At 41.1% G+C, this 576,716-nt stretch overlaps 4 protein-coding genes, 2 long non-coding RNA genes and 1 pseudogene across 24 annotated transcripts; 4 read left to right on the top strand and 3 right to left on the bottom strand.

Moving 5' to 3' along the window:
* The first annotated feature begins 59,361 nt into the window (after positions 1 to 59,361).
* Positions 59,362 to 70,336, top strand: LOC140843646 (uncharacterized). The gene is made up of 4 exons (XR_012121605.1): positions 59,362 to 59,670; positions 60,240 to 60,363; positions 63,781 to 63,953; positions 68,180 to 70,336. It is a non-coding gene; the product is annotated as an uncharacterized lncRNA (long non-coding RNA).
* Positions 70,337 to 90,047: 19,711 nt separating this feature from the next.
* LOC118967012 (uncharacterized) lies at positions 90,048 to 112,370 on the top strand. Its single transcript, XR_005053784.2, has 3 exons — positions 90,048 to 90,297; positions 97,790 to 97,939; positions 106,218 to 112,370. It is a non-coding gene; the product is annotated as an uncharacterized lncRNA (long non-coding RNA).
* Positions 112,371 to 126,865: 14,495 nt separating this feature from the next.
* On the bottom strand, positions 126,866 to 131,111 carry ZFP36L2 (ZFP36 ring finger protein like 2). The gene is made up of 2 exons (XM_017657272.3): positions 130,744 to 131,111; positions 126,866 to 130,232 (listed from the first exon to the last, which is right to left on the bottom strand). Exons 1-2 carry the CDS (start codon positions 130,792 to 130,794, stop codon positions 128,811 to 128,813), a joined length of 1,473 nt encoding a protein of 490 aa, XP_017512761.2. The 5' UTR covers positions 130,795 to 131,111; the 3' UTR covers positions 126,866 to 128,810.
* Positions 131,112 to 134,371: 3,260 nt separating this feature from the next.
* Positions 134,372 to 454,029, bottom strand: THADA (THADA armadillo repeat containing). Of its 13 annotated transcripts, none has more exons than XM_017657268.3 (38): positions 453,898 to 454,029; positions 451,509 to 451,608; positions 451,132 to 451,226; positions 450,305 to 450,435; positions 447,864 to 448,012; positions 447,703 to 447,735; positions 447,407 to 447,455; positions 444,450 to 444,637; positions 442,591 to 442,685; positions 441,495 to 441,715; positions 439,634 to 440,325; positions 438,092 to 438,243; positions 437,050 to 437,205; positions 436,214 to 436,336; positions 434,220 to 434,343; positions 429,550 to 429,701; positions 425,965 to 426,178; positions 422,188 to 422,323; positions 421,793 to 421,929; positions 418,515 to 418,676; positions 417,025 to 417,182; positions 409,191 to 409,300; positions 384,429 to 384,561; positions 379,961 to 380,074; positions 375,103 to 375,225; positions 362,394 to 362,485; positions 311,947 to 312,036; positions 310,690 to 310,821; positions 282,026 to 282,194; positions 231,832 to 231,947; positions 210,914 to 211,008; positions 192,142 to 192,521; positions 191,429 to 191,547; positions 191,021 to 191,093; positions 188,126 to 188,279; positions 185,166 to 185,297; positions 142,645 to 142,814; positions 134,372 to 135,491 (listed from the first exon to the last, which is right to left on the bottom strand). In XM_017657268.3, exons 2-38 carry the CDS (start codon positions 451,582 to 451,584, stop codon positions 135,096 to 135,098), a joined length of 5,841 nt encoding a protein of 1,946 aa, XP_017512757.3. In that variant the 5' UTR covers positions 451,585 to 451,608; positions 453,898 to 454,029; the 3' UTR covers positions 134,372 to 135,095. The 13 variants fall into 13 exon arrangements, 11 of the variants coding, with proteins under 11 accessions (XP_017512757.3, XP_017512759.3, XP_036846718.2 ...); XM_017657270.3 differs by having other exon boundaries at positions 418,518 to 418,676; XM_036990823.2 differs by having other exon boundaries at positions 421,793 to 421,926.
* Positions 212,925 to 217,321, top strand: LOC140843645 (small integral membrane protein 29-like; annotated as a pseudogene).
* Positions 454,030 to 478,771: 24,742 nt separating the features above from the next.
* Positions 478,772 to 571,569, top strand: PLEKHH2 (pleckstrin homology, MyTH4 and FERM domain containing H2). Of its 7 annotated transcripts, none has more exons than XM_073213807.1 (30): positions 478,772 to 478,883; positions 484,789 to 484,918; positions 495,924 to 495,986; positions 504,242 to 504,391; positions 505,575 to 505,658; positions 506,256 to 506,337; positions 509,391 to 509,576; positions 511,316 to 512,277; positions 515,023 to 515,098; positions 516,383 to 516,477; positions 517,247 to 517,391; positions 519,611 to 519,747; positions 519,849 to 519,959; positions 520,108 to 520,194; positions 521,509 to 521,667; positions 529,558 to 529,638; positions 532,615 to 532,794; positions 535,783 to 535,891; positions 536,829 to 536,941; positions 542,473 to 542,652; positions 545,047 to 545,144; positions 546,954 to 547,131; positions 548,238 to 548,393; positions 550,214 to 550,311; positions 556,293 to 556,434; positions 561,395 to 561,540; positions 563,548 to 563,677; positions 566,359 to 566,445; positions 567,917 to 568,054; positions 569,066 to 571,569. In XM_073213807.1, exons 2-30 carry the CDS (start codon positions 484,796 to 484,798, stop codon positions 569,249 to 569,251), a joined length of 4,482 nt encoding a protein of 1,493 aa, XP_073069908.1. In that variant the 5' UTR covers positions 478,772 to 478,883; positions 484,789 to 484,795; the 3' UTR covers positions 569,252 to 571,569. The 7 variants fall into 7 exon arrangements, 2 of the variants coding, with proteins under 2 accessions (XP_073069908.1, XP_073069899.1); XM_073213798.1 differs by lacking the exon at positions 478,772 to 478,883 and adding an exon at positions 478,904 to 479,969; XR_012121573.1 differs by lacking the exons at positions 478,772 to 478,883; positions 569,066 to 571,569 and adding an exon at positions 478,902 to 479,969 and having other exon boundaries at positions 563,548 to 565,538; positions 567,917 to 567,939.
* On the bottom strand, positions 492,347 to 495,303 carry C1GALT1C1L (C1GALT1 specific chaperone 1 like). Its single transcript, XM_036990803.2, is given in 5 exon segments — positions 492,347 to 494,904; positions 494,906 to 494,954; positions 494,956 to 495,057; positions 495,059 to 495,189; positions 495,238 to 495,303. Coding segments are annotated over 5 exon segments (600 nt in total). The 3' UTR covers positions 492,347 to 494,652.
* Positions 571,570 to 576,716: the final 5,147 nt, after the last annotated feature.

Genomic DNA, 576,716 nt, shown 5'->3' with positions numbered 1-576,716 from the left:
CAGACTTGCCTCAGCCAATTTTCCTGCATTCCTGCCTGGGAAGTACAAGATCCCTGTCTCCAGGTGAGCACATGGAGGTCCAAGGAACAGGTAATGAAAGAGTAAAAGAGCAGCAGAACCAGAGCCAGACCCCAGACCAAATGCCCTCCTTGTTGAACAGAGGCCTCTCACCAGAGGTTACAGACTTGTGCTGCCCCTGGAATCTCATGCTGGTGTGCTCATGTGGCATGTGCTTAAGTGGGTGTTTGGGGAGTGAGTCCACAAGCATCATGGCGTCTCAAAGGCAAGCAATCTAAACATGATTTTGGCCCTCACCTGATTATTCTCACAGACATGTCACTGACCAAGCAGTGTGACAGGGATTCTGGGCTCAGGAAAAGCTTGGGGAAGCCAAGAGAGGTTCCACACAGCCTATCATTCTGTCCTCCCCTCCTGAGTTTGGCAAGGGCTGCTGGGCTGGCTTAGAGGCTGGGAAGTGAATTTGCTTCCTCTCCTCATCTTGGGGTGGGACTGGACTGGAACCCTACAAGTTTCCAGAAGGCAGTACCCAGGCCACTTACAATACTTTTGTGCCGATTAGATAAAGACACCCTCACCAGAAGAGACAAAAAATGCCCCCTCTAAGCCAGTGAATTTCAGAAACAGTCCCCTTTTCAGGGTGGGCATCCCCAGGCCCTCCCCGTGGCTGTCCCTGCACCCCCTCCACCACACATACGCCTGGCTCTGCAGGGCTTCTCCTGCCCCAACCAGCCCTGGGGACAAGCCCACCATCATCCCTGGGTCCCCAGGGACTGAGACCTATTTCCAGGGGTGAGAGGGAGCAGGAAAAGGCTGGGGTGGGTGGCTGAAGGCTCTGAAATCCTGAACTAGGGCAAAACTGGGGTAGCATCTCAATGAAGCTGCCGGACAGATTCTGGGCCTCCAGCCAGCTACATACCAGAACTGAGAGGGAGACACAGGCCATGCCAGGCTGGCAGGGCTGCTGCAAAGAGAGCCCAGAAGCACATGGCAGCTGCCTGGCCACCATGGCCATGGGAGTGTCCCAAAGGCAGTAGAGGCTGAAGGAAATGAGGCACCTGGGATGCAGAGCACCTGAACCTTCACTCAATGCAGTGATACCCTGAGCCCTGCCAGGGGCTGGTGACAGCTAGATGTGCATCCGAGCATGTGGGCGTCTGTTCCCTCCCTGCAACAACAGTCTGCCTGTGGGGACCGGGAGGGGCACAAATGGAGGAGTGTGCCTTCAAGTCCAGTTCCATGGACCTCAATCCCTCCATTCTGACTGCTCATTACAATCACCTGGGCCTTAAAGCAACACAGCTTCTGGGCCCCACCAGGATTCCATCACTCTGGAATAGAGTCAAGCATCACTTACTCATTTATTTTAAGGCTCCAGGGTATTCTGTGCAGCCAGCTAGGGTGGAGAACCACTGAATTGATTCATTAGCTCCAAATGAGACTCCTCTTTCCAGAAAGGGCTCTGAGATCAATTAAGTTTGGGAGATGCTTCCTATTCTAGTTCCTCTTGGTGATTTACAGGACACATTGACCTTTGCCAGGGTAGAAAGAGCTTTGCCCTGGAAACTAGTGGTGGTGACAGTGCGTGGATGTGCTATATTGTCCCTATTTTATAAATGGGACTGCAAGTGACTAAGGAATTTGCCAGATGTCATCATCTTGGGCAGTGCCAGAGTGCCAGTTCAGGCCCAGGGCTCTCTCACACATTGCCCCCACTCAACAAGCACCCTGATCACCTCCAGAAACAGCGCTCTCAACAAATTCTCCGGGCGGCCAGGTGGCCCCAGGTGGGGCTACAGCTAACTGCTTGACCCAGCCCCCTCTCCCAGCCAGACTCCTGTCTCTCCATGCACTCAGGCCCCAGTCCTGTTTCCTGTCCAGCCCCTCATGAGTAGAGCTCCAGAACCCACCCTCCTTCAGGGTTGCCCTGTGGCCCCCATGTGCCCAGACCCTCTGGGTCTGGTACAGGCTCTCAATCCTCCCTGCCCTCCACCTGCTGAGGGCATGGAGGGAGGGGTGCAGTTTCCATTCTATTCCTGCAGGTGGGGACCCACGTAGCCAGGCAAGAATAATCTTAGAGAACAGGCCCTCCAAGGTTGGCCCAGCTGTCTAGAATTCCAGATCCCAGCAGGCCTGGCACCTTGGCTTGGCCTCATTATTTTGCACATGCCAGATTTTCTTTGTGCTTTATGCTTATTGGCTTATTTAATTTTCCAACAATTCTATAACATCTATTATTATTCCATTTTACAGATGAAGTGACTGAGGTACAGAGAGAGTACATGGCTTGCCTTGAGTCACACACAGTTGGTAGAGGCAGGATTTGAGCCCAGGCCATCTGGCTCCAAACTCTATGCACTAAATCAGCACACCACAACTCACATGCAAGGCAGAGGATTCACGTATTGGATATTCAGGTTACTATGGCTGCACAACCCCAAAAGATCATCAGTCATCCATTCAGTCTGAGCCTGCAGTCCAGGCAGGACATGGTGCAAGAGGTTTGGTTCTGCCTCGCAAGACAGTAGCTCGGGCAGCTCATCTGAGGACAGGAGGGTCCACGGGCAAGATGACTCACTCGCATGGTTAGCAAGTGAGAACTGGTTGCTGGCTGGAAGCTCAGCCAGGACGGACGGCAGGGGTGCGCCTGTGTTCCTCTCCACAGGGGCCTTTCCACGAGCTGCTCAGGCTTCCTCACAGCATGGTGGCTAGGTTCCAAGAGTGAGAGTCCAAGAGGCCGTAAGTGAAAACTGACAGTTTCTTAAAGCCTGGCCCCAGAAACTGGCATGGGGTCACTTTCACCATATTCTATCAGTTGAAGCAATGATATATCCCAGGTTCAAGGGGAGGGGATATAATCCTCATCTCCAAATGGAAGCAGTGTCAGAATGTGGGGACCATGTGTTAAAGTGCCCATGGGGCCTAGTATCCAGAGGAAGGACTGGATCCCAGTAGTGAAGGGGAAGCAACTGTTAGCTCTTGCTCCGGGCAGAGGAAAGGGCACATGGATCAAGCAAGTCTCCAGTGTATGCAGGTCTTGGCCCTCATCAACATTATCTGATTTCCCTTTGCAACAACCCTCAGACAGGAGTTTTCTTACCGCTCTTTATAGATGAGCACTCTAAGGTTCAGAGAAGTCATCAGCCTTATCCAAGGTCACACAGCTGGTAAGTGTTGGAGCTTTTCTGGTTCCAGAGCTGAACTCAACTAACTACTCTAGAGGGCTGCCCCCAGATGGGAGCAGGGCTGGCCCAGAGGAATGACTAGGTCGGCTGGGAAGAAGTAGGAAGACAAGGAGCCAGGCTATCACTCCCCACCCTCTTGCCTCCTCCAGAAGCTCTCCCAGATCAGGGAAGGGCTCCAAAACACCCTTTCCCAAGGTATCCTTTCCCTGAGGGGTGCCTCCTCCCAGGCTGGGGCATGCACAGACCTTCCTTCTCAGCCCCGCCTCCCAAGCCAGGTTTCTCAACCCTGAGCAGTTCCCGAAATCTTCTCTACTTCCTTGAAGCCTTCCCAGAGGCAGTCTCCCCAGTCCGTCTGTGCCAGCCACAAGCTGTGAATAGTTACCAGTCTAAGGCCTTAAATTTTTTAAATATAACTTTTATTTGAGAATAGCTTTAGATTTACAGAAAAACTATGAAGACAGTACGAAGCTCCCACATTCTGTACTCCCAGTTTCCTGCTCTCATCACCTTATGTCAAGATGGTATGTTTGTCACAATGAATAAACCAATATTGATACATTATTATTAGCCCTACAATAACATTAATACTATTATCCAAGCATGAGTCCATACTTGCTTCAGACTTCCTTAGTTTTTTTACGTAAATTCCTTTTTCTTTTCCAGGATACCAATGACATTTAGTTGTCACGTGTCCTTAGCCTCCTCTTGTCTGTGACAGTTTCTCAGACTTCCCTTTTGTTTGATCATCCTGATTAGCTTTGAGGACTACTGGTCAGGTATTTTGTAGAATGCCCCTCAGCTGGAACTTGTCTGATGTTTTTCTGCTGGTTAGACTAGGGTTATGGGTGTGGGGAAGGAAGACCACTGAGGTGAAGGGCCATTTTCATCACATCAAGGGATACATCCTACCAACATGACATCACTCGTGTTGACCTTGATCAGGTACCTGGCTGAGGTGGTGTGTGTCAGCTTTCTCTTCTTTCCCTTTTCCAGACCACACTGTCTGGAAGTCAGTCGCTCTGCATGGCCCACAGCCACTTAAGGAGCTACTGGGGAGCAATTCTCTTGGAGGATGACGTGTCTACGTAAATCGCTTGAAATTCCCACACACCAGCGTTTTGTCTCTTCTGCCCCATTTATTTATTTATTTAATCATGTATTTATGTAAGCATGGATCATGAATATTTATTTTCCACTTTGGGTAATAGTCCAATACCACTATATTTATTTTACTGCTCAAATTGTTCCTGTTTTGGTCACTGGAGCTCTTTCAATTGGTTCCTGTGTCCTTTTGACATTCTTCCATATTTTTTTTAGTACTACCTTACTTTCTGGCACCACAAGACGCTCCAGATGCACTTTGTATGTTTCCTGTTGGGGTTCATCAGCCATTCCTCCAAGGAGCCCTGGTTCTTTTTATTTGGCAAATGGTATTGAAAACCAAGATGTGGGCTGTAAGTGTGCTAGTTGCTATTGGGGTATCATTGCTTCTAGGCCCTCTCAGCTCATAAAACAAGGAAATATATATGTGTATACAAACCTGTATGTCTATCAACCTAACCATATGCACAAATCTATAAATATTTCTGTGTGTAACCAGCTGTGTCTATATTAAGGTAAATCTAAGTCCATACCAATGTCTACAGCTCTAATCCTTTACCACAAGGATCATCCAGCCTTCTCCCTTTGCTTGTCTATAACCTTCCACCTCCCTCTCTCACAGTGAGAAACCTGACTCCCACCATTCATTGTCCATTTACTTATTTGTCCAATTCCAATACACTTGCACTGTGATTTGGGAATTGCTAGCCCCTACTCCATGGGAAACAGCTTCATCAGCTGGAATATAGTGTTTATAGTTTCTTTTGCTTTTGGTCTTACAGACTCTACTCATTTCATTACTTAAATCAGAACCTTTCCCCCACCCACTTCAGTGAGATGGTTTCATACATTTGTAATACAGATAGGTTTGTCATAGTCCACATTTCATCCTGGAATTCCCCAACCTCCTAAATTATTTTTTAATTTGCGTACATTAAGGTTCTCTCTTTGTGCTGTAAGGCTCTATGTGTTTTGACAGATATAGCATCATGTATCCAACATTGAAATACCATACAGAATAACTTAACCCTTCAGAAAAACCGCTGTGCTTCACCTTTCAACCTTTCTCTCACCCTCAAGAAGCTTTCGCTTTTAAAGTATATTTAAATGTTTTTTCAAACTTCATTTTATGCCCATTACTTCATTTAGTCTGCAAAGCAACCCTGTGGATTGGGAAGAGTGGAAGCATCATAAGCATCATTCCCACTTTATGAGGAGGAGACAGAGGCTTGGAAGTATTAAAGCCCCTGGCGACATGGCTGGTGTGCACAGCTCCAGACGGACCCTGCTGCTTTCTTCCTACTCTAACTCAGGCCATGGGTTGTTCCCAGACCCCATACATGGAAGCGGGAGGTTCTGGGTTTCAGACAGACTGTGCTGTAAGTAAAAACAAGCCTTGGGTTGGCAGTGGGACACCTGAGCTCAAGTTCTGAATCTGCCACCTATTCACTGGGTGGCTCGACTAGTCACTTTCCTTGACTGGGCCTCAGTTTCCTCTTCTATAGTAAGGAATGAGGTGACCCCTAGATCCCATTCAAGTCTAACAGGCTGTGTCTGGTCTTTGGCCTGAGGCTGGCTGCAGTCAGCAGGGAGGATTTGGGGAGCTCAAGGCTCAAGTCAACTATAAAGAAGCAGTAGTGTGCCGCGCTGGGGTTAGGGTGGGTAGGCCCAGGCTGGCAGTTCCCCAAGCCACCCTGTTCTCCCCAAAGCAAGTTCTCCAGGTGGTGAAGCCACAAAGGCTGTTGTTAACCTTCCCATGGTTGATGGCAGTGTTTTTCAAACTGTAGTTCAAGACCCAATGGGTCATGAAGCAGCAATTTTATAAAAATTAGAATGAAATAAAATAGGATTGAACAGATCAACCTATTCAACATAATAGTATGTATAAGCTTTTTTGTTTTGATTAGATGTGTGAGAAATGGGTCAAATGTAAAATATATTGCTCAGAAAAATCTGGAAGTCACTGGCTGTCATCATGTTTTGCGTTTTTATCTCATTTTATCTTTACTAGAACCCTGACAAGAGGGATTATTATTATTATCCCTATTATCCAAGTGAGGAAAGTGAGGCTGATAGGTCCAATGGTACCCTCACAGTCTCCCAGCTAGTGAGAAGCAGTTTATGAAGAATATCTCCCAGATCCCACACCCAGATGGGTTTTCCTACATTTGATCGCAAACAGAATTGTGGCACCTTGTTTACTTCACTAAGTCGCAAGCAGTGCAACCCATGGGAAGAAGATACAGGTTGGAAGGCATCTGGGCCTCAAAACCTGGCTGGCCCCAGGTTTGGCAAGAATGGGGGGCTTGGCAGAATGAGGAGCTGCTTGCTGTCCACCCACCATTGTCCCCCTAGAGTCCGACTCAGTGGGAGTTCAGCCAAGACCAGGCTCTGCCATGGTAGGCAATCAGGGTCAGGGAGAGAGCTGGTGGGAGTGGCTAGGAAAGGTCACGTGGGCCACCTCCTTCCACCCAGATGCCACACATGCCCGCACAGCAAACACATTTACAAAAGTGAGCTCTGACTGGGGCTCCAGACTCTCTGAGGGCCAAAATCCCAGCCCTGAGCAACTGAGGGTCCTACAGTCTGTCCATCTGTCCTGCCTCTATTCCCTGGGTTCTCTGCTTTGCTTGAGACCAACATGACCCCATTGGAGGCCTGTTTCTCCCTTTTTCTTCTTTCTTGTCCCCCTGAGCTGAACACCTAGAGCAACACTGTGTGGTCTTGGGATTTATGAGCTCACAAAACTCATTAATCCTTTTCCTCAATTACCTTGATGTAAAGAAGCCCTTGGTTTCTCTGTAGACAGGAGGGCCCTACTTCTCTCTTGGGCACAGACCACCAGGCCCTGGCTAGGACCCCTCCCACAGGCTGGGTGGGTCTATTTGCAGTCTATTCATTCGAAGGTTACCATTGGGCAATCCCTGAGAGTGATGAGGAAAAGGCAAGAAAAATGAGGGACAGGAAGAATCTCCTACAGCACCAGCCTTCTGGCCAACCCCTTCTTGGCCACTGTCCCTTGGAAAGCCAAGTACCTCCCCAGGCCGCGGTGGGTCTCAGCATCTCCCAGTGACTAGGGCCTGAAGGCACGGGAAGCCTCCCCCGGCAGCAGCGGTGGGAACTTGGCAGCCAGCCCCGCCACCCCCATGGAGTGAAAGCACACTGACGGCACTCCAGGTCTCTGCTCAAGTATCACCGGCTCAGAGAGGCCTCCTTTGACCCGCTCCTCACCTAACCTCCCAACACCTCTTCATGGTTTTGCATTTTTCCACAGTCCTTTCTGACCATCTGACAGCTACCTGTTTCCCTTATCTGTTTACCTCCAGCCTCCCCAGTAGAATGTGTCACAGGATCTTTGGCCTGGAATAGTTTCTGGCACATACTAAAGACTCAGTAAATATTTGTTGAATGAATGAATGAATGAGTAAATGAATGAATTTCTTGGACCTTACAGTGACCAAAAGAACTCATTGCCCAGAACACTATGGACTTGAATTCCCAAGAATTCTAGAAGAGCAGTCATCCAAACTCACTGGTGGCTGGCCCAGACCCACACCAAGGACAACCTAGACCCTCTCCTTGGCCAACCACATTGGGGCTGGTGGCTGTCCCCAGGACTGGAACTGCTTCAGAGTTGCTTCCCTTTGTGGCCTGGCCACAGGGCTCTATGAGCTAACTGTCCCAGATCCACCCAGCCCCTCCGGCCATAGACTGCTGTAGGAGCCCCACACACCTTTCCTGGCCCAGCACTGGACATTTTGGGCATTTTTCACTGTCTTGGAGCTGCCCCTTACCACAGAGACCCCAGAGCTTCCCCCAAAACCATGCTAGAGACATAGCTTGGGCTAGAGCATCCTTGGTTTCCTTACACCTAGGAAGAGCCAGGACCCTGGGGCCCCAGGAAGGAGAAAAGGGAGGGCCTAAGGCTCGCTGTGTCCCCACATGGGCCCACGGTGAGCAGGTCAGTTGAATGGGGGCCAAGGGAGAGAGACAGGGGACAGAGAGACAAAGACAGAAAACCCCAGAGTAGACAGAGACGCAGGAAGACAGAGGGATGGACACACACACACACACCAAAGAAGACAGAAAAAGAAATCGGAGAGAAACCGTCAGGAGACAGCCCCTGGAGACCCAATGGCAGAGAGAGAGAGAGAGAGAGACAGGCGACCGGAGAGCAGAAGAGCCGCAGAGAAGGGGCAGCTGAGGGGCTCGCAGGGCGGGCAAGCGCGGCTGAATCACCGCTCTGTTCTCGCGCCGCACTGAGGGGCTTTCTTCGCGGCCGTGGGAAAGTGGTGGGCGCGCGCGCCCCGACCGCCCTGTGGACGGTAATTAGCCGGATTAGGGCGGGAGCTGCACGGCCAGGCGGTGGACCTGGAACAAAAGACCCCTCTTTGCCAGCGCAAACCGGCGGGTCGTGATGTCACCGGGCAGAGTCCCCCAGGAGCGCGCGAGGAGACGCCCCTGGAGAATGGGGCCTCTGTGCACCTGGCTGGGGCCTGGCTTTGGGGTGCAGATTTGGAGGTGCGGAATGAAAGCAGGGGATAAAAAGAGAGAGCAGAGGCAGAGACGGGAAGCTAAAGGCAGCAAGACACCGCAGAGGGCAGAGATCTGAACGGTCTTAGGAATAATATTGGCGCCATGAACAATATTTAGTGAGCACTTGCTGTGTATGTCCTATCTCTATGCCAAGGACATGCATCATCTCATTTAATCTTCATAACAGCCTTTGAGGCAGATCCTGTAATGCCTCAGTTTTACAGATCAGAGAGGTGGGTGCAGAGATTGTGACTCAGTCAAGGTCACAGAATAGGAAGTGGCACCTCACACATTCACTGGCCCAGAGTAGGCACTCAACAATTATTTGTTGAGTGAATGAGTGACTGACAAGGTTAGCCCTGGACTCATCCCTGTGGTCATTCTCAACCTGGGAGGTTTGGGATATGGGGGTTCCCAGCTTGATACAGAGGTCCATTCTCTTCAGGGAAGCTGTCCTGGGGGATGGGTACAGGGCTGTGTCATTACTGACACCCCCACCTTCCCCAGCTGTGCGGGGGACTCCAGTCACTAGTGTCAGGGGTTTGAGGGGTGGGAAATGTGACCATTTGGTTTCCTTCCTAGCAACACCAGCAGAACTGTACTGCCCTCAGGGTCCTACTCCTGAAGTCCTGGGCCCCTTCAATGCACAGATCAACATGAAGAGCTGATGGTGACCCATGGGGCAGGAAGGGGAAGGCCTGAAACCTTATCCTCCCACCCAGCTCTCACCAGTTACTCCAGGAGGTCCAAAATGCTCCAATTTTAAGTGAAGAACATTTTCTGGGCTGTGGGTGTCATGCCCCAGCTAAGCATACATCCCTCCCCACAGGAGAAATAGAGAGCACACACTTCTGCCCACAGAAACCAGCAGGTGATGGGAATGGGAAAAGTGGATGGGGGACCCTGACATGAGGCATTGGGGGGAGTGGGGACTGTGGCAAAGTCTCTTGTGCACACGGCAGTGACTGCTCACTCTGGCCCACTAGTCCTTATGGGCCAAACTGGCTAGGCCTGAGCTTCTCAAGAGAAATAAGAAATTCAGCTTCTGAGGTGGGATTTCCAAATTTTAAAGTATTCCATGGACACACTAACACAGGCAGGGTCCAGATTTAGCATGAAATTTGGCAGTTTGCAATTCCCTTCCTAGGTGTAGCATTACAAATGCTCTTGGTACTCTGAGCCTCTGGAAGAAGGGACAGCCCATCCCTTCCCCAAGCCCCTCTCCCTCCAGCTTCTCCAGAGTCAGTGAGGAAGGTCTTAGGGCTGAATGTTGGAGGATGCCCAGCCCCTGCCCAGTTCCCTGTGCCCTGCATCAGGCTGTCCCCATGATGACAGGGTTTAGGCAGGAAAGTCTCCAGGCCATTGAGGTCTGGGTGCCTAGGTGCATGGCCAGGAGATGAGGCTGTCACACCCAGGCTGGCCAGGGAAAGCCCAGCAAACTATTAGGTGAGAGTTTTCTCCTGGGACAGAAGCAACCAACCAGTGTGAAAACTGCCAGCACAGGAGGAGGAAATAACTGCTTCTGCTCAGCTCTTCCTCACATCCCACCTCCAATCACCCTCATAAGCTTCTCCTCAAGGGCTGGATTACTGTTATCTCACTGCTCAGATGAAGAAATCGAGGCACAGAGGGCTGGGGTACTTGTCTGAAAGAAGCACAGAATGAGCTCTGGGCATAGCTTGAAGGGGCTTCAAGTTCGAAATATTTTTGAAAAAAATTTTTAAATTTATATGACTTTTGCTGCCTACCTCATAATAACCTGTACATGGCTTTTTCAATATAATATTGAACCTAGTTTTTCCTCCCATAATCTGGTAAACTTGACCTTGGCAGGAGGAGCCACGTTTATCTTGTGGCATCTTAAACACTTCATCTTGTGACACTTCACTGTGAAGCCAAAGTAGTCCACATCCCAAAGAGAGAGAAGCCTGGGTTGGGGCACCAGTCCCCCTAAGTTAGCTTATGACCAAGTAGACCTAAACCCTGGGACCCCACTTTCTTGGGGGGGCATGATAGGCATGAAGGAGGTTTGGCTGCTGTTTGTGTCTCTCCTCAGTTCCCTATTTCCACCTCCTGGAAAACTGGGGAAGGGGTGTCTCCTGCCTCCAGGGGGCAGGCACAGCCATGGCTCAGAGCTGAGTCCCTGAGGGGCCACTTGCTCAGCTGCAGATCCCAACACCTGCAAAGCCAGCAACAGTCTCCTCTTTCCGCACCCCGACCCTTGACTACCTCCACGGTGTCTCCTTTCACAGATCCAAACTTCTACTGCAGCAGCTGCTGCTTTGGGCTCCGGAGAAGGCCAGGCCTGGGGGGCCCAGTGCTCCCACTGCCTGACCGTGGGCTGGTGGGGGAGTTGGTGGGGGGCGCTGAGTCCCAGATAATGGTTCAGAGGCCATCGTGGGAGTGAGGGGCCTCTCCTGCCCCTAAAAAGACTATGAATCAGGGAGCTGGAAGTTCCAGAGGTGGGCAGCCAGAGAAGAGAGGTGCTAGTTCTGGCACAACTGCGCTCAGGAAGAATGGGACAATTCCACAGGGATGAAGGAGTTTCAGAAGCAGAGAAGCAGGAAGAATTTTCTCCTTTGCAAGGAATACCCGTCGCTGGACCTCACCAGCACAGTGAAGTGCTCTGGGGGGTCCTGGGTATTGGGGTCTACTACCTCTTCTCCAATACTTGCCCACTTTTCCCTTCCAGCAGCTGATGGCGGTTTCAGAGACATCCAGGCCATAATACCAGAAACATGGTAGATACTGGCCTCCTGAGCCCACCCAACCCATGAGAGTAGGGCACATGCTTTGCGGGAAGGATTACTCGAAAGAAACCCAAGTTCTGATGAGAAAGCCCCACAAGCAATGTGGGAAATGCCTAGAGCTGCTGTCGTCCCTGATCAGATTTCCAAGCTCTGTGTTCCCAGTCAGGCCCAGAACCCTAAAGTCTCAGAGTCCCTCTCTTTGCCTCTTTCCCCACTTTGCACGTAGCCAACTCAGGGGCTCAAGTTCCCTCTCAGGAAGCACAAGGCAGCAGCTCATCCCTTTCCACCAGTGGAAAAGGAGAAATTTCATTCCAAGGCTGATGGCTAATTACATTGACTATTTATTCAAGCCTCCATCCTTGAGGAAAACCAAATTCCCACAAGCGGGTCCCTCCCCCCCCAGGTCTCTGCTTCCTCCCCCCAACTCATCTTCTGTGTCACAAACATGACATAGGTCTCTCAGCCTGGAGCACTCAAATGGTCAACTACAGCGTGGATGCCCAGGCAAGCCTGGGCCTCAGGAGCAGGCACAGAGAGAAACCTGCTCTACCTATTGGTGAACTTGACATCATGCTCCAGATGTGCACCATGGAAAGACGAGTTTGCATGTTCAAAAGGCAGTAAGCAGGAAGCTCAGGGCCTGCTCCAGGTGGCTCCTGCGTCCTGCTGAGGGGATGAGGGAGGGCACATGGATGCGCTGGGCTCCAGCCAACCTCTCAGAGCATCCTTCACGATGGGGACCTGGAAGGTGGAGTGGACCATGTCCAAGGGCTGTGAGTCAGGGGACGGGCCTCGGTTTGTGCCCGCACCAGGAGAGCTTCTGTCTGGTCCTGGCCCTGGCCCCTCAACGTGTTTGTCAGAGGCTTGGATGAACATGTGGTAGAATTCTTTAATTTGCCGACTGTCAAAGCTGAGATGAGTAGGAAATACACTGAATAATAAAATCTAAAAGGTTTGGTCGTGGATAGGCTGCATTTAAGAGGTGAGTCTGAAGAGAGTTCAATGTCAGGATCTGTTTGTGGGGCTCAAGAACTCAACTGCCCTGCCTCAGTCCATGGAAATAGGATGTGGGGTTTTCAGCTTGTGGGGCCCATCAGCTATGTGATTAGTCTGAACAAAACAATGGGGTGATCTTTAGGTGCATTAAGGAAGGCCTTATTTTATGGGATTTCTCTGTCCTGTAAATTCCTTTAGGGAGCTCTTATTAGTCCACTAATCACTCACATCAAAAACTTCTGGGGCTTGTTAAAAATTCAGATTTCCAGGCCTACCCCAGATTGCTCAGTCAGGCTTTAGAGGTATAGGGCTCTGAAATAAGAATTTTCAACCACCTCCCAGGTGATTTTGGAGAACATTTTTTCAGTTCTACCTCCCTCTTTAGCCCATGCTGGGCCCCCTTGCCAGGACTGTCCTAACCCTTAGCAAAGTAAGAGGGTCCCCACCCAACAAGATCTCGCTCTTCAATAGAAATTCCACTAGTAGAGCTTTGATCCTTTGGGTTAGGACCCTGCCCCTACAAATGGCCTTGTCCACAAAGGGTTGAAATGATAAAGACAGCTGGTTTACAGCAAAATTTTGGTGGGGGCATTGGGTGGGGACACAGGCTGAACTTCGCAGACAAAGAACAAGGCTTAATCATACTGCTGGAGGGCCAAGATCCAGCTCAGCCTCAAGCTGTGGAGAGAGTGAGAAATAAGCCATTTGTTCCTCGCTGGCGTGGGAAGTGCTCCAACTTCGGAGCAGCAGCCTGACCTGAGTGTAAATCCCACTCAGGCCTTTAGCAGCTGTGTGACCCTGAGCATTGACTTCAACTTCTCTGAGGTTCAGATTCCTCTCTGACATAATGATACATTCCTCCCCCAGCTGTTCTGAGGAATAGATGAATAACATCTCTTACGGTATTTATGGAAAGCCCCCTGAGGCTTTGGCACCCAGTAGGTCCTCAGTGTTGCTTATTGAATGCATGAATGGAAATAAATAGTGAATGGGTAGGTGGTTGGATGGGTGGGTGATGAATGGACGGACAGATGGCTGCTGTGAATTTTTCTGTCGTACTTGCAGACAATAGCATCTGCCTTGAACTGATTACCCAAATTTCCCTACCCCAGTGTAATTCTCTGACATCTCACACATGTCTTGATTTGGAGTCCAAGCCATGCCTCTTAGGAAAACCCCTCTTGTTTTTCCACTCCTTTCCCCAAGTGCCCTTCTCCCAGGCCCTGTTCTACTACCAAGGCCTTGCTGCCTGACATTGGGTCTCAGATTAAGTGCAGGGGTAAGTCTCAGGGCACAGCCTTTCACAGGATCCCCTGATACAGGCTGGTAGCATGCTATAGAATCCAGTTGATTTCACCTTTCTGGCCACCCATCTTCAGGCTGGCTGGGACTTTAGTGGAAAATCAGCTCCATGAGGTACAAATTCTGCCCTCCTAGAACTTGGTCTCGAGGAGGAAAAGAAGTTGACAGTTAGAAGGTGGTAACCGCTGTGCATAAGAAAGCTATCCCAACTGGCAGAATTGGGAAGAATTCAAGTAGGGGGTGACATTTGGATCTTAAAGGATTAATAAATTTGGACATGCAGAGTTAGGGGAAGAGCAAAATAAGGAGAGGGAGAAAGAAGTGAAAGAAGGTGAAAAGAAGGCAGAGGTGAAAGAAGGCAGGATCCTAGATGAAGGGGAGTGGGACAGACTGAAGCAGCAAAGCTGACTGGAAGAAAGCATTGTGGGAGGTGGTGAATGCCAAGGTGAGGCATATACTTGACTCCCTGGATGTGAATCCAGGCAGAAGCAGGAGCTGTGGTCTGGGTATAGCCCCTTGCCCTCTCCCCTCAAGACTCCAACCACGCTTCTCTCTGTATCTCACAATGTGCTCTCCCAGAGGCATCTGGGAGCTCTGGCCTGGGGGCCTTCAGAGGCAGCCTGGTAAGCTGCCCCTCCTAGGTCATCTGCTTTCACAAAGCTGCACCGACTCCGCCTGTCCCCACTCCCAAAGGGATGAATGGAGGAAGGTCAGGCCTGTGCAGGCTGCTGGGGGGTCTGCTGATGCCCATGTAAGAGCAAGGGGCTTCTCAGCCCCAGGCACATGCAGCTGCTCCTTTGGTGGTAGGTCATCCCCTGTCCTCCCACCACTCAGGCCTGCAAGTGGCAGATCTTGCCCCTGCACTTTCCCCAGTGAATCCAAGCCACACAGATAGCAGCCAGGCCGCCAGCGGGTCTTGTTTCACTGGAATGTTGGCATCAAACTTGAGATCGGAAATGAACTCATTATCTGATTGTTTGTATTTATGAAAATGTACTGTTCTGGGAGAGGTCTTCTTGAACAGTCTTCTGAGTAGATGAGTAATTCTCTCCCCTTTATATGCACATGCTCAGACACATATGTTGAGGCTCACACATACATACGGAGACTCAGATATTCAGGCTCCCCCACCAACACACACACACACAGCGGCAGCCACATGTTCAGACAGATACATATTTTCAGGTACGCATACAATCAATGGAGGTACATGTTCTGGGTCTAAAAAGCTCCTTTGAGGGAAGGGGACTTGCTTCTTTGCTCACTGCAGAACTCCTTAGTGGCACATAATAGGCAATCAGTAAATATCTCTAGAATGAATGGTTAAGTGGTAGTTGCTCACATGTTACTATATTACAGAGACACACACAGACATGCAGATAGACGTGCCCGGCCCCTCTCCTTTCCTGGAGAACAGCAAAGTCAGAGAATCCCTCATTTCACAGCCTGAAGTCTTCACTCCCTGAACCACTCCTGGTATTAGTTGAGAACACACCATCTAGAACCTTCCAGTGGAGATGTCCTAGAGGCCAAGGCAACCCTTCTGATGACCCATTAAGGCCTCACTAGATAATCAAAGGTGCCCCACCAGTCTTGCACACTGAGACCTGATGTGATGGTCTGGCTAAGAACACCTGAGGTAGTTACGTAGGGTAAACTGTTTTCCAGGAATGTTCTCCAGGGACTGCCCCTGCTCACCCACGCTGCCCCAGCAGCAGGTCCCAGCACAGGATCTTGGGCAATGTCAGACCCCGGGCTCTATCTCTGTCTGTCTCCTCCAGCCCATGGCTATGACTCAGGCTGTCCAAGGCCCCTGGGAGGGCACTAGGCCAGAGGTAGAACTGCTGGGTAGGCAGGGGTGGAGAGCCCAAGAAAGGGTTGCCTGGAGTCAGATCCCAGGGTGGAGCACTTAGCAGGACCATAACTGTCTGTAAATACCTCCTCATAAAGAGAGCAGCCTGCTGTGGCTCTGAGCTGGAGTGAGGCTCACCTGAGTTGATAACCCTGCTGGCCACATACTGGCCATGTGACTTTAGACAGGTCATTGATTCTGGAACTTCATTTCCACCAGCTTCTCGGGCAATTGTATCCTTCCTGCCTCACTGCCCTAGGCCCCACCCTCTCCTGATTTCCCTTCTGGTCCCCCAGGGGCCAGCCCACAACTCCCCCTGGAGTATTTCAGGCCTCTTCAAATAACTCTTTAAAGGTGCAGAGCACCCTGGTAGATCATCCAGTTCCTCACACGTGGCAGGGTGTAACAGCTGCATGACCTTCCCAAGACACAGTACCCAGGAGGTGGGAGGGCACTGACAGAGGGGAAGACTTGTTTTGCACACATTGCTGTGTCCCAAGGCCTAGCCAGTGAGAAGGAAGGACTGTGATCTCTTAAAACTCCAAGTCACCCAGCAAGTCCACTTTTAGTTATATGCCCAGGAGAGTCAAGCGCATGTGTCAATGAATGGGGATGCACATAAAAGCTTGATTCATAGTATCTCAAACTGTAGCAACCCAAATATCCATCAATAGGAGAAGGGTTAAATAAATTATAGTGTCCTCATAAGGGAATACTTTTGCAGTGTTAAAACACTACAAAATAGCTTCTGCTATACACACAGCGTAGATGAATCTCCCAGGCACGTCATTGAATAAAGTAGGCTAGACACAAAAAGACTATATGATACCATTTTTAAAAGGTCAAGAACAGGCAAAATAAATCCATGGTTATAGAAGTTAGACAGCCAGTCACCTCTCGGAGTGGTATTTACTGGGGAGAGGCACTGGAGAATTTCTGTGGAGTTGAAATGTTCAATATCTTGATGTGGTAGTTACAGCCCATCCAGTTGTACACTTCAGCTCTGTTAACTCTATTGTATGTGAGTTATACCAGGAGAGTGACCCAAGTCCAGAGGTTCTAACCCATGCAGAAATGAAGAGTTCTGGAGGCAATTCACAGATCTGGGGGCAGAAAACCAAGAAACATGAAAAGGTAGTGCAAAAGTGAAGGCCTAGAGCATTCTTCCTGTAGATACTGAGTGACTTGACCAAGGAAGGGTTGCCATGAAGGAAGGGGTAAAGACCTGACCCCACATATGCCTGACCAGGTGAGTTTGCCTTTCAGTGGGTCTCCTGCACAGGGCTGGTGCATTTGAGTGGGGCCCCAAGGCAGAGGCCAATCTCAGACCATCTGTTCCCCATCTTTCTTCTTGGCCCACAGCTTTGGAGCAAAGAAGGGACTGAGCCCCAGGCCTCTTTTAGCCCAGGTTAACAACATGGATGAATATCCAAAATGTGGTTAAATAGAAGATATAAAGGAAAAGAGCCAATTCATGGTCCCTTACTTTATCTTAAGCTAAGCTCCTGGGCAGAATCTCTCATAAGAAAAAGCAAGCTGCTTTTTCTGAAACATGCAAGCTGGCCTGCCATTCTCCATGCCTCTCAGTGCTGGTCTGTGGAGTTGTGAGTGGACACGGAGGTATGTCTGGGTGTGTTTGCCTCTACAGATTGAGTTTCCTTATAATGCGGTCCTCTGATTTTATCTTCATATACCCCAGACCCTCCTCATTCTGCCCTCCTACCCCAGCTCAACACTCCAGCCCCTCCTCCACAGGCACCCCCCGTTCTTCCTGCCCTGACAGTGGGTCTATCTCTTCACAACGATGTGGAGAGGCAAAGTCCTCATTGGTCTTGGACTTTTTTCTAAGGAATCCAGAGAAGGCAAAACTTTATCTTAAGGCATTGCTTCCAAGTACCGTGACAGGCAACTGAAAAATCTCTCATCACCCTGTGGGACTTACAGGCTGATCATGGGTAGCTGGTGGTATTTTCAGGATCTGGGAGTCGAAGGGCATGGCAACCCCCTACCCTTTGGAGGCCCAGCAGCTGTGTGAATGACTAGGCAAGTTCAGTGGAGAGAGGCTGCCAAGCCTTGGGCAACTGTGGACACATCTGCCATATCTGTGTCTCTGGAATGATGGATGACAGCAGCCCGGGAGCTCCCTCCCCTCAGGCCTGCCTTGTCCTCTTGCTCCCTGGCCATTCCCTGCTCCGGTCAGGCTGGCCTCACAAAGCCCACAGCAGGCTGTGCTCCTTCCTCCTCCCTCAGTCCCCACCCAATGGTGGAGGTGTATTGTACATTTACTATAGAGCCCGGCGGGCACAGGGCAAAGTGAGTCAGGTACTTGAAACCTCAGCTGGGAAATGGAGTGGGTGCCCTGAAGTCAAACAGCTGGTAATGGGTGGAACCAGGATTTGAACCCAGGCAGCTGGACTTTAGAGCCTAGCCTCACTAACCTGTGATAACTCCCCCCCGGAACCCAGTCCATCTTGTCCACCTCGAGGGCAAGAGGCTGTAGGGGGTGGTCAAGGGGACAGACCAAGGAGCCAGCATGCCCAGTTCATGTCCCAGCTCCTCCTCTTCCTGGGTGAACTCTGGTGCCTATTATGTAGCCCCCCTGAACCTCAACTTCATCTGGATGGGAGCAGATGGAAGCAGACGTTGTTCCTGCCCATTCGGAGCTCCCATGTCCAGTCACCTCTCTGGAGGCTCTTTGGCTGTGGTCCCACACTCAGTCCAATCTATCCAGGCCAAGAGCAGGTCAAGGGTGCAATACAAGGTAACCATTTGTAGAGGCTGCTTCAAAGAGGACCATGGGGCCCCAGGCTGATTAAGAAAATCCAGCTCTCTGGATGTCACAGACCCCTCTCCAACGCAGTGGTGAACACGTACAAAGCCCTGTGCAGGGGACCCTGGGGCTCCCTGCCTGTGCTCCTCCAGCCCACTTTGAGCTCCCACCTCTGACCCCAGCACCCACCTGCTGCATCTACTGCACACTTGAGTGTATTCTGTTTAATACTTTTCCCTGGATCTGATCTACGAATTTTATTTCCCCAGCTAGGCCAAGAACACCCCAAGAGTAAGGACTCTTTTCCCCACCCTCCATCTCCCTGACAGCCTGGATACAGGCTGGTGTAGACACCAGGTCCTCAAAACACATCTGAAATGGATGGAATTGGGCAAGGGGCTTAGATATTACATCTTTGGAGTTGCTGGTTAAATATTTAGTCTTAATGGAGGTGGAAGGAGGAACAGTATGGGGTGGGGTGGACATGGACTTGGATGCAAATGAATGCAAATCCCTATGCAATGATATGCTGATGTGCATCCTGGATTTGTGGGAAGGAGTCCCATGACTTCAGAAACCATGCTCTGGTAGACTCTGACCTCTAAGGGACTCTACGTCTGCTGGAGATCCTGTGTGGCAATGCTTGGAGTGGGCCCTGTGTGGCTCTCCAGCACCAGGGGGAACATCTGGGGAGCTGCACCCACCCACCAGGACAAGCTGGCTGACAGGAGGTGTGCAGAGCCAGAGGCCTGCTCTGGGAAAGAGATCAGGTTGTAGCCAGAGCTGGGGACCCCTGGCTTTTGGGGACACAGCTCTGAGAGAGCACAGAGTGCTGGATCAGGAAGGAAAGACCACACCTGATGCCATTTCCAGGTTTTCAGATTCTGTCCCAGCTCTCTGCTGTGAGCACCACTGGGAAGCCTCTGGCTGCCTGCCACCTGCCATTACCATTCCCACCCCTATGCTGTGCTGCCAGCCTACCCTCAGCCCATAACCCAAACGGGCTGGCAGGCCGCAGTGACTGGGGGGATCTAGGAGCTCCACGACACTGATGGACACCCTCTTTGGCCAAGTACTGTGACTGTGACTGCCATAGTCCAGGACACAAGGCCCAGAGAAGTTGTGAGTTGCTCAAACCACACAGCCTATCAGAGCAGAACCAGATCAGAGCCCAGGTCTCCAGGATCGGGAGGCAGGTGTGAGAACAGTCTGAGCCGGTGGGGTCCCTCATGGCAACCAGCAGCAGAGGGCCCTTCTCCTTCAGATGAGTCAGACAGGGAGGCTAAAGGAAGGAGAGAGTAAAGACAGAGCCAGAGAGGTGGTCTGAAGAGAGCCTGGTTGGACCAGCAAGGCCGAGAACCCCCACATCTGGGAATCTCCAGAGGGTTTACAAGGCAGGCCAAGCCAGGGTTCCCACAGCAGCAGGTGGGCATCCAGCAGGCCAGGCCGAATAGGCCTGGCACCAGCTCGAGCAAGTTGGAGATGCCAGCTCTCACCCGCCAGCCGGCCTGCCAGCTGGGGAAGCTTAATTAGAATTCCTCAGCCCTCCAACCCATTTCCTTCCTGGTGAACAGGACATCTAATGGTCCCTAGTGCCTGCTGCCAGGGCAAGGTGGGCCAAGCTGGCAGCTTCCAGGATGGGCTGCGGGTGGGGGTGACCTAACACTCTCAGGAAGCCTGCCTCTCCCCTGCCTGGAGTAGGGAGCAGCCTCCAATGTGACCCTAAATTTCCCCAAGTCAGAGACCATCTGCCTGTCTGTCTGTCTATCCATTCCCCCAGGGCCTGGGGGCCGATGAGTGTGGACAGACAGACACAGGCTGTGGGAAGCTTTGGTGATTAACGGGTGATGAAAAGCAGACTCTGTCAGGTTGGGGGTGGGGAGAGAGAGGAGGAGAGAGAGGCTGTTTTATGCTTGGCTCAGCTTTGAGCCTGCAGCCCAGAGGAGGAGGGCGAGGCAGCTGAGTGCAGTGCCCTCAACAGCCCTGCCCAGGCAGCAGGCCCCACTTCACAGATGCCTGCCTGGCATCCCCTGCGGCCTCTATGTCCCAGAATGCAGCGAAGGACCAGCTTTGCTCCCAACTTCCAGGGACTTGCACAGGCCTTAAATACCCCACCTCTCAGCAGGGAAGAATAAACACAGTCACTCCTCTTCCATCCCTTCATCTTCCTCCTTGCCAGGGGGCCAACTGGGCCAAAGGCCAGACCCCTAAATTCTTCTCACCCCACACACTCTGTGCTCAGGACCTGCTCAGTTCGACCCTTACCATGGAAAGTTTGAAAAGGTTAAATTGAGCAGATTTTCCCCCCGAGATTCCTTGTTAGCCAAACCTACATCAAAGGGGATTTAGAGCAAATCTATAAGCCTCCACCCTTCCGACACGGTTAGGAGACACGAAGCAGGAGAGAGCCCAGCACAACCACTTCCCGGAGTCTGCACCAGAAACCTGGGGGGACCTTGTGACACCCTCCCCCCCCAACCCGAAAATATCCCCTGCTGGCCTTTCTGCCCCATGCCTAGGATTCCACCGCTCCAACCCCAGGATGAAGCATTGCCCTCTCTCACAAATCTGAACTGTGAAAGTCTTTCGGAGGCTGCTGAGCACGTCCACCCCAAGGCCCTGGGCTCTGGCCAGGCAGGGCCTGAAAGAAGGAAATGGAACACAGGTAGAGGAAGTGGCTTTGAGAAAGTAGAATACAAAAGCAAACTTTGCTGATCAAAGACTTGCTGCTGGCTGACCAGGCCTGCCTGTCATCAGAATAAAAATTATTTTCTGGTTGTCAAAAAAATATTTCCCAGGTAGCTGTTGTGTTGTGGTAGGGCAGGCAGATGAGGGGAGCAATAGTTATTCCTTTCTTCTTGCCTATCAGGCACCTTGTGTGCATTTGGTGGCTCGTTCGTTTCAGAAACTGTCCATCTGAGAAGCTGAGGGTCAGGAGGTTGCCCGACCCCCAACCTTCCCTCAGTGGGTAAGTGACAAGCTGAGATCCAGGTCTGTCAGATACGAAACCCTCCTATTTTCTAAAGCCCCACCCTGCCAGGGGCTGTGGAGAGAGAGCTGGACGCCATCTGGGAAGAATCAGAAATTTTTAGAAAAGGCCTCATGTAGGAATGAGAAAACCTTCATTAGGACTTTTTAATCGATAAAGCAGAAACATAACCTTCTTCACTGCAAATATTTCTGGACTCCCAGGGGTACCCAACTATGGGTCCAACAAATTATTAAGGAAGCAAATATAAAATTTTAAATTCCCCATCCCAACCAGTCCAAGAACGTTGTTTGGAGGGGTGGGGAAGGGCGCAGCCGAACTTTATTGCTCTTTGCATCCAAGCTCCTGTCTCTCGCCTTGACGCCTTGACAGAGCCCAGACTTGTCATCTGAGAAGAAGGGGGAGGACGAGGTCACTGCCCTTCTCTTGTTTCCGCCCAGAGCTCTGCTCTGCTGCAGGGAATGCAGGGTGGGGACAGCTTTGCTGCCTGCAGGCTGTGGCGGAGGAGCTGCTGGTGGTTTTATCAGGGAAGAGGGGGGGGGTAAGATGCAGCCCTTCTGTCCCCCTGAGTGGGAAGGCAAAACACCCTTGGCTAAGGCCGAGTGCCTGTGGTTTCATTTGCAGCGTTCAGCTGGGCTCCGGCCTGAGCTGCAGCCTGGACTCACGCAAGCTGAGCGCCTGACCTGGCCTGCCCCATCTGCCAAAGGGGACTCACTGGACTCCCCTCACAGACCTTCTCAGGTGCCACCAGAAAGTGAGAGTGTATTTGTTCTCTGTGGCTGTGTAACAAACTGTTATAAAGTTGGCACCTTAAAACAACACCCATTTATTTCTCAGAGTTGCGTAGGTCAGAAGCCCAGGTGGGCTCAACTGAATTCTCAGCTCAGGGTCTCACAAAGCCAAAATCAAGGTGTGAGCCAACTGGGCTTGTGTCTAGAAGCTCTGAGAAAGGACCTGGCCCCAAGCGGCTTTGGGCCATTGCAGAACTAAGCTCCTGCAGCTGTAGGACTGAGGTGCTGTTTCCCTGCTGGTGGTCAGCTAGGCTCCTTCAGTGCCTAGAAGCTGCTCTTTCTCAGGTCCCTTCCCTTCCATGCGGTCCCCTCCATCTTCAAGTTATCAAAGGTACATGGAATCTCCCCTAATGCTTAAAATCTATGACTTCCTTTCCTGCCACCAGCCAGAGAAAATTCTCTGCTTTTAAGGGGCTTGTGTGATTAGATGAGGTAGGTAGACCTACCAGATAATCTCCCTTTTGTTTAACTCAAAGTCAATGATTCATAAACTTAATCAGATTTTTTAAGTTCCTTTGCCATTTAATGTTACAGAATCAAGGGCTTGATATCTCATTATATTCAGGGATTAGGGTGGCAAATCTTAGGGGGGCCATAAAATTCTGCCTACCACTGGGAGCAAAGCACTTTGGCATTTTAATCTAAGTCCTGGACTAGCTGAGAGTTTCCTTCCTCTGCCCCAGGTACTCGGGGGAAACTCGGGAAAGGGTGACACTAGGCTGGATGGCTGCTTGGGCCCCCCTGGCCCTTCTCTCCTCCTCTTCTTAGGCCAGCCTCTGGGACTTTTCAAGACCTGAGGAGGGAGTCCTGCTTTGGACCACCCGGAACCTTGTCTCTGTGCATCACCTTCTCTGTTTAGAGCTTCAGCCACCCCATCCCACCAAGCCCCTGCCTGGGCTCTGCTCTTCCCTCACACTGTGCACACTGCACCGTCTACATGATCTATGGCAGCTCTCTACACTCACCTACTCTGCCCACCAGAATCTGGTGTCTACCAGTCCCCATTTCCTTAATCTGCTCTCTCCCCCTTACCCCAGTGGACACTTTCCAGACCTTATTTTCTGGGCCTCACCGTGAGGACAGGGATGGAGTCTGTCTTATACCCTCCTGTATTTCCAACACCCAGCCCAGTGCCAGGAGCACAGCAGATGTTCAACAGATATTTCTTGAGGTTTCTCTGGGTTCATGTATCTGTGGAGTCCATTTGCTAAAGTGTTTCCCTCTCTGCCTCAAACCCAAACTTGTCACCACCCACCCCCACCCCTACAAGCAAGTGAAGCCCCATGTCTCACCCTCCCTCAACCCAAGGGCAGTGACCAAAGGGAGGGGCTGATTATGTGGGTCCCTCAGAATGAAATGCAACCACTAACTCAGTTCTGTCCCACACATTACACACACACACACACTCCCCCAAGAGACTCTGTGTCCGCCTTGGCCCCTGGCCTACAGCTGGGGAGGGCAACAGTTACCACCCACAGGCCTCCACCCCTCGCCAAACCTGGGCTTCGGCTCAGTGATCTCTCTAGGAGTTGACTTGTGCTGGCCTTACTCTTTTTTCCATTCTGTCCCTGAATTTGGGCCTGTGTTCTCATCCCCCAGGGACCCACCCACTTCCTCTTGGGAGTCCAGCCGAGGACAGTGTGGTTTGAAGAACGTTCTAATCCCAGCCCCAATGCTCTGAGAGAAAAATGACTAAAAGCCCTGGAATGTGGAGCCTGCTGCTTCCTGCAAAGCATTTTGAATGAAACACGTAACCAACAGCTGCAGCATAGATAATGGAAACTCTGAGAGACGTCATAGCTCCGGGTCCTCAAAGAGCAGGGCTGTGAGAGAACAAGCTCTTTATTTCAGCACATTCTGATGCCCTCAGTGCCCACCCTGCTCCTGCCTCTCCTTCCAGGAACCAGAGCCCATGGTGCCAAAGATGTGCTCCTGTTCCTCACTTATTCCAAACATCCTGTGGCCCCCCCAAAAGCCCCAGATTCTTTGTAGGAGGTGATGAGACCCCTTCCCACTAATCAGCCCCCAGTGGCATCTGGGACCCCAAGGCCCAGCTGCTTTGCCCTCTCAGGAGTGGAAGGTTAGCCCAGCCCCCAGCATGGGTGCCATCCTGGAATCAGCCCCCAGTGAAACATGGCAGTGTGAGCCAGCTCATGCAAAGCGCCAGGACAGCGTCACCCAAGGGTGTTGTCAGGATGGACTCAGGGCGGGGAGGGGAGGATGGACAGTCCCCAGCGGCACAAAAGCCCCGGGAGTTAGGGAATTCCTGACAATCACTCCTGCATGAAGGGAAGCATACCAACATTTTTCAACTTCTTTCCTGAGATGTAATAGACATGCATCAAAGCGCATTAATCTTACCAGTACAGTCAATGAAATTTTATATATGTATATACCACCGAAAGTATAGAACATTTCAAACATCCCAGAAGGTTCCTTAGAGCCCCTTCCCAGTCAACATCCATCCCCCTCAGAGGTAACCACTCTTAGAAATTTCTGTCACCTAATGTTGCCCATTTTTAGACTTCATTTAAATCACAAATAAGAATCACAAATAGGACATGCTCTTGCCACCTGTATTTTGCTCGGAATCATGTCTGGGAGTTTCATCCATATTGTAGACATACTAACAACCCTACTGCACCTACCCATGCTCTGAGCACTCTACAGAGGATGGCATGTTGACTTTTTGCACTTGAGCCTTGTTCCTGAGCCTGTTTTGCAGATAAAAACGTCAGTTAAACCAGTAGTTCACTGCCTCACAGATCATGGTGGAGCTGGAATTCAAGCTCAGGGTAAGTGGACTCCAGAGCCATCTCTTCTCTTTCCTCTTTACAAACATAAGGAGATCTACTTCTATTACCCCAAGAAGTGGGAAAATATTGCCTTAGAGATCCATAGCCTGGAATTTCTTCACAAAGGAGACCCATTTCAGGCTTTTGCACACTTACGAGTCCAACAGAAGTCCCATTTTACTTTAGTCCCCCTCGTCTGTGGGGGTGTAGGTAAGGCAGAGGGGTGCGCAGTGGGAGGAGAGGGCATCTCAGAGCACCAGCCCCAAAAGGAGAAGGTTTGGGAGGAAAAGAATGAAGAGGCTCCTTCATTTAGTCAGCCAATATTTACTGAGTACCTATAATTGATATCTCATTATATTCAGGGATTAGGGCAGGAAATCTTAAGGGGGCCATAAAATTCTGCCTACCACTGGGAGCAAAGCACTTCGGCATTTTTGTCTAAGTCCTGGACTAGACTCTTAGCTGAGAGTTTCCTTCCTCATCTAATCACACAAGCCCCTTAACAGCAGAGAATTTTCTCTGGCTGGTGGCAGGAAAGGAAGTCATAGATTTTAAGCATTAGGGGAGATTCCATGTACCTTTGATAACTTGAAGATGGAGGGGACCGCATGGAAAGGAAGGGACCTGAGAAAGAGCAGCTTCTAGGCACTGAAGGAGCCTAGCTGACCACCAGCAGGGTAACAGCACCTCAGTCCTACAAGTAACTCAGCTGAGCAGCTCTGGCTTAGGATCTCATGCAGTTGTAGTCAGACTGTGACTGAGGTTGTGATCATCTTAAAGGCTTCTTCACTCACATATCTGTCACCTGGGCTGGAACAGCTGGGGTTCCTCAGGCATCTCCATCTCTATATGGCCTCTCCACATGAGCCCTCCAGTATGGCAGCTTATAATGCCAGGCACTGTCCTGGGGACTTCTTTTCGGTTATCTTCTGCTGTGTAATAAATCACCTTAAAACATGGTAGCCTAAAATGAACAACAAACACTTCCCATCTCTCGTCATGTTATAAACTGACTGGGGAGTCCTACCGCTCTCACTGGGCACTCCCGTGCTGCTACAGACAGACGGCAGCTGAGACCACCATCACCTGGAAGCTTGATGGGTTGGCTGAGTCATGGCGGCAGAGTCCCATGTCTGGCACCCAGGCAAGGACCTTAGAGACTGGGCTTAGCTGGGACTCTAGAATTGCTGGGATTCCGCCTCAGAGCCTCCCCCTCTTCATGACTCCTCCCCATTTGGATCCCTCCACTAGGGTTTCCAGGCTTCTGACACGACAACTCATAACTCACGACTCCCATAAGTGCAAACGCGGAAGCCCCGGAGTCTTACTGAAGCTTCGGCCTGCACTGACACAGCATCACGCTGGCCATGGTCTATTGGTTAAGGTGAGTTACAGTCCCAGACCCAATTCAGTGAGGGCAGAAGTCCTACAAGGGAATAAATATCAGGAGGCATGGTTTACCAGCACCACCTTTGCAGACTAGCTCCCATCAAAAAAAGTTCTTGTTTTCTTTGTCATTTATTCAACACATATTCACTGCTCATTTAGTCAACAAATAAATACTCACTGTGAAGCACACAGTTTGTTCTTAATAGAGCATACTTAAACTAAATGTCACTTTTGTTTCATTCACAGCTGTCATTCAAGATAACAGCCACTGAGAAGCTCTGCAAAGGATAAGTAACATTCACTGTGGGTTAACTACAAATCAGACCCCAAGTTTTGTGCTTTACTTTTAACTCATTTATTCCTTACTCATTTACCATCCTCTAGTAGGTATTTTCATTAGGTTCTTTATAGATGAGGAAAAAGTTGCTTAAAGAGGTTATCTATTGTTGAATAACAAACCACCCAAACTTAGTGGCTTAAAAAAACAACGAGTTATTACCATTCACAGGTTCTCTGGGTCAGGAAACAAGTAACTCACCTGAGCAGCTCTGGCTTAGGATCTCATGTGGTTGTAGTCAGACTGTGACTGAGGCTGTGATCATTTTAAAGGCTTCTTCACTCACATATCTGTCACCTGGGCTGGAACAGCTGGGGTTCCTTAGGCATCTCCATCTCTATATGGCCTCTCCACATGAGCCCTCCAATATGGCAGCTTACAAATAGCTAGACTTCTTCCCTGGCAACCCAGGGATCTGAGAGAGAGGTAAACAAAAGCTGTGTCACTTTTTCAAACCTAGCCTTGGAAGACATGCAATGTCATTTCTACCACATTCTGTTTGTTAAGGCAGTTACAAAGGCTTGCCTAGGTATGAGGAAGGGGACATCAATTCGATATCTTGATAGTAAATGTGTCAACAAATTTGAGCCATGTTTAAAACCAGCACAGTCTATCCTCTGGGCATAATTATTTACATTCCTCTCACACACAAAACACACAGTCTCCAAAATTTCAACAGTCTCCAAAAGTCTCATCTATATGGTATCAGGCTTAAGCTAGAGGTCTGGGATCCCATCATCTAAACCATCCGGGTGTGGAGGAGGTTCCTCAGATGCAGTGCCAGGCACAGCTCCTTGAATACTATTTCTCTTTATCTAAAGACTTGTGAACTAAAGAGAAAAGTTATCTGCTTCATGCATACCCAACAACCCAAAGTATAATAGTGAGACAGGTATGAGATAATCATTATATAAACACTCCCTTTCAAAAGGTGGATGGAGGGAGGCACACAGCAGTCACTGGTCCCTAGCAATTTTGAAATCCAGACAGACATTACCAGTTTCTTAATTAAGGCTCAGTCTTACTGCCTGAAAGTGTTTCTCCATGGCTCTTGCCTCTGTTCTCTGGGCTCTTGGTTATGCCTTCTGAATTGTCTGCCTTTACTATAAAAAATGGCTGGTGTTTGTAACTGAGGAGCTTTCTCAGCTTGCTTGCTTCCTTCTTTGGAGCCCGAAGTCCAAAGAACTGAGGAGCATTTTTTCATTTTCTTCTGCTCTGTCTCTTTTTGTTCAAGCTGGTCATGCTTTTAAACTTTGTGGATTTCCTGTAGATCCCATTGAGTTTCACTCCATTAATCAAAAGCATATATATTAGTGAAAAATCTCATCAGGATCACCTCTTCTCTATCTTGAGCTTTTTGTGAGGCTATTGAGGGGCAATCCCCTTAAGGTTTTTAGAAGCCCTATTATTTAATAAAGAGAATCTGTGAGGTATACTCTTGAAATACTTTGAGGATCTTTGTCTTGCTGAAAGATTTTAGGAAGCATTAGATCTTTCTGAGGTTTTAACAAAGGTTCATATAGTCTCACTCTGGATTTTATCTTTGTTCTGAAATCTTTTCAGACTTGGAGAATCTTTTGCCATCTGGGGAGGCTAAGAATGAGAAACAAGATTTACTTTCAAACCCAACAAATCCCTGGCTTTTTAGTATTTTCTATAAATTTTGCTCAAAAATTAAACTTTCCATTTTAACTCATCTTTCACTCTCTTAATCATACATAGCTAAATAATTCAGTTGGCACTTCACTTTAAACATTCTGCTTTAAAATCTCCTTAGCCCAACCCATTAGGCCATTAGATACATTCCTTCCTTGTCTTCCACATCACTTCAAGTGACAATGTTGCTAAATGTTCCTCAACTTCCTATTAAGGGTCCCCTTTGCTCCTGCTTACAGGAACATTTTCTTTACTTTTCTTTAAGCCTTTACCAGCAGCCTCCTTGAGGCCCATAGGCTTCTACTAACAATATCTTCAAAACTCCTATAATTTCGGCACATCTCCCAGTCCTAAGCTGCAGATTCAGGTTTTGTTATGGTGACTCTCCACTGCCAGGTGACAAAAAGACTGTATCAGCTATAATTTGCATTAAAACAAACCATCCCAAAACAATGGCCTTAAAACAATAACAATCATTTCTTTTGCTCACCAATTTGGGGGATGACTGGGAAAGAGCCAGTGGGATGTTACCTAGGATCCCTCTAATGAGTTTTCAGTCAGTTGGTGGCTGGAGCTGAGGTCAGCTCAAATGCTTCTGCATCCACATATCTGGGGGCTAGGCTAGGAAGACCCAACCAGCTTGGAGCCAGATGTCTGGGGCTCCTCCGGCATCTCTCTGTGACTGTGGTCTCTCTACAGAGCAGCCTTAGGGTGGCTGGATTTCTTTTATGGTCACTGAAGGCTCCCAGCATGAGTGGCCCAAAAGGAACCATCAGAAGCTGCACAGTCCTTTCTAACCTAAGCTTGGAAATGACACAGTGTCACTTTTGCCACTTTTTATTTGTCTAGGCACTCCCAAATCCCAACTCAGGCTCAAGGGGTGTGGATAGAGACTCCAGTTCTTGATGGGAGGAGAGTCAGAGGATTGTGGACATGTTTTAAAACCACCACAGGTGGTTAAGTAGCATGTCCATGGTCACACAGCTGGAAAGAGACAGAGATGAGGTCTGAACCCTGGCATTCTGATTCTAGACGCACATCCTTCATTGCTAGTCTGCACTGCCTCCTCTGTCTGTAGACATGGAGGGAAGGGGTACATGATGCAGGAATGGGTGGGCCCTCTGTCTGGGGCAAGTTCCTGACTTGCTATCCTGTACTCAGCTTTCTCTCAGAAAGGTAGTGGGACTCCACTCCTGCAGGGGCTGCCTGATGTCAAATGAGGGAATGAACCATGGCTCCAGCAGCCTCCTCTGAAGGCATTTTCTCCTCCCTGAGATCACTTTCTTCCCCATGGCCATCAGTGCCTTGGCTGTGGTTTCCATGTCACTGTCACCACAGAGAGTGGTGAGACACCTGCTTGTCAGCTTGCCTCTGTGTCCTTACTTTCACCTTCTCACTAGGTGGGTTCACTTGGCAGGAGGAGGAGTGTCCCTTAACAGTACAGTCATGTCTGCAGGACTGTTTGGTGGAAAGCTCCCCCCAAAGCTGGAAGATAGTTCATCAGAAGGAGATGAGGCTCTGGACTTCCCCAGGCCATGGAGTTTTCCTAAATGTCCTTTATGGCTTGACTCTCTATAGATTTCAGCACACAAAGATTAAAAATTACATCTTTGTCATGAACATTCAAGTCCTAAATAGGGCTTGCATGATAGACAGATATTTCCAGTAATGGAAATTGGAATAATCCTTCCTATTCGGAGGACAAATCAGCCAAGAAACAAATGGTGAGCAGGCAGGGCCTCTGTGAATGGTTATGTAGTCTGTGCACTGCACAAAGGGGCCTGGCCAAGGAAATGAGTGAAATGGGGCCTGAAATCCACCCCCACATTCCACTGTCCAAACCATTCACCCTGGTGGGGGCCTGTATCTGCCTGAAAGAAAGAACAGCTTTTTCTCATTTGTCTGCCCAGAGGGGCACCTTTTCCTAACTCAACATAGATACCATATGTATTAGCAGCAGCACTAGGAAAAGGCTGGAAGATATAATAAAATATTATATTAACCTACTCCACAAGACAAGTAAGAGAAATTACCCCTGGAAAATAATAATAATAAATTTATTACATTTCAAGGAAGGGTTGAACAACTGGGCCTCAGGAGAGGCCAGAGCTAGGGCAGTTTCCAGGGCCTAAGCAACTAGAGTCAATGAACCTCCTCCTTAGAATACTTGCAGTAAAGCAGCCGCATTCCAACAGCTCCCAGCTGCTGCCTCTCAGTTCAAAATTCCAGAAGCTTGAAAGAATCTGGTTGGCCCATCTTAGTTTAGCGATTCCCGCCTCTCTACCAGCTATGGGAAGCATCATCTGGCATCAAGTCTGTGCCAGAGACTCGGTGGCTGAGCTCCTCATTCCCAGAGCCCAGGCCCTCAGTGTCAGCCGAACAGTCCTTCAAGAGTTGCCGGCAGCAGTTCTGCCCAGTTCTCTTGGATCTGTCACCCCTGGGAAGGCCAATAGCTAACGAATGATCTTCCCACAAAGTTGTGAGAAGCTGATCTGAGCCCCCAGCCAGAAGATCTTACTTATGAGTTCTTTCAGCATCAACGGAAAGTCAGTTCCTCATAGTCTTCTTACTGGTACTTGTGTCACAGACCAGACTGGAGCAGTCACTCAGCTCTATGAAACTATTCAGAGACCAACTGATGATCCAAGGTGAATTCTGGTAAAAAGTCACAGAATTAGTTTGTAGTGTCTTGTTTGGCAACCTCTTATTTTTTACAATTATGGTGCATTTAAAAATGATCTAACAGAAACTGACATAGCCACTCCCCAGAGCTGGCTGTTTTGCTTCAGATTTCCTTATCTTTTAAAAGAAAACATTACAGCTACAGCTAAGTCCCTGACCCATATCCCTTCTCCCTCCTGCCCACACAGATACGAGTGTTGTCCTGAAGTTGGTAGTATCATTTCCAAAAGTAATTTTCATTTTACTTTGCTTTCTGTCTGTCTCAGATGCAAAAGTTGAGTCAATCATACTCCTCAATGGCACATTCTCATCACCTATTCCTTGTGCACAAAAGCCCTCTCTTGTTTTATTTATTTATTCCTTTGATCCTTGTCCACTACTCCAGTCCCCCAGCCCCTAAAGGCAACCACATTAATGTACTTGACATTGCATCTTCGTTCGTATTTGTCCCTCTAAAACATATATTGCCATTCTGTGTACATGAATTTATAGTTAACATAAAATGATACAGTGCTATAGATTTTATTCTGTGTCTTGCCTTCTTCTATGAGCACTATATTTTTAAGGTCCATCCACACTGTTGGGTGTATATCCATCTATCACATTTGACTTATCCTGTTCTGAGCCATTCCTCCAGTGAGGTGGGGCAGAGAGTAGATGTTGAGGAGCTGCTTAGGAATAGGCTTGTCCTCAAGACTCTATCCCAGGAAAGAGATGTGCCAATGCCCCCTCCATGACCACATATGTGTGCACACATGTGCACACACACACACACATCTTCAGCTGGGGCCCTGGCAAGTGGAGGTGAGGGAAAGCAAGCTGGGAAGTCTATCAAAGTAGGACTTGTCCTAGAGCTCTGTTTCTTTGAAATCCAAATCCTTTCCTCCTCTAGGAAGCCTGCTCTGACCACCCCATTCCATGCAGGTTTCTCCCACTTCTGGGGACTGAATCTCACTTAATCATATACTACTATATTCTATTTACTACTAGTCTATTCTTTCTGTTACTACCTCCCTAATTAGACTGGAACCCTCCTGAAGGAAAGGACTATCTCTTGTCCTTTCTGTCTCTCTTGTGTAAGGCCTGGCCCAGAGGAAATGAGGGCAGATAGTGGGCAATTGAACAGTGATTTTGCTTAATTCAGGCCCTGCTCCCTTTTGCTTAATTCAGGCCATGCCATCTTTCAACCAATACTTATGTGCCAGGTTCTTAGAAGTCCAGAGAGGAAACATAACTGTTCCAGCTCTCCAGGAGCCCTTTTATGGGATAGAAACATCCAAACATGAAGTAGGACAACATGGAAAATGCAGAGTTGAGTAGATACCTGGGGTGTAGAGGAGGAAAAAACTCCAGCTCTGCACAGAGGGATGCTGGGGTGCTTCTAGAGGAGGTGACAGCCAAGCTATATCTGAAAAAGGAGAGCTGACTTTAGAACTGGGAGTAGGGCAAGGGGATTGCAAAATAAGATTGAGAGGATACAAGAAACATCAGTATTGTGTGCATTCCAGTTATTATGGCTGTGTAACTAATGACTGTAATGTTGGCATCAAACAACCATTTATGATGTTTGCAGATTCTTTGGGTCAGGAATCCAAACAAGGCATAAGAGGAAGGGCTTGCCTCTGCTCTATGTTGTTGGGGTCTCAACTGGAAGCATCCAAGGCTGGATTTTGGAATCACCTGAAGGCTCATTCATTCACAAAGCTAGAGGTTGGTGCTGACTGTGGGTCAGGAGCCTCAGTTCCTCTCCATGTGAGTCTTTCTATTGTTCTTTTCAGTCAGCCTAATTTGGGCTTCTTTGCGGCATAATGACTAGGTTCCTAGAATAAGCATCCCAAAAAAGAGAGAGAACCAGGTAGAAGAAATATCCTTGAACTGACCTAGCATCCCAAATCATCACTTCCTCCATACTCTGTTGGCCAGAGCAGGCACAAACCCCTGGTCTGATTCACTGAGAGAAAAGACCCCACCTCTCAGTGGGTGGAGGGTCAGGCACAGTGCAAGAAGAGCATGTGGGTTGGGATATATATTTTGGTACAGCCATCTTTGGAGAATACCGTCTCCATGATACATATTGACAGGATGGAGGGACAACAGAAGATGGACAGGCACCCAATATTGCTGAAGTACAATATGCAAAACAGAGGCAGTCAGATACAGGGCTACAAGGATAGCTCAAGCCAGGTTCTGGAGGGTCTTAAAAACCACCCTTAGGAGAATGCTTATATACAAGGGAGAACTTTGGAAGTCCAGGAATCCTGCCTTCTTATTCCCATCACCAGCACCTCCTCCTCCATGCTTGATCAGAAAATATGTAAGACTGTCTATGGAGGGGCTAAAGCAAAAGGAGTCTCAACTTGATCTGTGCCCTTGGAGTAAGAGTCAGAGGTAGCCAGCCACCATTCCCGACAATTGTCCCTCTGTGTCCATGTGTCCACACCTACATGGTCAAGCTCAGTCTCTTAGCCCGAGAGTCCCTTGGGTGCTGCCTGGGTGGCAGGTAGGGACTCTTCAGAAATGCCTTTCCAGATCCATGCTCAATGGTCCTGGGCAAAGCAAGACCTATGTTGATACAACACACAGGCCCATAAGGTGTAGGCCAAAGGGGCAGCCTCCTATCAAGGAGAAAGCTCTTGTTTGGTAGTCAGGAGTCCTTTGTTCTCATCTTGTCTGTGCCCGGTGAGTTATGGGCCTTGGGGAGGTTATTTACCCTGCTGGACCTCACAGGCAAATGCGAGAATTGCACTAGACAAGAGGTTTGTTTCTCCAAGTATAGTCACTGAAGCTCAGCAATTAAAATCACCTGGCTTGAAAACTACAGTGAAATACCACCTCACACTCACTAGAATGGCTTAAATAAAAAAGATTGACAACACCAAGTGCTTACAAGGATGTAGAGCAACAGGAATTCTCATACTTTGTCAGTGGGGATACAAAATTGTATACCCAACTTTAGAAAACAGCCTGGCAGTATCCATTAAAAGCTGAACACCTTCTCTATGACCCAGCAATTCCACTCCTAGATATATACCCAAAATACATAAAAACATGTCCACAAAAAAAGATTTGTTCAAAATGATCACAGCAGCTTCATTTATAACAGCCAAAAATTGGAAACAGTTCAAATGTCCATCAACAGGTAAACAGATAAATCAATAAAAAGAAACAAACTACTGATACACACAACTTGGGTGGATCTCAAAAACATTGTGTTGAATTGGATACGTTAGCATCAAAAGAGTGCATACTGTATAACTCCATTTATCACGAACACCAAAAACAGGTGACACACAACAGACAATGAGAGCAGTTGGAGGAATGGTTGCCTGGTGGGTGGGGAGTGGGGAAACTGGAAAGAGGGCCAATGAAACATTCTTTTTTTATCCAGAAGGCACAGACCCATACACTTAAAGATCCGTGCATTCCACCATTATTATTTAATTTCTTAAAAACAAAATCATCTGGACTTCCTGTTAAAAGGCAGCTTCCTAGGCGCCCCAGACCTACTGAGCTAAGGAGGTCTCTGGAGCGGGGCCTAGGAATCTGCATTCTCAACAGGCTCCAGCTTTGGCGAGAGCCTTAGATTTGAGGCCCGTGTTCCCAGGGGTCTCACCCACATGCGATCCCACCCGGCACGGGGCGCCTCCCACTCTCCCCAAGCCCCCGGTTCCCTGCCCAGTCTCCCCTGGTAACCAAGACAGGGCTTGAAAACCCTCAAATGCAGCCGCCCGGGGAGGGGCCGTCCACAGTGTCAGCGAGACAAGGGCAGATACAAAATGCGGTGTAATTGGCGGTTTTCTAATGCGCGGCCCTTTGTGCGGCGGCGCGGAGCCGGCGGCCGCGCTCCCAAGCCCGGGCCTTTCAGCCGCCGCGCTCCCCGCGTTCCGCGACGCATAATTAATCGGGCTTCACAGGGCCCCGGACAAAGGCGCCCATTCACCCCACCGCTCCTCCCCCCGGGGATATTGTTATTTCTAAAAACTTCAGCCAGCTGGGCCACAGAGAAACGTCAGCTCTGTGGGAGAATGAGCGGCCAGGCCGCCGAGGAGAGAGGGAGCTCTGTCTCCGCGCTCCGCGGGCTTAGAGCGGGCCAGGGCGCCCGGGTGGGCGGGGGGCCCAGGGGCTTTTCTTAAGTCGGCACGACTCCTCGGAAAGCCTCGTGATTTCCATGGGGCCCTGGAGGACAGCACCATGGAAATGGTAATGGGGGCATTGAGGCTGGTTCTTAGGGAAGGAGAAGGGGGTGCATTCACGCTGGCCGACCATGGCACATCTCCCGGTGGGAGGGGCCGGTGAATGGCCAACCGGGAGCGGGGGCCGGGGTGCCCCCACCTGTACCAGGCCCTCCCAGACACCAGGAAACATGCAACGTGGAATAAAAGGCCTGGGTCTGGGTCTGTGAAACCTGCAGTAAAGTCAGGGGCTGGGGATGTAAAGACCCCCTAGTCACCAGGGAATCGGGATCCCAGAGTGTGGGATGGGGCACAGGCCTATGTATCTCCAGTACCTCTGAAGCACCCGCGACAGACAGACAGACAGACAGAGAGACACACACACACACACAAACTGGATTACCTCCCAGCACTGACCCAGAGACATGATGGCTCAAGTACCTCACCTCCCACTTCACAGAAAAGGAAACAGGCCCAAGGATGTAAACCGACTTGCCCACAGCAACAGGCCAAAGCCGCAACTGGACCTTGGGTGTGCTGGCTGAGTACAGGAGCAGAACAGGAGGGAGAGCCTGCTGAACAGGGAGGTTTCATCTCTTCCCCAGAGCAGGTCTTGACTGCTCAGGCCTGCTCTAGCTCTGCCTTCCCTGACGTCTCCTTGCAGGAGACTGATCTGCTCAGTTAAATACTTCCACAACGTTCTGTCTCATGGGGTCACTGGGTCTTCTCCTCCCCTCTCCATCAGAGGCACCCTTGAGTGTGGGCCCAGAGATCACACTGGTTTGTGTCCAGGCCAGTGCCAGTAGAAGAGCTTCAGCCAAGGCTCATCGCATGTGAATGGCATCTCATCACCCCGGGGTCCAGTCTTCTAGGCTGCATCCCCCTTCAAAGCCCAGTGCTCTCTCTAGGCCCAGCAGAGGGCCTGATTCCACATAAGCAATCAGTGCTAGGCTTCCCCTTTACCACTGAACCCTAGGGAATGGGCACCCATTCATTCTTCCTCCCAAAGCTGAGAGCTGTCATGAACACCCACCACAGATTTCCAAAACCTCAGCGTCCTGAACACCTCCCAGAACAAGCGGGGCCTTTCCAAAACCCTGCCCAGCCCAGCCCATCTTGTAGAGACGTTCTGTCCCTCAGCTGTACTATGGAAAATGTTCCCTCAGCCTAAGACTGCCAGTCCTAAGCAGGACCACAGGCCTCAGAGCCAGAGCACACCATAGAGCCTTGCTCCTCCTGCAAGTCAAGGAAAGGAAGCCTCTTGTATTTTCATAGGAGCTCAGGCTGGCCTCCAAGACCCAGAGTGGGTGCCCAACTAAGCTCACTTTGCTTCCACCAGGCCATGCTGGACGCTGGAAAACCAACAGCATGTGACATTTATATCTGTGGGTGGGAGAATATGCAGAAAACTCAAGAACAACGTGGAGGGAAAGAGAGCAGAGAGTTCAGCCAAGGCCTGGCCAGGCCTCTAAGGAGGCAGATCAGCTGTCCAGTAACAAGCCAATTCAGGCACTGAAGCCAGTGGACTTTCCCAGAGGGACTCAGTGACCTAGACGGCCCCCAGTGGCCAGGCCACCAGCATGGCATCAAGCAGAAAAACAAGCTAGCTGTCTCCCATTAAATAAGTTTTATTTAGGATACAGAGTGATCTGATACTGTCTAGAAATGAGAGAAAGAAGGGTCAGCTCTTAGGAAACCAGACTATGTAAAACAATGTCCTTAAACTACACACTGAAGTGTTTGGGGATAAAGGAATAAAATATCTCTTAACTTGTTCTTAAACGATTCCATAAAAAGTAAATAATTGGTGAAAATAATTGGTGAATCTTGGAAAATGGCTTACAGAAATTACCTGTGAATACTCTTATAATTTTTCTGAAGTTTGAGATTAAAAAGCAACAAACTGGAGGAAACACACACACACACACACATACACACACACACACCAACAGAACATCAGTATTCCAAATCCTATATCCAGAGATGGGACTCAGTTCTCCTGCTGTCCCTCTCCCCCATACATGCACTCTCACAAGCAGTTTTCACTATCTTCTATCAGAGCAGTTGGAACCCCAGTCGGTTTGAAGGTCCTTAAGGGTAAGGCCTGTGTTATTATCTCTATAATCCTATTCCAGCTAACACTGTGCTTTGTAAACAGTAGGCATTCAACCAGACCTGGCATCCAAACACTTGCCATGGAAGGTTTCCAGCTCTTGAGTGACATGGAAGGAGGAAGAGAAGGATTCCCATGGGTTTCCTCCCCTCTCCATCAGAGGCACCCTTGAGCGTGGGTCAGTGAGAAAAAGGAACCAAGAAAGATGGTAGAGTTCATAAAAATTTTCCAGTTCAATTTCTTCCTGTCAGAACTACTGATCTTTTCTCAAGGTTAGTAGTCAGACTCACCTCATCAGATCCTTCCATCCTTCCACAAAGCTTGGAAAGTAAATCAGCCCCAGTGAAGCTGCCCCATAGGGTCCCCCCAGAGCACTTACAGACATACACAGCCTGAACCTGACCATGTGCACTTCAACATGTGGTTACCAAAGTCAATAATGTATTTATTTAAACACGGTCTGGTTCTCTGTTTCATGTAAATCTTGTCTCCCCAGTGAGACCACAGGGCTAAGGGCCTTGCTTCCTCCTGCTCCTCTGCATGGCCACCCTCATGGGCTTAGCAGAGACACAGACCCGCAATGAGCCCGCAAGGGCTTCCACTAGGGAACACATCTGGTTTGCTCTCTTCTGTATCCCCAGCACTTAGCACAGTGGTGGGCACACATTTGGTGCTCAGTAAAGATTCCCTGAGTAACAGTGAGCGGGGGGCTTTCTGAGTCGAGTTGCCTTCTTCGCCGAGGGCACATGCACAGTCTCTCGGAGAGTTGTAATTTGCAGTTAGATGCTCACCAAGGAGGCAGAACCAGTGCACCCTCTTGCCCATCCTCAGAGCGGGTTCCTCTGGCTGCTGATTCTACCATGTCCCTGAGAAAGACCGTGACACTGTCTGGCTAGTGTGACATGGTCAGCAGTGGGACAGATGGACTCTGCCTCTGAGTGCTCCTCTTGCAATCCTCTGGGGTGGGGACAAGTAGCTGTGCTCAGCACATTGCTGGGGGGCTGGACCTTCTTTGAGAGAACTCTGAGTCAAAGTTACGGTGCTCCCCATCCCCACCCATCACTCTGTCGTCACATACACATGAATAAGGCTGAGCACAGGGGGTGGCAGAGTGCAGCACCCTGCACATGCCAGAGGCTGAGTCTGTGTGCAGGAAGGTGTGGAGGTCACCAGGAGCTCCATTTGCTCATACTTGGAGCCAGGGTACTTGTTATGGGGTAGCAGGACTACTGGCAGAAATAGGAAACTAAGGCATGGAAATCTTCAATCTGGCCCTCAGAACCAACTCCAGGGCTAGGAGACTTGTGCAGTATTCTTCCTGCTGCTACCACGGGTCCTGAGCCCAGGTCAGCACAGGCAGGAGCTAAACAGTCCAGGAGTTGAACGATCAGGTCCAAGATGGTCCTGGCTGTAGGGACAGGGTATTGCAGGCTGCCCAAAGACATCTCTGCACATCTTGGGGGAGCAGCAGTTCCTCCCTTAACATCCCCCACCATGGGGCTGGGCCTTCTTGACAAAGCTGCTTCCTCTTTCTTGGCACCTCTCTCCATTTCCCCGTGCCCCTTTAGAAGAAGCCACTTGCTGAGCCCTTGGGGCAGGAGTGAGCAGGTTCCCAGCACACTCTGTGTTTGCTTCCAATCCAAGGAAAAGCCAGGCTCCCTGGCTGGGGAACTCATTCTCCCTCCTCCTCTCCCTTTCTTTTCTTTTTCCCTCCCCTTCACCTTCCCCCAGCCCCAATGGCCCAACTCTAAGAACTTCCAAAGTGACAACATGTGGGCCCAAATCAAACCCTTGTCCTTAGGCCCCTGCTGGCATGTCTCCCAGACTGCCCACCTTCCTCCTCCAGCTCTGTAGCCACCCTCCTCACCCCCACCCCCGCCATTCCTCTTTGTGGACAACTTTCTAAATGCAGCCAAACTTCCCCTTTCGGTCCACAGGCCCCATTAAAACAGCTGCAAAACATCAGCAGCTCTGCAGAAGTTCTCTCGCAAAGCTGAGCTGACAGCAACACCCTCTGGCTCTTTCCCTGCTTCCCCGCTCCCAGGCTCTGGAAGGCCAGGTTCCTCTGCCAGTAAAAAGTGGGGAGACCCCCTCCGGTACTTGTTCCCAGAGACACCATCTCCCCAACAATCTAATCTAGAGAGGACTCTCCGAGGGGCCCAGCTAAGTGCAGTCAGTGCAAGGAGACTGCGCAAAGACTGGCCTGGTTTCCTGACTCTGCTGGTCTGTGGGACCCTGGGCCATTCCCTTACCCCAGCCCAACACAGTCCTCTTGTTTGTAGAATGAAGGGACAGACTTGTTGATTTTCCAGGTCCGTTCCGAGTCTACAATTCCAGAGATCTGTACTTTCTCCCTGGGGTTATCTGACTCAAACCCAGGACTCCTAAACTGCATCCCGTGTTCTCTCTGTGACGTTTGGCCCTCAGTTAAATAGTAGCTTTTACTCCTGGCCACACATCAGAATTACCTGGAGAGATTTTACAATATATCCATCCTGGGCCACACTCCAGACCAATGAAATTAATATCTCAGGTTGGGGTCTGGTAATTAGTCTGTATTAAAAGTTATCCAGGTGATTCTGAATGAGCACCCTTGTGGAACCCTTGTGGAAAAGGCTTCCAGAAACTAAAGATGATCCTATACACCAGAGGTGCCTGCCTGCTCCCTACCATGCCCCTGAGAACACCCCATGCACCTCCAGGGCAGACAGCCCCAGGACTGAAGTCCAGGAACTGGAAACCAACCTCAGCAAGAGGCAGGAGGCCCCGGACAGTTCCCTGAGTGCTTTTGTGTGGATTGAGGAAAGGAAAATAGAGAAGGGAAACTGAAGCAAGGCCAGATGCAGTGAAGGAGAAAAAGACCAGAGAAAGGGGAAGGGCCCAGAGGTCAGAGAGTCATGTGAATGGCAATTAGGGAACAAAGCCCCCTCCATTGTGCCCCCCTGCTTCCCCCTCATCAATCCTCGCTGGGCCTGGTATGAAGCCCTCTGCAGCCAGCACCCAGGGCGGAGTGGCATGGCTGCCCTTGAGGCCCAGGACGGAAAGTCTAAATCCAGAAATGTGCCAGGTGGAAATCTGTGAGCCCTGTATAGCCACACCCTCCCTAGGCAGAGGCAGCAAGCCTCCTCACATCCCCCCTCCTCTCTACTCACCAGAGCCAGGGGCTCCTACTGCACATTTAAGAAAAGGCACTTGGCCATTCCTAGACCAGAGTAAAGACTGAGTCCCACTCCCAAGACACTTGACATCACATCGAGGTGACCCAGGTGATGCTGTGACCTTGAGCAAGCCGCCTCCCTCCCCTCTCTGGGCCTTAGTGCCTGGTCTCATCTGCCTTCCTGTGGAGGCAATTTTGGAAGGAAGGGATGTTGTTGTAGTGTGGGAGTCAAGATCTGGGCTCTGCGGACAGAGGCCTGGCCTTATGTCCTGGCTCCAGCACTGAAGAGCATTGCGAGCCCTGCGTCCTCACCCGCAGGACCTGAGTTAACAGACTGATGAGGGAGAGGGAGAGGGAGAAGACACCACCAGTCTAAACGAATGTGGGAATGATATCTAAAACAAAAAGGGACCGGCCTTTGCAAAGCAAAAGACGGCAACCTCAAGAGAAAACCGGGCAAAGGATGTGAGTGGGTCACTGACGGTGGCGGGAATAAGCACACACTGGGTACCAGGGAACGCAGCCGCAGGTTTCTGTCAGGGGAGGAGATGCAGGTGAAGAATGGGACAAAAGGGATGGTAAAACCTGGGGGCAATTTTGCACCTCCCCCCTCAGGGTACATTTGGCAACATGCGGAGAGATGTTCTGGGTTGTCACAGGATGGGGCTGGGGGTGTGGGGGGTGTCCTGCTGCCACCTGATGAGCAGGAGCCAGGGGCGCTGCAAGGCACCCTGCAGTGCATGGGAGAGGCCCCCACACTGAAGACGTGTGTTGCCCGAAATACCAGCAGTGCTGAACTTGAGAAACCCTGGATAGATAGATAGAGAAACAGGTGATGAGGGCGCCTTGCTAGAAAATGGCTGAAAATGTACCAGGAGCTGCTGAGGCATAGGATTCTTTAAAATAAATCCATTAAATGGCTGTAATAATGGTTCTCACATGTCTGGCACACAAAAGAGTGGTCAATTCATGTTTGCTGCTCTTTCCTTGAGGGATCTGAACTCTGTGTGCTCAGCAGCACAGCTGCGGGTCTCCAGCCAGAGGGACTCCCATGTCCCCCAGAGGCGGTAGAGCAGCCCCGGGGGGGGGCAGCCCGGCTCTGGCCGCTGTGCCCCTGTGGTGGGGTGGAGGGAAGCATAGTTGTAGAAGGGCAAGGAAGGAAAAGGGAAAGACGGGTGGGAGTGCCTGGGGAGCGGGGCTGCGGGCAGGGAAGCGAAGAGGAAGAGAAAGGAGACACTGCAAGTTTCTGTGTTTCACAACATCACAACAATACCCATGAAGCCAGGGCCACAGGGAGAAGTTCGCATTGAGCAATGGCTGCGGTTCTCTCCTCAGATTCATGGAAAACCCTCTCTTCACACCCTTTGGTTCAGTGAAGCCAGTCCCTCCACCATCTCCACACTGGCCCACGCAGCCTCCACGCCTTGAGCCTTCCCCGCCCTGCGGCCTCCTCTGCACTCCTCTCCCCCACCGCCTGGCCAATCCTCCAACGTTTGTTTTCCAGGTGGGAACTCCTGCTCTGCTCCCACCAGGGCCCCAAAGCGACTGACAAGACACATCCCAAATCACCAACGGCAGCAGCATTCCAGCTGTCAGAACCAGCATCTGGAAGGAAATAATCTCCCTTACGTAACAGGCCAAGAGAGTCTCTAAGGTTCTTAAAGCCCTTAAAGTCTCTAGGGTTTTTGGAGCCCCAACTTTGTCTCTGAGCTTCCTGGAAGCCCAAGTAAAATGAGATTTGAGGTCAATTTTGTGAGTCACATTGCCCTTAAGTCAGAAGCCCACCGATTTCTCCAAGGATGCAGAGCTTTGTCAGGAACTGGAGCCTAAAATATATTCCACTTGTAGGTCTGACAGAGGGCACTGGCTGAGGCAGTGAATACTAGCAACAGCAGTGTCCCGAAATAAACACAACAGCCGACACCCCCACCCCCCAGCCATTTTCCATAAAATCCAATTCTAAGGGAAGGACAAGAAAGATTTGTGGGGGCTAAATCATGTGGTCCAAGAGCGACTCAGCTTCATGAGCATCCAACTTAGTCCAGGGATAAGTCTCATCTGGAAGAATGGATGGAATGCGTGGCCTTTAAATAACCCCCATGAACTTTATTTCTCTCAACTGAGCTTTTGATAAAACTCGGGCAGCAGGAGGCAGCTGTTGGCTGTAACCTCTGACAAGGGTCTGGCAGACAGCGCTCTGGTGCTGGGTGAGGGTGGGGCTCTGGGGCCCTGGCACCTGCAGGAGCATCATTCATGGATTCAGCTATTCACAGCCTGTCCCCAAGGCCCAGCACATGCAGGCCTTTCTCATTTTGTTGCCTGAAGTGGAACTGGACTGGGAGGCTGGCGGAAGCAGGAGCAGGGTCCAGAGCTTGTAGGGATGCCGGACAGCCCTGAGAGCCCGGTCTCACTTTGAGCCATTATTAATATCCCAAAATAAATGAGTGTAATAATAGCTCTCCTTTATTGTGGGTTTAGGTGTTATGTCACTACCTCAATTAATGTTTACAACTAAGCTCCTCAGTAGATACTACAAATGTCCTCATTTTATAGATGAATAAACTGGGGCTCTGCAGGCCAAAATAACACAACTAGTCAGAGTAGAAGCTATGATGCCCACTCAAATCTGTCTGCTTCCAGAGTTCACATGCCGTTAGCCGCTGCACCATGATACCCCGCCACACACACTGCGAGATAAAACCTGTGGGAAGAGCGAAAAGGCAGTTAACTTGTGGCATGAGAGCACAGGAAACACATGACTCTCAGAATGCGATTCTGGAGAGAGCCGGAAGCCTGCAGCAACGTTCTGACTGTGGGGCTTCTCAAACCCTCAAACATCCAGAGCCTGCTGGGCTGTAAACACAGTTGCACACAAGTTTCTGTAAAAGTCGGGGGGCGAGGAGTGTTGCAGGGCAGGGCCCAGCTCAAACAGAGCCTGCAGGGCTGCGGGTAAAGGACACCCCAGACCAAGCTCAAGATGCCTCCAGAAGCTGCTGGGGATTCCTCTGCACGCTGATGAATGAGCAACGCAGAGTCCAACCCTCTGGGCTGGAGGGTAGGGCCATGCCAGTTTGGGCCAGGGATCCCTGCTGGGCACTGCCAGGAGGGCATCCTGTCATTTCCTGGAGAACCAGCAGGTGGGACAAAATAGAACCTGTGAAGTTGTCTTCCCAGCAGGTATCTCTGTGACTCTCTCCTAGCTCATGATGCCAAGGCTCCATCCCCTTTGACTGGATACGTGGACCTTCCTTAGGAGGTCTCTTTAGAATCAGGACCTAGTGTCCGGATCCATGAAAGCCTTCCTCATCAGATAGCAATATGCTGACAAGCGTGGCCTGGGCTCAGCCCCCTGAAATCGGATGACTCAGAATGATGTGCCTTCTCTCCGTGGATGTGCTTACCCAGCACTGGCAAGGGAAGCCCTGTGTTAGGTGTTAGGATAAGGAGAGGAGTCAGGCCCAGCCCTTGCCCTCATGGGGTTTACAGTCTAGGAAAGGGTGCAGAAGTGGGAATGCATTGGGGCATCTTCATAAACTGCTTCTAAAACACTGAGAAAGCAAGAAGTGAGGGGAGGAGGGATATACCTACAAACTAGATCCAGAATCTAACCACGTCTCACCTCGCCCCCACTCCCTGGTACCATGGGCTCTGGCCTAGAAATTACTGTGGGTCCTGCACACAGCAGGCCTGCACCTACCACAGGGCCTTTGCTCTTGCTGTTCCTTTTGCCCTTCTGCAGGTATCCTCATGAGTCAGCATCTTCAAGTCTGGGCTCAGATGCCCTTCTCTATGAGGCTTTTCCTTTGCCAATTAAAGTTAACAGCAATGCCCCTCTCTGCCGGTCCACGACTGTTTCAGTTGGTCTGATGTAAGGGGGCTTTGCTCACTAACTCCTCATAGCCCACTCTCTCAATAACTCAGGACAGGTTTCCACTGGACTTGACCAGAGACTCTGTCCCTGGCCCATAACAGTACACCCAGCAGTGACCCTCTGTGCCAACCATCAGCTGGCAAGGCTGGCTCCTTCAACTTGCCTACCTTAGGGCTGGTCCTCTCCCATGCTGGAGAAATTCCAGCAGAGCCTGGGCAGCCTTCACCCCATCCTCCGGACCAAACTGTAGCTCTGACCTGTTGTAGCAAGACTGAGTAGCTAGTCACCAGACTCACTCTCTGTTCTTCCTGGGCACCCATCTGGACTACATTTCCAGCTGCTGTGCCATCGAGGGTGGCCGATGCAGGGTGAGCAAAAGCCGAGTGTCTCTCTTCTGGGCTGAGGACATCAAGAGGCAGGGGTATCTCATCCATCTCTCTTTTCCCTTCTGCCTGATCTCGTGGCCTAGGAGATGGCAGAGCCACAAGACATAAGGAGCCTGGGTGCTTGAATCTCTGCTCGTAGGAAGCCTGCCTGCCAGTCAGAGCCCACTTGGACTTATGTGAGTAAAAAATGAACATTGTGAACATCCTACATTTTGGAAGTTGACTACTGTACGAATTTGGTGTTTAACTTTCTGCCTCTCTAGGGACTCTGTCTGGGCCTGTCCTCCCTCCAGTGATCCTCTGTCCCCTCCCCCAGTTGCATTCCCCACCTGAACTTTTTCTCTTCTTCCACAGTCTAGACCAGGCCTCCAGTGATGACTGAGCAGCTCATGAATGAATCCTTCCTACTCTTGGGAATCCGTGAGTTGATGTTTTAAGGCAGCTTGGCGAAGAGGGAAGGCTCTTCCCACTACCTCTCTATAAGCCTGGTTCCAATGGTGTGTGGCTTTGGGTGAGACTCCAACCTTACAGAGACTCAGCTTCCTCATCCTTAAAATGGGAACAATAGCATCTGCTCATGCCTCTTCATAGAGGAAAAGATGGGGGGCCTTGATATGTGGGAGCAGCTGCTCTGAGCTGGACTCCCTGCTAACATCACCTCACTTAGAGCACTTACCTCAGATACAGACGCTGAGGCATACTGAGGTTTAAAGTAGCCTGCCCAAGCTCACCCAGTGAGTAAGTAGCTGCTCCCACCCCTGACTGGTCCTCCCCATCTCCTCTCCCTCACTGAATGGCACCACTACCCACCGAACAGCTCAACAAAGAGACTTCAGGTCATCCCTGATTCCTCCCTCACCCTCATCTCCCATAGACACTTCAGCACCAGAGCCCAGTTGCTTTACTGTAATAAACAGCTCTCCAATCTAGCCTTTTGCTCCATCTCTGCTGCTACCAGACTGGTCCAAGGCCCCCATGTCTTTCCTGGACTGCTGCACTAGCCTTCTCAGTGGTCTCCACACAGCTCTTCCTCCATGCAGCAGCCACGGGCATCTTTTGGAAATGCGTATCTGACCATGCCGACTCTCAGGTCAAGACAGCTCAATGGCTTCCTCCTGCTCTTATGGCAAAGCCTCGTCATGGTCTGCCCGGCTTGAGAGACCAGCCTCTTCTAGAACCACATCCCCGTGTCCCTCCTCTCTCCATTCCAGTCAGGGCAGCCTTCCTCCAGCCCTATGAACCCTCACTAGTCCCTTACTTGGTGGGACCATCCTTTGTACACACTCTTCCTTCTGCATGGAACACCCTTCCTTCCCCTCTTCACCTGGTTTACTCCAATCACCCTTCATATCTCATGTCTGGTATCATTTCCTCAAGAACTTTTTCCTGACCTTTTTGACTATGTGGCATCCCCCAATAGCACTCATCACTGCTATTATTTTTATGCCTATCTGAGTAATTATTTGATTAGGGTGCATCTCCCTTACATGAGTTTTAAGCTCCGTGAGGACAGGAACTGTAAGCATTTCATTCACCATTGAAACCCAGAGTCTAACACAGTGTCTAACACATAGTTGAACTTCACTATTGGCTGAATGACTGAATCACTGACAGCTAGAATTGAAATCCAAGTTCACGATTCCTCACTCATCACTCACTATGAGGAACTATATTAGTCTGCTTAGGCGGCCATAACAAAACGCCACAGACTGGGTGGCTACAACTGAAATTCATTTTCTCCTAGTTCTAGAGGCTGGAAGTTCAAGATAAGATGCCAGCTGATTGAGTTTCTGGTGAAACTTATCTCCTTAGCTTGCAGATGCCCCTTCTAGCTGTGTCCTCCCATGGCCTTTTCTCTGTGCACATGAGGATAGAGAGTCTCTTCTTATAAAGACACCAGTCCTATAGGATTAGGGCCCCACCCCTACAACCTCATTAACTGTAATTACCTCCTTAAAGGCCCCATCTCAAATACTGCCACACCTGGGCTTAGGGGTGTTGTGTCCACAAAGCAATCTGGGGGAACACAACTCATGCCATAACATTCTGTCATCTAGGTCCCCAAATTCATATCATTCTCCATGCCAGATATATTCATCCTATTCCAATAGTTCCAAAAGTTGTAACCCATCCCAGCATCAATTCCAAGTCCAAAGTCTCACAAAATGTCATCTAAAATCAGGTATAGGTGAGACTCTCAAGGTATGGTTCATCCTGTGGCAAAATTCTCCTCCAGCTGTGAACCTATAAACTAGACAAATCATATGCTTCCAAAACATGATGGTGGGACATCATAGGACAGACATTCCCGTCCATCCAAATGGAAGAAGCTGGGAAAAAGAAAGGGATAACAGGTCTGGTGCAAGTCCAAAACTAGTCAGGTAAATTCTGTTAGATCTTAAGGCTCCAGGTTAATCTTCTTTAACTCAGCGTTCTGCCCTCTGTGCACACTGGCACGGCCGTGACACCCTCACAGCCTTAGGCAGTGCCCTGCCTGCTTGGCTTTTCTGGGTGGCCTAGTCCCTAAGGCACCAGGCTGGCATCCTGGTCCTCTGAAACCAGGAGGTAACAGCCTGTCCCCTGATGATCTCTGAATCACCTTTAGGATCTTTTTCCCTTCTCTTGAAGGATAACCTTGTTTGAAGCTGACTCGCTCTGTTGTCCTGTCCTGTACATCCCAGAAATCCAACAGCCTTCCTTCATTCTATTTTCTCTATCTCTTTTAGTCCCAGCTGGCAGTGCCTCTCTGGTATAATCCCATCTCCATTTCTGGCTTCAGCTGAGATGGCTGATTAAATTTGTGGGTGATTCTCTGTGGCATGATCATCCAGCCACAACCCTGGTGTTTTCTCCAAAACACACTTTCTCATTTTTTGCAACAAGGATAGGCTGAGGATCTTCCAAATCTTCAAGTTCTGATTTCTTTTTGCTTAACAATTCCTTCAATTGATCTCTCTTCTCTCATACTTTTTTACATTTTATAAGCAGTAAGGAGGAGCCAGGCCTCAATTTCAACACTTGGAAATTTCTGCTAAATATCCCAGGCTGTAAGGGGAGGGGTGTGGGAAGGCGGGTCGGGAGGGAGGGAGAAGGGGACTGAGGGGTATTATGTTTAGTACACATGGTGTGGGGGATCATGGGGAGAACAGTGTATCACAGAGAAGGGACATAGTGGATCTCTGGCAACTTGCTGCACTGATGGACAGTGACTGCATTGGGGTATGGGTGGGGACTTGATAATATGGGTAAATGTAGTAACATTGTTTTTTCATATGAAACCTTCATAAGAGTGTATATCAATCAACCTTAATAAAAAATTTAAAAATATATATATGTCGCAGACTGTCACTCACAAATTCTACATTCCACAAAACACTAGAATACAAGTCAGCCAAGTTCGTTGCTACTTTGTAACAAGGACTGCCTTTCCTTCAGCTTCAGATAACATGTTGCTCATTTGCACAGTAAGAGATCCTACCAGAAGCACCTCTGCTATTCATAGTCTCCTAACATTCTGTTCACAATATTCTCTACAGCTCTCCTGTTTTCTTGCTAAGTCATCACCAGAATCACCTTTAATGTTCATATTTCTACCAATGGTCCCTTCAAAGCCATCTAGGATTTTTCTAGCAAGCACCTCAAAACTTCCAGCCTCTACTCATTATCCAATTCCAAATCCACTTTCACATTTTTAGGTTTTGTTATAGCAACGCCCTATTCTCAGTACCATAATCTGTATTATTCAGGGTTCTCCGAAGAAACAGAATCAATAGGATATATCTATGTATCTGTATCTACAGATAAAGAAATTTATTATAAGGAATTGGGTTAGGCAGTTATAGAGGCTGACATGTCCAAAATCTGAAGACCTGATATTCCAGTTCAAGTCTGAAGGTCGACAGGCTGCGGTGGAAGCAGAAATAGCCAATGTCCCAGTCTGAAAGTTATCAGGTAGGAGAAATCTCTCTTACCTCAGGGGAAGTTCAGCCTTTTGTTATATTCAGGCCTTCAACTGATTGAATGAGGCCCATTTACATTATGGAGGGCAATTTACTGGTCTACGTATCGGGTCACGTCCCGCCCAGGGCTCTGGTCGGTGGTGACAGTGATAAAGACACAGACCTGGTTCGTTCTCCAATCTTTATTCTTGAGTCTTCAGTACATGCCAAGCTAATGGTGGGGAGAGCTCTCTCTTTATGCTTCAGTACATCACTTATATAGGGTAGCTAAGCCTATTGGGTGAGCGATCACGGGTGACCTTTAAGCTGATAGGTAGCATGTGCTATACTAACCTGAGAGCACGAGCTTAGCACGAGCATGGAACTACTTATATGGTCTGGGAGGGGGATTTTCCTACTCGGCAGGGCGGATACGTGGGATGTTCCACTGCCGGATGTGAGCGCCATCTTAGAAGGGCTGGGGTCCGACCTTGGCCACGGTTCGGACCTCCACAGTCTACCAATTTAAATGTTAATCTCATTCAAAAGTATCTTCACAGAAACACCCAGAATAATGTTTGACCAACTATCTGGGCACTGTGTAGCCCAGTCAAGTTGACACAAAATTAACCATTACAGGAATCACACTAGAAAGTACATGTGATCAAGGCTTAATGGGTATCCAGGACCAGTGCAAGGGGTTAGCATCAGAGCTGGAATTGCGATTTGCCACTCTCTCATTCCATGCACATGTATCATACACCTACTAGAAGTGTCTCAGTGATCGACTGCTGTGTAACAAACTGCTCCAAAACTCAGTGGCTTAACACATCAATGACTTATTATTTCTCATGATTTTGTGGGTCAGGAAACTGGGCAGGGCTCAGCTGAGTGGTTCTTTTCTGGGTGGCATCAGCTCATGTCATTCATTCAACAGGGCTAGACTGGAAAGTCCCAGAAAACCTCTCTGAAGTGTCTGATTCCTCAGCTCCTCTATGTGGCCTCTCTCTCTCTCCAGATGCATCTCGTCATCCACTAGCCTACTCATGCTTCTTTACAGCTCCATGACTGTCTTCCCTGAGAGCGTCCCAAGAGAACTAAGCCCCAAGAAGAGAAGCAAGCACTTGTCAGATCTACACTTGCATCATATTTCTAATGTCACATTAACCAAAACAGGTCAGATGCCCTAGTCCACGTATGGGAGAGAACTATACAAGGGCATGTACACCAGAACATGTTTCCTTGGGGGCCCCCAATGTAACAGTCCACCAACATATTAGGGGCCATCTGTTCTGAGTCTTGCCCTCAAGGATCTCACAGTCCATCACAGTATTTTCGAGCGTTTTGGATCACAGCATCTCAACATCATTCCTGCAGTGAGGAAACCCCAGTATGAATTCCTGGCATCTTTGGATAGAGCATCCCATTTTGTAAAGGTGGATTATTGTATGATGATAAATGTATTCACACATTTATCACTTTTCGTATGCACATTTTAAAAAACAAATGTTAAAAGAAAACATTGCTAGTTTTGCATATTTGTGGGAGGACACTCCTACATTCCATGGCATATTGACATTGCTCAGAAGATGGTTTTGGAAATGCTGGCCTGGTGACTCCTAGTAAGAATCTAAGCCTTGGCCACAAAGGCCTTTTGGCTTCTAGGACCACAGATGCAGCTGGCCCAAGGTGGATGAGAGGTGGCTTTCCCAGAGTGCTGGAAGGTCTGGACTTTCTATAGGACTGTCTATTTTGTCTCCATGGCCATGAATGATGGGAAGTCAGGGACATCATTCCTATGCCACTCAAGTAGGGGCTGGGGCAACACATGTCAGGTGGCCCCAACACACCATACTGTGTCACCCTGTGCCCTGTCTGACCTGGTGGGCCCCAGAGTTTCACACACTGAACACTCATCCCACTGTATCTGACATCATTTCAGAATGCCTGAAACATCAAGTGGCAGTTCTAAAGAGCTTGCAAGTCCCATGGCAAAGCCCTGTCTCTGAAGCACTGTGTAAGGAAGAGGCCCCAGCACCAACCAGAGCAAGCAGGCTGCCAGCCGGCAGACCAAGGTTGCTCAGAGTACACTTGTCCCGGTGGTCTCAGCAGAATGTGCAGAGGCTCGTAGATTCCAGTGCGCTTGGCTTGAAGGAGGCCCAGAATCTGCATTCTTAGCCTCCACCATGGGTCACAGAGTGCGAGTCCCTTCCCAGATTTAGGATTTCCATGAGTCTATTTCTGAAAAGTTCCCATGGGCTGGGGACAGGGGAGAGACACTAACCCTGAGGTGTGGCCCTCAGTCACGTCTACTGCAGGCAGGACACAGGTGGCCAGCAGCCAGAGATCAAGTCACTTCATGTGCCAAATGGACTTTTTATTTTCAGACTCTTGATATATAAATATATTTATCTTAAAGGCTCGCAGACAACTTGCCTCTACAGGTTTCCTTCACAGAACAAGCTCCACAGAATAGATCTGTTCTGAGCTGTATTTTGAAAAAAGAGGAAATTGGATCCTGGTTCTGGGTGGGACGGTGGGTGAGGGGAAGCTTAGAAAGGAGTCAAAGGGCACAGATTTCCAGAAACTTCCTCATGCTTTCCTCTCCCCCCTCCCTCTGCAGTTTATCCTGCACATTCCCAACAAGCCAAAACGAGCTCTGACTCGGACACCCTCCCTCGTCCTTGCCTTCCTCTGCCTCACCCCAGAGGTGCCGCAGCTCCTCTCAGAACAAGGCCCTAACGAAAAAAGTCAGCCAGACAAACACTGGGTAATCTCACTTACATACTGAATCTAAAGAAACAGAACTCACGGAAACAACAGATTGGTGGTTACTGGAGGTGGGGGTAGGAGGGGGAGGAATATAGGGTGAAAGGGGTCAAAAGGCATCACCTTCCAGTTATAAAATATGTCCTGGGAATCTAATATACTACATGGTAACTATAGTCAACAATACCTTTTTGTGTATTTTAAAGTTACTAAAAGAGTAAATCTCAAAAGTTCTCATCACACAAAAAATTTTTTTAACTATGTGAGGTGATGGATGTTAACAAAATTTACTGTGGTAGTCATTTCATTGCATATACATAGATGATATAAATATATATAAAACTATGTAATTATAAAAATACATTATATATGTAAATTTATATATATTTATATATCAAATCATTATTGTACACCCACACTTATACAATTATATCTCAATAAACCTGGAAAAAATAAAAATAAAATCATAGAAGGCATTGATCCACAGGGAGCTGAAGATTCATTCCAGTGTCAAATATCTGGAATGCAGTTGTCTGGATTCATTCAACCTTATGCTTTACCAATCAGTCAGACTGAGGATAGAATTGATATCCTATAAAAGGACATTATCAATGAATTCCAAATGTCCTCTTTACAGTGTCCTAATTCCTGTGGCATAGGCTTATCAACTTGCTTTTGAACTTTCACATCTGCCTTTGTGTCATACTGTGTGAGTCCTTCCTACAGTTAAAAAAGACAAAAACAAAAAAGCAGAAGCAGGGCCTCCCTCTCACCAGGCTGTTAGCTCTGCCTGAGGCCCTCTCCCCAGGACCTCCTCCCCAGAAGCCCCAGACCCAGGTCCCTGATGCCCTGGGGCTGGACACACACTCCACACAGGGGGGAATGACGTCAGACAGCAATGCTTAACCCAAGAGCTACGAGGCCAGCTCGGACAGTGTGGGTGGGAGCATACGTGGGGTCTCCCCAGGGGTCCTGTGGGCAGGCACAGTCTGCCTACACACTGACCTCTGACCTCCCCCCTGGGGTTGCCTGTCACATTTCCATGTGATTGCTTCTCATTTCTGAGTATGGCAACTCTTGCCTGTCCTCCATCCTAAATCCCTCTGGAATTTCCCTCCAGAGCAGGATTCCCAGACACCCGCCCCCACCCTCCCACCACTGGTGTGTGGAGAGAATTCAGGAACTATGACTTTGGATTGGAAATAGTGTATATATATATATATATATATATATATATATATAATTTCAAACAAATAACAAGATATATATATATCTTTATTTTCATGATCTTCCAACTGAAATTTAGCATCTCCTTTCATTGTAAATGTAAGGAACATGCTACAGTAGTATTTGCAAAAACTGAGTTTGTCGCCAACAGAAAATCACATTTTTAGATCACATTAGAGTTTTGCAAACCTTGTATTATATCATTTATACCCAAGTACTTTAAAATGGTCACCACTAAAGTGTCAATAAAGAAGCACATATATTACTATATCATAAAGCTGTTTTCTCAGTGTTTTGATATCTGTATTTTCATACCATTGGTTTCATTTGCAGTTCTGTGGATTTGATTTTACACATTTGAAAACATTATTCCAAGAAGGGTCCATAGGCTTTACCAGATGCCCACTGGGTCCACGGTACATGAAAGGTCAAGTCCTAGAGTCCTTAGTCCTAGTAGTCCTCAGAGTTTTCCAGTAGGAAAAACCCAGAAATGTCCTCTTCCCCAGTAATTACACTTCTGGTATTCTTTTGAGAAAGAGCTTTAATAGCCAAAAGCTGTTATATAATGCTTGCCTTTAAACAAATGTGCATTTTATTCATCACAATAGTATCTCTTGACTTTTGGAAAGCAGGGGCCACATCTGTAAGGAGAGGTCTCATTGACCGGTCTGGTTTCCAGACCCCATGCAGTAACTCTGATCCCACAATCAGACCCTCTGAGAAATACCAGGCATGTAGATCTACCAGGCTGAGGCCATGGGTTTCAAACCATGTCACCCCTATCGCTTCTGGCAGAAGCCGACCCCAGAAAACACCCAAAAAGTACAAGCTGACTTGGATTGATCAAGTTGGCTCCCCTTGGGTGGAACATGGTGGAGCCTCTCCACTTCTCCACTAGGCCCCATTGGTCTTGAAGTAGAGCTGCCAGTTAGCCAATAAAAATATAGCATGCCCAGTTAAATTAAATTTCAAACAAATAACAAATTGTTTTTTAGTATCAGTATGTCCCATACATATAGTTATACTAAAAAATTATCTGTTGTTTATTGGGGGAGCCCTACTCCCAAGGAGCCTGTTCCTGGAGAAGTTCCAACTCAGACCCAGATGAAAGCTGTGCCTGAGCCCAAGTCTCTGCTGAAACTCCTGCCTCAGCCTGAGGTCTGGCCCAGAAAGGGACCATTCAGGACAGGGAGTGGGGCCAGGAGACTCCTGACAGCAGCCCCTCGCCATGCAGTCCATGCCTCAAGCCGTTGCTGGTCACTGGCTAGGTCTCAGACCCTTCCCCCATGCCCCTCTGTAAAATGAGATAACTGGTCTAGGCCGGAACTCTAAACCCCCTCTTTGATCAAAGTTGGATTTAATAAGTACTATTTGCTGTGGGAAAGAAGAATCTTTAACCTCTTCTTGCATGAAAAGTGTGTTTCCAAACCGAGCACGGCTTCCAATCCCAGCCCTTCCTAGGAAGCAGCCTGTGTCCCCTCCATTCACCTCAGCCCTGGAAAGCCTCAGACGACTGCAGGTCCCACAAATCAGAGCTGCAAGAACACCAGGAGAAAGGACCTAATGACTGTGTGCCCAGAAAACACACAGCAGCAAATGCCGTCAAACTGACACATCACTTCGGGAGCAGTGAGGCAGAGAAACCCAAAGGGGGCAGACACACAGAGAAACCTCATATGCACAGGACAGGAAACGTTCCACTTAGCACACACCTAGCACCTCCACCGGCACCAGGAGAGCACCCACATGCCCCCAAACGCAAACGGCACAAATCACACACACTCGCTGAGATCGGCAGGGACTCAGCCCACTGCAGCTGCATCCCCAGCCATCCCACATCTGGGTTCTTATCCTGAGCCCCAAATGTCCAAGGCAGTGCTAGGGCTAATGCCTCTCCCAGCTGTGCCTCCTCAAGCTGCCAAAAGAAGAACCCCCAGAGGTGCTTCCAAAGACCTGTTTTTCATATCAGACTATAGCAATGGATTACCTAAAAGCTGGATTCTGGAAAGATGTCACCCAAAATGGTGAGGAGGAGGAGGATGAAGATGATAACAATCCAGCGTTTATGGAGTGCAAGCTATACCTCAGGAGCTACGCTAAAGCGTACACACGCTACTTCATCCTTTGCAGCAACGAGGCAGAAACTGTTAATAAGCCCATTTACAGAAGAGGAAACTGAGGCTCAGAGGAGTTAAACGATTGTCTCCATAGAGATTCCAGCATCTTGTCTCAGGGCTGTCCAACTCAAAATACACCCTTATCGCCAAGGCCGCAGTGGGAGACCTGCAGATGTCCCAGCTTGATCTCCACGCAGTGTATGCTTGCACACCCCCCATCCTGCAGGAGCTGGTTGGGCAGTATTTTGTTGTGGAAAGGGTCACTGATGGAGGGTTTCCAAGGTAGTTCTGCCTCCTGTCTGTTCTCCGCAAAGACCACTCCCTTTCCCACATAGGTTTGGATCCTGGTGAGGCAGATCTGTGAGCTCTGGGGAGAGACTTGCCCAGGGCTCCCCTGCTAACCAGAGACCCAGGGACCCTGTGGGGTTAAGGGGAATAGGAGGGCTGGCTTCCCCCTGTTCCCCTGGTGGACCCCGCCTCAGGGATTTGGAGCCAGGCCCCTCAATGAAAGAGCTCTTCAGAAGAGGGGAAAGCTGCCCTGCCTCATCTGCCAGGAGCCATGGGTCACTGGAGCCCACCCAGGGGGTGCGCAGAGAAGCACCCTGAGGAGCCCCTAGGGAGGGCTGTCTCAGGGTGCCCGGCCTCTGGGACATTCTTAACCCCAACCAAAGGGAGGGCCCCCTTCGCAGCCTCCACCTCTGCACTGGGGCCTGGCTAACAGCTGTTTCTGGCTGGAGACTCCTTATGCCCCCCACCCAGTTGGTCCCCAGGGGACACAGAGGCAGCTTTGATGAAGCCTATCAAAGCATTCCTGTTCTTCCAGCTGTTTCCTGGGAGGGCAATTGGAGCCACAATAACCCCCACATCTGTTTAAGGGGCTGGTAGCTGGTACTCCCCCGACTCAGCCCTTTAGGAGGGCTCCGGCCCACTGGCAGAAGGGAAAATACCTGTGCACATCCAAAAGGCACAGTTTAGGGCCTTTGACCCTTAGAACTGGAAGGGAATGCCCCTCCCCTTTTACAGATGACTAAACTGAGGCCAAGACATCCCAGTTCCCAAGAGTTCCCCATACAGAGCCCATTAGTCCAAAGACTCTCTAGACAGGTGCGGGCTCCTCCTCTCGCTCAGGCCAGCCGCCCCTTAGGCAAGACATGCCCTGGCCCAGAGGCGGGTGTGGGAGGTACAGGAGTGTAAAGGCCATGTGGAGGGGATGCTGGTGTCTGCTCTGAGATGCCTCTTCTGTCTTCTTCTGCATGAGCCTGTGCCCCCTCCTTGACCACTATCTTAATACCCAATCTGTAGATTCATTTAAATCAGGGTTTCTCAGCCTCAACATCACAGACATTTTAGGCTGGACATTTCTGTGTTGGGGGCTGTTCTGTGCATGTAGGATTTTAGCAGCATCCCTGGCCTCTGCCCACTAGATGCCAGGAGCACCTCTCCCACTTATGGCAACCAAAATCATCTCCAGACATGACCAAATCATTCCCAAATGAGAACCACTGACTTAAATGGATTTCAAGGAGCATTTATGGACTGTCCCCTGTATCTTGAAAGGTATATGGGTAAGGAGGTGACATTCCCTCCTGAGGCCTGGAGCTCCTATGAGACAGATAGGATAATAAATGTCCCCAGGACAAAGCAGTGTGTGCCAGGAGATCCTGTAAAAAGCCTGAAGTCAGAAAAATCACTGAAGCTGGGATCTATCCCAGGTGGCTTCCTGGAGAAGGAGGAATGTGCTCTGAGCCTTATATAGGCAGTCCAGGAAGGGTGCAGTTTGAGGTAAAAGTCTCAAACACGGTGAGCAGAGCACAGGGAGGGGGCAGGAGAGTGGCCACCACTGGCAGGATTTTAATCTGGAGGCTGGCTGCCTGCCTGCAGAGCGGCCCTGAGCCCAGAGCAGGAAAGGTGTGAGGGATGGATGGAGAGTGGAGAACTGGGGGTAGTGGTGGCGTGTCTGAACTCCTGGGGGGTCCGTTAGGGACTTGTTTCTCCCTGATTCCACAGCACCCAACACAGAATCAGCCTAAGGAAATTCCGAGATGATGAAGCTGCTGCTGAGGAGGAGAACTGACCTGGGCCCCGGAGGGCTGCAAGGCCTGCCACTGGTGGTGAGGGCCCTGATTCCTTAGGGTCTGCCATGGGTGGGGGCAGGTAGCAGGAGGTAACCCTCATCACCAGGTAGCTGCTGGGCTGGGAGCAGACCTTTCTCTCCAGAAGAGATTTCAGAGGGTTCAGGACCAGAGAATGGCGAATTCCTTGGCCTGTGAAAGTCTCTTCTCAGACAAAAGTGCTGCTCCGCCACCCCAGCCTGAGTGGTACCTTAGGGAAGTGCAAAGAGTCGGGCTGGTGCTGCCCACAGGGAGCTTCTGGGGAAGCTCGCCAGCAGGGGGCGCTGTGGATCCAGGCACACGGCCTGGGCGGTTGGAAGGGTGGAAACCCAACTGGCCTCCCTCACCTCCAGTTATATCCTGTTATGTTCCCAAGCCCCGTGGGGCTCGCCTGCCTAGTGCACAGCAGGGACTCCACGACCTCACAGCTTTCCCGGCTAACTCTGTTCTGCTCCCTCCTCTGGACGAGGAGGAGGAGGAGGAGAAGGAATTATTATGCCCGTGTTGCAGACAAGGAGACTGAGTGACACAGATGCAAAGCCTAGAAGGACAGTGTCCCGGCTTTGGAGCCCGAAGACGGGTGCTCTAGTGTGCCAGTGCAGCGTAGCCCTCCCGCACGGCTGGGGCAAGCTGCGAGGCCTTTCTGAGTGGTGGAGAGAAAAGATAAAGGCCCCATCTATGGCCAGGGTCAGGTCTGAGTCTATAGCTGGGGAAGCACCACAGGGCGGTGCATGCTCAGTGTGGAATAGTCAGAGTAGAGCTAAGCATCAAGGGATATATATATATGTATGTATGTATATATATCTCCAGTCCAGGAGGCCTCCTGGAGGAGAAGGGTACTCTCTAGGCTGACATCCCAGCAGCCTGAGCAAACGAGGAAGCAGTTGCAGCCAAGCCATTCCCAGCATGTCCATGGCCTGCAGCGCGAAGACAGAAGGCCAGAGAGGCAGACAGGAGCCACCAGGAAGGGAGAGTGGCATCGCATCAGTAGAGAACACCCTGCAGCTGCGTGAAGGACAGCCCAGGAGGTCTAATTGGTTCTGCTGGCTGTTCTTAAGGAAAGAAATGAGGATCTACACTATTACAAAAACCGGGGAGTGGAGATATGGGGAAGAGATGATGAAGATTCAAGATACCAAAGTGTTAGACTCCACTAGATGAGATGGTGAGTCAGATGTGGTGGACAGAAAGCAGTGGTTAAGGATGACTCAGCCTCTGGCTTCAATGATGGGGAATCTTACTATGAACTAAGTAAGATCTAGCACCCAAGTGGAAGAAGGCACTGGTGAGAGAAAGAAAGTTCAGCCTGGGATAAATGAATTTGAGGTATGTGTGGGCTGGGTAAGTGCAGTGAGCTTTGGGTTTAGGGACAAGGGGGGATAAGGGCTCACACTACAGAAAAAAACAGGCTATACTCTCCAAATGAGGAAACCAGTCAGGGCTGACTAGAACTTGAGCTGGGTCTGTGGCCAAGGAGGGAAGTACTACAGCAGAACACCCACTAGATTAAACCAAGGACTCTGTGTTCTCGAATTTGAAAAATGATCTAAGGGTCTGAGCAGACCACAGGCTGAGTTCAGCAATGGTGCCCATCATTCTCACTGTGTGCACATCATTGACAGCATTAATAACTCAATTCAGGAATAAAGGGGACCTAAATGATTCAAGAAAAGATGTAGTCGACTGATTTGATGTCCTTAAATCATTGAGGTGTGGCCTCCTCTCTGAAAATCTCCCTGATTCCCCTTTGGCCTCTCTACCAGCCCCTTGGCTGGTTAGTGAACACTGCTAAGCATCTTCACATTTATTATCTCATTGGTTCCTCAATGGCTTCCTCCATTTGACAGATGGAGAAACAGAGGCCCAGTGAAACTGGGGTGCGTGGGTCTGAGTCCAGGCTGGCTCCTCCATGGCTGTCTCAGAGCCCAGCATTACTTCGAACAGTATTCTACAACGTCCTGGATACCGGGCAGCTGCCTGTGTTCGGGTGCAGAGGGGCCAGGCAGAACTCTGCAGGCTTCCTTGCAGTGGTGGGGAGAACTAGCTGGGGCTCAGGTATGCTCTCTGCTCTTGACATCTGCTCATCAGCTGCTGGATAATAGGAGTGACCTCAGGGGTGGGTTTTTGGGGGTTTTTTGTTTGTTTTTTCCTTCTAAGAACAATTCATTTTGATCAAATAACTAGAGTAGAAGCAACTGGGGTTGAGAAATCTCCCCCTCCTCCCCCCACCCCCCTGCTTCCCTGGCACAGGTGGTGACATTTGAGGAGCTGCCTCCTGGGACCACAGAGGGTGCTGCTGGGGCTCAAAGGGTTGGCCCCTCTCTCTGCCCAACCCCACCCACTTCCCCTATTGCCTGCCTCTTGGACCTGTCAAGCTTGGGCAGCCTCTCATCATGGACTGAGAGCCGGCCTCTGAGGCTGAGATCAGCCTCACCTGCTCTGCTGTCCCTCTCACATGGTGGGGAGGTGGCAGAGTAGGACAGTGCGGGGGAGCAGAGCTAAAGCCTTCCCTTCTCATCCCACTGGTCTGCAGAGGAGGAGACCAGGGTGAGGCTGAAATAAAACAGCATGTGTATCTAGTCAGCCCTGTCATCATCTACTGACCCCCTGGCAATTTTCATATGCCACTGATCACAGGGCAGCATTGAGAAGGCTGACAGGTAAGGCGGAGGTAAGAGGGAACGCCTGCCTACAGAGGGCAAGGGCTGGCTTAGGCTCCCAGGAGGCTGCCCAAGGGGGCGGAAGCACAGGAAGGAATTGGGAGCCTTGAGGGAGCAAGGTCCTGGGGCAGAGTGGCTGGATGGAGGTGGGCAGAAGGCCAGCACAGCAGCCCAGCCTGAGCTTGGAAAAGCCTGTGACTCCAAAGGGCCCTCACAAAGGCTTGGAGGCAGCTAGGCCTACACAAGGAGGACTCTAGGAACAAATGTCTGAGCCAGCAGACGACTGGACCTGGGGGCTGCTCTCCAAGAATACAGCTGGACTCACAGAAGGGCAAGCAGCTTGGCCCACATCTGAACTAGGAGAGGGAGAATAAGTGTGCAGGAGGAGTGGGGAAGTGGGTCTCAGGCCCTGACTTGACAGCATTGCTTAGGAGATAAACCGAGGCCCCTATGCAGCAAAGCAAGAAACTAGGCCCAGGGCCTGGAGGCTAAAGGCCAAGCAACTGAGGGTCCCAGTTTACCTGCCCTGATAGTTTCTGGCAGGAGACCTGTACCACCTTCCCTTCCAGGATGTACCAGGCTGCGGGCTGCAGTGCCGAGAAGGAGAAGACGGAGGTGGTGGTGATGTCAACCAAGGAATCAAGCAAGCCAAGGAACTGATAACATCACCCAGCAAGGCTCGCTGTGGGCAAGGTGACTCATCGAAGAGGGGCCCCACAGTCACAGGGTGATTGTTGTTGTGCCTAGCCTGTGGGGCTGGGGAGGAAGAAGGGGCCCAGGCAGGTTCCTCATCCAGTCCTCTGCTCAGCATAGAGACCTCAGAACACAGTGTCCTTCGCCTCCAGGTCTCACAGCTGGCCCAGGAAACAGCCCTCCCTCCCTGCTGTTGTGATTATCTGCGTCCACAGTGTTTGGGGTGTGGGTTTGTGGGGTGTGTCAGGGTGATCTCCCCACCTGTCTACTGCTGGGCGCTCCAGGTACTGGAGATTGCTAACAGCAGAACAGTTGCTCCCCCTGGTTAGACACTGTCTGTGGAGACAACGCCACTGGATGGCAAACTGCTAACCACAACCATGTGGCGCTCTGGTGGAGGTACAGCTTGTTCCTCCTGCTACAGGCACCTATAGAGCTGCCTCCACTCACCACTCACTCTCTCCCTCAGGCCTGCTGAAGGGACCAAAACTGTTGTGTTCTTCTCCATCCTCAGGGGTGCCATGTACAGTTGTTCAGGTTGAGAACTATACAACTAGAGGGAGCACCATTCACTTTAGTCTATGGGCCAGACCTCATGGCTGTACATAGAGGTCCTGCTCCTTTCCTTTTCTAAATGACTTCTCTCTCTCCTTCTCCATCTAGAAATATTTATTTAGCTTGCCCTTAATAAGTTTTCCTTGACAGCAACTTTCCCCTATTAGGATAAACTTCATCCTTTCCCACCTGACTCCTTTCTTTCATTCATTCTTTCCACCAAAAATTGAGTTTGTGCCAGGTACTATTCTAGGCAAGGAAATAAGATAGACCCTTCCTGAGATCATGAAATTCACAATCTAGTTGGTGGGGTGGAGGGGAGAACAATAAATAAATAATTTGATACATAAAACTGCAAGTGACAGTGAGTGCCATGAAGAAAAATAAGGGCAGGCCAAGAAGTGGCAGATGATATGCCTTACTTCAGCTAAGACTGTCCACAAAGGCTTCTCTCTGACAGGGTGGCTTCCGAGTGGCGACATGCAGGAGTGAAGGAAGGAGCCTTCCCAGCAGAGCCCTCCTGCCAGGCATCCAATGCCAAAAGAAAGTTCTCTAATCCTGCCTGGGTCTGCCAGGAGCATGTGGCATGTGGCATGGCCTGGGGCACTCACTTCCCAGTGCTGGGTGTCCATTTCCTCCTTGACAAATAAGAGGCCTAGGTTCACTGGCTCTCTGAGGGTTCCTCCAACACAAATTCATTCACCCACAGGCATGAGGAACTTCATGGCAAGAGCCTGGGTTAGAAGGCCAACTCAGGGCGCCTACAAGCTGTGTGACCTCAGGCAGGTCACTTAGCTTCTCTGAGCTGGCTTCCTGATCTGCAAAATGCCTCCCTCAGGGTATTGTGAAGGATTAAATGAGTTTGTGGATATGGAACCACCTGGTATGTAACAGGTACTTAATAGATACCTAGGGCCACACTGGGAGAGGCAAGGCAATGGGCTGGGGTAAAGAGGTACTGTTACTAGTTGCCTTTCATTAAACCAGCTGGAGAGGGCGATCTCACCTAGAGACTCAAAGCTCTGCTGGTTGCCCAGATGTGCAGACAATAGCCCAGGGAGTCCCCAGGCTGGGACCCTGCCTCACACATCCAGGGCAGGGGAATGGGGAAGTTGGGGGACTGCAGCAGGGGCAGGCCAGGGTCATGCACTCCCCACTGATGTCAGCAATGAGGGTGGGGTGGAGAACTGTGGTGCAGGTCCTTGAACTGTCACAGCATGGCCCAGCTCTCCACTTCCTCTGTGCTCAGCTCATCCTCTTCCTTCCTCCTTCATTCAGGCTGCTCTGGGCGAGCACCCCAGCCCACCCCCAAGGTCCAGTCTTCCTGCTCCCTTCTCAACTCCCAAAGCCCAAGGCAGGGAGGTGGCAAGTCCCTTCGGGCGCCCCCTGGTCAGTAGGCCTCTCCCAAGTCTGTGCTCCTGGGCCCCATGGGGAGCCCTAGGACAGCAAGCAGGACCTGCTGGGCCTGCGGGGTGGGCAATGACCATAGTCAGCCCCAACTGGCTGCCACAGCCAGGCACTTTCCATCCACAACTTCATGTGACTTTAATCCTACAATGCGATAGTTTTTACCCCCTTTCATACTTGAGGAAACTGAGGCTCCAGGAAGCAGGGACTATGGGCACTCGGGCAGCACAGTGGACAGGCATTCTTCCTGTAGGAGAAGGCAGGGAGAGGGGCTTTGAGGGATTTCTGGCCCACAGATGGCTTCCAGCCAAGGTGTGAGTCTCCCTCCTCCAGCCTGCCTCCTGCATTAGGATCCCCGGAGGTGGCCTGGAAGCTGCTGGCTCAGGCTGGGAGGCCGGAGCTGGGCTACAAGCCCTAACTGAGGCCTTTTCTCAGGCTCCTCCTGGTTCTGAGGCAGGAAACAATAATAGTGACAGTGAACATTTACTGACAACTTTCCTGCACAGCAGGTGCTGTGCTAAACACTTTGCATATATGAACCTATTTAATTCTTGCAACAGTTCTGCCAGGGAGGAAACTGGGCACAGAGAAGTTAAGTGACTTTCCTAAGGTCATGCCGAGCCAACATTCAACCCAAGAGGCCCAGTTCCGGAGGCCACACTGCCCTCAAAGCAGGGATTCCCAGAGTAGAGAAAGCTCTGGGCCAGAGGCTTGGGACTGGAGGTGGCAGACACCTGGGAAGCTGTGGCAGGAACCAGCCAGCCAGGCAGCCAGCCAGTGAGTACACGAGGGACCACAAGGGCAGACAAGCTCTACCCCACCTCAGGCTGTAGGACCCCATCTACAGGGATGTGGGTATGATGGGAGAAGGCAAAAGAGGACAATACTACCCTCAAAGGAAAGAACTGGCCACCATGCCAGGTGGCAGGAAGCCCTTGAGGAGGAGGCTCAGGCTCAGGGAGGGAGCCCCGAGCTGCTTCCGCTGTCCCCCTCCACAGCACAGCCTGGTACAGATGGGTGCCCAGTTCCTGTGCTGAGGCCTACAAGCAGTCAGCCTGGCTGACTGGCTCTCCATCTGTCTGTGTGTACATGGGTGTGCATGTGTGAAGAGGAGAAGGGGCCTCTGCGATGTGCCTGCTTGCAGCGGATCCTGTCCCCAACCCCCACCTGCCACAGCCACAGAGAACAGGACACACTGACTCTAATCTGCACCTCTGGAGCTTGTAAACCACAGCCACGTCAGCAGAGCGTGCACAGGGGCCGGGTGGGTGGCGGGGCCATGGTGCAGGGTGCGCAAGTGTACGCCAACATGCGTGTGTAGGGCCAGCAAGGGGGTGCAGCCCCTGCCGCCAGGAGCCCTCCAAGGGGAGGCACAGGGCCCAGGCCCTCTGACCACAGGCCCAGTGGTCCAGCCCCTCCGAGGGCAGTTCTTCCTCAGGTTCTCTCTTCTTTCAGCACTAATCCCTACAACCAGTAAACACCTGCTGAGCAACTGAACCGGCCCCACACAGCTCAGACGCTTGGGAAACATCAGGGAACAAAACAAAGATGCCTGCCCTTGTGGGGCCAACGTTTTTGTTGGAGACACACAACAGGAAGAACAAATACCTTTCAGAGTATCTGAGCAGGTGATGGGCGCTATGAGGAAAAGAGGAGACAGAGCAGGGTGGGGAGGTGAAGAGAGCTGGGTGGGCAAGCAGGTATGCGAGGGGTGGGCATGCACACGGGCTGCAGCAGTAAACCCAGAGGTCCAAACAGGCCCCACTGATAAGGTAGCATTTCAACAAACACTTGGAAAGGGAGGAGCCAAACAGGGTTTGGGGAAGAACACTCCAGACAGAGGAAACTGCTAGAACAAAGGCCCCAAGGCAGGAGCATGCCAGGTCAGGACTGAGGGAAGGGCAGGTTGGCCTGGCGGATGGACTGAAGTGGCCCCCACACCCCCTGGCATCTGCTCACCTTGCTGAAAGCAAAGGCCTGCTTTCCAATGGGTTAAAGAAAAAGGACCCTCCAATACCTGTAGGAGAGGCCAAAGGGCTGTCAGGAGAAGAAGGGGGCAGAGAGCGAAAAGGGGTAGAGACCAGAGGGGGCCCGCACTGCTCTGATGCCTGAGCTCATGGAGGAGGCCCTAGGCCTGGGGTAGGAAGAGAAGGAGGAGGAAGAGAAGGAGGGGACTGGCCAGGCCTGAGGCACACAGGCCTCTCTAAGTGGGGCAAGTCTCTAGGGTCCCAGGACTCCAGCAAGCCAGCCCCTGGGTGCTCACTGAGAGAGTGCGGTGTGTTCCGTCCTGCTGCCTGAAGGGTCAGCTGGCCACCCACGTGGGGAAGGGAACCTGGGGGTGCACCCACCTGCCTCACCTGTCTCTGCCTGCTGGAGGCGACCAGACCAGCCTGCAGACCCTCTGAAGTCACTGCCTCTGCCCCATTAAAGCAACCCACAGGGGATGAGGGGGTGCCCACAGACCTCAGGAGACCAAGCAGACAGCAACCAGGGGTGGAGGTGTGCATGCTGGCCTGCCCTGCCCCACAGCCTGTGGGCATGCGCATTCCCTAAACCAGCCAGACACAGCCAAAGGACTGGGGGCTAATGAGGGGCTGGTTCCCACTGATGGGACAGTGTGAGGTCAGGAACTAGAAAAGGGAGGAGGCAGACTTGACCCAGGCCTTTCAGGACGGAGCAAACCTGAATGCGTCCAGGGGAGAGAGGACTACCCACAAATTTACACACACTCAGTCTCTCAAGCGCCCACTCATGCACATTCTCACAACCAGGTACACCTCACACACAGCCACAGTCACACGCAGACCCACATACACTCACATAAGGACATTCACACTCACAGAAGGCAAGCCGACAGGACAAGGGTCACACACGTACTCCCACAGTCTCATAGGCATGGACTGGTCCCCTGGGCCCCAGAAGCACATAGGCTCCTTGGAAACGCCTGGGAGAAGACAGAAATGTGTCTGCAAAGCACAAGAAGAATGGAAGATGGAAGGTGGTGGTGGCAGACAAATGGAGATGGGATAACAAATAAGACGACCCAGAGGAAGGCCCGTCAGAGACGCACCCACATGCAGACCACACAGCCTGTTACTAGTCAGCCTCAGACAGACCCCCAGTCTTTCTGCCTGTCAAGGGACACCACTCAGCAATTACATGACATTTTGCAAGTCACTCAGCCTCTGCAAGGTTTGATTTTTCTCTTTTATAAAATGAGAATTTGCTAACACCTGCTTTCCATGCCAAATTGATTTACAATTTGTTGTAATTTCCATGCCAAATTGATTTACAATTTGTTGTTTACAATTTACCTGTGAGTTAACAGGTAAATCCTGTCTGTTCCACCTCCAGAACCTGTTCAGGATCTGGCCACTTCTGCATCCCTGCAACCACCCTGGCCAGGCCACCCCGCTGGTCTCCCCGCTACAGTCTGCTCCACAATGCGGCCCCCGTCCCTCTCCTCTGAACCTGCCACTGTGTTTTCATCTCATCCATACCAGGTCCTACAGGGAGTTGCCCCACCCTTCCCTTATCTTTCCCCTCGATCTCAAATCCAGCCATCCTGGGCCCCTCACTTTTCTGCAAACACCCTAGATGTCCCCTCTCAGGGCTTCTGTGCTGGCTCTTCCCTCTGCCTGGGACATCCTCATGGCTATTTACTCAAAGGACATCCTCTCACAGAAGCCTTCCTGAGGACACTAGCTCCTGCCACTGCACTCTCTAGGCCCCTCTCCTGCTTTTTTCTTCTTGGCATCCTTTACCACCCAAAATGCCACATACTTGATCACATTTTTGTCTCTCTTATCAAAATGTACAAACTCCACAGGGGCAGGGACTTTGGTCTATTTTGTTCCCTGCTATGATCCCCAGCTTCTAGAACAGTACCTGCGGCATGGGACCCAATAGATATTGAATGAATGAAATAAGAGAGCAAATAGGTAAGCATTTATAAAGCAAGATTTAAAAGGGGAGGGATCAACCCTGAATGAGCCACCTCCATGGTGGCCAATAAAGGAGAACAATACTCCTTTATTCTCAAACAACCCTGGGAAGTAGATAAAATTATTCCCATTATACAAATGAGACACCTGAGGATCAGGAAGGTTATGACCTCTTGTTGTATATTGTCCCAAAAATGGCCACCAACAATCCTCCCATCTCTGTAATCAAATACTCCCTTAAAGACCTGGAGTCTATTTGCCTCCCCTTGCTTCCCCCAACCCTTGACTCTGGGCTGGCCTTGTGACTCGCCTGGACCAACAGAATGAGGCAAAAGTGATACTATGTCAGTTTTGGCCTAGGCCTTGAGAGATCTGGCCCCTGGGTCAGCTACATAATTTGCAGAGTCCAAAGAAAATGAAAATGTGGGCCTCCTTGTTCAAAAAACAAGAAACAAAATGTTCTTAGAGGTACTAAAGTATAAAGCTGTCCTTTCTTCCATAGTCTTTCTCAAGGCATCATGGTGATTTTTATTTGAATGTTGGTCCAAGAAAAAATTAAGATTTGTAAATATTAGCATAAATTTTACTGTTCAATCTAACATTATTCAATGCCAGTTTTCAATGCAAATTTAAGAGCATTTAACTCATATGTCGAATCATCAAAAGTATGCAATTCATATTCTGTAGCTCATACATGCTTACGCATTTCATTCTTACCATAACAGTGGAAACCCTGCATAAAACTAACTCAACTTTCTTTTCTTTTTTTTTCTGCTTTCATTTTTATTTGCATTTATTTTAGGTTGAATTTATTCCAGGCCATAAGTTTTTGTTTCTTCACTGATGTCATTTTCTTCTGTGCAGCTTCCTCTTCTGGTTTAGGAACAACCTGCTCATTTTCAGTGAGGGTCAGCTCAGTGAGGCAGGGGAACTGATGTAGGGGTTCATCCAACTTTAAGCCCTGTAGGCTTGGTGGCACATCAAACTGGTTCACCTAGATGTGCTCAATGACCAAAGAATCTATATCTAAACCATTAAGGTCAGCATTACTCTGCATTTTCAAACAAAACTTCAGCACTCTTTCTAGGCCACTGACCCTGCATCCAGCCCCTGTTTGGCTTGGGCACATCTACCAATTCCTTTATTGTAACAATGAATAACACATATTTGCTTCTATAAAGTGACATCCTCCAGATTCTTAGTGACTTCTTGATAGTCACATTCTACCAACACTCTCTACCTTCAGCTTGCTGATGAGTAAGGAAGGAATGAAAGAAAAAGGATCTATATAGGGATAGAGAAGCGAGTACAGGGGGGACACACATATTGTACATCTCTCCTCTGCTCATGCACATGCTCCATTGTCCCATCTGGCTTCACTTACAAAACACAACACTGTGGAGAACAAATGAGCTGTCCCACCAAGCCCTGCCCAAAGTTTAGAATGGTGAGCAAATAAACAGTTACTGTTTTGAGCCACTGAGTTTTGTGGTGCCTGTTACACAGCAGCTGATGACTGATACAATGTTTGAGGTCACATGGCTGGTATGGTACCAGGCTGTGGTTGAACCCAAATTGATCTGCTTCTCAAGTCCACATTCCTCTCGGCCCCACCTGGGCTTCCTTATAAATATTTCATAAAATAACTCTTATTCTTCACTTTGGAGAGCTGGTAAGTTAGGGTTGAGCTGAGGGCAGAGGTTACTTAGCCGCAACAAATCAAAATTATTATTAGAGCTTGAAAGACACATCTGGACTCAATGTGGGGAACAGGAGGTTAGTGGGCAGGTCAGGGCTGAGAACAGTCCCAGCCTCTGTCCAGGGTGAGCCTGGACCCAGCAGGGTGTTTGGACATCTGTTTTCCATCCTGATTCAGTAAATAAAGCTGCTTTCCTCTGCTGACCCTACAGGAAATAGGAGTCAGAAGTTTGGCTGGCAAGGCGTGGACCTCTCCTCTGATAGGATCCCTCCCACATGCCTGGACAAGATGCAGAGTGCAGAGCCCCGAGCTAACTTGCTCTTTCCCCTATGAACCAGTAGAGAAAGGAATGCTTAGGGCCTCCCTTGGTCAAGGAATCAGGTCTTCCTCATTTAACCAAAGGCTAATGTCCCTGCTGTCAGCTATTAGCATATCACATTAGTATGTTGGGTGTTTATTCTTTTGATCCCATGGCTTATGCATCAATAAAGATGTTTGTGGTGGCCAAAAATAGAGAACTTCTATTCAGTTGGCTTAGACAATAAGGAATGTGTATTATCTCACAGAACAAAAAGTCCAGAGGAAGAGTAGCTTCAGCAGAGGTTAATCCTGCAGTTAAACATAATCATTAAGGACCCAGGTTATTTCCTCTTTTCCTTCCCCTCTGCCTTGCTCAGCAAGTTGCCTTGTCCTTGGCTAGCTTGCCTCATGGTCACAAGATGGCTGCCACCACCAGACATCACACTGTTACACAACACTGTCAATAAAAGGACAATGAAAAACAAAAAACAGGAAACATTTCATCCTTGTGCCCCATTTTAAGATCAAGGAAATTTTTTGAAGAAGCCTCCAGGACACTGTCCCTCACTACTCATTGGCCAGAATTGGGCCATATCTAATGCCTGAATCTATCCCACACAAGGGGGAAACTTGCCACTATTATGGCCTCAGTACTAACCCTGAGCCCAGAAGAAGAACAAACTCCTGGAACAGACCTGGGCTCAGCAAGTATTGAGGGGAAGGGAGGGCAGGGAGAAGGGCAACCGAGTGTGCTGTAGCTCATCTGTTTAGACCTGGCTTTTTTACAGGTGGGGGAAGAGGGGAGGATAGGTATACAAAGAGAGCCAGGCCCCAGATTTTATTACTCAACTAAATTGCCTCACAAAGTACTAACAGGAAATATATTTTACTTAAAGTTCTCACTGGAAGCATATAAAAACTCAGGGATTGATGCAGTTGATCCCTAATCTGGGCATCTGTTCAGGTTCTTAAGAGCATCGTTGTTGAAGTCAGACAGACCAAGGTTTGAATTTTGGCCCTGCCCCTTTCTGTTTTTCTAATCTTGAACAAGTTACTTCATCTCTCTGCACCACTCTTTCTTTATACATAAAATGAGGACAACAGTATCCATTTCTAGACTATTTTATTAACCAATAAACTGCCTGACATACAGAAAAGTAAAATAAAGAGAAATATCTGGGGCAGATGGAACCATGTGACCCAGTTTGGCTGTCTCTTCCTACACAGACACCCCCTCCATCCTTCCTTGAGCTCATCTTTCTTCCCCCAGGGCCATCCTTAGTCTCCAGGCCCTCTCCTCTTGCACCCCTCCTACCCCTCACCCACAGTGCTTCCTGTCTGGGCTACCCCACCAAGCACCTAGACAGGGTATCCCATCCACATTCCAAAATAAGAAAACCAGGTTCCTCTGTAGCTGCTCACCCCGGAGAGTCTCTGCTCACCAGGTCCCAGTGTCTACACTCCAGGCTGCAGCTCTTCTTCACTCCCATGATACTGACTTCTCTGTACTTACTGGTCGGGATTCTTGGTTGCAAGCAAAGCGCACAGACTCCTGGGCCGGCTGAAGAGCCAGGCTCATAAAACAGGGGGGACTGCACCACGGCCGGAATACCCCCAAACCACACCCCAGGGCCAGCCGAGGGAGGGCAACAATACAGTTGGCCCTGGAGTTCCACCGCCTCTGAAAAGTTTCCTGCCACTGCCGCTCCGATTCTCCCAGATGCATCCCATCTCTGCTTCCTTGTATCACCTGTTCAGATTCAGAGTTCATGGGTGGGTGTGTTTGATTGGCTGATCCAGATCACATGCCTGTAGTGCAGCTGCAAAGGAGGCTGGGAAAGTGAGGTCTGGTTTCTAGAGTGGCAGAAGGACTCTGCCTCCCCATGAGACTCAAAAAATAGGGATGCACCAAAGAGATGCTGGAGTGCCAGAGAAAAGATAAAAGTGCACTGTGCTGTGGAGAGAATATTCGGAGGGCCAGGGTCTGTGGCTGCCTATCTCATCCCACTCGGAGCATTAGGAGCAGCTGGGCTGTCAGAGGGGCTTCAGGAAGTCTCCCGTGATCTGACTCATCTGGAATCAGAGAACACTGGCCCTCTGCGGGGGGGTGGGGGGTCGGGGGGGGGTACCATCTTGGGGTCCTCGCAAAGAAGTTTAAGGACTACGATAGGATTGCCCGCTTTTTATTTTCCGAGTACAAATATCAAAAGGAGATAACAAACCATTTTATATTCTCACTGTTGTTTCATAGAAGAGGGGACATCTTCAACACCAATAAAAATGAAAGGACAGGGGAAGTTTGATTTTAGAATTAAGCACAATTTTTAAGCTAAATATATATTAGCCTTAAGAAAAACTCGTCTGGAGTTTTCTACTTTCGCTGGAAACCTATGAAAAGTTCGTGACACAGTTAACTTTGAACATGCACTGTGGACTAGATAATATTGTTAATGCTAAGTTTCCTGATTTTGGTCATTGCAGGGCTTGTATAAGTCTTACATTTAAGAGAATGTCCTTGTTCTTAGGAAATACACCCTGAAGCATTTAGAAGTAAAAGGGCACGATGTCTGCAACTTTTCTCAAAGTTTGGGAAGAAATTGTACATACACATTCACACTCCACAGGTACACACATGTCCAAAGAGAGAAAGAGAAATAAAGAAAAAAGGGACAAGTAAACAGCTGATAAATCCGAATAACAGGTATCCCAGATCTGTACTATACCAGCAACTTTTTTGTAAATTCAAAATTATATCAGAATTGAAAGATACCAAAACAAAGTTAGCCACGATTCCCAGTAAGGGTTGGTTTCTTTTGGTACATTACCTAAATATGTGCTAAATATGGTACATTTCATAAATATGTGCTGTTTGTAATAAGAAAGAATAAAGCAAAACTTACAGAAATTAAAGAGAAAACGAACAAGCTGTGACCGACTCAGGCTAGCATTTGACACTCACTGAGCTGACTGATCAGGACACAGTGCTACTGATCAGGAAAGCGTCAGGGTCAGGACTTGGTAGGGCTCCTGCTCCCCACATAGGCTCCTCCCATTCCAGGATGTTGCCCCCAAGCTAAGTCAGGGCCTGGAGGCACGGAGAGGGCAGAACTGGACGGGATGTGGGACTTGTCCCCTCTGAGAATGCCATACCCCATAAGGATGCTTCCTTCAAACTTTCATCCTCATGAGGTTCCTGCAAGCCAAGGAGAGTCATCAAGAATTGCTCCCTACACATTTACTCTTTTCTTAGCTGGGGAAACCAAGTCCCATTGAGGTCCTGGGATGTGTCCAAGATCATACAGCAATTTCCAGACTGTCCTGTCAAGGGACAGAGTAATTGGCCAGATTTGGCTAAGTCACCTCAAGCCCAAATTAGAGAGGAACAAAGGAAGGAAGAGGCCTTAGGAATTGGAGGGGAAGAGGGTGGGAGAAGCCTGCAGCGACTGAATGGAGCTTCCCCTTCCCTCCCCATCTTACTCTCAATGTGGTTTTGGTTCCCCTGAGCTTGGAAGAAGAAAAACAGTATTTCACAGATACACCATGTCCTACAACTTCAGGTGCCATCACCCGCATGCCAGTCTATGAACATGGCACTGCCTGGAGTTGTGCAGTGGGTAGCTTGCACACTGTACCAAAGCCCTGAGGAGTCCTTTGTTGTTGTTGGGTGGTGGGGAGGTGTTTGGGGAAGGGACAGGAGTGACTAAGATTGTAGCCTGGATTACCCAGTGACTGATTCCATGCATTCAGTCAACCACTATTTACTGCCACAGATTATATGCTAGGCATCATGCTAGGGGCTGGGACTTTCCAGGCTTGAAATAGATGTATACTCTCGAGAGGAGCCCAGGGTAGGGACATTGGCAGAGAAACAGCCCTCCCAGGACAAAGCCCCACAAACCTTCCCCCACCACTCCTTTCCCTCTGCCCAGCCTTCTCCATCCTTCAGGCCCTCCTGGAGAAAGCCTCCAGACTCCTTCCCTCCCTCACTCCCACAGTCAAACTGTTGGACTTTCTGCTTTTTTCTGTGGGTCTCTTTCACTGAGTGGCAGGAGCCCCTTGGACTCCAGGCTGCCTAGTAATTCCTTCCTCCATGTGGCACCTAGAATTCATGCATTCATTCATTTATTTGCTCTATTTCTTTTATTCCACAGGCATTTATCTGTTTGTTATAACTATATTGTTTTGAGTGAAAACAGAGATATGTACTGCTGGTTTAAAAAATTAAATACAGCAAAAGTGAAAAGCAATTCTCCCTCAGTCCTCCCAGTTTCCCTCTCAGAGACAACCATTCGGCCCAGTGTTTAAGTCTCCTTCAAATTATTTCTAGGCACTTCCTAATTCATAAATATAAATACATGTATGTACCCATATATTATTTGCCTTTTATCACAAAAGAAAAAATGCATTACACATTGTTCTGCATTTTGATTTTTTTTTCATTTAACACTATTTGTTCCAACACATGCACCATTCTTCCATGACTATGTACTATTCCAGCGGGGATGTCGCACCATTTGTATGTCAGCCTTCTGTTCTTCAACTTCTAGTCTATTTCCAGTTTTCATGGCCATGAAAGTCTTTTTCCAAGCATTGTTGTATTTTTGTAGGAACCTAGATTCCTTGAAGTATGGAACAAAGGGAACGTGCAGTTTGCACTTTCATAAATATTACAAATAGCCCTCCAAAAAATTGCACTAAATCGTACCAAGAGCCACTCTTTGATCTTTGCCAATCTGAACGATAAAAATAGTATCTCATTTTAATTTGCAGTCTTTATTACAAGGGATGTTAGCATTGTTCTCATGTTTCCAAACCATTGTATTTCATTTTCTTACCTCTCATCAACAGTATTTGAGGAATCACTGTGTGCCAGGCTGTTCACTCTTTCAGTCACAAAGGCAGAGTGTCTGGGACCAATGAAATGTTCAAGGCTCCAAATTATTTTGAAAAGACTAGAGAGCTGAAACTAAAATGATGTAGTTTAATGTGTGAGCCGAACATAATCTTATGGGAAGTTTATTTACTGGAAAACTTGGAATTCATGACTATTCCATGATACTGGAAAACAATTTGCTGGTTGAGATGTCCTCATTCCAAAGAATTCCCAAGTATATATGATGCCTTTCAATAAATTAAAGTCAATTTTAAATTAAATGCCTTAACTATAATTAGATAATTTCACAATCATAATTATCTGAAAACTCTTTTTTGAAATCTACCACAAAATGACGTTCAACATGGGACCAGAGCGCCTTTTAGTAGGTTCCGTGGGATTTGGATGGAGCCTCCGAAAGTAAATGTATCAGGGGCCAGTGGTGGTTTTTATTTTGAAAGCTTGTGAGCTTCTGAACCAGATGGACAAATCTCTGTCCTCTCGGAGCTGATGCTACAAGAACAAGCTGAACTTGTCAGCTCGAGTCAGAGACAATAAAGGCGACCGGATCTGAGGCTTGGGCTAGCCAAGAACCCCTGGCTTCTCTCCTAACCCCCTGATTGTCACAGAGAAGAAACCTGTCTGCTGTAGCCCCACCCCTCACCGCCATGCCCCCCACAATCTCCCAGCCTAGCAACTTAGCCCTGGACACAGGATGTTGGGAAGCCCAAAAGTGGACCAGTGTGGGGAAGGGTAGGGTGGAGCTGATGATGCTATCTGTGGTCTCAGGACCAGCCTGGCGTGGAGTGGGGGAATGGCAGGACAGAGATAGGGAGGAAAAGAGACAAACTGTCCCCAAGTGACATCTTGAGACATCAGAACAAAATGTGTTTTTCTCTTTCCTACTATCGTCATCTTTTAAAGGGAAATAGAGCCCATTCCTTAAAAGGGACCATCTGGGGGTCTAAGTCACAAGTATGAAGGTTTTAAGGCTGCAAAGTGAGCAATTCAGCACCTCCCCTCCTCCTTGTCTGCCTTCCCTCCCCATCTGAAACTGAGAGGGCAAAGGGAAGAGAGGACCCATGGAAGTGGCACGTGTGTGCGTGCCTGCATGCGTGCCGTATGTGTGCACCCCTCCCCAAGCTGCCTCAATCCCCACTTGCAGGCCTAGGATTTGGCACTGTTGCAGTCAACAAAGATCTATTAAATCCAATTGAATTGAATGGCACTGTGGAGTCAGACAAGTAGTTTTGAATCCCACTGGTGCTCTTCATCAGCTGTGTGGCCTTGAATAAACTGCTGCCCTCCTCCCAGCTCAGTTTCCTCATTTGTACAAACACAGGAAAACCTAGCTTGTAGGAACATTATGCAGATTAAATGAAACGCAGTCAGAAGGCGCTTGGCCCTGGGCATGGCCTTTTTATCCTTACCCTCTAGCTCCACTGGAGGGAAAGCAACATCTCAGAGGCCAGTGTCAGCAGCACAGGAGCAAATGTTCACCTGCTTGAGAGGGTGTCATCAGGGAGGAGGAGATGGTGATAGTGCCAGAGAGTCTGCATGCTAGCCAGAAAGGACTTTGAGCTTGTCCTGGTAAATGCCTGTAGGAGCCATTGAAGGTTCTGTAGCAGGATGAGGAGCCTCAGCATGGGAGATGGCTGGCTCCCCCTGCACCATCTTCCATGGCCACTACCTGGATCCCAAATGTGTCTGCCATTCTCTCCTCCTTCTGTGCCCCCATCCACAGCCCAGTGGGGGTCTCCTGGGCCACAGCTGAGGCCCTACTGAGACAAGACCATGTCCTGGAGAATGCGGAGAGTGAGCCCAAAGACAAAGTGTAACTAAGGACATGTTGAGCCTGGGCTTGAGCCCCTACCCTGCGTCCTCCTCTCTGGGTGATTCGGATCCTTCTGAGCCTTGGCTTTCTTCCTGTAAAGTGGGATGACAGCAGCAACCTCACAGGGTCATTGTGATGGTTAACTGAGATAATATATGAAATACTTTGCACTGTGCCTGCTGTATACTGGAGCTCAGGGCACATTATTGTTAACTCTTAGAAAGGTGATGAGGGGAAGGAAGATAAGGCCAACAGGATACAAAGGGAAGAGAAGGAGGATGGATCAGAGGCAGGGGACAGTGACACACAGGCACCCAGCTTCTTCTGCCTCTCTGGATGGTCTACCTGCAGCCAGGAAGGAAGCCCCTTGGAAGGAGGGGATGATGGAGGGGTCCACCTATGCGGTAAGAGAGTAGATTGTCCTTAACCCACTTACCTCTTCTTCTCCCACCTCCTGCCTGGCCTGGTCCACCCCTCAGGGTAACCAGGCTGGGCACGGTGGACCAGCAGCATCCTAGAAAGTTCTAGAGATGGACCTCCTGCAAAGGGAGGTGGTGTATTACTGGGAGATAGAAGGTGGGGCTGCAGGTGTGGGAGCTTGGATTCCCCATCAATCATGCATCATCATGGGCCCCAGGCACAGCCCACCCTGCTTAACTAGAGGCCAGGGGCTGCTCAGCGTGGGCCTGCATGGCAGAGAGCCTATGGTGCTGGCTGAGACAGGTTCACTCCCCCCAGGAGGCCAGCTGGGCCCTCCCCAGAGGCTGGGCACCTAAGCAGGTATGTGGGGGAATCTACAGGCTTGCACTTCTAAAAATAGAGCCTTACAGCCTGGGAGTCAGCCAGGTGTGGCTGCCACAAAGCCTCCCAAACTGGCTGATATGCATGTACACACCAGCTCTAGGCCTGCACAGACACACACCAACTGCCCAGCACAAACCCCAGGGACCCACATATACCCCCACAGACACACATTGAAGTTTGCATGCACACATCCTTGCTTAGGCCTGACCCTGTCCCCACCCTCCTTCCTGACACTCACACACTTGCACACACATGCTGACACAGCAGCAGCACCTGAGGTCCCTGCTAGAATGCCAGCCTCCTGGGGGTTGCAACCCATTGGCTTTGTCTGCTACTGTTTCTTCAGTGCCTGTAACAATACCTAGCACATACCAGATGCTCAGGAAATGTTTGCTCTAAAAATGAACGCACGTACACACACACACACACACACACACACACACACACACACATTCTATAAGCAATCGCTCGCTCCCATCCTCACCCTGGTGTTCTAGTTCTGAGAGACCAGCCCTGTCCTCTGGCCTGGCCAATCCCCCACATCCAGAGTCCAAGCTAGGCTGAGGACATGAGGGATGGGGTCCCAAGGAAGCAGAGCCTTTGAGCCCCTGTTTGGGAGGGTGTGGCAATCCCTATTTTCTATGGGGAAAGCTTCCCTGGGGGAGCCCCAGTGCTGTGCTGGAGTTCTGGGTGGGGCAAGCCACATCTGGGAAGACCCTTGGAGGGGAGCTTGTGACCTGCCCCATGGTCCTCCCCTCCTTGCCCCCACTCTGAGAGTGCACCTTGTTTTAAGAGCCCCCTCCCCACCTAGGACGGCTTACCTGGCTCTGCTCCCACAAGGCTTCAGCTGGGCTTCTTCCCACAGCCTGCACACAGCTGCCACAGAGTGAGGCCCGAGGACACAAGAGCAGAGCAGGGTGGTTAGGGAGGACTCCTTGGAGGAGAGGAGGCTTGTTCTGTGAGAGACTTAAGAGGGGTAGGAAGGAGCATCTCTGCATCTTTGATTCCACAACTGGCAAGGGAGTGCCATGTCTATTCTAAGACCTCATGTCACCTGCAGAATGAAGTATAAGTGGACGGAGTAGCCTGAGTACCAGGACTGAAGAGGGTGTGGTATGACCCTGGGAGCTAGCAAAGGTCAGGGTGAGACTTATGATCATAGCCTGCATCAGCAGACTCACGAATGATGCACCTGAGGGGGCAGGCTCATGGATGGGAGGACCAGGGGTGGGCAGGTAGCCAGTGAATGGACAAATGGGCAGACTAGCAGATGGACTGAAAGACACAGGAATGTACAGACAAATAGAAAGACAGAAATGCGTGGATAGCCACTGGACATCTCCCCCCCAGTCATTCTCTGAAGCCCCACAAGGGTGTGAAGTCCCATCTACTCCCATCCCAGCCTCTCCTCCTCACTGCCCCATTCCCTGTCTCCTCCCCAGGCCAGGTTCCCAGAGAAGCCAACACCTGCTTGGCCTGATGCCCAGAGACACCCCTTCAGCCAGGTACAAACCCAGATGTGGAATCACCTCCAGGTGTTCTCACCTGAGCAGGTGTGCATAGAATGGGGTGGGGGTAGGGACCATGTCTATAGGCTAACACCTCTAAAAATAGCCCCTAAGCAGATGGGGAATCTTCCAGTCACAGTGACACTCACTCAGACACACATACGCACTGGCTGAATCACAGCCTCACACACACTGGCTGACACACAGAGATGAGCACCCATTCAGTCACACCCAAACTTCAGGACCCCAGATGCCACAGGGCCACCACATCATACAACTCCAGAATGAGCCCATCATTTGGTCTACCATGTATGGGGCAACCTTCAGATACACCCTGATGCTATTCAGTCTGTAGACTGCACAGGTTCGAACAGCTCCTAGACCCAACCTTGGGAGCTGTCAGGAACATCTCCTCACCCTCTAGATATTTGAAGGCTTACCTTCAATGTTCCTTCCAGAGAAAGCTGGACCTACTAGGCCCTTCCTGATTTCACCCCCTCAGCCCTACCTCATCACATTTGCCCTCCCTCCAGCCACAGTTCACACCTTGGGTGGGCTCTCTCTTTCTAATATACCTTGGTCCACATTACTCCTACAACTAGGAGCCCCTTTCCCATCTCAGTTCTGGACCCCACATACTGGTCCTAACAAGACAGAGATCGCTGTATACCTAAAGTTTAATAGTGTGACACGTAATAGGGCCTTGATAATGTTGACTAACTGACCAACCATCTAGCTGGATGACATCAGTAGAAACATAAATCAGCTAAGAATTAATGCCAGATAGATGGTATGGCCTAGCTGTTATGGAATTCTAATCAGAGCAGGAAAACACCCATGTACTGTAGGACTTTGAGCCCCCAAAGGCACACACTCATCACTACAGCCCCATGGAGTGAGTCCCGTACCTTTGTACCTTCCACTTTCCATAGAACAGTTGTACATCTGACCAGTCAGCCAGGCCCAGCCCTATAGCAAGGGCAGAAGAGGCTAGTAGGTCATGGAAGGAGTCATTCAGCAAGGCTGGGGTATCCAGTCCCCTGTTACCTCCACCCACTGACACCTTGGGAAGCCCAGGCACCATTCTAGAGCTTTCATCAGAGCTAAGGAGTGCCAGGGAAGTCCTTTACCAACTCAGGAGGTCTGGGGACTTGGATATGCTGACTCTAGCAATGCTGCCATGCCCCATGTGGGCTCAGCCCTGGCCTAGGTCTGGGCCTAGCATTGATTGATTGATTGACATGGAGTTTCATCCCTTCAGCAAGGACCAGTCACACCTATATAATGTTCACTCTGTGTAAGGCCCATTTTTAAGCACTTTATTTATATTTACTCATTTAATCCTTGCAATGACCCTACTAGATAAGGTACTGTTCTGATGCCCATTTTACAGTTGTGGAAAGTGAGACATAGAGACAGATAAACCAAATTCCCTGAAGTCACAGCAGCTAAGAGTGGGTGGGCAGTCCAGATTCAAACCAGGCTCCAGGCTACACTTTTAACCACTACACTATAATATGTCTTTTTTTTTTACTTATTTTTAAAAAATAAATAAAAAGGGAGATTGCTTGGTACAGGCTGCCTTTGGCATTAGGGGCAGGACATGTGACATTCCAGGTCATTCCCAGCCCTATGTCACACACACACACACACACACACACACACACACACACACACACACACACACACACAGAGCCTGCCTCATGCTGTGCTGCCAGGTGCATCCCTGTGACCTGCTGGTTCCTGCACAGCCAGGCACCAGGCCCGCAGGAACACTGTGCTCTTGCGTTTGGGTCCAAGTCTCTTCTGGAACATACCACCCCCACAGCCCTCCCCTCCACAGCCACCCTGGTTCCGCCCTAGGCCAGCATTCCTGGAAAGCTCAAAGGTGGCTTCTCTGAGGGGAGAGTTTTCCAAGGGTCGTCAGTGGCTGGGACTGGGATAACCTGAGAAGGACCCTGCCCACAGCCCGACAGAGGCTGCTTCTTGGGGCCAGAAATTTTGGAGTGGCATGGGGTGGCACGGGCCGTGGCAGATGAGACCCACAGAGTGCCCATCCTCATCCTGATGTGCCTACTGGGGTTGCTTCTGGACTCTTAGAGGAGTGCAGACTCCAGCACTTTTTCTTCTCCAGCTTTACTCAGTCCCACCTCATTACCAGAGCGTGTGTTCTTGTGTGCCCAGCCCTGTGCGGCAGCTGTGCAGCCTGCCCTGATGGCTCTCCACAACCTTCCTGGAAGCTGTAGGCAAACCCCCTAAAGGCCTTCCTGGGCCTGTGCTTGGCCATCAGCCTTGGCTTTGCCTCTGGGACCTCCACCTACTGCTCAGGGGCCCTGTCTTGCTTGCATCCTGTCCCCTGACCCTGACCCTGCCTGTTGTTTTGGTGGCAGGGAAGCCCCAGTAACACTGTCCCTCCACCGGGGGCAAAACGTGGGCCTGCCGCTCAGGAGATGACTAAACAGGCTCCTCCCTGGCCTAGACACTCCAGCCCCTCCCCCTTGCCCAGCCTGAGTCAGAGGCCTGTCAGCTCGCACTGCCCCCAGGACTCAGCAGGTTTGGTTGGAAAGGAGCTGTCCTCATGCCAGGGCCTGAGGATATGGGCCAGGCCCTCACTTCTCACTGACCTGACCTTTAGCAGGACCTTCTGAGCATTCTTTGATCTAGAAATGCCATGTACACATGCACACACTCCCATTCGCACCCAGCCATGCTCTGACCAGAGATGAAACAGCCCACAAGTAGGCTGAGGCAGGCCCGAGGGAGATGGGCAGTGCTGGGTTGAGCCAGAGCAGCAGAGGCCCAGCATCTCCCATGCTGGACAGCAGAGCTGACCCAGCCTGGGAAAGAAGCCCCTGCTTTTTGTTTCCTCCCCAGAATGAGCATGAATTCTGGCTGCCCAGGGAGCCCTGCTCCTTGGCATATGCCCTCAACCCTGCAGTTCTCTCTCTCTTCACGCACACACACTCTCCTAGACTCCTCCTCTGCAACCCCTCAATGTGTCCTGCCCCCACGCTAGCCTCATTGAAAAAGCAGCCAAGCCCCAGGAAGCCTTGAGCCCCTGACTCAGCCCCTGGCAGCTGAGATCAGGCCTTGGAGGTCCAGTCTCTGGGGATTTTCTCCCCACTCTGCTCTGCTAGGCCCTGCTCCTCTGTGGCTGGACTCAGTGATTGCTGCAGTGGCGGCCCACACCTTCACCGTGTGGGCTCCTGTCGGCACACAGAGGCCCACGCCATGGCTCCACGCTGCTGCCCAGAATGCCCGCCCTCCTTACTTCCCAACCATGAAGTAGGCACTCAGCACTGGAGCTCTTCCTAGTAGCCAGCCCTGTACTCAGAGCTTTACATATATTCATCCATTTGGTCCTCACAAGAAGCCTAGGAAGAAAGTAGCATTAATTACACCCATTGTTCAGATGAGAAGACCAAAGTTGAGAGAGAAGTTAAGAAATGATGCATTTTTACTCATCTGTCAAGAGTCCCTTTGAGCACCACCTTCCTGGGACTCTCCCTTCTTCTCCTCACTGCTGCCCTGCCCCCTTCCCTAGGCAAAAAAACTGCCCCCAGCCTAGTGCCACTACCCCTTGTAGTGACTTCTGTTGAGACTGCTACTTCTTGGTTGTAGGCCCTGTGAGAGCTGTTGGTTGGGCCTGGGTCTGAGTCACGGCCCTGCCTCACTGCCTCGAACTGGGCCTGGCAAGCTGGCAGTGCAGGTAACTCTGGCTGCCTGAAGAAGTAACCAGAGGAATTATGGTCAGGACCCTCCTCCCTCTGACCTCCCTCCCATTCCCCAGCCCACTTTCCTGCCCTTCTCCTCACCAGCCCTGTCCACACCTTCCCTATCAGTTCCCAAGACAGTGGCAGGCCCCTGCTCTGCTCTCAGGTTGGGCCTTGCTGTTAGGAAGTAGAATCTGTGCTGGGCTGAAAATGACAGAGGGGTGGGGGCTGGTCTCCCCAGTAGCTCCACCAGCTCAAGGGGGTCCAGCCTGGACCTGAACACCGGGAACACTGGCTCAGGATCCCGGGTCACCTCTGGGTGGCCACTGAAGTGTGTGTGTGCACTTACACTGTGGGGAGGGGTAATGGGATGAACATGAGCCATCGGTCCCAATGCCACATTTATTTAAGGGGCACTGAGTTAAAAATAGTCTCCGAGTGCCCCAAGAGCGGGCAGCAGGCATGTTGACCTCTGGCTCAGATAGGGAGAGGGATTCCAGGGGCCCTGAGAACTGTCTGCACCTCAGAGCTTCCACACACCTTCCTCCCCTGCAGACAGATTTGGGATTCTGTCAAGTATCACACACACCCCAGTGTTGCGGGGTGGCACCACTGACATGTTCTGTGCACTCCGTAGATTGCAGTGTTTTGTAGCAGAAGAGCATGAACTTTAGACCTAGACAGGACCCCAGCAGAGGATTACTGTGTAAGTGCCCTATTTCCACCCCCACTCCCCATGTTGCAAAGTTACAAGAGAAATGACTGGCTCAAGGCTGTGCAGAACAAGGCTAGAAGCAGGTCTCTTGGGCCCCAGGTCAGGACTCTTTCCACTGTTACATCATGCTAATCATGTCATATTGCACAATGTTGGAATATATTTTGTTTTTTCATGTTATGTTATGTAATATCATGTAGACAGAGGTACGGGTGGGGTGGGGGTGGGGAAGTCACTGGAAGGACGAGGTGTCTAAACATACCAGGGCTAAGGTGTTAGCAGTGAGCCTATATCCTGCCTGACCCAGATGAAGCCCCAGCTCCCCCATCTGGGGTTTCTCCCCATGTCAGGTGTAGTGGGTGTGGCTCAACACCCAGTGCCCTAATTAGCGCCTGTTGACAGTTTCTGGTTTATGTGTTATCACCTTGGGTCCACTTATCTTTATCAGAGTCAAAGGTTGATTGGAGCATTCTGGCTAAGGCTTAAAGCAACTACATTCTGATTCCATGAAGCGTTTATGACCACTATGAATAACAGCCCTCTTTCCTCAAGATAGCAGCCTGACTTGTGGACTTGTCTGAGAGCTGCCCTATGGAGTCTTTGGTTTGATCCTCACCATGACTGCCAGGAAGATAGTGCGAAGTCCTCCCCTCAGCCCAGGGAGGAAAGTGATGCCCAGAAAAGGTGGGCTGGTCAGGACCCAAGCCTCCTGAGCCCCAGCCTCAGGCCCGGCAGCAACGCCCCAGGCACCTGAAGCTGCCAGAACCCCCTGCCAGGGGCCACAGCCCCTAGTCCTCCAGCCTCTCCTGATGGGACAAAGGTTCCTAGGCCTTATCAGCCCAAGAGGTGGAATATTAATCTGGCCATCTATGCCCGGCCCTGCCTGCTAACAGCCAGACTCCCTTCTCCAGGTGGGTGGGGTATGTGCCCGTCTGGATACAGAAGGCCCTGCATGTGGCATATACAGCCACCAATGGGCTCATGCCTGATCTCTTTCCAATATTAGCCTCAGAGCCAGGCCTATAGGTCCTAGCCCCAGGGGAGGCATCTTCTCTGAAAAGTGACCCATATCTTTCCTGACAGCTGACAGCCTCAGCTGGACCCCTCAGTCTGGTGATGTCAGAGAGGACCTAGGCCCTACTTCCAGTTCAGCTGCTGTTTCCTTCCTCGGGACTGTGGCCAAGTCACTGAACCCATACCTCAACTGCATTACCTTTAAAATGGGAATGGACTTTGACCTGCCCTAGAATAACCTCCTTCCCACTGAGGCTTGGTACCTGAGTCAGGGTCACCACCCCAACCCCTCTGCATAAACCCGCCTGGAATAGGATCCAGGGCCCTGGATGTAGCTCTTCTGTGTCTTGAATCTCACTGGGTTCTGCTTACAGACACAAAGCACCCATAGCTCCCGGGCCTAGTCTCCAGGTACCACCCACGGGAGGTGGACATGCCTTATGAGGATGTCTTCAGAGACCTCAGGCAGAACCAAGTCCTTGCCCAGCAAGTATGAGTGTGTGTATGTGTGGGTGTGTCCCAGGGCATTGTCTGGAGGGGGCATTGTCCAGAGAGCTGGGTGGTTGCCTTTATGGCCAGGCATAAAAGGTAATCATTGACCACATCAATGCCGCCTGCGCGTCAGTGCCGCCCAGGCTCAGCCCTGCCAGGCCCTGGATTACTTTACAGTCACATAAAAGGAGCCTCCAGAATGGCCCTTGAGGACTTTGGCCCTCAAGTGGGAGGGAGCCATTCCCTGGAGACAGCCTTCTCTATAATATTTACTTGGCCCGAGAAGAGCCTCTGCCTTTTCTCACACACCCCTGGGATTGTCTCAGCCCAGCCTGCCTAAGCCACAGGATCCCCATTAACAGAGAGCACCCTACTTCCCATCCTTCTTGCACATCTCCTATCAGGACTCACCAGCAGCATGACCATACCTGACAAGTCCCCTCCCCAGGCTGAGACTCAGCATACATTCAGGAGGCCTTATTTCTTTTGCAAGTTTTATTTCATGGAGCCTTCACTAACCCCCATGGGGTAGGAACTGAGATAATTCCCACTTACAGACAGGAAAACTTGGGCTCAGAGAGTCGCACAGGCAATGTGTGGTAAATCTAACAACTTCTCATAGACTTTATGGCAGTGGTCTCTAGACTTGATTGTGTATGGCTATCAGTAAAAAATAATTAGTATACACCTTTGATATATTTATACATATCCATAGATCATATATATGTACTTTTGAAAATCTGTAAATATTAGTAAATATCTGAACCCCAGTGGAACAACCTTTTCTTGTCCTATCATTCAAACCAGATCAAATCAACTCAACAGACACTCCCCATGGCTCAATTCCAGCAGGGCTGCCTGGGGCAGAGAGAAAGCGAGTACTGGGCTGAACTCTGGAGGAAAGTTACGCTTCAGGCAGGTGAATATATTGGCAAAGGGCATTGCCTGAACAAAACCCAAGAGGCAGAAAATGGCAATAAACATTTAGGGCAGATAAGAACCCTGAATCTTGGGAGCAGGAATAGGTACAGCCAGAGACAATGTTGGAAAGGTTGGGAGGGGCTCAAAGTAGCTGGCCAGACTGACAGACCTTGTCTAGAACGCAGTGGGGAGCCACAGTGGGTTGGTAAGCAGCAATGTAAATTTATCAGAGGCATGTTTTGGAAACGTCACCCTGGCCACAGAGTGGAGCATAGATTAAATTCTTAGACTGATGTCCCTCGAGTTATGTAATGCCACCCTTTGGGAAGTGTTAGACTGAAGGCCAGTTAGGAGTCACCACACCTCTGTATCTTTACACATACTCTGCCATTTACCAGCTGCCCAACCTTAATCAAGTTCAGCAACTTCATTGGCCTCAGTTTTCTCATCTATAAAACGGAGATAACAATACTATGACATCATTGATATTGTCACTGACAGTAGGGGAAAATCAGCTGAAGTGCCTGATTCAGTGTCTGGCACATAACAGATGCTCAATAAATGGCAGTTGCTCTCACTAGCAGAGCACACCATTCCTTTTGCTCTACTACAGAAACCAAACCAACCCCTAGATACTCTAGTTCAGACTTCACTTCAAGAGGGTTGGGAAGTACAATCCTGACAAGCCTGTGTTCCCAGCTCTGTGTCAAGAAGGCCATACAAGATGGGTTGGGTCCATCCCCAGCTGTGCTAACAGCCACTCCCAACTGGGTCACTAGAAGTCCCCTTGTGGCAAAAAGCCACCCCTCCCCCCCAATCCAAAAACTATCTATCTACCCCCTCCTCTGGAAACCACCCCCTATAACATCAACACACAAGAATCTGGGTCAGTCTTTATCTTCCAGGGAAACTGAACTCATCAAAGAATCAGCTTTGACTTTGGTTGGCATGAAAATCACAACCATATTTCATGTCCAACACTGAAACATTGTGGGTCTGGCAAGGAGTACATGAGAGAGGAAGAAAAACCAGGAACAGCTGGCTTGGGGTTGGAATGCAATTTATTACCAAATAATTACATGCTATTTGTGAGCTGGGATCACACGCTTGAGTTTGTGCCACAAGAAGAGTCTACCCCAAGCGTTTCCCAGAGCCCTTTACCTATTTTTTCCATTACCATTTGCAATGGGGATTGTGTAGGTTCTAAACACAAGTCCACCAAGGTATGTGTGTGTGTATTTGTGAGAATGTGTGAGACAGTGAGCCAGAAAGAGAGCTTACAAGCAACGGAGGAGCATCTCTTGGATGCACAATCCCTCCTGGTGCTAGGCAGAGAGAAGGACAGATCTCTATCTAGCTTTGGGTCCAGATTTAAGAAGAGCCTTCCACATTCAAAAGCGTGTGCTAAGCCTGGCTCCCTGTGAAAAACAGCAAACAAAATGCCCCAAACACAGGTAGACTTCATCTGCCTTAGGGGCAGGTTACAGGAGAACAGGCAGGCAAAGAGGTAGGAACATGGTAGGGAGGATAGGAACACAAATAGGCAGTTTCAGGCAGATGAAGCAGAGCAAAAGTACAAGGTCAGAAACTAGAGAAATTCAGAGGACGACCTGAGGACAGAGGGACTGCTGAGGGACACAGTATGGGGAGAGCAGAATCAGGGCTATTTACCTGGGGAATTTCCCAGTCTCTTGACACCTGTTTCCTCAAGGGTAAACTGAGGCTACTGAGAACCCCCATGTCATAGGGTGCCAGTCCTGGCACCAAGTAGATATGCAGTAGATGAGGCCCTGCCTAGCTCTCTCGGCGCTGGCGTTGGGTGGTTCCTGGTGAGAAATCCTCCCTCATGGTCGCAGCCTGTGTGAACTATGGAATGGAGAGGGGCCCTGTCTGCAAGAAGCAAGTCCAGAGGGGAACCAGTTACCTAATGGGGGGCCCAAGAAGAGCTCTCCTTCACTTTTCAGACCTTCTTCCATCCCTTATTGTCCATCCTTCCAGACCTGGCTGGGTACTTGCTGGTTTCCAGGGCTCTGCTGGAAGAGAGGGTGGAGGCAGTGTTCCGGAGGCAGAAGAAGAAATTCTAAAGTTTGTCTTTTAGGAGCTCATCGTCTGTCAGGAGGGCAGTGGCTCACTACCCAGAAAAAAGGCATAGAAACTAGGGTTTGGGGCTGAAAGAGCTCAGGGCCAGGAGGCAGCATCAGAGAAGGAACTGGAGCCTGAAGGTGGAGAGGGTGAGTATGGGGGTGGGGGGGTGGCACTGTAGGCAGTGGGCACAGCTGGAGGAAAAGCCGGAGAGTTTGATGGACAGCAGTCGGGTGGAGAATGCGGAAGCCTAGAGACAGGAGCAATAGGCTGGGTTCTGAGCGTTGGGGATGTCTGACCTCAGGAATTACAGTGAGGATAAACAGAAGGCTCTGGGGTTTTTGTTTGATCAGGGATGGGAAGTGCAGCCAAAGCACCTAGAGACAGTTCCCTGGAAACAGGACAGGTGTTGGGGATGTGGGGTGCTGAGTTCACACTCCCCAGGGAAGGGCAACTCTCTCTGGATAGGGTCCCCACCTCCTCGGTCCAAAAGGACCTCACTTGACCAGGCCCTGGCAGTGTTGACAAATAGGTCCCCCCCACTGGCCAGACAGCTGAGATGTGGCATTGTTAAGCTGGAAGTGAGTCACACAGCTTTTCCTCTCTTCCCTTCCTCTGCACTTGGCTGGTCTGAAAGACACCTTTTGCACTCTCTCTCTCTTTCACAAACACACACACACCTTTCAAAATCCATTAACTATAAATAAGTGGTCTATGAGCATAAGCACCTCAGTCCCGCACTGGGGGAGGCGAGGGGCTTGGCTCAGGGCTCTGGAGCATGTGTGCATCTGCAAACTGTGTCTATGTGCACGTGCCATAGAGTCTCTGACATTCCGGTGTCTGAATTTCTGAGCTCGTCTGTGTGGTTGAGGTCAGGAGGAGTATCTGGGAAGAGAGCTGTGACATACATGTGTCTGTGAGGTTGCAGCTGGAGGAAAGTTTCCATGGGGGTAGGGCTGTGCTTTTGCCAGCTGGGGGTCAGGGCACAGATGTATATGTTGTATGTCTGTGCTACTGAGGGGCAGGGCATGGGGGGTGAGGGCGTATTTGGGCCCCAGGTGTGTCCACATGGAGACCCGTGTTGTGGAGGAGGTGGGCACTGGGCATGGAGGAAGTGCTGTCTCCTTGTGTGCCTGGATGGCCAGCCTTCCCTCTGACTCTGCAGGATGAGAAAGGCCTTGGGTTTGTGACTGAGGCCAGTGTCACACCCTCCAGTTACATTTCTCTCAGCCACACCGGGTCAGAGATGAAACCAGTCAGCACTGGTGGCTGTGGTGTCCCATTCGGAAGGGGTCTCCAGTGGGAGGGAAGCTCATCAGACTGAGTGCCTCGCCTAGGAAAGAAGAGAAGGCAGGGCCTTGTTCCCTCTCTCCCTCCTGCTCTCCCTCCCCAGGGTCTACCCCCCACCCCCCTCACTCCCAGAGGCAGAGCCCAGCCAGGCAGAAGGGGCAGCTGGAGCACAGGCCACCACCAGGCAGGACTCAGCTCTGCAGCCCAGAGAGGACGTGACTCCACCAGCGTGCAGGAGGCCACAGGGAGCAGAGCTCAGCGGCCGTGTTCCCTTCCTTCCTCCTCACTTGTCCTGACTCCTGAGGACCACTTTCAGTCAGGGCCTCCCTGGCAGGGGAGGGGACATGTGCAGGGCCCTGGGCCATCTCTAGGGGGCACCAAGAGGCAGCCATCATGTGCCTACACCTGCCAATGGATTAAATGGGCAAAAGAAGCAGGGTAGGCCTTGGGGAGGGGAAGAGAGACTTGAGGCTGTGTGTCAGTGGGGGATGGAAGTTCAGTGGGGCCTGACAAGAGGGTCTGTCTGTGGGATGTGTGCCTTCTGTCCCCCACTGGCCATAGGATGAGCACCAGCAGCCCCCTCTGAGAATTCAGTCCCAGACTTACATGAACTGGGCTCCATGGCGGGATGGTTGGGGTGTCCCTGGATGCTTGATTTAGGCCCTACTCCTCTTGGGATGGTGGAAGGAGGGCAATGAGGGATAACTGGGGTCTGCCTGTTTTTCCTCTTCTCTTCAGGTCTCTACACCTTCCCCATAGAGCCCCTGAAGGAGATAAAAATTCGTCACCTCAGTGCCAGGAAGTGCCAGCAGACAGGGTGATGGGACCATCCTCCAGCATGGGCCCTGGAGGGAGGGGTCACTTGGGAGACTGCAAATCTCCTCGGATAGCCTGCTGTGACCCGGGGCTGTGGGGGCAAAGCCATGCCCCTCCACGCCGTGTGACCAGGCTCCCTCCACACCTGCATTACCCAGAGGGAGGCAGCTCCAGGGTCCAGTCCGAATTCTGGGGGGTGGTCCCAGTCCAAGGAGGTGCTGCTTTCCTCCAGCACTGCCCATCCATAAAAGCCATTTGTGTCCAGGAGACACCGCCCACCTGGGGCTGGGGGCAGGGGCTGCCGCAAACACAGCACCACAGTGAAAGCAGGACAGACGCGCCTGTGTGTGCGCAGGCTGAGGTGCCGCAGGAAGCATGGTCAGGGCCACGGTGTTAATGGGCCTCCTTCCTGCCCTGCCCTTGCCAGCTCCTCAGTGCTCATCCCCTCTCCCCCGAAATGCCCTCCCGTTTCCGCTGAGTCCCAGTGACACACCCTCCGTGTTTCTGGCCACAGATCTGTCCTGCTTTGACAAACCTTCCTCTCAGGCTTTGGGTTTATGGCTTTTCCGTGTGCCTTCCTTCATGTGGTTGGGAACCAACAGGCTGGGCCTCTCTCTGGTGGAGGCGGCTGGGGCTGGGCATGGGGGCCAGGCCTGGCCAAGCAATGTAAAAGGAGATCAGGCCCAGCAGGGAACAACACAGCAGGGATGGGCTCTGTCCTAGGAGGACAGGCAGCGGAGGCCAGGGCGAATGCAGGAGCCAAGAGGGGCCCCCAGAGAGGACAAGAAGACCATCCTAGAAGGGGGTAATACCAGCCCAAAGAGCAGCTGCAAGAAGGCAAGCAGGGGTACTTGCCAGTTTGTTTTTATTTTTGTTTTTAAATGAAACATTTACTAAGCATTGATTGGCCTGTGCTAAGAAAATCCCATTAATTCATTATCTCATCCCAGTATCATCATCTCTATATTTAGGATGACAAAACTGGGGCCCAGAAAGGTTAAGCAATGTATACCCAGTTCACAGAGCGGATTAGCGACAGGGTGAGGGATTCAAGCCCAGGCAGTATCTGCGTGCTGAAGAAAAGCCACTACCCTACTTGCCTTCTTGTTGGTCACGGTTGGGCTTTTGTATCTGGGCCCGGGTCCCTGAGCCTCTGGGTCAACTCCAGGAGGGCCAAGGAGGAATCACTCAATACCAGGGTTATCTGTGCCTCAGAGACAAGGGCATCCTGGGAGCCTCATGCCCCCTTAGGTACCAGCATCATCTACAGTTGATATTTCTCATATAAGGAGACATATTTTCAAATGTATGTAGAAGCTGTCAAATAAAATGCACACTCACTTACAAGTGCTATAGAATGTATACGTGTTAACAGTCATTTGTATTTTTTCTCAGTCAAAGGATTTTAAAAGTAGGATGGCTATCATGGGGAGCAGGGAGCTGGTCTGCAAAATGTTTTGGTTCTATAAAAGAGTATACTCAAAAAGTTAAGAAATCACTTTACAGACTGACACCGACACTGATGCCCTGAGAGGTAGCATGTCCTGGCCAAATTTTGGAGCAAGCTGGGGCCCCAGTAGGGTACTCAGAGCAGGGTAGGGCCCCATTTCTGTCTCGTCAGGGCAGGCCCCATATCTCAGCAAAGGAGGGTCTGCCCCGGGGCTGCAGGAACTTGAGGGACTAAGAGACCAACAGAAGTTCAGGCCCCTGCTTGTCTTCCAGCAATGCAGGCACAATTCCAGAAACCAAGAAAGGACCCCAGCCTTGCCTGTCATTTACTTCCTGCTGCTCTTCCTAAGGCTGGCATTTGTAGGACCGGCTGGGGAAGAAGCCAGCTATGTATGGACAAGCAGGAAGGTCCCCCTACTCCACACAACCGGGCTAGAGGGACAGACAGCCCCCGACACACACACAATGGAAGGAAGCAAAGGAAAGACATTTCTGGAGCACTTACTACATTTTTACAGGTTAGTATTTTTCTGTTGTTTTTAACCTCAACAATCTGTAAGGCAGATCTGACAACTCCCATTTTTACAGAACCACTTCAGAGAGATCAAAAACTGTTAAAAGGCAGAGCCAGCACCTAACCTTGACACCACCCAGTCGGGCCTGATATGTGTTCTGGGGGTGCAGAGCTGCTGGAGGGAGGCCTGAGAGAGGTGAGGCCCAGCCCCCACAGTCCCTGCCTCATGAACATCCTCTGCCTGTCTTTGTTCACAAAACTGAAAAAGTGATGATGGCTTTCCTTCCTCTCTTTAAGAAAACAACAGAACCAAAACAAACAGAGAAGGGGAAGTCCCCTCCTACAGCTTTTGCTGGATATAAAAGGAAGAAATAGTTCCAGTCATGCCATGGGCCACCCTGCTGCTGCAACAGGGTCTGGGAGGGGAAGAGAGAGCACCCCTCACGAAAACTCAAAACTTCAGCAGCTCCCACTTCCTGGTCCTGCTCTGAGCTCCTTGGTCTCACCCTCAGCTACTTCTTCTGCCATCAGTGACCTCACCACCCCAGATCGAACACACACACACACACACACACACACACACACACACACACACACACACACACACACAGCTGAACCAGCTGAAACTTCCCAGAGGGCTTTAGTAAATCCTAAGAAAGAGGAAATAAAAACATTCATGCCCAAAAAATAAAAACAGCCCCCAAACTGCACACCAGCACTGTCAACCTCTCATGGCCAGTTCCCTTCAAGGTTTCTAAGCCCTGCCCCATTTCTCTCTTCTGAGCTATCTGCATTCAAAGCCTCTAGAGCAGTGCTAGTCTACAGGGCATCCTCCTTCCTGAAGTCAGGCTTGTCTGTACCTTAGCAGCTGCAACAGTCAAAATCTGTAGTAGCCTTGGGTTCAGGATACTGTAGAATACCCACCTCCACCCTGACCAGGACCCTCACATTCATCTCCAGTTCAGCTTTCAGTTCCAGATGCTGACTGGCTCATTTAGAGTGATTGACAGCTTCAGAGATCTGCCCCCTGCATTAAGGATAGTGGCCTTAAAGGCTCAGCACTGTCATCCTCACTGAGCCTGCAATAACAGAACTTAGTTTCACAGAACTGGATCATCAGTCAGCCGTGCTCTTTGACAGGGACTCTGGGGTCAGCAGCACCTTTTGAAAACTGTCTGGATAGATTAAGGAATTTGTGGTGGGAGTTCAAGGTCAGACTGTAGCTGGAGAATAGATTTTTCCCCACTGAGACTAATTAGTCTCAGCAAATACTAAATGAGTACTTAGTTATGTATCTGGCACTACTCCTGTGATGTGGGAAATGTAAGAAGACAGATTAGTCTGAGTCTCCCAGGGACCTGAGAGAGATGATGGTGGGGAGAGGATTGTGCTTAAACAATTAAAGAGTCTATATGGAAACTCTACTCTTCTTGGAGCTATGGGAAGTTAGAGGGAGAAAGAGCAAGGGTGATTGCTAACTATTTGAGGATTACTGCACCACAGGACTCTAAGCTTCCGGTTGTACCCAAGGCTAACAGGTCCTGCCTGCACTTAGTAGCTTCTCAGGTGGTGTCTGTTGGACAGAAAACCACTGTCTGGGCTTTCCTGGCAGCAGAGGGTCAGAGGAGGTCAAGCAACGACTACTCTCCTGAGGATGAGGCCAGGGCAGGGCTGAGGCCAGACCTGCCACCTCTGAGCAATTCCATCTCCTCAGCAACACTTAGCCTTTATCCTTTTTCATCTGAGCATTAAGGCAGCCCTCCTGCCTTTTTGCTTTGTGCCTTTATTACATCCTCTAATTGACCTCTGGAGCTATTGTGTGAAAACACAGGTCAGATTGTGTCATGCTCTCCTTCAAAAGCCTTTGCTGTCCATTTCCCACCAAATAAAGTCTATGACAGTGCCTCTCTCCCCACAGCTGGAGTGAGCACAGTGATTAGCGGCTCAGGCTCCACACTCTACCTCTTACCAGTTTGTGACCCAGGACAAGTTACCAATACTTCCCAAGCCCCAATTTCCTTTCTGTAAAAAGATGCTAAGAGTGTGCACTTATAGAGTTCTGGTGAGGGTTAAGTGAGATGTATCCTGCATAGGGATACACAGTGGAGCTCTAGAGCCCTCAACACTCATTGGCTTTACTCAGCATTATGAAGATGATAGATTTGTCTTCCCACTGACCCAGGAAGCTTCTTGAGAGCAGGCACCACATGATAGTTGCCCTGTACCCTCTCCCAGGTCTCAGCTCAGTCTTGTGCCAGCTCAGCATTGTAGGAGCTCAGTAATGCTTGTAGACCAGGGAGTAGAGTTTGGAAAGGGGACTTGCAAGTGGTGGATTTATTTCTCCCAGCTCACAACACCCTCCTCTGCCATCCCAGCCCCTACACACTCCTACTCAGTCTTTAAGACTGCTCTGTCTGCCTTGTACAGAAAGCCTTCCCTGTTGCTCTGGCTGGGCCAGGCTCCTCGGTGTCCCCACTGCACGAATGGCAGATAAGTCTTGATCAATGCACTATTACATACTAGTTCTTGATTTAGGCAGCTGGCTCCCCAGAGGCTGTGCATCCCTCTTACTCCTCTGCATAGTCTGGCTCAGCAGCTGACCAGAGGGGTTTCAATTAATGAATTAATGAATTTACTCTGTGACCTTTAGCAAATTCCCTCTGTCTCTTTCTAACAGAGGGAAGAACTCTCTTTCTTGGATAAATTAGAGGAAGGGGCCCAGAGATAGAGGGCCAGGAAAGAAAAGGAGTGGCTTGTGAAACCCACTATGGCCAGATGCATCCATCAGGGGTGGGCACGTTGGCCCACCCAGTGAAAGAGCCGGGGGAGAGACTTATCCCCTGATATGCCCCTTGGTTCTCCTCATGTGGGGAAGGAAGGACAAGGACCATGGGGAAGTCTGTTTCCAGGTTCTTCCCATCCAGTAACTTGGTCCCCAAGACCTCCCCACAGGATCTGCCCTACCCTCCTGGCCATCAGCACTATCTGTGACCTTGAACCAGTTACCACTCACCCTCAGACCTCCAAGTTCTCCTCTCTACCGACCTGGGCTTAATGCGCCAGAGCCTGGCAAGGAGCCCAGGGGTGGAATCCTGGCTGCCTGATCTCCCCTCACTGGGGTGTTGGCCCAGGCAGGCAGGTTTCAGGTTTCAGGTTTCAGAGTGTTTTCCTGTCTAGGGCACTTTCTATTTTTCAATACTTTTCCTATCACAGCCAAACAACAAAAAAGGAAATTGGTGAGCCTTCTAAGGGCTGGGAAGGTTTGGATGCGCAGAATCCACCATGGGAAAGGCCTGGAGGCAGGGCTGCAGGGGAAGAGGCCCCCCTTCTACCTTCATTCCCCAACACCCCCCCTCCCTTCGGGGCTGACTCATTGTTTTGCAACAAACTGCAGGCAGCCAGGGTCTGGCAGTTTCTTAAGTCCAGCCCCAAAGCAGTTGGGTTCACTCCCAGCCCTCCCAACCGCCCAGCCAGGCCCAGACCGATTGGGTTATCTCCACCCGCATCCCCTTTGTTTGGGGCGGTCACTTGTCCACCCGAGGTAAACAAACTCTGGGAGAGTGACAGAAGCAGCCTGCTATCTCCGAGGCCAGAGGCCTGGCTGGGGAGGAAGCAGGAGTTTCAGAGAGAGATTCCCTGGCGGGGAGGAGGGATTTCAGAACGCAGCATCCAGCGGCGAGTACCTCCGTTCAAACCCCAGGTCTGCCACTTACTGCTGGTGACCTTGGGCAAGTCACTGACCCTGTCTGCTTCAGCTTTCCCATCTACAAATGCCAGGGTAATAGCACCTTCCTTCTAGAGTTGTTCTGTACATTGAGAGTCACATATTTGTGAAGGGTTATATTAATGATGTTAGTTTTTTTAAAGAGCTATATATATAATGGTTTTAAACTTTGCGGGGAGGAAAGAAGGTCTATAAATAATGTTAAATAAACTCAGCACCCAAGGCCAGGCTCTGAGGGACTTCCCTGGTGTCCCATTCCTCCCCCACCCCCCCACCCTCATCACTCCCTACAGCGATCCGATCTGGGCTCCAGTCTGCATCCCTGAGATGGGGGCATTGATGAGCCCCAGCAGGACAGGGACTGAGGCCCCAAGCTCCTTTTCAAATGGAAGTTGTTCAGGGAAATTCTCCAGGGAGGCAGGCCCCAGCCTGGGAGGGTCTGGTTGCCTGCGGGGTTGCACAGAGAGGCTCCTGGGTTTCCTGCAAGAGCTTTTGGAATTTCAAAAGGATATTCCCAGGGAGGGACAACCTGCAGGGGTAAAGTGACAGAAGCAGGGTGGCCTTGCTGCAAGCTCTCCCTGCAGCCCATCCGTGGGACCTGTCCTGCAGTTTTCTTCTCTGTCCTGATTTTGCTAAATAGCTGATTTCTTAGGCTCAAGTTCCAGATTCAAATCCTGATTCTGACACTTACTAACTGAAAGACATTGGGCAAGTTACTTTCTCTGAAGCTCCATTTCCTTGTCTGTAACAAGAGACAATAACCCCGCCATGCATGTCGGGAAGGCCAGAGGCAACACAGGCAAAGTTCTTAGTTCCATGCTGTGTGTGGAACCAGGGCTACATCGGTGGGTGTCCTCTAACCCATCCCTTGGGACCTGGGAATCTCCTTACCTCCAGCCTAACTCTATTTGACAGTAGCTTGGTTTCCCTTCGACCCACCCTGCTTCCTGCATCCTTTCCGATGAAGCGAAGGGCCTGCAACAGGCTTCTTGGCCTCTTCCTTCCTGGTTCCCCAACGGTGCCAGTATTGCACAGAAGTTAACAGAGGGCACTTTGGAGTCCGAGACATCCAGGCTCCTCCATCAGTGGGATCCTGGATCACAAGGCATGGGTCCTCTCCAAGCCTCTGTACTCAGTCATTCATTCAGCAAATATTTCTGAGCACCTGCTCTGCACCTGACCTTGTGCAGGCTACTGAAGGTTCTATGCTGAAAAGACAGACGTACCCTCAGACAGTCATGTCTAAGAAGGGAGACACTATTAGAATAATGTCTTTCCAGACATGTAATTACTGAGTGCTACAGAGAGTAAAGGGTTCTATGGGATAGTATTTCCTGATGGCCTCAATAGAAGGTATTCCTGAGGTATTTAAGCCAGGACCTGAAAAATATTTGAGAACAGTAAGAGTTGGGGAGGAAGATGGGGAGGACACTGGGCACACAGCAGTAATAGCATGCTCAAAGGCCCTGAGGTTAGAGGAGTTTGGTACTCATACTAAAAGGAGTTCATAATGAGTGAGCAAATGAGAAACTCAACATGAGTTTCAAGAGTAGAAAGGGCCAGATGTGGTGGAACCACATAGACCTTGGGAAAGACTTTGGCCTAGAACCATGGAGTAGTTTTAAGGAGTAAAGGGATGTGGTTAGAGCTCTTTCAAAACTGTCTTCAACAGCTGAATGGATAATGGCTTGGAATGGATTTCAGGAGACCAAGGAGGGGACTATCTTTCAAGGGAGAAGAGATGTAGTTAGAAGAGGATGCAGAGCTGGAGAGAAGGGTGCAGAACCAAGACATGCTTAGGAGGAGGTTTAACAGAGATTAGTGGTAGGGTAGGTATGGAGGTTGAAGGTCAAATACAACTCTCAGGTTTCTGATGAAACCTGGGCAGAGGGCAGGGCCAGTTACTGAGAGAGGAACCCCCAGGGGAGGGGCAGGTTTGATGGGAGGGAAGACAGCAGGAGTTTAGTTTTAGAGATCTATGTTTGAACTATCTATACCAAGTAAGCAGCTGGATTCAGCAGTCTTGAGTTTAAAACAGAGGGTCTAGATTGAGAATTGGAAATTGTAGATATAGAATTAACATAAGAATAGACAAGATTATCTGGGAGAAAATAATCTCTGCTAGTCAAAGAGACTGGGGCTCAAGGCTGGAGGAGCACCCCATTGAAGTGTCAGGTAACATGGGAGCCTCAGTTTTATCATCTCTAAATGGGAAATAGTAGCACCCATAGCTCACAGCATAATTGAAGATTATATTAAATAAGGGGTGTAAGGCACTTACTCAGTGCCTAGGACAGAGACAATGTACAAGAAATGATGGGAAGGAAAGTGGTGATGATGCATTTGGTCAGCAGTTTTCTTCATTTGCAAGTGCCAGAAACTCAAATTAGTTTTAGGAAAAAAAGGAGTTATTCCAAGGATTCAGGATATCTCCTACAATCAGAGGAAGAACTGAATCACCAAGTCACAAACTCTGTTCTACAAGGGACTCTCACTAAGCCTCTCATCTTTGCTTCCTGTTGGAATCAACTTCTTTCTCACATTCTCTGACTGGCTCAACATAGCAAGGGACCAGCTGCAGGCCAGGTCTGCATTTCACATCTTGATGCTACCTCCACCAGAGAGACTTACTCATATTCTCTCTGATCCCAAGTCCACAAAATCTCAGGGGACTGTGAATGGCTCAGCTTTGTTTGGGAACCTATCCCAGAAACACTCAGTACAGGGGAGCAAAGAGCCTGGTGGCTTCAGTAAGATGGCATTGCCATATTGGAGGGGGAGAAAGGCGGGCTGCTATGTCAGCAAAACAATAAGCAGCCCCCTCAAAATTATTAATCTGCAAATGTCCTGGCAGTCAAGAAAGGGGGCTAATCAGCCCTGCAGGTGATTTTAAACAAAGCACAATACTTGGCTGTGTTGCCCTCTATTGATCCTGACACTCCCTTGATAACCATCCCCACACCCGCCCAGCTCCCCGTCACCTGGACTCACCAACAGCCTCACCACACAGCTCCCAAACTCAATTCCCCCACCTGCTCCCATTCCAGGAAGTCCTAGAAGCTGGACCTCCCCTTGGTCTTACTTTTGAGGAGTACCTTCTTCAGAGGCTTTGATGGCCATCCCAGTCCCTAGGACTGAAGCCAGTTTCCTGAGCTTTTTCTCAACCTCTCCCCTCCTATCACTGCACCTCTCATATCAGTCAGGGCCCAGCTTACCCCAGACCAGACCTTCTCCAAGACGACCCTCTGACCTCTCCAGCCTCATGCTCCCTCCCACTGACCTCCGGACAGCCGGCTGCAATGTTCAGTGCTCACATTTACAGAGTGCCTTTCGCATGCCACTGAAGTTAGTAAGTGCTTTTACATCCTTCATCTCACTTACTCCCTGAGTGACAGATACCACCACCCCTTTTGACAGAGAGGAAACAGGCTCAGCAAGGTTCAGTAACTTGCCCCAAATGACACCATTGGTCAGTGAAATAACCAGAACTTGAATCCAAGACTGACAACCAACCTCAAAACCTTTGCTCTAAATCAAGGGCCAGCAAACTTAAGCCCTGTGGGTCATTCTGTCCACTACCTGCTTCTGTGCCGCCCTGGGGCTAGAATGATTTGTTCATGGTTGGAAAAAAAATCAAATGAAACAAAATTTTGGTACACATGACTTACTTATCATTCACTTACTGTCTCTGGCTGTGTGACATTACAATGGCAGGGCTGAGTAGTTGTGACAGAGGCCTGCCTAAATTTTTTTACTATTTGGCCCTCCACAGAAGAAGTTTGATGACCCTGGCTCTAAAAGGTACCACCAGCCTACCTCAACTCCACAGCCCCACAGGGTTCTAAACACTCTGCCTGCCTGTGAGGAGTTGCTCTATTTCTCTGAATGCTGAGCCTGCTGGAAGATCTTGGAAGGAAAGCAGGTGGGTTTTAGTCCTCTTTGTACCTTCAGGTACTCACGACTTGCCTTGGATGGGAGAGAAGGTTCTAAACCCGAGAACATCCTGAACCAACCCCTACTGGCATCCCCCTGCTGAGCCAGGCTATCCATACGGGAGTGGATGGTGGGGAACCTTTGAACCCACAGGATCTGACTCATCTGAGGTGCACGCTGGGTCTTGTTTGGTTTTCAAGGAACCAGTTTCAAGTAAAGAAGCAAAAGGAATGGGTCTTATCCAGGAGAATGATTCAGAAAATTGTCCTGTGGACTAAGTGGGGTCATGACAATGCTAAGCCTAAAGGCTGACAAGTAGTAGGTGCTTTATGATCAGCAGTGAGGAGGAGGAGGAGGAGGAGGAGGGAAATGGGGGATTTGGGAGCTGCCAGCTTTTGCTTGCCTGTATTGGGCTTTTGTGTAAGTTAGAAAGAGGCTCCCCTTCCTCCAATACCCAGAGCCCTGACCACACAGGACCCACTTGGTGAGCTGCTCTTCAGCCCCACTCCCTGCTCCACAGCTGTGGCAGCCCTGCTAGACCTGAGACTAGGGAGGCACTGAATGGGGTCCCCCCAACTCAGCCACGAACTCGGTCCATAAACACTCCTGGGCTTCAGATTCCTCCTCTGTGCAATGGGGACACCTGTCTGGTCTCCCTCAGGCAGTACCAATGATGAAATGAGGGAGCAGATGTGGAATCAAGGGTGGAGGGTTTTGATATGAACCAAATGACCAAAGCCTGCCATTTCCAGAAAGGATTTTGTTAATGATATTTTTAGAAATTATCTCCTATAGAAAGTTTGGAAACAGAGGGCTATATTGCCCCAAATGTACCAGGCCAGTATCATCTCTACACTTTATTTTGCTCCGGGGGAGGAGGCAGGGACAGAGGAAGACCCTGGAGCAGTACTTCTCAGCCTCCCAGATGGGGGTGGAGGAGGCGGTGGGTGTAAAAAAGCAAATTTTGATCCAGTAGGTCTGGGCCTGAGAGTCAGCATTTCTAATAGGGTCCCAGATGATGTGCATCTGAGGACTATACTCTGTTGCTAGGCCCTAGAACACCCTAGAGCAGCCCGAGGAGGTGAGGCCAGACTCTCTTTGCCCCATGGGGACAGTAGGAGCACTGAACATTTCCACCAACCCAGCAGACTTGCTTCTTGAATTCAGAGCGTGAGGTCAGTCTGGCTGGACCCAGATCTGGAAACCGTGGGAGTGAAGGCCGAGGACCCCACACCCCCCAGTGTGGGGACCGAAGCTGGGAAGGCAGGGAAGGGCTGGGTTTCCCCAGATCAAAGCAGGTTCCCCAGTCTTTGATTCACCAACAAGCAGCCTCTTCGGAGGCTGACTGGAGTTTGGAGCTGGCTGGCCTTGGGGCCTGGGGTGAGTGGTCAGAGGCCCCAGTCCCCTCTCTTTTTGCATAATAGCCGGGCTGCCTAACAAAAGGGCGGTCATTGAAAAGGCCGTATGGGGCTGTTAAAGCTTCCGGCAATGGTTTAATTGGGGGCGATTAAAGTGTCCTCCCCGGGAAGGCCTGCCCTTCAAAGGACAACCAGGCCCGACTCCCCCGCCCTCAGCACCTCGCCCCTTGGCCACGCCCCATGTGGTAGCCCTGCCCCCAGCCTCTCCCCTCCACCACCTTGCCCCCCACTTCTCTGCGGCTCCCCGCAGACCTGGGAAGTGGGCGGCTAGACCCTTTGGCCAGCCTGTCTAGGGGGGTTCCGTCCCAGCCCCAGGACCATCAGCACCATTTGTTCACACAGTTTGGTCTCGTGGCTGAGGCAGGTAAGACTGAGTCAAAGACATACTGCCCCGGAATCGGCCCATCCGGACCACTCTCACTGTCTGTCCCCCAAGGCAACTATACTGGCCTCTGGGCCCCTCCTTGAGCTCCCTTCCCAGCCCCTCTTCCCTGGGCCCTCGACTCTCTGGAACTTCATGGTCACTGCTGGGAGTCCATGGCCTACCAAACATTAATCTTCCACACATCTGCTGAGCACACTACCTGGGAGGTAGTGGTGGTTCACCGGACAGGGCCAGCAGTGGGGAGACCCTGGATAGGTGGATGGCAAAAGCAATAAGGCATACAAAGCTAAAACGAGGTGAGCTATAGGCTGACACCTCTTTCTGGTGGGGCTGGGGGAGCAGAGGGACAAGGAAGACTCTCTGGGAGTGACAGAGTCTATAGGTTGAACACCGGCAGCTTGATTGGGCCCATTTGCCAACCTTGATATTATTAGCAAGGCCACAGCTGGCTTCACTAACACACTTTACCCATCCAACCAATGTGGGATCTTTGGCCAGGCAAGTGGGATAGAACTTCCATCAAGTCTAGAAATAGTTGCTCTGGGGGTATCTGGTTCATATACTTGCTCAGAACCCAGTGGGATCTCTCAAATCCCTTCTCTGGCTGAACAAACCTACAGGGAGACGTCTTCAGGGTTGCTCCGGGAGCCATTTTCCTCGAGGCCCTCCTCCCACCAAGAGATCCAAGCCTTTCCCTTCAGGGTGCCCTGTTTTATCCCTAGGTTTCTCCCCATGTTGACTGGCCAGTGCCCCTCTGGGGATGGCCAAGGGTCTCTGGGATTTGCATATCTCAGGTAAGGAAAGTCCCTCATTTTTCCCAGGCGAGTGTGGGATAAAATGAAGCCCAGAGCCTGGGAGGTAGGGAGGCCTAGGCCTCACCTGCAGGCTGCAGAAAGCCTCCATCATGACGTCCCTATTCTCAGTCCTCTGTAAGGAGGTGTCTGTCCCTGGCTATCCCCCTGCCCACCCAACAGCTTTCCTGTCCTGTCCCTGCAACCTGCTTTGGCTCTCAGAAGCCTGTGCAGAGCAGGGCCAAGTAAACTGGGGCACTGGGACGGGGAAAGGGCAGAGGCTCTGAGCAGTCTTCTGACTGCACCCCAAAAGCCAGGCAGGTGCCCTGACTTTGATTTTCTGCAATTTCGGATCTCAAGAGCTGCGCTGCTGCTGGAGCAGCTCACTAAGCGGAGCAGCTAGTTGTGAGGTACAGGATCCATCCTGGCCCTGCTCTACCTCTGAAGGCTCCTGGAGGGCAGACAGCAGACATCAAAGGTTTCCTCACCAGCCTCAGCCCCTCAAAGAAGTCCCCTGGTGAAGCAGCTCTGGACTTCTGGTTCCCTGGACTGGACACCTGAGTGGTGCCCTCTACAGGGTGCATGCTGCGGACAAGCAGACATGGTGGAATCAGGGCTATACAAACTTGGGAAGGAGCTGACTGCTCCCCTCCGTCCCAGTCACCCTGCCCCCCAGACTGTCCTTTACTCCTAGGGTGACCAACTGGTCCAGTTGCCCTGGGACTGAGGGAGTTCCTGGGATAAGGGACTTTCAGTTTTAAAACCTAGACAGTTTCTGGCAAACTAATCCCAATTTGCTCAGGACTAAAGGTTTTCCAGGACAGGCTTTCAGTGTTTAACTGGGAAGGCTCCGGGCAGATTGGGACAAGCTGTTCACCATACTTTCCCCATAGCATGGCCTTTGCTCCCATTGGTCCCCTGAAACAGTGTACAAAGGCCACCACCAACCTTCAAAGGCCAGTTCCAATGGCCTCTTCTGCCTCTTCCGGCCCCATGGAGGGGTAGGAATGGCGGAGGGCTGGAGCTATACCCAGCCGGCCTGGAGGGTGCAGCAGGGTGGGGCGAGGGGGCAGGGCAGTGACAGCCTTGCCTGTCGCACCCTCTCTGGGCTGGCTGCTGGGGCTGCAGCCTTTATCCCTCCCTCACACTATCTGGCCGCTGAAGGAGTATCTCCTCCTTGCCCACCCCAGCCCTGCCCTGGCTCAGATAAGAAGAGGGGCCACCCTGGGAAGACAGAGGTGAAGCTGTGGCCTGGGGCCTCCCCTGCCCTGGACCTCCCTGCCCGACTCTTGGCCCACCATGGCCAGAAAATCAGCAGGCATCCTCTTGGGGCCCATCCCTGCCAGGGCAGCTGGAAATTTCCTGTGTTCATGTGTTCATGTAACAATGAGAAAATGGGGCAGGAGAAATGAAAGGACCTACCCAAGGTCACAGGGCCAGACCCACAGGACTTAGGGGCAGGCAGCTGCCTCAGAGGGCAAGCCCAGAGGCACTTGCACTGAGCTCTGTGGCAGGTATGTTTAGAGGGAGGAAGACCCACAAATGAAGATTCAGCGCTACCTCCCTGCCTCCTGGCCAGCCTCCCAGACCACCCAAGCCCCGAGCCTTGGGGTCCACTTTCTACAGGGTTCAGGACCCTTGTTCTGCCTGGGCTTCTCCCTCCAAAAGAGTCAGCTCTTCGCTGCCAACGCCCAGCCCTAGTGCTGTCAGGGTCCTGCTTACGAGCCTCCCTGGGTTCCTACAGCTCCAGGGCAGCGAGACACCCCACTCTTTCCCTGAGCACTCTCCATCCCAACCACCACCCCACTTCCATCCTTCAGGCCCTGGCTGTGGCCACGGAATTCCTTGTGGTCCCCAAACATGCCATATCTTCTCTTGCATCTGCTCAGCCTGGTCTCTTCACAGGGAAGGGATATCTTTCCTTCACCTGGAGCTGTGGTAATCCTGCTGGTCTTTCAAAGGCCTTCTTACATGTTTCCGCCTCCAGGAAGCTTCCCTGAACATTCAGAAACACATTCTTTCTTTAAATAGCTTTAGCACTTACCATGTGCCAGGCACTGTGTTTCATTTAATCCTCACCATAACCACAAGCAGCAAGTACTTCAATATTACTATCCCTATGGTATAGACAAGAAACTGAGGCACAGAGAGGTTAGGTAAAGGCTCAAAGTCACACAGCTCTAAAGGGACAGAGGCAAGATTTAGTCTCTGGCAGTTTGGATACAGAGTCTGAGCTCTACACAACCAATGGCCTGCCCCTAGTGGTGTTTGTACCTCCATTAGCGCCCCTCCACACACCCCCCGGGTGGTATGTGAATCTTTCATATACTATCCTGGCTATATTTGACTAGACGGTCCTCAAGAAAGGAGCCACTGGTTTTGGACCATCTATCTTCCTGCAGGAGTTTTAGTATTTGTTTAGAGAGCTCCGAGGAGGACCCTTGCGCCAGGCCCCTGCACAGCCCTAGAGGCCCTTCTGAGAGGGAGCACGGGGAAGGACAGAATTTTCTTTCTATTAACCCTCAGCCCGGTTTCTCAGGAGTCTCTGTCTGGTTTCTTTTCGGCTCTCAGGGCCTGAGAACCACTGGAGCATGAGATGTGTGCAGGGCAGCACAGGTCTGGGATCTTGGCTCCTGGGGGCTCTAGTGGCCCCCTAGGACCTCTCTCTGCCCCTCTAATCCCTCCCTCCCAAAGGCCAGATCCATGTCCACCTCTTCTAAGAAGCCATGCCTGCTCCCAAGCCTGCCCGGGCCTGTTCTCTCCATCCCCTTCCTGCCTGTCTCCTGCACTATCTGGGGGATGTATGGATGTTTCTGGATCCTCATGCCTACTCTAAGCTCTCTGCCTGCAGCACCCCTCCCAGCCACACTCCCACACACCCCTGCACAGGGCTCTGGCTGCACTCCAGTGAAGGAGGGGACAGAGGAAAAGTAACTTTGCTTTGGAGTGACCCCACGGCTTCTTGATGCACCCTGAAGATTTCAGTCCTCTGGTGAGGGTCAGCCAGGCTCAGACTCGCTGACTTACCCAGGTCTCAGGGTTGGGGCTGGGAGAGGAGGTGCATGCATGCCCAGGGGTGCACATGCGTGTGTGTCCTTGCACCCATGGGTGACTGTGCACCATGGGTGAATGTGTGTCAGTGTGATTCATATACTTCTTTGCACAGTTTGCTTCTATGCTTGTACACCCCTGGGTACGTGCAGAAATCAGCGCAGGAGTCCCCTCCCCCTGTACACCTAACTCTTACTCATCTCTTGGGATGCTCCCCTGCCTGCCACATCCCGAAAACCTGTTCTGACCTCCAGCTCACAGTCCTTCCTCAACCCCCTCTCCACTGACCCTGCGGCCCTGACCTGCTGACCTGCACCACAAACACTACCTGTCTTGTTCTGGTTCAGGCCTAGAGTTTAGTCATCCCTTCTCCCTGAGGGTGAGGCTAACTCCTTTTCAAATTACCTCCAGAGCCCAATTTAGGACAAGGGACAAAACCTTGCCAATACACACTCACTGACCTGAATCAAAATCAACTCCATTGAAAGGGACTGCATTTGAATGAATGGAAACCCAAGCTTTCCTCTTTCATCTTTGAATTCTTTTTTGCTCTCTGTATCTTTCTGTCTGTACTTTCTCTAACTTGTTTGCTATCCCAGTCTTCAGCTTACAAAGTATTTCCTTGTACACCCATATCTTATTCAAACCTCATGACAATCCTTCAAGATAAGGATACTTATCCTCATTGAACAGATGAGGAAACTGAGGCTCAGGGAGGCTATGTGACCCACCCAAGGTCACAAAGCCTGGAAGCAGGGCCTGGAATTCTCATGCCTGAATGGACACCATCCCCCACCTCTCCCCACCAGTAAGCACTTCAGGGGTTAGAGAGCAAACCAGGGCCTAGAGGGGGTTCTTCCTGACCTCCTCACACTCTTCTCATGTCCTGAGGGCACCAAGGGAAGGAGACGAAGCAGGGCCTACAGAGCCAGGGGTGACCCCACCCAGCCAGCACTCCCAGCAGCCTGAGAAGCAGCAAGATCTATGGACATTGTTCCCAGCCTGTGGTTACTGATTTGACCACCGTCCTGTTTCCCCTCAGCCAGGGAGTTAATGATTAAGGAAGGGATTAAATATTAACCACCTGTCGGGCCATGGCGTAATGTCTCAGTCTGCACCTGAGCCTACCTAAAAATACCTCCCACCTGCCGTGGGCCAGCCCCATGCATGACCTCTAAGCCCCTTGCCTCTGGTCTCCACCTCCTTGTGCACCCACCCTGGCCCTGGCCCTAGCCCACCTTCTTCCCACCCATGCCCACTGCATCACATTCTCCCATTCCCACAGCACAGATACAAGAAGTTTTCCTGTAGCTTGGCAGCTGCAAGCCACATCACAGGAAGCACTCCTGGCTGACTTCTGGAGGAGGGGGGGGGAGGGGAGGGGAGGAGGAGGGGGAGGAGGAAGAGGAGGAGGAGGATTCGCCTGCAGCTAACTGCTGAGTGTTCGTAGGACAGCCTGGGTCAGTAGGCTGCATTCCTCTGTGTGATCTCGTTTATCAGTGCTCTTATCTCCTCTCCCAAGTCCTTCCTCTACAAGACCTCTGAGTCTACACATACCAGGCCCCAACACCCTGGGCAATAGGGATTTATTTCACTAAAGGAGCACAAAACAGCGGCACACCCCAACTAAGCCATTCTTTTCTTTCTTCCATCAGTGAGCTCTGGGGGCCACCTCCAGGAAGCCTTTCAGACTAACCTGGCCCTCAGCATTCTCTGGCCCATGCTCCCCCAGTTTACCAGCCCTGGGTGATTGAGGCTGGTGCCGGCCGTTGCACAGCTGCAGGAAACTGGCTGCATCTGTTAGAACGGTCCTTTGAAGTTCAATGTGCAGCCCATGTAGCCCTCGGGAGGCTGGGGGCAGGGACAGCTCTATCTCACCCAAACCTGAGGCCTGCCCTCTGGTGAGCAAGCCTGTGGTCAGCTTCCCCACTGCAGGAACCACAGACAGTATGACACAAAGCTCACTCAGTCTTTTCTAGAAAAACGTGAATTCTTTATTCAAGTTAACAACTCTACTGAAAAGCTCTCAGTTTCTGCTCATGGGGAAGCCCCCGAGGTTGCCTGCCAAGCATCCACACAGGCTTGTACTACCCTCCCTATATATCCTGAGGAACTACAAACCCACTGCAAGCCTGGTCACAGGCATTATCATCCCTGTTTTACAGATGGGGAAACTGAGGCTATGTGAGGTTAAGAGACTTGCCCAGGCTCAGACAGCCAGAATGTGGCAGAGGCTGGCCTGCCTAACCCAAAAGCCAGACAAAATTTAAAAGAAACTAGCACTCTTCTTCCCAGAGCCTCAACCCCAAACTCAGCCCTTCTCCAAACCAGTTACTAGTGACTGTGTCTTCACATTCTCCTTTAAATTTTCTCTCACCTATATTGATGCTTGTACTCTTAATCCTATATCGACTCCCTGCATGGGACTCTTTCCAAGCCGAGGTGTTCCTGGTCTCCTAAGTATCAAGGAGGTGACTCAAGGAGCTTTCACATGGAGATTCAGAAGCTCTGAATGGGGATTTCCGAGTCCCTCCTAAAACAGGGCTCATCACTTTCAGATGTTTTGTTAATGCTTCTTGCAGAGACTTCTAGAAGGATCTATCACCTTCCTTCTTTCTGCAGATCGTAAATCATCTTACCAGACCTGGACTGCTTAAAATCAGCATTGCACAACGGCTTCCTCACACCACCGCCTGTGTTTACAGATGAGGAAGCCAAGGAAGCCGAGTGCCCTGCAGGCCGAGCGGCTCCCGCAGGAGCTCCTCAGGGTGGCAGTGGGGCTGAGGCTTCCAGGCTGACACCAAGGGGGCTTCCTTTGGCGGCTATAGCCCCCATCTCAGATGCAGAGTAGAACCCCCACCCCCAGAGCATGCAGCCTCACCCACACCCCTCCCTAGGCCACTGCTCCCCAGAGTCTGCCATCCCCCAATCCCTGACGATGACCCTGAGGTTCGCCAAAGAGCACTCAGAAGCCCAGGAAACTCACACGTCTTAGCCATAAACAACGTACCCATCTCCCACTCCTGCACACATCCTTCAACTCAGGCCTCCCTGTGGGCAGGGGAGTGCAGCCCAGGCCCTGTACCTTCTCTCAGGCTCTCAGAAGCTCAGATCTCCACGTAGGACCTAGGCTGGGCCCTCCACCCTGTCTTTTTGTTCTGATTTCTGTTTCTGACTTTTCTCTCTCACAGAGAAATATATACACAGTCACTGACACACTCATATGGAGATGAATCAGGCCAAGCAGGAGAAGGGCTGCAACACCAGTGGCCAGGCAGGGTTTGAATGGTGCGGGATGCTCAAGTTCTTTATTTGTACCTCTTTTACATATATTTGCATGGGCTGCTTTGAAAGCTCTCCATTTTCCCAGAGAACACAGAGAAGTAACGGGTTTGTGGGCAGAGGGGGCGCTGAGGTCTCTGTGAGGTTTCCAGATGCCTTGGGTGGGTCTCAGGATTCAGGTCCTGGAGTGCAGTGGGGAGAGGAGATGAATGTGGGGGAGCAGGTTAGAGGGAGTAGTAGGGAAGCAGCAGCTCCTGGCTGCGGCCTGAAGGACCTCACAGGTCCTGGCTGCTTTCCTGAGGCAGGCGCCACTTGCTGCACCCTTCCATCGCAGGTCAGACTGGGTCAGAGGGCATGAGTTTTCCAAAGGTCCAGGTGCATAGTGAGGCATGCTCCTGGGGCTAAGTACGGAAGGTAGTAGAGCAGCAAGAGGATGGGCACCAGCAGAAGGGGAACATAGCAGACTCTGAGGCAGGGCTAGAGGATAAGGGCACCCAGGAGAGAACTGCCCAGGACTGAGGGTGCCAGAGAAGGTAGGTCCTGCTCGGTAGGTTGACCAGACATTGAGGCCCAACACTATCTACCTCCCACCCTGCTCCTTAGTTCTCAATTTATTCTACACAGAACCTAAGACAAGATTCCAGGCAGCCACAGCTCTGGCCTGGCTGTGCACCCCTGGCTGGGTGACATTGGGCAAGTCTCTGTCCCTCTCTGAGCCTTAGTTTCCTCTTCAGTAAATCATCTTTGAGCAGATGTTTGCCATGGGCCCACCAAGTTCTAATATTCTGTTCCATCTTGGCCCATCCTTTCCTGGTTCCCCGGGCTCAGGGAACTTCAGAGTCTACCTCTAGAATCAAGTTCAAATTGGAGTGTTCAGGTCCAATTGGATCCCGTACCTTTCAACCTAATCAGCCTTATCTTTCCCTGTTTGTCAACAGTTTAACAGGCCCAGTTCCTCTCCGGCCCTGGGGTCCTTGCTCCAGCCTCCTTTCCTTTCCCCAAAAAGTGGCCCCCCTTCTGGAAAACCTGCCCCCTCCTGGAGCTCTGGCTTCATGGACACATGACCTGAGCAGTTGCACAAGTCCCTACACTTAGAAGGGTCCTGTGCTTGGTTTAATGCTCTGTTGATGCCTCTCTGAAATTTAAATATTTGAACAAGAGGCTCTGAATTTTCATTTTGTGCTGGGCTCCCCAGATTGTGCACCCGGTCCTGCCTTCCGCTCCTCCCATCAGCACCCCCTCAGCTCTGCCTCCCCATGGAACCCTCACTGACCCGGAGAGGGTCCAGCCTGGGATGGCCAGAACTACTGGTCCCCGGGGGAGGGGAGTGGAGAGACCCTTTGCGCATCATAGGCCTTAAACCTTATGTCATCTGGGGAAAGTAGCTTAGAAACTGCCAGGGGATGTGGAGAAACAGAAAGGGGCAGAGCCTTTGGCTCTGTCCTAGAAGGAAACCTGGCTTCCGCTCCAGAAGTCCCTAGTCCACGGAAGAGGCCATGCACCCTGCCCAGAAAGGCCCTAATCGCATGAGGGGGGCAGTTCTCTGTTGGGCACCGTGGGGCTGGGGACAAGCCCACACTTTGAATCCCACTTTCCTCCTGCCTGTGATCTTCGCTGGGTACAGTGAGAAGAGATGTGGCCTGCTTGTGGGGCTGTAGAAGAAGTGGGGCACCACCTCTGCCCCACTCCCTACCCTCCTGGCTCTCACTCCAAAAGCATCTCTCCAAGCCTCTCCAAAGAGAAGCCTCTCTACCTACACACCCCACTGAGGGTCATGAGGCAAAGCCTTTTTTGTTTGCCAACAGCCTCACTGAGTGGGGTGGGCATGCCCCTCAGGCTGCAGCCCCGCATGCCCTGCTCTGCAAGGGCCTGGATGAGGCGTCCTTCCTGTCACCACCTCCCTGGCCCCACGGTGTGTGGTTTGTCCTCCCCAGGACCTTGTGAGGCAGACCCCACCCCCATCCTAGAGCCACAAGGTGGGGTCTGAGAGCCTCTGCTCACCTGCAGGAGCCTGATTATCAGTATTCAGAGGTGGGGCAAAGCCTGGACTGCAGGGTTTGTGATCCTGCTGAGACCCCAGGGCCTACAGAGTCTTTGGGCCAGTAGGGGACCAGAGGAAGGGAGGGGATAAGTGGGCTGGACTGTCCCGACCAGCCTCTGGCTTCTTCTCCCAGCACCTTCTTTAACCATAGCACTGCCCACACCAGGTAACTGCTGGCCCCTGGGCCTCTGTTATTGAACACCTCCCCACCTTTCAGCTGCCTGCCTAGCCCCACTCATCCTTGAACATCTGACTTGAGAGTCTCTTTCCCCAGGAAGCCTCCCTTGAGCCTCAGGGCTGCCTAAGTGTCTCTCTGGCCTTGCCCACGCTGCTCCCTCAGAAAGTACTTTCCTGTGTGTGCTTCTAGTCTGACTAGTTCAGGCCTTCCTTCAGGCAGGCCTGTGTCACCTGCCCTTCATGACCTCTGGCAGGTCTGCTGTGGGGGTCAAGCTCTCAGGTGTGGTGGGCCAGCCAAGCTGGAGCAGAAGGGGAGGGGCAGGTTGGGGGTGGATGAGGCAGGATCTCTTCCCTCGCACATGTGCAAAATGTGTGTCCCATCAGCTATAAGAAGGGCTGCCACTCAGGAACCTACACACCTACAGAGAAGCATTCACAGGTGGTGAAGATGGGGCTCATCTAACAAAAGTGGCCTGCTTGTGTCACACAGGCCAGCAAGCAGGTCTGCCTGCATGGGCTGTTGGGGGCCTGAGCGCTGTTGGAGGCCTCGGTTGTCTGGCCCAGATGCATACTGCATGGAGGCAGGGGGTTGAACTAACTGGCCTCTCAAGGGCCTCCAGGTCAAGATTTGAGCATCCAGGTGTCCACAAGGAGAGGCGCCAGCTGACCAGCAGCCCCTTGCCTCAAATCTGGAGCTCCCTGACTCACTCCCTGGCAAGGCAAGTTTCCTCCCTCCCACCAGCCTAATCGGCTCCTGGTTCAGCTGCAGAAACGGCCAAACGTCTCTCTGGAACCCAAACAGGAAGCTGGGGAGAAGAGGGCCAACGGCTGAGGACCTCTGAGGCTCCTCCAGGCAACATGCGGGGAGGTGGGAGGGGCCGGGCCAGGCCCGCTCACCCCACAACGTGGCCTGGGAGGGCACCACAGGCGCGGGCACCGCAGCCACCTCGCCGAGGCAGGGCCCTTGAAGGGTCCTGGGGAAACAGTGGCCTCCTAGGGGAGACACTGTGCAGGGGGTCTTTTGGAACCCTTACTCCTGGGTCACTTTTGTTTTTCCTTTTTATGTAGACTTTATTTTTTAGAGCAGTTTTAGGTTCACAGAAAAATTGAATACAGAGAGTTTCCACATACCCTCTGCACCTACCACATACAGGCTCCTCCATCATCAGCCCCCACCAGGGTGGTACACTTGTTACAATGGATGAACCTACATTCACACATCATTATCACCCAAAGTCCATAGTTACCATTGGAGTTCCCCCTTGGGGGTGTACACTCTGTGGGTTTGGACAAATGTACAGGGACATGAATCCACTACTGTGGTACCACACAGGGTAGTTTTACTGCCCCAAAATATCCTCTATGCTCTGCCTATTCATCCTTCTCTCCTCCTTAACCCCAAGCAACCACTTATCTTCTTACTATCATCATAGTTAAGCTTTTTCCAGAATGTCATGCAGTTGGAATCACACAATATACAACCTTTTCAGACTGGTTTCTTTCACTTAGTAATATGCACTTAAGTTTTTTCCATGTCTTTTCATAGCCTGATAGCTCTTTTCCTTTTAGTGTTAAATATTTCTGTCTGGATATATCACAGTTTATTTACCCACTCATCTACTGAAGGACATCTTGGTTCCTTCCAACTTGTGGCAATTATGAATAAAGTTGCTCTAAACATCTGTGTGCTGGTTTTTGTGTGGATGTAACTTTTCAACACATTTGGGTAAATACCAGAAAGCATGATTGCTAGATCATAAAGTGCATGTTTAGTTTTGTAAAAAACTGCTTAACTCCCTTCCTAAGTGGCTGTGCCATTTTGCATTCCACCAGCTATGAATGAGAGTTCCTGTTTTTCTACATCCTTACCAGCATTTGGTGTTGTCATGATTTTGGATTTTGGTCATTCTAACAGGTGAGCAGGGATATCTTGCTTTAACTCACACTTCCTGGATGACACTAGGTGTTGAGCTGGATCACTTTTAAGGCAGATCATTTATTTTCTTAAAATAATTAATAATTAACTAAGATTTTGTTAACTTACTTCTTATCATCCCATGCTCGAGTGTCAAGTACCCAGGATGGAGAAATGCCTAAATCTCAGCCTCTGTTCAGTCATTGGCTCCCCACTAGCCTTGGTAAGTCACTTACCAACCTCAGACTCAGTTTCTCAGCCTATGAAATGGAACTCACAGCACTCTTTCCATTTGAGGGGTGTGTGTGTGGGGGGTCTCAGTCCACTAGGACCAGGTCCTGGCTTGGCATGGCGGGCAGTGGTGAGTGAAGCCAGGCTGCCCTGCCTAGTAGTGGGCCTGCAAATGAGGGAGCCCCACAGCCAGGCCTGAGGAGGGAGTCAAGGCCGTGCCCTGCAGCACAGCCCCAGGCCCTCCAGGGCTGGCGAGTGCGTTGTGGCACCTGTCTGGGCATCTGCTGCAGGGAGGTAGGGGGCTCCACATGAGAGGATGGGAGGGCAGGGCTCAGCAGAGAGCACCTGCCACTGAGCATGTTCTGCTGCAATCCCCCCAACACTGGGGCCAGAGGCTCTGAAAACAGGACAGGCGGGTCGGGGGACATGCGAACTGTAGGCAAACCTCAAGCAAACAGACAGAAGTTCTGGTTCTTCTCCCCATAGGAAAGGAGCCTGTGGTCTGGGAGCCTTGTCCCCATTGGAAAGGACAGGCTCTGGGAGCCTAGTTCACATGGGAGAGAGGGTTCAAAGCCTTGACAGCGGCCTAGGCTCCTCCAAGGCCTCCTCAGCCAGTTGGTGGTGGATGGCAGGGGGAATCAGCGAGCCAGGAGACCCCCTCCTGCCATCGCTTTTCAGGGTCCATGGGCCCTTTACACTCTTGCTCCCAGCTGGGCCTGCCCCAAGACCCAACAAAACTGTACTCCCTCTCCCCCAGCTTTCATTACGTCTTTCTTTTTTGACACTACAGGAAAAGAACAGAATGGCTCATAATCCCAAGTGCTCTGTTAACATCTGTTGACATAAAAAAAAAACAAACACCAATAATATACACACATGGTAGGAAAGTCAAGCAAAATACAAAGGTTTAAAACAAAAGTAAAATGCTTGCTCCCTTCACCCTTTCCCACCTCCATCTGAAGGCAGCCACTTCACAGGTCTTACAGAGCCTGCCAGGGGAAAATGTCATGCTCACACTAGCACATCTGTGTGCTTGTGTATCTGTTAACAAGTATGCGCAGGAAAGGAGACTGTGCTGGCACCTGGCCCCTTCAGCTTAACCTCACAGCTCAGGTACCCCTCTGCTCACATGCAGACCTGGCCCGTGCTTGTCGACCATTTCCCGGACAAGCTGTGGGGGGGCTGCTCCCCTGTGGTGTCTGGTCTTTTGTTGGGGAATTTTAAATGCATATTCCCCTCTTTCCTAAGCGCCCCTGGCCACCCTGGGTCATAATCATTTTGGTCCATCTTAGAACCCAGAAATCAGAGGTGCAATTAACCCAATGCATGCAGAGAGAGCTCCTGGAGGCAGGGAGGCCCCATGCCTTTGGGCAAGGCATGCATTTTTCTCTGAGCCTTAGTTTCTGCCTCTAGAACATGGGGTAACTCTCTCTTAAAGTGGAGGCAGAGCTTTTTAAAAGACAGTGTGGTCTAATGAATGGGCTTCCTATCCCCTTCCAGAACCTGGAGGTTATTTGATAACCTTGGACCTCTAGGTAACAGGGGAATATTAGATGAGGAAATGGAGGCACAGAGAGATTAAGGGATTTACCCAAGATCACACAGCTGGTAAATGGGGAACCTGGGCTGGAACGAGTCAGTCTGACTCCAGGGGTCGTGCTCCGGGTTGCCAGGTGGACAGTGGCTGCTTCAGGAAGGCATGACCGTGTGGAATGCCCAGGGACTACAGGGCTGGGTGGAGGAGGAGCAGGAGGTATGTAAGGGCTAAGGGGGACAAAGGATCCTCCAAAAGGGACAGGGTGTGTGAGCTCACCCAGCCCCCAGCCCAGGGCAGGGCAAAGGGGTCTCAAGCCCCTCAAGCTTCCTCCTCCAACGAGCCCAGTGCCAGCATGGTACTCTACAGACTCCAACCTCACTGGAAGGAGTGACCACAGAAAGGTTTGCAGGGATGGTGTCCCAGGAGGGGAGGGAGGAGGCCATGACATCATTCAGTGTCACTGTGTGCCAGGGGTGGTATATTTTATGTCATTTAATCCTTGTACAACAGGTAATTTTACTGCTGTGGGAGGCTAGCCACTTCAGTTCATGGACCATGCCCTTCCCGCTAAGGGTGGGTGACTACTTGGGCCCTGTGTGTGAGGAGAGCAGAGATGTTGTGACCCTGGGCCCTCAACGCCTCAAGGCCAGTGTGAGCAGGCAGGGTGCACCCTCTGTAGGGGCTTGAGGGGAGCCAGCAGGGTGTGACCACAGTGCTAGCCAAAGGCCTCCTCTCCCTCCCCTGGGCTTCCCCTTCCTTCCTGCCCTGCCCTGTCTTTAACTCCACAGCTGTCTCCTGAGTCATCTTTGCTTTCTAACTTTCCGGTTTTTAGTCACCTGTCTCCCTGGTTTTAGTTTGGATTTCCACCTTGATGAAGAAAATTAGATTCTCTTTCTCTCTCTCTCCTGTACACTCATGAGGACATAGCCTGCTTGGTGACAACCTCTCCAAAGGATCCTCAGGGCAGAAGCCAAAGGTCAAGGGAACCCTGAACCCACTAGCCCACTTGCATTTCCCAGGGTGAGCCTTGGCTGCAGGGTCTCTGGGTCAGAGCTCAGCTTTCTGGGTCTGAGCACCCCACTAGGTTATAAGACATCTCCTGCTTCAACTGTGTGCTCCACTGCCACAGGCCTGGCTGGGTTGAACTTGGAGGAAAAGGCCCTGATGGTCAGAAGAGGAAAGTATAGGCCGTATCTCCTACCACTGGGCAAAGCTGGTAGGTATCAGAAACCCCAGCCTCCAAGCCTTGGACTATGTACCCTTGCTCCCTGCCCTTGCCCACCTTCCTTCTCTGAAATCAGCCTGAGTTTGCAGAAGGGGAGAACAGCTTGGCTGGGCACAATATGCACTGTGATGAGGTCAAATAGGGGTGGCTGTGCCATAGGCAGGTGCAATCCTAGAAGCCTTTCTGCAAGAGGTGGTGTGATACAGCTAGACAGAGGCACTGGGAGGGACCAACAGGGAAGGAGTGAAGACATCTGGTCTGAGTGTGCAATGGGCAGGAGGGTGGAGAAGATGCGTTCATTCCTCCAAGTATTTGTTAAGTACCTACTATGTGCCAGACTCTGTTATAAGCACTGGGTACACATTAAACAGACCAAAGAAACAAACAAAAAAATCCTTGGAGCTGACATTTAGTGGGAAAGGCACCCTGAGGGGTCAGGCTCAGCATCCCCCAAAGCATCTGAGGCTCAGCTGAGTCAGGAAGAGAGAGAGGACCTGTGCCAGTGGCCCTCAACCTGAGAGAGTCAGGCCTCAGGCCCTGTCTCTGCCACCAGAGGGGAAACTCAGCCCGGATGGGGCACATGGAGGCCCAGGCCAAACCTACTTCTAAGAATTGCACCATGTGCCACAGGTGTCCCTCTGCTTTAAGAGTCAGAGTTGGCCTGATGCCCACCTCTTCCTGGAAACCTGTCTCCCGCATAAACTCCTACTCTCACTGGGGTGAAAAGATGAGGATGCCCATCTTTCTTATTAGAGGACACTGCCTTTGAGTTGATCAGAAATTTTTTAAAATGTAGAAAGATATCCTCCTTCAACTGACCCTAACACCTCTACCTGGATGAAAAATGCTGGCCTGTCTTATTAAATTTGCAGTTGCAGTCCAGACCCTGCAAGATCTCAGGAGAGCTGTTCCTGTGGGTCTCAGTTTCTTTATCTTTAAAATGGGCAGAGAGGCTTGCCCCTGCAAAACCACTGGAAGGGGAGCAGCAGCGGGCAGTTATTGACCAGTAAATGCATGCCAGCACTGAGCCAAGCCCGTCATCTGCACAGACTTGTATGCAATCCTCTCAGGAGCCTTGTGAGGAAGATACAGTGGACATTCCCATTTTACAGATGAAGAAACTGAGGCTCAGAGGGGATCAGGAGTTGCCTAAAGTCAATGGTTGTGTGATTCCTGAAACCCTGCTTATAATACACCACTCTATTTTTCTTAGTAAGACTACCTTCCATTCTGTTCAACCACTTTTAGTCAACTAACAGTTAAAAGGCACAAGCTATACAGCAGTCACTGACTAACTCACAGCTTTTATTTGAGCATCTAGTGAGCACCAAGCTGGCTCTCAGTCTGGGTAGGAGGGAGACAAAACCAGTTCTTGTCCCCCAAGAGTCTAGAGGTGTGTGGGGACTTGGGGCTTAGCCACAGAGGTGATGAACATAGTCTCGGCCACCAGACACTTCTGGGTGTAGCTGTGTATAATTGGATAATTCAGTTCACTTCTCTCTGCTTAGGTTCTCGGCCCTGTACTGATGGTAAGAATGTCACCTTCCAGGGCTGGTGCAAGGATGACATGTGATAAAGAGGGTCCCTCAAGGATGGGGTTTGGCAAAAAATGTGCTGCATAAACTGTGGCCATTATCATTACAGTGAACAACCAGAGAACAAGGGATGATTGTGCATGCCCAGATGTCAGGCTGTGGGTCCAGAGGTGCCTCAGGAGCACAGGGCAGGAAGAGGGACTCTGGCCGGGAGCAGGCAGGGGAGCGTTCCTGGAAGACAGCCTCAGATGTGGTTCTGAAGGCTGAGCAGCTGGCAGCAGGAGTCAGGCTGGGGATGAGGTGTGCACCTCTGTGTGCATATGAGAGAGACAGAGGCAGAGGCAGCCAGCCCTGAGACCACTGCAAGGATGTGAGCAGGTGAGCAGTGAGTCTGCGGTGGCTCACTGCAGGGAACTGTGCTCCACTGCTAGGCAGACACCTCTGGGACCCGGAGCCCCAAGGGCTTTAGAGAGAGGGCAGCTCTGGGGGCGAGAAAGGTGTCATGCCTCATTTGCGGGGTATGCATGGCCTGTGGCCATCTCAGCAGGAACCCAGGTTCTCCTCTGGGTTCTCCTCTAGGTGCTGTCCCTTGGGCCAGGATTGAGAGTTGTAGATGTTTACTCCCTGTAGAGTTTTTGTGGACCCTGACCTCAGTCTTCTCAGGCTCCATTATTGCCCCCTCCCAAGCCAACAAACAGGGCTTAAGATGGCAAGAACGGAGGACCGGAAGAGCTACACTGTCCAGGACCTGACTGTGGCAGGAGAGGGAGAGGCCCAGAATGGTGTTTACATTTTCCCTCCTTTCCTTCTGGTGGCCTGGCTGGCCAGCAGTTACACCACTGCGGTTTGTTGGCCCTAGGGAGTGCCTCCATTACATAACGCCTCTCACAACCGCCCCTAAAACACACACACACTGGCACACACTCAGACTCACATTCTTCTGCACACATATACACTTACCCACACATTCTCATGGAGATGCGCATTTATTGTATCACACTCTGAATCGGTAAAACTATTGTCTCAGGAAGACTTCTGCTGCCCCCACCAACAGTCACAGCCTCTCCCCTCACCCTGGTTTCAGCAGGAGGGTCTTCCCACTTCCTTGCCCTCAAGCCCTAGGTGCTCTGAGCCCACTGGGACTAAGCCAGCCCTGCCTGGCGCTCCCAGGTAACAGCCCCAGTCTCTGGCACCAGCCCAGGCAGTGGACACCCACAGGCTGCCCTCGAAGAGCTAAGTGTTGGGACTTAGCCATGGGAGGATTTGAGAACAGGACAGGGAGAGAAAGAAAGAGCAGACCCCAGGGGGCAGCCCCTGTGGACTCCAGAAACTCCAAACAGGCTTACAAGGAAGGGACAGGGGTGGATATGGGGGTGGGAGGCATACAGGGCAACATTTCTGAAGCATTATTATGACAGCAGGTTTCAAGGTTTAAATGCATGTGACCCTCCACAGAAACACGTGAGCCGCCCTGCAACTCAGCAATGCCTCCTCTAGGGTTCATCTCATGGAAATGCTCACTCAAGGGTCAGTGTATAAGGATGTTCGTGATGTGTTGCACATAAAAGTGAAACAGTGCAGAGCGTTGGTGGCCATCAGGAGGGCCCGCATGCTGCGGAATACTGTGCCACCATTAAAAGAAGGTGCAGGCATGCTGAGGGGCATGGGCCAATGGATAGGAGTTACAGCCTGACCCCATTCTGTGAACTAAAATGATATATGAACATGTGTGTGTAAACATTTATAGGTAAGCTGCATGAATCAAATCTCTGGAACTCCTCACACACAGTGGCTACCACGTATCCAGCTTTGCTGAGTGGGACTGGGGAGGAAGGCTAGGAGGGAGTTTTCCATTAGGACACACTAGAATTCAGTGTCTGCTGTTTGGATATTCAGCACAGGCCTGCACGAGCTTAAAATTGTTGGAAAGATTCATTGCAAGGCCATATCTATGAAGGAGCAGGACATTTCTCCCCCTCCTGAGGGGCTGGGGCAATCTGCCCTTGAATGGAGTGGAGTAAGGGTGTCAGGACAGCCCCACCCTTCACGAACTGGGAAACCCCGGGCAAATGCCTTCATTTCACATAGCGTCATTTTCCTCATCTGCCAAACGCGAGAGAACAATACCACTCTCAGAGAGGGGCCTGGTTTGGCTGCACTGAGTCCCTTCTTAGAGCCAGGCTGGGGTGTACAAGGAGGAACATGACGTTCTTGCTTTGAAGGAACTTACAAGCCGGAGAGGAAGACAAAGCCTGGTGTAGGACAATGTGCTCTGTGCTCCTACAGAGGCCTGCACGGGAGCCCTGGGGGATGGTGGCAAGATGGAGGTTGAGATGCAGCTGCGCAGAGGAAGCGGAGGGACATGATGGTGCACCTCAAGCAGGGGCATGGGTCGAGTGGAAGCCCAGGGTGCGAAGAGCATCAGGGATCATCAACCATCAACACTCCAGGCAGGAGCCATGAGGCAGAGCCTCAAAGAGCATGTTTGGAAGCTTGAACTGGGGGTGAGGGCACCCTTCAGGGTCTTAGAGCATGAGGGACACTTAGATTGCCTAAGTGTTTCGGAAGCTGGCTCTGAAGCATGGTGGTGGCAGGAGGAGCAGCCGGGTCTCCCGGCTCACCTGCTGTCCAGGGGGAGGGGCGCCTGAGCGGCTGAGGCAGTAAAGAAAGGGAGAGGAGACAGTGTCCAGGCAGGGTTAGAAAGAAGAGTGGTCACGTTCAGGCAGCCTGTGAGGGAAGGGTAGAGGGGGGTCAGAGAAACTGCAGAAGGACCCCAGGCTCTGGCGTGGGCGACTGAGGGACGTGGTCTCGCAGCTGTGGAGACAGGGACAGCAGGAGGGGTTGGTGTACGGACCTCTGTCTCTGGGGCATCTGAGAGGAGAGGGGTCCCAGGCTGGGGGGTGGAGCTTTGAGGTGCCACCATGTGGTGGGAGTCCCTTCATTTTTCCTTCACAGGTACTTACAGTCTACTGGACAGAAGGGTAGTTTTGGAATATTTGGGATTCTCATGGCTCATGGAGGGAGGGAGAGCCTTCAAATCATCGGTGTATCCTAGGACCTGCTTTGGAAAAGGACTGCCCTTCAAGGGTTAGATGATAGAAGCTTCCTTCTTTATAGCTATTTGTGTTTTAATAGAATACTCTAGAACAGTCATGCTGTCCAGCAGAACCTTCTGATGATGGAAATGTTCTGGGCTGTTCAGTGCAGTAGCCCCTAGCTACATTGGCTATTGAGTACTTAAAATGTGGCTAGTATGGCTGAGGAAGTGAGTTTTACATTTTGTCTACTTAAAATTAAAATTAAAATTAAATAGCCACCTTTGGCTAGTGCCTACCATATTGGACATTGCAGATCTAGATAGAATTTCCTAAGGAAAGCAGTGGGCATTCTCGTCTTAAGGCTCATATGGTTAGGGGAATTTGGTGCAGGCAGACAAGGGAGCCTTGCTGACCCCGCCACCCCAACCCCAGTTTGGGTGCCTACTGACGAAGTATAAAAAAAATAAGGAAGCAATAATAAACTGTTACATCATATTTTCCGTGTGTAGGGTTCAATTCTTCCTACATGGATTGACTCCCTTGAGCTTCCTGATAGTCCTAGGAGATAGGCAAGACATTTTGTAGATGAGGACAGCAAACCACGGAGTGTTAGCGGCTGGCTCACCGTCTCACGGCTGGCAGAAGCAAGGCTAGGCTTTGAACTGGCTGCCTGCTCTGCTAACCATTCTGCTAGCCTGCACATAGATACTCTCATCTGTGGGACTCTGAGCTAGACCCTTCACCAACACACCTCCCACATGGCATCATATCTTGACCCTTATGGGGGCTTTGTGTAGCAGAAATGGCATCATCATCTCACTTTATAGATAAGGAAACTGAGGCTCAGAGATTGGCTCTGGATTGTACTGGTAGGGAATAGCAGCCGGAGTCACCTCGGAACCCAGGTCTCTAGGAGCCCCTGAGTGTAACTCCTGTGTGACCAGCCCCCTCGTACAGTGGTGGTGACCTGCTGGGAGCCCTCCCAGGCCCCAGCCCCTGGAGCAGCTCTGGGCTCACAGGACTGTGCTTTGTAAGCTTATGATCATGTCCACCCCACAGCCCCTCCAGGCTCTTTGTAAGAGGCTGATGGACAAGATATCCTGAGGCCTATTACTCTGAGCCTCTCAGCCCAGAGGGATTTACATCTGCTTTGGTGAGAGTGGACATTACAGCATTTTCACCAACAGCCCTGCCAGCACAACTCACCCCAGGGAGGACAGTGTCAAAGGGGGTCTCTTCTCCAGGGCTCAGACTGAAACCCAGAAATTGGGAAATCTCCAGAGGGGTCTTTCTACCCTCTCTGATCTTTAGTTCTATCATTTGTGGAATGAAAGGCTAATACTAGGTCATGGGTTTTTTAGGCCTTTTTTAGCATTAACATTGTTTATATAAGGAATCATTTTTTCCGGTCTACTCTCCACACAGCTGAAATCATTTAAAAATGTGAATGTGCTTATCTTATCCTCAGGCTTAAAATGCCTCAGCAGCTTCCCCTGCTCTAGAGATAGTATGCTTGCTCTCATAAAGCTTAGAATCTAAGAAGGAAGGTCCATATACACATAAAGGCATCTCAAATATGTCCGAGGATGACAAATGCTAGGGAAAAAATAAACCAGGATGAGAGAAGGAATGTCAAATGGGGCTGTTGTTTTAGAGAGTATGGTCTGAGTAGCCCCCTGAAAAGAAGACAGTAGCAGGTTTTGAAGGAAATGGGCTATGTGGAAGAGCGCAGCAGAAAGAATAGCAAGTGCAAAGGCCCTAAGACAGAGAACAGGCCCAGCATGATTAAGGATCAACAAGGGGGTCTGTGCAGCCCAGGATAAAGGAAGGGAGAGTCAAGGTCAGAAAGGAGGGCAGGTGGGGAAGGACAGATAATGTAGGACCTTGCAGGCCTTGCAAAGATTTTAAATTTTATTCTGAGTGAGGCAGGACACAGTCTACCTGGAATGAAAATCTGGAGGGATCCTTGGAAATCTGGGTTTACAGGCAGTGTGGGAGTGAGACAGGTAGAGAGGAGTCAGAGAGGTAACCTGGGGCAATTTGAAGGAAGAATGAACTTAAGATTCCTTTGGATTCTGCTTCAGCCTTTTCCTAACTGCTGGATCTCAGGCATATGACAACTTCTCTGAGCCCAGTTTCCTCATCTTTGAAATGGGGATAGTAATATACCTCAATCTTGGGTAGATATTAGGACTGTCATTAACATATATAAAGCTTTTAGTACACAGTTAGAGCTCCATAAATAGTAGCTGTTAGAATCTTTAAGGCTTTCGGACTAGGAAACCTGTGGGCATGAATTGGGGGCATAGAGGAAGCAGAAAATGAAGCATAATGGTAATAACAGCAAGGTATTCCTGCAGAATACTTACCCTGTCTAGATGCTGGGCAAAGCAGTCCCCACCTCTGACTCCAGAGGCCCAGTGGTTTCCACCGATGGTAACCTTCTGGGCTTTGGGGTGAAAGGTCCAAACAGGTTTCCCTCTGTACATTTTGAAGGGATGGGTTCTGAGGAGAGGTTTTTTAGATCGAAAAAGTTAACCAAAAATATTTAACTGAAACATAGAAAAGGTCAAAGTATAATAAAAGAAAACAACATGTAGGAGTAACTAAACCCAAACTAGGATGCTCTAATAGAAAATTGGTAGGGGTCAAAGGGTAGGCAAGAGCTCCCTGAGGGCTGAGTGTACCATCCCAGCCCCATCCCATGCTCCTTTGCTCTGTTCAGCACCCCCAGGCACCATTTCCTTTTTTCCTTTCCTTTCTGGAATCACGCTGCCTCTGACCACAGGGCCTTTGAAATAGCTGTTCCTTTGACTTGGAGAGCTCTTTCACTGGCCCCTTTGTCTTAGTAAAGTGTTACTGACCCTTCTTACTTCTTAAGGGTCTCAGACCCTAACTGAGGTCAGTTTCCCTGACAAAGGCTCCCTCACTTCCTTGTCCTTCCCTTTCATGCCTGTATTTCAGCTGGTAAGTATACATTTTTAAAAAATTAAGATATAATTCACATATAATAAAATTCACCAGATTAAAGCATACCAATGTACAAATTTTCATATATTCAGGGTGTGCAACCATTACCACTAATTCCAGAATATTTTCATTAACCCAAAAATAAACAATGTATGTATCAGCAGTCATTTCCCATTCATGGTCCAACCCTGGTAACCACTAATCTATTTTTTGTCTCTATGGATTTGCCTTATTCTGGGCATTTCATGTAAGTGGAATCATATAATATGTGGTCTTTAGTGTGTGACTTCTTTCACTTAACATAATTTTTCCAGGGTTCATACATTTGTCATTACTTCATTCCTTTCTACGACTATATAGTATTCCATTGTATGGATATACCACCTTTTACTTATTTATTCATCTGTTGATGGACATTTGGGTGGTTTCCATTTTTTGGGTTTTGTGAACAAATGTACCAGTATTTTATGGGGACGTCATGGAACACGCCTCAGACCAAGTAGGGGAAACAGACATTAACAGTTTTAAAAACCAGTACATCATTTTAGAAAATAATCTGGCAGTTCATCAAAAAGATAAACATAGAATTACTTCTAGGTATATAGTCAAAAGAAATGAAAACATATGTTCATATAAAAAAGTTGTATACAGATGTTCATAGCAGCATTATTCAACAATAGTCAAAAGGTGGAAACAACTCATGTGTCTATCGACTGATGAATGAATAAAGAGAAGGTGGTATGTCCATACAATGGAATATTATCCTGCATATGGCTGATTTATACTGCATCATGAATGAACCTTGGAAACATTACGTATACTCCATGAAGCCAGTGTCGATGTCTGTCACCTCATGTCTGTTCCGTACTATGGGTATTTCCTAGACAGTCAAGAACTGTCTGTGGGATGAATGAAAAACACCCTTTTGATGTCTGGACTGAGTCCCAGGGCAGTGAGGGGGAAGTCCTGCCAGCATGTCTGAAGTGTACCAGGTCTGGCTCTCAGTACCCTGCTACATCTCTGATTTCCATCTTTACAATGTGTCACCTTAGGAGTCTGGGCATCCCTTTGGTGCTCAATAAAGTCCCATCACATTGGCTTGACTGGACCTCTTCACATAGCAAGGCCAGGGAGAGACAACCAGGAAGCACAGGATCACTGCCACATACCTCAGCCAAGTTCCTCTCCCCTCTGCTCAGTGGTGCAGAGAAACAAATAGCAGCTTGCTAATGGCCACACAGCCCCTTCTCAAGTGGTCCAGGGCTCAGAAACTGCCCTGTAAGCAGCCCCTCACCCCTGTCACCATAGGGTGATGGGATTTGGTAAGACAAGTCTCTGGGACTGCATTTCAAATGATCCCTCCTCCCCATAAAACCAGCTTGGTGACCAGGGGAGGGGGGTCGCAGGCCACTCCACAGCCAGACCTCCTACAGAGGCATCACCAGGGATTCTGTATTTCATCAAATGTTGCTGGACCACAAAATTTCATTTGAAAGTGATTTTAATTAGCCAGAAACTAGGAATTTAATACATGAAAAACAAAGAATGTTCCAAGGCTATGGCTGGGAAACACTTAAAAAAAAATTCTGCCTGACTCCCCAGGCCAGCTAAGCACCCTGACACAAGGGCCTGATTGCCAGAGGAATCCACAAGGAAAACAAAGCTTATTTTTACAGAAATATTTTAAACTTGGTTTCAGTGAGCTCAGGAGTTCTCTTGTCTGTCTGAAATTTTTAGTATCTTTCCTTCTATTTCAGAGCTGCCTCTCACCCCAGAGGGCACAAGAGCTCCTATCTGACAAGAGCTATTTCTGTATGTAGGAAAATAAAAGAGCCCTTTCCCCTCCAACCAGAGAATTGTTTCTAACTATGTCCCTGCAGTCAAGCCCAGGAGGCCTGTCCTTGGCAGGTGTGCTCAGCAATAAGGTGGATCTGGGGTCCTTGCAGACCTGAAGGCCTGTCTGCCACCCCTCAGCTCAGTCCTGTTCTGCCTACTGCCCTGTAGGAAGCCGATGACAGCTTGGTTACCATTTCCGGGTTTTGAAAGCAGTTTTTAACTTGAAAGAGGCCTGCTAAAACGGGCTGCTTTTCCTCTGTAGGTGTTGTTAACACCCCCATGCCCACAGAGACAACCCCCCCCAACAGATACATCTAGACCCAAACATACAACACTTACAGATCTTTGCTCGAATTCTACAGACCCCCACACCTACCAGACAGCAACAGCAACAGCTACACGGACACACCTGCTCACAGCAGTGGGCGTACCCGTACCCATGCACCCACACACAGGCACCCTCAACCCACACTCCCACTCACAGAGTTCCACACACACCTACAGACTCTCACATTCTACAGGCCTACATACCCCACATATGTATCGACAGCCACATAGATCCACACAACCCACAGACACAGCCTCATACACCAGCACCCCCCTATAACACCATACACAGAGACCCCTGAACCCCGCACACAGAGCAATGCCCACAAACATGTGCACACCCACCTAGGCAGACAAGGATATGGACACATGCACAGACACCCTTCACATGGACACACCCACACAGACCTTCTTACACATACACATAGACACCCCACATGTATTTGCTTTCTAGGTGTAGCAAAAACTATGAGGAGAGAATGGAGAACCCACCTAGGAGGGTGGGCCCTGCAGGCGCTGTGGCTTCCCCCACCCCCATTCCGGCAGGGCTCCTCCTGGGCAGGCCTACCCAGCTGCCAGGCCCTGACTCCTCCCAGGTCTCCCCTGTCTTCCTTCCCACTCCTTGGCCTTGCCAGTGGCGGATACTGGAACTGCTCTGGATGGCCACAAGTCTGCACATACCCTAGAGCGTGAAGAAGAAAAAGAAACACAATTAAGTGAGGTAACAGCAATGGAGAGTGGCTACAGAGCCCTGAGGGAGGTAAGCCTGGCCAAGGCTCAGCCTCCACGGGCTGCGTCGGCTCCCCCCATCTCACAAGGCAGGGAAGGCACAGAGACCCAACTCCTGCTTTCAAGAAGGCAGTCACATCTGCCCTCCCTTGCATTATAACAAGCAACACTGAAGGAGAGCAGGTGCCTGGGGATGGTTCGCTTCCAGGGTCAAAGGCTCTCTTGTAGGCTTTCCCTGCACACATCTAGCCTGGAGGTTTTCTGAGACCCCAGGCAGATCTTAGCACTGAGCGTTTCAGTGCTGGGCCAGACCTGCAGCCAAGAGCTATGCCTGCCTGTCCCTCCTGCATTGGGCCATCTTGGGCCTGGCCCTTTCATTCGGGCTCCTGAGCCGCTGCAGGGTTCACAGTCCTCCATCTCCTCCCATGGGTGGGTTCAGAGCTTTGGCCTTCTCAATAGCTTTTTGTGTGTGTCTTTTTTTCCTTTTTATACACTCAGCAGTAGATTCAGACAGAGTGAGGGGTGGAAAATATGGACATGCATGCATCCCTTCTCTGAAATAATTTAGGGAGTGGCACATCTAATTGGGTGCCTTAAAAAACACCTTAGTTTTCAAACAGCCAGTGGAAATTATTAAGACACTGTGAACACCATTACATTCTGGGCCCATTTTTACAGCTGACTACAAAGAATTTCATCTTGAGTGTAAGGCAGTAATGGGGCCAGTTTTAGTTCTGTTCCTCAGCCTATGATAGGAATCCAGGCTTGTTCTTACTTGCAATTTTTACTTCTAGTTCCCTTAATTTACAAGACAACTTTCCTAAGGGTGATCAAGCAATAGCAGAGAGTTTTGTTTGCTGTTAATTCCAGCTGATGCAGAAAGATAATGACCTACATACCCTTCATTGATCTGCAGCATGAGGAAATTTCTGAATGATCCCCCAGCTTTCCACGCTCCACTGGATCTTAAAATACAAAACATCAGATCCTAGCAGTTGGGCTTTCAAACAAACCAGTTAAAAAAAAATGAATGTGGCTTACCCCAAAAAGAAGTCCAACATTCCAGCTGATCAAAAGTGCTTGTTTAGAAAAGCAAGTTTTGGAATGAAGTGGAAACAAGGCCTTTCAATGCAGCTTGGCCTAAATAGCACCACATTTTAGACTTTTCCTCCCTGTTGCACATTCTTTATGGGGAAGAGGCCAGGGAGCCTGCAGGGTCTTCAGAGGGCTGAGCCCTTCTTGGCCTCAGGCTTCCCCTCCCCCACCGCTGAGGCCATCAGCGAGTAGGCATCTGGGAGAATTTAGAAACTGTTCTCCATCCCCTTTGGCAGCGTGCTCCAAGGCCCCAAACGCTCCAGTTAACGCCAGCCCGATCATCGTTAACGTGAAACAGCTGCCGGAGGCCTGGTCCACAGACTGCCCCCCACCCACCCTGCTCAGCTGTGACACAGGAGACCCTGGCAGAGAAGGGATTGCAAGTATTGGTTGATAGAGCCCAGCTGTTGTAGATAAGAAAACAAACTATTGCTAAATCTCTTGCCTACTTTGGGAGAAGTATTTGAACTGTGGTGGGGGGCTGGGGTTGGGTAGGACAGAGAAGAAAAAACATGAATTGATTTATGAACCTGATTTTTAAGTTTTTTAAATGATGGCAGGAAAAAAAAATACTTGTTTTATTTAATTGTGTGAGAATCAGCAAATTGGTTTTTTTTTTTACTTCCTTTTTCTACAGACCTGGGTTGAATTTGCTTTCTGGCCACTTAGTCGTCTAAAGCAGACGCTAATCCTTTCACATAAATAACTGTGTGCTCACTCCCAGAGGAAGCTGTCCGCATAAACAAACATTACCCAGATATAAGTTTAACCTGTTTAATCTTCCCTTTCCCTTCTCTCAAGGACACAGCCAGACTTTCCAAAGTCCAAGCAAAACTCTGGTTCACCCGTCCAAGGAAGGGCCTAATCCCCCCACCCCTCAACATATCTAGATCATCACCTTAATGGCCTGCAGGCCACGGGCTGACATCCTCCACCCTTCTCCACTCAAGCCGTTCTATTCCCTGGGTATCCCAAAGAAAAAAATCCGGGACCTTCAGCTGCCACTGCAGACATGTGACCAACTTGGTGACTCACAGGCGGGCCACACCCCTTCAGGCCTCCCAGCCAAGCCCTGCCACCGGCCAGTCAGCCAACACTGGGATGCATCTTATTACCAAGGGAAACAACTAATGCCCTTGACAGTCCAAATTACTTTCCCTCAGCTAAAAGAACTTGCTATAAAATACATAGGGGCGGGCTCTTCTGAACTGTGGCTCTGCCAGCTAAATCCAAGCCCCCAATCCCTCCAAGACCTGGGCAATGCCTGACAAAGCCATGGGAAGAGGCTGGCTACTAATATTTTTTAAAAAAGAAAGTGATCTTACCCATTAATACCTTTTTTCCCAAAAGTTTTATTGGGGGGAAAACTACAAAACATTTACAGTACAATGTTTACAGTCACAATTTGTAGTGAACTGATTCCCCAAAATATATTACAACTCAAGTTGACTTATCTTGTTACATTCAAAAACCTACTTTTCTGTCAAAGTAGTCCAGAGTACATACATACATACATAGTGCTCCAACTGTACCTACGTACAAACTAAAGCTACTGCTCATTCATCCACTGTCCAGGAAACCATTCCTGCCTTTCTACACGGAAAAAAAAAAAAAAGTACAAGTTTTGGAATTTTCTGTAATTAAAGGCGGCATATTCATGTACTACATACCATTTAGCCCTAAGAGGTGTGGCCTCTTCACTTTATATCTATAAAAAAAAGTGGTAAATATCTTTTCCTTTTGTGCAGTTGAACCCATCCTACATTCAAATTCTCTCAAGCACTAATAGATAAAATACTTATTTGGTTGAGGAAGCTTTAAGGCAAGTTCTGGCCCTTCCAAAGGCACTGTGAAGACTACCCCCCCCACCCCCCCTTATTGCTACATGTCTTTTGAAGAGTATGTCACAGTAGAACTGGTGGAATAAGCAAACAAAAACATTTTTTGCTAATTTATGAAGCTGGAATGAGAAAAGCATGCCACATTTATGCCTGATTCCAAGTATGTGGTCACTTTTTTTCTTTAAAAGTTGGATGGGCTACAACCATTATACATTCTAAGAAAACTCAAAAGATATTCCTCAAACTACTTCCACAGCATCAAGATAGATTTCTGTAAAGAAATCATGCAATCTTTCAAAATTTACGTAAACAAGGAAAGAAATTAATGAAATAAATATTACATACAATCTCTTAAATTAAGATTTTTTACTCATTTACAATAAAATAACCAAGTGAAGTTACAAAAGGCATATATTACTGTGAAAAGAACATACACTCCACATTTTGCCGATTAATAATGGCAATCATAATTTAACATAATAAAAGAATATATATCTATTGCTTTTCATCATACTTGATAAATACAGTATGAACAAAATTTTCAATGTATACTTTTCACAAGATAATAAATAAGTTAAATAGTTTTTTCATATTGAGTTGTGGTGCAGTGGTGCGAATCAACTCAAAACAGCTAAAAATTCAGCAGTTATTCCCCAACAATTACAAACTAAGGTCTGCCCAAGGCTTCCAGAAAGAGCAGACAAAATGGTTCTAAATTAAACATCCACAAAGTGGTGGCAATGAAACCAGTAACCAGTATGAAACTTTGGAATGCAAGGGTGTTTTTCCAGACACTTGTAACTTAAAAAAACAAAACAAAAACATAAAACCCAACAACCTATGGAGCTGAGGGCTACTATCAAGGCATATTCTTGGTAGAATACTGGATTCTAAAAGCTTATTAGGTTTAGCAAGGTGGTGTCCGGCTGGTCTGTGACAAACGACAATTAGGAACTTCTCTGGAGATCGCGTTCCCACATCTGGACTGGAACTAATGCTTTTCAAGTGAAGACATGGAATGGTGGTCGGTAGCTGCTGGTGCTGGTTGATTTCTCCTAAAGTCCCAAACTCATCGGAGACCTAAAAAAGTTTGTGTTTGTTTTTTTGTTCTGTTCGCATCACAACTGCCCTGTTGTGAATGAATATTTTGTTCATCAATACAAAAAAGTTCATCGGCTTTCTTTTTTGCTCAACAAGAAACTTTGTAATAAAAATAATAAAAAAACAAAAGAAGAAACCGAAAGGGGAGAGGTGGGGGCCCCTCCTGCACACAAGTTCGAGTCCAAGTGCTCGGCGCCGCCAGCAGTCTGCTTGGGGCCTGTCACCCCCACTCCCGCGCCCCCCTAACCTCTAGCAAGGGCAAGATGGCAGAGGCGCCCTCCAACACCCCCAGAAAGGCCTTCCCTTCCTCCTTTCCTCACTGGCGCCCTCTTGCCTCAGTCGTCGGAGATGGAGAGGCGGCTGAAGATGGGCAGGCGGCGGCCAGGGTCGAGGCTGGGAGACTCGGAGCCACTGAGGCTGCCCGAGCTCAAAGAGCCACTCAAGTAGCTGTCGCGGTCCGACAGCGAGTCCGGAGGGCTCGGGGGTGCGTCGAACACGGGCGACTCGGATAGGCGGCGTGGCAGCTGGAAGTTGAACGGCGGCGAGGGCGGCCCGGCGGCACTGGCAGGGAGGGGCGCGCTGGGCGGCGCCGGGGGCTGCGCAGGGGGCACCAGGCCCTGCTGTTGCTGGCTGCGATAGTAGGCGGCGGCGGCCACGGCAGCGAAGTTGTGGGTCTGGATGGCAAGCGGCGTGATGAGGTTGCTCAGCTCCGGGCCAAAGGCGAAGGCGTTATTAGCGCACGAGGCCGACGAACAGGCGGCGCACGGAGCACCAGACGCCAGCAGGTCTTCGGAGCCACCGGTGCCGTACAGTAGCGCGGCTGCGGCTGCGGCCGCCGCGGAGGCACAGCACGTCGCGGTACCGGAGGGTGTGGAGGCAGCGGAAGCCGACGAGCAGGAGGAAGCGGACGAGGAGCAGGAGGAGGCCGAAGAGCAGGAGGGTGGTGGCGGTGTACGCGACGTGGGGCTGTCGAGCAGCAGTGGCGACTCGAGTCCCCCCGGGGGCTGGTGGTGGCCCGACGGGAAGCCGGAGAAGCTGAGGCTGTGGTGTAGCTTGGGCCTTGGCTCCCGTGGGAAGCCCAGGTGCAGCGCATCGCGCGCAGTTAAGGTGCGCAGGTCTCCGGAGGCGCCCCCAGACGGCGCGGGCCGCCGCTCGTCGGCGTTGTGGATGAAGTGGCAGCGCGGCCCGTAGGGGCAGAAGCCGATGGTGTGGAAGGTGCGGCACAGCTCCGTCTTGTATTTCGGGTGCCGCGTCAGGCTGCGCAGCTCGTGGAAGCCGTGCGCGAATTGGCACTTCTCGCCATACTTGCACGTGCCGCTCTCCTCGAAGGGCCGGCACAGCTCAGTCTTGTAGCGCGTCGAGTTGATTTGGGAGCCGCCGCCCCCCTTCTGCTGCTGCAGGTGCAGGAGGTGTTGGCTGCGCTCGCCGTTCTCGCTGAACGAGCGGTCCCGGAACTTGTTCTCCTTGTTCAGCAGGGCCGTGCCGCCGCCCCCTGACGGCTCCTTGAGGGTGCCGTAGGAGACCGCGCCACCCGCCGCCCCGCCGCCGCAGCTGCTGCCGTTAGTCGCGCCCGGGAACTTGGGCGAGCAGCTGCCGGGACTGGGCGTGGGGTGGGCGAGCGCGTGCAGGTTGCTGGCCGAATGCCGTCGGAGGAAGGCCGGGGTGAAGCCCGAGCTGGGAGCGGCGGCCACAGGCGTCCCCACCGCCTTCTTGTCCAGCATATTGTTCAGATTGAGATTGGCCAGGGATTTCTCTGTCTGCCAAAAGGAGGGGAGCGAGGAAGAGATTAAAAAAAGAAAGGGGAGAGAAGGAAGAGTTGGGGCGAGTTGCAGAGTTAACTTCCGGCCTTCTGATTTCTTTTCGTTTTCGCGGATTTCGACTCGGCCCCCAACTTCTACCCAAACACCCGCAAAGGAATCAAATTCGTGTTGGGAGGAGCCAGATTCCCACCCTAGGCCGCGCTCGGTTTCAACATGTGATCCTCATCCCGTGGGCCGCCGGCCTGGGCGGCGCAAAGCCTGTCCGGGAAGCCCTGGGCAGCGTGGCCGCAGTCGGCTACGGGAAAACAGCTACGGTGTCTCCCTCCAGCCCTTCCCTCCATTGGACTCCTTCTCCCCGCCCACACGACACGAGCACACACTACTGCAAAACTCTTAGGATTCGGGAAGGGGTTCCCCCTCCCCAAAAGCCGAGGGCACAATGCAAAATCTCAAAATTCTAAGGGAGTCCTGACTGCCCTCCTTCCAGCCTCCCTGCTTCCCTGCGTACCTTGCACAAGAAGTCGATATCGTAGAAGGCGGACAGAAGTGTGGTCGACATGTTTCTGGTTCCTGTAATGGTCGGAATTGCAAGCAGGGAGGTCCGGAGGAGCCCTCGGGGTGGCGCAGCTGGGCTCGAGCCACGACGAATAACGGGTGAGGTAGGGGAGAGACCGAAAGTTTGCTGGGGGACGATAAAAGAGGGAGAGGGAAGCAGCGTGGTCTGGCTTGAGAGTGCCCAGGAGTGCGGAGTGGGGGGAAAAGAGAGCAAAGAGCGCTCCTCCGCGCCCCAGGGTGCCCTGCCGGCCCCCCCCCCGCGCGGAGCCGACGGCAGCTCGCGAACTGCTGGAACTCGGCGGGCCGCGAGCGCGCGCCCTATATAGAGCCCGGGAGCGCGGCAGCGCTGGGCAGGCGTGCCGGGGGAGGGGAGAGAACGCTGACCTGGCTGGGGTCTCCAGGCAACGCCGCCCGCGGCTCGCGGACGTCAGGGGCCTTTCTGGCCTCCCATTGGCCGCCGCCAATTTTTTTCATCTGGGGGTGGGGGCGGAGAGGCCTAGGGGCGGGGCAGGCTGCCTGGGCGCCCGGGGCGACGTGGAGAGTTCGGCGCAGATGAGTGCTGTTGGGTGGTGGCGGGAAGATACGGTTCCCCAGCACGTTTAACGTGATCGGCGTTCTGCAGCACTGGACGTGTCTTCCCCGCCCGATCCTGCTGGGCGAAGTTGTAGAGCTCTTACTTCCCACCCTTGGTTTTACACTGGGCGCGGGAATTGCAAAATGCAAGAATTCGCAACATTCAGTGTGGCTCGGCTCGTTTGCAAAAGGTGCTCCGGCCGGAGGGCGGGGTCCCGGGCCTGAGTCCTGTGGGTGGGGCGAATGCACGTGGAGGCGCGGTGGGGGTGGGAGCGGCCACGCGGACCGCTGCCTTAGCAGTCTCGACCGGAGGAGCCCGGGCCCGTTTCTCCGCCCCCCTCCCCGCCCAGGCTGCTGTAAACAGGGCTTGAGCGCCGGGGCCTGCAGGGCAGGGCTGAGTGTCTGAGGACAAGGCGCTGGCTTTGCTAATCACATCACAAGACCTTGAGCCACAGCCAAAGGCGCGGAGTGGCGCGGGGCGTCCCGGGCGGAGGCGGAGGCTTGGAGGACCGGAGGAAAGACCAGGAGAGGCGCGCAAGCACGGAGGCGACTGACCGCCACCCCGTCAGTCTGCTGCTCGGCCCGGCCTTCCCAGCCCTCCCAGGAGTGCAGTTGCCAGCGGAGGCTCTCCGCTCGCCCGCCGCAGCCTTGGCTTAGCGCGTCCTCTAAGGTCCTTCTCTATCCGGCCGTTGGGGGCGGCGCCGCGCTCCGCCTTAGTTCAGTGTGGGCCGCCGGGTCTGACTAAGGCAGACCCGCGGCCAGGCGGAGCTGGGCACTGAGGACGCCCAAGGTGGGCTCTCCCCCGTTTCTTCCTCTCGCCAGCCGGACACCCCAAAAGCCTGCTCTGGGAAATGCTCTTTGCCAATAGGCACCCTCCGCTTATGGGACAGACACCACCCTCTAGCGCCCAGTGAAGCTAAAGCCGCTGATGGCCCCATTAGGGCCGATTTGGAGTCTGGTCCAGCACACTTCTCACTCATCATCCTATGCATGTGCTGCCAAAAATCTGGAGCCGGGCCTATTATTTTGCACATCTGGTAGTCTAGGCTGCAACAGGGCCTAGGTTGGAAAGTCTAGTGCCCGAGCGGGAAGCTAGTTAAGCGACCCATGCCTCCCTCCCAAATTGAACTTATTTCTCGCCGTTTCCTTGTGTCCATTTTCTTGCCGTGTTCATCCTCTTTCTGAATTAACCTAGAAGGTAATGAGCCAGGCCTGTGACTCATGGAATCGAACTTGCCTGCAGTTCTCAATGCTTTACTCCCCTCCCACCCACACTGGGAGCTGGAGTTGTGGTAGGGCCCCAAGACCTTTAGGATCAGAAACCCAGAGCTGGAGTCAAGGCCCTGCCCCTTATAAGCCATATGATTTTAGACAAATCACATGATCTCTTTGGTACTTGGGTTTCCTTGTAAAACTATGACAATTCCTGCTTTACTCATCTCTTGTCTTTGTCAAGGCACAAGTGTGAGTTATCTGTTAAGGTGTTTAGAAGATAAACAAGTATAATCCATCTTATTAAATTGACAAAGCATAAAAACGAGGAAAGCCAGGTCTTTGGACTACGGGCAGTTGGGTGGAGGGCCAGAACTGAGGTGGGGGTGGGGGGCACCAAATCTACAGTTTGGAGCCAATGACAGTGACTTCAGAAGAAGTTACTCTTACACTTAGCCTACACTGGCTCCTAGTCAGGGCTGAGCAACTATGGCTGACACTCATAGCCCAGAGTGCCCAAGAACCCTGGCTGTTCTGTTTTGTTGTTGAAATATCCCAAACCACAAGAGTTTGAGGGTGGCCCTGACAGGGTATTCTGAGTTTCCCCTGGGAATGTACCTGCAAAGTGTGAGACAGCCAGCTCCCCAGCTACTGCTATTGGAGGTCAGTAACAAGAGTTCAGATTCAAAACCAGTGGAAACATCTGTCTCTCCTGTCTTCCCAGGCAAGCCACAGCCAGCCAGAATCAAAATCTGGTAATGCCCAGTCAATAGCTATAAGAACACCCACTCTGCAGACCTGGTGAGGATTCTGGAGATAACATGTAAACATGCTATGGTACATGTTTTGGTACTGAGTACCTGCTGGTATAAAATATTTTTATTATTATGCAACTTTTTATTTCATTTTAAATGGAGAAAAAGCAAGGCTGGACTTCTACAATGAGCTAGACTTTGCTGGGGCCAATTTCATTATTCTGTCATGGTTATCACCACACTACACCAATAATTACCTGATTTCTCACTGGCCAGGTCTTTTCAGAACAAAAAGAAAGAAATGTTAGCCTGGCAGTTTTCCATCAAGTGTGTGCTACACAGATGCCTAACCAGGTAATCAGGATCACAAAAAACCACATTTTGAGCTGAATGATGCAAAACCACCCAGGGAATTTCCTGTTCTCTTTAGGACACAGTTTTGGATACTAAGTTAAACGTCCTGCTCTTCCTACAGAGCCCTTTATGCTTGCAATACTGCTGTGTTTTTAGTGTTGGGTGGTTTTCTTTCAAAGAGAAACAAATTATATTTGAAATATGTCTTTCTGCAGAAAGAAATGACCATATAAAACGCTCTCTCTTCTAAACTGCCCCTAAAGACCCTCAAACATCAATAAAATAAGTCTGAGTGACTGCATACCTGAGTATTTAAAAATACTTATAGACCCTAAAAGCTAGACCAAGTTTATATATTACTGCTGAAATGGCTTTTTCAGATAACTAGGATGATAAATGTGGATGAGGCTACAAGCTATGAATTTCAAGATAATTGTGTGTGGGTATTAACTCTGAAATTATAAATAAAAAATAGCAAGTCAATGAGAAACAGGACCGGCAGCAAAATGTATGCAAGAGTGACACCTGCTGGGTGTCTGAGGAAGAGGGCTGGGCTGGGCTTAGAAAGGCAGAGGGCCCTCAAGGTTTCCAGATTAAATCACTGAAATGGATAAATGTGCTTTCTGGTATCTTAACTCAGAATCTTCTTGTTATTGCCACCAAGAAAATGATAGTAAACAGTGGAGGTATCAAATAAATCATTTATTCTGGCTCTTGTTGCCCCAGTTTCCTTCTAACAGCCAAGAGTTGATGCTTCACTGGGTAACAAAAATCAGATTTCCTAGCATTAGCGCAAATACTTTTTTAAGAGATAGGACCCTTCAATGGCTTCTTAATAATTAGAATGGCATGTGTAGGACACTTCAGGACTTAACAAGAAGATAGTAAAAACAAAACTATTTGTGTGAAGTTGATCCTTAATTCTCCCAGGATCCAACATTTGGAACATTTCTGCCTTAGCTAAAATGGAATTAAATTTGGAATTCTGACCAAATGGGCTGCTTGCCAACTACTCCAGCTCCTACATCCAGCCAAAAAAAGTGGGGGGAAATCACGTGTTCAAACACTATTCTGTATAGTCGATTCACAGAAAGTGCAGGCCAGCTATGCCTGGGTATTAGAGATCCTGCGGGAAGAAAATGGCTCATTCAGACCCACAGGTGGCCTGCACCTGGAAACAGAGTGAATATTCAGTGTGGTAGCCTCACTTCCTACAGTAGCTGCAATAAACCGGGCTGCTTTGCATGAGTGAGCTGAAGAAAAATTCCTCTGTAAGAAGGGACAGAAGACTAGACTCACAGAAAACCAAACTCATGAACGGGAGAAAATATTTCAACTTATGTCCAACGTTTCCCGTAGATTTAGTTGGGGAATAACCCACCCCTACTCTATCCCCAAAAGTTGTCTTTCTTCAAAATGCCGCTTCTGTTCTCTGAAGAGTTAACTGATTGACTTCTGTAGGAGAGTCGGAAGCACTGAGAACTAGGATGTCTGCCCCTTCCTTTCCTTCCAGAAAGGCCAGCAGCCTCAGGCAAGCCAAAGTCCTTTCCTCTTGAATGCGCAGTCTCATGAAATCCACTGTCTTCAAAAACTCAGCAGGTGGGGGCAGCTCTCTGAAGAGCTGAGAAAGGAGATGGTACTGCTCTGACGCTGTCCTTTGAAAATGACGGAGCCTCTCAGGGCTGAGGGGATGCCAGCTGGACTTGGAGAGGAGACCGAGAATGTGCTTGTTGAGGTATTTCACGAAGATTAGGGTCTCAGCCCAAAAGTTGACTTCTGCTTTTTCAAACAGGTAGTCTTCTTCCACCTAAATCAAATGAAAAAGCCCAAAGTCAGCCTTACAGGTAATAGTGACAAGCCAGTCTAGACCAGAGTCCTGCCAGATGCAGAAGAGGTATGTCCTCTCCCCGACCTGGCAGAAGGCCCACTCTCGCCAGCTAACATCCACATGTACACACCACTTGGAACCTGAAGGTCACCTCTATTTTTAGTTGGTATACTTCTCCACCAAAGAGGAATTTTCTTCCCCAGACTTAACATGACCTTTGATAAAGATATGTTTGCGGTTCCAAGCCAAGACATTTAGGGGGCCTGGTGCTGAAAAGGGGACCAAAACATGGGAATGGGCCCTAGACCTAATGATGCAGCCAGAAATCAGAGAGAAGGGAGGAAGGGGAATCTCAGCAGCAGTACAAAGAACAAAGAATTACCAAATACGAGACACTACTCTCTGCGTATGAAATCAAATTTCTATAATGCTGGGGATGTTCAAGGTCATTTTATCACAGACACTTTATCTTGTCTCCAAATTTCCCATAAACAGGCTGCTTTTTGAACTCTTGGCCTGCTCGGGATGCCAAGAAGGCCAGCTGAGTCATACACTGGTGGATATGGCTTTCCTTTCTCAAGATACTTTTGCTACTTGTCTTGGTCCTCGATATCCCTATCTCATTTGCCTCCCCTACATGAGGAGGCTAATAGTTTTCTTTTAGCAGTAAATAACCTTGGAAGGACCCTGATTCTCTGTAAATGTTTCACCTTCAGTCCTAACTGTGGGGGCTCCTAGCTACTCCAATGCTGACCAATAAGCAGTCACCATAATTGAACTCTCAACTTTCAAAGGGTCTCTTTCTATTTTTATAAATTGAGGTAAAACTGACATATTTAGTTTCAGGCGCACAACACAGTGAAGCAACATCTGTATACACTGCAAAATGATTACCAAAATAAGTCTAGTTACAATCTGTCACCCTATAAAGTTAATACAATACAATTGACTGTATTCTCCATGCTGGGCATTAATCTCCATGACATTTATTATATAAGGGAAGTTTTACTTCTTGATCCCTTTCACCCATTTTGTACCCCCTCAGTCCCCCTCCCCTCTGGCAACCACCAACTGTTCTCTGTATCCGTTAGTCCAGATTTTGTTTTGTTTTGTTTTGTTCTTGTTTTTTGAAGATTCCACATGTAAGTGAAATTGTGGGATTTGTCTTTCTCTGTCTGCCTTGCTTTTATTTACTATAATACACTAAGGTCCATCCATGTTGTTGCAAATGGCAAGATTTTACTCTTTTTTATGGCTGAGTAGCAGTCTATTGAGATTTGTGTGTGTGTGTGTGTGTGTGTGTGTGTGTGTGTGTGTTCAGACACACACACACACCTCTCACATCTTTATCCATATACCTACTGATAGGCACTTAAACTCACTTCCGTATCTTAGCTATTGCAAGTAATGCTGCAATGAACATAGGGGTGTATATGTCTTTTTGAATTAGTGTTTTTGTTTTCTTTAGGTAAGATACCCAGTAGTGGAATTGCTTGATCATTTGGTAGTTCTATTTTTAATTTTTTGAGGAACCTCTATACTGTTTTCCATAGTGTCTGCACCAATTTACATTCCCACCAACAGTGTACAAGGGTTGCCTTTTCTCCACATCCTCACCAACACTTGCTATTTCTTGTCTTTTTGATAATAATCATTCTGATAGGCATTAGGTGATGTCTCATTGTGGTATTTCCCTGATGATTAGTGATGTTGAGCATCTTTTCATATGCCTGTTGCCATCTGTATGTCTTCTTTGGAATAATGTCTCATGTGCAAATCAGACTTTATACTTTTCTGTTATTGAGTTGTATGAGTTCCTTGTATATTTTGGATATTAGCACCTCATTCGATATGTGAGTTGCAAATTTCTCCCATTCAGTAGGTTTTTGTTTTGTTGATGGCTTCCTTAACTATGTGGAAGCTTTTTAGTTTGATGTGGTCCCACTTGTTGATTTTTTGCTTTTTGTTTCTCTTGCCTTTGGAGTCAGATTCACAAAAATATCACTAAGACCAATGTCAAGGGATGTACTGCCTATGTTTTCTTCTAGGAGTTTTATGGTTTTGCGTCTTACATTTAACTCTTTAATCCATTTTGAGTTAATTTTTGTATATGGTGTCAAACAGTGATCCAGTTTCATTCTTTTGCCTGTAGCTGTCCAGTTTTCCTAACACCATTGAAAAGACTGTCCCTTTTCCCTTGTATATTCTTGCATCCTCTGTTGAAAATTAACTGCCCATGTATATACATGGGTTTATTTCTGGGTTCTTTATTCTGTTCCATTCATCTGTTTTTGTGCCAAACCCATACTCTTTTGATTACTAATGCTTTATAGTATAGTTTGAAATCAGGGAGTGTGATACCTCTGGGTTTGTTCTTCTTTCTCAAGATTGTTTTGGCTATTTGGAATCTTTTGGGATTCCATATGTATTTTAGAGTCATTTATTTTAGTTCTGTGAAAAATGATACTGGAGTTTTAATAGGGATTGAACTGAATCTGTAGATTGGACATACTACAGAATATAGCTGGACATTTTAACAATATTAATTTTTCTAATCTATGAGTACAGAATATCATTCCATTTATTTGTACCTTCTTCAGTTTTTTTCATCAGTGTTTTATAATTTTTAGTGTACAGCTCTTTCATCTCCTTGGTTAAATTTATTTGTAGGAATTTTATTCTTTTTGATGGATTGTCAATGGGACTGTTTTCTTGATTTCTCTTTTTGTTCATTATTAGTATATAGAAACTCAACATATTTTTGTATATTAATTTTGTATCCTGCAATCTTACTGAACTTATTAGTTCTAACAGTTTTTTGGTGGAGTTTTTAGGGTTTTTCTATATAAAGTGTCATGCCATCTGCAAATAATGAGTTTTACTTCTTCCTTTCCAATTTGTATGCCTTTTACTTCTTTTTCTTGCCTAATTGCTGTGGCTAGGACTTCCAATACTATGTTGAATAAAGGTGGGTGGAGTGGCCATCCTTGCATGCTGTTGAAAGTTTTTATTGTAAATGGATGTTGAATTTTGTTAAATGCTTTTTTTTTCATCTATTGAGATGAACATATCATTTTTATCTTTCACTTTGTTAATGTGGTATATCACAGATTGATTTGCAGATGCTGAAGCATCCTTATATCTCTTGAATAAATCCCAATTGATCATGGTATATGACCCTTTTAATGTATTGTTGAATTTGGTTTGCTGTGTTGAGGATTTTTACATCTATGTTCATCAGAAATACTGGCCTGCAATTTAATTTTTTTTTGTGGTGTCCTTGTCTGGTTTTGGTATTAGGGTAATGCTGGCCTTATCAAAAGCATTTGGAAGCATTTCCTCCTCTTCAATTTTTGGAAGAATTTGAAAAAGACAGGTATTACATCTTCCTTTAATGTTTGGTAGAATTCACCAGTGAAGCTACATGGTCCTGGAATTTTGTTTGTTGGAAGGGTTTTGTTTCTGATTCAATTTCCTTATTAATAATTAGTTTATTTAAAATTTCTGTTTCTTCATACTTGGTCTTGGAAATCTGTAAATTTTAGGCATTTATCCATTTCTTCTAGGTTGTCCACTTTGTTCATGTATTATTGTTCGCAGTAGACTCATGATCCTTTGTATTTCTGTGCTATTGGTTGTAATTTCTCTTTCATTTCTAATTTTATTTATTTGAGCTCACTTTTTTTCTTGGTGAGTCTCGCTAAAGGTTTGTCTATTTTGCTTATTTTTTCAAAGAAACTGCTCTTAATTTCATTGACGTTTTTTCTATTGTCCATTTAAAATCTATTTATTTTCACTCTGATCTTTATTATTTCCTTCCTTTTACTAAATTTGGCTTTCATTTGTCCTTCTTCTAGTTCCTTTAGGAATAGAGTTAAAATTGTTTATTTCAGATTGCTCATGTTTCTTGATGTAGGCCTGTATTGCTATTAACTTTCCTCTTAGAACCATTTTTGCTACATCCCATAGATTTCAGTATGTTTTATTTCTGTTTTCATTTGTCTCTGGGAAATTTTTTATTTCTTCTATGACCCAGTAGTTGTTCAGTAACATGTTTAATCTCCATATATGTGTAGTTTTTCCAGCTTTTTTCTTGTAATTGATTTCTAGTTTCATACCATGTGGTTGGAAAAGATGCTTGATTTCAATCTTGAATTTATTGAGACTTGTTTTTTGGCCTAACATGATCTATTGTGGGGAATGTTCCATGTGCTCTTGAGAAGAATGTGTATTCTGCTGCTTTTGGATGGAATGTTCTGTTTATTAAGTCCATCTGGTCTTAATGTGTTAAGGCTGATGTTTCCTTATTGATTTTCTGTCTGGATGATTTATCCATTGATATAATTGGGGTGTTAAATTCCCCCACTATTATTGTATTGCTGTCAATTTTTCCCTTTGTGTCTGTTAATATATGCTTTATAAATCTTGGTACTTCTATGTTGGGTGCATATATATTTATAAATGTTATATCATCTTGCTGGATTGACCTCTTTATCATTATGCAGTACCATTCTTTGTCCTTTATAGTCTTTGTTTTATAGTCTATTTTGTCTGATAGGTATAAAGCTGCTTTTTCACTTCCAATTGCATGGAACACTTTTTTCCTCTCTGTATTTTCAGTCTGTGTGTGTTCTTATTTCTGAAGTGAATCTCTTGTAGGCAGTATATAGATGAGTCTTGTTTTTTTATCCAATAAAGCCTCTCTATATATGTTTTGATGGAGAATTTAGTTCATTTACATTTAAAATAATGTTTATAGGTATTTTTTTAATTGTGTTCTGATTGTTTTTGTAGTTTTTCTCTGTTACTTTCTTCTCTTTCTTTCCTCCTTTCTGGTTTGATGACTTTCTTTAGTGTTGTGTTTAGATTCCTGTCTCATTTTCTTTTGTGTTTTTACTATGAATTTTTGGTTTGTGGTTATTGTGAAGTCCACATATATACATCCTATGTATATTATGGCCTATTTTAAGTTGTTAGCATCTTAAGTTTGAACACATTCTAAAACTATTCTTCCTATTCCCAACCAGTGTTTTGTTTTTCATGTTACATTTTTCATCTTTTTATTTATACCTTAACTAATTATTGTAGTTTTAATTTTACTATTATTTCCTTTTAACCTTCATACTAGCTTTATAAGTGATTAATCCACTACCTTTACTTACCTTTTCCAGTGAGATTTTTACTTTCATATGTTTACATGTAATTAATGAGTGCATTAATTAATTACATGTAATTAATGATTTTTTTTTTCAGATTAAAGAAGTACCTTAACATTTCTTGTAAGGCTGATTTAGTAGTGATGAATTCCTTTAGATCCTGCTTGTCTGAAAAATTCTTCATCTCTCCTTCAATTCGGAATGATAATCTTGCCAGGTACAATATTCTTAGTTGGAACTTTTTTCTTTTCAACACTTTTAATATGTCATGCCAGTCCCTTCTGGTCTACGAGGTTTCTGCTGCAAAATCTACCTATAGTCTTATGTAGTTTCCCTTGTTTGGAACAATTGTTTTTCTCTTGTTGCTGTTGAGATTCTTTTTTTTTTTACTTTGTTGTGAGATTTTATTTCTTACTAAATTTTCTGAATCTTTATATATATATATATATATATATATATATATATATATATATATATATATATATATATATATATATTTAAGATTCTTCTATCTTTAACTTTTGACATTTTAATTATAATGTGTCTTGGTGTAGATTTCTTTGGGTTCACCTTAGTTGGAACTACTTGGGTGTCTGTTTTCTTCCCTAGGTCAGGGAATTTTTCAGCCATTATTTCTGCACCTAAGTTTTCTGCTCCTTTCTCTTTCTTCTTCTGGGACCCTATAATAATGTGAAAGCTATTCCACTTATCTTTTTTTAATTCTTCTTTTCTTTTTGCTTCTCTGTCTGGGTGAGTTTTATTGATTTGTCTTCCAGCTCACACTGATTTGTTCTTCTGCTTCATCCAGTCTACTGCTGAACCCCTCTAGTGTATTTTCAGTTAGTTATTTGTCAGCTCTGTGACTTCCATTTGGTACTTATATTTTCTGTCTCTGTTGACATTCTCACTGTGTTCATCCATTCTTTTACTGAACTCAGTGAACATCTCTATGACCATTATTTTGAATTATTCATCAGGTAGATCACTTATCTCTCTATCATTAAGGTCTTTTACTCTGAGGTTTTGTGTTCTTTTGTTTGGAACATATTTCTTTGTTTCCTCCTTTTGCTTGACTGTGTTTGTTTCTGTGTACTAGGCAAAGCAGCTACCTCTCTCAGTCTTGAAGGAGTGGCCTTGTGTATATGATGAACCTTCTCTAACCTTGCCCTAGTTCTAGCTAGTCTCTCAAACCTTTGTGATTGCCTAAACTATCTGATTTTTTCTTAATATGTCCCCATTGTTGTGGGTATGTTAAGACTTGTCAGTGGTTCCACAGGAAAGAATCTCATTTAGTACCTACTTTCAGGCTGATTGGAAGCCAGAGCTTTTAAAGTATGCAAATATATAGTCCTGCGGGGCTGCAACTGTAATCCCTTCTGGCCTCCAGGAGATCTGGAGGAGTCCCCTGGGCGACAGTTGCAAAAATCAGGGCTCTAGATGAACCTATAAGCTCCTTTCTGGGAGGCCACATCTAGCTGTAGCAAGGTCAAGCAGGTGTACAATTCAGTCTGCTGTCTGTGCAGTGGCCTGGCAGCAGTGACCTGCTGAGAACTGTCTTACCAACTGTTACCTTCATTTGGAGCTCAGGAACACCAGCCTGCTTGGCCACGAGGGCCAGGCAATCAAGGGGCATTCCCTGTGTGGATTGCATGCACCTGTTGGATTTAGTTAGGCATCTGGAGAGTGTAGGGGGCAGGCCATATTCACCAGCTTCGGAAACAAAGGGGTCTCTTTCATAGTCTTCTCCCCCACTGATCTGAAGACTTACCACTGGAACTCTAAAAGCTGCCCCAGCACTCCCAGCAGGCTGCCATGGTCATGTGGAGACTTTGCCAATCAGTTACTTCTCTGTATTTGAGCATTCAGAAGCACACTTTCAGAAGGTACATTAGGCACAAGTAAGCCTGTAAGAGCTACAACCAGTGGGTTTAGGACACTCTAACCCTGCCTCTACTGCCCTGAAACCCTAGGATTACCTGATGTGTGCTCTCCGCATGGGCTGTGAGGTCATCATCCTCTCCCAACAGCCATCCCAGCAGGACTGGGAGTCCAGGTTCAAGCTGGTCCCACTGCTTGAGCAGGTCACAGAGCACAGCCAGGGCCAGAGTTAGCGCGATCGAGGCATCTACCTGGCAGAAGGCAAATTCTGTGGAAACAAGAGAGAGGCAAACAATGAATGTGCTGCTTGGGGCCAGCCCAGGGATGCTCTGCAGAACTCTGGGAATGTGAAGGGCCTCAGGTAAAATCACTGCCACCAGCCTGGCAGGGAAGCTGGGAGGAGAGGCTCACTAAAGGTTATTAATACACTCCTGAGGCCTGCTGTCTACACAGCTAGAATGAGTCATAGGCCTGAACACCACCATTTCCATGCCTCCTATTCCAGTGTGGACAGACGCAAACTCACTTACAGGACTAGACATTTATCTCCCCTCAGTCTGTCTAGTGTAACTGGAAGGATATCAGGAAAGCTATTTCCTTTGAAGGCTTGCCACAATGCCCAAATTCCATTGGTTTGTCCCATTTCTCTGAAAGTACATTTTGTTGGCCACATAATATATTAAGTCCCTAATATTTCAGAACAGAGCATCAGCAAACTTTTTACTAAAGGGAAAGAGAGTATATATTTTAGATTTTGCAGGTCTTCAGGCCTCTGTCACAACTATTCAACTCTGATGAAAGCAGCCATGACCATATGTAAACAAATGGTTGTGGCTGTGTTCCAATAAAACTTTATGTATGTTCCAATAAAATTTGAACCTCACATAATTTTCTCATGTCACAAAATAATCTTCATGTGTTTTTCCCCCAAATATTTAAAAATGTAAAAACACGCCACACAACAACAGGTGGTGGGTTGGATTTGGCTGTTTTGCTGCCCTCTGTCTTAGAGTTCACTTTTTAGACACTTGTCCTCCTAGCTGGCTGGGGGAGGAGCTGAAAGAATAGAACGGGGTGCAGAAAGAGGAAGTAGGTGGCTTGGAGAAACCATCACTTACTTCACCTTTTTGCCTCAGACATCCTAAATATGGGTTTGAAAGGGGGCTCGGGAGTTGACACTTCTGCTAACAACCCTGCCCCTCCTACCCACAACCTGGAGGAGACCTGAAACATGGGACTAAACTCCCCCAACAAAGACAGTGAACCTCTCTGGAGATCTATCTGTGCACCAAGTCAGTCTTTCAATGACCCAATTCTGTTGAGACCTCATCTTTCCCAAGTCCACATCTCCAATTCTAGCACACAGACATGGCCCTCATCATTTGGACCCAAAAGAGGTGTGCTCAGCAGACTAGGAAAAGCCTCAGAGTCCAGACTGGAAGGCTGAGTACCCCAGGATTTTGAACCAGGCTTAGTGGGATGGTGCCACTGGAGGCCTATTATGTGCCAGGCCTTAACTAAGTATTTTTTCTCCAGTCCTCCAACATCCTCCAACATGCCCAACATGGTTGGATATTACCATCCCACAGATGAGGAATTTAAGGCTCAGATAGAGTAACCCACTTGTATAGTCATAGAACTTCAAGTGGCGACAAAGAAATCAGATTTGCAACAAGTTTCATCGTGCATGAAGAGCACAGACTTGGAGAATTAGCACCAACATTCCAGACCCATAGGTCTATATAGTGAGATAAGCAGGATTGGTGACCCTTAAGCAGGTGCAGGGCTACCCACAGAGCATAGCCTTGACTCATGGATGCAGCCAAAGGACACATGTTGCCATCCTCAGAGCCCAAATCAACACCCAGGAGACTGGCCCCACAGTGCCCCTACTCCCCATGCTGTTGGCTCTGCAACCTGGCGCCAGGATTTAAACTGGGAAACAGAAAAAGAGGATGGAGGTGGGGAAGGAGGAGGGGGTGAAGATGCATTTGGCTATAGGTCTCAGCCATATGTTGGTCCTGCCTTTACAGTAAAAGTCTGTATTTTTATCTCTACTTGACTCTCCAAATTTCTCAACTGGTTTAGAATTTAACTGGCATCTTTTGAACCTCAAAGAATTGAAAATACATATGAAAATCAGCAAAGGATTAGACACATAGCACATGCTCAAAACACTCCAGTTTATGGCTCTGGAGATCATGACATTTTTTCCTTTACCTCACTTGATTTAATTTAAACATAACATGGGGACTGCCATAAAGAAAGCATTGAATAAATGCTTAATGGATATTATTGTTGGTAATAATGAACTCTTTCCTTCTATTGAACCCTTTTGCTCCTGTCACCATGAGGGAGGTTATCTTTATTTAATAAACGAGGAAGCTGTGCTCATTGAGGTTGGATAACAAGTCCACATTCCCGTATTTGGCACTGAGTAGGTCTACCTCAATGCATAAGCTGCTCTCCACCCTGCAGGGAGGCAATGGACAGACACTCCCAACACCCCAGTTTTATTACTTTTATTCATTAAAAATGTACCCAGCTGGGGGACATATTTTGAAAAAAGGTCAAAGCTCTGAGCCCTTGGTATTGTGGCACCAGCAGCAGATCAGCTTATCTTGAAGCATTTCAGAAAAATCTACCTTCTTTTTGTATCTTTTTCTTTTTTTTTTCAGGAAAATCTACCTACATTTTCTCGTCTCCCCACCCCACCCCTTTTTGGTCTCCTTAAGGCAAGAACTGAAAGCTCCACAGGGCAAAACATTTCATCCACTAGCAAAATCAGTGTCTGCAGTTCAGGTAACACTCCTGTTAGGTCCAAAAAGAACACAGGGAGGGACCAGAGAGGCCAGACTGCCTCACCTGCCCACCTGACAGGATAGATATCCCCTATCCCACACCATTTTGCCATGAATCATGCTTAGGATAGGCACCAGAGTGACAGGGAATGACAGAGGACATGAGAGGAGAGATGGTGTGATTTGGTTAGAAGTGGATCTAGAGAGAATTATAACCATCCAAACCACTGACCCTGAAGAGGAGGAGGTAAGGGGAAGGAAAACTGATGGTGGTGGGGTTCTCAGGGGAAGATTAGTTGGATTTAGATCTTATGCTTGAGGGGCCAGATGCACCCCACCAAGTTCCCTCTTTTACTACTTTTGACCTGGACTAAGACAGCTCAAGCAGAATGATCTCTTGGCCAAATGCCTTTTGAAGGGGAGTCTGAAGAGTAGGGGGAGGAATTTTTCACCTAACCTTGAAGGCCAGCCTGGCTCACACAAGCTTGCTAGCCATCAAGGAAACAGGAAAGCAAGTGACCAGGCAACAAGTGTGTCTTGAGAATATGTTGTTTGCAATGGAATATTATTCCACTATAAGAAGAAAACAAATCCTATCATTTGCAACAACATGGATGGAGCTAGAGGGTATTAGCTCAGTGAAATAAGCCAGGTGGAGAAGGACAAGTACCAAGTGATTTCCCTCATTTGTGGAGTATAACAAAGCAAAACTGAAGGAACAAAGCAGCAGCGGACTCACAGACATGGAGAAGGGACTAGCAGTTATCAAAGGGAAGGAGTAGGGGAGTGTAGGTGGGGAGGGAGGGAGAAGGGGATTAAAGGGCATTATGATCAGCACACATAACGCAGGCAGCTCTCGGGAAGGCGGTATAGCACAGAAGAGACAAGTAGTGACTCTATAATGTCTTACTATGATGGACAGGGACTGCAGTGGGGTGTGGGGGGGGACTTCATAATATGGGTGAATGTTGTAATCACATGTTGCTCATGTGAAACCTTTGTAAGATTGTGTATCAATGATACCTTAATTAAAAAAAAAAGAGTATGTTGTTTGTCCAGAATAGCCAAAACAATCTGGAAAAATACAATAAAGTGGGAGGACTCACACTTGCTGATTTCAAAACTCATGGCAAAGCTACAGCAATCAAGACAGTGTGGTATTGGCATAAGGATAGACACAGATCAGTGGAACAGAACTGAGAGTCAGAAATAATAAACCTTTGCACTTAGATTTAATTGATTTTTGACAAGAGTGACAAAACAATTTCAGGGAAAGAAGTCTTTCCAACCATGAAGCTGAGACAACAAGATATACACATGCCAAAGTTGGATCCCTAATTCATACTATATAAAAAAATTAACTCAAAATGTTTCAAAGACTTAAAATTTAAGAGCTAAAACTCATAGAAGAAAACATAGGAGGGAGTAAAGCTTTGTGACCATGGATTAGGCTATGGTTTCTTAAATATGACATCATAAGGACAAGCAACAAAAGTTAGATTTCACCAAAACTGAAAAATAGAAAATGAAAAGACAATTCACATAATTGGAGAAAATATTTGCAAATCCTGTATCTGAGAAGGGGCTTGTATCTAGAATACATAAAGAACTCTTAAAATGAAATAATAAAAAGACAACTCAATTAAAACATGTACATAGAATCTGAATAGATATTTCTCCAGAGAAGATACACAAATGAATAAAAAGCACATGAAGATATTTAGCATCATTAACCATCAGGAAAATGTAAACCAAAACCACAGTAAGATTCCACTTCACACCCACTAGGAAAACTATAATAAAAAAGATAATAAGTTTAGGTGAACAGGTGAAGAAACAGAAACTCTCATACACTGTTGGTGAGAACTCAAAATGATGCAGCCACTCTGGCAAGCAATCTTGAAGTTTCTCCCACTCCTATGCATATACAGAGAAATAAAAGACATATGCCCACACAAAAACTTGTACATGAATATTCATAGCAGAATCATTAATAATATCCAATAAGTGGAAATAACCAAGATGTCCATCAACCAATGAATGGATTAAAAAATGTGGTATAGCCATACAATGGAATATTATTCAGTCACAGAGGGGAATGAAATAGTGATCATGCTACAACACAAAAGAACCTTGAAACCATTATGCTAAGTAAAAGAAGCCAGACACAAAATACCACATATTGTATAATTCACTTACATCAATGTCTGGAATAATCATACCATAAAGACTAAAAGTAGATTAGTGGTTTACAGGGATTAGATAATGGGGAGTTTGGGAATCAATCTCCTTGACAGATTACAGGGTTTCTTTTTGGGGTGATGCAAATGTTCTGGAATTAGATTGTGCTCACGGTTGCACAACCTTCTGAATATACTAAGCCTTGTATATTTGCACACTTTCATTTGGTGAATTTTGTGGTATATGAATTATATCTGGTCTAGGAAGCATGGGGAGTGAGGCAGGCTGAAAAATGGCTTCCCAAAACATACCTGTGGCAATTCCTGGGAACCTATGAGTGTTACCTTACTTGGAAACAGGGTCTTTGCAGGTGTGATTAAGTTAATGATACTCTGATGAGGAAATAATCTTGGGTGATCTGGACAGACCCTAAATGCCATCACAGATGACCTAATAAGGGAAAGAGGGATATTCAACGCCAAATACACATAGGAGAAGACACACAGAGAAGGTGATGTGAAGACAAAAGCAGAGACTGGAGTGATTCAAGCTAAAGATTGACAGCTCCAGAGGCTGGAAGATGCCAGGAACTGATTCTTTCCTAGAGCCTCCAGAGGTCGTGTGGCCCTGCTGACACCTTAATTTTGGACTTCTGGCTTTTAGAACTGTGAGACAGTAAAATTGCTGTTGTTTTAAGTTATCAGGTTGGTGTTAGTTTGTTATAGCAGCCACAGGAAACTCATACAGGGAGAATGAAGGATGCTAAAGAGTGTGGGGTTTCTCTTTGGAGTGACAAAAATGTTCTAAAATTGATTGTGTTGCTGGTTGCATAACTATCAATACAGGAAAAGCCAGTACATTGTACCCTTTAAATGGTGTGTATGGGTGTATGGTATATGGTGTATCTCAGTAAAACTGTTACATTAAAAAATTCTGCCAGGTGCCCAATTCAGTGCCAACTGCTGGAAGGAAGCCTGACTATGGTGCCTGCATTGAAAGAGCTCACGGAATACCTGAGGAGCCTGGACAAACAGGAGAGCCCTCATGCTGGCCCTAGGGCCCAGGCCTCAGGTGCAGGAGGACACTGCGAAGGTGGATGACTGGTCCAGAGGTGGCGGGTGTAGGGGGAGCATCCAAGAAGGCTTTGTGGAAGAGCTGGGACTCTGCCTGGCCCTTCATCACAGTCGGGAAGTAGTGGAGAGGGTCTTCCACGTGGTAAGTACTGTAGGAGGGCAAGGCAAGTGGCTGACATGTCCTGCTCTCAAGAAGCTGGTGGTGTGGGTGGGAAGGAAAGGCCCAAACTCAGGTGATAATGAGGACCTCAAGTGCTCAGCAGAGTGGTCTGGGTCCTGAGAGTTGCAGGAGTCAGGGGAGGGAAGAGGTCAGGTGAGGGGCCAGATCATCATCTCTGGGACTCTGCCTCCCCATGGCTACACAGCTGAGCAAGAGTGAGATACACACCCTAGACTCTTCTTGGTTGGGCTTCAGATGGGTGGTGTGTGCTGGTACAGTCTTGTCTGGGGGACGCCTACACAAGGGGGATTAACATTCACTAAGTTGGAACCAAAAAATCAGCATTTAGAACTAGTTAATCCTGTGCATTTGTTCCTTGTGAATGGATGGGAGGGGAGGGGGGCAAACCGGAGGCTCCAGGGCTGCTGCAGTCCCGGCTCCTCTTGCTGCTGCCTTGGCCACATCAGGGCTCTTCTGCCAAGGCAGATGCCTGCCCATTGGACATCCTTCTTGTTGATACCCTTGTGTTGAGCACAGGAGTCTCACTGCTCCCCATGCTCACCTTCTTTGCCGCCACTGTGAAGAGGCCCTTCCTGGGGCTGGACACTGAAGACCCAGGCTTCACACAGTTCCAGTCTGTGTCCCCCCAACTAAGAGAAATGATCAGTCACTTCCAGGCAGGTAGATAGGCAAGTTGCAGGCCTTGAAGACATCTTTAACTATACTGGTTAAAATGCAAATGCCAGTGTCAATTTTTTCCAGATGCCAATCTTGAAAAGCTTTTCAGATCATGGATTTAAAGTGCACAGTCTGGTTCTAAGGTATGTAGACTAAGGCCACTGGTCAAATCTCCTTCCGAAGAGAGGTCAAGTCAGCAGAGTAAATGCTGAGTAAATGGTGATGGGTTGAATGTTCCCTGCGGCTAACATGGAGAATCCTGTTATAGGCATTTGTGGAAATGCCCTTAACCCACCATCTAACCAACTCCCACCCATTCACCCATCAATCCAAGCTTTTATCTATTCACAGTATTAACTGGTCACCTGCTGTGTGGGGAGCCTTGTGAAAAACATGAGGAAAATCCTAGTCCCTCTCTCAGAGAGCAAATAGGTTAATCAGAGGCAAGCTGACACATATGAAGTGTCAGGAAATAGTCCAAGATGAGGTATGATGGGGTCTAATAATACCACTGGTCAAGAAATGAAAGAGCAGAAAAGGAAAAAAGAAATGTAGGGAGTGACAGGAGGGAGAGCCTCGTGGAAGGGCAATGTGGGAGGCAGAGGGTAAGAGGCTGGTGGCAGTGGGACAAAAGGGAGGAGCTGGATGATTAAACCTGTCTGGGAAGAGGGGTGTTTTTGAGAGGAACTGGAGGTGAAGCTGGAAGGGCAGACGGGCTGGAACAGGCCCTGGGAGGCAAAGCCAGTGTTTGAGTATTTCTGTGCCTTTTTTCTGAGTGAAAATATTTTAAGGTTTCACTAGACTGTTTCCAGATGTCATTATTTCCAGTCTTTTCCAAGGACTTCTTCACTTCCCCTCAGCAGGGCAAGGGCCTGTATTTTAATTAGTCATGAGAAACAAGTGTGGAACCGAGAAGCCTGGTTCAGCGGCTGACTCTGCCATCAGCCCCTGTGTGCCCTGCCTCCGTCCTGACCCTCTACCCCTAGAGCTCAGGGCTCTGCTCGTCAGGGCCATCAGAGCTGGGGCTCAGAGGTGGCATTTCCAGGCACGGTAATGAGAGAGAGCCCCCAGGTGACCCCTGAGACAAATGCCAGAGGAAGGTCAATGTTCTAAGGAATGGGAAGGGATGGCACCTTCGGCTTTGAAGTCTGGGTCGGGGAACAAGGGTATTAGTCTCTGTTCTTTATCTGAATATTTAAAAAATGTCATCAAAGAAGAACCAAATGTGCCGGCCAGTGTTCCCAAGGGCAGCCCCAGTATGCACGGGGCCGCGGCAGGCCATGGGCGCGTGAGTCCCTGAGACTACCACCTCCCACTCATTGCTGTCACCCAGTGCCCCTCCCCCAACTGGCAACCTGGCCAAGGTGTCCAATCTGGAGGGGAACTCAGACCTCACCTGGCCCAGGTGGACGCCTCTTCCTCTGACTTCTTGTTTTGTTTTTTAAGCTCTGGAAACCACTGTGCAAAAGACAGTACACACGGAGGCAGACCCAAGCAGGCACACACAGCTCAGAGGTTCTAAGGCCCCAAGGGGCGCATCAGAAGCATCTGCACAGGGGTGCAAACGGACTCTTTGGCCTTCACTCAAGTCTGGTAGAGCTCATGTGGTTTTCTAAAAATCAGGAGATTTCTCATAAAAATCCCAAGTATCTAGTAGCCTTTGAAGATCCATCAGAAAATTAGAACCTGGTGTCTCTAGGTCTGCATTTTAATGTTTTAATGACTGTCTGGAACAGTGCAGTGGCCATGCTCTAGAGGAGGTGGTGCATCCAGGCTGGGACCACCCTACTGCCTCCCACCTCACCCCTGTAGGTATGTGAGTTTATGACTCCTACACACCAAACTGAAGAAGGCAGATGGTCCCAAGCCAGCCCCTTACCGTCACAGATGAGAACACTGGACCAAAGCTTGCCTCTCCGCAGTCTCTCCCACTGCTCTCTGGGCCTCCCTGTCCCTCCAGCTCTCATGACTTTGGTTTGCTCACCATTCCCCATCTCTGATAGGTCTTCTTCCTCTATTTGACTTAGGTCAGGCCTATTCACCCCTCAGGACCCAACTTCTCCAGCCCACTGTGACCTTTCTCTCCTCATATCTGCATAGCAAACAGTGTGTTCACAGCTGGTGGGGGAGGGCATCCCATGGCTGAACCCCACGTCTTTGCTTTTCCCAGGATCATCCATAAAATGGCACTGGGCACACAGCAGATAACACTCACTTGGTCCTTGATTAGAGTCTTGTACTAAGCAATTTACTTAGGACTTGTCTTTCCCCAAGATAAGATTTCCCCAAAATCCAAGACTGCCAAAATTGGATCACATATATAGACAGAATTATTGTTGCCATTTTACATTCAAGTTTATTGAGGTTTAGAGAAGTAACTCATTCAAGATCACACAGGTTGTAAGTGGTAGGGCCAGATACAAACCCAGGCTTGTCTGACTGCACAGCCTGTATTCCTGACCACTTTGCTAAGCTGCCTCTAAATGCTGAATGAACAGATGGGTGGATGAATAGACTGATTATTTTCTCTTTGCCCCTGCCAGAGCCATTCTTTGTTCTCCTCCAGCCTGCTCAGTGCTCCAGGAGTGACCTCTATGGACACCTTGCCACCTGGCTTCTAGCTGGATTCATCCAGTGGGAAGGAAACACCGAGATTAATGAGGGTAAGAAGAAAGAAATGTTGATTTTTTCTTTCCTGCACCCTCCCCTGCAAGTCACCATGGCTTTGGCGGTGGCTGCATCCTCCCTTCGGCTCTCTCCAGGTTTGGGGAGCCCCATTCCCTCTGCTCTCAGCTGTGGGAAGGTAACAGCTTCCTACCCTTGCTAGTCCCTGGGTGCCTCAACCTCACTTATGGCTTCCCTTCATCTAGTGGTTCTCAACCTCAACCAGTGACGATGTTGCCCTGTAGGGAATATTTGTCAATGTGTGGGGACATTTTTGGTTGTCAGAGTTCAGAGGTGGTGCTATGGGCATATAGTAGGTAGAGGCCAGGGATGCTGCTAAACATCCTACATGCACAGGACGGCCCCCCTCCCCAAAATGTCAACAGAGCTGAGGCTGAGCCCTGCCTTAACCCTACCCAGAGCCCTGCACAACCATGAACAGTCCCTTCAGTGAAGTCTCTTAAAGGCAATAGTCTAGTAGGTGGATGGAACTCAGTTCACTGTTTATTGGGAAATAGAGGCCTAAGTTTCCATTCCAGGCAGAGGAGTAGGAGCTCATCTCCTCAGCTCCTTTTTTCCTGGAAGGGGGCTCCCTAGCTTAGACCTCCTCCCCAGCTTTCTGCATAGAGAGGTGGCCACAGATGAGAAGCGGCCACTTGAGATGAATAGCATGCTACAGAGCTTTCCCTTTCTGTCTGAAGGTGGAAACAATTTCCAGGTCTGAAGGGAAAGGATTAAGGCACCATCATTTGAAATTCTAAAAGTACTTGGGCAAAAACCTATCAAATATTAGTCATTTGCTTTTTCTTAATTTTTTAGCTATTTTAATATGGAACAAATGGCCTGGCTTCCCAAATTTGCCTGTAGCCCCAGCTCCCACAGATGCAATCATATGACAGATGTAAACATTTTCCTGGTGACCTGTCACAAAGCCAGAAATACTCCAGCAAAATCTTTGTTTTTATTAATAAAAAAGATATTTTTTAAAAATAAAAAAGCTTTTATTTTTAAAGTAAAAAAATCCCTGTAATTAAAGATATGCACAACCACCTCAAATCACTGGGTGTATATACATATATGTATTTTTTCCCCCCTTGATTTTAAAAATGGATACATCCAGCATGAATGAAAACAAATAAGCATTTCATAAGAGTTAAAAGCGTGCACTTCTTATTCAGTAGGACCACACATCACTGAAAAGGGGTTAAATTAAATTATAGCTCGTTAATAGCACATTCAGCTCAAAGCTTATAAAAATACTCACACTTGTTCACTTCCAACCATACCAAAGAATAAAGAATGTATTCAAACAAATAACACCCCAAGGCAACAAGGCCTGTGAAAACGACCTGGTCCTCGGAGGGGCTTTCAGCCCCTAGGGCAGGAGGGGAAGGGCACCTCCCAGCCTCTAAACCTTTCTGGGCTTTGCAGTTAGACTCAGTTTTGTGTGCACCTTGCTGTCCTGTTTCTTGGGGCTACCTCCTGAGCTCAGGGGGAAAGAGGAAGGCAGATGTGAGCTTTGCCGTGGCTGTTCCAGGGCAGAATAATGAAGTCTGTCCCTGGGGCCTTGATGTGTAAAGGGGCCTCAGGGTATGAAGGAGCAGGGTCTAGGCCAGAGATGCTCTGGGTACTAGTGTCTGGCCCAAACTTGGCATTCCTTCATTCAGCGAGCATTCCTCTGGCCTGAACAGGGTCAGGCCTTTCTGTGCAAGGGGCAAAGCCAGCCCCTCCTCCCCGGCAAGCCCCGCCCTCTCCAGTACCGACCCTGCACTCTGCCTGCTCCTTGGTGATATCACTCTGCAGAGCCTCCCAAAGTGTTCAATCACCTCTGCCTCTTGTGGAAGGTAAGAGCCATGTGCTTTTATTCTTTTCTGTGTGGTGACTCACCCCAAAGCACCCGTCCTGGAAGGGGCAGTCTGACTCTTCCCCCCATCTTCCTGACTGGTCCAATTAGACAGTGAGGACAGGCAGGAGAGCCTTTGACGGAGGAGGGTACAATGAGGATACCTACAGACTGAGAAGCCCTCTTCAGTGGAGGTGCTGGGCAACTTGAGATCCCCTTTTTCCATCAGCCTCCTTGTCCTCTGCCTGGGCAGAGTTCAACAGCTCTGCAGACACATACCACATTCTTTAGTCACCAGCTTGGATCTTGCAATTTTTCTTTTCCCTTTCCATGAGGTCACTCCAGTTTTCTTTAGTTTATTTCACTACTGGAACTTCTTTCTCTTGCAAGGAATTTCTTCTCAGTCTGAGCTCTGAAGACTGACTAGCTCCTTCTGAGTTCTTCCTGATGCTTCTCAGGCCCTCAATGCCACCATCTCCATACTCCTCCTTGGTCTACCAGTCCCATCCTCAACCCTTTCAGCTTATTCAGGTGGCAGAGAGGAAGAAACCAAATGACTGGCTCATTTCAGCAAAGCTATCATGAACACAAGACACTGTGCTAGCCAAGGGCCAGAACTCGCCAACAGATACATCCAGTCTAGGCATGGGACACACAGCACAGAGCTGGCTGCTCAGCAACCCCAGCACTCTGGTGGGATATGTAAGATACTGGATGCAGACAGTCCTGAAGCATAACCAAAACTAGAAATTTAAAATCAGAAACATTCAGAAAGATAATTTTTCTCTCCTGAGGGCTTTACTTACCACTACCATTTCCCAACCTTATCCAGAATTCAGAAAGCTCCCTTACAGGTACCCCCTTTTACAGATCTAAACAGAACAAAAATAGTCCATAGTAATATAATAAGCAAATCAAGGTAGAAATGATTCCTAAACTCAGAAAATGATTTTAAGGTTTATCAACAGTACCCAAAATATTAAGTGTCTGTGATTTCAAAGTTTCTAGGAATTTTATACCTTGACATTACACTCACTTCCAGATTTCCCAAGGCCTTTCCCTATCTCCCTTGTGGCCAACAGCCTCCCTGGAAGCACCCCCACCTCCCAAAGGCCTGAGTTGCCTGCTGTAATGCTCTAGCCTGGGCTGATGGAAGTGGTGTGGCTGAGGCTGGAGAAGCCAGAGGTGGGGAAGGGAGAGGCCCCAGGAAACCTCTCTTCTGGACCAAGCCAAGGAAGAGATAATGAGTAGGAGAATATAGGGCAGCGAGGCTCTGGGTTTCTAGCCAAATGAAAAGGAGAAAAGATGAAGCTGTTGCAGGATTGCTTTAAGTTAAGGATTCTGAGACTGGAGTCCATTGCCCAGAAAAGCTCCTTTCCTTTTAGTACCAGCCTTTTGTGGGCGGGGGAGGGGGAGGGAATAGGAGAAAGAGGAGCTCTGGGAAGAAGCAGGCTGTTTTTGACCTTGAGAATGTTTTCATCTGCCATGAATGTTGGTGGTAAAAATAATCAACATAGAGCTAAACTGACAATGGCTAAATAGCACATGATGAAATTCACAATAAGTGACTAAAAAAGTCCTTCTGCTAGTAACATGGAAACCTGCAAATAACAACAAGCAGGGGGTGTAGGTGACTTGGTGGAAACACACATAAAAGTGACAAAGTCTAAAACCAGGTACGGTAAAGTTCTTCTTGACTCAAGTTTTTGACCAAAAATCTTCATTCTTAAATCTACAGTAGAAGAGTTGATACTTAAGAAGGGAGAAAATCAGAATGGTTTAACTGCTCTATAGAAAATTGGTCAAGGACTTAAACTGGCTTGATGGAGTCATACTAGAAAATAATTTCTTGATGAAAATCAATGTTAGTGTAATTCACATTAAAAATTTGTAGTTACACAGAATTTCTGGATTTAGTCCTCACTCAGAAGGAGCAGTCTGGCCTGCTTCCACAACCACCATGTGCCGAAACTCAGTGCCTCTCACCGTGTGTCTCTGATGGTGTGCGCACTGCCCTGGGGCTCCCTGGATCTCTCTGAACCTCTTCTCAGTGGTATCTTATCCTCACCTCTGACCTCTGCACCCACAGTTAGCCATCCTGGTAACTGTGCCCGGCCTCTTCATCCCCACTGCCACTCCTGGGTCCGTCCTCACTGGTCCTCCTTTAAGAACAAAGGTAACCTTCTAACCAGCCCCTTTTGCTTCCAGTCTTGTCTTTCTTGCCTCCAAGCTGCCCTCTACCCTGGTCAGGGTGATCTTTCTAAAGCGTCCTGTTAAAAGCCTTCAGTGGCTCCTCAAAGCCCGAAGGCCCTAGCTCTGCAGCCGAAAGGCTCCCCTGCCCCCACTGTTAGGGCCATAAACCAGTCCCTGGCTTATTTACACTCCTCTCTCACTAGTGACTTGGCTGGACCAGCCATGGGTGGTTAGGTCCACATGTTTCTTTATTCTGTGCAATTGAGTTCCTTTCTCAATAAATTCTTCCCGTCTTAGCCCAATCTTTTCTAGTGGCCCCAAATCCTCTCAGCACCCTATTCCCTCTCCACTCCTACCCAGACTGTTTCTTTTGGTTGCCAGCATCTCTTCGGCGACCTCATTCCCTTCTGGGGAGCCTCCTGGTTCCTCAGCCTTATGCCTTGCGTTGCTTTCTGATCTAGCAGAGTGAGGTCATCATGTCTGGGAGGGTTGGTATACGCCTACTATTTCTTGTCAGAGCAGACTTAGGAGAATGTCCATGAAGAAAGGGCATAAAGTTTCACAGAAAGTTAAAGACAGAATAATCGAGCCATATAATTGAGCAATTCCACTCCTAGGCATATACCCAGAGGTATTAAACAACTTGTACATGCATGTTTATAGCAGCACTCTTCACAACAGCAAAAGGTGGACAAACCAAATAAGGCAGATCCATACAATAGAATATTATTCAGTCACTAAAAAAAAAAAAAAAAAGAAGTACTTATACATGCTACAACCTGGATGAACCTTGTAAACATTAGGCCTAGTGAAAAAAGCCAGGCACAAAAGGTCATGTATTACATGATTCCCCTTACATGAAATGCCCAGAATAGGAAAATTCATAGGGATAGAAAACAGACTGGTGGTTGCCAGGGGCTGGGAGGGGTGGGGAGGATAGGGAGTGGCTGCTTAATGGATATAGGGTTTTTTTGTGGATTGATGAGAATGCTCTAGAACCAGCTATTGGTTATAGTTGCACAATATTATGAATGTACTAAATGCCACTCAATTACATGCTTTAAAATGAATAATTTGATGTTATATGAATTTTACCTCAATATAAAATAAAAATACAAAAAAAGAAAGGACCTCCTTGGGGATGGAGCCAGAGAGTGTGCCAAGAGCAGTGGGTAATTCAATTCTGTGCCCCGGCAGCTTTAAAGAAAAGGGGATGGGTAAGAAAGGGCCTCGTCAATGAGCATCACACCCCAGGACACAGCAGCCTAAGACTGAGCAGGGCTCCGAGGGGAGAAGAGATGAAGGCGAGGGGAGAAGAGATGAAGGCGTACGCGGGCAGTAACCAAGGGGTGCATGGGGCTCTCCCTCCTTCCCACCGCTGTGGCTGGGCACACACGAGAGCAGGAGGTTTAGGACCTGGAGGACTGGAAAGGCTGCAAGCCTGGGAGGGTGGGCTGAGTCACCAAGGAGGGAACACTTGCTTTCTTGCACATTTGGCAATAAAGCAAGACATTTTATGTCTGAAAGCACCTGCAAGGTAAGACCTCTTATGTAAGTGGATCCCAGAAATGGAGTTTCATGCAGAGAGCAGAGAGCAGATCACAAAACTGTAAGGAGAAATCCCTTTACCCGAATTACACAGACCAACTCGTCTGGTTTCCATTTCATTGCCTGAGTCTGTTTTATAGATGTGCTTTTTCATGAAAGCTTTCAAGGAAGGTTATTCCCTGACGTCATGCAAGAAAAATGTCCAAATGCAATTACATTACAGAGCAGTGCTTTTGGAAGAGAAGGCAGCCACAAAGCTTCTGGTGTCCGGTCTCCTTCCCTGCAAAGCTATTTGTCATTTTCTAAAAGCAGAAGCCCTCAATCCCAGTTCTTCCAGTCCCTCTGTCTGCAGTGACAATGACCTGGGAAATGCACTGTGTGTCCCCCAGAGGAGGGGGTGTGGGCAGGCCAGCAGGGAGTGGCGTCCCGCTGGGGCACGCCCAGCACCAGTGCACAGTCCTGAGCCAGCCTGTCTCATGTCACACATCTTATCAAGGTGAGGAAACAGAGCCTCCTTCTGCGGGCTTCCTCAGGAATTTTCTCTAAAACCTCCGTTCTGCTTCCTCCCCTACCCTCATGACTTACTCAGACTTGCCCCCAGGCTTGGAGAATGGTTTTTCTTAAAAGTTATTATTAAAAGCAGCTCTTCTCAATCAAAAGATGTTTTACTGTGAGCGAGTTCTCCAACTTTTTCATCCTTTCCATGTTTCTTCCTCCTGGCAGAAGCTGCCATGCTCCTAGCTTTCCAGTAGAGGCTGTCCCTTCTTCCCTTCGGTCTCTCTCCCGGACAGATCTGCATACTCCTTCTGCCACTTCTAGACAACTCTCTCCCCCTTCTCACTCAACAACTCCTTTTATTTCCAAGTCCATACTAACCACCTCCCATTCCTGTTATCATTAGCTAGAGACCCGGCCTTTCTCAGGGATGCAGTCACTTCCACCCCACTGGGGACCTCAACATTCATAAAGATGTCCCTCCCAGTATTTGGTGTAACCGATCTTCTACTGCCTCAATTCCAGTACTGCATCTCCAAGTTCACTCTACTCCCAATAATCAGGATGTCATTACTTAGGACTGTTTCAACTTCAAGATCTCAAATTCTAAGCTTTTCCATTATTTTAAAAATGAACATCACCACTTCTAACATTTATCGAGCACTTATGTGCAAGCACTATCACAAGTCCTTCATATGTATCAGTTACAATGCCCGTTTGAAGGTTGTATGAGTGCCATTTTATAAATGAGATAAGCAGAGACACAGGTTAGAATATGGGATTTAAGCCACATAGTATACATACTATGGTTCCACCATCACATGGCCTCTCTAAAGCCCTAACACAACTGTCTACCTGTCTGCTTCTTCCACTGAAACAACCTTATCACTCTAAATCCTGACCCTGTTCTTGACCCTGTCCCTTCTCACAAGCCATTATTTGCCTCTCTGTACATATCCTGGACTCACTGTCTCTGATGCTCTTTCTAGTCCCCAGTGTGCTTATCAACTTGACGTGCTCCCAGTGCTTCATACATAACCACTTCTCAAATCCAGGCTACTGCTTCACTTTGATTCCTGATGAAGAAAGGCAGTATACTGATTAGGCTCTCTCTAAATTCATGCTACTTAATCCCAACAGGCCTCTCACTTCCCCCTGAGGGGCAAAAATTCCCCTCCTCCCAGGGAAAAAAATCTTTCATTCATTTTTTTGGTGACTTCTAACTGAACCCCGATATAAACTGTTCCAACCTTCTCCCTGACCCTATATCCTACTCCCTGACCACTCATTCTTATAGATAATCTTGTCTTCTACAAAGGACATTCCATATAAGCTCAAACTTCTGTCCTCCCCAGCTCTAAAATTTCTCTAATGATTCTTTTGAAACATTAGCTTAAAGGCAGGGCAGCATCTAGGAAATGTAGTTTTTAGGACAAGGGAGTTATGTCAATATTTATATGAGAGATAGCCCCAGAGGGGAAGGAGGGGAACCTAAAGACACATGGGAGAAAAGGCCATTGTGGCTGGATAAGTCATCGAGATGGCCTAAGGTGCTGTGTGAAGAATGTGTGGAGGTGAAGGAGCATTATTTTTGCTGAGTTCGAAGTGGGGAGGATGTGAAGGCAGATGGACATTACAGTGCAGCCTCCTACTTACTTCTAAACTCCTTGATGTTGGCTTCTGACCTCTCACTACTGCACCTTCTCTCTGAACTCTCACCTATAACATTTTCTCAATCCTTACCCTCCTCAACCTGACCTTCCAACAGAGGCTGGCATGGCTGACCAACCTGGTCCTCTTGTCGGTGTCTCTGTATGCGGGCTTCCTGACAATTGGCCCTCTTGGCTTTCTTGACAGGTCTTTTTTACTTCCTTGGGTAGCTTCCCTCCCAAATAGTTACAAAAGCCTCCTAAAATGCTCCCTTTAATTGCTCTCTCTCCCCACTCTCAATCCACCCATCTCTCTCTCTCATTCAATATATATGTATCCAGCCCCTACCATGTACCAAGCATATGGCAGCTATTAAGCTATAGCTGAATTAATCTTAATGTGTAGGTCTGATCATGTTACTTGTTCAAAAATCTTCACTGATTCTCTGGTGCAAATGATATCCAGACTCTTTAGCCCAGCACTCCAGGTTTTAGTGGACTTCTGTTGTTTTTGTGGCCTAGCTTCCATTCACCTTCTCTGAATTGCTGTACTCCAATCTCCCCCTAGAGAGCCAGCCCTTCCATACCTTCTAGTTGGTATGGTTTGGGAGGGGCTAACCCTACCCCGACTCCAGGCCTGGGCACCTGCCCCAGGTCTAAGCCAATCAGGGCATCATGTTTCCTGCCTCTGAGATTACTTCCAGGATGGGCCTGGAGCCCAACTGCAGCTATTAAAGAAGCGTTTGAAAGTAAAGGGACTTTACTGACATAGGCCTTGAATGAACAAAGACGTAAAAGCTAGAGCTACTGCAACCATCTCTAACTCCTAAGGAAGTGAGAGCCTATCTGAAAACAGAACCAGCCTCAGAGCAGAGAGGAGAAATGGCAAGAAGCCAGGTCTTTGGGACACTGAGTCCTTGAACTATGCCCTATCTGAAACCAGCCCTAGCTCCAGAATTCTCAGTTACATGCCCCAATATGCCCTTCTGTGCTGAAGTGGGTTGGGTTAGACTTTCTGCCCTTTGCATGTGAAAGAAGTCCTGCTTGATCCCAACTTCATCTCACCCCTCTCTCCTCATGTTCTTGAGATTTGTACCATACTCCTTTACTCCTTTACTGAACAGGCCTCACACTTGGCTATCCTTGTCTTTCTGGAATATGCTCCTCTTATTTCCTCACTGAAGTTATACCCATCCTTCAAGGTTCAGTTCTAGTGACTTTCCTCCAAGCAGCCATGCTTCTCCAATTTCCCCCAATGGCAAATATCTTTTTGAATAAACAACCAACTAAACATTGACACAGAGAAACAGGGTTCCAGGGGGGTGGGCTGTTCTCCAAACTGATGAACAGCCTTGGTATTCAGCAATCATCCTCATCACCCCTCAGGGCTTGAGGCTTGTTTTCGCCATCCTCCCACCCATCTAAATCCTTGCCCTTCCTACCTTCCTTGGCCATCATTTCCCAAAAAGTTTCCCTTGGGACACTGGCTTTTTAGAATGTTAGTAGACATTTAAAACAAAACAAAAAAAAATCCAAACCCCAAAACCAACCAAAGGGGGAAAAAGAGATTTGGCTATTAAATAAGTTTGGAAAATTCTGGGTTAAGCAGAGGTTTTGTTTGCTTTAAATGCAGGGAGGTGAGGATGTGGGCAAGGTATGCAGCTTTTCTCTAACTCGCTCATAAAAAAGGTACCAGTGTGGAGGTAAGTGCCCCATTCTTCGTTGCAGACACACTTCAGTTTAAGGTAGAGGGGGTTATTTTATAAACACATATAAATATCCAACACTTTGTTCAAGGTGCCTATTTGCTCTGCACAGTGACTATTATGAACACAGAAAACTGTTCATTGTTAAATATGGCATGTTAAGTGGTTTTGCTTTCTGGCACATCTCCAAACCATAATTATTAAGGGACTCAAGCTGCTGAGGAATTCTTGGGTTACAAGAGGCTTTGATCCCAGTCCTGCCTTCTTTCCCTGACAGGAATTTCCATGGGTGTGGCTGGTTTTCATTGTTTTTCACTGCTGTGGGGCCCCTTCGAAGGTGAGGACTGAACAGAAAGCACTTCAAGGTGAGGAGGGGCGCGGGTCCCTCAGCAGCTGCTGAGACAAGGCTCTGGCTGAATATCCGGCCTCGCGGAGCCTCCCAGGGCTGTGACCAAGGGAGTGCCCAGGCTCTGTCCGAGTGTCGGAGCTGGAACGCTGTGGCCTGATACGCAGTTTCCCACACATTCTGGGAAGCCCAGATTCTTAGGCCTTACTCCTTATTGGGTTCCCAGCTGGGGTAAAGCCTCTGTACTTGACGGCTGGCAAGACTTTGCTCAGCAAAAGACTATCCCTTCAGGCTTTGGGTGGGTGGGTCTTTGTCATTATATTCCCATCAAAGTTCAGAGACCTCATCCAAAATTCTTTGGGTAGCTACAGCGATGCGGCATTTGTTGACCTCAGACTCACGTAGCTGCCTCCACTACAGAGTGAAGATGCCTCAACTTGGTCACAAACCATCAGGTCAAACTTTTGGAAGAGCTAAACTCTTTAGTGACTATCCCTTCAGGCTCTTTTAAGTTCTCTCCTGCCTGAGAGGAGAGAGAGGAAAGGACACCCAGATGTCCATGAATCCATGACAGAATCAATCAAAAGATGCCTCCAAAATAAAGTGGTGAGGTTCTCTAACAGTGATTCTATAACAAATAGCAAGTTCCTAGCTTTCTAGTATTAAGAAAGTTTCATTTAGCATTTGGAATGGGAATGGAACCTTGTTTACTTTTTGATGTTTTCTTTTTTTAATTCAAAAAGATTTATGCTTTATTAGAGCATTATTTACAGTAGCCAAGATATGGAAGCAACTGAAGCATCCATCAATAAATGAATGGACAAAGAAGAAGCGGCACACACACGACACGCAACGGAATACCACTCAGTGACAAAAAAGAAAGAAATCCTGCCACCTGAGAAAATATGGAAGGACCCAGAGGGCACTATGTTGAATGAAATAAGTCAAAGAAAAGTTTCATCCATATGTGGAACCTGAAAAACAAAACAAACAGAACAGAAATAGACTGATAAACACAAGAGAACACAGGGTTGGTTACCACAGGGTTGGGGGGTGGAATGGGTGAAATAGGTGAAGGAGATGTCACAGAGATGGAAACACAGCATAGAGAATATAGCTCATAACATTGTAATTATCTTTGTATGGTGATAGATGATAACTGCACTTAACATGATGAGCTTTTGATGACATATAATGATTGATGAATCACTAAATTAATCTGAGACTGTATATAATATTACATATAATAGTGTGACATTTGTTTTTAATCATATTTTAATATAGCTATTATGTGAGAGATGTGATCATACCCATTTTACAGATGATGAAACTGAGACCAAGAGAGTAGAACCAACTACTTCAGGATAAAGGCAGCTCCCTAATTCCCAGATCGCTTGTTCTCTCGCCAAGATGGCACTGCCTTTGAAGGTCTCTTTCCCAGCTGGAAAGCGCTTCCTTGGTTGTGGAGAAAGGACCCTCTGTTGGTGAGTGGAGAGTGGGATGGAGGAACAAAAGCAAGGAGAGAATCGGGGAGAAGACAAGAAATCAGGGCCCCTCAGGGCAGCAACTAGAAGGTTCTATTGCAGGAGGAGCTCAGAGAACCCAGACCCTACCTGTTTGGGGAGGGAGCCAGAATGGAATTCTCTTCAAGTGTCGGCTCCCATCAAGAGAGGCAGAGACTGGAAGCAGAAGGCCATTGGGGCCCTAGTCATTAGCCCCAAACCACACTCTTCACTGTCCAGTAGAGGTGGCTTCTCACAGGGAAGAAGTCAGGTGATGAATCACAAGGCGGAGAGAGGTATACTCCACCTTGGGCAGCTGGGCTGGATTCTAAAAGGCTAGGCCTCGGGATAGAAAAGAAAGCTCTTCCCTGAATGGGTCAACTTAGCGCAAACTCACCCTTGTCCCCCAACCTCGATCTAATCCAGCCCCACCTTCCTCGCTGGCATGCATCTTAGCAAGATGCATATAAATTCATTCTGGAAATGTGAGACCTTTCTTCCCTCAAGGTGAAGGTCAATGATTCACATAGCTAAGTATGAACTTAAGGCTACCTATCAAGAGGAAAATGAAACACACACACAAAGTTAAATTCCCCTTCTATTTAAATTACAACAAGGAACATAGAACCTTATTTAGTAATTATAACCAACACTCAAATGTGCAAATTTTAATTACATGTTATCGACTAGTGAGGAAAAAAGGAGGATGAAAGAAGAGGTGCAAGTAGAGGAAAGCCACAGACTAAGAGAGAAAGCCCAGAGGCAGGGACAGAGGTAAGCAAGTAAGATGAAAGAGGCACAAAAAGGGGGTTATTTGGTAGGTTCTGGGGGGTGCGGTGACCTGTAGTGCCCTGGCTTATTAGTGGGTAACTATTATTTACAACTCCTACTGATCTTTACCTTAAACTTTCAGATGCCTCCTCCTTGGAATGGAGGAGCTACAAGAGCCCACTGGAGAAGAGCTGCTGTATTAAACAGAAGATCCCAGTTAAATCTGAATTTTAGATAAACAACGAAAAGCTTTTTAGCATAAGTATGTCCCAAATATTGCATGGGCACACTTATACAAAAAAAATTATTCATGGTTTATCTGAAATTCAAATTTAACTGGGTCTCCTGTATTTTTATTTGCTAAATCTGGCAAACCTTCACTGGAGGCCAAACCATTCTTTGGACCGGAGCCTCAACAACTAGATCAATATTTACACTGAGGTCAGTGGTGGATAGCAGGGAATCAAGTTGCAAGTCACTTCTGGAAATGAGTGTAGCAGCACAGATTTTGCTGAACAGGATAGAAATCAGCAACTGAGGGACATCAAACCCTAGGCTTTCTCCTTGCACTGTTTATTTCTTGCTCTTCTCCTCCAATACATCTGAGACTGTGTTGGCCCCTCTCCTTGCCAAGGGTTATAGAAACTAAAAAAGAGTAACTCTACCCACGTTATGTTGGGATTGTGGGTAACTTGGCCTGCATGGGGGTTCCTGAAGATTTTGCAAGATTCTGAAGGTTGTGAGGCAGATTACAAGTTTATAGACATGAAGGAACAAGAAAAAACAAAATATAGGCCATAAGTACTAGATGCTAAAAAAAAATCTTAAACTGACTTTTAATCACTAACTTTCTTAGTGACATGACCGAGCCCATGCCACCATCCTGAGAGAGAGGAGCAATGAGGGTTCCCTAACCAGAAGATTCAGGTTCACCGCACTTGGTGAAGAGGACCCAAAGTGATGTCGGCAGGGGCCACTGCTGCTACCCTTGCTAAGGAGCCAAGAGGTCCTCTGAGGGCTGCACTGAAAGAGCTGCTACTGCTCTGGAGTCCTGCTCCATGGGCTCTGGGGAACCTGGCAGTGTCATATAGGGCAACAACTGCCTGCAACTGAGACCTTTGTAGGACTTCTGTTTAGGGCCCCTATTATTTACTCTGACTGCACCCCTGCAGTTCCCACATTTATGCTCCTTGCCAGGTCCCTGTAGGCACCAGAGACTGTGATTCATAATGTATGACCTTCTAGATTTTAAGAAATTATGTATCTAATTGCAATAATAACTCTTACTATTATAGCTTAAAATGGGGTCATTCCATATATTCTATACCAGAACTTGCTTTTTTCAGGTTAACGACAGAGCATGGATACCTTTGCATGTCGTTCACATAGATTTATTCCATTATTTTTAACTGCCTCATGGTATGTGGATGTTATCATGGTAAAGTGTATTTAATCCTCTGATGGAAATTTAAGTTGCTCTTTCTTTTCTTGTTATAAAAATGTTGAAAGGATAACCTTGTACATATATCTTTGCACGTGTGCACAGATTTCTACATGATAAACTGTGGAAGTATTGGGTCAATTGGTATATCCATTTAACATTTCCATAGACAGCATTAAACTCTCTCTAAAAAGTACCAATTTACAGTCCCACCAGCATGGTCATGCTCTCCTTCACAGCCTTAGCAATCCTGGGTGACAGCAACTTTTACTTTTTTTTTTTGGCCGTAAGATATGGGGAAAATGAGGCACTTTTGTTTTAGTTGGCATTTCTTTTTTTTTAAATTAAAGTATCTTTGATATACAATCTTACGAAGGTTTCACATAAACAACACAGTGGTTTCAACATTCACCCATATTATCATGTCCCCCCTCCACCACCTTGCAGTCACTGTCCATCAGCGTCGTAAAGATGCCAGATTCACTACTTGTCTTCTCCATGGTATACTGCCTTCCCTGTAATCTACCTATACTGTGAGTGCTAATTATAGTGCCCCTTAATCCCCTTCTCCCCTCACCCCCACCCTCCCCAATCCCTCCCCTCTGGTAACTGCTAGTCCCTTCTTGGAGTTTGTGAGTCTGCTGCTGTTTAGTTCCTTCAGTTTTGCTTTGTTTTTATACTCTACAAGTGAGTGATGTCATTTGGTGCTTGTCTTTCTCCCTAGTTGGAATTTGTTTATCATGTCAGGCTGAGCTTTTTTTTTTCATATAGATACTGTTTATGACTGTTTTTACCTCCACAAAATGCTTGGTTTTTATATTTTGCCTTTTTTTCTATTTCCTTCATTTATTGATTTTTAAAGAAGTCTTTGTATATTATGGATAAAAATTCAATTGCCTAATATACTGCAATTATTTCCTCTGAGGACAGGCTCATGTACTTAACTCTTGATAGTGTTTTCATCCATTTGGGCCTTAAGGGAGTCTTTAATTTTTGTTTTTGTCATCGGCATAACTCTTTTAGAAGACTGTGTACAAATATCCAAGTGGTATTTTATTGTTATATTTTTATTTTAAATTTCCAAGTTTGCTTGCAATTAGGTCAGAATGTGGCATAGGAAGATCCCTACTTTATGGAATTGCAATTTTCTCAGTGACCTAAAATATAATCAATTTTTGTGAATGTTATGTAGCTATTTGAAATGGATGCCCATTTTCCCTCTGCAGAGCACTAGGTTTATACATATCCAGGCTTTTAAATATGGCATTCAAGTCCTTTATAACCTTATTTATGTTTGGTCTGCTTGACCTTATGAATTCTGAGAAAGGTAGGTTAAAGTATTCTACTATAGTTGTAATTTTAATAATTTTCTTCCTAGTATTTCTTATAGTGTTTAGGGGTGGGTGGTATATTTTGATGCTATTTTGGCTGATGTAGAAAGGTTCATGCCTGGTGCATCTTTGTCCCAGGTGGCTGGTTAATACCTTTTTTCATTCTCCAATGCTTCCCTTCCTGTCCATCTTCCTACTTTTTGTCTGAAATTTTAGTTTGCCTAACCTTACTATTGCTACCCCTTTCTTTTCGTTGCCATTTGCCTGAAATGATTTTGTTCATCCCTTTACTTTCAACCACTCCATGTCATTTTAGGTGTATCTCTTGTACCAGTACAACATACAGCTAGATGTGTTCCCTTCCTCCTTAGTAAGAGAATACTAGGTGATGTACCCAGGCCAAAAGAACACAGTTCTTTGCACATCTTAAAGCTAAAGATGGTCATGTTATTCAGTTAGTCAATGAGAGGTACGCAGAAGTGTGTTAGGGACTTTGGGAGGGCTCCTTAAAAGGGAGAGGGCTCGGGCTCTTTACTGCTCTCCTTTCTTCCCTTTCTTCTCATCTGCACTGAGGACAGGATGGCTGATGCTTCTAGCAGCCATCTGGGACCAAGAGTGACCTTGACAATAGAAGCCACATGCCAGGATACTGAAACAGAAAGACAGGAGGGGTCTGGGGCCTGGGTCCCTCATGACTGAGAGCTGTTCATCAGTGAGACTCTTCCTTACAGACTGCTTTCGCTTGAGAGAGAAACCTCACCTTGTTTAAATCACACTTTGTTTGGCTTTTCTGTTACATGTAAACGTTAGAAGTCCCAAAAGATAAATCAGATTTTGCCTTTTTAAAAAAAACTCGATTGAAGCATTATTGTCTATAATCCTTTAAAACCTGAATCTTAATTCCTATTTCAGTTATATTAGTAGTTACATAAAAATGCTTAATAAACACATTTGGTCATTTATTTCCCAATAGGTGTGCTTTAGGATTGGCTGCATCATCACCACCTGGGAGTCTGCAAGCAATGCGGCATCTCATGCCCTCCCTACACCAGCTGAATCAGAAGCTCATTTTTACAAGATCCTCAGGTGATCTATGTACACATTGAAGTGTGAAAACCGTGTTTTAGAGGGCACTACTGTCCTCTCTCCTCTTCTGGATAACGTGTTATGATCTCCTGGATTTCCTACTTAGAACCTGGGAAGGCTCCCATAGACAGCCAAGCCATGAGCAGCGCATCCCTGGCCTTTGAAGAGGTGGCCCTCACCTCTCTAGTTTTAGCCCCTGTCCTTCCCCCATCCCACCCCCATCTCCACTCCTCATGCTAGACTAGTTCGCATGTGTCACGGTGCTCCCTGGGTACACACTAAGCCCTCTCCTATTAATTGTAAATATTACCCATCTCCCCAAATGGCCCACCCAATAGCCAGTCCCCTCTTTCTGATCTGCAGAAGCCCAGGTCTGTTCTGGAAGGTGATATACCCAGAAACAGGTGATATATCTAGCACCTTCTCATTCTCCTTGACATGCCAGTTCCTCTCTCAGCCTCCCTTTGTAGCTAAGATGGCCACGTACCCAGACTTGGCCAAAGAGACATATAGAGATATCTGCTGGGAGCTTTGGGGGACATTTTTTTTTCCCGCATAAAAAGAATCTTGTGCTAAAAAAAGTGTATATCCTTCCTTCCTACCTAGAATGTTGGGTTGCTATCTGAAGGTACATCTATCTTGGAACCATGAGAACAAGCCTGAGGTCAAAAGCCAACATGCTGAGGATGATAAAGCAGAAAGACAGGAGTCAGGTCCTTGGTTGGGAATCTGTTCCTCTGCCCCTGCCCCCCTCTTCCCACCTGTTCCAAATTCACTCTCCCTTCATATCTCCTTTAGCCAGTATAATATGGAATTGAAGTATATTCCTGCCCATTAGTTATCTTATATCATATTCCTTATTTTTAATTTATGGTAACAGCAAAGTTAAGCCTTTCATTATAAATGTTACCCATCTCCCCAAATCTCTCCACCCACCAAATCCACCACTCTAAAATGAGAACAGTGGGTTTTTAGCTGAGTCTCTGAAATTATTTTTCCCCATTAGAGGCAGCCAGCTCTAATCCAAGCAAACCTATCCTTACTCTCCCCCCTCATCCTCCACCCCCAGGTGGCTGGTCCTGGTTCTTAGCAGGCCACGTGAGGGGGCACCTTGCCTACTGGGGCTGATTTTTTTTTTATTTCTGTGGTTTCTGGGGAGTGGATGTTTTTAAGTGGAGTGAAAAGAAATTGAAGTTTGAAATTTGGTGAACTTTTCCCTGCCCTTTACATGTGAATAATGACTTGGTGATAGAAACAGCCTTTTCAAAGATGAATAACAATCTAAGATTTATGGACAAGCCTATTCAAAAAGACCCACCACTGCTTGTAGCCAAGGTGGAAACAATGTCAGGAGATTCCTAAGATCTATTCTGGTTGGAGGAAGGGCAGGGCAGGGAGGAGCCTGGGGAGAAAGAGAAGGCAAGAGGATGGCTGGGGGGGGTGGGGTTTGACTGGCTGGAGAAGACATGGGAAGGTCAGTAACAGGACGGTGACAGTCATTCCCAGAAAACGGTGGTGAAGGAAACCAACAAGCTTGCTTTACTGCCACGGCTTTCACCTGAGTGCCATCAGGCATGCACCTTCTGCTCGGTGGTGGGGGAGGGTGGGGGCCAGGGGAAATGTACACATGAAGGCAAATAAACCTTTTACTGAAACTGGGAATTCTGCTTCGAAGGGTTCTGAGCCCTCACTGTGCACTTGGGAAGCCACCAGAAAAATATTCTCAGAGTTAAATCTGAAATACTTGGCCAGAATTCCACTCACGGTTGGACCAGTCTCTTACAGCAACCACAGTGCCCCCCATCCGTTCCCTCCTTGAAAGGCCAGGGGTGGGGCAGGGGCACTGCTGGGAGCAGCCCTGACACTGAGCATCTGGACAGCCTCCTGTGGCTTGTGGGTGCAGAGCCAACGTTTTTGAGTGTATATTTTACAACCACAGCTTCAAAGTATAAAAATAGAGTGTGAAAAATAAAAATAGGACTCACAATCAGAGCTTCGACTGCCCTGATGGTTAGAGAGATTAGAGAAATAATAAAATTAGAGTAACCCAGTTGAAAACTTGAAGAGGGCTCACCTGCCTTGGCAAGGAGAATTCCAGGGCCAGACTTGCGCAGAGCCCTTCCTAAGGCTTAAGGCAGCTCGGCTCCCACTTGAAACATCTGTTATCACTCCTGTCTCCCCCAGGGAGTTATTTATGAAGGAAGATTTCCCAGCCGGCCTGCCAAGCAAGGCTTCTTTAACAGGGACCGGCCCAGGCAGGAGGAGCTGAATGAAAAGCCCACAAAAGCTGTGGGTTGAAGTGCTGCTCAGTTCTGCTTCGGCAAACATGCCCAGGCTGTAACTCAAAACCTGACAACAACCCGGATCTTTCTTTAAACACAAACCGAACCTCTTATGTCAGGTTCATGCATTTTCCTAACTCCATTCCCCACCCCAACCCTACTCCACAGCAGAAACCAATTTGCTTACAAGAGCGTTCTGGGGAGTTTTCCTCCTCAAAGCGCTCATTTGGAACAGATTAAGGAGGAGGAGGAGGCAGCAGGAATGGTTTTTTTCTTTCTCTTTTGGAAAAAATTAACACACTTGTGACTTTGAAGCAGAACCACTATGTTCTATGACTGGCTTTAAAAAAAAAAGAGGCAAACTTCATTTTCTGGTATAAGGGGGCTGGATTGCTTGGGGAGCCCCTGGAACCCATCCCAATCTAACCTGACCCTAAAGGCCTAGCATCGGACCCCCGGGAGTCCCTGAGCTTGCTGTGAGGCTGGGCAGGGGATTCCAGCCCAAGGGGAGCAGCCCACTGCAAACCCCATGTTTACATCCATGTCCACTAAGAACGCGTGCGGCAGGAGCACACTGGCCTGCCAAGAGCTGCCCGGGAATTTACCACGCTCAGCTCCACTGTTAAGGCTCCTGTCCTTAAAATGCTTACAGCATGGGGGTGGGGAGGATTATAACCAAGAAACAGTGTGAGAGCTAAAGAGTTTGGTCTGATGAGGGGAAAGAGAATACAAAAGCCTGGAAGGCTTCATGGGAAAGGAGAGCTTGGGGCGAGGTCTTACAGAACCCATGACATTTATATTATATGGTATTCCTTATAGATAGATGAGGACACACTAGGCACAAGGCCAATAGGGGCGAAGCAGAGAGGAAGTGGGCAGGTGCTACAGAAAGAGACAACCTCTGGACTTGCCTCCATTTCCCCATTCTGGGTCTCTTCTAAGTGTGGGCTCCCCACTTCCCCATTAAAGAGAGATCCTTCTAGTAAATTCTAGCTATGGGTAATGCAACCACAAGGCTTGCAGTCTTGTTTCCTGATAAAGCTGGGTTTTTCTTTTTTGCATTTTGGGTGATGTGTATAGTGCTAAGAAATGTAATAGGGATAAGCAACTAAACTTATCAAGTTAGTGAAAGATTTTTGATCAAAATTCTTATTGTTGCTTATTGATTACTTCCTTTTCTTATAAAATTGGTCATGTGAGTTGCTAAAAAAAATACCTTGGATGCAAACAAAGGGAAACCTATTGAATCTAGATAGAATAACAACACCTGAGAAGATAGACTCCCAACAGTTTAAGGCCAGAAGACCTGTCTTATTTGTCTCTGTGTCCCCAGCTGTTAGCATGCAGCTGGAATTTTCCAGGAACTCAGTAATTAGTACCTGTGTGAAAATAAGATGGGAAATGGTATGAAATAAAGGTCCTATTTCCCTAAATATGCTCTTCCCTCCTTTTTAGCTGCTCATGTCTCCACTTAGCTCAGAACCACATTTCTGAGCCTCCTTTGCTGAGCCATGTGGCACATGACTAAGTCCTGGCCAATAAAGACACCCCAGAAAGTGGTGTACGTAACTTCCAGGTGGGCTTTTCCCTGCCTTCCTTCCTGCTCACTGGATTGTGGATGTGGAGTGGGAGCCAGAACTGCCACCTTGGACCGTGGAAAGCATGGTGCCTACTGAAAATGGCAGGGTGCCAAGAAAGAAGCTATGGGTCCCTGATTGCAGACCACCCAGCAGTCCAGAGCCTTTCATGTGTGCGTGTGGTGGGGGAAGGGGAGCTGGGGGAGGGGAGAAATATGCCACTAACCTTTTTAAGCCACTTTCAACTCGGGTCTGTCCACTACGGGTGCCAAATCTACCCCTGACTAAAACATCCACTGTTTCATGCTTGAAAGCCCGAGAAAACACTTCAGAAAGTCCATTTCAAGATATGCCCAAAACTAAGATCCTTGGTTGTAGTCCAGTAACTTGAGTACTTCAACTGGAGGTGCAGGGAGGGTGGAGAGGGAAAAAGGAGAGGAAGGAGGCAGGCTGCTGCCAAAGCCAGTCTTTGTCTCTTGATTCTCACTTGATGCTCTCCACCTTTGCTTCTGCAGACCAGCCCTCACAAGAAATCACTTTGAAAAGCTGAATTACTGAACTACAGTGAGGATTTCCTGCTCATTTAGACATTGGGGAGAACATTTCTTACTTTCACTAATTGTGATAACATAAGGGAACTGGCCAGAGCATTATTTCCTAAAATCCCATTTTCCTCCTAACACCCATATAACCATTCACATCCACACTCTTCTATGTACTTGTTACAAAGAGCAACCCTGAAGGGCACACAGATTTACAACATGCCAACCTACATGTTTATCTAAACGCACACACACACACACTCCATGCACACAGATAAAAACACCCCCTGTGTTGCCCTGACACCAGCAGAGCCACCTCCCATTCTGGTCTCCAGCCTCTAAGTGCTCCTGCTATGTAGTCAAAAATAAGCAGTAGGAATGAGGAAGCCCAGGCTATCACTCTGAGAGGCTTGAGAACAGATCTGGAAGGGTTTTGCGGGCAGGCTGAGGGCTTCCCAGGTCTCTGACATCACCCTTCACACTTCCTGGGATAACAGCTGGATGGTGAAGAATGAGGGGCTACCACGGTGGCCAGATCTACTTTCTCAGGCAGTAGTGACATCGTGATAACCCAGGTCTGGCATCATTTGGTTGAGGGAGTGGAGGAAGATCAGCCCTCTGGCAGTCTGCAGGTGAATGGACTTGGGTGGGATCAGGACACAGGTGAGCACCTGAAGACAGGCAGGGATAGAGCACTTGGAAGGGTACTCTCTGCAGCTACGGCGGGGCGGGGGTGCTGCTGGCCAGCATGGCTCCTCATTCATCCTAACTAGCCCAGGGGCTGAACCAGGATGACACTGGACAGAGGTGACCCTAATTCTTGAAAGTGGTTTAGGTTTGAAAAGGAAGACTGCTGAGGAATGTAAAAGCTCCTGAGGTCGGAAAAAGAAGGCCCAGAAAGCAGAGTTGAGGCCACGAGCAGGGGAATGGGGATGGCCGGCCACTGGGCTTGCTCTGACTCGGAGGGAAGACAAGATCCTGTCAGCCAAGTCAGTGCTGGATGGCCTAAGCCCCAGACTGTGGACTTAGCATCACCCACAGGGGTCAGTCACCTTGGACCCAAGAAGTTTGGCTTTCAGAAGTAGCAACAGTGGAGGCAAAATGATGCAAAAATGACCCTCATTTCCTTGAGAGGAGACTGTTGCTGTCTCTCTGGGGCTTAGTCATAGGAAGCCGTGGAAACAATCCCATCACCCTAGCAACCAGGCCCAGCCAGGGCACTCAGGGGGCAGTGGCAACCTGCTCCCTCCCAGAGTTAAGGCGGGAGCATCAGTTTGCATCTGCTTTTGCAAATCATGGGGGCTGGCTGCCAGTGACGCAGGCACTGGGACGTAGGTAAACGTCAGGGGCCAGGCTTCCTGGACCCAACTGATGTGAAAGGCAACTGGGTACATGGTAGTGGTGGGGGCTCCTCTGAGACAGCCCGCTGTAGCTAGGGCTGGGGGACCGTGGCTTCTGCCTTGATTAGGCATCTTTGTTTTGAAGGAATACAAGAGAAAACAGAACCAGCTCCCACACAGCTACCTTCCTTCCACAGCCACTTCCCCTCATCCTCCGTCTGGGAAATGCCAGAGGTCCACTTGGGAGTCAGGACTGCAATTCCCAACTTCTTGCGTTTCCTCCCCTGAAGCCCCTGAAGCCCCACAGTCAATACAGATGAACACTCAGGCCCCCGGGAGAGAGGCCCAGGAGGAGCAAGGCTGGTGAGTCTCAGGGCAACTGCAGGGTGTGGTTTTACTGCTGGGAGATGCCTGCTCTCCTAGAATGAATACGCTGTTCTTCCCACCCGTGATGCTGAAATTCCTCCAGCATCTCTTCAAGGCTCTTCAAGGCTGTGTTGCTCCCTTTCTTCTGGCCTCATCCCCCAGCACCTCTCCCACCCCAAATGGGTTCTCTCCAACCCAAGAGTCCGGGTATTCTCACTGGGCACTCCGAGATTCCTGTCCCTTCTGTGAGGCCGGGGGAGTAGAGAGAAGTGCTGTCGTGTGTGTCAGTGTCTCTGTTTTAGACTTCATTTCCCATGAATTATGTGACACTGGGAAAAATCATTTACCTTTCCTGGGCTCAAGTCATGTGAGACCCTTCCTTTATGAAGGGGATTGGAAAACAGGGACACGATCAGTCTTGCTGTAGAACCTTCTGCCATCTCTCATTGCAATTGCCCTCACCACAACTCCTACTCCCTTCCCTGGTACAAGCTCCACTTATCTGAGCTCTTGGGTCCCCAACCATTTTCTTGGGGTGCGATTCCAGTGTCTTCCTTCCAAACACAGCTTTTCTACTAACTCGTAGGTTCCAAACCGAGAGGGCTGGGTTTAGAGGACTCTTCCTGTCTTAGAAGAGGTCCAAAGGGCAAGGCCTTTGTCTTTATAGGGGCCTGAGCTCCAGATCTGGCTTGACCCTTACCTTCCACAGGACCTTGGGTCCATTACTTCAACATTCTGAACTCCAGCTTATTAATTTAAAAATGGAGGAAAAAGTCAAATCTCTCAGAGTGGTTGGGAGAATTAAAAGAGGTTAAACAAAGCAGGAGCCTGTGGGGGGTAATGTTCCCCCACACCCACTGACCTACTCACAGGAGCCCCAGGAGGAAGGGCCCCCCATTCCCAGAGCTGCTGCCACCAACTTTAGGCTTTCTGGATGGATTCATTTGGCACTACCCCCCTCTCCCCGCCATCCCAGGATTGGGCCTGATGACCGACTGAAAGTCTCCCCTGCTGGTCAGCACCACACTAGCCCTGTGGGGCCCTATGAATCAAACTCTTGCTCAAGAAACTCCATCAGAAAGAGACAGGATGGACTGGCAAGGGAGAGGTGGTGTCAGGCCAGGCTCTGTCACAGTAACCTAGCCTTAGCCAATGCTCTATCATCCCTCTGTAGGATTAATGTGTCTGGGAAGAGATGGGCCTAAAGTAGCTCATTCAATCTCCATTATAAGGATCCAGCACCTTAGGGCAATTTCACAACAGAGAATCCAAACCAGCTCTACCTCCCCAGCCTGAGGTTGATTCTGAAAACACTGATCTTTCTGTTGTGTTTAACTGCTGTGATTGATCCATTCTTCTACTCCTTCATTCAACTGATGATCCAACAGTAATTTCTGTTGGGCTTCTATCCAGTGCCAGGGTCCAGGAATATGGCAGTAAGCAAATCAGACAAAAATTTACCCTCTTTGAATTTTTATTCTGGTGGAGGGAGACAAATAACAAAGTAAATAAACAGTAAACATAGTGAAAGGAATTAAACCAGCAGGGTGAAGTAATAGCAAACAATTGGGTGGCTGCTGTAAACTGGCTGGTCAGAGCAGGCTCCCGGGAGCTGACACTGAGGCTGAAACTGAGACGCCAAGGAGTCAGCCTCGGGAGGCTGGGGAGGACAGAAGAACCCCAGAGAAGGCTGGAGTGGCTGCGGCAGAGAAAGGGAGGGAGAGAGCTTACTAGGAGATCAGGCAGGAGGTCAGATAGGGCTCTGAATGTTACCTTTAGGGGTTGGGTTTTATTCTGAGAACGAAGGGAAACCAAGAGAGAGATCTAAATAGGACAGCCATCTGACCTGCTCCCTAAGAAGAGCCCTTTAACTGCCATACAGACAATGAATTTCAGGCAGACAAAAGCAGAAGCAGGAAGACCAAGCTGGAGGTTTTTGCAGAAATCCATGTGAGGGGTGATGGTGGCCTGGACTAGCACATGAAACAAGCATGGTGGACAGGCACTTTGTACATATTTGTTGAATGAATGAATGGATGGATGAGTATCCTTGATGTCACCACTTTTTGCCTCATCCTTAAATAGAGCAAAAGCTGTGGACCATGTAGGCAGAACTGAAAGGAGGGGTGAGAAAACTATTTACAATTCAAAATAGGCACAAAGAAATGATAGAGGCAGGTCCAGCCTTAGAGACGGATATGAGGGTACGTTCTAGTGTAGTGGTTCTAAATTTTTTTGGGTCACTCTTTCCCAGAAAAAGGTATATTCATATAAGATTACACTCAAGGAGCTTAAAGGTGTGTAAAATTGAATCTGGGGTCAGAGAACAGAGAACAGAAAAGACAGTCTGGAGACCGTGCATCTGAGTAGATTAGAAAGAGCTCTGGAAAGCAGAGCAAGGAGGTAGGCCATACTTGGAAAGCACTTCTTCCAGGACCTGACCCTGTGAACTGGAAAAATGCCCAGGGCCTCCCACCACGCCTGTGGCTGTCTGGGTAGGAGGATTTGGTGGGCAGCTCTAGAGGTTCTGGGGGTAGAATCATCTGTGACTCAGCACAAAGCCACACAGGCCTGCTTTACTGACTGGGCATCACTACAGGGCCGCTGTGTAATGTCACAGTGACCTGACCTCCCTCCCTGCTTGCTCAAGAGTCAGAGCATGTGAGATGTGTTCACACTCTCATGCTGTCTCTCAAACTCTGCGTGGGTGATGACAGTGCACATGCATGTGTGTGAGAAGGTAGAGGTGTGTGTGTGTTTGTGTGGATACATTTTGGAGGGAATTGAAAAAGCATTAGTCTTTTTCTTCTTCACTTGCCCCGGGCTGCAGGACTCTTTCAACTTAGTGCCACCATGCCTGCTGCCTACTACCCCATTCTCTAACCTCTGAGTCTTGATTTTTCTACCTCCCTGCTAAGCTCCATCGTTACTCCAGAGTCTCCAGGCACAGGTCCACATGGCACATACAGAGGTCTCTTGCAGAATCCCCCTGCAGCATGGTCCCCGAAGCCCCAGGCTGGCTCCCCAGCCTGGCAGTCAGAGACCCAGATCTGGTAAAAAGGAAGAAGGGCCAAATATTAAAAGGTGGCCAACCTTGAGCCTCAAGACTGAGAGAGTGAGTCACTGAGGCGGCCGTTCCACTTTGAGGGAAACAGTGAAAACAGTGGTCCCTTAAGCTGGTCCTAGCGGGGTCAGTTTGTCTGTTTTACAGCTCTTTCTTGGTTCTAAGGGCACTCCAATCTCCCCATGGAACTCGGGGCTGACCGAGACATCACTGGACTGTGGTGAGAGATCGGTCCTCAACACCGTGCGCTTAGCAGAAGAGTCTCTAGGCTTATGGCTCGTTGGGAAGATAAAACGACATAAAGCACATGAAAGAGAAAACAAAAGGGTAGAAAAATCAAGGGCTATGGGGTAATAATAAACCCAAAACTGCAGGGTTCAGAGAAGGAGAGATCCTGAAGGGCTGGGGTGCTGAAGAGAAGGTGGAATTTAATTAATCACCATAGACATTTATATGTCTATTATGGGATTTTTTGTGGGTAGGAGGCCGGGTGTGGGAGAGGGCCCAGAACTACTGGAAGCCAGTACCCAAGGAAATGGGCACTAGAAGGGTTTGTGCAAATGGCCTGCTCACTTGCTTCCCTCTTCCCCCTTCCCTCCCTGTGTGTGTGTGTGTGTGTGTGTGTGTGTGTGTGTGTGTGTGTCTCTCTCTCTTAAAAGTCTGACATTTTTTGCATGAGAAAGTTTCTGCCAAGAAGTGATCCTTCTTAACACAGACAATGGATTTAAAGTCCACAGTCCCTTAAAAGTCCTTGTTAACTGGCTTGTCTTTCTTTTTTTTTTTGAGAGGGCATCTCTCATATTTATTGATCACATGGTTGTTAACAACAATAAAATTCAGTATAGGGGGGTCAATGCTCAATGTACAATCATTGATCCATCTCAAGCCTAATTCTCGTCAGTCTCCAATCTTCTGAAGCATAATGAACAAGTTCTTAAATGGTGAACGAATTCTTACATAGTGAATAAATTCTTACATAGTGAACAGTACAAGGGCATTCATCACAGAAACTTTCGGTTTTGATCACGCATTATGAACTATAAACAATCAGGTCAAATATGAATATTTGTTTGATTTTTATACTTGATTTATATGTTGATCCCACATTTCTCCCTTTATTATTATTATTATTTTTATTTTTAATAAAATGCTGAAGTGGTAGGTAGATGCAAGATAAAGGTAGAAAACATAGTTTAGTGCTGTAAGAGGGCAAATGTAGATGATCAGGTGTGTGCCTATGGACTAAGTATTAATCCAAGCTAGACAAGGGCAGCAAAACATCCACGGATGCAGAAGATTTCTCTCAAAGCAGGGGGGGTGAGGTTCTGAGCCTCACCTCTGTTGATCTCCAATTTCTCACCTGATGGCCCCCCTGCGACTGTGCCTGTCTTAGGTTGTTCCTCCCTTGAGGAATCTTACCCATCTCTGGCTAACCAGTCATCTTCCGGGGCCATACAGGGAAATGTAAAGTTGGTAAGTGAGAGAGAAGCCATATTGTTTGAAAAGGTTAGTTTTTTACTTCTTTGCAGATTTATGCCCTGTGGCTTCTATGCCCAGCACTTGTCTCAAGGTATCTTTACCACCTGGAGGAATTATGATACTCGGTAAATTCGATATGAGGCACGAATTCTATTTAAGGGTTGTAATTAGGAAGGAAGAAGAAAAGCTATAGAGGTAGCATATGGAAGAAAACATGGGAGGATTGATTATTTCTTTGACGTATCTTCTTGTAGAGTACCTTAAGTATGTATAGGTTTTAAACTACTAACTAATTTGCACACACATATTAACATAATAGGAATACGGTGACATAACCAAAGCAAATCTATAATTACCATCCATCTCCAGTGAAGCCAAGAAAACCATTTAGGCACCCTAGGCATTTGTGAAAATTTGTCTATGATATGATGGATATTGTCCTACTGTACTTGAACAGTCTGAGAAAAATCAGACAAATTAACTGGCTTGTCTTTCTTATCTTGTATCAACTAAGCCCACTGTTAGTCATCAGAAACTTTTTTCTGACTCTGGGAAATGGAACTGGGGGAAAGGGAGGTGGCCACCTGAATTAGGTGGCAAACCCTGGCTGAAGCTGGACCGAGAGATCCTATGCTGGGAAGGGCAAGGGGCCCAAGGAGGGGGGTTCAGAAAGCCAATTAGTTAACCCTCGACTCTAAGCCAAGTTAAACCCACCAGAGCCCCCACATCCAAGTCAAAGGGCCCCCCAAACAGGGAAGGCTGTGGGATAACTGAACTGCTGCATTCTGGCTACCTCCCAGTCCTCTAGGGGTTTTACTTTCTTCTCTTCTTCCCTTCTTTCCTTCCTTTTTTGGTGTTTCTTCTCTGTTCCTCTACAGGTGGCCTGAGAAAGGTTTGTGCATTCACGGGCTCCTCCACTGCTGGTTTCATGCAGAACTCTGCCTGCCTGACTGGGGAACCATCCAAACCCAGTGACTTGCACTGCACGTTGTCCAGCCTGGTTTTCTCCCCCAACGGGAAGCCCTTGTTCAGATGGAATCTGACATGAAATCCTGATACAGCACGTGAGACAGACATGAGTAAGCAGCTCGGGTGGAAGGGGGGCCCAGAAGTGGGAGCTGCAGAGCTGGTGACCAGAGTGTCTCCTGTTCTTGATACTAGAGCTCTTTCCAGAGCATTTCAAGGCTTGAAGTAAAGCCAGAGCTAGGAAAGGAGAAAGATAGAGCCCTACCTGGAGTCCTGCCCATACGCTTCCTTATGCTAGCTGCAAATTTCCATTTGAGTCCTAGAAATGCCATCTCTCTGTCCCTCTTTGTGTGCTCAATGGCTGCTATAGAGGAGTGGGAAGTGAGGGGCGCAGGGGGTCCCCGCTGCTGGGGCTTCCTTAAGTCCAAAGCAGAGGGACCCTCAGGTTGTGCTCAGAGAGTGGTTAATGGGCTGTGAATTTCACCTTCCAGATGACCCTGTGGGGTGAAGCATTCAGGACAGCAGGTGAATTCAGGAGGTGAAAAGGTGAACAACAAATCCATCCTCATGAGGGCTTTCTAAACATGGAGTTATTTTCTCCAAGCCTTCCAGAATCATTAACTACTTCACCCCACAAATCCATATCTAAAGCCAACTGTGTGCTGAGTGACACGCTAGGGTGCTAAAGTCTGAACAACTGATTTAATGCTTTGATACTTTTAACCAGAGCCTCCTAGGACAATAACTGGCCCTCTTCAGGAGGACTGTGCCGTGTGCTGGGAGGGGCAGGACAGTGCCAGACAGTTCATTCTGTTCCGACAGCAGACAAGGTCCCCTTCTGCCCTCTCAGTTTCCACTGCCTGTCTCTCCAAGGCCAAAGGAATACTCTGTCCCAGATCACAATGACTTGTGGTTTCTAAGTGCTTTCCTGATTCCTGGTAGTTTCACTTCCTGGAACTGTAGCCCAGTGGCTACCTCACTGCCAGAGGACGTCTAGGTATTTCCCCTGGATAGCCAGCTTAGAGTTTTGAAACCTTAAAGCCACCTCCGCTTTCCCTTCTCCCTTACCTCCCATAAGCACCAGGCCCCAATCCTGCTGAGCCTACCCACATGCCCTCTCCATCCCATCACCGCCGATGCCGGCTCATGAGGACTCTCGCTTCCAGCTCCCAGTCGGTCTCCCTGCCTCGACATTTCGCTCACTCATGCCAGCCCTGATCATCTCACACACTGCAGCCAGAAAGAACTCCCCAAACACACATCTCTGACAACACTACTCCCCAGTTTGAAACCCTCTCCACTCTCCTGCCACCTGCAGGGGGTCCTCGGCTCTCAGTCAGTCATCCCAAGACCCAACCTAGAAAGGTGGCCCTGCCTTCCTAGCTTTACCCCCTGCTCTGCTTCCCTGGCCATGGCCTACGTTCTGGCCATACAAGCTCACTTGCTGCTCCCCATTCAATTCCCAAGTTCCCCCCAGCTCCCAGGTTTGGCTTCAGCTATTCCTTCTGTGTTGAATGCTCTCATCTGTGTCCCATTTATCCCCTCCTTTGGGCCAGCTCCACTCTCAGGAACCCGACTAGACCCCACAATCAAAATGCCCCTCACACTTCCCCATGTCCCCAGCAGGCTGTTAGATAGGATGAATGTAAAGCTCTTTCTGTCTGTGTCCAGCCTGCATTTACAGGATGAGATCTCAGAGGCATGTTTTATTTTTTTCTTTTGAAGAAGAGTGAAAATTAATTATATATACATGTGTATATATATTTATAATATTTAGCCTTCCTAAAGAAGACATTAAATAGTAACATAATTTAATAATATTATTTTACTGTGGCATTTATTAATGCCACTGATATGGGGATAAAATTCATGACATGCATTTTTAATGTATTCAAGACTGAAGAGTGATAATTCACTTGGAACACCAAAGAGTAAATCATCAGTAGTGTATTCTACAAAATCCCCGTATGCTGAAGGAACGTCAAAAGTTACCATCAGTTGCCTGATGCCCTTTAGAGATGTTCAGTACAACAATAAGGCAATATTGTTCTGATGAATCAGCTGGCTAAACTTCTGACTAAAAAGTTCAAAAAGTGAAAAAATGGGGTGATCCTCAGTCCTCAGCTACTTTTCAGTCTAAAGTAGAAAGATGTGTACTTTTTACCTAAGAAAATCAAGCTGTATTATGGAGAGTCTGTCCAAGCGTTGTTATCAGGCAGCACAGAAAACATGAAGTGCTAAACTAGTGTCCCCCTCAGTGATGCTATCTTGCTGAGAGCTTTGAATCTGAGGAATCTGGCTTGAGTTTGATTTTTCTTTTTATTATACAATCTTATGAAGGTTTCACATGAGCAACATGTGATTACTACATTCACCCATATTATCAGGTCCCCCCCACCACTCCCACTGCAGTCACTGTCCACCCGTGCAGTAAGATGCTATAGAGTCACTACTTGTCTTCTCTGTGCTGTACTGCCTTCCCCATGAGCCCCTACATTATGTGTGTTAATAATACTCCTTAATCCTCTTCTCCCTCTTCCCCATTCACTCTCTCCTACCCCTCCCCTTTGGTAACCGCTAGTCCCTTCTTGGAGTCTGTGAGTCTGCTGCTGTTTTGTTCCTTCAGTTTTGCTTTGTTGTTATACTCCACAGATGAGTGAAATTATTTGGTACTTGTCTTTCTCCGCCTGGCTTATTTCACTGACCATAATACCCTCTAGCTCCATCCATGTTATTGTAAATGGTAGGATTTGTTTCTTCTTATGGCTGAATAATATTCCATTGTGTATATGTACCACCTCTTCTTTATCCATTCATCTACTGATGGACACTTAGGTTGCTTCCAAATCTTGGTTATTGTAAATAGTGCTGCAATAAACATAGGGGTGCATATGTCTTTTTGAATCTGGAATCTTGTTTTCTTTGGGTAAATTCCTAGGAGTGCAATTCTTGGGTCAAATGGTATTTCTATTTTTAGTTTTTTGAGGAACCTCCATATTATTTCCACAATGGGTGAACTAATTTACGTTCCCACCAGTAGTGTAGGAGGGTTCCCCTTTCTCTGCATCCTCACCAGCATTTGTTGTTCCTTGTCTTTTGGATGTTGGCCATCCTAACTGGTGTGAGGTGGTATCTCTTTTTGGCTTTAATTTGCATTTCCCTGATAATTGAGTTTGATTTTTTTTAGATGCAAAAATTCACTCAAAAAGAGTTAAAAAGGGAGAAGCAGGATGTTTTCATATAATTTAGGGGAAAGGAGTCATGGGGGCTGAATTGTCAATAAACCAGTCAGATGGGTCTATCAATATAGACTGTGTTGGTGTTTTCAGATGTAGAAGTGGATTTTTTAAAAAACAGCTTAAATAATTTCAAACATACAGAAAAAAAGCAAGTATAGCATCTCCATATCTGTGCTTACTGTTTATATGCACATACAGTTTTCTTCTGGAACCGGCTGAGACTACATTGCAGGTTTTGTGCCTCTTTAGCCCCTAATATTTCAGTTGTTTATTAGTAAGAACAAAGATATTCTCTTACAAAACCTCAATACAGTTATCAAATGCAGGGAATTTAACACTGATTTTAATCTACAGCAATATTTCAATCTTGTCAGTTGTTCTAATGACTTCCCATATGACTTTTTACTCCTCCAGTAAAGGATCTGGTCCAGGTAACATGCTACATTAGGTGTTATAGAATTTTTGCCCTTATTACACCTCAAATCCTTTTTTATAGACCAACACGAGGAATACAAAGGTAAATAAGGAGGATTTTATGTGTATTATCCCTCAGAGGCTTTCACACATGGAGTTTCACATGTCAAAGGCACTCAATATATAATTAATGATTTCTATTTCTTCAGAAACAATTTGAACTATAAGGATGAGAACATGGTAATATAGTTTTACTATAAATGAATTTGGAAAAAATTCTGAAAGAAATAAAAGTAGGAGGGCAAAGATTATCAAGATTAGGAGGAAGAAGTCCACGGATGAATTCCACTATGAAATGATCTTCTACATCTTTGGTGGAGAAGGTCCTAGAGAAATCTAGTGAATATTATATTCCACCACATATTTACTGAGCCTTTGCTGAGTGCTCTGTGTGTCCTTCTAAGGAAAATGCACAACTGGAAAAAGGGACAAGGGACAAATGGTGGAACTGAGATATCTAGGCACTCTGACAGGGTGGGATGAGAGTGGGCAGTTGGCTGCTTACACATCACTCACAGTGCCAACCTGAATATTTTGCCATTGAGAGGCACAGCTGATCCTGGCTAAATGTGCTCGGGAGTGGTACCCTGAGAGATTATTAAAAAGCTACCTCTGCCAGACAAGTAGTGACTCTATAGCATCTTACTATGCTGATGGACATGACTACAATGGGGGGATGGGAGGACTTGATAATATGGGTGAATGTAGTAACCACAATGTTGCTCATGTGAAGCCTTCATAAGATTGTATATCAATGATACCTTACTAAAAACAAACAAAAACTACCTTCTTCCATACATGCAGACCATTATAATGGAGGACGTGAGTATGGGGAAGTTCACACATTCCTAGGGAAGCTTCCAGAATCCGTAGCCATGGGGACGAGGGGCCCTGAATCAGTTACAGACCCCGTATGGCTATTTCCCCTCCCATTCTGCTTCCCATTAAGGCAAACTTCTTTGCTCAGCCTACGATCCCTTGCCTCCAAATGGTGTCCTGGTTTTTCTTTAGGACAGCTGAACCAGGCTCTTTGCTGACACCCAGCCCTAGGCGCAGGCAATCCAAGTCTACAAGGGCAGTCACCCTCCAGATGGCCACTTGTCCAGAGGTGTGTCCTGTTTCTCCTCCACTTGCCCACCCCTTCCATCCAGCAGCCCAGCAGTTCCCTTTTACGTCCATAGCATTTGCCACCATATACAGATAACAGTGCCCAGGGCTGTAAGAGCTCACCATGTGGACTGAGTGGCTATAAGCCCAGAACGACCCATCTAGGCTGCTTCTCTTCCTACTCCCATCCTGCCTCCAGTACTAGCACTGCCACTAAACAAGGAGCCCAAGCACAAAGCGCAGAAACTTAATTCACACTCACCTCTTTCTGTCACGTGTAGAAACTCATGGAGGAACAAAATGATGGGTCTATGATTCCTGGGTTATGTAACCACACAGATAATTAAGACTTGGCTTTATTTTAAAAGGATGACAAAGTAACTAACAAAAGGCATTGTTTATTAGATTTCTATTTTCAAAAACAATTTTTCTGTAGGATGTCCTACAGAAAAATTAGGGATTAGCAAACTGTGGCTAGCAGATCAAATCTGGGCAGCTGCTTATTTCTTTAAATAAAGTTTTATTGGAACACAGTCACACCCACTTACTTACCTACTGTTTGTAGCTACTGCCCCCACTAAAATGGCAGAGTTGAGAACAGAGACTGAATGGCTGACAAAGACAAAAATATTGATTTTCTGGTCCTTTACAGACAAAGCATGCCAACTTTGGTCCAAGAGCAATAAGACACTATGGAAAAATAAGAATTAGGTACCTGTTGACTGGCAAGTGTTTTCTTGTGACATGGTGGTCATCACAGTTTCTGTGGCTGCATCTCTAACAGCTTGCTCCTCACTCTGAAGGAGAGTGAGGACACATCTCCAGAGAGCAAGTGTATCCTGCAGTCCTAAGAAGACCAAAAGGAATCTGAATCACCCACAATGCAATTTACAAGCAGGTATAAATACCTCTACCGCTTCAAATCCATGGTGGAGGAGAGCAATCGTAATGAGCAACAGCCATTCCTTTTTTTCTGGGTATTGCAAGAAAGGAAGATCCAAGAGTCAGATAAACACTGGAAGAGAGAGGGCCCTAAGGGGGCAGGTTTGGAAGTGTCTTTTTTTTTTCAAGGAGGGAAAGCTTAAGAAAGGCAACCAGTCGCAGGCAAGGTCACCAGAAGGTGCGGCCTGGCTGACTAAGGCTCTGGGCCCAGCTATCCACAATGACTCACGAGTCTCAGGAATGAAACTTCATATATCAAGAGTGCTTTGGGGAAACTAGCCCAGTGTTGATTTGAGTGACTGTGTGAGCTTAGAAATTCTGAAAACAAAGTTTCAATCAAGATTTGGGGAACAAGAATCGAAAACGGGCAAGGACCCATGCTAAAGGCACCAGTCTGCCATGTCCATGTGGGACCCACCCTCAGACCGCCATCACCCTGGGGCAGGAACTCTGTGGAGACCCTGTGCTGGGGGCTCTGTGGAGGATGGAACAGGAAGAAACAGTATCTGCCCTGAGCAACTAGAAGGAACATCGTCAAGAACACGAGGCAGGAAGAAGTCAGGGATGGATGTGTGTGGCTGTGACTCACGACAGGGAAAGATCACAGTAGACTGTGTAATGGAGGTTGACTTCTGGAGGGAGGTGAGGGGTGGGAAGGGCCTTATGGAAAGGACACATGCACCTGTGGGAGGCCCAGGCTTGTGGACAGCTGCAGTGGAGGGGCACAGAAGACTGCCACTCATCATCCCTAGCCTTTCGGCAGGGAACCCACCCTGTCCTGAGTCCTCTCCTTAGGCCACTCCCTCCCTTTTTTTCCGTGGAGAATGTGTTAGTAGAGTCACCAATGCTTTAGTCAAACCAAGAATGGTAATGGCTCCCGCTGGGGTTTCATTCTCTCTTTTCTGTTTTAAGTCTGGCTTTAAATTTTACTCTGTCAGAATCTATCCATTCTTATTGTTCTCTAGGGTTTAAAGATTTTCCTCTTTAACACAGTGATTTATATATGCATACTTTTATGTCTTGTTTCTCTCAGTCCTACATCTGTTTCATGTTCTCATAGGCTATCAGCCACGACTGACCTACTTTCTCATTGCCTATAATGCTATAATCGGCTCCAACAATTAATTATGACCAGGATTCAATTTCATTCAGAAATTCCAGGTTTTCCATACACATTTTGCCTGATATGAACTAGAGCTAGAGTACAAAGAAAGTGTGGTGCAAAATGGTATTACCTCCACTGGAGAAACTTTACCAAAGTTTATAAATATTTGCTTTTATTCCTCTGGATCCAGTGATTAAATCACAATCAGAGATGGTCCCCTTTCCATCTCCCTTTGGGTATAAGAAAAAATGTCTGGAAGCCACTTAGAAGAAGTAATTAAAAGGATATCAAAGGCAACTTTGTTTCCCAGAGAGATCCAGGGACATGAGACACTTTATTGGGCTGAACTGTGATTAACACTTAAAATCTGAATCTCACCATCTAAAAAAGCAATTCTTTCCTTTATCCTGTAAGTTCTTTCTCCACATCTACACTGAAAGCTCTTTGTACACAGGGGCCATGGCATATTCTGCAGGCCTCGGTATGGCAGATGTGAGCAAAAACAGGATTCCAATAAGGGATGGAAGAGAATCACAGCACAATATCATGGGGATAAGACAGCAGGAGAGGACAAGGTCAGGACTAAGGCATGGCTTTAAGTCCAGGGTTTTCCTTTTATTAAACCCTTATGCTTAAAAATAAACAAAACACCACAGTATTTTTTCAAATTTAAAAATGAAAACCAAACCAAACCAAAAACCTCTAAGCTTTTTCAATTCCTTAGATTTCCTAAAGCTTAGTTTTCTCAACACCATGACATAATGCTTTTTTCCTAATTACTTAAGGACAGGACATGGCAGTGAGGAAAGAGACATGAAAGTGGAAAACAGTTGGAAACCAGCCAAGATCCCTACTTGATTTCAAAATAGCTCTCCCTTTATGTCCCAAAGATGCCTTACTTAAAACTAGTTTCAGTGAAAGTAACCAGTGGTAGTCTTCCCAGTCACTTAAGTTAAAAGCCTGTAGTTCATCTGTGAGTCTTCCTTTTACATTAAACTCAACACCAAGTACTGTTGAGTCTACTTCCTAATGCCTTTTGAGCCTGTCCTTTCTTCTTCCTCAGTGCCACAGCCTCACACTGACCCAGTCATTTCACCAAGATCACTTTAACAGGCTTCCTGGAAGAGGTGACAGGCCAAGTCTTGAAATACAAACGAAAGTCAGTTGAGCAGCAGTTTGTTTTAGAGAACTGTTACCTGTTGATGACACAGAGGGCCCATGTTGGGGAGTGGTGGCTGATGAGGCGGGAGGGCTGGGCAGCACGCAGAACAGGAAGGGCCTTATAAGCTGTGTTAAAGGGTGTTTGGATTTCATCCTGAAGGTTCCTGAAGGAACCCACTCAAAGGCTTTAATCAGTGGAGTGAAATAATCAGATGTATTTCAGGAAGACCACAGAGGCTTTTGGAAACAAAAGGAGAATGGCTTGGGAAACATGATTGAAAAGAAAAGAGGCAGTTGCTGGTGAAAAATGATTAGAGTAGGAACTAAGAGGGTTTTAATATATTTGAAAGCTGTAATGGTATGGTGCATGCTGTCATTTTTATCTTCTCTCTTTTTTAACCTAGAGTGCCTATTCACACCTTGAGGGCTCTTGAGGCAAGGGCCTTCTCCCCACCCAGTGCACTTACCAAGAATGGGGTGGACGTTGGTGAGGAAACATGGCGCAGTGCTGGTGAGGACTTCAGCAGCGGCCAGCCTAGACTCTGGGGGACGGTTATCTCCGCAGGATGCGATGACCAGCTGAACCCACTGCTGCAGTTTGGGGGCCACAGAGTCCCTGGTCTGAAAGCACAAAATGGATGGCAGTTCAGAAGATGTGACTGAGGACTGCCAAGGATTTAGGGATGAGCTACACACAACAAACGGATCTACAAATCAGAGCTTACTGTAGCGAGAGAAAGCATTCCAGTTGGTTTTCCTTCCATCCCAAGTAGGGAAAAATAAATAAGCTCAGGGAAGAACATCTGACTTGTCTTTCAATAATACTGAGTCACTACAACTTGCAAGTTCCTAGAGCCTTTTCTGATGCAAATCAGGTTATCAGAACAGATTCGATAGCTTCAGTAAGGACAAAATTTAGGGGAAAGACTGTGGTAGCAAATAATACTTGTTTTCCCAAATAATCAGATACTCCTTTTGTCTTCAGTAACAGAACTCTAGATTTTTGGTGGGGCATGTGGGCACCCAGCTAAAGACTACATTTCCCAGGTTCCCTTGCATTTGGGAGTAACGTGATTGAGTTCTGACTAATGGGATGTCATTAAAGTGGTATCTGTGCCACTTTTAGGTCATACCTTCCTGTTAGCTGAGCAAGGACAAGATGGTAGGCGCTGGAGCGACCATCTGGGATTGCAAGATGGAAGCCACGCTGAGGACAGGAGAGCAACAAGGTAGAAGGGCCTGGGGGTCCAACACTGTCAGGGCACATATCTACTTTGGACTGCTTCGCTCTGCTTTAAGCCATTCTATTTATGAGTTTCTATTACAAAATTTAAAGCAGCATCCTAACTAACATTATTGAAACAAAGCTCTATTATTATTTTTTTATACTAAGAGCTTTACTGAGGTATAATTCACATTCCATGTAATCCACCCATTCAAAGCATACAATTCAATGGTTTTTAGTATATTCACAGATATGTGCAACCATCACCACAGTCAATTTTAGAGCATTTCATCACCAACAAGGGAAACCCTGTACCTTTGGTTAACAAGCCCCATTTGTCATCTGTGCCTTCTCCCAGCCCTAAAACGCTAATTTCTGTCTTTAGGATTTGCCTATATTGGATGTTTCACATAAATTAAATCACAAAATATGCAGTCTTTTGTGATTGGCTTCTTTTGCTTAGCATGTTTTCAAGGTTCATCTGTGATGTAGGATATTTCAGTACTTCATGACTTTTTGTGGCTGAATAATATTCCATGGCACAGGTTATACCATTTATCAGTTGGACATTTGGGTTGTTTCCATCTTTTAAACCCTGGGTTTTTACTTTTTCTAGAAAGGGGATTATTGTTCCAAATGTATTTTACTTCTCCTATCAACTAAGCCTCTTAAAATGTTCAGTATGAGACCACTGGCTCCTCTGATCATCTGTGGGTATCTATGGAGCTAAACTGATGAGCACCTCAGAGCTTCAGGGCGAAGCTGACCCCCAGTGCACAGAGAGACCCAGGTGTTCCCAGGAACTTCTTTTATGTGCTTCTCTACAGTTCTGTTAGTTCTTCTCTCCTTGGAAAAGTCTCAATTTTCATCAAATATTCAAGTACAAAACAGTGCCTTTTAGATGCACATGACAACTGATTAAAACACAAATTTAGATGAAAATGATAGCATTTGGCAGACTTGGTAGGCTTCTCTGTGATTATTTTCTTAGAACTTGTTTTTTTCCCCTCTAGGCTATGATTTTTTAGCAAATCCTTTTCCTTTCTACAAACCTCCTCTTCTCCCACCCAAACACACACGGTTGACGTTTTCTGGGCTTTTTGTGTATCCTGGTGACCAGCTTACCTTTGGTCCCCTGGCCTGCCTTTGGGTGGCAGACCCCAGGAGACTGTGGATCTGCTTAACTCTCACCCTCGGGGTCTCTCTCTGCCCAGCCCCAGGCTCTCTGAAGTACCAGTCTCCTCTGTGAAGTCTTCCTCAGCTCCCCCCCGTGCTCCGCCCTCCTCCGGATTCCCGCAGCCTCCTCTGCACTGGAGCATTTCTGTCTCCATCCAATGCTCCTTTTCCTCATCATACCGCCCATCCACTCTTTGCTCATTTTTGCATCCCTGGGGCCTCTCTCTGAGTGCTGCTTTGTTGGAAGGAACTGGAATCTGCAACATTATGCCACCACTATCATGGTGTGGTGATGAGTAATATTGATCTCTTCAGGTAATTTTAGTGTACTATTAACTGCCTTCCACATACAATAATTCTGTGATGGTGGCATCTTTCCTTATACCTCCAGGTATGCATGCATTTGTCTTAAGGCATCTCTCCAGGAAGCTGTTTTGATTACTTTAGTTCCACCTCACCCTCAAGATATGTTAAGACAGGTGGGGCACATCTGGGCTTACATGAAGAGCCATCTGGGCTATGTTCCAGGGGAACGTTCAAGCCTTAGCGACATGTACTTAACCTTAGTTGACTAGGATGCAATCCTGGTGACTTGTAATCCTTAGAACTGACTTGTTCACTCTCTCTTTAAATAAAGAGTCTGGCTCAAAAAATTAAAAACAAGGGGATTTGGCCATATGTGTGTGTGTGTGTGGTGAGGGCAAAGAGATTGGGTTACTCTCATGGATTCTAATCAAATGTGCCCAGAACAAGAGAAAAAAAATGCCAAAGGTGGTGCTTGGAAAATTCTTCACAAATTATATCCACAGTGGATAACAGACATAAACAATATCTTTGTAGAGGCTGTGCACACACACCACAGTAATTCTGCCTGCTGAAACAGTTCACTTTTACTGATACCTTCCAGGTAAATAGGAGCACAACAACCTAGACCCCAGAACAAGGGGCAGAATCTACCTACCTCCTCACACATTTGCATGTGGTGGGCAATCATTTTGGAAGCAAGTCTCAGAGCTATACTTTGAATTTCAGACCTAGAAAAAGTAAGCAAAAAGCACAAGAAATTTAAAATTAAACTTATTTTATATACAGATGGTTTTTGCAGATAGTCTAAAATCCATATGGATGTGAATGCTGGAAATTTCCACCTCATGGCTATATAAACAGCTTCAGAAGTGATTACCTTTTGGTTATTAATGTGATACTCTGACATCATTCTTTTGCTTGAGCAGAGAACATGCTCCTAGGCTGAGGTTTACAAAGAAATACAGGACCTGAGTCATTGGGCCAGGACTGGGCTCAAGTTCATTACTAACTGATTGATGGGCCCACACGATATAGAGTTTTCACAGAGAGCACTGGGGCAAACCTTTCATTTGAAGCAATATCCATTGTCCAGATCAAGAATTCCTTTGGGGTTAGCTGGATATATTGCTCCGTCTGTGGAAGCCACTCACTGGAGTCCATGCAATGGAGAATTTTCAGTATCTGTGTGAGCCAGATCCATGAAAAACAAACAAACATAACTCAGGAAAAAGCCTCTAGAAGCTAAATAATAATCACTTGTACTGACAAGGAGGTCTGTCTTTCAAAAAGCTCCCACTGACTTCTTATTTCCCCCTTAATACCTTTAGGGGACCAAGACACAGTGGAGCAGGGACACACATGAAGGTCTCTAGTGACCTAGGATCAAAGCCTAGATGCCCAGATTCCTAGGGCAGTGCCTTTTCCTGTTGATTATGCTTTCTAGCAGGGCATCTGCCCCCAAATGGCATTAGCAAAGACTACCTTCTACACATTCTACACCCAACTGTCAATGCTGTTTCCTAGAGCACTGAGTGGTTTACCTTCAACCTCTGTGATCAATAGCATTATCATAAAATACTTTTCTTAGTGCCCTTCCATGCATGAAGCCATGCCAAGCACCATACAGAAGGTCTTTGTCCAATGGATGCTGACTCTCCTCCTACTGATCCTGGAAAAGTCAGACCAAACCCTGCCTTCTTGATTTTTATCAATCTGGTGAGCTTGCCAAAGAGCATGGGGAGTGGTAGGGCATGGTCAGCACACCAGGGACTTTACCTTGCAGAAGCATTCTGGGTGATTTTCCTTCATAGCCAACATCAAGAATGTCCCTCCCATATTCTGCAGCAAGGGTGGCAGTCCCTTCTCTCCTAATCCAGGGGCTGCTGCTGAGAACCTTTCCAACAGGGATTCCAGTGTCAGGAGGCGCACTTCTGGGAAGGAGGACTCTAACAGCTGAGAGAGGGAGATGGGAACATCCCTTCTCTGCCCTCCATCCTTGGCTGCCACTGCCAACACTGTGGTGATGGCTAGTTTGGTGAGGCTCTGGAGGTACTGGGGCAGGCCAGGCACCGTGAAGGTATAGGGGAATCCCGTTATCAGCTCTGATCCTGAGATGATCCCTCTGACTTCCTCCCAGAGGCCAAGATGCTCCAGAACTAAAAAAAGCAAAAAAGCAAAGGGAAAGAGGCAAACACTTTAGTCAAAGTTCCACAAAAGGACATGGGAGAATGAAAGGCTCTAGATACACTGTGCGGGTCTATTAGATGTCTTTTCTGAGTACATTTCACATGAATGATGTAATAAGTGACTAGTCCACTAAGGTTCAGACTTCTTGTCCAGAGGCAATTTCTGTTTAGGTAATTCAGTCTTTCCCCTAGAGGGACAAAGGCATTCCTATCATAAGATGTGCTCCTGACACCCCCCAACCCTCAACATTCAGTGAATATGAACTCAGTGACCTCTTACATCACCAAGCCTCCAAATGAACAGGACAGAAGGACATCTAGTCCAAACTTCCTTCAAGGGCTCAGATCCCCTCCACAGGCCCTCTTCTCAGAGGCTTCTGGATGAACTCTACGGTGACTTGGAGACCACAAGGCAAAGTATTTCACTCTTAGAAAATCTAATTGTAGTTTTCACTTACTGGCCTAGTTCTGCACTTTAAGGTTACCAGTGAGCCCTTTTGGCACTTGAATACAGTTATTAAGGCCCCTCCAACTTCTCCAGCTGAAATCCCCTACTTCCTTCAACTATTCCCCATGAAAGGGTTTACCTCTCACTATTCTAGCTGCCTTCCTTTGGACATGCTTCCCTCCCTCTTAAGGTACAGCCCCTAAGATGGAACATGACTCTCGTGAATGGTATGACCAGGAGGACTGCTATTTCCCCTGTTCTGACCCTAGGTTCCTGGAGGTGCATCACACTGTTGACTCATGTAGAGCATAAGGCCACCTGAAACCACAGCCTTTCTTCATTTACATGGTCTTCTGATGGTGATGAGTCATCTTTTCCCACCTTGTACTCAGTACTTAGATCAAGGCTTGTTTCCGTTGTTTGTTTTAAAGCCAACTATATCCCTGTTAAATCTGATGTCCCTGTTAAGTTTTACGGTCTACCTTTTAGACTGCAGACCTTTTTGTATTCTCTGTTCTGACCAAAAACACTTATTGCCTGGCCTACGATGTACTGGGTGCTAAATAAAATAGGAACACTGCCCTTAAGGAGTTACAGTCTAGTTTGAGAAAGACAAATCAATAACTAGGTTCTAATGGGATAAATGATAATCTGAGTCCTAAAGGGGAAGAGAGGGAAGAATGTATTGGAACAATCAAAGGCAGAGCACAGGTTCAAAAGACCTGGCCCATGGGGAACCACAGTCAGTCTGATATCACTACAACACAGAATCCAAGATGGGGGAATAATGGGAAAGGCTAGACAGGTACAGTAGCCAGGACATGGAGGACCTCCTAGGCCATGTAAAGGAGAATGGACATTCTTCTGGAGGCCAGGGAATGTCACTGAGTGGTTATTTTAAGAAACAAAGTCAGGTGAACATGTTCACTGCAGTGGTCTTACTGCTGAGAGAGCAATATTAGCACAGGGAAACCAGTTAAAAGATTACTGCAGTGTCTAGGACAGAAATGATGAAAGCCTGAAGTAAGGGAGGATGGGAAGAAGATGGGTTTGAGAAACACTGAAAGAATAAAATCGCCTGCACTGGGTAACAAACTGGGGCAGGGCATGGGGTAAATGCCAGAATGAATTCTTCATACAACACAGCCACCACCCAATACCAGTTGGGAAATTCAATTTGACAGGTATGCCCTAACTGCCCACAACCAAATAATTGCTAAAAATGTGGATTAGGCCAGTGTGGAGGACAGAGGTCTTCAGCAAGTGTTACAGTCGCTCCCTGCCTGCCCTGTTCCCCACCCCCTCCAAGCTCTCACCAGTTCATTAACCAGCTATCACTGGGTCTAGTCATTCTCCAGTTATGTGTCCGTCTAACTTTACCATTCTGTCCATAGACTTTTATCTAAAGAACATCAGGATAGACTTCCTCCAACGCCTTGCTGAAATTTAGGTATCTCATAACTCAGTGAATACCACTGACTTTTAGAAAACTACCATTAACAAAACAGAAACATAAAAAATTAAGGTAACAGTTGGAGAGAACTTACATGAAATTGAAGATTAACATGGGTTTGGAATAAACCAGGAATTAAAAATACAGAATGTTCATGTTACACATCAAATTGTTTCAAAATGAAGTTTGTCCCAAGAGGCAAAGTGGGGGCTCAGGCTCCAGTATGACTGTGTCCCACGGAGGCCGTCATCTGCCATCTGCCAGCTTCAGTTGTGGACACACTTCTGCTTTCAACTCAGACTGTGCAGAAGTTCAAGTTCAAGCAAGAACGCAGCCATCTTTACATCAGGGAAACCCCAGGCAGTCAGGATCCTCAACCTTTGGGTCATCATCTCTATTTTCAATGCCTAAAAACCTAATCCCATTGCAATTTAATAATAAGAAGACCACCCTACTGCATCTCCAGGTACTACTTCCCTATCCTTCCCATCCACTGCTGCCCAAGGGCAACACTGCATTAAAAAGGAATTTCAATTATTTGCCTGAAACATGGCTCAGAAATCTGCTCTTTAAAATATCATTAAAAGCAGGAAGAATTGTCTAGGCCATCCTAGATAATGAGGAACCTGTTATTTGAAAGAGCTATTCCAGGTACAGTGTATAGTTTTTGCTGGACTTAAGAGCTGGGCATCTAGATCCACCTGCTTCCTCTGGGGACTTGAGGAAGGACGGCTTCAAGAAGCCAGGGACTGAAGACATTAGCCCAAAGAAAGGGGAGATGGGGACATGCTCAGGAAGGGCTCCTCTGGGACTTCTTGGCCTACATTGCCCATGGAGTCCAGTATGATTCCATAAGCATTTATTGAGCATGTATTAGATACTTTCGTTGATACAGTGATTCAGAGCTGAGAAAGAAATGAGCTTTCAAACTAATGGGATGATAAAGACTACTACAAAAATTGCAAAATGCTTAAGTGCCCTAAAACTGTTAGTGAAAAAAGCTGACATTCACTGAGTATATGGCCCCACACTACAGAGCATTACATACCCATTATTTAATGCTATCAATAATAATCACTTTTAGAACTGACACTTCTTGAATGTTATTCTAAGCACTTCAAGTTTTAACTCATTTAATGAAGTAGACACTGTTATTGTTCCCATTTTACAGATGAAGAAATAGCTTACTTGCCCGAGGTCACACAGGAAAAGGTAGATAGAATTACAAAAGCCATAAGGATGACTAAAATGAATGCAACAGGCACTTATGTTCTACAGGAAGAAGTAAAAAAAGGGCTTTCAGGCCAGAATAAAATTTAAGATGGACTCTGAAGGCTGAGTGCAGAGGAAAGAGCAAATGCTCCAGGCAGAGTCAGGAGAAAACGGAAACCAGTGGATAGGTTTGCTGAGTTAATGTGTCAGCAGAGGAGCAAATGGAGAGGTTAGGTCCAGGCCACAAGTTAGAAAATCATCACATGACCTTCATTTAGGCACTTTCCCCAGAAAATTAGGCACTTCCTGTTGCTCAGAAAAAATACTCTCTGTTGTGCAGTTAGACCCAAGGAGCTGTCTACCGCAGAGTGTCTCAGCCTTAGGGGAGTGTCAGAATCACTTTACCGGTTTGTTCCAGCACAGACTGCCTCGCCCCACCCCCACGTTTCTGATTCAGGAGGTCTAGCTAGAGTGGGGCTGAGAACCTGCTTTTCTAACAAGGTCCCAGGTGCTAAACCCTCCGCTGCTGCCAGGTATTTTGAAAACCACTGTCCTCAAATGATGTTTCTTAACCAGATGTGATGAGAACCACACAAGCCTGAATCCTCCTCTTGCAGATTCTGATTCAGGTGGCTTTGAGTTAGGCACAGACATCTGCAGTCTTAGGAAGTCGATGAGTAATTCTGCTATGTACCCAGCTGAGAATCACATTCCCAAGATAACTCACAGGGGTTCATAGCCTTTATGGGAGGGAAGGCAGGGGTTGCAGGTCCAAGCAGAGCACAGCTGATTCCAGCCTGGTACACCATCATAGTGAAGAACTAGAAAATTCACACCATATTTTCTCTTACACATAAAAGCATCAAAGGAGGGTAATCACCAAGAATTCAAAAGAATGAAAAAGCATCATAACAGCCCCTAACAGGCAGTCCTTCAACATTGGTTCAGTACGTACAGGTTCTGTTCTAGGTCTAGGATGTAGCAGTGAATTAGAAAGACCAGGCTCTGCTCTCAGGGAGCCCCCATTTAGTGGGATCACACAATGCCCTCTCCCCCACTGCCTAGAGTGAGGGGGGTCTCAAGATGGAACAGGCGGTTGGTGTTACACGTGCCCAATACTTTTACATAAGTAGCTGCAGTGACTAAAATGGACGAATGGCCTTCCTCTCTAGCACAGTGGTTCCTCAGCCCAGGAAGTACATTAAATTCATCTAGAGAGCTTTAGAAAAATACTTATGTCAAGGGACACTTGGACCACACCCCTGGAGTAAGCCTGGTTTTAAGGCGACCAAGGTGATTCTAGTGTACAGCTGGGGTTGACAGCTACCAGCTCTGTACCCCACAGAAGTTCACCAAATGTTTTTCACAACCTCAATTTCTCCCTGGTGAAGCACTGTTTTATGTCCTGCCCTACCAAGTGCACTTCAAAGTCTAGATCAGCTTAGGGGAACATATTTCCATTTCTATGAGTACCTGTGGTCCGTAGGGCACAAAAAACTACTGTTAGTTTTTAGATGGGGTTCCTCAGTCTGAGGTTTGCAACCCTCTTCTCTAGAAGATAACTTTTCTATGTGCAATTTCAGGCTTGACTGGTCAAAATAAAAGGGGCTTTGGGTTTTGTCCTTCCTGTCCTTCCTGGAAATTCAAGTGTTCCAATGGAAGAATTGAGTCTTTCCTTTACTGATCCCATCTTATTTTTCATATATTAGATGATTTTTGCAAATGCTTGTCAATTGGAGATTTTTCTAGCCCTCTTTGTTGGGGAAGTCTTTGTATTTTCCCATTTCTACAATCATTTTAGTCACCCAAGTATGTGTGACTGATTCTAAGCATCCAATTTGATTTCATTTTTGAAACCAACTTTTCTTTCTTCTTTAGTAAGGATATTTCTAGCCTTCAAAGGAACAGCCACATGGTTGGATCCACTTGGAAGGACAATACCTACTGCTTGACTAAGTCCTGGTTCAATGGAGAAATATAATCCCTAAGTTTGGAATTTAAGGACCTATAAAATGACTAAAACAATGTGACAGACTAGTATAAGCTTCCAGCTTTTTATTTTGTAAAGTAAGGATGTTAAAAACTTACCATCTATTATCATTTCATGGAAGAAAGGCTATCTTACCAAAAAAGTAGTAAATTTGTACTGTCATCATAAAAGACAATTTTTAAAATAAATCTGGCCTTAAGAAAAATTTGCTATAGTTTTTTTGTGAAAATGTCACCAGGGACCAACATTACAGAACTGCAGCTTTGGAGAAGTTGATACAAGTTTCCTGAGGTTGATCTGTTTGTATAGCAGGACTACCCTGAACAGAAATTTTGTAGGGTGGAACCGAAGGGACTTTGCCCCTGGGGACAACGAGCCCGAGTGTCTGTGTGAAGGAGTACAGTGGCCTATTCACACAATTCCCTCTGGTAATCTCGGATGCGTTATTTTAGCAGGTCTTGATTCTTTGGCAAATTGCAGATTTCGGTGTTATATCTGTAACCTGAACAGTAATGGCTGAATTAACTGGATTTCAAAACTGCCACTCCCTAGCAAACCAAGGTAGGGCGCTAATATCAAGCACGTGCTGAAAAAGTATTTAAAAGCAGCACATAACTTGAACAGGGACAGCATCATATTTCACAAATGCTGTTTGACTATTTAGGGAAGTCTGTCTCCTTTCCAGAGGAGGGGCAGTGCTCCAGAGGGCAGGACTATAGGTCATTCGTCTTGATTTTCTGAGCTACTCATACAGGTTTGTTAAGATTTCTTTTTACAAAAATCAACATAATCTTAAAAGATGCATATTAATCTGAATAGCTTTAACAAGGGCACCCTGGAAAAAAAATATGGGTGCTATCATTACCACATAATTATGGATACAGTGGAGTTTCGTCATAAGAAAAGTTAAGTTAGGTGAATTTAACTCTCGGTATGTGCTCAGCAAAGGGAGAAAGCAAGAGATTAAAAGAAGAGGGCAGTTTCACCTGGTGTGGGTAAAATTGTAGTATTTCCAGAATATCTCACCTGGCTTTAGTACATCTGCATATCAATAGGCATTCAGAGGTGGAGAGAAGTATGGCTTTAGCGCATTTGCATCATTCCTCAGGGGTGGAGAGAAGTTCATCTCCATATCAATGGGTAATTACGTGAGCAAGAAAGGCTTATCTCTACCTGAGAGGGAAGGGAGGGCCGGTTTTGCTTCTGCTGGAGCAGGAAAGAAACAAGGCCCTGGACTGTAGTTTGTAAGCAATGAACGGATTTTAAACTTTATTTCTCCCTTTGACTGATTTCGGTTTTTACTAGTATTTTGCGCCTGGATTTCCTTTCCCGGACTTACACCTGGCCTTCTAGTCACTGTGCCTATTCCCAGAGGGGTGGCTGCTGTTACCCCAGACCAGTGGCTCTCAGACTTCAGTATGCTCTCCCCCAGATGTAGTACATCTGGGGCCAGGCCTCAAAATCACATTGATGCTGCTGGTGCCACTGATGCTTGCCTCATACTTTAAGAACCACTACTTCAGACCATCCGAGATCATCCATGCTTCTCACAGTGTAAACACCTTGCCATGCTGAATATGTGTAATTCTAGTGTTTAATGTTATTAGTGTTTTATATACCATGGCTCCTAATCATAAGTCAACCCCTTCATCTAGTGCTTAACGAAAGAGCTCCGGAATACTATACAGTTCCTGGCCTTTGCTGTTATGTCATAAATCAAGATGGCCTGATTGTTTTGTGCTGAACTGGTCAAAATAAAAGGGGCAAAAGGGAATAAGTGTATGGGCCCCAGATTACAGCATTTTCTGAGCCCCAGCACAGATGGCGTGGAGGAAGTGAAGCCCAATTGATTACAGCAAACTTGTTCTACTTATAAGCAGTAATCAGGACCCATGCAGCAGGAAGTATCCTGCTCAGGACTGAAAAGGCCAACCAAACAGAAAAAACATGGCTTCACTGCTGGGGACTAAGGCACTTATCGGGGATACTGCATAAATGGCAAAAACACAGATTGTGCCACTATGCGGGTCACTTGCCACTGAGCTTCAGTTGGTTCTTTATTCTTCTTGACCCTGCACATGCTGTTCCCTCTGCCTCAAATGAATGAATCAGTGGATGAACAAATGAATGTATTTTTCTTTCATATGTGGTAAAGGCTATGAATTCACTGATACCACTGGATCAAGAAAACTTTGCAGATGTAGCTGTTTGAGTTTCCACTATCCTTCCCCTCTCTCCCAGAATCTCTACACTCTTTAAAAAAGTAGGGGGTGAGAAAATATGAAGCAGATTTCACTTTTAATGCATGGTGAGATGGCCAGCTTTTTCTATTTCAAAGTACTGTAGCTCTAGTCAGTGAGATCTGTAATCAAATCCGACAAAAGTTCTTATCTAAAAGTTGATTAATTGGTTCTAAAAATAATCACAAATGATAATTTGCACATTTGTACACCCTATGAATGTTACTGTCCTGTTACACAATTCTTCTGCAAAAAAAATTATTTTGGGGACAAAAGGAAACCATAGGAACTACAACAAAATCAACTGATTTAATAAATCTTGGCTTCTCCTATGGAAGGGAAATTCCATTCTTCTATTTAATCCCCTGCTCTTCCTTATAAATTGCAATCCTGACCCTAGGGGCCCCTGTAGTTATAAACATGTGGAATGACCCAGTGGAGGATCTGGAGACTAACTTTGTCTTGAGAAGCACCATGAACTGAGTGGTGACTTACTTCTTGCCTATTTTGGTTTCCAGGTCTGTGAGCCCCTCATGCCCTGCTTACAGAGGTGTTTTCCCCTACATGTGTCCCTTTGAAAACATCACTTCCTTCCCTTGCCCCCAGCATATCATCAAAGGCATGTACTTCTTAAGCACAGAAACTGTTTATCTGCCACTGAGGAACTTAAGATGAGCATCTGAGAATACTATTTGAACACTATTTTGTCGACCTATAAAATAAAAGTGCACACAGTCCCTGAGGCTTGGGAGACAACGAATCAGAAGAGCTCTGAGAGAATTGGGTAGGCTAAAAATTGAGCTCACCAGGCCCTGGGTGCAGCCAACAGCTTTTACTTCTTGCCTCCACCCACCATTCCATCTCTGCCTCTGCCCAACACAGGGAGGAAGTCAGGAAATGCTTGGGGATAAACCATGACAACCCAAAGATACAAACAGTTAATTATTTCTAAGCATACACTGCTTCTGGTTCTTTGTCAGGGAACTGTTCCTAAGACAAGACTGAAAATTTCCCTATCATCACACCTTAAATATTCCCATTTAATTTAACCTTTGCCCCATAGAGGACCTGGGGCTTCTCTTCCACTCTTAGGCAATGAGATACAGTGTAAAACCAATCTGAGAATGGGGAGCTGGCTGGGAAGATTCCTTTGAATAACTAGGGCTTACCTCTGTTGTCCCACCTGTAGTAAGAGAAAGGCTAAGACTACCTATTTCAGTCTCTTGCCAGAGCTTTAGTTTACAATTCTGGGGCAAATAAACTCTGAGATTGAAGAGGTTCCTGGAACTGCTGGACTATAGACCAGCAACTATAGGACTGAGTGATGCAGCAAGATGCAGTTTACAGCTGGCAAATCTGAGAGAATCTGGTCGGACTGGGAACCCTATTTAATGTTTAGAGAGGAGTTAAGTAAATTCTGCCATATGAGCAATGGAGGTGAGCCTGGGAGTAAAATGTAACCCGGCCATGAGACTAGCAGCAGCTCTGCTTCCTAGTCTGGGTGTGGTGACCTTTCATTTCTTTGTTCTTGCTATTAATTTTACCTCTTGATAGCTGCTTTTCTTCCTACGTTGGATTTTTTTCCTTTCTCATAATGTGACTTTTCAAGGAGCTTTCAAGATTTTTTCCTATGACCCTTACCCCAATTTTCTGAGGGTATTATCACCTTTTTTGTAGTTGAGGAACCAGGATGTTTCAAAACCAAGTGATGGAAGTGCAAATGTTTGCTTCAGCCCAAGAAAGTGTAACTGCTACAGGAATTGCCCTTCTGCCATAAACAACTAGAATACTACACAAAATGTATGAAATTATTATTTTTAAACATTAGACATGGACAGTGCAGAACTGCTGACCCCTGAAAAAAGGAAACAAAGTGAGCCTTACAAGTATGTCAGACTACTACCTAGAGGCAACTGCCATGCTTAGCACAGAAAGGGGGAACCAGAGCTCAAGGTCTTGCTGAATTGAAAAGATGAAAATTCCAGGAGTCCACAAAAACAACCCATTTAGCTAATAAATGGGTTCAGTGTGGTTGCAGGATAAAAGATTAATATACAAATATCATTGCAGTTCTGTAAATAGCAATGAACAATCAAAAATTGAAATTAAAAAAATGATTCCATTTATAACATCAATAAGAATAAAATAGGAATAACTTGTTTAACACAAGACATTCATGATATATATGCTAAAATCTACAAAGTATCACTGAAAGAAAGAGAAGATCTAAATACATGGAAGGACACCCTGTGTTCTGATCTGAATATCTGAAGACATAATATTGTTAAAATGGCAATACTCCTAAAATTGACCTACAGATTTAATGTAGTATTTACTGAAGTCCTAACTGATTTTTCTTTTTTTCCTACAGAAATTGACAAGCTGGACCTAAGCTTTGTATGATAATGTGAAGAGATTCAGCTGAAACAATGTTGAAAAATAATAATCTTGAAGAACTCACAATTTGAAAGTTACCACGTGATGACAATCAGGACAGTGTAGTCCTGGCCTGAAGAAAGACAAATAGATCATTGGAGTATAACTGTCAGTCCAGAAATAAATCCATATATTTATGGTCAGTTGGTTTTTTTGATCAGGATGCCAAGTTCAATGTTGGAAAGAGTAAGTCTTCCACACGTACTGCTGAATAAATGGATAGCCACATGCAAAAGGATGATGTTAGTACTGTACTTCACACCAAATACAAAAATGAACTCAAAATGGATCAGAAACCTAAATCTTAAGAAAACATGGGTATAAATCTTTGTGACCTTGGATTAGGCAATGGTTTCTTAGATATGACATCAAAAGCACAAGCAACAAAAGAAAAAAATAGATAAATTGGACTTCATCAAAACTTTTGTACATCAAAGGGCATTACCAAGAAAGTGAGGAGACAACCTAAAGAATGGGAGAAAATAATCGCAAATCATATATCTGATAAGAGATTAATATCCAGAATATATAAGGAACTCTTACAACTGAAGACTAAAAAGACAAATAACCCAATTTAAAAATGGGCAAAGTATCTGAACAGACATTTCTCTAAAGAAGATATACAAATGGACAATTATCACTGGAAAAGATGCTCAACATCATTAACCATTAGGGAAATGCAAATTAAGAGCACAAAGAATTACCACTTCATATCCACTAGGTGTGAATAAAAGAAGAAAAAGGACAATAATAAGTGTTGCTGAGACCGTGGAGAAGCTGGAAACCTCCTACATTGCTGGTGGGAATATAAAATGGTACAGTCTCCTTGGAAACAGTTTGGTAATTCCTCAAAAAGTTAAATTTAGAGTTGGCATACAGCCTAGCAACTGTACTCCTAGGTAAAAACCCAAGAGAACTGAAAACATATGTCCCCTCAAAAATTTGTCCATGAATCTTCATAGCAGCATTATTCTTAATAGCCAAAAAAGTGGCAACAGCTCAAATGGCTATCAACTGATGAACTGATAAACAAATATGCTCTCTATACAATGGAATATTATTCAGCTACAAAAAGTACAGAGTGTTGATTCATGCTATAACATGGATGAGCCTTAAAAACATTATGTTGAGTGAAAGAGTCCAGACACAAAAGGGCATGTGTTGTATAATTCCATTTATATGAAGTGTCTAGAATAAGCTTTCAAAACCAACTTGCTTATAGCCAATTTAATTGACATGGGCAACTCGTTTCAGATTATCTGTGATGAGGGGAGCTGGAGTGGGGCAGGATGGGAACCCATAGCAAAACTGAAGTCACAGATGTTCAAAGACTGCTCATTTGGACAATATCTTCCTCCTGGGGTGAGAGCCCAATTCTCACACTGTTATGAGGCCCTTACTTAATTTTGGTCATGGAAATGGGCAGTGGATCAAGAACCAGGAAAGCTTGACTATTTCCCTAACCAGCTACGTGACCTTGAGCAAGTCACTGAATTGATAGTTTCTACTCCACCTACTGATTAAACAGTATCTAAATTCTAAAATTCTAAGAATTGTGGGGCTATGTACTTGGCACCAGGCTTGGAATTCATGAGGGGGAACTGCCATACGAACACAGCAGTCTAAGGACACATCCTGTATTCTGACTTTCAAAAGGCAGCTAGGAGGCATCTGCTTATTTCAGGAGCTGTTCCCTGGCAAAGATGCCTTGGCCAAAGCATCAGTTCAGGAGACAGTCTCAGTGTTTTGGACAAAATCAACAAATTTATTGACAACAAAGCCTGTGATTTTTTTCCTTCAAATTTCATAGCTGTGGGCCCAGAAATGCGAAGTTCCCAGAAGACTCTAAAGATACCTTCTCACTTCCCTTGTATCTCCCAGGCTAAGAGAATAGCACCAAGTGTGTCACATTCAACACATCTGCATCCAACACTGATCAAAGTGCATGACCGAGGAACAGATAAGAATTGTTCTCAATTTGTTCAGGTGGAATTGGTTAAATTTAACCTAATTAGACCCAATAATCAAAGCAGGTGTTTGTAAGTTGCCAGTGTTTTTATTCTGTGTGATTGTTTGGCTGTATTTCCCAGCAACTTAGGTAAAGGAAGTTACTATGTCATAAAAATCATTGACCTTATATGTATTCATGTCATACACATATTATTCATGTTCTAGGCAGTATAAACATAAAGCATTGTTGAATACTTCTCACAGATTTTACCATTTAACCATCATCAACATCTAAGCTGGCCTTTGGGAGAGCTTACATTACCTAACTTCCATCAAATAAATACCAGCAGTAATAAATGAGAGCCTGTCTTCTAATCTTACACTGGTCTTCAAAGCACAGTGACTTGGCGTTTAGACTATTAGGAATTCTGACTTCACATTCACAAGCTGTTCACTTTGAAGGCATTTAGAAGAAAAATAATAACAATAATAAAAGTTGCATTCCAGTAAAACAAAATGTTTATTGCACTTAGCAGAATGATGAGCTCTCAACTATAAATCCCAACGAACAAAGAAACCACAAAGCGCAGCCACCAGCAGCCTGGCCCTGGGAAATGTTTGGTACAGGGGCTTTGGTCCACTTTCAAAGGGAAAAATGGCAGGTGGCTGCCGAGGAACGGTCAAGACTTCTCTTTCCAGCAACTGCTCCAGTCCCGGGTATGCTCTCTTGTTCTGCCACACCCCCTCTGGATGGAAGACAGAAATGCAGGCAAGAAAATCCCCATAGCATGTGATCTGGAAGTTGCCATAAAGGAGATCCTTCTCTGAGGCCTGGGGGTTCTACAGGAGGAGCAGAAGCCTGGGAAGCTGAATCAGCAAAGTGGGTTCTAGGGCAGACCTCCCTGAGATAGTGGTGGTTTTCCTGAGCTGGTCTTGACTGTGCTGTGGGGCCATGGTATAGGTGGCTGGAGAGCTCAGGCTTTGCTATCTTATGACCCATATGACAATGGGCAAGTCTCTCTGTGCCTCAGTTTCCTCATGTCTGAAATGAAGGGCCACCCACCAGTACCTCCTTCATTAATACACACAAAATGCTTGGTATAGAGTTAAGTGCTCAATAAATGTTGGTCATAATTACTATGACCCGTACAAGGAAGATGATATTGAAAATATTTCCTGAAAAATGAGAGTATGTTGGGCATCCTATATACACTTCACAGGTAGAGACCTATTCTTCTGAGATCACTTATGTGACGGAGTAGCACAGATAAATCCTCCTTCACCGTGAACATTTCTATGAAATTGTTATGATGTTATTTCTTTGGGATTAACTAACCCTCTTGAAGATTAGTACTTCAGTATATTATACACACATATAATTATAAAAGGAAGAACCAGGTTGCATAAAATTGGTAAAATGAGGCTAGAAAAGGAAAAAGCCCACCAAGAGATCTTAAACTGAAAATCATGAAGTACAAATAGGTAAGATATTTGTTTAAATATTTGGTAAAAGAAAATGTTCAACTCAATAGCTGTGAAAAACACAAATTTAAGGGGTGTGGGCATAAGAGAGAAATAGAAAGTCCATCTCTCAGAATAAAGGGGGTAAATATTTAGTTAAGCCTCAGATAGCATTTCAGTAAATACATATTTCAATGGAAAATTTCCAGTCGAAGAGCAAATAAGTGAAGATGGTTTAAAAAGAGGAGGAAAGCTCTCGGCTTGCATGTCCCTGCCCAGGCCTGTACCCCAGTCTCTGCGTCCTTGTGGTAGTTGGGTTTTTTCTTCCTCATCCTCCCAGTTCCAACTGGAGACTGTAATTTTCTTTCCAGCAGGAAACTGATATATACTAATGATGACAGCTGGATTCAGAAGGAGAAAAAGAATACAGGGGACAGAGAGTCCTTGTGGGTTTAAATCACTTTAAAACTCAAAACAAAACCCCCAGATTTGGAATTTTTAAAACCTAGTTAATGGCTGAGGAAACCTCAAATGATTGGGAAGTACTAAGATAAAAGTTTGAATTACACAAAACACATCATTACTTTAAGCTTTCCTAATCATCTTCTCTGCGTTTCCCCTTTGCTGTTCACATTGTTTATGCCCCCCATCCTTCAATGTGGTTCTGAGACATTTTAGAGGTAGGAAGGGCCTTCCAATTTCACTTACTGAATAAAAAGTATTTGAAAGGAGATGGGTGGATCCTTCTCCATTCAAAAAAGTTTTCCTGAAATTTTGATATTTACTTCCTTTCTTTTGAAATAACGAATTTGATACATTTATTGTTGAAAGTCATGTACATACAAACATATGAATAAAACAGAGTTATGTTGTGTAAAATGGAAAATAAGAGGGAGAAACCCTCCTACAATGGTACCAGTCTAATACAACCATTTTTAGCATTATGCAGCCTTCAACTTCAGTCTGGTCCTCCACTCCTACCCAACCCCTAAACCTCCAGTACTGATTATCACAATGCCTGGACAAATCTCTTTGACATTCTAGGAATGAATTTTCTATTTTTCAGTGACAATAGGGACTTAGCTTCATAAGGGTCTTAATAATCCTATGAGGATATGGGCACAGAAAGAAATGTCACCTTGTCTTAAAACCCACGTGACTCCATTCTCGGTCTTCTATCCTCCAGTCATTTCCTTGTCTGCAGGGTCAAGTCCAAGCACCTTAGACTTTGGCCTATGAGGCCTTCCTGGATTGAGTCCCTGCCTTCCCAGCCTCACTTCTAGTCACAACTGACTGGCCTTGAACCCAACACTCCAGTCACACTGTCCTGGCTTTTGAAGGCTGTGCTGACTTGTGCCTCTGTGACTTTGGTTCTGACTACAGTATACCTCTCCACATTACCCATCTGGTAATCTCTACTCACCCTCAAAACTCTGCTCAACCATCTCCTCCTATAAGAAATACTTCCTGCCCTCACAACAGACATAGCCTTTCACTCTTCAGTGCCTCAAATGTATCCCATACATGCTTCCTTTATAGTATCTGTAATTCCTTACTGCACCTACTTATCAGCCAGGACATTATGCATGTGTATCTCTAAATGTAGGTGCTCAACACATCTGATGCTAGCATGCCATGTCTGATGAATGAAAAAATAAATAAGCAATGACAAAAAGTATCCTTCTCTGGATCTGTCAGAGGGGCAGAAGCATCTCCAGTCAAGTGGATTCCAAAGTGGATTACTGACATTCTATGCCAGGTATGCATGCTACGCTTCATTGTTTTCCTAGGAAAACAGGCATTTCTTCCTTTCTAAAGATGTTTAAGAATATGAGAATTGTGAGCGTGAGAGGTAGGGCATAACTTGCCAGGCTATAGGAGACTAGATCAGATGCTTCCAGCTAATGATAATGATAATGATTTAATAATAATATTAATGGAGCTTCTCAACTATAGTGTTGGAATACAAGGCCTCTTGAAAAAGACTGACCCTGTGTTTTCCTGAGAAGGTGAAATAGTTCTGGTTGAATCAGTAGCAAGGCTACTTTGAAACCTGAGGACTGTCCAGAGTTGAAAAGCTTGTGCCCATTCTGCATAATCAAGGATTATTACTAAACTTTGGTAAAATTAAAAAAATATATATTAATGGTATTCAGTATTTATTGAGCACTTATTCTATGCCATGTAAAACACATTCTTCACATGAGACTTTCCATGTTATCAGGTGACAACCACTTTTAGATGTAGATCCTATTATTATCCCCATTTATAATAGAGAAAAAGTGTCTCACAGGAGGTTAAAATGACTAGCTTAAGGCCACAAAGGTAGTAAACAGCAGACCTAAGATTCAAGCCTTCGGATCTGGCTTCAGGGCCTGTGGTACAGCTCCTACTCAGCTTTCTGACCTAATAATGGAGGTAGATATGGATGTGTATTTATAATCATATACACATGATATAAACACCTGATTTGATTCTCAGAAAATGAATTTACATCTGATTGATGCATGAGTTTAAATAATACTTTTATCCAGATGACAACTATTACTACTATGAAAACTGAGGAAAACTCTGTATTACAGTCAGTTAATAACAAAACCATTTAATGAAGGCCTGCTATGTGCTTAGCTGGGGGACAAAGAATCTAAGATATGGTACATTCTTTCAAGGTACTTCCAAGGTAAAACTATAACGTCACGAGATTACTTTGAAATATTGGAACCCACACATATTGAAATCTACATATCCAAATAAGTTATCACCTTGTTTGGTGATATACTTAGCTATTGCTCAAACTGCCTTTGGAAACAATTTATGAAACACATCTGAAACATTTCATTCCTTTAAAGCTCACAGTTTATTTTTATTCTTAACAGTGCTATCCAACTTAATTGCCATTTTATTTGACATCTGGTTAGTTCTGAAAATCTAGAGGAAAAAATTGTTACCACAGTTTGTGTGGATGTATTATACAAATACATACCTTCATATAGGTAGACATAGATACATACGCACATATTATATCATTTGATTTATGAGGGCAATTCTCAAGGACTGCGCAAAATCAGTACCTCCCCAATAGGAACATAATATGAGCCATATATGCAATTTTTTATTTTCTGGCAGCTACATTTTTAAAAGTAAAAAGAAACAGGTGAAATTAATTTCAATAATACATTTTATTTAATCAAATATATAAAAATATTATCATTCTAGCATGTCATTATAAAACTTAATGAGAAATTTTACATTTTTGTTTTCATACTAAGTCTTTGAAATTTGTGTATTTTGTTCTTACAGAACATCTCAGGTTGGATCAGCTACTTCTCAAGTGCTCAAGAGCGACATGAGGCTACGGACTGCCGCATTAGACAGTGCAAGATAAAACACTTAGAGCTATAACCATCATATTAAAAGAGGAATAAAAGTGCCCATCTCCTTTATATCTTACTTGGCAAAGTAATGACTTAAAGAGGAATAATTCATCAATGCAAGTGAAGTACTGTTGAGTAATACCTGACAACCATAATCACATTTAATTGGGGTATAAACTCTAAATAATCTAAGAGTTTGGAAGAAAAGATGATTCAAAAACTCCAAAGTCACCTTCACAGAGGAACCCAACTCATCAGTAAAGGACAGGCAGCTGGAGAAGACAGAAGGGTATTTTATAACATCCAAGGGCTAACCTTTCCAGAAAAGGAATAGTGGTACTAACATGCCAAAAAAATATGCAGTTCAAATGAACTGATGATTATAGTCAAGCACACAACTCCAACAGGATCCCAAAGAGTGGACTTCCAAGTAGCGAGGAACTCCTTCATGGCCAAGGCCCTTTACAGGCTAAGCAGAGAAGCACTATGTAGCTAGGCGGCATTTGGAACTGAAATAAAGTGGTGGAAACCCAAAACAGCTTCCTGGTAACATCTGATTTATAATCTCTGGACCCCCGTTAGCTCAAGTTTAAAATAAAGTGGACGCAGCCCTGAAATCCCTTATGGGGTGACCTATAATTTATTGTGTAAACCTGGATACTTTCAAAAGTAAAAGGGGACACTATTAGTAATTATGCTGGGACAAGAGGCATAAACTAGGGCTGCTTTATAGCTATAAAACTATATGATCCTATTCTACTAAGCGGATACAACTGCTACCTCTGTGCAGGGATGTGGAGTGGAGGAAAGTGTAAGCATATTCTCAGTACCTCCTCATGGCCACAGGGGCTTTGTGGGCTAATACACATAGATCTGGGTGAGGCGATTTCACACCTCCCCCTCAAAGCATTTTAAATTGGTTTGAATTTGGAAACAGGGTTCCATATGGATAGAGCTGGACTCTGACAGCCTGAATATATTTACTGAAGACAACAAATCATTGACAGACTAAATGTAACAGAGGAAAGGCCTGGCCTGCATGTACTCAGAATCTGACTTTGTAATTGTAGCCTCTTTTAGACAGGCCTAATCAATTAGAAGGGGCTGATTTTAACCAGTTGCAGGCTCATTACCCTGCATTCCAGTTTGTGTTGATGAAAATCAGTTTCAGTATGTGGCCTGGAACTCATGTACAGCACTTCCTGCGGCCTCTTATGTAAACACATCAAAAAATTTTTTTATTTGGAGTTGCCCTTCTCCCTTTTAAGAAAACCACTTTGTGAATAGTGATTAAAATAGAACACTTGTATGTGGACCTGGAGCCCATACCGGGAAATATATATGGACACATATAAAGGAATGCATATAAAGTCAGAGCCTAAGGTAGGAAGGGATGGATTTCAGACAGTCAAAACAGGCTCCAGTGTCAGATGGGTCCCACTCAGTTATCTACACAGAATGGAACAGAATGAACTCTGAGTTATTGATGATTGTTCAAAGAAAATAAATGAAACAGGAAAGAGCCAAAGTCTTAGAAATACAGAGGCTATCTGAGTAGAGTCCACAGCCTTCCCTGAATGACCAAATATAAAGTAAATAGCAAACTTCCAACTAAACAGGACAAGTTTCCTTGAGAAGCTTCTATGAGGGAACAATATGGCAGTCTGTTTAATGTTGATGTGTGGTTAGACTTATGAAAGTAGAAGCTAGGGGAGTGTGTGGTAGAGCCACTCAAAGCCCCACCTATATTTCAAAGACCTGTAATCATTCCAAAATATGATATAACTATGAGTCATACCTGGCTGGCTGCCTTTTGCAGCTTTGTCAAGGCAGCGAGTCAACAGGAAGAGAACATCAATATACACAGCTCTGGTCACCAAACATGGATTTTGCCTAGAAAGGTAAAGAACAGAATATCAATTGGCATTTTCTTTCTCTGAGGCCTGGGTCACAGAAAGGAGATAATGGAAATTTCTACCAGGCACATTATGAGGCTTAGGGAGTTACAGCAAATGCCAAAAAAGAGAGAGTCACCAATGACAAGAACATACCAGTAAGGCAAGTGAGAAAGTGAAATGCCTGAGAGCCTACGGCGGAGGCAGAGTCTATGTGTCTACAAAGCAGATAAAATTCTATGCTACAGCTCTAAGTAAAATAAACTGAAAACAAAAACAAAAAAAATCAATATGCTATCCCAGTGATTTGAAAACAAGGAGATGGGGGTGAGGGGACTATATTCTTTCATTTTCCTTTTAAGTGGACAAATTTAGGGGAAAGATAATCAGTCATGAGTATCACTGATGTAGCATTTTAGAGGAGAATTGTATTCCCACGTGATAAACCACATCTATGGGCTTAAAATAACCAGCTGAAAACCAAACACGGAAGCAGTAACACAGGCCGGCACAGACATTCCTCTCCCAGTAAATGGAATTTTTTCTTCTTTCAATAAATGGGGCAGTTCATTTTACTCTTTGAACCAACACTGGAAAAAGTAAGTGGGCTCAGGGTTAGGGGGCTAGATAAAAAAGGAAGAATGAAGACTTTCTTTTGAGAACAGCACTGAAGGGCCCTAGCTCTTGAGCTTGAGTTTGTACTGACCATGAAAAAGGCCCAAACCTCCCTAGTGTGTTATAATTCAGCACAAGCTGTAAAAATCGCAGGGACAGATGTGGGTTTGAATACTGGCTTTGCCATCTACTTATTATCTGTGTGACCTGAATCAGATTCCTGACCTCTCCAGTGGGAACCTCAATCACCTCACTGTGAGTCACTGTAAGCATCTGATGAGGCAGAGCAAACCAGAATGCCACCTCGGTGCCTGGCAGGGCTAGATGCTCCCTAAGTGTTCGTTCCTTGCCTTCTCTGCCTCCAACATAAGAGCAAGGAGTGTCCTAAGTATTCTGACTAGTGGATTTCCACTTACTTGATCCCCAAATCCATTCTTCTCATTGCCTATAAATGAACAGTTTTACTATTTCCCTAAAGTTTATTCTCACTCTTTCCTGAACTGCCCATATTCTAGGGCTGGCATATGCTGTAGCATGCAAAGCAAATCAGATACTCTTGATTTAAAACAAAACTCTCTTGTTTCAAGGTCTCTCTGTTGCTGACCCACCTCATTTCTGTCCCACTGACTTGCTTCACCTACAGTATCTGCTTGCTGCCTGACTCCTACCCTGTGATAACTCTTTGTTTATATGTATATTTGTTTATACGTATACCTCATGTTTGGTCTAATTTCATACCTGCACCTATTTCTTTAAAACGTTTTACAAAATAGGTAACACCATGCACATGATATAAAAATAATTCAAAGAGTACAAAAGGGTAGGCAGTTAAAACTAAGTTCCTTTTCTAAGCCTCCCACCTCTACGCATATTGCTTGCCTGAGCAACCACTAATAATTTTTAGGATATCCTCCCAGACACATTCTATTCATTTACAAGCATCTATCTATAGCTACCCACTTGTTTGTCTTTACATAAATAGTGGGTTACTATATACTAAGTTCTGAGCATTACTTTCTTTCACTAATATATTTTGGATATCATTTTTTTAAAAACATAGAAATTGCCTCATTTTTAAATTGCGTTGTAAACTGCTCCATTTCATGGATGCATCAAATTCTTATTGAAATAATTTAGATTGTTTAGTATAACAATTTAGATTATTATATAACAATTTAGTAGGTGTTCAGCAAAGTTGCTGAAAACAATGCTGAAATTATATTTATTTATATATTATATACATACCAAATATATATAACATGTATATAAATACATATATAATTATTTTTGTATGTTCCTCAGTTTTGTGCATATGAATGCACACTCAGAAGAGAAATTCCTAGAAGTTAAATTACTGGATCAAGATATTTGTACACTTAAATTTTTGACTGATTTTGATAAGACACTCTACAGACTACCAATTTACACTCTCACCTGGAGTGTGTAAGAATTCCAACTCCTGACACTTGTCGGCTCTTCCAGGGCCTGGGAGCCAATGGAAGGTGTTCCTGTTCAGGCCAGAGAGGCAGGAGGGAGCCCATCGGAGGCACCTCCCCAGGCACTGCTGCCCTTGCTGACTACCCAACCCTCTGGCTGCCCATGTCATGAGTGACACCACAGTGCCAATGCCCCCAGGCCAACAGTGACTCCACGGTGGGCTATGTGTTGGGGCTTTTCTTCGTTATCACCCTAGTTAGGGTGGTAGTGGCTGTGGTAATGTGTGCTCAGAAGAAAAAGCAGGTTGACTGGCTTCACCATCACTTGCTCCCCATGTACAGCTGCAACCATGCTGAGGAGCTACATGAGGCTGAGCAGAGCTATTCCCTGATGAAGAAGACCCCAGGGTGGCACATGGCTGGCAGAATAGCTACCAGCACAAGCAGATGGCTTTGCTGGATGCCAAGACATGATCTGACCCCTTGCCCTCATCTTCAGAGCCACGGGGTCCTGGGATGTCCAGGGCCCTGTGGCTTGCTCTTTCCCCCTCCTTCTTGCACTCATGCAGCTCCCCTCTGCTGGGTACTGGGTTTCCTTTCTTCCTCCCATCCACCCCCAGAAGCTCCCATTTTCTAAGTCCCTATATAGCAGCAAGCCCCCAGCATCACCTCCCCACTAGGCCTTCATCCTCTGTGGGCTGAGCCTACCCACTCCCAGACGCTAATGGGTTTTTCCTTTTGGGGTGGAAGGGTGGCTGGGAGATAGAGCTTTGCCCTTTCTGCAGGCACTACCTTTCTCCTAGCCCCTCCTGACTTGGCTTTAGAGTTGTTTCCACGGTGACAGGCCCGATGTATATATAGCATTTAGTGTACACACACACACACACACACACACACACACACACACACACACACACACACATCTTGTAAATAAAATGTTTTGTGGTTAAAAAATAATTCCAGTTTCCTCATAACCTGGCCAGCACAGTGTACTACTAAACCTCTTAACCCTTGCCAAGATAACAAGTGAAAAATATTTCATTGTTTTAAACTGTAATTATTTTACATATGTGAGGTTGACCATCACTTCACATGCTTTTCAAAAAAGATAAATGAATCTCCTTTTCTGTGAACTGTATTCAAATCCCCTATCCATTACATTGTTAGTCTTTTCCTTATTGATTTGTAGGAGCTCTTTGTATATTGAGGAAATCTGCTCTTTGTCTCATGTGTTTCAAGTATATTTTTGCAGTTTACATTTTTCTTTTAACTCCTTTTTTTTTTGCAATTTAAAAATGTTTAGTTTTATGCTGTCAAATATATTAATATTTTTATTTCTGTCTCCTGGGTTTTCTGTCTCCTAGTTACAAAGTCTAACCCTTCTCTGGGATTTTTCCTATGTTTTCTTCTAGTGATTCACAGTTCCATTTTTTTGTTGTAGTTGTTTAAACTTTTTACCTGTTTGGATTTTTTCCTCCCAATCCTTCTCCTATCTTTTGTCTCCAACCAGTTTTCCCCAGGTCTCGCAATCATAACTTCCTGTCCTTACTCTTTTACCCACTATGAAAAGCCCACAGTTTATGAAAATGTATTTAATATTATTTGTAATTTTAGCCCTTCTGTTGTTTAGCAGGTAGGACTCCCCAACCCCCACCAACAAGGAAAGGAAAAACCCATTAGCGTCTGGGAATGGGTAGGCTCAGCCCACAGAGGATGAAGGCCTAGTGGGGAGGTGATGCTGGGGGCTTGCTGTCTTGTCAAGACAGAAAGCAAAAAAAACCAATGCAGGGGTTAACAAATCATCAGATATCCACCACAGGGTTGAGTAAATGGCCTGCAGATAGCAAATGACGTGCTTCCTGAGCATCCAGCTAGGTTCTGGGAGGAGACACATTTGAGAAGATTTTTCATCTCACAGAATTTTGTCTATAGTTATGGAGACAAAAATAACGACAAACTTTGGGACAGGATATAAGGAGTTAGGAGAAAGAACATATTCAGGTGGACTGGAGAAATGGAAAAGGTTTATAAAGAGGTAATTCCAACTGGGCTGTGAAACAAAATTTAGGTAGACAAAGTTGATAAAGAAGGGTATTTTGAGAAGGAGCACTAGATGTGGGAAGGAATTAGTCTGGCTCGTCCAGGGACCTGGGGAGACCAGCTTGGGAAGATTAGAGAACGTGCTGAGCAGGTAGGAACAAGAGCGAGGCAAGCCAGGCTTTCAGGAGATGGAATGCATGGTGCAAACTGGTACTTCTTGGTGTGACAATGCACTGTCTACTCCCACATGGCCTCATAGAGGCATTGCACGCACCCTGAACGTTTTTCTGTCAGTGGAACCATATAGAACTACAAAGGGAAGTTTTTGGGAAACTGGTTTGACTTTCAGGTTTGATGGGGAGCCTAGTTTCCATAAGTTAATATATATTTTTTAATTTCTAAATGAATAGAGGAAAGGCTGGCAATCCTTAGAGCCTTGCCAGGCTGAAGTGTTCTGTATTTTCTCTTATCTAGCATAGGCTAGCAACCTTGCTGGCCTCCTAGGACACTTCAGGGACCTCTCTGACTTTTCCCATAAATATGAGGCTCTGGGCCAAGTCTGATGTAGTCAACAAGCTAATGGAAGGCTCCCTCAAATGCTGCAGCTTCTGATTCCAGGAAACAGAGAGGATCTGGGGCCACAAAGGAGTCCATCTACGGCTTTTCCTTCGAGACTCACTCAGAGAGAAATGTCTGGCCTGGAGCCCACTGTTCATGGCTCCACCCTTGAGGACAGCCACAGCCACATAACATCCCCGTCTGGAGTCAGAGTTGGGCTTCACTCCGAACTGGCTTCTAAGTCAGGAAAATATTTTTTTTCTCTTTCTTTTTCCTCTCACTATTACTTGGTGTTTGTTCTGACTTGGAAATGGTACACTGTGAGTTCAGGGTGAGCCAGAGGTTTGTTCTCAGTCTGTCAAGCCACTTTGATGATGGGAATAAAATCCTGGGGAGGAGCAAGCCAGCTGGACAGGAAACCAAGCCACAGGGTTTTGGTGGGCTTGGGGACTTTTTTTCTACCCCCAAGTGGAAAAATCCTGGCATGGGGCATGGTATAATGAAGATTTAGTGTTTGAAAAAAATCAGAAGTGGTCAGGGTCTAACAGATGGGTTGAAAAACAGCATATTAGTGGCTTTAGAAGGAGTAGCAAGAATCAGGTACCATGAGGACTAAGTTTACATATATAAAATTAAACGAAGGGCTTGTTAAGTTGCTTTCTTCCATTCTTTTTATCATTTGTCCCTTGACAAATATCTGCCCAAGAACCTGATTAATATGTTTCTGCTTGGGAAATCTCTGAACTTCATTAAACCTCCTGCCCTCTCTCCTGGAAGGTTGGGGAGACAGGAGGCAGAGAGAGGAGGGCTTCCCAGACACGTCCACAATGGCTCCAGTGTCTAGAGGACAGCAGGAGCTCTTGGGAAATCTGTGATAAATTATTCACTTTTCCTGTCCCTTCCGGAATCACAGTAGCTGCAGAGATTTTTTAACTGAGGCCCATTCATTCAGAAAACATTTACTAGGAGGATACTGAGAGCCAGGGATAGTGCCAGGGATTGGAAATATGAAGATGAAATGATTCAATGACACAGTCAGTGCCCTCAAGGAACTTAAGAGTCCTGAATAATGTTTTTTTCAAACTGTAGGTGATGACCCATTTTATTGGTTATGAAATCAACTAGTGGGTGGTGACCAGCATAACAGAAAGAAAGTAAGGGAGGGAGGGAAGTAAGCAGGGAAGGAGGGAGGAAGGAAGGGAAGGAGGGGAAAGGAGAAAGGAAGGAGGACTATATAATCAGAGTGGAACAAAGTAGTAAAGGTAAGCGTTGTTTCCTTAACTTGTTTCTATAAGGTCCTTGCCCAGAATGAATCTGTAATAAATTATCTCTGATACAAGATGTGAATAATTTATGCAATACAGTAATTTTATATAAAAATATTGATTGACTTGTTCTAACTCCTTTTTCTTTTCCAGGTACTAACCACCCCCTACATTATACTGAATGGTATCAACAGGGTTATGTGTGGTATCCAAAATGATGGTGGATATGTTGAAAGCAAACATTCCTGAAATTAAATATGTGAAATCTTAAGTAAATTCCCTCTGTTGCATTTTTTTAGACTGTTTCATATCTTCTATACACATTATTAAAATTTCAAACTATGTAAGCTTTCACAGGTGTGTGTGTGTGAAACACACTGGTGAAATGTATTTCTTGCTCTGGGTGGCTGTCAAGACAACTTGAAAGCCACTAATGCAGTGGGAGAAACACACAGCCAGTCATACTAGAGAATGGTGGGTGCCCCCAAAGAGGGGGCTGACAGAGTGAAAATGAAGGATTGTGGAAGTGGGAAGTAGTTGGTCTGCCTGGGTGTGTTAGGCAGTCACTGGGCAGAGCTGCAGAATGCAGAATACAGACCATGGACAGAGCGACCTCCGCAGAGGAAGCAGCATGTTCAAAGACTAGGGCACACGACAAGTTCAGAGAGTAAGAAATGCAAAAGGGGACCTGGGAGGAGATAGCAAGAAATGACAGAAGGCTGGTGACATGCCCCCAATGGGAGACTTAGGGGTGACCTTTAACAGCCACAGAGGCTCCACGGAGCCAGTAGTGGAGTTAATGAAGCAATATACTGGGTCTACCACCAGGCCCAAAATAGGCTGGAAAGAAGAATGCCAAAAAAAAGAGAGAGGGTGGGGAGGAAGGGAAGAGAAGACAGGGAGAAGTGGGGGCAGGGGAGAAGAGAATAAGGAGAGAGAGCAAGCAGTAGCAGACAGAGAGGGGAAAATAGTCTAGAACATGCTCCCACATCCTGCCATGATCCTCACTTGACCATGTCAAACCACACCATGTTCTTTATTTAAAACTCATTTCAAAGCCTGTCCTCCAGGAAACCTTCCCTGTCTAACCGTTGGAAAGCAGCCTCCCAGGACAATCTAAATGGCTGATTTGACAGGTTATTTTAGTGACTTTCATTTGGTCTCCCAGAGAGGCCATCTTTGTAGTCCTAGGCAGTTCACAGGCTCTACCATGCTAGCTGTCCCCGGACTAGAGCTGCCTCTCCTTACATTTGGCTGTAAAAGGAAGAGCTGCTGCAGTTAGAAACCAGGAGGTACTTCTTTGATGCAGGCCACATGAAGTCCTGTTCATGTGGAAGTGTAAATTAAATAAAAGAACCTCTCTTTTCCTTCTGATTTCCATTTTTACCACAGGCCCCAGCCAGGCAACCATCATATGGCCTTCCTGGAGAAACAATAGGGGATTTGTTTAAATCAAGATGCCAAACGGTCATGAATTGCAGAATATGTATTTTTAAACAAGTTACTTTCCCCCACTGTAACATCCAGAATTGAGATCTGTGCTTGGGGCCAGCTGGCAGCAGCATGCAAGGGCCTGGCTGGTACCCAGGCCTGCTCGTTTACCTTGCCCTCCCCGAGGGGGATGTGACAGCAGAGGTGCATTTTTACGGTATGCTCCCACTGCCATCCAAGCCTTTCTTGGTCTAAAGCTTTCCTAGTGTTTATACTCACACCCACACGTACAATCTGCCCCGACGCCCTCCTACTTGGATTTTCCTTGTAAAGTGAAGCCATCTTCCTGCCCTGCTCTGGTGGTTGACCAATTCACAGAGAATTCTTACTGAGTTGCAATGCATTTAAAGCAAGAGGCCATGAGCTGTGAGTCTGTCCTGAAAAGGGACCAAAATGTCCCAGCCATGCACTAAAGAGCACAGGGGGCTCCCCTGGGAAAAGCAGCTTTTGTTTCTGGGGGATGTGAAAACAGAGGGCCTTAGCCACTTTACCAGGGTGCTGTGCAGGCACCAGGCAAGCCCCAGGCAGCCTGCAGATGGCACAGGGGCACCTCTTCTGTCAGGACAGAAGCCACAGCCTCTTCTGCTTCCCTGGGAATGCCACTGCCCCAGAGGAAGCCCGCACCCTCAGTGGCAAGGCTTTGCCTTTTCCCTCCACTAAGGCTCACCTGCTTTTTCAGAGGACCCCCAGGGAGAGTCCTATACCCCCAGAAGACCTCATATTTTTCTGTCTTTCTATTAGGCATCTTTTTCTTATTAATGTACTAATACTTAAGTTATGTGCAGAGAATGAGGAAAAAGAGACCCTGTGTGGGGCTTGGGATTTATTCAAAGCCTGGGGAAACTGTTTTAGAGGGTGCATGTTTTTTATTCCTTTTATGAGTGATGCATGTTGCCCCACTCTGTGACTTGTTTAAAAGTAAAGTTTAATACGCTGCCAGAGAAATTGTTGGTTAATAACTTAATAAGTTATATGCTTAGAATTATGGGGGAAAAATAGTATCTAAGAAAACTTTTATTGTACAGTTTGTGGCTGGGAGGATATATAGCTTCAGTTATTATATAAAATGCTAACAGAGTCCCCTTTCTTTTCAAACCTTACTTTCTCCCCAGGATTATAAAAAAGAATAAGTAAGTGTGGTGAATGCTAGAAGCTGCGTGAGAAGTCTGTATGTAGATTGCAAGGTGAGAATTTCCAACAGCACAGCCAACAGAACTGTGCTAATGTGAACCTGGCGAAGCACACACTTGGAAATTTGCTCTGGCCATAACAGTAATAATGATAATAATAGCAACTGCATTTTATTACAAGTTTTATTTTCAAAAAACATTCCTATTTTATCTTTATAAAACTCTTAGGAAGGAAGAAAAATAGGCATTATTACTCCCATTTTTACAAACCAACAAAGTAGCTCATATAGCTCAAGTGACCTACTCCAGATGAGGGCAAAAACCAAGAACAGAATCAAGGTTTCCAGACAAACTGAATCGATGTGTCCTAGACACAATCAGATGAAAAGTGAGATTCTGTGCCAAACATCAGAGCACCTCGCTTTGCAGCTCCATGCTCTAGCGGCGTGTGCTGGTGGCCAGTCCGCAGAAGAGCAAGGCTCCAAGAACAGCTGTTTCTGTGAGGGCCAACACAGAGGCCTATTTTCAACATGGCTGATTATGTTGACAAAGACTTAATTATCAAACAATAGATATCTCCTACATTTGCAAAGCTCTTTTATACTTTCACACCCATCATCTCCAAGTCCTTCCCTGCCCTCATCTATTCACACTATCATTTTACAGATAAAAAATGAGGCCCAAAGACGTTGTGGGCCACATGTCATTGGTTAGTAGCAAGGCAGGGACCAGAACCCAGACTGCTAACCTCAGGTGTATTTGGCTTCTCTTCAACTTCAGCAAGGTACATACATAGGAGAGCAGCTTTTCCATTCACCAAGTGCCTCTTGAAGCAGCCCTTCCTATTCCTATTGTCATCCAGGCACACAGGGCCTTCAGGCTGGTGAGGGCCCCTTGTTCCTGAAGTTGTGTGGGAAGGTGTTCTTTCCAGAGGCCTGCAGGCCCCTCCAATTCAGCTGGGAAGCCTGGGCTTCAGTGGCAACTGAGGGGGTCAAAGGATGGTGAGGCTTTGGAGCATTTCTCTCTAAGCTGCTCCCTCAGTCCATTCATGAAATACCAGCCCATGTGCCCCAAAAGCTCTCTCAGAGGCAACCTGAGGCCTGACCATACAGGACAAATGCACCAGGGCTGAGCCAGGCCAGTATGAGGGCTCAGAAATAGGAGGCCAAGTGACACCTAAAGAGGCGCTCCTGTCAGGGCTGAACATTGCTTGAAAACCTGTCCTTGAGGTTACTAACTTTGATTGAAGGTACTATCTCCAAAAGATCACTACTGAAAAACAGTTGTATGATCCAAGAAAATAAACTTATTTACATATTAGAGCTTAGTAACATGTTAGCATGATTCGTTGGTCAGATCAAGTGGCAGTTAGCCAGCTGAGATTAGATTTCTGAGGAAAGGGAGACCTAGAATAGCTAAGATTTGATGGCAAGAAGGTCTAGAGCATGGAGCCCTGCCCGATGATGGCAGTTCCTGAGACAGGGCTTTAGGCAGCCCAAGGGCATGGGTTTGCAGTATTTTCTGTACGGCTGATCAGGCTGCAGCAGAAGGAAGAAGTGGGTCAAGAGGCAAAAAGTAAATTTGCTATTTACATCCCTGGTCATCTTCAGAGCCAGCCACATCTGTCAAGTAGGAAGTAATCACCTGCCCCCTTGTGTCTACTTTCTTATCTACAAATACTGGTTTGGATTAGGTCTCTGTTTTGAAATAGCGGGTCAGGGTGCTCCTCTTAGTCCCTTTTGGTGGTGCCTGATGGATGAGAGGCCATGTGGGGGGCCTCCAGGTCCCCAACCCAGCTTGTACCATATTTGCCATCTCTACTATCTTCAACATCTTGAGCTTCCACTTAAACTTCTGTTTGAAGGAAGGATTCCATGGGATTAGATGACCTCTAAGTTCTCTTTCCTGCTATAAATTCTGTTTCTATGGTCCTCTTAGCAATGTTGAGAAGACAACAGCCATGTAGTCTAAAATGCACACAAGCAGCATCTCTATTCCCACTCGTAGCTGCCCAGGCAGGCAAGAGGAGCTTCCAGGTGACGGACATAGAGCTCGTGGACTGCTCCTAGGGAGCTTCTGTTAACCACCAGGAAGAGCTGGAAACTTTGTTCATCACTGGAAGAGGCTAGGAAGATTTAATATGCCCCTCAGTGTATCTCATGTGTATGGAGATAGCAGCCTATTTACCAATGTGAGCCTGAGCTGACTTGCTCTCAACTCTTGGATCAAATTCAAATTCCTTTGGCTGACATTTAAGGCCTGCCACAAACGGCCTCTTATCAAATCTTGTACTGCTCTCCAAAACACACCAAGTTTTCTTCAGCTCTACCCTTTCACTGGCCCACAGTGTATCACATGTGTTCTTACAGTTCGCCATTGTACATTGTCCACCATCTTGACATGTTGTCTTCCCAACACCTTCGGTGTTTCCGAATCACACCCATGCTCTCAGATCCATCTCAAATACCTAACTCCCCTAGAAAGCTTTCCCTGACCATCCCAGTCCATATTCTGTTCTTTTCTACTATATGTACTACAGAATTAGAACTCCTCTATGAATGTTACTGTTGGTTGCTTCACATGGACAAATTCTCCTTTCAACTAGATTGAACCATAACTAAACTCTGACAATAAAGACTCCATTAGATATGCCTAAAATGGTTCCCACAATGCTGAGCAACATACTAAGATTCTTTCCTTTGTTCTTGGGCAATGAGACATTCACAATTACTTAGTAACATAGGCTCTATACCATTATAACCTCATTTCCGATGGAAGAATATAAACCTTATCTAACAGTTCAATCTCACCTAACCTTTAAAGACTTCTCCCTCCTCTTGGAAGACTTCTTTGACATCCTGATCTCTACAAGCTAGTTCCTATAACACACCTTCACCTCATTCTAGCCTTTACCAAATTCTTACTTGTTTAACAGTTAATTAAATCCAAACCCTCCTTATTCACTTGGTTTCTGAAACAGGAACAATATCATTATCTATATTACCCACTATGCCTCGTACATTGCTTTGTACTGTTTGTGAATCTGAATTGGCTTGAATTCACTGGGAATGGCTCATTGAGAGCAAGCAAGGTGTTGATTATCCAAAAGATGGAACATATTGCGTGTTAAAAAAAATAGCCCACTATACTAGAGTTTCACACAGCATTATGAAAATGTGTTGTATTCCTTAAAGCCTTCACTCATTGCCAGGCTGGGCAATGACAGCATCGCCCAGGCCTTCCAACAGTAATACCACAATATGGTTTTAGGTTCTGCCACAAGTAGAGCAAGACAGGTATTTCTGAGTCCTTTATCAAATCAGTTATTATCTCCAGGTTTGGTTTGCAGATTTCTATATTTAAAAAGTAGAAAGCATTAGAAGGTGGGGGTTGAATTTTGACATACGGTTGCATAAAAGAATTAGTTGCATTTCTCAATGCAATATGAAGAAGCTTTGATCTTGTGCAACTTGCTCAAAAGCTCAGTTTAATGTACTGATCATTTCTGACTGCTTTTATCTAACTTGTTTCCATACACTCAGCCTCTCAACAAGATACACTTCAAATATTCTCCAGCTTTACTTCTTCTCAAACAGCTTATTCCTTCCAGACTTGACATATATTTTTAAAAGGAGTAAGACAATGTTTTGCACCTTGTCCATTGGTTTGGGTTGCAATGTGCTATCTTACTTTTTCTCTCTGTTTTTAAAAAATACAAACAGGATCTCATCCTGAGATATCATGACCTTAAACATTCCTGAGAAGTCTGAAAGGGAAGGGAAAAAATGTCAACAAGTTTGGGTGTAAATACACCAAATTCATTTCTCTCATCATTCAAATATGTGTGAGGCTCAAGCAGACTTCAAATAAATTAAAGAGGGTCCTAATGAGAATCTTCCTCCCCAATAAAATCTGGAAGTTGAAAGAAAAGCAATTTGAAAAGGGAGGGAAAAAGGAAGTACTGGGAAAACTTTCGCTTTGAGAAAAAGAAACAGTGCAGAACAAACAACCAAAAGCAAAACACAATGACCAGCAATGCCTGGAAACTTGCTGTGTAACTCATCATCCCTGTTAAGACTTGCTTCCCTTAAAGTTTTGGCAAGGACCACAAATGACAGCCTTTAAATGCCACATGATCATTGGAATATTTTAACAATCCTTTTTGCCTGGATTCATTTCAATGGCATGGCAGAGACAGCAACCTGCAGCTGGGGCGAAGGGCTGAGGCCTCTCTTTATTTCCAGTAGTTGCGAAAGAAGGATCTCTTCCGTGGGAAGGAGACCCAGTCCAGGAGGCATGAGGGATTTGGGATGGGCTAAGGGACAGTGGGAAGATGGAATAAGACCTAAACCTCAGTTTTTCTGCCTGGGAAGTGTAATCTTTTGTGTGAATAAATTTGGTGGTTAGAAAATAAATGCTGTCTTCAGCTGTAAAGTAAAACAGAATCCTCAACCAGAACTTTTGCAGCTGGCTACAGACCCCCTGGGGCCAAACTGGGATTGCTACACAAAAGCAAGCCCTAGCTTTGTCTCTACAAGCATATTTTCCTTACACATTAAATGCACAGGCCTTCAAGAAGCATACCACCCAGCTTAGTGGAGACCAGTAAGAAAGAGAGAAAATGGGGAGAAAAGATGAGAGTCTGGATAAGGGGGTGGACAGGGAAGGAGATGCAGAAGTGACTGGAAGTACTGACAGGAAGCTGTATAGGGAAGTGGATGGATCATACACCTATTAATTTTGCAAATAAGAATTAACTTGGGTAACAAGTCATTAGGTCTAGCAAAAAGAGGAGTTCTTCAAAAAATAATAGCTCCCTCTATCATCTCTTTCCCCATCAGCACTGTTTCACTTAAAATTTTATTTCCCAAGGCTGCTTTCCTAGTAACCTTGGGAACTGTTCTTGTATTCCTGAGAGCCTGTTTTTCTCACCAGAATATGAGACTGTTGTTTTTTCAAAATGATAAATATTCACTGCAGGCCAACAAAGCACTGGTCCTGCCCCAGGCACTGAGGCCACTGGGATGGCTGCCCAGACAAGGCAATGAGGACTACCCGTAGAGAGCACTGGGGCCATGCAGCCCCTCAGTCAGGTCAGCCCAGGCGGATGGTGAGAATTCTGGGCTGACCCTTTCGGTAGCCTCAGTGCTCCCCTGTGGCTCCAAGCTCCAGTCATAAGCCCTTGAGTATGAGGGCGTGAGGTGGGAGTATTTCAAAGGGCAGTGGCCTGGACGACCACAGTAGCTGGTTCTCTGGCTCTTGGTCCTCAAAATACGTACTGTGTCCTGGAACTAGTAGCGTCAGAATTGCCTGGGAGCTTGCCAGAAATGCAGGATCACAGGCTCCACCCCAGATCTACTGAAAGAGAGTCTTTATTTTAAGGCGATCCCCAGGTGATTCACGTGCACATTAAAGCCTGAGAAGCATTGTTCGAGATAATGCTTAAGTTTCTGCCATTCAAAGCCTTGAGGTAAAAACACAGTCTGAACAGATGGAGGCAATGTGGTCCAATAGACAGAGCCTGACGAGGAACAGGGAGCTACGTCTTCAACAAATGTTAATTGTTGTCAGAAAGGTTGTTAAAACCCCATGCCGGGCTGTACTTTCCCATATGCATGGGGATGGTAGTGGACTACAAGAAACTTCATGATTCTTTTCAGTTCTAAAGTTCTAAGTCTATGATTCTATTTGACAAGACTGTCTTGTTGCCCTTTGTACACTGAGTAGTGGTTTTAATAAATAGTTGCAGCATTCGATATAGCCTGGCAAACAGCAGAGCTCAATAAATATTTGTTGAATAAAGTGATACAGGTGTTGTCTATTATATTTAATCCCTACCTCAAAAACTGAAATTGTGCCATGAGTTTCAAGGACAACTGACCACCCCAAAGTATCAGTTTTAAGTGGCACCTTTAAGGGCAACTGACATAACTTAAAATATTTTGCTAAGATAGCCTTTAAGTAACCAGCCTCAGAAATTCACTCATATATGAAACTACACAATGGGGTGGCTCCTCACACCAGTACACATCTGTGGAAATAAAGTTTTAATGGTTTTATCTCCTGGATAGTAGGGTAGAGGGACAGTCATTACATTTTTCTAGAACGAATCTTTGGTCTCAGAAGAAAAATACAAGTGCCTCTAGCATGACTGCTACTTTACTCAATGGTCATCCTTTACCCTCCTTTCAAGGAGATGGTAGAAACGAGAACTCAGTAGTTCTCAATCTGATTGCATTTTAGAATCTCCTGGAGAGTTTTAAAACTACCAGTACTTGAGCCACACCTTAAGCCAAAAAAAAATCAGAAATTCTAGAGGTGGGACCTTTTAAACCTTTCCAGAAGATTCTAACATGCAGCCATACTCATTAGGAACTACTGCCTAGACTGAAAACTCACCAACAGCCAATCTGCTTCTTAATAAATGCCAATACCAAGAGTTACAACCTCCTTATTCTGTGGGAGCTTGGCAGGTAACTTAATTGGAGAAGTGGCTGGGAGGGGAGAGTGGTGAAGTCCAGAGAGCAGGCTCTATTAAGAGAAGATGGCCAACACTAGCTCTGGCCCACTGCAGCCCCCTGAGATGTTGGGCCTGCTGTTGCCAGATCTTGTTTTTCAAAAGAAGCTGAAATCCTGATTTACTGTGAAATTTCCTGATTTTGAATTGCTGGCAACTAACTTAAAATATGTACGCATGTATGTATGTATGTATATTAAAGATATAAACATATATATTTAAACCCTGCTCAAGTCAAACAAAACCCACCTATGGCCAATTTGATCCCAATGCATTATCAGTTTGATCTGGCTGAGAGTACACAGTAGACTCAGGCCTGAACAGGACCCTGTGGGACAGCTTAGGGGGAAGACTTTATAAAGCTGCTACAATAAAACCCTAAAGTATGGCAGCTTCTGTGTCGAAATGTAGGAACTACAAGTGGAAAAAAATATCTATACTCTTTTGACTTATCTGTTGACTCATGCCAAGATTAAATGCTAACTAAACTGGGTGTCTTATACATGGGGTTTATCTCTTCAATTGCTTTCACTGTAGAAAAATAGGTTTTCTTATATGAAGGGAGATTTGAGAATATCTAATGACATAATATTTACAAATCTTCTAATACAGAGCTTGAATATACAGAAGGCACCCAAAAAGCAAAACTTTCCTTAATTTCTAAAACCTTAAGTTAAAATTTTGGTGGAGGTTTCCCATGCACTGTTGGTGGGAAGATGACCGACATATCTCTTCTGGAAATCAATCTGGCCGCATATACCAATACCCTTAAAATCTTTCATATCCTCTTGATCAATTTATTCTACTTCTGGATATCAAACCTAAGGCAACAACCCACAACCTCACACACACACACACACACACACACACAGAGTCATGCACAAAAACTTTCACTAGAATGTTATGACATTAAAAAGTGAGAAACAAACTGAATGGCCAACAATGGAAAAATGGTTAGGTAAACTTAATGACTGATTATTCAGGTAACAAAAGTATGCTACCATAAACAAATGATGTTATTTAAGATTTTTATCCTTAATTCAAAGCATCAAAAGGTATTTTATTTTTAAAGGTGCACTAGTGGTTAAAACTAGGAAGAAAAGCAAAGAAATAATTATCATAAAAAGTCAGGACAATGATAGCCTCAGAGGAATAAGAGGGTACAGACAGTTTTTTTTTCAATTTTGTCATCAAATTTCTTTGAAAATTGCGATAAAATATACATAATATAAAATTTACCATTTTGATAATTTTAAGTATAAGTTCAGCAGTGTCAAACATTTTCACACTGTTCACCAATCCCCAGAACTCTTTTCATCATGTAAAACTAAAATCCATTAAACAGTAACTCCTCATTCTCTCCTCCCAAAAGCCATGGCAACCACCATTCTACCTTCTGCCTCCAAGGGTTTGACGACTCCAGGTTCCTCATATAAATGGAATCATAGTATTTGTCCTTTTTGTGACTGGCTTGTTTCACTTGGCATAATGTCATGAAGGTTGATCCATGTTGTGGCATGTGTTAGTTTCCTTCCTTTTTAAGGCTGAATCATATTCTATTGTCCATATATACCACATTGGCTTACCCATTCATCCGTCAACGGAAACTTGGGTTACTTCTACCTTTTGGCTATTGTGAATAATGCAGATATGAACATGAATGTACAAATACCTCTTTGAGACTCTGTTTTCAATCCATTTGGGTATATACCCAGAAGTGGAATGGCTGGATCATATAGTAATTCTATTTTTAATTTTTGAGCAGTTATACCATACAGAATTTCTAATAATAGCAAATGCTTTCATGATACCATTAAGTGAAAAAAGTAGGTTCTAAATACATACAGTATAACCTTAACTACACTTAGAAGAAAGCATAGGAAAACTGTCAAAGAGTAATAGTGGTTTCTAGTGGATGTTGGTAAAAGTAGACTTATATTCTCTTCTTTCCAAAGTTTATACTTGAATAATTTTCTATGATAACCATATGCTACACTGACAAGCAAGAAAAAAAGTTAAAAAAATTAAGTAGGACACATTTTTCTCCTGATCATCACATTATCCACTGCACTTAGTCTGATAGTCCATTTGGTTCACCACATTTACTAAAGGGAACACACACACACATACACACACACACACCACAGAGTTCCTTGTACAGCCAAAGCAGATACTAGATAACCAAAGTGAGTGATGAAAAAATTCAAGCCCAATATAACAGTAATTCCAGCTCTCAATCAAGGGAATAAATCTTTCCTCCTCTTAGTCCTACTTGACAGGGCTTTTAAGAAGTCCTTCTGATTTAGGCAGGGCCTATGATCCAGGTGGGATGGCAGGGCTGGGGTCTGCAGGGAGCAAAGGTGGGAGACAGGGCCATGATCAGGGACTACACTGACTCCTCTTCCATGGCAGCCACTGCCAGCCTCTCCAGGCCAGCAGCTGACCCTGTTCTCCTGCAGCTTCCAGCATGGGTCAGTGTAGTGTTTCTCCCGTAGTTGGAAATTGCCTTCGCACCATGAGCAAGACGGCAAATTGGATTGAGGAGGGAGGGAATGGAGGAAGAATGGGAAGGAAGGGGCTTGCAGGATTAATGAGCTGATTTCCATATGGGCTTTGACATCTGGGAATGAAAAGTGGCCTGTAAGAGTAGAAGCCTAGTCCTCTACTCAGGCCACGTTGCCAGCTGGCCATTCATCACCAAAAATTCCCCAACCCCATGGCTATTGCTTAATCATTTCACATAAATCCCTATTAATCTTGCAAAGTCAAAATATAAATATATGAGAAAAATCTTTATTTTATGTGCCCTCAATTTCAGGGTCAAAAATTTAAAAATTCAACCAGTTATCCAATGGCTCCAATGAACTTTTCAAAAAGAAAAAAAAACCTTCTTTGGGAATAAAAGGACAAATAAATGACACCCTCACTAATGTTTTTGTACTTGTTGGACTAAATGAGTTCAGGGCAATGATCAAATAAACTGCAGAATGGAAAAAGGGTGCTAAGATTTAAACCTTTTTTTTTTCAATAACATTAATGTTTCATAGCTGATAAAGAAAATCCTTAGTAGGCACAAAGGAACATTTTATTCTTCTTTCATGTGTAAATTACTAGAGGCATAAAGGAGCCTCTTAAGCAGTGGAACTGGGAACACTCCACACTGTAAGGACTTACACGGCGAACGAATGAAAGGCAGTTAAGAATTCGAAGGTAGGGGTCAGCTTTGAGAAGGGCTCCCTAGGACCCAGAATGGGCTGTGTGGGCATGGGAGCTATTAGTACAGACACTCTCAGAGGGCTTCAGGGACAGGGCGGCATATGACGGCCTGAAGCTTCATCACTTACATGTGATTTTATACTTTACTTCAGGGTTATGGTGTCAATGCTGTGGATAATAGAGAAAAACTGATAAATGGCTTCAGAATGGATTCCATTCTGGCAGTGTGTAACTTTATTTCAGGCTCTGAACACAACTTGATTAATATGGTAAATGTGTGTTGGGCAGCAGGAGAAAGCCTGTTGTTAGGAGCCATCTACAGACCCACCCATGATGTATAAAGTTCACACTTGAATAATACAGAGTTGACTTTACTGGAAAAATACAAGTGGCTTTCCTGGACGCTCAGCAAGGAAAGTGGGAACCCAGCGAATTGCAGTGATTCATGCCTTTGTTTTCTAGGGTGGGTAAATCCTGGAGAAAAATCAGAGATGGGTTGGGGGCAGGGTGTGATGATGATGAAAAGCCTGATTAGAAAATTGCAATAGGGGCTGTAAGGAAGGTTAAAAAGGCCAGGAGGACTTCTCCAGTGGAAGAGGAGACTGACGGCAGGGCTGCCATCCATTGTCGGGCACTGCACAACCTGAAGGTCCATTTAGATGGCTGGCCTGTTACTCCATCTCCTATGCCTCCAACAAGAAATGAGTTCAGGAAGCCAGTGGATGATTAACTTCTATGAGGCCCAGGCAGGGGTAGGAAGCTATGGGTGCAAACTCCCTTACAGCACTTTAATAACAGGACAGTTAGGGTTCTGCCTTGGGGCAGTCCTGGTTGGAAGCAGGAGTTTCAGTAGCGTAGCTACTGGAGGGCCATGACTTCCTGATCTCCAGATATAACAGCTAGGAGGACCTGGCCTAGTAATTGGTAAACAGATAAGGGCACAAATGTGATCATAATTCCCTGTCACCCGAAAAAGGTATCTTGGAGAAGTTGTCTAAACACCACCCAGGAGGCAAATGATAGCAGGCTTGGAGAAGTCAATCAACTCCTACTTTCTAAATAAAAGAGAAAAAACAAAAAATTGGACTAAAAATGAGAGGTAACTATCACTTTATTGGCATTTCAGACACTGGAGAATTTCCCCATCAATATCCCTGTCCAAAGCTATGGGTGCTCAGACAAACACAAAGGCTCACATATCCACACACTGGGAAATCCTTCACCAGCTCCCTTTCACCTAACGGTTTCCTTTAGGAGCTTCCACTGTGTAACCTCCATGTATTTCCTCAGCCTCATTCTCTGCCACATGTACCTTATACTTTCGGCTCCAGATGAGCTAAGTTCCTTATAGTTCTCCATACACAACATGCCACTTCACACCGTCATGTCTTTGCCTACGATATTACCTAAGTCTGGGGTGCCCCTCCCTGCCTGGCCACTTGGAAATTTCCAGTCTTGAAGGCTGAAGGCTAGTTCAGTGCTGACACCCTGCCCCTCCTCTGAGCTGCTCTTGCACCTGCTACACAGATTTGCTATTACACGTACCCTATTGGATAAAACTATTCACTTACATATCTTTGGCATTTCATGGGTGTGAGCTCCTTGAAGCCAGGACTAGTTCTTCTGTATCTTTGCAACACTGGATCTCCTATCACAGAGGCTAGTGCATAGCCTGTGCTCCAAAAGACTTTGTTGAATCTGCGGGCCCACACTGATCTGCAGGCCTCATTCTGTCCATTGCTTGCCTTGCATAGGAGGTGGGGAGCCCAAAAAAAGTGAACAGAAGTATATTTTTTGAAAAATACAAAAGAGGATGCTATTTTAGACCACCAATATATGGATTTTTAAGTGAATGCCAGACACTACAGCAAGGGGGCCCTTGCAGTAACACTGTCCTGCCAATATCAGAGTCCTGCAACATGGAATTTTGAACACAGTGCTACACACAGGACTCCCTGTGTTTTAAGTGAGAGAATCTTTTTACTCCATCTTTCACAGAGTAAATGTTTTAAGTTCTAGAATAAACTAACCGTGGAGAGGATAAAAAAATATAGGTACCCACACTCTTTCGCCTTGCTTATTCAAGCTACTCTACTACCTATCTAAAACAGGCAACTTCCACATCTTTTTCTTATTCACACTATATTGGTTCCTCTGTGCCAGCTTAAGTCTTAGACTAATCTCTCTAATCTCTGAGTTGCCATGGCACTTAAGAGTATGTACCACATGATTTAGTCAATTACTGCGTTTCACTGTCACAATATCTAACACAGGGCTGGACGCATAGCAGGTATTAATAAAAACAAACTGATGGGTGGACAGATAAAAAGCCATTATTACATGGCCCCCAGCCACATAGCTGTTTTAGAGAAATTATCAAGAAAATATTTTTCTTTTCTTTACCACAACCCAAAGTTCTAAAAAGATAAATACTCCAATAAGTTTAAAAAACTCATGCCAATGACTTTTAAAACTCCCACAACTAGGAACAGCAATTCTTCAATGTGTTCCTAACCCCTGATAACTCCTTGCTCCTGTGGGGTTTTAACATACCTCTTGGCCAGCCAGAGTTTGGCTTTGGTACAAACAGCAATGTCAGCCAGCTCCTGCTGCAAGTATGTATTCATTCTGTATTTGGAGTCTGAGAAGGCTTGTAATAAATGAAAAACCTAAACCAGAAAAGAGAAAAAGCAATATCCTGCTGTGAATATATATTTTTCCTAAATGCTCAGTTCCTCCCTTTTAGGTTTCCTCAAAATATTCCCCTCAAGGAAAACAGACACCTGCGGAATATGGCTCTAGTCTTTGCAGAAAAGCATGTTAGTTTTGGAGGGTGCAATAGGGGCGAGAAACCCACATTCCTTAATTGGTACCTGTGTTCTGGGTTCCCTGCACAATCTCCAAAAATGGGGATTGTGACTACTGTATGACCAATCATTTGATGCAAGAGCTTATGAGTTACAAACAACCTAGAAATTGATTTTGGCAAAGAAACGCCAACACCTTTCTCTAAGTTAGTTGTCTTATATGAAAAAAAAGTACCTTTTAAAGTCAAAGTCTTACTTTGTAGGAAAAATCAGTTGTCTGAGTCTAAACTGGTTTACATATCCGGGTTTATCAGAACAGGCTTGGCTAAAGCAGCTGGCCATAATGACGCCTGCCTTTGCAAATACTGGATAGTGACATCTGTAAACTGTCTAGATTTTTTTGGCAGATCTTCACTGAGATGTCAGGAGCAGAAGCAGTGAAGCAGACACGTCCTATTCTTGCTCTTATATGACATTACATATTGGAATTAAGCAGAGAAAGACAAATCCTGTTGTATCTCTAGCTGCCTCCATTTGGAATGAAGGCCGCAATTCTAGCAGACACATGGCATAGGCTGTATGCATGTCTATGTGTGCACACGCTCATAGATGTACGTCTTGGATTCATACTCTGTGATGACATCAACAAGGCCTCTGTAAGGAGTGTAAACCTGCTGTTGAGAAAGGAAGAGGACAAATGCAGAGGTGAGATCCTCTTACCTTAGCTAGTGGCAAGGAGAAAGATGCCTGAGAAATCCTTCAGTCCCCCTTATAAAAATCAAAGGGAGGGGGTGGGCGGAGCAAAGAAAGTACAGATAACACACATCAAACTTTGGGAGACTATTTTTTTTCCTATTGTATCCTTCACCAGAGCTGCAGATTCTTTCTAAGCAACAAGATTCAACTTTTTCTTTTCTTTTTCTCTTGTCAATGAGGCACATAACTGAGAGCTAAATATGGAAGGGACAAATGAGAAAGAGCAGGAGACCAAGATAAAAGAGATCCAGAATCATGAGACTCTGAGCAAGTATGAGCCAGCAGGTTTTCTGGGTCAGGTATCTGCAATGACTAACAACAAATACATGCTGAGTACCTTTTGTTTAGCAAGTCAAAATACATTTTTGATTACTGTATATAACTGCTATTTTTTTTTTAACAGAAGTAATTGTACAGGAGAATGCACACAAGTCCCAATGTGGAGACTGAAAATGCTTTCTCTAATAATGGATCTGTTATTGCAGAAGCAACAGATCAAATATCACTACTTCACCACACCCCCTGCAGGGACCCAAACCACCCATCGTGAAGTCTGGAGAAATGGTTCTGGCTGGGGCTTCTGTTCTTACGTGGTGACTGCCAGAGTGAAAAACAAAAAACCTCCCTCTGCCTGAATCCCCACTACACTGAGAGAGCTGGCAAAGTCACTGGGTCTTGCTTTACTTTCCTCCCCAGCTGCACAAAACCAAAGCACCCGGCTTTTCGTGGCATCACAGGACCGTCATTCATCAGCAGACACCAGCAAAATACACCACCTTGGAATTTACTTGTAAAGAAAGCTGTGAGATTTTCAAATCCTTCTCATTTAGAAGCAATCACTTCAAAAATAACTCCTGATGGATGTTTAAACTTAGTCCTATATTTGCTCACCTTACTTGGCAAAAACAAGGCTGTTTTTGAAACGCTTGGTAGCTCTGGTTTATGAAAATTAGCCTACAGGCCCATCAGTTCTGTCACATTGGGCACAAACCAGACAACAATTGTGATCCTGGTTATTCACCAGGAACGAAGAGCAATCTATTTACCTGGGATGACTGGAGAGGGAGGTAACATTAAGAAGAAACCTGGTGGAAATAAGCATGTAGGAGTGACAGTGCAATATAAGTGAAAGACAGGGTCAGAGAAGTCAAGGGGAAAATGGGGCAGGGCAGGGGCGGGAGAAGAGAAGACAGGGAGGGGACAGGAAAGAAAAGTTTTGTAAACAAAAGTCTGTAACAGGTTACTGTGTTTTGAGATAATTTTTTTTTCAAGAAAATTAATGAAAATATTTGAACACATGACTACCTTCACATGACATTTTACAGCATCAGGTTTAGTCTGCTCAGAAAAATGAGGGTATCTTTTGGTGTGAAGTACAGAAGACAGACCAGGCATCTGGAAGGGGCCAAGGTCACATCCAGGAGCTCTAGGCAGCTCCAAGGAAGGGTCATCTGTCTATCATCTCTGAAAGGACAGCAGGCGCAAAGCAACTCCCCCTCCTTCCCCTCTTCCTAAAGTTCTGGCCCAGAAGAACTTCTGGGCTAAGAGTGTGGTCAACCCCAAGCCGGCAACAATTTGGAAAAAGCCTCTAAATAGGACTTCACTGAACCAAACACAGAGAAACCAAAGCTGCCAGAACTGAGGATAACGACTAACTAAACGCACACAAGAACTCTCAGACATTTAGTGCCATTTTAGGTGTCCCAAACTCAAGACAGGATCCAAACATTCAGTCCACAAATATTTATTCAACAACTATTACCACTGGGCACAGCCCTAGGAGCTGCAGCAGAGAACAAATAAGAGACCCTGCTCTCCTAACGCTTACCCTCGAGTGATGGATAAACAATCAATCACTTCCGTGACTCTGGCTGGGACTTAGAACCTGTACAGTAGCATTGCCAGCACCTTCCTCCTACACTTGATCTCACCCTCCACCAAGCCAGGGCATAGCAGGGATTCGGCAAGCATTTGCTGAACTGATGTCCATATTTAGCGCCTCTTCCTATTAATTCTCTTTGGGACGCATGCCCGCCAACCCCATGTTAGGAGTGGAGACACAGAGTTGAGTAACACAGAACGCCCACCACACTCCGGTGTATTTCTAATCCAGGGGAGAAAACCGGGAGGCTAGAATAGTAAAAAGAATGTAGCCCTCTGGGATAGAGTGGGAGGAGCATGGACTTTGCAGCCAGTTACTGGGGGTTGGGGGATGGGGGTGAGTGGCTTTGGGCAACTTACCTAAGCTCTGTTTCCTCAATGTGAACAGCTTATAACAGTATCTATCTGTCTTGTGGGATTGTAGAGGGATTATATAGTACACTGCATACATTAGGCACCTGATAAAGATGTTAATTTTCTTCCTTCTCTGTCTGCTGCCTCCCGTCAAGCCCCCATTCCAAAATAAACAGTCAGAGAAGGCTTTGCAGAAAGAGTGATATTCGTACTTCGCTTTGAATAGAATCTTTTTTTTGAAAGAATCTTGCCAGAATCCAGGCAAGAATATGGAAGCAGAGGAAACTGAACCACAAAAAATTTGTAAAGGGCATTAAAATATTGGTATTGCCAACAAAAAGGGAATCTTAATGTAAACTATGGATTTTAATTAATAATAATGTATCAATACTGGTTCATTAATTGTAAAAAATGAACCACTCTAATGCAAGGTATCGATGATAGGAGAAAACTGGGAAGAGGGAGGCAGTAGAGGAATATATGGGAGCTCTCTGTACTACCTGCTCCATTTATTTGGAAATATACTACTGTTTTAAAAGAAACCTACTAATTACAAGAAAATATTGGGACTGCTCAGGGGACAGCCAAGTAGCTGCGTGTGACAGCACACAGCCAGGATGTATGTGGGTGGTAGCAGCCGCAGTTGGTGAGAGGGGTCAGGGCAGACGGAGAAGGATCTTAAATGCAACATCAATGAATGTGTACTCCGTTAAGGCAGCAAAGACCTCTGCAGAGAACTCTGATGTGATCAGACCTGTAATTTGGGAGAAAAAGGCAGCGGCAGTGTGGAGGCTGGATTAGAAGTGGCTGGATGACCAAGATGACTGCCAGTCGAGATGGGATGCTGAGGGTTGAAATCCAAAGCTGAAAAGCAAGAACAGCCTGTGGGCCAAAACTAGCTGCAGATGATTTCACATCAAGACCATTCAGATTTCCAACTTTTGAAAAGTTAGGAGATCTGGCAGTTGTGGGCCCGTACACCCACAGGGCAATAGTCACCAGGCCAGGACTGGCCCATTAGACCAGAAAAGCAGATTCTGGCTCACTGCCTTCCCTCTACCGTCTAGCACTCACAGGCACTAAGGTGGAGTGTCAATGTCATTTAGCACTGATCTCATGTTTTTCTTTTTTTTTTTTTACCTTTTGGAGAATCAAAAGGAAAATGAAACATTTAATGAACCCAAATCTCTACCACAAGTTTGAAAGCAAAGGATGGACTCAGGGGGCTGCATGCTTTTACCCATTCCCCTTCGCTCACTCACTGCCTGGCACAGGCAGGACTCTGATTCTGTGACACCCTCACTCCGCCCCGATCTCAATGATGGCAGCAGTGGAATGGAGAGGGAAGAACACATTTGAGAGACATGATGGAGGCTGAAGAAGTGGGAATTGGCAACTGCTTTAGAAATGGACTTGAAGGTCAGGGAAGAGCTCAACTTAGGCAGCTCGTGACTCAGGGCCATCTTTCAAGAGACTATGTAGCAGGTTTGGGAATGAGGGAGGGGGGTTTGGTGAGCTTGGTTAGGAGTATCCATCTGAGGGCTACTCCAGTTGGGGTAATTTATCTTGCAAAGCAGGAATTCTGTTGAGAGTGAAAAGGAGATCTATTACTGATCACATCAAGACAAACTGGGACAGCTGGTTACCTCTAGCTATAGGCGGCCCCTTGGGGAAAGATCAGAGTGGACTTATAGGTGTCATCAGCAAAAGAAACAGGAGAAAGCTTCATTGACTTAAGATAGTTGTGATCCAGTCAGAGATAGAAAGGAGGCACACACACAAAACCAAGTGCAAACCAACAGCACTGCCCTTGACCATCACAGGCCTGGACTGCTGAGACGTGAGGTGGTAGTGCCTGCCCTGAAGATGGGTGGTCAGGAAGCAGCTGAGAGGGGCCTTGCGTTCTGGCCCCTGAGATGCAAGCCCTAATGAAACTCTGTGTGGATCTAAATAAAGTCTGGAGAACCTGGAAACAGTTACCCTCTGCCCACCCCCGTCCCCACTATAAACACAGTGAGACTCAGGGGATCCCCCAAGCATCTGTGTAAAGCATGGGGTCTATTTTGGCAGCTTTGAATCTTAAAAGTAACTCCACAGAGCAAATGTGATGCTCTTTGAATAAATGACACAGGCCTAAAAGAGTCATGAGGCAGAGCCCTGAAAAAACGCGCACTGCACGAGTAAAATATGTCTGGTTTATGCGGCTGGACTAAAATAGTGACTTGTGTTAGACAAGATCAAAATGATATATGGTTGTTTGGGAATGCAACGCTGAGATGGGTTTTCCTCTTCACCAAGCATGGCTTCCAGGCAATTTTCCCCCTTATAAAATCAACAGCAGCTGAGCTCCAGAAACCAGCAGGTTCCAGCAATAACAGGACCAGGTTAGGCAGGCCATGAAAAAGGACAGCCTCCAATGAAAAAAGAGAAGTTCACTTCAGAAGTCTGATATAAATGGGGTGAATGTATTGTTATCATTAACAATCCTGAACTCTGAAGATCAACAAATCTACTCACTTCTACAACTGTGTTTTCTTAAAGACAAATTGTATTCTTCTTCTGCAGCATGCAGACTGTGGGAGAACTCTTTTACCCCGATCACATTCAGCCAAATATAGAATTTCTCTATCTGCCATTTTGCAGACTTCTCCCGTGCTGCTCCAACCCCCATAGCTAAGTCAGAGCCACATTTTTCCAAGCCCAGTGTTTACACAGGGTTTTATTTCGGCTGGTAAAACATCTGTATTTTTTCAGGGACTTAAATAAATGATCTATGCCGGGAATGTACAGTATAGGGTGATGTCAGGCCCCCTTTTTTTCTCAACTCACTGGGCAGAACAGGCAAACATTGTTTCAGCCTGTAGATGGGAATGTGAATATTTATCCTGTCGATTTAATTCATACAAACAGAACTAAAGGCAGGCAGGCAGAGGTATTTTATGGCTTTAAGTAAGACTGAAAAGGGTGGGGTAGGTTATGAGGAGGGGGATGGCTGAGGGAGGAATCAAATTTTTGAATCCACAGAAACATGCTGAACCATATAACTGCCAGGAAATGGATATAGAAAAACTTATTTAAAAAGTAGGCAGATGATGTTTGCATGTGTGTGTGGCAGTGGGGAGGAGATGGGAAAGCAAGAGAAGAGTTCTCTAACTTACATGACATTTATAATCGTTATAACAATGTGGTTTAGGATTTGTTTTCTGCTTCAGGCACATTAATCTTATCCCCCAGCTACCACAGGCTTCTCAGGGCATCCACAGAGCAGGGCACTGTGCTGTTGGGTATCTGCACATACCTCGTTACCTATACAGACAGCTCAACACACCATACTTCTTTACCGACAGCCCAAGCATTACCAGCCTTGGAGGGTTAGTGTGGAGGACAGGCATGGTCTGGGGATACTTGAGCTGCTCAACCTGGTCATTCCCACAAAAAAGGGCTTTGTGGGCATGTACCACCCACAGGTGCCACCCAGCTGACCCAATGCTAGAGGCAGGCCAGGATGCATTTCAGTGGTAATCCCCTACACCTGCCAACTTCGACCTATTTATCACATGAGAACACATCCTAGGAAGGTCTTGCTAAGTTCCCAAAAGGTGACACTTGGCTGTGTTGTGTTGCTGCTTCAGGAAAAGGACACTATTATAAAATGTAAATATTTCCTAGCGGACTCTGGCCCGGTGAAGAGAATCACAGGAAATAGGCCATGAATATGCTTAAGGACTAAAATGTACAAAACACAAAGTTTGTAGGGACCTGGAAATTCACTTTGTGTCTAAATGCATTCCCTCTTTTATTAAAAGTCCCACTTTTCAAGTTCAGGAACCAAAAGACCTTACTTATACCTAGATGCTGAAAAAAACAAACAACTTGGCTGACTGGCCTCTAAACTTATTTTACACATGGCTGCAGAGAATCTTCTTAAGAGACCTTACTGCACCACTCCCAAGTTCAAAATCCTTTGATGGCTTCCAGCCTCTTAAAGAATTTGGTGGGAAAGAAAAGCTTAACCGACCTTTTTAGTTTCACCTCCTACTTCCTCCACTTCATATACTTATTCTGTGGCCCTATGGGACGATTTCCCATTCCTGACAACTTACACATACTTTTCTGTCCAGGATGTTTCTTCCATTTCTCTCCCCTCCTTCTCCACTCTGCCTTTTGAAATTCCATTCATACAGCAAGGCCCAGCTGAAACACCACCTCCCCCATAAAGCCTCCCTCAGCTTTCATCAACTGCCACTTCCCCCACCCCAACTGAGACTACTCTTTTCCTGTTCAGTATATTTCACTTGATTTTTTTTTTAACTTTTAAAATCCTGTCAACATGCTTATCAATCCACAATTTCCTTTCCTGGGGTATATAGCTCTTTGAAGGAAAGAACTGTGTCCTGTTCTTCATAGCTCCTGGGGCCCCAAGGATATGTAGCGGTGGAGAGGGGGTCAATAAATAGAGCATTTATTGATCTAGAATCCCACCACACCCCCTTACCAGGGGTGGCAGGAGCAGAACCGATATCCACAGCAGCAGCTGGGGCACTAAAAGCTACCTTCTAAACTCTCCCCATACAATGGGGTGGGGGGAAATGTTCAGTATTACCAAGAGAGTGAGTATACATTTGTCTCGGATCATCTCTGGAGTGGGGCTCCAAATGTTACACTGCTTTTAGGGATCCTGTCACCCAGGAGAAGTGTCAAGAGCCCTGAGCTCTTGAGTAAGAGAGGTTTGGGAAGTGATGTCAAAGGTATTCAACCGTAACTCAACATACAAACAAAAGCTTGCATACAAAGAATTAACAATTTGCTAAACATTGACACACTATCTTTTCTAACTAAAGAGTTCCTAACTTCAGAGCACAGACAACATTTCTGAAAATCTATGCATAAAATGTTTTAAGTTAGAAATTATTTAATTGTAAAATAAACCAGCTTAAATTCTTTAGGAGAAGCTTTAATTATACTTGATAATTTATCTTTTCTATATATCTGGATCTTCAACTACTGAGTTTCCTTAAAGACAAAACTGAGATCAGTAAGGTATTCTCTGATGTAGCAAAACTGATTAATGAAGAATAATACAGATTATTTGTTCAGTCAAGACAGTTAACTTTAAAGCAATACATAAGCAGCGAAGTTGGTGGAATAAATGTAACAAAATTAGTCATGAGTCAATAATTGTTGAAGCTGAGTGATGGGTAAATGGGATTCATTATATTATTCTTTTTACAATTGTGTATATTTAAATTTTTCTATAACAAAAGTTTCATAAAAAGATTCAGAGAGGGAGAGATGAAAGGAAAGAGAAAACAGTTGTAGGACATAGAAATAAAATCAGTATAAAAAGAGTTTATGATCTAGTGCAAGAAATAAGATCTGTATATAACTAACTAAAATTCAAGGTGGAAAACAATAAATAAGAGAGATAGAGAATGGATGGTACAGAATTAAATCCACTGGAAACTCAATAGAAGATACAAGTGACATTTTCTTGTCTGAAAAAGTATTTAAAGAATAGTGAAAATCTGATTTACTCAACAAGTGGTATTAAGACAATCAACCAGGTCTTTCGGAAACAATATGGTTGGATTCCTACCCAAAACCTTGCAGTGAAATAAACACCGGATGGAGAAACTAACCAAATGTAAAGGAAAAAAAAAAAAAGGAACTATAAAAATGTGAGAAGAAAACAGGAAAATGTTTCATAATCTTCAGGTAAAAATGGGCTTTCTAAGAATGAACACAAAACCATGAATATAAAAATGGTGTAAATATGTCAACATAAAAACTGAGAACTTTTGTATTGCAAAAACTACTAGTAATATTCAAAAGAAAAGACAAATCAAGGACAAAATATTTGCTAATTCCTCTAAGGAACAAAGTGGAAATCAGTAACAAAACTTAAAGTAATTCAATAAAATATGGAATGAATTACAAACTTTCTCCATTCATAGCACCCGTACACCTCAATAATTTTTTCATGGTGCCTCTAGGCCAAAAGAAATATAGAATAGTTCTATTTATTATGTAGTTAGATCCAAACAACCTAGTAAGTATTTATGCCCTAACAACTTAGGAACTGTTTGAAAAAATAATACACCTAAGTTGAAAGAAAAAGTATTTTGATTTTATTCTGCAATAAGCACAAATTACTAAAGGGATGTGTGCGCCTGTTGAATACTTCATAACTTCCCAAGCCTTGGAATCATTGGACTCTACCACCCTCATTCCTGTTTCACATTGACTTCCTTACAGTATTTGCTTTTTATCACAGCAATGATCAAAGACTCAACTTTGCAAAGATATACAAAGGAATATTCAAAAGGAATGTAGTGTCAGCTAATGTTTAATAACTGTAAATTACTTGAAGCCAGTGGTTCACATAATATCTCACAGATGTCAAGTGTCTTCTCCCAAAATTTAAAATTATCCCACAGTGCTTTGGCATACACTTTGGGAACTGCAAATATTTAGCAAAGAATATAAACAAGCAATTCAGAAATGAAATACTAATAGCTAATAAACATATGAAGAAATGTTTAATTTCATTAATGCTTAAGATAGTGCAATTAAAATAGTTAATTTAAAAAATTGATTTGCACAAAATTTTTAACAAATGGGTAGGACCCATCATTAGATGGGTAAGTAAACAGACACATTCATCACTGGTGGGAGTATAAATTGTCAACAATCATTCTGGGGGGTAACCAGCAGGGCCATGTTGTTGTACATACGATGTATTCTATACAAATGTTATCAAAATGGAAAACATGCACATTCTTCATTCTAGGAATTTATTTCATAGGAACACTTAGAGATATGGGCAAAGATGTCCAAGGATGATCTTCAGCAGCACTAATTATACTAAGAAACTTTAGAAATAACCATCTTGACAAACAGGTCAAGAAATGAAAAGTTGAAAAAATTATGGGATATTCCTCCAAATATCCCATCATATACAGTCATTAAAAGGGTGTTACAAATTTATATGGACTGACATGAAAATATCTCCAAGAATACTGGGAAGTGAAAAAGTAAGCTGCAAAAATTAGTATGATTCTATTTTTATTGATGCCTAATTATTAACAGTGGGGGCAGGGAGTTTTACACTCAATGTTGCCTATTTCTGTAATTCAGAAAGGTTTACAGTAAGAATGCATTACTTCTTTAACTTTTTATTTTGAAATTATAGCCTTATAACAAGCTGAAAAATAGTAGAGGTGGTATATGCTTAGCTTCCCCCAACTGTGATATTTTATGTAACTGTAGTACTGTATCAAAACCAGAAAACGGACACAGGCACATTACTGTTAACTAAACTATATGTTTATTCAGTTTTTGCCATTTTTTACAAGTATTCATTATTGTGTGTGTATGTGCAAGGGCAAAAGACTGTGAATCTTTGTAAGTCAAAAAAGTGACAACTGTTTATAAAGCAACTGTTTATATTTTCACATGGAGGAAGGAAAAAAATGATTCCTCTAAACCCCTAGGAATGGACATTTGGGTGGTCGCCCCTCCCCCTCACAGCTTGTTTGTTCCTTTGCCATTCAATATTATTTTTTATATGCCATTATTTACATGGATTTGTATAACCACCACAAGATACAAAATTGTCTTATCACCACAAAGGAAAAATGCAGTATTTGTGGAATCACAAAAAACAAAAGCTAAATAAATAATACTCTTTTTATCATGTGTTGTCTAACTCCATACTCAATATGAAAATTCACATTGGGAAAGGTGGCTATGTGGCAATTTTCACTAAGACACAGAAATTAAAGAAAAGGAACTTTTCAGAAGACAAAAGTGAAGATGTTACTACTCTTCCAAGGCTCCTCTAGACCCCTCCCCTGTGACTTTTCAGATTTGTGCCCAATGTGGGTGGAAGACCAGGTCAGAGAAGGGATCCACTGAGGGTAGAGAGGGCTGGCGGCAGGAGAGCTGAGAAACATTCTTGAGAGCTGCAGCAGTATCTCCAGTTTGTCTCTTCAACAAACAAGGCCAAAGGAACTGTAAAGTTATATTAATTTGCATTACCCAGATTTTAGAGCAGCTGTAAAATTTGTCTTTAAGGAGTCTGACTCACAGAAAATGATTTGGCTTTCAGCACCTGGTCTTCAGGCTGGTAATGCACATTACTCCGAGCTGCCCAGTGAGGGAATTGGGGACAAAATATTCCACAGACCTGGCACTGGGCTGGAGCCCGCATCAGGAGTCTGCGGGCTTCCCGCATGCTGCGTCACAGAGGCTCCTCTTTGTGAAAACTGAAGATGGAAAAAATTTTTTTTACTCTTTGGGTTGCAGCTTATTTCAAAGGTCATCAAAGTAAACAAAAGGAAAAGACTGTGAATCTTTGTAAGTCAAAAAAGTGACAACTGTTTATAAAGCAACTGTTTATATTTTCACATGGAGGAAGGAAAAAAATGACTCCTCTAAACCCCTAGGAATGGAGATTTGGGTGGTTGCCCCTCTCCCCCTCCCCAGTTTGTTTGTTCCTTTGCCATTCAACACCTCCAGCAGTGAGGAACATCTGTTGCACCCATTTTATGCAGAATTATAAAAGCCTACTGAATGGTTGGGGTTTGTGGAATAAACCAGACACTGTCTTCAGAAGCAAAAGCTTCTGTAGCCTTTATTGATAACTGTGCCTCCCACAATCCTGATGAGGGTGTGTGATGTCTAGAGTCACAGAGGCAGGCCATAGTAGGGTCTCTCCAAATCTTGAGCCCAGCTTCCAGTGAGGTCACGTTTGTTCAGAGAGAGGTCTAACCAATGCCAAGGATCAGTGGAAACAATCCTTATTAACCTCTAATCCCTGAGACTGACCAAAAAACCCCTTCGCTTATGAGTTATGAATATATATATTTAAAATGAGACTAATGGCATTCAAATCATCATCTAAAAGGTACTTTATTACATGGGATGCCATGTGAGTTAATCAAGGTGTGATCCCTCGTTTTATAGAGAGTTCATATTATTACTACTTATCCATTAAGGCTCAGTTCATCAGTGCCCTCTGTGAAGTTCTCTCTGACAATTCTAGGTCGCCGCAATCTCTCCATCCTCTCATCCCATAGTATTTATTATCTGAACCACTCATTCGGCACCTAAGATATGTTGCCATGATTGCTATTTATCTTTTTATGTAAACCATGTCGTTTTATCTCCTACAGAGCCTTACTGGAATGCAAAAGTTTGTTGATTTGATTTTAAATTTAAGGCAATTACCATGTGGGCTGAGATAAACAGTACTTCCAAGGCAACAGTTAACTCAATAGTGAAAGTAAACACTGAGACTGCTTGCAAATGGGTCGGCTTCCAAAGTACAATGCCCAATGAATCCAAGTCCTGGAGGTTGGAATATGTCTGTGGCGTGGGCCCTCAGCCTGCTACAGCCTACTAACATGTCATGTAATCTACATGACTTCATCATCCCCTAAATTAATCTTGAGGAAACTCATAATCTTCTTTCTAAACCTACTCCATCTTAAACATTGGTACCTCTGTGAAACCTTTCTCCCAGGAGCCATTATGTTTATTTGTTGAATAAACGGCTGAATGAAACGACTCTAAGTAATCATCCATAATCCATTTCAGCCTGTCTCCTTTCACTAAATTGCTGGAAGCCTATGAGAATCAGGTACAGGAAACTTCAAAGAGAAGTTCTCATGGATTTTTCCCATAAACAAGCCCACCCAGCCAGGTCTGGTACTGACTGTAACTATACAGCAGGACATGCCTCTCGGTGCCCACTAGGTTCATATTGAAAAACTTAGGACTTCAGACAAGTGGTTCTAAATCTGGGCTGAGTTTGCTCCCAGGATACATTAAGCAATGTCTAGAAACATTTCTGGTTGTCACATCTGGAAGGTGGTACTACTGGCTTCTAGTGGGTAGAGGCCAGCCATGCACAGCCGTCAGCACACAGGGCAGCCCCTCACAATGATTATCCTGCCTAAAATATCAATAGTGCTGAGGCAGAAAGACCCTGGCCTACCATAAGAGCACTGGCTTTGCTGTCAAGACCCAGCTGGTGACCTTGAGAAAATTATTTAACCTCTCTGAGCCTTAATTCATCTATAAAATGGAGCTAATGATATAACTAATTTCATGAGTGTACTGTGAAGTCTAAAACATACTTGATAGGAAGAGTACTTTGTAATTACTCTTTAAAAAGATCCATCATCCTTCCTAATGGAAGGCATGCCCCATGTGTGATTTTAATTTTGCTGTGTACTTCAGGCATCTCTCTGTATTGCCATAGCAAGCACACTCACCTCGCCCCTGTCCATCACCTGAGGCACCTATGTTCTCCTGGTTCTGCATTATTAAGGACTTTTTCCTCCTTTGTGGTACCTGCTTATGTTCTGTTTTTGGCAGTTGTTTTTGCCCGGCCACTGGACTTCTGCCTGTTGCCATGTTGTTCCTTAGCAATACTTTCCTCAGTGGTCTCTGATGACTTTCTCAGAAACTGTGCTTTCTGACTTATCATCTTACTACAGCTCATAACAATGACCAAGTGTACAGCAAGGATAAATTAATGATTATCCCTCAGGTGCCTTGAGAAGCAGAAGTATAGTACTTGTTATCAAGTTTGCCCTTTTTGTCATAAGCTAAATTTCCTACATTTGTGATTTACATTGATTAGTTATGACTCTCAAGAGGTTTATCCTTGATACTATTTCCAACAGAGCACGCTCCACAAATCCACTGATCCAGAGATAAAATTTCCGGCTCCTTAGTCCTGCCCCAGAGAGGCAAGCACTTTAAAATAAGTTAAGTAAGCACATTCTTATTTCCTGAATGGCCCAAATCAGGTAAGTCTTTAAAAAATACTTTAGCTTTCACCCAGATCACTTCATGGGTGAATCTGGCCAGTCTGCTTTCATTTAATTCAAGCGAAACAAAGCATCCTTCCTGTGTACATTAGTCTCACATCATGGATGTCTGGTTATTAATATAATGAAGCCTTATGGTCTTACACTGTAGTCTTATTTGAAAGGTATATGCATATGTTTGCATGTGTTTAAAATTCCACAGATTCCTGATTTTTAAAGAAGGCAACTGGGTTGTTCCTATCTTCTTGAAATTAATGGTAAACTCTTAGCAGACTTAATCACGTCTCCATAACAGGCAGAATCTTAGCCATCACAAAAAGGAATTTACTCAGAAACCTTTGAAGTGGCAGAGGAGGAAGAGGGAAATTTCTTACCTGATCCAGGGACATACCTTCAATTTTGGAAATTAGTAGTCACTTTATCATTGGAGGAACAAATAGAAAGGCTGAGTTCATCTTAGCATTATAAGGAAGTGAGCAAGAATCTCACCAATAGGGGAATGTTCGTTCATAAGTTTGTGGAGTAGGGATGGAAGATGGGACATCCCTGAGGACAGGAGACAAGTCTTTAATCAAGATTCACTTTCCTAGTATTATTTAAATAGGCTTTTTATGTAATGTGATAGACTTGAAGGCCCAGCAGAGCTATTAAAACTGACTTCTCCTAATGTAAATGTTATTAGTCTTAAGGAAGGTTTTTCAACCTCAGCACTATTGATGTTTGAGATCAGGTAATTCTTTGTTGTGGGTCCTGTCTTGTGCATTACAGGATGTTAACCAGCATCCCTGGCCTGTGCCCATTAGATGCTGATGACATGCTGTAAATTATGACAGCCAGTAGTATCTTCAAACACTACCAAATGTCCCCTGTGGGGGTAAATGGCCCCAGGTTGAGAACCACTGCACTAGCCATTTTCATAAATTTCTAATACCATGTTCCACAATCTAAGTCCTTAGGAAGCTCCTGACTTATTCAGTCACTCAGCAAATATAACATTTGTTGAACCCATCCAGGCAGAGGTAAAGTAGAGAGAATGTACCAGGGCCCTAGGGCAGGACAAGGCCTTGGAATTAGAGGAAGGTTCATGGGGTTAGGGTTCAATGAAAGGGAAAGCAGCATGAGGTGAAGAAGTAGAGGCAGGCTGGTCTGGTCATTTTGGTGCTTATAAACTACTTTAAGAATTTGCTCACCATGTAAGAACTTGTTCGTTATGCTTCAGAAGATTGGAGACTGTTGAGAACTAGGCTTGGGGTTGATTAATGATTGTGCATTGAGTCCCCTATACAGAATTTTATTGTTGTTAACAACCATTTGATCAATAAATACGAGAGATGCCCTCTCAAAAAAAACCAAAAAAACAAAAAACAAAAAAAAAAAGCCATAGTGGAAAAAAAAAACTACTTTAAGAAGTCTGGAGTTGTTTTAAGTGTGATGGAAAATGACTAACAGGCTTTAGGCAGGGAATTAAGTTAATCTCATCTGTGTTTTAAAAAGGTCATTCTGCCCTACAGAGAGAATAGACTGAAGGCAAGAGTTATGGTGGAGATGAGAATGCAAAAGATGAGGGTGGTTTGGACAAGGGGAGTGGCACAGAGATTAACAGTAGAGAAGCAGATGATACTGGTGGACCTCCATGACCACATGGGGTCTTTTTATTTCTCAGATCTCCAATTTCAATGAAAAACATATGAGATTTAACCGTTTCAGTAGGATTGGAGTATGCAGGTGGGTAGAGAGCAGAGACATCGAGAACCAAGCTGAAGAAAAGATAGGAATTAAAACCTTACTGCAGGTTTCATCTTGAAAAACTGGAAGACTGGTAGTGCCATTTACTGAGACTGCAAATCAGTGGGAGCCCAGGTTTGTGGCTTGGCTAAAAGGTGGAATAAAGAGTTTTCATTTGCTCAGAAAGGAATGGATTGTCTCCTGGTCCAATGGGGATGCAAGGAATGCTAATCTCTGCTTCCAGGAGTTTATGATTTATGTGAAGAGACAGCATACAAGTACAATACAGTAACATACTCTGTGAGAGGGAGGTCTAAAGCCAGTGGCTAAGGTGGGCATCGTACACAGTAAAAATTACTTTGAATGGTATTCAGCACAGCCAGAGACACTGAAGAGACAGTACATTCCCAATTCACATTTCACTGTTCACTCCAGGATACATGCTCACTGAGAGAAAAGGCGATCTTTAGTAGGCAGTTTGTAGATAGATTCTCTCTCTCTTTTATGTCTTAAGATGGTACAGATTCAACAAGTTAAATCAGTTCTGTGCCATTTTACTAAATAAGATATAAAATCAGTTCCACTTAAAAAGTAAAATATCAACAAGTGAAAATTACCATCTAGAAAACTATACACAAATGAATAGGGTTTCAGTTAATGAAAGATCTAAGAAAGGTGGGGTGAAGGAAAAGCTCATTTTGTGAAGAACGTGGAGTTTAATTAGGAAAAAGTCACAGATAAAGAGTCAAGTGGATTTGGAGTTATGTCCATGTAACTGGCAGCTACCCTCCATGACCGCAAGGGGTCTTCTTATTTCTCAGATCTCCAATTTCAATGAAAAACGTATGAGATTTAACAGTTTCAGTAGGATTGGGGTATGCAGGTGGGTAGAGAGCGGAGACATCCATAACACAGTGGAGGAATACAAATGAGAAAGGGTAAGTTTATGTACAATACTTAATATTAAAGGAAAATGAGGCCAAGAAACAAACATCAAGGTTCCCTTTGAAGTAACTTGTTGTCTGACTAAAACAAGAAATTAAGATTCCCTACATTTCTACTGAAAAAAAAGTACTGTAGTTCCTCAAAATAAAAACAAAACTACCATATGATCCAGCAATTCCACTTCTGGGTATACATTTAAAAGAATTAGAAGGAGGGCCTCCAAGAGGTATTTGTACACCCTGTTCATAGCAACATTATTCAGAGTAGCCAGAGGTGGTAGCAAACCAAATGTTCACTGACAGATGGATAAATAAACATATGTAGTAAATACATATAATGGAGTGTTACTCAGCCTTAAAAAGGAAGGAAATTCTTACACAGGTTAAAACATGGATGAACTTTAAGGATATTATGCAAAGAGAAATAAGCCAGTCACAAAAGGACAGATATTATATTATTTCACTTATATAGGTATCAAGAAAAGTCAGACTCATAGAAACAGAATACAATGGTAGTTGCCAGGGACTGTGGGAAGGAAAAAGTAAGGAGTTGTTTAATGGGTAAGAAGTTTCAATTTGGCAAGATGAAAAAGTTCTGGAAATGGGTTGCCCAACAATGTAAATACAACAATAGTGTTAAGAACACTACCGAACTGAACACCTATAAATAGTAAAGATGCTAAACTTTATGTGCATTTTATCACAATTAAAATTTAAAAAAATATTTTTAAGATGCCCTACAATCCAGTCAACGATATCTAATATTATAATTTTATACTGGGTATTATTTCTGGGATGTGTTTTAAATTCTCCGATTACAGAGTTCCTCGTCTATTGGGAACTACACATTTACTTTAGAGTACCAACTGATACTGTGAGCCTGCATTAATTAGAAGCCCCCAGAGCCCCATTTTGATTTCTCCTAATCCTTAAAAAAGTTAGCATCAGATGCTAATTAAAAATAGCCATACCTACTATTAGAGAAAAGCTGTAAGGCTGTATTAACTGTAGGCAAAGGAACAATTATCAAGTGACACTGAGATACTAGAATGTATGAGCACATAGTAAAGATCTGTTTTATTGATTTTCTAGTGCCCACTGCTTTTCCCATCTCTCTGCTACTGTGGAGGGGAAAAAAACCAACCACCACAGACTAAGTTCTTAGACAAAGTTTAATTTTTTAAAAACTTTCTCCACTGCAAGCTATTTAAAAAAGTATTATGCTTACCAGAGAAAATGTGGTTGAGACTACTGTTATGATCAGTATGGCATTTGTAAGTCATCTAAAGGAGGTACAGAAGTTTTATATTTATATACTTGTGCTAAACCACCAACTCTAGATCCCATACAATATCTACTTTCTCTTTGCTCAAAGCTAAAAACCCTCTCAACATTTTCAGTCCCTTTTCTCATCCCCACTCCACACTACTTTTTTAACCTGTTGGTAACTTTTTTTTCATTTACCTGTGCTAAAATTTGTTCAAAATTTCAAACTCAAGATCAAGACAGTCCTTTTCTGCTCTTTATCCTCCCGACTCTTATCTCAGCCTAACACTGGTCAAGAAAACCTATTGGCTCTAATTCTTACGTCTTTCTCTAGTTCACTATCTGTAACAGACTCCTCTTCCAACAGCTATAAAACTGAAATAATGTAACAACCTCCCCTCTAACTCTCTGGGTGAGGATATCATGAGGACCAAGAGCTAAGGTGTACTGCTGACCTCTTGATCTTTATAAAATGTGTCATGCACAATTATTATTGTTGTCTATGCCCTGGTTTCCCACAACTCTTACTTCATGCCCCTTTATCTTGACTAAAATATATTGTGTTACTAAACAGCTCACTCAGTCTCCTGCTTCCTCCACTGCTGCCTTTGGGCGGTCTTGCCAGCTGCCCTTTAAACTTGGAAGAGTCTTCCCCTCTCATCTGCCAAGCTACTATTTCAAATGCTTCCTCTTCCTCTTGTCTGCTTTCCTGCTCTCCAGATGAATGACCAGGAGAACCCTTCCTAGAGCAGAACAGGTTTGGGGTAGAAAATAAGTGATAAATGAAATCCAGAATGCTTTTTGCCCATTAAATAGCTGAGCTTAGAAATTTCAAGATTTTCTTACTGCTCTTCATAGTCTTTAACCTCAAGGGCAAATTACCTCGTGATATATAATACCCATCACTGGGGGTGTAAATCTGTGCTATCTCCTAGACCTGACACAAGAATTACTTTGTCTTTCATTTTAACTCAATTTGGTACATTGAATCCCTCTCTTCTACTTTTAACCCAATGCTTTCCAAACTTGCCTGATCACAATAATAACCTGTGTTGCACATTCAAAAGGCAGTTTCTAGGGTCCTACCTCAGATCTACACACAAAGCTTTCAGGACAGGAGCTTGAGAACCTGTATTCTGAACAGTGCCTGAGGTCACTCTTGTGTCAGCTAAGTTTGGGAAACGTATGACAGCTTATCAAACCTTACTGTTTTTGTCAGTGTCCTAATCATCAGTGGTCTGACAACATACAGCGGATCGCCTAAATTATTTAGGGTTTAGTTATGAAGAGTCTACCTATTCCACCCATGCTGGTAATTTGACTTAAAATTAATATATTCTGTGATTCTGTATAATTTTCTGCTTCAGATTTGTTGGTTGTATCTTGGTAATTTATACTGCAAGATTCTGGTGAAGATTTTATACTGCTTTAGATCCACCCAGTACTTAATTAGCACAGTATTGAGCATTTAATTGGAACCCAATTAAAACCTTACTGACTGATGGATAAAACACCATCCAACTAAAAAAAGAAAAAAAAACAAACCCCTAAAACTCCATGTCTTGAAGCCTACCAAGAGTAGCACTCAATCCTTCCCTCAGCATAAAATGAATGAGAATGAGAATGCAAACTAGGGTTTGTCTCTTGGCCTGAAAGAGGAAGACAGTTATTCAGTAATTTGGCCAGATTTCTAGTAACTTGTTTTGCCTTGTCTGACTGCTTAGAGTTCTTATAGTGAACTTCCTTTCATCTCTCAAGGATTACTGCTTTGACCCTGTGTTCTTTCCACCATCACGCTGGGGAGACCTCTGAGTTAATAATTTGCATGTGATAGTGCATCATAAAAATTCAAGTAGCAGGCTTCCTTTCAGCCAAGGACATACTGGAACACTCGTCAGACATGAACAGAAGTCTCATGTTGAACGCTGCACGTGTTTAAGGATGCTTATTTAGAACACACTCAGTCAAAACATGAAGAGCATTTTAGATTAAAATATAAGTGAATTACATCAAATAGAAAGGAATTTAGGACCCTTTCTAGAGGTGAAAGATTTCCACTAACATAATATCCAGAAAAATAAAGCTAAGTAAATAATACAAAGCCAATTTATTCAAAAAGTTAACATAAAGCAAAAGTTTCAATGGAGGTGTACAACAGCTATGTTCAATATCACATTTTTCAAAAGGGCGAACCCATCCTCTGTTAAATAAAAGCTTCAAATGTAAACAATGAATGGTTTGTATGATGAGATTCATCCCTGAAACTGAACAGGTTTCTAAATCAATGCATAGACCAGGCTATTTATAAACTCTACTTCCCATAAACCTCAGCACAATGTCAACTAACAATAACAAGTTAATGTTTTCCAGTAATCTTCACTCTGCCATTTAATTGCCAGCACTCAGGCCAAGGTAAACTCAACAGTAACAAAAGAGCTAACATCACAATCAAAGAACAAGATTAATGAATACTACATTTCTGCTTTGAAGTGAATGCTGAAAATCATGCACATAAGATACTCTTTTTCAAGCTGTTGAACCTTAATTGTGCCAAACAGTCTATGTAAGTGATTTGAAGGTAGAGTTTAAAAATATTCTCCCTGTTTTTAATTAACCACAAGCTTCAATCTTTGGGGAAACAGTTAAGAAAAGAACATCCTCTCCATAGTAATAAAGTATACAACTCCCCCAGTTATCAAACACAATTCTTAAACCCTGACCACGATTTTAATTAAAGGGTATTTTAAAATCAAAATACAACTTAAATTGCCAAACATGAAGTGTACAGCTAACAGAATTTTTATATTTGCATAATTATATAGTTTTTACTTGTAATAATATAACTCAACAAATGATTCCACTACAAAAGATTATCACGTTTTTTCTGAAAAGTACATTATAACATTTTTTTGCATTATAACATTTTTGCATTTTTTTGCACATGGTAGAATTCTCACCTCCCGCATTAACTTAAATATTAACAGTAGTTACTAATTGTTCATAATCTACAAATAACAGTATTCACTTTTTGTGGGTGGAAGGGACGAACCTTCAGAAGTAAATAATTTGCCTCTTTATGTTAAAGAATATTCAGTAAGAATATGCTCTTATAAAAGTGAAGAAAAAAGAAGAAAAATCAGAATGTGCACCTTTTGCTACAAGGACTCTTATTTTCAAACTCTTTGATTCTTTTTTTTAACTTAACCCTGAACACACCAACTCCTTAGTGAAAGAAATGAATTAAACCTTTACAGTTTTTCCACCGAAAACTGTTTTACTAACTATGGACCAAATCACTTTGGTCTGTTTACTAAGCCTCTATATACAATTTGGCCACTTAATTGTTAAGAAGGTCCACTATCTTTTTCCCTTTTCTGGTGTGCTAAGGAATCACTTGTTATTTTAGCTGCTATATTTATGTGCTAACATTTTCCACTGTTTAAATATCTACTACCCAAGCCAGTGATGGATTATAAAACCCAGGCCCTAGGATATACAACTCATCTTGGATTTCTGATGGTTGTGGGAACTTGTCCTTAGGTGTTGGTTTTTTATCACCACTGGACAAACACATTCTCTCATCTTCTAAATGCCTGTTGTCACCTCCTCCTTGGTAGGCTTTGATGCTGATGAGCTCAGCTAAACAAATGTGTCCATACCAGTGGTAAATACCTAAGAAAAAGTAACACTTCTTGAATAAAAAATAATTGGGAAAAGACCAATCTGAATGTACAAGAAATCTTCTTAAACAAAAACAAATTTTAAAGAACTGCTGGTTTATTATTTAAATATGTTCAGCAATATGAACTACCCTAAAATAAAGAAATGACTGTCAAGTAGTATTTCTGTTAAGATGACTGAATAATTCAAAATACTAGTTTGTGATGAACAATCATGGCAGAAAGTAAACTTGAGGAGTGCAATCTTAACGTGAGAATTACAAAAAACAAACTCTAAGACTGTAAAGTTCAAATGAATGACAATTTCTCTTCAATTTAGAAAAATCTCACTTTTTTAAATGAACAAAGTGAGAATTGATACGGCCGTTAAACTGGAGTTATAAGGCCAGGAGTTTCTAACCACTCTGAGAACTTTGTATTGCAGGGTGTGCAGGTCCTCGAATCTCCACCAAATCAATATAGTTGACAGAAGGGAGTTTTCTACAACGTGAGTTTTCTTGTTCTGCTGTGAAGCATTCCTATGTTTCATGTCACCAAAAGGAAGTCAGCTATCCAAACATTATCTCAAAGTGGTAGAAAGTTCAGCTTCCAATGTGACAGAAGTAGAGCATTAGTCTAAGTATTTAAAATCTTCATTAGATTATTTCTAATGTAACCAAAAGGAAAACATAGAGGAAAAGAAAATATTATCATACCCTTCGAATCATTAAAACACAGCATTAATTTAGTTCATTTATTCAACAAATCTTTACTGAGGGTTTAAGGTCAAATGCTATGAGGTGTACAAAATAATCATGACATGTTTATGTGATTCAAGTATTATATACAATACATAGTTTAAATCACAAATGGTGATTCAAAAATGAAAACAAAAAGCCTAACATTTTCAGTGTTTCTATGAAAAACAGTACTAATAGAACCTTTATGATATATTAACTTTCATATATACAAGGGTTTGTTTCTGGTTTCTTCGTTTTGTCCTCTGATCATTCTTTCTAATGATGAATTAGTACCAAACTTTTTATTTAGAACGATTATAAATATTAATGTGCCTTTACATCATGCTTGAGGATTTGATATGGGAAGTTCTATAATTACTGATCTTCTTTTTCAAGGAAAACCTTTCTAGAAACAAAGACATTTAATAAAATGTTAGCAAATCTAATTCAGTAATTAATAAACAGGATAATATATCAAGAAGAAATGGGGTTTACCTTAACAATGCAAAGCTGGTTCAGTATTTGAAAATCAATATAATTCACCAATCAATACATTAAAAAAAGAAAAACATCTGAATATCTCAATAGATGCGGTCAAAGCATTTGACAAAACTCAGCATCTGTTCGTGATAAAAATTTTCAATTAACTAGAAAGAAAAGAGAAATTCCTCAACTTGAGAAAGTGCATTTAGGAAAAACCTACAGCTAATATATGGTATCAATGAAAGGTTTAATGATTTCCCCCTGTGGCTGGGAAAAAGTAAGAATGTCCATTCTCACTACTCCTATTCAACATTATACTGGAGGTCCTACCCAGCACAATAAGATGAGGAAATAAAAGACAAATCAATTGGAAAGAGAAAGAAAACTGCCTTATTCACAGAAAACATGGTATCTATCTATGTGTAAAATCTTAAAGAATCTGTATTTAAGATACAAAAACTAATGTTTTAGCAAGAATATGAGGTTAATATATGAAAACCATACTTCCTAAAGACTAGCAACAAACAACTGTAATTAAAAAATTTTTAAACATTGAGGGATTCTGCGAAGGTGGAGTAGAGAGAGCCTGTATCCATCTACTCCCATCTACATGCCAAATCTACACCTACACACAGAGCATTTCATCCTGAAGAACAGATACCAAAGTCAACATCTTCTATACAATAAGGGACAGAAAAATCACACACACACACACACACACACACACACACACCCTACCACCACCACCACCACCACCACCACCACCACCACCCCCACCACCACCACCACCCCCAAACTGCCACCACCACCACCACCACCACCACCCCCAAACTGCAAAATGGCAGGAGAGACAGAGACATGGTAATTGCAGGTAACCAGCACAGAGTGGAGGGGAGGGGTATGCATGAGAGAGCCAGGTTGTTGTCCCTGCCCTGAGGCACAGGAAAAAAGCCTTGCAGTTTAAAGTGCAACAAACGATAGTGAAATAATCTAAGTTTCAGAACTAAACATCTACCGGTTGGCAAGGAAACACTGGAGGTAACCCGAGATCAGAGGAGCCGACCAGTGCCACTGTTTGTGCTCGTTCTGCACATCTTAGTGCAGCCAAGAGTAGGATCTAGGTGTACACACCAACCTCAGACTTGGTCTAGGCAGTCCCCTGCCCCGCACCACCCTACAGCCAGGCATGACTGCTGTATATCCAGCAGTTGTGCCTTATTGCCTGCTATTATCCACCGGTCTTCCTTCATCAGCAGGACCAGAAAGTTACCTGGCTCACAGGGAGGATTCACCAATCTGTGAGCTGATGCCACCAAGGCAACTACCCAGAGTACTACAGGGAATGCATGTGTGGGTCTGACCTCTGACCACCAGTGGGACCAGCAGATGCCAATGCAGGAATCCCCCACAGCAGCCCAGAGTGTGCAGGGGTCAAGGAGAAACATGTGTGCACACGGTGCCTGATTTCATCCACCAGAACAACTCTGGGTGCTGATGAAGGAATTCCTGGAAGTATCCCAGAGTGCACAGGGGCTGATGGGAATGTGCACAGAGTCTGACTCCATATCACTGGTGGGACAGTGGGCGCCTGATGTGGGAATTCTCTGGAGTGGCCCCAAGATCCCAAGGTGTGCCCAGGCATATGGGTGAGGAGACACAGGGGACTCAGCTAGCACTAATCCGGGAGTTAAACAGATTGCACCCCCGACTGGCTGCTGGCCCACCATCTCCGCCTCCAGTGCACCAGAACAAACAGATGTCCACCCAGGATCCCTTACAACAGGCCACCAATATTGTGCCCACAGGACTATGCCCTGCAAGCCCCAGCACTGGGAAAAATCTTACTTGGCTTCCAGTTTTCCAAAACCACAAGGCACATACAGTCTACATAGGGGACTCTCCCACACAAGGGCTTCAAGACTGGGAGAGCACGCCCTTTCAACTAATTCACAGAATAGGGCACAGAAAGTCTGAGGAGACAGAGAAATATGTTCCAAACAATAGAACAAGGGAGAAAAAAAGGAAAAACTGAAAGAAACAGAGTTAACTGATCTACCTGATAGTTTAAAGCAATGGTCATAAAGATACCCACTACACTTGAGAAAACAACTGTGGTACTCAAAGTGGACCTCAACAAACAGGTAGAAAGCCTAATAAAGAACCAATCAAAGATAAAGAGTTCAATAAAAAATAAAAAATACACTGGAGAATGAACAGCAGACTTTAGCACCCCCACTTATATCAATGGATAGATAGATCATCCAGTCAGAAAATAAAAAAGGAAATAGAGGCACTGAATCACACATTAGACCAGATGGACTTAACAGATACCTACAGAACATTCTATCCAAAAGGAAGAGAAATACATATTTTTCTCCAAAATAGATGCCATATTAGGACACAAAACAAGTCCTAACAAATTTAAGACTGAAATTGTATCAAGCATCTTCTCAGACCACTGTGGTATGAAACTAGAAATCAATTACAAGAAAAAACTAGGAAAAACACAAACACATGCTTCTAAATAACCAGTGGATCAAGGAACAGATCAAAAAGGACATCAAACAGTACATGGGCACAAGTGTAAATAGAAACACAACAGTTCAAATATATGTGGGATGCAGCAAAAGGGGTTCTAAGAGAGAAGAGTTTGTAGCTATACAGGCCTACCTCAAGAAACAAGAACCATCTCAAATAAACAATCTAACCCTACAACTAACAGAACTAGAAAAAGGACAAACAAAGCCCAAAATTGGTAGGTGGGACATAATAAAGATCAGAACAGAAATAAATAAAATAGAGAATAAGAAAACAAGAGCTGGTTTGAGAAGATACACAAAATAGACAAACCATTAGCTAGACTTACCAAGAAAAAAAGAGAGGATACAAATAAACAAAATCAGAAATGAAAATGAAGGACAATTAATAGCAGAAATTCAAAGAATTATAAGAGAAGTTTTGAAAACTTACATACTAATAAATCAGACAACCTAGAAGAAATGGATAAATTCCTAGAAACATACAATCTTCCAAAACTGACCCAGGAAGAAATAGAAAATATGAACAGACTAATTACTAGTAGTGAAAATGAATGGGTAATCAAAAAATACCAATAAACAGAAGTCCAGGGTCAGATGGCTTCCAAGCTGAATTCTAACAAACATTCAAAGATGAGCTAATAACTATCCTTCTTAAAGTATTCCAAAAATGGCAGAGGAAGGATACTTTCAAACCCATTCACTGAGGCCAGTATTACTCTAATACCAAAACTAGACAAAGATAGTACAGAAAATGAAAGCTATAGACCAATATTCCTGATGGACATAGATGTAAAAGTTCTCAACAAAATATTAGCAAATCGAATTAAAAAATACATCAAAAGGATCATTCATCATGACCAACTGGGGTTTATTCCAGGGACGCAAGGATGGCACAGTATCTACAAATCAATCAATGTGATTTCACCACATTAACAAAAGGAAGGATAAACATCACATGATCTTCTCAACAGATGCTGAAAAAGCATTTGATAAAATTCAACATCAATTCATGATAAAAACTCTTAACAAAGTGGGCAGAGAGGGATCATACCTCAACATAATAAAGGCCATATATGAGAAACCCACAGGAATGGCAAAAAGCTGAAAGCTTTTCCTGTAAGATCAGAAACAAGACAAGGATGTCCACTCTCACCACTATTATTCAACATAGCACTGGAAGTACTAGAAAGAGATAAAAGACAGATGACATGATACCATACATAGAAAATCCTAAAGACTCCACCAAAAAACTATTAAAACTTATAACTGGATTCAGCAAAGTCATAGGATATAACATCAATATACAAAAATCTGTTGCATTGCCATATACAAACAATGAATTAGCAGACAGAGAAATCAAGAAAACATTTCCATTTACAACTGCATCAAAAAGAGTAAAATATCCAGGGATAAACCTAACCAACAAAGTGAAAGACATGTACTCTGAAAACCATAAGACACTAAAGAAAGAAATCAACAAAGACAAATAAATGGAAATTTATCCCATGCTCATGAGTAGGAAGAATTAATATTGTTAAAATGGCCATCCGGCTCAAAGCAATTTACAAATTCAATGGAATCCCTATAAAATATGCCAGTGGCATTTTTTCAATGAACTAGAGTAAGTAATCCTAAAATTTATATGGAACCACAAAAGACCCCAAATAACCAAAGTAATCTTGAGAAAGAAGAACAAAGCTGGGGGTATCACACTCCCTGATTTCAAGCTACACTACAAAGCTACAGTAATCAAACAGTATGGTACTGGCACAAGAACAGACCCATGGACCAATGGAACAGAATAGAGAGGTCAGAGATAAACCCACACATATATGGTCAATTAATATATAACAAAGGAGCCATGAATATACAAGGGGGAAAAGATGATCTTTTCAATAAACAGTATTGGGAAAACTGGACAGCTACAAGCAAAAGAATGAAACTAGATCACTACATTACACCATACACAAAAGTAAACTCTAAGTGGATTAAAGTCCTAAATGTAAGACACAAAACCATAAACTATTAGAAGAAAACATAGGCAAGAATCTCATGTGCATCAACATGTGAAATTTCTTTACAGATACTTCTCCATGGGGAAGGGAAACAAAAGCAAAGATAAACAGTGGAGCTATATCAAACTAAAATCTTCTGCATAGCAAAGGAAACCCTCAACAAAACAAAAAGGCAACCTACCATGTGGGAGAATATATTTGTAAATGATATATCTAATAACTGGCTAATATCCAAAATACATAGAGAACTCACACAACTCAACACGAAAAATAACCCAATTTAAAAATGGGCAGATGACCTGAATAGAAATTTTTCCAAAGAAGACATTAAATGGCCAACAGACACATGAAGATACTCAGTATCACTAATCATCAGGGAAATGTAAATCAAAATCACAATTATGTACCACTTCATACCAGTCAGAATAGCCATCCAAAACACAAGAAATAACAAGAGTTGGTGAGGATGTGGAGAAAAGGAAGCCCTCCTATACTGTTGGCAGGAATGTGACTTGGTCCAGCCACTGTGGAAGACAAAATGGAGATGACTCAAAAAACTAAAAATAGAAATACCATGCAACCCACCAATTCCACTTTTGGGAATTTACCCAAAGAAACCAAAATAACTAATTCAAAAAGATACATGCACACCTCTGTTCACTGAAGCATTATTTACAATAGCAAAGATATGGAAGTAACCCACATGTCCATCGGTAGATGAATAAAGACGAGGTACATATACACAATGGAATATTATTCAGCCATAAAAAGAGGGAAAGCTTGCCATTTGTTACAACATAGATGGACCTAGAGGTATTATGCTAAGTGAAATAAGTCAGACAGAAGAAGACAAATACCATATGATTTCACTTATATGTGGAACCCAAATAACAAGACAAATTAACAGACAAAAAAGAAGTAGACTCATAAGCATGGACAACAGACTGCTGGTTACCATACAGAGGAGGGTAGGAGTATGCAAGAAGTAGGTAAGGAGAATAAAGAGGTACAAACTGCAAATTATAATAGAAGTTAGTAATGGGAATGGAAATCCATTCGTGGGAATGGAAAACCAAAAATGGAATTCCAAGACTTTTCTAATGATTTGTTTCCTATAAGCAGCTGAGCCAACTGAGCCAACTTTTTTTTTTTTTAATTAAAAATCACCTCCTCTTATAATATCTTGGTATGGAAACAAGGGAAACTACACTTACTGTGGCAAGCATCTAGTGATGTATATAATTATCAAGTCACTATGTTGTACACCTGTAACAACATAATATTGTATATCAACTGTATTCCAATAATAAACAAAAATTTTTAAACAATTATTTTTAATAGTATCAAAAAGATGAAATATTTTGGAATAAATGTAACAAAATATATGTAAGACATATATAATACCTCATCCAAGTATTGTGTAGGCCTGCATTCAGCAAACTTTTTCTGTAAAGGGCCAGAGAGTAAATATAATAGGCTTTGTGGGTCAGATCATATCTGTTGTCCAACTCTGGCATTATATTGTAAAAGCAGCCACAGAAAATATATAAACAAACGGGTATAACTGTGTTCCACTAAAACTTTATTTACAAAATAGGGGGCAGGATGGGTTGGGCCCATGGATCATTGTTTACCAATTACTAGTTGAGGAATAAACTTAGTACATCTTCTTGTCTACTACTGATTAAAGATCCCATACTTAGTAAAGGTACTTGTGAACTTGTAGGAGTAGAGACCCAAATAATTTCTATTCAGTGGAACAGATAACCCCCAAGATTTATGATCTGCTGTCTTACATATAATTAAACTGTCTTACATATAATTCAGCAATCTTATACTAATACTCTGTTAAATTGCCTATAAATACCCTAGTTTTTTAGATGATCTTTGAGCTGATCATAACATCTTACTGGTTCCCTTATTAGCAGTTAATGAGTTAATATCTTTTACATATGTCCATTTTATATTTGTCTGAAAATAATGACTTTACCTTATGAAAATTATACATTAACAATGTTGATTCTCCTCCAAATAGGTCTACAGAGTCAATGTAATCCTAATCAAGAAACATTTTGTCTCTTACTATTTATTCTTTCATATAAATATAGTTGTATTGTCAAGTGAAATTTATTTTAAAAAATACTAAAAATTTTATTGGAATTACTAAATCCATGTTTAAATCTGGAGAAAACTGACATCTCTAGAATATTCAGCCCTATCAAAAACATGCACTACTATGAGGAAAACCCAAGAGAATCAACAGAAAACATCTTACAAAGGATCTTTACAAATGATACTATTACGAGTTAGGTGACTGAGTATAGTGTATTACAGAACTCAGGGGCACAGGCTCTAAAACCCTGGATCTCCACTTTCTACAAGTTATGCAACCTCCCTGAGCTATAGTTTTCTTGTTGTAAAACAGTACTCTGTCTAGGACTGTTATGAGGATTTAATGAATAAATATATGTAAGTGCATAGAACAGTGTTTGACAGAATAAGTGTAATGATCAGCAGTATTATTACAAAGTAAATATATAGAAACTAATCATTTTCCAAAGTAAAAACAGCAGAAGTCAGATGATAAATAAGAAAAGTACTTATGACAACAGTAATAAGAAATATAAAAATAGAAATATGAAGGAAGCTTTAAAACCTAATGCTACTGAGGAACATAAAAGATGAATGAATAGAAGGCATACCATGTTCTTGAATAGGACAACATCATAATAAAGATGTTATTTAGAGTCAGTAGTTTAATATATAAATTTAATGTGATCCCATTAAAATATAATAATATCAACAGAATGGAGGATGGGTGGATAGACAATTTGAAGTTCAGAGGGTACTGGAAAAGAAAAGTAACGAAAGGGAAGTAGTCCCCACCAAACCGTAAGACATGATATAAAGCTACTGTGACTACTGGCATATACACAGACAAACTTCTCAGTGGAATAGACTACAAGTGTAGAAAATAAGAGCAACTGCATATTAAAATTTAGTATATAACAAAGATAGCCTTTCTGTCAGAGAGATAAGATATATTTTTCAATAAATGAGTTTGGGACAAAAAAAATAACAGTGGTTCAGTATTTATTTATTTTATTCCCCTTCCTAATGTTAAGTAACTTATGTAATAGTATTTTAAAGCTTATAATAATAATTTTTAGTGATAGTTACCATTAAGAGACTATACTATGATAGCCACTATAGTGGGAATTTGTACCTATAACATCTCTACTTCTATCAACCTTGCAAATTAGGTGTTACTGTTTTATAGATGGTTAAGCTTCAGTTGTGACTTTAAGTAGCTTTGCTGTAGGCCAAATATCTAGGAAGCGGGGAAAGAATCTAGCAAGCTTAGGTCTGCATAGATCTAAAACTTCTTTCCATATACCATCCTCTTTGCCCAAAATAATCTAGTTTGCCCATGAAACTGTAAACAATTAAAACAGTGCAAGATCATAAATTGTGCATACCAAGTAGGAATGGAGTAACCACAATAAAACACAGTGTCTTCTCTTTTTGCTTTTTAATTTTAAAATGGTAAATACAATGGGGTCCACATCTTATTTATACTCTATCATAGAGTATTTCAGTCACTGGATGACATCCAAGGTCAATCTACTTTATACTAAATTCTTTCCAATAAAAAATCGTGTTAAAGGGAAGCCAGAGTGAGTTTCAACATAATTTTACACTGATGAAAATTTTGTAACTGTTTTCATTTTTGGTGTACAAAGTCCCAATGTGGGAAACTGAAAATCTGTATGCCAAAAGAATATAACGCTGGTTATTTTGACTTCCCTCTGCTGGGCAGTAAACCTCTTGAACTTCTATTTTTGGAAATTGAGGTATCCCTTTAATCCTGTTACAGAACTGCTGACAGTGGTAAGACAGCAAAGGAAAATTGGCACAGGGCCTGTACCAGTAAGGTCTCCAAGAACACGAATAAAACAAAGCACAAGCAAGCAAAAGCATTTTGCAAGAGAATTTTGTGAAATCGGTGTCAGTGTTCACAATGTGATACAAGAAACTCCACCAGGCTGCAAGCCGTTTCAGATTAAAAGGGGTCCCTGATGCTGGGTCAACACTATGAAATTCCCAGAGCCAATATTTACAGCATGGGTAACATTGTACTTGAGGAAACAGAACAGCTGTTCTCCATGTCTGTCCTCTCCACGTATTCTACACACAACCAGTAATACTCTCTTCTGCTTTATTTGGAGTGTATAAAGATATAGATCAGAAAGTGCAGGCCTTCTTCTGTTTATACTGTCAGATACAAAGACTGTTGCCTACACTCCTAAGACCCTTCATTTTTGTCCCAAGACTCTTCTGATGATTTGTTTCCTATAAGCAGCTAAGACAACTGAGCCAACTTTTTTTTTTTAATGAAAATCACCTCCTCTTTAAAAATAGTCTCCATTTAGCTCTATTTTCAAAGTTCTCTTTGATTCTAAAGCTGAAAACACACAGAACTAATTCCCTTTCCAACAATGAATGTGGTGTTAGGGATTGACTAGGATGCCTCCAGACAGTGATAAACAGCCATATTCTAAACATTCAGTCTCAGTTACTGGAGGCTATGTATTAAATGAATGAAGCCCAATTCTGTCCCACTTAGAAGCAAAGCAACCAACACCTGCTTGGGGTCAACAGCAGGACTCTGTTGCTCCTTTTCAGATCAAGACCCAAATACCACACTCAAATGAAGGCAGATGTCAGGATGTCCTGACATTCAGAAGAGCCCTGTCAAGAGGCTTTGCTGATCCACATACATGCAGCAGATTAACTCTAGCCATCGCCACTCTACGAGAAAGAAAATCTGTTCTCCTGAGAGGACTAGAACCTCAAGTGGGCCAGAGTAAGTTTTAGATGTTTCAGAAAGTTGCAAAGATGGTACAGAAAGGTTCTATACATCCCTCACCCAGTTCTCACACTGTTACTGTCTTAACATTACTATGGTACATTTGTTATAACTAAGGAAGTAATTGGTACATTACTGCTAACTAAACTCCACATACTTTATTCAGGCTTCACTACTTTTCCTCTAACGTCTTTTTCCATCCCCGGATCCCATCCAGACTACCACAGTACATTTAGTTATCATATCTCCTTAGGTTCCCCTGTTCCATGGCAGTTTCTCATACTTTTTCCTTGCTTTTGATGACCTTAACAGTTTTGAGGAGTAGTGGTCATATTTTGTGACAAGTCCCTCAATGTAAGCTTATTTTTTTTAATTTTTTATTAGATTAGGATTACAGGTTTGGGGGAGGAAGACCATGGAGGTGACAAGCCATCTTCCTCCTGTCATAACAGGGGTACATGCTGTCAACATGACTTACACACTGCTGATGTGAGCCTTGACCACAGCTTACAGGCAGTGTTGGCTAGATTTCTCCACTGCAGTTACTCTCCTCTCCCCACTGCCCATACTCGCTGGAGGCAAGTCACTGCGCACAGCCCACCACTCTCAAGGGATGAGGGAAGGGAAAGTTAAGCTTCCCTTTCTGGAGGAGAGAGGATGTATCTATATAAATCATTAGGAATTCTTCTGTGTGGGAGACTGTCTCTTCTTTGCCACTTATTTATTTGTTCAATCATTTATTTATTTACATCAATATGGATATTTATTTTATACCTTTGGTTCTAGGTCCACTAGAACACCCTGGAAACAGGCTTATTTGGACAACTACTTCTTCAAGTTTAATGAGCATATGAGTTTAACTGAACATCTTGTGAAAATGCACATTCTGATTCAGCAGGTCTGGGCGGCGGCCCGAGAAGTCTGCATTTCTAGCCAGCTACGGCCAGTGCTGCTGGTCTGTGCTACACTGAGTGACAAGGCTCTAGGGACTGAGCTTGACCTCCTCTAGTACTAAGTGCTCACTACACCCCCAAGCAGCCTATTCCCCCCCGGAAGGCTCAATCAGGGAAGATAAAATAGAACAAACATGTCTTCAATCCTCAAATCTATACCAAAATACCAAAAAAATAGTCACTTGAATATAAACTCTGAGGCAGCCTTTTGGTGTTATTTCATATTCTTAAATTGTAGATGTTTTTAGGTCTCCACCATCACTTACAGCCCAACCTTGAACAACGTACAGGCCACCTCTACCTTCTTACATGAATCTAAAAATGACTAAACTCATTGTGATTGTTGTGGTGATAGCTAAGGTTTAACTTCTCAAATGGACAGACAGCTGGGAATTGTGCATCTCTACTCATTTTATGCTCCCCTTCACCTTTCTCCTTCAGGGGAGGGGGAAAGAGTAAAAATTAGAGAAGCAACCAAGAAGGAAAGGCTAGGACAAAGGAAGTGTAACAAAGTAGAACAGATGATGATGTTGAAGACAAATGCAAAACAATAAGGTACTTCTTTAAAAAAATTTTTTTATTAAAGCATAATTGATATGCAGTATTATATTGGCTTCAAGTATGGCCCTCCTCCTTTAATGAGTCCACAGAGGTCTTGGAGAGGAGTGGGGCACAGAAGCAGAAGCCTCACCACCACTTTGGGATTATAAACAAAAGGGCACTGGTCTTGATTTTCTTCAGAAATCTACCTACCACCTCGTTCCCTTTGATTTGGTGACCAAGGATTATATTACATCTCTAATTCACTATCAGAGTTTCTTTGATGAACATGTACTCGGATTTCTAGCACCTAATTCCAAATGCGTACACACATACTATATACGAGAATTTGTTCAATCATTAATTTTAATGAATTACTTCCTTGGATTCCTGGTTTCTAAATACACACCTGAAAAATCAAACCTAATGACTCAAATTTCTTTCAAATAGACTGATCAATGAATACTGCTTGTTAGAATAAGCAGAAGTTTCCTAACTGGACTAGTAAATGTCTCATGTACTTGAAAAAATCAACTACAAAATAGGAAAATGAAACTGCATTTTAGAAACAATGTGTTAGATATTAAAATTACTTTATATCTTGTAATCAGAGAAGAAAGGAAAGGCATAAAGTCTATTTGTTATAAATTGACAAACTTACAAGTAAAACCTGTCCCACAATCTGCATGAAACAAAGATACTTTTTAAAGGCTTAAATAGTGAATAGGGGGGAAAAATGTCAAACAGCACATTTAAGATGCTAATTATACTTGAAGATTAACAAAGGAGATGGAATTTTCTGGCCCTTACAAACTCTTCAAAGTCACAATTAAAAAAAAAAAAATTAAATCCATTTGATATAAAAGATAACTGAAGAATTTTAGACTCCTTTTCGGAAATATAATTTTTAGGAAGTTAATGAAAACTGTGCCCCCACCAGAAATTTTATTTTCTTAGATTAAAAAGGCATCCCAAATAGAAGAATGACTAAGATTCTAGCAAAAATAGAGGATTATCTATTCATTAGGAACAAGAGTCCAACATTAAAACATCTGATACCTGTACATATCTAACAACTGCTCCAGAGTGCAAACAGAGTAAGACATATTCCCTTCATTAATAAGAAAAAAAAGTGGGAGATGAAGCAGGAAGGCAACAGTCTACCTTCATTTGGCCCAGAAAAAAAGAACATATGGAGATTTAGACTTGTTAGGAACCCCCAGTAGCATGCTGCACTCGAGTGATCATGGAACTTATCTGCACACATAAGAGGCACAACTAGTGAGGCTTTAGAACAGTTTCAAAAGACCCCATTCCTGCCCTAAAGAATATTCCTCCCAGTTCTGTTCTGGAGACAGAAGATCTGGTCATTAGAGTTACTCTGTTTTAATTTTCACAACTATCTCCAGAAAACTATTTGCTTCCCCATTTTACAGAGAAGAAAATGAAAGCTAAGAAATCTAAACAGGTAGTAGAGCTGGGAATTGAACAAAGATAGCAATAAGTGCAGAGCTTTCCCTCTCAACCACTCTTATATTCAGACAAAACTATTAATTGGGAAAAGCAACACAAATGAAGCACAAGAGCAAATTTTAAAACTAATAATACAAGAGCAAAGGTTTGAGTATGGACACGGACTGGGAGGAGGGGGCCCAGGGTAGCAGGGAATCAGAATGCTCATCACTACTCTAGGAGCTGGGTGCATACATCATTTTATTGGATAAATGTATTATTATATGAGGGTCTAGCACAGCACAGGCATAAACAAGACAAAGAAGAAAGAAATTTATATGAACTATATGCAAACAAATTGGACAACCTAGAAGAAATGGATGAATACCTAGAAACATGGCTAGAAACCTACCAAGATTGAATCAGAAAGAAATAGGTTGGAAAAAGAAAGAAGTGGAAAATTTTAAGACACCAATGAGTAAGGAGATGAAATAAATAGTCAAAAACCTCCCAATAATAGAAAATCTAGGACAGGTGGATTCACTGGTGATTCTATCACACATTTGAAGGATAACTAATACCAATCCTTCTCAAATTATTCCAAAAAAATTGAAGATGAGGGAACACTCCCAAATTCATTTTATTAGGCCAGCATTACCCTGATTATCAAAGCTTGATAATATTCCAAAAAAATTGAAGATGAGGGAACACTCCCAAATTCATTTTATTAGGCCAGCATTACCCTGATTATCAAAGCTTGATAAGAATACTATAAGAATAGAAAACTACAGGCCAACATCCCTGATAAATAAAGATGTAAAAATACTCAACAAAATACTAGCAAACCAAATTTAACAGCACATTAAAATGATCACACAGCAAGTGGGATTCATCACATAATCAAATGGGATTCATCCTTGAGATGCAACGATGGTTCAGGATATGCAAATTAGTACACATGATACATCATATTAATGAAAGATAAAAATCATATGATCATCTCAATAGTTGTAGAAAAACTATTTGACAAAACTAAATATCTATTCATGATAAAAACTCTCAACAAATTAGGCATAAAAGAAATGCACCCCAACATAAGAAAGGCCATATATGATGAGCCCACAACTAACATCATACTCGACAGTGAAAAGTTGAAAGCTCTTCTTCTAAGATCAGGAACAATACAAGGGTACCAATTCTCACCATTCTTATTCAAAATACTGTTAGAAGTCCTAGCTTGAGCAATAAGGTCAAAAAAGAAATAAAAGGAATCTGAATTGAAAAAGAAGCTAAACTGTCTCTGCTTGCACATGATATGATCTTATGTATAGAAAATCCTAAAAGCTACACCAAAAAAACTGTTAGAACTAATAAACAAATTCAATAAAGCTGCAGGATAGAAAACCAACATACAAAAAATCAGTTACATATTTATCCACGAACAATGAATTATCTGGAAAAGAAATAAAATAATCCCATTTATAATAGCATAAAAAACAATATAATATGGATAAATTTAACCAAGGAGATGAAAGATCTGTACCCTGGAAATTTTAAGACTGATGAAAGAAATTGAAGAAGATACAAATAAATGGAAAGATATCCTGTGCTTACGGATTGGATTGAAAGAATATTTTTAAAATCCATTGATTATTAGTTAATTAGTTAACATTTGTAAAAGCCCAAAGCCATCTATACAGTCAATAAAACCCTCAAGATTCTAATTTTTTTTTACAGAAATAGAAAAAATAACCCTAAAATTCATATGGAACCACAAAAGACCTCAAATACTAAAGGACTCCTGAGAAAGAGAACAAAGCCTGAGGTATCAGACTTCCTGAGTTCAAACTGTATTACAAAGCTATTATAATAAAAACAAAATGGTACTGGTATAAAAACAGACATGTAGTAGAGCAATGCAACAGACTCAAGAGCCCAGAAATAAATCCATGCATATATGATCAACTACCTACTTGACAAGGGAGCCAAGAGAACCCAATGGAGACCAGATAGTCTATGCAATAAACAGTGGTGGGAAAAGGAGGTATTCACATGCAAAGAATGAAAAGTGACCCCTATTTTATACCACTTACAATAATTAACTTAAAATGTATTAAAGACTTAAACATTAAGACCTGAAACTGTAAAACTCCTAGAAGAAAACATGGAGAAAAAGTTCCTTGACATTGGTCTTGGCAATGATTTTATGGATATGATACCAAAAGCACAAACCACAAAAGCAAAACAAGTGAGACTACATCAAATAAAAAAGCTTCTGCACAACAAAAGAAACAGTCAACAAAATGAAAAGGTAACTGATGGAATGGGAGAAAATATTTGCAAACTATGTATCTGATAAAGGATTAATATCCAAAATATGTAAATAACTTGTACAAAACTCAATGACAAAAAAAATCTGATAAAAAAATTTGTAAAGGACTTTAATGGACATTTTTTCCAAAAACTGTATTCATATGGCTAAAAGGTACATGAAAAGGTGCTCAACACCACTAATCATCAGGGAAAGGCAAATCAACCACAGTGACATACCTAACACCTCACATGTGTTAGAACAGCTATTATAAAAAAGACATGGGTTAAGAAAGTTCTGGTGAGAATATGAAGCAAAAGGAATCTTTGTGCACTGTTGGTGGGAATATAAAATTGGCAAAGCCACTGTGAAAATCAGTATAGAGGTTCCATAAATAGAACTATCATATGATCCAGCAATTCCTGTTCTGGGTATATATCCAAAGGAAATGAAATCACTCTCAGAGAGGTATCTGAACCCCCATGTTCACTGCAGCATTATTTCCAATAGCCAAAACATGGAAACCATTGAAGTGCCCATCAGTGGATGAATGGGTAAATAAGATGTGATTATGTATATAGCTGACCTTGAACAACACAGGTTTTGTTTGAACCATGCCATTGCACTTATATGCAGATTTTTTCAATAAATATACTAGAAAATGATTTTCACATTTGTGGCAATTTGAAAAAACCTTTTCTTTTGTCTAGTTTACTTTACTGTAAGAATACAGTACATAATACTATAACACACAAAATATGTAATTGACTTCATGTTATGAGTAAGGCTTCCAGTTAACAGTAGGCTATTAGTAGTTAAGTTTTGGGGGAGTCAAAAGTTATAAATGATTTTTGACTGTGCGTGGGGGTTGGTGCCGTGAACCCGAGCTATTCAAAGGTCAACTGTACACACACACACACACACACACACACATACACACAGAGGAATATTATTCAGCCATAAAAAGAAGGAAATACTGATACCTGTGACAACATGGATGGACCACAGGGTATTAAGCTAAGTAAGATGAGTCAGACAACCACAAATACTGCATGCTTTCATTCATATGTGGAATCTAAAAAAACCCCAAACTTTTGGAAACCGAGAGCAGACTGGTGGTTGTGAGCAGCTGGGATGGGTGAAGGTGGTCAAAGGGTACAAACTACGAGTTTTAAGATGAATAAGGTCTGGAGACACAAGGTACAGCATGGTGACTATAGTTAATACTGTATTGTATGTCTGCTAAAAGAATAGATCTCAAAAGTTCTCAACACAAAAAACAAAATGATAATTATATGAAGTGATGGATGTGTTAACTAACCTTAATGTGGTAATCGCTTTGTAATATATACATATGTCAAATATTGCACTGTACAACTTAAACTTACACAATGTTACATGTCAATTATACCTCAATGAAGCTGAAAAAAGGCATTTATAATAGGACAGATAAACTAACTTTTCCTTCTTAACAATTCAGGAGGCAAAAACTCTGTGGATAACTTCAGGAGAATTCATTATCTAAAGGTATTCAAAATGACACCTGGGAAATGGATGTCAAGGAAGGTGTATTTCAAAAGCAGCAAGAACTAAACAGTGGTCCACTTGAATGAGCTTCTTAATGAAAATGGAGAAGAGACTACCACTGCCCATAGATTTGTTCTAATGACTATCATGAGCTTGGCTCTGTATCCTTACTAATTCTTTATATTTTGATGTCAAAATCTTTAATTAATTTAATAGGTTGACTGATAAATTAACCATGCAAAGTTAGAGAAAAAAACATTTACCAAAATATTCACAGGTGCAAATTTTTACCCCAATTATCAGCCCTTCATATCTTTTGATGTGAAGAAAAGGCACAAAAAATGCTTGTTATTGACAGTAACAAGAAATTCAATTAAGATTTAACTTACTTATTTTTTCAAACATATGCCCTTAACAAAAACAGAAAGTAAGACTCCATTTTAATATCTATACTTATCCCTCTAAACAGACAAAGAGCACACACAAGAACCATTTGGCAATTTCTAAAAGAGGTATTAAGAATGGGCTTTAAAACCTCTTATTTTTTTAAATATGATGCAACATCTTTGAGAGACAAGCCCCAAATTTACTCCTGGCTTCCAGACATTTACATACCTGAGGCATATACAATATTTAAGGGGCTTTTAAAAATAAAATTAATAAAATTACTATCTGTACTATGTATATTTAGCATCTTCATCTAGCTTTATTCTCCAGTTTCCTTTTTGAGGTATGAAATCTGGGGAGCTGGAGAAAGCTTTATGTTTAATCCACAGTTAAAATTTTGATGTCCTGGGTTAAATCTGCTGTAGAACTTCTGTTCCTAGAGAGGATCTTTCTCCACAGCCTCTTGCTCCAGCCCAAGAGAGGCTCAATGAAATACACAGCAATTGTAACCAATAATAAAACAGCAGCATTTCAAATAAAAGAAGTAAGAAAATTCTAATTATGTGTTATTTTCCAAAGTTCCCCCTAGGTAAATAGAACCTAGAATTTTATTATGTTTCCTGTGTCTGGGAGGGTTGAAATAAATTTCAACTATACATTACGCAAGTGGATCAGAGGCAAGTTGGGACAGGGACATGAAGTAAACTATAAAATGCTAGAATTTAGAAGGCAAGCTGTCTAACATATTCACAGCACATTTCCAGCAGAGAGAGAGAAAAAGAGAGAAGAAAAGGGCTTCCTGGGATTTCCAGCCTGAGTTTTGTATTGTCTCTCCTATTCTCTTACTCCTCTGCACAGTTCATTACAGTCTGCTGGGCCACAGTGTGATCATGTGTAAGGAATGGTTTCCTTCATGGCTATTGGACTTAAAAGAGCTGCAGCACACCTTGTCCACACAGGATCAAGGAGAAAATCCACAGGTACCACAGAACAAAGGTTGTCAGCCAGGGTGATGTTGCCCCCATTGGAGACATGTGAAAATGTCTGGAGACGTTTTTGTCATCACACTGGGAGGACAGGTACTAGGGACATTTATGGGGGAGATGCTAGCCAACATATGGTGACGCACAGTATGGCTTCCACAACAAAGAAGTACCAGGCCCTAAATGACAATGTGCTGAGGTGGAGAAACACCACCACAGCGGGACAAGGTACAGCGGGTGGAGACACACAGCACAGAGAAATACAAGAATGTCATGAACAATAATAGAGTTTAAAATAGAGTTTTATTACTTATTTAAACTTTCCTTTAGGCCCATGGGTGGCTAAAGGAAATTGGGTGGCTCCCAAATTGTCTGGTTATACTCAACTACAGTGCTTTTAAACAGCCAACTTAGTCCTTAGTAACTGAAATATGTTGGGTGTGTTAAATAAACCCAAGGGCTATGCAACCAGTACATATGCTTTGTAATCTCAAAAATGCTTCCCCAGTAAAAACAATGAGATATTACTTTTCCCTATTAGACTGGCGTAGCTAAGAACAAACAAAAATACTGCTCTTTTCATAGGCTGGAGACCCACCAAACAAATCACATCACATCATGGGACTATACACTATCACATATTTTTAGGAATTCTGGGAAATGACAGGAGCCTGCTAATGTGCTCAAATGTGATGTCTTGCTTTGTTGTGTTTTAAAAGTTCAATCAGAATTATCTTCAGTCATAAAAATGTCTCAAACAGTAAGGCTGGGAGCGGATGGCAAGTGTGTCTTCCGAGATGAAAAGTGAACTCGGAAAAGTGCCAGATTAATCTATCTAGGAGGATCCTGTATCTCCTCCTCACTTCATGAACTTCAAATTTCCCCCTTCGCATGGTAAAAGACTCCTTTGTTCAGGACAGCATGGCAGTGTTCCCTTCCTCATTCACCAGGTTTTGTGATGGGCTCTGAGGTGGGGGGTGGGGGGGGTGTAATTCAAAACACAACAGGTGCAGGGAATAACCGGGTAGACAGGAACTTAACCCTTAAAAATCAGAACTAATCTCAGCTCTTGAAATCTTTACTATGATCTACAGGAAGGTAGAGAACACTGACTGCCCAGATGAACCTCTTTGAAGCAGGCTAACACGTGAAGGCAAAATTGATGAAAATTGACTTCTCTCTTACGCACACACTCACATATCAACAGGAATCTTCACATTTTTGACAGTATTATTTCAACGCACAACATTAATTTTTCTAAAACACAGCTTTCTTTAGCTCCAAATCTTTTACTTAGTGCCTACTTCAGTGGTCTTCACACTTTGGGATCATAAACCCCTATTGGGGGTGGTGATGACGGCAGCAGGAGTACCAAGCAGTGACAGCAACTAACATTTCCTAAGCACCTGCCTTGTGCCAGAGACCCTGCTGAGCACTACTAATGTGTTAATTCATTTAATCCTCACAGCCAGCCTAGGAGATAGTTTTTTCTTCCCATTAATAGAGGAAGAAGCAGAGATACAGAAATCAACTTACCCAAAATAACACAGTTAGCAAGCCACAGTGCTAGGTTCTAGATGGACAAGCTAGCTCCAGTCTATACTCCTACTTACTATATGGAAGGACTTCTTTGGGCACATCCTCCCAGCTTTTATATACTTATTTATTTAGAAATTATATACTAGTGTGTCAACATGTCATATACATTATTTTACATCAGATATAAACTAATGGTTAAAGGAATGAGAGAAAAGAAAGAAATAGCATGCCAAGATATTCTGCCACACACAATTCTACCTTGTACATCCCACTATGAAGGCTATCGGCCTCAGACTCTGAATGGCTTGGCGTTTGCGGTCTCTCACATGCTAAACTGCACCCATCTTGCCGATCAAACATCCTGTTTCTCTCGACGCATCCCAGGACCGGCCACGCTGGTTTACCCACTGCCTGTGCAAACGCTTCCCGTATGCCCTCCACCATGCCACCATGCCGTGGCTCACATCAGCTCCTTTGTCTCAACAATAGAAACCCAGTTTCAAGATTTATCCCAAGACCCAGTGTCCCATGAAGCCTCTCCTGAGCTCTCCTCTCAGATGTGTTCTCTTGGCCACTTGCCTGGTACACACCACAGCCATGTGGTTCTGTGTAATTGTTCGTGGTGTGGATGGCTTTTTTCCATGGCAGCTCATAGCCTCTTGAAGCCAGAGAATGTGTCATATATTAACTTTTCTTTGTATTTTCCATGGCATCTATAATAGTATATGCACTTAATAACCACTCAATGACGATGGACTAACTAGAAGAATGAGTAAACATTCTCTGTATCTCTAAGGCCCAGGTATAGACAGCTAAGGGAAGACCATCCTAGACAGCAGAGGAGTGGTGTGAAGATACTTTCCTCTTTGCCTAAGCTCATGGGAGCCACGAAGGACTGCCTTGACTCAGCATGATTCATTGGGAAATGAGTTCATACTGTCCCCAGCAACCTGCTCGTGCAGCACGGGAACCCCACAGAGCATTCCATTTCAAAAGCAGTGGCATCCCTTGTGGCCTTGTTTATTCACTGCTGCCTACTCTGCTGGCACTCCTCTATGTTCAAGGTAGTCTTGGGCATACACACATGTGTAACCAACCCAGTTTTAGGAGAAACGATGCTTACCTTTATTAAAGAAAGTTTTCCCTTGTCTTTTGGTGGGATTTGCTCCAGTGTTATCTTTTCAACACTGACTACTCTGATACCTCATTTAATACTGCCATCTGCTCTCCTTTATGCCCCTCACCCTACTCTACTTGTTTTTTTCTTTGTCCACAGCAATTCTTACCTGCTAATAAACTGTACAATGTAGTTATTACAATTATAATGAATTATAATAAATTTTATTATAACAGCATTTACTATTGTCTGTCTCCCTGCCTCTAGGATGTAAGCTCTGTGAGAGCAGTGACTGTAGAGAACAAGGGTTTGTCTCTTTTGTTCTCTGACATATTCCAAGCACCTAGGACAGTGCTTGGCATGTAGCTGGTGCTCATTCAACAGCTACTGAATGAACAAATAAATAGACGACGTCAACTTCCATTTTGCCCCATACCTTGAAGATCCCAGAGAGAGTCACTCTTGCAGAGTATGCTCTTTTCCTCATGCCGAGAAGTAGCAGAATATAACAGTTAACTGCACAAGCTTGGAAGCTTTGAATCCCAGCTCCACTTTTTATCATTTACCTCGCATAACTTTAGTCAAAACCCAGAACCCCTCACCCTCAATTTTCTCTTCAGTAACATAGGAATAATACCCATTATCCAAAAGAGCCTCTGTACACACTCAACAACCCCCCCATATGTATATGCACAACTGGTGTGAGTGTGTGTGTGTGCGTGTGCGTGTGTGACTATGCATTATGTAAATATACATGTCCTTTTTGCCATTACCTTCCCTACTCTTATTTCTGAACAGTAACAGAAGCCTGGGGACATATCAACTGACAAATCTATAAATTCTGCATACTATGCATTCAGAGCATTACAAGACAGCAACAGTACACTGGCTGGTGTCAAGGACGGTGCACTCCAGTCAGTGCTCTAGGACTGGCAGCTAAAAGCTGTCTCTCACACCCAGCAAAAGCCAAAAATAAAAGCCTTTCGATATTTATAAGGAAGGGATTAATCATCTTCAAAAGTTGCATTTTAATTAAAAATGACTTTTCTGGGCTTATATCCAGAAAGGAATATATTGCCAAAAGGTGAGATTTAACAAGGTTTAGTTATTTCTTTAATTTTACTTAGGAGCCCAGTGCCTCCCAATCTTTTTCACATCAAGGCACACACAGAAAATAATATTTTTTTGGCACTCTGGGATAAACAGATGCTGCTGCTCCCAGCTGCAGGTGACTGCCTGGAGCCTCCAGCACCCCAGGCCTCACTCAGACTCCTTGAGAGCTGAAGGAATCAATAAATAATTGGCACATCTACAGCCACACCATTGGAGAATCTCTGCTCTAGCCCTTCTTGGAGTGGAGACTTTTCTAGCAACTTAGATTTTTCTTTTTTCATATAAACACAAGTCCTAGAAAGAAAGAATGAATTTGGCCAGTATTTTATTTTATTCATGACTCACTGCAGAAAAGAAGCACACTGACCAGCAACCCAGTTATAACTTAGAGCATCAGCATAATTTCATGCTTTTGTTTTTTACTTTCTGTTCTGAAATTATATTCTCTGTGTAACTTAAACAATACTGGAGATAAACCAACCTTAAGTCACCAAATGGACCCTATCAAGTAACACTTCCTCTCTGGACAGCTTGAACATTCTACTTAATGTTTTAAATTGTATACTTTTAAAAAACATTAAAGTTCTTCAAGCATAAGATGCTGTCTTATATGGTCACACTTCTAGAAAATGTAATTAATCATTCTTTTAAATTACATTTACTCGTATAGTTTTGGTATAACAATTTTAGTAAAAAATAATTTTTTTCTGAAAACATGCATTTCTTTATTTAGAAAACTCCAATAGAATTTATACTTAAGGCTGCCTCTACCACTGATTTTCTATTTGCTTCCACTGCTTGTCTCTGTAGCAGAGAGAGAGTGAAGGATGGTTGGTCTTATCCCTGTTTCTTGAACAGTGTGATTCTTCCAGACAACTAGCTGGCTGAATTAGCCTACCACTATTTCTTTTCTGGTTTTCTTTTCCACAAAGGTAATGCCAAGACCTGCCTCTCTTTGTGTCCCCATGCTGTCTCTCCCAGCCCAGTACCCTATTGCTACCTGCATAAAGACTCTAACTCCAGCCCCAACACAGGGTTAGGGCGTTACAGATGGAAATAGAAGGGGGCCTTCATTTCACTCTTGTTTTATGCCCGATGCCCTGTCTGGCTGCTGTATCTTCTGCTTTGTGTTCATTTCTGTTACTCATATGCTCCCTGGTCCCTGGGCAGTGGGCTCACTTGGCTGCTAGCCCATAGCTCTCCACACTGGGAGGTAAGAGCCTTAGAGGCAAACTCATTTTCACCTGCACCCAGAACTGTGTACGCGTACCACAGTGTCTGCTGAACTGAATTCAACCCTGTCACCTTTTCACGGTCCCATCAGCTCCCAGGCCAAGGATACACATTCATATGGTTATCCATGTTCAAAAGCTTTGTCACACCTTTAAAGATGACAGAAGGGATGGCAATGGCACACTTGGTCCCAAGGGAGGATTCCAGGTTAGGAGTATTCAGTGAGAAACCAGAGAAATGATGAGAAGGAGGTGGGCAGAGGGAGGGAAGTCCTTTACCAGCTGTAGCTTCTCCGGATTTCGCTGATTGCCTCTTATGAAGATATAAATGTACTTACTTTGCTTCCAGTGTTGTAGTATCATGTCAAATTAGATTTAAAGAGACCAATGGAGTGAAAAGGGATTAAAAACAGAGCAAAGATGGATTCTGGGTTTGTTTCCCTTTGGTATTAAAAATTTGTTATACACATCAACTGTTAGCAAGGCAGCACTTCTAAACAGAAAAGAGCACAGGATTCAGAGTTTAATACCTTATCACTATCCTCTGAGTACCTCTGTGACTTTATGCAAGTCACTCTCTCAGGCTTCCTTCAATTTCCTCATCAGAAACTGGGATAGAGCAGAGGGGCAGGAGCGAGTAACACCTCCCTTGCAGGCGGACAGTGCTAACAAGTTCACACATGCAATTCACGTGGAGTGCAGGAGGAGCTCCAAACGCTCGTTTACTTCTCTTATGGCAAACTTTCTGAAGTGTGGGCCTAGGCCATCTGAAGTCCATCTTGGCTAATATATCATGTCAACCCAAGTGTTCAGACCCCCAGCCAGGAAAGTGGGACCTTTTGACTTGGAATCCTCAAAGTGCAGAATCAAGGAATCAAGGTTCCAAGTTCAGGTGGAAGAGGAGGATAGGGGGTGGGAATAAAAGACTACAAGTGGTCAACAGATTCTGCTGGCAAAAACTGAGAAAATTTAATACCAGCAAAGGGATGTGTAGAACTGTGGTGATTATTTGGATTTACTAAAGAAAAAAGAATACCTTTAGCTAGAATGTTCAGATAAATGCCAAAAGTGCCTTTTCTGCTTTCATAGAAGCTAAACTATTGCAACGGTCCACTTCACCATGTTCCACCCGTTTCAAAAAAGAGCTTAATTAAAGAAAAAGCAGGGATTACCTTCTATGCTTTTATACCTTCAGAAAAAATAATTGGAATAGATGGAAATTAAAAAACTCAAAATTCAAACTTTTACTTCAAATGGTATATATTTCCTTTTGAAACACCAAACTACGAGTTAAGTACCCAAGAATCAGAATAAATCTCCCCTCATGTTCCCTTCCTCAACACAAGGGAACTCTTTGAACTCCAATAGGATTTCTCAGGAGTGATAAGTAACCTAGTAGTAATGCTAAGTCCCTAACATGAAGAATTTGGCAACAAAAACAGATGGTTAATTCTACTAAAAAGACAGGGTAGCTCTGCCAGTGTTGTTCCCAAATGAGGTAATGTCCATGGATCTTATCTAGCCTTTATTGAGATTTAATGTCATTTACTGTGGGCTCTTATGAACCTGCTGCGTAATCTCACCTTTTCTGATGTGTATTACTTCCATCCATTTAAAAATTGTAATTATGAACCTCTGGTTTTTAAAATGATTAAGAAATGAATCCCACATGTTCTTTCTTTTTTCTCATGTCCTACAATTGGAGTATTTCTTCCATAGTCCCCCAAAATTCAGAGATTAGCATATTTCTCGTTTTCAAGGTATACTATAGAAATACTCTGAGGTTTGATAAACATTTTTCAAAGAAGTCAAAATGTATAATTCAAGATTATGTTCTGTGAAAGAATTTGTTTTCTGATTACAAAGTGATTTCCTGCTTTTGGAAAAAATAACAATTTTATATTTATTTAGCTGGCTATGAAAGTCCCATGGAGATTATCATTCCTCTCAATCCCAAACATCTCTTTTCCAGGGCCAGACCTAAGATTTCAAAGGTAGCTTTATGCAGAGAAGGAATCTATAAGCTGCAGAAAGGAAAGAGAAGAGCCCTCCCCATTTTAACCCCTTTGCTTTCCCCATAGAGAACAACTGGATGAAACAGAGTTATTACAACACAGATGAGACACACCCGAATGGACATGACAAAAAGATTTTCACATGCCTTTGACTCCCTTTTTTCACCCAGAGGATAACCCAATCTTGATAAAGCCAGGAATCTGTTTGACAAACACCAACACAATACCAAACATCCAATCCCCACATTGTCGGTCTTTTTCCAACAATCCCTTTATTTTTTCAACACTCAGGAAGAGGAGCAATAGTCACAACCACCCCCAGAGTTTTTACCTTCCTACAGTGTTTCCCATCTTATGTATTAAAAAAGTAAACTTGCGAATATCAAAGGCAGCCCAGAGACAGTGCAAAAGACCATGTCTTGTTGCTGGGTAGAGTGGTGAAACGCACCCTAGACCTGTTAATGGTGTATGTGGGGAACTAGGCTGGGAGGCCCACTTGTGTCCTAATGAAAGAGCCCAAGAAGCAATTCCAACCTCACCAATTCTGACATAGTTCAACCAAGAATGGATCTTCAAAAGTGAAAATCTGATCCCCTCCTTGACAACTTGAGCCTTCCATGTAACTCAATTGCATAATTCATGAATCTTTGAAAAGCTTGCTCTGCATTACTCATTATTGCCAACCCCTTCAGTTCAAAGAAGTAGCAGAGGCTGACAGAATCAAGAGGTCTAACTTGAACAGGCCTCAGGGTCCCACCTTAAAAATGAAGACACTAACTCCTGCCCCTCTCTGCATCACTGGGATACAGTGAGGATCAACCGAGTTGAGTGCTTAAGAAGTTGTACCAAGGAAACCACCAAAGACTAATAATATATATAATACAGACCGGAAGATCTGGTCTGAGACCTTTGGGGGTCACACAATCCTTCTAGGAGATCTGCAAGATCAAACTATTTTCAAAATAAATAGTAAGACATTCTTTTCCTCTTTTATTCTCATTTTCTCACAAGTGTACGGTAGAATTTGCTAGTCTACAAGGTGTGTGATGATGTCATCATTCTAATGACTAATGGAATGTGTGCGTATAAGTTCTTGTGTTTTAAGATTTTCTGTTTGTTTCTAAATGTCTTGGGATTCTCAATGATCTTTATGAAGGTAGAGAAATCCTGAGACCAATTTGAGACCAGTCAACCCAGAACTTCAGTCCCACCCAAACTTACGGTTCCCAGATGGTCTGACTTCTTACCCACCCTGGGCCTTTCTATATGCTCTTCTCACTGCATGGGAACTTGGCTAACTTCCTTGGCTCTCTACCTAGATGTCACTGTCTCTGAGAAGCTTTCTCTGACTTCCCCAAGACCAGTCAGGTGGCCCTGTTAAGAGGTCCCCTAGCATTTAGCACATTGTACTATGATTGTCCATTTTCAGGTCTTTTTTGTCCTTGACTCTTTCAACAAAAGAACTGACTTACTCTTTTGACTGATACAGTCGTATGTAGGAGACATTCAGTAAATATTTCTTGAATATATAAAATAACCAAGGAAGGAGGCAGGAAGGTAAGCCTAGCTTGCATTCTCACCTAGAGGGAATTAGTTACTAAAAATAGTAGTAACTAATTCATTATAGTACACTCTCATTAAAACTACGATAATGACAATAACTATGTACCTTCTTATGTACCAGGTACTATTCTAAGCAATATAAAGTATGCATGAATTAATTTGTTCTTCACAAAATCCCCGTGAGGTATATACTCCTATTACCCTCATTTCAAACAGGCAGACACAGATGTGCAGGTAGTGAGGGGTGGATTTGAGACTGACACCCAGATAGTCTGGCTCCAGAGTCCCATGCTGTTAACCATTCTACACACCACCTCCCATGTCAGCGGTGTAGATCTCAAGGCATTTCTCAACTCTGCTCAAAAACTAGAAACATAACTTGATATTAAAGTCCACCCCGAACCCTACCACAATGTGAGTGACCCCAGCAGTCATGTGAATAGCAGATATTCTCACTAAAGGTAACTGTCTCAAGTTTATCAGTAGGATTTTAAAAGGACAGTTTCAGTAAGAAGTCTATTTCTTATTTATTTGTGGTACTTCAGTCTTTTCTAGAAGAAATGTTGAGTTAAAAGCAATAAAAAAATTGTATTTCTATTTATTCAAAATAAAAAGTCTCTTTTGTAGCACAGAGAAAAATAGGAAAGTAGGGTTTGGTATTTCCAGGTACTACGGTATTATGCCAGAGGGCAAACTCTCCTTGCTGTGTTCAAACTCTCCTAGTGCTTCTGGGGCTAACCTCTCTTTCAAGGAATGCTCACAATGCCACCGTGAATAGGGAGTGGCCCAGAATGTTCTGCAGGCATTCCTGATGGAAAACACAAAACTTCATCTGGCTCAGAGAGGTAAGTCCAAACAGGAAGGCAGGCTGTAAAAAACAGGATTTAATGCAAAAGATGCTGTGACTGAATACGGGGTGACACTGTATTCGTGTTTGTGATGAAAAAAGTACACCTATGAAATACCTGCTTTTTCAGCAGTAGAAGAAGTTCTACAGGTAATGTTAAAATCTCATGTATCAAATCTTCACCTGCTAACAGTACATAAGAAACCAAAGTTCATCCTGTGGTGTTTGACTGAACTTACTGACTGACTGACTTACTCTTTTGACTCACACAAAGTAACTTTACCTACCTGCAGAAGAGTCCCGTGAATATGGTTTTGCCGGAAACGCTGGTCAGTGCAGTTGGGAAGTTCAGCCAACAGAGTTCGGACAGTATTAGGGATTTCATCTATCAAAAGAAAAGGGACCAAGGCTCGAGCTGCCATTTCCCGGGATCGGTAGACAGGTGAGCGACCACATCTGGAAAGAAATAAAAACGTAAGACCATCAAGGATTTGATAATATGGGTAACTGTTGAACCACTTGTATCTGTGAAACCAATTTAAGATTTCATATCAATGACACTCCAATAAAAAATACTCATTTCAACATGCCTTTGTATATGCCAATGTTCTATTTAGCTCCAGTTGGGACATCCAAGCTGCTCCCTACGCCAAATGATTTTTTTATACTTCCCTTATTCCAAATGATTTTTTTTTTTGTGTGTGTGTGTTTTGTATCAACATTAGTTCTACAGGTGACTTTCCTTCTCTTATAAACATCATTAATAGGTATGACTCCATTACAGGGATAACTGCAGATAGGCTTTGGGAATAAACAATGAACAGGTATAGCAAAAATGGCTTACTCTCAACTATCAGACAACTGATTTTATTTTATTGAGCACTCATAATGATCACCATGAAAAATAAGACAGTCACTGTTTTCTCTGAAGAGCCTATTCTCTGGTTCACAGGTAAGAAGTATATTTTAAAAGACCAAAGCACAAGACAGTACTGGACAAACGATAGGCAAGTGGTCTTGACATTATGGCCATAGGAGAATAAGATTGTGGGTTGTAGCGGGAACTGAGGAAAGCAAGCATGACTCAACTAGGCCACAAGAAACCAGGAAGTTGTTTCAACAAGGGACAGTAGTATAAAGCAAAGGTAGAAATAGAAATGCTCAAGGTAGAGGTAGATACATCTGGTTGGAGTAGGTGCTCATGGACCACAGTGGAACTGAAGGCTGAGAAGTGGGTGAGGCCAGAGTGGGGGGAGCTACAAAGGGCAGACTACATAACCTGAACTTATTGTCAAGAGAACAAGAGATGGACCCTCAAGTAACTAGATCCTGGCCACTGGGCAGACTCACATGGAAAGAGTTTGAATAGGAGCCAGTTCTAAAATGAGTGAAAGTCATAGGCAAGTGGTATTTTGAGATTCTACAAAGGTCACTGGAAAGGCAGGTCATCTAAGAGCCTCTTGACTTTCTAAACACTCAGAAGTCAAGAGTCCACAACCATCTCGTTGAAACAGTGCACCTGACAGTCTTCACAGATAAAGAATTATTTGAGAGGAAAGCCCAATATAGTTAAGTCCTAGTTTAAATAAGGTCTTGACTAGAACTCTCAAGACTTCATGATCTTTCATCCAATTAAAAGAGTAACCCAACTTACAGAAATGTCTCAGATGCCAAGACAAGGGAGGCGAAGATCAGAAGATAGCAGACTCTGCAGGAGAAAAGTTGATCTCTTGTTTTGTTTGTTTTCAAAATTAACTAGTATTCGAAGAAGGAATTACTGGTAAGATCTGGGCCATTAGGGCCACGTAGCCTTGTAGGAGAGGGACTAAGCCCTATGACTGAAATGTTTCTAACATCTCAAAGGTATCACTGACATTTATCTTAGTGTGACAGTAAAACTAGATACAATTTCTACACAAATGGAATGACTGAAGCAGAATTTCACTGTGGGGAGTACGGTAGAGAGAAGGAGGTAGGGAGGGAGGAGAAAAGAGGAACAGGGTAAGTCAAAACATTGTGTCATTCTTCCCCCTAAGAATGTAGTCTACAAGAGAGGTCAACAAGCACACACTTTCAGGATGGAGAAGAGCTTGCCTTGAACCGTACTTTGGGGAGACACTGAAGTCTAAAGGGAGATAGGCAACTAGAGATTTCCCCATGGTCTCTGACTATGTTCTGCCAACTCACCCATTTTCTCCTTTATTTTTCCTTTTAAAAGATTAAATGTTTAATCTGTAATTGGCAAATGCAGTAAAACATTTGCATTGGCCCAGAGGACATTTGGGGGATGGTGATGAGAAAACCTCACTCGATAAAGGAAAGAAGATACTCTGAAAATACTTTGAGATTTAATTAGCAAATGACCTCACTCAGCACAGTCATTTGTCGGAAGCTTCCCCAGCTGTCTGTCCCCCAGCCCTCCAACACACACACTTTGTAGTATAGTGTTTTATGTTACTAAACAGGCTCTGTGTATAAATGTTTCTTTTCAAATACAAATAACTCTGACATGGTTACAGATGTTTAGTTTCCAATTAGCAGTAACTGTACACTAAAGAATGCCCCTCCTTTCTCTCCTGACCTTTAGCAAATGATGATTTCCCAAAGGAATCTGGCATCTATACAGAAGAAAGAATGGAAAGTGGGAAAAGAGCCAGAGTTTTCTGCTTTCGGATACCCTGTGCTGAGGTACTTTCCAAATACACACAATCAGGTTAAAGAGCAAAACAAAACCTCCCCTCAAAACAGTAATGCAATTACAGAAAAAGAGAAGTCTGTTTTCAAAGTAATATTTAATTAAGTAACATTCATTATAAAGCAATGATTAAATGTAATTTTAAACTCCTCTTTTGCAAATTGTTAAAATGGATGGATAGATTATAGTACACACACACTCACCATATACAACCATTAATCAAAAAAATAAAAAATACAAAAAAATTCCAGGTTAATGTTTTATCAGCTATTAGGATCTGGGAAGGGTTCTGATGACATTTAGCCTTTCTCCAGGTGAATGTGGCCTAGAGTGTGAGGGGACATAAACACAATCTTTTTAGCATTAAGTACAATTGTATTTAAAGCTAAAATCTCTTCCTCGTAGATAAAGTCTTCTAGTTTGATTCAGTAAATGTGCCAAGATCAAGCAGAGGTGCTCTTCAGGGACACTGTGTAGTGGCTGGAAGAACAGAAAATTAGAGTACCTGGATTTTCATCCTGCTTTGGACATTTGAGTTTTATGACTTGGAGAAGTCATAGTAACCTCTCTGGGTGTCAAGGAGCGCTGAGAGGGATGGCAATAATCTATACCCAGTGCTCCGATGTAATGGCTGAGAGGACATTCCAAGCAAAAAGGTGCTTGGGAAATAGGAAGTTTTCATAGTGTGCTATGCCTGTGTCTAGTACAGGATCAGCATATTCCAGGAATTTCAGGCCTCTAAGTGGCCCCAATGAGAGAATTAAGACCATAGTGTGAATGCTGTACCATTTTTAAGAAGACAGCAAATAGATGATATGAAGACCAAAAGCGGTGGTTTTTTTTTTTTGGTCTTCATTAAAAGTGATGAGGAGGAATCTCAAGCCCTTCTGAAAAGGCTCCTTTCTATCTCTCTAAGTCTCAATTTCTTCTGGAAACTAAAGCAAACGGATTTGGGATCTCAAAGGTCATTGCTACTTTTACCATTGTTTGAAAATAATTTTCGTGGTACCTCTGGTTGCGTTCTAGGCCTCAATACCAGGTCCTCTGCAGGATCTGTGAGACCTGAAGACTTACTGCTTTACACCTCGAGCCCTTTCACTCCAACAAACTCTTCTGTTCATTTTCATGTCCTATTTATTGACTGTATTCTCAGCACTGTGTAAATACGAAAGGACTCATCTGTAACAGTAATACTTGTATTCTGCAATTGTATAGCCCTTGTCTGTTTTAAAAATGCCTGAATACCCATTATCTATTCACTATGCAACATTCCTGTAGGACATGAGGGCATTATAAACCTAAATTAATAGATGGAAAATAAAATGAAGCTCAGAAAGGCCAAGTGGGCCCTCCAGGATGCATCAGCAGCCCCCAGGTCAGAAGTGCCCTCCATGGCTCCAACACAGAGCTTGTAGGCTATTCTAAGCTTTAGCTCACACCTGGAAAGCAAGGGAGCATAAAAATGTCTGCCAGCGACTGAAAACATAAGCTTTAACTTACAAGTATGTAGAAAATCTCTACATGAGTATGCTGGGTTTTTTTGTTTTTGTTTTTAATATTTGCAGGATCATGAAAACATTTCAGAATCTAATGTAAACTGTGGACTCTCTCATAAGCGAAACAGATTTATGAACATATACACACAACTTCCCATACAATTTCAGGAGGTTCCTGACAGACATCCAAAACCCCTGGGTCAGTGTTCCCCAGACCCAGCTCACGAATGTCCTGTTGCTCCTTTGCACACAGTGTGGCTGTCAGGTATGTGTCCTGCTTTACAGATATGTGTGTGGAGAAGTAGCACACTGCACTCAGGGAACCAGCAGCTCAGAAGGGGAGCCAGACAAACAGCCTGTGACGTGAGCGTGAGTCAGGGGGCCCACGAAGACATACATGAGTGTGGTGGCACAGGAAGGAGAGCGGCAACAGCTCCCTAGAGGAGATAAAGATCTTCAAATGAGGGTTAAATATATCTTTGGACTTCAGAAACCCTGGAGAACCCAGGAGTTCAGAATATCATCTTCTGAGCAAGGGAAGACCACTTTCCTGAGATCATCTCCCACTTCACTCCATTTCACAGAGCTTTTTCTAGGTGTTTCCCTCTTTATATTTAACCTCAGAATTTGTTCCAGCTTTCCTGAAAAGTTTCCACAGGTAAGTGGCTAGACATAACAGAACTGTCTCTTGCTCACCCATACCTGCAGATTAGCCATAGAGGCAACCACTAGCACAAGCATGCCCTGAATTAGGAACCAGACAGTCAGAGAAAAAAGCCACTGCCCAGGCCACAGGGAGTCCACAGCCTAGTGGGAAAGATGCCCCATCAGCCAACACTTCTCACAGCCAGGAGAAGTAAATACATGCTGTTGTAGAAGAGATGAGGCAAGACACAAAGAGAGGAGGTAAGTGGCTTGGGAGATGTGGTCCAGCTGTGACAGAAGTGTCGGGCAGAAAGAACATTTGTGTTTGGCAAACAGAGGGGCCCCCCTCCCAAGCCCTGTGTCTTTCTTTACGTGAAATCAAACTGCATCTAGTCAAAAGGAAGGGAACTGAGGTTTATGAAATGACTACTGTGTGCCAGGACTGGCTGCATAATTTACATACACTACTTCATTTACTTCACTAAATCTTCATTACAAGGTCATTATCATCCCTGTTTTAAGATGAGGAAAATGAGGTTTTCCAATATACTGTATGTCATTAAACTCGCAAGTGGCAGATCTTGCTTTCTAATTAGAGTCTCTCCACTTGCAAAATTCAATCTTTCTAAGACGTTACAATGCAGTTGCCTCAAAACCCCCAGACCCTTGGAAAAGCCAAATGTTTCCAAAGTAATCTGTTCAAACTAATCACTTTGAGGTGTGAATGACTGGTAGCTATTATTGAATATAACTTGGAATAACTTTCAAACTTGAAAGCTTTACCCACATGTACAAACTCTGTACTGTTCTCTATCTCAACAACTGGCTGAGGACACAGAACTTTGCCTGTACCCAACAGGCTTGAAGTGCTCACAAAGGCTACCCTTCCCCCGCCCCACCAGAGGAGCTAGAAAGAAGAGAAGGAAGATTGCATTTCTTTGGGGCCAACTGACTTCTTTATGTGAGGTCCTTTGCCTTTATTCTTCAAGTCCAGGACCCAAATTCTCTTTTCTGTCAGTTTTAATGGTGTTTCTAATGCTGTTTCACCAAAGATTTTTTTTTTCTTTTTATTGTGTGTGGTTCCTAGTTTCAAATCTTGCCTTCAGGAAACAAGTACATGTGTGGGTAGGTGGGCATGCATAAAAGAGAGCAACCACTAAAAAAATAAGTTTGTACCAGTGAATTTGAAAAAGCAGACATTTCAGAGTGTATGACGTTTTTGTTATAAAGGTGGTGTTCCTGAAGCCCTTCGTCCACATTCTCAGGTGAGTTCAGTGCCCATCAAGGTTGGCAGAGTGTCTACTTATCCTTCCTGTCCCAACTTGCAGTTCATCAAAGGACCTAGTACCCCCTGAACTACTTGTTCCTTTTCCTGCAACTTAAACCACTAGCACTTAAAAGTTGCATTTACTGTAACCTTGCCTTCCGCACAGCTCATGGATTTCTTTATTCAAATATGTTTCTTGGAAGGGTAATGGGTTCAGGACTTTTGAAGTCTGACTTTTTTTTAAGTCTTTGGTTTGGGTAGTGCGAGGGAAATCAGAGTCATAGACTGTAGCTAAGCTAAAAATTGCATATTTCTAGCTTTCATGGACAAAATGATATACATTTATCTATAGGTAGAATGTTTAATTTAAGTGTCTACTGGGCAGTTCAAAGCAGTAGCTGCTCTTTACAAATTAATCAATACGTTAAAGCCTTTTAAAAATGTTTTTTTTTACAAGGAAATACAGATCATAAGAAGTCACAAAATAATATCTGAAAACTAACTATCTGTGACAGTCCAACCAAAGAGTCATCTAAGCCATAGAAGACACATCCTTTTAAGGTCACCTCCACTCTGCCACCAAGTTACTAAAGCTTTTTACCCAGGCTGACTAGCCACAGGCTGTCAATGCCAAAGTGGTGAAAATGGCAGCTGTTAGGGGCTGTGAATCAGCCTCCAACATTTGGACATCCCTCTACTTGCCTCCACAAGAACTGGACACAGCACTTGTTCACATATGTGGAAAGGACATGGGGGTCACAGATGCAATGGCAGCAGCTACTTGCATTCATACCATCCCTTTAAGTGATAGGAAATAAAGCAAGGGAATTTTCCAACAGAGATGAGGGAAGCTATCCAGTATGGTACTTTAAAAAGCTCTCTGAATAATGCTCTTTAGTTATCGGAAATTACAAACACTTCTTAAATTAACAAAAGGATGCATGATTTCTGAATGGTAATCCCTGGTTACTTGCTAATATGAAAATGCAGAGATGGAGCATGAAAATTTTATTCATTTCATTTCATTTTGTCCTTTCATTATTTTTTGCCTAGACAACAATAAATACAATATGAAACTGAATTTTTCAGATTCCAACCAAAAGGTCTAGATTGCTGGAAAGAAGGTTTTTTTCCCTCTGGAGCACTGAAATGTGATGTGCCTTAACATTGATTCTTTCCTGCCTCTGGGAAAAACATGGAGAAGACATTATAGCAACATAAATACAAAGACTAGGAAGCCCTTGAGATAAACAGGGAATCATTAATTTTGTTCTTCACACAAAATAAAATGGAGTATTATAAAGTGAAAAAAACACAAATATCTAACACAAACAGTATAAAACTTTCCTAAGCAATGAAATAACCACCAGATTTAGTTTGCATAATCTTCCCTCCCAGTCCTTCTGTGGGTTTTCTCTCTGTCCCTGGATCAACAAGCCACATACTGGTCTACTGGTCTCTTCACAGACAGCTGGATAAGCGCTCTGGATCTACCCTCAGGGCTCTGGGATAAGCTGTGTGCAGGGCAGGAGCTGAGAGCCACACCTTATGTGGACTGACTGAAAGAGCTGCACATTCCTCTCATTAGCAAAAGCTCTCACATTGTTTCTGCTCTGGCTTCACAAAAGACTAAGAGATGGGCAAATTCAGGCACACGCTGATTCTTTAAAGGGGTTAAACATAATACCTGGCCTCAGCATGTCTTCTATTTTCCTTGCAAGTAGTGGGCGGGTCAGAGAAAAACAGTCCTGAACATGCTGGGGACCTTCCACAAGCGACCTCGTGGTGATGACCACTGCTCACAGGCCAAGTTCTCCAAGTTATTTCATACCGTTGAAACTCACCCCATTACCCTTTAAAATATGTGACTCCATATTGACAGTGAACGGTTTTCAGTTCACAAACAAAGGACTGGGTGGTCAATTTAAGAAACTACACAAAGGTATAGAAAGAACTTACCTTTTTTTTTTTAACCTAATACATACATTTAGGGGAAAGGTTTGGAAAGGAATATTTTTGGCCCTGCTTTCAAAAGGTTTGTTTGTTTGTTTCTAGCTTTCAAATGTTTCAGAACCTGTGATAGTTCTCTATTGCCATATTAAATACAAATTTCTCAATGGGGCACTATCCTAAATCTAGCTCAAGACTGGCTGAACAGATCATAGGTGCCAAGTAAATCTTTTTTGGACCAACAGACCCTGACTTTTCAGGTGATTATTTCTGAAAAGGTATTAAAATCTTGTAAAATCTAAGCATCCTGGGAGTCAGGTAACACAGAATGATAACTTAAAAGTAAACACTTTTAAATATGAGGAATTTTATTAACATCCCTTTTGACAAGAATTGGTTACATTTCTGAAAGGTTCCAATGCTCATGCTGAATTTCAAGGAAGGAAAAAGGAAGGGAAGGTAGAAACATTTACTGAGTGTCTGCTAGATGTCAGGCAATGTGCTAGGGACAAAATATTTTATGTCATTTTTAGTACTCATATAAATCCTTTAAAATAAGTGTATAACCCTATGTAAACATACGTAGGTTTTTGCTCTCTGGTCTGGTGAGAACATGTACAGAATGATGACTTACCAAATAAAATGTAATCATGATCCAATAGACTGCATTGTACCAATTCCTTCCTGTTATGGTAATGGATGTACAATCCTTTACAAGCAATTTATCCTACTAATTCCAATGGTTAGAACTCATATGTGCAGATCCCATACACAGTGAATCAGCGGCAGCAGGTTCCTACTGCTCTTAACTAGTGTTGAACAGAACAAAACCTGAAGCTTTACGTACTATCTTTAAGGAAGGCAAATTAGTCACCAGACATAGTAACTGACCCACCAAGTCTTTGCAGGACAGTCTTTATAGCACAGCCATCAACCAAAAATCTATGAAAAACTCCTAAAAACTCCAAAAGTAGGATGGGCTCCCCAAAGGTTGTGGAAGTGTCTACTTCTATCCTCTATCTGTTGAACACCTTGGGTCAAATCATCTAGTCATTGATAGTATAGTACTTATTTAGAGACAAGTTCAAAATGTTGAAGAATAAAAATCTTTAACATTTTTAATGACAAGAAGAGACACAGGTCAGTACATTGGCAAGATCTTCATGGATTTCGGGAAAAATAATACACAAGTCATCAGCTTTAAGTGACAGTTTTGGTGGAGTGGAATCTATCGTGAAGCAAAAACTCTTATATGGTCCCTTCAGTGTCTCTTAAGCCTGGCTATTTTTAAAACATCCTCAGATTAAAATATTAGTATCTAGCAATGTGGCCGTAGGCAAGTTACAGTGTCCTTCCACATTCTCATCTGTAGAAGGAGAGTATGATAAGTGATCTCTAAGGTCTCCTTCAATAACAAAATCCTCTAATTCAACAGACATTAAAACATTCCAGGCAGATAGTTATCTTTTTTATTTTAAAATCTTTATGACCTCTCTTGACTTGCTCCATTGCTTTATCTCATAATATTGATGCCAATAATAAAAGTTTTATGTATAACACTAACCACACTCGATCTTTCTATAGTTGAAGTCAATTTTCTCTAGTTTGAGCCTCTCTGGAGTTGGAGAACAAATGACCAGTGTTTTCTACACACAGGAAAACCCTTCATTAACTATATTGGAATCCTATCATTAAATCACTCCTTACTCTTCCCTTCCGCAGCTAAAACAACTCAGTTCCTTTAATCATGTAGAATCTCTTCTCTAGAATCTAGTTAATTATTTTGCCTGCAGAGTTAAATAGATCTTCCTAATACCATCAGCTAAAACAATCATTTGTGTTACTGCTGGATGAGAAATTTGAGCATTGATTATTCTCCAGAGATTGTAATTTGTTTTTGCTAAAGCTAATTAGTGCCACCCCTGAATGGCCATCCTCATGTTTTATAGCAACACTTCAAGCTAAAATCAGAAAGAATTAAGTTTTAAAAACCATAAAGTACATGGAAAGTTTTAAAAAAATTCCAAGAAATTGTACCTTTTTTGGCCTGAAAAAGCAGCACAAAGAGCAAGAAATATTGAGATGTTAGCAATAGACCCACCCCACTGAAGAGTCTTTCCTCAACTGAAGATAGCAATTGGGTAAATTTGGTACAGCAATTAGGTAAATCTGGTACAGCATCCAGGCAGACCACTGCCAGCTCTATTTTTAAGTACCTTCAGGGAAAAGTTTTATACCCTTTGGCTGCCCCAATGTTCAAGTTAGTGTCCTGGTCAAAAAGTACTTAAATATAATTATATTTTTTTCTTGCTGTGACTTAATTTTGTTTTTCTGGTTCTACATGCCAGGGAAATAAATGAATCTATGCCTAAAAGAATAACCTTTTGGCTTGTGTTCAGAATACATTCAGAATAATAAGAAAACAAACAACCCCCCCAAAAAAACTGGGTCAGACTTTGAACCAACACTTCATCAAAGAGATACACAGATGGAAAATAAGCACATCTAAAGATGCTCAACAACCTTAGTTATAGGGAAGTTCAAGCTGAAACCACAGTGATATACCACTACACATTCACTAGCAAGACCAAAATTAAAAAGACTAAGCATACCAAGAGTTGGCTAGGATATGGAACAACTGTAACTCTCATCCTTTGCTGGTGGCATGTAAAATGGTACAATCATATGGAAAACAATTTGACATAAAATTTTAAATATACACTCTCCACACAACTTAATCATTCCACTCATAGGTATTTTCACTAGAGAAATGAAATCCTTTATCTATACAAATACTTATATGAATATTCCTAGTACCTTTATCTGTAATAGTCAAAACTAGACACAGCACAAGTGTCTATCAACAGAGGAGTACATAAACAAATTGTGGAACATCCATACAATGGAATATTTGGTGATAAAAAGGAACAGACTATCAATATACATAACAACATGAATGAATCTCAAAATTATTATGCTCAGTGATAAACCCACACAAAATAGCACACATAATATATGATTCTATTTATATGAATTCTAGAAAATGCAATTAATCTATAGTGATAGAATATTGATCAGCTGTTGCCAGGTGATGGGGTCAGGATAGTTAGAAAAGTTTACACAAGGGCACAAGGAAACTTTTTGGGTGATGACTGTAGTCACTATCTTGACAGGGCTGATGGTTTTATGAGTATATAAACTTATCTAACTATCTTAAAGATGTGCAGTTTACTTTATATCAATTATACCTTAATAATGCAGTTTTTAAAGAATAACTCTTCATATCCATTAGACAATTTGTTATACATCCTGCCTTGTTTTCCCTTCTCTGCCTCCAGTCCCATCTCCAAAACATCCCAAGTCTTCTCTTCCCAGATTAAACAAGCCCAGATATTTCCTTTGAACTTTTATGGCCAGAATTAACTTTTCTTTGTGCCCTCTTCAAGAGTCAAATCAATAAACACCTAAAAAAACTAAAGCATTTTTTTTTTTCAGGACAATGTTCCAACTCTTCCACATGCCGTTCCAGGGCAGGTTCAGAAAGATTAGGTGACTTGCCCAAGCTCACAAAGGGAGCGAATGGACAAGCTGGGATTCAAAGTTGGTCTGTCTAACTCCAGCTCCTATGCTAATAGCAAAAAGTAGTGTGCCACAACGTTAAGACATTTTTACTACCATAGGATCGAACAATAGTAATACATACCAGAAGAAATTAAATTTTATTGCTCTAATATACACTTGACAGCTCAGTCAACCAAGCAATACCAAATTTGTTGGGCCAGCTTTAATAAGCTCATCTACATTTAGCAGCAGGATTTTCATGTGGTTATTAAGGTAAAGATTTTCTTCCCCAACCTGAGTAGATTAAACCTGTTTCCTAATGTCTTTCATTCCTGCTATTTTTGATAATTTGCTTATTCTATAATGAAAAGATAATTTTCAACTCATCCCAATTTGAATCATACCAATTTCTGAAAAAAACAGGAGCCAAATTAGTACACTAGTATTTAATATAGTCCAAGTGAATACACAATGGAGACTGTTGTGCAAAGTTTGAAGATGAAACAAACTGGTTACACACACAAATACCCAACCACTAATTAAAAATATACTAGTATTACAAGTATACAATTTCAGTGGTGGTATTATCTTTGTTCAGAAGCAAGGTACATTACTATATGACTGAAGCTCTCCAGCATTTAATTAGGTTACTAATTGTAAGGAGAATCACATTACCTTTAAGTCTTTCCCTGAATTGTGACTAAGGCTAAGTACATTAATTTCATGGTGATTGTATTTTAAGAGGGGAACATGTCAATAAAGAATTCTGGTCACATCCTCCAACATGTCCATGTGACTGACACAGTTTGATATATTTACTAGGAGAAAATCACTGCTAATTCCTACTGCTGATTTTAAGTGGCCAGGAGATACTTTATGTTGTATTTTAAGCATAAGTGGCTTAAAAGAGAATCTTCACAGAATGTATGTACATGAACATAAAAAGAAACAAGAAAGTCATTGAGTAATATTTATTTCCATTTCAATTCAATTAATGAATTTAGCCTCAATTCAGTATCATTTTACTCCCCAGCTTCCCTCCTTGTCCAGAAAAGGAAAGAAAAAATAGAAAAAAAAAGTCAGCACAAATTGTATGAGTCATTCTTCAATCATGCCAAGGACATAACCTTCAACCTAAGATTAAAAATAAAGTGCTACGTGTGAAATTCAATACTGTTTAACTTTTGGGTGCTAAGATCTAATAAAAACAAGATTTCAAAAGAAAATTAATCTGGATCACTTCCATTCATTTTCATGATTTCATCAGTAGATTTCTATGTCTTTGGCTACATTTGTTAGTATCTGGACCCTGGGTAAACTGGTGGAATTTGGCATCATTTAGTTTATAATCTGTATCACTAGTTCGTACAAGGCACAGAAAAGTCCTCCACTCCCTACTTCAAAGCTTTTCATTTATTATTCAAATGATTACTCTGACAAGACCATTAGTCATGAAGAAAGCAAAAACATCTTATTTTTTAAAGTAAAGACTGTTAAGATGCATCTTTTATACCAGACCACTGGAACAAGCTGTTATTTCTGGCAAAATCTTTATTTCCTAGAAGAACACTTTTTTTTTTCAATTCTAATTTTTCTTACCTATGAGAAAAGGTCAGGGCTTGTTTTTATTGGTTTCACTCAAAGCGGGGCTTTATATATTTTAAATTTACTTTAACTTCTTCCTAAGTTCCTACATTTTCTTGCCTTTTCTAAGGAATATACTAAATTTAAATATGAGAAAGGTATGGCTGAAACTATGGCTACTGTCTCACAACTTCCTTCAAACAAGGGTAGAAATAACCACATAAGCACACATACATTCAAGGGAAAAAAGAAAGAGCATCTTTTGGTCAGAGTTCCAAGTTTAGGACTGTCAGGGTTGACAATAAAAAGGTTTCATAATTGAAAATAGGGCTATATTCATACTTTCTTTTCTTTTTTCTACCCTGATATTCATACTGCAGTTATGTCATCAGGGAACACATTTGCAGGGCTTGAGAAATTTCATAGCTTAGCAAGAAAAGCAACAGTCTAGTCCTCAAAAAGAACCCCATCCCCAGTGAAGCTGAAAAAGCTCGTTGAGTCACAGGTCAACAGTCTTACAGCAAAGTGGGTTATGCTGAGGAGAGAATCTAACAAGAAAGCATAAGGTCAGATGCAAGTTTAATTTGGTGAAGAAATGTGTTTGGCCACTTAATGGCTGCCAGATACCACAGATGAAGTTAACTTACCTAACATAACTTCTAGTCACAGAGCATTTCAGTGCCACTCTTTGAGAAGTGGAGTAATAGATGTTACTATGCCAGCCATGAAGAGGTCCTATGCCCCCGTCTTTTGCTACAGTCGTGGAAGGAGAATGGATAGTGGTTAAGAATCAATCATTTTCAAGATAGAACTTTATTCCAACTCCAAACTTCCCAATATGTCCATATGATGGCAACAAAACAGTCTCTCCAGCTTGTGTTCATTATGGTTCTCTGTGCTCACAGGCTCACAATTCTTAAAAGGATGAATAATGCCTTACATGCAATGGCAACCCCATTCCAAATAAAGCAGACCATGCAGCCCAATCCTACATTATTTCCAACTGGGAGCTGCCAGGAAGCAAGGTTTTTAAATCAATTAATCAATCAATTAATTAATTTTCATGAGAAAATATACATAAAACTTATATATTCTATAGTTCAGTGTCATTAAGTACATTTACCAAGCAGTTTTAGAGCATTTTGGACTCTGGCTTCAATGCCTAGATACTCAAATCATTCACTGGTTGATCTTCATGGCTTCAGAGATAAATGTCATTCTATTTACAGGTAAACCTCTTGGCTAAGTATTCAGAGTCAGGGTTCATTCAACACACTAGGGTCTGTAAGCTTGAGGTGGAGACTGAACTGCCAAAACCAAGCATTTGTCCATTTCCTTCCAGATGGAAGATAGAAACTCTGATATTCTCTTCCTTGTCATTAAATCTTTCAGAAAATAAGGAACCCACTATTCCCTGACCTTTGGGATTTTTACAAACATCAGACTGCAGTTCAGAACACAGACAAGAAACTGTCCAAAGAAAACATGCCCCCAAAGGAACAGGATATAAACAAAGCTGTAACTAGGTAATTAAAGTAGGGACTTGATTTCCCTCACTTCACTTCTCTGATAATAATCTGGCATTTTATCAGCAGGGTCTTTTATCTGGAGAGATTCACTGTGTTTTGCTGCCTGGAACTATTCTGGGAGGGGGGAGGGACAAACACAGGCTTTCATCTTAGAAAGGAAATGGAACCACATCTAGAATGGGATAAGGAAGAGTCAAAACTGGAAAAAGACCTCCGAGTCTTTCCCTGCCAGAAAGGCGAAGTAAATGGAAAACAGGATGCCCCATTTCACTGAAAGCATGGGAGCAGATTCTGGTCGAAACACTGCAGCCCTCACCCAGGCCACAAACGTGAAGGTGGCAACTTGCTTTCTGCCTTGGTTGCAAGTTCTGCACTCTTCCCCCATTACCCAGCCTTATCCCATCTCTAAAACTTCTCCTGAGCAATATCTTCTCTTTCTCTTCTTGTCAAAACCAAAGAACCTTAAACTAATTCATACTGGGGTATAAATGACAAATAACAAAGTAATGCACCTCACAGTGGGATTTTCATTTTAGAAGGGGTCAAAACCATATACTTACTGAATAAAAGTTTCAAAGTCTTGCAGTGAAACTTAAAGTTTCCATCAAAATGGAGAAGGCATCTGAGAAAATTAGGTGGGTAGAAGGTGCTGCTTAAGATCTTTCAAATCATTTCATACAGGTTTCAACTACCCATGGAGTGAAGCTGGTCTGTATAAATGGCTACAGTGGGGTTAGAATCTGGCCCTCTTGAGTGGCTGCATTCCTAAGGTAAAAAGGGACTGCTCTGGGAGTGTGCATTGATTAGTAGTAAAAGCATTCCCTTATTTCCCCTCCAAAAACATGGCCAGTGCACTCAGACCTCATAACAACATGTCACAGATTGGCTGTGGTTGGACTTGGGAAAAACAGGGCTTTGAATTTCCCATCCTACTTAGAACCCAGGAATATTTATCTAAGGTTGAGCCAGGGTAGCTGGCCAATCCCAAAACCCACAGCCTGGGGCTTATAAACCGGAGAACAGATTGCCCAGTGATACTCCTGCCCTTCTGTCAGGCTGTGCAGCAACCCTGTAGAGCCCTCTAGGTTCATACCCAGGCCCTCATGACAGTTCACAGTGGGGCAAACAAGGAGGAGGGCACTGGGAAGCTGCTTTGCTGGCCAGTTTCAACAGGGAATTCTATCAGGACATGGCCTTCTAAAGCTGCTACTTTAGGGATGTGTTCAACCATGCAGCAGAATGCAAATCCCTTTCTAGTCTTTTCAAATTTTTCCAAAGTCCAGTTTTTATTCTGGTCATGAATTAAATTCTGATGTCTTAAATCCTGCAGAAAAAAAGTGGATAAGAAGTGACTGAATTATATTAATTATAGAGCATTGTAGCCCAGCTAGAAAACAAGAATTCAATTTCTTAAGTCTCTCTTCACTAGACTTAATGTAGATTATAATTAGTATTAAATGAATTCTACTTTTCATTTTATCCAAGCTGAAAAGAAGCTGAGTCTTAAACTGGCTTTACAGGAAAAAGAGATTCTTCTGGGAAAAAAAATGAATGAACAGTCAAGCAAAAAACAAACCAAGACCATTCACCCATCACCCAAAATGAGAGCTTATGGTACTCGCTTGTTTAGAGTTTGAAAATATTTTCTACTCACTGCTTTGTAAATGATTTTCTGGTCTGTGTGACACATCCTTCAGCAACAATTCAGCTTTTCCTTGGCTGCCTAGATCTATTTCCATAGTTTCTACTAAAACAGATGGCCTTTTCCTATATGACTGTGATAATCAAAAAGGAACAGGGTTATTTACAGAGCAGCATCCTTCATACAAATACACATTTTGTTAATCCTCTGGATACTGCAGAGACTGAACAGAAAAATTTCATTCCTATGGGCCTGCCTAATTCTGATTTTGATCATTCAGACTGCTTTCTCCTTTGAGATTGGGTGCTTTCATTTAAAGTTAGGAGAAATGTGGCCAAATCTTGGGAACTGTTGGCCAGGACATGAATATTCCAAACCAGGAATTCTCCTTGATGCAAAAACAATACAAAACAACAACAATAAAACCCCAAGTGGGGGCACATCTCCTCCTCAGCGTGCCTTCCAGCAGGTTTTGCCTAGGAGCCTTTGGTCAGTGAAGGAGGGAGGTTGGGCTGAGCACAGGACAAGTACAAGACTGAGGGACAAAGGGTGAGTTCAAGCCACCGTAGAGGCCCTGTGCTGTGGATGATCAACTACCATGTCAGCAAGAAGCTATTATTCTCCACCCTTTAGAGCAGTTCCCTAAAGTTACTATATGCAATCTGGAATAATGAAATTTTCATTTCATAATATTCAGTAATTTGAACACTTCATTGATTCAGACTTGCTTCTTTTTCCAAATAAGTTCAGGATTACCACATAAGAAAAACATTGACATTAAAAAAAAATTTCAACAGTATTGATATCCTCGTGATTCTATTTTCTAAGAGAGTAAAAAGAGGATGATCAAGTTACTCTGTGTGAAAGTACTTTGTAAACTTCAAATTCTTACATGGAGTTTGTTACTATTATTTTTTCTTTTTCTTATTCTTACATAATAGTTTATTACTATTATTTTTTCTTTTTCTTTCAACAACTTGGAAGATTTTCAAAATTATGTGACGTTTCAACAGTGGAAACTTAAGGTGGTAAAAGGTAGATGGGAAAATTTATTTTCTGATAGTTTAAAATTCATGCATACATAGCAGACCACAAATAATCTCATTAGGATTTTACATTTCTTGGGCCCCAGGACGCATTTTCTATTTCAAAGACACTCATAACTGTGCAATGACCCATGATTTCCTATTATGAGGAAAATTTCTTTTGTAAGAAATTCTCAGTATTTCTTAAGAATCTCAGAACTTCAGTTGAGCCAGTTTTATTTAGCAACCTGTCACAACCACTTGGGCTTAACTGCAAATTCTTCCTTTTCTCCCGGTTTCAGATTAGAAAATGAGACCACAGTCAAAGGAATGCCCATGGAGGGTGGGGTTGGTGGAGGGGGTTGGGGGGGAGAAGTTATTTCAGTAAGTAAAGTAAGTCCAAATGCTTGTTATTTAAAACTGCACGCTAATTTTGGCATGTTGAGAATTAGTTTACCATATTCCGCAGATGAAGCATCATAAACAGATGAGAAGGGCACTGTAGTGTAAGCGCTAGTACAGCTGAGGGAGTGGCAAAGAGCACGGGTTCTGGAGCCAGACCGCCTGGCTCAAACCCCGGCCTTAGTGCTTACTAGCAGTGGGACCCAAAGCACATCTCTAAACTTCCTACCACCTGACCTTCCTTTTCTGTAGGCTTGGGATAATAATGTTATGGACCTCAGTGTTGTCATGATGACTAAGTGAGTTAATATGCGTAAACTTCTAAAATAGTGTCTGGCCCATAATAAGCTAATTTGCTAATTATTACCATTATCACTTATTAGATGGAAAAAAGTAAAAAAAAAGAACTTTAAATATTTGAAGAGAGGCAAAGAAGACAAGGATCAGGAAGTAGCATAGCACAAGCTACATACATTATGCCAAAAATCTTAGTCTGATGCTCCTCTGTATTTCCATCATGCCTGACACATAATGGATGTTTGCAGTAAATCTCTGTTGAGTAAATCAATAAATGAATCAATCCCTGACTCCTTAATGAATCACTCTTTGGCTGTGGACCTATCATGCTTACTTTCTCTGGGCCTTGGCTTTTCTATCTCCAAGGAGAGGCACCAATGCCTACCACCTGCTACTTCAAACTGATGATCATCAGTATTAGACAAAAAGCAAATAATCTCAAACTTACCAGAGTGATATCAAAAGTCAGTGACTTCTTAAACCAGTGCTCCTTTGTCACTGAGTACATATGAACACTGTCAATGACATAAGGGGGACCCTCTGTGATACTCTGAGCCCTAATTCTAATGTTTCCTCTCAGGAAGTTCTCTGACTACAGCTGGCCAGATGGAAGGTGATGCTAGACATTACTCTAGGTCCTAATAGATGGCTGTTCAAACCACAGTATGCAAAGGAATTACCTGGGGACTTGTTTTGAAAATTGCTGATTCTTAGATTCTTCAGGTTCTGCATGTCTATGGCACATGCAGAAGGAGTTGTCCAATAGAAAGCTGAGTCTATGATTCTGTGCAAGTTCTAGATCTAGGGCTGATGCATCAGTCTATGAGAGCAGAAACCCTGGAGACTGCATGCAAAGTGAGAAAGAAAAGAGTGGAGGGCAGTACAAGAGGTACACCAGCATTCAGACGGCAGCAGAAGGAAGGGGCCCGGCAAGAGGAGAAAGAAGCAATAGCCAAAGAAGGCTACACAGGAAAGAATGTCATGAAGAAGGGAGTGTGCAATAGTGCTGAATTCCAGAAAAGATCCAGAAAGATAAGTAATGAAAAGCATCCAGGGGCTTTTGTAACTGGATGGTCACTCCTATTTCGCATTTGTAAGTGCAGCTTCAGTGAAGTGGTGGAAGAAGCATCCAGGCTGCAGTGGTTTAAGGAATGAACAGGAGGGAAGGAAACAGAAGCTATAAACACAGACCATCTCTTCCATGAGTATGGCTATAAAACAGAGAACTATGGCAGGAGGTAGAGTGGGCGTCTCCACGGAGAGAGTCCTGAGGACCTCTATTTTCTCCTGTAAATAAGAGGCAGGGAAAGTAGGAGCGTTGGGCTTGAGCAACAACACAAGGGAATATATTTAATGGACGGATGAACTGGAGATGAAGAGCACTCACAAACTAAAGTGGAAGATAAGAATAAATGGTGAAGAGAGGATCTGTCACTGGTTTGGCGGGAAGGCAAGATGAGCAGTCACAACTCTCAGTGTTCAAGGTAACTGAGGAAAATAAGATACAGAGGGAGAAGTAAAAGGATATGAGGGTGAATGTATCTTGTGCAGCTGTGACTAATGCAGCTTGTTTGAACTGGAGGATTATAAATAGACTGGTAAGGGTCAAGGCCCAGCAGAGGGAGGAAAAAACCTGCCAGTCAGGGAAAGATAACCAAAACATGCTATGCTGTTATTCTTCTTGTCCTCATTTTAAGCCTGCTGTAATTCATCTTTACCTTCTACTCTCTTCCCTAATTCACATTTATTGGCAAAAGAAAAAAAAATTGTGTATTTTTGATCTTACAATATTCCCTACTGGGTAGGACAAGATGACTGCATATTAGTCAGCACTTGTGGCTTGGTACTGTCAAACCCTTCAATTCAGCATCAAAAATGCCTGCTGAACACCTTGGTTGCCATTTTTGAGAAAAATAATTAGCTCTAGGGAAATAAAAGTTCCTAGGAGGAAATATTATTAAAATATTTTAAAATTTAAATATTAGTAAACTTGTAATAATTTCCCCACTATTACTCATTACTTCTCTATGACTTAAATATGCAATACTAGGAGCAAATATTGTTCTTTATTAAAGTTACCAAAGATTCACTATCAATGGTTTCTCGTATTAAGCAGCAAACCATTTATTTTGCAAATTTCCTGGGGTCACTGTTGATTTAAGAGGCAGCAGAGCTCTTTATGATGACTTCCAAGTTATGAATCATGAAACTCTCTATCACAGTCTAACCCTTGTTTGATCCTACCGTCTACACTGTGGACAGCGTGACTTTCTCTCCTGAGCTGCTAATCACCAGGGGGATTTCTAATAGTCCTCCAGATGGCAGAATGAATTCCCATATTCTTTTCCTGCTTTGCTACTTAGGAAAGCCTCCTGAACTTCTCTCCAACCCACTGGTGCTCTTCCCTGATTTGTAGGCACTTGGTCCGTAGTGTATCTGTCGCATAATTAAGTGGTTAATATGTAGTACATCAGGTTCACAAGCATGGGTCTTCCTTACTAGCTAGACTGTAAGTTCTTCAAGGATGAAGACCTTTTTTCTTCACTTTGTATCCTACCCAGGACCTAACACTGGCTAGGTATACAATGGATGTTTAACAACTACTTGGCTGATCTATTAACTGATTGGCTTCTAAATTTTAGAGTGAATGGCAGCAATAGGCCCTGGATTATCATCATTGTCAGAAAGTCCACCTAAGAATGAGGCTGTTTGCTGATCAAATCACTTGTTCTAACATGACCTGAACTGGCCTGTTGAAATAACAGATAACACTGAAGAAAAGCTGGTCCCTACAAGTTTTATTTTTCTAGCTTGCTTTGTCAATGCATTCCGCAAGAGGTGAACTCCTCATTCCTTCTGCCCCAAAACATAGTTAGAAAACGGTCTGAAAGAGATTTGGCACCAGAGATGGAGCTGGACAGGCCCCTCTCTAGGAACTGAGAGATAAAAATTGGTGACAGATGACAGAGTATCTTTTTATGCCAGAACTCTTCACAAAAAAGCCACACAATGCAGAAAACATGATTTCATTCCATATGCTGAAACTCAGCTACCCCTGGGTGGAATTTGGAAATTCAGAAGACCATGCACACCACCCTACAAATAAAGCAGTAGTGAGGCAGGGCCACAGCAAAAACAAGACCTAGTAGGTAGCTGCCCAAACTGTGATTTCGCCAGCATTAGGATACAACCTTCTAATCTCTGCTTTTAGATCCTCCCTTAGTAAGATCTAAAGTTCCACCACCAGAGTTTCATCACTTTATTTCAAAATGTATGTTTCTATAATACAACAAATAGCCCCGCAAAGGTAATGACTAGGGTATTTATGTAGCTGTATGAAAGGAAGGAGTGGGCATAGCTTTGGCCTATAGGCAAAGAGGAAAACTGAGCAGGTAAAAAAGCCTTGAGCAGAACTGAACACCTGCACCTTGACAATCCTGCCCAAAACCTGACCTGGTATCACAGTCACACTAGTAAGACCAGAGGTCAGGGTTTCCACACACTGATGCAATGGCAGGTCCCTTCTTTCACTCAGCCATTGTCAGCAGATTAGCATGGTATAGGGAGACTCCTAACCTTTAACCCCATTGTCGAAAGCTCATGGAATTTAGCAATAACCACAGGAGGGGTGTAGTTCTGGACCTCTAGGCTGGCCGGGTAGGAGGAAGTCCTACATTAACAGCACTAGCAAAGTGCTATACTTGGGTGTTTCTACTTATAATGGGTGAGGCTTGGGATTCCTGTAAATCTCTCTACAGGCATCTCAGTTCAAAGAAGGTCCTCTGGGAAGTATGAACAATAAAGAGTTATCTATTTTAATCACTCTTCAGAAAATCATTCTCTGACTTTTTTCAAAGACTCAGATGTCCTTGTACTTGTCAGAAAACAAATGTGGCTTAAGCCAACATCTGGAACAGAGAAAAATGTAGCGACCACAAAAAACACAATTAAATTAATAAGGAATGCTTTTCAGACATAACATCCCATAGGCCAAAAAAAGTGTTTTTAGAACTATCCAGAACAAAGTTATAGAAGTAATTTAAAAGCTAAATTTAAGTGGATTAATTGCTGAAGGGCATGATATAGGAACAGACCACCATGACCTTCTGGCCATGCCAAGAATGGTACCCCAACTTCTTTTCTTTGGAACATGGAGGAATCCATAAACAGAAAGAACAAATATGTGTTACAGATTTAAAGGAGGGTTTATCATTTCATTCACTGTACATTTAGAATTTACAGCTGAGTTGTTCAGATGTTCTGAAACAAGACATCTCAAAAAGATGCCTATGGTCACCAATGGCCCAGGCTTAGATGTACTACAGAAATCCTTGACACATGATCAGTTTTCTTTGAATACTTCTCAAGGACCAGCAATTCAGTATTATGGAAATGTGTTCATTTTCTTGATGGAGAATGCTAACTTGCACAAAATTCTTTTTTATATTAAAATTTGAAATCTATCCCTACTTTCCCATTGGGCACACAAGAGAGAAATTACGTGCCTTCTGCCATATGGCAGCCTCTGAACTATGTAAAGACCATTACCATGTTGCCTCTAAGTCTTTTCCAGTCTAACTATTTCCAGATGTTTAGCTTCCTCTCCATCTTGGTCACCTCCCGTGGATAAATATTAGTTTATCAGTGACCCTCCAAAAATGAGAAGCCCAGAACAGAGTAACATAATAAGCAGAATGATGTGGGTTTAATCTGACCAGCAGAGTTCACGGGGACTATAGCTTTTATTATCTGAAGTAGCAACTGTGTCATACTGCTTCCTCAGGGATCACCAGTAAGTCCCATTCCCCAATATTTTTTCATAAAAGCTACTATAAAACCAGAGTTCTCATTCTGTACGTACACAATTTTAACTTTTCTTTAAAAAAAACAGAATACGATACATATCTTGATTAAACATGATCTTGATAGTCTCAGCCCATCCAATCCAGTATTCCTGGCTATTTTGAACTTATTTTTCAATTATGGACTGTATCAGACATATCAAATAAAAAAGAGTATAGAGAATAATGTAACAATCAACCATTTGCCCAGAACCCAGCCAGGCTTAAAAACATATTGTGAATAAAATTAAAGCTCCTACCATATGCTTTCTCAATTTTATCCCCCTCTTCCCCAGCCACACAGAGGTAATGGCTACTAGCCTGAATTTATACATTTCACCCCCATGCTTTAAGACTATTTTGAATTTTTATTCCATCATTTATTATGTTTACATTATAGAGAAACTTGATAAGCATGCAATCTAGTCTGTCTTCAATTAAGTAACTCAAATGTTGAAGAAAGCAGCACTGTACTCATCTATCATACCAGTAATCCCATCAAAACAATTAGGTGACTCAGGCATGATTTATTCTTAGGGAATCTTACCAGCTCTCAGCAAATCAAGAGTGAAGCACTTGCAAGTAATACATTGAATGATCTAGTCTAAAACAATATTAACACAATTGTTTGGTCACTGATAAAATATGCCTTTCCCCCTATCTTTGGGAATTCCTTCTGCAAACTCCTAGCATAACATCCCCATTCCCAGTTTCCCCAAATTGCTGACATAGTTCTAGGATCTCTTGCACCCAAGGCTATAAATTATCTGGGTCCACAGATTTGCTCTTTCTCTACCACCTCACCTACATCTGGCTTCAGGGCCTTCCTTCCAGTTTATTGGTGGAGACAAGACAAGGCAGGAGTTTAAAAAGTCTGCCCTCTAACACCATACACTACCCATCCCATCCTCTCTCTAGAATGTTTTTTAACATGCAAACCAAGGAGCTTTTATCTGCTATTTTTATAAGCAGGATTATCCCCATTATACAAACTAACAGCCTGAGGCAAAAAGGGGCCCTCCTATTCATGTCACATTAATCTGGGAGGCTTTCCCCTATGTATGTTGGCTTGTTTATAATTCAATGATTTTCACCAGTGACTTTCACCAATGACTTTCCCTTTTCTGTTCTTAACAATTCAGGCTCCCCTCACTTGGCTGTAAAGCCTGCAGCAGGGTAGCCATGAGATGGGCTTTCAGAACAGTTCACTGGACAGTAGTCCAAGAAGAGGAATTCAGTCCAGGAGGATCTCAGGTTGCAGGCTCATGAGGCCAGAGAGGATCTAGGTAATATCTAATACCTTAATTTGATAGAAAAGGAAATAGAGGGTCACAGAGGTAAAGTCAAAGGAAAAGTAAATGTCAGATTTCATACATCAGAACCCAAGATTCCTCAAAGGTCAGGCAAAAGACAAAACCCAGCCAAGCCTCCTTTTTGAATAACCAGTAACCAATGGGATATGGAATGTGGCTCCAATATCATAAGACTAGGAGTCCCTTAAGCACTTCATAGATACACAGATTTGCTAAGTCACAAAATGTCTCAATTCACAGTTGCTTGCATTTTTAGGTTACTAGGTCAGTCTCTGTGTCCAAACTTGGGCTAGGAAGAGAAAGGTACCAAAAAACAAAAACCAAAACAAAACCTAGAGCTTCTTCTCCATGGAAAGACATTAAAGTTTCCTGGAAAACCTAAGTATTGAGCCTCTATTTTTTTTCCAACTGTATTCTTTTTACTCTTCCAGCATCTTTTCCAGAGTTAACTGCCTCCATTTGGAGGTGATGAAACATGCAGGGAACCCACTGCAGATGCTAGCACTGCTCTGGGCATGGTCTCCCCTTTACTTCACTCAGAATTAAGACTTATGGTTCTTGGTTTTTATATTTCAGTTCCAGAGTATTTTTCACTGTAGAAGTTACATGAAGACAGTCTTATGCTTTCTAGTAGTGGTCTACAACCAGGCTCTAGCTTCTCCAGGAACACTATATAGGACGGATTTAAATGTGTATTAAACTAAGAGGCATTCTCTCAAATGAGCTTAAATGCATTTCATTTTTAGACAACCTATTCTTTCTTTAAAACATGCCTTCAATCCAAATAAATCAAACTCAAAATAAACAAAGAGCTCAAGATGACATCAGTCCCACTTGTCTAAGTCCTGGTGTTGTGTGGATGAAAAGCAGCAGCCAGTTACGGTGACAGGTGATAGATGTAAATAGTCAAATTTGTTAACATTTTTCCATTTCTAAGCCATCCTTAAAGAAAATAATATATGGGGTCACACCATCCTCATGGTAGTCCAGCAGAGCAACCATGCCATCTGGATTCATGTTTTCACCATTATCACTTCTATCAGCAATAGAAGGCACTTCCCATCTTTACTGCTACCCTCACACACACAGATATACATTGGTCCAGAGAAGGTAAAGAGCCTTGTCCAAATAATCATAACTAGTCAGTAAGTAGCAGAGCTTAAATAGAACCAGGTCTCTTGAGGCCAGTGTCTTTGCTCTGTTCAGGACTCCATGCTGTCACCTAGCTCTTACTTGGTTTCCAATAGCTCTTAATTCGAACTTGAAACTCACTTATGAAAGGGATTTCAAAGGTGCATACGTAGAGAGATTTGGGTTTCTAGAAAGCCCCAGACAAGCGGGTACTGGTGAGCTGTAGGCAGGGAGCCAGTCAGGGTCCCTTTTAAAGCATGAGTCCACTCTGCTTTATAGTATTTGAACTGAAGGCAAATAGCCTTAAATTGAAGGCATCGTATCTGCATGGTAAAGGGCTGTATACCTGGACCCAACACAGCAGCAGGTACATAAAAATACACTGGATTACAGAAAACCTTATAGACACAACACTGGGATTAACATCATTTCTGTTCCCAGATGAAGCAACAATCATAATTGTACACAGGCATAACTTTGGAAAACCTAAATTAGAAACATTTAAGATTTTAAGTCAACAAATAAAAGCTTACAGTCTCAAATGTCAGATAAGGGACAAAAACACAAATAATACTTACAAACACCTTAGAGAGAGGAAGGAAGTTACAAGTAAGAATATATAAATAAAAGGGAAATAAAAAACTGTCATGGGGCTTTTAATCTTCCCATTGTGCAATTCACTTTAGCACGGTCAATGTAACCTTTGTGCTACTCCCATCAGCTGAAAAATTTCTCTTTAGCTAAACTCAGAGTATCCAAGGGCTTGATTAGAGCTCTTCAAGTACATAAATTAACATTAGCAATGCTACAAAAATAAACCGCCACCCATCCACTTCTGCATACAGCCATCTTTTCAGCTATTATCCCAAGTCAAAAAAGCCCAATCTTAACCAGCCTAGAGTCACAAACTGCCTAGAATGATAGGTTTTATGATCAAGCTCTCATTTGCATCATGAATAATTTCCTCAGAAGTAATTTAAGTCAAATATGTAAAGTTTTATCAAATTCACTATTGGGTAGCACAGGATTGTCCCTGAGGTAGACTGAAACCCAAACTAAGTCCAGCATTCTTCCACTGCACGATAGAAGACAGTCAAGAAAGAAAGGAGCCTTCCTCAACCTGGACACAGACCAATCCCCTTCCTCCAGGCAATGACCCCATAGGTGTGAACCTAAGCGAATGGCTGCATCCAGTCAAGCCATCCTCTCAATCAGAAAAGCAAAGTCAGGAGCAGATCCTACTGCCAGTGGGGACATGACTTCTATATCCTGAAAATAGACTGTACTTGGATCCACTGACGTGGGATAGAGGCTCCTCATCACTCTTAGTTGCATAAATTTCAGGGCCCATGGTTCACTCAGTGTAGCTAAAGCTTTGGCTACACAAAAGAGAACTGGCTAGTTTGATGAAATAGAAAAAGTACACTCAACACATGTGACAAGACCTATGATCTTGGTCCATACTCCAGCTCTATAAGGGACTCACTCTCTGAACCTCAATAGGAAAATGGGGGATGGGAAACACCTCCTCTCAGTATCATTGTTAGCAAAATGTCCAGTTCAGTGCCTGGCAAACATTCAAAGCACAACAAAGGCTGGTCTATTTCCTTCTGACCTCTCTGCTCAGAATACTTTCTTGCTTACTCTCTGCATTCCTGGGTCAAAATCTATTTCTTATAACCCCCTGAATAGCCTACCAATACCAAGTATGACTCTACTAGTGTCTCATTTATTAAAATCATCTGTGTGTATGCAGGTAGTTATGATAATGTTTTAAGTTTAATATCCTAAATTTTAATCTTGCCACTCAAAGTGTGATCCACAGACCAGCAGCAGCAGGATTACCTGGAAGTTGGTTTGAAAGGCAGATTCTTAGGCCCCCAGCCCAGATCACCTGAATCAGAATTTATGAGATCCCATAAATTCGGATAAATCTAAGATACATTTGCATCTTAAAGTTTGAGAAACACTGTTCTAGAAGGCAAACAGACATTCAATAAATTGGAGCCTACTGACACGCAAAGGACAATTGTGGCACCTGTGCTGTTAGTGGTGCTCCATGAATCTTTATTCAGGTGGAAAGCAACTATCGATTGAGGCATTTTTACTGGAAGGACAGGATAACTGTCCACTCCTAACTTTGTGCCTTTTGTGTTTAAAAAATGATGTACTAAATAAACTGGCTTTAAGGCAATATTTAAATCTTCTATATTAATGCAATCTTTGTTGCGTGAAATAAGTGCTCTGAATATAATTCAGTAATACAAACATTCTGATTATATGTAAACTAATAAATTACAAAAGTACTTTCAACATAGTAATTTCTGGTTTCTAGGATGCAACATAGATGATTAATAATAAGCTTCCACAAACTGAATGTTCTCAACTAGGATGACAAAGTTCTAAAGCACATCACTGTTACTAACGTACACTGTGAGTCTGTGTTTGTGCCTTTCCCCCTTCCCATCGACTTTCTGAAACATTTTTTAGTTTTTTCTTTTTATATGTGAAAGTACAATTTTTAAATGCTCCTGAAAGTAAAATTTACAACACAAATTCCTAAAATGAATCACCAAGTGCTGGATACAAAGACTGGTAACTTTGTGCATCAGGAAACAAAAACCAATCTGGCTTGATGCAAACAAATGGCTACAGCAATCACATGCCAGAATCTCCTGTTTAATGGTTTCTCACATTAAAATGTATCAGTCAGCTCTGTGAAACCAGGAAATGGAACCCAGGCCACCACAAAAAAGAACAAACACTCTCTTGAGTTTTATGTATCTTATCCTTCTGCTCTATGTCTATTTGAATTTTTGGTACATAAAAATAAAGGTGCTGTTTTGTCAAGAGGTAAGCAGAAAGGTAAAAATGCTAACTAATACAACTGAGTTTTTGAAATACTTCATAAGGAAATTTCAATATTTTTTGGAGGCTTATTTGTTGAGTTTTGATCCAAAATGAAAAAGGTAATCAGAAGTTGGCAAATGCCTCAAAAAATGTAACAGAGGAAGTGGTAATAGGCTCTAGCAGCAGGAAAGCCTGTTATTATCTGATTCCATGCATAATTTGTATGCATGGCTTTTCCTCAGGTACTCCAAGCTTGAAAGAGAAAATGAGTGGGAAGTGAACATGGGCCATGCACTATTGCCATACAGATGATACCATTTGCAGTCACAGAAAATTGCTCCAGGAATGAAAAGATAGATATCCTCTTGAACCCTGGGCAGGGTATATATGCCAGGACCTAGCCTACCCCATGTTGGCTAGGCTCAACACAGGGATAATGCAAATACCCAGGCTATGTTTTTCAAAAGTGAGTATTTATCACCACCATACATCCATTTGCAGACAGGGCTCCAAGGAAACATCACTTAAACAGAAGATATGAGCTCCTGCACCCAAAATGTAATGAAATAGCATGTCCCTTGGAAACACTAGAGTCCAGTTAGGGAAAATGGCAGTCACCCCCAGGCCTTTAAGTAAAATAAATCTAAAATTTCTGAAACAAGATAGCATACCCCCATAAAGCCCCCATGCCAACCCCCATTATTTCCATGAAGCATACACTACCTCATAATGAAGGGAACGAAGGGGGCCATGCTGAGGGCAGAGTAAGTGCCGTCCATCGGGGAAGGGTAGAGCCTCCCCAACACCAAAAGTAAGAGGAACATGCTTGGATGACGGTTTAGTTCTCCTGTATCACTGAAAAAAAAAAAAATTATTGTATATAAAAAATCTAAATTTAAGACATGAGGCACTATTTCAAACAGTTTTCTCATTAAATAGTTATGTATGTAAAGTAAGACTCTATGATCTTTCCCCCATCTACTTCATATGTTTCTAATGTGCACATTAGGAAGGACAACGGCAAAGTCACACTGGGTTTGCACACACGATTCTCTTCTCAAAGCTAATCATCTGGCAATCCGTGTCTGTGTTTTAAGTTGAGCTGTTCATAGAGTAGAAAGGTGCCTGTTCCAGAATATGAAATGTGAAATTTTCAACATCCAAATGTACTTAAAGCATGAACAGTCACTTACTAGGGCCAGAGAAGCCTCTCTACACAAATTACTAATGTGAGGAAATGTATCATAAACAGAAGTAAAATTCATTGATGTTATTTTATTTCCCCATTATAGAAAAATGGTATAAATTTTTACCAAGTACAAAAATTGCTTTAAGAATAAAAAAAGTACATGTTCTAAGCTGTTCATACTAAAAATTCCACTACCAGCTACAGAATGATTGAAAGGACAATGGTAAAACTTTCTATTTGCCCTAATCAGACTGGAGGCTCTCTTAATGGCTTTTTTCATATTCCCGGGGTCGCTGGCCATCTTTGCTCAGGTTGACTAATACCATTTCTGATGACAGATTAGTCAGCTATTTGCTATATTTTTACAATGGTCAGCTACAATAGACCAGCAATAAAAAATGAAGGGTGTGTGTTAAAGCAAACTCAGTATGTAAACACACAGATTTTTAAGCATAATTGGAAGAAGATAATTTTAGAAGAAATCACCATGTACTCTAAGAGGCTAGTTCTTGTTTAACACTGAAAGCAGGGTTAAATTTGATAACATTTAATAGGAAAGAGGATTTTAAAAGTATAAAACATAACATGAAAACAGGATTTTATTCAACCTTTCAGGCACAAATCTCCTATAAGGAGTCAGGGAACATGATGTAATAAAGAAGCACTTAAAAAAAAATCCATCTATGCTACAAGGAAGGACTTGATTAAAAAGTTGCCTGGGGGGAAAATCTCAATTAATAAAGTAATTCACATTCTTGGTTTCATTTTGTCCCATCCTATCCTCTTCTTACCTGTCCACAGTATTGGCTACAGCTTCCAACTGTTTGAGGAGAAAGGGATAGAGTTCTGGGAAACGAGAAAAAAATTCGCTCCCTGTCATTCTGTGGAGGGAGGGGGAAGAAAAGATAAATTACAATCATTTATTTCCTCTTATTTGATGATAAAGCCTTTTTATTATTTTTTATAAAGAAGATAAGGTCATTTGTTTGGAATATTTAATGAAATAAAGTTAAGAACATAACGCACATCTCAAAAATTTAACCATCAATAGAAACAACACATTTAATTTCAGGTTTGGAAATGCTCCTGATAGATGGAATTTTACCTCAAAATTTAAGATTATGCATATTTACAAATATTTGATATTAAATTCTGTCAGAGAAGAAATATATAATTCATGCAAATGCCCAGTTTCCACAGTTGATTTGGACGATGAATATAGTCAATACACAGTTGACTTGTGACTGATTCAGCTTCAGTAATATGGGCAGGTCTGGAACAAGGTTTCTCAGACTTGGCACCAATGACATTTTGGAGCTTATAAATCCTTGTGGAGGCTATCCTGTTAGCAGCCTTTGTGGGTTCTACCTACTAGATGCCAGTATTACAACACCACCTTCCGAGTCAGGACAATCAAAAATGTCTCGGGACATTACCAAATGTACCATGAGGGGCAAAATGGTGCCCAGCTGAAAACCACTGGTCTGACATGGTTATCAAAAGTACCAAGTGGTTGTGTGTGAGATACTGGAGACCCTCTCCCAACTGATGCCTGCGAGAATTACCTTTTCCATCTTTACAAATACCACTCTTGAACTCTGCCAAGATCTAAAAACAGTTCCTCAGACTGCATAACTGCCCTCAAAGCTCCAGCTAAATATAGCATTTAATCAAATTTTCTGTGTTCTTAACTATTAAAGAACTACTCTAAAGGGGTTGCATAAATATTCCATAATCTGCCCCCTTGTACCCATTCTTAATGGATGTCCCTATTAATGGAGACCCAAAATATCATATTCTTAAAAGCTGAGGTATATTTTACACACAGTGAAGTGCTCATATCTAAAGTATACCATTTGATCAGTTTTCACAAATGCTTATACTCATGTAATCCACATTCCTATGAAGACTCAGAAAATTTTCACCATCACAGAAAATTCCCTTACGCCCCTTCCAGTCAACTCCCAATCCCCAAAGCAACCACTGATTTGATTTCTATCACCACATATTGGTTTTATCTATTCTAGAATTTCATATAAATGTAATAATACATTGCATAATTTTGTGTGTCTGCTTTTTTTCACTCAGCATAAAGTTTATGAGATTCATCCATGTTGTTTGATGTATCAGTTTTTTTGTTGTTGTTGAGTAGTATTCCATTGTATGAATATAAAAATTTGTTTATCCATTCATCTCTTGACAAACAAGGGCTGTTGGTTATTATGAATTAAGCTGCCATGAACATTCTTTTACTACTAGGTTTTTTGTGAACTTATGTTTTCATTTCTCTTGTATAAACATCTGAGAATAAAATTTCAGTACATCTAACATTCTAGGAAACTGACCAGTTCAAAATATTTACAGCTTTTACACTCCCAACAAGTGAGAGTTCTAGTGGCTCTACATCCTTTGCAACATTTGCTGTTGTCTTTCTATTTTTTCCAATTTAGCCATCCTAATCAGTATGTAGTAATATCTCCCTGTGATTTTGGCTTGCATTTCTTTGATGACTAATCATGATGAACACTTTGTATCTATTTTGATCACTGGTATGGCCTTCAACGAAGTATCTATCAAAGATTTTTGCCCATTTTTTAATTAAGTTGCTTGTCTCCTTTGCCGTATATTTGCATTGTATGTACTTATCCTAGTTTGTGGCTTGGTAGTTTATTTTCTTAATGTCTTTTGATGAGCAGCAGTTTAAACATTTTGATGAAGTCCAATAACTGGATAAATTTTTTCTTTTATAATTCATGCTTTCTATGGTCTAAGAAATCTTTGGTTACCCTAGCTTCACAAATATATTCTATTTTCTTCTAGAAGTTTTATAGTTTTAGGTTTTATGCTGGGATGATTGATCCACCTCAAATTAATTTATGCATATGGTATGAGATAGAGGTCAAAGTTCTTTTTTCTACACTGGTATACCATATTTTAATAGGGAGATGCTGTAAGAAAAGATTTACACCTTAAATGGGAGAGATGAGTCATATTCATGGATAAGAAGGTTTAATATTATAAAGATGAAATTCTCAAAAAATTCAATGCAATTCCAATAAATAGTAATTGTGTGCATGTGTGTGTGTAACTTGACAAGCATATTCCAAAATGTACACAAGATTCACCAAGGGCCAAGAGTAGCAAAGATAATCTTGAAGAACAAGGATGGAGGACTCATCCAATTGGGTGGCTAGGCATATTATAAAACTGTAGTAATTCACTATGGTGAGAAGTAAGCCAATGAAACAGAATAGAGAGCATAGGAACAGATGCACATATATGTGAAAACTTGATTTATGTAAGAGGTACTACTGCAGATGACAGTACTATGTAGGTCAAAGGTACTATTATAACTAATAATCCACAGAGACAAAATTAAAATTGAATCCCAACCTCCTAGTACACACAAAATTAAATTCTAGTGAAGCCAACAGTTAGAAGTAAAAGGTAAAACTGCTAACCTCTTTAGAAGACTGTAGAGAACAGAATTTATTAAACAAGATACCAAAAGCATCAGATCATAGGAAAAACTGATATATTCAATTACATTAGTGAAATTTTTAAAAATTTTGTACACAAAACAAAAAGCATAAAGAAAAACAAAACAGAATATACACAAAATATTTCTGGCTGAGGAGGAACATCAACTGTTACGGAATAAAAGAGACTTAGCAGATTATGAGACTTTAAAAGACTTAAGAGAATAAAAAAGACTACATGTAAAAATGTGTAGACCTTGTTTGGATCCTGATTCTAACAAACCAATGATAAAAAGACATTTCTAAGACTATTAGGAAAATTTAAGAAGGACTGATTAACTTTGCTAGATGTGATAATAGCATGATAGTATTTCTTTTTAAACTCTTATCAATCAATAACACATACTTAAGTATTCACAGGAAAAATAACATGTCTGTGATCTCCTTTTCAGGAGGGTAAGAAATGGATAAGATAAGATTGGCCAAATCCTGACAATTGTTGAAGCATTGCTGAAGCTAAGTGATGGGTACACAGGGTTTAGTTATATCATTCCCTTCATTTTTACATATTTTTAAATTTCCCATAATAAAAAGTATTTTTTTAAAAAAGTAAAAATTTTTACTTGACAGGCTACAAATGGGGAGAAAATAAGTAATACATGTAACTGAGAATTACATAATTAGTATTCAGAATATATGAACTCCAGGGAATCAATAAATAAAAGACAAATAATTCAATATAAAAATAGATAAAACCTAACAAAATATAATTCACAGAAGATAAACATTAGCAGCCAATAAACATTAGAAAAGATGCTCGGCTACACCAAGAGACTGTTTTATATCCTCAAATTGGCAAAGACCGAAAAGTCTTATAATACCAAATACCGAAACTTTTAGACACTGTTGACAGAAATGAAAATTACTACAACAATTTTGAAAAATAATTTGGCATTTTCTTGAAAGCCACAGATGTGTTTACTCAGTGACTCAGAAATGCTACTCCTAGGTAAATGGCCTAATAAACTCTTGGACATGAGCACCAGAAGTCTTGTATAAGCATTTGTATAGCAACCATATGTTTATCAACAGTAGAGTGAATAAATTGTGGACAATGGAATTTTGTATATTAGTAAATCTGAATGAGCTACAGACACATGCAATAACACAGATGTATCTCAGAAACAATGTTAAGTGAAAAAAGTAAGTTACAGAAGAATGCATGCTATATAATCCTTCTATGTAGTTTACAACAAAGCATCACTAATTTCACATTGAGTAAAATTAAATTTTTTTAAAGAGAAAAGTCCTTACTTTCTTTCAAATTACAGATCTATTGAACATTTACTGGACAGTTTATGCAAAATGTACTCGTTTCCTTTTCAAATTATTAGATATTGTTATGTAAAAACAGTAATAAATGCAAACCTCTAAAAAAACACACTAGACACCCCCAGTGTCCCTTCTGATGACTATGCAAAAGTACCTCAGTTTTCCTTTCACAAAATCCAGTACATACAAGTACATACTTTTGGTTTAACTCTTTTTCCCCACAGATATGGATATTATACATAACGTTGTGCACCATGGTTTTTTTTTTCATTTAAACTGTATCTGTGAAATCATTCAATGTCAGGCATGCTCATCTATTTCTGTTTAATGACTACAGAGTAAGCCACTGTATAGGTGAATATAATTGATTTAATCACTAATGAAAGACCTTTTGGTTATCTTGACACTACAAATAATGTATAAATTTCCTTGTTAATAAATTATGAACCTGGGTTTTGCAGGGTCAATGTTTTATACAAGGAGAGGACAAAACCTACAGACCATTGTTACGTTCTGTTTACCATCTTCATTAAGTTTTGCTCTAAGCAAAACTGGTCAACAATGTGTTTCCATTTTTAGTGGAGTCACTTAAAGGTAAAACTGTATGAGTTCAGTACTGGGATCCCTGAACATATCTGCATATACAGAATCTTTCCATCTATACCACAAAACCTGGGGATATAACTTCTTGAGGAATCAGTATTTCCAAGGGAGTAAGACATTTGTAATGGTCTGGTATCTCTTGGTGGAGTCACAAAGATAAGTATTCTCATGCAAGCAGACCGTATGATTACATTACCATGATCTAGAAATTGCCTTGAAAATAAACGGTTCTGCTGACCACAAATACTGCCAGAGAAAAGGGCCATTGAGCTACCATTCTGAAATTAAAGTCACTGTCCTAATTTAATTGAAGCTAATTGTCCCAAAGACCAAATTACTTCATTCAGCCACCTAAGCAAACATTTACCAACTAGTCAGTCTTGGAGGGTATATGAAAGGAGGTACATTACTCAGAGTTAAACATCTTAGCTAATTGTTTTGTTCTCAATAGCTTGGGGGAATTTGACTACATCTTTTAATATAGTCTATTAAGAAGTACTGTGTCCATGCTTGTTGGCGTAGAAATTTGAAGCATCAAATACACATCTGGTAGTGTCAAAGGAAAGCCAAAATTATTTTCTAAGAAGAATTTTGAGCTTGCTTATGTACTCTGAGCACACAGAAGGTGCCTTTCTGTTCTAGCATTCTTAGATTCCTCAATACTGTTAAGAAAATGTTGGCTCTATTTCTGGCCAGGGCTCCAATTCACTGCAAACACAGAAGAGCTAAGCTCCATGTACTTTCCAGGTAACATCATCTCAACTCTTCATCAGCCAAAGGCTACTAAGGACTTGGCTAAATATTTATGGAGTGCTGCCTGAAGAATATGCAGTATTAATAATTTTTGTGTATTGTTAAACAGAACTTCAAGACATAAGGTATAGAGGACATCACAATTATTTAAGGGGCTTATTCAAACTTTACTCACTCCTCATTCTCAACTAGACCAAAAGGTCTACAGTATCCTAAATCCAGAACTTAGGCTACTAATATATCAATTGCAGCCCTCAACTAAGCAATGACTACATTAATGGTTATACTGACTGGGTAATCACCATTTAAAATAGTGCCTCTATGTCGAAGCAGTTCACAGGGTTTGGGTTTTGGGTATAGGTTTATTTTAAAAAGCTAAGATCATGGGAGCATTTTTTAGTCCATAAATGAATCTCCCTCCTCTGAATCCTGGAACATGTGAGTCTTACCTCTCACTTGCTACTTAATCAAAACTACAGTGTAATCATATTTTTCTCAAGAAAGTTGCAAATATTTTTTTTAAATACCTACATATTTCACAGTGACCACTGTGCTAGGTCCTAACAATATGAAATAGCCACTGCTCTTGGAACTTAAAACCTGGTTAGGGAGACAAGGTGTATACGTGGAATATAACTAATATTGTAAGGCAAACCTGTGTAAGGGTCAAATAAATGATGCTACAATATGAGTACAAAGTTGGAAAAGATATCAATGGGAGCTAGAGAGGGTAGGCAGTTTTGTGGGAAACATGGAAACCAACATGAGTCTTAAAAAATTGATAAGAATGGATTTATAAAGAGAGGAGACAGCATAGGGGTGGGTGGGTAACCAAGTGGGTAGGTAAGTTGGCTGGATGAAAAAAGGATATCATGACAAGAGAAGGGAGAAAAGGTAAGAAGACATACGATTTTTTAGAAATACGGAGGTCAGACTAAGTAGCTTTGCCTGTGCCTTACAGACACTGACATGTTTCTAACAGGAGAGAAATGTGACAAGAGCAGACAACTAGACGAAAGAGAGAGTAGAAACATGGTGACCCAATGGACATTCACTAAATGTATACCTTTCCACCTCAACCAGAGCATAAATACCTACAGGTAAGGGACCATATCCATACTTCCTTGCATCTTTCTTGATACATAGCACAATACTATGAAAATGTTGGTTGACTGGTAAATATTTTGGCAATGAATGAATAAACAATATTAATCAGAGGAAGAAAACTTCTAATACAGTTGACCTCAAACCTACGCCTTGTGCCTTTTTTCTTCTCTCAGTTATCAGTACCCACCCAACTGACAACTAACTACTCACCCAACTTCCCAAACCACAAACTCCCCATGCACAAAATCAACAGGCAAATCTTGCTGTTTCTATTTCTTACAGAGTATGTCTCCCCATCTTCACTGTTACAACCAAGTCTAACTGCTATTATCTCCTGCCTAGATACTGTATCAGCCTCTCCTGATCTCTGCCTCACATCTTCCCCCTCTGTAACTGTTGTGATAAGAATTTTCTTTCTAAAACAATTCTAATAATGTGATATTATGAGATTAAGGCTCCTGTTTCTTTTTGGTTAAAGTCTAAACTCCTTAGCCTGATTCACAAAGTTCCAATTAATCTGACTCAACTTTTCAGCCATTTGTTGTCTTTCCACCTTCACACAATCTACCAATATACAGAATTTCTTTTAGTTCTATAAACGCTGCATGTTCTCTTCAAGCCCCAGATCTTGAAAAATGTTGTACCTTCTGCAACCTCTTCTCCCTTCCTTTACCCCAGATTAACTCCAAATAATCCTTCAATTTGGGTTTAGGAGACTCTTTCCAGGACACCTTCCCTGATATCTCAAATCTGAGTTAGGTGTCTGTCTTTGGTTTTACACTATAACCAGTAATCTCCCCATCAGAGCACCTCCAGTATGTCCCTACACTGAACTTCCTATTTACTTGCTTATTTCTCCTACCAGATTATATATTCTGCATTGGCAGAAAGTATATCTATCTTATTATTCCACATTATCTCAGTTTATAGCTGGTATCTAATAAAGAGTTGCTGAGTGACTGCAACAAAACAAAAGGACAGAGTCCTTGACACGGCCAAGGAGAAGAGGAGTTATGACTAAGATGGTAACAAATGAATAACTTCTTACAATGCATGATTAGCTGTATCTAAGGACATCCAGCAGCCGCATCTGAATTAATACACTGAGTATTCCAACAGGGCTTGAAATGTTCATAAACACATACATATAAAGCTTGTCTCACTGGTTTGCAAACAGCTGAATTCTAGTTCACCCAAATAAGCAAACATCTGATATGCTACCTCCATGGACATAGAAAGCCTTTTGGGTAAATTCTCCAGTGATAGGTATTTCAAACTTGCTTATCTATGTAGCCAAAAACTAGCCCAGCAGCTTTACTAAAACAAGGGAAGTGATAACCAAAAAGGAAAAACAACCTCTGTAAGTGCAAGCTTGGAAGGAGACAAAAGGAGAACACCAAAAATTGTGAATGGGATGAAACAGACAGACAGAGGTGAGAACAAACAGGCGCGGCTAGAGGGTGAGGAGAGAGCGGCTTTCACCTTGGTGATGAAAGACTCTGCAAGAGGTGAGTTACTCCCTAGTCCATCAGGTAAGTACCCGGCAGGCACACTGATGAGAGGCTCTCAGGGAAACCCAGAAGCTCCTTGAAAAAATCTACTTGCTTAGCACCAGAAAGAAGGTGCCCAGCGCACAGTGTGGCTGCGAGCTCCCCAAGGCTCCGCTGCCTGACGTGTTCCGTGTTGGACTGTCATAGAGCCCAGCCAGGGCCTAGGACAAAGTACCCGGGCAACAGAGGCTTACTGAATGAATGAACATGCCTGCCTAGCACCATTTTGTTCTATTTTAAAAGCTTTAAAATTATTCTAGCACTACTTGTTTATTGAGGACAAATTAGATAATGAACAACATTGCAAGGAAAAAAATCAAAATATCACTACAAGCTCACCACCCAAAGAGAGCTGCCCCTCTGTTTTGAAGTCTGTCCACCTACACCTTTCTCCTCCTGATATACTGTTCTATAATCTTTTTACACTTAATAATATATCAAAAGCACTGTTCCATATCAATATGAGCCCATTTTACTGTAGTGGCCTTTGTGCAGTACTCTCTCTGTGCTTCTCCCATAACTGAACATATGCATGGGGTACTAACCTAGACATCAACCCAGAATGACTTGGCCCCATTTTGGCTGAGGCATGTGTGGAAGGCAGTCCCTGCACCAGCCATGTTCAGGGCTTCCCTTTTCAAGTTCCACCTCTAATCTTGGTAACAACAAAAGTCCAGTTTTCGAGAGCATCTGAGTCTTTGCCATTTTGGTAGTCTTTGAATCCAGTCTGCCATCTAACAACTTAGAAAAACCTTCACTTAAATCAAGCTTGTATTTCTCTTAGTGACCCTGTCCTAAGCTCTGCCACAAATATGAAAAGTCGAGATGCCAGAAGCACAACAGTCTGAGCTTAACAGAATATCTTGATGAAAATTATCATCAAGAAGCACTTGGTGAAATGTGTTAAGAGGAAAAGTCAAGTATTTCCCCCCCCAGTTCCTATATACATGTCTCTTAGCATTCTCAATCATCTCAGGAATCGGGATCAGCAGAGTAATCCATAAAGGTACAAAAAGAAAGCTAACCAAGGCAAGCAAGCACACGCAGAAGTAAAGAACTGCATAGTAAACAGCAGTAAAGGCATAGCCTGGGCCTGATTTTTTTTAAAAGCTTTATTCACAGACCATGGAGCAAACACCATAAACTTGGTCATTAGATGAAAACAAACTTAGAAGGCTGGAGGTTTTCAGCCAGTATTTCAAATGGGAACCCAATAAACTAACTATTAAAATCTAGCTACTCCCCAGATTCTGGCCTTTAAAGCCACCCAGAGGAGAGAAATCAGCTAAGAGCCTATGTTTCCTTGCCACAGTGATTGCTGATAAAAACAGCAAGCTTGTCTTGAGAAACACAGTACTCCCCAAATAGAAACAAGAAGACAAAGCATGTATACACATTTCAAAGGATGATCAAATGCAAAGTAATAAAACAGAAACAACTAACAAAAAAAAACTGAGTTTGGAATCCCGCAAGACCATCTCTGACTCTGTCCTAGAATCCTCTCCCCACCTCTGGCTGGAGCCAACACCAGCATTTCTCCATAGAATAGTAGTAGTTAAAAAAGAATGAGGTCTGGGGTCCCAGGGTCAGAATTTTCACACTCAACTAGCACTTATCATCATTGCAATAGTTCCACCAGGAAGTTCTGTTGTTAAATGTCAGGCAAACCATGTAGATATTAAAGCAAGACATCTTCCTCTGGGGCTCTGTGCTAAGTGCACAGTCTGTGACCAGGTCTCCTGCCAGTCTCATTTCTCTTCCTATCTTCCATAGACAGCCATGAAATTCTTGGACTTGGCAAGTGCTTTTCTAATTCTTCTACTTCAGAAACTGCTTTCCTGGTGGAGAATCTCCCAAATCAGAAAATTAGCCATCACTATACTATACTCATGGAGGGAAATGAAAGGTCTTAATTCTGGATGCGCTCAGCCATTCCCTTGTGAAATCACTGGCCCAGGGATAGGCCTGGAAATATAATCCCACTCATTACATAGCCAGTTGGTCAGTATTCATGCCTCTCTTCAATTCCTCATGTGTACAAGATCCCATTCAGGCAGCTTATATATTTTATACAAGAAATTTTTTTCTTAGAAAATGTTTCTCATTACATCACATTATCTATAAAATCTTGGAATCAGTCTATCTCTAATAGTTAATTTAATAATCATTTTCCAAAAAGTTTGTGGTAGACTATTGCCCAAGATGGCCAATAATGCCACTACCTTCCCTACATGTGTATGCATCCTTGTGTTCAAGAGGTGTGGTCTACTTCCTTTCCCTTTATGACTCCAGTCTTAAGACTTCTTTGGTCAAAAGAAGACAGTGGCACACACCTCAACAACCAAAAAGCAAATAACCCGATTAAAAAATGGCAGAGGACCTGAACAGACACTTCTTCAAAGAAGAAATTCAGATGGCCAACAAGGCACATGAAAAGATGCTCCATATCACTAATCATCCGGAAAATGCAAATTAAAACCACAATGAGATATCACCTCTCACCAGTTAGGATGGCCAACATCCAAAAGACAAACAACAACAAATGCTGGCGAGGATGTGGAGAAAGGGGGAACCCTCCTACACTGCTGGTGAGAATGTAAATTAGTTCAACCATTGTGGAAAGCAATAGGGAGGTTCCTCAAAAAACTCAAAATAGAAATACCATTTCACTCAGGAATTCCACTCCTAGGAATTTACCCTAAGAAAACAGGATCACAGATTCAAAAAGACATATGCATCCCTATGTTTATCGCAGCACTATTTACAACAGCCAAGCAATGGAAGCAACCTAAGTGTCCATCAGTAGATGAATGGATAAAGAAGAGGTGGTACATATACACAATGGAATATTATTCAGCCATAAGAAGAAAATAAATCCTACCAGTGCAACATAGATGGAGCTAGAGGATGTTATGCTCAGTGAAGTAAGCCAGGTGGAGAAAGACAAGTGCCAAATGATTTCACTCATCTGTGGAGTATAACAACAAAGCAAAAACTGAAGGAACAAAACAGCAGCAGATGCACAGAACCCAAGAATGGACTAACAGTTACCAAAGGGAAAGGGACTGGGGAGGATGGGTGGGAAGGGAGGGAGACAGGGATTAAGGGGCATTATGATTAGCATACATAATGTAGTGGGGGGCACAGGGAAGGAGTATAGCACAGAGAAGACAAGTAGTGACTCTATAGCATCTTACTATGCTGATGGACAGTGACTAACAGGGTATGTGGTGGGGACTCGATAATGGAGGGAATGTAGTAACCACAATGTTGCTCATGTGATTGTATATCAATGATACCTTAATAAAAAAATAAACAAATAAAAGTAAGCTCCCTTGAATGAAGACATTCAAACATAAAAAATATAAAAATTAAAAAAAAAGAAGGCAGTGGAAGTAACACTGTGTCAGTTCTGCCTGGGGCTGCAGGAGGCATGGCACCTTTGGTATTCACTGTCTTGAAGACGTGACTATTCTGCAAGAGAGAGGCCCCAAACCCCCAGTCACTTATGCCTCCAGTTGAGGTTCCAGACATGTGAGTGTGAAGCCATCTTCGTCATTCCAGCTGAGGTCTCAGATGAATGCAGCCACCTGAGAGATCCCAGGTGACAAAACATGGTGAAGAACCACCCAGCCAAACCCGGCCAACCCCCAGAAGTGTGAGAGATAATAAAATGCTATTATTTTGAGCCTCTAAATTTTGGGGTATTGGTTATGCCATAATAGGTAATTGAAGCACAGTTACAATATTCAAGACACTGAGACAGACTCTGTGGAAGGGTCAGGTGAACTAAAAGAGATCCTAATAATAGGAACATACAAATTAACTTTACTTCATTTACTCTCTCATAGTTCTGGAGCCAGAAATCTGAAATCAGTTTCAAGTCCCAAATCAAAGTGTCAACAGGGTACCTCCAAAGGCTCTAGGGGAGAATCTGAACCTCACCTCTTTTGGCTTCCGGTGGCTGCCGGTATTTCTTGGCTTGTCACTCAGTATTACTCCAGCCTCCGCCTCTGCTTTCTCCTCTCTGTCTCTCAGATCTCCCTCTGCCTCCCTCTTATCAGTGATTGCATTAGGGCCCACACAAATAATCCAAGATAACCACCCCACTGCAAGATCCTTAACTGAGTCACATGTACAAAGAGCTCTCTTCCTTACAAGGTAACAAGCAGGGATTAGGACCTGATGTCTTTGGGGGTCATTACTCTGCCTATCACAACTGCTGAAATATAAGAGTTAAGGAGCAAGAATGAATGTAACTTTATTCCAAGATGAATGTAACTTTGTTCCAAGGCAATTGTTTTCCAAATTTTTTTAAAAATTGGACACTTTTTTCAAATATAATCCCAATATTTAAAACATAAAAACAAAACATAACCAGAACTGTTCGGGTTGAAGCAGGACTGAGGTGAGCGGGGTCAGTTTGGTTGCCCTGTTACCTTAGCAAGTACAGACCCTGAGAAACCTCTGTGAGCTCAAGAGGCACACACACCTTAGAGCTTGAAGGTTTTGGAAGGACAAAGTGAAACCCAAGCACAGTCCACACTCCCAACCTCCTTACTTCCTAGCATTCCCATCTTTCCAACCTCTCTAGTTAAAGCACACTCCATCTGCCACTGCCCACCATTCCCTAAAAGAGCGATTTTTATCTTTTTATAACACTAATAGTATTTTTTTAATAAACCACATTTCAGATCTGTCTCTCTTACTAGAAAGTTGGCTCCTTGAGACTAAGCTGTCTTGTTTCTGCTCTAACCCGAGCACCTGGTGTGTGCTGACTTCTCAGTGTTTTCTTAGAACTCCCTCCACAAAACTTGCCCTATCTTCTTCTCACCACCTATTCCCCACCACCTGACTCTAAAGATATGTACAGGATTAAAGAAACTCTTATTTGGTAATTCTAATGAACATTATGTAATTATGAAAACCCTAGTCAAGCATATACATTAAACATGCAAAGAGGCCAACAGTGCTGAACCTGTCACTTCCAAAATGCTAGAAGAAATCACCTAGACATTTCTTTTACTCATCAACAATTAGTAAACTAATTTAGCATAAAGTACAATATTTCAAAATCAGCCTGATTTCTATCCTTGTAATAGTTTTCTCCAATGAACTCTTTTAAGATCTTACTCTAAACCTGGCAGACATCTTCATTAAAGTTAATATTAATTTGCCAATTTGTATTATTAAAGTGAGGGTAAGGTGCCAACAGAGTCCCAAACTTCAAGGTACATATGAGAACTAGAAGGACTCTTAGCTGTCTACTACTGTAATGATTTAATTTTACAGATGAAGAAACTGATGCTCAGAGGAATTAAGCAAATCTCCCAAGATCAAAATACAAGTTGGGGAAAGTACAGGACAAGAACCCAACTCTCTTGTTTCCCAATCAAGACACTAGACTTTTCAGGGTTTCTAACACTGCACACGCAAGTCAACCATCCCTGTGCCAGGTACCGGCTTAATGTGCAAATGACACTGTGGCCCAGACAGGCCAGTTTTCAAAGGAGTTCATGTCCCTGTGATTGGGTCAGAGAGTGATCTGTCCATGCTGTCAATCAGCCTGGTCAGGTTAGATTAAGGTTCCCAACCTGAGCTTCTACTTCTATACACTGAGCCAGGTCCACCCACTGACCATAAAGGGAGTGGATGAGCAGGCAAACTGCCTGCTAAACTAATCTTTAAAAATCTATCCATTTGCTCTTACAAAGTATTTTCAGAGATCACTGGACCACAGATATTTCATTTGGCCTAATAAATCTCAAGTTTCTCCTATACTTAAATTAGGAGAGTTTTACTAACACACTACAATACCTCTAAGCACTGCCACCCCCAACAAAAACAAAGACATAAAAAAACCTTCTAACTTCCATACAAATCAAACCAGAAAAAAGAGTGTATATACTCATTCTTATGCTCAATGCTTCCATAGTGAACCCACATTTTTTGTAAATTTGTCAACACTCAGGCCAAGGCTTATTTAAAAGGGAAAAAAGCAAACACAAAAGGCCAAGCAGTCATCAGGCAAACGTCGCACTCCCGGTTAATACACAGTGCTGTCCACAACAAGGTATGATGTCATCTCCGGGGGACAGCTTCCCAAATGCACAGCTAGAAGAAATGAAGTAAGACTCAGAACACAAACTGTGATTTTTCTTCTGTTGCACAAGTTTGGAAAAGACTCTCCATTTAGTGGATGTCCACCTCAGACTGCAGGATTAAGTCTTCTCTCTGAACAACTGCCTGGAAGTAGTTAAAAAAAAGGGATAATTTTCAACAGATTGGCTGGATCTCCAGACAGTGAGGAAAAGCCAACATTTGGCAGAACTGTGAAAGGAACGTTTTGGACATCTTAGCCATTTGTTTTTTGAAGAGCCAGAAAACTAATCTGGAATAAGTATAACTCATTATCGTTATTATTATTAAAAACTCTAACCTCTGGCTCCTGGGATTGGCAGCAGGAAACATGTTGGTTTCTACAGAAATGCAAATGAAAATTTATTAAATTAGACATTCCAAGATAGGGTCCTGTGTTTGATGTTCTCACGAATGCTGTTTTTTGCTTTTTTTTTAAAGTACTCTTAAGTTAGTAAGCTGCCATCTCTTTGCAGACCCTGGAAAGCCATCTGCTTGGCCCTGAGAGCAGCCTGTACATTGAGATCACGGAGGCAGACTTTTACCATGGCTGGAAGTCATTCCCTTCCATGTGAGTTACCCTTTAACAGCCAGACCCAGAGTCCTTCAAAGGCTGAGGCTGTTTGCTACTTCAACTGTATCTCCTACAGCACGTAGTACAGAAGACAGACATAGCATGCACTTTCTACATTTTAAAAAGATAAATGAAGGAATAAATCATGTCTCTTTTCTTCCCCTCTTTTTAGTTATATTCTATAAATTACAGTTAATACATGCTCATTTAAAAATTCAGAAAATAAGATCATCAAAAACAAGGAAACTGAGAAACTGCTACCGCCAAGAGCCTAAGGAGATTTGATGACCAAATATAATGTGGTATCCTGGATGGGATCCTGGTACAGAGAAAGGACATTAGGTAAAAACTAAGGAAATCTGAATAACTTTTGGACTCTCACTGACAACAATGAATAAATATTCATTAGTTAATTGTAATGTACCATATTAATGTAAGATTTTTAATAACAGGGAAACTGAGGTGGGACATATGGGAACTCTCTGTTCTATCTTCCCAATTAAGTAGAAACTACTGTTTATCGGAATAAGAACAAAAGTGTGACCAAATGAAATTAGTTCTTAAAAGTGAATTCAGAATTTGGCTCACAGTGTTCACCAGTATAATTTCCTCCTCTTTTAACTAATGAGCCATATTATCAGACCCTGTGATCCAGCCTGCACACATCCTACCACTGTCCTAAGAATATACAGACTTAGAATTAGGAAGAAGAAATTTGTATGCCATGGCAGCTGCTGTGCTCAGTGCTATGGACACAGAATTAAGCAGAACAAAGCACTGGCTCTGCCTTTGGAGATTTTTGGTTTATAATGCTGAGAAAAACTAAAAAAATAAGAATAAAATAACACCCACATTGGGAGAGGTAAGGGAAACTGCAGGTAGCTGGAAGCTAATAACATATTCTATAAACATTCAAATAAGAATAAAAACTGGATGAATATGAACAGAGACTGAAGATACTGTTTAGAAGGAGTCGTAGCCCACAGGTTTTCATATATAAGATGCAAAATAGGGGCACAGTCTATAGACTGGTTGTCTGGGCAACAAAACTACAGTGAAGGTGAAAAAGGAGTTTTTGATGGTTTGATCAAGGACTGAAACCAGAGTTCATGCCAGGGCTGCAGGGTTGTTTTAAGGTCTCAAGTGCCTGCTTTGAACTGTGAACATCAGGAAGCATCACGTCCCTTCAGGGGTCGCTTGCCAGGTGGGCTTTCACCCTCAATGCAATGGTGAGTCCCCTGCAACAATGAGGTCAGTTCTGCATCGGAGAGGTTGCTGGCGCCGGGCTGTGGGGGCTGTTTTGGGGTTCTTCGTGTTCACTCATAAGCATTTTATTTATTTCCCTCCAAACAAAATACTGCCGGAAAATTCTCCCTTTCCCAAAATAAGTCATAAAGATTCACACCTTTTTTTTTTTTTGCTCTGGATTCCAGATCATACTGAATAAAATCTATGAAGTTCCTTTTGAAGAAAGATATCTATGAAGGTCACAAAGGGGACCTTAGATACATACAGTTATCATTTTGTAAACTATTTCAGGGTATTCATGGAACATTTGATGTCCATGGACCCTAGGTTAAGAATCTTCTGCATTTGATTTTCTCCTCTGTGTCATCTAACTTAATTTTTAGCTAAATAAGAAGCTAATTCTGTAAGTAGAAACCAAGCAGCATATTGCTAAAGTAAGTTCATCCTTTAATTGTAAAAAAAAAAAATCAGAAAATACATAACTGAGTTAGTTAAGAGAAATCACCCTGCCCCGTCCTAAACTTTTTCTATACATACATATAAAAATGTTAAAATTATAATACACACATTTGTTTTGGAAGAGTGGCAAACACAGGTGCATTAAACAAATATTATTCAGTAACTTGCTTTTTAAAAAATATTCAGGTGCTGCAGGGAAAGCAGTACAGCACGGAGAAGACAAGAAAGGACTCTTCATCTTATGTGGTGATAAGACAGTGACTGCAGTAGAGGAGGTGAGGACTTGATAATATGGGTGAATATTGAAACCACAGTGTAGTTTATGTAAAACCATCATAAGATTATATATCAATGATACTTTAATAAAAAAAATTCAAGTGCTTCACTTACTTATGTTCTGGAAATAGAAGGAGAAAAAGCTGGTTTTTCCTTGTCCTTAATTTTAAAAAAAAGTTTTGTATAAAAATAAATTCTTCCTATTTTATCTCCACATTTGACCAAGAGTCTAGCTAAACTTAGAATAACTGCAAAGAAATCATATTCCATTAGAATGTTGAAGGTAATGCTCCATTAACTTCTAAGCCCACTGCCATTTTGATTCTTGATTCTCTATATGTGAACTGTTTAGGGCTTTTTTTCTCTCTCTACAAAATTTTAGAGATTTTATAATGATGTGTCTTGGTGTGGACTGTTTTTCATTCACTGTATTGGAATTTGTGTCATTTAGTTCTAGGAACTTTCCTGTGCTATTTCTTTGACAATTTCCTGCCCTCACTTTTTTCTGCTCTCTTTTGTGAAATCTTACAAGCGGAATGTTGAAATGCCTGAAATAATCTTCTAATGTTTTTTTTTCTCCCCAATGTTTCACCTTTCTTTAGTTTTACCTCTGAAAGAGTTCTTTTACTCTGTGTTTCATCCCATGTATTGAAATTTTTATTTTGGCTATAATATTTTTAAGTTTCCTAGAGCTCTTTCTTATTTTCTGATTGCTTTTTAAAAAAATACCTTCTGCTCTTATTTCAGTTAATCAATTACATGTTCTCTGAGAATATTAATCTACTTTTTCTTTTTTAGTTTTCTTCTGGTGTCTATATTTTATCTGCTTCTATTTAATTCCTTTTTCAAAAAAATCTTTATTCTTCTTCTAATACTGATTATAAACTTTGGATGGCATCTGTTTCATGGAATGATTATAGTACTCTCCCTTCACACACACACACACACACACACACACACACACACTCTCTCTCTCTCTCTCTCTCTCTCTCTCTCTCTCTCTCTCTCTGTGTCTCTCTCTCTGTCTCTCTCTCTGTCTCTCCAATGCAAAGAATAATTCTACAGGTCAAAAACAGACACAAAGTTCTACAATGTGTCAGACAAATGTTATAGAACAGGCCAAGAAGAAGAAGGCACAAATGAAGACCACCATATCTAAGCGCTATAGCAGAAAGGCATTTTTATTAAAAGGATCGATACTGGTTTATACTTGTCCACAGAAGCTTTTCATCATGTGAATCTAAAAAATACCAATTTTAAACACAAAGTGTTCTACTTAAAAATGTTTCCTTCTTTCCAATGTGGCTAGGACTCTGAAGAAACAGAGATACAATAGTTACTAAGGAGGCAGGAAATCCTTTCAGCTAACCAACTTTTACATACTGTTCTTTATGGTCAAAATGTTGACCACACTGTGGTAACTCTTTTTGACTTTATGACCTTATTACTAAGACCGTCAATTATTATTTGACCAGAGGAACTGCATGAATGCCAAAACACTATTCTACAGTGCTATTTAACCTTTCCCAACAGAGACTCATTGAAACTGGGAGTTTGGTAAAATGTTTTACCTAACTCTGCAAAGATACTTCCCAGTAAATATTTGAAGTATATAAATACCACCAAGTAAAGTCTTAAAAATATAAAATATAATCACATTTAAAGTAAAATAATGCCATGAGTTCAGACAAAGGTAATAATATGCTTCATAAACTAAAGAAGTTTAAATATTATCTGCCAGCACTAAGCCTATTTCCAATGGCAAATTTTTATTTTATTTTATTTTAGAAAAGGCTGCAACTATATCATGGAGTAAAATCTGAAGCCATGTTCTGTAGATTATTTGTTCTGGGAATGAAGAAACACAATGCAGAGAAGAAGCAAAGGTTTAAAATCAGCCAGAGCAGAGGAGTACTACCCAAGTGTAACCTTGGGTGATTTGTTCAGCCTTCGTGAGTACCTTTCCATTTTGTTTTCTATGAAATGGGAGTAACAGTGCCTACTTTTGTGGAGTTACTGTGAGAAATGAGACAATACATGGACAAAGCTAACACTGTACCTTCTCAACAAATTACCCACACTGTTCTTTGGCCTTGGCTCCTGCTACCCAGCACTGGGTACCTCCCTCAATCATTTTAAAGAGGAGAAGAAAGGAATACAGAGGAGATCGGTATAAATGACCATCAAGGTCAACACACTCTGGGATTCTAAGATCCAAGAGTACCAGAGAACACAATTCACTTCCACTACTGCTATACAAATAGCTTTTTAAAATACATGAAGTGCAGGCATTTGAAAACATGGGTAAATTTTAGGTTTGGCATAAAAAATTTTGCATAGTATTCTGAATACATTAATAGCTATACTTTGCAGTAATCATACACTAAATTATACATAAGAGCCAAAGGCCAGGAAGAAAACTATAAATTGGGATGGATTAATCCATATTTGTGTAAAAAACATGGTGAGAGTGTCTAAACACACACACACACACACACACACACACACACAGAGGATATGTATGACAATAAAAATGATAATATACAATGCTGGCCTTTCACTCTTCCACTCACATATTATAAGAAAATATTATTTGTTTTTGATGTAGCCATTCTAATAATAACAAGAGACTCTTTCGTACTGAATCTACACACAAATTGTACAGATGCTTCAGTGAAAGTATATTTCATCCTTGGAAAAGGAAACCTTATTTCTCATAATTATTTGTGATTACCATAGACTGGCTAGAAGTTGTGTCTGTTTGAAAATAATTTAGTCACTCTAACAGTTTTCTAAAAAGTCTCCAAATTTTCCAGAAAACAAGAAGCGTACAAAAATGATTATTGATATGACACTAAATAAAAACAACTAATTGATGAAACAGTCACTGATAGTTTTCATATGTAAATTTTGGCATCCTATCTTATTTTTAATTCATTCCTTGAATTGGTGTTTCATACATAGGTCAGAGGATTTTATGATTGCACCAAAAATGTTGTTTATAGAGCCATTTACAGGGAACTGTCCACAAATATTTTCTAATACATATTTTCCTTTTGTCCAATTCAAATTGTTAATTGCTTCATTTTTTCCTCCTTTAAGTCCAATTTTGCTCTTTTTATTTATTTCCACTTCCTTCTTTGCCCTTTAGTAAGGGGTGTCCCTTACAAAAACCATTCCGTTCTTTCTGGAATTTACATAGCACCAAATTAATTGTCAAGTACACTAAGGAAGTAAAGGGGGAGAAAAAAAACAACAAACCACGTGGTAGGTGATAAATATCCTTACGTACACACAAAGCCTCACTCTACTCACTCCCCCAAGAAAACCCATAATAGGGTGGTCAAGGCTTATTTATAGAAAAGACAAAAGGTAACAGGATAAAAATGAAAATACGCCAAAGAAGCCTCTTGATCTTCTCTGTCCTAATTTGAATCGAGCTACTCAAGTTCACGGATTGGTAATGGATGATGTTGCAAAATACGAGTGAATCAAAGAGTCATCACTAAAATACTGTTTCACTCTACAGATGGACAGTATCATGTTTGCTCTAAAAAGAGCCCATGATTCCTTTTCCTTTCTTCCCTGATAACTGAGCAAAACCAAAAAAAACATGGAGTTGGGGAGCCACACAGCTGGAGCCCCACACCACTTCAATGGTTGTTTTGATTTTGCTATTAATCAGGAATGTGACTAAGGTAAGTCACCTAACTTCTGAGTCTCAGTTTCCTCATCTATTAAATGGGGGTAATTATGCATAATTTAAAAACTTTATATGGTCACTGTTAGGTTCAAATGAGATAAGAAATCTGAAAGAATTTTGAAATCACCAAGTTCCACTGATTATACGTGATTTACCTCCTATCCCCGATTGTACTCATTCCTTTCAATCTCCATTGCCACTATTCTAAATTCAGATCACCAACACTTTTTTTGTACGTGTATCACCAGTTTACAAATATCAGACCACACAGCTGCTCTTTCATGCTGAAAATGGGAAAAACCAGGGAAATGTCATAAATTTCACATGAAGCTAAATGTATTCCACTTAAATATCTACCATTTATTTAAGATTCTCCTGTGTGTGTGGTATGTATGTATTTGTAGGGAAAGATGTTAAAATGTCCTTTACTTTATGAAATGATTCTGACAGGTGATAACGTTTTTTTTAGTGTCCTTACTGAACAAAATTAAAAGGTTAGCAACTCTGTTATGTTGATCCTCAAAATTACAACAAAATTTTTTGCAGGTTCATGAAATCCAAAGGTCTGGGTACCACTAGTCTACGTTCTTCTAACAGACAAAATTATTCAAACAAACTGATCTCCCAGTCTTCAGCTAATATTTTCAACCCAGCTACAGTTAATTTTTTATACAGCAACCAGAATGATCAAACTAAAACAAATCTAATACTATTATACCTGTGTTTAAAATGTTTTCCTTGTTCTGTGTCCTCGAGTTGGCCGACAAGATCCCTACCTCATCTCATGCCACCCGTCCCTTGCACTCCACACAGCAGTGATGTTTTGTGATAGCTCACTGTCACCCCCAGACTTTTGCACATGAGTAGTCACCTCCTACCTCTTCTATTTCCTTTTCCCAGCTAAATATTGCATATTCTTCTGCTCAGCCATTATCTTTCTTGCTCTGGGCTGTCTTCCTTGATTCTCTCAAGCCCACATTCCATGTCTCTCCCATGTGTTCTTACAGTAACTCTTACTCCCCTCCTTGTAGAACTCCATCCATACATTGATAAATATTTACTGGGCTTCTGCTATGGGTCAGGCCTGCTCTAAGCCTGGAGATACAGCAGTGAATGAGACAAAGACCACCTCCAAAGAGATGACATTCTAGTAAGAGGAAACAGACTGGAAATTAAAATTCAAAATAACAAAGAGGTACAGTATCTGGTGATCGCTTATTATAGTGTCCCGTGAACCTAGCATAATGCCTGTCTCCTAGCTGGTGCTCAAAAATACTTGTTGAATGAATAAATATAGGAATGTCAAAAAATGCTTTACAAAAATGTGAGACATTGACTACTGTGTGCATGGGTTCATGCTGGCATATGAAAATCTCAGAGTCTGGCCCAAGCTTTTAGAGGCCTTAAAGCACGCTGTGTCAGTCATACCAGGGCATTCATTATTCTAAGATTTGGTTTTACACTTGGCAAAAGTAGTAATTTTACCAGTAATTTTCAGATCAAGTGAGTTAAGCACTGAAGTCTCGAAAGTCCCAACTTGGCACAGTATGCATCTTGCTCAAACTCAAAACACAAAATTAAAAGAAGGTCAGTTTCTTATATGGGTCAGACACTAGAATGCTGGCTTCGTGCTATATTTAAAAGGTTAATACGGAAATCAACAACTACCGTGAACAAGTACCTTGTCAGATCACTGTCAAGGCATAATCCCAAATGAGCTATCATCTGCCGAAGTGAATTAAAGTCAAGAAAGTAAACATTTAATGAATATTCACTTGCCTTTGGGTCAAGAAAGATCTTAGAAATAAGCTTTCCTTTAATTAAAAACAAAAGTAACCCAGAAAGTTGAAATGAGATCTGAGGAACACTCAACACAGGTCAGCTAGTCAGCATAAGGAAGAGCTGGCAGTGCCCAGGTGAAACTGCTCCAGGGTGTGACCCTAACACCATTCTGTTGATACAAAGATTTGGAAAAGAGCCTTTCTGGACAGAACTGGGCCTAACATCACTACCAAGCTGACATGTCAAAAAACAATCCTGGTACAAAGGTTCCCAGTGGTTCTGAAAACAGCTCACTGTCTTAACAGACTGTAAATATACGAAGTCCTGGGCCAGAGACATGCACCAATCAACCAACCGACAAGTATGTATTAAGCATTATGTTAAGTGCTCTGGAGGATACTAGCACACATAAAATACAATTCTAAGACTCAAGGAACTTAAAGTCAAGTTCAAAAAAACAATAAGTTAATGGAAAAGCAGAAATGAAACACAAACGATGACTGAAAGCCTAGCCTGGGAAGAGCCAAAGAAGTGGTTTGAGCATTGTTGTGGAGGCCGAAGCAGAGGGGCACCTCAGGGGCGGCAGGGGGTGGGTGCTCAGGGAAGGGATGAAGCAACCAGGAGGGTGACAGCTTTGGAAAAGCAGAAGAAGAGAAGTCCCTAAACTAGTCCAGGTGAAGCTTGGTCTTGAGTGACAGCTGGGATTCACCTTTCTCACAGGTGTGGGAGAGTAAGGGAGGAGGAAGAAAACGCATGTATGTGGAGGAGAAGGGGACGGCCTGAGGATACTGCTAAGACATAGACGTGCAAGGCCTGCCTGGGGACAGTGGGGAAGACTGGTGCAAAAAGCTCCTCTAGTAATGACCAGATCAGACTGTGGAAGGCCCCGAAAGCCAAGCTGAAGAATTTGAACCTTGTTTCTCAAATACAGGAAAGCTATTTGAAGTTTTGGCAAATGTGTAACATGATAAATTTGCATTTGGGTCTGACCTAAACATTTTCCCAGAAGTCTACATTGCCCACACGTAAGAGCTGAAAAGAGAATTCTTCTAAACACTATTCCAAAAGTTTAAAGGCCAGCATATTGTCATAGATATTTCAATAAAATCATATCACTATGACTAAGGTTCAGATCACTCAGTAAATCACACACACACTTGAGGAAATGCAGCACCACTGAAAGATCCATTTTAAGCAGCACTGAAAAATGATTTTTAAAAGGCAAGTTCAGTCCTACCTACACCCACTCCCTTACTTCACCCTTCCCAAAACCCGACTAGGGTCTTTATTTTGCTGTAAGCGTTCGCAGATTTCCTTAAATACCTGGAAGGAAGAGCTGTCAGTCATCAAAATGGATAGTATGCATTAATAGGGTCTTTGTTTAGAAAATTTAATTATTTTCTAAGTTTGAGCCTTAGACGAATGCAAAGTGAAAATTTTGGAGGGGACTGTCTCTCTGCTAATCTGCCAACTAAGCAGTCCCATGGACTTTCCAAACTGTCCCTGTACACAACATGTGGAGAAGGCAGTTTCTTCCCTGGTGTTTGGGCATGGCAGACCTGTTTACTTCTACTTGCTTCTCTGGCCTCAGCCTGGGCTGCCCTGTGCCACTCAACTTCCAAGAGAGGTTCTGCAAATCAAAGGTCTGAAGATACTCAAGTCATTTTGGCAGTTTCATACCTTTAAGAGGCCTCTGCGCCAACAAAGGCAACACGACAGCTCTCACTTGCACTGGCTCCAGGCAACCCTAGGGCTTTACACCTTTGACCCCCATAAACTGTGTGGAGGGAACATGGCATTTAAAGCCAAGCTTCGATCTACCTTAAAGTTTATGAAATAATTTTACTTTGGCAAGTAATTTTTGGGGGAAGGCTGCGAAGCCAAAGGTATCTGGGGCTGCATTTTATACTTTTGTTGATTATCATATAGATGCTAACATCTAAAAACCTACATAAACAAGGAACCAAATAAATAACAACAATACCAGGTAAAGACACTGGATTTTTAAAGTTTTCTGAGCAACAATGAAGCAAGGAGAAAACTCTGGTTTATAAAAGATCTGCTTTCCAAACCTTGGGACGTGTTCAGACACTCTGACAGAAAATCTAAGACTCATGCCCTGCCACAAAAGGAAAAGTTGCTGACCAAAAAATGTCAGCAAAACCACTATGAAAAGCAGAAAGAGAATTTCACAAAGCAGTGAGGTGCACAATTCCAAGTGCCTGAAAAATCTCTACAACGCTTCCTCCAAAAGCACTGGAAAGTGTTGGTAAAACTTCTAGTTTAACAAAGGTAGGGGAAGCTTTCTAATTTCAAAGGAAAATAGAAGTTAACAACCTCTACAATGTATTCAAACATTTAGATTAGAGAAAAGTAATATGTAACTATAATATGCAAGCTTTATTAGGGCAACATTTAATTGAAAGATGAAAAAGCAGAACTCAATAGAGCATTTTGGAAACAAAACCACAGAACTTTTGTTTCTCTTGATTTCAGCCATTCTTTCCACTGAGCCCTCATGCTCTTAGAGGCACTACGTTTGGTATTGTGGGGGACACAAAGATGAATTTCAGTTCCCCTCAGTACTGGGGAAAAAACCCAAATCAAAATCATAAAACACACAACAACAAAAAGCCATCCTTTTCTGAATCCTGCCTTAAACATCAAAAGGCTTTTTCCAGCTCAAAATGCAAAGGTAACTATTCCCACAAAGAGACAATTATTTGGATAGAGACATGTGGCAAACATTTCCTAGGGAAGAGGCAAATGAAAAAAGGTCAAAGGTAAAAAGTCAACTGAGAAGAGCTGCAACATCTCAGCAATTTACAAATTTAAAGGAGAGCAACAGTTTGAAGGGTGGGGATACACACCCCACCACCATTCATTATAAACTGAGATTTAAGAGAGAATCTTTTCCTTCTCAGGGATGAATACCACAACATCTGTTCTCTTGTCATAATAGCAACTAAGTTGATTTAAGAAAATAGTCTCTCTTTTTAAAGCTGTTAGTGCATAATTACATGATTTCTCTTGAGCCTTGGTTTCCTTAAGATGTGTTTATTCTGCACATCTGCTCTCCCCATACCTGATTACACAAAGGTATCATAAATAGCAGACCAACAGGTATAAAGAGACCAGCCCTCAAAACAGATCAAAGCAAGCAGCCCGTGGAGTCCTTTGGAAATCTTGGCTGGCAGCTCTTGTAAATAAAAGTGCTTCTAAAGCAGAAAGCATTCAACTACCGTATTTATATAGGGCGTGATTGACAGGTCAGTTATTAACTGCATAAAAACACAGGCAATGTTAACTAGCAAGAATGTTTGTTCTAGCTGTTCTATCTGAAGGAAAATGAAATCCAAGATAGAATGGCTTGCTCTCTGTTTCTTTTAAGTATTTATTTTAGAACCATGCAGTATAAAAGAATGTTTTTTCAAGTCAGTGAACTTAAGCTATTTTGCTTACTGTTCTGGAATTTAAGTGTGTTGTTATAATTCTTTAGAAAACAAATGTTACATTTACTAAAGGCAAATTCCAATCCTGCACCATGATCTTTTCAACCCCTCAAAAATTTTTATTCTTTTGAACTACTACAATTAAGGAAATTCTACATTAATTAATGTTTCTTTCAATAACTAAAGTATATCAAATTGGAGACTAAACGAACAGGAAGCTTTCCTCCTACTGTTCTGGAAGAAGGCACGTATGTGTCCCTTAAATTGCTCATGGTAGCAAGTCTAAAATTTGCCAAAAGGAGATAAGAATAAACTGGTCTGTATTTTATTAATATTATTTTGAGGGCTTTTCTTTATTGCTAATACATTCTATTATGTACGATCATTTACTTCAATATTACAATGTAGTATATTTTATTTTAAAAATTATCTCAAAAATAGTATCAGTTGTATGCATATATACGGTTAGGAAATCCTCAAAATCCACTCTTGCTAGCAATAGTTTTCGTATTTGACACTTAATCTGGTTAACTCCCACACAGTCCCAGTGGAAAGTAACAAAAATGTCAGCCTAAGTTTCTCCAACTTGAAGATGGAATTTCTGTAACAGCATCTTTAAGCAACTATATAGCAAAGAAATCTGCAAACTTACATTTATCCAATCTATATTCTTAATCTTTTGTAAAATGTTATATATTTTTTTAATTAACAGGGGGAAGAAGTAGAAGGAAGAGTTAGGAGAGGAAAAAAACCCCAAATTTTGCTTTTTGAATCAATCACCCAATACTTTTAAGATTGAAATTATATGAAGTTGGCATTTCCCAGCCAAATAAATGCTGGACCATGTGTTTATGTGCATGTTTGTTTTATGTGTTTAACATCTTCAGGCCTGAATTTTTCCATATAAACATAAATTTTATTAAATGTCTCTAAATTAAATTAAAAAGGCTATCTGTAATCAAAATGTTTCACTCTTAGTAAAGGCTGTCATCATATGAGCTGAATATGAAACATAAGAGCAAATCAAAAATCCCCAGAAAATTCATCCTTGCTCATCAGTACATTTAATGTACCACAATCCTGCTTCCTCCAGCATTCCTACTACCAACAGTCTTTCAGAACACAGAATTCTTATGAGATAAATACTCAGCCTTAGAACATGCCCTGGCCTCCTCCACTAGCAACCCCTCCCCCTTCCCCCGCAGGACTATTTTCAAACTAGAATATTTGTTTTGACAGACTTCTGCTTGCTTAATTCTCTGGCAAAGGATTTCTCGCTAACCTGTTGCCAGTAATGAACATTTTGCCAGAAATATGCAACTTTTGGCAAGACAAGAATAGGGAAGGACAAAAAACCTTGCTGACAAGAGACTCCCAGAATTGAAGATAAAAGCAGGCACACTGGATGAACAGAATCCTTTACCTCAATGTATTATAATTTCCTCTTGTTTCCCTGCTTCTCACTATCATGAGGAAAACCTTCATTTGGCAGCCACGCATACCTTCTCTACACTATATAAAGCAATGGGAAACTATTCCCTGAATCTTGATTTCTAATTAAAGAACTACTTACCCAAGTGAAAAATGTAGGTTAATCTCTAAAACAATTTCTTAATAATAGTTTATCAGGAAAATTAAAATCCATTGAACTTTTTTAATCCAGCGGAATACTTCTCTTTCATTATTTCTCCAGTTACATTTAAGGACCTAACATTCAAAAACCTAGCAATGCAAGATGGTTCCACCTTCCCCGACTGAGCTCAGAAGGGTTGGGCAGGATATCACACAGCTCTCCTTAAGAGAGCTCAGGGTGTGGGTGAAGTGCCTCTTTCTACAACTACCCAGATTCTTGGGAGAAGGAGTAGCCTACAAAGTACATTTCCTGCATGGGTGGAGTCAGGCACTTGCCAAAAAAACAAAACAAAATGCTCATGGATCACAGGGGAACAGATAAGCATGTCCCAAAGGATATCAGATTGTTGAAACAATTTCTGCTGAAAGATCCTCTTCCTCCACATGTCATTCAAATAGTGATGCCCCCAAGAGGCTATCGTCACCCCTCTGGATTATCTCAACCACTCTCCTGTTACAAAATACCACTTCAACACGGATGACTCCTTCATCCAGCCCAGAACTCACTACAATGCTCCAGACCCAGTATACTGAACTGCTTAAAGAATATGATCTGTTGGAGGTCTCCAGGCATCTCAAAACACAGATACTACAAACATGAAGTCAGTATTCCCTCCTCCTGCCAACCAATCTGTTTTTTTCTCCTAAATCTTCACCTCTGTAAATGGCACCATCAGCCCCAGACATTGTCCCAAGCCAAAATTCTTTCATCTTCCCTGGCCTCTTATTTTGCATGAAGTCCTGTCAAATCTGCCATTTTATGGTCTCTAGTCAATACCTCCCCTCTCCATCCTCCTTGACCACCCCATTTCTGACCTGAACTTACTTCTCACTACCTAGTCCATCCAGAGTTTCCCAAAATGCATTCTTTAAAGCATAGTTCTTCATAAGATACTCCGTACAAAAAGATTCCATGATTCAATATTTTAAATGAGCAACTACCTTGTAACTGTAGCATCACAGTACATAAGCATATTAAAGTCTTAAAGAAATCCTGGATTGAAGAAATAGGTTCACATCAACCTTTCACCACAATCATCTGTCTTCCTGGCTCTCTCTTTCCCTACTGTTTTTCTTCACTTGGCTAACTTCTACTTGCCCTTCAAGCTCAGGCACTGACTCTTACAGGGAGCCTCTCTTGATTACAGATACTCATTCCTACTCTGTGCTTCCACATCTTTCCTTGCATGCCTCTCTAGCCTAGAGTATGCCTCCTCCACTTACTTGTAAGACCCTGAAGGACAAAGACATGGACTTACTTAGCTTTCAATGCCCAGCAAATTACCTGGCATATGGTACTGGGTTAATAAACACTGCTGAGTAAATGAATACTAACAATAGCCACATGTATTGTCATTTACTCTGTGTTAGGCACTCTTCTAATCTCCTTGCATGTATTAATTCATTTAATTTACCCAAAAACCCTATGAGGAAAGTGCTAGTATTTTCTCTATTCAATACATGAGGCAATGTAATGAACACATTTCATTATTCCCCCATATGATCTTATTTTCTTATCTCCAGCAAGGTAAACATGAGTAATTTTACTCTACTTCTAAGGAAAGAGGATGTGATTAGACCACTGGACAGCTTTTTGGCAGAACTTTGTTACTTTTAGAAATACTGTACATTACAGAAAAAAAAGTTTTAATGTAATAGGTAATTTAGCTGGATTAGAAGTCATATTTGAATTTGAACACTCGCTCTGCTTCACAGTAGTTATACGAGACATGCAGCAATTAATCTAAATCCTAAAAGTGTTATTTAGATTAAGAGAATAATACTTATCTTATTGATTATTCCTTCCAAGGTGACATGAAGTAAGTATCTGAAAGTCCTTTATGCCGTAAACTTGGATATACCGATGCTATTACTATCAAGAATGATACAATGGAATTATGTCTGACTCCCTACACAGCAAATATTTATAGCTGATTACTGTATATATCTATTTTTATTTCCCTTATAAATAAACTAGTTCAAATAACTGGAAAAGTTTTCAATTTCACCTAGAGATTTCTACTGAAAGTTAAAAAACTTTCTACTAAATTGAACCAATCAAACTACATCTTTTGAAGGCTCACAGTATAAACTGGGAAATAAGAAAATTCACTGAGTATTAACAAAAAAAAGCTGGACAAAAGTCTTAAAAAATGTCAACAAAACCATGACCAGCACAACTGACTAAACCATCTACACTGTAGAGACGGTCTACACTCTCCTTTCACTAATGGATTCTTATATAATGTACCAGTGCTCTTAGCCCTACAAACTGTGAACAGCTCAGTAGATAAATCTCAATAAGCCTCCACATCAAACAGACTGGAAGAAATCAAAAGACCGCTGAGCTAAGCCAGACCAGGCTGATATTTTGGTTTATTGGTTAACTGTTATGTTTGGAAAGGCATACAGCTTAATTGCGAGGCTTGAGGTGTATGTCAAAAATGCCTGACTTAAGTAGAAATTCTGATCATAGCGTCTGTCACTCATTAAAATACGTGGAGATCTTTATCCAGTATATTTTTTGTTGTTTATATTTTCAGTAAATGAAAATAACCCAGTCACAGGGTGACTAAATATGAATCATTGTTCCAGCTTTCTGAGAAGGCCTGGAAATACCAGGTGTAAATTAGGGAGTAACACTGTTGTTAATCCAAGTCATGTGAAAGTTAAAAAAGGGGAAAATCTGGTTTAGTTTAACTTCTTGTGGTATTAACCATAGGTTTCTCACAAATACTAATGAATACAACACATTGAAACCCTATATGGAAAAGTGGAATCTAGTGGTGGTATTTGGATATTTTTACCATTTTCTCTTGAATAACTCACTCCATTTGGCTGAACAAGCAACAAAACTAAACATTTCTTAAAGCCTGAGGAAAAAATGATTTCTCCTGCTAAAGGTCCAGTATGGGTTTTAGCAAAAAATGAAAAATTAGGTCCTTATACTGATTTGCCTTCATTTTCACTGTTACCAAAGTTACTCAGTGGATCAGTACTTATACAGTGCTTAGGACATGAACAAACTAAAACATACCTCTCCCCTTAAGAACTTGGAACTGATCTGAGAGTATATAACTAACTCACAAGAAGCTATGCCAACACAAGAAACAGCACACATCATCCGGGGCACACCAGGAAGAGTCCTACGGAAAGGAAGAGGACACTGGGTGCCGGGATGACCAGTTTATTCGTCTGATTAATTTGAAAACAGTTCTCAGTAAATGAGAGATTCCTACATACCAATTATTACTGCTCCAGACCGTTCACAAGCGTTAGCTTATTCACTCCTCACAACTCTGGAGGCAGATCCTATTATCGCCCCCAATTTAATAATGATGCTGAGATAAAGAAACTGAGGCTCAGGGACTAATAACTTGCCCAAAGTCAGAGCCAAAAGTTAAATCTAAATCTGCCCAACTCAACATGCATTTTCTTAGCAACACCAGTGTGTCACTTCTTTGCCTCCTAGGTAAGGCAGATGATTTACAACACAGTGGGGTAGAGAGGGACATCAGATAACAGGCCTTGCTCTCAAGGAAGCCACCATCAAGTCGGAAGAGACTTCCTAAAGAAAAAAAGATACAGGCTGAACCTCAAAGAGGAAAAATCAGCATACTGTAAACAGAAGAGAAGAGGTAGGCAAGAGCAAGACAGCATGAGCAAAAGCAACAAAAAGGAGAAAATAACATATTCAAAGGAACAGTAGGGAAATTAGCTTGATTAGACTATATATATCTATTGGTAGTTGGTAGGAATTTAATAAATACTTGTGGGTTTGAATAGTAGTACATAAGGCAAAAAGGGCAAGTCCAAATTTTATAGGCCCTTGAAAGCTAAGCTGAAGAAAATACAATTAACCAAGAAATAATGTAGGCCAATGTTCAACCTCACTAGTAATAAAAGCTATATAAATTGAAACAACATGGTAATTTCCCCCTTATATTCTCTTAAACTTGCATTTAAAAAATAATACCCACTGCTAGGAAGACTACACATGCTGGTAAATTTGGAAATTGATATCTTCTTATTTAAAGAAGCCTGGCCATCAGTTTTATGGAATGTTTATATTCTTTAGCCTAGTATTTCCATTTCTGATAATTTATCCCAAAGAAATAATCCAAAAAACAAGGACAAAGCTAAAATGCATTAGGATATTGGCTGCACTACATTTTATAATGTAGAAAAATTAGATGGAATATAAATGCTTGATGGTAAACAGCTGGTTCAAGAAAAAAAGAAAAAGGTTTAATGAAAGGGTTGAAAAACCAATTAAGGGGATATGGACTTTGGACCTGAGCAGGAAAATGACATGGGGAAACTATTTTTCAAGAAATCTGATAATATATAAATTGAATCTGAAAGCTAGTTATATACCCATTACCAAGAAATTACACCTAGAATAATCTATCTGTAAGAAATAACCTTACATGTTAAAACACTTTGTAAATACACTGACCATACCATTATCAATTTTAAACAAGGGGAAAACTAAATATTTAATAGTAAGAGAATTATTAACTGAACTATGATTTGTCCATTGTAATGAATGTTATTTATAAATGCTAGAAAGAGTGGTATTACACACAAAACCCTGAAAAATCATTAAATTTCACTGAAATGGGTACCAGGAGCAAGAAGACATTTCTAGAGAAAGAAACCTCCAGGGAAAATGCCTTGGAGCCCATGGATTCAGTTGTCATGGGTGAGCCAACCAGTTTGGCAGTGCATGACAGCACAGTTTTTAAGGCAGTTAGGGCTGAAAACAGGAAGGATAAAAATAAGCAAGTATGTAAGAATGGTATGGCCATCTTTGGAAAGACCATAGCTTATAAATGGTCATAAGGAAACTGAAATACATTTTTCCAAAGATATAAACATTATAAATGGTGCCTGTGCAGGTAGAAATCTGTTTACTTCCCCACTGAAACACTATACTTTTACAATGATGAAAAAACTGAAACTCATGCTACTTTCATATTACTAATCAATCAAAACAAGAGAACACTATTGAAAGATAAATTCTCTTTTATTTCCCTAAAATGAAGAAACTTAAGGAAAAGTTGGCTTAATTAAAGCATAAAAGAGAAAGAGATGATGACTTGTGTGTTTCTGGGGAAAATTGGGCACTCACCACCTTTAGAAAACAGTGACACTGTTTTTTAAGTACACAGAATTTCACTTCCAAATACAGAAAGGGAAGGCCTATCACCAAGCCACTTTAACGTTTATCAGTCATGATCTAAATCATTTATTGTCATACAGATAGAACAAAAGAAGGGAGCAAAATTAAAAACAGTCAAGTGAGATTTTCCTGCCTGGAAGAACTGGGATGGGAAAGAGAAAGGGGTTTAAAGAGAACCTTATTCATACCCAGCTGATCTACTTGAAGAGTGTAAGAAAGAGCTCTGAAAGAGATGCAGGTATGCAGGGGCATGAAGCGAAGGAACGGGAGCAGTAGGGGCATGTGGGCTCTTCCACTGAGGGAGAGGAAGGGAGTCAATGAAGTACCAATGGCTTTTCTCCTGGCATTACAGTTGAGGTCAAGTCTTCTCTCTCCTCAACTGTTCTTCAAATATTTAGACCATATTTAATATATGTCCGTACTCCCCACAGCTCAAAGCCTTGGACTTACTTAGTAAATGTATTTGTTGAATGAATAAGGAAGAAAAAAACTGTTGGATCACCTAAACAGGCCACCAATTACAGAAATGGAACCAATGGCCTAGGGGGCTTTGATTACAGGGGGTGAAAGATGGGATCAAGTGAACTAAGGGGAAAAAATGGGTAACTGACCATTTATATGTATTGAAATCAGTTGATCATAAATTGAGTGATCACAGAAATAAACAAAAGAGAGACAAAGATGTACAAAGGACAATGAATATCTCTAGAATTATGCTTAAGAGTAGAAAAGTCTATAAACCAGGCAGAGAAAGACAAACACCACATGATTTCACTTATTTGTGGAGTATAAAAACAAAGCGAGACAGATAACTGGGTTAAAGATGGCAACATGAGAAGTGAGACAGAGACCTCCTCATAAACCACACATAATATGAAAATATAACTTAATACAACTAATCCTGAAAGAGCAACAGAAAAGAAGGCTGCACCAGACTGCATACAATTGGAGAACAGAGCAGACCTCACAGAACAGGGTAATGTACCAAAGCTGTGACCTGGCAGGGACCTTCCACAACCACAGCTCACCTGCGGGAGGAAGAGAAACAGAGCTGGGAGGGAGTGGAGGCCTGGAACTGCTGAACACCTAGCCCTGGAGATCTGCTCTGGGAGCATGAACCTATATAGCATGGTGCTCTGGTGATTTAGTACAGTTGGAAAGTTAAGACAGGTGGAACACCTGGAGAGATGGAGATTCCAGCTGCTTGTGGAAAACAGGGATTCATACCTGGCTGATCTGGGTGGGCAGTCTGATAGACTTCCTAAAAGCAAGAGGGCTGCTAAAGGGGCAAGGATTGCACAGAGTTTACTGCTCAGGAGAAAGGATAGGTAGACAAAATTGTCCTGGTGCACTCTGCCCAGCAGGTTGGGAGCTTAAACGATCTTCAGGTACACTATCCCCCTGGCTGTCTATGCAGTTCCAAGGCCCCACCGTGATACACAGCCTGCTGTGTCTTCCTCCCAAAGAAACGGACAGGTGCTAGCCTGCACCTGGCTCAGGCTTGCAAGCTGGCAAACCATGCCCTGGCATCAGGCAAGCCAGAGGGAAGCCCCACCTATGGCAGCTACAAACACAAAGCACAGAGGCTCACACCTGTGTATTCCGCCCATTGGTCTGGCAGTGGAGACAGGCATACCAGCAGGGAAGCAGGAAACATTTATTTCCTCCCCCCAAGCACCAACACTGCTCCCCTGCAACCCCTGACACTGCTCCAGGGGCTGAGCAGCTCCAGAAAGTACAGCTTCTGGGCACTAGAGGGCACCACAGATAAATTATGAAATGTCAAAAGAATCTGGTCCAAAGCAAAATGTTAAAAACACCTGAGAAAGATTCAAATGAAATCGACCTCATGAATCTTCCTGAAAGAGATTTCAAAATAAAAATCATTAACATGCTCATGGAGGTACAGAAAAATGTTCAAGAACTCAGGAACGAATTTAGGATGGAGATACAATCGTTGAAGAACAAAATGGAGGGTATTAAAAGCAGATTAGATACAGTGGAGGCGACGATAAATGAAATAGAAATTAGGGAAGAGAAATACAAAGAAGCTGAGGCACAGAGAGAAAAAAAGATCTTTAAGAATAAAAGAATATTGAGAGAACTGTGTGACCAATCCAAATAGAACAATATTTGTATCATAAGGGTACGAGAAGAAGAGGAGAGAGAAAAATGGACAGAAAGTGCCTTTGACAAAGTAATTGCTGAAAACTTCCCCAATCTGGGGAAGGAGATAGTCTCTCAGGCCATGGAGGTGCACAGATCTCCCAACACAAGGGACCCAAGGAGGACAACACTCAGACATATAATAATTAAAATGGCAAAGATCAAGGATAAGGACAGACTATTAAAAGCAGCTAGAGAGAAAATAAGATCACATACAAAGGAAAACCCATCAGGCTATCATCAGATTTCTCAGCAGAAACCTTACAGGCCAGAAGGGAGTGGCATGATATATTTAATAAAATGAAGCAGAAGGGCCTGGAACCAAGAATACTTTATCTGGAAAAATTATCATTTAAATTTGAAGGAGGGATTAAACAATTTCCAGATAAAAAAGCTGAGAGACAGCTCCCACAAACCATCTCTACAGTGTATTTTGGAGGGACAGCTATAGATGGAAGTGTTCCTAAGGTTAAATAGCTGTCTCCAGAGGTAATAAAAAGGGATAGACAAAGAGTACAGAATATGATACCTTACATATAAAGAATGGAGGAGGAAGAAAAGGAGGGGGGGGCGGAAAGAACTTTAGATTGTGTTTGTAATACCATACTAAGTGAGTTAAGTTAGACTCTTAGACAGTAAGGAAGTTAATCTTGAACCTTTGGTAACCACGAATCTGAAGCCGAGAATGGCAATAAGTACATACCTATCTATAATCACCCTAAATGTAAATGGTCTGAATGCACCAATAAGAAGATACACAGTCACTGAATGGATAAAAAAAACAAGACCCAACTATATGCTGCCTACAAGAGACTCACTTCGAACCCAAAGACATACACAGACTAAAAGTGAAGGGATGGAAAAAGATATTTCATGCAACTAATAGGGAGAAAAAAGGAGATGTGGCAGTACTTGTATCAGACAAAATAGACTTCAAAACAAAGAAAGTCACAAGAGACAAAGAAGGACATTACATAATGATAAAGGGGTCAATCCAACAAGAGGATATAACCTTTATAAATATCTATGCACCCAACACAGGAGCACCTACATATGTGAAACAAATACTAACAGAATTAAAAGGGGAAATAGAATGCAATGCATTCACTCTGGGACATTCACTCATTCCAAAGGACAGATCAACCAGACAGAAAATAAGTAAGGACACAGAGGCATTGAACACCACATTAGAACAAATGGACCTAACAAACATCTACAGAACTGTCCACCCAAAAGCAGCAAGATACACATTCTTTTCAAGTGCATGGAACATTTTCCAGAATAGATCACATACTAGCCCACAAAAAGAGCCTCAGTAAATTAAAAAAGACTGAAATTCTACCAACCAACTTCTCAGATCACAAGGGTATAAAACTAGAAATAAATTGGATGAAGAAAACAAAAACGTTCACAAACACGTGGAGGCTTAACAACATGCTCCTAAATAACCAATGGATCAATGACCAAATTAAAACAGAGATCAAGCAATATATAGAGACAAATGAAAACAACAGCACAAAGCCCCAACTTCTGTGGGACGCAGCGAAGGCAGTTCTAAGAGGGAAGTATATAGCAATCCAGGCCTACTTAAAGAAGGAAGAAAAATTCCAAATGAAGAGTCTAAATTCACAATTATTGAAACTGGAAAAAGAAGAACAAATGAAGCCCAAAGTCAGTAGAAGGAGGAACATAATAAACATCAGAGAAGAAATAAATAAAATTGAGAAGAATAAAACAATTGAAAAAATTAATGAAACCAAGAGCTGGTTCTTCGAAAAAATTAATGAAATAGATAAACCCCTAGCCAGACTTCAAGAAAAAAAGAGAATCTACACACAAAAACAGAATCATAAATGAGCAAGAAAAAATCATGATGGACATCACAAAAATACAAAGAATTATTACAGAATACTATGAAAATCTATAAGCTAACAAACTGGATTAACCTAGAAGAAATGGACAACGTTCTAGAAAAATACAACCTTCCAAGACTGACCAAGGAAGAAACAGAAAATCTAAACAGACCAATTACCAGCAAGGAAATTGATCAGTAATCAAAAAACTAACCAAGAACAAAACACCCAGACCAGATGGACTCACCGCTGAATTTTACCAGACATTTAGAGAAGACATAATACCCATTCTCCTTAAAGTTTTCCAAAAAATAGAAGAGGAGGGAATACTCCTAAACTCATTCTATGAAGCCAGCATCACTCTATGAAGCCAGGAAAAGACCCCCACCCCAAAAAAGAAAACTGCAGACCAATATCCCTGATGAATGTAGATGCAAAAATACTCAACAAAATATTAGCAAACCAAATTCAAAAATACATCAAGAGGATCATACACCATGACCAAGTGGGATTCATCCCAGGGATGCAAGGATGGTACAAAATTCAAAAATCCATCAACATTATCCACCACATCAACAAAAAGAAGGACAAAAACCACATGATCATCTCCATAGATGCTGAAAAAGCATTCGACAAAATTCAACATCCATTCATGATAAAAACTCTCAACAAAAGGGGTATAGAGGGCAAGTACCTCAACATAATAAAGGCCATATATGACAAACCCAGAGCCAACATCATACTTAACAGTGAGAAGCTGAAAGTTTTTCCTCTAAGATCAGGAACAAGACAAGGATGCCCACTCTCCCCGCTTTTATTCAACATAATAGTGGAGGTCCTAGCCATGGCAATCAGACAACACAAAGAAATAAAAGGCATCCAGATTGGTAAGGAAGAATCCAAACTGTCCCTGTTTGCAGTTGACATGATATTGTACATAAAAAAACCCTAAAGAATCCACTCCAAAACTATTAGAACTAATATCTGAACTCAGCAAAGTTGCAGGATAAAAAATTAATACACAGAAATCTTTTGCATTCCTATACACTAATGATGAACTAGCAGAAAATCAGGAAAACAATTCCATTCACAATTGCATCAAAAAGAATAAAATACCTAGGAATAAATCTAACCAAAGAAGTGAAAGACCTATACCCTGAAAACTACAAGACACTCCTTAGAGAAATTAAAGAGGATACTAATAAGTGGAAATTCATCCCACGCTCTTGGCTAGGAAGAATTAATATTCTTAAAATGGCCATCGTGCCTAAAGCAATCTACAGATTCAATGTAATCCCTATCAAAATATCGACAGCATTCTTCAATGAACTGGAACAAATAGTTCTAAATTCACATAGAACTACAAAAGACCCCGAATAGCCAAAGCAATCCTGAGAAGGAAGAATAAAGTGGGGGGGATCTAGCTTCCCAATTTCAAGCTCTACTACAAAGCCACAGTAATCAAGACAATTTGGTACTGGCACAAGAACAGACTCATAGACCAGTGGAACAGAACAGAGAGTCCAGGTATTAACCCAAGCATATATGGTCAATTAATATACGATAAAGGAGCCATGGATATACAATGGGGAAATGACAGCCTCTTCAACAGCTGGTATTGGCAAAACTGGACAGCTACATGCAAGAGAATGAAACTGGATTACTGTCTAACTCCATACACAAAAGTAAACTCGAAATGGATCAAGGACCTGAACATAAGTCATGAAACCATAAAACTCTTAGAAGAAAATACAGGCAAAACTCTCTTGAATATAAACATGAACAACTTCTTCATGAACATATCTTCCTGGGCAAAGGAAACAAAAGCAAAAATAAACAAGTGGGACTATATCAAACTAAAAGGCTCTGTATAGCAAAGGACACCACCAGCAAAACAAAGACATCTTACAGTATAGGAGAATATATTCATAAATGACATATCCACTAAGGGGTTGACATCCAAAATATATAAAGAGCTCATGCACCTCAACAAAAAAAAACCCCAAATAACCCAATTAAAAAATGGGCAGAGGATCTGAACAGACACTTCTTCAAAGAAGAAATTCAGATGGCCAACAGACACATGAAGAGATGCTCCACATCGCTAACCATCAGAGAAATGCAAATTAATATCCCAATGAGGTATCACCTCACACCAGTTAGGATGGCCAACACCCAAAAAAAAAACAACAACAAATGTTGGCGACGATGTGTAGAAAGGGGAATCCTCCTACACTGCTTGTGATAATGTAAATTAGTTCAACCACTGTGGAAAGCAGTATGGAGGTTCCTCAAAAAGCTCAAAATAGAAATACCATTTGACCCAGGAATTGCACTTCTAGGAATTTACCCTAAGAATGCAGCAGCCAAGTTTGAAAAAGACATATGCAACCCTGTGTTTACTGCAGCACTATTTACAATAGTCAAGAAATGGAAACAACCTAAGTGTTCATCAGTAGATGAATGGATAAAGAAGATGTGGTATATACACACATGGAATATTATTCAGCCATAAGAAGAAAACAAATCCTACCATTTGAACAACATGGATGGTGCTAGAGGGTATTATGCTCAGTGAAATAAGCCAGGTGGAGAAAGGCAAGTATCAAATGATTTCACTCATCTGTGGAGTATAAGAACAAAGGGAAAAACTGAAGGAGCAAAATGGCAGCAGACTCACAGAACCCAAGAATGGACTAATAGTTACCAAAGGGAAAGGGACTGGGGAGGATGGGTAGGAAAGGAGAGATAAGGGGAAAAAGGGGCATTATGATTAGCACACATAATGTAGCAGGGGGGGACATGGGGAAGGCAGTATAGAAACCACAATGTTGTTCATGTAAGTTTATATTAATCATACCAAAAGTTAATTAATTAATTAAAAAACAAAAACAAAGCAAAACAGAAGGAACAAAATAGCAGTAAACTCATAGACAGCAAGGGTGAAGGGGATAAAGGGGTACAATATTTCACAATGACAATATAAGTTGGTCATGGTGACAGTAGTACAGGAGACAACACTGTCAATGATTCTGTAACATCTTACTACATTGATAAAAAGTAACTGCACTAGAGGGGTGAGAATTTAATAATATGGGTAACTGTTGAACCATTGTGTTGTATACTTGAAACCAACATAACATTGCATATCAATGATACTTTAATTTAAAAAAATAGAAAAGTCTAGAACTCCAAGGTTTAGTAACTGGATTAGATTTATTAATCCTTGTCATATGTAGCTGGTCTGACCCCAACTTCTGTCCAGCCCATATGGTTTGCCCTGATCCAGACTGCCTCAAGTTCCACTTCCATAGAGGCAGTTTGTAGAGAACAAAATGTTAACAGTTTGGAGGAGAGAAAAGAAAGAAACTTGGCAGATAGAGAAAAAGAGATTGTTCAAGACAATTGGCCTAATCTGAGTTTTGAAGCCAAAAAGTCACATCAAAATATATACTGAATTTAAATAGAATAGGGAGTTTTGGTCCATAAATAAAAATAATTAAGCACCAATTCCAATTTAGAAAGCTCATTTGACTTCACCCTGTTTAGCCTTACAATAACAAAATCAATGTTGTAATATATGGGTCAAATTCCAATAGTTTATAATAAAAAACAATGTTAATATTCTGTTAGTTGGTCAGAGATTAGCTATGAGCTAGGGAGACATTTCATATTGCAGAATAACATTTCCTGACTTAGAAATTTATAATATTTTATTCAGAATCTCTGTTTCAATGCTCTATAAGATACTTTTCATGTGTGAAGACAAATACTTTGTTCATGAGAGAAATTTTTATAATATAAGCTTGCTTACAGGAATGAATTATACAGAACCACATATCCAAACACTTGTACTACTACATACCTTTTTAAAATTATATAAAGGAATTGCATAAATAAAGGGGAAAAAAACACACTTTCCTATTAAGCTAAAATACTATATATAGATATATAGTACTTCTCTTTCTACTAAGCCATTGCTCTTTATAAAAACATTTTCAAAGCTTTTGAGACAGCCTAGAAGAACGTAGCAGTAGACATCGTTACCTAGTAAGAATTCATTCCCCCATCCCACCCTTCCTTTTAACAGTATTTTAACTTTGGTTGGGTATTCACCCTTCTCTGAGTAGTCACATGCTTCGGGGAGGGCTGGCACCAACTCCAGATCCAACTGGGGAATCCTGATTAGTCTAACCTAATTCTGGTGGATCCATTTCCCTTATTGGGGGTAAACTGGGGCATGCTAATATGTTAACTCTGGCCAAAAAGATGTGATAGAAAGTCTGTAGGATGTCAGGTGGAGAGCATGGGTACACACACAGGAGGTACTGTCACTCTTCAAAAAGAAAGAGAGGCCACGGATACTGTACGTAGACACTGTTGCACCTGGATGTGATGGGTGGACCTGCAATCATTCTGCAACCAAGAATGAAGCTTGCTTGAGGCGAATGCCATCATGTCAAGGATGGCACAGTAGAATACTGGAAACAATCAGTGTCTTTGACAAGGTTATCAACCTAGAATGAATCAATCTCCCTTAAAACTTTCTGGTTATAAGTGAGATAACTTTTTCTTATTGCTTATATTTTGATTTGGCTTCTTCTGTTACTCACAGCCAAAAGCGTTCTAACTGCTACAAGTCTGAATTATTTAAAGCCTCTGTTTAAATATTAAAAAAGGGAACTATTATTTGGGAGATGAGGGTCAAAATAGAGTATGCTGCTTAATTTACTAGCAACATATACAATCCAAAGGTTCAGAACTCAGCCTCACTTTCTAGTGAATTCTAAAACCTTACCTATTATATTTCAAAGCTAGTTCCCTGCTTTCTATCTACCTTCCTTACACATACACACAGATACCTGCATTACAGTCTGATGGGTTTGGTACTTACTCTGCTGATGAGTTCATCAGCCATGTTGTAGGCCCCATTTCTCCCATATCAATGATCAAGGCTTTGGCAAAGTAGACATTATTTTCTTCTGACAAAATAGTAGAAGATTCTAACACTGAATATAAAGTTCATTATCCCAAAGAGGAACTTTAAAATATGGTAAGATTTTTTTAAAGTCTAAATTCATGAAATTTTCACTGAGTCATATTTATTGACTACCTAAGATAATACTGGAAATTCCTATCTGACAACTTGGGATAGCTTACACTGTGTATTTAACTGCACTTAAAACTAAGCCTTTCTGTTGCTTAGTCTTTTTGGTTTGCAAGATATATCTGAAATGAAAATCTTCCTTTCTCACAGATGGTGCTGCCCTAATGATCAGAAACATGCCTTTCACCTGCCTTAATCAGTATGCCCCCAAGCTATTTCTGATGGAACACAAGATAGTTCTTTAAAAGGAGATGAGAGAGTTTTCCATGGCTAAATAATCTGGAGAAATACTGCATGTTATATCCTCCTCTTGAAGATTCACGAAACATAGCATATTAAATGTTCTGAGAAGTCCTGACAAAAAGAAAATTTTACTTAATCCAGTATTTCTAAAACTTAATTGACTCCAGAATCTAATTTTTCACTAATTATGTTTTAATATCTTGGGGAAAATAGAAATCCTTAAGACATAAGACATATTCTCTATTATAGCCACTTCTTGATTTAGAAGTAACAGAAATAATAAATGCTGAAACAACCATACAAAGCTGGAATTATGCTTTAACAGTCTACAGAGAGTACAAGTCATTCATAAGTAACTCTCTTCCAGGGTCTTACATGCATTTTCCAGTCCCACCAGCCAGAGACACAGAATGCAATCACTTCTCAAATGATTCTTAAACAATACTTTCAACATGGAATACTCCAATACAAAAACTTCCAAATGATTCCTAATATGTAAAATTCAAACTAGCCTCCTGGTATATCTGTTTTACTCACTAATATAACCCCAGGACCCAGTATAGTGCTTACACAGAGTAGATGGTCAATGAATTCTTTCTCTAGAAACAAACAAACAAATAAATAAATAAATGGATATTTATTCCCATCATATCCTCTCTCTGTCATACTTTGGTTTATCTTCTAACTTTCTCAGACATACACAAATGTGTTCCAAACTCTGTATCTTTGTTCATGCTATGGTAACCCCCTTCTCTCAACCTATCTAAATCCTACCCATCCTTTCAAGTTCAGATTAAGCCCTGACACCTCATCCTCCTTTGACCCCCCTATCCTCTGACAGTACCAGAGAGTTTGAATTTCATTTTTCCTAAATTTGTTCACATGTTGTCTCATCTCTCAATAAATGATAAACTCCTTGAAATCCAAGACCATGTCACAAACTACTTTTGTATACATACTGGAGTGCCAAGGTACATAATAAGTATTCAATGAAAAAAATTTTTCATTATATTTTGTAAAAAAGTTTGGTGTTGAATAAGAATAACTGGGAATTCCTGGAATTTCTAAACAATACATTATTAAAATCAATAATTATAAGGACAAAGTCCTGAACAAAGAAGAAATATTATCCAAGTTCCAAAGAAACTATTCCCTCTGGCTTTAAACTCTTTGACTCCTATTTTCTCATTTGGAAAATTGCACTGTGATATTTCTCTACAGGTAATGAATGAGCAACACTACCTGTAAACCTGCTGGTAAATGAAGACTATCTCATACTCCTGGAAGCAATCCTGGCATCTTAAATTATGTAATCTGGTATTACATTATATTAGTCTGGTTCATATAAAATGTAAGCTGCAAAAATACCAAAACTAAGAAAAAATATTTACTCATGCTTTTACTAAGATGCAGAGAGGATGCATGCATTGCCCAAATTCCATAGAACATGCTCAAACTACAGCAACAATGCCTTAGTTATTAAAGAAGGCAATGGCCTGAAGCAGTACTTAGGAACAAAGATTACTTGGTCTATGCAACAGTCAATATTTAAGAAAAAAATGACTAATTCCCACTTCAAGTTCATGAACATATTTCTTTTTAACAGCTTCTTTTAGTTACAATTTTTATTTGTGGTTTTCCTACCTGTGATCCATGAACCTAAGAATGAACAAAAACTTGAAATATGAAACTCTTTAATAGGTCAAAGTGTCAATATAGACTTGATTCTGATTTTAAGAACTTCTCAACAAGGGTTACATAAGACTTGTACTTTACTTCTTGGTCTCCAAATATACTCATTTATCTACTCTGCCTAAAGAACCAGACTTAATATTTTATTTTAAAAAAACTGTAAAAAATGCATGAATGACACCTCCATATCAATATCAAAACACTGGGGCTCTTAACTTAATTTCAAATCACTTGAATCCAAATTATCATTATTTTTGCTAATAGAAACTCCATTTGTAAATAATCAGCTAATTAAAAAAATTGTTCTAGTTGAGCTTCCTGTGAGGTAAATGCAATGATTCAATTTATTTCCAGCACTGTGTGACCTTGAACAAATGCTCAACTTTTCTACCCCCAATTTCACACCTGCAAAGTAAGAATGGAACTAGATGACTTCTTAATTCCTCTAAAAGATGAAAACTAATAATAATTACAGTTATTATCATCATTTTTCTTAAAGATGAGTGAAAAACACAAGCACAGAGTTGGAAAAATGCTAAGCCTGGAAGACATCATACCATAGGCAAGGGGTACCTTACCACTAACCCCCAATCCTCTCATAGCACCAAACTATCATCAAATACAAGAGTTTTACAGAGGTGATGTCTTACTGGCCACACTGGTATCTTACTGGAGCAATTTAATTCATTCCCTACTTGCCAGCCAGAAAACTCAGAGTTCTTTTCTTGGCTTTGTAGTATAACATTAGAAACCTTGCAATCTGCTCCTTCCTCACCTCTGTCTTCATGAAAATAGAGAGACTCACTTAGGAGGAGAACGTTCATGGGACGAAAGACACATAACCTCTTCCACCATCCACAGAAAGGGTCTCAAAGTCTCCTGAGAAGAAACTTCAGCACTGGCCCTCTCCCACCTTTCCTCTCAAAATCAACCTGCCATGTGGGGGGGGGTGTGATTCTTGCTCTACATCGAGACTCTGGGTGAAGTGGTTCATTTCCCACACAGTTTGACAGTGCAAAATCTAAAGCCAGACTCTGAAAAGGTGACTCACTGCTCATGTGTTGGTTTATTAATCTGCATATGCTCTGCAAATGGAACTGGATTTGTGTTCTGGTTCTGCCACTTTCCAGCTGTATGATGTCAGGCAAGTAACTAAATGTCCCTAACCTTAGTTCACTCCATTGTGAAATTAGGATGACTCTCTCCACATCACTGTAATGTACGGCTGTAATGTAGGCTAGAATCGACACCTATAAAGGACCTGGCATATGCCAAACACATAAACAGGCTTTGAAGAAATGCTAATCCCCTTCACATCTTTTCCTGTCCTTCTCTATGAGTGGACAGTCTCCAGCACAGCAGGTAACTGCCATATTCTTTATCAGACTGTCAATTTCCATAGGGCCAAAATTACGTCTGATTCATAGAGGGGGCCTGGCCTGGAGTGAAAGCATAATATATGCTTGTTACATGGAGAAAATGAAAATCCTTTGGGTCTGAGGATGTCAAGATTATCCTGACCACAGTCAAAGAAAATTCTGATCTTCGGTTTGGCCAAATAGGCGCTTGCTCCAAACCACTATAAAGTTCAAAGCAAATAAGATATTCTGAAGCCTAATAATTACATTCTCTAAAATATAAGAACTCAATTGCCCTACAGCTCTCAACTTTAGTTTTGAGAATCGAATTATTTCCTAAACAATAGAGTGGGTAACCACAGAAACTTGTGGAATTTCTTTTCCTAGAAAACATGAAGAACAGGAGAGAAGCCAGTCTGTCTGGAAACTGCTTCAAAATCTGTCTGTAAGCAGGGGCTGGACTAGATTAGATGCCCTTGGAAGGTCCTTCGAGACCTACACCACAAAGATCTTAAAAGAAATAACTAAAATAATTCTGTCATTTATACCCAGGAAAATAAAATAAATATAATTTAACATCTAACACAGTTGTTAGAAATAATTTTACTTGGATCTAATGATGCTTTTGCAAACATTTCCTTCTGAAATTGTACAAACCCATCTTAAGCTATTGATATGAACATGAGCTTTCTAACAGGACAGACGCAAATTGTACTTAACAACACAGAAAATAAGATTATTATTCTTTTGTTCCTTTTTTTAACTATCTATTTCCATGTACCCCAAATCTACTCATCCCTAAAGCTTTATAAGAAATACAACTTTCTCCCAAATACTCCACTCAATTCTCCCACTAATGAATTTCTAATGCATCCATTACTTACATCACATTGTGCAGTTGACTATTATATGTTGTCTTCTATTTGTATCTGTTTCACAAATAACAATTTTTTTTCCCCTTATTAAAATGTAAGCTCCTTGAGCAAGATCCAAGTTTTCTATTTCTCCTGTACTCCTCTACTGTGTCAATACTGAATCCATGACAAACACAAATTCTTACTGGCTGACTGACTGATTTAAAATGAGGCAAGAAGGCAAGAGCACTCTGAAAGAAATGACCCAATTAAAAAAAGGGTGATGGACTTGAACAGACAGACATTTCTCCAATGAAGAAATACAGATGGCCTGTAACAGGCAAATGAAAAGATGCTCCACATCACTAATCGTCAGGGAATTATGAATCAAAACCACAATGAGATATCACCTCACACCAGATAGAATGGCCACTACCCAAAAGACAAGAAATAAGTGTTGGCGAGGTTGTGGAGAAATGGGAATCCTCCTACAGCACTGGTGAGAATGTCCATTGGTGCAGCCACTATGGAAAGCAGTAGGGAGTTTCCTCAAAAAACTAAAACTAAAAAAACATTTGACCCAGTAATTCCACTTCTAGGACTTTACCCGAAGAAAATAAAATCCCTGATTTGAAAAGATATATGCAACTCTGTGTTTATCACTGCATTATTTATAACCAAGATATGGAAGCAACCTAAGTGTCCATCAGTAGATGAATGGATAAAGAAGATGTGGTACATATACACAATGGAATATTATTCTGCCATAAAAAATAAATCCTGCCATTTGCAACAACATGGATAGATTTAGAGGGTATTATGCTCAGTTGAACATGCCAGGTAGAGAAAGACAAATACCGTATGATTTCACTTATCTGTGGAATATAAAAACAAAGTAAAACAAAATGAACAAGATAGCAATAGACTTACGGACACTGAGAAGTGACTGGTGGTTATGATGGAGGAGGGGTTGGGATAGGTGGGAGGGGAAGGTTGAGGGGGATAAAATGGCATAAAAATTCTCAATCATAATATAAGTTGGTCATAGGGATAGTAGTACAGCATGGAAAATAAAGTCAATTATTCTGTAATATCTTCCTATGTTGACAGTAACTGGCATTAGTGGGGGTGAGGACTTAATAATAAGTTGAAACACTGTTGAAACACTGTGTTGTGTATTTGAAACCAATAGAAGATTGTACATCAATGATACTTCAATTTAAAAAAGAACACTCTGTATATTGAACATTTGTGTGAAGCTTTAGAAAAGTCTAAAATAAAGATTTCCAGGCTGCTATATATTGATATTTGTCATTTACTTAGGACTAGAATGGTTGAAGATTAATACATACAGGGGCTAAAGGGAAATACCTAGAGTTAAATATCACATTGGCTTAGCTCTGTCCTATGAGGAATGAGGACATACCAATGTGAGCCTACTCATAAAGTAAATGGAAGCTATTCTGGAAAACCCAGCACACTCCTCAGATCACAGAGCTGTGAAGGTTCTGATTCTACGCAAGATCAAGCATTTATTCTGTCAGGCCAAGCCAGTCAGGTGGCAATAAAGAAAAAGGAAAGGAACTCTAGAAAATAAAACTGTAATCACAATATTTAAACAAGCAAGTGAAACTTTACTTTTTCTTATTCTTCATAATCCAAACAACCCATCTAGAAACAAGACTAATGAACTCTGTAGAGTTCAATCACTGTAAGTGCACTCTACATACTTACAAATGGGAATGTAGGACCCCCTGCTCCTTCCTTTATATATGAAAAGGGAATTTCCTGCCCCTACTACAGGGCAGATACTGTTCTAGGCACCATGAATACAGCAGTTTACCAAACTCACAATTCTAGCAACAAGTACAGAGAGATTAAGCTTTGTATTTTACAGAAATAGGAGACCTCAAGGTTAAGTCCAAATCTCTTAGAAGAGAAAACCAAAACCCACAGAGGTTAAGTTAGTTAACTTCATGTATATCATGACTATACGGCAATAAAGGCAAGAGTAGAAAGACTTCCTATCTCTTCTCTAGTAACGAAATGTACTTATTCATTAAGCAAGTATTTCTGTGTGCCTATTGTATGCCAAACACTATGCTAGGCACCAGGTACACTAATGGGTAACATATGGGCCCTGTCCTCAAAAAGCACAGTGTTACTGTAAGACAATGGGATGAGTACAATAATAGAAGTGGTAACAGAGGAAAAAAGCAAACTACATCTCGAATTGCATAGGACTTCCAATATTTTTAAAGAAAACAAACTGTTAACAGTTTATTTATCCCCACCATAGCCCTGTGAGTATAAAGCATACATCTTATTATTCCTTTTACAAAGACAGAGAAATTGAAGTATACAGTGGATAAGGGAATCTATTAAGGTCATCTCCAGTGGCAGCAAAATGCCTAGAAACCAAGACTGTTTACTCCAAGAGAGACATTTTTCCTCTAAATGGGAAAAGCAGATGTTCTTTTTTAGTCCAATTCCCTTCTGAGCAAGAATTTACATTTACAAGATGGTGTGTAGAAAAATCTGTGGTTATGAACATAGACCTTCCTGGTCTGTTCAAGTCCTATGGGCTAAGTTTAGTTATCCCATGGTTGAGTAACAAGCCAACAAGACATCATTATTACTAGCATTCTTAAAGTGCCCAGAATATGTACATGTGTGTGTGTGTGTGTGTGTGTGTGTGTGTGTGTGTGTGTGTGTACGTGTGTGTGTGTGTACGTGTGTGTGTGTGTGTATTACACAGAGTAGAAGGAAAAGGCTCTGCCTCCAGGGGGCTAATATTATAGGGTACAGGCTTATAAACATTTCAACAAAAAGTGACATAATTAAACAAACTACAACTAAATAACCATCACAAATAATGACAAATTTACAACACTAAAGTTTTGCAGAGCAAATCTAGTGGGTGATCCCAAGAAATATACTCTTCAAGAGTTAAACAGAGAACAGAAGCCTTGTATATGTAATAATATATACCAATCTTCAGATTAGTGAAATACAGTCTCTTACCAAAAATGTGTCTTACATTAAAAAAATTAACTTCTTCATTCCTTCTTTCACTTTTCAACTTTACTCAAAACAATTATAGGAGTGTTCCACTTCCCTCTTTCTAGGAAAGTTATATATTTCATAACCTTTCCAATTAAAAAGAATGAATTTATAATGGAGGTTCAAATCAGCATGTGTTGAGCAAAATATTAAATAAATCAGTGTGGTCTCACTGCACTATTCTTCTACTCTTTGTATGATACAACCTAAATGAAATAAATCTGATAATTTTCTCCTATACATAGTAAAATTTGTATATACATCCAAGCATCACTCACTTCATAAAAAGTAAAATGGGAAAAAAACATTTTCAAGTTTACTTTTAAACATTAATTTCACTTATTGATAACCTCATACTGTATTTTATTCATATCAGTATTTATCACAGTCTTAAACATAACCATTTTAAACCTTAGCACTTTGTAGAATTATTAACAAAATAAAGCTAAGGAGAAACATTATTAGTGATTTCAAACTGCTGACAAGAAGAATTTCTTTAGGAACCAGCTAAATAGTAAAAATTATAATCATCCTTTCAAAGGAATAATGTTATCATTATTTTAAAAATAAAACTTGGTTAAAAAAAAACCTCTCTGGTATTTCCTGAATATACTTAGGGGATTCATACTTATAGCCAGTTGCCTTCCTTTTAAACATTTATTGAATTTTTATAGGGTGATAAGTAGCAATTTCAACAATAATTTAAAACTATCAGTAAGTTTCATTAGAATTATTAACAGTGCATCAGAAAATTATTGATGATGATTTTTCTAATTCCTGACACTTACTTCCATCACAAGAAAACCTAATTTAATAAAGAAATGCTTAAAACTAACTTAAAAGCATAATAACCAACTTTTTTAGGTAGGAGAGGAACAGGGCTTGATTTATCTCTAGATTGGCAAGAGAAAGACCACTAGCCAAACTGGTTCTTAAATGAGGCTAAGAAAGTAATTAAACATGCAACGACAGTGACATCTAGTGTTAATAATTGCAGGCCACCAGACTACCATTAAATCCCCCCAAGTGCTAAAGAAACAACTCTTCAAGGTATCTCTTTAAAAACCAACAAACAGAACTCAAAAATGTTCTAATAGGTTTCCTTCCAGACATTAAGAAAATCTCAAGAGAAAAACACCTTAGAAGTAACACTAAAGACCTAAAAATAAAAAGCATTGTTTATTTCATGTGGCCAACATCTGTAACTGCTCCCCTCGGTCACAGAATTTAATACAAAGGTAATCTGGCACATGTTCTGATGAGTGTTTTTCATAAACATTTAAACTTTCAGCTATAAAAGCAAAGAAAGATATTACATAAGCTAATGCTTGATGATACATCAAGAAAAAGCAATTTAAGACATTTCAGGAATACCTGAGGAAGATACAAAGAAAAAAATTTTTTTAGCTTGCACTGAGAAACAAGCTTTACACTTCAGTCCTTGCTATCTTCCTATATTTTTGTTGCTTTGAGAGGTTCACTTACTAAACAGGAGATATTTTTGCCCAAAGGCTTAAAATTTGGCAGCATGCTCTAGATGAATCTATAAATATAAGCAAAATTCTAAAAATTATTTTTGGCTAGGACAGTATTTTATAAAAGGTAAAGTTAGCATGAGATGGAGCTTACCTATTTTTTTTGGAAAGTTCATCCTTCCCCCTTTTAACTCCAAATATTCTTGTGATCAAGGTACTGAAGAGAAGTGTGGATGAATTTCTCACCTAATATAAAAATAAATACACAATAAGGGTTAAGAAATATTCATGATATGAAACTAACATTTACAATGCTCAAAGTAGATATTCAAAATCATTAACCAATTGGCTAGTATGGGGCTAAAGAAAATATGGTTTCTGTTCATAATATAAAACAACTTTCAAAAATTTTACAGTAATTGACTCAATGACTTCCTCTTACAAAGAGCTCTACAATTCAGTTGCATGCATACGACACAGTTCTTTCCTATACTTCTAATATTACCAATTGTTTTTATCATCTCTTTGTACTTGTACCATCAGGTAACACTTCTTTAAAAAAATTTTTTTCATTTTTCCATATCCTTTCTGATGATGTATATCCCCAAAAGAGCTCAGCTCCTCCCATTTATTCTTTGTAATCATTTACTTATGAAAAAGCTTTGCAAGATTCGAAGAACCCATGTTATTAATATAGCCAAGAAAATAGTTAATATCCAAAGTCTTGCTTATTAACTTCCCAATATAATAATTTTAAACCTAAAATTACCTGAAACAACTGGTTAACATAAATAAGAACTATCATTAATAAATATGAATCATTTCTTCAAAATGATAATAGAGCTTATCTGTTTCCAAGCTAATGTGTCAAGACACTTTGCTATATCATAAAAATGTCTTCCCAAAGCCATGGCATATTGGGTTTCTTCAATGACTTTGCCAAATCAGACTAGAGATGTATAAATATCAGTATCTACTGACTTTCTTACAATAAAGAAGGTACTACACTAACACTATGGAAAATATCCAGAAATAGAACACACACACTTACTGCCAACACAGAACTTATATTCTAATTAGGTAAGTGTCATAATTATGTTATGTTAAAATAGAAATATAAGAGGAAAGAGAATAAAAATGAACAATGTAAGATTTAGAAGATATCCCTCTGGAACTACTGCAGTTAAGTGTCATAAACTCAAATGCCCACCAAAGACCAGTGAGTGACAGGCAGCAGAGGACTGGGTCTAACGCAGCCACTATTCAGCTTCAGCTCAGTTGTTGCCATGGGAGAATGTAAGCCCAGTACTGTCAGACCTTCTGCTTTCTCAGGAGAAGCCAGAAACCCCAATTTTTATATGAAATCTCACTATTCTGAAATGTTGGCAACAAATTTAAGAGGAAAAAAAAAAACAGTGTGGAGGCAAAAAACACAGTTGCAGGCTGTATTTGACCTATCAGCCACCAGTTTGCAATCTCTCTGCTAGAAGCCTAAGACTGACTCAATTCATGCATGGCAACTCAAGAAGTAAACAAGAGATACAGTGGCACAATTCATATCAAAATTGCATTAAAGCCCTAAAATTAGACAAATTCATGTATGTCCAGTCAAGAGTAAACAACATTAATGAAGACCCTACTATGTTCCCTGACTAATATCCCCAAACAATAAATCTCTGTCTCCTGTTACTGAATCAACATCCCCTCTGCCCTAACTCAGGTCTTGATTATTTTGACTTAGCCTATTGACTTAGTTTCCAAGACTTCAAGGTTTAAGATGACTTGGTAAAGTCATCTAGGACCCTCTCTCTTCTCAGGAACTGCACAAAAACATTTAAAAAATAGAAAAACTCCATTTTGCTTTAAACAAACTTTCTGACCAAGGCTGCCCAATGTGGTGAAGTTAAAACAGAAGTGCCTAGAGATGAAAAAGGGTGCCTGCCAGAGTACACCTTAATCAAAACTGTAGAGGACTGTTTCACAAGGTGAATGGGCACCCCAAGAAAGAAAACTTCCTTGTTTGATTCAATAGGCTGGAGGTAGGAGACACACAATGTCTTTTAGTAGCATTAAGATGGATCCATGAGTTCCAGTATTATTAGCCTGATCCATTCATTAAGTTCCCTCATTAGCTGCCAAAGATCATCATAACCTATTCCAGTAAGCATAGCAAAATAGTGATATTCTACCATTCATCAGTTACAATTTTTTAAAAAGTTACTATTATAAAAAAAAGCTTTCCTGCATCAAACCAAAACTTATTTGGTTACTCTGTTATTTGGTGCAGAATTATTTCCATAGATTAACCAGTTTGCAGAATGAGTTCATGCCACAGCAACCTCCAAAGGCAACCAAATGATGATCTTTTAAAACATTTTTGAAAATTAATTTTCCTCTTACTGAGGTAAGTTCACATACCATAAATTTCACCATTTTAAAGGCCACTACTTAGTGGCTTTTACTATATTCACAAAATAGGAAACTACAAACACTACCTAATTCCAGAATGTTTTCATCACCCCAAAATGAAACCCTGTACATGTTAGTAGTCATTCCCCAACCTACTTTGATCTACTTTCTGCAGATTAATCTACAGTCCACTGTAGTCTACTTTAAGAGTATAGAAATAAAGCCTAGCATTTAGTTAAAAAATGGGCCAAAATAATTCAATGGAGGAAAGAACTAACAAAATGGTACTGAAACTACTGATACCCATATGCAAAAGAATGGATTTGCTTCTTCTCTTATACCATATTCAAAAATTTACTCAAAATGGATCAAAATACTAAATGCAAGAGCTAAAACAATATAACCTTTAGAAGAAAACATTAAGTGTAAATCTTTGTAACCTTAAAAGATCATCATTAGGTTACCTTTGGAAGTCTCTATGGTAGGAACTCATTCTACTGAGTCTACTCATCTATTTTCTGTTTCTATGGATTTGCATATTCCAGACATTTTATATTCCTAGGATCATGTAATATGCAGCTTTTTATGACTGGTTCTTTCACTTTGCTTTTCTCAAGGTTCACCTATGTTGTAGCATGTATCAGTATATCATTCCTTTTTATGGACAAAAAACATTCCATTGTATAGATATACCACATTAAAAAAATCTATTCATCATTTGATGGACATTTGGGTTGTTTCCACTTTGGAGCTATTACGGCTAATGGATACTATGAACATTCATGCACGAGGTTTTTTTTCCATTTCTCTTGGGGGTATACCTAGAGGTGGTATTACTGGGTCATATGATAACTCTACATTAACCTTTTAAAGAACTGCCAATGTGGTGGTATCATTTTACATTCTCACCAGCAATTTATGAGGGTTACAATTTCACTAATTCTCCTAATATTTCCCAGGACTTGTTACTGCCCATCTTTTTGATTATAGCTATTTTAGTGGGTATGAAATGGTAACTCATTGTGGTTTTGATTTGTATTTCCCTAATGACTATTGAAGTCAAGCAACTTTTTATTGGCCATTTGTGTATTTTTTCTTTTTGGGAGAAATATGTTCAAATTTTTTGTCCATTCGTTAATTGGGCTGTCTTTTCACCTTTGAGTTGTAAGCGTTCTTTATATACTCTGGATACTAATCAAATATATAATGATATAATTATCAGATACTTGATTTGCAAATATTTTCTCCCATTCTGTCAGTTGCCTTTTCATTTTCTTGATGGTACCTTTTGAAATATAGACATTTTAAGTTTTGATCAAGTCTAATTTATCTTTTTTTGTTGTTGTTGCTCATGCTTTAGGTGTCATATCTAAGAAACCATTACCTAATCCAAGGTCACAAAGATGTGCACTTAATGTTTTCTTCTAACATTTTTATTGTTTTAGCTTTTCCACTTAGGATTTTGATCCATTTTAAGTAAACTTTTGGAAAATGGTGTACGATAGAAAGCAACTCCATTCTTTTGCATATGGATATCCAATTACCACAGTGCCATTTGTTAAACAGACAATTCTTTCCTCTATCATCTTGGTACCTTTTTTACTAAATATTAGGTTTTATTTATAGACTCTTAGTTGTACTCTATTGATTTATACATGTCTATCCTTATGCCGGTACCTGTCTTGATTACTGTTGCTTTGTCATAAGTTTTGAAGTTTTGGACATGTAAGTCCTCCAAATTTGTTCTTTCTCAAGATTATTTTGGCTATTCTGAATACCTTGCATTTCTATCTGATTTTAGGGTCACCTTGCCAATTGGTGCAAAACAGACAGATGAGATTTTAATAGGATTGTATTGAATCTATAGATCAATTTGGGGAATACTGCCATCTTAATATTAAGTCTTCCAGTCTCTGTACATGGAATATCTCTCCATTTATTTAGGCCTTCTTCAATTTCTTTCAACAATGTGTTATAATTTTCAGGATACAAGTCTTATATTTTTTTTGTTAAATTTATTCCCAAGTATTTTGTTCTTTTTGATGCTATTATAAATGGAACTGTTTTCTTAACTTCACTTTTGGATTGTTCATTCCTTGTATGTAGAAAAACAACTGACTTTTGCATATGATCTTGTGTCCTGCAACCTTGCTGAACTTCTTTGTTACCTGTCATGGTTTTTTGTATGAGGATTCCTTAGCATTTTCAACATATTAAGATCATGTCATTGAAAAATAGAGATAGTTTTACACCTTCCTTTTCAATCTGGCTGATTTTTATTTCTTAATGTTGCCCAAATGCCCTACCTAAAACCTTCAACACAGTCTTGAATAGATGTGGCAAGAGTATCTTTGTCCTGTCCCTGATCTCAGGGGGAAAGTCTTCTGTCTTTCAATAGTGAAGTACATTATTCATTATGGGTTCTCCACTGACACCTTTCATCAGGTTGAAAAAGTTTCCATCCATTCATAGTTTACTGAGTGTTTTTAATATGAAATGGTATTAGATTTTGTCAAATGCTTTTCCTGCATCTGCTTAAATGACCATGGGCTTTCGTCTGTTAGTCTATTCATATGATGTATTAACATTAATTGATTTTCATATGTTGAAAAATATACATTCTATATTTTGAAAGTGTAGAGAAGTTACACAGCATATCATTTTAAAAGTTATTATAAACAGAACAAAATAATTAGCTTGGAAGACTTTACTTGTTACTTAAGATACATGAGTGCACACAGAAATCTGTGGCTTTCCTATACACTAACAATGAGCCAATAGAAAGAGAAATCAGGAAAACAATTCCATTCACAATTGCATCAAAAAGAATAAAATACCTAGGAATAAACCTAACCAAAGAAGTGAAAGACCTATACCCTGAAAACTATAAGACACTCTTAAGAGAAGTTAAAGAGGACACTAACAAATGGAAACTCATCCTATGCTCTTGGCTAGGAAGAATTAATATCATCAAAATGGCCATCCTGCCCAAAGCAATATACAGATTTGATGCAAGCCCTATCAAATTACCAACAACATTCTTCAACGAACTGGAACAAATAGTTCAAAAATTCATATGGAGACACCAAAGACCCCAAATAGTCAAAGCAATCCTGAGAAAGAAAAATAAGGTGGCAGGGATCTCACTCCCCAACTTCAAGCTCTACTACAAAGCCATAGTAATCAAGACAATTTGGTACTGGCACAAGAACAGAGCCACAGACCAGTGGAACAGATTAGAGACTCCAGACATTAACCCAAACATATATGGTCAATTAATATTCAGTAAAGGAGCCATGGACATACAATGGGGAAATGACAGTCTCTTCAATAGATGGTGCTGGCAGAACTGGACAGCTACATGTAAGAGAATGAAACTGGATCACTGTCTAAGCCCATACACAAAAGTAAATTCAAAATGGATCAAAGACCTGAATGTAAGTCATGAAACCATAAAACTCTTAGAAAAAAACATAGGTAAAAATCTCTTGGATGTGAACATTAGCAACTTCTTCATGAACATATCTCCCCGGGCAAGGAAAACAAAAGCAAAAATGAACAAGTGGGACTATATCAAGCTGAAAAGCTTCTGTACAGCAAAGGACACCATCAATAAAACAAAAAGGTACCCTACAGTATGGGAAAATATTTTCATAAATGACAGATCCGATAAAGGCTTGACATCCAAAATATATAAAGAGATCACGCTCCTCAACAAACAAAAAGCAAATAATCCAATTAAAAAATGAGCAGAGGAGCTGAACAGACAGTTCTCCAAAGAAGAAATTCAGATGGCCAACAGACATGAAAAGATGCTCCACATTGCTAGTTATCAGAGAAATGCAAATTAAAACCACAATGAGATATCACTTCACACCAGTAAGGATGGCCACCATCCAAAAACACAAACAACAACAAATGTTGGCGAGGTTGCGGAGAAAGGGGAACCCTCCTACACTGCTGGTGGGAATGTAAATTAGTTCAACCATTGTGGAAAGCAATATGGAGGTTCCTCAAAATGCTCAAAATAGACTTATCATTTGAGCCAGGAATTCCACTTCTAGGAATTTACCCTAAGGATGCAGCACTCCAGTTTGAAAAAGACAGATGCACCCCTATGTTTATCACAGCACTATTTACAATAGCCAAGAAATTGAAGTAACCTAAATGTCCATCAGTAGATGAATGGATAAAGAAGATGTGGTACATATACACAATGGAATATTATTCAGCCATAAAAAGAAAACAAATCCTACCATTTGCAACAACATGGATGGAGCTAGAGGGTATTATGCTCAGTGAAATAAGCCACGCAGAGAGAGACAAGTACCAAATGATTTCATTCATCTGTGGAGTCTAAGAACAAAAGAAAAACTGAAGGAACAAAACAGCAGCAGAAGCACAGAACCCAAGAATGGACTAATAGTTACCAAAGGGAAAGAGACTGGGGAGAATGGGAAGGTAGGGAGGGATAAGGGTGGAGAAGAAGAAAGGGGGTATTATGATTAGCATGTATAATGTGGGGGGTGGGGGAAAGGGGAGGGCTTTGCAACACAGAGAAGACAAGTAGTGATTCTACATCTTACTATGCTGATGGACAGTGACTGTAAAGGGGTTTGTGGGGGGGGACTTGGGGTAGAGGAGAGCCTAGTAAACATAATGTTCTTAAAAAAAAAAAGATACACGAGTGTCCCTATGTTTCTGTGCAATAGTACAAATGGTTCAAAATCTGTTGCAGGTAGTGCTTTCTATTTTCTAATATGTCCTCCCTATTTTCTGTCCCCGTCCACTACAAAGCTAATGAGGAAGGTAAAGAATCAGTACACTTGAGAAAGAGGCTGTGACTAACTGACAAACTATATTATCAACTATTGCATCATTGATAGTAAATGCTAATGTGAATCAGTGATGTTAAATCAATGTGGGTAATGAGAAAGGTCATTACCAGTACTAATATATTTTGAAAAAGTCATAACAGTAATAGCAATGAAAACATGTCCTATTTGGGAAAGATGGGTCAAAGAGACTGCAAATAAAAAGGAGAGTAATGATAAAAAAGAGTAAGTAGTAGTAAAGTTAAAAATGGACAAAGTAGAATGGCTGCTAAATAACTAGCTATAAGCACTCCTTATACAAGGAAGACACCAGAAAACCTTTCTGTTCCCTCACCTCCTTTTCCACAAAGTCACCAATATTAGCTGGTAGGGACTCACTATTCAGCTACAAATTCACAACCAGTACCAAACTTTTCCCCTTCTATTCACTGAGTGCATATACATTTTCTTCCCTATATAACATGAAAATGCTCCCATAAAGACATGTACAAAATGTAGGTATAGATAAATGAAAAAATTAGGTTTCACAAAGCGGTATGTGTGTATGCACGAACATATGTATATATTTTTCATATGTGTGTGTGTGTGTGTGTATATAGCTTTTCTTATGTAGCATAAATGCTCCCTTGACAAATATTTTGGAAATGTGAATGGAGAGTCTACCATGTGGCATCACTAGGTGATACGGTTATTTACACATCATACATCTTCACCCTTAATAGACATCTTTGAGGCTAGGTTCTGCATATAATACTATAAAATATTCTGTGTAGTGTACATGGGGCCAATTTGTAGTAGAAAGAAATACTTCCTGAAAAAAATTAAATGAGATTTGAATTTTAATTTGCCTTCCACCGATTTTTAGCCATGTAACCTTGAAAAAAGTTTTAATCACAAGTGTCTCATCTGTAATCCAGGAAAAATATATTGGGATTTCTGGGCCTATGACTAAGGGGAAGGCCAACCACATTCTGGAGTTTATGCTGACCTTAGAAGTAGAAAGACACTTCTCGGATAAGAAGACAAAAGAAGAGGTGGAGCTTCCCCCAGCTCATATACACCATCCATGCATGAATTAGGAAAAAGTACCTTGGCTGTGAGTGAACAAAGCTCCATGCCAAGGCATGTAGCATGATGATTAGAGGGGGGCTGGGTTTTAGCATGCACAGCCCTCAGCCTAGCACCTTTGTGGCAACCTCACAACTACCCAAGGGCCTGGAGAGACACTGGTACCAAGAGGAGGACAGAGGACATATGGCAGTGCTACTGGGAAGATCTGAAAGGTTCTTTTTCCTCCTCTGTAACCCACTGCACATTGTGAACCACAGTTGGTCTGAAGGAAGCAAACTAAAGATATGCCAGATAGAAATATAAACCCACTGTGGGGCTTAGAAGGACCCCAACGCGCCATACTCTGTGGAATTCCTGGGCAAGCTGGAAAGACGAGTTACCTGCCCGGCAATTAGGATGCAGGGAAGGAAAACCAGGTGTTCCATAGTCAACAATCATAAAAAAGGGAATGCCCAGAAATGTCTCAAGTTTCCAAAACTGCCCAGAAAATTCTGTTTCGTTTCCACATGTATGTTACTTTTTGTTACCTAAATGTTTAACTTAACTAGCTTCATCCCTAAAATATATGACAAAGATTATCACTTATCACCATCTTTATTAAATATTTCTCTATTGTGAGACTCATCTCCTGGCAGAATCATTATAGAAGCTTCTTGATTGGACATCCTCCTTCCTTCTACCTGACAATCAAGTCCCTCCTTGTAACTAGGTCAGCCAGATCCCATCACTCCCCTATGTGACACTGTCTCAGGCAGGGTTTTTCAACATCAGTGGGAGCCAAAATTTTAAACCCCAGGTCTGTGCCAACTACATCCAGGGAGGCTGTGATTCATTCAGCCATTTCCAGATTCAGATAAGATGCAACATTACAGGGCATGGGACGTGGCTTCTCTAGCAGCTGCCTAAGGGTTATGCCAACACTGGCCCAAGTTTTGTTAATGCCCCAAAGGGTGAACCCTGACCAATAAGGGGGACTGATTCAAGAGATAGTAGTTTCATATGTCCTGGCTGGAAGATATACCACATGGCTAGACAACCAGCTCAGTTTTCCAGCAAGTTTAAGGCCTGCTTAGTAATGTCTTTTCTCTTTCCTGGCCTCACTTCTCTTTTTCCTTCATTCTTACTGCTTTGGGCTGAGTTTGTACTACTCAGTGAAAGTACAGTGAAAGCACCTAGGTTATACCTCCAGCTCTGTTTCCTAAGGAACAGGACCAAAACCCTACAGGATAGATAAAATCCATCTTCTCTGTATGCCTCTAACACTCAGAAGTTTCCCCTATAATAGCACAGATTCTGGAGTCAGATAATAGCTGTGTGTCCTTAGACAGTTATTTCACCTCCCTGACCCTTGTTTCCCTTATCTGTAAAACGTGAATTATAATAATAGAATTACCTTCCAAAGTTATTTTAAGCATTAACTGAGATAATCAATGTAAATGATGCCAGGGACACGGAAAATATTCAATAAGACAGCCATTATTAAAATTAGGTCTTATTTATCCTTGTATTTCTAGTGCTTAAATACCATTTGCAACATAGTAGGTGTGCCTAGTGCCTACTATGCTTACAACAATACATTTCCCCTGCGTTTTAAAAATGCCTAACAGGTGGCAAAGATCAAGAGATTTGTGTGGTCTCAACACAAAAGACTGAAGCATCTATAAAAACAAATTAAATAGATACATGAATGCTTCTTGTAAGTGTTCCTTTACTGCAAAATTAAAATCAAGTCCATTTTACTTGTGTTTTTTTCCTCTCTAACTTATCAAGAAAAACAATTAAGTCAAAAATATAGATGTAGTTGCCTTTAGGCATATGATATGTTTCTGAGAAAATGTGTACAAATAAGATTTCTATAAATCAAACCACATTTCACCTGTGTTCAGTAAAAAAATCACTCTTTAAATGACTTCAACAGAAAATGCTATGGTAAATTTTTCTGTAAAATGAAGACTTCTTTACATTCCTTGGTTATGTTGATTTATAATTTTGGGGTATTTTAGGTAGGTTTGTATAAGGAAGGAAACATAACAATCAATATATTAAGGTCACAGTATGGATCATTACAACTATCATGTTCATTTTCTGTAATAAAGCAAACTGAGTAGAAACAAAAAAAAAAATTCCTTCATAACTAGTGTTAAAAAGGAAGATCCCCAAAATAAACTACACATACATTGTGTATATATATATTTATACAATCTTTTGTGGTTAGATGTGTGCATCTGAATACTACACAAACATAAAATGCACACAGAAAAAAGACGAAGACAATGCAGCAGAATGCTAATAAAGGTTAGATCTGCATAGTGGTTTAACAGATGACTTTTACTTTTCTTTTTATGCTTTTCTTTATTTTAAAAATATCTTTATTTCAGAATTTCTGTAGCATGCAGTTACTACTTTAAAAGGTCTTTTTAACCTTAAAAAAACCTTTTAAAAAATGAACCACTCATCTGATACTTTCAATTTTGCTAAACAGTTAGAAAAGTCACCAGGTTTCACTCTCTGAAAGCCCTTTCACAGAAAACATTTCTTTGCTCATTTGAATTAATGGCTTGAAGAAAACAACCGATATTTCTGGCAATCAGTTTTATGATCTCTAGTTTTCTGGATGGTCAAACCACATTCCTACCTCTGTGACTCCTGATGGCATACAGGTATTGCTCTGTTTCCTGTAAGCACAAAAGCTAAGGACTGTGCCCTTGGGAACAGTTAGGCAATGTTCTTAGACAGAATTTTAGAAGTTTTTCTTCCTTACAGGAAAATGCACAGTTTTCCAGACAAGAATTGGCAAACTTTGAGAATTCCTCTTTACATTGGGAGTCTGTGCCTTTTGCTACAGTGCAATATACTGACTCTCAATTAGAGGCTTATCAGTTTTGAAATAGTGTGAGCAGCTCACCAATCAGAATGCCTGCCTTTCTGGCAAACTCTCCATGCTGTGTGTAATGTGTAAGGTCTAGCAGCTTCTTTTCTACTCTCCTCCTCTCCTTTGCCAGTCTTTTTTTTTTAAGCTGCATATCAAGCATCTACAAGCCATAGGTTATTCTCCTTTTTTCTAGGAGACACAATGATGTAGTAATGTTTCTCCCATAAGTCATGAAAAAATGTTTTCTAAATTTCTTAAATCCAACTGGGTACTGCCCATTATCTTTAAAGTTCTAATCAAAAAGTTTCTGCATGGTGATCCTACTGCCAAAAAGAAGTGACTCAGTATTTTACCTCTCCCATCTTAATTCTTTGAGAGTGGTTGTTTTTTTCACCTTTTGATAGAGCATATTTATAGTACTCCCTTAACATACTGATACACAGAGCTCACAGTATCTAAAAGAAATTGCATTAACATACTACTAAGAGTCATTATGCTTCCAACTCAACATAATTAATCATTAGGCAAATGCAAATCAAAGCCAGAATGATATATATTTCATACCCATTGGATGGCTGTTATTAAAAAAAAAAAACAGAAAATAATAAGCACTGGCAAGAATGTGAAGAAAATGAAACTCTTGTAAATTGCTGATGTGAGTATAAAATAGTGCTGCCACGATGGAATATGGTTTGGAAGTTCCTCAAAAAGTTAAATATAGAATTACCATAATGATATATACAAAAGAATTAAAAGCAAGGACTCAAACAGATACTTGTTTGTATATCAGCATTCAACGCAGCATTATTCACAAGAGCCAAAAAGAAACAAACTAAATGGATGAATGGATAAATAAAATGTCACATATACACACAATGAAGTACTACTCAGCCTTAAAAAATAAAATTATGATACATGCTGCAAAATATGGATGAACCTTGGAAACACTATGCTAAGTGAAATAATTCAGACATAGAAGGACAAATATTATATGATTCCGTGTATATGAGGTATATAGAAAAGGCAAATTCATGGAGACAGAAAACAGGACAAAGATTACCAGGGACTGGGGAAAGGGGATGATGGGGAGTTACTGTTTAATATGTACAGAGCTTCTGTTTGGGATAATGAAAAAGTTCTGAAACTGGACAGTGGTTATGGCTGCACAATACTGTGAGTGTACTTAATCCCACTGATTTGTATAATTAATAATGGTTAAAATGGGAAAATCTTAAAAAAGAAAGAAATGACAGTTTAAACAATAATAATAATAACATACTGTGTGGGTCTACCTACTTTCATAAAATTAAATGTATAATAACAGCACAAAGATTGGAAGGAGAAAAATGAAAGAACATATTGCTAGGTTCTTATAATTTAACTGAACTGGTATAATATCACTTGAGGGTAGACTATGAGGTCAAAGATACCTACTATAAAGCTTAAAGCAATCACTAAAATAAGAAAACGAGTTATGGCTAATAAGACACCAAAGGAGACAGAATGCAATCATAAAATACCAAGAGTCAAAATCCAACTAGATCCTAGGATATACCCCTTAGAGAAACTCCTTGATAAAACATAGTACATATTTATCATCCAGTAAAAGGTTAGTTTATTAAAATCTACTCAGAAGTATAATTATGTCAATGAAAATAAATGGCAAAAGCACTTACTGCCCAGACGGGTGATGTAAAGCCCAGAATTGCAGCCTTAGCTCCATCAGCAACATAAGGAATAATATTTTCTCCCAGACGTGTATCTCTGAACAAGGCTCTAAGGATATTTAAAGCATGAACCTACAAGAGAAAGTTCAAAATTAGTTGTTGAAGACCATGGTAATTCTAAATCTGTATGTATCCAACAGCATAGCCTAAAAGCAAAACAAAAAAAATACTGAATTACTAGAATAGAAAATTCACAAATGAAATAGAAAACTTTAATAATATACACCTAATAATGGATAAATCAATTTCTAAAAAGTTAAAGAGTTGAACATGGCAACAGAAAAGCTTGATCCAATGCACATATGTAGAATCCTGAGACTAACAAAGAGACAATTCTTTTCAAGCACACATGAAACATTCATGTTTTAAAATGACCTCAAACATAGCCTCAAATAAGTCTCAGCAAATACCAAACAACTAATATATTACAGATTTTGGTCTGATCACAGTGGAATTAAGTTAGAAATCTATTTCTTTAAATATTTTTAAAATTGAAACACTTTAAAACACTGGTCAAAGAAACTTTTTAATACTGTATTTAGAGCTGAGCAATAATGAAGATGCTACACGTCAACACTTGCAGGATGCACTTTAAGTGGAATTTTAAAAAAAGTTTAATGCCTTAATACCTTAAAATAAATGTTTAATACCTTAAATGCTTCTAATTTAAAAAGACTATGAAAATTAATATTCTAAGAGCCCAATTAAGATGATAGAAAACAATAAACTCAAAGAGCAGTAACTTTGAAAATAGCAATGACATAACTAAGAGCATTAATAAAACAAAAGCTGATTCTTTGAAATAGAAACAAACCAAGAAGAGAGAGAAGATATAAGCAATATCATGAATACCAAAGAGGACACAACTACAGATTTATCAGAGAATAAAGCAAAAAAAAAAAATACTATGAATAATACCATCCTAATCTATTTGAAAAATTTAAGCAAAATGAACAACTTCCTAGCACAGAATTTATCAAAACAAATTTAAGGAGAAATTGAAAAGCTAGATAGATATTACCATTATATAAAGAAAGTCAATAGTTAAAAATCCTACCCACAAACTGAAAGGAAAATAAAAAACCAAGTCCAACAAAATAACTACAATAAGAAATAGCAAATTAAAAAAAAAAAACAGAACCACATGAATTTACAAATGAATTCTATTCAAAGCAGAGACAAACCTAATTTTACTTATATAAACTGGTTAGAGAACAGAAAACTCCCAAATTTATCTTATCAGTCTTGTACAGCCTGACTATCAAAATAAGGTGGGACAACTCCTCTGTGAAGTGGTAGTATCTACTAAAGCTGAATAGACACATACCCAAATAACCACTGTGAGGTAGCTACTCAAAGCGACGTACATGAATGCTCACCATTAGGCATGTACAAGAATGTTCTTAAAAGTACTATTCTTAATTACCCCAAGTTAAAAACTCCCAAATGTTCAAAAGTGAATGGATAAATTATATATTATACAGCAATAAAAATGAATAAATCACAACATAAATGGTTATCATAATCATAATGGCCAAAAGAAACCATATTAAAAGAGTATACAATATACGGTTTCCTTTACATAAAATTCAAAACAGGTAAAATTAATACTAAGGTGTTATAGTTAGGCTAGGGGTTACCCTTGGGGTAAAGGTGTTGGTTAGAAAGGAGCATGAGGGGGTTTTTCAGATGGTAAAATGTTCTGTCTCTTGCTGGTTTCACAAGTGTGTTCACTTTGTGAAACTTTATTGAGAGACACATATGATTTGTACACATCTTTGTATGTATGTTATAACTCAATAAAAACTTTACATAAAAAATAAGGACAGTCCAGCATAGAAAAGGAAAAGCACAGGCCAATCTCATTTATGAATTTTGTGAAAATATACAAAAGTACATATTTCTAAAATTTTAAGTGAGTCTAGCATATTCATGTCAAAGTTGGGGAATCAATTATTATGCAAATAATCATATTATATTGAAAGTCAACAGAATTCATGATATTTGCAAACTCTAGAAGAAAACATTTATCTTAAAAGATGCTTAAAAGCATTCAATAAAATTTGACTTATGTAATGAAATAGAAGCCAGATTAAAACCCAGCAAATATTAGAAACAATATACAGATGCCTGCTATCTCTATTTCCATACAAAACTGTACACATTTCAGTCAACAGAATAAGATAAATGTTTTAAAGAATAAGAATTAGAAAGGAAGAACAAATTTAGCATTATTTACTGAGGATATGATTATTTAGTAAGAAAATCCAAAAGAACTTACACACTATATTAGTGGCAGTACCACAATTTAGGTAGGTGCTGAACATAAGCACAACAATAACCAAAAAATTAATTGGATTTATGCCCACCAGCAACACACAATATAATTTAATACTATTTATAATCACACAAAAAAATATAAAACATGTGGAAATAAATCTACAAAAGATCTATAAGACCCTTATGGAAAACTGTTTTCTAAAATAATGAAAGACATTAAGGAAGATCTTAATAAATGGAGAAATAAGCCAACCTCATGGACTAGCAGATTCCCTATCAAAAAAGAAGTCATTTTTCTCAAGTAAATCAATAAACTTAAATTTCAGGCAAAATTCAGAATAGGCATTTCGTTGAATTTAGCAAGTGGTTCTAAAACTTACATGGAAGATCAGTGGGACAAATACAGCAAAGGTAATTCTGAAGAAAAAAAAGTGAGATTCACCTTACCAGCTATCAAAACTTATTAAAAGATATAGTAATTGAAATACTGATTTTGGCCCAGGGCTAGACTAATAGACTAATAGAAAAGAGCACAGAAACAGACACACATAACAACAGAACCAGTCACCTGATGGAAGTGATGTTAAAAATCAAGGGGAAAGGATGTACCATATCAAAATGCTTGTTAATTACTTACCCAATTAGAAAATATTAAAATTGTTTTCTGATTTTACACATAAATAAAAAAAATTACAGTTGATGTAAAGACAGAAACTTAAAAAGAAAACATAAGACATCCTTCTGACCTTGGGGTATTTCTTAAACAGAATCCAAATGCACAAAACTATAAAAGAAAAGGCTGACTTACTAAAATGTAAAACTTCTATGCAATAATAGAGACCAAAATCAAAGTGAAAAGAGAAGCCATAGATTAGGAGAAGATATACGTAATTCAAGTAACCAAAAAGGAATTAATATCAGGAAAAAATTTTTAAACAACAAAAAACTCAGTGCCTGCAAACAACCAAATTAAAGGTAGGCAATTCACAGAAGTAATCCAAAATACTAAAAAATTTATAAAAAGATGTTAAAGCTAGCCAATTATCAGAGAAATGCAAAATGAATTGGGAAGCACCATTTCATACCTAGCAGAAAGGCAAAAACTATACAATGAAATCGTGCTCAGAAATTAAAATGAACTTGGAGCTTACTAATCTTAAAAAATAATGTTTATTGAAAAGATTCAAACTGTAAAAATATGTATAAATGATACCCTTCATGTTAAAAAAAAAGGTCATAGAAGAATTTTTGAAATGCATGGGAATGATCTGGATTAGGGATTATAGCTGAGGAGGAAGGAGGGGACAGGAAGGGGAAGGAGCCCACAGTGCATGCAACTGTATCTGAAACGTTCCACTTCTTAACCTTGGAATGGGTTTCATGGATGTTCATTATACTATTCATTGTAATATGCTGAAGTATTTCACAGGTACATAATGAAAATAAAGAAGAAAGAAACCATGGAAGGAGATAAGGAAAGCAAATCATCAGCTAACACCTAGAAGATTGGCCAGAGAAAATTTTTTAATTTTATAAGTTTGATAAAAATGATCACTAAAATGCTGTTAACATGATCTTGAAGCTGTACTCTTTAAAATCAAACTCCATTATTTTTAGATGTTATCAGAAAAAAATAGTACTTTTTAAAAGTGACAGTTTAGAAAAATGGAACCAATTATATTTTTCATATTTGTTGGAAAATATCTTAAAATGATCATTTCTGAGATTAACAATATTTTATTTAAAATTTTTAAAGAAACTTCACATCTTATAGTCATAGGCCAGTATGGGCATATGATAATAAACACCATCCTTTTCTACTAGTCTACATTCTGGCCAGTGGGCTCCCCTTTACTGTTTCCCACAGGCTCTGAAATATTTAAAATGATATGTACTTACGGTTCTTGATCATAAACTTCAGCTCTCTGCTCCCTGGCCTAGCATGGGCCTCCCACAGGTGGGTAGGAATGTCCTATATGAAGCACTTACTGAGAAAGCCTAGACAAGAAGTATTTGACAGATACTGACTATCCTGGACTGGAGTGGTACTATGAGGAATACTTAACCCGACTGCATACATACCAGACATACTTACCCCAACATTAGCAGTGATTAAAAGGGACTACTACGTAAAATTAAAATGTGAATATACCAAAAGATAGACATTCCATTTTAGGGAAAGATCAACTGCTGGATTACAAAATGTGTATCAACTCAAAGAAGCACACACAAAATTTTAAAGTAGTAGCACATTCATGTAAAAATTTTTACAAGCAAGAGTAATATTATAAAATACCTAAGTTGGATGTTTTCACCAGAGTTTTAGAATAATTCATTTTGGTCAATGTATCAACTAAAGCAATGCTTTATTTTATGGACTGGGAAGAACAACAAAAAAATTCAAATAGCTTCATGCGTCTGTTTCACTTTCAAGAGTTCTATGTCTTTAGCTGATACTTTTTTTAAAGTAGAGCAAAGATTTAAAACCACTACCTTACTTGCAAGGTACATATACTTCCACAATTACCTGGGGAACTGTGCTTTGGGAGTCATCTGTAGGTCCAGCCAAAGAGATTAGTTCTTTCATTGTTATTTTCAACAAATCCATTTTGCCTTTCTTAGGTTCAGATGCCAACAGTGCCTATAGGAAGGCAAAAATTAATAGGGCTCTTATTTTACATACACCTATTTGTTATTTCCCAGAAACAACCACAAAATGCAAAATCCCATCCATAAAACCAAGGTGTCAAGCAAGTTAATTAAACCACATGCATGGCCTTGAGCAAGTAGCTTAACCTCTCTATCCCTCAGATTTTTCACCTGTAAAATTAGGTGAAGGTGCTATCATGGAATTTCAAGGTCATTTCCAGTTTGCTTGTTAATTATATCATTCTAAGAGGTTGAGAATGACTCTTGCTGACACCTCTTTGGAACCATAATTAAATGGCAGGTCTCAGATACAATAAGCAAGTCAGTTTTAGTGACAAATGTACTAACAAGAAAATTCTCTTAAAAAACAAAAAACTTCTGGATTAAACTTTTTGGAAGGAGTTGGAAACTCCCTGGAAAGTAATCAGTTATTTAATTCTTCATAAAGGAGTCTACCTGGAACACTATCAAATTGTAGCATTGGTAACTACTTGGGACAAAGGAAATAATATGAACTCCAAAAGCGTCCTATATTTGAATTTTCAAGAGCTGCTAATTTATTGTGTGTCTAATATTTTGCCTGTATTCATTAAACATAAGAATTGTATCAACTTGAGGAAATAAAGTGAAATGAAGTACTGATACCTGCTACAACATGGATGAACCTTAAAAACATGCTAAGTGAAAGAAGCCAGACACAAAAAACCACATATTATATGAAATGTCCAGAATAGACAAATCCATAGACACAGAAAATAGATTAGTGGTTGTTTAGGGATGGGAGGAGCAGGGATACTTTGTATGTATATAGCTACTGGCTCCGAAGAGTGAAAATTTCAAGCTACTCAGCATTCTCTAAAGCACTGTAATCCATAAAAGAGGAAAGATACACATGCAAAATAGTTAGGTTTAAACGAGAAATTTCTCACCATATACTTATGCTCAGAAAATATACGTACTGTTTTTGGAATGACCATTCCAAAAATGTTTAGATCTGTCTACACAAAAGGTAAGCTCAAAAACTACGAGGCAGTTTTTCTCCATAGCTAACACAAACCAGACATTCCTACCAGAATAAGAATATAACTTTATTAGTAAGTTGTGCTAAGAGAAAGAGACATCTCTGAGCAGATTTTTCTAATAATTTAGATTTTGTCTCACTAAAATAAATAAGAAAACTATACCCAGTTACTGAAATGTATTCTGGGAGCCCTGGCTTATTCTCTCCCCAAAGCTGTGCATAGTTATGACACTTTCCAAAGCTGGGTCAGGGAAGTGCACACCTGGATTACTCTGTCACTGTGACTGCTGTTTAGTACTAAACTAGCTGGGAACAGAAGTGGAATAAGCACACAGCACAAACATGCACCTAGACCTCGCTGTTGCCTTACCAACGGTCCTCAGACAGACAAATGAGGCAAAGGACACTAGGTGAGAATGAATTACAGTCAGGAGAATAAACAACACTGGTCCAGAATAGGTCAGATCTGAGAGGAGATGATTTCTGTAGGTCACTAAAACCAATCCAGTAAAAACACCTTGATGACTTTTGTATCAGATTAACAACCCCTGCAACTAGTGCCCCTTGTCATCCAAAAATCAGGACTTAGGGAAATACCAACAGCATTCTTCAATGAACTAGAGCAAATAGTTCTAAAATTCATATGGAACCATAAAAGACCCCAAATAGCCAAAGCAATCCTGAGAAGGAAGAATAAAGCTGGGGGAATTATGCTCCCTGTCTTCAAGCTCTACTACAAAGCTGCAGTAATCAAGATAATTTGGTACTGGCACAAGAACAGATCCACAGACCAATGGAACAGACTAGAGAGCCCAGATATAAACCCAAGCATATACTGACAATTAATATATAATAAAGGAGCCATGGATATACAATGGGGAAATGATAGCCTCTTCAACAGCTGGTGTTGGCAAAACTGGACAGCTACATGCAAGAGAATGCAATTGGATTATTGTTTAACCCCGTACACAAAAGTAAAATCAAAATGGATCAAAGACCTGAATGCAAGTCATGAAACCATAAAACTCTTGGAAAAAACATAGGCAAAAATCTCTTGGACATAAACATGAGCAACTTCTTCATGAACATATCTCCCTGGGCAAGGGAAACAAAAGCAAAAATGAACAAGTGGGACTATATCAAACTAAATAGCTTCTGTACAGCAAAGGACACCATCAGTAGAACAAAAAGACATCTTACAGTATGGGAGAATATATTCATTAATGACATATCCAATAAGGGGTTGACATCCAAATTATATAAAGAGCTCACGCACCTCAACAAACAAAAAGCAAATAATAACCAATTAAAAAATGGGCAGAGGAGCTTCACAGACACTTCTCCAAAGAAGAAATTCAGATGGCCAACAGACTCATGAAAAGATGCTCCACATTGCTAATCATCAGAGAAATACAAATTAAAACCACAATGAGGTATCACCTGACACCAGTCAGGATGGCCACCATCCAAAAGAAAAACAACAAATGTTGGCGAGGATGTGGAGAAAGGGGAATCCTCCTACACTGCTCGTGATAATGTAAATTAGTTCAACCACTGTGGAAAGCAGTATGGAGGTTCCTCAAAACACTCAAGATAGAAATATCATTTGACCCAGGAATTCCACTCCTAGGAATTTACAGTAAGAATGCAGCAGCCCAGTTTGAAAAAGACAGATGCACCCCTATGTTTATCACAGCACTATTTATAATAGCCAAGAAATGGAAACAACCTAAGTGCCTGTCAGTAGATGGATGGATAAAGAAGATGTGGTACATATACACAATGGAATATTATTCAGCCATAAGAAGAACACAGATCCTACCATTTGCAATAACATAGATGGAGCTAGAGGGTATTATGCTCAGTGAAGGCAGGGAAAGACAAGCATCAAATGATTTCACTCATCTGTGGAGTATGAGAACAAAGAAAAAACTGAAGGAACAAAACAGCAGCAGAATCACAGAACCCAAGAATGGAATAACAGCTACCAAAGGGAAAGGGACTGGGGAAGATGAGTGGGAAGGGAGGGATAAGGGGGAAAAGGGGGTATTATGATTAACACACATAATGTAGCAGGGGGGTGGGGAACAGGGAAGGCAGTATAACACAGAGAAGACAAGTAGTGATTCTATAGCATCTTACTACTCTGATGGACAGTGACTGTAATGGGGTATGTGGTGGGGACTTCATAACAGAGGGAGTCTAGTAACCACAATGTTGCTCATGTAATTGTACATTAATAATACCAAAATAAAAAAATTTTTTTTAAATCATGACTTACAGAACATGTGGGAGGAAGAAGAAAGAGAAGAAAACAATGTCAGGGTACTGAAAACAAAGACTTCATTTCACTTATTTTCACTGCTTATATTTATGTCACCTCCATTCCTGGACTTTATCCTACTGACTATTTCTTTAGTATCTTCCAGGTCCATGTCTGATTCAGTACCGTGAGGACTTTGGTTTTTACTCTTTGGACTCATGAAGGTGACAGCCTCTTAATTTCAACACTGGAAATAAAATATTTTCCTATCAAATGACAATATCTGGGTGTACTGATAGAGAGCAACCTTTAAAATATAACGCCAAGTGAAAAAAAAACAAGGGGCAAAACAGTGTGTATACACTATGCTGTCATCTGTGTTAAAAAAGCAAACACACGCCCATTCTCATAAGCAGAGGGGCTCAGGAGTCCGGCTGCCAGGCTCAAGTCTTAGTTTTGCTCTTACTATCCCTATAGCCTTGGGCAAGTCATTAACTTAGTTCTAGGTCCCAGTTTCTTCATCTACAATATACGAATGAGAATAGGACCTACATCACAGTCTTGAGAAAGGATTCAATAAGATAATACATGTGAAATAACCACTTCTAAATGTTAGCAACTTGTATGATTAGGATTACTTCCTGCACATTTCATAGAAGGATTCAAAAGAAACTGTTAACACTGGTTACTTACAGAAGAGAGTCTTAAGGGTCTTGAAATAAGGGGAAGATGATTTTTCCTAATTCAGAAAAAAAAGGCAACATGTGCACTTCTTGGAAGTGAGCGATGACCGTGTCACAGTGATGTCTGCCTACTTAATTTCTAGGTGGAAATCTGTACCACCCTCTGTCCATGGAGTTACTAGACTGACCTCTTGGAGGGTTTGTTCCAAGAATAGGTCTGTCACAGGAACACACTGTCCACACACAAAAACAAAGACACAAATGCTATAGTACTTAAAAGACAGCAATGTTCCTTAAGCAATGTGCTCACTCACATGTCAAGGGGGTTGGAATACAGTATTGTCAAAGGACAAACAGCTATGGTCCTGTAGATAAATACCTGTATGTAGAAAGGAATTCCAGCACTGCGCCGCGTAGCACAGAGTTTAGATGAAGGATCACTGCATTTAACTTCCTCTAAAACATTCTGCAACCACTGTTCCGGTAGCTTTTGAAGACCAACATCAGGACATCTAACAGGCATATAAAAAGCAAGTATTTGGAATTATTAGGTACCAAAAGATAAAAGTGCAAACCACTGATACACATTAACACTGTTAGAAAAGAATAATTCTTTACATTTGGAAACAAGGAAACTAAAAATTTTCTCACTTTCGACTTTTCGCCTACTTTCTTCTTTTTTACAGATTTCAAAATTTGAAGCAATTAAGGGTTCCATTTTATCGCACAAGAAAAACATGTGTCTTGTCTTCAAAATAAACTTTAATACTAGGCTTATATGCAATGTTGCATTCAAAATGTTTCTGAAGGTTAATCAAACTTTCATAGATGTTCTGCACTGCAAAACCCAAGATTTCCAATGGAGGAGAAAAAAACATTATAGTTTATTGTAATTTATGTTCTACTTTTATAGGGATTATACACAGTCAAAGAAAACATATTTTAAAGGACATTTTAGTAATCATTTTCATCTCTATCAAGTTGTGGACTATCACAAATAAAATTTCTACCAGATCCTAATGAGAGTTAATAAAACAAGTTATCTGGAAAGAGGCATAAACATTTTGAGCTTATTTAGACATTACTGTTGGTTAGATCCTAACCTATTATATTGTGTTACTCTAGAGTGCTTAAGAACATTTAATTCTTGAAAAATTTTTAAACTTATATCCTACCAGATTATATAATGTATAATGTTTTATCCTAAGAAATCCCATATTCAGTGGTAGATAGAGACAATTATTTTAGGATAATCACAATTATATTTAACTAAAATTAATATAACAAAAATAAAGAGATAAAGTCCAAAAGAAATACACCCTCTTTTTTAAACCAAGAAAGACATTCTACAGAAAATACTGATTTCTAATTTGTAGTGAAGAGTCAGATCTCTTAGAAACACATACAGGATTTTTTTCTTTATCCTAGTTTGGTATAAGATAGATCACTTCAGTTGCTGAATAAACATTTCAAAGAATAACTCAAATTCAGTTGTCTATGTCTTACACAAAATAACTACATACATAATTAATACTACTCTAAAGGAGGAATTTTTTACAGTCTGTCACTGGCCTAAAATATTTTATTTCAGTCATAAACATTATCATGAAATCTCCCTAGTTCAAGCAATCACTCCTGCTTCCTTCCACTCACACCCCTCAGCCACCACAGCCAGGCATCAACAGTCTGAACCACAAGATTGAAAGAGATTCAAAGGTGTAACAACCAAGTGCAAAATATGAACCTTGTTTAGATTCCAACTTCAGCAAACAAATGTAAAAAAAGATGTTTTCAAGTAATAGAGAACATTTACATACATACTAGATTTTATATGACACCAAGGGATTATTAATAGGATGGGGCCAACAGCATTGTGAACACGGAAGAAAGTGTCCCTATGCTTTAGAGACGCATACTGAAGTGTGTAGGAGTAAAATAACACATCAGGGATGTACTTCATAACACTTCAGCAAATGAAAGGGATAGATGAAGCAAGTGAGATAACAGTTTGATAACTTGAATCTGGGCGATGTGTAAAGGTGATTCACTATATTATTCTATTTTTATATGTATGTGTAGATATGTTTGAAATTTTTGCATTTTACATATATTTATATATGTTTAAAATTTGTTTGAATCTTTCAAAATAAAAAATAACCTATTTACATACATTTGAATTTTTTATACTAAAAACAATCCATTTATAACTGAGATTTTTCATGATAAAAATAATCCTCCCACACCTTTATAAGGATTGAAAGATGTTTTCCATCTTTGGATTTATTTATTTATTTTACTGAAACATAGTTGATATACAGTATTATACTGGTTTCAGGTATACAACACAGTGATTGGACAATTATATATATTGCTAAATACCACAAAAGTGTAGTTACCATCTGTAAACATGCAAATACTCCGTCTGCTGTACTTTCACCCCCATGACTACTTTATTTTATAAATGGAATTTTACACCTCTTACTCCCTTCACTTATTTTACCCATTTCTCATCTCCCCTTTCCTATGGAACACCAGTCTGTTCTCTGTGTTCATGAGTCTATTTTTGTTTTGTATTTTAGATTCCACATACAAGTGAAATCATAATGGTGTTTGTCTTTCTCTGACTTATTTCACTTAACATAATACCTTCTGGTACATCCATGTTGTCACAAATGGCAAAGTTTCATTCTTTTTTATGGCTAATATTCCATTGTATACATATGCACCACATCTTCTTTTTCCATTCATCTATCGTTGGACATTTAGGCTGCTTCCCCATCTTGGCTACTGTAAATAATGCTGCAGTAAACATAGGGGTCACACATCTTTTCAAATTAGTGATTTTTGTTTTCTTTGAGTAAATTCCCAGAGGTGGAATTTTTAATTTTTTTAAGACTTCCATATTGTTTTCCCTAGTAGCTGTACCACTTTACATTCCCACCAACAGTATAAAGGTTCACTTTTCTCCACATCCTTGCCAGCACTTGCTATTTCTTATCTTTTTAATACCAGCCATTCTGACTGGTGTGAGGTATATCTCACTGTGGTTTTGATTTGCATTTCCCTGATGACGAGTGATGTTGAGTATCTTTCAAGTGTCTGTTGGCCATCTGTATTTGTCCTTCTTGGAAAAATGTCTATGCAGGTCCTCTGCCTATTTTTAAATCAGATTATTCATTTTTTTGGTGTTGAGTTGTATGAGTTCTTTATATATTTTGGATGTTAGCCCCTTACTGGATATATCATTTGCAAATATATTCTCCCATTCAGTAGGCTGCTTTTTATTTTGTTGGATTTCTGATCTTTTAAAAATGCCTGTGTTTCATGGGATAATTTATTTATAGTTTATCACTAATATAGCCAGCTTGATATAATCCTCAAACAGTTGTCCAATCAAGAACAAATCCAAATTCCTCAGAGCTGTTATTTAAGGGCTAATGATACAGTTATGGATTACTGCCTCATCTCACTCATTCTTCACTGTCTTTAAGTATATTTGTGTTAATTTACTCCAAAATGGATAAGCAGAGAAAAGAAAAAAAAGGTAATTAAAGTGCAAGTCATTCTTTTGTGATCTAATCATCCAAAAGAAGTTGTAGTCACAGAGTTAAAGAAAGTAAAAAACAGCTTGATCAAAAATTATATATGTGGATTTCATTTACTTTTATTTCTTCCCTATTACAGGACTACTGGCTTATAGATAATGCTGCAGCCTAAGGTCAGTCTCCTATAGGTGTTTACTATGTAAGAAAAACTCAAGGGGAAAAAGAATCACATGACATAAATTGTATTTTCCTATCAATTACATTAAAACAGTAGTATAACAAATCCTAGGTTCTGTAATGCTCCTTAATCAGTGTCAGTGAGCCTCTCCTGGCCTCCCTGAGGCGGCACACAGAGGCTCTAGTAAAACCAACTAACCTGAGAAGGCAGGCAGGTCTGGGTCAGAGTAGGCACTTCACCATACATTACTCTTCTTTGCCTGAACTTACAATGGCTCTTGAATGTTAAAAAATCTTTATCTAATTTCATTTCCATCTTCATAAATCTTCCATCTTGAAAGGTCACATATGATGCTGGCCTCGGTCCTCCTACTTGAATCTAACCTTAAAAAAATCTTCCAAATTCCAACACAAAGCTTCTGTTTAAGTAATGTTATTCAGTTTGCTGGCTCCCATACTAACATACATACATACCACATACCACACACACACACACACACAATTTCCTTATTTCCAACTAAGCATTTGCTTATGGTCTCCACCCTTATCTGTATTCATACAAATTGGTGAAATGCCTCCAAATACCATCTTACAAATACCTTACCTTTCTTAAAGTTTCTAATGTACTCAGAGCAACCACTAGGCACAAGGTGCACAAGAAGTCAAGTCAGTACAGTGCCAAAGGGTGGAATTTGAGCTGGACTTTAAAGGACATGTATGGCAGAAGGCCCACATATGTAGAGTTTAGGAAGTAGATGAGATGACTAAGAAAATAATTTAAGTAGAGTCCTCAGAGGCAATTCCCTAATTTAAATTCTTGGTTATTATAACTATAAACAGTTAACTAGGTCTATTTATTCCCTTGAGTGTTTCATACTATGACTAAATGCTCCTTGTTAATTTGGGGAATTTGGAAACAAAGGTCAGAGAATGTTCAACAAGGTCAAGGCTGGCAGAGTGCCCTCAACAGAGCTCTCTCTGCCCACTGCAAAGGATGAAGGAACCTCAGGAGGTCTGAGAAATGCTCAAGGCATCAGCTCCTACCACAGAGTCCAAAAACCTTCTTGTTCTGCTCTGGAATTCCCCAGGATCATAGCAGCTTTTCTGCAGAATCCTTCAACTGTCTGCTTTACAAAGTGGACCTTGCTTTTGAACCCTGTTTGTCTGACTCCCGTGTTTCCTAGTTCTGCATCTCTCCCAGACCAGTCCTGCCCCCACAGCAGTATAAGGGAATTAGTCCAATAATAAACTTCCACCCTATTTATTAAAATGAAACATGCTATATTTTAAACAAAATCTACTTATAAGTTGTTTAAATTGTAATACTCAAAGTATTTTTGCTGCTAAGGAAAGAAAACTTAACATTTATAGAATGCCTATTATACATCAGATATAATAACACTATACTTTTCACACCTTATCTTAACCTTGCAACAAACAAATATATGAGAAGGTATACTTTTTCCAATTGACAGATTGGACAGATTGGAGAGTACTTCATAAAGATTAGTAAGTCATAAAGATTAGAAGGACAGTCTATGCAGTCAAGTCACTTAGTTTAGAATCCTTGCTCTGCCACTCAACAGCTGTGTGACCCAATATCTCTCCATTTCTCACTTTCCTCTTCTACAAAATCAAAGTTGTTAGAAGGACTAAGTGAGGTGTTTAATAAGATCTTAGGAGTTGTTTTCTAAAATTATGATCTATTATTATGAGAAAAGCAGGTTTTAAAGAGTTTCAACAGAACTTCTGATAAAAATGGAAAAGTTGGTTTATACTTTGACAAGACACACACACACACAACACATATTAATAATAATCAAAACATATAAATAAAGCTCCCAAACCAACTGAGCTCAAAAACATGGAAAGTACCTTGGTAAAACAGAATAGAGAGGCAAAGCAGCAAGTGTGCTGATGCCAGCGACCTGATAGGTTCCAGCTCTGGAAGCAGCAGTGATGACCAGGAAGTCAGTTCCTGTGAGGCAACTCATCTTACCCCCAGGAACTGGGGAATTTTAGCGGTTTTCTCTCCATGAAAGGAGCTGAAAAAGGGCTCCTACTGCCAGAGCTGGCTGAGGCTACAGTAGTAGGAAGAGCCATGGGCCCAAGGAGACTGAATCAGACTGACTATAACCTTGGAGCCCAGACTGGTGACATCCCCAGTGCCACTGTGTTTGGGAACCCAAAAGGCCAGTGTCTCACCTAGTTCCTCTGATGAAGGAAGGAGCCAAAGGAAAAGAAAGAAACCAAAAACGTTCCCAAGATATGGCCAGCAAACCAAAATTCAAAACATAGAAAAAGTTTTATATTAAGAAAGACAATCTAAAAAATCAGTAATTAGAACATAGATTCACTCCATATGAAGCTTGATTTTATGGAACAGTCTGATAAGGACCTTAAAATAACTGTTTAGAAAACTGAAGAGATGAATAAAGGAATAACTTCTATTTAAAAAGAGCAAGAAATTATGAAAAAAAAGGCAGCACTGATGTAAGAACAGATTATAGACAGATATAGATATTGGGAATGAAAATATACTTTCAAAGTAAAAAAAAAAAAGATAAGATGAATTCCAGAGTATCTGTGACTTAGAAGACAGTTTTTTGGGGAATGTATCCAAAATAGTGAACAGAAAGACACAAATACAAAGTGTGTGTGTATGTGTATGTACACACACACAATAACATGAAAGAAATCATTATAATCTAAGAAGAGTTATAGAAAACTGTTAATAAACAGTTTTCTATATTAACTGAGTGACTCACCACTGGCCTAAAGAAATTTTTTGTGTAAAAAAATTTGTGTAAACACAAAGCCACTAATTTCACATTTTAAAAGAATAACTACTAGGAGAAATACAGTCAAAGAAATATCTAAAGAAATGGAATAACTACTAGGAGGAATATAGTCAAAGAAATATCTAAAATTTTTTCAGAATTGAAAAAAGTTACAGCCTCAGATTCACAGTTCATTCCAAGTACTTACTTCAAGTAAACCAATCTATACCTAGACATACCACAGTGAAACTGTAATTAAGAGAAAACTATAGAAGCCATAGGAGATGAAAGAAAAAATAGGATATCTACAAAGGAACACCAATTACACCAAAGAGAAGTTTCTCACTGGCCATAAAAGACATCGTATCTTCAAAGTACAGAGGGGAAAATAGCTCTCAACCAGAATTCCATGCTGAGTTAAACTACTTTCAAAAGTGGGGGTAAAATAAAGACAATGTGAAACATACAACGAGTAAGTTTACCTTCCAGAGATCCTCATGAAAAGAAATTCTAAAGAATGCACTTTGACAAAGTAAACCCAGAGCAGTTTCAATGTGGTATTTAATAGATACCTCAAACTTAACATGCTCCAAATGTTCCTCCAAAAATCTACTTACAGTCTTCCTCATCCTCTTATGTGAATATTGCATCTTAGATTAAAAACTCTACAGTTATTATTTCTCTCAAATACGAAATCCTGTCAACTTACGCTGTCTGTTCCACCTTCAAATTACATCCAGTTCAGGGTCGCTTTTTACTCCACCACTTGTCATCACCACTCTTCAAAGACGGCACTCTCTCTTGAATTACAATGATATTGTAACCTCCTAACTGGTCTTTCTGCTTTAACTAGTATAGTCTATTCTCACACATTCAAAGTAATCCTTTTAAAAGGCCAGATCCTCTGTTAACAGACCCTCCAGTGGCTCTGCGGTTTACTCAGAGTAACCGAAGTCCTTACTACATCTTACACTATCTAGTCCTTATTACCTCTCTGATCTTAACCTTCTACAACTCTTTCTCTTACTCACTCCACTCCAGTCACAAACGGTTTACTTGCTGTTCCTTAAATACCCTAAGTCCAATGCCTCTCACGAGTTTTGCACCTGACCTTCACTCTGCCTACAAGTCTTCAGCCAGCTGTACAGCTATTGATTAGTGTTCACTATACTTATCAACATGTTTCAATCATTCACACTGATTTTTAATCAGGTAAAAAAAAAAAAGAGAGAGATTGAGAGAGAGAAGCTAAGTAATTTGTCCAAGGTTATGAAGCTAATAAGTGAAGGAAGGAGATGTAAAATGTAGGCTGACACCAAAGCCCTTGCTTAATAAAAAGGCATTACTGCAAGGTGCCTGCCCTAAATGCTCAGTTACACATTTGGCTTGATCTGGCTTATGAGAGAGATACTATCAACTCTCTATTATTTGCTTCAGGGGACTGAATTCATTCACTTGGAAAAAAGATCTACTAAATACCTAGTAGTTGCTTGGCACTATGCTGTACCCTAGGAAGGTGGCAAGAGAATGCAAATTCCAAATTTCACATTAATTCAGAAAGTATGTGGCTTTGGAATATATTATCAGAGTATATTGTTTTTAAGAAATTAACTTTCTAATCAAACTTTCAGATTGATCTCAATTCCTGAGTATCTACCACAAGGGTGATAGTTACTGCAGCTTTTAAACACACTGGGTGATACGCATGGAAAACTACCTGGAGAATTAAAATATCCTACAGAAAATCCACTCAGCGGATGACCTTCTTGTATGACTTGACAGGAATTGCGTCTCACTCATTTTGGAGGTATTCCAACTCCCTTGGACTACTACAGACATTTGTTACTGTTAATAAACAGTTTTCTAATATTAACTGACTCACCACTGGCCTAAAGAAATTATTTCACCTGTAAACACAAAGCCACTAATTTCACATTTTAAATGCAAAGCATATTTAAATCTAATATATGAAGCAAAATTCCCAGAAAATTATCAAGACTCAATTGCCAGGAAACTAAATTACGTAACTCCAAATGAGTAAAGGTTAAGCTTCTGCTGATATCTTCATTTCCCAAATAATAATTTACTCACCAAGCTGTTATTACTAAGGCTTTTAGCACAAGATGGAAGAAAATCCTTTCCTTTTCACAAACTTTCATTTTGTCAGGCTTAAGATCAACTCCAAATGAAAATTCAGTCAGATAAATAAGTTACATTCAAGAAAAATAGATATCAATGAGAACCAAGCTAGCTATTTACTGAGAGTTAACAACTTTCACCTTACCATGGTTCCTGATTTCTCTTTCCTCATTTTTCACTTGCTAATCATTTAAATAATTCTAAATAATACAAAGAAAAAATAAGTTTGTTTTCAGCACAAAACCAGAATTTGTCCCTAACCTTGATACAAAGTAAATGATGTGTGTTTACTCAAGTTCAGTATCATCAGACATCACCACCATCATCTGAATGAAAACAGCTATAAACAACAATTTCTAAAATAACAAACTCTTAGCCTGACTGTTCAGAATAACACACTCAGATTTCTAAAACACTGCATATCACATATCCAAGTAAATGATACACAGGCAACCAAGAGAGGAATAATTAGTACTGGTCTGACACACAATACAAAGACAGAGTTCATTCCTTCATACAGATGAAAACAGAGGAAACTGAAAAACATGTACTTATCTGCATTAAAAAAAAGTGAGGCTTTCAGGGAAAGTGGAAGAAAGATAAAACGATAATCTTAGAATAGCCTCCAAACTTCTACCATATTAATGCTGTTATGAGGAGTTGCACTTTTCTCACTTATCCAAGTCCAAAGTTTAGTAAAGTAAAGCTTTCGCTGCCTATAACATAAAGAACAAATCAGACTATTGACTTTGAACTAGAGTTGGGGGGCTACACCCTTACATTTGAAAGAGCACACCTTTTGGGTTTAGAAGAGAAGAATGACCCACAATGTAAAAAGATATGTTTGCTTTCACAAGCTACATGCTTTAGAAATCCCATGCACTAGTCTAAAACCATCTAGTGATGATATGAACAAACTGATCTGAGATTCCAAGAGAGGTAGGAAAAGAATGAGGAAGAAAGACATAGTACACTTTCTGGGAACAGAAAATTTACCTCATTTTATACATTCATGTAGTTTTTTACTTGTCCTATCCAGCTCTTTATCCTCTTCTATGAAACACTGTAACACACACAAATGTACTTTATTTGTTCATAATCTTAGAGCTACTTATTAGGGTACATACATATTAATATTTGTACAATTCCCAAGATACCGTTTATTTTTATATCCATTTGGTTGGAGACTCTCAGGAAAAAAAAAAATTTCCACAGGGAGCACAAAACCAAACTCGTTATTCTGTCTCACAAAGTCCTACATATTTGGACAGCCTCATTCAACTTTACCTTATACCATTCTGGTCTTTAAATATACCGCGGGCTTTTGCATTAGCTATTCCCCTTGCTTGGAAAGCTCTTCTCTCAGAAAGCTGCTGCTTCTTGTCATTCAAGCCTTGGCTTACTTTATTGGAAGAGGAAGAAAGACTTTTCCTTACTACCAAACTTTATCACATCAAAACACATAGTGCTATCTGAATATTTATTATTATTTTCTAGTTAGCCTGTAAAATATAAGCTCCTCAACATCAGGGACATACTCCATCCTAACGACTTCGCTATTCCCAGCACCTAGAATGGAGCCTGGCACCCAACAGGGGGCTCAATAAGTATCTGTTCAGTAAATCCATGACCTGTAACTTCCCAACTCCAGTAAGTATGCCATTCTAAAAAAAACCAGGTTGACAAAGAAAAAGGGGAGAGTATCTGGAAAAGAAAGTACAAGCAAAAGTGCTTTCCAGGGACAAGAGGCGCCCACCATTAGAGCCAGCAGGTCATTCAGCTCCTTCACTTTCTCAAGCAGGTATAAACACATTCAGAATCTTCACATACCAAAGTCGTAGCACTCACGTGAAGATATTTTCTACTGAAATCCCCAAGTAGCCTATCAAAATCAACCCTATTAGCCTAGATGCTACCTCAAAAGGTAATTTTTTTTCAAGATTCAAGAACAAAACCAAGTATAGGGTTCAGGTTTGTGTAAAGTATTAAACTGAGGTTTGAACAGCTGTGAATATGGAGTAGAAACTGTTTCAAATGACCAATGTTTCTAACAGATACAGCACTTAACTTGAGGTTATCACCTTTTGCCTTTTCTCTTAAGGCTCTTTAGCAGACCTCCTCCTGGTCCATGGCTTCAGCTACTCCTCTGTATGGCTGACTCTCAAACACAAACCTCCCATCAGAGTGACCAGCTCCTGTCTGCCTGGGACAGACGGGTTTCCCAGAATGCAGGATTTTCAGTGCTAAAACACTGGGAGAGTCCCACGGTACCCTATCTCCAACTATGAGACCTCTCCCAATCTCTTGACCTGTATTTCTAACTGTCTGCTATTCCTCTAGGCAGCCTCTCAATACCAACTCAAACTCAGTATGTTTTAAGTATTAACCTGTCTCCCATTAGACCCCTCTTGTCTTGCTGTTTTGTTAATGGCATTAATTACTGTTCCTATCACCTGGAAAAGACACCTCAGTAAAGACAATGAAAGACCTTTTTTTTGGTCTTTCATTTCTGCCTTGTAAATTATCTAATTTACTTCTTTAATCCCAAAGATTAAAATGTGAGGCTGCAATTTCCTCTAAAAACAAGAACCATGTTTTACCAAAATTTTATCCTCTATAATGCCTACCTATCACAATTTCTTATAGAAAGCAGGTAATTAATAAACTTCTCTTCAACTTCTAATGTCTGAAGCAGTATGAAGTTACAAAAAAATTTGGATTCTAGTGCTGGCTTAGTCACTAACTAGTTATGTGGCTATGGACAAATCACTTGATTTCTCAGTGCCTAAGAATGAACATGAAATCATTATAAAAATGCTTTGATAGTCAATGAGATATTATTACCCAGGTTACTACTATAAATAGAGAAAGCAATGACCCTAAGTTATATAAGTACTCAAAGCTTCTGATGACAGTGCCCCAAAAACACCTCAGCATGGCCTCACACAAGCCTCAGTCCCACGCTCAGGTCTTCACATGCTTCTCTTAGTTCTACAGAGTTAAACGCTTCAATTTTAGATCCTAATAATTGTCTCTAGGTTCACAGCAATAATTGTCTCTGGCCTACCACATCATACACCCAGTGGCCAAAGAGCTTTTCTAACACCATCTGGCACACAGTAGATGTTCAAGAAATCTTTTGTTGAATGACTAAACAAGGGCCAACTAGTGTTGGTGCCAGCCATTGCACATTAGCTGTGCCTTCAGTGAGGCAAGACAACTGAAAAACCAGGTACGAAAAAGGAGGACGGGAACTTTAAGGCTTCTCAATGGTGAAATCACTGCACCTACAAAAACAAAGTAGACTAAACTAGAGTTCTGACTATTCAATGAACCTTCTGTCTATTCCCCAGCAAGGAAAGATTACTTTATAAGGAAGTGATTTCAAAACTCCAGAGCTGTTGGTGTTTACGATAATGAAGGAATTGAGAGGTAAAAATGGAACCATGCAAGGCTCCCAAGAACAATACAACAAACTCTAGTTATTTGTTTTGGTTCCTCATCACACAATCCAGGGTCAACAAGGAAAGCAGAAAGGCTTCTGACTGAAACAGTTCTGGGTTCTCTGTGCCAACTCCCTGCAGTCACCAACCACAGCCGTGGGGAATTCCAAGCCTGCTTCTGTGAGCAAGTGCCTCTCCGTCAAAAGAGCAGACACTCTCTTTGTCTGAAGGCTTTTTGGTTTTTTCCACTCCCATATCAAATTAATACAGAATACACAGGGCCTTTAGATTGAGTACATCATGTTTGTGACTCTCTTAAAAGGGACTCACCCTTCTTCATAAACAACTTCTCACTGAATGTTATTAATCCACAAAATACTCCCAACAGATCAATTTACCAATTCTAAAGGAAGTTTATTAAAAATGTATCCAACTTCCCTCAATCTTTCAAACCTGAAATCCCCAGACTATCTCAGTCAGAAACCAGAAAGCAGGACTGTACAATGAGTAGAATGCCCAGAGTGAAGGCTGAGTGAAGGAGGCCTTAGAAAGCTGAGCCCTAATTTTACCAAAAAGAACACAGCAGAAAGGTTAAATGGCTTTTCTATTGTCAACAAAGCTGATAGGTGGGACTCGGCTTTAATCTATACCTCAATATTCTTTCCTCCATACTCCAAGGGAGGTAGTGGTTGAGGGTGAGGGTGTGAGGGGAATCAGACCATTCTGATTTTTCTGTTCATTACAGTAAAGAAGCAGTAAAAATTTATTTAAATTTAAAAAAGGGGGGCTGACAGGAAAGACACAGGGGGTTTTGTTGTATTTTGTTTTTCCTACGCTAAGTGCTATGGTCTGAGTATTACTAAAAGTAACAGAAATTAACAGACCAGGCCATAGCTGGTGTTTAGGCCTTTGCGTTGTCTTGAGCAAATCACTGGAGCAAATTACTGTCCCATAAACAGATTAGTTCAATTTCTATCCATAAAGCTATCTCACTTGTAGTGGATAAGTATTCTAAGATAAGCATAAAACCCTCAGACTGAAATCAAATTACATGTGCTGTATATCCAACTAATTGGTCATTAAACTATTTTGTACCAATAAATCAGGTTCCCTGACTACAAAGTGGCTTTCCAATAGCTTCATCTATCTACCCAAGTATTGTAACAGTGATTTTTTTTTGTTGAGTTCTGAGTAGTTATATTGCTATTGTTAATTTAAAAAATGTTACCTTCATTTCCTCAAACTCTTTCGTATGGTTATTTTTCCTAACTAAAAGATTTTTCCGATCTTCAATTATTTCATAAGCTAAATCCTCCTATCCATTCATTCTTTGGTCAAGTAGTATGTTTATTATTTCAACATTCATGTTTATTATTTCAATTAAACTAAACAGTGACAGATGTGCAGGAAGGCTGCCTACATGTGCATGCACATTTTAAAAGGGAACATAACCCTGAAGCATGAAGAAATGTTAAGCCTGAAAAATGATTTGCCCAAATGAGATCCAGCAAGAAAGCCACATATCAACAGAAGCCATCTTAACCTCCCTCACTATCATCAAATATTGTTGAGGTTTACTGCAGGCTAAAATATCAGGGGGCTATTTTGAAGCCTCAGCCACAGGCACAGGCAATAACAATGACCAAATCTAAATTGAATTAGTAATCAAAAGGCCAAGGGGAGAAGGGCAAGACACAATGGATTAAAACAACTGGTTAGAAGGATAAACCAGACTGTTGGTTCTTTTAATATTTAATATAACCATTCCCTGAGATTAATGAGAAATAATGAATATTAAAAGCTTTGGGACTCTACTAACAAAGCTGAGATAGAGGTTACTCTCTGGGAACAAGATTCCTCCTCTATTATGTCTAAATGACTCAGTATTATCATGAAAACTTTAAAAACAAGTATTCAAAGTTCCAGAAAGAAGGTAATATCTGACTCAACTATGAAGCGGGCTTAAAAATAACAATTCAGGGATCACAAATCAATGACACAGAGATTTAGAATTTAAACATTAAGACATCCTATTCATCTCCAAATCTTTTTAATGGGAAATTAAGAGGACTTTATATATAAATAAGTAATATGGCTTCACAAAGTGGATCATCCCTTATTCTTTATTTAATTATCAATATTTCAAATAAAATTCATAAGAAACTAAAAAATAAAAAATGTCTTATTTATATACATTTGCCAAAGGAGATGAGAATAAAGGGTTAGACAAGATTGTATATTCTTTCATTTAAAGCTGAATGACTTTTCCCCCCAAATCTCATACATTAAATTCTACATTTATTTCTTGCTCAATTGCACATTCTTTAGAGACCTGGTCTTAGCATGGTAAGGTAGATGAAATAATTTCTCAGTATTATATTGCAATTGTTCATAAGGAGTTTTCTGTTGAATTTGAATTGTAGTAGTTATAATTAACTGCTGAAAGCTTAAATATACATTTAACTACTTCTGTCTACCATAATTGTTGACATCCATGAGCCAGCACTAACATTTTATGACAAAAACTGCAGAATGTCAGCAGTTCATTTTTTTCAAGCTAATAACTGAAAATGATTGTAATTATTGCAATAAGTAGTTGGAGGTTAAGCTACATTTTAATAAGCAGAGCAATTCAAATATATGTAGAGTGAGACAACAGCAAGTACTCATGCACCTCCCTTCTAGATTTAGAATTGTAGTCAGCAACTTAGTACAGCAGAGCTTTTAATTTATGATTGGAAAAATGAGCTAGACTCCTCAGCTTAACACCCTAGTTTAGGATTCTGTTCATTGTCACTGAAAGAACAACTTAAAAATCTAAGGTATGAAAGAAGCCAATCTGAAAAGGCCACATACTATACAATTCCAGCTATACAACATTCTGGAGAAGTCAAAATCATGAAGACAGTGAAAAGATCAGTGGTTGCCAAGGGTTAGGGGGCTGTGGGGATGACGAGGTAGAGAGGATTTTTAAGGCAGCAAAACTGTTCCGTATTATACTATAATGGTGGATACATGTTATTATATTTTTATCCAAATCAACAGAATATACAACACCAAGGTGAACCTTGGTGTAAGCTATGGACTTTGGGTGATGATGACGTATCAGCGCAGGTTCATTTGTAACAAATACACCCACCCTGCTACAGTTGACAGTGGCAGAGGCTGTGTACCTGTGGGAAAAGGGGATATATGGGAACTCTCTGTACTTTCTGCTCAGTTTTGTTGTGAACCTAAAACTACTCTAAAAAATAAAGTAGTCTTTTTAAAAAAAAAACTAAGGTCATAGAGATTGAAGAAGTAACTAAGAATTTCATCAGAAACTTGAATTTAGAGTTATAACTTTTATGTCTTTAACCACTCCAATCAAATGCTTAGGCAGATAATTATGCATAGGCAGGTAATTATGTTTTTTAAAGTGAGTATGAATATTTCATCAAATTCTAAATAAAAGCACTATATAAGAAAATCAGATTCTAGAAAATTAAATCAACATATTGTTTGTGTATGTGTGTCTGCAAGTGTTACTGTCAAAAAACTCCCAGAAAAAAGAATAGTGTCTCCCAACCCTATTTATTCTAGATAATTGTTTAACAGTGAAGTCAGTTTACATTTGAAGACATTTTGAATAATCTTATTAAAAACCAATTCAAACAATGTGGCTCATGTTTAACTCTTCAGTTATTCATCCATTAATCTCTTTTAAGTGCTTCCTTCCTTAAACCAGCCTTAAACCAGCTGCAGTTCAAGAGGTGGCCAGCAGTTGGCCTCCATTTCAAGGGACTTTCATGCAAGACCAGATTTTTTTGCAAACTTTTAAAATGTATGCCTAAATACCTTTTTCATAATTTAAGAACTTATAAAAAGCTTTCAAAAGGATTTAAAAAACACATTTTCTCTGAAAAACAAAAATCAAACAAAAGTAAGCCACACACATTTTAAAGATGTTCACTGCAATACATTCTGTTCAGCAGATCTGAAATGTCTCCAAAGGGATCAAGAAGCATGTGGTCTAGAAGCAACAGTTGAGAACTCCTAACAGGCTGATTAAAAGCCAAGAGTGACAGCCATAAGGAGCTCTTTGAAGCAGATTAGGAGCGGCTGAGATACCAGGCCTGGGCCTTGCCTCATCTCCCCATACCATTTATTGGAATGCCTTCAACTGTACCTTTCAGCAACACAGTACAGTTGCTGAAAAGGCTCTGTCCTTGGTCTTCTGTTCTTTTCTCCTTTCTCACTCTCCCTTAAAGACTGAAATCTACTCTGATGTTTATGGCAACAACTCATAAATCTACATCATTCTTTCTATTATATCACCCAAAACCTATCCCAATTCCCTATCTCCAAACTTCTGAAATGAGTATTTGTCACTCCATCACGCTAATCCCCTATTTCCAAACTCTGAATTAAATATTTCCACCAGGATATGCCATCATCATCTCACATTCAACACAGACAAGACAAATTTATTCATCTTTATCAAAATAATTCCCTCTTTCCCTTTCCCTGCCTTTGTTAACATCAATCCCATTTTTCTGGTCACCAAGAATTAAACCACAGAACACTCAAGGACTCCCTGGTGACCTCTATCACTCACATTCATATGATTCATATGGCATACCACATTTTTCAAAGGTGGCCACAAAAATCTCTCTCATTCCACAGGTTTCTAAGATATGACCTTGACACTTTAACATCAAACAGTGGAGTCTAATTCCTCTCCCCATGAATCCAGACTAGCCTTAAGATTCCTTTATAACCAAAAGAACATGACTGAAGCAATGCTGTAAGTCCTAGGCTAGGCTAGGTCAGAAAAGACCATGCAGCTTCACATGGTTTTCTAGGAATGCTCTCTTTGGGGGAAGCCCAGTTGCCATTTCAAGAAGCTCAACTACCCTAAGACTGCCATGCTGGGAAGTCACATGCAGTACCAGGCTCTCCTTACTACAATCTGTTATTACAGTCTATCTAACTTAATGCTCCTGTGGGTAAAACTGCAACATTTCCAGAATCTCTCGCCTGGCCTTAGTGTATCTCAATACTAGTAGGTGTTTCCAAGGAGTGGAAAGTAGTCCATCTCCATATCAATAGGCAACTACAAGGGGGAAAAAAGTATATCTAGACCAGAGGTTGGGTGGGGTCCTTTCTTCTACAGCCGGGTGGCAATGACATAGGTGAGTGGGTAGATGACTGCATGTAAGCAATAAATGGGTTTCTCCCACTTTATTTCTGCCTTTGACTGATTTCAGTTTAAAAGGTATTTTGCTCCAGGATTTTCCCCGTAGAGCTACATCTGGCAGTTGTTGGCAGGACCTCTGAACGGGAAATCTGTCTTCATGGGTACAACCCTTGGGCAGGCTGCCCCTAGAAGATGGTGGGGAGACATCCAGAAACCTCCCTGTGGATGGTGGGGAGGCCCCAGTGGCTGCAGCAGTGGAGGGCGCAGATTCACCTGGGAGCTCCCTACCTGTGGAGCTTCCAATTGAGGAGCCCCTAGTGGGGAATTGGTCTAGGGCAAAGCACTTCCTAAAGGGGTGGGGAGACACCAGACGCTGTAGGATTACCCTCCCATGAGATAGAAGACTGTTTAGAGGCCCTGAGTGACCATGTAGCAGCCAGGATTGTAGGATGTCTGTTTATCAAGATAAGTAGAAAGGGTTATCGAGGAAAGAGACACACTTTGGCGTCACCTGGAGGAGCTAGGAGATGACCTATGGGATGCCCTTAAGAGAGACAGTTATTGAGAAGATAGGTTGCACTCCTGGAAGATACATTAGCAGCAGTGAGGGAAGAGACATCAGGAGAATCCATGGTGCAGTAGGTCATGGGGGTGAGAGAGAAAGAGCAGTGCCTTCAGCCCCAGAGATGGTAGAGGAGATGTTGGGAGAGGATGAGGGGGTGGGGCTGAGGGCCGATCTGTTGCCAAGGCTACCACCAAGGCACAAGCTTCTCCCATAGTAAAGGCCCACCTGGTTGTAATTAAAAAAATAAAAACACAGCAACTGAGGGCTCCTCAGTGGGAGGAGCCGCCCCCTCCCCAGGTTGTGGAGCACTCCATGCTCCACCCCTATACCCAGGATGAGCGGGTGGACATGAGTGTCCAGTTTCAGCAGAAGCCATCGGAACCTCTGCCTACATGGCTTTTGCGTCTCTGGGATATGGGGGTGGAAAACAACATTGTTATGTCAGATTCTGAAACAGGTAGACTGGCTTCCCTGATGACTCAACCTCCCCTCCAGCAGTGATTGCAAAGTGCCCATCACACCTCAGGGAATCAGGCTGCTTCTGGATTGGCTGACAGCAGCCATCAGGGCAGTTTGGCCTAATCAGGATGATTTACCATACTTACCACTAGCTGGAAAACATATGCAGAGCTCCAGGAGGTGTTATGGGAGTCGGGCATAAAAAATATCGTGTACAATATGGGCCCCCAAGAACCCGATGAGGAGTTATTCACCATAGGAATAAGAAATCTGGTGCTCCACACAGCTCCCCCATCTCTCTTTGGGTCCCTAGTGACTATTCTTGCCCCCCCTCATAGAGCAACCCATAAGTGAGGTTACTCGTACTTTAGCAGAGAGGATGAAACAATAAGAGCATGGAAGAAAGTACGGGCTATGACTGAAAGGAGAGATACAACGGGCCCCATGAAGATCTCAAGGACCCAGATGTGGGTTGATTTGATAAAGACAAGGGTAGTGAAAGCTGATGGGCAGCCCAACAGGATCTTGTTAGAACTGTGGCACCAATTAAAGCCAGAGCAGCAGTTCCAGCCGCTGAGGTCCAGGACATGGAAGCCAGAGGCAAAGTCCCAGGTCTGGTCTGTGTCCCTGCAAGACTTCCTGGGGGACAGTACTCAGGATCCACCTGGGCTCTCACCCCCACAGGAAGACAACTGGGCATCACAGTTTGACTTGGGAGGTCAAGGCCCCCATCTTGGGGGATGCGGTGGGGACCAGAAGCCACATGCAGAATTAGCAATTCATTGGTCCCCCATAAATGTACAACATGTCCTAGTGCTGGTGGACACAGGAGCTGAATGTTCTCTAGTTTATGGCAAGTCTGAGCATTTTCCTGGTACCCCTGCTGTGATAGATGGCTATGGGGGTAAGGCAATTAGAGTGAAGAAAGCCCAAATCCCATTGGGGATAGGGTGTTTACCCCCAAAGGAGTATACTATGTACATTTCTCCCATCCCTGAATATATTTTGGGGATAGATATCCTGCAGGACCTGTGGTTACAGACCACTGCAGGTGAGTTCAGACTAAGGGCATGTGTGGTAAAGGTAGTATTGAGGGGATATGCTAAGCACCCACCTGTAACTCTGCCTGTATCTTGGTGGGTGACAAATACTAAGCAGTATAAACTGCCTGAGGGACACAAGGAAACTGGAGAAACTCTAGAGGAGTTGGAGAAGGTGGACATCATAAAGCCCACTCACAGTCCTTTTACTTCCCCAGTGTGGCCAGTGAAAAAGCCAGACGGCTCCTTGCATATGACTGTGGCCTACAGGGAATTGAATCAAGTCACACGCCCTTTGCATGCTGCTGTCCCCTCTATAGCAGCCTTTATGGACACCCTCAGTCATGAACTAGGGATGCATCATTATGTTGTGGACCTTGCTAATGCTTTCTTCTCTACTGACATAGCACAGGAAAGTCAAGAACAATTTGCCTTCACATGGGAGGGTTGGCAGTGGACATTCACTGTTCTTCCACAGAGATACCTCCACAGTTCCATTTGTCATGGACTTGTAGCCCAGGACTTGGCTACATGGAAGAAACTGCAAAGAGTGCAGCTGTATCACTACATTGATGTACCATGCTCACATTTGGTTCTCTTCCAGATTTAGAAGGAACAATTCTTAGACTGGTGTAACATCTACAGGAGAAAGGATGGGCTGTGAACAGCACCAAGGTTCAGGGACCTGGTTTGTCTGTAAAGTTCCTGGGGGCTGTCTGGTTGGGTAAAATTAAAGTTATCCCAGAAGCAGTCAAAGACAAGGTTCAGGCTTTCCCTACTCCTGCTACTGTGGCAGTATTACAAGAGTGTTTGGGTCTTTTGGGCTACTGTTTATCCTGTACTTGGCACAAATTCTGAAGCCCTTGCACCAGTTGGTACAAAAGGGCATCAGGTGGGACTAGAATGAAACATGCAGCTGCTAAGTGAGCAGTCAAGGCTGTACAGCATTCAGTGTAATGGACTCATCAAGGCCCTGTGAGCTAGGGATGTGGTGAGTACCAGAAGCCACATGGTGTTATGGGAGTCGGGCATAAAAAATATCATGTACAATATGGGCCCCCAGGATCCCAATGAGGAGTTGTTCACCATAGGAATGAGAAATCTGGTGCTCTATGCAGCTCCCCCATCTCTCTTTGGGTCCCTAGTGACTATTCTTGCCCCCCTCATAGGACAACCCATAGGGAATAAAGCAGCAGACACACTGGCCCAGGTGCTTTGGCTAGAAGGAAAGCCTTCCAAGATGATTATGGATGGAGCCTTTGGCAGCAGCTTAAATGGACACACCAACCTATTGGATTCTGGTCACAATTATGGAAAGGAGCAGAGATCCTGTACACCTTCACAGAGAAGCAACTGGCTGCTGTATACCATGCCTTGCTCAGCTTCAGAGCCCATCACCAGAACAGCTCCAACCAAGATAGTAACCACCTATTCCATCACGGTGTGGATGAGAGACTGGACCCAAAGGCCACAGAGTGGCATGACAAAGATGCCTACATTGGTCAAATGGGGTGCATACTTACAGCAGTGTAGCACCCTCTCTACTAGCCCCTTAAGTGGAGAACTCCAATGCTTATTGAGGCCAGTGACGTATACCAGTGGAAAGCAGGAAGAACTTGCTTTAGAGCCCCTGGTAGCCTAGAGTCCTTATCAGGAGGGAAAAGCCCCTGATAGATACCTGAAGATGCCTGGCATACAGTCAGGGGCAGCTCCTAAAGTGGAGGGCTGTGGCTTTCCATCCTAAGCTGAGACAATATGGATGGAGGATGGAGAGGGGAAGAGCAATCAATGGGTTGAGTTGCAGGCAGTATGGCTCGTAATCACCCAGGAGCCTTCCCCTATAGTTGTCTACACTGACAGTTGGGATGTCTATCAGGGCTTGACCTGATGCCTACTGACATGGTACCTTGCCAGCTGAATGGTTGGTCACTGGCCCCTTTTAGGGACAAGAGTTATGGCAAAACCTATGGCACTCTGGTCAGACTAAGAGAGTTATTATATATCATGTGACTGGCCATTTGCCTTTGGCATCCCCAGGGAATGAAGCAGCAGACACACTGGCCCAGGTGCTTTGGCTAGAAGGAAAGCCTCCCTCTGATGTAGCCCAATGCTTACATCAGCGTTTGTTGCACATGGGGCAAAAAACAATGTGGGCTGTAGCCCATCAGTGGGGCTTGCTGTTGACCTTTGAAGAAGTCAACAGAGCCTGGAAGGAGTGCCTTGTGTGCTCAAAGAGGGACTTACATTCACAGCAACATGGGACAATTAATAGTAAAGGGGCTGATACCCCTTGTCAGGTGCTAGAGAGGCTATATTGGGCCTCTGCTCATACCAGAAGGATATCGGTATGCCATAACTTGTGTGGAAACAGCTACTGGATTATTGGTTGCTTTTCCTGCACATCATGCAGATCAGCAAACAACTAAAAGGGGCCTAGAACATCTCGTTGAAGCCTATGGCCAGCTACAGGTGATTGAGAGCAATCAAGGTACCCACTTTACTGGACATGCATTACAAGAATGGGTGCCACAATTAAGTGGAAGTTTCATATACCATATAACCCTACTGGGGCAAGTATGTTAAAGAATTACAATGATTTGTTGAAATCTGGCCTTAAGTCAAACAGCAATAGTCTATGGGGCTGGTCAGTTTGCTTAAGGACAGTGCTAATTCATTTAAATGAGAAGCCCTGAAAAGGAACCTTGATCCCTGTGGACATGCTAATACACATTGCTGTCTCTCCTATACAAGTGTATGTGCACACCAAAGAAGAGTTATTGAAGCCAGCATATGGTCAGCACAGCAACATCCTGCTGCCAGCCCCAACTGCTTTAAACCCTGGAGACTCTGTTGAGTGGACATAGCCCTGGACATTTTGACACATGGCCAGCTAGTGATTACTGGCCCCTCTGGCACCTTGGGGAAAAGGCCTGCAAGCTGGCCTCCTGTGTGTTCCTGGAGTAACAGCATAGTGGCCCCAAAATATCACAGTAGTGTACCCAAAATATCCAAGAAGTAAGAGCATCTTACAGGAAAGTTTTGTTTTGTCTTTATGGCCAGTGCATGTACCTCCCATAGCCCTATATATTGACCCATCTGTAACTCCCACAGGGAGGGGAGTGAAGTCTGGACACTAGACCAGGGCAAGATCCCATTCCTACCACCCTCCTATCACAGGACCACTCTCTTGCATGCATCCCACCTGATAGACAAGATTTGCCTATGCTGGTGTCATTAAAACATGTATCTTATCTCCCTTCAGGTTATTTTCTTCTACAGTCCCTGTGGTCTGGACCCACCCCCTGGCTGCAGCTGCCAAGTGATGATTGCTCTGAACTCCCAACCTGTTCAGCTACTGACTGCCTGTGGAATGGGTGAGCTCTGTACTTAATCTGCATAGGACTTTGAACCTAGCTGAATCCTCTGACTTGAGGATTATCATATTGTTATTGCATGTTATTAGTATCATTACAGTTTTCTCACACAGGGGCCACTGTGGAAGATGGGGAATGAGTAGATTGTGAGGTGAGATTTCTGGAGGGGTGGGCTGTGGGCAAAACTGCAACGTTTCCAGAATCTCTTGCCTGGCCTTAGTTCATCTCCATATCAATAGGTGTTTCCAAGGGGTGGAAAGAAGTAGTCCATCTCCATATCAATAGGTAATTACATGGGGGAGAGAGGGCATGTCTGCACTGGTGAGGTTGGGTGGGGTCTCTTTTTCTGCAGCTGGGTCATGACAGACACAGGCAAGCAGAAGTGGACAACTTCTTGTAGGCAATAAATGGGCTTCTCCCACTTTATTTCTCCCTTTGACTGATTTCAGTTTCAAATGTATTTTTCCCCCAGAGTTACAACTCCCAACCAAAAAACTACTTTTACATACTAACACCGCAATCAACATCAATCTCATGATGTTTTTTTTGACCTTCATGAAAGCTGTATAATGCAAAAGGGTCTTCATAAATATTTGGCTTACTTGATTCATACAACAAAAGCATGAGGTATTCGTCATTAGAGATGAAGAGATGAGAGGCTAAGGAGATGAACTATTGTACACAATCTCAATGCCAATAAATGGAATGGATATAAACAGAACCAAGAGCTTGTGTCATAGATTGCTGCTATTTCACTATTCTACAATGCCTCCTATGATCTATTTCAGATCAAAGGTTCATTGCCTCTCCATCCCTCATACAACAAACCTATTTCCTAGGTATAATAATTTGGCCTCAATCTATCCAGTTGTACGGTATTGCCCACTTACTCCACCACCACCACCACCGCTACAATATGGATGACTATTTACTCTCCTGACAATATGCCATGCTCATTTGAGCCTCTGAACATTTACTTGCTCAGCAAAGTTCCCTCCTTTCTCTTCCTATCTACTTACAACTTACTCATGCATTAGCACAAATTATACATCCTCCATTAGGCCCTACACCAACCCATCCCTACTGCTTCTCTCTTTGCTATGCCTACAGAATTTGTAAACTTCACCCAAAGTTTGGCAATTACACTGGACTGCTCCTCTTGTTCAAATGTGTTGGTCTCACTTTCCAGGCTGTCATTCAGCTACCACACAAGGTACATACAGCAGCAATATTAGGAGCTTACAGTCAGTGTCTGTTCTAACCAGTCAGTGCCCATGACATAACAGTTATTAAATATTTTGAAATTCATCCCTGCTGATTTCCCAACCTAAACCACAAACTTTTTGTGAACAGGAACCTTGTCTTATAAAGACATATTATATCCTCCAAACCAAGCACAGTCCTAAGCACACAGCTAGTGCCCAATATATATTTGATAATAAATTTGAAGGGAGTGAAGTATGTTGTGTTGTGAGAAAAAATACTCCTTAGTCATATCTACACTGGAAAGAAGGGTTGAAAAGATAAAATATTTTCAAGATCAGCAGGCTAATGTCAGCGACATATTTTAATATATCATTTAAAGATATTCTGTTCAGCTCATAATTGCCAAAATGTTTTATAAATGTTTTTACCAGGAGTGTGAAAAAAACATTTCAAAAACATTCAAGTAGATGTCTTAACAGCCCAAAATAAAATGTTTGCTGAGGCTACAAGGCTGGCAGAACTCTGCTTCATTTCAAAAAGTTTCCAGGCAATGGAAATGTTTTCCTGGAAAATACTACCTTTTATTTAGAGAACACTTGCCATGAACACTTAGTCATTAAGTAATTTAAGGTTTCCTCACAAGCTCTTTGGAGGAAATCTATTATATGAATGAAATTATCAGCACCTGTAATGTGTAAAAAAATACATTTGGCTAAATACATGAAATCCATCTAAGTAGTTTTCCATGTAAAGGGGAAATAATCTTCTATACTTTTCAATCTATTTACTGTTCTTTTAAAATTTTCTAAAAATTTCTTTTAAAATTATAAAGAAAAATATAAAATTCTTAAGTGTTTCTCTGTCTGCTACATACATAAATCCAAAAAAACTGGAGGGCTTATTTTATTCCAAATGCCAAGTAACTTCAAACAGACAAAACAGCCATTTCATTCAATGAAAAGAAATGGTAACTTCAAAGCTATTTTTAGCAAAATCTTTGAGTTCATGTCAAATCACCTTTCAATGAGAGAGCAACTTGGTTTGGATGGTTCACTTCAATCTGCAGTAAATCATATAATGAAACCTAAGAAAACAAGTTCTTCTGAGAGTTTCAAAGCCAACTAAGTCTTATTCTTTCAAACATCAAAAGACACAACTAAATTCTACTTCTAACACATGGTTTGTACACTTAGTCTTTTTAAAATATCGACAAAAGGATATCTGTTTTATTTACCTGTTTAGAACTTCAGTGAGTTTTACAAAGCCAGTATAAGCCAGTTCAAATGCTCCTCTGTGCCTGGACTGTAAGAGGTGGTGTTTAAAGTAATCTCCTATTTCTTTTACCTTTAAAACAAAACAAAAATAAATACTCAATTTATGATTACATTTACATTTCTATTTACATAAATTACATCACATTTAATCCTCACAATAATTCTATGAAATAAGTAATATTATTATCTTCATTTTACAATGGAGACAATGAGACCTAGAAAGGTCAATGCACTCACTGAAGGTCGCACAGCGAGTATGTGATAGTCAGTACATAAACTCAGGCTGGCTTGAGTTGGCCATCTTCTGCTACACCAGGACAGCTTCACAAACCTAACTGCGTTCTCTTTGCTAGCTCTTATTATTCAAAACCAGCAGCAAATCAGACAAGCTGACAACCTTCACGCTCCTAGGCCTCAGTGAAATAATTACCATTTTTAATCTTAAAAAACTTTTCTTCTAGTGTGGTTGAAATAAATATAACACAAAAATTATTACTTTAACCCTTTTTAACTGTACAGTTCAGTGGCATTCATTACCTTCACACTGTTGTGCAATCATTGCCACCATCCATCTTTTTCTTCCTAAACTGAAACTCCAACCCATTAAACAATAATTCCCCAATAACTATCTTTCAGAGATATATATAAATGTTAGTAGCAATACAAAATTTAGAACAAAAGACCTTAAAATTGACAGGCTTTACTTCAGAACAAGGGAATTTTCCACACTGCTACCCAATCACTTACTTATATGTTGCCTTTCTGCATGCAAGGTTAGACAAATAATAAATATGACAATTTATTTTAAATGGGACATGACTGATAATTAGTTGTTAATGAGGTTTTGTCCAGAATTAACGATTAAATTGGTTGGGCTGATAATACTCTTTATATCATTAAGATTTGGTGGCCATCAGCTTTAGAAAAATTCCAATTTTGTATATAACTTAGGACCAAAGTTATAATTGGCTATCTTATGATCCAGGTCTCCTTAGCAGATCACAGTTGGGGAAGCAGTCAAGCTGACTAAAGATAGCTCAGATACGCTTATCTAGAAACATCTTCTATCTCAGCAGTGAGTACATTTGTATTCTTCATACATTAGTAAAGATAAACAGTATGTGGAGTAAACATGACTGTAGGCTAGTGTCTCACTTTCCTCATCTATAAACTGTCAAATACTTTTACTATCTTCATTTTACAATGGGGAAAATAAGGCCGAGAAAGGCCAAGTAATCCACTGATGGGTGCACAGAAAGTAACAATAGTACTTGCCTCACGGGTTGTATACTAAAATGAGTTCAATCTAAAAGCTCGCCCGTAACCTATAATCCAGGTCAGTTCAATATGAGCTCTGTCTGGGGTTCCAAATAGAGGACAAGTAAAGACATACTCTATACTCATATCTGATTAAACAGAGAAAACAAATGACTCACTTAGAGAAATAAGAATTAGATATGAAACCAACAAAGGACAAGAAAAGCAGTATATAATAGAATTTTAAACCTTCTAACACATTAATATCCCAAAGAGTGACATGTCATGTTCTTCAGCATAAGTTTTCAGCTAAAGAGCTGATGAAAGTCCTAATTTTTAGTATTTTTGAAAGGCCACATTCTACTGGCTGTCAAAGGCCACAGTTGGGGTAAGCTTTATCATTTTACCTTCAACACAGTAATTTCAGAATATATCTTGAACAGAATGATCAAGCCTTAAATCTGAATTTGAATTTAACCCCCAAAACAGATCTGAAGCCTGTAATTCTAAAATATGGGAACCAGAAGAAATATCAGTTAGCTCACTTGTTATAACCATCATGTCCATTATTAGAGAAATAAAAGGTATTTTGAGCCATAGAAAATAAAAACTGGAGGCCATAGAAATGGAGTTTAATAATTTTTTTCAAAATGTTACAAGTATTAAAACTTACTTCAGGAAAACAAAAATGTTACTGATGAAGTGCTATTCTGTAGGTTTATAACAGTTGTATAATCTGGTTAAGCAACGATCAGATTTTTCATTGCTTTCTTTATCCTAACTCTCTTCTGAAGAGCCTGAACCAAAAAAGCATATAAAAAAATCAAAGGCCTCAGAAGTGTGACCAGTGGATGGTCTTCTCAAGAGTGGACCTGAACTCTAGATAATCTTGGCCTCAGTAAACAGAATGAGATTCTAAGGACACAAAAGAGAGGTAGACAGTTTGTCCTTATTTCATCTTGCACTTAATTTCCCAACAAATCCATCCAAGTAATACCCAGGCTTACTATGAATTTTTTCCTTTGAAAAGAATATGAAATTTCTGTTAATCATACAATAGGCATTTCCTTAGCGCCTGCCAAACACTGAGCAGCTTAGTGCTGGGGTAAATAGGAAAGACAGAAAACAAAACAAGACATCTGTCACAAGAGGCTTTCTGGTCCAAGAAAACCAACATGCTGGGTGGCACCTATTAGAAGCATAATGGCTCCAAGAAATTAAAGATTCTTCTTTACTGGAATAAATTACTAGAAAAAACTTCAGGTCTACATCTTGAACAGGAGATAATACTTGGGTAGACCAAAGTGGAAGAGGATAACTAACATGAGATGAGGCTGGGGGCTAGAATGAATGAAAAAAAATTTATTAAGTACCTGCTATGTGCCAGGAGAGACACTTTACTGGGTTATTTTATACAAATGAACATAGAATATATAGGAGAGAGATAGCAGACTTGGCGGAAAGGCCTCAAGGTTTCACGTTGGATACAGTGAAGGACAGCATTGCAAGGTAGGGGTGTGTCCTATTACTAAGGGTGGGAGGAGTCAGTAGGGCAGTGTGGTCAATGAGCAACTAACTGAACAGGGAAAGAGGGCCATGCTGACACCCTTGGATAAACAGATTACAGAGAACAGATTTGATGCAAACAACTTAGAAAATTAATGATAATAGAATCAGAAACAGAATTTTAAATTTAATTTAAAAAAATGAAGAAGTTCCCTGAAAACTCCAACTCAATTGCTTTCCTATTAGATGCCAATAAGATCCTATTTAAAGTTCACAAAACACTTTCCTTTATTGTGGGTGATGTCTTTACAAAATATTTTCGTAATAATATACACCTCAAGAATTATGAAAGGGAATTAAGGTGAAAATGAAAAAAAAAGGGCACTGATTTCTATTCTTAAAATTAAATTCTAGTCACTATTTTTTAAGGTAAGCAGATCCTGGTTCTAACTTTTCATAAAAACCTACTTCTACAGAGAAATTAGCATGTTTTATGGATTTACAGGGTGTACATTTCCACAAGGGCGGACAGCTACGTGCATGTCTCTAGGCATCTACAATTCACCAGAAGACTAATTTGGGGAGTTAAATACTCACCATAGAGCATTAAACCCACAAAGGACAAATGTAAATACATTTTTAATTTGTTTTTTTCTCTATACGGTAGAAATGCAGTAAAAAAAATCAAGGCTAATTTCACTCATTATAAATTAGGTGAACCCAAGAGTATTTAAACACAGGTGTGACATCTCTACACAGAGCATGTGCTTAGAGTGGTAAAGACCTGAGACTGGAGCCAGAGGGCTGAGTACAGAAGTACTTGGCTTCCTTGCTAGCACAAGCTAATTAAGCAATACAGTTCCCTCACCTGTGAAATGGGATAAAACTGGAATTTACTTCACAGGAATAGTCTGAGAAACAGATGAGATTACACATATAAGCATTTAATAGACTAGCAAATAATAATACATGCCATGTTCGTTTTCAATTTGTATTCCTAAACTTTAATTTAAATTTTGACTTTAAGACACAGCCACTTCTTATAACTTTAGGAATGTCGGCAGTTAGGAATTTCTAATTCCACTTTGGTTAAATGAACATTTATAAAAGTTTACACAACAGCAAGATAATTAACATTTCACATTGTACATTCTCTGCTGCAGTGACTTCTTCCTAACACTTGGGATTTCCTCAAAGCCCAAACATTGTTCTCCTACATAATAACAACAAAGATAATAACTTTCTAGTATTCAAACATCTTACCAGAATGTTTATTCTTTGCTTTCTAGCAAATTCATAATCATGTGCCATTTTAACTATTTTCCTTTCATCTGACTTTTTTAAATGAATTTCTGTCTTGTATTGCATATATTTCTAAGTTCTTTGCAGTCAGAGAACAACATATTATATTTCTTTATGTCCTCATAACACCCTTGTAGTAAGGCAGTCAATAGATAGGTGACTAAATGATGCATTTAACTTCATTTAAAGCTTAAAAATGGTAACCTCCATTCAGTACAATTCAATGAATACTTATAACTTCTTTTAAAAAAATCTTGGCAAATTGAATACAAAAGGCAATTTCTTTAACACTTATGAATGTTAATAATGTACATCCCACTTTGTAGTCCATTACAGAAAATTTAAAACAGTAACAAAGATACTTGGAATGGATCAACCTAATTAGTTAGCCATTTGCATTATAAAAAGTACAACAAAATCTAAGGTAGGAATTTTTTAAAATACCTACTTTCAAATAGTTGGTAATTATTTTTATTCATGTGATTTCTGTAGCAATAATTACTAGGAAGGGAAAAGCAGATAAGAAAAATCTATGGTAAAGCTTTTTAGGAATATCAGGGGAAATAATATATGAATTGTTTCTCCAGGTAGAGGAAGTTGTTTAAAAAAATTAGGCACTGAGAATCCAATATCCCATGGAACAAGAACCAATGAAATATATCAAGCAAAAACCTCTACATCAGCAAAACATCCAGCTTGAAACCTAGACACACCCCAGTCAGGAAGTTGTGAGATAAGGTTGCATACTGCTCACTCTTTAAGGGTCTCGACTTACATCCCTCAAAGCTGGTTTTATCTGTGCCTCTTGTACAGGGATATTATGAAAGAACCTTTCATTACATGATTACTTCGCAGGAGGAAACTCAGACATGCCTCTGAATGAATACACTTTCCTCCTGATGAAGCCACGGAGGGACATACTGTTTCACAAGAAGTGATTTAGGAAAATGGATCATTTGCTAAAAAGTTCAGTGGTGAGTTGCCTTACTGTCCCTGTTGCCTGCAAAAATTTGGTTGGGTATGGGAAGTAGGGAAAATTAAATTTAAAGAAAAATTAAATGCACAGTGCAGAACAAAGGCAGCACTGTGCCATGTCAGAACACAGGCTGGAAAGAAGAATTGGGTTCCTGTCCCAGAGCTGCCACAAACCAGCTTTGTGATCTTGGGCAAACCAGGTAATATCCAAGGGCTTCAGTTTCCCCTTCTACAGGGGAGCTGGATAATATCATCTCTGTGATCCTTCCAGCTCTAATAGTTTGCGAATATAGAACTGAATACTCAGAATTGTAAACAAGCACCAGTTCTTCTCCTTGTATGGCAACAAAAATTCCCAAATTGTCATCTCCCTAACTGCTGACCTGTTATAAATTACACTCATGCATGTGGGATTTAAGTAGTTACCCCTTTTTACAAAGAGCTGTAGAATCAAGATGGACTTAAAGGGACTAGGCTACAAAAGAATTCTTCCCTGCTATTTACATTTGAGATATCCAATTTCAAATTATAGTAGAGTTACACTAGTTTTTCAAGAGTGAAGGGTGAGTAGAGACTAAAAGAAGCATCAGGCTTCACATCAGTGTTTAGGTCGGATGGAACAGCCTCTTTCATACATTCAGAGAAAAGGAGATCACAGTTATTACTCTTGGAAGTAAGAGTTCAACATTTTCCCCCAACAATGGGTCACATTCTGCCTATAAGACCCTTCACTGCCCTTGTCTCTACTGGCCTGGTATGGTCACCCTCATCTAAGGTTTAAATTTTTAGTTTTGCCGCTAGGTGCACAGAAGATCTAGTACCATGCCCTTGGAAGAAGGGGGACCTCAGACATGGCCCCACCACTCCAATGTAAATGACATTCTTCTCTGTCATTTGTATTTTTAACTCTTAAAAATTTTAAGCTTATGGGATTATTTTTAATTCAAAGGAATATCATGGAACAAAATTTTACATTTAAGTGCAGGAATTCTCTAGTAATATGAAAAATACTAATTTCTTTATGACTTTGGATTTTCTTATGAAAAATACTAATTTCTTTATGACTTTGGATTTTCTTCCACTAAATGTTCCTAAACTGAGGCATTTCTTTAAAGACAACATGATCGAGAATAAAGGTTTCCACAGAGGGCAGAGTTTCAGTCAGAACAGTACTATCACATACATCCTTGATGGCTCATTCCGTCGTTAATTTCTTCACAACCTATACATGTGAGGTCACCACGTGAATGGCAACATGGAGAAATGATTGAACCTCATTAAAACAGAAACTAATGTTTTACAGGAAAACGGTGTTCTATTTTTTATTCAAGAAACCAATCATCAGTAGAGTGCTTTACACAGCCTCTGTTAGTTACTGCTTTTTTCTTTAGCAAACACCTTTTTTATTTTATATTAATTCCAATCTTAACATGTTATTCCACATAAATTAAATTCATAAAAGTTGGGTGCACTTATGCAAAGGTATCAAAGCAAAATGATTTTCATAGGAAGCTTTCACGTCTTTCTCAGTTACAGTAAAAGCAAAATATGCTCCCCTTAAGTTTTTTTTTTAAAACATTATCCAACAAACCCAAAAACACTAAGTGTTTTAACCTGTACTTGAAAAGAAGTTGAGAAGTCAAGGGACTCGAGCACATGTTTACTTCTTAGTGAGATGGTGACCATCAGTGAAGTAATCATTAATCATAGCTGGATTCCTCAGGAAAGATGTTGGCATTGGCACCACAGTAGTCACAGCAATGACTGCAAGTAACTCTAGGACACTAACGCCTATTTGATTTGGAAGAGAATAAGGAACACAATGATGCCGGCAGTGTGCTGTTCCCCTTTGCCGTTCTTCATCTTTGGGCCTTGCAACATCACAGCCCAGCTGTTAACCAGATGTAAGCACATGAGCCACAGTGAGTGTGAAAATAAAAATATCAGTATTATTTCCATGGAACGAGTCACATGGTTATTATAGAAATAATCAGCATTAGCGTACTACAATTTTCTTTTGTTCTTAGATGTTGTAACACCCTAGGGGAAAAATTATCTTTACTGAAAAGGTTAAAAATGAAAGTACATGTTATAATACCTTTGCTGGACAATGGTGGGAAATGGACTTGTTGAAACCATATGGAAAGGAAGAGGGAATCAATTAGAAACAGAAATCTAATAAATCTAAAATATTTCCAAACGAAATGCTTGTGGTAAGCTAATTTCTTGTAAACACTGCATTCAAGTCACTTGAACAGTCCCAGATGGTGAACTAACTTTGTGGTCATAAAATAAAAGTCAAAAAAGTCAAAAAAAAAAAACCAAAGTGACTACAACTTTATCATCAATGTAGTAGGAAACAAGAGATTCATAGTCAACATACTTGTTTTCTTTGCAAAGCTTAGGAGGTTTGTGGAGTTTCCCTAGACAATTTCATTTAAATTTTAAATTTGTATGTGCTAAGAGGAGAAATAAGAATTAAAATAATAGTGAAGTTAAAACTGAGGTAAAATCTATAGTTATTCATAGAACTTAAAAAAAAATAAAAATATTTCAAAAAATCTTATAGTTTTGACACATTTTGCAATGTCCAATTCCTAATCTACCATGAACTTTCTTCAGTTGACATTTGTATGATTTTTTTTCAAGAACAATTCAAGACTCTTTTTAAAAAATTGAGTTGGTTATAAATGAAAGTTTGCAATTTATGATTTGACCAAAAATTACACCAGGTAGAATAAACATCTACCCTACCTGCTCCACTGTCAGTAATCCATCAGGAGATTCTGGCGCAGACTGCATGGGTAGAAGCTGGCACAGTGTGCCTAAAAGTAAAGCAACTTCCTTCATACTTCTCCAACAACATACCAGCACCATCTGAGCAGTCACATCACATGTTTTTCCTTCTTTACCTTAAAAAAAAAAATCTATTGCAACACTAGACACTTGATTACTCACATCCAGGTTTCTCAGAACAAGCTTATTTATAATTTCCCCAAGAATAATCTGCTTGAAAACAAACCATTTGTCACACATTTATTCAGGAGAAAATAACTAACATTTGTTAAGCATGTGCTACAAGTAGGAAACATGCTAAGTACTTTTCAATATACTATTTTTGTAATAAGTTTTCAAATAAAACATAATATTGCCTCAAAACTTTACTCTAATCTTTGGGAATTAATGAAACAAACACTGCCTCTCAGTTATCCATAAAATATGACTATAACAAATATACCATTACTTATTTTGGTGGTAGTTATATCAGTAAAGGAGTAGGATAGAAATTTTAAATTAAAAGAAAATACAAATTCTTTTTCAAAATAGATTTGAATTCCATGGCCAATAAGCTATAATTATCCTTACTCTCTTTTTCTAATTTTAGGAATATTTTAGTACTAACATTAAAAAAAAATCCAGACAAAGTATTAAATTTAAAAGGCAAGTTAACAAAACAGTATTTACAATGTAATCACATTTGTGTTTTTTAAAGGCCCACTAAAGTAAAAGGTAAATATACATAAACATAAATATATGGAATAGGTCTAAAGGATATACACTCTGAAAGGATGAGGTGGGACTGGAGAGGAAATGCAGGAGTACTTTAATTTGTTTTTAATTCATATTTACCTCTATATTGTTTGAAACTATTATAATAAGCACGTTATTTTATGTAATTTAAAAGAAAAATATTACAGAGAAATTATACAAGACAATATCTCCATCTAGTGGAGAAGGTAGAATATGTAATAAATCACTAAGATATTAGTGTTTCTGATGACTTTTTATAGCATTATAGAAAATTATAAAATAACAACCTTCTGGAGGGTTGGTACAACAGAGCAGCTCACATTTTACTGAGCAGTAAGGTTTGTTTCCTCTAAAAGGCTGCTTGATTATAAGGATGGACCGCAGACAGCAAAGAGCTGTACTGCTGGGAGAAGCTGATGGCTGCCCAAACCCAAGTTCACTGTGCATCACAGCTCTTATGTCACCTGCCTGTCAAGTCAGGTTTAGCACTCAAAGGCTTTTTGTTATGACACCTTATATACTGCACTGGGGCACACCATAAAGTTATAAATGCATTCCCCAAAATAAATCATTTATAAGTTCAAAAAGTACTTTACTTTCTAGAAATGTTCTACACACATGTACAGACTCTGATTTATTATAAAAAAGAGCATTTTGTATACACTGTCACTTAAACACTGATTATAGTATTCCAATATTGATTTTACACGTACTACCTTTGCTTTCTGCAGAAGTATCAATACTCCGTACACTTGCATTCAAGTCTTTCAAATCAAAACTATCACGTTCTTTCAGTATTTTGGCTTGATTGAAGTAATCATTAGTATCTCGTGGTTGAATCTCATTCAAAATTGTCTGTAAGCGGCTTGCTGACTCTGAAGAAGAGAGTTGAGATTGTATAAGATCTCAGAGTTCCATATCATATGCAGATCTACCTTAAGATAATTTACCTTCAAAAATTTTGTAATTTTTAATACTCAATTATCAGCTCTATTAGAAGGGACTCACCAATACAGTGAGGATAGATAAAGTATTTGTACACTAGTATTTTTAATATACTATTTAATATAATATAATAATGATATTAGTATAATATATATTATATTAGCATAACATAATACTATTTAATATAATACAGTATTTTAATATAATATAGCATTTTTAATATACTACCTAGTATAAGAAGTATACTACAGTATACTTTTTAAATATGGCAAATATTCTCAATAGGTTGAAGGTAGGGTGAAAAAAAACACTACAGAAACTATCCATAGGGGTTAGGAGGAAAAAGGCATGAGTTTCTCTCTAAGTTACATAACTTCTCTTAGTGTTGTCTAAGAATCTCAAATAAGGTGTTCAATCACATGAAAGAAGAAAAACTTAGATAAATTTTGTTTTATGAGGTGAGAAACTCCAACAACAAAAATAATCTCTTATAGCCCAGGACTATCATAAAGACTCCATATTTAACTTTGAAATACATTATATAATATACTGCTTTCTAAGTATGAATTACAGTCCTAGTATTATATGAAACTTCATTTTATTCCCTTAGCACTCACTGGATTAGGAAATGTGAACTCCATGAAAGCAATACGTTATCTGTCTGTTCACTACTTACTAGTCGCCAGTGCCTAGAACAGAAACTGGCTCAAGGCAGAGGTTCAGTAGCATGGGCTGATGTAATGAATAGATAACAAGGTAATACAGAGCTAGCCAGGCTGATTTTTTAAGAAAATATGAACATGTAATCATCTGAAACCAATTAACAAATCAAAGAACAGGTATTTACTGTATACCTATTATATACACTTATATTTTAGGTATTATGGGAAATTCAAAGATGAAAACTATTACAATGATTCAATCAACATCTTATGTTTACTTGTGGCTTCCATGAAATTTTGCTAAAAACAGATTTTGACAGCCACGAAAAGTAACACTTGGCTCCAAAAAGAAACCATGGAAAGACTAAGAAAAAAGGATGATCAGAATAAAACTTTAAGAACCCTACCTATTCATTTTTATGGCTTTCAGTGGAGACTTTTTTCAAGGAATTCAGAAAGCATGGTGGATAACATGGGAAAGAAACAAGAAAAATGGAGATAACCAGAGGAAAAAGAAAAGGCAAAATTAAGACAATGTCTGTGGCCCATCAACAGGTTTTCAGACCAACAAGTATTTTAAAACTTTAATAACAAACAGAATGTTAGCACACTTTGCAGGCCTACCCACAATAGGTAATCACACATTGGAAATGATGCAGCAGCCTGAAGCACAGGATTTTCAGCCAGAGATATTTCTTCTTCAAGATTTTCTAAACAAGCATTCAGGATTTCTCATCTAGAATCTACTGCTACTTTTGCCTGATCCAAATATTAACTATGAAACTGGATGTTCCTCATTGCCATGTATTGTTTAAGTGTAAAAAGCTTGGGTAGTTAGACTATCAGCCAAAAAAATAAATACTAAGACAACAATCTTAGTATTATGAACCATCAACAATTTTCCATCTCATTTTTAGTAAACAAAACCTAGCATTTTCCATTCAGACACAGAATTCCAGGTTATCTAATTATCAGCCCAAGAAAAGGAAGTATAGCACAGTGAAGACAAGTAGTGACTCTATAGCATCTTACTTTGCTGATGGACAGTGACTGTAATGGGGTATGTGGTGGGGACTTGATAATAGGGGGAATATCGTAACCACAATGTTGCTCATGTGAAACCTGAGCATAAGATTGTATGTCAATGATACCTTAAAAAAAAAAGTCAGTAGATTAAAAAAAAATGAATACTAAAAAAAAAATTATCAGCCCAAGATATGTCATATGACAGTGTGTTTATGATACACTCAGTATGTTTTTAATACAAGCCTCTCATTTGCATTCCAAAATGCATTCACAAACTTTATCAATACCAAATGTAAATTACTCCATGATTTTGTAGGTGTTCAAAGAAACACATGTTAGTATATACCTTAAACAGCTAATACCTTCTGGCCTGCTGTAGTACAGTATATATATGCCACCCAGAGCATCCAGGCATTGAGTCTAGCTCCTACCCTTTCAGGAATTATTCATTGATTGATTGATTGATTATAACAAATATTTACTGTATACCTACTTCTACCAGGTACTATGGTAAGCACAAGGGAGGAAAACTGATTAAACTGCAACTACTCCATGAAGGAGAACTCTACGGGAAGAAGAGAGGAGACAAAACTGACAAGGGAGAAGTCAAACTGTATCAGGATCTGGTCTGAGATCACTAAAGCATTTTAAATAAACAGGGAAGGGGCAGGGCACAAGTCTTAATTCAAGATGATGTGTAACATGATGAATTACATGATTAGAAAAGATTACTTTGGAGGTAGTAAAAAGGAATTGGAAGGAGATAAGAGTAGATGCAGAGAAACCAGTCGGGAGGCCCCTGGAGCAGTCGGAACAAGAGGGGATGAAAGCCTGCAGTAAGGTAAGAAGATGCACATAAAAAGAAAGGAGGTTTCAAAGATATTTAAGGGGTACCACTGAAAGGATGTGGCAACAGGCTAGGTAAAAGGAGTAAAAGAGAGGTCACGGAGCTCTGGGCTCCACGCTTGCATAGAGATCTTTGGTAGGGCCATTGGACAGCGCACAGGGGTTAGGAGGGAAAAGGTATGAGTTTAGTTAGGGGCAGTTTGAGTATTTCGTCTCATTTTGTTTTAATTAAACGGTCTTTGCCCATTCCAGATTCCTAACAAGTTGCTTTCTCTCACTGAACTCCATCAGCTGCCCACCTCTCTAGTTTATGGAAGTACCTTGCTGATCACCTCATTATTTATTTACTTATTTAGGCTATTTTTTAATAGTTAAAAATATTACTAAAAAAGCAGAAATAACATTGATCGTTATAATTTCTTTCCCCCTATTTAGATTTTGGATCTCCCCAAAGAAATGACTAGGGTATGGGAAAGATAAATATAATATTCTAGCTTTCTTCATTTGCTGACCTGAGTCAGTGTCCATTGGGATGAGGCCTTCTGGGGAGGAGCTCTGAATGACTGGAGACACCACAGCAGAAAGCCTATAGGACGTCAGAAGGAGCTTCTCCACCATAGGTCGCCATTCATTTGCAAACTGCAGGCTGCTGCAACAAAGATGTTAGGGGAAATAATACTAAAAGCAAACAATCAAAGGTTTTAAGTGGAAATTGATAAGAGGAGTTGAAAAGAATTTTGGGTTTCAAGATTGAAGTATTTAAGACATGAAACATACATGTATATGTACATTTAAAATCTAATTTTTAATTATCTTTAAGACAATATATTCCTTTCTCAGGACACATTCCAATAAAGAGTTTAAAGCTCAAAAATGAGTGTTCAGGAGAGGGCTTGGATATACTTACTTTAGAGATAACTTCTGCAAAGCTCCTGTTATACAGTGGACTCGCCCATACATTGGAAATGATGCTGCTGCCTGAAGCAGAGAATTTTCAGCCTGAGATATTTCTTCTTCAAGATTTTCTAACAAGCATTCAATAACTAGAAAAAACAAACCAAAAAAAAACAAAGTAATGCCAGTTTAAAAACACTTTTATAAATTTGTGAACAGCAAAACAGTTCCATGAAAATAGCCAACTCAACCAAACTTTATACTAAAGGTTTTAAATTTAAAAAAGAGAGATCTTTCCAGGTTATCCAGCCTGTTATCCATTTCCAGGATGGCAGAACTAGCTTTCCCTAATGTCTTGCATTCACTTACAGAATTCACTTTGAATCATTCCTCCTAGACGTCCTCTATTTGGGGTATCATACTCCAGGGCCATGTGCCAATATGCTATTTGGACGGATTTTTTTAATAGTGGTTTTACTGAGCTATAACTCACATACCATACAATTTACACATTTAAAGTGTACTAGTCAATGGTTTTTAGTACATTCACACATATGTGCAAGCTTCACATTTTAAAGTATTTTCAGCCTTCCCCATTAAAAACCCCTCACCCATTATCAGTCGCTCTCCTCCCTGCACCTCTCACCTTCTCCAGCCCAAGACAACCAATCATCTATTTTCTGTCTCTATAGCTTCACCTATTCTGGACATATCATATAAACATAATCATACAAGAAAGTAGTTTCTTTTACTTCGCATAATGTTTTCAAAGTTCATTCATGTTGTAGCATGTAACAATTCATTTTTACGGCTGACTGCTAGTCCATTGTATGGATATACCACATTTTACTTTAGAGATAACTTCTCTAAATTTATCAGTGAGTGGACATGTAAGTTGTTTCCACTTGTTGGCTATTAAGAAGAATGCTGCTATGAATGTTCATGTACAAGTTTTTGTTTGGCCATAGTTCTCATTTCTCTTAAGTATATGCCTGTTACAGACTGAAGGTTGGTGTCCACCCTCACAAAATTCACATTGAAGCCCTAACCCCCAATGTGATGGTATTTGAAGGTGTCTTTAAGAAATAATTAGGTTTAGATGAGGTCATGAATGTGAGATCCCCATGATGGGATTTGTGTCCATATAAAAGGAACAGAGACCAGAACTTGCCCTTTCTCTCCTCCATGTGAGCAGAATTAGAAGGCTGATGTCTGCAAGTCAAGAAGGTTCTCACCAGGAAGCAAATCTAAAAGCACCTTAATCTTGAACTTTCCAGCCTCCAGAATTATGAGATATAAATGTCTGTTTTTTAAGCCACCAAGTTTATGACACGTTGTTAAAGCAACCTGAGCTAACACAATGCCTAAGAGTGGAATTGGGAAGTCATATGGTAACTCTATGTTTAACTTTTTGAGGAACTGCTGGACTGTTTTCCAACATGGCTGTACCATTTTACATTCCCACCAGCCATACATGAGGGATCCACCTTCTCCATGTCCTCATCAACACTTATCTTTTTTTTTTATTACAGCCATCTCACTGGGTGTGAAGTATTTCTTCATAGTGATTTTGATATGCATTTTCCTAATGGCTAATGTTGATTGAGCATCTTTTTATATGCTTTTTATTTTTATTTATCTTTTTTTTTTGAGAAATGTCTACTCAGATTCTTTGTCTATTTTTTAATTTCATTATATCCTTTTATTATTGAGCTATGAAAGTTCTTTATATATTCTAGATACAAGTCCTTTATAAGACAAAGGATTTGCAAATATTTTTCCCATTTTGCAGGTTGTCTTTTCACTTTCTTGAAGGTGAAACTTTCGATTTATCTATATTTTCTTTTGTTGCTTGTGCTTTGGGTGTCATATCTAAATCATTACCCAACCCAAGATCACAAAGATTTATACTTGTGTTTTCTTCTAAGAGTTTTATTGTTTTAGATCTTGCATTTAGATCTCTGATCCATTTTGTATATAGTATGAGGTGGTGGGTCCAACTTCATTCTTTGGCATGTGGGTATCCAGTTATCCCAGCATAGTAGATGTCTCCCCTAACCACTGAGAAGAAGAGGGTTATATTTAAAATTTTAGAATTGTGTATAACCAGTAAATTATTAATATTTAGACTATACAAAGACCTAAAAGCCAATAGGAAAAAGACAACCCCACAGAAAACTGAAAAAATGAACAGGCATTGTTAGAAGGGGAGAAGTGAATAGTTTATAAACATGTAAAAAAAAAAAAAGATGCCTAATTACATCAGCAATCAGAAAAATGCAAGATGAAGCCACAATGAGATTTCATTTTATATTCTGGAAATTTAAAAAACTGACAATAGCAAGTTATGGTGATGATGTGACAAACCATAACTCTCATAATTTATTGGTGAGTATAATTTGAAATCTATTTGGCATCATCTAGTAAAACTAAAGATTCATATACTTTATGACTAGGCTATTCTACTTTTTTGTTTATCATAAACTCTTGGACATGTCCATTAGAAGATATATATGAGAATGCACATGTTGGGATTATTTATTTAGGAAAAAAAGTCCATCAACAGAAGAATGCATTAATAAATTATAGTAAATTTGCATAATATACATAGTACTATTTATATAAAATTCAAAACCATATAAAAGTAAATAATATATTGGTTAATGATATACACAGAAGTGGTAAAATATTGATGAAACAAGATGAATAAAATGAAAGATTAATATGAAACAGAAGACAGTAATTACATGGTGGAGGGAGGGAGAGAGGATAAAGGAGAGGATTCAAAAGTATAGCTGCTATTGGACTTCTTAAACTGGGTGTTAACACCTAACTTGGGAACAAGACTTGTAAAGCTTTTATGTTATTACTATTTATTAAAATATTCTTTATATGTTTGAAATGTCATAAATTTTTAAATGTCTTGAATTTGAAAGCCTTTACATAAAGCATGAACTCCCAAGTTCACCCCAACTGCAGACCTCTTTCTATCATCAGCATCTCCTTTCAAACTCAGCCCTGAAGCAATTAGAATGGGCAAGTGCCATTTCCCTTGGTACTATAATCTCTCTAATCCCAGATCTGTGGTCACATTCCTACTAGAACTACCCATCATTAGTTATCTTTTGTGTGGCTTTCCTACTATCTTGGAGAGAATAATTTTCAACTCTCATTATATATCTGATCTCTCTCTTCTTTTTTTAATAAAAATTGGTATCTTTCTTTAGTCATAGTACAATTTCAAACTGAAGATTTACTAGCATACAATTAAATACATTAAATACAATTAAATACAAATATTTCTTGAAAATTACTAGGTCTAGACCAACTCAGAGCCTGGGTTTTGGAAATAGCTGTATGAGAAGAGTGAAAGGCAGGGGGTATGACAGCCAGTTGAACATAAACCCCAACAGACAAAGGAACTCTGCTCTATGTAGAAATAATACAGATGACCTATCATCACAGTAACATTTCAGCAAAAAAACAAACAAAAAAAACCAGTACATTTTTGGTAGAGAAAAAAGTCCTACTTAAATAAAAGCTTCATTAATGCACAATTGTATATCTACTTATTTAACATGACTCCTCCATTTAGAAACAAGTGTTAATAGCTGAGTAAGCTATTCGCATAAGAGGAATGCATGGTATTCCTATATGCTGGTAAACTTTTAAATTAAAAAAAAAACACAAAGCAAATGTTTAACCATTACATATTCTAGCCTAATGAATAGTGAGAATAAGATACTGGTTTTGATAAATAAGAGCAAAACATTGTTTACTCAACACAAACCCATTAATGTGTTCCTTTCCACCATAGCAGCAGACTTATCTCCATCTTCACATGCAACTTGCTGAGTTTTTAGGTAGGCAGATAGAGATGACGGCAGAGCATTCTGCCAGATTAAGAAGTTCAGCAGGTAGGAGGCTGTTACACAGTCATATGGCTTGGTGCTTTTGCTGAGCTCCAGTGCTGCCTGGAATAAGCCTTGCAATTTCTCTGAATCCTAGAACAAAGCACAGACGCAGTAACTATCACTGAAACATTTCTTTAACTTGAAGGAACAGCACATATTTAAAAACAAAGCCTGACACATAACTGAAACTCAAAATGAACATTAATTCAATTCCCCTTCTCTACTCCCTGAATAGAGGTTAGACTTTTTATTATAGTAATTAATGTTTATTATTAATCAGTTTGAGTGATGAGGGTCTTGAAAATAATTTCAGTTGAGAAACTAAAAAGTACCTCTTTCTTCCACAAAAGTATACTTTTTCATGTAGAAATTCTGCTATGACTACAGCCAAGCCATCTGTTATTTCTGTATAGACCAGAGTTCTTTTGTACATCAAGATTTGTATATCTGTGGGTCATACTCCTGCCCTTCTCCCTTCCCTATGCCATACAGCTAGTTAATGGAGAAAAATACAACTCCATACAAAAATAAAAACCCATCAGGCTATTCCTGGTGAAGCTCCATGTATATGTGCAGAATAACAAAGTAAATAGATCAGCCTCAGAAGTTCTGTATCAGAATTCCCATGCCTGTATCTCATATAACATCCACTCATATAACCTACCCTAAAAGAAGCCAGAACAAAGGACAGGTCACTGTACTATGCAATGGAGGGCTAAAGACAGGAGACATGGGTCTTAGTCCCAACTCTACAACTGACAAACTGCAGGTTCACCACACTGGAACTTGGGGTTTTGTTGCTAAGTAATATTGGATTCTACTAGGATTATTTCATAACTATCTAATATAAGGGAAAAATATCATTAAAAACTTAATTTTGAACTTGATTATAGGTATACTAATATTTAATGATGTCTTATAATTTCAAATAATACACATCAAATGTACTGACTCAAATATCAATTTCTTTCAACTTAAACTCTTTGGCATTTGATATCTTTGATTTTCTATCACCTAAAAAACTTAAAAATAGTGGTCAAAGGCTCAAATCTAAAAAAATATTAGAAAGAACCAATCAAGCATCTAGACTTTTTTTAGTAGCTTATAGTTAAATGCCTGAATTGCTTAATTAACCAATTAGTAAGAAACATAATAAATAGCCTTTAGAGTCTAAAATACCTTTGTTCTATCATATAAGGTCAATCAAAATATAACAGAAAGATCTTGGGTATGTTGCTTCACAAGAAAAAAAAGCAATAAACTAGATGAGCAGTAAAACCATGTATTGGAAAGATATGTCATCAAAAGTATGTATATACAAGTCCTTAGATTGAGTTAGCATTCAAAAAACGTTTTAAAGTTAACTATATTAAAAATTAATTATATATTATATAAGGTATACCCAAAGAAAGACTTTGGAAGTCTAATACATAATTAATACTTTAAAATCTTAAATGTCTATTCCTATGATCATTTTGCTAATACACAAGCCAGACTCAATAGATTAAACCACTAAAATTCTACAGCAAAACTTGAGAGAAATCTTCTGCATCCATGGATGGTTTATTGCCCTTGTCTAGCTTGGATTAACACATAGTCTACAGGCACACACCTGATCATCTACAATTGCTCTCCTACAACACTAAACTATGTTTTCTACCTTTATCTTGCATCTACCTACCACTTCAGCATTTTATTAAAAATAAAAATAATAATAATAATAATAAAGGGAGAAATGTGGGATCAACATATAAATCAAGTACAAAAATCAAATGAATATTCATATTTGACCTGATTGTTTATAGTTCATAATGCGTGATCAAAACTGAAAGTTTCTGTGATGAATGCCCTTGTACTGTTCACCATGTAAGAATTTATTCACTATGTAAGAATTCGTTCACCATGTAAGAACTTGTTCGTTATGCTTCAGAAGATTAGAGACTGACGAGAGTTAGGCTTGAGATGGATTAATGATTGTACATTGAGCATTGACCCCCCTATACTGAATTTTATTGTTGTTAACAACCATTTGATCAATAAATATGAGAGATGCCCTCTCAAAAAAAAAAAAAAATTCTACAGCAAACCATTGTGCAAAGTTACCTGAATTCTACAGTTAGTGCCTATATACGAAACACATATTTAGTGATTAAAGATACAGAGGTTCCATAAGGCCCCTTCACAGAAAGTCCCAGGCTTTTCATATAGGTGTTCATAGCTTCCCCACTCTAGACACTCTCAACAGATTTGCCAGCAAAGAGGCATAAATATGTATATGATATGATGCTACAGTGTGATGAATGGTAAGGGCAAAGGGGAGGAAGAAGTGCAAGAGGAGAAAGGCCACAGAGTAAGAGAAGACATCTTTTTAAAAAACTCTGTATGGTACAAAAGTTAGAAGCCTAAGCACCAAAGAAGCTTCTGCTCACCAGGGTACCTGAAAGATCACAGGGACAGGTGGACACTGGAGAGCAACTCCCAAAACGGACCCAAGTTAGAAAAGGTGCTCTGAGATCTTAAATGCCATCTGGAGGCCATGGAAACAGACACCCCTGTGCTCTCTGACATGTGCTCCTACAGAATCCCACTGCATCTACAAGCTTGTCATGCCTTAAACAGACCTTAACAACCAGAGACCAGACCACAATGGCAGTTTGTGCAGATGCCCTTGGCCTCTACACAGCTCTCACAGAAAGCCGCAGCAAAGCTCTCAAGCCAGTGACCCCACAGTTGTGCTGGTGACCCCACAGCCCCAAAATAAGCCTCAAGGGCAGAGCTGAGCACCTGGCTAGGAGGGTCTCTGCAGACCCATCCTATGCTGTGCCCTCATTCCAGAGCCCATCTTTGGATCCCACTTCAAGGGGGGAAGTGCAAGCTGTCAGGGAAGAGTGGGGACTGGGGCAGGGTTAGAATGCCTAAGGAGAGAACTGCTGTTAACCTCAAGTACTTCTGAGTTTCAGTCTCACTTTAGCTATTGCTTGCTAGAAGATTAGAAACATGTTCTCTATGTCACTTACACTCAGCTTCCCAGTCTACTAAGCAGGGAAATTATCTCAAAAACCTCAAGTTACTGTAAGTGATGTTTTTCAACTGAATATTAACATGTTCAAGGGAACAGAGATGACCACAGTTAACTGAAATCTACCAATAATCTTGTAAAATATAAACCTACTGCCTCCTACATCTCCCTTTTTATCAGAACAATAAAAAAGCAAACAAAGCTCACTGACTTGGACTTCATTTTCTCTTATGATATTTCCACCTTCCCCACTATCTATCCCCACCAACTCCATCCCACGACCCTACAACCGTAGAGGTGTTAATAATAACTGAAACAACCAGAAAATGCAAGAAGGCAGATGCAAAGAGCCTGGACAATTCATAGACTGCTTTATCCGCTGCTAAAACAGAAAGTTTTCATGTACACACATTTATATTTACACAGGGAAAAATCCAAATACCAGAAATTGTACAATAGTCTTTGGTAACTTCATTAGAAGATCAAATGCTAAGATTTTCACTTCTTCAAAAGTGCTGGTAAAACATTCTATCAATGTTTCCAAACGACCAATGTCAATATCATGACTCAGCTGATACACTGTTTGAACTCCACCTAAAAAAAAAAAAAAAAAAAGATTTAAAAGTGAATAAAAGGAAAAGGAAATCAACATTTTGGAGTTATTTGCCCAAGTTTATAGAAAATAAGCACAAAAATTTGCACTTGCACTTCATTCTATATTCACAATTGCATGAAAGAATAATTTTCCCATTAATGATAAAATTTTCTGAAAATAGAAAATAAGCATTTTTAAAATTTTGTTCTAAAGCCATTTTATTCTCTTTCATTGGTTATGTTGTATATAAAAGATTTCTAAGTTATTTTTTTAAATAAACAAATTTTAAAAAATTAAGGAATACTTTTTTTAATCTTGATAAAACTTCTTGACCTAGAATCCAAAATTCTACATCTTAATTGAATTGACACAGAAAAATCAATATAACATATCCTAATAGAATTACTGGGCATCAAAGAAAAAGAAGGAATCTTTTAACCATTCAGGTAAAAAAGCTCAATTTATCTACAAAATGGAAAAAAATTAGGCTGGCTTCCTCTTTGCCTTAGCAACATATAGAACATGCTGAAGAGAGTTGAGCAATTCTTACAAACTCCTCAGGGAAAGAAGGTATGATGAAAAACTGTATATCAAAATCATATTCTAGTATCAACTAACAACAATATAAGCAGTTTTTGAATGTATAAGAAGAACCACATTTCCCCAAATACTCTTCTCAAAAAGAAAGATGAATTTTAGCCAATGAAGAAATGAACAGAAAAACATCACAAAAGAACGACAGCAGTCACTGAATCCTTTTAACTCAATAAGATTAAGACTAACAACAAATAGGTTTCATAGCAGAATGTTAAGAACATTTAATAACATTTAACAAATTAACCCCTGAAAATAACTAAAAAAATTCCCATGCTTAATTTGAGGAATGATGTTCAATATAAATTAGGATGTGAGTTTCTTATTTAATCTTAATCCCCAAATTAGAATAACCCTGTGAAATTCCTACAGCAAGCAAATTGTTTTTGTCACCTTATTCACATCTCTGCTCAAATTTGCTTCTTCTTTTCTATTACAGATGCTTTGAAATTTCTTTTTCTTGCCTAACTGCTCTGGTTAAAACTTGCAGTACAACGGTGAATAGCAGTGGTGAAAGTGAGTATCTGTGCCCTTCTCCTGATCATAGGGGAAAATGCTTTCTGTCTTTCACCACTGAGTATGGTGTTAGCTGTGGTTTTTATCAATGTCCTTTATCGTATTATGGAAGTTCTCTTCTATTTCTAGTTTGCTAAGTGTTCATTTATTCATAAAAGAATGTTAAATTTTGTCAATGTTTCTTCTGTATCAATGCGGATTACCATGTTTTTTTCCATCATTATCATGTGGTGTATTACCCTACTTTTTCTTGCATTCCTGGGATAAATGACACTTACTTATCATGGTGTGTAACAGTTTTAATATGGGTGTGGGTTGCAATTATTTTGTTGAGAATTTCTGCATCTATATTCATAAGGGATAATGGCCTGTAATTTTCTTTTCTTGTAGTGTCTTTGTCTGGCTTTGGAATCAGGATTATGCTTTATAGAGTAAGTTTGGAAATGTTTCCTCCTCTCCAATTTTTTGGAAGAGTTTGAGAAGGATTGGTATTAATTTTTCTTTAAATGTTTGGTAGAATTCACCAGTGAAGCTACTCCCCCTAGACTTTTCTTTGCTGAGATGCTATTGATTACTAATGCCATCTCATTATTTATTAGAGGTCTGTCCAAATTTTCTATTTCTCCTTGGGTCAGTAATTTCTGGTTTTGGGACTTTGTCTATTTCATCACGGCATTGTCTTATAATCCTCTTGATTTCTGTAAAGTCAGTAGAAATGTCCCTACTTTCATTTCTGATTTTAGTTATTTACACCTTCTTTCTTCTTTTCTTACTCAGTACAACTAAAACCTGTCAATTTTGTTGATCTTTTAAAAAAACAAATTTTGGTTTTGTTGATTCTGTGTTTTTCTATTTTATTTCATTCTAATGAATATAGAGAGTATATCTGCACTCTAATCTTTATTATTTCCTTCCCTCTGTTAGCATTAAGAGTGCTAAGTTTGCTCTTATTTTTTGAATTCCTTGAGGTATAAAGTCAGGTTATTAATTTAAGGTCCTTCTTTTTTTATGTAGACACTTACAGCCATAAATCTCCCCATGAGCACTATTTTTTGTCTCCTCCAAAAAGTCTTGGTAAATTGTATTTTTGTTTTCATCCCTCTTATGGTATTTTCTATCTTCCCTGTGATTTCTGCTTTGGCCAATTGGTTGTTTAAGAGCTCTGCTTAAATTTGAAACATTCTCTGACAATATTACATGAAACAGCTAGTAGTCCCCACCCTCCCAGACACTCTATATTCCCCTCTTCTCTTCTTGGAATGCTTTTTCATAATACTTATCTCCACCTGAAATTCTATGTATTACTTGTTAATTTATTGTTTGTCTCCTTTCACTAAAGTCTAAGCTCAAAAAGGGTAAGCACTTTGTTTTAAACACTGCATATATTTGGCTTCTTGACATATAAGCAGCACTAAACAAATATTTGCTGAACAAACCCTTTTAATCTAATTATGGAATCCAATTTTTAATCATGAATACTGTGACATTTTATTCTGAATGAAAAACATGCTTTCTTGAACTAGGACATACTTGAGGAAAAGCAGAAACCATTTTGACTAATTCCAAATCAGTCCTTCAATAAAATAATATAAGAACTCACATTAAAGTTCCTGAGATAAAGATGAAGAATGAATTTACATTTCCCATCCTGTATTTCATGGTCACAGTCTCTTTAACCTCCTTTAAAGTAAATGGGTATAGTGTGGCTTTCTACATTTGCATTACCTTCTAGTTGTTGCAGTAACATAATTACAGTGACATTAGTCACTGCCCAATTATGTGACTCATTCATTAGTAAGATGACAGGTTTTTCACTTGTATATTTAAATATATTAAACTACCCTCTCAACTGAAAAATTACCAGTATAATTCAGTCTAGTGTTATTTTCCATGTACCAATAACTATATTAAATGTACAGAAAACTTTTGTTGAATGTATAATGAATCACTCTCAGGTAAAATTTTATTTTCTAAATGCAGTTGTAGTACCATGGAAATTCCCTAAACTTATGGTACTCCTGTATTCATCTTCCACAGATGCTATAACAAGTTACCATAAACTTGATAGCTTAAAAACTACAGAATCTATTTTCTCATGATATTGGAAGCCAGAAGTCCAAAATCAAGGTGTCAACAGGCTCATGCTCACTCTAGGGGTTCTAAGGAAGAAGTCCTTCCTGGTCTCTTTCAGCTTCTGGTGTCTGCCAGCATTCCATGGCTTGTGGCCATATCACTCCAATCTCTACCTCCACTGTCACAATGACTCCCCCATTCTGTGTCACATTTCCCTCTGCCTCTCTCTTATAATAACGCTTATTATGATGGCATCTAGGTCCACCCACATAATCCAGGATCATCTCATTTTAAGTCCTTAATTTAAGCATATCTGCAAAGACCCCTAAGTAAGGTTTATATTTATGAGTTTTAAGAATTTAATGTAGATATGTTTTAGAGGTCATTTTTTGGCCTACCACACCTACCTTAATCAGGTGATCAAATTTATCATTATGAATCATTATGAAACTATTCTTGAAATTTTGTTGTTGATTTGAATTTATTCAAAATAAAAACTTGAAAAAAATGGTTTTCTTCAAATGAAGCAAGCCTGTATTAACAACAAATAACTGTCTTCTTCCGCCCTGCCAAAAAATTACACTTTGCCTAAAAATTAAAACAAAAAACCCTCCAACTATAGTGGAAAGCTCCCTGGTCCTAGGGCCATTCCCTCTGAAAGAACAGCTAAGCAGGGTATTTTTCAAGGAAGACTAAGACCAAGCAAGAAATTCACATTAAAACACACACACATCATGTACAGGAATAAAAAGAATAATTTTTTGTCAAAATAGAAAAAACCAACTCAGAGGGAAGTTAAATGTTCATCCTCTTGAGCTCCTCACTGAAGGAGAAACAAAGGGTATCATTAAACCAGAATGCCTGGAAGTGACAACCTCACATTGTCTTTTTGAAACCAGACTGAGACTTACGAAACAAAGAGAATATAAGGGAAACCACATTTTAACCACGAAGACTCACTGAGGAATGTTATATATAAGATAAACTATTATTTTTTAATTTTTAAAACTTAAATAGATTGGGCACTATCTTAAAACAGCAATTCATGAATGGGGGTCTGGGGGTGGTAAGTGCAGCAACTCTTCTAATAAATAATCCATGAAAACTGTAGCTTGGGTTTGGCAAATAGTGATCCCAGATGACAGTTTCTCTCCCTATCTCCCTTACTGACAAATTTAATTAGGTTCAACTAAGAATTATATAGTGAGTATAAAACTCCCATAAGAACCTAAACAAAAGACAACAAAACTGAAACTTCAAGTAAAACAGAATGTTGAAAAAGGATTGGTTTTGCAAGAAAAAAAATACTTTTCCCAAACACTATTGAAACTTACCTTCTGGGACAGGAAAAACCTCAGCCATTGAGCCTAAAATGGTTAAAGCCGAGAATCTAGTTGGGTAGGAAGAACCAGGAAACAATGCTTCAAAAAGACTGTTGCAAATGGATGACATGAAATTCTAAAAAAAATTATAACAAGTATAATTGAGTTAACCCACAATAGGTAATTTTCAATAGGTAATTTTAAGAGGGCGTTTTTTTCTCGAGAGAGAGATTTCTTAGATTAAGAGAGAAAACATTTTTAAATTAAGAGAAAAGATTTTTAAAAACAATATTAATTGTTCACTTTGCTTGACGATTCAGAGTGGCATTCCTGACCATGAGCTGCATCGCGTCTTTAAAAAATCCTGTCTTTGTAGTCAACAATCAGTGCAATTCCTATGGCAGTCCACACAAGAAAAAATGTATTTTTGGTGAAAACAAGGTCTGTTCTGCCTTGACTTATGTTAAAGTTAGATGAATATTGATTTTCCTTACCCAGGCATTCAGGTATCAAAAGTATATATGCTTCTTAAAGTTTGATCACAGAAATATCTAATACTACTTTATAAATCTGATAAATATCTAATACTACTTTATAAATCTGATTAATAAATTTGGCTATTATAACATACTTCATAGATCTAACTATTCCACTGTCTTCTGTCTTCCCCTTTGGAACTTCCATTCTGCAACTTGGTTTATACAAATGATAAAAAATAAAGATTGATAGTAAAATACAATTTTAAAAAAGCAAAATGGGAAATACTTTATCTACTATAAAGTCCTCCTCTAACAATAATTATTTTTTATATTCTTATATCTGTGTAAGACCAAAGAGAAAAACCACAAGGAAAGCTGTGCTTCTTAAACATCTCATATATTGCTATGCCCCTGCAACATATATTTGTAGCTAAGCAACATATAAGCAGCCCCAGTCCCCTCTGACTCTAGATGGGATCCCTGCATTCAGTTCTTCAGTCAGTGACCAACAACAGTGGGGATTTATCCTGCAGGCCCTACAAGCCCTAAGTAAGAGTTTATTGGTTTGTTATTTCTATTTGATTTCAAAGGAACAGGGTAGTTACTAACAATATCCTAGTTAAACTAGTTTTAATTATAAATGAGTAGTATAGTATTCACATAAAGGGTAACAAGCTCATTCTTCAGGAATGATTATACCCTAATTGCAGCATCATTACTATTTTTAGATACAGTTCTTTCCCTCAACCAGACTATAACCACAATGCAGGAAGGGACCATAACTTATACATTTACATCCCTAGTCCCAAGCAAACTGTCCTACACACACAAAAGGGACTCAACAGATGCTGTAGTCATTTGTAATGGCTCCCAGTGAGGCTCCCAGGTACCTTGGCCTAGCATTCAAAGCTCTCTACTAATCATTCCTAATTTGGTTTTCTAACTCCTGTCCCATTATGCAAACCCTCTGTTTGAAGGTTGTCAAGCTGAACCCTGGCCCAGACTAGAGTTACTATGTCTGAGATTCCATCCACACATTAACACAGTGCTCTGAAACCTAGGCCTCTTTTCAAGCTCACTCCAAAACAGGATAGACAGGAACCCCCACAGCTGGACCATGGGCCAGGAGCCACGAATATCAAACCACTGTAAGTCCTGTTAGTCTAAAGCGAAGCAGACCCAGATACAGCAGTCTTCCACCCTGGGATGGGGTGGAGGAGTTCAGGGCTGGCCATTACCTTTTTGTTAAAGTACTAAATTCATCTGGCCCACATAAACTATAAATTATTGTGGTTGATCCATTAATGTTATTCTGGAACAGACCTCAAGTCCAGCACTGGTTCCACAACTTGTGCTACCTCAAGAGAAATACCAAAGCACCAAAAGGAGTATGTTAAAACCCAGCATGAAGGAAAAAACACAGAAACACTCCTCACCAAGAGACTTCCATTTATAAGTCTTTAAGGTTTATTCATAATTGTTTTAGATTTCTCAAAAATCCATTATGCCTAGAAATACATTACCTACCTTATATTGCTGTAAAGAAACAGAAGGGTGCTGTTTGGTAAACTCATTCTCTGGTTCACATTTGGCTTTACTTTGCTCCAGCTTATAAAGTACCTGAGAACTTTCCTGTATCCTACAAAACAACTTTTGAGGAAAAGAACGAAGCATATATGAGTCACATTAACCTTAAATGTCCGCCTACATGGCAAGGAAGAACTTTCTAAATTCTTTGGACTAAAACTTCAGACAAGGAGAAGACTGGTTTTTAAACTATTAATATTTACCCATTAATATTTCTTTATGGCAGAATATTAACATTTCTATTTTTAAAGACAAAACCAAAATACTACTGCAAACTAGAATATAGTCAGTAAACCACAATTCTATTTCCTTTAGGTCAGCATGAACCTAAAGATAATAGACTTGCATCTATTCTCTACCAGTTCTTCACATGGGTCATGTGATCAATTCAAGTTGAATTATTCAATAATGACTATTTCATGAGGTACTTAAAGAAACTATAAAACTACAAGGACATCTGTCCGCCTCTTACCAAAGTTTTCTTGGCAACATCTTACACCCTGAAAACTCCACCACTAGATTTTTTTTTCTTTCAAAAAAAAGAGCCTAAGTTTGATTTTATTACACCAATATGAAAGGACTTTTCACTCTGGACTTTAGTCCCAAATGCAGACTTGATGGAATCCTAGAATAGTTCACAGAAGGGCTATGAAGAGAGGTGGCAGTCCAATCCGATGACCATTATTCTCACCAGTCTCCCAAAATCTGGGCTCTTTTGAAAATTATTTCCAGAGCTAAGTTCACCACTTTCCTATAATTTCTGATAAGAAATTTACCTTTTTAAGAAGAGAACAAATCTGCTGCCGCACTCCTGGAGATGGATTGTTAAGATTGTACGTGATAAAGAATTGAATCCACTGCATTTCTTCTGGGGAAATGATTTCTGTGCTTCGATTACTTTCACAAAGCAAACCTAATGTATCTAGACGTACCTAAAACACATCAAGCAATAAAATGTTAATTTTTCAATGAAATAAATGAGGCCCAAACCACCTGACATGTTTATTTACATAAGCTGGCAGAAGGAAAAAAACAGTCAACCTCAGTGTATCCACATGTACTTCAGATAGTCGCCCTAACTCCAAAGATCCTGTGTTTATTTCCTGTAAGATTATTATATTAAATGTGTAAATCGCACATTTATAAAAGTCAACAATTTTAAAGATTCTTACTCCATGGTAATGCTCAGCTTCACTCTCTTTTCTCTTTTTCTCAGGATTTCATCACCTCACTCTTAGATTACTGTCATGCACATCTCACTGGTTTCTTGGGGGTGTTTTTGCTCCCACTCTGGAAAGTCATCTGTTTCCACTTCCTTGTTGAAGGCAGAGTGGCTCCAGTTACCAGTTGCCAATTAAATGAAATCTGAAGTCTTCAGCTTAACATCGGAGGCTTCCAAAAAATGGACAAAACACTCCACTCATGCCCACCAATACCCTTACTCAGCATCCACTTTGTGTCCTCTTTTGCATGCTATCCCAATGCTTCCTTTATTGCATTTATCACTCCCCTAGTCAACCACCACCTATCCTACTAGTCTCTTTTGAACCTCCCAAGTCCTTATTCCTAAAGGCACACTTGTATCTGTATTGTCTTCTAAGAGTTTACAGTAGTTTTTAGGCAGTTTTTCTTAATCCTTACTAAAATTTACATAGCTTGAGTGCAAGGTTTACACTTTTGCTTTCTATTCATCCTCCTTATGGACATCTTTAAACAGTACTGGGCCTAATGTAAGGGCCTCTATAGTGGACTGCTAAGTGAATAAATGAATCAAGAATCCACTGTATGTATCAATTCCCAGTTACTCTGTTTACTTACCTGGCAGTGCTGATGAATTAAGCCTTGCTTTATTCTTGCACTGGTCACAAGGTTCCCCCAGGCATCAGCTGCAGACTGAAGATGTCCATGAGCTCTAGCTGTCCGTAGACATGCCATCAAAGCTCCCAGAGCCCCTCTACTGTTGTAAGACCCTAAGAATGGAAAAGATTGTTCATCTCAAAAGCATAATAACAAAGACCACTATTTTGCTATGTAACAACTACCACAATTCTCATGCTTCCAGCTAACATCATATTTCAAGAAATAAATATATTTCAAACTAAATTCTAACATGAATTAAAAGTTCCTATCATAAGATAATCATTATTGAAAAGGATTTTCAATAATTTTAATAGTTCTCATGTCAATAATTTTAAGTAGGCATAATCCTCCTGCTGTTAACATAAAGAAATTATAATTTTTTGCTATTATTTTTACTTTTTCCTTGACTTTAGAAATAAATCAGGAAGTAAGTCAGCACAAAAGTCAAGTGGAAAAATATTTTAAATAATACACATAACTAAAATGACTGTCAGCCCAAAGCAGGAAAAATACTTTAGTGGCTACAGACCATTATTTCTTTAAAAATAAACACTGAGCTCTGAATATTTTAGAGTTACTATTTCCCCTTAGTAAAGAAGAAGAAAAAAGGATCACAAAGAACCTGACGCTTTTGGAAGCTAGGACATCAGCCATTACTAAGGGAATAAGGTGCTCAGGCATATAGGGCACCTTGATATAAAAATTAAGATGGCCTATTTCAGAACAGATACATGAATCCTGAACTTTAGATGGCTATTCAAAAAGGCAAGAACAATTATTGTTAAAAATGACAAACAATGGCTCACTTTTGGGTAGAGGAATCAAATTTTTCCAGCTATCTTGTGGTTACTCTCTAAAGTACTGACAGTTCTTAAATTTAGTTGGAAGTAGTCTTAAAATGTGATGTAGGGTACCATATTCCTGCTTTGTTAAAAAAAATATAGTAACTTTAAGATCTACATGAGTCAGGATCATTTTACATGTTAATTACTGAATTAAGCTTTAATATAGTGATTCTTTCAGTATTACTAAGATTCAATGGAATGCTTACTCCTATTCTGACTACCGGCAGTTGTTTCTTGAGATCATGCCTCTAAATTTTTTGTCTTTCCCAGAGACAAAAACTTGCTACTGCCAATTTACCTGTCTTTAAGCTTGCCTGAATCAAGTTTTAATTACTGTTTCAATAAAACAAACTTTTACTCCAGTTTGACAACCTAACAAATAAGAACTTGGTGAAATGAATTATAACCTAGTAATAGAGGAAACCTTATAATCTTAACTGGAATCGATCCTTAGCTTGTAGAAATAACTTCAGCCACAAAACTCTATTCGGCTATGTACAGAAACATTGGTTTCAATCTGAAATCTTATCATCAATCTCCTCCTTTACTATTTATAAAAGTGGTAATATTTAAATTTGAATATGGTCAATATCTGCCTAGGTATCTACACTTAAACATCATAACTAAAAATTACTAAAATAATTCATTATCTTACCAGTTTTAGCATCAGCAGAAGTCTGAAGAATCTTTACCATGTAGCTTAAACTTTCCGGGTTGCAATTCAATAACTTTGGCAAGTAATAATCAATCACATACGATTTTTGATCCAGATTTCCTTCACACAGTATAAGAAGGAGAGGAGAAACCCAAGTCTCATGCCATTCATCAATCCAAGCACTGTCAACAGTCTGGGATTTCAAATGACTCTTATGATTTTTAAACATGGTTTCCAAGAGGTCACTTGCATAAGGTACCAATGACTGGTCCCCCATCACCTCTAAGATTTGCGATGGAATAGTTTTAGCTAGTGCCAAAATATGTTCAACTCCTACGTAATCTACTAAACAACCAAGGCATGTGTACTTTCCTTTAATATGCCATTCCAGTCGCAGAAGACTCTCAGTCAGTTCAACTATGAAATGATCAGTGGCTAAATCTGAATTTTCAATAGTGAGTTGGTGCATTTGGAGAATATTTCTGAATATGATTTTGGTTTGGTGTCTCAAAGCATCCAAAGGATGCTCCCAATGGGTATAGACATATTCTAAAAGTCTCTTAACTATGCTTGAATTTCCATTCAGACTGTCCCTTAGGCTTGGGGAACTTGACTCAAGGACATGTATGGCTGAATTAGTCCATGATGCCAAAATTCTCGACAGAAACATTTCCAGAGTTGATTCCTTGATCCTAAAGAAAAATGAGCCATATCACCATAAAATGACTAGTATAAGAAATTTCATTTTATAATCATTTAGATTTTAAAAATGTAAAGTTACAAAGAATTATCAGATAATTCAATCACTATTAAATTTACAACAAAAAAATACAAATAAGTCCAAAACAGATCTCAAATTTGTATATGAATCTTTTCATCTTGTAAAAAAACAATCGAAAAAGGGACACAAGGGAATTCTGGGGAGTGATGGAAATGTTCATTATTTTGGTTGTGATGACGGGTGCACAGTGTTTTAAAACATACTTAGGGGCACAGACCGGGGAAAGTTAGGGGGAATAGGGTTTCTTTTGGTGGTAATGAAAATATTCTTAAGTTGATTGTGGTGACAGCTACACAACCCCATGAATATACGAAAACAAAACTGAGGTGATTTAAATAGGTGATTTGCATGCTGTGTAAATTATATCTCAATAAAGCTGTTACAAAATAACACAACGAAGAATAATTTTTGCATTCCTTTAAAATATGCACAATTAAAAATATACATAAACTGAAAGACATGTAAAAATTATTTTAGTACGTGGTAGTTTTCTTCCTTTATCTACCTGTTCATTACTATCAAGCTGTATTTATGGTATAACATTCTAAGCACATGATCACTTTCAAGCTTTATGGCAAGAACCCCATAAAAACACAAAATACAATCCAATGAAGTCAGAAGACGTGGTTACAGTTCTGGTTCAGGTGCTTATTAATTAGTAATATGCTCGTAGGTTTAAGCATTTACTTTGCTAAGCTTCACTTTATCCATTCAACTAATTCAATTTCCTATCTGGTATATCAGACATGTGAAGTTGCTCCTAACTCTAAAACTCTCTGTATAGAAATGTTCACAGATTTTAAAAATGCTGGCATTAGAGACTAAATGTTAAAATCAATTTTAGAAACGTTCACTATAGGCTAAACTGTACCAGTAATTTCTAAAATTCTTTCTCTCTCCTATTATGCCCTCCTATCTTTTCTCTTTCATATCCACTTCCTTCCCTATAGAGATCTCCCTTTTAATTCAAGATTATCCTGACCTATTTTTTTCATTGAATTACTAAGTATGCTGGCACAGTTTCCATCTTTTAAATGTCTGACACGTAAAACAAACTATGAGCCAGCAGTGTCAACTCACTGTGAACTCAGGGTGAACAGAACATGCACAGTATCCAAGAGCAGGGCCTCCCCACTTGGACCCATCCTCGCGTTCTGCCAGTCCAACATGGTGAGTGTCCCCTGACACAGGAATAAGAGAGCTGGCTGCGGGACATCAACACCACAAAGCCTTCTGCAGCAGTTCAAAAACCACTCAGGGACGCTGGTGCAGTCCACCGAATGGAGAAGCATACTACTGATCTGGAAAAAGGTAACAGAGTTACTACATACAAGGCCTCTAAAACTTTTCGGAGTTATTTAAAAATATAAACCAAAAATTATTTTTCCCCTGAAACATCCTAGGAAATATAACTGAATGTTAAAATTATTACTATAAAAAGGAAAAAAATTTTAAAAAGCACATGAGCCATTCTGCTGATTTGAATGTGCTGGTAGAGCACAACACATCGCCACCTGCAGGTGGTTGAGTTTAACTAATGCTTTTTAGAGGTGATTTGAGGGAAAAAAATTTTATTTATCTAATTATAAATACTTCATGCGATCTCAAAAAATAGTATAAATCTATTTTGCATAAAGTCAGGTAAAGAACTAAAAATTTCTAGATAATACAGAGAGGGAAAAAAAACTTCTAGTAATAAATACAAGGACTGTGGCCCAAATTATCAAATAATACTTTCCATACGATCAAATTCACCAAACAATTAATTCTAGCATGATTCCTGTCTCAAGTACAATATCTGAGTTATTCTTTAAAAAAAAACACATTTATCAAAAAAGTTATTATTGCATATATTTATACAATCATCTGCATAATTTTAACATTACAAATATCTTTTATGATACTGAGGGAACTGAACCAAACACTAGAAAAAAACTAGAAGGATATACACCAAAAAAATGTCAATAGTGATTATCTTTGAGAGTTACAGGCAACTATTGTCTTCTTTCTGCTTTCTCTGCATTTTTGGAACTGTATCTTATCATAAGAGAAAAAAGTGATCAAAGAGATTCAGATATTATGAAAAAAAACATTTTAATTCACATCCTTAAAAATATTTGTAGAACATGTATCTTGTTATCACTAACGTCTAATTCTAAAAAGGAGATGCACTTACCAAATCAGGAATCTTTTCAGGAGGATGAAACATAGTCTTGATAAAAAGAACAACAGCTAATCCAGATGTACTCTGAATTGTTTGTAAGAGGTCATCTATTTGGCAAAAAAGTAGAGAGCATGTATTAAATGATGGATATTCTGGTACAGTGGAAAGGGCAGATATGGTGGGGTCAGATGTGCTGGGTACAATTTCTGGCTTGACCACTTCATAGGTGAACGGTCTCTGGGTGAGTTATTTAACCACCCAGGGACTCAGCTTCCTCTCTGGTAAAAAGGGAAAATACAGCTCCCAGCTGAAGGAGTTGTTGTAAGGTTTCAAGGAATAATGAGCATGAAGGCTTTTATACCCAGCACATAAATTCTCCACAAATGTGACTCCTTCCCCTCCCTCTGCCACACACTCTCTGCTCCTCTCCCTCTGCTGCCTCCCAACATGTGAAGCAGCTTCACCAGCCGCCCTCCACTGATGCCCTGCAGCCCAACCCCCACATACATTCCTTTTCTTTAAAATAATTACCTGTTTCCATCCTAACAAAACCAGCGTCAGTTACTACTCTTTACAAACAAGAGCTCTGAACAGATTCCCTGAGTTTTTAATATTAATATTCATATATACATTATCATATAGAATGGGAGTTGAAGGGTAAAAAGGTAATTTAACCTCTTATATAAATACTTAAGTGTGTTAAGTATCACCTTTTTTTTGGTTGATCTTGTTGCCATCCAAAACAAATGGATAGCTAAATGAATTATTAGAAGGCAAACATCCTTGTCCTACCACCCAAGGCAAGAAAACAGAACTCAGCCACCCAGCCCAGAAGGCTTATTCATGTGCCTCAGCCCAATCACAAGCTCCTCTCTCTCTCCCTAAGTAAGCATTATCCTAACTTTCATAGTAATGACTTTCTTATTTAAAAAGAAAAAGTTTTATTAATCAAATGTACATCTCTAAACATTATAGTTTAGTCTTGCTCATTTTTTAAAAATGTGGTATGTTTTATAATCTACTGGTGCCCTCAGCACCCCTTTCTTACTGCTACAATTTTCCTGTGGAAGATCTCTGACCTTTTGAGATATAAATTTTCCTACAATTTGGATGTTGCGTTCATTTTTTTCTGATGCAGTCCAACATGTCCCTCTGTCCTCTGTAATGTCTATAAATTGGCAGGTGATCTAGAGACAAGGTCAGTCTCAAGTTCAAACCCTTTGGGAAGATGGTAAGTTGTGAAAGAAGGCTCTGAAGAGCACACGTCTGGTTGTCTATTTCTATAATGTAAGCAGTTGTTAATGCTTAATGCTTACATCAGTTCATTGGGGGTTACAAAATGGTGACATTCTATAATTTCATTTTAATTTAGTAGTTGAAATACTTTTATAAAGAGATACTCTCATTTACTATTAGATTTCCCAGTGGTACAGCTCATAAAGATAGAAGCAACATATGCAATATACAGAGGAATAATGACGACCAGCCTCACAATAACTATTATCATTATTTGCAGATAACATATGGGTTACACTAACCTTTCCAGATTTTCTTTCCAAATTTGGAAATTTTTCTCAAGAATTTTCTTTTGCTATTTAAAGTCTGTGGCGTTTCAACACTAAGACTGTTAGATTTTCTTCTTTGTACACAATACACACGCACACATTTTGAAAAGTCCTTCTACATTATCCTTTGATGAATTATGAAAGAAAAAGCATTAAAACCTTGTAATCCAGGGCATTTCCCCACTTTAAGTGGCTGATGGACAAGTTCTATGTCTCACTTAAGTATCAAATAGTTCATGCTATTACTACTAGCAAAAGCTGATTGACACTCAATAATAGCCATCATCTGTGTAGCTTTACACTTACCATCACTTAAAAACTTGGTGAAAATACCCAGCAATCCACACATATTCTGCCACATGGGAGAACTGGAAATATTCAAATGAATTCTCTGGAAACACTGTACTTTCTGTACTACCATCACTGAAACCCTAGTGCCTACCAACAAGTCGTTCATCAACTGTGTTTGAACAATACGGTTTCCAGCAAATTTTCTACAATGAAGAAGACAGTATTAAAAGAAAAGTCAAATAAGTATGTCACCAAAAATAAACACATTCTTCTATCAAAAGGCCAAAATCAGTTTTAGATTGTAGTAGACACACATGGCTCTCTTCCATTCCCATAAACATTTCAATTATGTAGACATTTATTGCAAACTTTCATCACTCTTAACATTTCCCTCTAACTCAGCCAATGACTAACCTACTTCTCTTTTTTAGAATAAAAATAACAAATCAAGAAAGAATGATTCAATTTATAAACTTGAACACTCCTTCAAACTTGATATACTTTCTTCACCTGACTTCCCAAATGCCAGGCTCTCCTAGATTTTCTCCTACTTCATGGCCATCCTTCCGATACCTTGGCTAGTTCACCCTCTTCTCCCTGACCTTCCTGCTAGAGTTCTCCACTATGTAGTCCTTAGTCCTCTTTTGCCCATCTAATTCAATCCCTTGATGTTGATCTCATCTAACTCATAAACTTTAAAGTTATAATCCATATGCTGGCAATTCCCACATGCTGCCAATCTCCATCCCAGATCTCTCTCTCTAAGTCCAGACTTGCACATGTGCAACTTCCTACTTACCTTCAATTTCAAACCTGCTCCACCTGCTGGGATCTCTACACTACAAAAATTCTGTAATCATCTTGACTCTTCTCCTCCTCACCCTATTTGTAAGAAAATACTGTTGATTCTGCCTTCAAAACATATTCAGAATCAGATCACCTCCATTGCTACTCCCAGCCTGAGCCACTCACATCTCTCCCTTGGATTACTGCAATAACCTCCTAACGGGTCTCCCAGCTTCTAATTTTGCCCCTCTCAGTCAATTCTCAACACAACAAATATCAAAACATAAGTCAGGGAAAACAGTTTGGGGGTTTCTCAAAAAGTTAAACTTAGATTTATCATATGATCCAGCAATTCTACTCCTAGGTATATGACTAAAAGAACTGAAGGTAGGGTCTCAAACAGATATTTACATACTGATGTTTATAACAACATTATTCATATAAGCCCAAGGTATAAACCCAAATATCCATCAACAGATGAATGGATAAACAAAATGTGGTATATACATACAATAGAATATTATTCAGCCATGAAAAGGAAGGAAATTCTGATAGATGATATAACAGATAAACCTTGAAAACATAAGTAAAATAAATTAGACTCAAAAGGACGAATATTGTATTCTACTTACATGAGGTAACTAGAATAGGCAAATTCAAAGAGACAGGAAGTAAAATAGAAGTCAGCAGGGATTGGGGGGAGGGATAAAAAGACAATGAACTTTCTTTTGGATGCAGTGAATTTGAGGGACCCGTAAAACATCTAAGTTGAGATGTCCAAGAGACAAATCAATGAAAGAATCTACTGCTCAGGGAAGAGATCTAACTTGGAGTGTTAAGTCTGGGAGTCTTGAGTATACAGATGGTGGCTCACACCAAAGAAATGGATGATAGATTTTAACCTGTCAGAAAAAATAGAATTAGAAGGAAAAAATCCACATTTAAGATGAGCAAAAGTAGAAGAGCCTAAAAGAAGACAGAGAAGGTGCTCCTGATAAAGCAAGAAGAGACCTTGGGTTCAACATGGCACACAAATATCACTTCTACTCACTTTCAGAACCTCCCTAAGCTAAGAGTCAAGGAATTTAAAACATAAAAAGCATAAATACACAGGGCAACAAACAGACAATAAAACCTGAGAAACTACATAGCAGATGGATGAGTGATCACTGACTTGGCAAAATAAAAAAAGGGGATGACTAAGCCAGAGAATAAGCCCCAAAGCAAGCTGATTTGCTGCCCAAAAATCTAAGAAAATGTTACTCCTTGATGTAGAAGTAAATGTAGGACTGAGAATAGGAAGACTGGCCAAATGTCTTCCTTCCTTCTTCCTTGTTAAAGAAGAATAAGAACCCTCAAACCAGCAAATAACTGGTTTACCTCTAGGGAAAGCAAAACACAGCAAGGATCTAGATGGGAAGACAGCACACACGGATAAGGCAGTGATACACTATTGCAAACAGAATTAGCTAAATATATGCACAATGAATGCCAAATGCCAAGACCTCAGCTTTCTTCTCACACTGAGCAGCAACCAGAATATTAAGCCAATAGTTTGAGAGATTCTTTCATGGCAAATATGTTACCCATGCAAACAGACCTATAGATACTGACATCAGGGATTTCCCAAAAAAATAGTCCAGCTAAACTAACCAACAATAAAGCCTACAATTAGCCCCACCAAATGCACAGATTCAAATCAACTCTCAGTGCCCATGCTCAGCCAAAGAACACCAGACTTCCAAGGAAAGCTTCTAACAAAAAATATAGTGGCAAAAAGCAACAAAAAGAAAAAAAGCAACCATGTAAAGCAAGAAAAAAAAAAAAACACCTATCATTAATATACTCAGATACCAAAGGATACTACTTCATCCATGAAATAAGAACAGAATGCTATGAAAATGGAACACTCAGGTGAAAAAAAGCTTTTCCCTTCCTCCTTTACTCTCACATTAATTTATTTGATTTTTTAAAATTAAATATTATCTTTATAAACTAAATACCAACTTTAATTCATAAAATTAAACATCAATACTAAATTTAAATAATTAGGTCTAATATTAATGTAAAGGGATAGAAAGGAGTACATTCTGGAACCTTTTTAAAATGTCCTTTGTGCAAAGATAATAATGCACAACTGTGAGGGTACACACATGCACACAAGAATGCAAACATGCAACACTTGCCTATTTTCTTCTGAGATTTCAATTAAACTCTTCTGCAGAAAATGAAGCACTGAAACAAAAGAATATCATGACAAATTAGAATTTAAAACTGTGAACTTTAACTTCAGTACAAGAAAATATTTTAAATCATTATTACCTAAATGATATCACAGTATAGAAGTAGAAATTTAAAAGAGCGTAATACACTTTAGTTATCTGCAGTACTTTATACATTGTCAAGAAACTTAAAACAACCACTCCAAAATGATACATACAAGTTGTCACCTCTCAGAATAAAATTAAAAAATAGGGCTTACCATTTTTCAGAAGATTAGTAACACTTGTTCTACCTGTGGGGGCAGGGAGAGGGGGTAATGAATACCGGTAAGGAGTTTCAGGAGAAAAATTAACATCACTTAAAAACACTGATATAATGACAGGTGTTAACCAGAAAAATACTAGAAAAGAGCTGGCTTACCCAAGTTAAAGTTCTCCATACAAGAAGATATATTGTCAATTACTTTCCTATAAGAATATAGATCAGCAGTATTCAATTCTTCCTGAAGACGAGAAGTAAAACTTTGTATAGCCTCACTTAGAAAAAATTCAGGTAGGCCATTAAGGGAGCTAGAAAAAGAATCAAATATTAAAAATCTGGCAACCCTGTAGTGAGAAGATATGTGGGGAGAAAGCAGAATCATACAAATGAAGGAATACTGGACTATGCTTTCAAAATATAGCCAGAAAATTACAACTTCACACCACTATCATTGGATCTTCCTGGTCTAGCGTCTCTCTCCCTTCCCCAAGACTATCCTCAACAGAGAAGCCAAAGTGTTATTTACTAAAACACCGTATTACTCCTCTGCCTAAAATCATACAACATCCCTCTCAAAGTAGTGGTCGAAGCACTCACAGTGCCCTACAAAACCCTCCATGGGCTGCCCCACCACTGTCTCTGGTCTCATCTTGATCCTTGTTCACTAAGCTCTAGCAACACCACCTTCCTCTGTTCCAACAACACACCAAAGCCTTTGCTCTTGCTATTTCCTCTACCTAGAACACTTGTTCTTCAAATACTGTATAGCCTGTAATCATTCCCTCACCCTTTCCAGTCATTCTCAAATATCTCATCAATGACATTTGAGCAGATACCTGAACTGATCACTGTATTTTATATTGTAACCCTCACCCCATCCTTGACGCTCTCTTTCCTCCTTCTCTGCTTTTTCTCTATAGCACTCACACCATCTAATCCGATATATTTTGCCTACTTATTTTGTCTGTTTTCAATCTTTCTCTTAGAATGTAACCTCCATTCTAGACTGCTTTATTCAGTATATCCCCAATGCCTAGGGCATTATTTGACACACATTAGGCAATCAATAAAATTTTATTGAACAGATCAATTAAATTTAATGTCAATTTAACCTCAATGAATCTAAATCAAAATCGGTAGATTTTTTTTTTTTTAATTTGACTTACTAGTTCTAAAGCTTTTCTGGAAGAAAAAAAATTCAACAATAGTAATATTCTGAAAAAAAAAGTCATCAGCAGGGTGACTTGTTCTAGCACATAATTAAACTACATTACCAAACTATAGTGAATAAAAGTATGCCGTTGGTATGTAAACAAAGAGACCCAAGTCTAAAATCAAGGCTATGTTTTTACAGGAACTATTAACATAAGATGGTATTTCAAATAGTTGGGAAAGATGGGCTATTCAACAGGGCAACAATAAGTGGCTTTCCATTTGGAAAAGAAAACTAAATTGCATCTCTACCTCACACTACACACAAGTTAACTCCAGATGGATTGAAAAGTTAAAAAAAAATGTATCTTAAGAGATGACACACAATTTATGTAATCTTGTATTAGAAAAAGCCTATACGAGCAAGGCATTAAACTCAGAAATCTACACAAAGAAAAATATTAGCAGGTTTGGTTGCCAAAAAAAATTTTTTTCATCTTTATAAAGCAAACATACTATGAAGAAAGTTTCAAGACAAGTAACAAAATAAAGGAATACATTTGGTAAATAATCTATAAAGAGCTATTATCAAGAAAACATTTTGTGGTTGGTTGTCTTCCTGCAGGCATTCCCTGCAGAGGGAGGAGGAACTAGGGAGCTGTTGTTTAATGGGTATAGTTTCAGTTTTGCAAGATGAAAAAGTTCTAGAGATCCTCTGCACAACAATGTGAACATACTTAACACTCAAAAATGGTTAAGATGGCACATCTTATTATATGTTTTTTAACCACGATTTTAAAAAAAATAATAAGGACTACACTAACATGAAAATATCTCTAAGATATTCTTTAGTGGAAAAAAAACGGCCACAGAGCAATATGTAGAGTATAACCCCGCTTATGTAAAAAATCAAACTAAAATAAAACAGACACACTAAACCCAAAGAGAAGGTCTAGAAAGATATCAAAATGTGAAGTGATAACCTTTACTAAGGAAAATAAATAGGCCAGAAATTGTAAAATAAAAGGTTCATTTTTTATTTTGCCTACTTCTCTATTGCTTGAAGTTTTTACATCAAGCATTATTCCTGCGCAACCCGTGTAATTAAAATATTCTCAAACCAAGAACAGATGGGACAAATAGAGAAAGAAACAGCAAGATGAGAGATTTAAACTTAAACCAACAACTGCATTAAATGTAAAAGGACTGACCCAGGAGTCAGCAAACTATAGCTCACAGCCTAATTTTTTTAAGGCCTGTGACCAAAAGGGCTTTTTATATTTTTAAAATGTTGTAATAACAAAACAAATCACACTAGATATGAATGAAATTGTTAGTGATATATTTCAGTTCAGTTTTCCAAAGCAGGTAAAGAACTTAAAATATAGATTACTTTGGGCAAACTGAACATTTATAATGCCTAACTTCCCAGCTGTTTTTTTCCTTACCTTGCCAAGACTTTCTTCAAGGGGTTCTTTAGACTCAAACAGAGATAAATGCCTGCTAAAATATCCAAACAACTTCGAATAGTAGAATCACACGTGCCATTTTTATCTGCCTTCTCCAGTAAAGGCACAATCTAGAATCCAAAAAATTCAAGTCATAGTAATTTTTTCTAATATCAAATATGAAAAAGTAACATGGCTTCAAATACTCTTTCAAGTCTCAATTACAATGTGATATATTTTCTACACTGCATTGTTAACAATATTGATTTAAACACCTATTTTAATATTTTTTAACCTTTTTAACCCTTGGCCCCAATTCCTACTTTACCCACCTTTATTGAGAATTACAGACTTGTTAATGGCTTAAAGTATAGGAATTTCATAGCGCTACTGGAAAACCAATAGTACATTTAGTCACTTCCCAAAAAAATATTATGCAAGTTGAAATGGTAAATCCTAATATGGAAATACTGGTATGGTCAGCCTTTATCTTTTAAATAGGCTTTTTAACGTTAAAAAGCTTGCTTAAAAATTTTGAAGACACAGATTAATAGAAATAATTTTAAAAAATTTTTCTCTACAAAAAAGGTATACACAATTATGTCATTATCCTATCTATATAGCTCAACAGTGGTAGAAACCTAAACAGGCTTGCTACTATGAATAAGAAGGTATTGCAAAATGAACAGAAAAGAAAAACACCCTAATCTTTCTTTAATGATATGTTAATATTAAATGATTAGAGCCAAAAGTTGTCAGGCAAATTTTAACTCCTTAACAGTGTGATAATCTTCAAGATGCATTCGTGAGTAGCAATTCAGCCTTACCTGTTTAACATAATGGATTTGTGACACTCCATCAGTGAGTTGTACACAATGTAGCAGCAAAGAAGCTAGATTTTTCCCTTCTATATCAGCCAAAGCTACAAAACAAACACATAAAAATATGTTCAGTGAGTCAACAATATATAGATATGAGTTAGCCTTTGTTATGCATTCAATAAAATTTTTTAAATTTAGAAACAACAAAAAAACAGGCAGAACTTCATCTGAAGATGGAACTTGTACAAAACCATTTCACATCAAAACTGAATGTAAAGAACATGGAAAAATTGAATGGCCAGAGTTTCTTATGTGTTAGAGGATCCCAGAGATAAAAATACTGCTTGCAACCTAGATAAGAAATAAAGTCAGAAATCACCTACCTCTCAAAGTTTGAAAGTCCTGATGACAAATGGTCAATGCCATTACTTGCATTTCTTTCTTCTTCTTTACACCCATTTTAAATAAAACTAATAGTAGTCACTGCAAGAGAGAAGAGTTGAAGGCATTGTCTAATGCAGGGCTTCTGACCCTCAGCACTACTAACATTCTGGACCACACAGTTCTTTGCTGTGGGGTGCTGTCCTATGCACTGTAGAATGTTTAACGCCTCCCTGGTCTCTACCTCCTAGATGCCAGTAGTATACTCCTCCCCCAAAGTTGTGACAACCAAAAACTGTCCCCAGACGTTTCCAAATGTTCCCTGAGGAACAAAGTCATCCTAGGTTAGAACCACAGGTTTTAAGGACTGCTAAAAACGACAATAGAAGTCAGCCAGATCAAGGGAGTGCATGATCCCTTGGTCATCCCCACAGGTCACACAACATGTGGAGCGTTAGTACAGTGCTTGGAGCCATATCTTAAGGAGCCATAACAAATGAAGAAGTTTCCAAGGAATAACCAGATTTCTGAAGGGCCTAGAGAGCACCTTCTTCAGAGAACAGCTCAGTTAACCAAAGATGTTTGGCCTGGGAAAACAAGGACAAGACAAGTGCCTTAAAATAGCTGCTGTTGTTGCAGGACTGTTTTGGAGAAAGAAGAGAAGATCTTGCTATAGAGTTAGGAAGAGTCAGTGCAAGCTCCAGGAAGGCAGATTGCAGCTCAATACACAGGAAGAACAATATGGTCCAACTATGGAATAGGCTATCTTTTAAACAGAGAATTTCCCAACAATAGTAATATCCATCAGAAGCTGAATGAACCCTTTCATCTGGCTCCTGCAATAGCCTCCCAACTGGTTTCCTCACCTTTACCCTTGCTTCTGAAGTCCATTCTTTTCATAGTCATCAAAGCAATCTTTTAAAAACACCAAAGCAATCTTTTAAAAACACCAATCAAATCAAATTACTCTCTTTTGCTTAAAACTTTCCAAGAATTTCCAATTACACTTAGAATAAAATCCTAACTTGAGACCTTGGCCACCAAGGCCCTAAATAATCTGGCCCTTTCTTCCTCTGCATTTCACCTCCCATCAATCTTCTCTTTACCATCTCAAGGGCTCTGCACTTTCTGATGCTCTCATTCCCACATAAGGGGCTTTGTACTTTCTGCTACCTCTGCCTGTTAATGCTTGTCCCAACAGATCTTTGCAAAGCTGACTCCTCATATTCAGATTTCTTTTCAAATATCACCACCTTCGATGACCACTCTATCAAAAATGCTACCGCTCCTACTTACATACAGATCATTGCCATTACTTTGTTTTCTTCATAGCATACTAGCTGAAATTAAATAGCTTGTTCATTTGTATATTCTCTGTCTCCACTAGTAAAAAACTATGTAGGCAGCAACTTTAGTCTGTTTTGCCCATTGTTTTAATACTCAATTCCTAAAACAGTAGTTGGTACATTTTAGGTGCTTAATAAATATTTGATGAATAAACAGATGAACTAATTAAGAAACCTTTGTCAGAAATGTTCCAGAAGGGATGTATGCCTTTAAAGGCGAAAAAAGTTTCTAAAGTACACTCTATAACTAGGACTATATCTAGTCCTGACAGTGAAGAACTTATGGTCCATTTGCAAAGTAAGAAACTGATGCAGCAAAGGAATGTTAAAAACAACTTAGAGAAAATGGTAATAAAAAGGGACAATGCTAGAAAGGCATTAACTTGTAAAGAACTTGAAAAATGACATGATCAGATATAGGAGAATAATTGGGGGTCATTCCTAGGAAACTGTTATACAAAGTTTATAGAGATACAGATAACTGGGGAGACTATTCTCTGATGTGAGCAAGTTTGTAGCAGAATTTGATCTTGGAACCTTCAAGACTACACAGAAAGAGGCTCAGTGCTTCAAGACTACACAGAAAGAGGCTATGCGTGTTCTATGGATGCCGAAACGTTTGTCTGATGAACTGGGCCTCCCCAGTAGGGGACTATCCCGTGCCCACCCTAAGGCACTGCCTAAGTGGCCAGAAGATGCTCAGCAAATTATATTCTTCCTGGGTCGCACTGGCTGCTTCCCTTTTTATCGCTGCTTCACTCCCATCTACACCTTTCTGCTGACTCCCACAAACATTCTCTGGGAACTTCTGAACCACGTGGAGTACAGGGAATGACAGGTTGGGGGTGAGGGGGTAATATGTGGTCAAAACGCTGTCTCCATGGAGACCCAAGGGACCGGAAATTGGGGTTACAACCTCCAAAGCCTCGCGATAGTAAACGAAGGGAATTGCTATCAATCGCCTGAGGCTCCAACAGCGGCGGAGTGGAGCGATGTTGTCGCGTGCTACCGCGGGTCTGGCAGACAGGGTGCCTGGAAGCCAAACCTCGTGCCCGTGAGCGTCTGAAGAGTCGCAGCGGTCTGGATGAATCCCGGAAGCTGGTCTAGTTCTGTGGTGCCTCCGTGGCTCGCAGCGTGGTCTGTTGACTACCGGATCGGGGCGAAGGGAGGGGACCTAGGGAACCTGAAGGAGCAATCATCGCGATAAGTTGAGTGAATGGGATCTTCCAATCAGGAGTCCGGAACGATCATGATGTCACCGAGGCACGGGTGGTACTGCGTGGATTTGGCTAGTCGCTGGTTTTGTAGAGTGCGGTACCTGGCGTGCAGAGCTTGGTCCAACCCAGCAGGATGGACTGCTGCCTGCCTCATTCCCCTGGGGCAGCCTTGACTGCGGCCTGCACACATCTGAGTGCCTGGGGAGCACCCTTGCTTCAACCCAGACATTCCACTCTTTTCCCACGCTGCTTGCCCAGCGCAGAGAACAAGGAGAAAACTGCCTGCAGTGACCAATTGCCTAACGACTTTAGAGCCTTCGAGGTCGGGATAGAGGGGCGGGCATTGAACAGAAGCCACAATAAGAATTCTAACTAAAATGAGAAATGCTGAAATGAACCAACGTATGCCCAAGTGCTTTTATTCACCAGCAAACAGTTCATGAGAAGTATTGTCGGAGCTCTGTCACTCGCTACCCTTGAAAGGTATCCCTTATTTAGGACATATATTTTACGCGGAAAATAAATAATATCAGATGATTTAGTCCTGTAAAAATAAAATAACTAGGTGCCGAACACTACGCTAGTAGCTGTGGTGGTGCGGGTGGGGCAAGATCAGGAAATAGACACGAATGCTCTTTTCAAGTGCATTAATTTGGGAAATACTGAGAAACATTACAGTTCCTTAAAACTTAAGGTTGATTTTGTTTAAGCTTGGGATCATCATTTTTCTAAGTTTTATCTCACCTTCCCTTGTTTTTCGTTGTAGTTTTACATGCGTATGTATCCCTAAACCATATTTTATTTGGTTTGATTTTAAGCTTTATTTGTGGAAACACACTTTTTCACCAGGACGTTGCCTTTTTCAGCATTGCATTTGGGAGTCATCCACATAAAAGCAGATCTCTGACGTGCTTTCACTCACCGATGTATAAGGATTCCATTGTTTAACATACCACATTTATAGGTATCCACTCTACAATCTCTAGACGTTTGGATTGTTCCAGCCCTTGCTCTAGCAATGCTGCTGTGAACTTTCTTGTACATGTCAACTGTTGAGTGTCTACAGAACTTTATAGCAATCTTTCTAGAATTTTTGCCCAGGACTGATAGTAAGAAATGCATTGTACTTTGGAACCAAGTACACATAAGTACTCACACATATGGAACTGAAATAAAACTTTCTTGAAATATTTGACTCTTTCTAGGAACTATGTGCTCTGATGTTTTCATTTTTTTAAATAAAATTTATCAACCATTTTTAAGTGTTTTTTAAGTATATGTTGTTTCAGGCCCACTGAAATAACTACACAGCCATCAATGGATCTCAACCCTTGTATGCATTATTTAATGCAAACTATGTAATGCAAAGTTTATTTTGGCCCAACCTTTGAAAGTAAGGGGCAGACATTGTGACTCTTCACCCCACACAATAAAGGGGTGGGCTAGAAGGCAAACAAATACAATAAACATGTATGTGAAAAAATCACTACTATAGAAAATGGGGGGGGGGGCAGTTAAACAGTAACCAGGGTAGGCCTTACTGAGTAAAGATTTGCAAGAGATGTGGTCACACAAAGAAAAAGCATTCCACATGGAAGAAACAGTCGGTAAAAAGGTACTAGTGCAGAAGCTTGCGGATGGGAAGAACAGCATGTGGGCCAGTGTGGCTGGAGCCAGTGTGGAGTGAGCAAGGGGGCAGGTTATAGGGAATGAGAAGGGGATTTAAATCAGGTAAAACCATTACAAGGCTTTAAGTGAAATGGGGAGTCATGTTGAGTAAAAGAGTAACAGGATTAACTTACATTTAAAAAAAATCACTGGAGCTATTTTTTTTAGAATAAAGCAGGAAGACTAGTGAGTGAGGAGGTTATTTCTGTAAATTGGGCAGGCATGATGCTGGTGGCTCAGACCATAGTATTAGCAGAGGAAATGGTGGACAGATTTTGGATATGATTTGGAAGTAAGCTAACAGGATATTCAGAAGGATAGGATATTGAGGAAAAGAGTCAAAGATAATTCCCAGATTTCTGGCCTGTGCAATGGAAGAATGAAGTTGCCATTCCTAGGGTGATAGGGCCAAAGTTTGCTTGGAGTGGACTTGAGTGGGTTTAAAAGAGATTGGGAGGGGACGAATTGGTAAGATCCAGCGGAGACAACTAGTACTTCCAGTACACGTGGGGCAAGTAATGGTGTGGTCACTCCTAGAGGAAGTAAAGGCAATGAAGGTTTAGGTTTTAAAGAGCAAACTAGTAATCTGTTTAAAGAAGACAGCATTTTGTTTTTGTAGTCATCTGGCCATACCAACTTGAGACCACTTTAAATTCTTTGCTTGAGGTTTTCTAGAATACAGCATGAATTTAGTCCATGAACTTTTTTGAAGTAGCTATTTTATTTGTAAAAATGTTTTACAAGGTAATTTTTAAAGGAGCGGTAATCCTCAGTATATGGAAGTATAAAAGAAAACATCTTTTTTGTAAGTGTACTGTAAAAGTGGACTACATAAAATCATGAAAAATCATCTATATCCAAGTTTTTTTCAGTGTAGTTGACTTAGTAAATATGTACCTGTTAAAGCAGTATTTTCCCCTCAATTATGGAAGAGAGTTTTTTAATACTTATTTAATGACACATAAGATTTTTCACACATTATGATTTTTGAATTCTTTGCATTTGAAAGGACATTTGAATAAAATCTGACCTCTAAAAATCACAAAAATGGGCTTTTAATTGTCTAGTTATTTAATATTTGTCCATAAAGATCTCTATGTAAGCCAAAACTTTGAACCAATCAAAGGTAAATTTCTCCTGTAAGTATTTTTCTCTGTAACCGAAAAGCATAATATAGTCTGTCAGTTTTATAGTCACCATTACATCCTTAAAATGCAAGTTTATGGTAATCTGCCAGTAATGCATGGTGATTTACACAAGGAGTTCCCTGATAAGAAGCTTATTTAATAGTTTCATGTCTGAAAGTCTAAACGCATATGCTAAAGTTATGAATATGAATATTTTAATACAAGATGAAATCTTAATATAAATAAATGTTTTTAATATAAAATAACGTTTGTGCGTAAGTCAATGAAAGAAAGCAAAGTACTTCTATTATTTATCTATTACTGCATAATAAATTACCCCAAAACATAATGTCTTTAAACACTAAATGTTTATTATTTCATAGTTTCTTTGGTACAGAAATTCAGCAGTTACTTGGCTGAGTACTCCTGGCCAGGAGTCTCTCAGGAGGTTGCAGTCATCAGAAGGCTTGGCCAGGGCTGGGAGGATCCACTTCCAAGATGACTTAACTCAGTAGGGCTGATTGTTGACAGGAGGCCTCAGTTCTTCCCCAAATGGGCCTCTCCCTAGGCTGCTTAATGCATTCTCACAACATGGTTGTTACCCTCCCCAGAATGGGCAAGACAGAGCAAGGTAGAAGCTTCAGTCCTTTTTATGGCCTGCCCCATGGAAGTCACACATCATTTCAATAACAATCTCTTAGTTCCAAAGGTCAGCCCTATTCATAGGAAAGAAGCCACACAAAAGCCTGAAGAGCAGGAGGCCATTGTAAATGGGGGGCCATTTTGGGGGCTGGCTACCACAGCACTGTAACACATCTGCAGATTTCCCTTCATGCTTAAAAGGTACTACAGAATCACAACTAAGGAATGATGTATTTCAAAGTTGTTTGATTTATAGAGTACATCTTAAGGAAACATGTTTGCTTGTGTTGCTTGCAAAGTTATTTGCCTTTAATAACATACATTTTTACAGTCAACACCCACCAAATTTAAACATAAAACTAGGCTTAATATGAGTAAGGAATATTTTAGATGTTCTTAAAACTTTCTCTTTCTAAACAATTCTGATCTTATCCCTTTCCTACTTAAAAGTACACAGTGTCTGTTTTCTTTTCAACATTCCTCTTTTCCTTCCCATACGCCAGGTTTGCATAGCCCAGTGCTTAATGGCAGTACCTGTTCTCAGCCCTCTCCCCATAGGAAGAACTAGTAAAATGCCTCCCTCTGTTTCTTTGGGACATCCGAAGAAATCCCTGAGACAGGGAGTGATGGTAAGTTTGATAGAAATTTTAGAGTAAGACTTCACTCTATTGGGTCCTGCAAGGGGAGAAAACAGTTTGTAAATCATAGTTGTAATCTATTGGAAAAGGTGAAGATTGTCTTACGTTTTTTTTTGTGTGTGTGTTACGTTTTAATAGCCATATTTATTAATGTTATCCTGACTGCATGCTTGTGGTTTCTGCAGCAGAGCGGGTTACTGTTACAGCAAACCAAAGCCATGTGGTTCCCTCATGCCCAAATTCTTATCCCTGCAATGAAATGATGAGAGCTGGTTGAATAAAACTCTACATAAAAGTGATGGGTATTACAGGTGAGGAGCACTCAAAAACTGAACCTGTGCATTTATGTAGAAGGAGGAGACACCTGTATACCTCTCCCATCTTCTGAGAGATTCCTTGGAGATGCAATGGGAAGGATCCTAGATTCTTACTCTAACCCTTTGGAATGTAAATAAATTTCTCCAGGGGAAAAGATAAACCAGTGTCTCCAGCTTTACTACCCAGAGATGTCTCCATTATCCAAGTCTCATAACTCCCTTGAAATGCAAACACAAAAATCCAGGAGGCAAATCTCTGTAATCTCTGTTACAAAGTTCTCTGACTAATCAGTCATAAATTAACCTTCCAAAGCTTGCTTTTAGTCCAAGTCCCAGTAAAATTTGCTTAGAAAGCCCTAACTATACAGAAACATAAAAATTCTCTACTGCACCACACATTGGTTAAAACAGCGTCCCAAAATTGTATGTCCAAATTGGTATGATCTTTCACACTTACGCAGTCTTGCTGTAGTCACAGAACTCGGTGACTAATCGAGTACAGGGAATAAGTGAAAGGCAAGAATCAAGGATGGTGTCTAGGATTCCGGTCCGGTTTGAGTGAAGCCCCAAAAGGTGACCTGGTCGTCTGGCAGGACTGCGGCAAGAGCCAGCAGAATAGCTGCCTGCTGTCTCTATTTTGCAAAAGAGTAAACATTTTCCTAGAGGTTAAGGGAGGGACTGATTCAGAGCAGCCAAAGGGTGAACCATTACCACTGATGAGTAAACTTCTCTGAGCTTCAGTTTTCTCACCTTTTAAAAAATGGCTGTAATAATACCTACTTTGCTACTTGTAAAGTGTCTATCATAGTTGCTGGAACAAAATTCATGTTGAACAAATGGTCTATTACTTTTCTCATTCCCATTTGACCCTAGACCATAAGCCCTCTTCGACTCATTCTCCCTCACTTAAATAATGTCTGAACAAAGGTTTCTCAAAGATGTGGTAGAGTGACCTGTGAATATGCCACCTTACCTGATAAAAGGGATTTTGAAGATGCAATTAAGAATTTTGAGATGAGGTTATCCTGGATTACTTGGGTACTCATGGGGTACCTGGGTACCTAGGTACTCCAGGGCAATCACAGGGCCTTATGCGATGGAAACAAGAGGATCAGAGTCAGAAAAAGGAGATGTGGTAACAGAAGCAGGGGTTAGAGTGATGTGTTCTTCAGATGGTGGAAGAGGCCAGCAGCCAAGAATGCAGGCAGCCTCTAGAAATGGACAAAGAACACAGCTCTGCTGACACTGTGATTTTTTTAACCCTGTAAGACCCATTCTGGGCTTCTGACCCCCAGGACTGTAATGAAATAAATGGGTATTGTTTTAAGCTACTAAGTTTGTGGTATTTGCTATAGCAGCAATAAGAAATGAATACATTCCTTAACTGGAAAAAGAGAGAGTGGACACCCAGCTGCATATCTCCACTGACCTCAGTATTGGAGCCAGATGCTCAGGGTGCTTAGCCTCAGGGTTGGTGAGACTAAAGCTGTGCAGCTGGGGTTTTGTGTTTTGTTGTTTCTCCAAAAGATTTTTTTTTTCAATTTTCAGAATACATTTTGAGAAGATAAAAAATATGGGACAGAGAAGTATGCAATAGGAAACAAATACAAATGCAGTCTGTTTTGGTAATTGCTTTATAACCACAAGAAACTAATACAGAGAACACCCTGTACAAAACATCACAATAAATGTTCAAAGATCCAGATGTTCCCTTAGCGAGGATGAAGGTTGCAGCGCCTCGTTTTAGGAATTTAGGCAGCAGTGCTTGTTTTGGGGGTGGATCCCTGGGTGCCTGGCACAGGCCACGCTTTTAACCAGATCTGCCTAGAAGAAAGGCCACTTGGCCCAGGTAGAAGTGGACGAAGCTTGTGGGTCAGTGTGTCACGTGACTCCGGCAGCTCCTCCCGCGCTGCAGTGCCAGGTGGGGTTGTCCTTTTTGCCCAACTCCTTCCCGATGGGGGGTGCAGTGCCTTCCTTAGGGCCGTATTTCTCCAGAGCCTGAGGAGCGCCCTCCACCGAGTCTCGTAGGCATGTCCACGGACTCGACAGCGATTTTGATGACCACCTCCCTGTCGCCCGTGATTCGGGTGGAGCTGGGACTGGCCCACACCAGCAGTCTTCTCAGGGAGAGAAGTGTCCTCGCCGTCCCCGCCAGGGCGCTTCTGAGCCTGGACTTAACTACGCCTCTGGAGTGGCTGGAGCTAGCCCTTCCCGCGGCAGGGCATTGGCGTGGGAATGGGTGAACCCAGCCATGAAGGTGAGCATCCCAGAGCAGCGCGGGAAATTCTTCCAGACTCAGCTACCTCTTCCCGGTGTCACAGCACCCGCGGGCAAGGGCCGGCGTTGAGGATCTTGGAAGAAATAAACCATACTCCCCGCACCTCAGCAAGCACGAAACTTTTGTGCTGTTTTAGGAGGGAAAACAAATATCAGAGGGCCCCACAGGAGAAGGAATAAATACCTGGCCCACGAGTCTGCCTTAGACTGGAGTGCGTGTGTCTGGAGCCAGGGCCTCCTAGAAGAACATCTCCCACAGCAGCCCTTGGCTCTGGGAGCCAGGTACAGTCCCTTCACCTGCACGGGCTCCGTCCTGTGCACCCACGCCCAGAGCTCTCCTGGACCAGGGAGGAACACAGGTCCCTTCAACCAGACCCCTTCTCTCAACCCCGATAATTTACATGTGTTCCTCACCACAGACCTGTGAAGCTGGCATTTTCATTTTACTGATGGAAGAGACAAGTTCTAACGGAACAAATGGACAGTGCGCAGTGTAGTCCGGGGATCTTTCCATTGTATTTCAAACTCTCCTTTTAATATGCAAGTGAGGCCAATTGTGTCGGTGACACTTTCGTACAAAATGAAACAATGCCCTAATTAGGAGGGCTTGGGAAGTAATGGTGCTAAATGTATAATTTGGGTTTAATGTTAAATCTTGGAGAAGATGACCCAGAGCCAAAAAAGAGTGGTTTTGCAAGTGTCACCTCTGCCATCTGGTGGCCAAGTGGCAATATAACTAAAACAAATGAGTATTGATACTGTCATCATGTACAAGTCATGCATGACCCTGAGGCTGGATGAATGATTTTGAATTTGGACTCTCACTTTTAGGGCCTATGATGACAAAAGAAAATGTTAAATACACAAATAAAGGTCAGAGGTTTTCCACAATATATCTGTTCATACTTTACAGTGAATAAACATCCATTTATTCAACAAGTATTTACTAAGCATTGTCTTAAGTCAGTTCCCAGGAAACATCCTAGGCAGCGATGTGCATGAGGGAGACTTACTGGGGAGTATGCTTGAGAAAACTCTTGCAAAGGCTTGAGGGAAACAGAATTGGTCAGAAAGGGCTGAGCTGGGATGAATTTGCCACAGAGGGCTTTGCCAACCCTACTGGGAGCTCTGAAGTTGTCTCTGTCCTTTATCAGCCAGTTAATTGGTCCTCTTGTGAGCTATATCAGCCGACACTGCTGCATGCAGGGGAGGGAGGGCTTTGGTCCTAAATGGGGGATCCAGGCAGCACACCCCAGCAGCCCCTACAGACCCCTACTGTGTTCTGGGCACTGTGCCATGGTCTAGTGATATGATGTTAAACATCTCTGCTCTTTCAAAGATACCCAGGCATGCAGAATTAAAGAATAAACAAACAAATAAATGTTTAAAAAACAGGAAATAGAAAATTATCTTCTAGCTAGAAAATATATCCCATAATCTTAAATAACAAAGAAAAACCCTTGTTTTTTATCGATGGCAACAAAGAAGGTTGAAAATGTTTAGAGTGAAAAGTGACTGTACTCTCTGCTAATGTAAAAACTGAAGAAGGAAAAAGCCATCCTGAAACAGTTCTAGAGAAACTTAAAATGTAACCAAAGCAGCAGGAGATTACTTGGCATTCATCTGGAATGGACTGCAGATCCCTTCAGATGTACCCAAAAAGATGGTCAGGCTTTCCCTCTATCCTGGGGCCTACACATGTTCCGAGCTACTGGAAAGGAAGGCTGCCTGGAGGGAAGTGTCATTCCTGGGGGAGATGCTGGCTGCTGATCTTAGGATGTTCTCCCCAGGCATAACATCTTGACGTAATCAGGAAAAGCAGCTCCTCAGGGCCTGTTTAGGGGGAGCCAGAGCAGTCTTGGTGCTGATTCTGCTCTTGTTCATTTGGGGCCCCAACCCCACCCTGTTGTCCCAGCCATTCCCTCCTTTACATCCCTATTCACTTTTCTCTTCCCCACTTGTGGAAACTTCATTTCCTCTTAGAGAAAAAGCATGAGGATTTGCCTGTTATTCCAGCCTATTACTTACAGAATGACAATGAATTCTATGCCTTGCGCTCTTCAGGACTTAAGTATTGGAACTGCACAAAAACGCTTCTCTGACATGAGTTTCAGAAAAATCACATGAGACTTAAAAAGCAAAAAATCGCTTTCTTTGTCCTCTGGTTTTGCTGGGGTGTCCATTCTCTGAGGCAGGAGGGATGGAATGTCCCAGAGGTTTGGGTAATGCAGAGAAGCACAACAGAGGGACCTGTCGGCAATTCTAAAATCACTTTCTGCAGAGCTTCAGGCACTGGCCTTCTAATGAGCATCTCCATTTAGATGATGAACCTCAAAACCCTCTCTCTTTTTGTCTCACTTCTACCTAACTAGCTCCTCCTTCCTGAATTCTCTATTGCTGTTTGAAACTCTTTCTTTCCCTCGAACTCCACTCCCTCCCAGCTAGTTAATCATCAAGTTCTAGATAGTTCCACATTTGCTGTCACTGCCCCAATTCAGGACACTGCTTACAACCTCCTTATTTGTCCCTGTAGAACAGAATTCTTAACCTCAGCACTTTATAGACATTTGGACCAGATGATTCCTCGCTGTGAGGGCTGTCGTGTGCATTACGGGATGTTTGGCAGCATCCCTGGCCTCTACCCACTAGATGTCAGTAGCACCCCTTAGTCAGCAATCAAAGCCATCTCCAGATCAGTACTATGCCAATCCATTCTAGAAGCAAAGGGAAAAATGTGTGCCCGATATACATTTATCAAAATGTCCTCTCATATTTTGCACCAAGTAGAAACAAATTAATGAAAGTTCTACAACAACAAAAAGACTAAATTCCCTCCATGCTGATGGAAAATTTAAAAGAAAACAAAAATCAAGAAAAAGACAAGACATCCAAAAATCATTTCAGAGAAACTTTGCAGGGCCCGGTACAAAGTGAAAACACAGGGCCCCTTCTTCAAAAATTATGAACACTGTCAAGACAGTGACAGGAGAGCATTAAACCAAGTATGGGGCCCCTTCGGAATGCCCTGTTCAACTGCACAGGCCTCACACCCATGAAGCTATGCATGACCCCGACATTATCCAATCTGCCTGATGGGGAATGTGACAGCTAAGTGGGCCCTGAGAACCTTAAACTGATTGGAAACAACTGTTCCCATTGCACAATAACGCGAGATACTAAAACAAACAACACTGAATTTTTGGCATTAATTTTTGGCATATGTTGATTTTTTTTAAATATTGTTTATCTTGATTACTAAGGATTTTGGCATCCTCTTAAATTTTGCCTCTTAGGTGAGTTGCTCACTTGCCTTACACTCATCTGAGACTTTGTCAAATGTTCTTTGCTAGTTTTAGAGCAGTGATTCTCAAACTTTGGCCTGTATCAGACATGCGGAGAGCTTAAACACAGACTGATGGGTCCTACTCCCAGAGTTAGTATAGGTCTGGGGTGGGGCCTGAGAATTTTCATTTCTAACAAGTCCAGTAATACTAAAACTGCTGATCCAAGGCACCTTGAAAACCACTGCTTTGGAACCATCCTTCATGTGGTGCCAGTTGAGAGTGGTATTTCCAAAATACAAGGCACTTTTCTGCTTAAAATTCTTCAGTGGGTTCCCATGGTCTATAGAATACAATAGATGCTCCTTAGCCTGGCATACATTACCCCCAGGTGCTACCTTTCCAGCCCCTTCCTATGTCCACCACATTATACTCTGGTAGTATAGGACTGGATGGCTCTTACATGTCCTTTAAAATCAAATCAACTGTCATCATTTCTAGAAACCTTTTTTAAGCCTCTAGATTGGGCTAAATGCCTTTTCTTTGTTTTACATTGCACATTGAGTATGCCCCTCTATTAACATTTAACTTGGCATTGAAATTATCTGTTTAAGTAAATTTCTACTCCATCAGATGGAAGGATCTTGGAGACCTGGGGTTTTCTTTATTCCTCTAGTCTGTGGCAAACAAATGCTCCAGTACCTCTAATGAACTGAGCTGAACTGACCTGAATGCCATTGTTATAGTGAAGTAAAAACACAAAGAAAAAATATACAACTCCGAGTGGCAGCGAGAGATTTAAGTGCACAAGGGGAACACAGCTGAGTCTCAAGAGTCTTGAAGTTTAAGGGTCTGGCAGACAGCTTTTCAATTGTCTATAAGAGTCTAATGCTTTTTTATACAGAGTTAACCCTTGAAGTGTTATTGGTGACCTCTGGATCCTATTAATAGTGGTATCTATATAAGCTATGAAAGAAAACAGCTAGTAAAGAAACACGTGACACATTGGTTAGAACCAGTAAGAAAGGTAGTCACAAAGAAAGAGCAACAGTAGCATGGTCTGGGATGACATGAGTAGGAAAAATTCTTCTATTCATTGGAAAACTGCTTTTTTTCCCCTCCACTGAAAGATAATTTTTATAATGTTAAATTCAATATTTGCTATTATACTGGAAAAGTTTCAAGAGACTAGTTGGCTTCATTGATTTAGAATAGGTTTGAAGAATCATTTCATAATATAAAGAGATTAACATTAAATTTCAAATTACAGAGCTACCATATGAATCAGTTTAAGTGAAATTTGTTCAGATAGTTGGCTCCAGATGTCATGGATAAGGAATGGAAAATAAGAAATTCACAGTACCTCAAAGGGAAGAGTGATCCACAATCTGCCATGGAAAATGTTAGATGTCTTTTGGGACAAAGTAAACCAAAACTCTGGCACAGAAGTATTGTCCATCAAGCTTTAAGAAAGGAAGTTACATGGCAGTGCTTCAAATTCCAATAATATTTCTGAGAAAAAAATGTTATTTGTAGTGTTCTTCCAATAGACTGATTGCTATTATACATTTTTGATGTTTTCCAAACCTTTTTAAATACGTGTGTTCTTGTTAGGGAAATTTGAATATAACCTACCTCATTTGAAACCATGACTGTAGGTTTCTGGAACAAGACTTTGGCGGATACAGAGGTCCCACTTCAAGGAAGGACTTGCTGCCCAGGCTGCTCGGAATTTGGTGACCACACAGCCTCCAGCTGACACTCCCATCAGGGTTTCCCTACACTGTTGCCATACCCAGGCAGGCATACATCCTCCCATCCAACTGGTGGTAAACTGATGGCATTCTTGGTATATTTCAGGTCACCGTGAGACAGCTCTGACTGGGGCCCTGTGTGCTCCAGGATTCCCTGTGGCATTCCCTGGGGCATGTGGAGCCTGTATCATGGTTCTCTCTCCAATCCCACATCCTCCTTTTCCAACAGGAAGTGGGTCCCTAGTAAATATTCCACATGCCAAGCCTATCTCAGCTTCTGCTTCCACAGAACTAATTGGAGACAGATATTAACAAGTTTATGGAATATACATTGTGGTTCTTCGCCTCCTTTACTAATCAAACAAGAAATAGAATACAGATAAATGGATGGAAGGATGGATGGATAGATAGATAGATAGATAGATAGATAGATAGATAGATAGATAGATAGATAGACAGACAGACAGACAGACAGGCAGACAGACAGGCTGGTAGTTAAAGTAGGTCTACTTGTATATCTGTCTATATTTATATTAGTTTTTACTCTGCCATCTTTCTTTTCTTGATGTAGGAGAGTCCTGAGATTTTTCCAGTCACTGTCTTCTCCAATTAGTAGAATCAGGAAATTATATTCAGAAGCACAACTAATTATTCACTCATTCATTCAACAAGCATTTAGTGAATGCCTACTCTACTTCAGGCCTTTTAGGTTCTTAATGATCAAAAAAAAAACCAACACAAAATATGAGACATATTTTCTGTTCTCTAAGGAATTCCATCTATTGTGAAGAAAAACATTGCTAAGGGCTAAAACAGAGGGAACACTGGTTATACTGGTGGAACTAAAAAGGAAGTGATTACTTTGGCTTATGTGAGGTAGAAGAAGCCACCTAGCAAAAGGTTTTTCAGGATGTAGAGGTGAGTAAGTGATAAGCAGGGAGGCATTCCAGCCATTCCCAGCAAAGGGAAAAACACATGTAGAGACTTGAACACATGAAACAAATCAACGCTTTAGTCTGGCAACATCCTCTCTGACTGTTCAGCTTTTCCACAGACCATTCTCTTTGCATCATTCTTGACTCTCCTAATTTTTCACCTGGATTAACTCCATGTCCTGTGTGTCTTCGTTAGAATATCATTTCCTCCAGGAATTCTTCCTTGATTCCCTCAAGACTGGGCTAGATGAGTCTGCTATATGGTTCCACCATGTCTAGTCCTTCTACCTATCACATCATTTATTACACTGTGCTCTAATTGCCAAGTCAGAGCTTAGTCACTTTTTATCACCATATCTCTATATAGTGTCTGAAAGATAAAAGATAACTGTTTGTTGAATGAATGCTAAGCAATGGAGTTAGGAAGGCACTTTTTATTTATTTAATAAACACTTATTCAGTGCCCATTGTGTGCTAGATGTCTTTAGGCACTGGAAATAATAGGAGTGAACAGAACGAAGAACTTCATGGAGCTTACATTCTAGTGGAAAAAGACAACAGACAAACTACTATAAAGAAATATAAAGCAGAGTGGGGGAGAAGAAGGCTCTTATTTCATACAGGGTGGTCAGGGAAGGCCTTGCTCATATGTTTAAAATTGAGCCAAGTCCCAAAGGAAAGGAGGGAATGAGATATTAAATAGTTGGGAAATAGGATATACATTGGAAACATCAGCAAAATGTACTTCTTAAAATACCCCACTAATGTTAATGCTGTGCCATGGCTAATTTCTCTCAGCTATTGTGAGTACTATCACGAAGGATTTTTGTTAAACTCTCACTTTTATCGTGGAGAACTCTTTTAAGTACAAGCAAAACATCTCAAGGTTCTTCATTTCACAGTCCGTTTTACAAGGATTCTTGTAGTGGTCAGGAAATCTCTTTGTGTTTAAACCATTTTGAAATCACAGACTAACCCAAATAATACCTACTATCAATACAAATATCTTATCTTTTGTTATCTGTCAGGTCTGGGCAAGAGCAATTAATATGGCCATTTAAAATGATTTAATTTCTGTGAGAAGTTTAAATTTCAAGGGTAAATTCAAGTCTGTGATAGACTAGCCTGCTTAGCAATTTTTAGGGTTTCTTTTTAAGTATGAACTATAACAAAATTAAATCAGGGACACTCAAGGGACTCTCTACAAGGTCTGTAAGGAACATGGTTAAATGTCCCTGACAGAGGTTAAATGATCACAGGAGTCTCTTTCTCCAGAAGGTAAAGGAAGGAAAGTGGTGTGTTAGTGCTGCAGTGATATGGGAAGGGCAATCCAACAATATTTTATAAAGATTAGTTGAAGAGCTGAAAAATGATGAGCATTTTCTATCAATAGAAGAGTCTGTAGATCATGGGAACCACAAGTTCAGTGGAGACATTAAAATCAGTTGAAGTTTGTACACATTTTACTATTACACATTTTACATAGATTAGGTGGCTGTTTTGGCTACTCAACGAAATCCTGAAATAAGCAACAGGCCTCTAAAGATTGACATGTATTTGAACTAATACCATTAGTGTTCATTCAGACTTTATATGAACATAAAGAAAAATACAAATTGTGAATCTAGAATCCTGAAAAACACATTTTGATGGACAGCTGGTACAATAACTGTACTGATACACTATAGTCCTTGTGCTTATGTTTTTTTTTTCTTTCCCTTTATCCCTCCCCACTACCCCGACCCACACCTGTTCCAACCCCTCCTTCTGGTAACCACTAGTCACTTCTTAGGGTCTCTGAGCCTGTTGCTGTTTTGTTCCTTCTATTTTGCTTTGTTTTTATATTCCACAAATAACTGAAATCATATGGTATTTTTCTTTATCTGCTTGGCTTATTTCACTGAGCATAATATCTCTAAATCCATCCACATTGTTTCAAATAGCAGGATTTCTTTTTTTTTTATGGATGAATAATATTGCAGTGTATATGTAATCACATCTTCTTTATCCAATCAACTGTTGATGGACACTTAGGTTGCTTCCATATCTTGGCTATTGCAAATAGTGTGGCAACAAACATAGGGGTGCACATAACTTTTCAAATCAGGGATTTGTTTTCTTTGGGTAAATTCCTAGAAGTGGAATTACTGGGTCAAATGGTATTTTAGTTTGGGTTTTTTGAGGAACCTCCCTACTGCTTTCTGTAGTGGCTGCATCAATTTACAATTCCACCAACAGTGTAGAAGGGTTCCCATTTCTCTGCATCCTTGCCAGCATTTGTTGTCTTATTTCTTGTCTTTTGGATAGTGGCCGTTCTAACTGGTGTGAGATGATACCTCATTGTGGTTTTGATTTGTATTGCCCTGATGATAAGCAACAAGGAGAATCTTTTCATGTGCCTGTTTGCCATTTGTATTTCTTTTTTTTTCACAATTAAGTAGGATTTATTCCAGAATACAATAATGGTTCAACATCCACAAATCAACATGATATACCATATTAACAAAAGGAAGGATAAAAACCATACAGTCATCTCAATAGATGCTGAAAACATTTGACAAAATTCAACATACATTTATGACAAAAACTCTCTAACAAGTAATAGAGAGAGAACATACCTCAACACAATAAAGGCTATATATGACAAACTCTACCTAGCATCATACTCAATGATATGATCAGGAAAAATACAAGGGTGCTCACTCTCACCACTTTTTTTTTAAACTTTCATTATTTTTTATTACACATTCATTGTAGAATAATCAGAAAATACAAATAAACAAAACAAAAAAACTTAATTAGCCATAATTTTGCCACCTGGAGATAAAACTACCAGATTTTTTCCCACATACATATAAATTCATTTTTTGACAAGGAGGCTCATGCTGTACAAATTATTTTGTAATTTGTTCTTTTTTTTTTTGAGAGGGCATCTCTCATATTTATTGATCAAATGGTTGTTAACAACAATAAAATTCTGTATGGGGGGGTCAATGCTCAATGCACAATCATTAATCCATCTCAAGCCTAGTTCTCGTCAGTCTCCAATCTTCTGAAGCATAACGAACAAGTTCTTACATAGTGAACGAATTCTTACATAGTGAATAAGTTCTTACATGGTGAACAGTACAAGGGCATTCATCACAGAAACTTTCGGTTCTGATCACGCATTATGAACTATAAACAATCAGGTCAAATTTGAATATTCGTTTGATTTTTATACTTGATTTATATGTGGATCCCACATTTCTTCCTTTATTATTATTATTATTTTTATTTTTAATAAACTGCTGAAGTGGTAGGTAGATGCAAGATAAAGGTAGAAAACAGTTTAGTGTTGTAAGAGAGCAATTGTAGATGATCAGGTGTGTGCCTGTAGACTATGTACTAATCGGAGCTAGACAAGCGCAATAAAACATCCATGGATGCAGAAGCTTTCTCTCAACACGGGGGGTGGTGAGGTTCTAAGCTTCACCACTGTTGTTCCCCAATTTCTCACCTGATGGCCCCCCTGCGACTGTGCCTTTCTTAGGTTGTTCCTCTCTTGAGGAATCTTACCCGTCTCTAGCTAACCAGTCATCTTCCGGGGCCATACAGGGAAATGTAAAGCTGGTAAGTGAGAGAGAAGCCATATTGTTTGAAAAGGTTAGCTTTTTACTTCTTTGCAGATTTATGCCCTGTGGCTTCTATGCCCAGCACTTGTCTCGAGGTATCTTTACCACCTGGAGGAATTATGCTACTCGGTAAATTTGATATGAGGCACGAATTCTATTTAAAGGTTGTGATTAGGAAGGAAGAAGAAAAGCTATAGAGGTAGCATATGGAAGAAAACATGGGAGGATTGATTATTTCTTTGACATATCTTCTTGTAGAGTACCTTAAGTATGTATAGGTTTTAAACTACTAACTAACTTGGCACACATATTAACATAATAGGAATACGGTGACATAAACAAAGCAAACCTATAATTACCAGCCATCTCCAGTGAAGCCAAGAAAACCATTTAGGCACCCTAGGCATTTGTGAAAATTAGTCTATGATATGACAGATATTGTCCAACTGTACTTGAACAGTCTGAGAGAAATCAGACAAATTAAAGCAACCCATTTCTGGGATGTGTTCACATCCCATATGTTCTTTTAACCGTAGATAGTCTATAGTCATAAAATTTTGGAGCGCTACAACTTGCACCCCTCCCATTTGTATTTCTTTAGAGAAATGTCTGTTCAGGTTCTCTGCCCATTTTTCAATTGGGTTATTTGTTTTTTGGTGTTGAGGCATATGATTTATTTATTTATTTTAGATGTTAACCTCTTATCAGATGAGTCATTTATGAATATATTACCCCATACTGTAGGAATATATTATCCCATATTGCCTTTTTGTTCTGCTGATGGTGTCCTTTGCTGTAAAGCAGCTTTTCAGTTTGATGTATTCCCACTTGTTCATTTTTTGTTTTGTTTCCCTTGCCTGAAGAGATGTCCATGAAAAAACTGTTCATACTTAATGTTCAAGAGATTTTTGCCTATGTTGTCCTCTAAGAGTTTTATGGTTTCATGACATTCAGGTCTTTGATCTATTTTGAGTTTGCTTTTGTGTATGGGGTTAGACAATAATGCAGTTTCATTCTCTTGCATGTAGCTGTCCAGTTTTGCCAACATCAGCTGTTGAAGAGGCTGTCATTTCCCCATTGTATATCCGTGGCTCCTTTATTGTAAATTTATTGACCATATAGAGCATGGTGTTTTTTTTTAATGAAAAGTAGATATTCAGAGATAATTGAATTTAAGAAAGATATTTTGCTCAAGTATAATTCGCCTAAGAACATAAACTCTCTTTTCATTGTCAGGGTTTTTTTCACCCAAAGTTTGTTAAACCAAATAGCTCTCATACAGATTTTGAATTAATTAAATTTAGAATTTGGAGAGTTTTATATAAACCTAATTCTTCTGGTTTCCTTTGTTTTATAGGGTTGGTAGACCAACTCTTTGTGCTACTTAGTAGTCATTTTAGGATACTGAAAGATATTTCAGGCATAAAAGGCATCTTAACAATTTCATTATTCTGAATTTGAAGCTTGAATTTAGGACAGGCAACATCAAAAATGATGAAAGGTAACCCATTCACAGATATCTAAAGACAAAACAATTTGCAGCAAAGTTGTAAAAACACAGCAATAAACAACAATAGTTGCCAGGAGTTTAATTTTTTTTCAGAAGTAATGACTCAAAGAATGATGTAATGACTTTTTTCAGAAGTAATGACTCAAAGACTGTGTCAAGAAGCACCAAGAGTAGAATAATTTGGTGACCCAATTGATCTGCACATAAAATAACTTACTCATTTTATATAAAAAATATCTAAATTCTAATTTTACTCTTTGTATATTACTCATGCAACAGTCTACAGTACAGGACTTACTGATATACCTTTATATGTATTTGTTTCCACATACATATACAGATATGTGATTTACAAATAGGTATATTAATTTGAAGACTTTAGTTTTAAAACAGAGTGAAAAAACAAAGTATATATCATAGTAAATTTACCATGTGAATAAACTATAACTTTCTTAATAAAAATAGAAAATCATACATATTACCATCATATATATATATTTGTACATTAAAAATATTATTGTATCTAGTATAATTAAACATTTATGTCGATTGACATATTTATCAAAGTAACTAAGTTTTCTTTTCTTCAGACACACAAGAAAACAGGAGAATTGAAACCCAAAATCTGTTTAGGTATTTTTTTCTTCTTCAACATTTATTTCACATAATTTTAATAAGTTTAAGGAGGCAAAAATAAGTAACTAAACTGTAGGTCTATATGTGTGTGTGTGTGTGTGTGTGTGTGTGTGTAATACCATCCAAATGTATATTTGCATATTTTGTTAACCTATTGTCAATTTAAGCATTAAGTGTAACTTATAATGTTTAGTGACCAATATTTTGTATCTGTTTCTTTTTTTAAGAGACTGTCTATGCATCCCAAGATTATTTACTTAATTAATCAATTGTCTAAGGTCCTAAAGTTAGTTAAAGATCTGGAAATTACAATTTAGCTAACATTAAATCCTATGATTTGTAGCATTGTGAAAATTTCATAAAGTTAAACATTTGAACAGATATTCATTATCATTCCATTTGGTTGAATATAATTTTATGCATTTAATTCTTTACTTAAAGCAAGTAAATTACAGTAATAATTTATTTAATTAATAAAACCAATATAGGAAATTTAAGAAGTTTGAATCACAAGAGATATCACCCTGATCATAAACAAACCAAACTACTGTGCTGATGTTATTTTATAAGATAAACTAATTTTTAAAGACTCTCAATCATAACAAAAATTCTTCTTTTATCTTAAAATGAAAGGCTTTTCTTATCTCATAGCTGTTATGCAGGCTATTATGTAAATATACTTTTTTGTGTCAAGAAGAAGAAACACAGTTTAATAACTTTTTCCTTCTTTTAGATATTTTTGACTGCTTATCTAGACTGTATTCCTAGAGTGAGCAAATAACAACTAAATCCTTTAAAATTAATTTACCTTTAATGTTTCCCAAGGGAAGGAAAAAGGCAAAGAAACAAAAAATGTAAAGGAGCTTGCTTCAGACAAATATGAAATTGTTTTTGTAGAAAGCTAATTATGTTTCTTCTGCAAGCAGAGGGAAGAAAGTTTAGATAGAGAAAAATAAAATTTGCATATAAATACAGAAAACAGATCAATGTGCAGTTGGTTTTGACATTGAATCTTTGACAATTTTATCAAGCCATAAATTAATACACCAGGTCTCATTAATGCCCAAAGTACAAAACCAAAGGAGGGGATGTTTCTTAGGTTAAAACAGAGTTTAATCTCTTTTAGGCAAACAAGACAGTCACATTAAGAAGGTTTCTTCTTTTGTATTTTTGTTATTGCTCTGAGACACATTGTTCATGTTAAAATTTCCCCAGATTGGCCACTGCATTCCAAACTGTCCCTGGTGAAATTGTGCTAGTTAGAAAGTTAAATGTACAAGTTAGCATACAAGAGAAGACATGAAGGCAGCAGGTTTTGAGCCTGGATGAGGCACAGTTTTATATTGAGAAACACCCCTGAGAATGGAATGGTTCATAAGGATGGTACTTAGCTGAGTTTGTGTCTCTGGAACTTGGCAAAGGCCAATCATTGCTAATCCAGAGCTGAACAGAATCTCGCATTTTGATACAGACAAAATTAAACAGAGCAGTTCTCAGGAAAACAAAGACAAGACTTGAGGGGGAAGTCCTTATAAGGTTTGTAAAGGTGACCCAAGGAAAAGTTCAGAATTTGCAAGCTGGTCTGTGGAGACCTTTGAACTCCTTAGCCCTCCAGGCCTTCTCAAAGATGAACATATTACATTGCCTTTCCCTACAAAGGTGAGATTATTTTTATGAAAAGCTAATTATGTTCCCTCTGCAAGGAGATGGACGAAAGTTAGATCCTCTCTCTATAGAGTTTTCCTCTTGTAGACAGACAGCACTCAAAATGCTTGGCCAGCTGAAGCAGGTGTTAGCAACAAAATAATTTTGCCAGAGAACAATACAAAACTGGTTAAGTAAAAAAAAAAAAAATCCCAACAGACCTTATTCCTTTGAAAACAAAAAACTGAAGGGCTTCAGTGAAATATCAGAGCTCAATTTAATATGTGCAGGTAGAGACACGGGGGCTCTCAGATGTGCACAGGATTATTGAGTTGAGGGTCTTAACCAAGGTGGGAAGGCTTCAGCAGAGTCTTGGTGGAACATCAATTTCTGTCAATTCTCTCCAGCCAAAGGCCACCAGGAACACACTTGTGGTTGAATAAGCTGGGTTTATTGCTTATTGCAGTTAAGATAAACACACACTGTGGAGAACCATCATGTCTAGTAAGTGGGTATAAAAGGACTTACTGTATAGATTGTGGGTTTTAATAAAGCAAATGAGGCAAAATATATGGGTAAAGTCTCCCTGGATTTCCTATGTACTGTTCTTATTCTTGCAACTTTTCTTTTTGTTTGGCATTATTTCTAAATAAAAACTAAAGAAAATAAATCTGATTAAGCTTCAATCCTGTATATATACTGAGAGTTAAAATTAACCAATGTCAGCTGGGCCCTCTCAAGCCCTTGAGCTCTGGGTCAGTTTGGTACAATCTCCTCTCTTGGTGGCCCAATACCCCCACCCGACTCCGCCTAAGATTTCTGTGATTTCTTGGGAGGGTGATGTCTTTAGAGCCACCCCTGCCTCTGGGCTCCTGTTTTTCTGTTTCATTCCTGCCCTAAGAGTCAGACATCCTTCTACTTACACAAAGTATTTATAAGTTTTGCAGATATTACAGAAGATTTGAGGGTCTTGGGAGCAGTCACACTGTGCATCAGAGAGCAAATAACCTAAAACCATACCTTAGATTTCCTGTTCTTAAAAAGCCTTTGGCCACACCACGACTTGGGATTTCTCATTATCCCTTTGCCCTACATCATCCCAGCTCTCTGCTGTTGTACTGGCTTCCCTTGTTTCTTTGGTCCCCCTCTTCTCCCTCAGAAGCAAAACCAAATTCTCATTTTCTTCTGCTCAGCTCTTAATTATTCTTTTATTGCCTGGGCTCCTACTAACACCAGTAGCTCTCTTAATGGGCTCTTCAAGTGATTTCTACTAATTTTATGAAAATTTCACCTTGTTATGCTAATAGTACAATATTTGTTGTGGTTGATATGAAGATATGCCACCCAGATCCCTTTTCACAGGACATGGTGCCCAACTGTCTACTATTTTATCTATTCCTCCCAGAAACTTTTAATTCCCACCATGACTTGAATTTCATTCTCACCAGGAGTACCCTAGTTCAGATCTTCATTGAACTTCTCCTTGAGCCCCCTAATTGTTCCCACTTCTCCTAGTGACCCTCTCCACTATGCTAGACTGAGTTTCCTACAGCACAGCTTGGTCACCCATCATTTCTGTCCTCCACCACCGCCACCGCTCCCAGCTGCCACCATCTCTCACCAGGATGACTGAAATAGTTCCCCATCTGGTTGCATTGAACCACTCTTGCTTTTTTTAATTGACTCTCTGCACTCTTGTCACATTCCTGTTTAAAAACCCACTTCAGTGGATCCCCAGTGCTCTTGGAGTAATGTAGTCACAGACTTGCTGTCCAAAGGGTGTCCCTGGAGCTTGTTAGAAATGTAGAATCTTGGTCTGCATCCCAGATAATATTGGGTCTTAATCTGCATTTTAATGAGGCCCCCATTAAAGTTAGAGAAGGTCTGTTTTTCAAGGCTCCATATGGCCTGGCCCCCTTTCTCCTGAAGCCTACTCCTGCTCTGTTTTCTCCTTGCATTGTGCTTCATTGTGCCCCTGCCCTCCAGCCTCCATTCAGTCCCTCCAACACTCACCAAAGGGCTGGTACCTGTGTTTCCCACAACCTGGGATGTCCCTCCCATTATCCTTTTGCTTGGGCCTGGCCAGTTCCTTCAGACCACAGCTCAGCTGTCCTGACTCCTGACACTGGGCCAGATCCTCCTATTACCCAGTTGCATTCTTTCCCTTCAGAACACCTAATGCAGTTTATAATTACATATTTGTTTGTGTGAATATTTAATGTATGTGCCTCTCTCCCCCAGACCACAATTCCACGAAAGACAGAAACGTGTGCTTTGCTCATCTTTGCAGACCTCAGAACCTAGCACAGCACTGGGATTATTATAAATACTTAGTAAAATTTACTTATTCATTTACTAAATGAATTTATTCATTTACTAAATATTTATTATGTGTCTACAACATGCCAGGCACTGGCTAGATGCTGAATGTATATTAAAGTGGAAAACCAGACAGTGTCTGCTCTCATTACGGTTGAGTGAGGGTGAGCGCAGATAAATAATCACAAATAAATATAACACAAAAATATTAAAAAATATAAAAATATATAAAAAGTACAACTGAGGTAAATATTATGAAACAAAGGTATATACTGCCAGAAACATGCATGTGGGCTTGTCAGGGATATTTTCCCACTGCTGCTACTTAAATATAAAAAACATAAAATTCAAACATGTGTTTTTCTTTTTTTAGAACAGCTTTATTGAGATATAACTCACGTTATATACAATTCACTCATTTAAACTGAACCTGTCAATGGTGTCTAGTATATTCACAGTTGTGCAATCATCACTACACCTTTAAGAATATTTTCATTTCCCTGTTCCCCTTAGCCATAATTCCCATCCTCACCAGTCCCTCATAACCACTAATCAACTTTCTGTCTCTATAAATTAGTGTATTCTGGACATTTCATGTAAACGTTACATGTTTACATGAAATGTACATACAAAATGTGATCTGCAACTTCTCTCACTTAGTGTAATATTTTCAAGTTCATCCATGTTGTAGCATTTATCAGTAGTTCATTTATTTTTATTACTCAATCATTTCCATTGTACCATGTATTTTTCTTAGCACAGCCATAAACAAGATGCCATTCCACTGTATTTCCATAGCCAAACAAATTTGGTTTGTCATGTTTCTAGAAAAAAATGACAGTAAGTAAATGTTGGCTGAGACTTTCAAGGGTGGCAGCCGTGTTTAGAAAGCTTCTTTTCATGAGTGACTTTATTCACTCAGCTCCCTTAGTCTATTTAGTATTCTGACTCACAAACGGATGTGATTCTATTTTGGCATTCTTTCTCTCTTTTCCTGCACTTAGCTCTTTGGTCTCTACTGACTTGTGTTAAATTATGCAAGTTACTTAAACTTTGTTTATTTAACTCCTGCATCCTCTATAAAATAAGTCCAGTCCAGTCTGCTTGTTTGTCAAAGCTGTTTGAAGACAATTTTTCATATGATGTGCATCATCAGCTCCCACAGAAGGCAAAAGGAATTTGATGTGTGGGGGTAGTCTGGGATCCAATCCAAAATTAGTGCTCATCTGGAAGAAATATGGAAGCCTGATACATGCTTGCTGGCCTTTTAGTCGTATTCACTGATTGCCTTTCCTCTAAGGAACTTTGTATCTTTATCTCATTTGTGCTTTTTCTATATAAGGTAAGAGAAGCTTAAAAAAAAAAACTGTAGTGGAAAAAGCCTTCTGACACCCTCTATTGACCAACTGTGAACCAAAGAAATTAATTGGTCTGACTTAGCTCTGTGACTTGTGGCAGGATTATCCGTAACATTCAGAATTCCGATTTTTCCCCCCTTAAGACTGTCCTCTCTAGACCCCGTCTTGGGATGTAAAATAAAATTAAAATTAAAGTTAATCATTCATCTACTTTTGCAGTGCTGGGTGCTGAGGAAGATGCAAAAAGAAAGAAAACAAATCCCTGGTTTCCAAGAGCTCACAGTCTAATGGAGAGATAAAGTGCAGTAGGTAAGGTAGAATGAGCTAAGTGCCAGGAGGAGTCAAAATGTAAACGCTCAGGGAGCAGAAAGAAGAGATTATTGCTAGATAGGGTGACAGGCATGTGGATTATGTGGGGATTATTTGAGCTGTGTCTTAGAGGATACTTAGAACTGTTAAATGTAGACATAGGATATAGTAGGTTAAAGTTTCAAATGGACTTCTTTGGGGTGGGGAAGTGCACAGCAAGTCTCAGGTGTGTGAAGGGCAGCTGTGAAAAATAAACCTGAAAAAAGTAGGATGGAGGCCTTGAATACTAGAATAGGGAATCTGTTCTTGATACTTAGGCAAAAAGCAGCCAATGAAAGTTTTGAGCAGTGTATACATCAAAACTGCAATTCAGACACTTAACCCGGCAAAAGGGTGAAGGATGGATTGGCAAGAGGAGAGGCTTCAGTCTGGGAGACCAAACAGAAGGGTTCCGAGTTGAGGCAGTGGGAATGGAAAGGAGGTGACCGCTACGTCTGGCTCTGAACTCTAGGTGTGGCGAAGGCTAGGGGTAGACACTCCGGGACAGAACTCTTGAAGAAGGGCCTGGGAGGAGTCAAAGTCAGGGACACACCGCCAAGGTGACGTCAGGTGGTCGGTTGCGGCCTCCGATTAGCTACTCTGGCCGCCAGTCCCGGGGAGGGGGCGGCGCCCTGCCCCGGCCGGCTCCCGCGGGGTGTGAGGCGGGAGCCGGCTGCGAGCCCCGGGAGTCCCGCACCAGGCACGGCCGGGACGTCGCACGCTGCTGCCGGGGGCCCGCAGCCGAGGTAGGCACGTGGGAAGGGCCCGGAGCCCAGGGACAACCCCAGCGCCTCCGATGCTCGGGATCCCCCCTTCCCGAGAGCGCGCGGTCCCGGGGGACTCGCGTGGCGGAGGATGGGGCGGCGGGCGGAGGACGGGGCCAGGAGGATGCGGCGGGCTGGCGCGGCAGGGAGCAGAACAGCACGGGGACTCGACGTCGCCGCCCTCGCTGCCCCCAGGCAGCCCCCCAGGACTGAGGTGCCGGTTGGGGGTGGCCGCCGGCGCCTCCTCGCCCGCTGGTCTCCCGTGACATTTTACTTGAAAACGTGGGGCCCGGATTTGTGGGGCGGCGCGGGCGGTCCTGGGGGACGCACGCGGCTGCCCCGGGTCCCTGCGCCGAGTGGCCCTAGCAGTTAGGGATGCTGCGCTCGGCCTCGGCGTCTTGGGAGCCCCACTGTGATCTCAGAGGCGAAACTTCTCAAAACTTTTCAAGAACCATTTTCTCCACCTCGAGTTTCTGGAATAACAAATTGCCCCTTAGGTGACCTATCGTGAAACTGCACAGTCCCTGAAGTTATTAGACTGCTTTTTAAAAGACGGAGCACAGGAGCCATAGAATTTGTTGTGGGAAACGTTTTGGATAGAGAAGTTGAACCATTTACGCTGTAAAAGCTTTTATGCTGTGCTACCAACCTGCAGGTCACTGCTTTCTTCGTGAAAATGCCGGTAGCAAGCCTCGACCGCACAGCGCTGTGTGTCCTGGGGGAACTGTGGAGTGGGGGTAGCACCGCTGTTCTGGGCACTGCCTCCGAAGGGCAGGCTTTGCCCAAGTGGGGCTAGGTGGTGGTCGGAGGTTTCTTAAACATGGCATGCCTCAGTGTGGTCAAGAAAGACTCTTCTCTGCTTTAGAAAGAAAAAAAAAAAGTACAGTTACCTGGGTCAGATAAGCTGTCCCTCAAGAGGAGACAACTAAAGAGTATGAGTGGCTACCCTGAGCTTCATCAGGGTAAGCCTAGATAGATGAATTCTCATTTCTTTTTCTTTCCCTTTTGGGATTTGGAACAGAAACAGGAAGTCAGAAATTCAGAGAAAAGAGCATTCACTCCGCAACGGTAAACAGTTTATTTTGTGTCAGTAAATATTTCCGAGTCATTGGGGTATTTGGAAAACTTAGACTTTTTCCTGCCAGCTGCAGTGAAGAAAAATTACTTTCAAATTCAAAATCAAGAGATGATGTTTATTTAGCAAGTGGTTATAGCTTCCGAAGATCTATAGTTACGTTCTATAAAATCAGAGGTAATGGAAAAGGATGGTGGATATTGTTCAAAATTGGAATCTTTAGTGAAGCTAGTGCATTAACAGGACAGTCACTTTACACTAACTGAAATTACAGAATGAAATGAGGGAACCAGGTGTCTAGACCTCAAGGAAGACCATCAACCAATCAATCTGTAGTCTTGAATTTTTTAAAAATTATAACCCTATTAATAGGGAATGCAGACATTAAATGCCAATTTAATAATATTCTTCAAGTTTCACTACTTCACTGTAAAATATGTAATTAGCATACTAAAGGAGTGAATAGGTATGTTTAACTTAGGATTTATTGTGTCATTTTTATAGCAAAGTTCTCTTTGGTAAGATATATATATGAACTTGCCATTTTTGAGAATAACAGTTACCTCTAAATTGAGTTAATGGAAATCTTGGCAGGGATAACCACATTGCATCATTAAATTTGTAAATGTTGAGCTAATATACATCCACGTAAACTTACTTTTTCTTTACTCATTTGTAAATATATGTTTTAAAAACTGAAGCATAATTCACGAACATTTTAAAGTGTATAGTTCAGTGGTTTTAGTATATTCACAAGGTCATGCAACCATCAGCACTAATTCTAGAATATTTTCATCATTCCAAAAAGAAGCCTAAAACCATTAGCAGTAAATCGTCTTGCCCTCTTTTCACAGCTGTTGACAACCACTAACCTACTTTCTGTCTCTTTGGATTTACCTATTTCATATAAATAGAATCATACAATATGTGGCCTTTTGTGTCTGGCCTTTTTCACTTGGCACTTGTATAGTGTTTTCAAGGTTCATCCATTGTTGTAGCACATATTAGTACTTTTTTCCTTTTGTGGCTGAGTAATATTCCAGTATATGGATATACCACATTTTCTTTATCTATTCATCTGATGGGCAAATGGGCTTTTTGAGTATTTGAATAATGCTACTGTGAACATTTGTGTACAGGTTTTGGTGTGGACTTATGTATTTAATTCTCTTGGGTATACAGTTAACATAGGAGTTGCTTGGTCATATGGTAACTTTATGTTAAAACTTTTGAGGAACTGTTAAAATATTTTCCAAAGCAGCTATACATTTTTTACATTCCCAACAGCAAAGTATGAGGGTTCCAATTTCTCCACATCCTCCTCAACACATGTTGTTATATGTCTTTTTTATTATAACCATCCTATTTGGTGTACAGCGGTTAATTCATGATTTTGATTTGCATTTTCCATTATAGCTAATGATGTTGAGCAGTTTTTTACGTGTTTATTGGCAATCTATGTATCTTCTTCAGAGAAAAATTCATGTAGATCCTTTGCCTACTTTTTAATTTGTTTTTGTTGACTTGTAGAAGTCCTTAATATAAGTTTCTTAATAAATATATGATGTGCAAATATTTTTTCCCATTCTGTAAGTTTTCTTCACTTTTTTGATGACATGTTTTAAGACACAAAAGTTTTTAATTTTGATTAAGTCCAGTTTATCTTTTTTTTAATTATTTATCCTTTAGATGTCAAATCTAAGAAACTAGTGCTTAATCTAAGGTCACAGAGATTTATGCCTATATTTTGTTCTAAGAGTTTTGGAGGATTGCCTCTTATATTTAGGTCTTTGAAACATTTTGAGTTAATTTTTGTGTATGGTGTTATGAAGGACTCCAGACGCGTCCTTTTGCATGTGCATATCCAGTTGCCTAGCACCATCAAAAAGACTGTTCTTTCCCCTATTGAATGGTCTTGGCACCCTTGTCAAAAATCAATTAACTATAAATGTGAGGTTTTAGTTTGGACTCTTAATTTTATTCCATTTTTGTATAATATGTCTATCTTTATTGCCATTGGGTCTTGAATACTATAGCTTTGTACTAATTTTGCAGTTGGGACATGTGAGTCTTATCTATAACTTTTCAAGATTGTTTTGGCTATTATGAATCCCTTGAATTTCTATATGAATTTTAGAATCAGCTTGTCAAGTCTGCAAAAAAAATGCAGTTGGAATTTTGATAGGGACTGCAAATGTGTATATCCATTTGCAAGTATTAGCATCTTCACACTATTAAGTCTTCCAATCCATGAACTTGGGATGTCTTCCATTTATTTAGGTCTTCTTTAATTTCTTTCAATAATGTTTTATAGTTTTCAGAGTGTAACTTTTGCATTTCTCTTGTTAAATGTACTCCTAAGTTTTTAATTATCCTAAGTATTTGATACTATTATAAATAGAATATATTTTTGGTTTCATTTTCAGATTTTTCATTCTCATTAGGAAAAACAATCGATTTTTGTGTATCAGTCTAGTTTCCTGAAACCTTAACTGAACTCTAGTTCTACTAGTTTTTTTGTAGGTTCCTTAGAATTTTCTCTGTGCAAGCAAGATCTGACATCTGAAAGTAAAGATAGTCTTAGTTCTTCCTTTTCAGTCAGGGTGCTTTTTATTTTATATTATGGCTCTGGTTAGAACCCCTAAGTACGGTGTTAAACAGAAGTGGTGAGAGCAAACATCCTTGTGTTGGTTCTGATATTCTTCATATCTGTCATTTGTCATGTAAGTATGATGTTTGCTGTGGGCTTTCACAGATGCTCTTTATCAGGTGAAGAAGTACCCTTCTGTTGCTAGTTTGTTGAATGTTTTTATTGTGAAAGGATATTGGATTTTCTTGAATTATTTTTTCAGCATGTAATGAAAAAGATCATGAGGTTTTGTCTTCTATTCTATGCAGATGGTACATTCTATTGATTGATTCTCATTTGCTGAAAAATATAAAGTCTTTATGTTATTTTTAAAACTGTAGACATTTGGCAGTAGAACATACACAAGTTATTTTAACCATAGAGCAAAAATTCACCAACACAAAATAGACACCTCTTGTTGCTTAAGATAGAAGAGTGTGCAAACATTTCTGTGCAAAGATACAAATGGTTCAAGACTTAATGTCTATTTCAGGACTGCTTTTTATTTAATAATATTTCATCCATATTTTCTTTGTCCACTCCAAAGCTAATGAGGAAAGAAACGAAGTAGCAGTGCAACTGAGAAGTTTGTGGCTGGCAAACTGCAAACTCATTAATCATTGATAGTAAATGCCAATATGGGTAATGAAAAAGGTCGTTAATAAGGTTGACCTCCTTAGAAAAGACTCAGAAAACAATGGGTGAGGCTTCTATAAAAACAATAAATGAAAAGAGAGCTATTTCTGGCCTTACAATTAGAAGTTTCCCTTAAATTATGGCTAGAATTTAGGAATATCGCTTTGAGATGGGGTGCTCTTAATAAAGTTGTAACCTTTGTAGAACATTTCTGCTTATGTTTATTTCTAAGTTATTGAGCAATAATGTCACTATTAATGTGAAAACTGGTTTAAGCCCAAAACAATATTTATGCTAGGAAAATAATCTTCTGTGGGTTTTTAGCAAAACAGTGTTTTAAAAACTGGTATAGGTTTAGGAAAGACTGTATTACACTAAATATTGGGAAAATAAACTTGGTCAATATGTGAGAGACACATACTTTTGTAAAACAAAAGGACAGAATAGTACACTTCAAGTACAGGACTATCCTGGGGTTCTGAGTTTTGCTGTCTCATACATTCCACAACTAGGGCTTGGCTCCTCCAGGAGATTCATTCCTAATGCAAATTTTACCCCATCACAACAAGGGCAATTCAGAAATACATTATCAAGCTGTTTATTAAAATGACCTGATGAAACATTAACAAACATTTAAAACAAAATTTGTGAATCCCAGAGCCAGAAACAATCAAGTAATAGTTTTTTGCACTTTAGAATTTCAAAACCAGATCCTCTGCCTCCTGGCTTCCCTCTGAAAAGTCCTTCTCTCTGGGGTTATTTTCCTTCAAAAGGAAAGTTAATGCATGGAAAACAGTGATTTCAGATTTACTCAATGTAGGTGATTCCAAATTTCATATTTATGTATCTTATCTTCCTGCACCAAATAAAAATTGTACAAACTTGTCTAGGATCCTAACACTTTGCTTAATTAAATATGCCAAAGGATTTTTGGCTTGATAGACAGGTTGGACCTGCACAAATTTAGGGATGTGTAAGTACTATAATTGTAATATAAATCTAAGCTATAATTGAAGCACTGGTATAAAGTTTCTTTAGGTTATTCTATTATGCTACCAAGTGAATCAAACTGATAATTCTGTAAACTTAAGAGTGTGGTAAAATTATAAGCTGATGTATTTAAAAAAAATCTTATGTGTTGGGCAGAGCTAAAATAGTGTCAGTACTTTGTGTTTGTATGGTGCTATTCTACTTTCCAAAGTGCTGTTAAAAACAGCAATATTTAATTTGTTTGTCACAACATACCCATGAAGGAGGATGGCTTATTATTATCTGCATCCTCCTTTTTCTGTATTGGGTAAACTGAGACATAGAAAGATTAAGTTACATAGAAAGTTTGAATAACACAGTTAGGCCTCCAATCCTGGCCTCCTGTCTGCCACTAAGTTCTTTGCATGTGCTGTATAACCAGTTCTAGAACCCACTGTAGCATTCAAACTTGTATGTGGATATCATTAGATGATAACTAGAATGTATACACTGGATGATTTAATGAGTTATCTTGAATGCTAATTGGTGTTATGCCATTTGAATGATTTCTTTTCTAGAATAAATATGGCAGAGCTTCCTGAGACAGAAGGACCAATAGATTGGAAAGAACGATGCATAGCTCTGGAGACCCAGCTCATGAAATTTAGAGTGCAAGCAAGCAAGATAAGAGAGCTCTTAGCAGAGAAGGTAAGATTTTCTCCCTAACCTTTGTCATCAGCTATTTGGCGCATATTTCATTTATATTAACCAGTCTCAGTACTTCTGGGGGTAAACATTTAGAAAATAATGAATATAATTTATCTTTTTGTCAGGGCTTTGAAGCTTTATTTGGCATATTCTTTTGCCGAGTTTAGAATGAATTAAAATTAGGACACCATTTCTTTGCAAGTACTAGTGGAATATTTAAGAATTGTGCATATTTTATGAATGTGGAGTTCAGTCATTCCAGAGAGAAAAGCTATAATTTGTTTTATTTTACTAGAGGAGTATGACAGCATCCTAATCTACTAAATGTTTGGGAAAGTCAAGTTTAAAGTTATTATAGAAGAACATTCCCTATTGATAGTAAAATGTGCTTATACTGTGTTTGAAAGTATACACCTATTTAGGAATTTGTATTGACTATCACTAAATTATCATCTGGGCTAGAATTAAGTTTAATATAATTACAGGCTTCTTTTAATAGTTCTAATCATGTGATTAAAATTTCATTTATGTCATAGGAATGTTTGGCATATGTTAAAACCCACAGATTAATTCATTAATTTGTTCATTTATTTAACACATATTCATTGAGGGCTGATTTTGTGCCATTAACTGTTCTTAATGCTACAGTTACATCTGTGAACAAGAAAACTCATGTTCCTATTCCACAGAACATGGATTCTAGACATGCACTGTCCAATAACGGCCGCCTCTAGCCACAGGTGGCTACTGAGTACTTGAAATGAGGTTAGTACAAATTAAGATGTGTAAAATACACACCAGATTTCACAGATTTACTATGAAAAAAGAATCTCAGCAAATGATTTCATGTTAAAATAATAACTTTTTGGATATTGGATAAAATAGAAAATATTCAAATTAATTTTACCTATTTCTTTTTACTATTTTAATATGGATACTAGAAATTTAAAATTACATATGCAACTCATTGTATTTCTATTGGACAGTGCTGTCTGAATGGATGGATAAATGATGTTAATGGTCATTCATAACTGATTGGAAGAACTTAGAGGTGGCTTCTTAAACTCTAGTAGTATGGAGACTAGTACATGTGTCACATCTCCAAAAATATATCTTAAATCTTCCTTCTGTTGCTAATGATGAATCTCTGAGCACAGAAATATTCAAAAAACTCTAGTAAAACATTTCAGTTTAAACTTTCATATTTATATATATTATCTTAAATGTTTGTGCTTTAACATCTTTTAGGTGGAAAGATTACAGGGTTCTATTCACTTTGGTCAGCGGATGACCCAGTAATAGGCTCTGTGGAATAAACCCCAAAGCAATTTGTTTTATTTATTACTATTAGAGTGGAAATTATCATACAAAAAAAAAAACAATCCCAACTTGAATATCTGCAAGTTGGGGAAGCTTATCCTAACTCAAAGGTAGTGACTCATGCTTTGTCTTTTGCTCCTCTCTCTATAAAAACCATTTCCAGGTTGCACTCTGATTTATCTAGTATTTTCCACAGTCTCAACCACCCCATACATGATGATTACATACAAATTACATTGTCGTTTCTAAACCTCACTGACACTGTCCAGGTGTTGCCTCAGCCTCTCAGCAGTTGGCCCACTATTGATCACAGCCTCTTTCTCAAAATTTTCTTGGCTCCCTTGACTTCTATACTCTCTTTATGGACTAAATAGATTTATGCTAATCTGAGTTCCAATTAATTGACCTTTAAATTCTAAACTTTATGGCAAGATTTGTTTTACTATTTTGAAGGCATGTTGCAACAAATTTCTTTATGAGTGCTCGTTTAAAATTTTTTTTAAGTATTTTCTCTTCAGTAAAATTATAGTTTTTTGCTTATTAATTCATGTTATTAGACTTTATTTTTTCTTTGCCAGTGAATTAATATTGAGAGGAATATTATTTCAAAATAGCTGTTTTACTTGTTTCTTTTTCTTCTTTATAATTTTTTTTTTTGGTTTTTATTTTGTATCTGTGACTTAAATTCTTTGACAGATCTAAGAGATGGAATTATTCAGATGTGTTTTATGCAGTGGAAAGTGGATAAGTATGCCAAGTTACTCATGGTTTCCCAGTAAATATATTCAACACCAAAATAGGGATAAAGCTTTTCACAGTATTTTCTGTTATATTCCATTATGAAATATTTTCCTCTGGATTAAAAATTATTTTGGTACCTACCTATGTTTCAATAAAAATACCAAATAATTATTTATTATTTGCTAAGCACTTTATAGATATGATTTATTCCTTTTTTAATTAAAAAAATTTTATATTGAGATACATACAATAAAATGCACAAATCTCAGTGTATAGCTTGATGTGTATATTCATGTAACCATCACCCAGATCAAGATATCATTTATTCAATTCTTATAACAGCCTATGAAGTAATAAATTTCATTGTACCCATTTTATATGTGCCAGGCAATTCTCTAAGTACTTTATATGTATTAACTTTTTAACCACTGTAACAACACTATGAGGTAGATAGTAATAATATCCTTATTTACATAGGAGAAAACTTAGGCACATAAAAGCTATTTAACTTGCCTGAGTTTGTGCCAAAAAGTAAGTGTTGGAGCCAGGCTTTCTGTTTTTAGAGCCTGAATGCTCTCTAACCTAGTTTTATTACCACATTCCTTGCTTTCTATGATATGTTTACCTACTCATCTATTGTCTTCTATTCAGCTATGCAACATATAAATCCATCTCTGCTTGGATACAGGTATCTGTGCATGTTGGATTGTGTATGTATGCAATAATACAGTTTATATAACATTACCTATTTTTCAAAGCAAACCCTATTGCATTGCTTCGGAAGCCAACTTGAGTCAAATATTGCATTCCAGAAGCCAGTCTAGAAACCTTTGGTTTTGGGTTAGGACCAGTCTGCCCCAAGGCTGCTCCCTAATAGTTCTGCAGACCTTCCCCCCAAATAGATGCAGGCCCAAAATTGAAGATTCTTGAGAGAATACTAATTTGATTCTTTAGTTCCTTGCCAGGAATTCTGGCCAACTTTCTTTCCTGCAACAGTTCTGGTTCTTAGTTCTGTTTTATTGGCACTGGCTGTTGGCAGCTAATACCAGGTGCCAACTGTGGATCTTAAGCCTTTACTACAACCATTACCTAGTTTAAAACTCAGAGTAACCGTCTGAGATAACTATTATTAGTCCCAATCTAAAGATGTTGACATTAAGACTGAGAGCATTTGAGTCATATGCCCAACATCACACAGCTAACAAATAGCAGAGCTGGCATTAAACCTTAGATTTTTCATATTTTTTTGTGATGTAGCTAATAGAGTGTCTAGCTCATGGAAGTTACTCATTATTTTCCTATATCTTTCTAAATGGACCCATTGGTTAAGTGTACAAGGAGATGACTTAAATGGAACTACTGATAAACAGGAGACATCTTTCTGAAATTTTTTAAGGAAAAATATGTGAGGTGATCTCAGAGTGTTTTTATAATTAAAGATGGATTTCAATAACATGTACTTAATATTTTTTGGAGATGAAGTACGAGAATACACAGGATTTTTTTAAGAGAACTATTTTTGCACCTATTTTTTTTTTTCTATCACAATTTCCAAGTAACTTAGAGTATTGAAGCTTGTGAAGAAAAAGGCCTTATTGAAGTCTTGGGCAAATACTGCTCTAAGTGGGAGAGGTCTTTAGAGGAATTTAAGGAATGGTGTTGGAAATATCTCTAGTATGCCAAATATAAACTCTTCAGGGAAGCTGAGATTTAAGTAGTTTTTCTACTTTACACTATTTCTAGTTAGTTTTCTGAGTCACAGAGGGAAAGGGAAAGTTTCTTGTAAAGTTGAAGTGATTGTTGTTTCCTATGGGTTAGATTTTCAATGTTAAAGAAAGGATGAAGAATTTCCCCCCTTGGGCATCAGCATGGCCCACATAAACTAATACTGCCTTTATGTTGTAACAGCACTATAGTCTGGGATTTCTGGCCACTTGTGCTTCCTATTGTGACTATGATTCCCCTGAGGTGGTCTAGTATTCTCTCATAGAAATAAGGAGTCCCTGGACAGCTTAATGCTTACTTTCATATAAACAGCTAGCACAACCCCATGATTACCCTATTTAAATTACACCTCCCCTCAGTCACTCCATTGCCTCGCTTAATACTTCATAGTGCCTAATGGAAATTATACCTATACTGACAACGAGACTTTGCATGCCAATTTAAATGTCATTTTTAGGGCCACTGACTGAGGATATTCTTTATTATAACAAAATAAATAAAAATGGCAATAGAGTCTTTCATGGGTTCTATGGGGAAAAATCATGAAGAGAGGTACTTGGTGGGGAACTCCTGTCCATGCCAGTGAGTGTGAAGGTTCTGAAGTATTCTGCTTAAAGTAACCAATCTATTAAGCAAGTTTATTTGTGTGCAATACTTGGAACAGTGAGGGTTTTTTAAAATTAAGGTACCATTGATATACAATCTTATCATGGTTTCACATGAGCAACATTGTGGTTTCAACATTCACCTGTATTATCAAGTCACCCCGCACCCCATTGCAGTCACTATGTATCAGCATAGTAAGATGCTATAGAGTCACTACTTGTGTTCTCCGTGCTATACTGCCTTTCCCGTGACCTACCTATATTGTGAGGAACACGGAGTATTAACTGTGGTGGTGTTATGATCCAAGATCAGTCACAGACTTCCTTCTGCTCACTCTGGCACCAGAGAGCTCTTTTGTAGGAGTAAATCAAAGCCCTAGGTTTAGAATTTGCTACTTCATTTTGTTATTGTTTAAGTGGTCTGTTCATAAATACTTATTTTTGCCCAAATCCTGATGTGGAGCAGCAGATTATTTCAAGTTTCTTTTCGTGACTTAGTATGGATTGGTTGTGAAATTAACCCAAGCTTTACATTATAGTTTATATGTGAAAGTGAACACTTGCATGAATATTTCCTGCATTGCTTTTTTTCTTTATATTTTGCAGTTATTTTTCAGCTTGAATGATTATAAAAACAATCACTCAAAGTACTACCTTTCCTACTACCCTTATGTTTACACTGATTTTAAAGTGTTCTAAACTTTATTGGATATATTTAATGTACATTTACATCTATGCAATGTGAAGTGCTCAGTATTTATGATCTGTAATATAGAATGTGAAAATGTAGTGATTTTCTCTTAAAGTTTATCTTTACTTTTAAATAATTTTTTGGAATTGAAAGTTTCATCCATTGATTCATTTGTTCTTCCATTCATTTATTCAACAAACATATATTGAATTTCTGTTACGTGGTATTTAATACTCCTTCCTGAAGCATTGTTACCTAAATAAATAATACAATCAAAATCTAGGGAGAGACTGCTTAGTTTATTTCCTATCCAGTGGTAGAATTCTGTTAGAATCTCCAATTCCAAATTTAGCCACTATTGGTTATACCTCTATTGCTGTATTTCTTTCTATGATGGGTTCATGAGAACATGCAACTAAAAATTGTTGCATAAGATTCCTAAACTGATAGCAATCAGATAATAAAAAGAAATGAAAGTCAAACTGTCACTGTTTGCAGATGACATGATATTGTACATAAAAAACCCTAAAGAATCCACCCCAAAACTACTAGAACTAATAACTGAATTCAGCAAAGTTGCAGGATACAAAATTAATACTCAGAAATCTGTTGCATTCCTATATACTAATTATAAACTAGCAGAAAGAGAAATCAGGAAAACAATTCCATTCACAATTGCAGCAAAAAGAATAAAACACCTAGGAATAAATCTAGCCAAGCAGGTGAAAGACCTATACCCTGAAAACTACAAGACCCTCTTGGGAGAAATTAAAGATGACACCAATAAATGGAAATCTATCACATGCTCTTGGATAGGAAGAATTAATATTGTCAAAATGGCCATCCTGCCTAAAGCAATCTACAAATTCAATGCAATCCCTATCAAAATACCAACAGCATTCTTGAACAAACTAGAACAAACAGTTCTAAAATTCATATGGAACCACAAAAGGCCCCAAATAACCAAAGCAATCCTGAGAAGGAAGAATAGAGCTGGGAGGGATTATGCTCCCCAACTTCAAGCTCTACTACAAAGCTGCAGTAATCAAGACAATTTGGTACTGGCACAACAACAGACCCATAGATCAGTGGAACTGAATAGAAAACCCAGATACAAACCCACACACATATGGCCAATTACTATATGATAAAAGAGCCATGGATATACAATGGGGAAATGACAGCCTCTCAAACAACTGGTGTTGGCAAAACTGGACAGCTACATGCAAGAGAATGAAACTGGATTATTGTCTGACTCCATCGCAAAAGTAAACTTGAAATGGATCAAAGACTTGACTGTAAGCCATGTAACTCTTAGAAGAAAACATAGGCAAAAATCTCTTGAATATAAACATGAGCAACTTTTTCCTGAACACATCTCCTTGGGCAAGAGAAACAAAACCAAAAATGAACAAATGGGACTACATCAAACTAAAAAGCTTCTGTACAGCAAAGGACACCATCAGCAGAACAAAAAGGCATCCTACAGTTTGGGAGAATATATTCATAAATGACATATTCAATAAGGGATTGACATCCAAAATATAAAAAGAGCTCACACACGTCAACACCCAAAAAGCAAATAACCCAATTAAAAAATGAATGATATGAACAGACAATTCTCCAAAGAAGAAATTCATATGGCCAAAAGGCACATGAAAAGATGCCCCGTATTGCTAACTATCAGGGAAATGCAAATTAAAACCACAGTGAGATACCACCTCACACCAGTTAGTATGGCCAGCATTGAAAAGACTAAGAAAAACAAATGCTGGCAAGAATGCGGAGAAAGGGGAACCTCCTACACTGTTTATGGGCATGTAAATTAGTTCAACCATTGTGGAAAGCAATATGGAGTTTCCTCAAAAAACTAAAAATAGAAAAACCATTTGTCCCAAGAATTCCACTCCTAGGAATTTACCTGAAAAAAACAAGATCCCTGATTCAAAAAGACATATGCACCCCCATGTTTATCACAGCACTATTTACAATAGCCAAGATACAGAAGCAACCTAAGTGTCCATCAGTAGATGAATGGATAAAGAAGATGTGGTACATATACACAATGGAATATTATTCAGCCATAAGAAGAAAACAAATCCTACAATTTGCAACAGCATGGATGGAGCTAGATAGTATTATGCTCAGTGAATAAGCCAGGTGGAGAAAAACAAGTACCAAATGATTTTCCTCATTTGTGGAGTATAATAACAAAGCAAAACTGAAGGAATGAAACAGCAGCAGACTCAAAGACTCCAAGAAGGGACTAGCGATTACTAAAGGGAAGGGCTTGGGGAGGATGGGTAGGGAGGGAGGGAGAAGGGGATTAAGAGGCATTATGATTAGCATATATAATGTAGGCAGTATAGCACAAAGACAAGTAGTGACTGTATAGCATCTTACTACGCTGATGGACAGTGATTGCAATGGGGTGTGGGAGGAGACTTAATACCGATGAATGTAGTAACCACAGCGTTACTCATGTGAAACCTTCATAAGATTGTATATCAATGATACCTTAATAAAAAAAAAAGATTCCTAGGCTGAAAGAATAGCAAACGAGGGACAGAAATAAAGACAAATGATTTCTAGCTAAGAATACTGTGGTTTCATGTATTTGGGACTGATTTTCATATGGTTTTGTATAACTATACACTGTGTGTGGGGATTATAAAAGCTGTGGTTCGACAAAAAGAGCACCAGGAAATCAGAACACGAAGACTCAAAAATACCAGTTGTGTCACTCTCTGGGTGCATAAGCCTTATATCCTCACCAGCATTTGGTGGTGTTGTGTCCTGGATTTTGGCCCATAGGTATATGCCATTTTTTTTTCACTAGCAAAATTTTACAGATTAGCAACCTGTTTGTGGATTTCCTGTTTTTCCTGGCAACCTCAACAATATTAAAAATTGAGGCTAAGGCTCCACAAGTGCAAACATTCCCTTGAAAACATAATATAGTTACATTGTAGGGGTTTCAATTGTCAGCATATTGCCAATAGTGGAAGAATGTCATGTTGTCATGTGCCTGCCAGTTAGTTTTTTGGTGTAAGGAATATCTTAGACAGGAGGTACAATACTGTCCAACAGCTTCTGTGTAGTGCCAGAATCCATAACAACTCAATAAAATGCTTTTTTTTCCATTTTTGTCTTTTTAATTGAGGTGTTGATATACAGTATTATATTCATTTCAGGTATACATGATTCAACAGTTATATACATTATGAAATGTTTACCATGATAAGTATAGTTACCAGCTGTCACCATATACAGATATTATAGTATTATTGGCTATCTTCTCTATGCCATAATTTTCATCCCTGTGACTGATTTATTTTGTAATCAGAAGTCTAAAACTCTACGCCTTCACCTATTCTGTTCCCATCCCACCCCACTCACCTATGGCAACTACCAGACTGTTCTCTGTGTTCATAACTCTATTTTTCTTTTGTTTCATCACTTGTATTTTTTTTAGATTCCACACTATAATTGAAATGATATGGAATTTTTCTTTCTCTGTCTCACTTATTTCACTTAGCATAATACCCTGTAGGTCCATCCACATTGTTGCAATTGGCAATGTTTCCCTTTTTAATGGCTTAGTAATATTCCATTGCATATATGTACCACATCTTCATTATCCATACATATACTGATGGACACAGGTTGCTTCCATATCTTGGCTATTATAAGTAATGCTACCATAAACATAAGGTTGCACATATCTTTTTGAATTAGTGTTTTCTTCATGAAAATTCCCACAAGTGGAATTACTAGATCATGTGGTATTTCTATTTCTAATTGAGGAAATTTCATTACTGTTTTCCATAGTTTCTGTGCCAAATTACAGTTATACCAATAGTTAATGAGGGTTCCCTTTTCTCACTAATACTCATCAACTCTTATCTTTTTGATACTAGTCATTCTGACTTGTGATATCTCATTTATATTTCATTTTTTGTATTAAAGTATTGTTGATATACAATCTTTTGTCACAGTGGTTCAGCAGTTACCCATATTATTAGCTCCTTATCGCCTCTGTTGCCATCACTGTCTATCAATGTGGTAAGACGTTACAGAACCATTAACTGTACTCTGTGCTGTATTACTGTCCCCATGACCAGCCTATATTGTGATTGTGAATACTCAATAAATGCTTTAGACAACAACACTTGCTTATTAAATGTTTGAAATATTTTCACAAAAATTAAAGGTGATATTAGGTTCAGAGAATGCACTTGATTACATATCCAAATATTGAAAATTTCTTCCTGCAATAAATTGCCTTTAAAGAAATGCTTCTGTGTGGATAGGCAGTTATATTGCCATATATGGTGACAATGGAATGTTTTACAGTTTTGTTATCCAATGGAAATATGTTACACAAATGTAATTTTAAATTTTCTAATAAACATGTTAATAAAATGAAAAAGAAACAGGTGAAATTAATTTTAGTATATTTTATTTAATGCAGCTTATCCAAAATATCATTTCCATGTGAGTCATTATTTAAAAAGTACCGATATTTACACTTTTTGTCCTAGACTTTCAAACAATGTATGTACAAATGAATGGAGTGTGTATTTTACACTTATACCACATCTCAATTCACATTTCAAGTGCTTTTGGACAGCACAGTTCTATTATTTCCCTCAGTCATTTTCTGAACCATTTGGAGGCAAGAAAACCAGTGTGTCTTTAAAATAATGTACAGATGGCATGAGCCAGTACACACCATATGTCATTACTATCATCTTTCCAGGAGTCAACCCATTAAAGGTAATAGTCATACCTGAACAGTAGCCTTCTACTACTTGCTGAGGGTTATTAGACATTGTCTCTTGAGCAAGATATGCAACCGGGTTTGTATTAAATACATCTCTTCCTTGAGAATCATCTGCATTTCTGCATAATAACTCCTGCATATTTCAGGCCTGCTGCCAGCTGCATATCTAGGTAACTTCCAAATCACACTTTGATCTGCACACTTTTCAGGCTCTATACATAAGGGAATTCCTCTTTCCAGATCATGTGGCACATATTCAAGGTCACCAGATGATAGTGTGGCCTAGATAAAAGGGTTTTGATGGAGTTACTAAATCAAACAGAAGACACTTCAGTAATTTTCAAACAGAAAATGTAGTGGGACATACAAGAAAGAACCAGTTGTAGTTGTACTTTTCAGAGACCTAGTTAAGTTTACTTCATCTGTATCCATGAACTATTCTTTTTAGTACTGTGGGGCTCTGCTTTGTCACAGGGTTTGGTCCAAGCCTCTTCCGGTACAGCCCACTAAGGCTCATGGTTGGATTCTCCGAGGATGCAGTAAATATGGATACTTTTATTAAGATTCAAATTTTGCACTTCTGAAATGTTTAAGAAATATTTTGTTAGGTGGGCGTAGGTGATGGTGCTCATGGTCTTGAGTCTCACTCGTGTCGAATGTTAATTTGCCTAAACATAGTTACCAAAGCATGGTAGATGCTTCTGAACTGCGTACCCTTAAAAATTGACTCTCATGGTGGAAACAATCACTCGGGCGTTGAGAACAGTGCGCGCGGGTCAAAAGTAGCCTCCAGATGGGTCACGGTCCCCAGCACGCACCCTCCCCGATTGACCCCCGGGTGGGGCCGGGCCCGGCGTGTGGTCCGTGGGGGTGGAGCCCGGGGTGCTGTGAGGTCTGCAGAACACTGACCTTCTGGACTTCCGGAATAGCAGCCAACCATAAAATGGAAAATAGCACAGACTGAGCTCTGGACTCTAGTGAGTCTAGCCAGCTCCACATAGATGGCGCTAGTGTTGACCATACATCCGCACTCCGGGAAAAAAGAATCTGAAGTTGAATTTTACTTTATGATGTTTTTTCCTTTCAAAAGAGAAACATGAATTTTTACATTTTCTCTGTTTTTTTCTCACTTTGCAGATGCAACAGCTTGAGAGCCAGGTTATTGATGCTGAACGTCAAGCAGAAAAAGCTTTTCAACAGGTAGGGTATAATTTTAGTAAAAAATTTTTTTCTGCCTTAACCAGTATAAACATTCTTTTGCCCAAATGATCCTCAAAATAGTCTTCTGCGGCCCTCTACGTCTTAATCATTTTGACTGTTCATGAGCAGGAGCCATAGACAAGATGGAGAATCTATCTTTATTTTGCTTCTTAAATTTTTAAAGGATAAAAATGCTTCCATTAGGAACTTTATTTTCTGAGAAAATTAAGTATAACTCTTATGTTAATCCTAACCATAATGAGTTTTTATACATAAATATATTCATAGCAGATTTATTTATAGTAATAAAGAGTTGGAAATGCTATCAATGCCATATTATAGGAAATGTGTAAGTGAACTATGTCCACTCCATGAAATGTTGAACAACTATTAACAATAACTATTTTAAAGGATATATCCTAATGTGGAATTAGGAAAAATATATTTATATATTTATATATAGGAAATATATGCATGTATCAGTAAAAACATATACAAAATCTTATACTTCATATGTTAATAGATACGGGGGAGAAAAGTCAAACTTTTGATAAATCATTGATCCCTTCCCAGGCCTTTCAGCAGTGAAATGAGTGGTTTGGATCATCCCACCAGATTTAAAGTTTGTCTAATGATCCTAAATCCATACCCTCACATTTTATGAAAAGATCTCTGTCACAATAGCCAAGAAATGGAAGCAACCTAAATGTCCATCAGTAGATGAATGAATAAAGAAGATGTGGTACATATACACAATGGAATTTTATTCAGCCATAAGAAGAAAACAAATCCTACCATTTGCAACAACATGGATGGAGCTAGAGAGTATTATGCTCAGTGAAAGAAGCCAGGCAGAGAAAGACAGGTACCAAATGATTTCACTCATATGTGGAGTATAAGAGCAAAGAAAAACTGAAGGAACAAAACAGGAGCAGAATCACAGAACCCACAAATGGACTAACAGTTACCAAAGGGAAAGGGACTGTGGAGGATGGGTGGGAAGGGAGGGTAAGGGCGGGAAAAAGAAAGGGGACATTACAATTAGCATGTATGATGTGGGTGGGGCGGTACGGGGCAGGCTCTACAACACAAAGAAGACAAGTAGTGATTTTACAGCATCTTACTACGCTGATGAACAGTGACTGTGAAGGGGGGAGCCTAGTAGGGGGGGATTTGGTGAAGGGGGGAGCCTAGTAAACATAATGTTCTTCATGGAATTGTAGATTAATGACACCAAAATAAAAATAAAATAAAATAAAAATTCAAAGTATTTTTTAAAATAGATTCTAGAAATGCTAAACCAGAGGCACTGAACATTTTCTAAGTGTTAAACTAATTTATGCTCCTACCAACAACAAATGTTAAGTGCAAATAGTACCAATTGTGGACAGGGAACTGTTTTGTGGACCTAGCAGACTATGAACATTTTCATTGTGAAAGTGAAGAGTGAATGAGTATGAACAAAAAGAATCATTTCATGGATTTCTCTAATATAAGGCTGATTATTTACCATACAAAAGATTTAGAATAGAGTAGATTGAGATAGATTGAATTTTACTGTGTAGTATTACAGAAACAGTAATGCAGTAAGCAAAACACTCTTCAGGACAGAAAGCAGTTTGGCTGTTATCTTACATACTTAACTTTGAATGCTAGATCAGCTTAGTAAGTTAATTTTTATAAATGCATTAACTAAGCTTCAGCTTCTCAAAATACACATATTTGAAAAAGCCCAGCCATCAACTAAGGAAAACAAAGATGAGTGTGTTATCCTAAGAGTAAGATTATTCACTCGGAATGTGGTCTATCAATTTTGAGATTATGGTTAATATAAATTACACCAGCATGCTATATGTGAGACTATAATTTAGGCTACCTATTGTCTTTAACCTACAAAAATAAAAATTTCAGCCACAAAAAAAAAAAAGATGTCTGTCAGATTCAGTCAGGAATTTCAAAATTATTATCTCTTCTAAGAAATGTATATTAAAGCCCTTAAACTTGCTCCAAGTCCATCTTGTTTCCTTCAGTTTGAGTACTACCAAATCTTGTTTTCACCTAAAAGATTTAATTATACACAGTAGATTGTTTTAGTGGTCTAACAAATTTCTAAATAAACCCAATCTAACCTAATGCCTTATTTTCTTAAATTAATAATATGTGAGAATATTTTTTAAAACATTATTATGCCAAATTTCAACCACTGCAAGGGTAGAGAAATTAGTGCAGTGGGCCCCCATCACTAGCTTCAACAATTAGTCAACTCATGGATAGTCTACATCTCCATCCACTTTTTCCCATCCCACCTCCACGGGGGGTTATTTTGAAACAAACCCCGTATCATATAATGTTTTCACCCATGACTATTTAAGGAACTAATCCAAAAACAAAGACTTAGAAGTCATAAGTATAGTAACATCACCATACCAAAAACAAATCATTGATAATTGTTTAAATCTTCAAATTTAGGTATAGGTACAAGTTTTCGTAACAATGGTAAAGATCTATGCTGTTTTTGGTTTTTTGTATTTGTTAGCTGATAGGACCAAATAGTATTATCTTCCTTGTATCTATAAAAAAGCCAATAGGTAATAGTAAAGGCATAAAAGATCACTTTATTCTATGAAAGACTTATATTTATGTCACTCTTTGTCATTCTATTCCAACATCTTTGTTATTTTTTCTGTTGTGGGCCCTATGTTAATGCCCCTTCTTAGCCCCACACCTTGCAGCACACATTGGTCAGTTTCCCTGCCTCTGACTTTCCTGCCTCCCTCGGAGTCTTTCCCTTTCTGACTTTGGCCATTCCTGGGGGCATCTTTCTTTACCTCTATACCCAGGGCTTTCTCTGTATGTCTCTCTGCCCATTCTTCGTAATCTTTCCCTTCCCTTTCTTTCTCTGTTTTAATTGTTCATACTATAGGAACAAAAGAAAAAATTTGAGGATGGTTTTGTTTTGCCTTTTCTTAAATTAAAATTCTTAATTCATGTAAGTGACAAATTTTTTCAGCTCTGAAAATTAAACTAAATTAAGGATTTTGATTTTCATATTCAGGGTTTTTTTCCTCTGCTTCACTGGATATTAATGGAACAACAACAAAAAAAATCTTCATTCCCAATTCAGGGGAAGCGAATCATGGCAGTTTGTAGCTACTGGGGTCCAACTGCTGATCTTGATAAATTAACAAGAACAATTCCTTATTTGAACTTGTCCTTTGAGGATATCAGGTGTACAGTTACTTAATTCTGTGTGCTACATTTTAAAGTAAAATGGTACCATGATTACTTATTTTGGACATAGTGCCTTAAATCAAGCCCTGCCTCCCCTGAAAAGAGTGAGAATGGCCAACCTTCCAAAGTTTCCACATAACTTAGCAAAATTGGTAGCTATTTCTTTTTGTCACAACACTTCACATTAACTTAGTGCCTATTTTGTCAGGTTCAGAAGGAATTTTTTTCTTTACATACTTCATAATAAATCTAAAAGTTAACAGGAAATATAAAACAGCAGATGAATTCTCATACTCTGATTTTATCACCTTTTTTTGGCCTTCACAAGACTAAGTAAATGTTACTAACTTAGAATAACTGAATCCTTTGCTATCTTTAACAGTTTCCATGGGACTGTAGACTATCTGCTGTTTATGTTGCTTAAATTCAGCTTGTCCTTTGTCACTGAGCCATATCCTAAGACTTAAACTGTGTTTATATTAACCAAAAAGGAATGTTTCACCACTAAAAGCTTCAGTCAGCTGAAACCAGCTCCACTCTATAGTTTGGTTTTGTATGTTTTTCTCCTTGTTTTAATGAGTGGTGTCACTCATTATTAAGTAATTTGGCTATGGAAAAGAAATCACACGTTTTTCTAGAGAAATCTTGACAATCTTTATATGCATGTGTAGTACATTTTTTTATTGTTGTTATTCACAAGTTTTGAAAGCAGTGTGTGCAATTAAGCCCAGACTACTTATGAGTATTCTCGTGAAATGGAAAACAGCAAATAGCACATTTGGGAGATACTGATACACAGGGTTCCTTCTCCATCTGATCAGGTGCATACTCCCATCTGTTACACAATTTATGCTAACCAAAGAGGAGTAAGTAATTTCCTCTGTAGAAGTTTGTGTTTTCATTCTCTCCTTCTGGGTTCAGTCCCTTGCCTATGTTTAATTCAGACTTGGTAGAAGCTGGACTTGAAGCTCCCTTTAATATGGAGGGTAATCTGCCTTTCTGTAAAGTTGGTTTTTAGTATCCAAGTCATTTTTGATACTTCAGTGATTAACAGTCAGTCATCCTAATGTCCATGACCTTGTAATGATTTACTTCATTACAGGGAAAACTATTCAGGGCTGTTCCTTTTCACCTTTAGTGAGACTGGTTCTGGCTTCACTGCATAAATTAGGGAGCACTATGCCAAAATAACTGTGTTTAAGATATGTCTAGAATGATTAATTAATTTGCAATAAATTTAAATATCTGAAAGATGGTCTGGGATTTAAAATACTCTTATAGTTCCTTTCTTCATTCTATTTTGGCATGACCGGGTATCTTTGTGCCATTACAATGTATATATAGAAATAGAAACTTTCAACCCCCCTCAAAAGTACAGTCACATCTTAATAATTATAGTAGGGGAACGAGGGATGATGTTAGAAATGGGAGGAAGGAAACATCAGGATAGGTGATTACAGTGGGGGACAGTATTTGCAGCCTCTTCTTTCTTCAGTAGGGGCAAGAAAATTGAAACTAGCATTGCAAGTTGTCAGGGTCCCGGAGACTACCCTTAGGTTTGATGACTCACCAGAAGGACCCCCAGAACCCAGAAAAGCTGTTGTACTCATTCTTATGGTTTATTACAGTGAAAGGATACATATTAAAATCAGCAAAGGGAAAATGTACATAGGGCAGAGTCCAGGAGAAGCAAGGTAAGAGCTTCCAGTTGTCCTCTTGGAGTGGAGTTACACAGGGATGTGCTCAATTCTCTCACAAATGATGTGTGACTCTATGTACAAAGTGTTGCCAACCAGGGAAGTTCATCCAAGCCTTGGTGGCCAGAGCTTTTATTGGGAGAAGGGACATCAGTCTTGCAGGCATGGAATGCACATGTCGCTGACCTTAGCCACTCAGTCTCCAACCCCCGCAGAAGTCAGACTCATACAGCATGGCCCAGGACCCCAGGTGAATGAACAAGAAAGGCATTTACCATAAATTGCTTTGTTAGCATTAGCTATCTGGTATAGCCCATTATCTCAGGTATATCAAGACAGCCTTCCCAGGCAGGGCATTCCTAGGGCTTTTCCAGGAGCCAGTCAAGGGCCAGTCCTTTCTTTGGAATGTCTTTTGAGCACCCCAAGTCTGCTGTGGAAACTGCACAATAGCTTAGGAACCTCAGAATCAACAAGGCTTTAGGGAAATGGCTGAGGAGTGTGCTGAGGTAGGTGGGTGCAACCAGACGCTTTCCTGGAAGTTAAGGGGAAAGGTAGCCTAGAAGTGCAAAGCATTCCTCACTGGAGAACAAAGGTACTTGCAAGAGTTCCTTTAACAACCAATCTGGATTCAAAGACATTTGTTATTGGGACAATCTCTGAGTAAAGTTCTTATGTGGTTCAGACTAAATGAATGGAAAAAGAAATAGGCTATTTTCCACGTATTTGTGGTAAGACATTTTAAAAGATTTCTTGGTTTTTCTGTAGACCTCTTATTCATTCTGATTACCAAGGAAGGCTGGTGAGTCCTGTGGAATCTGGTCCTGAACGGACCAATTGGCAAATAGGTTCTCTGTATTTTGTGATCTCTCTTCCCAAGACATGTTGCCATTTTTGCCAATATTTTTCTTCCTACGAAAGTTGTTTATCTAAAAGTAATTGTCAAATTAAACAGTTGCACAGGGCACAAATGCATCTAAGGAGCTCTGACTGTAGAACTCATTCATAAAACTGAACATGTTTTTCAGGGAAGAAGAGTACTCCCAGATCACAGTTTTTCCTGGACTGTACACCTTTCCTAAGCAATAATAGGACAGTTTTCTGTGGCAGTCCAGTATCTCTTGGGCAGCTTGCTCCAACTTGATCAAAGGGGCCTTCCTGTAGGTGTAGGTCTGGTAATGTTTACTTATATTCTTTTTCATTTACTTTTGTTTTTCTTGAGGTTTATAGAAGCAGGAAATTGTCTTCCCTTCTGAGTTCTTTGGCTGGCCTAATTAAATTGACATATGACAGATTAACAGGAGAAAAACAAGTTTAATTTCGTACATACAGAAGCCCCATAAAAATATGAGCGTCAACAGAAGTGACTAAAGCAACCAGCTTTTATACCTTTTCGACAAGGAAACAATAAATTTGTAAAGAATTGACAAGACAAAAGGATTTGGGTTTGGGGTAGTACATTAGTGAAATTGCAGGGTTTGCTTATACAGCTTTCTCAGCCCTAAATTCCCTATCTGTGGTGATAAGGATGCCTTCTGCCCTCCTGGAACAAAAAGGTACTTTCACGGGATTTATTTCCTGCTTTCGGGGGGTCAGAGGAGTGTCAGAGTGTCCTTGCAAGTGCTGTTTCTCCAGTAATTTTATTTGAAAATAATCAACATGTCAAAGTGGCATATTTTGGGGTAGTCTATTCAGCTCACTTCCAGGTTTACCATCTGCTATTCTATCCCCAGAGAACAACCATTTTGAACTTGGCCTCCTGCTCTTCTTTCTCGGCTTCCACAGCTATAGAATGCCTCTGAAGAACTGGTCATACCATTTTAAGACTGACCCTTGCTATTTACCATCCAGATCTCTGTCCTGCTCTGGCTGTTCTTCATGACATCATCTCTGATACAGACCTTTGTCCCTGGTCTCTTGGTCTGCAGTTCCTGCAGAAAGCCTGCTACATCACGTTAAAAAAAAACTAAATCTTAAGATAACTTGAAACTATCATTTGGGTGGTGAAGTACATTTTTTTCTCCTAATTTTAAAAATCTACTATTTTTGTTTCCAAGTTTCCAAGTATCTTGGTGGTACTTAAATAGGACACTTTTGGCTTCTGAGTTGAATTTACATTTTTACAGTGAGTCCACAGATGAAACCTTGTTTTCGTGGAAAGAGCAAAACTAAACACAACTAACCATAGTTAGTTCTTATATTAGTTAGAACCATAGTACTCTCTTTTGAGAAGTCTTCATTAATCAAGTATGTTTGACCTTTAAGTAAAGTTTCATTGCAATTTTTTAAAGAGGTGTTTTTAACAGTTTAAGAGTTTTCATCTTAACTATCTTTAATTCCTCAAATGCTTTTACATATTTTTCTTCTTTGCCCCCTATAGTCTAAAGCATTGGTAAAACTACACTCTTAACTACTTGGAGTATATAGAATAAAACCACTTTTTTTCTTTACTATCACTAACATCTTATGCATCCCTTCTAAGATTTTATATGCCCAAATATATTTTGCAGAAAATCTAAACAGAACCAATACATCTTAGTTATTTAAAATTAAGCACCACTCAACCCCCAGTCACACTCTTTTATCCTGCCCTATTTTTTCCCATTACCCTTATCCCCTTGTGTAAAGTACTGTATGATCTTTAGACCTTTATTATGTTTGTGATCTCTCTTACTCACAAGTATGTAATTTCTATGCAGGCAGAGATATGGGGTCTGTTTTATTCACTGATGTCTTTCCAGGCCCTGGCACTTGGCAGATATTCACTGAATATTTGTTGAATTAATGAGTCAATAAACCCTCACTTAACAATACTCTCCTACCTATATCTTGATTCTTATACTTTTTTTTAATGATTCCATCATTTGAGGCTTTATGGTTCTTTTTTTTTTTCCTTTTCCTTTCCATTGTGTATGTGTTTCTGTTTCATCTAAGTTTGATTTTTTTTCCCAAAGTGTATTATTATGTCAAGTCAGCTAATCTATTTCTTATCTCACCATTCATTTCTTTATTTTGTGTTCCTGCTTTGTTTAAAATATGAAAAAATGAGGACTGGAAACTTTCTGATGTATGCTTATATGAAATTACATATTCTCATTGCTCTAGTAAACATGTACATCACTTTATTTGAAAGCAATATTCTGAGAATCTTTTATGTACCCATATGAACCTCAAAGGTAACACCAAAAATTGTCTTCAGACTTTATAATACATTAAAACATGCTATTCAATATTTCCTTTAAGAATCTAGTGTTAAAGTAAAAATTTTAATTTATTACTATGATAAATTAAGTACATGTGTAATTTTAGTATTTTTATCCTTTGAATTAGGTACAAGTTATGGAAGAGAAATTAAAAGCAGCTAATATTCAAACCAGTGAATCAGAGACAAGGTTGTATAAAAAGTGTCAAGATCTGGAGACCTTCATACAGGAAAAAGATGACATCATTCAAAACTTGGAACTGCAACTTGAAGAGCAGGTTAGGAAGAATTTGATCATCAAAGAGTTCTAAATATGTGTGTTCATTTAGGCATAATCACAGAGGTTAAAGAGAAACAGCCTATACTCCTGAATTTTTATTAGAAATCTTACTTATTTGGTCAACTCATAGGATTGCATCTCATTTATTGGTGAAAGCTGCAAGTAAAATGGCGTTCACTTTAAGTCTGGGGTGATTCCAAGACAGTAGCTAAGACTAACATTGTGGGGTGTGACAATGCTTTTGGATGTGACAATGTAGTGTTTATGCTGAAAACATCTGGTTTTCAGGAGGCATTTCTGTCTGTAAAATATTTGAAGTAAATCTTTGCTTTAGATTTTTAGTGTGTTGAAAATGTTCATGGAACACTATATTTTAAATATGTTTGATGCTAATCCTTCTGCTTAGAAGTGTGTACACTATTTTTAAACCACTTTATTGAGATCAAGTATAATATTCAGTTCATTTAAAAATTTTATTAGGAATGAAATTACATTAGGGCTATTACTTAAGTCATCATTTAATTTAGCATCATTTAAATATGACCACTATGAAATTGTCAAATATGTTAAATTGTTGTTTATATTCAGCATTTAAAACAAATTTCTCTGAGGATCAGTGTTTTCTTAGGTCAGTAGTTTTCAGCTTTACTCCACTCCCAGCCCCCACCCACTGTGATTGATATGATAGTCACATTCTCAGTAGTTTTGTGACCATAACCAGATTTTAATGTTAAATTTGAGCTGGAGTTGTTCAATCTTTAGTTTTTTCTGGATCTTTAAAGTCTAGTGTTTGAGGGGAAAACAAGCCGTGCTCTGGAGGAGATTCTAATTCTCCTCTGCCTAATCTGATGGACCACTATCCTACTATTATAAACTATTTTAAACTATTATATCCAGAAATGGTTTCCTTTGTTGATAAATTCAGTGGATGGATTTCAGCATATGGTCTTCCAGAGAAAGAGAACAACAGTTGTTAAACATAGTAATATTTGCCTATGCCTTTATTGTTTATTACTGTATCTGCTGGACAATTATTCTTATTTTTTACTCTGGTAATTTGAAGGTAGTGGTTTTAACTTGGAAATGGATTTAAAGTAGATTTGCTTTTTATATTTATGACATAACATTTCCAGGCCAGTGAGCTTATTTTGGAACTGAACAAATTGCTCATGTTATTTCAGAAACAAATAAGAATACAAGAAGCTAAAATAATAGAAGAAAAAGCAGCTAAGATCAAAGAATGGGTAACACTTAAGTTAAATGAGGTATTTATTGCTATATTTTGCCTTTTCTTTACCTTTTTCTTCCTTTGAATAGATAAGTCATCAGAATCCGTGGTCATTATGAGTGAAGCAAAATTCTGATCAGTTGATGATACTACTGACTTTCAGTAAATGTGAGATAGGTAGTGTTCCTTTCAATGTCCAGTGTATTCCTATAATTTAAAATATTGATAGGCTCATGGTAACCAGTGTAAGTACCCTCATTCTAATTACTTGGTTTTTAGTTCTAATTAGTTCATTTAAAATAATTATAGAACATATGTACATATCATAAAATGAATGTGTTTAGTATCTGAGAAGTAGTTTATATGGCAAGTTAAATGCTGAAATAATTTGGCTTAAAATAATATTGCAGTAGAAAAGGCACAGGGTAAAACATTTAAAACTCATAGTTTTGGGAAAAATAAATATTAAACTCATCATTCTTTGTGTTAATAAATTCATCTGATACTTGCTTATCATTGCTTTTGTTTTTTGCTTTCTTGTAATTAGATGTTGCCATTTACTAAATATTACAATTTATTAGTACATTTTAGAAATGTTATTCCTCTGTAAAAGAATATCATTGTGTTCTTTTAGCTGGAATTGGAGAATCAGAATCTTCGTTTAATCAACCAAAACCAAACTGAAGAGTTAAGAACAGTACAGTCAAAACTACAAGGTATGATGAGTACTTTGGCTAAGATAGCTTACTTAATTGGATTTATTTGACTATGTAGAATTTTACTGTTGAGCATTTGAAATATTATTAGCACAACTGAGAAACTGAATTTTACATTTTGTTTCCTTTGAGTTGATTCAAATTTAAACAGCCACATGTCCATAGTAAACAGCACAGCTAGACAGGAACAAATAACCCAAAAGGGGTAATACTAATTTGAGTGTTTAATTTCAGGTATGTTTGCTTAAAAAAAAAACAGTTGTGTTATTTTCTATTTTCATTTTGTATTATGGTAATAAGCAGTGACTGAAATTTTTACAGCCTGAATATTTTGAGCAAAATTTTATAATATGAATAAACTGCTTGCATTTTCCAATGCTTAGGGTTACTTTCTTTCGTTTCAATTTCAAAGCCTAAGGATGGGCAACAGAGTTAAGATTTACTTAATATGCTGTTCTGGTGATGGCTACTCAAGTGCACATTAAGCTGAAACAAGGAGGTGAATCATCAGGGTTAGTAGACCCATGACCTAAGGTAGTGGTTTTCCAATCTATTTAGCAACAGAACCCTTTTTTAAAGCAATATGTTTTCCTGTAGAATCTCAAGAGCTAACACAGGTAAAAGCAGTGTTCGGCTATGGGTCCACAGTTTTGCAGGCTTGGCCTCATCCATGCCACTTCTTATACCTTCTGTGACATTTCTACAAAGTGCTGGGGTTTCACAATATGCATTGGAAAAATATTGGCATGGTAGAAAGAACATGGGCTTTAAAGTCAACTGAAATGCCTACAAGTTAATAACTGTTACATTTCTGGATTTTTTTTGTATTAGTAAAATAATAATTGTAATAGTGCTTTACTGGTTTCATGGGGGTTGTTGCTTACAAGACTTATGAAAACATTTCTGCCTGTTAACAGTTCCTGCAATCATTTTGTAAAGGGAAAAACTCTTCTGCTCTCTTTTTCTCAGTACCTCTGACACCAAATGTCAGGGTTGGGGGTTGGGGGGTGTTTCCCACACCAAGCAGTTAGCCAGTTCTCAGCACACACCAACTGGGTGTCCTACAAATTTAACTCAATTCTGACATTATCTACGTGGAGTTAGCATCAGATTGTACAGGTTTAGGGCTCAGTCCCACAAAACTAACCCCTCACCACTCAGACACAATCACAAGAATGGGTCATCACCCTGCTTCTGCCCAACTGGCTATAAATCAGAGGTTCCCATGACCCTCCTCAGATATGGTTATTTGCTGGAGAGTAGAGAGGCTCACAGAACTCAGGCAGTTTACTTCCTAGCTATCGGGTTTATTACAAAAGATCTAACTCAGAACAGCCAGATGGAAGAGATCTACAGGACAAGGTATGGGAGAATGGGCAGAGGGTCCACGCTCTCTCTGAGGGTGCTAAACCTCCACAGGTTTACCAACCTGAAAGTTCTCTGAACCCCATCCTTTTGGATTTTTTTAATGGATGCTTCACTATATAGACATGATTGACTGATTAAGTCATTGGCCACTGATGATTAATTCACCTACAGCCCTCTGCCTTCCTCTGAGGTCAGAGGTAGTGACATGGAGGATGATGCTGAAAGTTCCAGCCCTCTAATCACATGGTTGGTTCCCCTGGCAACCTGCCTCCATCCTGAGGCTATCTAGAGGCTTTCCAAAAATCACCTTATTAACATCAACTCAGATAGGGTTGAAATGGCTTGTTACAAAAACAAAAGATACTTTTATTGCTGTTATCACTTAGGAAATTCCCAAGGTTACAGGAACAGTGTGCCAGGAACCATGGAAAAAAACAAAAATATGTATTTCTTATTTACACATTTCTTCCACCTATATGATGAAAAATAGGTGTTCCCATAGTTGATCCAGAATTCCATATTTAGGATTAAAGTTTCAATGCTGTGACATTCAGCCTCATTGAAATAGATTGGTGCACCAAACCCTTTCTCAAAGGCTGTTATTTTCCCTGGTATTCTTAGCTTGCAATTTGATCTTCACTGGCAATCTCCTAGGTCTTATAGGTTAAGGGGTATTAATCCTTGGACTGGAGAAGAATAGATATGATGTATGTAGATATAATACTTCAAAAATTAATATGTATGTATATATGATTATTAAAATATCATGAATTAATTCTGTGAAAGATAATGTGAAAATATTGAAAGATAGGTCTAAAGGAATGCACAATATAAAGATATTTTTCTTAGACTCCAGTCATTTATCAGTTGCTATTTAATTTAACCTTTTGGTGCTCTCTCAGAGTTAAGAATCTAATTTCCTTGGCAACTTATCTTACTAAAAGTGTTATCTCCCTGCTTTTGATCTTGCAAGCTGCAATGTTACAAGTTTTAGAAGATGAATTAAACTCAGAAGTAGGTGCTTTTGTTATCACTCCCCTAGCTATCTAAATTCTCTGTCTAGAAACTGCCACCTCCCCCTTTTTTTTCTCTAAAGTGGCTAAGGCTCCCCATATTGTGGTCACCATAGACCAAACCATTCTGTCTGCTTTCTTATGAGAAGCATACTGAAAACTAAGATAAGGAAAAGTTTTTACAGTAACCATATGGTATTTTCCCCAATGATGATCCAAATTTCCTCTGGTTGTCTTGGTAACCAGGACCTCAGTCCCTTTTTCCTCACCATTAGTAACATTTTCACACAGTTAAATTTTATCAGTACTTGACTGGTATTTACCAATACATGACTTTGCAAGAAGCTATAATACTCTACTTGTTTATAATCTGGTTTTTTGGTTTATTTATTTGTGTATTTGGTTTTGTTTGAGAACTAAACCAAGGTATTATTTTCCTCTCTGTAGTTAAAAATACATTGAACATTCTGAATATATAAACAGATTTTAAACATTGGCATGTGATGTTAGACATTGAGGATTCCATTTTACTATACATAAGTAAAGAGGAACTTCAGGCTCTTTTCTGGTATAAGGAGTAATTTGTCCAAGTTTTTAATATGCTTTGGCTCTTTGTCTAACAAACTGTTATAAAGAATTCAAATCTTTTAATTTTGATTAATGATCTTGCAGAAGTTCAAGGGAAGAAGTCATCCACCATCTCCCCTTCAAAGCTTTTGGAAGGTCAGCGCCTAAGTAGCTTGACCTTTGGGTGCTTTCTGTCCCGAGCAAGGAGTCCTCCTCAAGTGGTTAAATCTGAGGAAGTGAGCAAGATATCATTTAAAGAACCTGAGTTCACTGAAGAAAAAGACATAGAAGGTATTTATGAACTAAAGGAATTTGACTTTTTTTTTTTAAGGGGAAATCATTTGCTAAGATTAACCCAAATACTTAATTTCCTTTATTTTTTTCCTCACCCCGATGTTTTATGCAATATTATTCAAGAGCAATCCAGCATTTAACTTGTGCATCTAGTTCTCTTGTATGTTTCTGGGGAGTCTAAGCCAGTGATGCATAGGAGAAACTGATTTTCCCCTCTGAATACTTCTTTCTTCAGTAGGCAGCAATGGTGTTTAAAATTAATTAAGTTCACAGTTGTACCTACAAGGTACTTGTTTTAGCGGAGTTTCAAATTAGAACTATGAACTTTCTATCATTATTTATTCAAAACTAGTATTAAAGATGAAATAAATATAACATAGCAAATGTATGAACAGAAAGAACACCAGAGGATAAGTTAACTGCTTTGATTTTTCCCTTTGTTGCTCCAAAGAGGAAAATATGTGCCTGAGTATTTAAACCCTGGACCTGTATGCAGATGTCTACCCTTCCTTTAGTCTTAAAGCCCCTCTAAATTGTGTTTTGTTGTGCAGCTGCTGGATTTGCTACCCCTAGCATGACTTCTCCACATATTTTAGAGAGGCTTGACTTTGCATTTTCTCTGTTTTCAGTTGCCACTTTTTACCTCCAGTGGAGAAAAATATTAGCTCTAAAAGTCTGTCTCTGTGTTTGGTTATGAAATTCTGAAAACTACATAATGCTTTTCCAGTCAGAAGGCTCCTTTGCTACTTACTTTTATGCCCTTATTTGCATTTTTTTTTCTGTTTTGAGGAGTCATTTTAATTTCCTTTAACCATCAGTTAGAGTATAGCTCAGTATAGGTGAGGTTGCCTGTACTGAAGCTCTTGCTCATTTACAAATTTAACTAACTGCCTGATACTAAATAGTAGACTTTATTTATTCAGCCTGTTTCCTTAGTTATGAAGGTCATATCCGTGCTTTGATATTTCCAAAGTTTCTTTTGTACTCTTCAATCTAAAATTTCTAGTTTACTGTTTATGAAGCCAATGGTTCATTCTATTCTATTATTAAATATTATAATATTCATTATTCTATTAATAGTTATTAATAATTATAATTATTCTATCAATTATTCTATTAATTGTGTTATACACAAAAATAAGCCATATCTGAAGACATTGTTAAAGAGTTATTCTTTTTATAAAAGCACATTTGCAGTTACGATTAAACCAGAAAGAGAACGAGGAAAGCTTTTCTCTATGTGTTCTTCATGGTTTGGCATATTTCATGTATTGAAGCTTGGGAACAAAGTTTGTTTTTTAAACTATAGCTTTATTGTGTTTAAATTTACTTACGATGATTTTGAAATTTAGAGGAGGAAGGTCACCATTTTCTTTGCCTCTAAAATAGTGAGCAGTAGTGTTCTTCCTATGATAGAGTTGCCCTATTTCACATCTTGCTTCTTTTATTCTCTATCCTTAGACAACTGCCAGGTTTTTTTTCCTCGACATATTTCTTTGTAAAAAGCAATTTAATTTTGATATTATTCTTTTGAAGTGTTATGGCTCCATGTTTTATAAAAAATTTATAGTTTTCAAACTTAGGTTTAAAAAAGACATACAACTAAAAACAGATAATGTGAATTAACTTCATTCAGATGAAAATTACCATTTTTACTTTGTGGTTACATAGAGCTCCATGTACAGAAAGTTTATATTGTTAGAGACAACATACCAATAAGATGTATGCTTTTCTAGAAATGGAAATTCCAGAAAAGTCTGTTGATAACCAAATTCAAGCAAACAACCAAGGTCAGAAAACATTGCACCAGATTCCTTGTGCCTCAGAACAGAATCAGAAAAGAAGAACAAGCTTTATAACAGAGGGTGGCATAGCGCAGAACGCGGGGGCTCCAGGGAGTGACTGGAGTTCTGATGAGGACGACGGCAGCCGAGGAAGATCCGAGCCCAGGTACACATCCACCCTTTCCGGTGACACGTCAGAGGAAGGGGTCCGGGGTAGCAGGATGGGCAGTGAGACGTATTTGACAGCATCTGATGACAGCAGTTCTATATTTGAAGAAGAGACTTTTGGCATAAAGAGACCAGAACATAAGAAGCTGTATTCTTGGCAACAGGAGGCACACTGGAAAGCTCAGAACTGTCTTCTTGGGAAGGGAAATTCTGAGTCAATTAAAAAGGAACACGATAGTTCCTCGGATGAACTGAATAAAAAATTTCAGACTCAGAGACTGCATTATTCATCTTCTTCAAGTGAGGCCAACACCCCAAGCCCTATTTTGACCCCAGCTTTGACTCCAAAATATCCTGATTCACTCCCTGGGAGAGGAACACAATTAGTGCCTTCCTCAAACCTGCCACCCCCAAAGTTAAGGATTCCTAATGTTTTCAGTATAAGTGTCGCACTAGCCAAAAGGCACTTAAGCCAGCCACAATTAAGTTCCGATAGAATATTTGGTACAAACCGAAATGCTATAAGCATGATACGACCACTGAGACCCCAGGAAACAGATCTCGATCTAGTTGATGGTGACAGTACAGAAATGGCAGAGAATATGGACACTAGTTGTGATGACGGACTGTTTTCCTATGACTCCCTTGAATCCCCGTGTTCAGATGACCAGGACACCTGGGACTTAGCGAAGAAGGCAGCCTGCGGCAAACCTCCAACACCTCCCCTGCACCGCTTTCCCTCTTGGGTAAATCGTATTGCCGTGTGCAGCACATGCACGCTAGTTTTTTCTTAACACTTATTTTCAGGTTTTACTCTATTTTCCTGTTTCTCTTCAAATCCAGCTTTGTTCTGAAAATCCCCAGTTTGCAGAATACAGTTTCCTCTTCTCTTTCCCACTGAGTTCTGAATCAGTTGAGAAATAAGACAAGAATAAGACAGATGGGAGATCGAAATATTACCTTTGTTGATGATAAAACTGATTTTAGAGAATTGAAGGGCAAATGAGCTTTCCAATACTGAACCTTAAAATTAGCTAGATTTATTCTCTTTGTCCTGGGTTGCCCTGGATCACCCAGCGTTCCTCCAGTGAGGCTGACGCTCTAAATTAGCTTATGGAGAAAGACCCAATAATTGTTTCCTGCATGCAGTTACTTCTCAAGAGAAGGGTGCTGGGCTCTGCACATCCTGTTTCTCTTTCTAAGCTTACTAGTCACATCAAGGCCCTCTGTGGTCCTTGGGGAAGAGAAAGTGAATGGTTTCAGAGAGCTCAGGCATGTTTGATCACTAGAGCTCCCTCCACATGGGAATAAACATTAAGGGGGGTAAAGAAAGCGTCCTCCTAATTGTGTAATATTTGGAATGAATTCTGGACCAGGACTCTTAACTTACTGATCATCAGTTTTGGAATTTAATCATTTATTTGATTGGCTTTAAGGGAAATTTAAGTTTACTCTTCATGAGCTGCTAAATCCATTTCTTTAACCGAAAGCATCTTCCTATGTATCTAGAATAGACTGAGATTTCCTCCATTGAAGCAAATATATGACATGTATATATAATTAACCCATCAATTGTGTGATTCTTCTTAGGAATATCTATATCTCTAGATATTTAAAAAATCTTTTTATGTTTGAAACAAAGTGAAATCATCCATCTGTTTTGTAGATGGAACTTTTGCTTCGCCTATTGACATAATTTAACCTTTGGCCTCCAGAGAAATGTCTGGGTTGCAGGATTTTTTGGCCTTTGGAGTTGTGTTCTGTTATTACTAATTTTTATTCGGTGACCAATGCAATTTTAAGCAAATTAAGGCAGCCATGTTTTCCTAGTATAAATTCAGATATTGAGATGTATTTGCTTTTATTTGCTTTAAAAAGAACATTTCATTGCAGTGTCAACATGAAACTGTCTGCAGTTGAATACTAAAATCTGGATAGCACGCATAAAGAAGAGGACATTATTGGCATGTGATCTCTGGAATTCCAATTATGTTACCCTTTAGGCAGTGAGGAGTTGAAATTTTGCTTCTTTTATTATGTTGAGATTATCAGAGATTCAGGTTAGGCTTTCAAGTTCATTTTATTTGGCAAATCATTTTACTGCTCTTGCCCTTCTGTCTTCAACTTGTCTTTGGAAGCTATTCAATCCTGAAAAAATAGTATTACTTTTCAAAATCCTTCTAGCAAACTGGCCAAGTCTGCAGTTTCATTTCTGAGTTTGTTAGGTATTTTTCAGGCTTCAAGGAAAAGAGATCTATTCTAGATACTTCAATTTATGAGAGTTTATTTAAGGATTTTTAAGAGTTTATTTTAAGGCACAGCCCATCCTTATTGAAATAGAATATCATTCAAAGTACAATAGTCAGTCTAGTGGGAAAATACGGGATGATTCAGCAAGCACCTCTAATAGTCAACTCCTTAGAAACAGGTGACACCATTGCCCGAAGTCCAGTGGCTCAGCTTGCCCTTTTCCATCTATGGTGACCCTCTGCTTCTCTCCTGCTACTAACTACTCTCCTGCACTTACTCATGGCTTCTAACAGCCTCACGTTTCCTGCTTAGTGCCTTAGTTTTACTCTGCCCTTTGTCTCTCTGTGTGTACAGTCACGCTCTCAAAAGAAACTGCAGTTGATTCATTCAGTCAGTACTTCAGTCTGAAGTGTCTCAGATAATTAGAGATCTCATGCCTGTTACTTTGGGGCCACTGGGTAGCACAGTCCTGCCTTAGTTGCCCACAGTGCCCTGGTGCAGACAACTGTGTCCAGGCCAGATGCATTACAAAGCTCAAGACATAGTGATCTAAGCATTTGGACCAACCTGGAGCCCCTTTTTAAAATGGGGACAGGGCTAATTGACTTTCCAGTAACCATTTTGAAGGTCTTAGAAAAGAGCAAGCAAAGTAACAACCTACTTTTGGAACAATATAATATTGCAAATTCTATTGTAATTCTCAAGTCCATTTAGTACTTGACTCAGATATTTCTTCCATTTCATTGAAATGAGAAGGTGATAGCAACAGTGCTATAATGTGATTTCAAGTTTTTTCTTTTTCTTTAACCGTATTCTAGAATAATAGAATATTGAAGGTAGTATATATGTATAATTAGTGATTATGCATTGTTTCTGACTTCATGTTATAGACATTCAAGGTTTTTTCTTTATGTTCTAGAATGTAGAATGTTAGAAGTGGTATTGATGTATAGTCAGTGATTGTCAGTAAGTTTTCTCTTACTTTTTTCCTCTCTCTTCAAAAGAACTTAAAATACCAAGCAACAATTTGGGAACAAAGCTAAATAATGGAATGACTAATGGATGGAAAAAATGTTTGCAGTGCTATTCACAGTGGCATATTTTAGTTGGCACTGATGACAACTTTATAATAATGCTGTACTCTGGTGAATATTAAATGAAGAACAAATGAAAAACATGGGTGTTGGAAGTAATCATTTATTTGCTTTAAATATCCAGTTTTAATCTCTCTTTTGCATTAGGAAAGCAGAATTTATGCTGTAGCCAAATCAGGCATTCGAATGTCTGAGGCCTTCAACATGGACAATGTTAATAAAAGTAAGTGGCTTTGCATACTGCAACATAGATGAACTCTGAGGACATTATTCTAAGTGAACTAAGCCAGTCACAAAGGACAAATACTGTGTATTTCCACTTATATGAGGTACCTTCAGTAGTCAAATCCATAGAAACAGAAAGTCAAATGATGGTTACTAGGGGCTAGAGAGAGAAGGGAAGGGGAGCAGTTGCTTATGGGTATAGATCAGATTTGCAAGATAAAGTTCTGGATTCTGAATACATCTGATTCACAACAGTGAGGCTGTCCTTAACAGTAACTGAACTGTACACTTAAGAATGGTTAAGATGGTAGATTTTATGTCATGTTTTTTACTCCAATAAAAAAAGTTCTAAAAAAGTGATTTTGTATTGCCATTTCCCTAAGAATTTCCTAAGTTTCTAGAGTCATTGGAATAAATAGAATTATGTAAACTTTCACAGCGTGATTTCTGAGGTTGCTGATTTATATTTTAAAATTGAAATTCATGTTACTCAATATCAGAGCATGTACAACTCTCTCGCAGAGTACCTCTTGATGTTTTTACCTAAAGGGGGCTAAGGCAAACAAACCGTGGAGTTGTAGCTATTTAAAATTGTACAAATATTTGTCTCTATGTCCTTTTTCCCAGAGTTTAAAACACATTCCTCCTTTTTTTCCTTTATTCAAAAAACTATTATAGAAGCCATGCATTCCCATTATAAAAAATAAAATCAAACAACAGAGAACTATCTGGAATAAAAAGAGAAATTTCTCATGGTTTCCTCTACCAGCCCCCTTCCTAATCTTCCGCTAATGCATATCTTAGAGGTAACCATTGATGTTCTAGTCCTTTTCAGCTATCTTTTGTTGTTAGCATTCAGGAAATTATATTCTGACCTTCCAGCATGAGGTTCACTTGATAAAGGCCTAGCAATGTCAATGTTTTAACACCATATCAGTAGTAGGGCTATGAACAATTCATAGGATACTGCTTGCACAATTACTCAGCAGGTGTCTGTACTCATTTCTGCCCAGCCTGAGCTGGCTAGAGATGCCAAAGAAATAAAAGCTATAATCCTCACTTTCAAAGAGCTTACAGTCTAGTGGGGAACTAGCACACATGAAGAAATAATGAGCCATGTAAGAGAGGGTATAATTCTTGAAGTAGACTGTGTAATAAACAACCATGTGTGTTAACCCAGTTTCTCTTGAATTGGATATTTTGACAGTACACATTCATAAAAAGCGGACCTAAGTACTAGTTAGAAAGTTTTTTTAAAAAATCATTCTGTTTTCTGTTTCAGATTCTGTCGCAATGCTTTCCTATTCTACATCAGGACTTTATACATCCTTGATATACAAGAATATGACAACTCCAGTGTTTACAACTTTGAAGGGGGTAACTCATTATTGTTACTGAGTTGTTACCTTATTGTAACTCATTTTTGTTATCATTTTCTCTTCCTAATGGGTCAAGAAAACTGTCTGTTCAAGCCCCAGATTGCGTTCGATATTTTACATAGACTCTCCATTCATAGGGAGTTTTAGAAGTTCACACTAATATAGCATAAAAAGGGAAGAAATGGAAAGATCTGGAGAAGACATTTATATTTATCAGAGTATTAGAGATCTGAGTCCATTTTTGTTATGCCCCACTGATTCCCTACCCACTTCAGGGCTGTGAGTTGTTTAAAGGAAACCTATTATTAATGATGTACTGAAAACTCCTAATTTGAAAAGATCTTTGTATCGTTGCCAGGGTTCCCCTGCCTTGCTTAACTACCTGATTAAAATAAATGTCGTCAGATATTAATGGCCTTCTGTTTTCAGGAAATTTTTATAATTGACAAAAATGCCTGTTAATGAGAATTAGGAGTTTAACAGTAAGACTTTGGTAATGGCAAAGTATATTCTTATATTCCTTAAAAAAAAATCTCATTACAAAACTCCATTTTTAAGTATTTTTTAAATTATTTTATTTTTTATTAAAGTATAGTTGGTATACAATATTGGTTTCATATATACAAAGTAGTGATTCAGCAGTTATATAAATTACTAAATCCTCACCCCATACTAGTGTAGTTTACACGACTTTTTGGTAAACTATTCTTTATCTAAAGAGAGGTGGCTTTAGAGATGGACACTGGAGGCTGTCTGCTTTTCTTTAGAAGGCGACCCAAATAAGCAGCAGCCCATTCCTGGATGACTCCTCTGGGTCAGACGAAGAAGATAGTTCCAGATCCAGTTCCCGGACTTCGGAGTCAGACACACGCAGTAGGAGTGGGCTGGGCAGCCCAAGAGCCATGAAACGAGGTGAGGGGAAGTCTCAGCCCTACAAGCCAACTCTGAATAATTCAGAATACTTAATGGGAATTTTATCTCCATAATAGGATTTTTAAAAAGAAAAACCAAAGTATTTGCTTCAAACCATAGTGAAAAGCTAGGGCTAGGACCCTTATATTCTAGTTCTCTCTTCTTAATTCTCCTTGGGACAGTCTTTTTTTTTTTTTTAGTCTTATCTTCTAAGAGAGAGATCACTTTGTCTTTATCATAGAAATAAAATGAGTTAATTGGCCAAAATGAGATTTGCTTTTTATAGTTATTGTGTGGTATTTTGGATAATTTATGAGATAGGCTTATTTCAGCTAAATTTGTTACAGTGCTAAATGGCAGAAAACACCCTGAAGTCTGGTGATTCATCTGATATGAAGATGAAAACCAACCAAAACTTCACTTTGAGCATGTCTATGATTTTTAGTGGATTTTTGAATAAAGTTTTGGCATAGGTAGAGGTTGCAGAGAGATCTAATCACGCTAAATGACATCTGCATTTTACAGAAGACTGTAATGCAGTATGGTCTGTCGGTTTTCAAACCATATTCCATGGAACCCCTACATACTACTCACCCCCTCAGCTTCGACCAAGGCTGTTCACAGGTTTAATATTTTGAGCTTCCTCTGGTCTTTTTGCTCCTACCTTGGCCTCCAACAGTCAGAATCAGTTTATATCACATTTTTGCTTAAAGCACTGCAAGGACTTATAATAGCTATAAGATGTTATGTGATTCTTTTATGTCTTTGATCTCACCTCCTTTCTCCTCCCTTACTCAGCCTCTGGCCACATCAGCGCTCCTGCGGCTCCTACAACAGGCCAGGCATGCTTTTATTTTAGGACTTTTGTACTGATTGTTTCCTTTTCTTGGGATTCTTCTCTCAGATGTCTGTCTAGCTAACTCTGGCCCCTCCTTCAGTACTTTGCTCAAGTACTGCCTTCTTAAAAGATCTACTGTGATCACACCATCCAAACTGTAGGCTTTCACCCTTCTCCAGCTGCTGGCTCTTTTTACTACCTTTAGTCTTCACTACCTTAGTCTCTACATTTTATTTCTCCATAGCACCTACTGCCTGCTTTTTGTCTGTCTCCCCCAACTAGAATCTGTGTTCCACGAGGACAGAAATGTTTCTATTTTGTTGTCTGCTCTGTCCCTAGCACCTGGGGTAGTGCTTAGCTCGCTGGCCCTGGGGCTGGGAGCCTGAGATTTGCACTCCAGTATTGTGCCTGCCTAGCTACTTCACTTCAGACAAATCCTTTGATCTTGGGACTTTAGTCTCCTTAGAGAATGAGGGCATTAATCAGGCTGATCTCTGAGGTCCCTTATAGATCTAAATTTCTGTTATTTTATGAAAAATAAAGATGTTACTATTATCACAACTGTCACTTGTCTTAGTCAAAGAAGTGAGAATAATGATATAGTGACATTGTCCTAATATGTCCCTTAAATGTTAATAAGTACTTTAAAAAATTATCAGATGACTTAATGAATAATAACCTAATTCTTTATTTATTTAATATATTAAAAATCTCCAATTGTAGTGACCCTCCAAAAGTGGCTTGTAACTTGTATGTCATTTTCTAAAAAGACAAGTGAATTAGGGTGAAAATGCTCCCTTGAATTTTACTTTATAGCTGCTGTCAAATGAAATCATCCATTTATTACTTTAAGTCTGATTGCTTCTCTTTTACAAGACTTTTAAAATCTATAAACTACTGGTATTGGATCTACATGAAAAAGACTACTGAAATTGTGGAGTTAAAAAATTGAATTACTTTAAAAGTGGTCACAAAAGATAAGTGGTTTAAAATGTGATTATGCAAATCTTGACAAATTGAGATGAAACATTTATTTGCCTGTATATCAATAGGTAAATAGCACATATTTTAAATCTTTAATAAAATATATGTTGGTAGATTATTGCATATATTTTATGTATGTAAAAATATCTGTGCTTATGATCATACCACAATATGATTTATGTTCCTTTGACTTCCGTGGATATTTTCATGATCGTTCTTACCATTCTGGTTCTGTTTTCTAACTTTAAAGTTCATCATGGCCAAAGGCATGAAAATAAATCTAGTCTAGGAAGACTTATGATTTAGGAATAGCTGTATTCCTTAGGAGAACTCACAGCTGGCATCGGCAGCAGCCAATTATTAAATATTCACTTGTTTTATTTCTTTATTCATCTAGGTGTGTCTCTCTCTTCTGTGGCTTCTGAAAGCGACTATGCTATCCCCCCAGATGCTTATTCCACAGACACAGAGTACTCACAGCCAGAACAGAAGCTCCCTAAAACGTGCTCGTCTTCTAGTGATAACGGGAAAAATGTAAACACTGAATCAGGTGTTTTTTTTTAATATTAATGAATCCGTTAGTTTGAGCCTCCAAAAGGAAATTTAAATACTTTTTAAAATCTCCTTTTAACCAGGAACCCCTGGAAAAATCTGGCTATTTATTAAAAATGAGTGGTAAAGTCAAGACTTGGAAGCGGAGGTGGTTTGTTCTTAAAGGTGGTGAATTACTTTACTACAAATCTCCGGTGAGTGGAAAGTGGTTGTTTTTTAGAACTTAATTCCTCAAAGTATAAATCAAACTGCTGATTGAGGTTCTTCCCTGTAATGCAGTTAATGTCTATTATTAGTATTATAGGGAATCACTTTACATTTGGTTTTCTTCCTTTCCTGCAGAGTGATGTAATTAGAAAACCCCAGGGCCATATTGAATTTAGTGCATCCTGCAGTATTTTAAGAGGGGACAACAAACAAACAGTTCAGGTACCTCTTTCTTTTCTTTTTTTTTTTTTGTATCATGCAAACTCAATTCACAATTATCTAAGCTAATATAGAGGAGATTAGATGATTCAGTGTTTCTTTATTCAATTTGGGTCAACTTTGATGCCTCAAAAATGTGTGAAGGCCCAGGAGTTCTTTGTAAAAACTATCCTCTACGCAAGGTTTGTATTAAGTGACTCCCCACTACACTTCCTTTGCCTTTTACCCCTTACCTCGTTCCTTCTCTATACTCCCAGCTATTCTCGGCTCTCAAACTGTCTAGCTGTGTTAGGGGAGGGGTATCTAATAAATGAATTCCCAATGAGATGTTATTTATTTAATATAGTACTAAATTCAAAAGTGTTTGCATCTTAATACAGAACCAGAAAATGGTATTTCTTCTATGAACTTCAGATGCTACAATAGCTAAGTGGGAAAGATAGTGATGAGCAGAGAGGCTCCTTAGATCCCACAAAGTTGTACCACAGAGGTAGCTGCTGACTATTCCACCCACACGAGAGGCCTGCCTGTCTTGCCAAAACCTGTTATATTTAAAACACAGATTGTGGAAGTAATTTGGCATATGTGACTTAAATACAGACTTTATTTTTGAAATGCTTTCAATAATCATTATTTTCTTATCTTGCTCCTTTGGAGTGTGGTACATTATTGATGTTTCCAGTGGATAATATCTGAGAACAGTCCAAAAATGTAGAAAAGAGAATTAGGGAAAGTTTTGTCTTGAAGCATCGCAGATAAGAATCATTTGTAAGCTTCTCAAGTATTTGGAAAATTTGAAACGGGTTTGTGAGTTCATAATATGTGATCACATGTTACCTCTCAGAATCTCTCTTCTTATATGCAAGGTCTTCTTATTTTACTTACAATTGATTTCTTCATTTCCATAACAAATAACTCCTCTTTATTTGCTAAAAGTATATTATTTTATTACAGTCTCCAGTCATTCTGCTTCTCATTTCAACAACCAGGAGCCTGTAGCAAATTTAAGGGAGAAAAGAAAAATGTGATGAATAAACAAGATAAACAATCATAACCCAAAAGCTTAATACTATGAAAAGTTTTAAAGTAAACTGAAGTGAAAAAAATTATTTAAACAAAAATTCAATTGTTATAAATCTCACAAAGTGGTCTAAATATTATAAATTATTTATGGAGTCACTTACTTAGCACCTAAAATCCAAGGGTTAGCATGTTTGTTTCTGCCTTAAATAGTGGTATTTGAAGAATGGACCGGGAAATGCTAATGATCCTGAATCATCAGAGTTTCCTTGCTGTCCCTTTCTCATCCCATTCTAGCTGACCACCGAAAAGCACACATACTACCTGACTGCAGATTCTCCCAATATTTTGGAGGAATGGATTAAAGTGTTACAGAACGTTCTTCGAGTACAAGCTGCCAACCCGCTTTCCCTGCAGCCTGAAGGCAAACCAGCAGTGAAGGGACTGCTCACGAAGGTAGGAAGGTTCTTTGCAGAGCAGCGTCCTGACCCGCTCGGGGATTAGCCCCACTGATCATGAAAAGTGGGTGTTGGAGAAGGTATGTGTAGAATATTTATGTCATCTCGGTGGTGGGGGGTGGGTTGTGTTTTACATATGATACCAAAGACCAAACCCATAGATGAAAAATGCGGAATTTGCTACTATACATAAAAATGTATGTTCTTACTGTCAAAAATCCTCTAAGAATTTTTAAAAGACAGATGGAAAGCTTGGAAAAGGCATTTGGAAACATGTAAAAAAAAAGCCTTTTCTAATCAGTAAAAAAAGGATAAATTCCAATGGGGGGAAGGAACAAAGGACTCAATGGGAAAGAACTAGAGCTAGTAGAGATAAGAAATACAAATGATATTTTTAAAAATCTGGTCAAGGAAGGGTTTTTTAAAATTAGGAAATGCAGTATTGACACACATTGGATAATCTGCTAGTGAGTGTTACTCTAGAAGGCAGTTTGACAATGTCTTGGCCAAAGTGTTAATTCAGTAAATATTTTTGAATGTACAAATGAGTGAATGAATACTAAATGTTTTAAAAACATGTACATACCTTAACAATGAAGCAAAACTGAAGGAAGAAAATAGCAGCAGACTCACAGACTCCAAGAAGGCACTAGCGTTACCAAAGGGGAGGGATGAGGGAAGGCAGATGGGAAGGGAGGGTGAAGGGGATTGAGGGGTATCATGACTAGTGCACATGGTGTGTGTGGGGGTCACGGGGAAGACAAGTAGGGACACTATGACATCTTACTACACTAATGGACAGTGACTGCAATGGGGTATGGGGGGGCGACTCCACAATAAGGGTGAATGTAGTAACCACATTGTGCTTCTTGTGAAGCCTTCATAAGATTGTATATCAATGGCACCTTAATAATAATAAAAAAAACATGTATATACCTTTACATCCAGCAGTCTTAGTCCAAGAAATTTATGTATGTAGGAAGTGGTCTTCATTTGCCAAAGATTTAATTTAAGTAGAAGGATGTCCTTCACAGCATGCTTTTTTCCTATTTAAAAAAAAAATGAGGTATAATTAACATACACTGAAATGCAGATCATAAATGTAGAATTTGATGATTTTTGACAGATGTTTACTGTCATTCTATCAAGATATAGAATGTTTCTATTACCCCCTAGAAAAGCTACTTGCATGACATGGTTTATAATGAAGAAAAATTGAAATCAACTTATATATAGAGTAGGGAATAGCTTAAATAAATATTTGTAAAATCAAATGCTCACTATGCAGCCACTTTGAATGTTGTAAAAGACTATTTAATGCTACTGAAGTATGTTATGCTCTATTGTTAGGCGATAAAATAAGTAGATGCAGTATTATGTTATTATCCCATTTTTGTTATATGTATTCATATATGTATTCTGAATGGGAAATATACCAGAGTATGTTGGTTATCTCAAAATGATTTTATCTTATTTTTGCTTGCTTCTGTTTTCTAACTTACTCAGAAGTTTAAGCTTAATAAGATAATTAAAATAAAATAAGTAATATTTCATTAAAATATTTACACAAAAAGTATTACACACAAAAATAACTTCTCTGCGTAATCATTCATCACTCATATGCTTTGTTTATGTAAAAGGTGAAAAATTTAGATGTAGGTGAGCTATATACCACCATGTAGTTTATACTTAACATTAATGTAGGTGGGTGCTCTTCAGTAATATTTACACAGATTGACCTCTTGTATCAAAAGTAAGAGAAAAATTCACCAATGCATTCAACAGAGATTCACTATGTTTTTTCCAAAAATTACATTACCATAAAAATGTTTTTTCAGTTACTGATAGGCTACATACACCTTGCTATTGTGCAAATATGTATTTTCCAATGAGCACAGTACTATATATCTTTACTATAATTCATAATAACTAGCTGCCTCTTGTTTGAAGGACCATGGACAGTAAACTTTTAGACTTTAATATGATCCTGTTGCCAAGGATTTGTTATTTCTTCCACAACAACTTTTTTTCTTTGATTGTTTTACTTTATCAGCATGGCATTGTCAATTTCTGCACATACTGCATTTCTGCTATTCCTTATTTTCCATTTCACAATTGCATTCTAAATGAGTATAATTTGATACGATTATCAGATGACTAAACCATTTGGATTTATAGACAGGATTCTTATTAGGTTTCCTTCCTACTTTGTGAAGACTTGTCCACCCCCATATTTTCACCCTCAGAATCTTACAAGAGAAAAACCTCCCTGAGTTATTCTGAGTGACTTATTCTGATCTCACATTCAGGCTACAATTTGAGGTACTGTAAAATAGCATCTGAATATTTTGGAGGGGAGGAGGTTTATTTCACACTACCACATTGCTATTAAGTACAGAAACGTGTAGGTAGGTATTAAGGACTTGACTAATTTGATTCTGGATATTAGCTCTTTCAACTTTTATTTTAATACTTAGGAAGAACATTTTTTATATAAAATACATTCATTTAAAAAACAAAAATCTATCAAGCAGTTACCACATGCCAGGCAATGGGCTGAGAATATTAAGATGAATGTGTCTCTGTCCCGTCAACCCTCAGAGAGCCTCATAATAATCTCTTGGGAAAGGAGATACAGCATATTTATAATGATATATATATATATATATATAAGGTGCAATTATTGAGATGCATAGTAAGGTCACAGAGAAATCTAATTGAGGCTGTGGGATCAGGAACACTTTGCAGAGAAGATTTACTTGTGCTGAATTTTGAGGGAGGAGTAGGAATAGTAGGGAAGGCATCCTGCGCTAGGACACAGCAGGAACATACTGTCTCGAGCAGAGCCACCTATGCTAAAAACAAGTCCTTCAGAGAAAAAGCTGGAGGGACCTGGTCATGGAAGGCTTTTTTTTTCTGGTCTTGTTAAGTAGTATGTTCTTCATCCTGAAGGTGATGCAGAACCCTTCCGGGTTTGTAACAGGGACATGGACATATTCATATTGTCAACAGATAACTCTGCTGAGAGGAAGATGAATATGTGGGAGGCAAACTAGAAGTTCTAAGAACAGTGAGCAGAAGTGGTTCTCGTGAAGAGGATGAGATTCTGAACTGATCACAGAGAAAATGAAGAGAGGGTGATAAATAATGGTAGAAGGTAAACTCTTTAGTAAGGTTGACTAAATTCAGGGTTAGAGAGTGGGAGAGACAAGGATGGCTGGGGGAAAGATGGTGCCACATTAGACAGAGCTCAGGAAAGAGGAGCAGTTTTAGGATAATTAAAAGGTTGTTTTGCAACATGCCAATTTTTAGAGCTTTGAGGACACCTTAATTAAGAAATCCAGCAGGCAGTGGCAGTATGAGTCTACATCAGAGGAGAGGAAAGAAGGATTTGGAAACATCAGCATATATGTGGTAGTTGAATTTGTGACAGTGAGAGAAATCCCCCAGGAAAATGCATAGGGTGGGAGGAGCAGAGGACTGTTAATGGAACACTGGGGGTTACAAAATTGAGAGTACATAAAGGAGACATACGAAGCGACCCTGAGAAGTAATTTATGGAGGCCAGAGAGTGGACCGTGTGACACGGAGGGAGTGAACTGCAGTATCAGAGGTAGAAGATGCCCAGGGAGGAAGGTACATTGCAGTGCGTTGAAGGATAAAGGGGAGATGAGGAAGTGCAATATTTGAATTTGGAGGACTGTCTGTGCTTTCTGGTACATTAAGAAGAATAAAGCTGGAAGGGAGCATGGTGTCAGATAGGCATGTTTTAGTATAGGAAAGATATACCTTGAGTTTACAAACTGAGGGGAAGAAGCCAGAAGAGAGGAGATTAAGAACAAAATCCAGAAGTGGATAGGCAGGCATGATGAGAAGGCAGTGGGGGGGTAGGACTGGCAGAAAGGTCAGCAAGGGTGAATATCCAAGTCTGTGGGCATTGAGTGAGAACATGTCTGATGTCCTCAGCTTTCTTAGTGACAATTACCTGGAAAACAAAGTTATTTACTGAGAGTGAGGGAAAGGATTGAGAATAACGAGGGAAATAAGATATACCTAAGGTTAAATGGAAGGATTGGTAAGTGTTACTGAAGGCCCATCTGAGTAGTGATTTCAGTTCATATTGGTTACTTTCCTCTAAAATATTCAGATGTCCAGAAACAGGAGCAGAGAATTCACATTGTAATGATATGAGTGAGGATAGTCATTTCTTTCTAACATTATGTAGATTTTTAAATATGCAGAAAAGACAGGAGAATATTTTACAGTGAACACACATATTCACACCACCTAGATTCTACTACCATTTTGCTTGCTTTATACATACTTATTAAGATGATTTCAAACCAATGATTTGTTGCGGGTATTTTCAAACATAAGAAAGTAGACGGAATAATAGGGCAAACTCTGAAGTATTCATCATCCAGTTTCCACAGTTATTAACTGTGGTGAATGTCACTTTCTGAAAACCCCCGTAACCTCTCTTCCCACGCTCTCCAGTGGATTACTTAAAAGCAAACAGAGATGAAATTCTGTTGAGTAGATGTGTTAGAAGCGTAGGGATGCAGCATAATCACAGACCTTGGAGCAAGAGCTGTTTTGTGAACAAACACGGGATCCAAGGTTGGTAGAGAAAGGAGAGAGGCCAGGTGGGCACTGATAAGCTGCAATAAAATGGAAGGATCAGCGACTGAAGTTTTGAATGAGGTCCAAGATTAGGAATTTTGTGAGAAAAGAGGGAGGGAGCTGGGAGGAGGTTGAGATCAGAGAATAGAATAACAGTGTCAGAAGTAGAGCAGTTCCCAGGGGGTAAAAGTGACTAGGGTGTGGTAGAGGGGATGGATGGCAAAAAAGGAGAGAGAGCAAATGTCACTGGAAATGAAGAAGGCAAGAGCGGTGAGTTAAGGATGCAGAAAGGCAAGAGAGCAAAGAGGCTGGGGCAAGAGCCTGACAGTTGCCACTCGTGTGACCTCGAACGTGTTACTTGCGGGCTCTGTTGACATAGTGTCGTCATTGGTAAAGTGGGATAATAACTGTGCCAACCTCACAGGCTGTTGGAAGGGTTAAATGAATTAAAAACATGTTAAAGTGCTTTAGAACAATGCCTGCCACATCAGAAACACTCCAAATATGCTTACTATTATTATCCTAAGAGTTTCACCTGGCTATTGAAGTCAGCAAGGCTGGTGGCAGAATTTGTGGTGCAGAAGGCAACAGGCATGAGAATATAGGAGAGGAAAGACTGTGGGAGTTTCTACTTTCTGTGATGACAAAGGCTCATTGGGATACGAATCACTGTTGGTCTCAAAGTTTCAAACAGAACTAATATGAAGTGCCTTTGTTATAGATGCAAGGTAAAATATTATTCTTTCAATTATTTAGTTCCCCAAAGGCTTGAAGTTTGAAGTTGCCTTCAAATCTTCATGAGGAGTCTTCTAGAAAATTTGCTTTATTATGAATTCTTCAGACTAACTCAGTTTTTAAAAATCCTAATATAATCAGATATAGATATAAAGATAGACTTCTTTAAATAGTCAATGTTGATAATAATATGTAATACATAAAAATAGTTAATAGACAACTTTTATAGTGAATTGACAAAGGTCTTGGTTACTTCTCAGTTCTTCAGAAGTACACATTGTTTTGTTTTAAAGAGAAATCATTTCCAAGATATGCTTTCTACAGCCAGATGCATTAATATGTCAGTTTTGCTGAAACTCCCTTCTGGCATTTGTTTAAAAAAGAGGAAAAAAAACCCTGCATAACAAACTATTTTAAACTCACAGGATACTTGTCTGTAAATATGTGTTTCTAAATTTAATTAAACTGAGCCATGTCTTGCCAAATGAAACATTTTTTTCATTTTTTTTTTCCTAAAGCAGCGTTCTAAATACACCAAACTATTAGATGATGGAGTTAATTTGCTCCCTTAAACCATAGCTTTAAAAGCCCAAAGGCTGGCTGCATTTGTGGGTTTAAATGAAGCATGTTTTACTTCTTATTCATAGTGAGGAAGGAAGCACTTATTGAGTAGCTACTATTATCCTTTATTTACATTTTCTCCTTTGGCCATCACAATGCCCAATAAGGTGTACAGTAATCCTGTGTTATCAAAAAACCAAAAAGAAACTAAGCATTTGAGTCAGTTGGCCTGAGGACATCCATCTCGTACAAGGCAGAATTGGAATTTAAGTTTTGGTCTGTTCCACCTTAAAACACAGACCTTTTTCTACACAGCAGCAGGCCTACTGTAAATCTACTATAGCAATCATTTATTTATTCTTTGGTATCATTAATGTACAATTACATGAGCAACATTGTGGTTACTGGATTCCCCCCATTGTCAAGTCCCCATATGGCAATACTTTTTATTTTTCTCAATGTATCCCAACAGAACAGTCCATTTAAATGTAAGTCATTATTGGCATCCCCCAACCCTCACCTCTGCCCTTCCCCATTGACCTCTCCCTGTGCTCACTGAGTCTCAGACACACACCATCTCAGGGCCTGTGAGCTTGCTGCTTCCTTTGGTTGGAACGTTCTCTCAGATGACTGCATAGCTCATCTGGCTCCTTCAGGCATGACTCCATGTCAGCGAGGCCTTCCTCAGAACTTTATTTGAAATTGTAAAATACCGCCAGCCCCTTCACCAAGCACTTTCTTCTCCTTTTCTGCTTTATTTCTCTCCTTAATACTTATCACTTTGGGCAAGCATGACAACAGAATCCTGGGCTTTAGTTGTACTGGCCAGTGTCTTGGTTCCAGGCAATGGGCCTCTCCAGACTGAAGCCTACTCTAACTAATGCAGGAGAGGGCCTAACATCAAGGCAGAAGTTGACGGGACTGCCGGGGCAGTGGGATTATAGGGCAAGTTCAACCAGGCAACCATATTCTAGGTCAGGGCAATAGAGTTTATTGTAAATCTTACCCACTGGTGGGAATGTGGTTCTTGGTGTTTTTCTAGGCCTAAGAATATAGCTGGGGACTGTCTGGCAAAGCATTGTAAATCCATCAAACTGTTAAATAGTGGAGTTATTTTCTTTCTTAAACCATAGCTTCAGTGCCTATACTTGGGCAAGTCTGGGACAGGAAGGAACTCACAGTAAGCATCTTCATAAAGCACCACCTGACAAAAAACCTACAATACTCAGTAAATAAATTTGGTAAAATGTCTTCCACATAAAATACATAAAAAACTCTTTGTGTTTTGATGAAGCATATAGCATACTGCTGGTTAATTGTCTGTTTTCCTCACAAAGCTGTAAGCTTCTTGAGGAAGGACACTAGGTCTAGTTCATATCTATCCCCAGAACCTAGACCAGTTTCTGACGATTCAAAGTCAAGAGCTAAATTCAAAATCTGTCCTCGTCACTTAACATAGTTCCTGACATATTGGAAGTACTCAATATAATAGTAGCTTTTAATATATTTTTCTTATTTTGCATGAATCCTTCAGGAGAAGCATCAAATGTTTTGAACGAATGAATCTTTTACATTTGGGATACCACTAGAATTCTTTAGGTGTTAATCTTGTCATTTCTAACATTAGGGAGCTAACCCAGAAAGTCACAGTGTTATTGGAAATCTATGAAATTTGGAAATTATGCAATATGCTTACCTATGAAACTGTCATCTTGTCTTCAATTCTCAGTTCTAGGCATAGTACTTCACCTATAGCAAACTTTTGCTAAGTGGGTGAGCACCAAAGCAAAACGTGCCATACTGCTACTCTAACAGTAAATATTAAACAGCATTTGGATTGTCTAGTTGGAATATCACTTGCACTCTGAGCAAACTGGATACCTGTACAGCTTTAAATGGAATGTAAATACTATACTTAAGGTGTGAGAGTTTTGAGCTACATTTATAATTCTTTGAAATATGATTTCAGGTAAAACATGGCTATTCCAAGAGAGTCTGGTGTACACTTACAGGAAAAACATTATATTATTTTCGTAGTCAAGAAGATAAGGTATGTATGTATTTTTAATATGCTAAGTAGAGGAATTTTTTTGTTTGTTATGGCTTGAAGTTTTCCCTTTCCCTTTCATGTTGCTAGCTAAAACTGTATAATTTTTGATAAGGTTGATAACATTGCATAACATTTTTACTGAGGTAATCATGTACCCACAAATATCTTGATTCTTAATCACAAGTTTTAACAATTTTAACTAATGCATCTTTGTCTTAAAGAGAAAAGTCTTCCTCTACCCTACTCCCAAACATCGTATTTTCCCAAATTCTGACAAACTGGATAAGGTTGAATCAGTCTGTGACTGATTACTGTGTTAATGAGACTAAACCTCTTGGCCCAGTGATTATGTGGGTCAGTTAGTATTTCTCTGTTCCATTTTTGCAAATTGAACTCCCATTTCTGGCTACCTGTATTTAAAATACATACGTTGTTCTCAGTATTGCTCCTGGGATGGAAATTGACACAGTGCAGACATTGGAAATGATACCTCTGAAGTCATGTGAGAAAGTGCTCACAAAAAATGCTACAAGAATAAGCCCAATACAAAATTGCATGTTCAGTATAATCCCAACTAAATTATAAATCAGGAAAACAGAAGTCACTCAATGTACTCCAGGTATAACAATTTTAGTATAAAATTAGGGACATACAGAACTTTTAGAAACATTACATAACTTTTATAAAAGTTGGGGGAATAGAAGTCAGAGAAGTTGCTGCTGAAGGTCCAAGAAGTCAACACTGAAGATCTGAGCCCAAAGCACAGAGGCAGCTGGTCCTTACCAGTTTACTGGGAAGCTTCTGTGACTCTTGTATCAGCCTGGGCATCTACCTGCAGCTGCCTCAGGAGAATAAAGACTGTTCTCTCATCCTTACCTTCCATATCTCACACCAGTTCTCTCAAAGGCAAACCTTCACTTGGAACCACAGAAGGAAGGGGATTATGACAGAGTTCCCAACTTCTCTTCTGCCTTTATGGGGAGGCTTTAGAAGAGGATGGTTGGGATGCTGACTTTATAATTCTCAGTCTAGTGCATCTGTGTAATAATATGCACAACACAAATATCTGAAAGAACTATACCAAAATGTTGAGTAAATATCTGTCACAGCAGAATTAGATATTTTCCTTTTTTTAAAAAAAAAACCTTTCTATTCTTAACAAGTTTCTATAATAAGCATGTGTTTTATAAATAGAAAAATAATTTAAAATTTGCTGAGAGTAGAACTTAAATGTTCTCACCAATAATATTAGTAATAATCTAATAAAAATGGATAACATTGGCCACAAAAAAAATCAGAAGACTGTAGATTGATGAGTTGAAATCTATTATAATTACTGGAAAAGTACTGAGAATGTATGTGTAGCAGTACAGGATCACTTCATTTTGTGCTACAGATCTTTCAGTAACAATTTGTTTTTAATCTGGATCAGTGTCTTTTTTTATTCAGTCAAAATACTGACAGGTGCTAGGTTCTAGTTCACTGTTTTTGGAGCCTTGGTAAACCGAATCCTTTGGTAAATAATCATCTTTAAATATTGGAGTGGATAAAACCTTAATTTTCATATTATTGGATATACCTAAAACACACAATTAAGATAGTATTCTCATGTATTATCATAGTAGAATTAGTTTTCTCTATCCCATTTTTTTAAAGCTTGCTTTCCTCTTATTAATGTCACTTCTCTGCCCTTTTATTTTGCTTTTTTGTTTGTTTGTTTTACTACCCTTCTTTTTCTGAAAATATAGATAAGTTAACTTTGCACTTTTCCTTCAAAAGTAAATTTTCTTATTTAGTACCCAGAATAGTGCTTTGCACATGGTAACTACTGAGAAAATAATTGTTATTAATATGATAGGGGAAAAGTCATGTTTCTCATGAAAGACAACCCATTTAATCAAATCAATTAACTTTTTACTGTTAATCAGCTAGTAGGCAGATAATACTGCATTTTAGATGAGAGGATATCCAGGTAAGACCTCACTGAGAAGCTGATATTTTAATTGGGTTTTGAAGGAAGTAAAAGGGCAGCCATGTGGATATTTCAGGCAAGAACATTCCAGAAAAAGGGAACAGCAAATGCAAAGCCCTGAGGCAGGAGCATGCCGGGTGTGTTTAAGGAATAGTGAGAAGGTCAGTGTTGATGCCAAGGTTCTGGGCCTGGGCATAAATGTGTATGATGGTACATGTCCTTGGTGTTAGAAGGAATATTTTCAGATTGCAATTGCAAAACTGATCAAATATTTCATAAACTGGAAGTCTGAAGCAGACTATGTTTTCCTGAAATAAAAGTACTGATGAAAGAAAAAGTTTTAAAACACATATGCCCAATATTTAACACAATGAATATAATGGGTTTTTTCAATAAAAAAGAGAAGGTAAAATTTAATGTAAATCAACTTCAGGAAGTTTTTACCCTTAAAATAAGATGGAAGAAATCAAAGCATTGTTTGTGATATATTAAATTTGTTAATAAATACCCTCAGAATGCTTCTCATTTATTGGGATTTAGGGTGATAGTTAATGACACTTCTTTGCTCCAGCTATCTAATCTTGTTTTTTCTATGAATAGCATTGAGACTATGTCTACATTGTCCTTTTGATCCAATACTTTGATCAGATCAAATCTGTAGGAAAAAAAGTCAAATGAATATTTTAACTGAATTACATAATTACTTGACTAGGTAATGGGCCATTTTAGTGTAATGAATAATTTGAACCACTGTACAGAAGTGGCTTCTTGCTTTTTCCACAAAAGCTAAATATCTAGTATTCAAATTGTTCTTTTATATGGCAGTTGGGTATGTTGGTTCGGGCTACTATCTTTTGTAACAATGTGGATAGTCCATTTGCTTTCAGGCATTCATTTAAGAAAAGGTATGCTTTGTAGGGATAAGAATGAAAAGAACTATGAAAAATTTTATTAGGAAAAGATTTAGAAAGTGCCTTCCTCACAATTACTGGCATTTACTTTAGTTTCCTTTAGGTCAGATTAAACTCTGGGAGGCTAAAGTTGAAGAGGTTGACAGATCCTGTGATTCAGATGAAGATTATGAAGCCAGTGGGCGAAGTCTGTTATCCACACATTACACCATTGTGATCCACCCCAAAGACCAAGGTCCAACTTACCTCCTAATTGGATCCAAGCACGAAAAGGTATGTAAGGATTTACTAGTTGATTTAGAATGCTATAGATTAATGTCATTAAGTACTGGTACTTTTCAAATCAATTTTATGGAAGCAAGGAAGGGTCTTTGCTGAGGACTTTTAGCTCTGTTTTCAGAGCTTCTTTATATCCCTGGAAACGAACCTTGTTCAAATATGTCATTTTTCAGTCCTATTAATAAAAGTGATCTCAAGGCTGAAATTAGTACATGAAGGTGGAGAGCAAAGGGACTGCATGTTCAAAATGTGGATCTTGTAGACTGGATATATTGGGGTGAATCTAAAACTCCAGCTTATGTTTTTCATTGATTTTCAATAAAATTTTGGTTAGGTATAATTGAGAATAAATTACATTTATTATATGTATGTATAATCATCTTAGAAAACAGAAAATTTAATTTTAAAATATAAAATAAATAAAAATTAATTTGTTAAAAAAGATATCTCTGATGGGGAAGTAATGAATTATTCAATAAATAGTATTGTGTGTTCATCACATATAGAGGTAATTATTTAGAAAAACATTAGTTTTTCATATTACATATTTAGCAAAATAATTTTCAGATGAATTTAAAGAGTTAAATTAAAAAATTTTTATAGAGCCTTTATTTGATCTCTGAATAGAAAGTACTTTCTAAAAAAAAGGCAATGTAATTACAGTAGACATGTTGATATATATTTTACTACAAAAAATTGAAATACTTCTTTATATCAAATAAAATCGTAAGTGTAACTGAAAGGATAATGCAAAAAAAACCCAAAATATTTCATCGATGGCTATTATACCTTTAGTACATCAACAATTTACGAAGTATTCCTTTTTCAAGGCTAACTAATACTCCATTGTATTTATGTACCACATTTCTTTCATCTGTCAATGGACATGTAGGTTGCTTCCATGTGCTGGCTATTGTAAATAATGCTGCAGTAAACATGAGAGAGCAGATATCTCTTCAAGATAGTAATTTAATTTCCTTCATACATACCCAGGGGTAGACTTGCTGGATCATATAGTTCTGTTTATGTTTTTAAGGATCCTCCTTCTTGTTTTCCACAGTGGCTGCAACAATGACACTATACAAGGGTTTCCTTTTCTCTACTTGCTCATCAGCATTTGTTGTCTTTTGCTTTTTTTATAATTAGGCATTCTAATGGGTGTCAAGTGATATTCTGTTATGGTTTTGATTTGCATTTCCTTGATGGTTGGTGATGTTGAGCACATTTTCATACATCCGTTGGTCATTTGTATGTCTTCTTTAGAGAAATGTCTATTCAGTTTCTCTGCCCACTTTTTAATTGAATTACTTGTTTCTTTTTACTATTGAGTTGTAAAAGTTAGTTACATATTTGGGGTATTAACCCTTTGTCAGATAAATGATTTGCAAATATTTTCTCCCCATTTCATACATTACCTTTTTATTTTTGATGATCCCATTTGTTTATATTTGCTTTTGTGGCTTCTGCTTTTGGTGTCATATCTAAGAAATAATTGTCAAGGCTAATGTCCAAGACACTGCTTTGTTTTCTTCTAGGAGTTTTATGATTTCAGGTCTCATGTTTATTCCATTGATTTTTGTGTGTGGTATAAGGTGTAAATGCAATGAATCATTGTATTTTCATTCTTTTGTAGGTGAATATACAGTTTTTCCAACACCATATACTGAAGAGATTCTTCTTTCCCCATTGTGTATTCTTGGCACTCTCGCCAAGATCAGTTGACCAGATATGCATGGGATTTTTACTGGGCTCTCTATTCTGTTCCATTGGCCTATATGTCTGTTTTTATACCACTCCCACACTGTTCTGATTACTGTAGCTTTATAGTATATTTTGAATCAGGACATATGATGCTTTTGGTCTTCTTGCTAAAAATTGCTTTGGCTATTTGCCATCTTTTGTGTTTCCATATGAACTGCAGGATTGTCTTTTCTATTTCTGTAAAAATATGCCATTGAGATTTTGATAGGTTTTGCATTGAATCTGTAGATGTTTTGGATAGTATGGATTTTTAAATAATATTAATTGTTCTAATCCATGAACACTTTCCATATATTTGTGTCTGATTTAATTTGTTTCATCAGTGTTTTATAATATTTGGTGTGCAAGTCATTCACCTCCTTGATTAAGTTTATTCTGAAGTATTTTTATTCTTTTTGATGCTACTGTAAATGGGATTGTTTTCTTGATTTACTTTTTGGATAATTTGCTGTTAGTGTATAGAAGTACAGCTGACTCTTGTACATTGATTTGTGCCCTGCAACTTTGTGGAATCTATTTATTAGTTTTAACAGTGTTCGTGTGGAAATCTTCAGGGTTTTTACATTCAAGGTATGTCATCTGCAAACAGAGATAATTTTACTTCTTTCCAATTTGGATGCCTTTTATTTCTTTTTCCTGTCCCACTGCTCTGGCTAGGACTTCCAGTGCTATGTTGAATAGAAGTGGCAAAAATGGACATACTTGCCTTGTTCCAGATCTTAGAGGAAAAGCTTTCAGTTTTTCATCATTGATTATATTAGCTGTGGGCTTTTCTTATATGATCTTTATTACATGGAGGTAAGTTCCTTCTGTGTATTTTCTTTAAATTTTCTGGATCTCTTAAGTATTTTGTGTTACTTGTATGTATTCGGAGTCAGATTTTTAATTTGATAGAATTTACTGTATTTCTTAAGGGTATTAACTGATTGTATTCTAATCTCCTAACACTGTATTACTTTACATAATTTTATCATGCTTTTCTAAGAAACATCTGTAGAAAATAATAAAAGTGGGAACAATGGGAAAAGGTACTATGAGCCTGGGGAAGTGAGCCTCCTTCAGAACTGTTTGACTAAGTAGCTTTTAGTTATTATTTAAAAATTAAAGAGTTTTTTATTCAAGTGTCAAAATATTCTACTGTTTATGCAAGTTGTTTTTTTCCAAAAGTCATCAAAAACTATATGTCGGTTAACATCTCTATTAATATGTTTTGATTTTAAGGACACTTGGCTTTATCATCTGACTGTTGCAGCTGGAAGTAATAATGTAACTGTTGGATCTGAATTTGAACAACTTGTTTGCAAATTGCTAAATATTGAAGGGGAACCTTGTAAGTTTATAACATATAAGGCCTTATAGTTTATGACATTGACCCTAATCTCTTTAGCCTTTTCACTTCAAGGAATGTTTACCTGCAATGTACCCTTCTTTTCAATGGCTTTTCTTGTCATAGACCAGGATTCTCACTGTGGTTCTCAGACTCCACAGACACCATCATTCCCCAATAAGCCATATTTTGTGACACCTCTCTGCCTTTGCTCACATTACTCCCTCTGCCCAAAATGTCCCCCTTCCTTCACATTCCCTCCCCATCTGATAAAATCCTACCTACCTTAAGATCTCTCCCAGCCATGCCACCCCAGCTCAACATCGGGCTCAAAAAAGGTACTTAATAAATGTTAAAATCACATCCCAATGCACTTTGCCATATAACTTTTTTAGATTATTTGTTGCCTTACATTGAAATTATTTTTTATGACTAAGCTTTCCCTATTGAGAGTGTAAATTCTATGCTATGCTTTACATAATTACAGAGATCACATTTTTATTTGCAATATCTGGCATAGGAATTTTTAAAATGGTGATTTTAGGAATGACTTCAACTTTTTCTTTCCATCTCCTCCTACTCTGGCTTCTCCTTTCTAGATCTTTCTCCAGCTCCTTCTCATATATAGTCTCTCCCTACCTGGGTCATCAATCATTACCACTTTTAAACAACAGGAGAGGGCCCTGATAGACTTGTTTCATCCTAGAATATCAGGACCAAACTCTTCTAGACTTACTTTATCCAAAACAGAAACATGAGAATCCAAATGGCCTGGAACTGAAATAAAATAATGTTGCCAAAGGTTTTTTTTTTTTCATGACCTTTATGACTTCAAGTTGTGAGCCAGGCCTGAATGAACTAATTTCTAAAGGGCTAATTAATGAGAGGCCAAAAGAAGTGATTCTTTCTGTTTTCTGTTCTTATTTTATTCTGTATTTAGCCTCTCAGATATGGAGACACCCTACTTTGTGCCACAGCAAAGAAGGAATCATTTCTCCTCTGACAACACTACCTTCTGAAGCTCTACAGACAGAAGCTATTAAATTATTCAAGGTAGGATTTTATATGGAATTATATGTTGTCTAAAATTTTAATTGGATAAAATAAAAATAAATACTTCAAGTTATAAAGTTTCAGCCTTTCTAAAAAAATTCAAAATGTAATTATTAATATTATTAAGAAAATCTACTGAAATAAACAGGTGAATTTAATATGCTTTCTGAGTGAAGATTTGGGGTTTGCTGAAATAAACTGTGTATGCTTTAACCTATGTGAAACACTGTCAGAAGAATCATTTCCTCTTCAACCTCTCAAAATGGAGGGATTTCTCTCATCCCACCTACCTCAATTGAGAAAGGGGTCAACTCTCTTCTCTAATTCGTATTACTCAACTTCTATTTAGAAATCTCTGATTGCTTAAAACTTGGCATTCAACTATATCACTCTTTATCACCCCCATCTCTCTTATCAGTCACCTTCTGGTATTGCTTCAAATTTCATTAAGGAGTTTGGCCCCCAGTTCACATTTTTTTTTCTTCTCTATCTCAAATCTTGCCATTTTGCTGAATGACTTTATTATTACCTCACTCACCAATGCAGTAGTCTTAAGATTCCTGACCTTTCCGGTGACAGTCAGCCTCACTTCTAGTCTACCTCACCTCCCCATTCTCCGTGTCCACACTCGGTCCTCACCGTTCCTTACAAGTACACCACCTCTCACAGCTTAAATTCTAATACATCTTTCTTTAACATAATCTCTTACCATACAAGCTCTCTTTTCTTACACTTGCATTTTTCATACTCACTAAGACCTTTGTTTTCAGACATTTATCTTCTTTGACATCAAGAGAGAACATAACTACCTCTTGGCTTTTCTTCGGTCATTATCCAGTCTGGATTGCTTTAATTAATACTCATAGTTCCCTGGGACCCATAATTCCATGGATTCTTCAGCCAAACCCTAACCTAGATCAATGCTGCTGGCTTGTCTGTGTCCACATTAGTCACATGTGCACTGCTAGAGAGCATCGAGCAACGTGTGGACTAAAGCCAGTACAAATCCATGCTCTTCATTCTTCAGGGCTCACTCTTATTTCCTTTGGCCTCTCTGTTCACATCCCCCTCAAGCTTCCTACTCAATAATGTTCCTCACAACAAACTTACCTTCTGTTCACTGAGAAAAATTAGAGGGAGCAGACATAAACACCTCAAGACTATCTCCCGAACACACACTCCTTCATCTATTGTCTCCTCCATTCCTTCAGTCTCAGAATACAGTGTTCCTTCCATGAATTTAGGTCTTGACTCCACATCAAGACTTGGTACCTCATTTTCCTCTCATCTCTCAGTCTCAATTTTTGTCTTTTTTATGGCTTCTTGCCTACATTCCTCCCATCTTAAAAAGAAGTCGTGCTAATTAGATATTATTAAGGAGTTATTGTTAATTTGGGGGCTATGATATGACATGATGGTTATGGAAAAAGAGATCTTTATCAATTGGAGATCCATACTGAAGTATTTACTGGTAAAATAACACAAACATTAAAATGCACACAAAAAATGTGTGGCAGGGGCCTGGGAGGGGTTGAATGAAGCAAGTTTGGCAATGCTAATAATTGTTGGCCCTGGGTGATGGTTATGTGAGTGATCATTATACTATTCTCTCTACTTTTGTTCATGTTTTAAAATTACCGTAATGGAAAATGTTTTTAAAAATTTACCTGTAGAATACACAAATACACAAAACAAGAAAGACTATATACAAGTGTATCTGAAAATCTGGATGATGTAATCAACTTTATAACAGAATATACAATATTGATTCCACAAGAGAATGAAAATTTGAACAGGGGAATTTACCAAACTTTTGTTAAGCACAGATAATTTCAGTGCTGTTTAACTGCACCAAAATATAGAAAAAGAAAGAAACTTTTCAAATTTTTTTTTCTTTTACTTATTTCAGAAAATTTCAAACATATATAAGAGTAGAGAAATATTATGAGGTCCAAGGTATTTATCATCCAGCTCCACAGTCATCAGCACATGGCTAGTTTTGTTTTATTTTCCCTATCCCCGCTACTTCCCAACATTGGAGTATTTTTTTATACAATTTTTTTACTAAGGTATTATTGATATACACTCTTATGAAGGTTTCACATGAAAAACAATGTGGTTACTATATTCACCCATATTACTGAGTCCCTCCCCAAACCCCATTGCAGTCACTGTCCATCAGTGTAGTAAGATGCCACAGTCACTACTTGTCTTCTCTGTGCTACACTGTCTTCCCAGTGATCCCCCCCACACCATGTGTACTAATCATAATACCCCCCTCAATCCCCTTCCCTGTCCCTCCCCCCCTGCCCTTCCCCACCCCTCTCCTTTGGTAACAGCTAGTCCCTTCTTGGAGTTTGTGAGTCTGCTGCTGTTTTGTTCCTTCAGTTACCAACATTGGATTATTTTGAAGCAATTGTCAGTCATCATATCACCAGATTTTTTGTGTGAAGTGAGTGTTGCTTTGATACCAAACTCCAGAAATTATTACACAAAACAGAGTATTTCATTTTGCTAAGCTGATGGACAGTAACCTTAATGTGGTTGTTAGGGGGGACCTGATATAGGGGAGAGCATAGTAAACATAGTATTCTTCATGTAAGTGTAGATTAAAAATTAAAAAAAAAAAAGAAAGAAAGAAAAAAAGAAAAGGGGAATTACTCCTTGATAGGATAAAACTATTGGTAAATCAAAGATCAACGCATGGTTTAAATATCCTTAATGTTGATCACTTAAAGGGTGTCAGATGATCAGCTATGGAGGTACTCTTTTCTGATAATATTCCTTTCTCTTAATAAAAAAAAAAAAAAAAAAAAGAAAGCTGTTCCTGTGTGCTGACCTCCAATGGGTTCTGCACAGTGGTATAGAGGGCATGTCAAAGTGTGGGCAAAGGGTCTCTTTGTCTCTATGCAGAAGACCAAAGCCTAGCTTGGATACCCAGAAAATGAACTAAGATACGATATGAGGAGGAGCTTCCGGCATCAGCACTCTCTGGAGGACTTGTGCCAGGGGGATGATCATCAAAAAGCCTCCACAGGGATCCGGACGATGCTGCGGTTGTGGCTGCATCCAGCCCACCGTCTCCTGGACTTGCCATAGGAATGAGGAGGGAGATGTCTAGGCTGGCATGTGCATACAGTGAGACAACGAATTTGACCGGATCTGTACTGTTGGAACTCAACCAGGAGTTGGGAGGGGTGCAAGTTGTAGCACTCCAAAATCTCATGACTATAGACTATCTACGGTTAAAAGAACATATGGGATGTGAACAGATCCCAGAAATGGGCTGCTTTAATTTGTCTGATTGTTCAAGTACAGTTGGACAATATCCATCATATCATAGATAAATTTTCGCAAATGCCTAGGGTGCCTAAATGGTTTTCTTGACTTCACTGGAGATGGATGGTAATTATAGATTTGCTTTGTTTATGTCACCGTATTCCTATTATGTTAATATGTGTGTGCAAATTAGTTAGTAGTTTAAAACCTATACATACTTAAGGTACTCTACAAGAAGATATGTCAAAGAAATAATCAATCCTCCCATGTTTCCTTCCATATGCTACCTCTATAGCTTTTCTTCTTCTTTCCTAATTACAACCCTTAAATAGAATTCGTGCCTCATATCGAATTTACCGAGTATCATAATTCCTCCAGGTGGTAAAGATACCTCGAGACAAGTGCTGGGCATAGAAGCCACAGGGCATAAATCTGCAAAGAAGTAAAAAGCTAACCTTTGCAAACAATATGGCTTCTCTCTCACTTACCAACTTTACATTTCCCTGTATGGCCCCGGAAGATGACTGGTTAGCCAGAGACGGGTAAGATTCCTCAAGGGAGGAACAACCTAAGAAAGGCACAGTCGCAGGGGGGCCATCAGGTGAGAATTTGGGGATCAACAGAGGTGAGGCTCAGAACCTCACCCCCCTGCTTTGAGAGAAATCTTCTGCATCCGTGGATGTCTTGCTGCCCTTATCTAGCCTGGATTAATACTTAGTCCATAGGCACACACCTGATCATCTGATCATCTACATTTGCCCTCTTACAGCACTAAACTATGTTTTCTACCTTTATCTTGCATCTACCTACCACTTCAGCATTTTATTAAAAATAAAAATAATAATAATAATAGAGGGAGAAATGTGGGATCAACATATAAATCAAGTACAAAAATCAAATGAATATTCATATTTGACCTGATTGTTTATGGGTCATATGCGTGATCAAAACCAAAAGTTTCTGTGATGAATGCCCTTGTACTGTTCACCATGTAAGAATTTATTCACTATGTAAGAATTCATTCACCATGTAAGAACTTGTTCGTTATGCTTCAGAAGATTGGAGACTGACGAGAATTAGGCTTGAGATGGATTAATGATTGTACATTGAGCGTTGACCCCCCTATACTGAATTTTATTGTTGTTAACAACCATTTGATCAATAAATATGAGAGATGCCCTCTAAAAAAAAAAAAAACAGAGTATTTCACACAAAAACTACTAAAAATATTAGTAAACAGAATCCAGTATCATATTGAAAGAATACTAAACCATGACTAAAAGAAATTTATTCCTGGAAAATGAGGATGGCCAAATATTAGAATATCTATTAATATTACCTATTTTTGGTAGACAGTCATCTCTATAGATACTGAAAAGGTATTTGACAAACATAATGCTCATAAAATAGTGGTAGATGCCTCCTTAACATGATGAAATTTAATGGTGGACATCTTTCTTCATTGAACATTCATGCAACATTTGGGCAGCAATGCTTTAAGTTATAGAGTACATTTATTTTATTACATTCTGTCCTCGGAAGATAGAAATACTACCTACTATATAGCGACACAATAATTAAAGCCAACTTCCCTTTAATCATTCTTAACAGATATTACATATGTTTAATCAAAGTTTAAATCCATTTACTCTATGCTGTGTAAAGAATATAAAGGTAAATAAGGCACAGTCCCTGTCCTTATGAAGTTTGTAGTCTGATGGACGAGAGATCATTAATAATCCATATGTCCCTAAAATGAGTGCATATTCTGCTTTTGGGTTCTGTAAAGTCACGAGGTCAAGGTGGTTGATAGTGTTGTTCACATTTTCTAAATCCTTACTGATTTTCTGTCTACTTGTTCTCTCAGTTATTGAGAGAAGGGTATTGAACTTTCCAACTATAATTGTGGATTCACCTCATTCTCCTTGCAGTTCTATCAGTTTTTGCTCTATATGTTTTAAAGCCCTTTATTAAGTACATAAACTTTTAGTATTGTTATGTCCTCTCGATTAACTGACCGCTTTATCATTATAAAATGATCCTCTATTTCTGGCAGAATTCCTTGCTCAGAAGTCTACTTTGTCGGATATTAATGTAGCCACTCTGGATTTCTTTTGATTAGTGTTATCATAATATATCTTGTCATCTTTTTAAATCAAAACTCTTGCTTTCAAGAGAATCAAAATAATTCAGCAGAATAAATCTAATCATTTCTCACCTTGAGTATATCATATTTTTTTTGTTTGATTCAGACCTGCCAGCTTTTTATAAATGCAGCAGTTGACTCCCCTGCAATTGATTACCACATCTCTTTAGCCCAGAGTGCTTTGCAAATCTGTCTGACACATTCTGAGCTACAGAACGAAATTTGCTGTCAGCTCATTAAACAGACAAGACGGAGACAGCCACAGAATCAACCAGGACCATTGCAGGTATGTATTGATACATACACATGCAATTTAAAATGATCTTGTTTTCCTGATTGTAAGAATGATACAGAGTCAATATAGACATTTGGGAGATATGAAAAATGTGGAAGGAAAAATAGTTATTAATATTTGCCTGTATATCCTTTTAATTTATTTATATATGTGTTTCTTTATAAATGTATAGGTATGTATATTTATGCACACTCACAGTTTTTCACATTACTACTAGAGTTACAGGGTACATACTACCTTTTTAAAAGTGCAGAACATAATTATTTACCTTACATCCATCAACATTTTCTAAAACGTCAATGGTTGCATTAACATCAATTACTATACATTTAGGTTTTTCCAGTTATTTTTTTTTAAATAATACCATTACAGTAGAAATTTTTGAACCTAAATCTTGTATACAAGTCCAGTGAATTTCTTTGAGTCTGTTTCTAGAATTTCCCTTTGCCTTCAACAATATTCAGTGTAATTCTTTTAAATTCTTCCCAGGTAAAAAGTGGTATTTCATTACTGAATTAGGGTGCATTACTTTAGTTATTAGTAGTGCAGCTGAGTATATTTTTCAGATGGTTTTCAATCACTTACGTTTACTCTTCAATGAGTGCCTGTTTTAATCTTTGCTTATTGACTCTCCATTAACCACAGGATGAAACAGGAACTCCTTCCTCAGCATACAGGACTTTCAGGGTGGATCCAAGTTTTATGGGACCTGAAGCTTATACAGTTTAAGCTAACACAATTAATATTTTATATTCTTTAAGAAAAAGAGTACAAAATATATTACTTTCACACATTTTAAAAGAGCACAGTGAACACAGCTGATAGGGCCTTTCCCAGGGTCTTTCAGAGGGCCTGTGCATGAGAGGGATTCCTCAGCTTTGGCTTCATTTGCACCAAGGACCCTTCATCAGCTAGCTGGCTCCAGTGGCCTCTTCTTTCTCCATTTCATTTTATGCATCCTGTCTCCGGCATACAGTGAAAGAATAGACGCTCCCCATTCATCACACACACGTGCCTTTGCATTATCCTCCACCGTGCACTTGGCATTATTTATGTTACCTGGATCCTCCTTCTTTCTTCCCATCTGTAGACTTCACAGTCCAGCCCAAGTGACATCTCTCCTGTGAATTCTTCCTTGACTCCCACTGTTAGTCATTCCCTCTATTGGTTATATGTTTAAAAAATTATGGCATGGTATTAAATACAACACCAGGTTGTATTATAAATCAGTGTTTAAATGTATAATGTCTTCTAGACTGTAGGTAACTCAAGAGCAGAAACAGTGCCTTTTCCCCCTCCTCCTATTTTACATAACATTTAAAACATTATTGAAGTTATACTTGCTTAATGGGAAAAATTAAAATAGAAACGAGAATACAGAACAGAGCAAAGGAAAAATAAAAATCACATATAATCCTATTACCCAAAAAGAATCTCTGTTAATATTATTATACTGGCACCTATTGAAGTATGTATACAGGCATACCTCATTTTATTGTGCTTCACTTTATTATGCTTCCTAGATACTGCATTTTTATAAGTTGAAGGTTTTTGGTAACCCTGTGTTGAGCAAGTCTAAGGTGCCACTTTTCTATAACATTTGCTCACTTCATGCTTTTGTGCCACATTTTGGTAATTCTCACAATATCTCAAACTTTTCATTATATTATATTGCTTATGGTGATCTGTGATCAGTGATTGTGACTGACGGAAAGCTCAGATAATGATTACGATTTTTTAGCAAAAAAGCATTTTTTAACGAAGGTACATGCATTTTTTTTGACATAATGATATAGCACACTTAATAAACTACAGTACAGTGTATACATAATTTCTGTGCCCTGGGGAACCAAAAACTTCATTTGATCCTGTTTATTGCAATATTCACTCTTTTGCAGCGGTCTGGACCCAAACCAACAATCTCTCTGAGGTATGCCTGTATATGTATCTAGCTTGGGTAGATTGGTGTTCTTTGGGGGTATATGATTTTTTTTTTTACTCTTTTCCAATCTGTCCTTCTTCAAAGCCATTACTTATATTTCAGTGAGTGAGTAAATACATAAATGAACAAGAAAGAAACAATGTCCCTAATCTTTGAGTGTGATGTCAAAAAGTTCTACATGTCCTTTGCTACCTCAGTTGTAGATGACAATATACACAACTAGATGAATTATGGATCTGACCCAATGTGAAGCTTTTATGTTTTTATGTATTATAAATGCTCTAAGCAGATAATGTATATTGTGGAAGAAGCAAAAACATTTTGGGGTCAAGAAGGACCGTCATCACCCCTTTACCCTCTCAATCTCTGCCGGTCGCACTGGTTCTGACTTGGATCTCTGCCTGCCATGTGGTGTCTAACCTGTGCTGCTTCTCTTTGCCCAGGGCTGGCAGCTCCTGGCTCTCTGTGTTGGGCTCTTCCTTCCCCATCATCCTTTCCTGTGGCTCCTCAGGCTCCACCTAAAGAGGAATGCAGATTCCAGGTGTGCAGAAAACTAGGCAGCCGAACTGTTTATGTGGCCTCTGAAAGTCTACAGTAAATCATAAGTATTTAGTAACCTGCCAGGTACATTTGCAGAAGAATGTGTGGAAGAAATGTTGGTTATAGGAAGCCTTTGGTTATCATTTACGTGGAGCTTGGAAAATTTTTCCTTTGTTATGTTAAATTTCTTATGGAAGATTGCAGTAAAAGCTTGAAAAATTGACAAAGAATGTTTTTAAGTGAAAGTGTATGTACATTTCAAGTGTGAATGACAGCATTAGTGGGTGTTCATTCAATGAAAACAACTGTTTTGTTTCCTTAGTTTTTCCTATTACTATTTTTCTCCACATTGAATTCTTTATGTGGAAAACTTCTTTGATGGTCTTCCCTCTTTTCATACTTGTGTGCATTTAAATTACTTCAGAATTTGTACTCCCTTGAAAAAGACATTTAAAGTCCAACTGCCAGAATGACTTTCTTACAGTGGGACCCAGGGCACCCAGCCAAGAATTATGAGGGATGATTTTGTCCAAGACGCTCATGTTAGGTTGTTTAAATAGACTGGGACTAAAACAAATAAACAAACATAAAGAAAAAACTATATGGAAGCAGTAAGAAAATATTCTTCAGTTTGTAATACATACTGGGGACTCCGTGGTCAAGGTCATGTGATTTAAGTTGCAGTCACTGAGGAGACCCAGACAAAGGTCACATTTAAAGTCTGCCTAGAAGTATCTGAATGCAAATATATTTAGAGATGTTATCAATTCACTTTTATAAACAATAAAAATCATATATAACAAATGAGGGTAGATAAGATCCTTATCAACTTGTACATTTATTTACTCCAGTAGTTTTGTTTATGCCTAAAGCATTTTTAAAGAAGTACATGTTTTATAAGGTAAAGAAGGAAAATATGTTTTGATTTTGGTTGAAGATATTTTCTTACCTTAAAGAAATCCTACCATTTGCAACAACATGGATGGAGCTAGAGGGTATAATGTTCAGTGAAATAAGCCAGGTGGAAAAAGACAAGTACCAAACGACTTCACTCGTTTGTGGAGTATAAGAACAAAACAAAACAGCAGCAGACTCACAGACAACAATAAGGGACCAGCAGTTACCAAAGGGAAGGGGTTGGGGAGGCTGGGTGGGTGGAGAGAGACAAGGGGACTAAGGGGCACTATAATTCACGAGTATAACATAACCAGGTCACGGGGGAGGCAGTACAGCACAGAGAAGACAAGTAATGACTCCATAACATCTTACTACACTGACAGTGACCACAATAGAGGGGGTAAGGACTTGATAATATGGGTGAATGTTGAAACTACAGTGTTGTTTATCTGACACCATCATAAGATTATATATCAATGATACTTTGATTAAAAGAAAGATATTTTCTTACCTTGTTTAGTAGTTTAGTAGTCAAGGACTAACCTCTGTTCTTCAAAAGAGAACTCTGCTGCATCATATGTTTCTTAAGTTATCCTACACGATTCTTTATACAATTACCTTCTCTATATTTGTTATAACTAGTGTATGTTGGCTATATAATGACTGGTAATTTTAAGCCCATTTCAATATGATAAAGATGAAGAATGCTTTATGGGCAAGTTTGATTCAATCAGCTGCAAAAGTAAAGACACTAGAATTTGAAAATTTACAGAGGTTTAATATCATTCAAAAAGAAAAATTACTGTCAAAATTACCATAATACATTATAAGGTACAGCAAGAAAAGCTTTCTATACATTAGATTGTTTTAATTAAATTTATTCTTAGGCTTTATCTTAAGTTTTGTATTATAGGACAGAATTTGGAAAATACGCTATTTACTGCCAGCGATGTGTAGAAAGAACACAACAAAATGGAGATCGAGAAGCAAAACCTTCAAGAATGGAAATTCTTTCAACCCTTCTACGAAACCCCTATCATCATTCTTTGCCCTTCAGTATCCCCGTGCACTTCATGAATGGGATATATCAGGTATATTAGACTTTCTGCCCTGATGAAAACATGCTTGCTTAACCTAGAAACCTCTGTGGAATAGGGAAGTTGGACTGTATACCTACATTTGTGAGCAGTTGGCAATAGTAAACATAAAAATATATTAGATCTATCAAAACAGCTGAGTTTTGAGGCACTTTTGCTAAAAAGAATTCACACTAACATCCAAATTAAACCAAGGGGTAATTTTATTGCCATAATAATTCTGATGGAGAAAAACAAAAATACTTTGGTTGAGGCCTTCCCCAACCAGTACACCTGCTAGGTGAGAAAATAATTACTAGTATTGAGTGTGTACAAGTTTAGTCTCTTTAAAGTCTCCAAATCTCAGGAATTATCTGGGAAAACTTCTCCAGGCCCTCCCAACTCTCAGATCTAGATGTTCACTTATTAACTGATGCAAACACGTTCCAAAGCTAATGATTACTCTTTGTAGCTAAGGCCTTTTATCATGGAATTCAGATATATAACTGAATACATTATTACAGAAACAAACATTAAATGCATGAAAGTATTCATTTGCTTAAGTGCAATTTTTTAAATTGAGGTATCATTGACATACAGTATTATACTAGTTTTAGGTGTGCAATATAGTGATTCGACATTTGTATACATTACAAAATGACCACTATGATAAGTCAATCACCACACAAACTTCTTACCATACTATTGAGTAGATCCTCTCTATGCTGTACTTTACATCCCATGACTGTTTAAGCACATTTTTTTGTTATTTTTTTCATTTACTGAAAAATTACATATTGTCCTTGTAGTACTTGGTTTGCCTTTAATGAATAGGCATAATATCTCTGCAAGATGTTTATAGCTGTCAAATGATCTTTCTATTTTGAATTCATGTCTTTAGGATGAAGCCAAAGTTTTTGAATTCTTATAGCAAGCTAACAATTAAAATGACATTAATTTTCTCCAGTAGGGCTTTGGGGGAAATGTTGAAGTAACTAGATAAATGTATGTTATCATTAATCATGGATCAAGTATGCCCTGCTTCTCCCCAAAATCCCCCCTGTAAGTTTGAAATGTACATACTTTTCTATTAAAAGAATGGCTCTGTTATTTCTGTTTAGGTGGTTGGATTTGATGCATCCACCACAGTGGAAGAATTCTTGAATACTTTGAACCAGGATACAGGAATGAGGAAGCCAGCACAGTCTGGATTTGCATTGTTCACAGATGATCCTTCTGGCAGGGATTTAGAGCACTGTCTTCAAGGAAACATTAAGGTAAAGCGAAGTCCTTTCAAGGAGACAGACCCAACAAACAGCAAAGAGGCACTCTTTGCTATTTGCAAAAGGTTTACTGCAGGAGTTTCAAAGTTTTTTAAGCAATCGAATACTCACAATAAAAAAATTTGCAAGATTGGGTTGAAGTCACAGAATTCTTAATATACAGTCTGTACACACACACACACACATACTCCATGTTAAAGAGAGGAAAAGGATTAGTAATGGTAATAATACCCTAAATATTAGGGTAGTGAGAGTGGAGGTGTGAAAGCTCTGATTAAAATGGCTTTCCGTTTTACTCATTTACTCAGCAGTATTTACTGAACTATTAATGCTATCCCAGGAGCTGGCCTGAACCCTATGGGGAATACAAAGAAGAACCAGAAATAGTCCCAGTTCACAGTGAATTTACACTTTGCTTAGGCAAGAGCAGCCTTATATACTGATAACCTTAAACTAGAGTTGAAATGATAGATGTTTTAAGAGTGCTGTGAGCATTCCACAGAGGGAAAGATTGAATTCAGCATTGGAAGTTAGGGAAGAACTAATTTTGAAGGATGGGTAGAGAATGGACCTGTGGAAATAAAGAAGAGATTTCATACATAAGGGAAGTCCTCAGCAAAGACAGAAAGTAGGTAGATTTAAAAAAAATATTTCTAGGTCATAATAAAATAACATTAATAAAGTTTCCATCTAGTAATGGCAACAATTAGAAACACAGAATGTAGAGCTATAAGGTATCTTAGAGAAATAGCCTGCTTCTTTTGCAAATGAGGAAACTGAGGCCCAGAGTGGAAAGTGATTTAACCTAAATCAAACAGCTAGAACTGGATCTGGACCCTCTCCTTACTTGATGTGGTCCTTGATTGCTCTTGGGACTGAGTGCCTTGGTACTGGGTGAAGGTGTTTCCGTGATTTGGAGATTTAAAAATTGGACAGAGTAGAAGACAGGTTCGTAATATCTACCACGAGTTTAGAGTACATGAAATATCAGTACTTTCATCTAACTTCCAAAGCCTAACCCCACTTGCAAGACAACCTGTTGGGGCCCCATGAGGTTCCTCAGAATACTGTTAAAGCTCACCTTCATAAAGAACACTGGTTTGTAGATACAGTTCTGCACCGTCCCCCCACCTGTTTCTTCAGCTGCATATTGAGAAATCTAGATAGATGAAAGCTTTTTTCTCCTCAATTCCAGGTATATCCTGTTCAGTTCAACAAAACCAGATGCAAATTTTTGAGACAGACATTCCTAGAGCACTGCTGTTAATAATTAGTCAAGAAGATAAGCTAGCATTAGAGGCTTTGGTGAATAACTGCTTACCACATATTTTTGAAAACTTCAATTTATAACTCTGCACATGACCAGTTAAAAAAACATACAAACACTTACTTGGTTCCTGAAGAATTTTTGTTCATTCCCAATCAAAGAATCTTAGGATTATAGAATCTTTGGTATAACTTCAGTCATTCCAACCTTTATAAATTCAGAAGGTGGAAACTTGCTTCTTCAGTGACTAAATCATGAAAAAATTCCTGGAATCTTCATGTTTCCAGCCTCATGCAGCCTTTCATTAAGATTCCTTTTTGAGTAAAGACCTCATGGCCACAGTCCAAAGTGAATGTGTGTCCAAAAAGATAAGTGGACCAAAGAGCAATTTATAGTTAAATCCAAAACCAGGGCTGCCCAGAAGCTCAAAACAAAAAGCCCCAGTCCATTGGGTTGGATCATATTAACTGAAATTTTTCAGTCTATACACATGCTTGTCTTCAAAAATGCTAATTTGGAACTATTCTGTTTTCCACTTCCCTTCTAGATTTGTGACATTATTTCCAAGTGGGAACAGGCTTCCAAAGAACAGCAACCTGGGAAATGGGAAGGTATGAGAACTGTTCGTCTGACATACAAAAACAGGTGTGTAAGGCCACATCCAAATGTCAAAGTATGGGGTTCAGTTGTGCTCAAATCATGCACCTGCAGTTGCCTATTGAATAACCTTGAAAGTTATGATCTTTATTTGATTGTTTGTTTTTCTATAAGTGATAACTCTACTTCTGCAGGAAGAAACTGCCACATGATATTCTGTTTCTAATCCTAGGCTCTTATGTCATGACTAATTATATTTTATAAAAATACGCATTTGGGCAAAGATTAGGAAAAAACTTTAAGAAAAACTAGCTGCTTTCAGGGTAGTCAATACAAGGGTGATTTTCTTCACTGTTAAAACTTCCTCTAACACTATTATTACATTTCTCATAAGGACCAAATACTCAAATACCCTACCACAGATCTGTAATAAGAAGAAATATTTGTGTTTACCCAAGTCTTTCAGAAGTGATGTATTCATATTCATCCATTCTCATTCTTTCCTTTTCTTTCTCTGTCCGTATTTATTGATCTTCAACTATAAGCCAGGAACTCAGCCAGATGCTCTGAATAAAATGATATAACAAAAACAAATAGACACCATCTTTGATCTTATGAAATTTATAGGCTGGTGAGGAAGACAGTTGTTGATCATACACCAACCCTAATGAATATATAATTACACATTAAATTCTCTGAAAGAAAAGAGTGTGGTTTTGTAAGACCAAAAAAAAGAAGCCTGACCTAGACTGTAGACTTAAGGAGGCTTCTTTGAGGAAATGAGGCTTAAGCCAAGGTCAGAAGGGGGCTGGGAGTGGGAGCATTGAAATGGGTAGAAAAGGACATTCAAAAGCCTATAGAGGGAGGCTGCCCAGGGTGTTTCAGGAAATGGGAAAAAGCCAGTGTGGCCAGAGCACATACCTTCTCAACAAATGTAATTTTAATATACTTAGGCATGTGGTTAAAAACCAGATTTTTTTTTTATATTTTAGTAAGTGTCTTCTTTTCTTCCATGTATTAGCAGAAAATGGTACTTAGTAAAAAGTGTTCCCTGACCAGGTCACATTAACTGTATAAAAAAAAAAGGTATTTTGCTGATTTTATTCGGGTCTTATACCCCATAAAATAAAGAATCTAAAATATCAGACTAAGAGCCTGGAGGAATTAGTGGTGTAGTATCAACTTGTTTCAGAGGCCTACTTTAGGAAGATGTTCATAGACCTACATTGGGATGTCAGAAGTAAAGGCACTACCTAACATAAAGAATGTATCATCCTTTGATCCAGTTCAGGATTTCTTTTTCTAATAATCTATCCCACAGAAATAACTGACATATATGGACAGAAGTATTACAGTAGGTTCCAGTATTGCCTTTGCCATTTTTTTAACAGTGAAAAAAAGCATTGAGGGGACTTCATGTTTATTAAAAGAGGAACAATTAAATGAATATGGTGCATTCATACTGTGGACTCTCCTCTTACACATCAGCCACTAAGGGCCACCCACTTTTGAGCACACTCTTTTGACCTGAATATATGGTGGTTGTGAGCCACTGGGGCTTCTCCGTGCAGGGAAGGGCTCATGAGCTGTGGCAGTTCCCGAGTTCTGAGTAAGAAAGGTGACTGTTAAGCTTTGGTATTTAAGGTTTTAAAATCATGCTTCCTTTTTACTACACTGATGGACAGTGACTGTAATGGGGTATGTGGTGGGGACTTGATAATAGGGGGAGTCTAGTAACCATAATGTTGCTCATGTAATTGTACATTAATGATACCAAAAAAAATAATCATGCTTCCTAAATAATGGAAATTTAATAGGCTCTACCTCTGGAGGAACCTGTTTCCACTGATGGCAGCCTTCATCTGTGGCCATTTAGTGACTGGCTAGAACAGCAGGCTAGAAGGGTTGTCCTTTCCACGTGATCATTTTAGCTCTGTGATCGCCAGAGCAGTGGTTCTCAAGATGTGGGCCCTGAACCCACAGCTTCAGTACCACATGGAAACACACAAGAAATGCAGATCATTAAGCCCCACTTCAGACCTACCAAGACAGAATCTCTGGAGCAAAGACCCAGGAGTCCGTGTCTGACAATTCTCCAGTGATTCTTCCACATGCTGAGCTGTGAGAAGTGCTGATCTGGGGGTCCTCATTGCTGCCCCTGCCTCTTCTCTTACCTTTTGTGGAAGGGAGCCAGCCTCTGGATCTGACCCACCAAATATCTTTATGTAGAAGAGGTTCTGGAATTCTCTTTTGCTTTTGTTGGAAATAAATAGAATTATTTTCATGTCCAGGACTATTCCTAGTATTGTGTAACTTATGAATGCTTAACACATACTAATTCTGACTCTGGTGGATATAGTTGGAACCAAAATTAAATTTGGATGAAATGGAGAAAAGTGGTCTGAAAGACACAGATAAGAATAATGCTCCAAGTCTAGCAAACACCACTAGAAAGGACAAAGAAAGTTGTGAATAATACATGAAGATTGCCTCATTTGTAAAAAAAAAAAAAATGGGCCACATAACAGTATCTTTGACATCAGAAAAAAGCAACTCAACCAAAAGGTTTAATTTTTAACAGAAGTCTAAAATGGCTGGATAGCCACAGGTATGAGAAAGCACTACGAGTTCTAAATGTGGTTGTGCTTTACATATGCGTATAAATAGCTTAGACAATGAGCCCTGATTTCCAGTGACACAGTGAGGAGGGGACCTGGCTGTGACCTATCCTGCAGCCAGGACTCACCTGTCAAACAGCACTTGAATAAGCAAAACTGAAATGCCAGCCCTCTTTATCATGAAATGTTTATGTATATTCAGTAAGTTAGGGAATTTCAGTTATTTAGATTCACGAGTTAAATATCTAACTAACAGGTTTTGAACTTGTTCTTATAGATGACCATTTGGAAACTAATGTTTAAACTCTATTCATATTTAAGCTGCTTATCTGATTTGGTTTCTTACTGTGTATTTGAAACTGTAAAAGCCAAGGCATATTTTTAACAAAAGAAAACCGGCAAGGGTTCTTCCCCGAAGAGAACAACTGTCCTTCCCCCTTCTTTGAAATAAAAGGTTATTTTCAGTAGTCCTTTGTAATCATTATTTTCTGGAACATAGTTTAACGTTTCCATTTCTGCCACCTTTAGCACCTGTATCCATTGGCTCCTAAGCCAAGGAGCATTTTGACAGGTCATCTGGTTTATCCCATTCCTTCAGCTGTGTTCACAATTTCTAAAAACAATTTCCAGAATGAAGAGACTCTCATGGTTCTAAAAACACCTAGAGAAGACTCCTAATAATAATATTAATATTAGTAATCAATATTGATTGAGCACTTAGCGCACACCAGGCCCTGTGCAGAGTGCTTTATATGCATCATCTCATTAACACCCCTATGTGGTAGGTATTACTATTATCTGATAGGTGAGGAAACAAGCTTTTGAGAGTTAAGTCACTTAGCCAAGGCTACAAAGGGGATTTTTCAGGCTTTTGTGGCAAATAACTCCTGTATTTAGTGTTTCTCACTACCAATCATTTATCCGTTCATGCAGTGAATCTGTTCAGTGTCTGCCAGTGCCAGGCCTTGTTGAAGCCCTGGGGATTCAAATGTGAATAGAATTTCCCTACCCTTTAGAACTTAACAGTTTATAGGGAGAGACAGACATGAAATCTTAGCAATGTATTAATGCTGTAACAGGGACTAATAGAGCAGAGACGTGAAGAACATCATGGGCTCTGAAGAGAAAGGACCTGAGTTAGAATCCTGCATATCCCATTCTTTGTGGCCTTGAGTAAGTCACCCCCCCCCCCCACCGATCTCTGTGCCTCAGATACCCTCTGCATGAAATGGAAATGAAAGCAGCACCTACCTGTAGGGTTGTCTGAAGGACTCAGTGTCAGCAAATGTAAAGCACTTAGACCAGAGCCTGCCATGTAGTAAATGCCCCATCAGTACACATTGTGCCCATGCGTACAACATCTGTGTGTCCAAGATGTTGTGGAAACATAGAGGAAGGCTTTGCGGTCATGAGAACAGTCTTGGTGGAGTGTTACCATTGGACCATGGTGGACGGAGGAGCGCAGGGAAGGGAAGTGGGGCGGGAAGGCTGCCTGCTCCCTCAGTAAGCTCGCAGGAGAGTTGATGTAGGGATAAGTGCATTGAAGAATGAAATACAGAGCCAATTGGAGGCGAACAAAAGGATTAGCCAGGAGTGTTCTGCTGCATTTGGAAGCAGTGTTTGTGTGGTGGTACTGGTTCACACAGTGAGGAGATTTCCATCCCAAATCCCGCTTCCTGAGTGTCATGTGAGGAGGCGGACCTGTGGGAATACCCGTGCTATCTAACCCATGCCCTGCCTGCCTGACGGAGCCCGCTCTGCTTCATGTGTCTTTAGGGCTGGGGAGGAGCCAGAAGCTGGTCACTTTGGGAGAGACTCAGAGCATGTTTCCCTGGTTCCTTTCCCATTGAAGATCCATGGATTTGGTTTTCTGACTTTCTGATCATTTTTGTGACTCTTTATTTCCTCTCCACATTGTCTCCGAATCTCTGTGTAGTTACTTGAACCCAAACTTCCATTAGGGGCTAGAGCCAACAATTCTACGTATTGCAGTCCTATAAACGTGTCCAGGATTGTTTTTCCCTTTTCTGCTTATAGTGCTTCATTTTCCCTTCCCAGGTTTTATCTTCTTTGCATGCCAGAAATAACAGAAAATGTAGCTCTTCTTGTCTGCAGCCATTTGCACATTTGGTTCTTTTTCCCCTCCTAGCTGTATTATTAATTCAAGCTTTTATAAAAATCTTCCAATGGTAACACTTAGCTAAACCCCGAGTATATTACAGTAATGAGTGACATAGGTCTTAATGTCAAGTGGAGAAAATAAGCTAGGCCAATAAGGGATAGCTTTCATCTTAAACTTTATTCTCTTTGTTTTATATCATTTTGCTGATATGTCAGTATAAACAAATTATATCAGTTTGTTATCATGAAGTTACAGATAAAAATGAGGCTTAGGATTTGTTTTTCCAGGAAACCGCTCAGAGTGACTAAGATTCTTAATCACAGGCCAGTGATTCTTAAACTGTGATGGGTGGGAAGAATAATCAGAATCAAGGCGAGGGATAGCTTTTCAAAGTACAGGCACCATGCTTGCCCTGAGATTCAGACCTGCTATCTCCCATCCTGCTGTTTGAGGTAATTACTGTGAGAGATACTGTACCTGATGGCAGTGTGACCTCCCCTCAAGTATATTGCAAGGAAAAGGCTAAAACTCCAGTTTTGCCACTTGGGCACACACCTAACAAATGCTGGATCTAAATCTCTCTCTTCTTGCCACTGTGTTGCCATGATAATATTAAAGTATGTCCAGGTGTCACTTACCCACCGCACTGTCCCAGCATTTACAGCACCCCGGCTGGTCTGCAGCCTGACGTCAGAGCCCCAGAGGTCTCACCTATAAAGAAACAACGGAGTGAAAAAATAAAGAGGGTTGCTGAATTGATGAAGGCCTCCTGGGCAAACTAAAGCCACCTCATATTTCAACAAGTAATAATAGTAATAATAACATGTAAACTACTTTGAGCTCCTAAAGCCACTTACCTGAATGTGTCAAAAAATTGACCCCCCTCACATTTGAATTGAAACCTTCAGTTACTTTTCTGTGGTATGTCCACAGTATTCAGGGAAAATCATGAGCGTTTTGAAAATTGCGTTTATACAGCCACTGAAATGAAGGTTACATCAGCATTCTTTATGAAAGGGTGCATTAATTTCTCTCAGTGTCTTAGGTCCTGCCTCAGTCGCACTTAAGGATTTGATATTTAAGGGCTTTTTAAAAAATAACGTAGAAGTATTCCTCAGCCTCAACCTTAAAACAGTTTGTCCTTTGCTGAAAATGTTAGGGGTCACTGGCAGATAGTAATGGTCTAAGTTTGTACCACTTAGAGAACCATTAGAACAACCCCATATCACTCCTCTTGTTTTATCTTTACAAGAAAATCATGTAATGAAAAATGTCCCCTTTTTTTACAGACTGTATTTCTCAATGCAAGCTCGTGGTGAAACTGACAGAGAAAAGTTACTGCTAATGTATCAGACAAACGATCAAATAATAAATGGACTTTTTCCCCTAAACAAGGACCTGGCATTAGAAATGGCAGCTCTTTTAGCTCAGGTAACTTCCATGTTATATAGAGTGAGATTTTGTAAAGATAAGATACTAATTTCTACACTGAATTAAATGTAGCAAAATGATATGCCTTTATTATTCTTTAAATTCTTTTGTTATGATTAACACCTGAAAAATTGCAGGCATTATAATTACAGTCTGATTCCAAATTGCTGACAATTGCAGTGATGTAGAATGAGACAGTATTCCATAAAGGGAACCTGGTTTCTTAATTACCTTCAAAGTCTGTCACTAGGCTTTGCATTTAATAAGGGAGTTTGAGTGTAAAACTATGGGGCTAAGGATGCCATGCTGAAATTGTTCAGTAACCTAAAAGGAATCAATCTTTTAAAAGGCCAGAGCACTTTCTTTTCTTTACCTATCATGTCAATTAGAATTAAGTTTAGACTTTCATATGCACGTGAAAATTAATAGTGACTTCACCAAAATAGAAGTATATCTGTCTCTCACACAGATTAATAGGCATGCTGGCGCCATTACCAAGACCTTAGAGGCATGGGCTTGCTTTCACTCCATTCTGCCATCCCTGAGAAGTTTTCTTCATAATCTTGGAGATCTGCCAATGTTCCAGCTCTTACATCAGTGCCCCAGGCAGCAGGATGGAGGAAGGGCTGAAGATGGGCACATCTCCAGAAGTTATATAGAACACTTCCATTATGTCTCCCTCATCCACATTAGTGATTCGGCCTTGCTTACCCACAAGGGAGACTGACAAATGTGGTCTCAGCCTGGCAGAAAGGAGCTCAGCTGAATGCAAGGTTTTAATTACTCAGAAAGAAGGAGAGAATGTTCATAAGAGGCAACTCACCATCTGCATCACACCTGAGTCCTTGCACAGGTTAGTTAAGGAAAAATGTTAAGGCAACTCTATGCTAGGCTGTTGGGACAAAGGCTTTGATTCCCAAGGATTTGCAGCCTTCCCAGTCTGTCCACCATCCTGTGACATCTTCTAGTTTATCTACTTCCTTTGCCAGTGATTCCCAGGTCTTTTCTCTCCAGTTCATACTTCTCTCCTGAGCTCCTTAAGGTCAGCATGTCAAGAACTGAACTAATTGTCTTCTCTCCATTTCCTCCACCCTCAGTCTTCTCTGCAGTACTGCCTTTGCCCCATACCCCAGCTTTAAATCCTGTAATCATCACTGTCCCCACCCTCCTTTTCACCTGGTCCCACCAGCAACCATGCCCTGCCCATTGTAACTCACAGATATGTTTTACTCTGTTCACTCCGCTGCATTCTGAATGCCATTGCTGTGGTTCAGACCATCTTTACATCCAATCTGTTCTCCATATCCTGCCTGTTCTTTAGCAGCAGGCTTCTAATTAATGTGCCCTTCTCTGGTCTGATCCCCTGCAAATGTACCCTCCACCCTGCTGCTGGGGAGATTGTTGCAGTTATCTATTGCTGCATAACAAACGACTCCAAAACTCAGTCACTCAAAATAATAATTTGGGCAGGGATGTGTAAAGACAGCTTTTCTCTACTTCATATGGCATCAGCTGGCATAGCTTGAAGGCTGGTTGTGACTGTACGACTGAGGCTGGAATCATTTGAGGCTCGTTCACTCCACATTTAGTGCTGACACAGGCTGTTAGTTGGGACCTCAGCTGGGACTGTCAGCCAGAACACCTGCACACGGCCTCCTCATGTGGCTGCTTGTGCTTCCTTGCAGAATGGTGGTCAGGTGGTAAAAGCAGCATCCCAAAGGGAAGGCAAGAAGTGATAGCTTCATTTAATATATTTAGTGTAACATTTTCATAAGGCATGGGCCTAGAAACCGCCATGGTGGTTTGTTAAACAGCACTAGTAGCTGGGAGGGAAATAAAGCAAAAATGTGAATCTAGCCTGTATGGTCTTACCTCTTCACTCCTTCCTGAAATTCATGTAAAAAAGTTAGAAGTATATATATCTCCAAAGAATATGATAACTTTTCTTGGAGAAACTTTCTTGACAAATTAGAAGTTAAAATAAGAGGACAATCTTAAATTTTAGTAATAATGAGAACAATTGTCATATGAGAGCAAAATGAGAGCAAAATGTCATTCCCTTATTACATAGAAGGATGTTTATGATCCCAACTTTGTCTGCCTCTCTATCCTTGTCTCTTAATATTCTCTGCCTTGAACTTTATGCTCCATTAAAGCATAAACTCTGGTTCCCTGCCCAATTCCCTGACTTGCACATGGTTCACTTTTTCTTATCTCTTATGCTTTACTCATTTGTCTCCTCTGCCTGGAACATCTCTAGCCCCATGCCTTCACCATTTAATGGCAGTTTCCCCTTTAATTTTCATCTTACATGTCACTTATTCCAGGGAACCTTCCTGAATTCTGCCTGGGGGGTTAAATCCCTCTTGGGGTTGGTGTAATGTCCTGCAACATATCTATTACTGTACTGACCTCAGTGCTTTATTATTATTTCTTTGTTTCTGCTTTGCACCACTAACAGTGGCCTCCCTGAGGGAAAAGGCTGTTCCTGTCATCCTTGTGTCTAGCACAGTGCCTTACACATAGTCCATTCTCCAGGAATGTTCTTGGATGAATGAATAGTTGATAATTTAGTTTACTTTTATAATAATTTTATGATCATCCACACCTTAAAGCATTATGCTACACTGAATATTCTCTTTTTGCAAGTGGTGAAAGGCTGAGAAGAGAAATAGATCATGTATTTTCTTGTTCATAGGATTAGGAATGATTTCCTATCACTTGCCGTTCTAAGTTTTAGTCCTCTAAAGGCACAGATTCTCTGTTAAAATTGCTCTCATTATTACTAAAATTTAAGTTTGTTTTCTTATTTTAACTTTTAATTTGTCAAGAAAGTTTCTCCAAGAAAAGTTGCAATATTCTTTGGAGATATATATGCTTCTAACTTTTTTACATGAATTTCAAGAAGGACTAAAGAGGTAAGACCATATACCTAGAAAATTCTGAGCACATTATTAACTAAAAAGTATAATTTCCCCAGCTATAAAATAAAAATTAAATCTCTCTGATCTCTTTTCATTAGAGTAGTTTTTGTGAAGATAAATGAGCTATGCTAAAGAAATCTGAGATTTATAGAAGAAAAGAGTTATTTCTGTTGTAGATTTGAGTATCTGTAGGTCCTTGTCAATATTCTCTGTTTTAGAAAATTCTTGGAGCTGATTGTTGATTGATGTACTTAGTGTCTGGAAAGGTGTCATGTTGGTGTGAGGCATGTTGGGAATTATTTGAGTTGATTTTCAGGTACTCTTCGGACATTTATCATGCTCATTCTGTGCCACACAATATGCCAGGTGCCGGAAAGGGGAGACACTGAATTTGGAGATATCACTATGGAGTTCCCTAAGAGGCAAGGTTGCCTTAAATGACCTATTTTTGTAACTATTGTTTGTCCAACTGCCACATCCTTGGAGGTTAAATCCTGGTATCAGGTTTTACAGGTAGCTGTGCTGAGTACTACCTTGTGCTAGGTGGGGGCAGTAAAAAGCTTACTCTGGGGGAAGGGTTTCCATATGTTTGAAGAGCAGATGGGCAACTGGTATTTGGTGTGCTGAAATTAGGAAGGATACCTGATTAGATAGGACATAGGACATGGGAATGAGAGCTGAACAGCCATACCAAGAAACTAAGAAACTGGTAAAGAACCCGGAAAGTTATAAGAATAGACTGTAAGAGTGACATTCAACTGAGGAATTCAGACAGTAACTGGCCAGATTAAGAGCTAGAAAAGAGAAGCCAAAGGGGTCAGAATCACAGAGGCTGGTTATGCTAACAGTTTACCTGGAGGCAGAGGAGCCTTTTGAGATGGAGACCCAGGACTTAGATACCCAGAAAAAACTGACCCCCTTAACATTTGATGTTGATTTTGAATTGAAACCTTCAGTTACTTTTCTGTGGTGTGTCCATGGTATTCAGGGAAAAATCGTGAGCATTATGAAAATTGCATTTATACAGCCCATTGAAATGAAGGTTTACATCAGCACTCCTTATGAAAGGGCATAATTAATTTCTATAAAGCCATCCTAGTCTTGATGGAATGTTCCACCTCCTTGTGGGGGAGTGCTATAGGTAAGGATGTGAATGTTCACTAGGACAGTCATCTGAATGTCCCACCTCATCTCCCTCCTTGAGCCCTCTCTGGTACCCTGTACAAGGGACATAACACAGTTCATTGCAAGTATTTGTTTATACTTCAGTCTCCCACACAAGACAGGAAACTCTTTGAGGGCAGGACCCATGTTCAACTTTTTTCTTTCTCACATCACTTAATTCAGTGCCTGCATATAATGAGGACTCAGTATAGGTTTGCCTGAGTGGATGGGAGGTGAGTGGATAGAGAGAGAGATGTGTGGGTGGTTGGATGGGTGAGCAGAGGATGGCATCTGTGTGGCCTCTCAATAAAGACTGAACACTCCTTTATTCAGGGAGAAAGGGGAATGAAGGACTGACTCTGTTTTCAGAATAAGAGAAGGAGGGAATGAATACAGTAACATCAGTGGAGAAAAATCTAGGAAGACAGTAATGAGAATTAATAATTCTTGCTCCCATTGTATTCAGTAGAGACCCTTGAAAAGTCCAAGTAATACTTTTTTGAAAGTTCTCATACCTTTATAACTTTATCTTTTAACTTCCATTTTGCATTATTATTAGGAAATAAAATAGTATGTTAATTTAAAAAATTATCTTGGGCTGTTATAGATAATAGTAGAGTAGTGTCCCTTAGGAAATACTACTAGATGGTGACGTTAACCTAGGGTGGTTTACAAAATTAGATTTCAAATAGAATTTAGATTTTAATAATAGTGCTTATGTTTAATTGCAAATTCCATAATCACACAATCATGACAAATAGATTTAAATATGATATGTAATGAAGAACATTTAGAAAGATAAGACTGATTTTCTTTTTTGAAATTCCTTTCAATATCCTCCTATATTTTCTCTTTTTTGGGCTTCCAATTAGGTGGAGATTGGAGATTTTGAAAGACCTTTCTCAACTCCAGCAGGGCATATTAGTAATCAGTGCAAAGCAAATCAAACTTTAAAACAAGTCATAGAGAAGTTTTATCCTAAAAGGTATAGAGATGACTCTTCTGAAGAACAGTTAAGGTAAGGAACTACTTACAACTCTTTAAAGGGTAGAGTCACATTAGTTTTATGGTGATACTTTTCTGTTCAAATTTTAAAGATGAAAACTTTTTATAGGACAATTTTCTCAAGATTTTTTAAATGCTGTTGAATACTAAAAGGTTGTACATCTTTTAAATCAGGATGTGCCTAGAAACTTGAGAATCTGAATTTAAATTTTTGTCTCTAAAAACTTTACCTTAATTTAGAAGATCTACTTTTCATTTGATCTTACTCTTGACCAAATTGAACCTACTAATAAATAAAAGGAAAAAAGTTGGCCAATAATATGTTTCACTAATCATCAGAGAAATGCAAATTAAAACCACAATGAGATATCACCTCACACCAGTAAGCATCATTACCATCCAAAAGACAAACAACAACAAATGTTGGTGAGGTTGTGGAGAAAGGGGAACCCTCCTACACTGCTGGTGGGAATGTAAATTAGTTCAACCATTGTGGAAAGCAATATGGAGGTTCCTCAAAAAGCTCAAAATAGAAATACCATTTGACCCAGGAATTGCACTTCTAGGAATTTACCCTAAGAATGCAGCAGCCCAGTTTGAAAAAGACAGATGCACCCTTATGTTTATCACAGCACTATTTACAATAGCCAAGAAATGGAAGCAACCTAAGTGTCCATCAGTAGATGAATGGATAAAGAAGAGGTGGTACATATACACAATGGAATATTATTCAGCCATAAGAAGAAAACAAACCCTACCATTTGCAACAACATGGATGGAGCTAGAGGGTATTATGCTCAGTGAAATAAGTCAGGTGGAGAAAGACAAGTACCAAATGATTTCACTCATATGTGGAGTATAACAACAAAGAAAAAACTGAAGGAACAAAACAGCAGCAGACTCACAGAACCCAAGAATGGACTAACAGTTACCAAAGGGAAAGGGACTGGGGATGATGGGTGGGAAGGGAGGGATAAGGGGGAAAAAAAGGGGGGACATTACTATTAGCAGACATAATGTGGGGGAGGGAAGAGGGAGGGCTGTACAACACAGAGAAGACAAGCAGTGATTCTATAGCATCTTACTACGCTGATGGACAGTGACTATAATGGGGTAGGTGGTGGGGACTTGGTGATGGGGGGAGTTTAGTAAACATAATGTTCCTCATGTAATTGTAGGTTAATGATACCAAAATAAACATTTTTTTTAATGTTTCACTTTATGAAGTGTTTGCAAAAAAAAATACTTAAGGTATTCCATTATAAACAAATTGGAATAAAAATAAGCTATCTTCTTACACAAAATTTTTGAATATAAACATTTAAACTCTTCTGAAGAACAGTCAAGGAAAGAAACTACTTGTAAGTCTTTAAAGGGTACAGTCAGTTTTTTGGTGATATTTTTCTGTTCAAGTTTTTGAGTTTTGATTTTTAGAGAGCATATAAAGAAAATTTGATTAGATTAAAAATAGAGGCAAATCCGATTCACTGTAACTTTTCCAAAGTAGAAACCTTTAAGATCCGTCTTTTGTCTATAGAATAATTAGTTGCTTTTGTGATTTTATTTAAGACATTTCCTTTGCCTTCAGCATTTCTCCAAGCCAGGAGTGCTAGTACCTAAAATTCCACTGTTAGGGATTCATTCTTTGCTTTGTACTTCGTGTACCTTTCTTTAAAAATGAGTTGTTCCTACGAGAAATTATCTTTTAAACTAATTTGCGTTAAGGTTTGATGTTAGCTTATCAGATTTTTTAAAAACTTACCTAAAGGGGGCTGGGGCAGGGATCCTAGGTCATGCTGAGAGTACTAGTAGAATGAGAATTTAGAAAAAGGAATGCTACAGAAAGGACAGGAGATGGACAGTGGTGAGATGGGAGTCACAAAATAATAGCTTCCCCTGGGTTATACGCCTGGTATCCCAGTTGTGCCTAGGAATAGCTCAAGGAGAGCTTTGTCTTGGAAGTGATACATTGTTTATGTTTTTGCTTTTGTGTTTTTGTTTTGTTCGTTTCTTTTTTTAGGCAGCTTTGCCAGCGACTGTCAACCAGATGGATGGCCCTCCGCGGACACAGTGCTGCTGATTGTGTGCGCATTTATTTGACAGTAGCCAGAAAGTGGCCTTTCTTTGGTGCCAAGTTATTTCTTGCAAAAGTAAGAAAGAATGTGAGGGAGATGCATGACGATGACCTTTGTATGTATATAGTTGACCCTATTAAGTTCAGTGAAGTAAACAGTGACAACAGTACCTCCAAGTTTAGTATATTCAGTGTTTAAAAAGAAAATAAAGAAATTCCCAACAATTTAAAGGAAACAATGAAGGGACACTAAAGAAGGGGCAGGAAAGCCATCAGTTTCTCTGTCCCCGTCTGTTCCATTTCCCCCACCTTAAATCATTTCTTATGCTCATTAGGTAATCATTAGATGGGAGACAACAGCTGTACTCTGCTTTCTTCTCTTCATCCATTCATCCTTTCACTTATTTATTCTCTCGCTCACTTGCACATTATTTAGTTCTTAGTGAATACTGCTTGCCAAACACTATGTATCTAGGGACACATAAACCCATGGTTTCAGATGTACCCAGACTTCCAGGAACTCACAGTCCAATGTTGCAACAGGCTTAGGAACAACCACTGTGCAGTGAATATGGTTCAGAGCAGGATGCACACAGTGCTACAGGGGAACTGGGGGAGGAGGGACTAACCTTGCAGGGGGTGGCCAGCCCTGTCCCCAAGGCAAGAGTATAGCTTTTAATCCCTCTGCTTTCTATTGAACCATGTCCCTTGGTACTCTCAGACTCTTAAAATACATACTTTCTTAGGTTATATTTTTGTGTGTATTTTGTTTTTTCTCACTAATAAGTTGTACACTCCTTGAGAGTATAGACTCACTGATCCTGAAATCCTGTCATGCTCACATAAGGCTTTGCACATAATTAGTATTTAATAAATATTTGTTGAATAACTGTATAACCTTGGGCAAGTCAATTAACCTGTCTGTAGCTCAGTTTCCTCATCTATAAAATGAACAACTTGGACTAGAAAAGTAAAATCTAAGGTGTCTTCTAACTCGTGATTCTATGAATGACTGCATTATTGTGTGGCAAGAAATTATTTTGCTATTGGAAGCTCTATCCTGAGTTAACAGAAAAGTGATAGTATGTTTAAACATCAATACAATTAATATATTTGCAAGGAGTTAAATATGTTTTTTAAAATTATAAGGATTAGATTTCAACCATAGATCAGCATTTTACAAAGGATTTGAATTCTGATTTCAGCATTGGAAGGAATACTAAATATCCTTCTTTGATAACATGTTCTGGGCTTGCTAAGCACAGAAATATGATTAAATAATGATGTTGCATTTGCATATTTCATGGCTGGCATCTTTTTTTGCTCACTTTTCTTTCTTTGTAATATCAAGCACCTCCTTTGCTCAATGGCTCCATTTTTTTGGAGGAGGTGAAATAAATATAACATAAAATTTACCGTTTTAACCATTTTTAAGTGTACATTTTTGTGACATTATGTACATTTACTATATTGTGCTACCATCACCACCATCCTTCTCCAGAACTTTGTCATCTTACCAAATCAAACCTCTGTACTCCCTATTCCCCACCTCCCACCAGGCCCTGATAACCACCATTCTACTTTATGTCTTTTATGATTTTGACTACTCTAGAAACCTCATATAAGAAAAGTCATACAATATTTGTCCTTTTGTGATTGGCTTATTTTTCTTTGCATAATGTCTTAAATGTTCATCCATACTGAATAGCATGTGTAACAATTTCCTTTCTTTTTAAGGCCTGGATAATATTCCATTGTATGTATATGCCATGTTTTGTTTCTCTAAAGGACAACAAAACAACTACTTGTCAAAGGACAAATGAGTTGAATGATTTGGGTTCAGTGGTGTCCTTTTTAATGCCTGCCTGCCTGCCCTTTGCAAACCATCTCCCAGTGGACAGTGTGGTAACCCATGGGTTTTTATACATGAGATTCTAGTAAGTTTTATTATATCCAAATAACACAAGATTCATCCCAGCCCCTTATTATAGTCCTGACATTCTTTTATTTAAGTGTAGTTAAGTTTTTCTTAGACCTTCAATTACTGTTAAATTCAATCATTGTTAAACAGTCATTGTGGAATGCTCAAAAACTTTCATGGATTTTAATTGGGTTTTAGTGGTGAGAGTTTATTTTTATTAATATAATTTCATTGCTTTTTTCAAAAAAGAATTTAGGAGAAATTTTGGTATTTCTTGTTACCATGGATCACACAGTTCTATTTTTTTAATTCTATTTTTATTAGACATTGAATATCAGATTTAATAAACTTTCAGAAAAAGTGTGCATTTATAATAGTAATCTTTTACATTGTAATAGCACTGCACACCTTAGAAAGCACATAAATGTTTTGTTTCATTAGGATTTGGGCCATCATAGAAACCCTGCAAACTTTGTTAACTATTATCCTCTTGAGACAAAAGAAAAATAATATATAAATATTATTGTTCCCATGTTGAAGATGAGAAATTGAGTCCCAAGGAGACATGGTAGCTTGTCCAAAAGCACATATTAATAAACGGCAGATTTGGATCTCAAACCCAGGTCTCCTAATACCAGATCCACTGCTCTGTCCATTATACCACATTGCCACCTCCCCATGAGAAATTTGTTTCCCATTGGTATTGTTTTCTTTTTTCTCTCCGAAGAGATTTCTAATAAGTCGGTGTTACAAATGCTGCATTGTATCTAGACTGAAAAATATCTCTTTAATTTTCCTTAGCTATTTTAATATAGTGCATTTTCACCTCTTTCTAGCCCACTACTCCGTCATCACTGGGAAGTACTTTTATGTGGCTGGCTATCCATGAGAATGGTTTAAGCATCTTAGAATATAACTCTATGGTAAGATCAAACCTTACAGTTTTGCATGGAGTCAACTATTTCCATTGCTCCGTATACCAAAAACAGAAGGTAGTGATATCTTAATGTAATTGTTCTCATACACAAAAATATTCTTCCTGATACTGTATAATGAATAGTTCTTTTTAGAAATACAACTATGATTGCAGATTAATCTTTTAAAACAAGATTACATAGGTTATATATTGTGTATGTGAAAAGCATTAAAATACCATGACTAAATTGTGATAATGGTTGTATTTGTAAAATGCCTATTCATCATACATAGTGTTAGAAGATCGCTTCCTATGTAAAATGAAAATCTTTGAGATAACATTAATGTAGAAACTTTAATGACCAAAGTTTAACTTGAGTTTCACTAAGCCTTCTATAACAATTCCTATAATTTCTTGTAAAATCACTTACCAGTTCATTTGTACATAGACAGTACTTTAGGGCTTTTTACATGATTAAAGTAAAGGGTTGGTATCCTTTATAAAGCAGATGTCTTATCAAACAATAATGAACACACCAATAGACAAATGGGCCAATGCAATTCACAGAAGAAATACAGATGTTCAATAAATGTATTTTAAAATGTTAATCCCACTAGTAATCAAATAAATTCATTTGAAACAGAGAGATTCTACTTTTCACCAGTCAGGTTGGCAGAGATTTAAAAGAATGATAATATCCAGTGTTGGTAAAGCTGTGGTGCTGAGAACCTTTCTGGAGGAGAGTTTGGAAATATTCTCAAAGTTGTCCTTACTTTTTTGAGGTAGCAATTCCTGTTACTGAGATTCATAACTGAAGAAATAATTATGTATGGGTATTATGAAGTACATCCAGAAATATGCATTGAAGTATTACTTAAGAGAGTAACATATAAAAAAATAACTTAAATATCCTGCAATAGGAGATGTTAAAATGATGTTATAAAAGTACATTTGTTGTCATGGGAAGGTGTTCATAATATGTTAAGTTTAAAAAGAAGCAGAATGCTAAACAATATGCTTGATATTTTATGTTTATTATATATTCAAATCTATATATTGGCATGAACCACATGAATTTACCAGTATTTTATGATTTTTTATGTTAAAAAGTATCAGTTTCATTTGGTTCAACCTAATATAGAAAGAGATATCTTATAGAACATATACAAAACTGTAAACCGTAGTGTTCCGCTGGATGCAGGTATGTGGTGCTTTTTTTTTCTTATATTTTCTCCTTTTTCTGTAGAGCGCTATTGGTTTCAGAATTAAATGTATTTTAATTATAAAGATAGATGAGGCCTAAATAAAACTCATACACTACTCTCTATTTTGGATGATCATAGGTTTGATTTTAGAAAGAGTTTTTGTATTATACATAATTAGTATCAGCATTTTAATGGAAATATGTTATTAATCATTTCTCACTTTCTTTGAAAGTAAAGAGCATATAACATATTTACTTTTTCTTCTTTTTAAAGAGGTTAATTATCAGCTATGTGTACAAGAGTCTAATGACCTTTGGAGGTCATCAAGATGATTTTATGATAGTCATTAACAACGCACAGTCAAAGGACAAACCAACAGAAAAATTACTTTTTGCCATGGCAAAACCCAAGGTGAGTAGAAGCCTTTCTGCTAATTTTTTTGTGCTAGTTTTTTTCATATGAAGACATTTATTTTTTAAAAACTAAGTTCCGGATGGGAAAACAGACTTTACTTATAATCAAACAGCCCAAATTCTGGGTTACCTTATCTTGCTAAGCCTTATTAGTTTTTTCATCTAAAAAATGGCATGATGCTCCCTTCTATATTTGGCTTGAAAATTAAATAAAGGAAGTGTAAAATGCCTTAGCTCAGTGCCTGGTGTATACAAGATTCAAAATAAGTGGTCTTGATGTAAGTTGTTGTTTTCAGGTACTTTATACACATTATCTTATTTACTTGGCATGATTTATTTTATGGACTCAATAGTGAGATGAGCAGGTTTTATAATTAAGGTGTTACTATTATTTTACAATTTTTAACAAACTATGTAGTTTTAATGTCCCTAAGTAAAAGCAGTAAATAATAGGGCTGCATTTTAATAAGTAATTCCAATTTTAGTAAAATGAGAAATTGATTTTCCTAAAACTTTGACTGTCTTAAAATTGTCAACCAGAAGAGACTACATTTTTAGAATCTGTATTTTTTTTTAAGTGCAGATTTTTCTTAATTAAGTCTATATTTAAATGAAGGCAGTTAGCCAGTAAGTGCAGAAGACTGAGACACACGTAGTACTTTTAGTTTAAATGAAGAGTTGATATTATACACTAAATTGCTTAATTCGTTTATTCACAAATGTGGCTTTAAGGTAATTGATCTGTGCTGCCTGTCACATTTTCTAAAATTGCCACTAAATATGATCACTATTAAGATCCACTTTTTCTGCTGGTTTAAATAATGGGAAAATATGTCAGTGCCTTGATGACACTGAACACATAAACACTTCTTTGCTTGATCCAGAGAGAAGGAAATTTTGGTAGCCTGGGAACTTGCAAATGGAGACCACTTATGACCAACCCTTTACTCTCTTTTGTAACTAATGAGAACTTCTCAAGATCATAACAACTATATTTTTCTTGTTTTAGATTCTTGAAATCACTCTTCTGATTGCCAGTTACATAAACAACTTCCATCAGCAAAAGGCAGCCTTTCACCACCTCTCTGCTCCAGCGCTGCTCTCAGCCCGGACCCGGGGACCCCAAGCCAGGGCAATAGGAAGCCAGCCCCTTCTGTCAAGCAGCAGACCCACCAAAGGCCCCACTTTACTCTGAAACCTTGGAAGCCTGAATATTCACTCTATCTCCTCTAAGCAATGGCTGCATCAGCTGCAAATAAGTTCATTTACATCCTGGTAACATAGCACTAGTATTCCAAACATAAAAAATACAGGAGTGACTTGCTTTTATTTAATTCTTAAATATTCAAAAAGGATACTTATAATACACATAAACACAAAGCTCTCACACTGATTTGCTCTTGAATTAAGTGGGTTAGAATTGGTCATTTTTTTCCATCTCCCTTCTCTCTTGCCATCAGACATGTGATGCAATATGGTTTCTTCTCTTTTTTAGAAAATATTCTGGCAGTCTTTAGAGAGAGAGATTCCAAACTCTCATTTGGCAAATCAGTTGATTATATGGAAATGCTCACTGCCAAAAAATTAAGTACTGTAATTAAATGTTCTTTTAATTAATGATACGGTTTTTGGAAAGAAGTAGAGTACACAGTGTAAACAAGAACTACAGGGTGCTGTTTAGAGGTGAATTTTTAGAGCAAGTGCAGTAAATCTTGGGCCCCATGAATCACTGTGCAAGAAAACGAGAATTAGGTAACCAGAGCTTCCTATGTGGTATTAGAAAGTATACCCTGTCACCTTTTCAGATCACTGGAGTGTAAAATGTTAAATAAGACAGTGATTCCTAACATTCCTTGGTTGTCAGCATGGCCTGAGTTCACTGGAATCTTGCCCATATTTTGTTGCATTTGGTGCTAGGTCATCTTGACCTTGTTTCATTAAATAATAGTATCTTTGAAAACAAAGCTTTGCCCTCATACAGTCCTTTTTAATTATAGTCAGAACAAATTCTCAGAAATATTTTTCAGAAGAAAAGGGAAAATAATTCTTCTGTGAAAGGGGGGGTCAAATTCTAGTTGAAAGAGTCTGGAAATGTATTTCTTTACTAAGTTACTTAAGTGATCAGTACATTCCCGAATGTGTCAAAACAAAGTAATTAGTAGTCATGATAAAAATGAAACTGTGATAAGACATGAAAATTAATTATAAAAATGTTTAATTGCAATAGTAATCATGAGCATACTTTTATTTATGTGTAGAATATTTGTATTTATTTTTTGGACATATATTTATCACTTTGTTTGGGGTATTTTTTTAGCCAATTTGAAAAAAGAAATGTTAGCTGCTGAATGAATTTGTTTCCAGAGCCTTCATGTTTTCTTCTTTGCTGCTTTCTCCCTATGGTGATGTACTGTTCTCACCCTAAGCCTTTTAAAAATGTGCCATCCCATCCTTACAAAGGGCAGTGCCAAAAAGTAAGAGTACTTCATTGGTAATGACAAAAAGAAGGTCAAAAAATCCCACAGAAATAGATTTCCATTTACCATTTCCCCTAAATCCTTTGAGCCACGACCACTCTCTGTGTAAGCAAATTACTTTAGCTTGTAAACCGGTTCAGTTTGGGATGACTCTCAGGAGCCTTTTGACTAGGATATAGTAGAGTTCCTAAGTTCCGAGAAAACCATTTAATAATCATTAGTTGGTGAGCCAGAGGCTTGGCAGAGCTGTTACAAATGGGTGAGGACTTTGCCTTCAAGCAGTAGTTAGTTCACCATCTGGGAAGTGCCCCCGCCCATCCACCAAATCTTCTAATTTAAACAAGTAGTGGAGGCTGAGCATAAATGGCAGTACCTTAGGCATAGCATTTATTTTTGATAGAGCAGAAATAAAATATTGTGATGGAAAGAAATCAATTTTCTGAACAGATGATGTGAAAATTTTATTTTCTTGGAAATTACTTGTACAGCCATTTAAAAAATTCAAAGTATGTTATTATGATTGGTTATAAGAGAATAATGTTACATGTTTAATTGTAATATTTGTCTCCTATCATTTTCTTCCCTTTCAATTATAATAAATGATTTACAAAACCCATTTTGAGCATTATCTTTTTGAATAATCTCCAAGAAAAAGCCTAATGTTTTCATTGTCAAAACTGAGGTGTACTACTAGTGAAAATGGTAGTTATTACCTCCTTCTCCTGCGTTCATGCTTTGTCCTCAGTGTTGCTTTGTTTTATCCACATAAAAGGAAGCTGTTTTGGCAAATTGTAATTTTAATACATATGCATGCATATTGACAAATATACAATGTGTGTAAGTCATGGGGTTCTCCCATGATTTCATAATAAGCTTCTTAATGGAAATTATTTCATATATGTGAGTGAAACGGACTGTGTTCTAAAAACTTATTTTAAATGTTCTGGATTTTGTGTATGTGTCAAATACTGTCTGTCATAGCTTGGAAATAAATTTAACTCTCAATTTACAAGAGAAGTTAATCACAACTTATAAAGAGTCAATGTTACAAAAATGTGTTTATTGGTTGTTCGGAAATTTTTTCCATAGCAAAAAGTACAAAGTGGTCAGGTTCATAGAACAATACATTTAACCCATAATTGCACTGTGGTATCATCCTGACAACCACCGTGGATAAACCATATTTCTCTAGAAAAAGGCTGCAAGTGTTCCTGGGATGCGAAGAAAACATTTCACTCATCTACCCACCCCCAAACTGCCCTAGAATTTGGACTTCCTCGGGCAGCCTGGGCGAATCCCTGTGCAGCAAAGGCTCCAGGAGTGTGGGAGCTGAAGTGAGGAGCAGGAATAAGAAGGTAAGGAGGCTTCTCCTCTCACTGACTCATGCAGACATGATCTCCTCTCACAGTTTCCTGGATTCTCTTTTCCCTAAAAGAAGGAAGGGATTTTACTGCTAATAGGAGTAACTTAAAACTCCCAATTAAGATAAAGTCCACACAGAGATGTTTAGGGTGAAATAAGATTCATCCATATTTCAGTGGGACCAAGACGCAGGCTTTTCTTGGACATTTCAGTGGGAAGCTTAGTCCTATAATGAAGAATTAGAAGGGCCTAGGCAGAGGTGGGGATGAGATTAGATAAATACTTGCTGTCTACTACAGTTTTACCTGCTGAACTTAATTTTACCTAAATTGAACATAGTCACAGTGATATTTATAAACAGCATCAATACAAAAACCTTCATTGTATGCTTTATAAGTATCTTTGGGTATTTTGACTAGTATATTGCTAGTCAAGGAACAAAAACTATACTAAGACAACATCTATTAGCAAATAACTGCAAAAAAAAGACACAGATATTCAACACAGCACTTGAATACAGAGTACCATTACTTACAGCATGCCACTGACATGAACTTCTAATTATCAGGGGTAGGTGGGAGGTGGCATCCCTTTCGAAAGTGTTGCTAGGTTATGTTGGTGCATTTGTTAAAATTAGATGGCTCATCAAAATCACAGATAACAAAATAAAAAATAAGACAAGTGGGACCATGCCAAACTTTAACACATCTACATTTCTAAAGAAACAGTTAACAGTGAGATGGCAACCTGCAGAATGGGAGAAAATAATTGTAAGTCATATATCTGGTAAGGTGTTAATTATCCAGGAGAGATAAACTTCTGTAACTAACAGCAACAATAACAAAATAACCTCATTGAAAGTGGGCAAAGGACTTGAATAGACATTTCTCCAAAGAAGACATAAAAATGACAGATAACCACAGGAAAGATGCTTAATATCACTAATTAGAGAAATGCAAAACAAAACCACAATGATATTGCCTAATACCTATCAGGATGGCCTATCAAAAAAACAGAAAACAGTTAAGTTAGCAAAGATACAGAGAAGTTGGAACTGTTAGTGGGACTGTAAAATGGTACAGCTGCTGTGGAAAACAGTATGGAGTTTCCACAGAAAATTAAAAACAGAACTACCATATCATCCAGCAACTCTACTCCTGGATATATACCCAAAAGAAATCAGAGCAGGATCTTGAACAGATATTTACATGTACCCATGTTCAACACAGCATTATACACAATAGTCAGGAGGTAAGAGCAACCCAAATGTCCAGCAGCAGATGGTGAATAAAGAAAATGTGGTTTGTATATAAAATGGAATATTATGTAGCCTTAAAAAGGGAAGTAAATCCCATTAATGTATGATTAAAAATAAGACAAATTTCATCTTTACAAAAAAAACCCTGTCATGTGCTGCCACATGGATGAACCTCAAGGACATTACGCTAAGCAAATAAGCTAGTCACAAAAGGACAAACACTGTATGATCCCACATATATGAAATATATAAAGTAGCCAAAATCATAGAAACAGAAAGGAAGAGGTGGTTACCAAGGGCTGGGTTGGAGGAAGGGGACATTAGTATTAATTTGGTATAAGGATTCCAAGTTGCAAGATGAAAAAGTTCCAGAGATCTATTGCACAACAATGTGAATATATTTAAAATTATTCAACTGGACACTTAAAAATGGTTAAAGGGTAAATTTGATGTTAAGTGTTTTTTACCACAACAATTTAAAAAAAGAAGATCAGATGACTCTTCTTTGTGGCAGTAGCTAAAGAAAGCTAATTTCCCCTCTCACTATGTGGTCTAAGAAACCCCAGGAAGAGTTCCTAAGAACTAATGTTGGATAATACCAGAAAAAACAGCTGAGAAGTTATTAACTTCTTGAAGTTATTAAGTTCTAGAAATTACTATGGACTTATCAAACTCCAAAACGAGAAAAGTTTATAGGAAAGGAGTAACCTTAGAAAAGCTTGAGAAGAATTCTTGCTAGCTTTTGGATTATGCACAGATGAAGATTTTTTCTCCTGGGATGTGGTGTTATCAACACGGATGTCATGTCCCCACTGTTCTACCAAAAATTCTTTACATAAGTTATCATCAACCTAACTGCTAAATGCACTGGACTCCAAATGGTCCAGCTATCTACTGGATGATATCTCAAACTCAGCATGTGCTTTAAACCTGGTTTTCCTACTCAATGTCTGCAACAATTGGTTAACAGGATCATTGACTTATCCATCACCCAAGAGAGAAACTTGACTTTTCTCCCTTTCTCTGAGCCCTTATTTTCTACTTCTAGTAACGGTATTAGACAGGATTTTTTGTTGTAAATTCCAAGCTTCAATTTGAAATAACTTAGACAAAAGAGAGAAGAGTATTACAAGAATGCTAGGATGTCTCACATAAAGAGAGAGCTGAACTCCCAAGCCATAAAGGTGAGGACACAGGTGAGCCTCAGGGACAACTGGAACCATGAGACATGTGCCAGTATTTTCTTATCATATCATTGTGCATCTGCTTCATGTTCTCTAACTACAAAATAGTTTCTTCATTTAGTAGTAAGGAATACCAATTTCCTCCAGAGGGATAAAGACATGATTTTTCCCATTCTAGTCTGAAAAATCCCACAGAAGGGTTCCATTTCATCTAACTCATGTTAGGTGTTTACTCTGAACCACCTCAAATGCTCAATATTAGAATGCTTAATAAATTATTTTATAAAAAATCCATATAGTGGAATATGACACAGCCATTAATGATATGTTTATGATGGGATTTTTAAAAAATTGGTATGGGGAAATACATGTCAAAATCACAATTAATTACCTTTAAAGTAAAATTTCAACTCTGTACAAAAAAAATAAAATGAAATACACCAAAAATGTTAAATAGGTTTTGCTCCTGGGGTGTGCTTATTTTACCTTCTTAATTTTTTCCTTATACTATTTTTTTGTACACTAAGCTTATATAACTTTTAAAACAAGTGGGGAAATGTATAATTCTATCACTTTCTGGGCTATTGTTAATAGCCTCCATATGGATTTCAAGACTGTAAAACACCTTTCAAACAGCTGCAAAAAATTATATCATAGAAACTCAGGTCTAGTATGGAACACTCCTATTTTAAAATCTTATTTGGTTTCTTGTAGCAAGCACAGTAAAATCCAGACTGCAAGATTCTTCCTTCATTGTAGCCCAACCTACCTGCCCAGTTTACCTAGGCCCCACCAGATACTCCATGTGCTTCTACCTGAACAACTCACAGTTCCCCAAATATGTGCTGCACACACTTTTATCCTTCCGTATTGATGCTTATTCTATCTGGCAAGCAACCTAAAATTGTTTCCTCTATCATCGCCATTGAAATCCTTGCATCTTCTCAGAGTGATCCAGTAAGGGAGCAAATTTTTGTATATTTTACTGTGAGAATAATTTTCATCTACCTAGGAAGGTCACTTTCTTTGTCCATGTATGAAGCCTTAGGAGGCATACAGGTAGAAAAGAAAAGTCAGCCACTCAACCAGATCAACTGAGTTACCCCTTCGAATTATTGTGGTGATCAGGGCCCAGGGACACAATTTTTATCTTTATTGTTACCAGGTTCTCTTCTTCAACCACCTATCCCAGTTATCCAAACAATTATATCTTTAAAATGCTAGTACTGTGCCTAGTACTTAGCAAACAGTTGGCAAAATTTTTGCTGCCATTATTGTTACTCATATCAACAGGGCTTCCTAACTAACATGTAGAGGGATTCCAAAGTCCCAGAACACAAATCATTACGATTCATTGCAATCTGTCCCACATCAGTTTGTGAATTTACAGGCTGACTGTATAGGCCCTAGGGCATAGATCCAATTCCATGAAAAATCTGTCAGCTTTCCATGCAGTCATTCTTTCTCCATTGAACTCCATTGCCACTACATTCCTTCCTGTGTGCAACTGTAATCTCCAAAATATACAAGGCTTTGGAAGGGTTTTCTCCCCAAAGATTTCATCTGAAGTGAATGCCTTTTTTTTTTCCTAAGAAAAACCCCATCTATTTCATTTCCAGGAAGTAATCTTTATGTTTCTCTGGTCAAAGTTGCTGATCAGCACCTTCAACATGGTAATAACAAGCAGTAAGCCATTATAATGTGTCAGATGCACATAAATTATATTTTACATATATTATTCTTATTTAAAACTCATAATTTCCCCCTGCTTTGTAGGACTGGAAACTAAAGCTCAGAAGAATTGAGTAATTTACCAATTGTGGCAATGTGGTAAGGACTTAAATCTAAGTCTATCTTACTCTAAAGCCCATGTTCTTGAACATTACACCAGAGAAACCAAGCCAAGGGGCAGAAAGGTTGGGGCAAAGTATTGCCTTCAGTTCAGGACACTTTGGCATAGAAAGACTGGGTTTTTGTAATCACATAACCCTGTTCACTAAGGTTGAGCTTGAAATTTGTAAATCTTTTTTATTTATGCTGCTGTTTTGTCCTCAGATCAATACTGTCACTGCCCTTACCTCCTGTAGGCATAATTAGTTACTTGTTCTTATGTAAGCTTTTTAAACCTTTCTGCAACAGCTTGTATCAGTGGCTTCCTTTAGGTTATTATAATTAGTTATGTATGTCTTTCTCCAGGGAAGGGGTCTTGTCTTATTTCTTCATTCCTTACTCTATGTAGCAGTCTTACATATAGTAACAACTCAATGTTTGTTATTAATTTGGAGATAAATAAATGGGAGATGAATTTGCTTTATTAACTTATTAACAAATGATATGCTATTGCATTAAACCTGAAAAAGCAGAAAGTTGGAAAATACT

The sequence above is a fragment of the Manis javanica genome, chromosome 1 (genome assembly GCF_040802235.1).
Source record: "Manis javanica isolate MJ-LG chromosome 1, MJ_LKY, whole genome shotgun sequence".
NCBI classification, from domain to species: Eukaryota; Metazoa; Chordata; class Mammalia; order Pholidota; family Manidae; genus Manis; species Manis javanica.
Note: the sequence above shows the minus strand (reverse complement) of the source record. Positions and strands in the feature narration are given on the sequence as shown.

Coding starts and splice junctions, on each gene's coding strand:
- PLEKHH2 (XM_073213798.1), top strand. CDS start 479,878: ATGAATTCTCATTTCTTTTTCTTTCCCTTTTGGGATTTGGAACAGAAA. Junction 521,668..529,557: donor TGAAGGGACTGCTCACGAAG/GTAGGAAGGTTC, acceptor ATATGATTTCAG/GTAAAACATGGCTATTCCAA. Junction 542,653..545,046: donor ATCAACCAGGACCATTGCAG/GTATGTATTGAT, acceptor CTCTTTGCCCAG/GGCTGGCAGCTCCTGGCTCT.
- THADA (XM_017657268.3), bottom strand. CDS start 451,584: ATGGGTGTAAAGAAGAAGAAAGAAATGCAAGTAATGGCATTGACCATT. Junction 282,195..310,689: donor TTCGTTCCCTTCATTATGAG/GTAGTGTATGCT, acceptor ATTTCTTTCCAG/ATGTGGTCGCTCACCTGTCT. Junction 192,522..210,913: donor TGCAAAAGGCAGCCAGCCAG/GTATGACTCATA, acceptor TGCTTTTTTTAG/TTCTGGAGCATCTTGGCCTC.
- ZFP36L2 (XM_017657272.3), bottom strand. CDS start 130,794: ATGTCGACCACACTTCTGTCCGCCTTCTACGATATCGACTTCTTGTGC. Junction 130,233..130,743: donor ATATCGACTTCTTGTGCAAG/GTACGCAGGGAA, acceptor TCCTTTTGGCAG/ACAGAGAAATCCCTGGCCAA.